This window comes from Lynx canadensis, chromosome F2 (assembly GCF_007474595.2).
Source record: "Lynx canadensis isolate LIC74 chromosome F2, mLynCan4.pri.v2, whole genome shotgun sequence".
Classification (NCBI taxonomy): Eukaryota; Metazoa; Chordata; class Mammalia; order Carnivora; family Felidae; genus Lynx; species Lynx canadensis.
Genome location: NC_044320.2, coordinates 15,017,023 through 15,566,079, shown reverse-complemented (window position 1 = coordinate 15,566,079; position 549,057 = coordinate 15,017,023). Strand labels below are relative to the sequence as shown.

The 549,057-nt window shown below is 44.5% G+C and overlaps 5 protein-coding genes and 3 long non-coding RNA genes across 11 annotated transcripts in view; 6 read left to right on the top strand and 2 right to left on the bottom strand.

Moving 5' to 3' along the window:
- The first annotated feature begins 25,953 nt into the window (after positions 1 to 25,953).
- On the top strand, positions 25,954 to 28,417 carry LOC115506161. The gene is made up of 3 exons (XR_003966259.1): positions 25,954 to 26,031; positions 27,309 to 27,546; positions 27,809 to 28,417. It is a non-coding gene; the product is annotated as an uncharacterized LOC115506161 (long non-coding RNA).
- A 140,846-nt stretch (positions 28,418 to 169,263) lies between these two features.
- Positions 169,264 to 175,145, top strand: ZNF572 (zinc finger protein 572). 2 transcript variants are annotated; one of them, XM_030304298.1, is made up of 3 exons: positions 169,264 to 169,366; positions 171,846 to 171,960; positions 172,614 to 175,145. In XM_030304298.1, exons 2-3 carry the CDS (start codon positions 171,882 to 171,884, stop codon positions 174,119 to 174,121), a joined length of 1,587 nt encoding a protein of 528 aa, XP_030160158.1. In that variant the 5' UTR covers positions 169,264 to 169,366; positions 171,846 to 171,881; the 3' UTR covers positions 174,122 to 175,145. The 2 variants fall into 2 exon arrangements, with proteins under 2 accessions (XP_030160158.1, XP_030160159.1); XM_030304299.1 differs by lacking the exon at positions 169,264 to 169,366 and having other exon boundaries at positions 171,662 to 171,960.
- Positions 175,146 to 186,350: 11,205 nt separating this feature from the next.
- On the top strand, positions 186,351 to 213,722 carry SQLE (squalene epoxidase). The gene is made up of 11 exons (XM_030304009.1): positions 186,351 to 187,423; positions 191,111 to 191,363; positions 199,018 to 199,198; positions 200,483 to 200,579; positions 201,691 to 201,804; positions 201,883 to 202,054; positions 204,786 to 204,881; positions 209,336 to 209,478; positions 210,145 to 210,241; positions 212,056 to 212,143; positions 213,202 to 213,722. The coding sequence occupies exons 1-11, from the start codon at positions 187,133 to 187,135 to the stop codon at positions 213,392 to 213,394; spliced, it is 1,725 nt and encodes a 574-aa protein (XP_030159869.1). The 5' UTR covers positions 186,351 to 187,132; the 3' UTR covers positions 213,395 to 213,722.
- A 1,762-nt stretch (positions 213,723 to 215,484) lies between these two features.
- On the bottom strand, positions 215,485 to 279,241 carry WASHC5 (WASH complex subunit 5). 2 transcript variants are annotated; one of them, XM_030303843.2, is made up of 29 exons: positions 279,085 to 279,241; positions 273,131 to 273,429; positions 272,272 to 272,417; positions 271,245 to 271,329; positions 270,552 to 270,652; positions 267,374 to 267,563; positions 264,630 to 264,782; positions 261,160 to 261,273; positions 259,217 to 259,388; positions 256,720 to 256,847; positions 253,766 to 253,895; positions 250,810 to 250,922; positions 248,610 to 248,776; positions 248,457 to 248,532; positions 246,866 to 246,976; positions 245,950 to 246,090; positions 244,852 to 244,932; positions 240,339 to 240,440; positions 239,220 to 239,399; positions 237,599 to 237,723; positions 235,096 to 235,258; positions 234,593 to 234,695; positions 234,427 to 234,506; positions 230,669 to 230,772; positions 229,280 to 229,409; positions 227,534 to 227,630; positions 223,096 to 223,249; positions 220,244 to 220,331; positions 215,485 to 215,883 (listed from the first exon to the last, which is right to left on the bottom strand). In XM_030303843.2, the coding sequence occupies exons 2-29, from the start codon at positions 273,314 to 273,316 to the stop codon at positions 215,827 to 215,829; spliced, it is 3,477 nt and encodes a 1,158-aa protein (XP_030159703.1). In that variant the 5' UTR covers positions 273,317 to 273,429; positions 279,085 to 279,241; the 3' UTR covers positions 215,485 to 215,826. The 2 variants fall into 2 exon arrangements, with proteins under 2 accessions (XP_030159703.1, XP_030159704.1); XM_030303844.1 differs by lacking the exon at positions 240,339 to 240,440 and having other exon boundaries at positions 279,085 to 279,235.
- Positions 279,242 to 279,274: 33 nt separating this feature from the next.
- NSMCE2 (NSE2 (MMS21) homolog, SMC5-SMC6 complex SUMO ligase) lies at positions 279,275 to 493,655 on the top strand. Of its 2 annotated transcripts, XM_030303518.2 has the most exons (7): positions 279,275 to 279,430; positions 284,670 to 284,840; positions 316,851 to 316,957; positions 344,293 to 344,446; positions 484,388 to 484,488; positions 484,884 to 484,990; positions 492,681 to 493,655. In XM_030303518.2, the coding sequence occupies exons 2-7, from the start codon at positions 284,684 to 284,686 to the stop codon at positions 492,796 to 492,798; spliced, it is 744 nt and encodes a 247-aa protein (XP_030159378.1). In that variant the 5' UTR covers positions 279,275 to 279,430; positions 284,670 to 284,683; the 3' UTR covers positions 492,799 to 493,655. The 2 variants fall into 2 exon arrangements, with proteins under 2 accessions (XP_030159378.1, XP_032447796.1); XM_032591905.1 differs by lacking the exons at positions 279,275 to 279,430; positions 284,670 to 284,840 and adding an exon at positions 313,198 to 313,269.
- Positions 493,656 to 495,364: 1,709 nt separating this feature from the next.
- On the top strand, positions 495,365 to 510,169 carry LOC115505838. The gene is made up of 3 exons (XR_003966155.1): positions 495,365 to 496,278; positions 505,839 to 507,528; positions 510,135 to 510,169. It is a non-coding gene; the product is annotated as an uncharacterized LOC115505838 (long non-coding RNA).
- A 32,914-nt stretch (positions 510,170 to 543,083) lies between these two features.
- Positions 543,084 to 544,172, bottom strand: LOC115506128. The gene is made up of 2 exons (XR_003966249.1): positions 543,973 to 544,172; positions 543,084 to 543,825 (listed from the first exon to the last, which is right to left on the bottom strand). It is a non-coding gene; the product is annotated as an uncharacterized LOC115506128 (long non-coding RNA).
- Positions 544,173 to 544,360: 188 nt separating this feature from the next.
- TRIB1 (tribbles pseudokinase 1) overlaps positions 544,361 to 549,057 on the top strand; it is an 8,369-nt gene continuing 3,672 nt past the window's right edge. The window contains exons 1-2 of the mRNA XM_030303910.1: positions 544,361 to 545,584; positions 547,594 to 547,886. Coding sequence (XP_030159770.1) covers positions 545,225 to 545,584; positions 547,594 to 547,886 — 653 coding nt within the window. The 5' untranslated portion in view covers positions 544,361 to 545,224. The remainder of the gene's footprint in view (positions 545,585 to 547,593; positions 547,887 to 549,057) is intronic.

The following is a 549,057-nucleotide window of genomic DNA, read 5'->3' as shown; positions in this document are numbered from 1 at the left end:
GGAAGACATTTCTCAGTTTGAAACCCGCAAATAGAAGTCCTGGGCTTCTCTGTGGTTAGACCAGGTGCTCAACCTTAACCCGAGGTGACGGGCAGGTGATCTCCTTGGTTTGTAGCCTAAAGCTAGATCCACGGGGGCTGGCTCAGTGCCATCCAGGGCTCAGAACCGCTACCCACTGGGAAAAGGGCATGGGTGCTGGGAGGCATGCTTGTGGCTCACTTGAAAACAAGAAAGTAATATTAAATGTCAACTAAAATGTCACCTTTGAGTGGCACCTTTCAGGTTTTTTTGTCGGATGTCAGTATTCCTTTTTCTGGGCTCTTTCAGGATTTGTTTGTCAATATATCAGCAATTACATTCTCTGTGGTTAAGAGCTGCTTGCCCAACATCTATTTTCCTTGCTAGACAATTTGGGCAGGGAGCAAATCCAACATTTTTTCTTTTCCTCAACATAGCCCCATACTCAGTGGAGGCTTGCTGTCTGTATTTGTTTGTTTACCATATACTTTGGCTTTATTTTACTCAAGATTTCCACGAGGATTATGCCAGTAGTGATCTTTCTGGCACCAAGGGGCTCCCTTCTGAATCAGAGACGTGGCCGATAGTTGTGCCGATAATGGGAGCCTGTTGTTTGTGAGAATTATTTGATTAGCAACACAACTGACCTATCTGCGCTAATCTGTGCAGTCCAGAACTTCAGTCCAGCTTTGAAAGGCTAGATCTGAAATGAGGGAGAGGTGTATTAACTAAGTACACTGATTGCTTTCATTTACCAGGGGGTGTTTTATTTTGTTATTGGTTTCTCTCTCTCTCTCTCTCTCTTTCTCTCTCTCTCTTTTAACCCAATTAAATTTGTTCCCCTACAAAGTAAGGGCAAAGAATCTCAAGCCCAGCTTGCCAAGAGTCTAACGAAACCTCTGAATTGTATATTCCAGGACTGAAGTTCAAATCTTTCCTCCAAACTTACTGGCTCTATGACCCTGAAAAAGTTCCTTTATCTGTGTACACCGCGGTTTCCTCATCTACAGAACAGGGATAATAGGATTAACCACGTTGTGGAGTTACTGGGAAAGTTGAATGACCTAATGTCCGTAAGTCTAGCTCACAGGAAGTGCTCGGCAGGGCTAGCTGTTAATGTGATGGCTCTTTTTATCCTTGAGTGTGCGAGTTCTGACAACTCAGACAAACCGACCAAGGCAGCATCTTCTTCATTTGTGAAACAGGACAAGAGCCCCTCACCGCCCCCCCCTTTACGAGACCGTCTTGAGGAGCACGTGGTAGGTGTCGACTCAACGTTAGCACCAACTGACTTCCACCCATGCTCATCCCAGTGTGGAATGGGTGGGAGGGCGCCCTCTGTTCCCCTGCCCCTCTCATCCGTGGAAGAGGCATTTGAAACCCTAGAGTTTGTTTTACAAATAATTAGGAAACTAGGGCAAAGAAACCCTGGTAGGTGTTAGAGCGACATTATGGTTGAGATCTGATAGTCGCAGACCAAGCAATGCAGCTTCTGTGGTTCCTGTTTCAACCACTGTCGACCACATTGGGCTTTCAGACAAATCTGCGGACAGTAAGGCTGAAACTTTAGTTGGAACAAGAGAGGGAATGTACGTGGGCAGCTGCAAAATGTCCTGACTTATGTCTATGAAACACACTGCTAGCCAAGGCAGGGAAACCCTGACACATTTTTGTAAGTTGCTGAAGTCTTTTCCCTCTTTGGAACCTTCCAGCTACCTCATGGGCTTCTTTTTCCTATATTGCAGGCTACTGTTTAAGGTAGCAGTTGGCACGTTTGGAAGCTACTAGCATGAAAAAGATTCACAACCTGAAATACCCCCTTGGTTTCCAGATAGTAGCTTATGCATTAATGGGTGTATTGGGGGGATCAGAGGGGTCTATACTCTATCTTACTATTCATTCCTCCACCCCAACCCCTAGCACAATGCCTGATATAGGCTCCTGGCTTAGCTGATGTCTGACAGGTGAGTGAGAGAGGAGGCAGTCACTAAATTAAATAGATGAGTGCACAAATGGGAAATCCTGACCAATGGTGTTTATAACCTATTGATGACCGAGAATTTCCAGACTGGCTGGAGACCTGCTTTGACATTTACTGACTTGTACTTATAACAAGACCAAGGGGGAACCTGTTTGGGTGAGTTGATTCCAATTTTCAGTTAGGATATTGAGTGGTGTCAGCCCAGGCAGAAGGACCATATTCCTGTGAGCTTGTGTGTATAATTGGCAAGTGTCCAGGGCTAGTCAGTTCAGCTTGGGGACAGGAGCACAAAGCCCCTGCTGCTGAGCCCCTCTGTGAAGTCACCGCATTCTGGTTAGGCATCATGACATTATCCCCTGGACTTCCCATCTCTTCATGCTTAGGAGAATTCCTGTCTTTTGTAGCCTTGTAGAATACAGGCTCGGGGAAGATTGGATCTGGAAGGGGCCAATGTTTATCCACCAGGCCCACTGGCCATCAGCGTCAGAATTACCTGGGACACTGGGGTGCTTGGGTGGCTCCATCGGTTAAGCATCCGCCTCTTGGTTTGGCTCAGGTCATGACCTCGTGGTTCCTGACTTCAAGCCCCACATCAGTCTCTACACTGATGGCACGGAGCCTGCTTGGGATTCCCTGTCTCCCTCTCTCTCTCTGCCCCTTCCCCCACCCTCTCTCAAAAATAAATAATAAAAATTAAAAAAAAAATTACCTGGGTTACTGATTCATTTTACACATCATAAAAATGAAGCCCAGGGAAGTACAGCGACTTTCCTAAGGTCACACAGCTAGTTTGCAACAGATGGTGATTATACTGTGGTATCACGAGAGCTGTATACGTTGTCACAAAGTGTTTTCATCTCTATTCTCCCATTTGATCTTCTCAACCAGTCTCCACCTGCCAACACAGAATTATTTGTTTTCATGTTAGGAGGAAAAGCAGTTTTTATTTGTATTTCTGTGTTAGTAGCCAGACATGACTTTCTCAAAAAAGGTACCACTAACCTATACAGCACCTTTGTACAAATTTCTAGAAGACACCCTTTCTTCCAGGAGGATGTGGGCCCATGTCACCGAAGTGCAAGCTGGACTTTGGTCCTTATTCCTGCTCTTGATCAAATGCCCTTGGACAGTTTCCAACCTGCACAACCGTGCGTGGTAGCCCTGTTCTCAACATGAAGAACTTGTCTTGACCTTTGGTTTGTACTCCCCAGTATCAAGCACAGAGCTGGTCTTGTAAGTGTTTTTAAAAAGGTGGCTGAATTGCTCAAGGCTGCCTGGTTGATCAGTAGTAGGACTGGAACTTCTGATTCTTGGCAAGGCCTCAGGCTGCCTTACACAGGAGACAACAAATTTTAACCTGGTATTCTGTCCATATTCTACCACTGGGGAAGTAGGCCAGGATAATTGAGTTCTCCAGAAATAAAAAAAAAAAAAAAACCCTTGGGGTAAACCCTGAAAACCAATGTTCAAAGTCAAGGCTGGACTTGTAGTGACCCCCCCCCACCTCAGATGTGAATGCCAGGATGTGCAGGTAGAAATAGCCGGATACCCTCAACCCCTGCAGGAATTCAAATGCCAACCTCTGTGTTTGGCAAAAGTTAAATGAGAGTTTGTAGCCAGGGAGCAAAGCCTCTCCCCATCCCCAACTCCATTCCTGCCTCTGCCCCCCTTGAAAGGTGTAAACACCTGAGGAAAGTTCCTGACCAGCTGTGCCTGGCCCATAATCGCGGTAGTGACACTTCTGCCTAGTAATAAACATGCAGTGCTTAGCCTTTTTGTTATACTTCTCAACGTTATCACAGAGAGACAACCTGTTTCCCCCTCAGGGCGCCCCCGAAGAGAATTTCCACTGCTCAAGGATGGAACGTTCTTAGCTCTGACTGTATATATAGCAATAGTCAGCTTGCTCTGAGCTCTTCTCAGGGGTTCAGGGCTTCACTGGGTCACCTTATTTCCTCCCCACATTCACCCTGCGAGGTAGGCGTTACTATGCCCATTTTGCAGATGAGGAAACGGAGTCAGAGGAGTTAAGTAAACCACTCAAGTTCACACAGCTAGCAAGCAGTGAAGCCGGGACTCAGACTCGCGCCCTAGGGTGTCTTAACCACCAAGCCTGTGTCCCTAACTCTCGTGCTACGCTTTCTTAGTCCTTTTTGATGGTGTCCCATACTAGGTGTGGAGAACAAAGACCTGAAGAGAGCTCTGTGTTCTGCACGTGTTTGCTGCGCTACGTGTTTTGAGAGCTTGCTGTGTTTCCAACACTGTGCTAAGGGACCTCCGTGGATTGACGTTCGTTTTCTTTTCCTACTCAAAGCAAACCAGTGAGTCACCACCATGGCTCCCACTTTCCTTACGAGGAGGTCAAGTCCCACACTTACGGGGAAAGGCGTGATTCCAGTTCCAGGTCTACATGACTCTAAAGCTTGTTCTCACTCCAAAGGCCAGTGTTTCTCAAAGCATGGTCCGTGAGGGTCCATGGGTCACCCCCATTTACCTCTGGTGGCGCGTGCAGAAATGCAGATTACTGGTCCACATTCAGTAGGGCCCGACCTACTAAATCAAAGTCTCTGACACTGGGACCAAGAAATCTGCCTTCCTGCCAAGCTCCTCAGGTTTTCCCTATGAATATGTACACTTAAAACTCATTTCCCCGGGGCGCCCCGGGTGGTTCAGTCGGTTAAGCATCCAACTCTTGAGTTCAGGTCAGGTCACGATCTCACGGTGCATGGGATCTAGGCCCGCATCAGGCTCTGCGCTGACAGCCAGGAACCTGCTTCGGATCCTCTCTCTCAAAATAAACAAACATCTAAAAAAAACAAAAAACCCTCTCATTTCCACATCTTGGTGCTGGCAATATGGGCCTGCTCACTCCTGAAAATTCATGGAGTTGTACATTTCTGATTTGTCACTTTTCTCGGAGTCTATGACATCTTCACACAACTTTGCCTCCTTTGCTCCACTATCTCACACGTGGTCACGGTGTTACATTTCCAACCTTAATTCGCACGGGACGCCACAGTGCACCAGGCCTGAAAAACCAGGCTATGAGAATGTCCCGGAGTCACCTTTTCTCTGCCTCAGGCTGTCACGCAAAGGTTACTGGCAGATCTCGTTTTCTTCTCTCCAGATAATTCCTCCAAAATAGATCACCCAAGTGCCTCACTCTGAAAACTTCCATCAGTTTCTTTCAACCCTGAAACCCAGATCATTACAAAACGGTCCCTTGGGGGCCTCCCGATGGTTCATCATCTGAGTTTCCACCATCTGAGTTTCGGGTGGTCCCCGAAACTTCTCCTTGTGGGCTTATTCCGTCCATGATCCACTCCTTGACCAACAACGTCATCTGTTCTTTTCCCCCCTTAACACTTGATGAGGGTTTTCCCTCTTCTTCTGTCTTCCTCTGCTCCTTCTAGAACCTCGGTAGAATCCACGTCCGAAACGTTTTTAGTCTTCAACCTCCATTAACTGACCCATTCCCTCTCTTATTCACAGGCATTTACTGAGCAACCATACATACTAGGAGCTCTGCTAGGGACAAGAATTTAGAAAATAAATAGGATGTGGCCTCTTTTCTCGTGGCATACAACATGTGTTTCTAAGTCACTTTTGGCAAATGCTTCTGGAGCTACTCCTTTTGATAAATGATATGTTGTCGTTGATGGGGACACTGATGCCAGAGGAGAGGAAGAAAGAGGAGGAGGAGGGGGGCGGGGGAGAGGAGAGAAGGAGGAAAGGAGGAGGCGATGATGACATTTTTTGAGCCCTTTGTCCATGGCAGGCCCTCTAACAATCATTTAAATGTATGACTTATTCCCCCCAACAACCCCTAGAGGTAGGTACTATTATCTCCCTTTTACAGATGAAGAAATGTAGACCAAGAGAAGTTGAGTGGTTTTCTCAGGGTCACACAGTTCATGGAGTCTCACTCCAGAGACAGGCCTCTCTAACATTCTCTTAGAGTCCTCAAACCATCAAATGAGAAGTGTGGAGGTACAGGAAAAAGGAAAGAGGTTGAAAGATGAGAAACAAGAGCCTGATGAGAGTATAATTTTCCTCTGCCTGGCTCCAAATGAAGAGAATCTGGAATGTACATTGGCTATGGAAGTGTGGTCTTATCTGTCCTGTCTAAAGGATAGAATTTCCCCCAAATCATAGAACCATAAATCTCAGGGGTGGGAGGGATGCTGACATGGTGTGTAACCTAACCCCCATTAGATGCCGAGTCTTCCTACAACCTTGTCACCAAGTTGCTCATCCAGGCTGTCTGGAATATCTCCAGGTACGGGGACCTCACTACCTTACGAGAGGGTTTGTTCTGTTGATTATAAACCAATGTAATGGATTCCGTGGTTTTGCCTGCCCAGCATCTCTCCTTCCTTTTGGTAACAGTATTCCCCGGTTTCCTCCGGGCAGCTGTCTACCCCCATTTTAGGTGATCCTACCAGGGGCTGTCTGTCAGTCAGCAGAGGAGTGGGTATATGACCCCAGGTTAGGCCAAACAGACTGTCTTGCATGGGACACCAAGGAACACGAGAACAGAAAAGTGATAAAACCACGTCACCGCGATACAAGCACCTGCGAGGGCCCCTGAGCAGCTTCAGGACTCCTGACCTTCCTCAGCTTTCTCTTCAATTCTGGAGGCAATCATGTCCTTCTATTAACCCCCCCCCCTTTCTTTTCTTTTTCTTGTCCTGCTTCTTAGCCAGGGTTATATTTTCAGGTTTGTACCCCAAATCCCTTAGCTGATATGATCCACTTGTGTTTTCTTTCTGTTGCATTGCATTATTCAATTCTTTTCTTAATTATCTCAATTTCTTTAAAACCACGCACATGGTTTTAAAACCTCTTCGGCGGAACACGCGGGTAATTTCCAGTGGGGCATCCCCCTGGTCCCACTCCCTGGAGGTAACCGCTGCTGATAGTTTCTCGTGTTCCCCCCAGAAACCTCTATTTTGTTATTTTAACAGCTCTGTTAGTTCTTCCTTACACTGAGTTAAAATCTGTCAGCCTGTGGCTTCCATTCATTCGTTCACACAAAGTCTGAGTTTTGGAAACCACTGAACAGATTTCCCTTTCAGGTAGACGACAGTTCTGATGCCGTGTGCCCTAAGTCTCTCCTAGAACTAGACATTCTCAGTTCCTCTGGTTACCAGCCCCGGGACAGTCAGGAAACCCGTCACCATCCTGGCCCCTTTCCTCTAAATACAGGCTAGTCTGCTGTATCTTTCCAGAACTGGGACAGCAGAACTGAACTGACGGCTATTTATTCCACAGTGATCTGGTTGACAAAAGCAGAACCCCCTGCTGCTATCCTCGTCCTTCTTGCTGTCCTATAAAATGCAGCTGGAGAGTCCCTGAGTAACTCCTGTCAGCAGCCTTATCACACCACTGACCCTGCTGTCCACTAACACACACACACACACACACACACACACACACACACATTAGCTAAATCAGATCTCCTTGATTCTGAATTTCTACTACTTTTTTCTTTTTTTTTAAGTTTGTTTGTTTGTTTATTTATTTATTGAGAGAGAGAGAGAGAGAGAGAGAGAGAGAGAGCATGAATAGGGGAGGGGCAGACAGAGAGGGAGAGAGAGAATCCCAAGCAGGCTCCTTGCTGTCATTGCAAAGCCCAATGCGGGGCTTGAATTCACAAACTGTGAGATCAGGACCTGAGCTGAAATCAAGAGTCGGCTGCTTAACCAGCTACCCAGACACCCCATTTACTGCTTCTTCTTTTTTTTATCCAAGTACTGGAATCGATACACATCCACCTTAAATTCTCTCTAGCGTGTAAACGCCTGTTAACATTTTTGGCCCTTACTTAGTGAAATATTACCAATAAAGTCCCTGTCCCTGAGAGAGTCTATCCTGAAAGCATAATCTCACTTTGCATAAGCTGAAACTCTGCACACTGAAATACAGCACCAACATCAGGACGTGTATCAAAAGCCTTAGGTTTTTGCATACCCTGTGGCCCAACAGTTCTATTTCTAAACTGTTCTTTGAAACGTTGTTCAAAAATAACCCCAAACTGCGGAAGAGCCTAAATGCCCCACAAGTAGGGACTTGATCAGAGAAACCAAAGAACAATCATGTGATGGAATATCATGTGGTTATTAAAGACCACGCTCAAGAGGAATAATAAATAATGTGAGAGGCCATTGATGCTATATTGTTAAGTCTACAAAAAGATTACAGGGAGCAGATGGCTGGTTCAGTCCGTGAAGCATGCGACTCTTGATCTCGGGGTTGTGAGTTCGAGCCCCACGTTGGGTGTAGAGATTACTTAAAAATAAAATCTTAAAAGATAAAATCAATTAATAAAAAACAAAAAGATTATGAAACACTTGAGGTAATACAATCCCACTTTTCTATGTGCCTAGATGCATAGAACAAGGATTGGAAGAATATACATAAAATTGTTAACAGAGGTTATCTCTATGTAAAGCGGTTCTGATTTTTATTGTCTACTATGTCTTATCCGTGTTTCCAGATGTTTCTGTTATAAACACTACTTCTATAGAAAATTAGTCTTAGGGGTGCCTGGGTGGCTTAGTCGGTTGACCGGCCGACTTCAGCTCAGGTCATGATCTCATGGTTTGTGGGGTTGAGCCCCGGGTCGGGCTTTGCACTACAGCACGGAGTCTGCTTGGGATCCTCTGTCTCCCTCCCTCCCTCTCTCTCTCTCTCTCTGCCCCCTCCTCCTCAAAAATAAACATTCAAAAAATATTTTTAAAAGTAAAAGAAAAATATGGCATCGACACCTAATCAAATGATCCAGAATTGAAATTGAGAAAATTAAGTTTAAAAGTAATTGTGCTATCTGGAAATTCTAACGTTCTTTGACTTGTACGTCCATACCTGAGCCAAAGCCATTTGGATGTCCGTTAAATCACAACACGCTACATGGCGTGGACCTCCTGGGTCCTTCAGAAATACCTGAGGTACCAGATGTTCAGTCACATAAACCAAAGGTTATCTACTTCAGGGATCTCAACTCAGATGCCTTCAGGGCTAGTCAAGTTGCATACGTGAGTGAGGCAGGCAGAGGGTAAGAGCGGTGGTGAACTGAACAGCACGTGCTACTCAGCTCAGGCCAATTATGCGTGGGAAGGCAGGCCCTGTCTTGCCAGAACTTCCGCTTTTCAAAGAGAAGCCAGAAATCTAGAGTTTTTTTTAATGTGACATTTTATAATTTTTAAATGTTGAGAACCAATTCAAATTCTTAAAATACGGTGTAGGTCAGGGCGCCTGGGTGGCTCGGTCGGTTAACGTCTGACTCTTGAATTTGGCTCAGGTCGTGATCTTGCGGTTCGTGGGATAGAGCCCCGCGTAGGGCTCCATGCTGAGCATGGAGTCTGCCTGGGATTTTCTCTCTCCCTCTCTCTCTGCCACTCCCTCCCTCTCTCTCTCTCCCTCTCAAAGTAAGGAAAATAAAAATAAATAAATAAAATGGGGTGTAGGCTATGCACCGTGTTGTGGGCCTTATCAGACTGTTAGTTGGCCCATTGGTGACCCCGGGTCCACAGCTGGTATGAAGCCTGAAGAGACCGGTAGGAAGCAAACACACCGACTGGCAAATGCCGCCGAAGCGGTGAGCAGGAAGCAGAATCAGGACTGACGGCCAAGGAACCATCCTGGGAGACGGAAAGCCAGCAAGGACCGGGCTGCAAGAGATCATTGAATTACACAGAATTGATACACAGAGTTGCTCAGAGTTACACTCAGTTGTACTCCAAGTTCCTGAGAGTAGAAGGGGGCCACCAACTGGAAGGACTTCAAAGAGAGAGAAGAGAGAGGAAGAGAGAGAGAGAGAGAGAGAGAGAATCCCAAGCAGGCTCCGCATCACCAGCACAGAGCCCGACGTGGGGCTCAAATCCACAAACCGTGAGATCAAAATCCGGGCAGAAGTCCAATGCTTAACTGACTGAGCCACCCAAGAGCCCCTAGATTTCCCCCTTTTGATGACTGTGACAACACGGCTCATTTGTTGAATGCATATGTATTAAGTTTGTAATCATTAAATACATGTTAAAGCTTTGTAAAAGGAATTTTATGGAAAAACGGCTCTAACACAGCAATTATTTTCTTGGTAGACCCTATCTGTAATTTTTACCAAAGCTGTAGTCTTAATGTATACACAGTTGTCCGTATTCATTGGATGGTACTGTGGAAAGGCTAGGGTTGCTTGTCAGTGGGGGATTCTGGGTTCTAGACTCAGCTCTCTCAAGCTGTGTGACCTTGAGAAGGCACTGAACCTCAGCGGGCCTCTCTTTGTGCCTCTCATTTCCAAAAATGAGAGTATCTCGAAGATTCTATCAGGAAGGAGCTGAAAGTGAAAAATCTCTTTAAGCCCAAAGCTTCATTACTCTCGAGCCTGCAGATAAGCCTGTGATGTAGCCCACCACCATGTGAGGACCCACACAGTAAATAACATTCTGGATTGGAAGATATCTTTAATGTGTTCCGAGAAAGGAGAACACAAAGTAAAGGTGTTTTCCCCTCAAAGCTTGGTGTTTTTAAAAAAATTTTAGATGGGATTTAGAGATATGACTTGTCAAATGTTTCTTGGAAACGTGCTTCAAATACTGCCTCTTCATCTCCATCAACATGACCTCAGCCTAAGCCTTCTTGGTGGTCTCCTGGCCTTTGGTTTTCTATCTCTCACCAATTATCTTCCTAAAAGACATTGAACATTCCCCTAATTAAAGCCAGGTGGACTGCCTGATGCCCACTGAATCAAACCAAACTCCTTGGCCTGACGTTCATACAAGGCAGCCTTGTTGCCTGTCTTCTTCCTTGGGCCTCCTGACCCCTACAAACCCTGTGCTCCAGCCAAAAGGAACTCCTCCTATAGGTGCAGGCAAACCGTCCCCTTTCATGACAACCACGCATCTTCAAATGCTCAACCCTCTGTGGGATTGTTCATTCTCATCTTGGTAACCCCTTAATCATCTTTCTAGGTGCTGGGGATCCAATGGTGAATATAAGAGAGAAGTCATTCCTGTCCACACACAGCCTGCACTGGGCCTGACATATGGTAGTAAGAAGGTACTCGATGAATATTATCTTGATGGATGAATGAATGAATAAATGAATGAATAGATGGATGTGTCCTTGAATAAGTGAATGAACCGATGAGAGAATGAATGAATCAATGGATCGATAAATAAATGGTTGGAAGGATGGAAGAAAGAATGAATGGGCAAATGAAGAAGTGACTAGAATGAATAAATGCATAGACATACAAATGTAGACAACTAGTTCACAGAATTTTAGCAAAGCCAGATTCAGTGGTCAGAAGAGAAGACAGAAATGGAAGATGGCAGACAAGTTAAATAAAGCCAGAGGCCTGTAGCTGTCACCCCCTTTTGTTTCCCTACAGCTACTAAAAGACAGCTAGTGTTGCCCTCTCTTCTTCTGGGCCCCAAGCTATAGGTACCCTTGCCCCTGGCAGTCCTGAGGAGAATGCCTCCTGCTCTCCGTCCACCATGTTCTCAGAACAGACTTGAGAATGCTCGTCTGCTAGGACTCTTGGGGAGGGAACAAGGAAGGGGATGCTGGGAAGGGAAGGAACAAGGATGGGGATGCTGGAAACATGAGTTCTGGGGTCTCACATGGACAAATAGAAGGAAGCTATTGGATTTCTTTCTTGTTTATGTTTTGAAAATCTTGTAGCAGGTCCCAAGTGAGCCATGGAAGCTGGGGGTGTCTTCCTGCTGGGTCCCCAGAAGGGTTTTCTTCACTGGTAACCTAGACCTCACCATAGGAAGTTCCGTGCATTTCCACACCTCCCTGCATTTGCCACTTACTCTTGTCTCCATTCCTTACCAGGCAGCAGGGATACTAATACTGCCATTCACGGAGTAGTTAGCATTTCCCATATATTAATCTCATTTAATCTTTACAACAACCTATGTGTTAGGGACTCTTGTCCTCATTACATAGATGCAGAAATTATAGTTCAAAGAGGTTAAGGAAGTAGTCCAAGACCTTACAGTGACCTGTACCTAGTGAAGCTAGGATCGAAATACAGTTTCATTTGACTCCAAAGTCCATATTCTTTTTCTTTTTAAGAGAGAGAGAGAGAGAGAGAGAGAGAGCGAGCATGGGGAGGGGAGGGGCAGAAAGAGAGGGAGAATCTTAAGCAGACTTCATGCCCAGCACGGAGCCTACTGTGGGGATCAATCTCATGACTGACCATGAGATCATGACCTGAACCAAAATCAAGAGTCAGACACTTAACCAACTGAGCCACTCAGGTGCCCCAAAGTCCATATTCTTAAGCTATGTATTATATAGCCATTAATATTTCTTCAAGGGTATATCTGAGGGTCCCAGCAGGAAACAGATGGAAGACTCTAAATGAGTCACTGGGGTGAGTTTAATAGGGATCGGTTCAAAGGTGCGGGCAGAGTTAAGGGAAACCAAGGAAGGCTAAGGGGCCCTTACCAATCAATAGCAGAGAGCTGCTGTCACCCTTAGGGCTCAGCAGAAGGAGATTTTCCTGCACTGGGGAGAAGTCACCTGATAGGGATCGTGCCCCTTGGTAGAGGAAACTAGACTGTGTCAACCCGAGGCTTGGCAGGGTGGAAGTTGGGGGATGAATACCCCCAACATCTCTGTCCTCTTATCCTTCCATTTCCTGTTGAAGCCACCCATTCGTCCAAATTCAAATTAATCCAGGAGCATAGGAACATACTTCTGTTCTCCATAAAGGTTAGCCTCTTGGGGCACAGAGCAGAATGAAGAGGGGGAGGGAAGTAGATCACCAGGGGAAATGGGTAATCTCTAGCAAAGTGGTGAGCTCCAATTTCCTTTTCTTTGGGAAGTCTTTGGATCCAGCCAAGTCAGAATAAACCATTTTGAACTCCCAGAGTAAATGAACTTTGTACTATTTGTTATGGATTTCCCTGTTTTCTCTTTGAGGTAGATGTTTGTATGTGTGTATGTGTATCTAGCTCCCTACTAGACTGTAGTACTCGAAGGCATATTTGCAGTCCTATCATCTTTAGGCCACTCTTCTCCCCCCGTGATTAACACAGAGCTTGGCACTTTGTTGACCGTCGGAATTACTGGTTGAATTTGTTGAGCACTAGTAACATACCAAAGATTTTCTCTGGATGAGGGAGATCTGTTCAGGTGGTATTTGCTGTGCTATGTTAATAGGTTTGTATTACACGCTTCCTGCTTTTGCAAATTTTTATAGCATTGTAAGCCAAAAGCTAATAGTTCTAAATATTTAACTGGAGTTTCAGTACTCAACTCCTTTTAGAGAGCCTGTCTCTCCAAGAGCATCCATATGCTTTGTCAACTTACCGAAGTCAGGGTTTGGACTGTCTTTTTCACTCAGTAAAAGTGATTTTCTTTCAATAAAACTAGAAATATCAGGGAATAAATGTGCATGGAATGATATGATGGCTGCAGCACAAGATGAGGCATCAGAATATCCATCCACTGCCTACTGTTTGGCAAGTGACCAATCTCTTTGAACCTCAGTTTTCTCATCTGCAAAATGGATGCAATACGGTAATAATTAAATGAGAACATACATGTGAGAGTTCTAAAGCTAATACACATAAAACGGCTCATGACGGTTAACAGTGGAGCAAGATGGTGGATTTAAACAACCCTTTAACAATTCTTTGACTGTGATTTTTAGAAGTATCACAAGTAAGGTATCTTCTGTAAAGCAGAAGGCTTGGAGACAGGATATTAGATAGCAAGCAAAGATTGTAACTTTTATCAAGTGAACATCTAAATGATCCCCACTATTTTCAAAGTAGATTTATCTAATGATAAACATGGAATCAAAAGTATTAAGCAAAATTTTTAATAGCAAAATAAAAAATGTAATCAAAAGTATTAGTATCAAAAAGGTGGCATAAGATGTTTCAAAAATAAAAACAAGGCTGGGGTTTTGGAAGTAAATTCAATCATGTTCCATATCAGGGATGGGAGAACATTTTTTTATAAAGGGACAGTTAGTGAATATTTTATGCTTTATAGACCATACAGTTTCTACTCTGTCATAGCATAAAAGTAGGCATAGACAATTTGTGAACAAATGGATGTAGATATGTTCCAATAAAACGTTATTTCACAAAACAGGAGACAGTCTAGATTTGGCCTGTGGCTGTAGTTTACCAACTCTGTTCTAGATGAACCCAGCTTTCCTATGCCAACAGGAGCTAGAGAAATTGACCACGTCTCCTCTATTATTATTTTAGATTATAAGAGAAGGTATCAATATTTTTTGAGTAACTACTAAATACCAGGCACTATAGTAAGCATATTACACAGGTAATCTCATTTCATTATGAAGGAGGTACTAACATTAACAGGGTTTTCTTGTTTTGTTTAGTTTTTTTAAGTAGACTTCGTGCCCAGCACAGAGCCCAATGTGGGGCTTGAACTCACAACCCAGAGATCAAGACCTGAGTTGAGACCTGAACTGAGATCAAGAGTTGGACACTCAACCGACTGAGCCAACCAGGTACCCCAAAGAGGTACGAATATTATTTCCATTTTACATTTGAGGAAATATAAGCAACTGAGCTGGGTCCAAACATAGGCTCATCTGCCCATCTCGTATTACCTTGCAGGGACGTTGAGCCTTTTAGCGTAATATTTAGTCCATTAATATTTAATGTAATTACTGATATATTTGGAGTTAATTTCACTATTTTAATATCTGTTTTCTGCCATTACCATCTGTGTTTTGTTCCTATGTTCTGGACCAGGACAGTGGAGCTGTGGGTTTTCCCTGTCCATTCCCAACTAATCCCATCACTTTTAGTTGGGAAAGCATGGGCTCTTGCCCCCACTGCCTCCTCAGTCAGACTCACCCTCTTCTGGCATCAAAATTACTGATCTCCTTTGCCAGCTCCAGGGTGATAAAGCTGCATTTCTTCCCCAAGGAGCAGGAGGAGTGCTAGATATGAGTAGTCAAAGGCAAGAAAGCCATAGACATCTACCAATCTCATCTGAAGCTCTAGGAACATGTTAAGAGTAAATAGTTCTCAATTTTTCTGCCTTTTTCTTGCTGTACCAGAAATGGTTGTTTCGGAGCCCAGTTTTAGAATTCCTCTTTTTATAGAGGGGGGATTGCTGTCCTCTTCATTCTACCATTGTGGGAAGTCTTTCCCTCTTTATCTTTAAGAGCACTTTTGGACCCAAGAACTACTTTACACAGCACTAGCTTTCTTTAGGTTAGCATTCATGGTATGTATTCTCCAATACATTTCCTTCTACCCTTTCAGTGTTCTATGATACCTCTTGTAGCAACATAATGCATTTTGTTTTTCTTTTCGTCCAACCTGACAGTTTTTAAGTTTTAATTAGAATATTTAATCCATTTTCATTTAATACAGTTACTGCTGTGTTCATGTTGAAAGCTACCATGCTATTGTTTGTTTTCTATTTGTTATATTTATTTTTAGTTTTTTTTCTCTCCTTTCTTGGTTTTTTTATAACTTCATTTTCCATTTATATTAGCTTGCTAGTTATATATGCTTTTACCATTCTTTTAGTGATTACCCTAGATGTTACAATGCACATTCTTGACTTATTACTGTTAATATAAAGTGCACTTTCATATAGAGTATTTAACACTTCCCAGAAAATGCAAGAATCTTAGAGCACTTGAACTCCATTTCCCTCTGTTCACAAAACATTATTTCATTAAAATACTGTGCATATATACACTTAATGTTTTTATAAAATATTATATATAACCCAGAGGAGGCATATACCAAAATGTTAAGGTTTTTATCTTTGGGTGGGAAGTGGGGGAGATACATTTTTTTATCTGCATTTTTCTTTTCCAACAATAAGCATGTGTTTTGTCAAAAGAATTTTTTTTAACTTTTTTTAATGTTTATTTTTGAGAGAGAGAGAGAAATAGAGTAGAGCGCAAGCAGGGGAAAAACAGAGAGAGAAGCAGACACAGAATCCGAGGCAAGCTCCAGGCTCTGAGCTGTCAACACAGAGCCCAACGTGGGGCTCGGACTCACGGACCGTGAGATCACGACCTGAGCCCAAGTCGGACGCTCAACCGAGCCACCCAGGCGCCCCTTGTCAAATTTTCAAGAAGACAAAAGGGAAAAAAGAACATTTGCCATGCAGACCCATTAAGCCAGAGCACTTCCTCCCCGCTCAGGTGCTCTGCACAGACAGACTCCTGCCTCCCCACCGGCCAACAGGGTGACTCAGAATGTGGGAAGGGCTGTGAGTGGGTAGGAAGCCCCTCAGGCCTGTGAGGATTACACAGGATTGCACAGTTTTGGAAGGATGAGGAGACAATGCAGCCCAGTCGAGGCTTGCTTGTTAGCTCGCCTGTTCCAAGTGCTGATCACCATGGGTCACTCTACCCAGGGCGATCAGCAATATCTGGTTGTGGACGTGACGGGACGTTGTGCAATGATTGGGCAAATCCAGAGGCTTCCTTTTGCAGAGCTAGCGAATGCTGCGAGCAGGGCTAGGCTCATGTGAAAAGGAATTAGGCACAAATCTGCAGTAGCCTCTTCTCCGCATGGCCTTCTCAGCCATGGCTTCGGTCCAAGGCACGGGCCAGGCCAAGCTAAATGCCGGAGATCTCCCTTCCCGCCTCTGACTCCCTGAATCCAGGCGCATCAAAACCCAGCTGTCCTGGAGCCTCATTGATCCAAAGCTCCTCCACTCTACGCTGGGTGATCAGGGGCTGAATAAGTGAAAACATTGCTTTGTATTTCTCTAATGCTTTTGAAGTATTTTCGTCTAGATTATCTTTTAACTCCGATAACAAGGCAATATGGAAATCACCAGAAGTCCATGCACTTGAGTTTCCCACCATCAGACTTATGGTACAGACTTGTACCCGTACCAATGCTTTCCTATTTCCCTTCTGTCATTGTAGAGGAAGGATCCCTTCTACAGGAGGCAACTTCTGTCATGTGAGCTATGGATTTTCTCCTTGCTTACCTTCTTAAGGACCCACCACATTAATATTCATTGTCTTCTTCTACATCTCCTACCTTTCCTTCTGCTGGGTCTTCTTTCTTAGCATTCAGATGTCCTATATCTCCAGTGTTTAAAAAACGAGCCCGAACATCCAACCAAAGTCAGATAGGACTAAAAAACCAAAAAACAAAATGCAACTATATGGTGCCTACAGGAGACAAACTTTAGGTTCAAAGACACCAATAGGCTAAGGGGCCCCTGGGTGGCTCAGTTGATTAAGTGTCTGACTTTGGCTGAGGTCATGATCTCACAGTTCAGGAGTTCAAGTCTCCCATGGGGCCCTGTGCTGACAGCTCAGAGCCTAGACCCTGCTTCAGATTCTGTGTCTCCTCTCTCTGCCCCTCCCCTGCTCACGCTCTGTCTCTCTGTCTCCCTCTCTCTCAAAAATAAATAAAACATTTTAAAAAAAGGTTAAAAGTAAAGGGATGGAGGGGCTCTTGGGTGGCTCAGTAAGTTAAGCGTCTGATCCTTGATTTGGGCTCAGGTCATGATCTCACGGTTCGTGAGTTCAAGTCCTGCATCTATCTGGCTCTGTGCTGACCATGCGGAACCTGCTCGGGATTCTCTCTCCCTCTCTCTCAGCCCCTCCCCCGCTCTCAAAAGAAATAAATAAACTCAAAGAAAAAGTAAAAAGATGGGAAAACCTCATGCAAATGACAACCATGAGAGGGCTGGAGTGGTCGTGCTAATATCAGACAAAACAGGCTTCAAAACAAAAAAGTGTCACTAGAAAGAAAGAGGGGCCTTTCATAAGATACTAAGGTTGGTGTTCAGGAAGACTTTATTGCATAAATGAATAGAGATGACAGAATGGAATTTATGACCTACTTTTGCTGGTGAGCAAATGGAGGCCCGAAGGACCATGGCAGACACTGAGGCTCAAGTGGATAATTTTTTGATGACCCAGGCGTGGGGCTTGGGTTTTCTATCCTCTTCCTGCTAGGCTGCCTCTCTAGCAATGATGCCAATGATAACCATTACGGCACGCTAGACATCACTTGACATCACATATTAACCCGTTTGTCCTCACGTCCCCATCAGTGTATGAGGAGGGTGCTGTGATCCCTGCTTGACATATGAGGAAACTAAGACACGGAGGGTTGAGTGGCTTACCAGCTGCTAAGAGGTAAGCCTCTGGATATGAACCCAGGCGGTCTGACTCTGGAATCGGTAGGTCAACCCACCAGACAACATTGCCTCAATAAATTAACCCTATTAACAGGTCAGCTTCATAATATATAATTATGTCCCAGAGGATGATGTCTAGCTCACCTCAAGATTGGAAGGGTCAGCTGAGCCTTCCCGGAGAAAGTAACACTTAGGCTAAGGCCTGACGATGCGTAGCAACTGGCCAGCCAATGAGAGACTTGGGTGCCGGAACCCTTGGAGGAGACACGGCAAGACGCATGCGAGGAAGCGAGAGAAGAACGGAGCTTGAAAGCGTTGAGAGCGAGCGGCGAGGTCCAGGGCAGGACAAGGAGGCGCCATGTGTGAAGGCCTTCAAGTGCGTGTAAGCACTAGCATGTTTTGGCTGCTGTCAGCTACAAAACCTAGACTCGAAGTGCCTTCAATGATAAAGAAATTTCCGATCTAACTTTACAAGAGGCTCAGAGGTGGGTGGCTTCAGAGTTGCCTGAATCCGTGGAGCCAGAACCTTCAGCTCGTGGTTCTGTCATTCTCGGCCTGACGAGAAGCTCTCCTCATGGTCACAGGGGGGCTGTCAGCAGTGACGAGAGCAACAGGCTCCTTCGCCGAGAGTGGCCCGTGGTAACTACCACAGACTGCCTTGTCTGGGGGGTTTAGAAAGCCCAAATTCCCTCCAAAACTGGGGGCGGGGGGGACGTGTCTATGTGGATGAACACAGGGTGTAGTTGGGAAGGGAGGGAGTGATGATTATATAGGCAACCCACACCGTCCACTACATCATTGTTAGAGCTTGGAATTTTTTTCCAATGGTAACGGAAAGCCATTGGAGGATTTTGAGCAGGACACCTGCTTATTAATGGGAAGAGAAGGTATCTTCCTGATTTATTTACGTGTAGGCCAGACCTGATGCTTCTCTCTCTCTCGCTCTCTCTTCCCATCCTTCCTTCCTTCCTGTAAATGGATGGCTATGTTGCATGCACTATCCTCTTTCCTTAAAAACCCAGAGCCATGTTTACCTGCTGACTTTATTCAGCACGTGGGAATTGACACCATGGAGAAACACTCCATTTCTTTCAAATTTGGAAGCACTGTACATGTGAAAATCTCATGACTACTGTTTTAGTTCTAGTACAAAAAGTAGTAATTTGAAAGCTTTTCTTATTTTTTAAAATGTTTATTTATTTTTGAGAGAGGTGGAGAGGGAGAGCACAAGCTGGGGGAGGGGCAGAGAGAGAGAGAGGGAGACACGGAATCCGAAGCAGGCTCCAGGCTCTGAGCTGTCAGCACAGAGCCCGACGCGGGGCTCGAACTCGCAAACCGTGAGATCATGACCCGAGCTGAAGCCGGACGCTTACCAGACTGAGACACCCAGGTGCCCCCAAACCATTTTTTAATTGACTGCCCTTTGCTCTCTGTGTATGCATTGTTGAATGCCTGGCACGTAGCACGTGTTCACCACACGAGTGATGGCAATGAACTTGTACCACGGTTGTGCCATCCCGGCGGCAAGGTGCACGCTTTCTGTAAAACCGGAGATGATGCCGTCCTGGCACTTTCATCAATTCCAGACGATTCATACTGGTGAAAACCTTTCACTCCTTGTTTGTGAAATATTTCTTTTCTAAAAAACATTAAACATGAAAATTTTGAACAAATATTATAAGTGAAGAGCCTTCTTAGGGACGTAAAAAAAAGTATGATCTAGCACGGTACGTACCTCAATGTCTTCTCAATAACGTGAATTCTGCCGAAACTTGTCTTTGCCTGTTTCTGTATCCGTAAGGTGATCATTAGTTTTCATGAGTGCTGGTCGTGTGCCTGGTGCCGTCCGCTCTATGTCGATGTCATTTGCTCTTTCCCAGGAACTCCACGGGGTCAGTTCTGTTAGTATCTCCTTCACGGACACAGAACTGGGGCTTTTACATGAAGTAAATGGCCTCCCCCGTGTCTTATAGCCCGAGAGTGGAAGAGCTGTCTTGCAGCCCAAGCTCATATTCATTTCTCTTTACTTCCTCAGCAAGTTTATTATAGAAACTATGTACTGTTCCTTTACTTCCCTATTAAATTTTGGTCAGAAGTAAATTCTCAATGATTTGCCTCTAATCTTCTACAAATTCAACACATATTTATTGAATATCTACTGATGGCAAGGCATTGTGCAGGAGACTTGAATGTAGAGATGTAGAGGGCTTATAAAAGGGCAAGGACTGGGGCCCTCCCTACAAGGCCTTTATATTCTAGAAGGGAGCTTGGCATAGTATGGAAATTATACACATGCAAGGCAAAATAAAGTTAGACAGAAGCTAACTTCTTGAACATTATACTATGTGCCAGGAACTATGCGTACCTTATTTGCATGTTCTCATTTAACCTTCTGAAAAAGGAATCAGAGACTCAGACTCCTTAATAATTTTCCCATGGGGTGCCTGGGTGGCTCAGTCAGTTGAGCGGTGGACTCTTGATTTTGGCTCGGGTCATGATGCCGGGGTTGTGGGATCGAGCCCCGCGATGGGCTCCATGCTGAGAATAGAGTCTGCTTGGGGACTTTCTCTCCCTCCCCCCTCTCTCTATCCTCCTCTCCCCTGCTCGTGCTCTCTCTCTCTCTCTCTAAAAAAAAAAAAAAAAAAAAATTGGAAAAAATAATTTGTCGAATGCACCATGTAGAAAGCAGGAGAAATCAACAAACTAGGGTTGGAAGCTTGGCCCTAACTCCTGCCTCAAGAAAAGATAGAAGTTAAAAGTAATGACGAGTCACTTGAATTTTAGGGCACGAGCAAAATCCTGCTTGAGGAAGAGGTGGCCTTTGGAATTGTTGAAGGAAGAGAAGACTGGGGAGGGGGTCAAGCAGACAGCGTATTGCAGTAGAGGGAGTGACAGTGTGAACAAAAGAAAGGTTAGTGCTGGGGCTGTGTGTTTGAAGAATGGCACCCAGTCCATCGAATGGAGGATATGACATGTGCACCCGATGGGGGGAACGTGCTTGAGAAGGTGGACTGGGTTCCACCGAGGAGAACTTTCTCTTGACAGGTGATGGGGAAATGAAGGTGTGGGCAGGTCAGTGATATAACCAGAGCTGAGTTTTAGGAAGATTAACTTTATGAGCTTTAGGGTGACTCATAGCTGATGTCACTCCTGTTGTTCTGACCCCCAAGGTGCTTTTTCTCAGCTTTTCCTTCTCCCAAGCAGTGAAAGGAAGAAATCTCCAAAAACAAAGACAAATGCCATTCAAGGTATATACCCCCATTGCTTCCTCCTTTAAGAGCTTTTGCTTTTCTTCTTCACTTAAAGTCAATTAAGAAACATTCTTCCTCAGAGAAAATGGCTAATGAATATATATTTTAAAAAGTAGATACGCTAGTAGTGGAGAAATACTCATTAAAAGTAAATGAGTCAGCACCAAATTAGTTATGAATCTAAAAAGTCATAATACTCAGTGCTTGTGAAGATGCGGTGAGGTGGACACTAACATGCAGTGCTCAGAGGAGTGGGACTTGATGGACACGGTCTAAGAATTCCACTTGTAGGAATTCATGCAGAGGAAGTCACCCAAGATTAAGACAAAGATTTGTACCCAGAGAAGTTCACCACTAAATTCCTGAGAATAGTTAAAATTTTGAAAAAATTCTGATGCCCCATCTTAGCAGGAAGGCTAAAATAAGGTGCAGCCTGGGGTGCCTGGGTGGCTCAGGGGGTTAAGCGTCTGACTCTTGACTTCAGCTCAGGTCATCATCTCATGGTTTGTGAGTTCAAGCCACACATCGGGCTCTGCACTGACAGCACGGAGCCTGCCTGGGATTCTCTCTCTCCCTCTCTCTCTGCCCGTCCCCTGCTCGCTCTCTCTCTCTTGCGCAAAATAAATTTTAAAAAATAATGTGCTGACATATAATATTAAACAATATGATGATACCTACAATGAAACTTAACTCAAAAATAATTTTGATTATGTGCTAGAACCTCTCTCTCTCTCTCTCTTTCCAAGTTGGGCATTGCAGGGAAAGCTAACCTCCCTTGTTTTCCTACACCAGTTTCTTTCTTCTCCCTCTGTCTCCCCCGAGATAACCACTATTTTGAGTTTGAAATGTGTCCATTCAGAGCTTCACAAAAATACCTTCCATGTGTGCTTAGCAAATACACATTATTTTGGCTTGTGCTTTTTTTTCCCCCCTGGTAACTAGACTGTATGTCTTATCCTGCAACTTGCTTTATAATGTGCCTTTTAATTATGTGGGAGAATCCTTGCAGCATACCAACTGAGAGGAGGAAGAGAGGGTATTATACAAACAGCATGAGCTCAAATATGTACAACTGATCTCATGCTTAGAAGAGAGGCTAGAAGGAGAATATGCCAAAAATACTGGCAGTCTATCGTCTGGGAGAGGGATTTGGAGAGACTGCTCTTTTCTTCTTTATGTTTTTCTGTTTTTTTTTTTCCCCTTCAGATTCAGCACATAATAATTTGACAACCAGAATAAAGTTATAAAAAAAACCATGTAGAATGGCTCAAAAATGTCCCTTTACCTGTGAAACACCAGCCCTCCCCCCTCCTGCATTCCCAGAGAAGTGTTTTTCCACTTTATTCTCCAGAAGAGGGGCCCTCCCTTTCCCTTCAGTTCTCTCCCTGTGCCTTGGAGGTGGTGACAGAGATTTGTCAGCCTTTTGTCTAAAGCAGCTGTAACATCTTTGCAGCAAGAATTTCAAATAGCCACGCTCTGCCACACTGAACAGAACATTCCGAAATAGAAATCGCTACACAAGAACGCTTAGCGTTTGATCAACCTGGTAAGTAGTTTCACAAAACATCATTGCCTGGTCCCCAGTCAAGGCAGAGGGGGCTTATATTATGAGAAAGCACCTGTGCACGCGTCCGCATATCACCAGCCTTCTTCTACGGGTGACAGCATCGGGACCCTGCCCGTGAGCCACGTGTATTCCCAGCGTCCAGGACAATGTGTGATGAAAACGGTCCTCAGGGACCAAGGCGATTTGTAAAAGTCTACTGTCTTTTGGTTGTTTTCCTTTTTGAAAATAATGTAAAAATAACTTTAGGCTTTTTCCTCCTTATTATAAAGGACTATATGTTTGTGTTTTAAAGTAGAAGACACAGATAACTGAAAGGAAGAAAACGGAATGCCCGTACACACTCAGATTTGGTGCGTAGAACACTCTTCCTTTCTAAATGCTATTAGCCACTAAAACCAGGTGGCCCCTCAGAGAAATGGCTGATTGCAAGGCTGGGGCATAGAAGGTACAAGATTAGCCTGAAACACCTTGTTGTGCCAGAAAGAAAAGCCAGAAGGAAATGCTCAAACACACACACACACACACACACACACACACACACACACACAGAAATAGAAAAAGTACATGGGACATGTGAAAAGGCTCAAGAGCCAGCGTGAATGGGCTCCTACTGGTCAAACCTAGACTATTTTGAGCATCACGATAAATATAGACAGTAATGGACGGTAACCTGTTGAATCAAATAAGACTTTATAGCCCGTTTTGATAATAAGCAAATAACTTAGGAGGAGCTCTTCCTTACAATTAATGTAGCAGAAATGATTACATCAGAACAATCACCCTTTGTCACTATATTATGTAGTAAAAATGGGGTCAAGATTCATCAGTGGATTCTACACAGGAGCTAGGGAAGAAGTCTGATAAGGAATGGGAAATTTACACAGTCTCAAAGTGTCCTCCCAGAAATTACTTGTTAGTTACAAAAGGAGAAATAAAAACTGCACTGTGAAGAAGGCACAAGTGACAAGAAAGTGATGAAAGGTAGTATCACCACCAAGGGACAGACAGACGTCATGGGTCTCTAGATGTGATACCTTGAGAAGGACACAGTATCGCTTATGCAGTTTTCCAACCGAAAGTGCATAACCTGAATGAAATCATAAGGAAACATCAGACAACCTAAATCGAGGAGCATCCTATGAAATACAGGCCTGTGGAGCACCTGGGTGGCTCAGTCGGTTAAGCATCCAACTTCGGCTGAGGTCGTGGTCTCATAGTTCATGAGTTCGAGCCCCGCACCAGGCTCTGTGCTGACAGCTCAGAGCCTGGATGGAGGTTGCTTCGGATTCTGCGTCTCCTTTTTCTGCCCTCCCTCGCTCACCCTCAGCGTCCCGCTGTCTCTCAGAAATAAACATTAAAAAAATTTTTTTTTAAATACGAGCCTGTGTTCTAAAACACTGTCATTGATATGAAAGACAAAGAAAGTCCGCTGAACTGCTCCAGATAAAGACAAAAAGACGTGACGGCCAAAAGCAGTGCACTGCCCTGAACTGGGTTCTGAACACGGAAAAAGAAGTTCCTGTAATGGATCTAATGAGGATAATTGATTAGGTTGCAGGATGGACAGTAGCTCAGAAGAAAGTATTGTATCAATCTCCCATGTCTGGAATTTGCTTTTGGCCTGTGGCTAAGAGAATATCCTTGTTCGTAAGAAATGAATATAAAATACTAACAGTTAAAGGGACATGCTATAGGTAACCTACTCTCAACTGTTTCATAAAAAATTTTGTGAGCACAAATATAGGAGACCAGCTGGAGGGAGAAAAAGAAATGCACAAGAAGGATATACAAGTGTTCTGTGTACCACTCTTGCAAATTTTCTGTAAGTAAGAAATGATTTCAAAATAAGCTTATAAGTAAATAATTAAGGAAGGGGCGCTTAGCTGGCTCAGTTAATAGGGCATGTAACTCTTGATCTCAGGGTCATGAGTTCAAACCCCATAATGGGCACATAGCCTACTTTAAAAAGAATTAAAAAAAAAAAAAAAGTATTTCCAAATAGGGGCGCCCGGGTGGCTCAGTCGGTTGAACATCCAACTTCAGCTCAGGTCATGACCTTGCAGTTTGTGAGTTCGAGCCCCGTGTCGGGCTCTGTGCTGACAGCTCAGAGCCTGGAGCCTGCTTCAGATTCTGTGTCTCCCTCTCTCTCTGCCCCTTCTCTGCTCATGCTTTGTCTCTCTCTCTCTCTCTCTCTCTCTCTCTCTCTCTCTCTCTCTCTCTCTCAAAAATAAACACTTAAAAAATATTTTAGAAAGTATTTCCAAATAACCAAATAAAAAAATAACATTGGAATTGCTATTTTTAGGAGTAATTAACTCAGCTGTGAAAAAAGAACAGCTCTAATCTTATTAGTGTCAGGTGATCCTCACATACACTAGGGGGGCTATCAATCCAGAGTGTTTTTCAAACAAAAATGGAATCAGATTGAAGCTAAATTTTGTTAGCAAAGCAAAATCGCACAAATGGCTTTTATCCATACACATAAATACCCATAATTTGTAATTAACCATAATTATTAGCAGTTTTATCATTATCTTGTGTTATTCAATTGCATAAAAGTGCCTTCATTTATTTAATTGATAGCTGCCAAATACAGGTTGCTTTCAGTTTTCCCAACTACAACTGATAACGTACTTCATCAGATCAAAGGATACACCACTTATAAGAGACATCACCATTATTTTATGTACAACTAAAGAAAGAAAAATGTATCCCAATATGCGAGATGTTGGAAAATCTGCATTTAGGATTTGTGAAATAAGTACTTTTTCTTAAACGCCTAGAACTGTGGTCTGACAGCTCAGATTCAGGTCAGAAAATGAGGCTGCCTGGGGCCCTGCGCGATTAGGCAAGTTGCATGACCTTCCAGGATGATTCAAAAAATTCCTTGGGGGTTTATTCAGAACCTAAGAGTCATTATTAAAAGGAAGATAATAATGCCTTTCCCGGCCAACTTGTTTTTCACTTTTACTATTGTTTACTAAACACTAATGTTCTGTGTCATTCACGGTGTCTGCCCAGGAGGATTTTGCAGTTTAATGGGAGAGAGGAACAAATAATTGTTCTGCCCTGAAGATCAGGTATGGCCAAGGGAGAGACAGAAGGGGAGCAGGGGGCACGGAGAGGGAGGGCAGTGAGGGGGAGACACTTGATCTTGTGGGATTTATTCACGGAGCAAATATTTATTCATCTTTAACTATGCTTTGGACCGTGCTAGATGCTGGCGTTGAGCAGGTATATTGGGGACATACGTGGGAAGGGGCATCCCAGGCAGTGGGAGCACTGATGCAAAGCAATGCAAGCATTAAGAGTGTGGTGTATTCATGGGGCGCCTGGGTGGTTCAGTTGGTTAAGTGTCCCACTTCAGCTCAGGTCATGATCTCACAGTTGGTGAGTTCGAGCCCCGCATCAGGCTCTGTGCTGACAGTTCAGAGCCTGGAGCCTGCTTCGGATTCTGTGTCTCCCCCTTTCTCTCTGCCCCTCCCCGAATTAAGCTTTTTTTCTCTCTCTCTCTCTCTCTCAAAAATTAACAATAAAATTAAAAAAAAGATTTTTTTTAAAGAGTCTGGGGTATTTGTGAAACAGAGATTGTTCTGGAGAATGTGGGGAGCTGCAGAAGATGAGACAAAAGGCAGGATGTCATTGACCCCATTTGGCCAGTGAGAAAACAGGTTCAGAGGGTACACAGTGTTGTAGGGTCCCACAGCTAAAGAGTGATGGGTCGTGTTGGATGCATCCGTTCTGGGCTCTCTCCCCCATGGTGGGCTCCTTAAGAGAAGGAGGCACATTTTTTTCTCCTAAGTGCCTCGCCCAGCGAGGTCCCATCCTAGATGTTCAAGATGTGTTTGTTGAATGAATCAGGCAGTGAACCACGCAGGGCTCCTGGAACGGTTTACATAAGTTCTGTTCAGAACTAGGTGTTTCCTAGATGCCTACACTGCTCAGTTCAGGGCCCTGCCTTGCCTGGATTATGCAAGGAGGTGGCTTTACTGGTCTGGCCACTCTCAGTTGGACCCCCTGCCAGGCCTCAGAGACGGGCAGCCTGATCGGAGGGACAGACAGTCAGACAGTCCTTCTCAGGGCCTCAGGGTAAGCCCAGGCAGGCCAGTTCCCGGAACCGCCCTTCCTGCTGGGACCTCCCTGGGGCTGGGGCTCCGGAGAGCTGGTCTCACTGCAGGCAAATCTTGTTTCCAAGGCAATCTGCTGAATGAGAAGGATGAGTAAGGGCTTTATGAACTGTAAAAGGCTGCAGAAACACGGGGGATTGCCATTTGGTATGACTCCTAATTTCGCGGAAAGATAGTTCTAAGAGGGACCTTAGTAATCACATCATCTGTCCCCTGCCCTCGTTTCCCAGATGAGGACAATGAAGCCCAGAGAGGGGAAGGGACTTGGCCAAAGTCATGTGGTGGGCAAGAAGCTTTGAGGAGCCATGCAGTGGAAGGGACAAGAACTTGCCAGTAGGTGGGTGAAAGCCTCCCTGAGCACTCACAAGTCTTACCTGAGAGCCCTTCCTGGAGCTGAGAAGCCAACGGTGAAGACAGAATGTACGACACAGGCCGTCGGCCACGGCAAACGCAGCTCTGGGTCCTGGGGTAGGCGGTGTTGCCCTTGTTGGCAAGGAAGGGCAGGAGGGTGGCAAGCAGGGGAGGAGGGAGGGCTTGACCACCAGGCAGAGGGCTTTGGAGTTTCTTTGGGAAAGTGACATGCACACGGACACAGCTCCCCATGGAGCTGGAACAGTGGCGGGCAGGAAAGCGCTCGAGGAAGATCTCATTGGGCATCCTGTGTCTTCTCTGCCTGTGTCCTTTTTTGCACCCCTGCATCTCTGGTGGCGGCTCCCTGTGTCTGCCCCAGGCAAGGGAAACCCTCCTGGAAGAGCACTTCTAGGGAATTGAGGCGTCAACCGAAGTCCCCTGGTGAGCCAGAAAAGCGGCCACAACAGCCTGATTCAGAGCCGGTCTGGGCCTCAGTGTCCTCGTCTGTACAACGGGCAGCTCCTTCCAGCTCACGCAGATTCGAATGGCTGAGGTTCCGAAGAGTCACCCTGGCACCGGTTGCCACTTCCTGGGTAGTGCCTCTCCCACCCTCAGAGCCCTCCTTCCGCCCTGCAGCACCCCTCCCACCCCACCCTCGCCTTCAACAGGCTCCCGCCTCCTCTCCACCTGAGTCCCGCTTGCCTCAGCTGTCCTTCATCGACGTGCAAGATTTCCCCGCCCCTCTGGGCCCCTCGCAAAGCCCCCGCTGGAGAACACGTAGCCCCTACTGGAGGTCTAATCAAAGCATTATTGCCTCTCCTAAGTTACCTGTTTAAGGTTTGCCGGAGCCCGTCTGTAGACGTGGCTTACGGCCAGGGGGTGACTCTCCCGGTGGGAACACTGGAGAGGAGCTAGGGAGGACAGGCTGACCTACAATGTGCCCCACATCTGCTTTTGTATCGCTGCCTTGATTCCAACATAAAGGATGACACGGAAACAGAGGAGGGACTCATTTTTATAGAGCTTCGGCGGTTCTCCAAGGCATTGTTGTCTAATTTGGTCCTGTCGCCAGCGCCGTGAGGCAGGTCCAGCAGAGCCGTGCAGCCAGGCCAGGCAGCGTGGAGGCAGGTGAGACAGACGGTGGGGCCGCCATCCGGGCCTTGCCCCTCACTAGCTGCCGATGTGGGGCAAGTTTCTCGGCCTCTCTGATCCTCAGTTATCTCCTCTGCAAAGGGAGGGTGATGATGTTAATAACAGCCTGTACTTCCCAGGGTTATTACATGAAATGACTCGGGATGTGTGGTGCACATTCTGAGGACTAGGAAAGCGGTCACCATTAGCACTCTGATCCTACTTGTCCCCGTGCGTGTCCCAGTGGTCCCGCTGGCTGGGGCCAGGTAAGAAGGCTGTAGACACCCCCTGCGTGTCTGCTCGATGAGCCCTCCAGCCTTGGTTCCTTTACCCGCGGGGGCAGGTGGCTCCCCCAGTGCCCAGCAGCCACGCTGGACTGACTCACAGGACTGAAGCAGGGGCAGCTACGTGACCCAGGCAGGGCCAATCAGATCCTGTCTGGGACCATGGTATTTTCTGGAACAGCCATTCTTGTAAGCCTGGGCAGACTTGTAACCCCTCTGTCTGGTCTCCTTGTCTGCACAAGGGTGCTATCCAACAAAATCTGACCTAGCTACCACGTCTATGGTTCCATGACACGCTTGGGAGGGAGTGGCCTGGGGTTATCTGCATTATCATTGCACTCCTGCCTCTATACCTTCCACTAACTCTAGGGTTTAGGATAGCTATTTGTCTCCTTTAAACCTTACTTCTTCATCTATAAAATGAAAAAAGTACCAATCCCACAGGACTGTCGCGATGGTCAAGTGCAGTGGTGTGCTGGTAAATGCTTAACAAGCAACTCCGGGTCGGGAGCGAGGACGGGGGGCGGGGAGGACTCTTCGATTTGTAGCGTTTGCTAATTTCCATGGTGCAAATATGCACTGCCCCCCACCACAGATGATGTCCAAGATACCAGTGTAACACATTTGAACGTGGAATTGGAAGAGATGTGCACCATTATACAGTATTTCCATGGTACAGATACAATAGACCTAACTTGAACCTAGATAATAGTTAAAGGTAGTAAAATAATTTAGAAATACGTGAATGGTGAGTTTTTATTACAGCTGTTTTTAATGCAATTTCTTTAATGGGGCGTTCACAGAATCTAATTTTTAGTGATCGCTGCGTTTAGTAACCAGCTTACAAAATTCTTGAAAATTTAACAATTGGCTTTCAAAAGCCGGTCCGAGCTGGTTCCACATTCTGTGGATGAGCTAAAGCTCACACCAGGCTCAGGACAAAACCCAGCATGTCAAAGTGCTCACTATATGATAACCTGTGGGATTCTTGTCATTCATTTTTATTATGCAATTTATGACCGAAGGGAGAAAATCAGGGGGAAAAAACACATTTTAAAGCCATTATTTATGGGTTTAGGGTCACTATGTTTAATTAAGCAACACAGACTTGAGGTTTATGTGACGTGATTTACTCATAAAATGACTGTGCTTGGCCTAAAGTCAAAACTGAGACCAGAAAAAGAACTGAAAAAATGTCAGTTATAAAGTTTATGAAACTTTGGATTTATTCTGGTATTGCATGTGGTAGCAGGAAGCCGGAGGCAGGTCCTCACTGGGGACGGAGATGTGAGGGAGGGATACTGTGGAAACAATGCGTTGCTATCGGAACAGGCTTCGTGTTAGATGCTTTTGCCCAACTGTAGGCTAATGTAAGTGTTCAGAGCATGTTTAAAGTAGGCTACGCTAAGCTATGATGTTGGGTAGGTTAGGTGTATTACATGCACTTATTTATTTTTTTATTTTTTAAATGTCTGTTTATTTTTGAGAGAGAGAGAGAGGGAGAGGGAGACGCAGAATCTGAAGCAGGCTCCACGTTCTGAGCTGTCAGCATAGGGCCCCACGTGGGGCTCGAACTCACCAGCCGTGAGATCACGACCTGAGCTGAAATCTGAGGCTTAACGGACTAAGCCTGCCAGGTGCCCCTACGTGCATTTTTTTGACACGGATAGTTTCAACTTACAATGGGTTTATCGGGGCAAAAGCCCATCCTAAATTGAGGACGAGCTGTATTTGCAAAGGTGTGGGCAGGGTTAGGAAAACAACCGGTGAGGACTGTGAAGTGACTTGGAGGAGGAACAGCCATGTGACCTAACGTGCCCTACGCCTGAAGGGGCTGGCTGGGTGGAGACAAGTGCCTGGAGGCCACGTCACAGGAGCCAACACCTGCCCCAGCAGAGCACCTCGCTCTCTGGCTTCTCTTTCCCACCACCTTCTGGATCTCCTGACAGTGCTTCCTATTGGCCAAACCCAATTAGAAGCCAGAGGGCAAGCACGCCGGTGATGCCCATCCTACAGATGAGCCTCCGGGGACCCAGAGCTGGGCCAAGGGAAACGGAGAGTCGATCTGGAGATGCAAATACAAAGCATCCATCGCAATATTCCAGGACACAAATCACACGTTAGGATGGATGTTAGCAGGGGACAGGGAAGGGAAGTAAGGACGTGGAGTGTGAAGGAAGATCCTAAAACCAGTTCTTTGCCCTGATGTCGAGGATAATCATGTCCTGAACAGAGGCGCATAATTAGCCCTCAGCTCCTGAGATCTCAAAGAGAAGGCAAGTCTGATATTTGCTGGAAAAGCAGCAACCACACCAAAAGAAGTCTTTGGAAAACACCCTTTCCCTTTGTACTGTTTGAGATGAAATCCAGGCCTTCCCATGTGAACTTAGGGCTGGAGAGAGAATTGACTGCTTGTGTGAAAGAATGGGTTGGTCACAGGAAGGGGCCCAGGGCGAGGACTGTGTGATGAAAAACAAAAGCAGAAATGTGTGTGTGGGCAGAAGAATGGGTCTCAGGAGTATTTTTAAAAATCTATGTTTATTGGTAAAGAGGAAGAGAAGATATGTAGACAATTAGGAAGGGATGATATTTTTCTGATCAAAAAAAATGTACATACGTGCAAAGAAAAATGCCTGGCAGGCAATATACCAAAATACGAATGGTGGGCGTCTTTGGGAGTGGGTAATGGGTAGTTTTCATGTATTCTGTTTGGTTTCATGTGTTTTATAATTTTCGTAAAGTAAACCTAAATTATTATGCAACAAGGAAGGAACTAAGTTAAAAAAGTAATAATATCTTCGCAGACCATAAACAGCTAAAAATTGGGATTAATGATATATCTGAAAACTGCCGAATTTCTTCCCTTCGTTCACCTTCTCCTCCCTCCTCAGACTCCTCGTTCTGTACGTGACTTCCACAGGAACGGATTAATCCCGTCATTCATTTGCAATGGAAAGTAGGGAGAGGCCCTGTTCTTGGCTGGAACCAAGAAGGTTATCAAGAGATTAAATTTTAACCACTGCTTGGGAACATTCTTTACCTTCTACCGAGAGGCTGAGCGGGGATCAAAAAGTAATCCTTCTTGGAATTTGGCGCTTATCTTGATTTCTTGGGACAGCCATACCAATTGCCACAGACCAGGAGGCTTAAAACAACGAGAATGTATTGTCTCACAGTTTTAGAGGCAAGAAGTCAGAAATCAAGGTGCTGGCAAGGTTGGTTCCTTTTGGAGACCACGAGGGATACTCTGTTCTATGGTTTCTCTCAGCTTCCGGTGGTTCCCGGCGGTCTTTGGCATTCGTTGACTTGTAGCTACACCACTCTATTCTCTGCTTCCATGTCGCATGGACTTCTCCATGTGTCGGTGTAGCCAAGCCTCTCTCTCATAAGGACACCAGCCCATGGATTTAGGGACCACCCTATCCAGCATGACTTCACGTAACTTGATTACATCTGCAAAGACCGTATTTCCACATAAGGTCACGGTCACAGGTACTGGGGCTTAGGACCTCAACATATCTTCTTGTGTGTGTGTGGGGGGGGGGGACACAATTCAACCCAACCCACCACAATACCATTTGCCAAAACTTATTTTCCTTAGAGAAAATTCATACTTAAGAATTTTCCTGATGAAATGATCCTAAACGCGTAAAACTTATTGAAGCATCATAGAATACAGGGAAATGCAAAACTCGCGTTCAGCTCCATGAATTGTCACAAAGTGACACACTCGTGTGATGACAAGGACCAAGAAGCAGAACATGACCTTTCCTGCAGAAGTTTCCCTCTTGTCCCCTCCCTTGTTCCTCACTCCCCGCACCACGGATGCAATTTCCTATTTTTGAACTCACGAAACATGAAATAATGCAGTCTACTTTTTTGTGTCTGGATTCTTCCATTCAACGTTGTGTTTGTGAGATTCATCCACGTGGGGTGTAGCAATAGTCCGTTCATTTCTAATTGCTCCATGGATTCCATTGTACGACTCTTCCGTTGACTGACTCTACTGTGGGTGGGTATTTGGGTTGTTTGTGTTTTGGCTTTTGCTCTTTTCAGCAGTGCTGTGTTGATACTGTCGTACGTGTCTTCTGGTAGACAGACACGCATAGGTTGACTACATGCCAGGAGGAGAACTACCGAGTCACAGGCAGTGACTGCTCAGCTGTAGTAGATACTGCCGAAGACTTTCAAGCTCATTATCGGTTTACCCTTTCTCCAACAGCGTGTGGCCATTCCAATTGCTCCATGTTGTCACCAACACTTGGTATTGCCTTTTTAATTTCAACCATTCTGCTGGATGTGGATATCTTTTAAAATAAGAAATTTGGGGGCTCCTGGGTGGCTCGGTCGGTTAAGCGTCCGACTTCGGCTCAGGTCACGATCTCACAGTCCATGAGTTCGAGCCCCGCGTCAGGCTCTGTGCTGACAGCTCAGAGCCTGGAGCCTGCTTCGGATTCTGTGTCTCCCTCTCTCTCTGCCCCTCCCCTGTTCATGCTCTGTCTCTCTCTGTCTCAAAAATAAATAATCGTTAAAAAATAAATTAATAAATAAAATAAGAAATTTGGAGGCGCCTGGGTGACTCAGTCGGTTGAGCGTCCGGCTCTTGGTTTTGGCTCAGGTCTGATCTCACAATCCATGGGATCGAGCCCCGTGTCTGGCTCTGTGCGGCCAGTGAGGAGCCTGCTTGGGATTCTCTCTCGCTCTCTCTCTTTCCCTGCCCCTCTCCTGCTCACATACTCTTTCTTTCTCTCTCTCAAAATAAATAAGTAAACCTAAAAAAATAAGATATGTAATGCAGCACTGTTCATACGAACAAAACAAAAACTGGAGATGATCAAATGACATGAAAAGATGCTTTTGATACAGTAAGTTAAAACAAAGTTATAAGATTCTATGAACCTATTTCAAAAGAGAGAGAGATAAATGGAAAGAAATCTATACATCTCTCTCTTCCTCACCTTCTGTCTACACATACCCTTAACGTGTCTGACCCCTCTGCCTATAGTGCTTCTCCTGCAACTCTTTCCATGGATGCCCATTTCAGTTCTTCAGGCCTCATTTTAATTCCCTATTCCCAGGAAGGCCCTCTCTGATCACCCATTTTAGAACAGTCGCCATCTGATCTTCCTCTGAGAGCCCAGTTCTTTTCCTTCACAGCAATTAACAAGTTTCTAAGTATATACAATGTTGTGTTTACCTTCCCCATAAATGCAAGAACCAGGGGTGCTCTGGCTTTGGGGCTCTTCTTATAGCACATGTTTGGACCAGACACTCATAGGGATCACATTCTAGCAGGGATGAGAGAGACAAATGACAGGATTATAGATGGTAGTAAATCCTTCAAAGGAAATAAAATTAACGATGACTGGGGGAAGGCCATGCTGAGAAGAGGGAGTTGAGATCTGAACGGATGATAAGAATCCAGTCCTGCAAAGATGTGGGGGAGATGATTTCAAGCAGGGGGTAGGGCAAGTGCAAAGGCCCTGGGGCAGTTTGGCTAGACGGCACTGAGGGGGCCAGGTCATGTAGATGATGTCAGAGAGGAAGGCGTGAGTGAGATGATGAAAACCCTGGTAGGCTATGCGAAGGAGTTTGGATTTGGTTTTTGTAAAAGCAGTGGTAAGCCAGTGGAGAGTTTTAAGCAGAAAGGTGACTTGATCTAATTTATATCTTTTAAAAGATTCATCTGGCTGTTCCATGAGTTGTTAAGGCATAAGAAGAGAGGCATGAGCTAGGAGGCTATTTCTTTGGTCTCAGAGAGATACCAATGGCTGGGATCAGGATGGGAACAGTGCAGATGGAGAAAGTGAGTGAACTCAAGACATAATGTGGCCGCTGTACCACCAAGACTTGTTGATAGATTGGGTGTGGTTTATGAAGAAAGAGAGGCACCAGCCATGACTATTAGGAGCCAAGTTACTGGGTGATGATAGAGAAGCAAGTTTTGGGGAGAAAATGAGAAGTTTTGCGTATGCTCATTTTATAATGAACTTTAAGATGTCTAAGTGGAGATATCTACAAGCTGAACGGATATGCGGGCCTGAACTCAGGGGGAGGGACTGGGGCCAGCAAGAAGGACTTGGTCATCAGGATGTGGATAGTATCTATAGCCATGGGAGCAGGAGGGAACGTAGGGAGAGAGCACGGAAGGGCCCAAATAGGGAGCCCAACACTGACTGAGCCCAGGGCTCTTCAACATTCACAAATCAATCAGAGGAAAAGCAAAGGCTCAGCAAAGGAGACTGAGAAGGAGCTTGGCTTTCTATGATGGAAAAACTCACGGTGTCTGGCATTATGAAAGCCCAGGAAGAAAATGTTAGAGGCAGAGGATAATCTGCTGTCTGTCGGACCACAGGGTCTGGCACCTAGTAAATAGTCAATTATCTTAGTTTGTTCCCAGTTACAATTGCCCAACTGTGTCAATTGCTTCTGAGAATTTGAGTTCAGTGAGAATGAGGAGTGGACCCTTGCGTTTGGCAAGCTGAGGTTGTCAGTACCTTGATAAGCGCAGGTTTATTTGGTTGCGGTTGGGGTGGGAATGGAAGCCTGTTGAGAGCTGTAAAGAAAGGCTTGGAGTAGGAAGCAAGTGACTAACTTCTTACACGTGTGCAAATTATAATGTATGTCACACTGGTTTCCACACCTGTCTCGCCTCCTACTCAGGCGGCTTACTATGCTTTATTCATCTGCATATTCCCAATGTGTAGCACAGCATCCCTGATGCATAGTAGATACTCACTAAATCGTTGAAATGCATTTAAAGACAATCCTGGGTCCGACTTCCAGACCAGCCAGGTGCTACGTGTATAGCCTGGGCACATCCCTTAAGCTCTTGTTGTTTCGTCTGTTAAGTGTAAAAATGGAATAAACGGGGCGAACAATGTCAGCCTCACAGGGTTATTGCGAAGATCAAATAAAATAGCAAATGTGACACCACAGTGCTTTGGGAACCGCGGCTCACCAGACAAACCTGGGTTGGGGTTATTATGAGCAGATGACAGAGAATCCGCCAGACTCCAGCTCTCTGAGGCACCTGGCACATTGTCCCCTGAAATTTCACTTGCAAAATCAATTCAAATTGGCTCCAATACAGACACTTCCTCATGAACTGAAAGTCAGCCAAACGACACAGAACAAAGAGCCGCAGTAATTGTTAGCATCTCACACAACAGGGCTGTGTTTACCGGAGATGCTGGTTTTAGGATCAACCTTCTCGAAGGAGGTCTTTATACATCGACTGGGAAGTTCCACCAGGCAGAATCTTCATGGCACTTCCCAGGGAAACAAAACTGAAGGGATTTGCCATCACCCTTTAGAACCAGGAATCTACATGGGGCATCCAAGTAGCTCAGTCAGTGAAGCACCTGACTCTTGATTTTGGCTCAGGTCATGATGTCATGGTTGGTGAGATCGAGCCCCATGTCGGACTCTGTGCTGACGGCACAGAGCCTGCTTGAAATTCTGTCTCCCCATCTCTCTCTGCCCCTCCCCCACTCACCTTCCTCCCTCTGTGTCTCTCTCAAAATAAATAAATAAATAAGCATTTAAAAAAAAGAACCAGGAATCCACAAATGGATTTTAAGGGCTGAAGTCTGTTAATCTGCTTTCCCCTTTCAGCTTTAGCTGTGGGGAGGCTGCATGGACCAGGGGCTGCCCAGGCAATGACGGTTGCGAGGAAGGCAGCAGTCTCCCCCGTTTCATCTTCTGAGTGGGCATCACTCTCGTGTTCATCATTGCCATTATCAGAGCAACATAGGTTTCTGGAATCCAGGTCCTTCCTCTGGGTTAGATGCTTTACAGACACTGTCTTGTTTGCTCTTTGCCACCACCCCATGACATCAGGTCACTGATCATTCCCATTTTATCAAGAAAGGAAATGGAGGTGCAGGAAAGTGAAATCTGGACCATATTCCCAATAGAAGAAGTGGTGGAGTTCGGATTCAAACTCAAGCCCTTGTGTTCCAAAGCCTGAGTTCATGCCGCTTGTGTAAACCACCTCTTAGGGGAGGTTGTTTGGGCTCTTCAAGGCTGCCAAGGTGACTCTGAACCCGAGCTCCTGGCTGACTGTGCTCAGGGAGATGGTGATTCTGAGTCCTCTCAACACACATACACGTACACACACATCCCCCTCATCATCTAAGACCCAAATGAAGAACTGGCTTCCTATGGCTCAGCCTCATCTGGGCTACAGTTTAAGCTTGACCATTCTTTCCTGTCCACAAGTGCCCGACAGCCCTATTTCCCAAAGGAAGGCCCAGGTGGGGGTTTGTGGTCATGCAGTATGGCGCCTTTGATTGAGTGGAGTATCTCCATCGAGTCACGAAATCGTTTGCACAACCCTCTTGGGCTCATTTGCTAATGAGAGTTCTGTGGGTAAAGCTGGCACTTAGAATGTTATAGACTTTCTCCAGTCCAGAATTACAGAACCGAAACATTCATTGGAGCCTACATGCCTGTGTTCGCGTGTTGTCTTCGTCACTTACAACCATGTGGCCTTGGGCACCGGTAACAAACTAAGATAATTGAGTATTTACTAGGTGCCAGACCCTGTTCAAAATGCATTTCCGTAAATGCCAATTCTGAGATACAGGTTTTGTTATTCTCATTCCCATTTTATAAAGGAGGCAACTGTGGCACAAAGCGGTTAAGGGACTTGCCTAAGGTCATATGGCTAATTGTGAAGGGGAGGAATGAGGATCAGGGCAGAGGCTATGGGACCAGAACCCACCCTCTCTGCTACCATCCGACACTGCCCCACTCACTTATGCCTCTTTGAACCCTGGTTTGGGCACCTAGCAAATGGAGGTGATCATATATTCTTTGCAGGGGGTGAGGTGCAGAGCTGGATTTAGAACCCCGTTTGTGAGGGTCCCTAGTCTTGCTTCAATCTCACCACGCTTAATGGAAGTCATCTTTTAAAATGCAAATCTGACTGGAGCTGTGGGCCCCAGATCATATCACGTTTGAATAAATTAGTATGTTTCTTTACGGTTGTGTTCTTTCACCAAGGGAGAGAGGAGAACACCAGGCCAAAACGATGTATGAGTTTCCTTTGTTGTAACAAAGTACCACCAACCGGGTGGCTTAAAACAAAATTATTCTTCCACCGTTCTGGGGCTAGAAGTCCAAAAGCAAGGTGTGGGCAGGGCCATGATCTCTCTGAAGGCTCCGGGGAAGAATCCTCCCCTGTCTTCTCCAGTTGCTGATGGTTGCTGTCACTTCTTGGTGTCCTCTGGCTTTGGGCAGCCTAATTCTAATCTCTGCTTCTGACCTCACATGGCTGTTTTCCCTCTGTATGTTTGTATCTAAGTTTCCCTCTTCTTATAAGGACACCAGTCATTGGATCAGAGGTGACTCTAATCCAGTATTCCCTCTTCTTGAGTACATCTGCAAAGATCCGATTTCCAGATAAGGTCCCATTCCAAGGTTCCAGGTGGGCGTGAATTTGGGGGACACTGTTCAATCCAGAACACAAGGAGGCAGAGACTGCAGAATAAATAGCAGGGAAGTGCGTGCTGGCAGGAAAGGGAAGTCTGTCTGCTCTGCCTCTGTGCCTGGACAGCAGTCCAGCTCTGTACTCATTTCACCCTCTGAGGGCCCATCTTGTCATCTGTAAGATGACAGGGTTGGTTGGTCTCTAAGGTCACAGCCACCTCTACATTTCTCATTTCCTAGGTGAACAAGCCAGCCTCATTGGGGGCCATGAAGGGCCTCGGTGGTCTGGAAGACAAGGTACCAACAAAATCCCATAATGACAGGTTTCCCATTCTAGATGAGTCTACAGTCAACAAACACCTCCTCCAACACCGTGCCAGAACTTTCAGTGGCCACATCGGATGGGCACCGGGTGGGACCTGTTCTTGGTCCAGATGAGACACAGCTGATGGCCTCCCAGAAACAACCCAGGAGAAGGCTCCAGAGGGATAGAATCATAAAGAGATTGGGACTTGGCCTGGGAGGAAGGGTAAGAATGAGCAGTGTAAGTGAGGAAGATCCCAAATAGGTTAAAAGCTGGACCCCACCCCCTCGCCCTCCAAAAGAGGCTTTAGATCTGTGAGAGGTTGACCTTTGAAGGTCAGCTTGCTCAGAGTGCTAGGCAATGTACTGGGACCTTATATGTTCTCATTTAATCTTCAAAATAAGTCATTGCAAGGCAAGTACTGTTCTCCTTATGTATATATGTATGTTTGTACATATATATGTATTGAATGTGAATTCTGTGAGGACCAAACAAAATACACTGAGTAGCTTCGAATTTGAGGCTTCCAACGTTGACACTAAAGTACATGAATCCAAAAAACCAGACAGCAATATACCCAAATTATACAATTATTAGCATAATTTTGAATATTTGGATTTTTTCTTTACACCTTTTTTATTCTGAGTTCTCTTCATGTATTTCTTTTTATAATCAGAAAACTATGACCTTCCCATATGATTTTTTTTTTTTAATAATTTCGGAACCTTATTATCTCCTCAGTTAGAAGTTGTGAAAACGAGGGTCCAGACCGTGACTTACAGAGGGTCGCACTGTTGGGAAATAGCAGGGCCAGGAATCCAGACTCAGGAGGGGCCGATTCCCGGGCCTGGTCAGGGTCAGGCTTGGGTGTGAAGGTCTGTTTGGGGTTCAGGGCTTTGTCTGTGTTTTAGGCCCTGGGCTCCCTCCTTCCCGCCCGCAGCGCACGCGTCTGTGGGCCTCGCCGCCTCCGGCCCCTGTGAGGACAGTCATTTGTCCCAAAGCCAAGGACAGGCTATCAAGGGCTCAGACTCATTTTACTTCCTGAGCAGGGAAGGGGCCTTGCTCGGTGGAAACCGTCGGTTCCAGGGGATGAATTCAGCTGCCAGCCCTAGTTGGCAGCGGGAAGGCGGGCAGGGGCCTGGCAGGCAGAGGACGCAGGCCTAGTTCCAAAAGGGCTTTTGTCTGAGGCCGGGCCCCAGGCCAGAGTGACATTCTTCGGCGGAGGCTGCCAGGCCACCACTGAGTGGGACACCTGCGGGGCAGGCGGGGAGAGAAAGCAGGAGACCCGCCTTTCTTCCAGAGAAGAGAGAGCCCGGAGGGCAGAATCTGCTGTTTGGGGGCCCCTGGGGTGCCGAGACCAGGCCAGCAGGTGCTTCAGGATTGAGGAGAGAAGCCCAGACCCCGGACTGTTACACTGCCCAGACACGGGGACTCGCAATTTTTCAGCTTTGGTTATGATTGAGGAACATCCCGACGAGAGGAAAGAAATCCACTCCTTCTTTGGTTTCTTCTAACGGTCCCGAGTTCACAGACCTCTCTAGTGGGAAGAAATCTCCTGTTTCAGGAGTCTCCGGTTGTAACTCCCCACTCAGTGCACACACATCACTACGGGGAGTAGACGCTACGGGTGGGGGTGCTCTGGTCGCCTCCGCAGCATCAGGTGCACGGTCCCCCAGGTGCTGTGAGTGCTGATGGTCACAGCTGCCTCATTCTGTGCAGAACTATCCTCCATCAGGAACCGTCTTATCTGGGACGTTACCATTCCCCCCATTCCCAGCCCCTTGAGGCCAATTACTACCAGAAGGGCCTCAAGGAGATACCGAGTCTACGGAGCAGTTCGTGCTCCAAAGTCCCCCCACAGAATCAGGCTGAAGCTAGACTTTTCTCCTGGCTTCACTCCTCTGTTTGATCCACCGACGATCAGACCAACTGGCTCTCTCTGCCGATCCCACCGGCTTCAAATATTGATACTTTTAAAAATTATTATTACGCCATCCCCTCGATAGTTTCCTTACTTGGTAACTCAAATGGAAGCTCGATACGGTTGACAGGTTTGGAAGGCATGTGTTTCCAAGCGTTGGCTCGAACAGGGACACAGGAAGCGAATTTTCATGTGGTGTCACTATCTGTCATCCTGTGATTACTCACCAGGGCCGCCTCCCTTCTCCACCTCCTCTGGACCCACACAACCCATGAAGAGAAAAACGGATGGTGACTTGGCGGGGAAGAACCTTCACTAGTCCCCAGCTGGGCTGGGGAATGGGCATTAGCTGCCACACATATTTTGAGCCTGGATATTCTGCCAGACACAGCCCATTAGCCACCCTGGCCATTACCCATTCAGGTCATCTTTCTGTTCCTTCCTTCATTTATTCATTCAGCGTTTATTCATTTTGTGCCCATCCAGCGCTAAGCGCTGCACGCGTACAATATCGTGCTCTCCCAATGACCAGGAGGTAGGTGCTATTACTATCTTTATGGTCATATCTTAGCGATTAGGGGTGTAGATCACCTAACTATCCTGTCGTTGTACGAGGAGAGAATGGACTCTACGTGTCTGACTCTCTCAAACCACTGTTTTTCACCATTGTGCCATTGCTACTATCCTACCAAAGATTGTTTATTGGGGAGTAGTTTTCGACTGTTTGGATCTTCCTTTCCACCAACAATTCTTGTGTGTGGGGGGGTGGATGGTGAGGATTAAGGGTGAGATGAAGATAGATATGTGGTAAACAACTTGTTCATAGTCACGTAGCTAGACACAGCCAGGTCCCAGCCCAAGATCTAGCTGACTGTAGAGAGCACCCAGCCCAAGTTCTCTACCATGCCAAGCTGTGCCATTAGCCCGTGGCTGTACTCACCCAATTAACTGGTCTTTTTCAAACAGCCACTGTATGCCAGGCATTGTGTGGGGTACAAAAGTCCATTGCTTTCGCCTCAAGATGGTATAGATTTTGAAGTATAGTTTTATGTTCCACAACTCCCTGGGGGATCAGGTGGGGCAGTTTAGAGAGAGGAAGTTCCAGACTCTGGCAGGAGAAAGAGCCTCTGCCCAGGGCTTCCATGCAGGGTTGAGCACGTTGTCCACTGCACAGCTCTGGTACGGACTGGACACTTTGTAGGAAGTGCGAGTAGCATCTGTACAAACGTGAATGGCAGCCGTATATCTGCTTTCCAGACAAAGCATCGAGGAAAGTCAGGAAAAGCATTGCGAAGCCAAACATCCACACGCCAAAATGTATCTTGGGAGCTGGCTCTAGACACCGTGGACACCTCTTGTCTCTACTCACCAAGAGTATTAAAGTTCATTTATTAGGGGAAACAAAGCCAAGAAAAGGTAATAACACAAAGCAGCACAGAGCAGCAGGCAATCTTGCCTCTCCTTCCTCCCCGGGGACATTTGTTCACACCTGGGGACATTTTTGGTTGTCATAAAAGAGGGTGGAGGGTATGCTATTGACATCTAATGGGTACACCCCACAATGTAGAGGACAGGGCGTAAGAGAAAGGGTGTTGACCCAGAGTTAGAAGATGAGGGCTGCAGGATGGCTCGGCCACTGACCAAGCCTTCTTGGTTTGGGTTCGAGTCCTTTGTGTGCATCCTCTGTGCTTAAAGCCCCTGGATCAAGGCTCATCTTCTCTAGGCATGAGTTTCAGCCTGAACTCCGAGCAATCAGATGTTTCAGTTTGTCCCCCAAATGCTCATCCTCCTCTGGACAGCCCTTTTGGATCTGGCTCAGCCCCGTCCTCTGGCTCTGTCCCTACATAGTTCCTGAAAAATGGGATGATATATTAAAACCCTAAGGTCTTATTGGTGCCCTGAACTTAAACCATGTCTTCTTGGTTTGGTTGTATGGCCCAGGCCCACCTTGGGGGTGGGGGACACTGTGCAGGTCTCATTTCCCTGTTGGTCTTGTGGGTAAAAGGAAAGTGTCTTAGGCTAGTTTTTCCCAGAAGCAGATCCTGAGTGTAACTGATTTGAGTGTAACTGATTCATCAGGGAAATACTCCCAGGAGAAACAAGTAAGGGGTTGGAGGAAGCAGAACAGGGAAGAGGAAGAAGGTAGGCCAGGGTGCTATTTCAGCCAAAGTCCCAGCTTCACCCTGATCCCACAGGGAACTCTGGAGCAGAAACTACACCTCAGGGTCTGTCCCAACTCAGATCAAAGCAACTGTGCCCTCGTACCACCACACCTGCCCATTGCCTGAGGCCAATGCTGTGAGCAAAGTCGCAGGTGTCATCAGTTACCATGCAGAAGTGGAGGCAGACACATCTCTAGCTGGTCCAAGAGATTTGGGGGTTATAGATGGGGACCAGTGGCATCCATCACAGTTTCTATACTGTTATTTTCTCTCTATTCCAAGAAGTGATCGCCGAGAAATCTTCGAAAAGGAAGGGGAGAATTTAGTTCACTGACATTTCTTTGGCCAAATCCAAGTCGTTGACCTCCAGTCTTCCTTCTAAATTCTAGATTCGGACTGACCCAGATGGCTTCCTCTTTCATTTCAATACTGGCCTGGACAAGACCCAGTTAAATTGATTTGCAGCAGAAACAAACCAACACAAAAAGTTAAGCCAAATGGAACTGATTTTTGCATAATCTGGTTTTTATTTGTCTGGATATCAACACATCTGCTTCTCTTGAAATCTGGGTAATCGAGTGTTGATTACATGACAGTCCCATCAGTGAATCTTTGTTGAATGTTCTGAAAGGCAACTTTCACTTCCTCCTCAAAAGGATAGCCTCTCTCCACTTACTGCAAACGGCTGATGTAGGATGCTATGTGTTTGAATAATAAAGAAGGCATAGCAGTGTAGGCATGAACAATTTTTTTAGGTTAAGAAACAAAAAATACCATATAGATAGCCCATTCGAATTTAACTTTTAAACGCGTAAGTACAATCTGTAACTTGCTCATCAAACACAAAGTAACACCGCAAAGTGCCAAATTTTATACCAGTGGTTTGCAGTCAGGTGTAATTTTGCCCCTCAGGGGACATTGGCACCACTGGGGACATTTTTTGGTAGTCATGGGTCATGGGGAGGAGTCAGTAGCTATGCTACTGGCATCTAACGCGTAGAGACCCGCAGTGCCGCCGAATATCCCGTCATGCACAGGGCAACCCCCACGGCGAAGAATTACCCAGCTGCAAATGTCAACAGTGCTGAGGTTGAGACATCCTAATCTAGGTTTGTTTTATTTTGTGTGAATTTTGCATTGACTCTATATCTAGGCCTGCTTTCAATAGTTTCGAACTTTCAAAATCCCAGTGTTTAAATACTTTTGAGCACGAATTAAGAGTAAGATGGTGCTCTGTATGAGGTTTTTGGTGTTACTGACTTCGTAAAATAATGACACACTCACCATGTTGAATTCCCTCTGAGTTTTCCGAGGTCCAGCATCATGGCATGTGACCAGGACAGCGACCCGGGACATACGCTCAGTAGGAGGCCCTGTGCTTGGCCCTTAATGCTCTGCAGTGACTGTCTTGAAATTCACAATCATTTTGCCTTCGAATTTGTGTTTTAGTAGCAGACTCTGACGAGATGATGTTACATACACTGGGGTTTGGAGCCTCAGCTCACCTGGGGCCCCCTTCCTGCCACTCCCACCTGCCTGGGATGTGGATGGGTTCTCTGCCGTCAGCTCCTCCACCCTCACCCAGGGACCGCTGCTGCCCTTCGTCTGGCAGGGGCTGTGTGGGCTGTGTGCACTCCATGCACCAAGTCAGGGGGCAGGACCCCGGGCACCCATGAGGGTCTGCAATGCCCCAGAAGTATCCCCATGCTCGAGGAATGCAACACTAAATAGCAAATAGAAAACACCATGTGTTATGGACTGAGTATTTGTGTCTTCACAAAATTTGTATGTTGAAGTCCTAACTCCCAATGCGATGGTATTTGGAGGTGGGGCCTTTGACAGATAACCCGGTTTGGACGAGGTCTTGAGGGTAAGGGCCCATGTTGGGATTAGCGACCCCCATAAAAGGAAGAGAAGTTAGAGCTCTTTCTCTCTCTCTACCTGGTGAGGACACAGCGAGAAGGCAGCTCTCTGCAAACCAGGAAGAGGGCTCTCACCAGAAACCCCATCTGCCACCACCTTGATCTTGAATTTCTCAGCTTCCAGAACTGTGAGAAAATAAGTTTCTGCCATGTAAGCCTCCCAGTCTACGGAATTTTGTTATGGCAGCCTGAGCTAAGACAGCATGACGGGTTGAGAGAGAGAGAGTGGAAGAAAGAAAAAAAAAATGCTTTTCTTCCTGCTTTTTTTCCGCCCTCACGCTTTTTTTTTTTTTCCATTTTGCACTGGTTCCCACAAATTACGTAGCTGGCCCTGTCTAGAACAGGCGGCCACTGCTCTTTCTTCGTAAGCAAAACCTTCCTGGTGGATGTCTGAGGCTTCCCCTTTGTTCTGGAGAGAAGAAGTCTTCCCACAGCAGCGTATAACCAAATCTTTTCTGGAGGAAGCTTCAGACCAGATCCCTGACCCATCCAAAATATCGTCGAACTACTTAATACCCAAAGTCATTCAATAAAAATATAAAGGTATAACAGTAATTAGTTTGGGTTCTCTTTCACATAGTTGTGTGCGATTGGGAGACTTATTTAGAATCTGGTGGGCTTCTGGTTCTTCCGTGGTTGCCTTTGGCATCTCTGGACCAGGCCTTGTGTGCCTTGGGGAGATCTTTCTTGCGTGGCGCTTGGTGGATTGACTACCGCAGGACACCGAGCTCATGGGAACAGCTGTATTGTGCCCGTCTGCTGATCATGTTTGTAGATGGTAGGATGACCTCTTGTATTTGTTTTCATTATCACCTTCCTCCTGGTGGTGGGTCTGTGGGGTCAAGACACAGAACATCTGCCCTCCTGTGGTCACTGGGGCTACTGATGTTTATCAAAAGCTCCTGACGGTTGTTGAAGGGCTACCTTGGCGTTGATCGCGGCGGGCAATGGTGCTGTGGTATTTTCTAGCTTAAGTTCCTGAAGTGCGGTTAGAGGGTAGGGCTCTCTGTCCAAGCAAAGACATGGGCTCTGTCCTGACTGATCCCAGAACATGAACTGTCGACTCTGTGCTCCTCCATTCCTGTTAACGCTCCCCGCTGGCCTCCAGGGCCCAGATGTGAGAGGATTCAAGCGCCCCCCGCCCCCCTGCACCGGCCCCTCTGTCTGTCTCAGGTCCTGTGAGGCCACCCAGCTAAGGGATAAAATAGGGACTGAATCCCACCCTGTCTCTGCTTCCCAAGCGTTGGTCTGGCCTCTCCACCCAAAAGTGTGGGTGCTTTCGTCAAGTTCATCTGCCCACAAAGTCCATCTTTACCTTTCACTCTTTGCACAAAGTCACTGAATAGACAAGTGTCTGTTGATTTGTTTTTTCTGCCAGCCTATCTTTGACTTCCAGCTGGTTATTGTCTACCCTTGGGTGCTCAGGGCCACCCACTCCCAGCAGGACACTCCTACCCAAAAGCCACACCCTTGACCCTTAAAGCCAAGTGGACCCCACTGCTTTCCCAAAATGTGGCCCAGGAACCACCTGTGTCAGAATAATCTGAGAGGTTGTTAAAAACACAAATTTCTGGGTCTTTTCCGGATTGCCGGAGGCAGATTCTCTGAGGGTGGGGCTTGGTAATCTGCATTTTAACAAGTACCGCAGGGCATTTGTCTTTCAAGGATTCAGCAGTCCTCTTCAGTTCTTCCTGCTGACTGTCACCTCCCTTTGGTGAGAAGCACATTCCGCACACCAAAGCCTTCGCTAGCTGCTCTGAACCCTTGCTCTTGCCTACCAAACCCTTTGGATCCTGTTAACTCTAGAACTTTACTTCCAAGTCCCCTCTGGCCTTGCCAATGTCTTGGTCACAAAGAGATTCAGTTCACCCATCTGAATGACAGTCCACCCATCTCTGTGACACCCTCAGAGTGCACCTTCATCCTGAGTGTTGAAGCCCACGCGGGGCATGGGAGACACTGTCTGGAGGTTTCTGTCCCCTTCTTAGTGTGGTTCCTTTGCTGTCTCTGGTCCAGGCCTGTCCAGAGCCTGTGGTTAAGGAAACATGTAATGTTCTGGGTTTCTGGTTTATAGATTTTAGGAACTATAGGGGAAACCTCAATTCTCATATATGAGTCATTCAGTGTAAATGTTAGGGCTAAAAATACCTTTTTTTTTTTTTTTAAGCAAGTTAAGAAAGCCAACAGTAAAATGTTGGGTGTTTATATTTTTATGTTAAATATGTCATTGGATAGCATCCACTGAAGCCTCAGGGTTGAATTGTTCTTCTCCAGGGAAAATGATTTAATTATTATAATACTCAGTCATCATGGTAATAACTAACATACTGTTTTATAGGTTACTTACATTGCATTTCATTTGATCCTCACAGAATACTGATGGCTAATAGTTACTCTGTGCCAGGCACTGCTCTATGACTTTTATGGGTGTTAATTCCTTACCAACACAGGGAAGTGAATTAATCTGTCCCAAGTCACACTGTTGTGAGTAGCTTAGTCAAGATTGGCATCCAGCTTCAAAGTCTGAATGCTTAATCATAAAGCTATAACTGTATAATATCAGCCCAGGAAAGGTAGGTTTTAATATTTCTATTTTACGTATGAAGGACCTGAATATGGAACAGGTGGAGTGACTTATCTGGGTGAATCATTGTCACCTTTTTAAGATGGTGGCTCAAGATGTTTAAGGCACATCACCTAAGTTTTAGTGACCACGCTCTTAAGGCCAGTGGAGAAATGCCTAGGAGATTGAAGGGGGCCTGAGAGTGGGTCTGGAAATCCTGGTGGTAGCTTCCAAAGCCAAGGAAGCCCCATTTCTTGCTAATTTGGCTGCCATTTTGATGCATTCCTAAACATCTATTGAGAATTAATTCAGTTCACACTAATGCATATGTTTTTGAACAAGGTGTTGTGCTAGGCATGGAGGGTACTGAGATGAGTAAGTCATAGCTTTGGCTTCAAGATGCTCAGGGTTTAATGGGACAGAGAGAGAGAGAGAGAGAGAGAGAGAGAGACAAAGTCAGGTAATGGTAAACAATGTTTATATGCTGTGTGAGAACTATAAAGGGTATTGAGGGATCATATAGAGCGGGTATGAGGAGTCTGAGATAAGGGAGGAGTTGGGTGAACAATATTAAGGGGAAATTTTCTTTTTTTTTTTAATTTTTTTAAACATTTATTTTAGAGAGAGAGAGAGAGAGAGCGAGCATGAGAGGGGGAGGGGCAGAGAGGGAGGGAAACACAGAATCCAAAGCAGTCTCCAGGCTCTGAGCTGTCAGCACAGAGCCCAATGCAGGGCTCGAACTCACGAACTGCGAGATCATGACCTAAGCCAAAGTCAGATGCTCAACCGACCCAGCCACCCAGGCGCCCCTAAGAGGAAATTTTCTAACAAAGTGGCATGTAAGGCAAAAAGGGTGAATAGCAGTTTTTCCAAACAAAAAGGGGGCTTCTGTTCATTAGGTAATTGTTTATGATCTACCAATTCTCCTTGCCAAGAATAACTGGAAAGTCTAGATATAAATCAAACAAAAACCAAAAACAGCTGCTTGAAAGGATTGGCACACAACCAAAGCAAGCATGACTTGAGAGACCAAGATGGTAGACGGAAGGGGGCTGCAAAGGAGTGAGTGATATTCTACACCAGTTTTCCCCTCAAGCCATTTGCAATTTATCAGGAAAAATGTTAAGTCAATTACAAGGTGACAGAAGTCTAAAAATCTGAGCATGATTTTTGGCAATCTCAAGATACTATAGGAATTCAAATTCTACCAAAAAGAAAAGGCCCTGGTTAACGGATCAGGCTTACAAGGACACCGCTGAAATTCCTTGTCCTGGGAGTAAGACAGTTTCTCAAATATTCAATTTCTGATTGGATTAAGCTGAATTGCTCCTATACGAACTACATCTAAGAAGAAAAGTAAAGCCTCTCTAGAGAAATATAACATCATCAAGATTCTGTATAATTTTTCAAGACACTGCCAAGCCTTTAATAAAAAGTTATGAGATTTATTTTTTGAGTTTATTTATTTTGAGAGGGAGAGAGCATGAGCTGGAGAGAGGCAGAAAGAGTAAGGGAGAGAAAGAATCCCAAGCAGGCTCTGCACTCTTGGCACAGAGCCCTACGTGGGGCTTGAAGTCACAAACTGTGAGATCATGACCTGAGATGAAATCAAGAGTCAGACGTTTAACCTACCGAGCCACCCAGGCTCCCCCGCCAAAACCAGATATTTTTTATATCTGGTGTAATGCTAAGTGAAACAAGTCAGTCAGAGAAAGACAGATACCATATGATTTTGCTGATGTGTGGAATTTAAGAAACAAAGGAGCAAAGGGAATAAAAAAGAAAAAGAGACAAATCAAGAAATAGGCTCCTAACTATAGACAGCACACTGTTGCCAGAGTGAAGGTGGGTGCAGGGTGGGTGAGATAAGTGATGGGGGTTCAGGAGGGCACTTGTCCTGATGAGCACCAGCTGATGCATGGAAGTGTCGAATCACTATATTGTACACCTGAAACTAATATAACACTGTATGTTAGCTTACTGGAATTAAAATAAAAACATTGGGGGCGCCTGGGTGGCGCAGTCGGTTAAGCGTCCGACTTCAGCCAGGTCACGATCTCGCGGTCCGTCAGTTCGAGCCCCGCGTCAGGCTCTGGGCTGATGGCTCAGAGCCTGGAGCCTGTTTCCGATTCTGTGTCTCCCTCTCTCTCTGCCCCTCCCCCGTTCATGCTCTGTCTCTCTCTGTCCCAAAAATAAATAAACGTTGAAAAATAAATTTTTTTTTAAAAATAAAAATAAAAAATAAAAACATTGAAAAATTACCAGATATTATAATAAAAGAAAACCAAAAGATCAAAACTCAAAAGAAAAAAAAAATCAGACAATAAAAATAGACCCACAGATGATCCAGACTCTGAAGTTAACAAACGTAATCTTTAAAATAACTATGATTAAGAGATCGATGACACAGTGAGGAATTAGATCTATAGGGAAAAAATCAAATTGAAAATGTAGAACTGAAAAATCCAGCTACTGAAATTTGGAATTTAGAAATTTAGATAGGTTCGACAGCAGATTTCATATGACAGGGGAGAGCACTTATAAACCTGAAGAGAGGACAGTGGGAAATATCCAGACTTAAGCACAGAGGAAAACGATGTAAACTACAAAAAACAAACAAAACAGTATATTGACCTGACGAAAGGGTCTAAAATGCCAACAATTTAAGTGCCAAAACAAGGGAGAAAATAGGGCGAAGAAATGGTTGAAGATGTCCATGCTGGATGATTTGCCAGGGCATTCAATTACTTCCGTAGTCCATTACCCATTTGATCATCCCAGCCATTGTGTGAAAGAGGTGCCAAAAAATATTATCCTATCCATTTTACAGATGAAGAAATGGAGCCTCAAAGAAACTATGGGTCTTGATTCAATTATTTTAAATGGAGCCATTCATTTACTCAGCAAACTTTTGTTGAATGACATCATTTGCAAACTTGTTACACAAAGCAATAAAGAGCTTAAGAAGTAGGAACTATGTGAGTAAATATAAATGCTTTTTTCTTATTTTTAATTTTTTTAAAAAGACAATTGTTTAAAACCAAAAAAATGGAGATTTCATAATATCTGTGGGAGCACCCGTATGACACCAATAAAACCCAAGAAAGGGGAGTGAAATGAAAGCGTACTCTTGTAAGCTCCTTACATTATACATGAAGTTTTATAACACTATTTAAAGATCGAATGTGTTGGGGCGCCTGGGTGGCGCAGTCGGTTAAGCGTCCGACTTCAGCCAGGTCACGATCTCGCGGTCCGTGAGTTCGAGCCCCGCGTCGGGCTCTGGGCTGATGGCTCGGAGCCTGGAGCCTGTTTCCGATTCTGTCTCCCTCTCTCTCTGCCCCTCCCCCGTTCATGCTCTGTCTCTCTCTGTCCCAAAAATAAATAAACGTTGAAAAAAAAAAATTTTAAAAAAGAAAATAAAGATCGAATGTGTTAAGTCAAAGATGCATAGTATAAATCCAAGAGCAGCCACTAACATACACTCAATAATCCAAAAGAAGTCAAGGAAAGAGGAAGAAAAGAACAAAGAACAGATGGACTAAATAGAATATGAGTAATAAGATGGCTGGTTTAAATCCAGCTACGTCAATAATTACATTAAGAGTAATTGATCTAAACACTCGAACTGAAAGGCAGAGGTTGTCGGACATAGTTTTAAAAATTCATCAAGGGGCGCCTGGGTGGCACAGTCGGTTAAGCGTCCGACTTCAGCCAGGTCACGATCTCGCAGTCCGTGAGTTCGAGCCCCGCGTCAGGCTCTGGGCTGATGGCTCAGAGCCTGGAGCCTGTTTCCGATTCTGTGTCTCCCTCTCTCTCTGCCCCTTCCCCGTTCATGCTCTGTCTCTCTCTGTCCCAAAAATAAATAAACGTTGAAAAACAAAAATTAAAAAAAAAATTCATCAAAATGGCTAAAATAAAAAAAAAAAACCCTGATAATCCCACGTGTAGACAAAAATACGGAGCAACTAGAAATCTTATATATGGCTAGTGGGAGTGCAAATGGTACAACCACTTTGGAAAATTGTTAGGCAATATCTATTAAGGCAAAATATATGTATATCATATAATCTAGCAATTCTACTCAGCAGAAATGCATACCTATGTTCACCAAAAAACCGTGAAAGAATGCTCATAGCAGCCCTTTTGTAACGACCTGGAAGCCGTTCATATTTGCATCAACACTAGACTGGGTAAGTAAATTTGGTATATTTACAGAATGGGATATTATAAGACAAGAAGAAGGAAAAACCTACTGCCATCTGTGACAATGTTGGTGAATCTCAAAGTAATATTCAGTGAAATCAGACAAAAAGGGCATATACAGTATGATCCCATTTACATGACGCTCAAAATCAGCCAAAAGCAATCAAAATGGAATGAAGGGAGCCTATTGGCTGTCTTTCAGGGGGTGGTCAGGAGAGGACAGGAGAGGCTTTGGAATGCAGATGACATTCAAATCCTTGATTTCTCCAGCAGTTACTTGAGTACGTCATTCCTGTAAAAATGCATCAAGCTGTACCACTTTGCGAAATTCACGTCACGTGTCAATAAAATAGTTCCTGTTGAGAAATAGAGGTGAGTGCCATTTCAGGGTAGAGAGATGGTGTAATTGAAGGCATGGGGGAACGAATACTATGGTGTGTGGAAAATCACAGTAGCTCCATGTTGCTGGGCATAAAGCAGGAGGTAGGTTATAGCAGGGCTGGGGAAGGCTTGCAGTGAGCTGCTCGTGGAAGGCCTTGTCTACTCTGCTAAACGGTGTGGACTCCTTCTTCTTCTTCTTCTTCTTCTTCTTCTTCTTCCTCTTCCTCTTCCTCCTCCTCCTCCTCCAACTCCTTCTCCTTCTTTGTCTTAAGTTTATTTGAGAGGGAGAGAGAGAGAATCCCCAGCAGGTTCCGTGCTGCCAGTGCTGAGCCCGTCGCGGGGCTCCAACCCACGAACCGCGAGATCATGACCTGAGCCAAAACCAAGAGTTGCAAGTTTAAACGACTGAGCCACCCAGGCGCCCCAAGTGTGGGCTGTCTTCTGAGGTCAGTTAGACACTGAAAGAGTCTAAGCAAGACATACCATACTAATATTTGAAATTAAAAAATACTTCAAAAATTCTTAGCATCAGTTGGTAAAGAGGGACTAAAACAGACATATGGAGACTAGTTAAGACGCCCTTGCAAAAATCCAGCTGAGAGATGAGGAAGAATTGAATCAGGACAGTGGTTGTGGGGATATACGGAGAACAGGACTTCCAACTACCAGGAGACGATATTAGTAAGACTTGATTGGGTGTGGGAGGTGCAGAAAAGCAGAGTTGAGTATGAGGCCTACATTTGTAGCGCAGATGACCACACGGCTGGTAGTTCCACTGAGGGAGGCAGAGACAGTTCAGGAGTTCAGGGAAGGAAGGGGCAGAGGACTCCTTTGGTCGTTGACAGTTTGGACAGGTTTACAAATCCCCCAAGATGAGGGGGATTCTTTGTGAGTTATTTCGGGGTCCCTTGTTTCCTGGAATTGGTGACCGATTTAAATGCCAAGTGTCTGAGGTCCTCTGCAACTGCTGTTTGGTTTTGTTGCCTTTTCTGGTCCTGATGCGCAGTCAACACACAAAGCTCCGGTTGTCAGGAGCAGATCCGGCAGCACCGATGCCCTGGGGTCTGAAAGACTTCATCTCGCTTTCGGCCGCCGCTCCAGACAAAGGCTGTCTTATGCGCCATCTATTTCAGTCATTTTTATGAGTGCTGTGGAATATTTTCAAGCTATCCCTTTTAAGCATTATCTCTTGGCAGTTAAGAAAATAGATCCATTGCAAGCACAGGAGTTTCTGAAAAGGGGTTTAAAAATAGCTCAGCGCGCTCTTCAGCTGCAGCTATTGGGAAATTGAGCCCTTTGCTTGCACTTCTGCCGGTTTCCATTTCAACCCTGCAGCTGGAAATCGGTAGCTCTTCCTCTGTCAGGAACAGATGCAAAAGGAGGAAGGAATGGGCCAGGGCCTTCTCTTAACTTGGGGTCACATTGGACAATTTTTGGGTGCTGAGAGGCGCTGGGGTAGTGGAGAGTGGGCGTATCAAACTTTGGGGTTTGAAAATGTCTGTTCAATATTCTGATATATTTTTATATGCGGCAAAGAGAAAAATAAGCCTATTGGTTTTGTCACGCAAATTATAAAAAGCAACTGGGGCAAAATCACTTGGCTGATAGAGATAAGTAGGAAACACTCTCACTAATGACAACGCTTTACTTGAATTTTTTCAACGAGTACCTGTGACGAGACTAGAGGTAGCTGTTACCGCCATTCCCACCTGTAAGATGGGAACACTGGGTGGGGGGATTGTTGAGGGACCCTGCCTGAGGTTCAGGGAATGGGGTAGGGGTAGAGTTATAGCACAGACTCCAGAGCCCTGCTCTTGGCCATTGTTTCATATTGCTCTTTAACTGGGAAGTGCAAGAAATTTTATCACTTCTCAAAAGGGGGCATGGATTTTTGTTAAGTTTATTTATTCTGAGAGAGAGAGAGAGAGTGAGAGAGAGAGCAGGATGGGCAGAGAGAGAGGGAGAGAAAATCCCAAGCAGGTTCCACACCGTCAGCACAGAGCGGGTTGCGGGGCTCAAACTCACCAACTGTGAGCCCACGGTCTGAGCTGGAACCAAGCCTCGGACGCTTAACCGACTGAGCCACCCAGGCGCCCCAGGGAGTGTGGAGGTTTAAAAGCAGAAAAACCCAAGAAGTGACATGAACAAATCTCTGTTCTAAGCCCCGTTCTGCATGACGTCACTCACTAGAAGTCTGCTGAATAAATGAAGGACTGGATCTTAAGTGAGTGAAGACACCTAGCCGCTTGGAGACTCCATTTCTTCATCTGTAAAATGGATACAATAGTATCTTTTGACAGCCTTCACAGGACAGCTGTGCAGATCAAGGGGGAGAATGACTACTGGAAGTAGTTTAATCCTCTGGAAAACCAGTCAGCACTTACCACGCACCCGGCATTGTTGTAGGTGCTGGGGATACGTCGATGAACCAAGTAGACAAAATCCCTGCTGCTCTTCTGTCGGGGGGGGGGGGGGGGACGGAAAGTAAACAGGAAATCTAATAAGTAGGGAAGCCTTCTAAAGTGTATTACAATGGTATCTACGCTCCGGGGAGAAGGACTATGGGAAAAAGGAGAAGTGGGCAAGGGTATAGGTGGGGACAATTACTATTTAAAATCAGGTGCTCAGACTAGACCTCACTGGAAGGTGACACTGTGTGGACATTTTCAGGTGAAGGAGTTAGGTCTGCAGACTTGCCAGTGTGACGGGTGATGAGGCAGAGCTGTGCCTGCCGGGTCGCAGGCAGGCGGGGCTGGTGCCCACGAGCAAGGTGGCGGAGGGGGAAGGGGAGGTTACGGAGTTCATGGGGGGGCGGACGGTTTGGGGCCGTGTACAGACGTGGACTTTCACTCTGGAAGAAATGGGGCCACCGGAGGGTTTGACCCCGAGGAGTGACACGGCCTGGCGTGTTTTAAAGGGATCACACGGGCTGCAGTGTGGAGAGTGGACGGAGGTGGTAAGGGTAGAAGCAAGAATACGAGACCAGCTAGAGGTTACCTCAGTCTTGCAGAAGTGGGGTCAGAAGGGTTGCCTTCTGCGTACATTTTGAAGCAAATACCGAGAGGATTCGACGGGGTGGAAGGAAAAGCCAGAGAGGGTGTGTTCTAGAATCCAAGCTAAGAAAATGGGCTGGTGAGCAGGATCGCTGAAGGGTGTGCTGAAGGCTGAAGGGTGTGCTGAAGGAAGAAGGGTGTGCTGAGGAGAGAAGCCAGAGGCAGAGAAGGCTCAGTTGGGTTTTGTTTTGTTTTGTTTAACACTTTCAACTGTGGTGAAATACACAGAACATAAAATTTACCAACTCGCCCGTGTTTATGTGAGTTTACCACTCAGTAAGGCTAGCCATATTCACACTGATGTGCAGCCAATCTTCAAAACTTTTTTCACCTTGAAAAACCCGCTGAACGGCAGCACCTTCCCACCCATCCCCTCACCCCCTGCCACCCACGATTCTACTTCCTCTATGAATCTGACCACTCTGAATAAGTCATATAATATTTTTTTTTCTTTTCCTATTGGCTCCTTTCCCTTAGCAGAAGGCCCTCAAGTTTCACCCACGACATAGCATGAATGAGAATTTCCTTCCTTTTAAGGCTGAATAATATTCCATTGTACGTCTATACCACATCTGAGTCATTCATTCATTTGCTCATGGACACTTGGGTCGTTTCCACCTTCGGGCTGTCGAGAGTAGTGCTACTAGGAGCACGGGCTGTGAATATCCCTTCAAGACCCTGCCTGCAATTCTTTTGGGCACATGTGCAGAAGTGGAAGTGCTGAATGAGGCTGAGAAAAGTTCTGCTGCAAAGGGAAGCCTAAAAAATGTGGGGGAGTGGTTGGCAGCAGAAGTGAGATCATGAGAAGGTTTTTTGTTTTTGTTTTAAAGTATGGGAGAAATAACAGCGTGTTTTCATTTGATGGGACTGATCCCGTAGAGAGAGAAAAACCGAACATGGAAAATCACTGGGACAATGTTCCTGGGTAGGTGAGGGGGACTGGATCTCACGTATAAATGGAAAGACTGGCTCATTTTGAGAAGGCAGAATTTGTGGGCGCAGGTATACGAAGGGCGAATGGTTGATGGCTGGGAGACATGGAAGTCTTCCGATTGCTTCAGGGTTCTTAGCAAAGCAGAAAAAAGCAAGATCGTCTACTGAAAGTAATATGCAAGTGATCGCAAGATCAGCTACCCGTCTTGAGGACTAGACACTATGCCAAAAGCCTTACTTCATTACCTGTAAACTTCTCAATTAGCCAGCAAAGCAATTATTATTATTTTTTAATCCTGATTTTACAGATGAAGGGACTAGAGGTTCAGAGAAGTTAAGAAACGTGCCAAAGACACACAACCAATCCACAGAAGCCCTTGCTTTCTACCCAGGTTTGTTTGACTCTGGACCCCGACTGTTCCTGCTACCCAGCCCAAGGTGTTCACATTTCTCTAACACCTGTCCTGTCACGGAGCTACAGTATTAATCCTCAGAGACCAAGGTCTCCGGGCCCCCTCCTCAAAGCATAGAAATGATGTTTTACCTGAAGTGCCATGTGGAATTGAGTTGTGGGGGTGGAGAGATAATAAAAAGGGAACAACGGAAAAGGCAACAACCCTATTCCTTTACAATGAAATAAGTGTAAGGTGAATGCGAGTGGCACAATTTTCCGTTCCCAATCCTGCTAGTTAGAACCTCGTAAATGTCAGGTGGCTAAGTGTCAGTGACCAGCCTGCTCTCTCCCTGTAATTATGCTTTGTATCAATTCCCCCACTGCACTGGGAGGTAAATACCAGTATCACCTCCATCTTACGGATGAGAAACCTGAAATCCGGGTTGCCAAGAAAACGCCTTTGGAAAAGTCGTGGAGCTACAACTCGAACCCGAGTCTCTCTAGCCCCGGGCTTGTGTCCTTAAGCTCTCCATCATTCTGGTGGGGGACTATCTGCCCACACCCCCACTTCAGACAGCGGGCTGTGGCTCCTCTACTCCTTCAGTCTCGGAATTCCAGCGACCAGACCAGGCAAGCTGTGCCCCTTCCCTGTCACCTGGGGTGGAGGAGTAAGTCGGGCTGTGAGGACCCCCAGCAGAGCCAGTTTGGCACGATCACAAGGGCTGTGCTCAATTTAGTTCATGAATCATAGCTGAAATCTTATTTTATGCAGTAGGGGCCATGGTTTGTCTTCACGGGGTTGCTCTGATGACTCTAGGTGAAAGTTTATGGCTGTTGAAGACCCTAAGAGAAGGTTCACGAGAGAAACCTTTGGAAAACATTAAGGTGACTCATTACAGCTTAAAGAGAGACCTTCTCTAAACAAATGATCTCACGTTTTTTTCACTTCTAGATACCTCTTCTGCAGAAACATTGGCTCATCTCCCAGAGATTTGTATATAAGGAAGTTCATTGTGGCTATGACTGCAAAAGAAAAAGATGGGAAATAACCTGAATGTCTGAAGATAGACAAATGGCTAAATATATATTTGGTACGTCCATGCAGTGGAATACTATGGAAACATTGACAAGACGCCAAGGTTCTAGAAAGAAGTGGAAAGAGCTCCAAGATATAAGGCTAAGTGGACAAAATATATGTAAATCTATTTATTTATAGATGGGATGGTATATAAATTGAGATTTTAAATAACATATCTATATTTATAATACATATCGTAATAAATACGAGTATATTTAAAAAAATGATTACATGTTGTAAATGTATTCCTAAATGCATTGGAAAAGGTCTGAAAAGATTTGACATGCGTTTGTTAACATTGAGCACTCCTGGAGGGAGGGAATGGGATTGGGGAAAAGATAAAGAGCTACAAAAGGAAAATTTTAGAGGCTTTATAAATATAATTGGTCTTTAAAGTTTTTTTATAATTATGACAAGGTATTCATTTACTACTTGTATACCTAAATAACACTGTCAAATACTATGAAAAAAAGAGTAACAATTCCTAATGGTGAAATTTCAGGCACCAGTATATAGGTTGTGTCCACTTTCACGGAGACCCAGGACTCCCCGGTTCTGTTGGTTCTATTGCTGCCTGTGACACTAGCTGTGTGATTTTGGGCAAGTCACTTTCTGTCTCTGAACCTGTTTCCTCTTGAAACGAGAAGATTGACCTAGAGTACAAATTGATAAAGCCTTTTTATTATTAACTTCCAAGCATCTGACCTCTCTTTGCAAGTACATTTTTAGAACATTTATTTATTTATTTATTTTGACAGAGCGCGCGCGCTCATGGGATGGAGAGAGGCAGAGAGAGAAAGAGAGAGAGAATCCCAAGCAGGCTCTGCTTAGTACGGAGCCCCAACACGGGACTCGATCCCACTACAGCGAGATCATGACCTGAGCCGATACCAAGAGTTGAACGCTTAACCGACTGAGCCACCCAGCTGCCCCAACAACCCAACCATTTGTGCCTCAGACTCATTTCGGTGCTAACGTTTTCTGACTCTAGTTGAATCCAGTGAACCAAATCCACCAGAGCTGTGCCTCCTGCCTCTCAACTGGGTGGAGAATCACCAGGTGATTTTAAGTGACCCACAAAAGCTTACATGTAACAGTTGCCCTTGCGATGTTTTCCTGAGTATTAAGCCCAGATGCTGGCAACTGCATGAGGGCTTAGGAACTTTGTGGGCTCCAAGGAGACCACTGCTGTTTCTAGAGAATTCTTTAAGGACCCCGGGTCTTTGGAAGAACCAACCATGAGTGATTTTCAGTGGAATCAGATCCCAGGTAATTACGCTCAGAGCCCTCCAGCCCCAACGTCAGCTCCTGACCCAGAGCTACAACTTTGGTGCTACAGCAAGACAAGGCTACCTGGAGAAAGGATGAAGGCAAGGGGAGAGGTCAGGTGCAACACACATCCCATTGTGAAATATGGGGAATGGTCATCAGTGTCCTTTCCCTGTTCTCAGAGGTGCCATCTGGACTTCTACGCCATTGGCTCCAGCCTCCTCAGCCTACAAGTGGCATGGTAAGGATCATTTTGTCTCCTTTAGGAGCAGGGCTAGATGCCCCCTGATATTCTGCATCATCAGAGCCCACAGACTGTAAGGCAGACCGTCCATGTTCTTGAGTAATAATGAGCAGCACATCACCCAGAGTTAAAGCCTCAGCCCTGTGCTCATGGGATCCTGTTTGCACCTGGCCCAGATAGATAAGACTCAAACTTAGAGGAGGTGGGGACAACAGGAGTTCAGTCTCTGAAGAGGGGAAAGACAGATGAGAGGGCCGTTCAGGAGGATGGTCCTTCCTGGCTCAAGTCTTCTCTGTGGACAGAAGCAGAAGGCTGGCAGCCAGTGTTCCACAGCTCCCTGACTTTCCCTGCCCATTTGCAGGGTGGAGAGCTAGGGACTTGGGTGAATGACCAGTTACAGCCCAAGTCCCCAATCCCCCCAAGGCACACCAGCCTGGGGGTCAGGAGACCTGGGTTCAAGTCCCAGTTGGGTCACTTTGTCATTCTAAAGCCAGTCACATGCCTTCCCTGGTTCTGTTTCATTTTCTTAAAGGGTCTTGGATTAGATGCTTGCCCAGGTCCCTGCCAGCCTGAGAATGACTCTAGCTCTAGACTATAGAGCCTTCTTGGGTTCCACATACTTGGTAAGAAGAAGGGAGTGAGTTATAAAGGAGTGTGTGTACCCTGGGATCAGACTTCCTGAGTTTAAATCCTGACTCTCTTTTCCTTGCTGTGACTTTTAAAGGCTTTCCACATTGGAAAAAGGAAGGTAAGAATTTTAGTTACTTCCTAATGTTGTTTCAGGGAATGTAACAAAATCTGCGTAACTCAGCACCCGGCACAGTAAATGTTCTGTTCTCCTCAGCTTACGATGGTCCATTTCTCCAGCCTATTATGAGGCCAAGATCAACAGCAGGCAGTGGCTAAAATTATTTCTTGATAAAACACCATACCTCAACATAGATTCAATTATACTACCAGCCAAATCATGACCCCCCACAAAGTTCATTCATGCATTCAGTACTAATCCATCAATATTCATTGAATGTCTTAGGTGAGGTTTTCAGACTAAGGATGCAAAGACATCAGATCTTACTCTAGAGTTTACTCTGATATAATCTCAATATAGAACACACTATTGAGTAAGAGGTATTTGCTGAGCATTGATGGCATTCAGAGAACTGCCCCGCTGTCACTGGGGAATCCATATGACGGCTCATTTCTCACCCACGAGGGGTTTCGAACTTCGAAGGCAAGGAAAAGCACATGCTTGTGAAGCAACTGAAGTTTCAGGAACACCCTAGGTCCCCAGTGGGACCAATTTGCACACTCGTGACAGATGCTGAGCATTTGTATGTCAGGGACTGGGTCTAGAGTACTCCATGCAGCATCTCACTCAACCTCATAAAGTGGTCCCTAGCATTAACCCCATTTCACAGATAAAGGCACTCGTCTCAGTGAGAGGAGGTAACTTGTCAAAGGTCACGTAGCTGGCAAGAGGCAGAGGTCTGTCTTGTCTCACCAGATCTCCCCATGTCAGTCTGCTGTGACAGGCTGCTGTGACAAAGCACCACAGGTGGGTGACTTAAACAACAGGAATTTACTGCCTCACAGTTCTGGAGGCTACAAGTCCAAGATGAAGGTGTGAGTAGGGTTGGTTCCTTCTCAGGGAGAATCTGTTCTGTGCCTCTCTCCTGGCTTCTGGTGGTCTCCGGCAATCTTTGGCGTTCCCTGGCTTATAGATGTATCACCCCGATCTCTGCCTTTGTCTTCACATGACACTCTCTCTGCGTGTGTCTGTCTCTGTGTCCCAATTTCCCCTTTTTATAAGGCTATAAGTCATATTGGAGTAGAGCCGACTCTAATGATTTCATCTTAACTGGATCATCTACCAAGACCCTAGTCCCAAGGAAGGTTATAATGACGGACACAGAGGGTTAGGACAACATCTTTTGGGGGGAAACAGTTCAACCCATAACACTTTCCTTCAAGGCTTTGGCATCCCTCACTGGCTGCTCTCCTTCCACTTCCTTCCAGAGACAGCTGCAGTTAGCCCAGAGCTGGATCTCCTCCTTGACATTCTAACTGGCCGATACCCAACTATATTTGTCATAGAGCCTCTGCTTGTTGAGGAAGGTCCCAGTGGTGCCAGCCACTCTCCCCACTGAAACGGACCAACTGGCACAAGAGGGGAGGGAGGTAAAGAAGGCAGGTCACCTTCTACACATGGAAGTGTAACTACAAGAGTGATCTAACATTGACTACTTATTGATCAATTATCGTACTCCAGGCACTGAGTTAAGCATTTTACATGTATAATCTATTTATTCTGCAGAGCAACCCCCAAAAAGGCGTTACCCTGTCATTTCCTAGATGGAAAAACCTGAGGGCCATACAGATTAGGTTCTTGTCCAAAGCCCTGACCCCAAGGCTTAATTAATCAACACAGTGTCAGGCATACAACAATTATGAAATATTAGCAAATAGTATGTTAACTATTTCGTCTCCTTCCCATGGAGCTTTTGGGTTAAAATAACATCCCTTTCCCTCCGTTCTATTCTGGTTGATTTGGAACCCTGCCCAGGCCCTATTAGTTCATACCCTGGGGCTGTGGATAAAGCTGGCCAGTTACAAGGCCAGTAGCCACAGGCAATTTGACCTTGGAACAAAGCTGGGCAAGACCACAGAAGAGGAAGTCTGTCCCGAAGGTCCACCCTGAGCAGTTTTCTCCCTGAGCTGCAGGACCTTCATGCACTCCAGTCCCTTGGGTGGGGTCTGAAGGGGGCCCAAGGTTTGTTCTGGAGGTTGCTCTTGATGTTGCCGTAGAAAGCACCATTGTTTTAACTGTTTCAGAAAGTGGGCTAGGGCAGCCTTTCCCAGGGACTGTGTCCTTGGACAGAGACAGAGCAGAGGCCAGGAGCAGTAGAAGCAGGGCCAGGACTGGAAGGACGGAAGCCAGGGCCCTCCGCCTGCCTCTTGGTCTCGCTGATTGTTTTTCTTTCTATAAAAGTAATCCATGATTATTTTTCAAAAAACTATGAAAGTGTATAAAATAAAAAGCAACAGTTCTCACAATCCTAGCCGTAGGCTTCCAAAATTCTGCTACTCACAAATAAACACGTGCGTGTACCGTCAGTAAAAAGGATCCTATCATTCTTTGTCTGCTTTTGCCACTTAGTGATATAGGAGCATATGTTCTGTCTATGCAGAATGATACTCTGCTTCGTGACTGTATAGGGCTCGATTGTTCCACTGTGTGGACAAAACACAATTTATTTAACCAGACCATCTAGATAGACTTTTATATTGTTTCCCATTTGTCATTCTTACAAACGATATTGAAATAATTCTTGTAAGTCTTTATCTTTTTTTTTTAATTTTGTTTAATGTTTATTTTTGACAGAGAGAGAAGGAGAGACAGAGCATGAGCGGGGGAGGGGCAGAGAGAGAGAGAGAGAGGGAGACACAGAACCCGAAGCAGGCTCCTCCAGGCTCTGAGCTGTCAGCACAGAACCCGGCGCGGGGCTCAAACTCACAGACCGCGAGATCACGACCTGAGCCAAAGTCGGACGCTCAACCGACTGAGCCACCCAGGCGCCCCAATCTTTTTTTTTTTTTTTTTTAAATAGCCTCCATCCCCAGCATGAAGCCCAATGCAGAGCTTGAACCCACGGCCCTAAGATCAAGACCTGAGCTGAGATCAAGAGTTGGACGCTTAACCAACGGAGTCACTCAGACGCCCCACAAGTCTTGGTCTTCTTGCCCAATTATTTCATTGGGATTAAATTTTTTTTAATTTTAATTTTTATTTTTTTTATTTAATTTTTAAGTTTTTAATTTTTATTTTTTTTAATTTTTATTTTTTTAATTTTATTTTTTATTTTTTAATGGGATTAATTTTTAACAATGGAGTTGCAGGATCAAAGGGTAAACATATTTAAAGATGAAAAAATTTGATGTGTTATTTCCAGGCCGATCTCTGTAAGTGTTAGATTTAGTAACACCAACAGTATTTGAGACTGCCTGTTTCCTTTCATTCCCCCCCCCCCCCGCCACCACCACCACACACACACACACACACACAAGCATTATATCTTACAGGAAAAAAAAAACGTATGTCTTGTTTCAGATTACATTTTTAAAAGTCATGAGTAAAGCTGACCATATTTTCATACTTTTTGGCTACCTGTATTTCCTTTTCTGTAGCTGTTGTCGCTCATGCTTCTCTCCCCGGGTGAGCTCATGTGATCCTGAGGAAATTATATTCTCAGCTTCTGGCTTTACCAAGACGATCTTTGCATTGTTGACTTTAATTGTCTGGAGAAAAGGGACCAGTGACCATGAAACTCGGGTCGGTTATTATCATTCCTTCATGAATTCGGGGCCATTCATTCATCTACTCTTTCATTCGCTTGGAAATTATCCCTGTAGTAATCCGTTGCTCTGGTTTGCTCATTAATCATTTTTTCACGTAGTTATTGAGCACCTGCTGCCTTGGAAATGCCAGGTCCCCAGGGTAGGGGTGGGGGCGGGCACTCAGAGAGACTCAGTGGTAACTATTTTCCCTGCTGAAGGGGGAATCAGTCCTGCCCGTGGTGCTCGGGGAACTCCTAGCCAGTGAGGTGGTAGGAATGGCGGGAGAGGCTGTGATCTGGGAAGTCTTCCCAGAGGGGGTGTCAGAGGACGGGTGTGATTTAGGTATGGAGCAAGGGTCCCAGCAGGGAAGTAGAGCAAGGGAAGGGAGGGCATAGTATAGGAGAAGAAAATGCTACACACAGAGGCAAAGGTGGAGCCTTACGCTGGCGTGAGGGTGGCTGGACCAAGGATCTTCTTAAAGGTGATCAGCAGGAGATAACGTGGGGCTGGGGCAGTGGTGTGTGTCTGCTGGGCTAGCGCACGGGGACCTTCCTCTGCAACCACGGGGAGTGGGGTGAAGCAGAGCTGTGCTTGGAGAGGATTATTCTGGCAGCAGCACAGAGGAGGGATGAAGGGGAAGAGACAGAGGCAGGATTTCAGTTCAGGTTGTTGCAATAGAGGAGGATGAGGAGGGCCTGAGTTATCAGGGGAGCGCTCGGCCGGGAGCCTAGAGACCGGGGGTCCCCTCCCCATTCCGCCTCTAGCTGGCGTATCAAGGGAGCTGCTTTCAGAAAGGTCAGAAGACTGTCTCTCAGAAAGCATGGGCCCAGCTCTGTGTCTTTCCATGAATCGCCAGCTCTTTGTGGAACAGCCACTGGTTTCAAGGTACTCTGCCAGGCGTGGGGGCAAACAGAGCGAGAAGACAACAGGAAGGCAGCCGGGAGTGGAGGACGGCACAGAAAACCACTGGAGGAGAAGAAACGAGCTGTTTTCTTTGTTTCTACTTCATTCTTTTTGACAGCTGCCAAGCAGTTCCATCTTAGGGGTGCCCCATAATTTATTTACCTATTTTCTGATGAACGAGAAATTGCCAATTTTTGTTACAAACGATGTCACCATGGAGTTTTGTGCCCTGAATCTTGAGTGTGGGTAAGAGTATTCCTGTAGGGCACCTTCTTGCGGCAGAAGGGTCTACATACTGTAGATTTTGATAGCTTTTGCTGAATTGCCCTTTGCACAGGAGCCTCCTTATTATTCGGATTACTGAGGAGCAAGGAAGTTGTGTTGCTCGCCCAGGGCCGTAGCAATGATATATGATTGTATCAGGGTTTGAGTCATGGTGGTTCTTTCTTTAGATCTCCGTCCTTCCCATTGTTCTATGCTATATATTCCTGGAACTCTTCCCCCATAACTTCCCAATGTTTCTTTTCTGCTCCTTTACCCCACAGCAACTAGTAAGAGAAACCTTGAAATGACAGAGCCTGGGGTATGTGTTTGGGAGACAGCAAAGAAGTGGGGGCAAGGGGTTAGTTTCACTCCAGGGTTGGGACTGGGCAGGGGACAGGGCAGCCCCCAAGATCCAGCTGGGAGTGGCAGGTCAAATGCGGTGTGAGGAAGGCAGCCCACCCTAACAGGAAGCCTGGGGGCTTCCTTGGACAACTGGGAATTTCCCAGACAGCCTGCACCTTAATCAGACATATCTTTGAGAAGAGACTGTCAGCTCTGAATTCTTGCTATCAGCTGAATTAACCTTGTGTCCTTCTGATGTCTCTCCCCAAAGGGGTGATAGTGAAGAAATTGGTGTCAAAAGCATTTTCCCCGGGTCTCATGGGATTGAATTACAATTCCTGGCTTATCCCTCCTTTTGCTTCTGCTCATCCCCCCGGCTTCTACATGTCATACTTACAAAGACTTGAAGTGACAATTCACAAAGTTGGGGGCTCCCCCAGTGAGGTTCAGCCTCCCATGGTGCCTGCTGCCATGGTGAACTGCAGTCAGACAGCCAGGGCTCCTATCCTGGATCTCTGTCTTCAAAACCCAGGCAAGTGATTCAGCTCCCATCATTGGTGAAATGAAGATACCAATATACGCAGTCAGGGGGTTGCTGTGAAGAGTAAGTGAAATTGGCATTCTTTTCCCTTTTCCAGACTCTCCAGGTTGCTCGGGAGATGGTTCTGATATTTGGCCCAGGGGTGAGCAAGGATAAATACAAGGACAGCCGAAGGAAGGCCGACCTTAGGCTAGGCGGTATTCTGAAGTCTTTACATGTATTGTATTAATTTTCCATCGCTTCATAACAAACTACCCCAAAATTTAAGCAACAAATATCAAACGATATTTTATTTTGTATCTCATATAGTTTGGGGGATAAGGTGTCTGAGAGCACCTTGGCTGGGTGACTCCAGCTCAGGATCCCTCGTGAGGTTGTAGTCAAGATGGTGGCCACAGTTGCATCACCCGAAGGCTCGCCTGGGGTGGGAGGTTCCATTTCTAAGATGGCTTCCTTACAGTCCCGGCTCATTTGGGCTGGTTGTTGGCAGGAGGCTCTAGTTCCTCGCCATGGAGACACCTCTTTGCCAATTCAGAGTGCTGCTTAAGTGTCCTCATGACCTGGCAGTTGGCTCCTCCTAGGACGAGTGCTCTAAGAGAGCAAACTGGAAGTTGCAATGTCTTCTTTGACCTAATATCAAAGGTCATACTGTCATGTTTGCAAAATCCTATTGGTTTCACCAGTCGGCCTTATCCAGTGTGGGAGAGGATGACACCAGGACACGAATGCCAGGAGGTGAGGATCCCTGGAGCCCTCTCGGAGGCTGGTTACACCTGTATTAACTCTTTCAGTCCCTGCCATGTGCCCAGGGAGGTTTAGTTAGAAGCGACAGAGGTGAAGAAGGAGTTGCTACATGTGGGAAATCCAGATTTCAGATTATCTTGGAGACAGCGCTCCGTGCCAGTGTGTGCAATGTGAGTGTGGTGCGACCTCGTCCAATGGCACTAATGTCTCCAGTGGAGAAGCCTAGTCAGGGTGGCTCATGAATCGTTCCTGGCTGTGTTGCTTCTGAGCTGGAATCTTTGGCCCTGCTGGAGATTCTGTGAGCTACCAAATGTAATATGCTTGAACTAGTTGGAAAGCGTTCTATTATCACAACAAAAATCCACAATGACTGCTACAAACGTTCAGAGCACAGGAGACATATTATTTTCATAAGCTGAATATATAGTGATGAGAGCCATCAGCATAAAGTGATGGCCAGAGTACCTCATCATCTTCGGTTTTATGAGTAGAAACATAGCAGCTACAATAAAGGAGATGAGAATGTGTTGCTATTCCGGCACTGGTCAGAAGACAACAGGAATATTGTGTCTGGAGGCTATTTTTTAAGGGAGACAGCGACAAATTAGAGTATGTTCCGAGGAAAGAGGCCAAGATGATAGAAGAACACAAAACCATCTCCCCGGAGGCCTGGGGAATGTTTTCCCTGGAGAAGAGAAGGTACTAGGGAGGGCATGGGAGCTATTTTCACAGATAAGAAAAATTCTCTTGTAGTACCATGGTGCAGAGGGTTGGACAGACTTGGGTTCAAATCCTGGTCGCTTCCTCTGCGTGGCGTGGACATGGCCTCTGGTTTCTCTGGGTCATTTATGGTAGCACATGGCATGTAGTAAATGCTTCATAAGTCTGGGCCCCTCCCTCTTTACCCTCAGCACCAATGAGAGGATAAGAGGCAGCTCGGTACTTGGTCTGAATATAAAATACAGGACGTGAGTGCCTTGCCTTTGGAGAAAACCAGGGACAGGCTGGATGACCCAGCCTCTACCCTCTCTGAGACCTTCTGGAAGGCTGTGTTTTCAAGTTAAGCATGTTGTACGCATTTTCTCATTGCCAGTCTTATGAAGTAGGGGCTGTTAGGTCCACTTTACAGATAGGGAAAGTGAGGCTTGTAGGGGTTAAACAGCTTGCCATTCTTAGTGGCAAAGTCAGAATCTGAATCCCACTTTCTCGGGCTCCAAAGGCTGTGCTTGGAGCCATCATAGCCTGCTGAGAGTGGAGGCCCAGGGGCCAGGGTGACAGCAGGGGAGGCAAAGCATTAGGCGGTGACAGCACAGATACTAAGACTCTCATTCAGAGCTTCAGGATCCTTTGGTTTCCTCGAGGAGGCTGTGCAACCAAGTTCCTGGCTCAGGCAGTGCTTCGGCCCAGACCCCCAACCCCTGCAGAATGTCTGGCAGGACGCCCCATCTCCTGCTCCTGCTCGAGGGGAAGGCACAGACAGTGAAGGGGTCTGAATGCTCCCCAAATGCTGTGGCAGCCCTCCCAGTGGGGCCCCGGGCCGCCCGCATCGTGCAAGCAAGGAGAAGCAGGCCCTGGAACCCTTTCTTTTCCGGAGAATTTATGAGCAGGACAAAAGGAGCCATTATCCCCGTGGCTGCAGCGGCTGCCGCTGAGGCCTGTGGCCCAGGTGTCACATGCTGTCCTCACTCTCAGACTGCTTTCTCCCTTTGTCTGTAGGAACACAGAGGCCTGGCTTCTGCCCCCTTTCTCCGACACTGCCCAGCCCCCTCCAGGCCTTGGTCCCTGGCCACTGCTTTTTCCGGACTGAACTTGAATCTCCGTAGACTGGGAGAGGCCAGAGTCAGCTGTGAGGGTGACGGCTGGCTGGGGTTGGCTTTTGGGCTGCGGTCGCCTCTGGTTCCCCGCTCCAGCACTGGCCGTGCCCAAATCTGCGCCCAGACTGTCGGTGGGGTGGGGGTGGGGGGCTGGCACCCTGCATAGTTTTCCCACCGGGCTCCTCTGGAGACTTCTCTTGCCTGCCAGGCCTTTGTGCAGCGGGCCCTGCCTCTCTGCCCGGCATCCCTCTCCCTTCTCCAGGCTCCTCAGCTCCAGCAAAACCAGCTTCAGGAAGTTTCCCGACAGCGGCACGCGTTCCGCACCTCTGTGCTTTCTCTGCCTTCCTCTTCTCTCAGGGCTCCCTTTCCACGTGTCTTCCCTGGCTGCGTCTTCCTCATCCTTCAAGACCAAGCTCAGACGTTTCTTCTAAGAAGGCCTTGGTCCTGCTCCACTCTGCTCCTTTAGCACCTGAACTTGACTCACTTCAGTTGCTACACGCCGTAGGTGATGTGCTGGGCTGCTCCCAAGAGGGGTCTCTTAAGTCAGGCTCCCTGGATTCAAGTCCCAGTCCTGCAATTTACCAGCCAGGTGATGTTGGCCAGGTCATTTAACCTCTCTGGGACTCAGTTTACTTGCCTATAACGTGGGAATGATTGGGCCGCTGTCAGGATTTTTATGTGAGATCGCACCTGCGGCCAGTGGAGCCCCTGGAGCGTAGTGAGCGCTCGGTAGATGTGGCTGTTACCATCATTCAGCAGAGCAGGTATGGGTGCCCTCCGTGTGTCAGCATCTAGGCTAGGCTGGGGAAACACGGAGAACAAGAGAGATGCAGTATTTCGGCCCTAGGAAACGCGCACCCGGAAGCCCGGAGACCTCACGACCTCTGGAGTACGGGGTGTGGAAAGGATGGGTGGAGGTACCACAGAACCACACGTGGAAAGGGCAGGGGCCCGAGATGAGTCCTGTGTCCACCCTGTTGCGAGATCCCAGTCTTCCATGAAAGGTTGAGTTGAGGTGTCGATCTCTTCCTGTCGGTCCTTCGTCTCAGCTCTTGGCTACAGAACACTCAGGAGTGGACGGGGACAGGACCCGCAGCCGGAACGTAGACTCTTTGTCACTTCATCACATTTTGCTCCGTATCATTCTCACCAGCCGGTGGTGATACCTCCATCTTCAAAAATAAGACCTTCGACTCTCCCTTGAGGCCACACACGTCTTCACCCATTTCTTGGCTTCCTTTTCTAGATGACTTTCTCCAAAGCTCAGCGTATCCTCAGACTTTCCTGCTCCCCTCCCACGCTCTCCTCAGCCCCGTTCCACCTCCCTTCCTCCCCTCCAAACTAGCCTGGCCAAAGTCCCCAGGACTTTGTGTTGTCCAAACCTTTGGAAATGTTCACTGTTATTTTCCTAAAGCTTGAACTGTGACTCGACCAGCTGATCACTTCATTTTATTAGCTTTCTACGGCGACTGCAGCCAATTACCACAAATGCAGTGGCTTAGAGTAACACAGATTTATTATTTTACAGATCTGTAGGTTAGGAGTCAGAGAGGAGTCTCATTAGGCCAAAATGCAGGCTGGGCTGTGTTTCTGCCTGGAAGCTCAAGGGGAGAATCCATTTCCTTGCCTTTTTCAGATTCTAGAGGCTTCTAGAGGCTGCTCACCTTCCTTGGTTTGTGGAACACTGAATTTCTCTGACAGTTCTCCTGTGATCATATCTCCCTCTGACCTTAGTTAGCCAGGAAAGAGTCTCTCTGCCTTTAAGGCCCACCTGGAGAATATCATAATCTCCTCCTCTCAAGGTCCATAACGCTGATCACATCTGCAATGTCTCTTGGCCGCTTTTAGTAACACATCTACAGGGTCCAGGGATTAGCACGTGGGTGTCTCTCGGGGACCATTATTCTCCCAACGACCCGGATGTAGAAACTTTTCTTCACTCAGCTTCTAGAACTCCACTCTTTCCTTGTTTTCCTCCTGCTGAACTTGGTTTCAGCCTTCTTCCTCCAACTGCTGTCTCGCTCTCCAGGAAGCTCATTCAGGCCCTTCGCCCTGCCTGCATCAGCTTCCTGTCTTCAAGATCAGTCTCTCTCCTGAGTTCCAGATTCAAAGACTACGAAAATACCTGCTTGGCATTTCCTCTTTCCTGGCTAGGAGAGCCCTTTCAGAACCAAAGCTTTCAGAACCAAAGTCTGATTTTATCCGAATAGCTTCTCCCTCCTCGTGTTCCTCATCTTAGGAAAAGGCACCAGCATTTAGCTTAGGCCAAAAGCCTAGGAGTCATTCTTGAGACACCATACCTTCTTACACTCCACTCCCGTTTACCAGCAGGTCATATTGACCGTCTCCTTCAAAATACGTCTTGGGTCCACGTATTTGTCGTCACTGACGTCATCGGCACGCGGGTCCAAACCGCTTCGTCTCACCTGGGTTATTGCCACAACCTATTAAATAAGAGCCCTGTCTCCACCTGTGTCCCCGCCCCTCCCCCCACCCCCGATTCTCCACAAAGCACCCGGAGTGAAACTTTCATTTTTATTTTTTTAATGCTTATGTATTTATGTATTTATGTATGTATGTTTGTATGCATGTATTTATTTAGAGAGAAAGCACCAGCAGGGAAGGGGCAGAGAGAGAGAGAGAGAGAACCCCAGGCCGACTCTGCTGTCAGCACAGAGCTCGACGTGGGGCTCGATCCCACAAAGCGTGAGGCCATGACCTGAGCCGAAATCAAGAGCTGGCCGCTGAACTGACTGAGCCACCCAGGCGCCCCAGAGTGAAACTTCTAAAACGGAATCCGAGTGTCTCCTTCCCTTGTTTGAATCTCTGGGGCCAGCAGCTTCCCATCCCTTTGAATAAAATGCAATGTCTTTGGAACGTCCTCCTCGGCCCTATGCTATCAGACCCCCGATACTGACTCAATCTCTTCTCACACCCGTGGCCCCCTCATTTCTTGTACCCCAACCCTACCAGCCACCCTGCTACTCCTCACAAACCATCAAACGTGTCACTGACGCAAGTCTTCACACGGCTGCTCCTTCGCTGGGAGCCCTCTTCTCCCAGACACGGTGGAGGCCCCCTCATCACATGTCAGCCTTCTGCCCCGGGAAGCCGTTTCTGCGTTATTTTCTTTGTATTACATATATTAATTTATTCGTGGTCGCGCTTCCCCACTAGAATATAATCTCCGTGAGGACAGGGATTTCGTTCCCATTCTTTCTTTTCCAATTCCACATCTGCAGCACCTAGAACAGCACCCGGTATACACAGCAAGGTGCCTGATATATATTTGTTATGCGAATGAATGAATGAATGAATGAAAGAAAGAAAAGGGAGCCTTCCCTTGGGGAGGAGTGAGTAGCCGGGGAGTGGACGTGGTGGAGTCAGAGACGGGAGGCAAAGCCTGGGAGGGAGACCGTGTCCCTGGCAACGAGGCCAGGGGCCCAGTGGCTGCTCTTGGGGGAAGGCCAGAGGAGGCGGGCGAGCCGATGGAGCCGATGGCGGCACCAGGGGAAGCAGAAAGCCGGTGCCCAGGCTGGCATCTCGCTCAGACACTGAGACTCCTTCCCTGCTTCCACCTCATTGCTCTGGCCGCGGCGGCCCCGGCAGATGGGCTCCCGGCAGGAGGCCGGCTCTCGGCGGGCACAGGCCCTGGCCCCACGGGTCGGCTCCCCGGCCTGCGGCTCTCCAGTCCGTGGAGGAGCCCAGAATCACCGGATCCCGGATGGTGACGCTCCCAGGAGCCCCAGCGGGCAGAGGAGCCCCGCAGCAGGGCGTGGGTGAGGGCGCGATCGCCACGAGTGGCCGCGAGAATAGTAACAGCAGAGTGGCCAGCCTGCCCTCACCGCGCGCCGGGAGCCTTCCTTAGCTTGTCTGCCTGGTCCTCACAGCAGCTCTGTGTGCCGGGGGCTGGTTATCCTCATCCACAAAGTGTGCGCTGAAGGCCAGCCTCTCGGGTGAAGGGGCTTGGCCCAAGTCACACGGGCCAGAAGTGCCGGGACTGGGACTCGGTAGCCCCGTCGCCTTCTGTCCTTCATTCGCGTCCCACCCGCGAACCCCTACAGAGGAACCAGGCGCGGGCCCCACCCGCACCTCCTCCCCAGGCTGCGCGTCACGGAAACCTCTCTTCCCCGCACGCTGCGTCCCATTGTGGACCTTGTCCCTTTGTGTGTTCTTGATTCTGGATCATTTGGGGATCGTGTGTCGTGCTATTTTGCTAATGAAAACACGTCATTCATTCTTCTGACAGACGTCCACGGAGCCCCTGCGCTGTGCCAGGGGCGCAGCGATAACAATCACGACTCCTGCGTGGACCGTGGAGGGCTCCCGCCGGGCCAGGCTCTGTTCTGTGAGCTTTGCATGTCTAGACCCCTTCAGTTGCCACAACTGCTCTGTGGGGCAGGAGATGTCCTTCCTATTTCTAAGATGAGGACGCTGAGATTCCCTGGCGTGGTGCACGGCAGAGCCGGGAGCAACCAACCGATCTGACCCCAAAACTCTCAACCTGGTCTACACTGAGAAATCAGTTCTGAGAGAGAGGGAGCGACCCAGTGCCACGGGGCAGTGGGGGGGGGGGCAGCCGAGGGGTGACACATTTGCTTGGGTTCCCACGCGAGTGGGCAATGAGGACTGGAAGCAATTTGACCAGGTAGAAGAGAAAGACCATTCGAGACAGGAGCAAGGGTCAGGCAAAAGAAGAGACTTTCGAGTACCGAGCGGGCTCACACACGTGTCGGCTTCTAGACTCCTCGGGTCTCGTTGACCTTCTTATTTACTCTTGCGAATTTAAAAAAAATCATATTTCATCTGGCTTGACTCCCAGCTTTGGGGCAAGAAAGGAAGACGTGTGCATTTGTTGAGGACCCACTAAGTACCAGGCCCTTCCACGTGTGTGTGTCAAGAGGCTTTCAGGACAAGTCTGCGTGGTGAGTGTCGTCTCCGCTTTTCAGACGAGGAGACGGAGGCACAAGCAGGAAGCACAGCTTTGTGCCTTCCACTCACTTCCGTCAGATTTCTGGGCCCATTTCTTCCATGCTTTACCACAGGAAGGCCTCTGGAGCTGTTGCCACCGCTTAAGGTGACACCCGTGAAGCCAGTGAAGGGGTGTATTATGACATCACTTTCTGTTTGCCCTTTGCACTTCCTCTGTCCTCCTCCCCTTGTCCCCATGACTGACTGAAGCCCTGTTGTCCTAGGACCTAAGAGTCCCCTCCCTTTCAGAGTCATATGAGTGATGGGACTTGCAAGGGAACCAGCATTTTTTTGTTTCGAAACTAAAAACTTACTTTCCTACTCCTTTTCCCGTCACAGAGCACTCCACGTTCAAGGCTGAAAAGTTAGAAGTTTTAGAAAAGCCACGGGGACCACTGTGTGATTGGGGGCAAACCTCATAGACAATGAGCCCCAGTTTCTAAAAAACATCAAAGGCGAATCAAAATCATGTATCCCGAGTGCACAAAGAGTTGGTATGTACAGATCCGCCCATCACAGCATTGTCTATGCTCTTGAGAAATTGGAAACTAACTGTGTGTCCATCAACAGGGGATCGGTTAAATAAATTTGCTACATCCACACAAGGTTCACTAAAACTTATGATGTCTATCTACGTTCATTGAATTAGAAACTTCTTGGCTTACCATGGAATGATAAAGGCAGTACTACAGTGGATGTAAAGGACATTTTCTGCTTGTCTCTCCTGTTCACTCTCTATCCTTTTGCCTCCTGTTCTGTGCCCTGCGGTATTGGCCTCCATGGACTGCCGTCAGTGGGCTTCTATGCCTTCTAACTGTGGCTGGGTTGGCCAATGGGAGGCACTAGCAACGGGAGGGTAAGGGGAGAGTGAGATCGGGGTATTTATTCCTTTGATTCCCTCTCTGCTGGTTTGCTGGGGCTGGCAGGGTCTCCACTAAAGGCTACAGTTTCTGACACGCAGGCCTCTTGATACAGTTCTGGTTTGTAGTAACTGCTCCCTGCCCTTGGCCTTCTGACCTATGCGTAATAATGGCTCCCCCTTGTCGCTGGTTCTGCTGTATGGCACCACTCCTTGCTGGTTTTCCTAGCCTCTGCCCGGGCCCAGATGAGAGTCTCTCTTAAACTCTCTGCAGTGGACGTCGATTTCTACCAAGAGCCCAACTAACACAACAATATAATCCCAGGCAGGTAAAATTACATCCATCTGTAATCCAATAAAGGCGGTCTGGAGGGATGACGGTGAAAACAGTGTTGTTTCAATGTGATGGGATTTGGGTGGGATTTTTTTTTTCTACTTTATGCCTGTGTGAAATTTTGAAACTTTCCTACAACAAGCAGGGATTGTCTTTGATTCCAGAAAAACAAACAAATAAAACAGTTGTTGTAAGGGTCAGATGAGAGCAGGACATGAAAAGTGCTTTGTACGTTGGGAGCTGCTGTTCAAACTTAAGGTCGTAAGGCGTGAGCCAGCTGGTGCGGGGATTTTTAGGATATTTGCATTAAGGCCTGATTTCCTCAAATAGAGGCTGATTTCCCTCTAGAAAGAAGGACTCAAATGTAAACGGACTGGCCCAGCATCCTTGGCTGTCTCATTCTGGAGCATCCCGGCAGAAGTCAAGTTCAGAGCAACTCTTCTCTGCCCCCTCCTGCCCTCCACCTTCCCCAGCCCCCACCACATTCAAGGACAGAAAGAGCCAGATGAAAGCCAGGGTAATGAACTCACAGCGAAACTGCCCCTCTGGTCTCACGGGTCAGCATATCTCTGCCAAAATGAAAGAGAGGACTTCCAGAGGAATGCCTCCTTTTTTCACAAAACTTGGCAATGAATTAATCATTGTTTATCGGAGCTGTGTGATACTTGGTCCCAGTAATGGTGCTAAGACATAAATCACAGCTCTTTGGGGGTGGGGTTGAGGAGGGGCCCCAGGATAGCTGTGAAGAGCTGTTCTTCTAACCCAGGGAAAAAATATCCTTGTTTTCAAGCGGCTGTGAGTGCATTCTGGGCTATTTATAATCAGCTGCCGAGCTAAGGCATTTCTGCAGCTGGGCCTGGGAGATAATTAGCACAGTTTTCTTCTCAAGCCAGGTCTGCAAAACAGACCGCTCCCCTCTGGTAGCCCACCCCAGCCCATCTGCGCCTGGCCTCCCAAACCCAATCTCCCTCCCTTGGTTTCAGCTTTCTAGAAAGCAATGAGTGCATTTAAAGACAGAAAGGCCAAGCCACCTCAGCTCAGAGATGAAGGCAAGGCTTATGACCCGCTGGCAGATGGATTTGCCTAGAGCAGGCTCGTGGAATGTCCATGGAACTGGCACAAAGGGCCTTTGAGAGCTGTGGAGAAAGGGGCACATGCCGTGGGCTCTGTTTCCTTCTCCCAGATAGAAAAACAGGGTCCGGGGCAGGGGCGGGGGGGGGGGAGGCAAATTCCAAAACTCTCCCTTGTATGTCTTGGCAGGAAGGTGAGCATCGAGGCAAAACTTCGGGAATAGGGCTCAAAAACCCTGGCTGCCTCTCCCATGACTGCCTGGTGACCCGGAGCAAACCCCTTTATGTCTCTGGACCTCAGTGTCCTCATCTGTAAAGGGGGCTGGGGGGAATCTCAGTATTTTTCCCACTTTTAAAACTCATTAAAGTTCTTTTAGAAAAGCAATATGGGATAGGAGTAGCTAAAGCAGATACAAACAGCGTAACTGGCTGAAGTGGGGTGGGGAGGGGGTTGAGACTGGAAAGCCACCCACCTGACACCTTTCTCAGCCTGACCTGAGGGAGGAAGGAGGTCCAGGAGTCCAGGGCACCAAGAGACTTTGCTCCCTGCTGCCTCGATAGTCTCCAACATTCTGAACTTTGAAATCCATTCATTCATTCACCCATTCATCCCCCATATATATTTACCAACTTGTATCAGGCTGGACTTGGCATTGGAGATGAAAAGAAGAATAAGAAAGCCATTGTCCTTGCCCCACAGAGTTTACAATGTGGTCGGATAGATGGATATCGATTAAATACTTTATTTAATATATTGATTAAATATATAGATTACATATGTGTGTGAATTATATATAATATGCAATAAATGTATTTTTATATGTTGCATATAATAAACACCTTTATAAGATGAGGTTGAACTGATGTAGGTTGGGCCCTAAATCCAATATGACAGGTGTCCTTACAAGAAAAGAAAGGACACAGAGACAGAGACCGCCATATGATGACTGAAGCAGAGGGGCAACCACAAACCAAAGAACACCAAGGATTGTCAGGAAACTGCTGGAAACTAGGAAGGGGCAGGGAAGGACTCTTCTCTAGAGCCTTTGGAGGAGGCCAGACCCTGCCGACAACTTGATTTTGGACTTCTAGCCTCTAGAACTATGAGAGAAGGCCAATCTGCTGTTTTAAGCCACCCGGGTTGTTTGGGCCCAAAGAAACTAACAGAACAAATTACAATGTGGTTCTTATTATTCACAGTAGTCATGTTTCATAAAGTCACCACGAGAACTGAATCAGTGAACGCTGAATGATGGCTCCCAGGGGAAAACACGGGGTTAGGTTCCTGGGAGCCTCTGGCCACAACATTTCACCCACCATCATCATAGTCTTGGTTTATGTATGCTTCTGTTTAGAGACATCTTATTTAATGTCTGTTGTTGATTCCTTAACGTTGAATTTATGGCCAGCAGCAACATAACTCATGCCTGAAAGAATCTCACCTGACACGGTAACATACCTTTTCTCGGAAGGCACGTCACGGCCTTTTTGTGTTCAGGAGCACCAGACAGCACCTGAGCACTGCACTTGGGGACCATTTCAAATGGTGAAACCACCACCCACAAGCTCCAAGAGGCAAACATTGTGACAGGAAATTGTGAAAAGGATACTTTGTTTAGAGTCCGAGAACTGAGACAAGAGGCAGACTGTCGCTTTGCTGGATCTCAGCTGGCAGCATGCGAGTTGGCGGACTCGAATTTTTTGCCACTCTGCGCATGCCCACAGGTGACCTCCAAAGCGCTGCAAGTATTGATTTCGGAGACAGAAATCAGTTTGGGGGAGTAGGCAAATGTATAAATAGAGAGTCTACAAAAGACACGGGTCAACCATAGACACACGTATCAAATGGTAGGAAAGTCTATGAAGCGAAGAATGGTGTTTCGAAAGACAAGAGTGAATGCTTACCTTAGCTGGCAAAGTCAAGGGGACACCTAAGAGGTGGCATTTCAAGCCAAGGCCTAAAGAAGAGCGGAGCCAAACCAGAAAAAAGAAAAAGAGCAAAGAGGAGCCAGGCGTGGAGGGAAAGACTGCCAGCAGAGGGTCTGCTTGGTGAAAGTCTGGGGGCCGGAAAGAGGATGGTGCATTTGCGTGAGGAATACGCGTCACGAGCAAGATGGCGAATGGGTGAGGGTTCTGTTTCAAGTGCAGTCGGAAGGAGCGGTTTGAGCAGACAAATGAGGTGGCCCAGGCAGAACTCGAGTTCTCTCTCAGCTGCTCCACAGATTTGCTGAAATAAGATCTGGTTCCCTCAGCTGGCTAATCTGAGAAATAAATGTGTGATCGTTTCAAATCCTTCTTTGGGTCTGTGCAGGGATATAAATAAATGCCAAGCGAAGTGTCATGGCATGATCATATCTCAGCTTGTTCTGCACATGATGGCATTTAATTTTTAAATCAGATCTAGGAGGAGACTCCCTGAAAACCAAGGGAGTGAGGCTTCCAAGTGAACATTTCAGCTTCCACTGCAGGAAAGGAGAGGGAGATATTTTTAGAAGGGAGACCTCTCAGTGCCCCTAAACCACGAGAGAGGCACTGCCCTGCCCCGGCATTCCGCAGGCCTTGCCTATCAGCTTTCATCATGGACAAGGCGTGGGTGGGCTGAAGTCCCCCATGTTGCCAGGAATGCCTGACCAGAAACTGCTCCTGGGTGTGTCCCAGAGCTACCTCCCCTTCGCTTGACCCAGGACAGCTGGCTTCCTGGCCTTGTGAAATCTTCCAGAAGCAGGAAGGAACTTGAGCTCTGAGTGAGACTCCTTGAGCTTGACTTCACGAGTTTGCCATGTGATCTCGAACGAACCGTCCATCCCCCCATGTCTTACTTTAGCATGTCCATCTAACGTTAATCACCATCCCCCCCCCCCAGCCACCACCAACCCCTACCAGAGGAAACACTGTGGAGTCAGGGAGACGCTTAGAACCTGTCGGCAAATTATGCTCTGTTAAGTGGAAAACCCCGTGGCAGCCATTTTCTTTCCTTCCTTGAGGAGAAAGTCCCTTGTTAATCCCTGAGACAGTCTGAATAAGCTTGTCGTTAGGCATCTGATGAGTAAGGAAGTCCCTCGTGCTGCCTCATCGCATCTTCTTCCTCTTCTCCACGGCTTACCAACACTCCCTTCTGTAGGACATGCTGAGGAATCATGAGTCAAAGGGAAGAATGACGAATAAGTGATTTTCCTGATCTGGTATTTGGAGGGCAAATTCAGTTCAAAAGTTAGCTATTCCAATCTTTCTCAAAGGTGTAGAGTCTCTTTGGTGAACATATTAGGTATTTGAATATGAAAACTGCCAGCCTGCCCCAGAAAAACTGCCTTTGTTCCTTACTTTACCTCAGCACAACCCTTTCAGTCAGCAGAAGATTGTAAGATCCCGGCCTGGAACTGTGAGCTGTTGTTGCAGTCCTGACGCTTTTCCAAGAGACCTTGGGCAAGTCACATTCCCTCTTGGCAGGCCACCCTGTCTGCAGAGGGTGTGCACAGATGGCCGAGATAGCCTGTCAACGGCCATCTCCACTTCCATGGAGGAGGTATTTCATTGCATTCCTTTGTGCTTAAGGACTCCAGAATTCGATTCTCCAAATATGCCTGAGAAACACTTTGCTCCGCAGGAGTTCAGACCAAGTAATGAAAACCATCGCAAACAACTAGGCAGCCCGTGTCCTGAAGTCACCCCTTCCTGGGAGGTCCAGGAGCGTTCCCTCCACTTTCCCTGGATTCCGCTTCCTGTCCCTCCCCTGCAGGCCAACGCCCGCTGGTCAGCACAGCCCGTGTTTGCCTGGGGACGGACAGACTCTTCCCGTGTGAATCTGCACCCGGAAAAGCACCCCACCTTAGGGAGCAGCACTGGACCCCCTGCCTCTGTCCTCAGAAGGAGGTCTTCTGGCTAGAATTATCTGCAGGGTTGCTTCACATCTCCCAAACTCACTTGGGGTCGGCAAAAATTGACAAAGCTACCTGGAGACACAGGCACTGGGCCGGGTGCCGGGATGTGGAGATAAGGAAGACTAGGCTCCTGCAGGAGAGGGAGGCCTGCAGGGCCCCCCCCGGGGGAGGTGAGCAGTGCGAGCCTGGGGTAAAAACAACGTGCTAAGACATGACAGACAGAAGCTCAGCTCGATGACAAATGTGTCCCAAACACCTTGATCAATTACTTCTCCACTTGTCTCAAAAACAGTTTATGGGGCACCTGGGTGGCTCAGTCGGTCAAAAGTCCAACTTCGGCTCGGGTCATGATCTTGGAGTTCATGGGTTCGAGCCCCACGTCCAGCTCTGCAGCGACAGCTCAGAGCTTGGAGTCTGCTTCGGATTCTGTGTCTCCCTCTCTTTTCACACACCAGAGCTCATTCATTCCTCACATGCACTTAGTGCAGCAGACAAGGCAGGGACACTGTAGTCTAACCTGGGGTGGTTCCCATGACAGACGCACTGTGGTTGTTAATAGTACGAATAATACCATCAAGTAAGTGCTTCCTCTGTGCCAAGCCTGGGCTGAGCCCTTCACAAACATGATCTCTCTCTTTTTTTAAAAAGTTTATTTATTTATTTTGAGAGACAGAGCATGAACCAAAGAGGGAGGAGGGGCAGAGAGAAAGAGAGAGAGAGAGAGAGAGAGAGAGAATCCCAAGAAGGTTCTATGCTGTCAGCACAGATCCCTATTCTGGGCTCGATCTCGTGAACCATAAGACCATGACCTGAGCCGAAACCAAGAGTCAGATGCTCAACCGACTGAGCCACCCAGGAACCCTCAAACATGACCTCTTAATTCTCACATGTCTTCAAAACAGGCATTTTTTTGTTTAAGAATTACGGTAAAAAAAACATACAGCATAAAATAGACATGTTAACCACTTCTAAGTGTGTAGTTCAGCAGCATTAAATACCTTCAGGCCATTGGGCATCAGTCACCACCTTCCATCTACAGAACTCCTTTTACCCTGGAAAACTGAAATTCTATACCCATTAAACACCTCTGTATTTCTCCCTCCCCACTCCATGCCCCCCTGGAGACCACCATTCTGGTTTCTGTCTCTGTGTATTCGGGTACTTTAGGCTCTTCATATGAGTGAAATTCTACGGTACTGGTCTTTTTGTGGCTGGCTTATTTCACTCAGCATTAGGTGCTCAATGTTGTAGCAGGTGCCAGAATCCCCTTCCTTTTTAAGGCCAAATAATATTCGCGCACATGCACGTGCATGTGTGTGTTTGTGTGTGTGTCTGTCTGTCTGTGTGTCTGTGTGTGACATTTTGTTAATGCTTTCATCCATGGACGGACACTTGGGTCGCTTCTCCTTTTTGGCTATTGTTAATGCTGGCATGAATATGGGTGTGCAAATATCCCTTTAAGTAAGCAGAGTTCAAGTGGAATTCAAATGGATGCTTGAACATCGTTGGGTCGTTAGCCCCTGGCAGAATAAAATATATAAAGGCACATATGGCTTTTGCCTTTCCACCCCAGCTCAACCACTAATAGCCCACGGCTGACTGGAAGCTTTATCAACATAAACAGTCCATTAACACATATATATACATGTATATATACTGTATACATATATATACTTACTGTATATATATATATACTTACTGTATATATATATATATATACATACTTACTGTATATATATATATATATATATACTTACATGTATATATACTGTATTCTTACAATAAAGTCAGCTGGAGAAAAGAAAATGTTATTAAGAAAATCATAAGGAACAGAAAATACATTTACAGTGTTGTTCTGTAAAAGATGTGCATAGAAGCTGACCTGCGGCAGTTCAAACCTATGTTGTTCCAGGGCCAACTCTATTATGTGCCTCCTTTTTACAGAGAGGGAAACTGAGGCTCGGCGATGTTACGTAATTTCTCCTGGTTCAACAAATAGTAAGTGGGAGAACCGGTCTGTGTGACTCCAGAGACAGGGTTCCTAACCATTGAACAATCCTACCTCTGAAATACGTGGGTTTTCACATCAAAAGTATCTGAGTTCAAGTCCCAACTCTCACACAAACTGACTGTGACATGAGCAGGTCACTTAACCTCTCTGTGTTGTGGTGTTAGGGATCAAGTAAATCCACGTGCTTAGTTACAGTGCTGAGTGCATATAGCGCCTGCTTCTTGCCATCTGGGTTGTGAGTTGTGTCTAGACGACCTTTGTCACTCCACACCTGACACGGGCATCCACACAGTGTACCAGCCCAGGGCTGAGGGTGTCACAGCCCTTGTGTGACTACAGGGTGTAAAAAGAGAAGAGAGTCCTAACCCAGGGCAGCCACTGAACAGGTCCCTTCCCCTCTCCCCTGGGCCTCAGTTTCCTCACCTGTAGATTGAGGGTTTCACGGGGGGCAAAGGCCAAGGCCTGCGTGTTCTGGAACTTCTAAGCTGCGACCTGAGTGTGGCGGTGTGAAGGCATTGGGTTGTGCAGCCAGATTGTCAGGGTTCAGAACTGGGACTGCTGCTCACTTGCCGTGTAGCCTTGAACCAGGGGCTTGTGACATCTTTGACCTTTGGTTTTACCCTTGCTAAGACACGGAGCATCATTCAGAGCTTGAGTCGCAGTGCCGTGAGGGCCAAGCGAGGTAGGGGACTGCTCAGTAAAGGCAGAACGAATCCTTGCTGACTTCCCGACTTCCAGATGAGAGGCCTGGAGTAGCGAAAAGGGTTGGTGCAGCCGAATATGACCCACCTGTGCATCTTGGCGTTCCCCTCTGGCAGCAGGAACTGTCATCACCTACTCAAAAGGTCGTGTGAGGCTTACGTGAAAGAGTAAATGTAGTGTGCCCAGCACAGTGCCTGGCACAAACTAAGGGCTAAATCAGTGCGTATCAGCGTGCAGAATTATTCCTGTTGTAAAGTTGTAGAAATCTGTTTCTTCTCATACACTGTCATCGAGAGTGTAAGTTTGTGCAATGTCTAGGACAGGCAATTTGGCAAAAGCTCTCAAAGCCACAAATCCACCCGCCCCTTGACCCAGCAGCTCACTTCTAATTACAGATAAAGCTGGGAAATGATGTACGTCCAAGGCTTTCCATTGCAGCACCGGTTGTAATTGACCATCTAATTAAAATAAGTTATGGATTAGCAAACTATGCAGCTATGAAAAAAAATGGTCGAAGAAGCTCTTCATGTTCCAAGATCTATTAGTTGAGAAAATTAAGGAGCAGAATACAATGTATCAGGATACAATGTTTAGCATTTGTGTAAGAAGGAGTGAGGGAAAGTATATAATCATATTAGCTTGTAATGCTTGCATATGCATTTTTTTATTTTTATTTTTTTTATATTTATTTTACTTTTGAGAGACAGAGCGAGACAAAGTGAGAGTTGGGGAGGGGCAGAGAGAGAGGGAGGCACAGGATTGGAAGCAGGCCCCAGGCTCTGAGCCGTCAGACGCGGGGCTTGAACCCACAGACTGTGAGATCATGACCTGAGCCGAAGTCGGGCGCTGAACCGACTGAGCCACCCAGGCGTCCCTTCTATATGCATTTTTAAAAAAATCTCTGGAAGGATACACAGCAGGCTCTGAGTTCCTGAGACATTTCCCTGTATCTTTTTTTTTTTAATGTTTGTTTATTTATTTGGAGAGAGGGGGAGAGACAGAGAGAGAAAGAAAGAGAGTGAGCAGGGGAGGGGCAGGGAGAGAGAGAGAATCCCATGCAGGCTCCGAGCTGCCAGCACAGAGCCTGATTTGGGGCTCGAACCCACAAACCGTGAGATCACGACCTGAGCCGAAATCAAGAGTCAGACACTTAACCGACTGAGCCAACCAGGCGCCCCTCCCTGTATCCTTTTATGATTTTCTTTTATGACCTTAAGAATGTATTACCTATTCAAAACATTAAGTAAAGTAAGATTGTATTGAAAACAAAGGAAGACGCGAGGGAGGGGAAGAGGAGAAGGAGAGGGAGGGAAGAAGGGAGAGGGAAGGGGAGGGAGACGCATCTGTTCCTCTCAGTCCTGGGCCATCATATGGGACTGAAAGAGAGCAGACCTGTCCTGGCTGAGGAAGGGAGGGACACGTTGAGCATCACTGGACCTGGCTCAGTTTGAGAGTCACTTCTGATAAGTATGGTGGGCCACTGACCAACCAGATAGAACCTGACACTGAAGTCTGGCCGCCCTCCCGGCTGGTGTCTTTCTACAGGGGTGTGACAGTGAGCCTCACACTTCAGCTCTGCCCGTGTTTTCAGCAGTGGCTCCTGTACACACGCCCCCCCCCCCCCACTCCTGGAAAGGAGGACGTGGGGTTACCTTCTGGCACCGTCTGTCTCCTGAGAAAAGCACCCGCAGATATAAAAGGAAGGACCCAGTGCTTTCTTATTTCCTTCCAATGTCTGATTTCTGAAATTTATTTACATGGCAAGTGCAAGAGCCAATGGCACAAAATCTTCTGGAAACCAGAGAGTCTTAAATGCGTGAAAGGCAGACGTGGTGATGTTCATTCCCCAGGCTAGCACCCCTCTGCCTTCTTGGCCAAATAATCTAGAGATCTGACTGCTGTCTCTGGTCTGGGGGGTGTAATAATCTCTTGTCGTTGATGGCATAAGTTTAGAGATGAATACACAACTGTAAATATACATGTATATTTCTGTTTGTCTCAACATCTGACTCCATACAAGTCCTTTTGCTTAGGCTTTGGCACACATTACTATTGTTAATACATATGATATGTCAGTTTGTATAAAATTCACAAATATATTCATGGAAAATAAGAAGAAACGTAATAGCAATTTATGGTTTGTTTTCACATCCATTATCTCATCTGATCTTCAAACACCCCTATAAGGTGGGTATTTATTCCGCAAACATTTACTGAGAACTCATTGTATCCAAGCTGCTGGGCTACATCCTGGTGTCTCAGAGGTAAAACCACAGGACCGTGGTATAATCTGAGGTCTAACACACAGATGGCTATGCGACTACAGACGTATACAAGATGACGTGGGAACAGTGAGGAGGGGCACCCAACCCAACCAAGTGGTGGGGAAGAGATCAGAAAAGATTTCCGGGCAAGACGTGGCCTGAGCTGAGCCTGAAATAGGGAGGCATTGAGTCAGCTGCCTTCCAAGGGCCGCTGGACGTCCTAGCATCTCTCCGCTGTGAGCTGTAGCCAAATGATGGGAGAAAGTCCACTCAGTCCCAGGTGGCTACGGTTAACTCCATGCTACGCGTTCCTTGGGAAACTTGTCCGTCCAAGACCTATTCTATGGTTCAGGGCCTTTAGTTACCGATTTGGCTTCCTTCCCTGAGGAGTGGTCTGTCTGGTTCTCTCACCCCAGACACACCAGGGCTGATCCCTTGCACATCTGGCTCCACACAACCCACAAGTCTGGACAGGGCCCTGAAAACCACCTCTGACTTTATAGCACACTGTCCCACGCCCTGGGAGGTAGGCTGTGTCTGGGCTTGCTCGAGTCTGGGAACGGCAAAATCGGGCCAGAGCCTGCTCAGCCCAAACCCTGCTCAGGGGTTGGGACAAGTCTCAGACTTTGGGCTCTGGCTAGGAGGTGGTCCCAGGAATTTGCAGAGGGGCAGCCCTGTGGGTCTTGCAGACAGAGGGAGAGGGGATGGAAGCCACGTGTCTCTGCTCCCTTGGGGGAATGTAAGCAGCTCCTAGAAGTTGACGGTGGTGAACAAAGAGATGGAGACTAAGGTGGTGGTTAAGAGGCTGAGGGGTGTCCCGTGTGGGGGTCCCCGAAGCGGACCCTGAGAAGAGGGTTCAAATGCAGATGACTCATTAAGGAAGCGCTCCCAGGACAGACCAGGATGGGAGTAGAAGTGGGACAGACAAGAGGAAGAAACCAAACAAGGAGAGGTTGACCTTGAACCCAAAGGACCTTCCTGCTTCAGAAGGATGGAGGGATTTCCCAGGAAGTCCCAGCCTCAGCCTCATATCCTGGGTGGGTGGGGGCGGAGGGGGTAGCTCTGGGGCGTAAGTTGTGCCTTCAGGTTTTGTCACGCCAGGAGAAGCAGGGCCCTCACACTCCCCAGCGAGGGGCTGCCTCTGGACCCAAACTCCCAAGCACTTCCTGTGGGCGAAGTAGCCTCAGTAGCCCAAGGGTGAGAGAGCCTCAGTGCAGACCATCAGCAGCAAGAGAGGACAGAAGCGGGGCGCCTGGGTGGCTCAGTCGGTTAAGCTTCTGGCTTCGGCTCAAGTCACGATCTCATGGTTCATTGGGGTCAAGCCCCACATCAGGCTCTCTGCTCTTGGCTCATAGCCCGCTTCAGATCCTCTGTCTCCCTCTCTCTCTGCCCCTTCCCGCTTGCACACTTTCTTTTCTTTCTTTCTTTCTCTCTCTCTCTCTCTCTTTCTCTTTCTCTCAAATAAATAAATAAACTTAAAAAAAAAAAAAAAGAGGACAGAAGCAGAGGATGGGGTTCAGAAATAGTACAAGGGAGCCACAGGGATCCGGGACCAAACTGCACTCGTGTCCCGGCTCAGTTTTTCCCCAAGGGCAAACTAACCTTTCGGACAGTTTTCTCGACTCTAAAGTGGGGGACGCTTACATCTCTCTCACAGGGTGAAGGAGATACCGTGGGTGAAGGAGATAACGTGAGCGACGTGTTTTGCACGGGGCCTGGCACATGTTAAGACGCATTTATGTCTGAAGCTGGCAGGTGCCCATCTGGAAGATTTCCCCGTAGGAACGCTGACGCAGGTGAACCTGAACTCCAGTGCCTCTGCTCTGTCTCTCTCCCACTGCCGGGAACATCTTCCCCTCAGGTCTCAGAAACCCAGCCCTCCTGGCTCCTCAGCTTCCCCAGAGCCCTGACCAGTCAAGTCTTAGGTCGTCACACCTGAACCCGCCCACCACCCCAGTGGGTTTCCTTACCTTGGCCTTGCTACCCAGAAGCATCACCTGAGAGGTTCTGAAGCCAGGTGGTCTGGGTCGGAATCCTTGCCCCAATATGTATGGAATGTGCAAACTTGGCAAAGTACTTAGTCCCTCTGTGCCTCAATTTTCTCATCTGACTAATGGGGTAACAATCGCTCTACCTCTGAAAGCTGTTGGGAGGTATTACTGAATTAATACACTGTGAAACGCTTAGACCATAGTGCTCACGTGTTGCCTAGTACGGTCATCAGTATATAAAGTCCTTATGGGTGAGACCCCTGCTTTGTTTACTGCCCGGATTCTTGGGTTTGTAATTTCCTCACCAACCTCTGCTATTTTCACACTCTGGTGCTGAGCTGGGTTCCCACCCTTGACCTCCTTTTGGTCTCTGGAGCTCCAGCATCACTTCCTGCTGGAGCCCCAGATGGTCAGCACAAGCACAATCAGGAGTGTGTGTGTAGCACTTTCCAGTTGTCTACACAGCACATGTCTAATTTGATCTGTGCCTCTTCTTAAAATTAAGTTGTCAATTTTAATTCCAGTGTGGATAACATACAGTGTTAGTTTCAGGTGTACAATATAGTGCTCAACAGTTCTATGCGTTGCTCAGAGCTCCTCATGATAGGTGTTTTCTATAATCCCCTTTGCCTATTTAACTCCCCCCCCACCTCCCCTCTGGCAACCACCAATTTGTTCTCTGTATTTAAGATTCTATCTCTTTTCTCTTGCTTTCTTTGTTTATTTGTTTGGTTTCTTAAATCCCACGTATAACTGCAATCATACGGTATTTTTCTCTCTCTGACCGACTTACTTCATTTAGCATGACACTATGTAGCTCCAACCATGTTCTTGCAAATGGCAAGATTTCATCCTTTTTTATGGCTAAGTAATATTCCTCTGTGTGTGTGTGTGTGTGTGTGTGTGTGTGTGTGTACCACATCTTCTTTATCCATTCATTTATCAACGGACACTTGGGCTGCCTCCATAATTTGGCTACTGTTAATAATGTGGCTATAAACATAGGGATGCATAGATCCCTTTGAATTAACGTTTTTATATTTCTGGGGGAAATATCCAGTAGTGTGATCGCTGGATCATAGGGTAGTTCTATTTTTAACTTTTTGAGGAACCTCCATACCGTTTTCCAGTGGCTGCATCAGTTTGCATTACCACAAACAGTGACCTGTACCACTTTTTTAAAATGAGGGAACTGAGGCTCAGAAAGATTGAGCCCCTTGCCCAAGTCCACCCAGCTCCCAAGAAACTACCATTAACTCCAAGTTCAATGCTCCTGCACCTCCCAGAGACCCAGCCTGGAAAGCCCAGCTTCTGACGACGGTGGCCAAATATACCACTTGTCCCTCTCTCCACTCTGCACCTACAGCAGCCCCCACAGGCCGCTGTGAAAGTGCCTCACCCACGTAGCTGACTCGTTTGTCTCCCCTGCTAGACTACGAGCCTCTGGACGACAGGGGCTGGGTTTTATTCATCTCCCCATCCCCAGCCCCATCCTAGGGGGTGGCATAGCATAGATGCTGGATTTGTGTTTGTTGAATGCACAGATAGTTTGTTCGGGGCGTATATCTGGAAGAGGGATTGCTGAGTTGCCAGGTATGTGCATGCATATTCAATTTTACAAGAAAATGCAGATTCTTTTTCAATACCAGTTTCTCTTCCTATCACCGTGTCGGGGATCTGTTGGACCTCATTCTCTCCAGTACTTGGCATTGTCATGCAGCACACACAGGAAGGCAGGCACCTGCAGCGGACCCATACCCCTGCGACCCTATTAGTGGTCATGTGCGGCCGCCACAGTTTCCGCCTCACGTTTCCCAAGCGACGTAAAAAGTAATCTATCCACATCCAGCGGCGCCTGGCTGGCTCAGTTGGAAAAGCATGTGACTTTTGGTCTTGGGGTCATGAGTTTGAGACCCACATTGGGTGTACAGAGTACTTAAATAAATAAAACTCAAAAAAAAAAAAAAAAAAAGGGATCTACTTACGTCTAACCACATGACCACCTTTAGTGGCTATCCTCTGTCTCTGACCTGGCCCCTAACTGTCTCTTCACCCTCACCTTTTTTTTTTTTTAAGTTTATTTATTCATCTTGAGAGAGAGAGAAAGAGAGTGTGTGTGCAAGTGACAGAAGGGTAGAAAGAGAGGGAGAGAGGAAATCCTAAGCAGGTTGCTCGATGTCAGTGCAGAGCCTGATGCAGTGCTTGAACCCACTGACGGTGGGTTCCCGACCTGGGCCGAAATCAAGAGTTGGACCCTTAAGCAGTTGGGCCACCCAGGCGCCCCTCGGCCTCATCTCTTGATAGTCCCCCTGCCCTTTGCAAACAAGGCTCCAGCAGTGAAAATACTCCCTACCACTTTGTTGAGTACGTGCCATGAGTTAGACACATTCTGAGCATTTTACAAATATTATCACATTTAATTTTCTCACCTACTCTTTTTCCATTTTATAGGTGAGGAAATTGAGGCTTGAGAGTTTGGTTGGGTTTTTTTTTAGTGTTTATTTATTTATTGAGAGAGAGAAAGCACACAAGAGCGAGCGGAGAAGGGGAGGGACGGGTCAGACAGAGAAGGAGAGAGAGAATCCCAAGCAGGCTCTGCCCAGCTCAGGGCCCCACAAAGGGCTCTATCTAACGATTGTGAGATCATGACCTAAGCATATATCAAGAGTCAGACGCTTAACCGATGAGCCACCCAGGCATCCTGAAGCTTGGGAGTTTAAGTTCACTCTCAAAGACACACAGCTGGTAAGTGGTAGGGCTGCATTTGAAGCCCAGGGCTCTGATTCCAGAGCCTGTACTCTTAACTACAGCATGTTTTCCACTAAACAACTGTGCTTACAAGTCTTTATTTTTTACTGTACAGCTGCTGCCTTTTCTGCCTGGGAGAGCCCTTTCCTCTACTCCCCATCCCAACTGCTTTGCTTTGCTTGGTAAAAAATTTTCTCATCCTTTGAGACTCCAGTCAAATGTCACCTCCTTTGAGAATCCCTCTCTGACCACCTATGATTGCATTATTGTCTGACGCCCAGCATCTTCTATTTCTCTCATCGTGAAAACTTGCCATTTATTGCAGTTGTCCACTGTTCATTTCTCTCTGTAAGGCTGTGAAATTCTGGAAGGCAGGACATCTATTCTCCCAACAAACATTTACCAATGCCTAATAGGCCCAGGCTAAAAAAAAAAAAAAAAAGAAATCCATGAGGAAAAAGGAACTCTCATTCAAGAGGGGTTGAGAGAAAGAGAGTCATTTTTGCAAGTACATGATTGTAAGCTATAAGGCCTAAAACTGATTTGTTTCAAGTCCTAAAACTTGTAACATTACTACAAGGTCCAGTGCAAGGAGGAAGAGATAAATTCAATGAGCTAAAAGGCTCAGAAGTCTTAACAATGGATCGTGACATCCAGGCTTTGAAGGATGAAGAGGAGCGTATCCAAGGAGCAAGCCACCTGGAAAGGCACGGAGGTGTGAGAGACGTTAAAGGTAAATACATGGCTTCCCATCACTTAGCACAGAGCACCAAATGCTCTGGAATGTTCTTGGAAATGTTCTTGGAAAATGTCTGTTAGATAAATCTATAGTTGAAGGAATTACCTCCATGACCAGGAAAAATTTGCAAACTCTCCTCTTACCCCAAAAGATCCAGGCCTAGTTCCAGTAGGTCCTGTGAACAGGATGTTAGTGATGTTAACGCTTGGGTCTGCCACTCTGCTGACTCTCTCATGGAATTCAATATGGCGTGGCATCCATGCGATCACAATCTAGATTTCTACCGTCACATTGAGCCGTTGTCGAAAATGTTACAGTGCTCACTCAGTGCTATCACATAGCGTTCGCATAATCTTCTCTGGAGATGAGTCATTAACGAGGTAATGAGCCAAGGACACTGATTCCTCCAGAATCAGAAGCTGAACCTACTCTACAATTCTCTACACAAGTCAAACCACACCTGTAGGCTGCGCTCAGTTCCAGGCCCCCAATTTGAAGATGTATTTTGTGGTGGGCATTGTGGTTACTTCTTGTTATGGGTTGAATTGTGTCCCCTGCAAAAAAGATATGTTGGAATCCTAACCCTTAGTACCCCCAGAATTTTGCCTTATTTGGAAGAAATAGGGTTGTTGCAGATGCAACAATGAGGTTGTATTGGAGTAGGGTGGCCCTTAACCTAATACAGCCAGTGTTCTTATAAAGAGAAAGCCATGCGAAGAGAAAGAGACAAACACGGGGAAGACAATATGATGAGACACAGGGAGAAGATGGTCTACCAGCCAAGAAGAGATGCCTGAATCAGATTCTTTCCTCATAGCCCTCAGGAGGAACCAACCCTCTTCACACCTGGATCTCAGACTCACAGCCTCCAGAACTGTGAGGTAATATATTTCCATTGTTTAAGTCACCAGCCTGTGGTACTTCGTCACAGCGGCTCTAACAAACTGATATATCTCCCAATATGCATTCTATGACCCTTCCTCTTAGTAGCCATCATGTATGGAGGAGGATGGATAGTTTGGGCACTGATCAGGGAGAAACCCAGGATTGTTTTGTTCCTTGGCTGAACAAGAAATACCTTCTCCCTCTGAGAGGAGAATGAAGATTAAGAAGACCTATGAGTGTTGGCAGCCATCTTGTTGCCCAAAAGGAGGTCATTCTGAGAAGGAAGCCCAGAAAAAGACTGAGGAAATTAGAGAGAAGTGGAAGCACATCCTTAATGCCACCGTGAACCTCTGGATCAAAGCCTTGCCCAAATTCGGGGGCCCAAGTAAATCTCCTTTACTGCATAAGCCATTTTGAGTTGATTTTCTGTTTTAGGAAACTAAAAGTATTATAAGTGCTACAGATGTTGTCAATTGGAGTGTGTTTGTTTAGGGAAGGATAATCGGGATAATGAGGGGGTATCAGGAAGAACCAGGTAACAGAAAGATTTAGGGCCACACAGGCTGGCTCCAGCATGTAAAGAGCAGTCATGGACAAGGGGAAGCAGACTTCTTGTGTGGCCCCAGGAGGTGGGACTGAGTCCAGTGGGACCTGGTGCAAGTGGTCCTCCCAGCACAGACAGTGAAGCAGCACGTTGTCTGCAGAATTTAAAAACAATGATAAAACTCATGCAAAGTTGGTATGCTTTTATTAGCATTGAGCAGTAGAAATCCTAAACACCTTCAGTAATAAAATATTCTCTCCTGCTCAGACAGACAGCTCCCCCCGCCCCTCTACTGCTTGATATGCAAGTGCCAAGGAGGAGAAACTATAGGGGGTAAAGTTTCAAGTTTGGTAAAGAAAGACCTTTCCAAAAGGCAATAATGGAACGTACTATCTTGGGGCTGATGAATTATCCATCACTGGCAGTGCACAAATAGAGGCTAGGAAACCCCTCTCCTGGGATACTGTTCAGTAGACTACTGAATTCAGCGGGGGATTCCCTTAAATGACCTTGAGAACATCAGCCGACTCCGTGAGTCTCTACAAGGAATGACAAGGGAAGGATTGAGGCAACTTTGTTCAATTCAGAAAAGGAGCTTTGAGTTAAAGATGAATATTCCCAGTCTCTCCATTAGGATGTGAGTAGCAAATATAAGAGAAACATTCCAGAGTCATCTGAGCTCTAATGCCATCATGAGCACTGGAAATGAAGCCACATCATGAGCTTTGGAAATCAAGCCACATCGAAGGGCAGGAAAGTAAGAGGTGAAGTCTTTGGTTACTAATGGTCAGAAACATGCAAAGCCTGGGAGCCAGGGCATATGCTAAGGGAGGCAAAGGGCCAGAACCCAGAAGGTCATGGAGAAAAAAAACCCAAGTACTAGTAACAGGGCCGCAAAAGGGAACATGATTCTATCACACTGGCCAAAGGGAGATTAGTTAACCCTTCTGCGTAGTTCTCACCTCATTGGATTGTAAAGACTGGATGAATTAATGTGTACAAAGCCCTTAGCGCCGTGTCTGGAGGGATGTAAGTGCCACATAGATGTTAGCTATCATTTTCTTAAAGGACCTGCCCTAGGGAGTTGGAAGTCTCTTTCTGCTCTACACATTGCCATGAATCCTCTCCCCAAGAAGGGCAGGACAAAGTTATTTATCCCCTCCCGATCCCATTCCAGTTCCTTAATAGCTGCTACCTGGTTTTTTTGGAGGCTAAAAGTTTTGGTTGTTTTCCCAATATAAATACCTCAGTGTTATTAGAAATGTTTAATATTTCATTTTCTTTATTTGTTCATTCATTTGTTTCTTTATTCGTTCAAATACTGGGTGACTCCTTGGTTCTTAGAAACTGAGGTCCAACAGATAGAACAGTTAGTAAAAATAGGCCAGATCCTCCGGTTCACAAAGCTGACAGTCTGATTGGGATGGGGTGGTGGGAGAGGGTGGGGGACAGACGTAAGTTAAAAATAATCACATGGATGCAGGTGAAATCACAGCTGTGGTGGTGCCATCAAGAAAGGCGGACAGGCTGTGAGATGGTGAGGTCAGACAAGGAGTGAAGCTTCCCTGAGCAAGTGAGGATTCAGCCAGGATCTAAATTGCATGTGTTTTAACTAGGAAGTTAGGAAAGCTCCAAGCAAAAGCACCAGCGAGCCCAAATGTCCTGACATCCATTCACTGACATTTACAAAGTGCTGATCTTGTGTCAGTCACTCTGATAATAACGGCATATTCGTTATTTCACGTAGACATCACATCAACATTTTGAATTAGAAATTGTCCCATTTTAAAGATGAGAAAAGTGGGGCTCAGAGGAACCCAGAAACTGATGCAAGGTGACCCATCTTATAAGCAGGATTTCAATTCAGCTTGGACTCCAGTGTCTGGGCTCTTAACCCTGACAGCAGAACTGTCTTATTGGTCTTCGTATCCAAAGGCTAGAACAGTACCTGGCATGCAGTAGATGTCAATGAATGCTGCTGTATAAACACTAAAGTGAATAAAATTGTGTTGAGGGGGAATAAAGGCTCCCATGCGTAGGGGGAAAGGATAACTAGACTGTATATCATCCGAGGGTGGAAAGGGAAGGGCTTCGGGAGGGAGGCACTTCAATGGCAAAGCTTGCAGGTGGGAATACACATGGCCTTGAAAGAATATTCTTCTTTGATAGTATTGAGCTGTTTGGTCATCAGAAGTATTCAAATGCAGAGGACCTGGGTTGCTTAGTCACTTAAGCATCTGACTCTTGCTTTAGGATCAGGTCATGACCTCAAGGTTCATGAGATCAAGCCCCACATCGGGCTCTGTACTGATAGCACAGAACCTGCTTGAGACTCTCTCTCTCTCTCTCTCTCTCTCTCTTTCTCTCTCTGCCCCTCCCCTGCTCACACATGCTCTCTCGCTCTCAAAATAATTAAATAAACTTTAAAAAAAAAATAAGTGTTCACATGCAGACAGGATGAACACTTTGTCACTGAAAATGTAGTATGTCTGAATTATCTTTCACAGATCTTTTACCCTGGGATTGATCTAATACAAAGTGTTCTTGTAAACAAGCACCAGAAATTTACCAGTTCCCAAAGCCTCTTACTTAAGTGGGGACCTAAGTGATGACCTAGGCGAAATGAGGGTGGAAGGAGTGAGTTGGCAGCCACTGAAGGAAGCCAGGCAGTGGGACAAATGTCAGAGAAGATGGAACTACTATCTAGACATCAGCTGACATTCAAACCATAGCCTTACACAAAACAGATGTGTATGAGCCCCTAGGATGGTGTCCGGATATAACATCCAAGAGGTGATAGTGTTTTCTTGTTATCAGGTACTCAATTATTTTCAAGCTGTTGTTGTGTGTTTTGGTTTTTTTTTTTTTTTTTTTTTTGCCATATCATTGCTTTTATTTCATAAAACGGGGCTTTTGCTCAAACTGGTATCCAACGGCTGAGAAATAAAGGGCTATTTTCCTTTCCTGCCGAAAGATTGCCTTTTGGTCCTTGCAAGGGTGAGGCTTGGCAAACACTGTGATTTCATTCCATCCTCCTCAAGCAGGTGAAAAGAGCATTTCCAACAGCCCAGGTCACAGGCTCTTGGTGGGTTGCAGAGTCTTGAGATGTGAGGTTTCTGGGAATGGATGCTTGAACCTCCATTTCCCTTTTCTGGAGTTTATAAGGTAAAAATGGATATTCAAAGCACATTTGCAAATCCCAGGTCTTTGAAATACAAAACCATAAATCCTTGTACGTTGTGGGGAATATACGATCCTATCCTCACAGCTCTGCAAGAGGGAGTACTATTATTATCCCCATTTTACAGATGAGTAAACTGTGGGTAACTGCGCCCTAGGTCATATAGCTGGAAAGTGGTAGAGCCTGTAGTTCTCTTCCCCTCAGAAGGCAACATAATATGCAATCAAGAGCACAGCTCCCCATGTCTTTAAGAAATGAACTCAAATTCTAGCTCTCCCACTCTTTGGTGGTGTGCCTGTGGGCAAACATTTAATCTATATCTCTCCCTTTAGAAGACCTTCATCTTGGTTTTTAGAATGCTATGGTTCCCATAGCATTTCTTTGTTCTTTGTTGGCTTCTTTTCTTGTCTCATACGTGAGATGTTACCAGACAGCCCATTCTCCTTTTTCTTCTCTTTCCCTTTTTTGTCTGTATTCCCTTCTCCTTGGCAGTGTGGGTCCCTGTGGCATTGGAAAGAGTGCATGGAGAATTGTGTACTGGCTCTTGAATCTTCCATTTGGAAATATGATACACTACTCGTGCTCACATTTCTTGGACAGAGCAAATACAGGGCCATATCTAACTTCAAGATGGATGTGCTCTTGAAGCACAGGAACACCAGACAAGTGTCTCTTCTGGAGTCTCATACCCATCAGAGTCCTCAACTCTCCTTCTGTCCGGGAGATTTGCCAATATGTGTTTCACACCCATTAGAAATCTTACAAACCGGGGGTGCTAGGTGGCTCAGTCAGCTGGATTTGGCTCAGGTCATGATCTCACCGTTTGTGAGTTTGAGCCCCACGTCTGGCTCTGCATTGACAGCTCAGAGCCTGAAGCCTGCTTCAGATTCTGTGTCTCCCTCTCTCTCTTCCCCTCTCCTACTTGTGCTCTTTCTCTCTCAAGAATACATAAATAAATAACCATTAAAAAATAAAGAAATCTTACAACTAATCATGCTTCCCTCTTTGCTTTGACTGCCAAGAAGCTCAAAGCCAAATTTGCTGTCCATCTCTAGCAGAACCTATGGCACGAAGATTGTGTGTTAACCTTATGGCTTAAATTTAATTTTATTTCACATCCTTGTGTTTTCCTTTTTTTAGTTTGTCTATTTTAATTGGTGCAAATTTGTGTATGCCAAATAATTTTTTAAAACGAGTCGTGGTATAAACAAATGCACGCATATGCACACATCCATATAATCTTTCACAGGAGTCCTTAAATTAATATTTGTTTATTTATTGAAGGGCAGATCTGTGGGGGGGAGAACAGAAGGTTATTACAACCTGCCAGATGGGCTCCCAGGAGCCCATCCAAGTGGACTTTGCATGAGCAGATATAGGATTTCAGTAATAAAGGGAAGGACTGCTTGATTCTCCTCGGGACTCTGGGTATACAAGGCACCAGCTCAAGGTAACATTTTTTTTCCTGGTAATGGGCTGAAACTTTGTATCTTCATCCATAATAAGCAGACATTATTTTGAAGATATGGTCTTCAAGCAGACGGATCTCACATCATTTATGAGACCTGAGTTTAGCTCCTCAGGCTCCTTTCTGTCTAGATAGACATGAAGTTCTTTTTTTTTTTTTAATGTTTATTTATTTATTTTGAGAGAGAGAGAGACCAAGGGTAAGCAAGTAGGGGAGGGGCAGAGAGAGAGGGAGAGAGAGAGACAGAGGCAGAGAGAAAGAGAGATAAAGAATCCCAAGCAAACTCCATGCTGTCAGCACAGAGCCTGACATGGGCTTTGATCTCATGAACCGTGAGATCATGACCTGAGCTGAGATCAGGAGTTGGACACTTAACCGACTGAACCACCCAGGTGCCCTGATAGACACAAAATTCTTAAGGATAGGTATATACCCACAAGAATTGAAAACATATGATTAGTCAAAAACTTTTATGCAAATGTTCATAGCATCTTTATTCACAACAGCTCAAAAGAGGAAACAACCCAAATATACATCAACTGATGAGTAGAGAAACAAAATGTCGTATACCCATACAGCAGAATATTATTTGACCATAGAAGGAATAAAGCCTGACCATATCCTTTATATCCTGTAGAGATTCTCATGTCATTTTCTATTTTGACCTTGATTCCAGGCCTTTGATTTTTTTTTTTTTTACCAAGACTTCTCTAATGCAGCCTTGCCAAAGTGAGGATGTGTTAGGTCTAGAGAAATTTGGATGAGACAATTGGAATGGGGAACTATTAATAACTAGCCATGATAAGAAAAGTCAGACAACTTCATTGGAAGGAGTGAGAAGGGGACTCTGAACTCCCATTGCATCATCACTAGAACACTCACTGCCTCAGCCCCACTATCTTGGGATCATCAGGATTCACCCATAATGCTCTCTGACAGGCCAAATTTGCACACAAGTCCAAATTCCCAGGTCATCCCCCACATTCTGTATATACTTTGATTTTGCCCCATCTCCCATCTTCCTACTTCCCAGTGTAACTTCAGGAATTCATTGGTCATTATCAACAATGTCATCTGTACTGTCAAAAACTTTTCTCTCTGTCCCTTTCCACCCACCCCCACCTCCAACTCTAACTGTGACCTGGCACTCCCCTGAGAAACAGCAACTCTGAAAGTCATGTGAAGAGATGATACCCACATCCCCTCCTGGGTACAGTCTTCACCAGACCCAAGTGACTTCCCATCATTTACTGAGGATTTTAGTTCCTGACCTATTCTCTCCATCACTATGCCTAAACTAACTTTGGTGATTTCAACATCTGCATAGATAATCCTTCCAGTATCCTAGTCTCTCGGTTCTTTGATCTCTTCTACTCCAAAGATCTTGTATCTCAGCTACCTACTGCCATGGTCATACCCTAGACCTTGCCATACTCTGCATTTGCACCCCTGCACAAATCTTAATTTTATACATTCTTTCCCTGATCATCACCTCCCATCTTTCCAACTCACTCTTTCTGATAACCAACATCAACGGTTCTTCAGCTCCATCCAGATGGGGACTGGTCCAATAAACCAAAATCTGCCCAGAAAAGTACAGCATTTGCAAAGATTGACTCCAGAGTTAGATATCCTGGGCTCTTGATAGAGGCTCTGTGACCTTGGGCAAACTATTTAACCTTGCTAAGCTTCAGATTCTTATAAAACAGTGATGATAACAATGGCGCCAATCTCCTAGATTATTTGAGAGTTATATGAGGTACCATAGAATGACTAGCATAGTGCCAGACCTATATGGAATTCTTAGTAAAGGAAGATGATTATTATATGTAGTAAACATTATATGTTTTGGTCAGTTTAGCAACTTCTTCTTCTTCTTTCTTCTCCTTCTCCTCCCTCTCCTCCTTTCCCTCCTCCTTCCCCCTCTCCTGCTTCTTCTTCTTCTTCTTCTTCTTCTTCTTCTTCTTCTTTTACAGGAATAGTACCCCAACTTTAAGTGAGAAATAGAGCTCTTTTCTTGATGCTGGAAGGGGCTAATTCCTAGCTCAATTCCATGAAGGGCAAAGGAACCCAGGCCTGACCAGTAGAGGCATTCCAACAATGGTGAACAGTGTGGCTCAGGAATGGGCATGTGACTAGGCTACACCAATGGGAGTCTACTCAAGGACTTTTTGTTGGGACATTCAGGACAGAGGGGTCCTCTGCTGGTTATGGAACTAGTAACACCTATGCAGGCAGCAAAGGGAGCTCACCTGAAAGTAGCCAACACAAAGGAATGTGGAGGGAATGGACATGGGGAGGCTGAGATCTGAGTCCTTGTGTCCAGCGATGTTTAAAGTCTGCCTCTGGGTTTTCAGTTACACAGACCAACAAATTCTCCCCATGGTACTTAACCCAGTTCCGGCTGGGCTTCTATCTGCCTCAGAGTTCCAACTGTTATTATACAGTGAATTACTAGTTTGCCATTAAAGATGATGATGTAAAGCAACATTGGGACACAGAGAGATATTCTTTGTATATTTTTAATTGAAAAAAAAAACCTTGGAGAATAATAAGACATCAACACGAATAAGAATGAGTAAGATTCAATTTTGTAAAACATTTATAATTATAAAGAAGTCTGGAAGGCTATATGACAATATAGGCTTAGCAGGTTAGCAAAAGATTACACACGCTGCATGATTAACTCTGGATTTCTACTGGGTGGTAGGACTGTAGATAATTTGTATTTTCTTTTCTTGAGCTACATTATCCAGCATTTTTACAATGTACATAGATTATGTGTTCATTTTTTTAAAGGTTTCCCAAATGAGAAAAGGCAGCCCTTCCTTGCCATATGTATGATGAGAGCATTAAATTCGGCCTGTCTTAGGGGCCCCTCTCTCCACCCTTCAGGGTGCCTTGGACTGGGTGAACGTGTTTTGTGGGTTCGTGGCTCATGGGTGTGCCAGGCTTTACAACCTTGAACCAGTTAGAAATACCAGATCACCATTTACTAGTTCCAACTGTCTTGGGGCAGTTGAGAAATTCAGAATTAATCACCTGTGCCCTCTTGGGAGTGGGGTAAGCAGAGTGAAATGTGTACAGGGCTTTCAAAAGGGATTAATCGTGGCTTTGGGGATTGTGTGTGGTGATGGGAGGAGCTATGGGAATATTTACATGTGATGTTATTATCCAGCATGCACACAGCACCCTCCTCATCAATCATAAGTTTCCTAGCAGAGAAAGGTGGTTTTGCCCACATTTTGAGGGTGGAGAAGCTGGAAATCCAGAAATCTTAAGTGACTCATTGAGGGGTACATGGCAAGACCTGAGTTGTGATTTAGGGTTCTTGACTCCGTGCCCTGTCCGAGTGCCAACGTTTTTCTATTATGGTTGCTTCAGACATGTGCAGTCTGCCTCAAACCGGACAGGCCTCCCTCCCTCCCCTGCTAGGAGCGTATTTTAAAAATTCATGTGAAAGTAATTTTCTCTGAGTTTTTCCTTTTAGAAACACTCAAGGTTCTCTCCTACAGTTTATCCCTGTCCATACCCTAACTCAGGGAGCCAAATTCACGGTGTGTGGCAGCCATCTTTGGCTCTAGATTGCAGTCACCGCTTGGGAACGTTGCTGATTGCATCTATGGGGCGGTTCACATTTTGGGGGTGGTGTTGAGCCTTCTTCAGGTGGTTTAGCTCATCTCCATCCTAAGTAACCTCCTCCATTCCGTCCTCTGTGAAACTGACGCTCCAGCCCCCGGACGATGCGCTGCCCCCATTTGCCATGCACACTTCCCAACGTTGAACAGTGGTTCCATGGCTAGAATACCCTCCTGTACGCTTCCCTACCTGTTGATCCAACATGTTAGTTATCTGTCACTTACAGAGTGCTCACTTGGTGTCAGATTGCTGTTTGAGATTTTGCTAAATGTTAGCCCTCCACAGGAACCTAAAGATGTGGGCACCTTTACTAGTATCTCATTTTACAGATGAAGAAGCGGAGGCACAGAAACTTGCTCAAGATCCCAGAGCTGGCAGGTGCTGGAAGCAAGATTTGAATCCAGGGATTTGAATCCGGGCAGCTCTGGAGTCCACCCTCTTACCCACCGGTGCTTTGTTCTTCTCCTACATCTCCTTCCAGTGTCCTGACCTGTAAAGTCATCCTGATATATATTTGGAGGAATTGCCCTCATCCTCTTCTGTGCTTTCAGAGCACTTTGCTGGTCCCTCTAAGATTCTTTTGTCCTTGGGTGTGGTTTTTATTAGCCTGGTCCTCTATCCGTGGTGAGCTTTGTAAAAGGCGAAAGATTTATGCGATCTGAAGAGAAACCAGGGTATTCAGTGGAGAGCTTTGTAAGGACTAGGACTTGGTGTATTCATTTCTGTATCCATGGCATTCTCATCTGCAGATACTCTCCAGGTGTTTGAAACATGAAATACGTGTGGGCTAAAAGGGACCGAAATCTACCAAATTAGAAGGTCCTACAATGAACAAACGCTTGGGGACAGTCTCGGCAAGAGGCTTCCATAAAAGGTTAACTTAAGCCAAAAAAAAAAAAGTAGATAATTCTTACCTACCCAAGAGCTGATTATTTTCTTTTGATCATTATTCAGCCTCCTGATTTTCCTTACATTTCTGCTGATCTTTTAGACATTTCACGGCTTCAGGGAATCGCCATGAGGAGGACGAGAGCCATAAAAAGCACATTGGGTCACGGCAGCTCGACCTCTTACCGGTTCTCTGACTCTGGGAAAGGCACTTGAGCCTTCCCAAACCTTAGTTTCCTCAGCTGTAAATGGGACCATAATCATCCTCAGTAACCTGATACCAGATATACAAAATTTTGCCCAGGGCTTAGCTGGTAGTGAAAGCTGTGTAAATATGACTGTTGTCATCATTATCCCGATAGCCTGGCTGGCAGGACCAGAAGACAGGAAAGGAAACTGAAATCTTCGATATACTTCTGAAGACTCTGGAGAAAGGGTGAAAGCACATAAAGCGAGCCTAACAAATCGAAATGAGGGCTGAAATAAGTCTCTTTTTATTTTTTATTTCTTTCTTTCTTTTTTAAGTTTTTTTTTTAATGTTTACTTATTTTCGAGAGACAGACAGAGACAGAGTGCAAGCAGGGGAGGAGCAGAGAGAGAGGGAGACGCAGAATCCAAGGCAGGCTCCAGGCTCCAAGCTGTGAACACGGAGCCTGATGCAGGGCTCGAACCCACAAACCGCGAGATCACGACCCGAGCCGAAGTCAGACGCTCAACCGACTGAGCCACTCAGGAGCCCCAATAAGTCTCTTTTTAAATAGAGATGGGATAAAAATACCTGTGGCAGTACAATGTCCTGATGAAAAATTGTCTAAATTTAAGTAAACCCATAGTTACTCATCAATGCACAATTATGAAGTACCTACTGTGTGCCAAGCACCGAGCTAGCTTTAGAGTTCCAAAGCCACCTAAGACACAGTCCCTGTCATCAAGGAGTACCTGGTCCAGTGTAAGGGACAGATATGTAAGTGAGTAACTAAAAATCAAAGCCAATGCCAAGGATTTTCTTTTCTTTTCTTTTTTTAAAGTTTATTTATTTTGAGAGAGACAGAGACAGTGTGAGTTGGGGAGGGGCAGGCAGAGAGGGAGAGAGAGGATCCCAATCAGGTTCTGTGCTGTCAGCGCAGAGCCTGACACAGGGCTCAAACTCACAAAACTGAGAAACCTTGACCTGAGCCGAAACCAAGAGTTGGATGCTTAACTGACTGAGTGACCCACGTGCCCCAGAATTTGCTCTTCTCTTGGGGAATTTATGGGAATGTAGAAGACAAGATGGCTTGTGGGACAGCTTTGTATAGGAAGTAAGATGCAAGCTGGCCATTAGAGGAGGTCGTGTCAGTCAGAGTTCTCAGCGGCAAACAACAGAAAGCTTCCCTGTATTGCTGAAAGAAACAAGGGGGAAGGATGGGAAAGAGATCAGGGAGATGAGGCGCTCACAGAATTGTCAGGAGGCTGAAATGACCGGATTTGGAAAATGGCAGAACCTAGGGAACCGTGGAAGATGAAGAGGCAGAGGTCACGCAGAAGGAATAGAGTGGTTCAGCCTCCTTACGGCTGAGAACATCCTTCTCTTATTCCCTGAAAATCAAAGTCCCAGGACAGAGTGTATGACAAAGTGAGCAAAGTCACACAATCAGCGGCTGGCTAAGCCCAGGATGGGGGAGGGGGAGTAGAAGAATCTAGTACCATTGGCTTTTTAGTGGGAGTTGGCCACTCTTCCCATCAAAATCATAGACGTGGAGAATTTCTCTTGTAGATCAGTATTCTAATAGGAAAGTTGTGGATATAACAATTGTAAACATCTATGCACCCAATATTGAAGCACCCAAATGCATAAAGCAAATATTAACAGGCAAAAAGGGAGAGATTGGCAGTAATACAGTAATAAGAGGGGACGTTAACACCCCAGTTACATCAACGCATAGATCATCCAGGGAGAAAATCCATAAGGAAACAACACTGGACCTAATAAGAAGGGAGGGATGTTGAGTATTAGCAGAAAAAGGCAAAGGTCCTCTATAGTCTGTAGGATGACAACAATAGCCAGCAATGAAGGTAATGCACACCAGGGATGGAACAGAATCTGCAAAGGTAAGGGAGAGAAGTTCAGGGTTGTGGAGGGAATGGAAAGCAGCTCAGTGTAACAATAAAGAGTTATACTGAAAGACAAAGGTAGACAAGTTGAGCCCGTGTCACAGGTCTTATAAATGCTGCAAAGAAGTCTAGCCAAGCGTAGCCACAGTAGTCTCTTTGAGAAAGGAAACACTGTGGTCATGCCTGGGGGAAAAGAGTAGGTTGAGGCTGCGTTTCTGACACGTTTTCTCCACAAGCTTGCAAGGTTGCTGGCTGCACTGTGACATTAGCAGTGAAAAACTGTAGGAGACCTTGGAGGGAAGGCAGCCCTCGGAGGAAGCAGCACAGCCCATGGAAGGAGGTGCTTTGTCTCTGGGAGATCAGATTCAGCAGCATAGCCAGAGCCTGATGGCCACACCAGCAGGAGCCCAAAGGCAGAGGCCAGAACCCAGAGCAGGAATTGAGCTGAGAGCGGCTTCATGGAGAAGAAAAGCTTTTAAGTTGCTTCATTGGCCGCTGGATTTGCTTTTCCTTGTTAGTCAAATGCAAGGAAACCGGGTAACTGTCCATGTCTCCCTGGAAATCCAGGTTGGTATTTTACCTTCCCCAATATCCCTTTCCATTTCCTGTGGTAAGAGCCCCTCGAGTTTTCATTCTGAAGCCTGTCTCGCGCATCAGGCTCTAAGTCTATGACTTTTTAGAAGGGGTTGGCCCTATATTGTGGCTTCTGGGGGAGAGAAGGTGACATATAAACCAAGTTTAGCCAATCAGAGGAGTCTACACTCCCCATCTCCACTACAGTGATTGGTTTAGGAATGGACACATGACCCACGTCCATTTTGTTGGGGCCACTGAGGAAGAGGGACCCCTTTCCTGTAGAGTTGCTAGGTGGGTATCAGTTACACCAGAGGTGCTACTTGTCACTTTGCCCACTTCATCGGGAGACACTGCTAAATAATGAAGCCAACACAGAGGACCATGTAGCTGGGAGATGGGGAAAGGTATCATTAGACATGTCTGACCTCGATTCCTCAGAGATCGGTTTCTAGTTGAACCCAATACATTCTCTCTAGCACCTCCTCCTCCTCCTCTCTCTCTCTCATTTAGGCCACTTTGAATTGTTTTTCCACTTGCAATTAAAAAAGTCTTAATTCATAAAATCATATCTCAAAACAGGGGTGGGGCCAGGTGCAGTAAAGGAGGGAGGCCTGAGAAGTAGGTGGGTCCAAGAGACGTCTTTGCCAAGGGAAGTCTGAAGTACCGTGGCCCAAAGCAGAATCTGGTTCCATTGGACTCCTTAACCCAACCCATTTAGACAGTTTTAAAAAGTGGACTATGTCTCCTTTTAGCAAGAGGGCTTGCCGTATATGATCACTCTTTTCATAGTATGGTGATGGGTTTTAGCAGGTTCCCTCTTTCTGCCATATTTTTTTAATGAGTGTAGAGAATTCGATTTTAACTTGAAGGATATATTAATAATAATGGAAATTCAGGCCACACCAAGGGAGATAATTAGAGGAATGAGGCCACTTCCCCAGTGCTCTTTAAATCATAGCACCCTGGGAAGCCACCTTCTTAATTTTCATTCAGATCAGAAGTTACAAAATGGCAGCCAATGAGCCATAGCTGAGTTACAGATGGATTCTGTCTGGCTTGCAAAATATTGCCATCAAAAATTTTTATTCACATCTAACAATTATGAGATTTTATCTATATTTCTGGGTTCTCTTGAAAAAATGGGAAGGGCTGTCCACTCTGGACCCATTTTCGTATTGGCCACTTGAGGCTGGAGTCAAGAAGCAGCTACCCCCTTTGGATGAGTGTGAGTGCCCCAGTTTGCCACTGTCTACACCCAGCTGCCATTCACTTAAGTTACCTGCCTTATACCTATAAGCATCCGATTCACTGGAAATATCTCAAATTTCTCCAGACACTGAGATCAGACTGAACCCCTGCTTTAGGTTTATTTCACTATTGTTGATAAAATAATTCCCTGAACAGACATGTTCAAAATCCTCCAGGTTCATTCCTCTAAATATCTCCCCCAGTGTGGCCTGAATCTCCATTATTATTAATGGAGAAAACCTGCTAAAACCATCCCCATAGTCTGAAGGACAGGAGGAGGAACAAGAGAATGACGCTTTGTCCTCCTTTGGTTGATTAACTCAACACCCAAAGAATAGAGACTTCTGGAGCCAAAGTGCCTGAGTTTGAGTCCAGTGCTACCACTCATGGTCTATATGCTCTTAGTCAAGCTCATTCACTTTGCTGTACCTCAGTTTCCTCATCTGTACAAAGTACTATATTCTCTGCATCTGTAAAATGGAATAAATTTTCATTGAATAGGGCTGCTGTGAGGGTCCAATGAGTGAATGCACTTATCACACTGCCTTGCACACAGTAAACCCTCAATAAATGTTAAGTAAACTATATGCATATATTATATAATGTTTCGATATTTATTTGTAAGTTCCATATAAATTCTATACAGCTGGATTTATAGAAATACCATTTATCATGCAAAATGTATATGTTCTGCATTTGTATGTACAAAGTACATTCCTATAAAGCAAATCCCATTTTTAAAAAAATCAGCTTCCATTATAAAAAGATAAAGTATGTGGTTTAGGAGATAAATACCTTGGTAAGGAACTTATGCTTAGAAAGCAATTAGACAATGATAAACCTCATGTGGCCCTGAGAATTGCTATTCTCTGCACTGTATGTTTTTCCTTCACTAATTACAATTCTCCTACACACATGCTTCTGATGAGAGTGTAAATTGCTATTAGCTTTTTAAAAAATGCCATAAAATATTTTCTTTAAAAAGTTTATTTATTTATTTTGAGGGATGGGGTAGAGGCAGAGGGAGAAAGAGAACCCCGAGGGGGCTCCGCACGGAACAGCGCGGGGCTCGACCCCACAGACTGCGAAATCATGAGCTGAGCCAAAACCACGTGTTGGTCACTAAACTGACTGAGCCACCCAGGCTCCCCTTAACATATTTTCTTACAAAAATGAGATGTACAAGGCTATATTACGTGTTGAAGGTTGGGTTCCATGGGAAGCAAACTGTGAAATGGAGGTTAGTATGTGGGGTGCTCTGACGATCAGTAGGTGTGGGAAAGTGAAGGGACCAGAGCTCAGCTGTGATACAGTCACAGCAAAGGCCTCAGCCCATTTGGGGAGACTCTGGAGCTGGGATGGCACGGGAGTCGTTCTCACTTGGGGCAAAGGGACCAGGCCTTTATAGCCCTGTGTTAACTAGTCATTGTATGCAGGCTGCTGGTCATTATATGCAGGCTGCTTAGGTAAGGAGATATGACCCCAGGTGAGGGACTTTCTTCAGCCAAGGACCATTGTGGCAGTGAAGGTGGGGAGTGTGGAGCCCAGCTGAGCTATCAGTCATCAACACTTCCAGCAGCTGCCAGAAGGATGCTTCAGTCCGGAAGCAGAGGATCTGGATTGTATACCTCAGGTTCCCCTATGATCTGCCCCTGGGCCACTTAGATTCTTTCACTTCCTGTCAAGGAAAAGCAAAGGGGCAAACCCTAGCCCCTGCCACTGTAGCCCGTCCTAAGGTAGCAACTCACACTCACCGTCTCCCTCCTCTCCTATCCATCCTAGATGGGTGAGGGTTCCCCCCCAGCTAGCATCGCTGCTGGTCTAGATGGTTTACCTAGTGGTGTGACCAGACCCTGAGCTCCTGGACACCTGTCCTTCTCAGGCTGTAGGCGCGCATTTGTCCACTTGCCTTCCAAACTAGGCAAACTTCACTGATCTGGTGGGCCCCTAAATCTTCACAAGACGGATTTCCCACCCTTTTGAACACGTGTGACTTACCAAGACCTCCCACATATTTGCCACTTCTTGCTCACCTGATCTGACCAATGCGATGCCATCGATACAGTGAACCAATTTGACGTCCTTTGAAACGTGTAGATAGTCCAGGTCACTTTGGCATAGATTACCTAGGTCTTTTTTTTTTTTTTTTTATGAAATTTATTGACAAATTGGTTTCCATACAACACCCAGTGCTCATCCCAAAAGGTGCCCTCCTCAATACCCATCACCCACCCCCCTAGATTACCTAGGTCTTGATGCTCATTTGGCACATAGCTTCATTCTTCTTTGTGGGGCAAGACTACATAGTGTACGTTGTATTCGTTTCAAGTGAATTCAGACTTCTCGTTTTCCTTTCTAATGAGGGTAAAAAAGAAAAACACCAACAGACCCACATTCACCAGATCAATGGTAGCATGCCATGTGCCTGAGACCGTGTTAGTTTCATCTAGCTAAGATCCTACTTGTGACATGGCAGTTACAATGAGACGACTCCACTGCATGAGTTCACTGTCATCCTCCAGGATGCATTTGCCTTTGGAGGAACACGGCAGGGATTACTACCTCTCAGATGTTAGGTCTCTAAGGGAGGCATAATCTCTGCTGTCTCTACAAGGGTACAATATCATTTTGGATTGACCACATTGGCTGTGGGGAAGAGGCAATTTCAAAAGCTTCCACTTAACTTTCCCGCTACAATAGCTCCTGCCCCACAAACAAAGGAACTGATGGGGCTGTTCAGCTGCCAAGCATATGCATTAAAATTACACATTTGGAGACTGAAGAAATAAGTACCATGCTTGTCCACAGACCCAGTGGACTCACACTGAGCCAGATTCAATTTATTAGCCTCTTCCCATAAGCCCCTAATCTACTGAGGGACCATGTTGACACTTCAGGTCCCAGATACTAATGATGACTTGGACTCTGTGTCCAACAGTCCTTGAAATATTTGAAACATTTGGATGTCTGCCTTTCCCCAGGGCGGGATTACCCAGGGTAGTAAGTGGCCATAGGAAGGGGCTGGGGAAATCGTTACTGTATATGGTTGCCTTGTGTTGCAGGAACTTGACCTGGGAATTTACCTCTTCCTCGGGCCATGTGTTCTGAGCTTGAAAATGGGCTCATGTGTAAAAACTGAGCAAGGGATCGTGAATCCTTATTGGAGAAGCAGCCCTTAGCCTCCTGATCACCCATCCTTGATTTCTTTTGTTTACAGATTAAACAATATCCTCCTTGACCACCCACGCAAACAGAGGAAAAGAATTAAAGCCAGAATGTAGAGGATTCCTCGCTGCAATTGAGAAAAATCCAACTACTGGCTTAGATTTTCTTTTTTTTTAATGTTTATTTTATTTATTTTATTGAGAGAGAGAGAGTGAGAGAGAACACAAGCTGGGGAGGGGCAGAGAAAGAGGGAGACAGAGGATCCAAAGCAGGCTCTGAGCTGTTAGTGCAGAGCCTGATGTGAGGCTTGATCACAAACTGTGATCAAACCTGAAGTTTGATGCTTAACCAACTGAGCCACTTAGGTGCCCCTGGCTTAGATTTTCTATTTGGATTCTCACAATTGACTTAATTTGGATTTCCTAATAGATCCACTTGAAGTTGTTTTCTATCATTTTACTCACAGTTGGAAAATCTACTGGATTCGGGGATGAAAGTGTTCAGCCTGTTATGATTTTCAAAATTTGTTCCACTCTGACCATTCAGGTGGGGATAGTATAATTTTTGCCAGGAGGGGAGCTGGAATCCCTCCTCTGATTAGGAGGATGGTCCAGAAGCTTCTCTGCTTCCCCCTTTGTTGTGTGCATGTCACCAGCAGTTTTCCCAGTAATCTTGGCTGCCATCTTGGGGAGGTGAGATCATTGAGCAGTGGGGGTGTGAGAGAGTTAGGTTTTGTGGGCAATAATAGCTTTAGCGAATATTCTGGATTGAGGTAGTGGGTCAGAAAAACACCTTCAGGCAAAAGCTCTTTCACACATGTGCGGGCAGCACCTGGGAAGAGTCTGGGTGGTCGGATGGAACTTTGGAAAACCTCAGCCAACAAAGCAAGAGGCCAGTGCAATAACGCGATGTTGGTCTCATCAACCTGCTGCTGAGGTTTGCTTGGGGGTGAATCATCTCAATGGCTAGAACAAGCAACTTAAGCCAAGTTCACCAGCTAATTGCTTGGTCCTCATCTGCATTTCACCAGTGTAGACAGAACCTTGGCTTTTTGCCTAAGAGATTCAATAATAAATCAACAAGTCTGAAATCCCACAAGCAACTGTCCCTTTCTTCAAAATGTTGATCTCTTCACCCTGTTCACCCTTCTCTCCCAAATTCCTGTCTCTTTCCACAGATTTCATCAACATTTTAATAGAGTGGTAAGCCTCTAACAGCAAATGCTTCCTCAGGTTAGCCCTTATCTTCTACTTATATTTCTCCAGGGTCCTAAATGTATATGTATGATATGGGGTGCCTGGGGGGCTCAGTTGGTTGGGCGACCGACTTCAGCTCAGCTCATGATCTCACAGCTCGTGGGTTCGAGCCCCGTGTCAGGCTCTGTGCTGACAGCTCAGAGCCTGGAGCCTATTTCAGATTCTGTGCCTCTCTCTCTCTGTCCCTCCCCTGCTCACATTCTGTCTCTCTCTCTGTCTCAAGAATAAACATTAAAAAAAAAATTAAACAAATAAAGAAGTGTCGCTATATATTTAAAAAAAACCAAAATTTATATGTATGATATATATTATATATTTATCACATATTTGTAGAATGAATTATATATTTAAATATATTTATTTATTTTATCATATTAGCTCATAATTATAAATACATAAAGTATATTTTATGTTACTAATTATAGTACAAATATATTATGCACACAGTGTATTATAAAAATAAACATGTATTTTGCTTATATAATACACATTATGTATATATTAGAGACCCAGTGCCAGCAACTCAGCCCAACTCACCCATTAAGTCCCAACCCAAATATCACTTCCTCCTCTATAAAGATGCTGCCAACTTCCCTGGACTGAGGTAATCTCTTCTGTGTGTGCTCATTGTGGCCTGGAATGCACCTTCATTGGACACTTAGCACAACGCTTGAATTGTTTTTAAATTTTTTCTCTTTTTTTCGTGGGATTGGGCTCTTTCTGGTTACAATCGGATCATATTTTTTTATGTTTTATTTATTTTTTTTATTTGAAAGATAGAGAGAGAGAGAGAGAGAGAGAGAGACAGAGCACAATCAGGAGAGGGGCAGAGAGATGGAGACAAGCAGGCTCCAGGCTCTGAGCTGTCATCACAGAGCCCGACGCTGGGCTCGAAAGCACAGACCATGTGATCATGACCAGAGCCAAAGCCAGACACCCAACTGACTAAGCCACCCAGGCACCCCTCGGATCATAATTTTTTCAATGTTTATTTATTTATTTTGAGAGAGAGAGAGAGAAGGGATGAGAGTGTGAGTGGGGGAGGGGCAGAGAGAGAGGGAGAGAGAGTCCCAAGCAGACTCCACACTGTCAGCGCAGAGCCTGACATGGAGCTCGAACTCATAAACCACGAGATCATGACCTGAGCCAAAATCAAGAGTCAGACATTTAACTGACTGGGCCACCCAGGCGCCCCAGGATCCCATCAGAGCATCCTTAATACCAATTGGGAGTCCAGTCTCTGGCACACTAGTGACAGGCAATGTTTGTTGAAAGAGTGAAATTATTTCAATGCCTGGCTCATAGAAAACATTAAGCAGATGTGTGCTGAGTGAATGAAGAAGGAAAAAATTAATAGCTGAGTTAGTAGATCGATCAGTCCCTCATGAACATGTGCAGGGCCTTGGGCAAGAGACCACATTGAGGCTCACTTACTATATATCTAAATAAACAAGTTACAAAACAAGCTAACTGACAAACGTGTTGAATAAAATGTTCTCTCTTCCTATCTTGACAAATACATCTTTATAACCAAAAGGGGACAGATACATGAAAAGTTATGTATTATGTGTGACTAAAAATAGGCAAAATATCAAAGATGTTCAAGTCTAATAAATATTGCAGATGTTGAGGTGCTCTATCGAGGGGCTGATGATTTGGAGATAAATAACAAAATAAAGACAAATATAATTCATAAATTATGTACATCTAGCCTACACTATTCATTTTTCTTGCCTTCATTTCAGCAAAAGCAATGGGTATTATGAGTTTTTCATGTAATTTGTATTTTATTGACAGTAATGCAGATTGCAGAAGTTTTCTTGGATCCCTGAAGTTTTTAGATCTTTTTATGCAGAAATTACTTTCAACCTGGAGAAGCACAAATATATAAGCTCATATGTACAATTAAGTGCAGCAGTTGATTGCTATTAGTGGTTTACAATGACAAAAATAAAAACCAATGGGCCCATCACTATGGGAATGGTTGAATAAATTTTGGCATAGCTGCACCATATTATGCAACCACTTAAGGAAATAAATAGGAGCCATATCAGTGGACTTGGGGGGATTTCCATGAGACTGTCCTGAGAAAAGCCATATGTACAGAAATGTGTATAATTCATCTCATTTCTACAAAATAGACAATGATAAAAACCTACATGTGTATGTGTATTTTTGACATATTTATACAGGATGCATTTGAAAAGGGAGAAAAGGGTGGAAGAAATCACACTGATTGTTAGCTTGGATTTTCTGTATGTGTGCATTGGAGGAAGTGGTGATGCAGGTTGTAAAAGGGATTATAGGTATGAAAAGAAAAAGTAAAATCTGGCTAAAAAGAATCCTGTATACCTGATTTGACCTCAATTGCTCAATATCTCACATGTGTTTATATGGAAGATGGGAAACTAGAGAGAAAGTTTATATCCACATTTACTAACATATAGGCGTGACAACAGACATATAATTGTCCAGGAAAATACTGTGATGTCATTAAATTTCATTAATAGCAAATAAACAAATAAACAACGTAAAAACTCTACTAATAGATGTCTGTGTGTTTAAATGGATGAACAAGGAGACAAATATGGGTAGACATGTACCTGGCCATTAATGCTAGTTCCCTCAGGGGATGGAGTAAGAGATGGGCCAGGAGAAAGATAGTTTCTTTTCTTAATACATCTCAGTGTTGTTCTATTGGTTACAAAAAGCATGGAAACTCTAATATGCTTCTTTTGTAATTGGAGAAATAACAAATCAGGGCTTTGCTAAAAAAAATGGAAGTCCTTGAAGAGCTGGCCTTCATCCTGATAGTGTTACTTAACACCTCTATTTCCTTGGGCAGTTTCCTTAACTTAAGAAATTGTTCCAAGGTGGTTAGATAAAACAGAGTCTGAAGAAAGTAAAAAAAAGTAAGTTCGGCACAAAAACAGACACATAGACCAATGGAATAGAATAGAGAACCCAAAATTGGACCCACAAATGTATGGCCAACTAATCTTTGACAGAGCAGGAAAGAGTATCCAATGAAAAAAAGACAGTGTCTTTAGCAAATGGTGCTGGGAGAACTGGACATCAATATGCAGAAGAATGAAACTAGACCACTTTCTTTCTTACACCATACATACAAAAAAAATTCAAAATGGATGAAAGACCTAAATGTGAGACAGGAAACCATCAAAACCCTAGAGGAGAAAGCAGGCAACAACCTCTTTGACCTCAGCTGCAGCAATTTCTTACTCAACACATCTCCAAAGGCAACGGAATTAAAAGCAAAAATGAACTATTGGAACTTCATCAAAATAAAAAGCTTCTGCACTGCGAAGGAAACAATCAACAAAACTAAAAGGCAACCGACAGAATGGGAAAAGATATTTGCAAATGACATATCGGATAAAGGGTTGGAACCCAGAATCTATAAAGAACTCACCAAACTCCACACCCAAAAAACAATCCAGTGAAGAAATAGGCAGAATACATGAAGAGACACTTTTCCAAAGAAGACATCCAGATGGCCAACAGACACATGAAATGATGCTCAGCGTCACTCATCATCAGGGAAATACAAATCAAAGCCACATTGAGATACCCCCTCGTGCCGGTCAGAGTGGCTAAAATGAACACATCAGGAGACTATAGATGCTGGCAAGGATATGGAGAAATGGCAACCCTCTTGCCTTGTTGGTGGGAATGCAAACAGGTGCAGCTGCTCTGGAAAACAGCGTGGAGGTTCCTCAAAAAATTAAAAATAGATCTACCCTATGACCCAGCAATAGAACTACTAGGAATTTACCCAAGGGATACAGGAGTGCTGATATATAGGGGCACATGTACCCCAATGTTTATAGCAGCACTTTCAACAATAGCCAAAGTATGGAAAGAGCCTAAATGTCCATCAACTGATGAACAGATAAAGAAGATGTGGTTTATATACACAATGGAAAACTACTTGGCAATGAGAAAGAATGAAATCCTTCCATTTGCAGCAACATGGATGGAACTGCAGGGTATTATGCTGAGTGAAATAAGTCAGTCAGAGAAAGACATCATATGCTTTCACTCATATGTGGATCTTGAGAAACTTAACAGAAGGCCATGGAGGAGCAGAAGGGGGAAAAATAGTTACAAACAGAGAGGGAGGGAGGCAAACCATAAAAGGCCCTGAAATACAGAGAACAAACTGAGGGTGGATGGGGAGTGAGGGAGAGGGGAAAGTGGGAGATAGGCATTGAGGAGGGCACTTGTTGGGATGAGCACTGGCTGTTGTATGTAAACCAATTTGACAATAAATTATATTTAAAAAAAGAAATTACATTTATTTTTTATATGGGATAATGGTTTTATGTCTTTTTTAAAGAGCACATATCTTTTGAAGATGTATACTGAAGTATTTAGAAATAAAATTATGTGAGGTTAGTATTTGTTTCAAAATAATCAAAGTGAGGGAACACTGGTAGGAGAGTAAAGATAAAATAATATTGATCACATATTGATAGTTTTTGAAGCTGATTGGTGGGCATATTGGGTTCATAATATTATTCCATTTTTATATATAATTATAAATGTTCACAATAAAAAGTATATGCATACACACTTATATGCACTTGTATAAGCATACAAACTTATGTGTTTGTATATGTGTATAAATATGTCAAAATTATTTTTAATAATCCCAAAGTAGAAATAACCCAAATACTATCAACAATAGAATGAGTAAATGAATTAAGGCATATTCATGCAATGGAATACTACATAGCAATGAAAAAGGAACCAAGGATAGCTTCATGAAAACATACTCATGAATCTCATGAATATAATTTGAATAAAAGAAACCAGATGCAACAGAATACACATTGTGTGTTTCCATTCATATACAAGCCAAAAACATTCAAAAACTAACTTAAGGCGTTATAAATTAGGACGGGGCTACCTTTCAGAGGGAGGACAAAGATATGATTGAGAGGAAAATGAGGGGTCTTATGAGGTATCACTAATACTCTATTTTTTCTATTTTTCATTTTTATTTTCGAAGTATAGTTGACATACATTATATTAGCTTCAGGTGTACCACGTACTGATTCAACAATTGTATACGATACCCAGTGGTCACCATGACAAATGCAGTCACCTTCTACCACTGTATAACATTATGACAATATTATTGACTATTCCCTATACTGTTCTTTTGATCTCCATAACTTATTTCATAACTGGAAGTTTACCTCTTAATGCCCTTCACCTATTTTGCCTATCCACCCTCCCCCCCCACACACACACACACCTCCTTTCTGGCAATCATGGTCTTTTCTCTGTATTTATAGGCCTATTTCTGCTTTTATTTGTTCATTTGTTGTTGTTGTGCTTTCGATTCTACATATAAGAGAAGTTGTATGGTATACATCTTTTGATCACTTTGCATAATTCCCTTTGGGTCCATTCATGTTGTTGCAAATGACAAGATCTCATTCTTTCTTAGAGGTAATGCTGCATTGTATATATACACCACATCTTCTTTATCCAGCCATCTATTCATGGACACTTAGGTTGCTTCCATATCTTGGTTATTGTAAATAACGCTGCAATACCCATAGGGATGCATATATCTTTTCAAATTCGTGTTTTCATTTTCTTTGGGCAAATACCTAGTAGTGCAATTCCTGGATCATATGGTAATTCTGCTTTTAATCCTTTGAGGAATCTCCCTACAATTTTCCACAGTGGCTGCACCAATTTGCATTCCCACCGATAGTGCCCAGTGTTCCCCTTTCTCCACATCCTCACCAACATTTGTTATTTCTTGTCTTTTTGATATCCAGTGCTTGTTAACCAGAGAGATGTACACGGAGGTGTATTCACTTTGGGATAATTCACTGAGCCCTTATGCTTTATGCACTTTCTGTATGCATGTTATACTTCAATAAAAAAATAAAAGCATTAAAAATAAAGAAGAAATAGGCTCTGAAGGAGTGCTTGAGGAACTTTCCTTTTGTAACACTTCATTTTTACTTTTGAAACTGAGAACTTGGAAGAGTCAAGGTCAGGCACCCAACAGGAGGGTGCGGTGGCTACAATGAAAACTGTGCAAGAATGAGGACTGGGAGTGGGAAGGGGTGGGCAGGAACCTAGTCACCAGTAGGAAATGCCTTCTCAAACCGGAGCTATAGGGACAGCCCAAGGTCAGAGGTTGGTGGGAAGGAAAGGGTAGGCCACCAAAAGATTGTGTAGCATGTTCTGACTGCACTCTCTATTAAGGAGGCAGTGGGGTAGAAGGGCCACAAGGCAATGAGCAACACTGGGGCTTATAGCACAGAGGTCAGATCTGGACCACGGGGCTTCTTCCCAAGGCAGCCATGTGTGTGTTCAAATCTAAATGAATGTTTACCCCAGGGTGAGCTGGGGGAACTCCAAAAAAATGGATAGGGCTGAAAATGGGGTTAAAAATCAGAGTAGAAAATCTGGCCTAGATTGGGGGGTCAGGATGGTCAGTAGATAATTGAAGACTTGGAGGCACTGTAGTCAATGGGAGTTCACAGCTTGTCCATGTTGGTCATTGGACGAGGGGAGGTGGGAGGTCAGTGTCCAGCTTTATTCAGATATAGGGTCAAGGTGGCCAGGCCATAGGACTTTAACAGGGATGAAATTTACTGTAGTACAGCTTTTGCCCACTGGTCAAATCTCGAATGCAGAGAACTCTTACCCAACCACCAAGACTTACAAAGAAGCTCAGGTTGAGAGAGAGACCTGTGTTCAAATCCTTGCTCTGTGATTTAATAGCCAAATGAGTTTGAGCAAGTCATTTAACCTTCCCATGGCTTAGTTTCCTCATCTATGAAATGAGCACAATAATACTTCAGAGTGGGGATGGAGGAAGAAACAAAAGGAAACACAGGCAAGGTGTCAGGCATACCCCAGCTATCATACTGTAAATGATAGCAGTGCCTTGAACTACCAAGTTCTGTGAGCATTAGTGGATAGACACTATGAAGTCTATTTTGGCAACTCTGCTGTGATTTGGAAATATGCCAAATTCTTAGCTGTGCTCGGTATCGATGAGATGCTGGGCTAGGCAGCCTTGCTTAGCGAGCTAGGACTGTTTGTTGGTTGGGGTTCCGTGAAGGATTTTGCAGATTCACAGACACAGTTCCCAAGATGCCCTGCCTTGAGGAAGAGCCCCTTTGTTGCAGGACGGTCCCTGCCATCCATTCTGGGAGGGAGTTTCTGGCATGGAATTACCTCAACTCTAGGCCCGTCATCTTCTGCAGCCTCCTTTGGCCCTGGTCCATTTGGGGGTCGTCTAGAGCTGGGTAAAGTCAAAGTGCCCTTTGAGGCTCCATTACCCCCTCTGAACTTCCCTGAAGAACCCCAGAGCTAACATTGCAGGGCCTGCTGGGGAGGGCTAGACCCCTGCCCAGCTCAAAGGTGCTCCCGTCTGGCTACCACAACCTTCCTTCCCAAAGGCTCACCTCCCGCCTCCTCACTTGGTTCTCTGAACTCCCTCTGCAAGGTCTACAGGCCGCTTCCGGCTGAGCCTCCCAAAACAAAGCAAGAACTCGCACCCAGCCACATCCCCTCCCACCCACCCCAGTCAGGCTGCATCTCCACTATCGATTTCAGTTTGGTAACCATCGTTTAGCCCATCTGGTTCACTTGACCACATCACTTGACAGGTATTGCACCCAGAAAACTCAGAATCAGTGTGGCTGCAACACATAAACACAGTTCTTAATATTCATGGCATATCCAAGCAGCGACCATCATTGCAAAAGCAGATTCTGTTTTAGTTGTGGGGTTTTTTCTCGACGGTGTGAGGTCAGGGTAAATAATGATTGAAATGTGAGCGTTGTCATACGTTTTCCCAGCCTCTGCTCATTAAAGAGGATTCTGACTTGTACTACTTGGATTCTTAGCCTCCCCCCACCCTCCAAGGAGGACCTTGTCTGGCTAGGCCAGTTCTTGGGCTTTTGCGATGGGTGATTATAAGACTGAAGAAGGGAGAAAGACCACAAGATGCACGTGGGAGGGAGGGCTAGAGAGTCATCCTAGGGGGATTGTCAAGGCCAAGTGCAGTTGTAGTATATGAGGACAGTGGGGGTTAGGGGAGAAAAAGGTTCATAGTGTTTGGTAAACACGAGCTTTTCTGACATCACTATTTTGCGTGAATTATGTTTCTTTAGCCATAACTCAGCTTCAAAACTGGACCGCATAGACCATGACTTTATGAATGGTACAGCTGCAATGGACAGAGACTCAACCACATTTCTGAGAAAACTTGGGGAGGGGATTTTAAGGACACAGAAGGGTTTGAATTGGAATTGGGGCATGTCTGAAACAGAAACGGGCCCAGGGGGTGATTTCCTCGATCTTCTTGTGGGCTCCATGGGCTCTATCGGCCGGAACGTCTGCTTTCTCCATTGCCCCATTCCCTCACGCCATTGGATAGCCTCCCATCATTGCACATGGTGTCTGTTCCCACATAACCTTCTGATCACCCGTGGCTCCCACGACCTTCCTGCTCCACTACTGAACTAGTGCCTCATAATTCCTGGAAGAGCAAATCTGATTAGCCCAACTCATCTTTTTTAGTTGGCCCCCATCTTTAGTGACTGCTCAGACTATGGACTGGCTGCCTTGGCCTGGGACACACTTCTAATCCCCTCAGAGTGGCTCAGAAGTGATGGGCTCACCTCTGTGGCTTTCCCGTGAGCAGGGCTGTTAGTAGCATAGTTTCACTTTGTAGGGGTGTTGGGTGTTGGCAAAATGAGGTCCAATGGTCTGGTCCTGGTACTGTGGAAAGCACAGGCCCAGTATCTGGTCGTGGCTCCGTCTGGTGTTGTGACCTTGAGTAAGTCATTTCACTTCTCTGCACCTCAGCTCTCTCATTATGACCCCTCCCCTCTCAACTATCACAGGGTTATGAAGGAAGACTAAATCAAATCTTATGTGAAAAGTCTCACAAAAGGGGGGGAGTGGTGATTGGGTGGCTCAGTTGGTTAAGCATCTGACTCTTGATTTCATCTCAGGTCATGATCTCACGGTTGTGAGATCGAGCCCCACGTTGGCTCCTTGCTGGGTGTAGAGCCTACTTAAGATTCTCCCTCTCCCTCTGCCCCCTCCCCTGCTCTCTTTCTCTCAAAAAAATAATCTTATGTGAAAAGCTAATTCAAAAACATATATGCACCCCTATGTTTATTGCCGCATTACTTACAATGGCCAATTTATGAAGCAGTTCAAGTGTCCATTGATTGATGAATGGATAAAGATGTGGTATAGACATACAGTGGGATACTGCTTAGTCATGAAAAAGAATGAAATCTTGCCATTTGTTATGACATGGATGGCTCTAGAGAGTATAATGCTAAATGAAATAAGTTGGAGAAAGACAAATACCTTATGATTTCACTCATATGTGGAATTTAAGAAACAAAACAAATGAACAAATCAAAAAAAGAGACAGGGTCGCCTGGGTGGCTTAGTCGGTTTAGCGTCCGACTTCGGCTCATGATCTCACGGTCCGTGAGTTCGAGCCACGCGTGGGGCTCTGTGCTGACAGCTCAGAGCCTGGAGCCTGCTTCAGATCCTGTGTCTCCCTTTCTCTCTGCCCGTCCCCTGCTTGCGCTCTGTCTCCCTCCCTCTCTCAAAAATAAGCAAACATTAAAAAGATCTAAAGAGGGGCGCCTGGGTGGCTTGGTCTGTTAAGCGTCCGACTTCGGCTCAGGTCATGATCTCGCAGTCCGTGAGTTCGAGCCCCACGTCGGGCTCTGTGCTGACAGCTCAGAGCCTGGAGCCTATTTCAGATTCTGTGTCTCCCTCTTTCTCTGCTCCTTCCCTGTTCATGCTCTGTCTCTCTCTCTCTCAAAAATAAATAAACGTTAAAAAAGATCTAAAAAAAAAAGAGACAAACCAAAAAACAGACTCTTAACTATAGAGAACAAACTGATGGTTACCAGGGTGGAGGTGGTTGGGGGGAGAGGTGAAATAGGCAATGGGGACTAAGGAGGGCACCTGTTCTGATGAGCACTGGGTGTTGTAAGGAAGTGTAGAATCACTATATTATACACCTGAAACTCCTATTACACTGTATGTTAACTAACTGGAATTTAAAAAATCTTGGGTGAAAAGGCTTGGAAAATTTCTAGGGATTCACAAATGCAATAATGCTGACATGCTTCTTTAATACCAAGATACACATTTCTCATTTTATTGGATTTTAAAATCAGACATCTTACAATTTATGCCTTATAACACTTAATGTTGTAGTTTTTATTGTTTCCCTAAATGTTAGAAAGTCTGTGGTATGTCTTACCATCAGTGGCAGATCTTATAAGTAAATAAAATCTGCATTTGCTTTCTATCTCTGTGGACCATAATTTAGCAGTTAAAGCAATGCCCATTTATTATCTCACAGTTTTGTGGGCTCACCTGGCTTTCTCAGCTCAGAGTCTCACAATGCTGAAATCCAAGTGCTGGTGGACAAGAGTGCTATCACACCTGAGAGTCCGGGTCCTCTTCCAAGCTCGCCAATTGTTGGCAGAATTCAGTTCTTTGCAACTGTAAGGCTGAGGCCCTCAGCGCCTAGAGGCTACACATATTTCTTTGCTATGTGATCCTCTCCAAATATGGCAGTTAGTTTCTTTAAGGTTACTTTTTATTTTATTTATTTTTTATTTTTTTAACGTTTTATTTATTTTTGAGACAGAGAGAGACAGAGCATGAACGGGGGAGGGGCAGAGAGAGAGGGAGACACAGAATGGAAGCAGGCTCCAGGCTCTGAGCCATCAGCCCAGAGCCCGACGCAGGGCTCGAACTCACGGACCGCAAGATCGTGACCTGAGCTGAAGTCAGACGCTCAACCGACTGAGCCACCCAGGCGCCCCAAGTTACTTTTTATTTTTGAGAGAGAGGGGGGACAGAGGATCCAAAGCAGGTTGTGTGCTGACAGCAAAGACCCCGATGTGGGGCTCGAACTCACGAACCATGCGATCATGACCAGCGCTGAAGTCGGACGCTTAGCTGACCGAGACACCCAGGTGCCCCTAAACCCTCTTTTAAAGTGTTTACCTGATTGGGTCAGGCCCACCCTGATGATACCCTTCCTTTTGATGAACACAGAGTCAACTACTTAGGCACGTCTGAGAAGTCCCTTCACCTTTGTCACACAGTGTAACCCAAACAGAGGACAGAAATGCCACCATGCTCTCATGTCCCACCCACTCCACCCACTGTCCTGGGGAGGGGATTATATGGTGTGTGACCCCTGGGGCAGGAATCTGGGAGCCATCTTAGAAATCTGCCTGCCACGGTATCTACAAATATAACAAACATGACACTGTTATAAGGAAAATTGATTACGACTCCCAGTTTCCTTTTGTGTCTTCCTGCTGCACCTCCGGGCTGTAGCTCTCAGAAGCCCCCAGTGGAAAGATTAATCTGTACTTTTTCTGTAGCCTTTCATTTCCCTTGGGTCACCAAATGGCCGGGGTGGCAAATAAACTTCAGCTCGTTCACCAACCTGCTGGGATAGCTAGTCACTGCCCAGTGTTACCTATCGAGAAGGACTGTCAGATTGCACATGGGGTTCCCCAGAGAAGCAAGCCCCAAGGCCCCAAGGTACTGGTTATAATGCATTAACTTCTCCCTTGTGCATCTACAGTGTGATGAGCTGTGTAAATTCTTAGGGCGATCGAGAAAATGGTCATTTCTGTTCTCTGATTCTGATGAGGAACTCCGGTTGAGATCAGGCGGTCTGACATCAAGTGCCGACAATTGTCACAGGGGGCCGGGCAGGGGACTGATAGTGTGGGTGCTGTGACTTTGCCGTCCCTGATTCCCTGCCTTCAGGATCTGGGGCATCATCATCATCACAGGCCAGCCCCTCTCCTTGAATATCTCCCATGGAGGCAATTAATTCTAAGACCTCTGCGGTAGCGTGCACAGAACACAGGAGAGAGAGGACCTCCCTAAAAGCTGAGAGGTTGACAAGCCTCTCCCCCCCCCCCCCCCCCCCCCCCCCCCGCACTCACTTTCTAGCTGTACCGTGCTTTGTATCCCTCCTAAGATTAGGAAAATGAGTCAAAGTTCACATCCCTTGAGCTAAAGCTGAAGGCACTGGTGATCTTGGACAGATGGTGATTGTCCATAGAAAGCCTTGCTTTGCCTTTAGGGAGTCCCTAATACATTATTGTTAGTAACGAGAAAGCTTGACATCTTCAATCAAATCAACAGAAACCATCCTTCCTCCTTCTTTAGCCTACAACCTGTAAATGCACTTTTCAACAATAACAGTCAAGCGTATTCCCACTGCCATCTCTTGTAAATAGCTGGGGTGTCTGTTTTGTCTGCACGTTCCACGAGACTGTGAGTTTCTTTTCTTTTTTAAAAATTTTTTTAATGTTTATTTAATTTTGAGAGAGACAGACAGTATGAGCAGGAGAGGGGCGGGGGGGGGGGGCGGGATACACAGAATTGGAAGCAGGATCCAGGCTCTGGAGCTCAGAGCCCAACGTGGGCTCTACTTGGGGCTACGTGGGGCTCCGACTCACGACCTGTGAGATCATGACCTGAGCCGAAGTCGGATGCTTATCCAACTGAGCCACCCAGGCGCCCCTAGACTGTGAGTTTCTTGAGGAAAAGGGACTGTAGCATGTTTTCCCATTTTGTTCCTACTGCCTGACATGTGGCCGATACATAGAATATTCCTGAGGAAATAAATGAACTAGTACATGAATTTACTACCAGTCCTTCATGGACTCAGCACCAGATAGTCCTGGTTTTGTTGTTGTTGTTGTTGTTTGTTTTTTAATAAAGTCCAAAAGTGCAACCTTTCTTCTCCCTTCATCTTTATAAGGCAGTTTGGTTTATTTCAAGGAAAAAAAAAAACCCAAACAAATCATGGGAAGAAGGTAAGCGAATGACATCAGGATCTGAAAGGAAACAGATAATGTGAGTGATTGTTCTTGTGGGCTTGTAACAGGCAGGATATAAATATATGTTAGAGAAGAGGAAATTCAAAACAGGCACAGGGAAGCAGGTTCGAGATTTTGAAGAATAGCGTGTTCAGAACCTGCTTACTCAGGGGCAATCAGACTATGACCCCAGGCAAAGCGTGTTTCACTTTGCTGTTTGAATGTGATGAAATTTCATAAGCCCGGGAGCCCCACCCCTTCCTGCCTGTTTCATTGGAGCATAACTTATTTTTCAGGGGGTGAGGTTTGGGCTCAGGATGAGTACTTTCCCCTTCACTGTCAGCCCCAGTTAACAGAGGGGGTTGCTGTCTTTCTCCTTGGGGATCCTGCCTGCACTCTGTCCCCTCTTTCATGCTAAACTTCAATTTTCAAGGCATTCATGAAACATAAACCCCTCGATTATAGCTTTTCACTAGACATACTATGGACAACTTGAGTTTATTTTGGTTTTTCAAAAAAAAAATGTAGTTGCTTTCATCTAAAAAAAAAAAAAAGTAGTTTAACACACAGATGGCTATTTTGAGTTCAGGAAAATGACTTCCCTTGCCCAAGGCAACTTGCAACCAAAGGAACTCAAAGTCCTTTAACTATCCCTTAAACTAACTGGTTGCTACTCTAAATGGCAAGATGGGGTCTGCAAATTGCTCTCCCAAACACTGCAGGGATTCAGAGGCCACCGCTTTGCAAAGAAAACTCCGGGCCTGATGGTGATGTCTGGTTCAACTCCAGACCTGGACACATATGGTAGACAATGGGACACCGAGGGGTAATGTTCAAGTGCTTGGCTGCCACAGAGCTAGCAAGCTTGGCAAAAGGCAGGAAAAAACACAGAAATTCCCAGAACATTCTACTCCCTCGAACCTTCTACCTCAGTGTGCCCCAGTTGCCTACCCGCTGTGCTCCAGCTCTGGAGAACACAGAGGCCCCCTGTTCCTAAAGAACTTTAGACAAGGACTCAGCCTGTTTAGCCTCTCTTAACTTGCTCACACTTTGCACAGGATGCGAAGTTCATAAAGCAGGGTCCTTGCCAGCATGTGCTGATAGGAGAAAGATCTGTGTTTTAGACGGTAGATATTCGATATGTAATGTGTCAGATAAATATCCGGGCTCCCAGGTCTCTGATGCATTCCCAGAGTGACTGGAAAAGGGGCTCAGGAAAGCTTCCTCATCTGGCTTCTGGTGCTAAAGAAAGGTTCTTCCAGAGTGAAGGCCGCATTAACACTGAAATGCCTTCGGGGCCAGGCAGGGAGTAAATGAGCAAAAGTGGGGAGATTACGGCAAAGGACAAAGTCCATTCCCTGCCTTCAGGCATCAAAGTCAGTAGTTTGTTTGTTTAAATCACAGACCCTCCAGAGCAAACACGGCTGTGGACATCTTTAGTTGCTAGGCCAAGAGTTTTCCACACCCTGCCCAAGTGGTCTCCCGGACAAGTTGAATGGGTTGTGCTGGCCCATATGGACTTGGCTGGGAGGTCAGATAAGCCCTGCACAAGCACTACCCACTTGGTGACTTTAGACGATAACCTTGCCCTCTACGAGCCTCAACCTCTTCATTTGTAAAATGGAGATAATGCCTTCCTCATAAACTCTGTGTGCGAGGATTCAGAGATTCCGAACATTTGCCACGGTTTAGAAGTAGCAGCGAACCCACGATCACACAGGCTCACACATCAAGCCCCAGATACACAGCATCTCTGGACATACAGCTGGGTCCCACCTAACACCTTGGAGCCTCAGCTCACACACCTGTCTGGGTTCCTCACCTCCTGATTCACTCCAACCCCGGGTCCTGCCTCCCAGGCCCACGATCCTCCTGGGCCCCTGCTGCAGATTTGGTTTCTCTGGCTTGACCCTGGGGGCCCCTTCGCTCCTTTGTGGGAGAGGGTTTGCATCTGTCCTCCAGATCTTTCTAGAGGCACAGGGCCATTCCCTCAAGCGGTGTTTGGACAGAACGCATTGTGCAGCCTCATGTCTAGGTTTTAAGGGGTCCAGGCTGCATCACCCATAGTAGGTATAGGATGGAGGTTCTGAGAACCCACTGAAGATTTGGGACAGAGGGGCTCGGCTTCCATGGCCCTTCTTGGGATTCCAGCAGTGGCTAAATTCTCTATGGCCTCAGAATCTTCACAGATTCTCCTTCCTTGCTTCTCTACTTTTCCCTGACCAAATCCTACCTATGGGCTCAGTCTCAGCATAAGTATCCCTTTCTCAGAGAAGCTGTTATGATTGAAGGTTTATAGGCTCTCACATTTGTGTCTCGAAGTGCTGACTCCCAAAGTGATGGTATTTGCAGGTGGGGCCTTTGGGAGGTAATCAGGTTTAGATGAGGTCATGAGAGTGGGGCCCTCACGATGGGGTTAGCACCCGAGGAAGAGACCAGAGAGCCCTCTCTCCCTTGGCCACGTAAAGACACAAAGAGAAGGCAGCCATCTACAAGCCAGGAAGACGGCTGGATTCTCTCACCAGACACAGAATCCGCTAACACCTGGGTTAACAGAGGGGGTTGCTGTCTTTCTCCTCGGTGATCCTGCCTGCACTCTGTCCCCTCTTTTATGCTAAACTTTATAATTTTCAAGGCATTCATGAATGCCAGTGGGTCCATTGTGTAGTGTTTGCTAGAGTAGCCTGAACTGACTAAAACCAGAAACCTTCCTTAACTGACAATTATAAGTTAGGGCTCCCTCCCAGATTCTATTCTCTCAGGAAAAATTCTATGTGGTTTTTTTCATTGCATTTATTATAATTTGTACTTCTACAAATCATGTACTTGAGTGACGAGTGTTTTTCAATCTTTTCTTCCCCTGTATTTATTTGGCTATTTATATAATCTCCGAATGACTTAACAGAAGTTTGTTTCCCTCTCATGTAAAACTCGGGGTCGGAAGGGCAGCTCTACTCCACAGAGTCACTTGTTTTGCCGTCCCTAGATGTCACCTCATTTATAGGGTCCAAAATAGCTCAAACAATATCCTCATTCCTGCCAGTGATAGGGCTGGAAGGGGAAGAGTGGGAGCCAAAAGATGCCCCTGTCATATCCAATCAAATCCCATTGGTCAGAGCCTGGTCACATGACCATATGCAAATGCAACTACAAAGTAGGCTAAGAAATGCAGTCTTTATTCTGGGCACCTATTTACCCAGCTAAAATTTAGGGATACTGTTGCTCCAGGGGAAGGACAAGTGGATGTTGGGAGACAATTAGCAGACTCTACCTACTACCCTTTCTGACTATGGGGTTAACCTGGTTGCAGGGACCGACTTTCTGTCTGTCAAGACCTTGTTTGTACTCAGTGTCAAGCCTAAAGCTTGGTCTAGGCGAGAGACGGAATAGATAGCAGAGTGGGGATTTGGAGACATGGACAGGTTTGGGTTACAAGTGACGGGGAAGACCAACAGGGCTTTCCAGGAGGGATAAGCGCCGGCATCTGTGGGAACCGCAGAAGGGCACTTCACCCAAATGTGAGTTTACCTCTTGTGTTATTATCAACCCTTTCAAGCATTTATTCCTTAGCCATCCAGCTCCATCCTAAGCTGTCCAAGCTGAAGTCCCAGCAGAATGTAAATATGGGTTCAAATCTGACTTCTACCATCTAACCAGCTGCAGGCACTTTAGCCCATTTTCTTACCTGTAAATTCAGGATTAAAATACTCCTCGTGGGAGGAAAGGGCCTAATGAATGTACATGCAGAGCACTCGATAAATCAACTGTGGCTCTGACACTGCTATGTAACCACTTACCTGTCCTAAAGCGGGCACAGGGAGTATCGATCACTATTTGTCAGTGGACAACACACACACACACACACACACACACACACACCAATTTCTAGAGAAGAGCTGGTGTCTGCTGGATCTCTACCTGACTTCTGGTTTACAGTGGTGCCTTCTCAGTGTGTTCCAATTTCCCAGGAAACAGACTCTTTGTCCTCAGCTGGGCAGGCTGACTTCTGTGGAGATAACTGGTGGCCCGACACCCACACCCAGTTCAAATGTCACCTCTTCTGTGAAGCCTTCCCTGACCCTTTTCCTCCCATCCGCTTCCTGCTCAGAAAGGCCTGGAAGAATGACTCACTTCCCCCGGACTCTTGCTGCTCCCTGCCCATTGCGATTCAGGCTTTTATCTCTCTGGTAACCGGGGGAGGTCTCAGGCTGGCTCCATTTGGTATCATCCAAGCACAACCCCATGAGGCTTTCCCTTCTACCCCTTAACTACTCAGAGCCTTAGACCATCAAACAGACACGTTATCTGTACAAGAATAGTCAGAATGTGGTGGAGCAAAATCTTGAGGGCACACATGGGCGCCATTTTTGCTGATTAACAGGCAACACGCTGGTTGCTGATGAGATCGAACGCCATGGAGGACAAAGAGCGGAGCTCCCCAGTGCTGGTGATCTGCGCTGCCCAGAGGCATACAAAAGGCACAGGCTATAGATCCTAATCAAGTTTCCAGGACCCCCCCCCCCTTGCTTCTGACACTGGGCGGTGTTTTCTGGAATGAACTCTGCACCACCCTGCTCCACAGGGTTCCTCTTGGCCGGGTGGCACCTTTCATCTTGAGCACCATGGGCCCCACTGACCTCTCCCCTCCAGATTGTCCTCAAAGACTGGCTTCTAGTCTTGGAGGGGAAGGGGAAGCTTTACCCTGCCTCATGTTGCGATTTCTAAACCTCTGGACTCTGCAAGGCCAGGCTTTTGACAAAACATCCAAAGCCTTTTTAAACTCTAATTCTTCTGCATCCTCTGCTCGCCAAGGCGCAGATGTAGGGCCATCCGGTTGTCTGCAGGGAAAGGGGGTCAAGGCAACAAGAAGCATGAGTGGGTGCTTGGGGGAAAAACCGGTTAAGGTTTCAAAGAGCTTTCAAGATCTTTCAAAGACATCACATTGTCTCGTGGTTGTTGATGCTCGTCTCCCGTGTTAGGCAGAGAGCTTCTTATACACTGGCACTGTATGTTATTGTTTTTGCATTCAAGGCCTGCATTTGGGCCCCATTTCTGGTAAATATGTATGAAGTGAATAGCCACAAATGTGCAGGAGAATTCTTTGTTGAAAAATGTTCATAACTTACATTTGTAGGACCTTTACAAAGATTTGTCTCCATCCCTTTGTTTCACCCTCAAAACAGTGTCAGTAAGGAAAAACAGGCACTATTATTGCTTTACAGAAACCAGAGAATTGAGAGGCTTGCCTGGGGTAGCCCCTGGCTGGCTAAAAGCAGGGCTGAGGCAGAGACCAAAGTCAGCTTGCCTCAAGGTCCGTGTTCTGTCTGTTGCGAGGGAGAGAGAAAGGGGCCGTGCCATTATCAGAACCCTGGGTCCCCTGTTAGCATGCTTGGCTGTCCTTTGAAGTAAAGCCTCTCATTTTGGGGTCATATGGAAGCCTGGAGTTTGGGAATAATTTGGACAGGATGTTAATGTCAGTCAGGGTAGGTTAGACTGTGGCTACTTGGCCACAGGCTGTGGGCGGGGCGGGGGTGGGAGGTGGGCGCTGGGACCCCTGGACAATGCGTCACTTGATCACAGTGGCTAATAGGAGCCCTTACCGCTTTAACATAAAGCAGTTCAACTTTTCAGTCCCCTTGACGTTCTTAAAAATTATTGAGGACCTAAAAGAGCTTTTGTTTATATGGGTTGTGTCTAGTGGCATTTGCAATAACTGAAATTAAAACTGAGAAATTTTAAAAATATTTATTGATTAGTTTAAAAATAAAGAGGATGGGGCGCCTGGGTGGCTCAGTCGGTTGAGCGTCTGACTTCGGCTCAGGTGACAATCTCCCGGTTCGTGAGTTCAAGCCCTGTGTTGGGTTCTGTGCTGACAGCTCGGAGCCTGAACCTGCTTCAGATTCTGTGTCTCCCTCTCTCTCTACCCCTCACTACCCCTCTCTACCGCTCACACTCTGTCTCTGTCTCTGTCTCTCAAACATAAACATTAAAAAAAAAATTTAAATAAAGAGAGTAAAGATCATTTTACAGTTTTACGTCTTTAACATGAAAGATGCTTGGCGGTGGTGGAGTTTGTCTGCAATGAACATCATTTGCCCATTCCTGTATGGGCAGTGGCTCCCAAGTAAAGGGGCTCAGCTCCCACCTTGGGAGTTGGAAGCAGGGACTTGGGAGGTCTTCAGGCACAGACCCCCCACCCCCTGCACTGGGTGCCAGTTGTATTTGGAGGGCCCACACCCCCACCCAGGGTAGGTTAGATAGTGTCTACTTGGCCACAGGCTCCTGGGGGCAGCAGAGAGCGTGGGCGGGTGCTGGGACCCTTGTTCTGGGACAGTTAGAAGTTTGAAACACTCCTGACCCTCCAGTAGCAGTTGTAGATTAGGGGAGGTTGGTCCTCATCCCTAGGGGATTTTGGAAATTTGCCAGGGTTAGGGGGCCAGGGACCCTAGGTTTGGGAGGGAGTGGTTAAGAGCTAGTAGAAATGTTCTGAGCCCCGAAGACAAGAGCTGTAAATTGCAGGGGGCCGGGGCTGGTTGGGGCTGGATGGGGCGCATCAGACTGTCTGGCTTCATGGAACACAGCTGGAGTCTCCACTCTGTGTCTGCATTCCGTCTCCCCTGACTTGTTTTTTCAGTTGAAGTACCTGTAAGAAAGTCCAGCCTCTTGCAGCTGGGTAGCAGGGAAAGCAAGGAGTGATTTGATCGCCTTTTCACTTACTCGTGGATATTCTTCCTTGATGCTCCGCAAAACTTGACAAGTGGAAGTTTCCCAAAGATTAGTTGCATTGCGGAATCCAAAACCGTAGCAATGAAAGTTTCATACTCCATTGTATTAAAACCCATTGCCGGATCTTACTTTTCAAGTGGATCTTTGACCCGTGCTGATTTGCATTGCCATGTACTGGCCACTTGGAAACTCTCAGTTTACTGAGTTACGCAGCTCCTCTAAGTATAAGCACATCTCGCTGTGCAATCTCAAAAAGTCACATGTTTTGTTATTACCACTACTATTATCAGAAAAGTCTTAAGTATTGGAAAGCTGTCAAGCTCAAAGGAGCAAATGAGGTTTTTTTTCCCCACAATTTTGATTTTCACTCAAAAGCTCGAATTTTATCATTAGCTAAAAATATTGTTTATGTGACAGACGGCCTCACTTTGTTCATTTGTTAACAAGCCAGGTATCCAAGGCTGGATGCCTATAGTCATCAGTCATTCTCTCAAGTACAAATTGTATTCCAGGAGAGAAAAGAGGACAGTTTAGCTTGCAATTCAAATAACTACAAAAGCACTTTTCCTCAGGATAACAGTCTTGCTTTGGTGTGCAGCAGAAATGCTTTTTATATAGTTCCCATTTAATCACAATACAGTGTGAAACTGGCTATTATTTTCCCCCTGTGAGTGGATGGGGGTGAAGAATACAATGACGGCCAGTATAGGTTGGGACCACTACCTCGGTTTGCACTAAGGTGTCAGCATTTCTACCCATTTTTGCTTTTGCACCATTAGTGAAAATGTCAACACAGTGAAAAGGCAAATAAGGTCTTAGTATTCTTAGGGAAATAGCTTTGACCTTGACCACCCTCTGAAAAGGTCTGGGGGAACCCTGGGGGTCCCATAGACCAGCCCTTGAGAACCATTGACCTCAAGCAATAATTAGTGGTGGAAATTCAGAGTCAGCTGGAAGAGAAGAGTAATCATTACTCTTGATATCAGGAGATTTGTGTTTGGTCCCAGCCCTTCTCTGGGCCTCAGTTGTATCTTCTGTAAAAGGGGATAATAATACAATGATCTTCCTTACAGAATTGTGAGAATTCCGTCATGATGATGCAGCAAAAGCATGTGGCCGTGGATAAAGCTCTGGGGGGAATGAAAAGACTATTTTTTTTCAGGGTCTCTGAGTATTCTTGAGGAAGGGAGAGGCCTAAGCTTGTTGTCATAATGCCAAGATGACCATCTCCTGTGTCCATGTGACTCGAGCTGGGAGGGAAGGAGCTTCTACCCCAAAGAGTCCCTTCCAGTGAGTAGAAAGTGCCTTGAAGCCTATTCCCTTGCCCATCCCTTTGCCACCCACCCCTGAATCTCAGGTGGGCCCTCGGTTCTGCCCAGCAAACCCTACGTTTCTGTCGGCAGTTTATGCTTCCACTTCCCAAGACAACCATAGCAGGCAAACTAAGGGCGCTAGGACTACGTGCAGGGTTCTTACATTTCCACCCAAAGCACAGTCAGTAAAAGGAAACATTGGTGAGCTGGACCTCATCAAAATTAAACCCTGTTGCTCCGCAAAAGGCTCTGTTAGGATGAAAAGACAAGCTGCACCCCAGGAGAAAATATTTGCAAGTCACTTATCTGACAAAGGACTTGTGTAAAAAATAGAAAATGAGCGAAAGACAAAAAATTCACTGAAGAGGATATACGGATGGTAAATAAGAACATGAAAGCTGTTCAGCAACATTACCATTAGGAAAACGCAATTACAACCACAGCGAGCACCCTTGGGGGATGATAATTACACTTAGTTTAGCAAGATGTTGCAGCCGCGGGGAAATGGGACAAGGATACACAGGATTCGTCCGTATTATTTCTTATAACTGCATGTGAATCCACAAGTACGTTGAAATAAAAAGTAGAGTTTAAAAACAAATAAATAGATGATGTCACAGCCCTGTTCTGAAACCCCAAGAGTTTCCTATCACACTTAGAATAAATCTCCAAAATAGCATCCACACTGTCATTCCTGCCACTCTCCCTGCACTCTGACGGACGATGCTTGCTTGTTTGCATATTGCCTATCTCCACGAGGTGAGACTACAGGCTTGATGTGGGTGAGGTCCTTGCCTGTCATGTTCACCACTGTATCGTCACATGCATGGCACATGGTAGGTGCTCAATAAACCTTGTGGGATGAATAAATGAATATAAAAATGGCAAGTCGGTGGCATAAATGTTTGCTTTGCCACCCATTACTTCATACTGAGTTTTCTTTATTTTCCTGCACAGTAAATCTGCTGAGGCCCTGGGAAATCATTCCTCAAAAAGAAAGACCTAGGTCTAAGTCCCACCTCTGACACTGTACTGGCCATGTGAATTTGAGTAAATCACATCAGCCTTTTGAGTCTCAGTTGCCTCACCTGAAGTAGGATTGCCCTAAGGAGCCTAGGCATGATAGGACCTCAGTATCTCTGCCCCAAACCCGGGCCTCCTCCTGATGGGCGTCTCAGCACATGGCACCACCACCCACCCACGTGCCCGAGCCAGGAAGCTGGGTGAATCAGTCTCTGTGCCTTCCTTCTTCACTGCTCCCCAACCCCAGCAGTCACCAAGTCTTAACCAGTATACTTGTAAATCTCTCCCCCATGTCTCTTCCACCTTTCTCTCTCTCTCTTGGCTACTCATCGTCTCTTGGTCAAACCATTGCAATATCCTCCCTAATTCATCTTTCCCATTCCTCATCCATTCCACTGATGGAGAAATTTTTCTACAATGCAAATCTGATCATATCAGTATCTTACCTAAAATCCTGAAATCGTTCCCATTGCTTTCCAGATAAAGAACAAATCCCTTACCTTGGCACTGAACTGCCCCTGCTCAGCTCTTAATCCCCCTGCCCATCCCTCCCCAGCACTTCCCTGTAAACTCCAGCCATAGGCTGAGACAAGCCATTCTCAGTCACCTTTGCCTGGCTTTGACGTGTTGTTCCATCCGTCTGGATGCCTCTCTATGCTGCCTGACCCCTACAAGACTGTCAGGGTTCACTTAGCATCACCTGGGGGGGGCATCCCTGACTTGTTGGTCTGTTCAGAGCCCCCCCCATACTTCCATGATAATGTAGATGTATGCCTAGCCCTATCACAGCACTGAACTCAACACATGAGAGGCACCTAACGAATGTTTATCAAATGAATGATTTATGTTAGACATTAATTAGAATGCATGGGGCGCCTGGGTAGCTCAGTCGGTTGAGCACCCAACTTCAGCTCAGGTCATGATCTCACTGCTCATGAGTTCGAGCCCCTCATTGGGCTCTGTGCTGACAGCTGGGGAGCCTGGAGCCTGCTTCGGACTCTGTCTCTCTCTCTCTGCCCCTCCCTCTCCCCTACTTGTGCTCTGTCTCTCTCTCTCTCTTAAATACAAAATCAAACATTAAAAAAATTTTTTTTGAAAAAGAATGTGAAACCTGTAAATCTTTGCATAAGCTGTAATGAGCTGTTAAGAGACGTTTTTCTTTTCCCTAGCACCCATTTAAGATAGTTAGTTACAACCTTCTGGAGATAAGCTGGATTTCACCCTGCCCAGGGGCGAAGAAATGAACAAGATGACCTCTGAAATCACCCTCTTCAGACTTTTTCCAGTTCGGTGTGTGATCTTGGCTAAACAATGAAGTCTGGATTCAAAGAGATGTGGGTTTGAATCCCAGCTCTGCCATCTCCATCTAGTAGCTGAAGGACCTTGAACCTTAACCTCCACGAGGAAAATAATGGGACGTCTACACAGGGCTGTCACAAGCGCTCAATAAGACCGTGAGGGAAAAACACATAGAATGGTGCTTGGCACGTAAGTGTCCAGTAAGTTTTAGTATACCTCCATCTAGTGGTCTTGGCACAAGGAAAGAAAGAAAACAAACAAATAAATAGAAAATGACAAGGGGCAAGAGGCACCGGGGTGTTAGGATGGATGTGGGGGAACAGACGGTATGAACTTGGCAGAAAGTTCCTCCGTCCGTGCAGAGCAGATGAAGTGGCCATAGAAAGGCAGACAGGGACGTGGATGGGAAGGAGCTTGTGAGCGTGGACGTCACTGTCTATAGACAACTAGAGCAACTAAGGGTTAGGGGACTGGGAGGCTATTCCCAGCCGTTGGGTAGATCTGTAGCCGCTGAGATATTTTCCAGAGTTAGAGAAAGAGATGGTCAAGGCCCACTGCCAGCCTTTGGCAATCCTGTCTACGGATCACTTCCCTACCCTCCTTCCAGCAATGTATTCTGAGCCAATGCTGAGTCCTGGCTGTGCTGAAGGCTGAGCCCCCAGGGTGAGGACTAAAAGGGAAATCCAAAATGGGCAGCCTGAGGTCCTGCAGAGAGCACTGCCTTTGGAGTCTGGGTAGCCTTGGTTCCACACTAGGTGAGCCAAAGACCAGCTGTGTGACATCAGCTGTGCCATGTAACTTTTCCGGCCTTCAGTTTTCTCATCTGTAAAATGGGGATAAACTACTTCAAAATCTTCTGAGGTATTAAATGAAAGATGAGAAATGTTTAGTGCAAGAGAGACAATCTAAATGGCGATTCCCCGAACCCTTTTATCCAACTTTCTGGGTTTTCTTTTATGCTTAGCACTTATGACCTAATATTTTATAAAAGGTACTTCCTTCTTTTCTTTTCTATCTCCCACACTAAAACAAAAACCTCACGAGAAAAGGAGCGTTGTTTAGTGTCTTCCTTGCCACTGTAATCTCATCTCCTGGCTGTATCTAGTGGTACTGAGTAAATGCAGACATAGGTTCTATTTCTTTAATTCTTCCACTAGAATGTAAACTCCATGACAATACGAGTGCATCAGTTATCTAGTGCTGCGTAACAAATCACCTCCAAACTTAGTGTTTTAACACAACAAGAGTCCTGGTGTCTGTGGGTCAGGAGTTTGAGGGTGGTTCAGTAGGGCGGTTTTGGCTCAGGTTCCCCCACGAGGCTTGAGCCCCAGATGCCAGTGGGGCTGTCATTATCTGAAGGCTTGAGAGAGCCTGGGGGATCCGTTTCCAAGGTGGCTCACTCACATGGCTGACAGTTGTTGCCTACTTGGTTCCTATCTTCTTGGACATTTGTTGGGACTACCTTGACTGTCTTCCTGATATGACAGCTGGCTGCCCCCTAGAGCAAGAAATCCAAGAGACCATGGGGGAAGCTGACAATGCCTTTATGATCGAATCTCATAGGACACTGACGTCACATACCCTTCCTATTGCCATAATCCGTGGGTCACATAGTCCAATATCCATTTGGGTGGGAGGAAGCCATATAAGGGCATGAATACCAGGAGAAGAGGATCGTTAGGGCCATCTTGAAGGTTGGTTACCACAAGGATAGTTTATTTATTAATGTAACGCCCGTGCCTGGCACATGGTCGGCACTCAAAGAGCATTTGTTGAATGTGTGAATGAATGCGCGTGTATAGATAGATGCCAGTCATAGGAAGGAACTCGGGCCCTGCCTTCAGTGGAAGAGACAGACACAGAAAGGGACATAATTCTGTGTCCTGTAGCAGATGATCTAAAAATTCCAGGGAGATGTGTTCAGTCTCCTGGAGATCAGGGAAGTGGGTGACATGTGGGCTGGGCTCTGAAGGGTAAGTTGAAGGAGGAGTAGTAAAAGGAAGCAGGACAGCACATGCAAAGGTCCAGTGGAAGAAAGGGAGACAGGAGCAGAGAGAGGATGAAAAGGAGAGAGCGATAGGTATCATCTGAGTCATGTTTATTTCCTTTTTATATACATCAGACTTCTATCAGTACCTTTGCCTATAGCAACAATATAGAATATTGGTAATATATTATGAATAATATGGTAGTAATAATATATACTATTATAGATAGTAAAATATCATAGTAGAAATATAATAATAATAAACCACATAATAATAAAAGACTGAGGGGAGAATTGAGAACACGTTGAGATGATGTGTTGCTGAAGTCTATTATCTCAAAGTGGTGTCTACTCAACTGGGTACCCAGTACCCCCCGGGTGCCAGGCTCCAAGTTAGATGCTGACAATATGAAGATAAATAACACATACGGCCTATGTAGGCAGCTAGGGATTAGAGGGAGAGGGGCAAAGGCACGTACACAAATACTGTGACAAAAACCAGAGCAATACAAGTTCCTCGAGGCACGTGGCAAGGGCTCAGAGGGCTGGAGGAGGGCACTGTTGCAGCCATTGGGAGGAAGAATTAAGAATATTTAAGAGACCAACTTGATCCATTGTCAACAAAGATCCAGCTCTTTGTACAGATTGATTCAGTGCTTTTTTTTTCTCTAATGTGTATTTATTCTTGAGAGAGAGGAGAGAAGAGAGTGAATGGGGAAGGGGCAGAGAGAGAGGGAGACACAGAATCCGAAGCGGGCTCCAGGCTCCAAGCTATCAGCACGGAGCCCGACACGGGGCTCGAACTCACGAACCGTGAGATCATCACCTGAGCTAAAGTTGGACGCTTAACTCACTGAGCCACCCAGGCGCCCCACTTCAGCGCTTTTTAAACACCCTTCCTGCATGCCTTCATGAACCAGCGAGAGGCACATCCCACCCTGCCTGCCTGCAAGCCCGGGGAGAGATGACCTGGGGGTGGCTGTGGCAGGGGGAGTTGTGGGGTGTTGTGGACATCCCCCCCCCCCCGGCCTGCTGGTCTCCTTCAACGGTGTCAGCCTCAGCGGATGGGCCGGAGACGTGCGCGAAGGAAAACAGGGACAGCAGGCGGCCACACTCCCCACACCCTGGATCCTGACCACTTGGGCTTGAATTATTACTTAATATTGGCTCTCCATGGAGCTTCCTCTGCATCCTCAGACCTGAGGAAATGAAAGTACTTCTTCCATGTTCTCCCCTGGCACCCACTGCCAAGGGCACTGCATGGAGGAACAAATAATCGCTCCCTTTTAAAACGAAGAACCTTGAAGCCAGGGACGGTGGCAGACTTGCCCAAGCAGCCAGGTGAGGGTGAGGGAGGGCTTCTGAGCACCGACGACAGGGTGATGAAAGGCCTTCAGAGGTGGCCTGGGGAAAGTCTCACAGGAATGGGACAGGAGACGCCTGGGAAGGCACCTGTGGGAGGGGCTCCCTTCTCCCTCCCCCTCAGAAAAGGGACTGACCGAAGCCACCTGACACTAGAAGAGAGCTATACCAGAGCCTGGGCCAAGAATCTCCGTCTGGTACTTTCTACTGCATCATGGACTGTCTCTGGCCTCACAAGACCCCTCTGGGAACTTAAGGAATCTAGAACCCGAAGGACATTGGCCAGCTCTCCCCACCTTTCCTGACCTTTCTATTGTCCCAGGGGAGACCCCCTCCAGGCTCGTGAGGGTTCCCCTACTCCCCAACCATGCTACACAACCCCAGGGCATCCGTCAGCCACCAATGCACTCTTCTTTACATTAAGGGACATTAACTTCACACCTGATCATTATCACCCACGCCACTGAGACAGTGAGAAACACGTGAGAAACACCGTCTCCAGGCAGCATGAATTAATGAGGCCACAGCACCCATAGTGATATCCATAGACCACTAGCACATGGTGCTAGTCACTGCTGGTGACAAAGTCATAATGCATAGCCTGGTTACAGCCAAGCCCAAGGGAGTAAGAGGTCAGTTCTCCGAGCAGTGGGGGCAGGACACATTCTGGAAAGGTTTCGTGGAGGAGGCATCCTTTAAGCTGAACCCTGAGAACTGTGTCTGTCACACAGACTGGATGGGGAAGGCATCTCGGGGAGAAAACAACTTGAACGAAGACAGAGCAGCACGTGGCATGGGCACGGTGAGTAGGCAGCTCCACAAGGCTGGAGACCCAGGGGGTCAGGGGGACGCGCGGTGAGTGATAAATCCAGACAGAGAGGCACAGCCTAGGTCACAGAGAACTCTGAGACCAAACTCAAAGTGTGCATCCTTCCCTGAAGGTCAATACGTGGGGAGCCACTGAAGGATTCTAAACCAGAGAGTAGCATTGGAGCTTTCCCTTTTAATGGCTGTGTGACCCCAGACAAGATACTTAACCTCCCTGTGTCCCAGTTTCCATATCTGTGAAATGGGGATAATGAAGGTATCTTTTTTTATACAGTTTTTAGGGAGATTTTTCAAGAGATTATGCTTGTAAAGAGCTCAGGACAGTGACTCACACATAGTAAATGTACCACACATCATAAACTCATCATTGGTGTTTTAGAAAGATCACCCTAGTTTCTAGGTAGAGAATAAGGCAGCAGGGAATGGGAGTGGACCCAGAGGGCCACATAAGAGGCTATGGCCACAGTCGAGGTGTGAGTGAAGTGATCGTGGCCTGAGCCAGCATGGAGGCATTGGAGAAGGATGGCACAGGACTGGAACAGGGAATGTTAAGGACAGAGAACCCTCTGGAATGAGTGGCTCTTGGCAAGTGGGGGTGGTGAGGGAGAGGGAGGAATGTGGATTTGCCTGCTAGTCATGGAGATAGAAAATACCACTTGGGAGACCGGACAGGGGAATGATTCAGTGTTTGTTGACATGTTGCGTTTGAGAATGTTCTCTACCCAGGAGGGAGCAGGGTAGCTAGGCTGGAGAAAGGTCATCCGGGGAACAGTGAGAGTCAGCAGCACAGGGCCGGCAGCTGATGCCATCAGAGAAGACAGTGGCTTCAGATGGCTCAGGGGCTGGGGGTAGCCTCAGAGAGAAGCCTGCCAGGATGTTGGAGACGGTGGGGTGAGGCCTCCCATCACCCACAACCAAAGCAGGAAGTAGACCCTTGAAGTTCTTGACTGATCTGTCATTAAGAATGCTGTTTTTCTGGAAATCGAACGTTATTTTCCATGTCTTAGAAGAGGTTAAAAACAAAAGTGGATAATCACCTCTTGACGTGATCTATTTTCTAAACACAGATTTTCATACCTTGGGTAACAGGATCCCTTTAATGGTTGAAATTTGAAACAAGGCATTACCCCATCCCATGGTTTTAACCCCATCACCTCTGTAGTCAAGGTCATCAGAGAAGAATTTCCCCACTCTGCTGAGCCAGGTCCCACTGGCCTTTCTAGACACAACGTAAATGCTCCGTCCTCTACCCACTCTTCCTCTCCTACCCAAGGCAGCCGTCGTGGAAATTGTTCTGAATTATGTTCCACAGCAAAAGAAATGAGACATGATTTTTCTGGCAAAACAAATCTCCCAACCTGCCTACACATTAGAATTACCTGTAGAGTAAAAAAAAAAAAAAAAAAAACACCCTACACAGGCCCTTCCTTAAAGCTCTCAGAATCTCATGGGAAACTTGCTGCGAGGCCAGGATCAAGAACCTTTGGGAATGGTTTCCTCATCTGAGTGTGTCCTGGGCGCTGGTCACTGAGGGGATGACACCATCACAGACCTGAGTTGGAGAAGGGCAGTCCCCAGCTGTCCCATGAAGGCGCAATGAAGGCGCTCCTCTGGCCCCAGACCTTATGACAGGAGCCTGCTCTAGCTTGGTTTGCCAGGCCTGAGGGAGTTGGCTAGGGTTAGCTCTCCACATCTCTTCTAGACCACCGATGTCTCAAGTTGTGTGGAAAGGACTCTGAGCTAAAGTTTCGGCTCCTTCTTATCCCAGCCAGCCCTCTGTGATTAAAAAAAAAAGACTCCCTGGAATATTCCTTCTGGTTAGAGAGTGTCCCTTCAGTGATTTCTGTTGGATAAGCCTCTGGGACAATCGTCTCATTATTCTCTTCTACCTTGCGTGACAGTTGTCCTGTCCCATCCTCGTCACTATTGACATTTGGTGCCGCGTCATTCTTTGCTGCAGGGCACTGTCCTGTACATTGGAGGGTGTTAGCAGCACCTCCAGCCTCTACTCACTAGATGCCAGTATCTGTACCCCCTCCAGTTGTGACAATCAAAAATGTCTTCAGATATGGCCAGATGCCCCCTGGGGGCCCACATCACCCCTGCTTGAGAATGAGTCCTCTAGGGAAAGAGCTGGAGGGCTGTGTTCCTAGGTAGTTTGGCTCTTTATTTTCTTCCAGAGCTTGTCCCAGTGCCTGGCACTTGGGAGTTGCTCTCTTGGTGACCGTGAGGTGAGCCCCTGTCCGTGCAGTGGCTCCCACTGACAGATGTGGGGAGGAGAGGGCTTTGTGAGATGGTGAGGTAGGATGTTTCCCCCGATTGTTGCCCTTCCCTCCTCCCACTCAGGCATGGGGCTGGTCCTGCGTTTCTGTTTCTGGAGAGACTTGTGCCTAGACTTTTGCTTCTAAAGTCCATTGAGGTAAACAGGGTTTAAGAACAAAAGACTTTCCTCTGGGTTAAGAAGAGATCTCCAGGGATTTAGGCAGGAGGTAAGAGACAGGTCAGTGGGTAAGAGACAGGAGTCTTCCGAGGCTGTGGCTGGAAATGACGCACCAGGAGACTTGGCCCTGGGCAGGGGCCCACGGGCTTGGCTAAGACCTTGGGCCCCAACTGTGGCAGAGAAATGGCAGAGACTCCTAGTCAAAGACAATGGCCATCCGAGTGGATGGGGGGCTGATGACCAGCAGGACCCTCTGGAAACCTAAGCATTTCATAAGATCCCTGGTACAAACTATGGAGGACTCGGGGAAGAAAAACCAAGAATGACTGAGCTGGGAGATGAAATCTAGGTGACTTACTGAAAATAAAGAGATGCCATTATTTCTGGCACACCTGACTTTCTGGCCTCGGATCTGTACCACGATAAGTATAAAGTGCCAAATTAATAATAACTAATAATTGTTGAGTGTCTATTATGTACCAGATGCTCTCCTTTTAGCTTGTGGTGAATTGTCTCCTAATTTTCACATTATTCCTCTTAGTAAGCTCCCTTGTGACTGCCAAGTTAAGAGATAAGGCATTCAGAGACATAGTCCAACTGGATGACGCACTCAAGGTCTCGCACACCTGAGTGGTGAACGCAGAATAACAACAGCAAACATGTACAACACTGCATCAGGTGCCATATCCTGAGCTTTACAAGCATTACTTAACCTTCACAACAGCCTAATGAGGTCGGTTTTGTCACCACTACAGAAAAACAAATGGAAACACAGTTTACGTAAATTGTCCAAGTCCTTCAGCTCATAGTCGGTAGACTTGGAATTTGAACTTGGAAAGCCTAGCTGCAGAGTTAGTGCATCTAATCACTAAGCCATGCTTCCCAGACTCTAGGACCTCAGCTCTTAACCACACACTGCTGGATGGGTACCTAGATATTCACAGATGACCAAGTGGTAAAACAGGGTTTGGGTAGGAACCAAAGGATCGTTAGAACCAGAAAGGCTTGTTTGTGTTCCAAAAAGAAGAATCAGGCAAAGCTATGAGTTGTTGGCCTAGCTCTGGAATTTACAACTAATAACTGAGCTCAAGACCAAGTCACCCCCCCCCAAGAAGTTATTAGCTTTCCTTATCTCTAAAGTGGGGACACCAGGGCTGATCTGAGGATTGATGACTGAGGAGACCATCTGCTTATAATGTGTCCTCTAGGGACAGTAACCACCCGGAGCATACAGACAGGAGAAGACAGGGAAGGAGGAAAGAAACCATATCACAGAGAAACAATGGAAGGAATTGAAAATGTTCAACTGGGGGAAGTTCCAGGAGGGACACAGGTGTTTTCAACGACCCCGAGGATCTGGGGTCGGTATCTCACGAGGCTTCGCAGTTTGTTTTCAGCCACCCAGAGGGCTTTGGGCTCATGTTTTCTCAGTTCCTGTCCCAGAGCAGGCTCCCCGGACAGTGAGTGGACTTTGTTTAGACGCTGATTTAAACGAACGGCAAAGGCAGTTGGTGGAGTTTTCTTTTTGTTTTAGATAACAAGAGAAATATAAATTTGGACTTGATAGTCCGTGAAATCAACAAATTCATGTTATTTTTAATAGGTGTGATTGTGGCCCTGTAGTTTAGCGAGAAAGTGCTCTGCCCCCGGCCCCCGCCCCCCACCTTTTTAAAAAAGATGGACGTAAGAGTGAAATGACTTATTACGTGGGGTTTGGGTTACAACTTCAGCAAAAATAGGTTGAGCTAGATGAAACAGGTGTGGCGAAACTGGGTGATGACACCATTGTTTATTGTGTCTTGTATCTTTTTATTATGTTTGGAAATTTTTACAATAAAAAGTAACAAATTTATCCACATGTGATTTTTACCCATAGGTATTTTGACAAGTAAGAACTACAGAGGTTAGATGGCTAACCTTGACCCTCAGATTTCTTTTTTTTTTTTTAATTTTTTTTTTTTTATTTTTTTAATGTTTATTTATTTTTGAGACAGAGAGAGACAGAGCATGAATGGGGGAGGGTCAGAGAGAGAAGGAGACACAGAATCTGAAGCAGGCTCCAGGCTCTGTCAGCACAGAGCCCGACGCGGGGCTCGAACTCACAGACCGTGAGGTCATGACCTGAGCTGAAGTCGAACGCTTAACCGACTGAGCCACCCAGGCGCCCCGACCCTCAGATTTCTTGATGTCTCATGTAATGGGAGTCCAGCAGCATATAGAGGCAGGGATCCGGGCGGAGCCCCCTCCTCCACTCATTTGTACACTTGTGTCGGCCTCACCTGAGGCGTCTTTAAGAACACATCCCAGGCGAGTCAAGCAACATTCTCTACAGGGATAAATAAAAATCCTTGCTTGTAGCAATATACAGCAGTGCTTAGTATGGTAACTTTTGTACCAGAAAGGGTGTAACAGATAGATGTCAGGATGCATATAAAATACAAATAAAGACGTATTTGTATTTTCCAAAAGAAACAATGGAAGGATAACCTCAAAAGTAATGAAAATGGTTATCATAGAGGAAGGGAGGGAACAGGGTGGGGAGATGGAATTGAAGCTTCTCTAACGGTATTGATATTAAATATTACATTTTCCGTGATTTAAAAAATCAGACTAAAAAAGAAACTACCTGGCCATGTATTTTGACTTTGGATCAATAGAAATGTTTTACACAAGTTAAACAAATATAAAACGAGTAAAAAGGCAATCTCTAAAACCTGAAAACCTGGGCATCTGGGTGGCTCAGTCGGTTAAGCATCTGACTTGGGCTCAGGTCATGTTCTCTCAGTCCATGGGTTCGAGCCCCACCTCAGGCCCTCCACGCGGAGCCTGGAGCCTGCTTCAGATTCTGTGTCTCCCTCTCTCTGCCCCTCCCCCACTCATGCTCTATCTCTCTCTCTCTCAAAAATAAACATTAAAAAAACAAATAAAATAAACCCCCAGAACCACTGAAGCAAACCTAACTGTACATCAAGTTGGAGGCATAGCCACACAGAAAAAAAAAAAATAACCTCAAAGGCCTTTAAACTCAGTATTTTGACTGTATATCCCTAGAAGTCTTTAAATTGAAACATTTTTGCCCCCCTCATTGGGCATTTGGCAGTGTTCAGGGGCTATTTTTGCTTGTCACAACTGGAGGGTTGCTGCTGACCCAGAAATGAGCAGAGGGTAGAGACTGCCAGGCACAGGTGTGTTCCCACAATAAAGACTCATCCAGCCCAAAAACGTAGTGCCGAGGTCGGGAAATCCTGCCCTAAAGGGATATATTGCAAAGGCAAAAAGAACAGAACGTTATCTTTTCAAGATCACAATCTCCGTATACTGCTAACAATATCGGCATCCCTCTTGTTGTTTGAAATGTTTAGAGGCACGCTGTAAGGTAAAGTGAGCAAGTGATTACGTTGACGTCATCAGGATTCAAGCGTTGGCGCACAGGAGAAAGAGACGCAAGAATACAAGTGCAGAGAAATCACGTGAAAATTCTGCCATCATGACTGCTCCCCTGTCTGGCGCCTCGGGGCGCCTCAGCCTTTCTCTCTCTTTCTCCGGGATGTCTGGCAGTCAGGGCCTCTGCAGGGACTTCTCAGGCCGCTCACTGCATAGTGGTCTCAGAGGCCAGGCCGACTTGTGACAGAGCACTGGCTTCCCAGGGGCGGCCAGCAAAACCCAGGCCAGGAAGGGCCATGCCCAAGGTCACACGCCATCACTCGCGCCAAGTTCCAATGGTCGCGGCAGTCCCGCGGCCTGCCTGGCTTCAAGGAGGTGGTGAGACAGACTCCATCTCTCTGTGCAGAAGTGGCCAGGTCACAGTGCAGAAGAGCATTCAGGATGATAGGTACCGTGTTGCCAGCTTCAGAAAACGCCATCGGCCACAGCGAGGCGGTCGGTGGGGACAGAGCGGGGCCGGCTTCCCCGCCGGTGGCTACAAACAGGGCTTCTGACTCGAGGAACCTCGGGGCTCGGCAAATTCCCAGCCCGCTTTCCTTCCACCCGCCGTTAGCCTACTGACTAACCCATTAAGATTCATCGAGAGTCTTCCCGAACTCTCTGGGTTATTCCTGATTTCCAGACACACCTGCATTTCCCCCTGGGGAAGCGAGTCGAGGCCGGCTACCTGGGAGAGGAAGCCCACAGCTGCCTCTGTATTTAAAGGGGCTTAGGCCTGGAAATCCCCATCCACCTGCTGCTTCTCCTGATCCGGGTCCTCACAGCCAGGCTGCCACTGAGAGAGAAGTGGCAGGGCCAGGAAAACTTCTCTCAGCAGCACTGAGCGCCTGCACTGCTCCGCTCCACCTTCTGGCCCACATCTGCCTCTCGCCTTCCCGCACCAAAACCTGGGAAAGCTGGAGGCAGGAGGTCCCTCCAGGAACTCTGGGCAGATGGGCGCAGGAAGCATAGGAGGTTGGAGGGGCCCAGTTGCAAAGGAACAGATGTCATCCAAGGGCTTTGTCATCCTGACAGCTTCTCCAAACATGGGGAGACCTGCAGCTTTGTGGGCGCGGTGCTCATCCACGCTCAGAAAACTCTAGAAATGAATATGTGTGTGAAGGGAAGAGCCAGTTGGAGAAAGTGGGGTCAGGTGGGGGAGTGGGGGACTGTGCATAAGAATTGGGGTGGTGTGGAAGATGGTGGCCTCTGCCCTCTCCCACATCCCTCCAGGGGTCAAGGGTTTCCCTGGGAGCCTGTTCATTTCCCCTCTTTCAGCTGGGGGCCTAACTCCACACTCAGAGGCTGTCAGCTGCCCCATCAGGGCAGGAGAGGAGAGAGGAAGTTTGTCCTCAGCTTCCTGTGGGTAAGACCAGGGAGAGGGCTGTGGCAGGAGCAGACCACACTCAGGTGGGCTACCACCAGTGTCGAAGAGGAAATAATGCTTCCTTGTCTCTGTTCGGTTTCTATCCTGGTCCACTCTGATCTGATCGTCCAAAGTAACAGTGAACTCCTGGTAAGGGGGCAGTTCAAGAGACATGGCCTGGGTTTTAACAAATCTTTTTTTTTTTTTTTTAAAGACAGAGAGAGTGCGAGCAGGGGAGGGGTAGAGAGAGAGGGAGACACAGAATCTGAAGCAGGCTCCAGGCCCCGAACTGTCAGCACAGAGCCCAACGCAGGGCTCAAACCCACGAACCGTGAGATCATGACCTGAGCCAAAGTTGGACGCTTAACCAACTGAGCCACCCAGATACCCAAAAAATCTTATTAAATGAAACTAGAAGTAAATGTTACTTAGTAGTTCCATCTTTACCAAGCCTTCCAGGTCCTAAAGAGCACTGTTGTCCCTGCTGGTGGCCAAATGTCCTGGGTCTCTTTCATTTCTTCTTGCCAAACACACTTTCCCCTTTGGTCTAATAGCACCTCCCTCATTTTGGGTGGGGGGTGAGGGGACGCTGACTCTTCTGCCCTTTATGTGGTCCTGACCAGGTCCCCTATCATGATGCTCAACACTATGGTGGACAAATGACTCAGGCTAACCAAAGATCTCCATCTCCTGGGTATAATGACTGATTCAGGGTAGGCAGGTGACATAAACCGGGCCAATCAGGAACGTCTCTAAGATTTTACGCATGGGTGCTGGAAGCGATCATGTGCATCCTCCTCTAAAATCAGGACTCCGCAGGCTTAGCAATGCTGGCGGGGCTGGCCTGGGAATAAACCTGGAACACAACACAGCCAGCAGATGGAGAGAGAGAGAGATCTGATGACACCATCTGAGTCCCTTGTGGGGTGGGGTGAGGGGTCTAAGGAGCTTTAGCAAAAAATAAGACTTTGTCGGGGCGCCTGGGTGGCGCAGTCGGTTAAGCGTCCGACTTCAGCCAGGTCACGATCTCGCGGTCCGCGAGTTCGAGCCCCGCGTCAGGCTCTGGGCTGATGGCTCGGAGCCTGGAGCCTGTTTCCGATTCTGCGTCTCCCTCTCTTTCTGCCCCTCCCCCGTTCATGCTCTGTCTCTCTCTGTCCCAAAAATAAATAAACATTGAAAAAAAAAAAATAAGACTTTGTCCCCAAGCTTTTCTCAAGCACCACTATCCAGAGTTGTCTGCCACATGGCAGTAGGAAAGACAGAACTAAGGATGTTGCCTTCCTACTCAAGCTATTTATTCTGATGAACTTGGGGCAACTTACATGGAGACATGGGGGCTGGGTGGAGCACAGAGGTCAGTAAATAAGGTTTTTAGACTAAACCTAGGCCAAACTAGATCTCGGCTGTCCTTCCTTATTTGAGCAGATAGACTTAAAGCCTACGTGGGCCATCTTAGGGAATTTTATTGCCCCGGAAACTACAGGGCTGACCTGACAAAGCCCTTGACCCAGACACAGGTCTAGGCTCCACCCCCACACCTGCAGGAAGGGACAGTGAAGGCACTGTAGCCCCCACAAGGGACGTAACCCTTAACTGCCATCCCAGGAGGACAAGGCAGACCCTCCCATGGGGAAAAGTCAATAGCCACAGGGCATGTCAGCCAAGAGAGGTTCCCCTGGGGGCAGAACCAGGGTTGCCAGAGGGGCCCCTCACATGACTCACTTGCTGGCAGAGAAGAGAGTCTTTTCTGTTCCTACCCAAAGGGATTTGATCATTGCTCTGACACAAAGACTTACGTGTGTTTTCTTTTATCCCTCTTCCGAATGGGACTTTTTACTGCACTTGCCCTGTTCCTATCCGGCATTCGTTGCCCATTGGTGCAGAAAAGTTGGGGGAGTTGTTTCTTCAAGTTTGTGGTACCAGTAGGAACCACACTGCCCCTGATTGCTTACCACTCGGGAGCTCCTGGTTGAGCTAATCAAAGCATCTGGGCTTTGGGGCTCATCCCCCTTGGAGAAGGGGTAAATGTGTCTATGTGTGAGAAGACAAGGACCCATAAACACTTGGTGGCCAGAAGCATGGAAAGTGGCAGGCACTGTCAGACATCACCCCTAGTTCTTCCCTGCTTTTAGACTAATAAGACACTCAGGTTTTTGTCTGGGCACCTGGCCAGGCTATTTCCAGCCTCCCTTGCTGCTAGTGTGGCCAAGTGCTCAAATGAAAATGAGCAGAAAATGAGCAGAAGTGATATAAACAACCTCCGGTTAAGCTCCACCCCCCCCCACCCCCGCTGCTGGAATTCAGATGTGCTGTCACACCGCTTTGGACCGTGCAGTCAAGGAGGATCCGAGGAAGGGCTGGGTCAGAACTCCCAAACCCACAAACTTTTCCTCTGGGGGCTTCTCTAAATTCAGCAACTCTAAGAAAGGGTAGAAATCATATCCTATAAAAGTTACGCTAAGGGGCGCCTGGGTGGCTCAGTTGGTTAAGCGTCTGACTTCGGCTCAGGTCATGATCTCACGGTCCGTGAGTTCGAGCCCCGCGTCGGGCTCTGTGCTGACAGCTCAGAGCCTGGAGCCTGCTTCTGATTCTGAGTCTCCCTCTCTCTCTCTGACCCTCCCCCGTTCATGCTCTGTCTCTCTCTCTGTCTCAAAAATAAACATTAAAAAAAAAATTAAAAAAAAAAAAGTTACTCTAATACCAGAAAGATAAAAAAGCAAGAGCCCTGGGAAGCTGTAAATTAAGAAGATTAAAACAAAGAAAATAAACAAATGTAACTGCATGAAACTAGCCCTTTATTATACGACTTTTCGGGTGGGCTACGTATTAGTCAGGGGAGACCGTTCTCATTCTTACCCTTGCTCTCCCTCTGTCTGTAAAGCACCTGATAGAATTAGCTAAGGATGCAGAATGTTCTCAGAAGTCTGGCGTTATAAAGAGCAGAAGTGGCTAAAACACACCCATAGTGCAGCCCGTGGCCCCCAGAACTCCCGAGAGGAATACTGGAAATACTATCCTCAGGGTTGGGGGACTGACAGACTTAGGTTCACTTCCAGGGCACCACAGCCCCTGTGTGTGAGTGCTTTGCTACAGGATTAAGTATTGTCATTCTGGAAAAATCAGCACCAACGATCCATGCCCACAATTGAAATAAGCTCATGGGCCACCTCCTAGGTTCTGAGCCACACAGACTGAGCAAGACTCCACCTCATAGGAGAGAAGAGGAAAACACAACTCATCTCCACTCTGGCTTTCCAGTGTCTCAGAAAACCGTTCTTCCACGGTGTAATCTTTTCTGCGATCAACGTGACATTTTGTGCACGCGTTGTCTGCTCGGTAAGGTGTTGAGAGCACGTAAAAGAATCTCATTTATTAGATTCATCGTTTTAATGATTTGTTTATGTAAGAGCTTGATTGCAAATTTGTAATCAATGTTTAAACGTCCGGGGAAATTTAAAGTTAAGTTTTTATGCTTTAGTTGATTATGTGTAAGTAGCGAATAAATATTTAGAAACGTGAACGCCAGATATCAAAGGGAGTGTTGTTTTAGAGATTAATGAGTTGGCACATTTGTTACATAAAAGACAGGTAAGTTTTTCTCTCGGATTTAACAGCACTTGGAAAGTAATGCCATGCCTAGCCAAGCATAAGTGTGATAAAAGCTCGTTTATTAACTTCTGGGAGTCTCTGTTTCCTCATCTCTACAGACAACGGGTTGGATTCAATCATTGCTAAGCCTTCATCTCTAAGACACTGGATTATTATTAAAATTCAAGAGCTGTTTTGTTCACGTGATACCACATTTTTACCATCCTGGAGCCATCAGTCGCACAGATAAATGAAGTCCTACCCTTCATAATGACTTAGACTTCCAGCATGCCTTCATTCTTTTATAATATCCCAGCTGCCTCTGTGTAAATAGACTGTCAGCGTTTCATCAAGGCACATGGCTCATTGATAGGTTTGCCAGGCACACTTACAATCAAAACTCAGCCCGTCTAGCAGATAATTACCAGCTTCAGCGCATCTCAGCTGCTGTAGTACCCTTTCTTATTCTGTGCACCAGCTTCCCACCACAATGGAAAACAAAAACAAAAACAAAAACAAACCCCCCCTCCCCACACACACACAAAAAACTGCCCGATTCTTATGACATCTCCATCACAGTTTCACAAAGGCTGAACGTTTGGAAAGTGTTTCCCGGTTTACAATTTCCTTTTCTCACAACCACCCTTGTTTTGCAGATGAACTAAAGCTCCAAGAGGCCAGGTTGACTCCTCAAAATCACACAGCTCGTCAGTAGCAGGTCAGGACTGAAACCCAGGCTTCAGCCCAATGGCTTTTCTAGAAACGTACCCCCAATTTATAGCAACAGCTATGGACCACGTAGGGTTGCCAGGAAACAGCCTTCCACGTTGCTTGAACGTTTCATATAGGCCTCCAGTTGTATAGAACAGCAACACTAATTCTAATACCTCCTTTTCACTATATCAGCTCTGCCAAAAGGTCTCTAAAGACGGGGCAGAAAAAATTTAAAAAAAGAGAAACAACCGTGGGCTGAATTAAAATATGTCAATAAAGAGAATGAAGAGGAGCTCTAAAATGTCAGTGCCCTTCCGCCAGCTGTCTGGCCCTAGTGCCTAACTCCACGAGGGCACTAGGGAGGAGTGTGTTTCTTCCCTCTCAACTGTTAACTGCCAACTGCTAACTGCTAACTGCCCAGGGTTGCCTTGCTGCTGATGTCACGCCTGGCCATGTGACTCGCTTTGGCCAATGAAATGCGAGCACAGGGGATCTGCCCCACGTACCAACAGAAGCTTTGAAGAGCTATTGTGTATTTCCACTCTGTCTCTTCCCTATATCATGAGATTGGAGTATTCTAGATGGAGGCTGCTCCCACTAGCTTGGTCCCATAACGAAAAGGACATGGAGCAGAATTTCAGCCAATCTGTGAAGATCAAGTCAGGCGAGGGAGAAGTAAACTTTGTTGTAAGCCACTAAAATTTGGGGGATCATTTGTTACTGCAGCAAATGATTTCCCCTAAACTGACAGAGTCAAGCAACGATGCCGTTGTATTGGAAATATCTGTCAAGTGTCAGGAGGCTCCTTGAGCAGGTATTATTGTTTAAGAATTGAATAAATACCTTGTTTAATGTTTATTTATTTTTGAGAGGGAGACAGAGCATGAGCAGGGGAGGGGCAGAAAGAGAGGGAGGCACAGAATCCGAAGCAGGCTCCAGGCTCCGAGCTGTCAGCACAGAGCCCAACATGGGGCTCAAAGTCACAGACGGTGAGATCACGACCTGAGTCAAAGTCAGATGCTGAACGCACTGAGCCACCCAGGCGCCCCAAGCATTGCGTACTTAGTATCTTTCGATCCCAGAACCTATAGCCAAGGGCCCAGCATACAATAGGTCACAAGTGAATCTTTTATGACTGACCTGCTGCGTCAAAGGAGGCTGGATGACCGGTACGATATGAGAATGATACTATGAGTTCAAAATGGAGCACAGATACCTCAGGATAGATAGAACCCTGCCCTAGTAAAGCTCACGTGGATACCACTCTGCTCTGATTTCACAAATCCCACTGTTATCCAAGTAATCATATAAGGAGTCGCTGATTACCTCATACCTTAATATCCCACCTTCTATCATCCAAACCTGCACTCCCTAAAACATCACCTCTGGACCTTGCTATCTCCGTCTCCATGAGTCAGCAAGGTCTGTTGACTTGCCAGTAAAACCCAGCAGGAAACATGACATAAGTACTATCTGCCCTGTCTCAGCCCCTTACATGCAGGCTGTCCCTCCAACCCGCCATGACCTTATGTACTAGAAAAGGCAACAGCGCTGGGCCCGAGTTCACCAAGAAGACACTGTGGTGCTTCTTTCTTCGATCACTCCCTGCTGTTTTCTGCACGGTTTCATGGCAGCAGAAAAGCATAGTATTCTGGGTACAGTCTCGACAGAGCCAGAAAGCCCTTGATCAAATCTCGATTGCACTATTTGCATGGCACTAAGGCGATGTAGAACTCTGGAACTAGAAGGGCCCTTTCAGGTTATCCCAAGTGTAGCGGGGAGAAGCTGGCCTCCACATCCCCACAACAAGCAGTCATTGGATGTAGGCGAGAGCAGGAAGGTCCATTTCTTGAACCCCCTTTTCGCTCTCTAAGCCCCCAGTTACATCCACAGCCTTTCTGTAGTGCAGCCTGTTTGCTGTGACTCTGAACTCAGGAAACTGGCGGGACCATGGCTTGGGAGCAGGAATATGCAAATCGGAAGGACTTATTTGAAAACTTTTCTCCTTGGGGCGCCTGGGTGGCTTAGTTGGCGAAGCGTCCAACTTCGGCTCAGGTCATCGTCTCACAGTTCATGAGTTGGAGCCCCGCCTCGGGCTCTGTGCTGACAGCTCAGAGCCTGGAGCTGCTTCAAATCCTGTGTCCCCCCTCCTCTCTCTGCCCCTCCCCTGCTCATTCTCTCTCTGTCTCTCTCTCTCAAAATAAATAAATACACTTCTAAAAAAACAAAACGAAAACAAAAATACTTTTCTCCTTGCTCTTCCTCTACTTCTGACAATAGACTGAGGCATTTCACCAGATTGTGCCCCTAAAAACCTGATCTGAAGCTGTCAGAGGACAGATCAGTTGTCACCTGCTATATCATAAAGTCCTTGCAGTCATCAGGAACTTTTCCTTCCTGCCACCTGCTTCCTCCTAAACCACAACCCAAATGACTCTGCCTCTTCCAGGGGCAATAGAGATAACCTACATCCCATTCTTTTCTTAAAACAATTTTTTAACGTTTATTTTTGAGACAGAGAGAGACAGAAAATGAACGGGGGAGGGTCAGAGAGAGAGGGAGACACAGAATCGGAAGCAGGCTCCGGCTCCGAGCCATCAGCCCAGAGCCCGACGCGGGGCTCGAACTCGTGGACCGCGAGATCGTGACCAGAGCCGAAGTCGGACGCTCAACCGACTGAGCCACCCAGGCGCTCCCCCGTTCTTTTCTTTTCCTGTCCTTAATGACTGACTTCCGGCACCCCTTTCTCCTCTGGATCTTTGTTCCACGCGGGACCCGTCATCTACGGACTCGACCACTCCGTTTCTCTGAGGAGCACTGTTGACAGACTATACAAAACACTGCGCCCAAACAGCGCAATGCCAGGCGCTCTCCACGTTTTGACAGCATGACCTCAAGTTTGCATTAAGGTCCTTAGACTCTGCCACTTTTCTAAGGTGGTCCCACCAAGTTGCCCACGCGAGAGGAAGCTCTTCCGGCAAGGGCCCTCAGAGGCTGCCCCCTCCTGGCACCAGCCTCTTCTCTCGCTCTGTCCTGACTCTCCCAGGCCGCATCCACCGCAGACATTCTTTGACTAGCAACGGGGTAGGGAGCTCATGTCATACCAGGGAACTTGCCCCTGCACAGAAGCTGTGAGGAGTCAAGCCATAGACTGGGGAGTGGCAAGGGGGCGTGGGATGGTGACACGTGAGAGGATGCAAAAGGTCTGGCCAGGGGCCTAACACAGGTCTGTTCTTATAAATCTTGTTCAACTTAAAGTTCCAGAGACTTCGTTGGAAATTTTGGCTCATGACGGTGTTTCTCTGAGGAAACAGAAACAAATGCAAAGGGCAGTTCCATGAAGGGGGATTCCGTGACACATTTCTACCAAATCTTTTCAAGGGTCTTAGTTCTTAGAAACGTGGAGAAGGCCCAACATGCATGCTGGGTGCCTGGCGCCGTGGGGACAGGAAGAAGACAACCGAGTACATTTCCTGTGCTCCAGACCCCGTTCTCAGCACCTTTCACGTATTCACAACGCTCCTCCTCACAACCTAGGAGACAGGCTCTGTTAGGCTTGGCCCCACTTTGCTGATGAGGAAACTGAGGTGCACAGGCATCCCAGAGCTTGCCCCAGCAGCAGTTTTGTCGGGTGGTGCAAAGGGGCGAAGCTGGGTTTCACGTGATGCCAACACTTTGGCTACACGGAAAGAAACTTGGAGTCACCTAGGCGCTCGGTTCTCTAGGTCTCTAACTGGAACTCTCAAAAACCCTGGATAAGTATCATCACCTCCTATTCTACAGATGAGAAAACCGCGACTCACAACAATTCAGTGACTTCGCGGTGTCACAGAGCCAGCAAGCCAGGACTTGAATGCTGGGCTGGAAGTCTCCCTTTTAAGGCGGCTCAGCTAGAGCAAGATATTCCTTTCCTAAGGCTTTCCAGCTTTTCATGGCAGGAAGTGGTAATGAGCCTGTGTGGTGAGCATGAGTGCTGCCCTGGGTCCCCACAGATGGCCGCCTTCTGGCTCCAGAGCCTGGGCCAGCAACACTCCCATCTTTGTGCCCATGACCTACTTTGGCTCACCCAGTTTAGCTCTATGGCCTATTTCTTCCCGAAGAATTATTTCATAACATTTGCCAAGTAACTATGACAGGCTGAGCACATGGCATTTGTGAACTTGGAGATGAAACCAACCCAACGTTCCTTCACATGTGTGGACCGATATTTGCCATCCAGATAGAAAGACCAGGAAGGGTTTTTTGTTGTTGTTTTTTTTTTCTTTTTTTTTTTTTACCAGAAGGGAAATTAAGAAGAGTCTCAAGCCTGCCCTTTCAGGTTGGTTTCCTTTTTACAACAGCTGCCCTAAATCACAGGCAGTTGGGGCCTGGATTGCTCGACCAGCGCATACAGAAATTTCTACAGCCTATTAGGATAAAGTCTTTCTCGACCCTGCTTTTAGCAATGCATCTTAAGTAAGTCACGCTGGTTCCCTATTGCCAATAAAATCCACTGTCCACGTAGGGTCCGGGGGCTGAAATAAAGGCGCGTGAGTTAAATGTTGGTAAGAGACTTAGAAGTGTTAATTAGACAACGTAATTCTATACTTTTGAAAGGGCTGAGCCATAAAATGCTGTGATTAAGGGGCTGTCTATACAAGTAAACGGATATAATTACGTGTAAAAGCTCTCTTTCTCCCCCTTTGTGCTCCTCAAGCCCAAACCTGCTAGTTCTAATGTTTCCTTCCTTCCTTTTTTTTTTTTTTTCAACATTCCCTGGGGGACTTGGCTGGTTTTCTTCCCCTTAGCCACAGGCCTCCTACTCTGTCTACTCTTTGGGGGTTACTTATCATCAACTCCACCTGATGGCCCCATTCTCCAGAAACAAATTCATGAGGCTTAAGAATTTCACAGAACATGGGGTTACAAAAAGAACAAATATAGGGAAATTAAAAAGTCTACAAATTTCAGGGTGCCTGGGTGGCTCAATGGGTTAAGCATCCAACTCTTGGTTTTGGCTCAGGTCATGATCTCTCACTTCATGGGTTTGAGCCCTCTGTCAGCACAGAGCCTCCTTGGGATTCTCTCTCTCCCCCTCTCTCTGCTCCTCCCCTGCTCGCTATCTCTGTCTCTCCAAATAAATAAAGTTAAATTTTTTTTTTAAAGCCTACAAATTTCTTACAGACATGGCCTTTTGTTTTTAGCTCCTAGCTTCCTCTCCGGGTATTTCCTCTCTGGGTACTTCCCACTGGGTACTATAGGACTCAACCCTGATGAGGGTGCTAACCCACTGTTAACTCTCCTGACCTGACTCCCACCCTGGACCATCTTTTCAACATTCAAAACAGAACGTCTTCCCATACTGATGAGAGTACCTCCAGGCTCTTTACCTGGGCCTCCCTGGCCTCCGTGTTCTGTGCTCTGCTTCCCTAGCCTCACCTCTACCACTTTCCCATTCATCCTGTGCTCCAGCCCAGCCTAATCCTCTTGTTGTGCTTTGAACAGCTCCAAGTCTTTCCACCTCAGGGGCTTTGCACTGACTAGCCCTTTTCCCTAGAACACCCTAACTACAAGCTGGCTCCTTCTCATCTTGTGGGTCTCAGCTGAAATGTCACCTCTTCAGAGAGGCCTTCCTGGATTACTTTATCTAAAGGAGGCCTCCCTCATTGCAGCCATTCCATTCTTTATCATATTTCCCTCTTTTATTTTCTTCAAAGCACTTAACCGCTACCAGAAATTATCTTGCTTATTCATGTGTTTGTCTCTTGATTGTCCACATCCACCACTAAGCTGGAAACTCCATATGAAGGCAAAGACCATGTCTGTCACACTCACTGTTGTCTCCCCAGAAGCAAATCGTGCACATGGGGGCCCTAAAGGAGCATATTGTCTTATTTCACCCGCCACCATCTGGTTAACCGGAGTCACCCTTCATTTCATGTCCAAGAAGCCATTGTTGACTATGACCTTTACATCACACACTGGGTTACCTGGACTGTGGTCATTCATTTACTAAGCATCCATGTTAGAAGGCCATGTGCCAGAGGCTATGTTAGGCAATAATTTCACCAAGTCAAAGGAGCGGTAGGTCCTGCCTTCAAAAAGTTTCTAATCTAACGGAAAGGCAGACAAGTAAGTTAGGGCGATCCCTGCAGGATGATCTGGTAGGAGAATACCGAGTGCCAAAAGACAGACAAGAGGGGCATCTCAATCAGACTAGAGGGTTCTGGCCAGGCTTCTAAGAAACGACTCTTGAGCTAAGTTTCTTCATGTAAGAGCTAGAAAGAGAACAGCAGTATATTTTGGGGTGAGCGAGTCCCATGGGCTAGAAAACCATGGTGTGGACACCATGTGTGTGCTGGGCTGACCTAAGCAGGCAGTGGGCTCTGGGGAAGGTGTGCTAGGCAGGGAGTCTGGGGAACTTGTTTCTGCCTAGTCTGTTTCTAACGAGCCGTGTGACTGTGAGTGGGTCCCCTCCCCTCTGAGTTTCAGATTCTCTCTCTGGCTGGCATTTAGTGAAAACTGAACTTGTCTCAACATTCTAGACCTTCTATTCATTCCGTAAGTATTCAGTCTCTATAGTTACTGTCCCCTAACACCAATTTCCTGGGGGCTCACTTTATGCCCAGCAGAGCACTAAGTGTTCTAAAAAATAAAATTAATGGCAAATGCAGTCTTTGCTCTGGAATGCAGTCACAATTTGGAGAGGGAGAAAACAAACCATAATAAAATTAGGAAAACGAAGCAGTTTAACGCATCTTACATCTTTTGCTAATTGTTTCCCGTGTACTGGTCTTGTGGTGCCATTTACATGCCCTGTGTTCTAATTCTATTTGATCCAGTCTCCCACTTTCTAGCTATAAAACAGTGGCCTAGTTCTCTTACTTTTCTAAGCTTCTATTTCAAGATCTGTAAAGTGAGGAAAGTACCAAACTTACAGGGTTGTTGTGAGGAACGAATGGGTTAGAATATGCGAGGCATTTAGCATAGGGCCCCACACACAGTCTGACCTCGATAATAATTGCATCTTCCATGCTGCTGGACATTGGAATGCGCAACAATAGAGATGAAATGTTAAGAACAAGGTTGAAGAGTGATCCATGAAGACTGAGACTATGCACCTTCTGGAAGACCCTTGAGTGAGTTTTTTAAGGAAGTGAGTTGACTGAATTGTTGGTGAAGAATCAGCAGGAACACAGGTAGAAGGCTCTTGTAATGGTCAAGGAGAAGGTGAGGTCAGGACTGGAATGGAATGGAAGGAGACACTGTGGAGAATCAATAGGATCTTGATGATGCTCCTAGTTAAGGGCTTTGGTATTTTCTCTGAAGGATCAGGCCACCAGCATTTTTTTGTCCCTCCCAAATACCTGTTGCACAGGCTACATTCCAAGTGCCTGAAGCAGAGGTCTGGGGCTGCCTCCTTCCACCTAGCTCCACTCATAAGATAGAGGATTATGTACATCCTACATGCTAACTTGCCTGTGATCTTCAAGGGTGTCAAGTTCGTGAACGTCAAAGGTAGAACTGTTCCAAGCTAAAGGAGACTAGAGGGCCTTGATAACTAAATGCAGTGTGTGGTTCTGAACCGGATTCTTCTGTGGGAATCACTGACAAAGCTTGAGTGAGTTCTGAGGATTAGATAGTCCTAACTATCAATGTCAATTTCCTGACTTTAATGCTTGTATTTGGGGTACGCAGAATAATTCCTGAAAAGCCATGCTGATGAAGATAAGCAATTGTGGTAGCTTGTCCCCAACGTGACCAACCACCAAGTATTTCTTCTCCCCTGTGCACACAGCCAGAAGTACGGTCGGTTTCTGTGCTCCTTGGAATGTGGCCTAACTTATGACTGCTCTAAGCAACAGAATGCTACTGAAGTCATGCTATGTGACTTCTGAGGCTAGGTCCTAAGAGGCCTTATAGCTTCTGCCAGTGTCTCTTAGAAGTCAACCTCTACCTAAGAAGTCTAAGTGCCTGGAAACCACCGTGCCTGAGGAAGCCCAAGCCAATTCTAGTGAGAATTGCCCCACTGAGCATATCGGGCCCAGAATTCTGAAATACAATAATAAATTGTGTTAACCACTATGTTTGGGGTTGTTACACATTTACATACAATGAGACAGTAGCTATATTTGAATGGTAATGCATTTGTATAAACTTCTTGATGGTTTTCTCTTTCTTTTTTTGCATGAAGCATATGTTAAGTTCATAATTAAAGAAATCACTTCTTGGGTCACCTGGGTGGCTCAGTCAGTTAAGCATCTGACTCTTGATCTCAGCTCAGGTCTTGATCTCAGGGTCGTGAGTGAGTTCATGCCTCATGTTGGGCTCTGCACTGGGCATGAAGCCTATTTAAAAGAAAAATAAATAAATAAATCACTTCTTTTTCCCCAGTACTTTGAGTTAAGAGTAGCATTGCCTAAATTGTATCTTCCAAGATGTGGTTATTTCCACTAGACAGAATAAATTATTCACCATGATGTCTATAGCATCCAACACAATGGCTCGTTGCAATGGGGGCTTTGTAAATATTTATTGAATAATTGATGAATGAAAAAGCATTGAATAAATTCTCCAAGGATGGAAGGCTATTTACTTATTCATTCATTACTTAAAGAGATTTATGTTAGTTTCACATCATACTTTTTTCCAACTAGTTCTATACTCTCTTTAAAAATGCCCAAAAGGGGTGCCTGTGTAGCTCAGTCAGTTAAGACTCTGACTCTTTCTTGATTTCCTCTCAGGTCATGATCTTATGGTTCATGAGATCAAGCCCCGTGTCAGGCTCTGTGCTGACAGTGCAGAGCCTACTTCGGATTCTCTCTCTCTCTCTGCCCTTTCACCCCTTTCCTCAAAATGATTAAATAAACATTAAAAGGAAATAATAAAAATACAAAAAAGTGAGGCCATGTGTTGAAGCTATGATGTATTATTTTTCCCCCTATACATTTATCTCTCCATGTGATTTTCCCTCTGCTTCCCTCTGTGACTTCTATTCTAACTACGTGGGCATTTTGCCACCATCCTCCTCCCTTAGTACATGTCTAGGCATAAGTAGCATGAAAACTAGAATCATAAATTAATCTTTTGGGGGAATAAAACTTAAATGACATACTGGGGCGCCAGGTGGCTTTGTCGGTTGAGCGTCCGACTTCAGCTCAGGTCATGATCTCACGGTCCGTGAGTTCGAGCCCCGCGTCAGGCTCTGTGCTGACAACTCGGAGCCTGGAGCCTGCTTCAGATTCTGTGTCTTCCTCTCTCTCTGCCCCTCCCCTGTTCATGCTCTGTCTCTCTCTGTCTCAAAAATAAATAAACATTAAAAAAAAAACAAACTTAAATGACATACTAATAGCCAAAATTCATCAATATATACAAAGAATAACACTCGTGATCAGGTAGGATTAATTTCAAGAACACAAAAGATAATAAAACATTAAAAAATTTGTTAATTTTTTTAATGTTTGTTTATTTTTGAGAGAGAGAGAGACAGAATACAAGCAGGGGAGGGGCAGAGAGAGAAGGAGACACAGAAACCGAAACAGGCTCTGAGCTGTGAGATCATGACTTGAGCCAGTCGAATGCTTAACCAACTGAGCCACCCAGTTGTTAATATTAATAAAGTATGTTTCACAGATCAAAGGAGAAAAAATATAATCATCCCAGTTTTTAAAAAAATTCTTAGCAAACTGGCTCTTGAGGAATACTTACTTCTTTAATACAATAAAAATTTTTACCGAATGAACACTTATTGAGATTCAGCATAGGCAAGTCACTGGTTTAAGTTTTAGGGGTTAAAACATTAAATAAGGCAGGTCCCTGCTCTCAAGAACCTAGATCATGTCCTATTAATCACAAAACATTACCAGTTTCCTTTTCTGCAGCAGATTTTCTATCTCACAAGTGGGAATTAATCCAAAGGAAATATTTGAAATTAAGGTATTTCCACAATGCTCATTGCAGTGCTATTTTTAGTAGCAAACCTTTGGTCCTTAATGTCCAACAATAGGGGGACAGTTTTGGAAATTTCTTCATATTAACTCAATGGAATATTATGCATTCATTAATAAATTTCATTCAGTACCCACAATTCAGTTACCAACAACATGATACATAGACTAAATCAATTGGAAGATGCATAGTAATATTGGATTACTGTATATGAAGTAAAGTTAGTTGTAAAAAGTGGAACAAGGTTTCTCAACCTTATTGTTTGCATCAGATAATTCTTTGCTGGGGGATGTTTATTTAGCAGCACCCTGGCTCCTCCCAGTGGGCCTCTAGTGAACCCCTCTGCTTAGTTTTGACCAAAAATGTCTCCACACACTGCCAGATATTCACTGGGGGGAAAACTTGCCTTTGGTCAAGTGCAACTCATATTCAACATACAACACAACTATGTAAAAACCTGTATGTGAACAAATAAAAATGGGAAGAACGATGAAGAAACAATACTTGCTACGATTATCGGTGGAATTCTGGTCGTAATTTCTTTTCTGAGATTTTCGAATTGTTTTAGCAGTAAACACAGCCCATGTTTAAGATGTGCTTTCTAGGGGCACCTGGGTGGTTTGGTAGGTTCAGCATCCAACTCTTGATTTCGGCTCAGGTCATGATCTCACCTTTCGTGGGATCTAGCCCTGCGTTAGGCTCTGTGCTGATGGTACAGAGGCTGCTTGGGATTCTCTCTCTCCCTCTCTCTCTCTCTCTCTCTCTCTCCCCTTACCCCCCTCAAAATAAATAAATAAACAAACAAACAAAAAAAGACGTGCTTTCTAAACAGCCAGATGTAGGAAGAGTTTTCAATTCAAGCATATCAGCAATGCTCTCTGGCTGTGTCAGTTCCCCTGGTGGGCTGATGCGTCATCTTAATTTCCTTTCCATCTCTCCTGAGTTCTAGCACTCCACCAGATGCCTTGGCCAGCTGCACATTTCTTTATATGTGCACTAAGATGATGGACTTCTGCTTACAGCAGTTCCCAGATGACCCTTCATCATTTCTGGTGCACCTCTGATACCAGCGTGATGATTAATGTTGTGTCACCTTGACTGGGCCACCTGGTGCCTCGATATTTGATCAAACACTGTTCTGGGTGTTTCTGGAGGAGCTTAACATTTAAATCCAGTAGATTGACTAAGCAGATTGCCTTCCATACGGTGGGGGTGCTTCATCCAATCATTTAAAGGCCTGAATGGAACAAAAAGGCTGACTTCCCCTGCTACAAGACAGAAGTTTCCTGCCTAACAGGCTTGAACTAGAACGCTGGTGTTTCTCCTGTCTTGGACTCAAACTGCAGCATTGGCTGTTAGGTTTCAGGCTTTTTGACTCAGACTGGAACTCAACCGTTGTCTCTTCTGGGTGTCCAGCTTGCCTAATCCCTCTGCAGATCAGGGGACTTGTCAGCCTTTATAACTGCATGAACAAATTCCTTAGAATGAATCTTTTTACCTCCCTCTCCTCCCCCTTCCATCTCTTACTGGTTCTGTTCCTCTGGAGAACCCTGACTAATATACCAGCAAAGATTCACCTCCAGTCCCAAGGACGGGGCCTTTCCAGAGAAGTCCCCAACAAGATGTCACCAACTTCATAAGTTCGTCAGAATCAAACACAAGCACCCACTACTTTGCTTTCCACATCTAATTCTCACAAGGCTTTGATGTTGGCCTGGCACCATGCTGCTACCCTTACTCAGATCGGACCTTTCTCAAGGTGCAAACCCACAGTAAACTTTCCCATTGATTCTTCTTTTATTCTAAAGACATGATTTTGGCAAAGTGTCTACATGTACCCTAGAAACAACTTTAATTGGCTTTTGTATTGATTTCACTTCTCCACCCTTACTGCAGGAAGCTGATAGAAATCAGCAGTGCCCTGCTCTGGCTGAAAGAGGGCAATTCTTTCCTTGTTCATTGAGGGTTTTTTTTTTTTTTTTTTTTTTTTTGGGAAATGCAGCAACAATGAATTGTGACAGATGCCTTTGGCTCCTGTGGTGCCTTTGCAAACACAGCTATGCAGAGTGGGCTCAAAAAGGTGGCTCCTGTCATGGGACATTGCTTTACTGCCCTGGTGACGGAGAGTGAGTTAGACAGGACACAGCACACGCTGACACAGCCAATAACCCGGCCACATTGTAGCCTTAGGATGCTAATGAGCTTTTAGGGACAGGCAAACTTGCTTCAAGTTTCCAAAATACCCACATGCTACCAAATATCCAAGTGGTGTGGACCAGGGGAGAGTCTAGACCTACAGACTGAAAGTGAGGCATCATAGGTTTGAAGATGTTGTTCTTAGCAGAACTCAAAAGGTTTCTGACCAGGTCATGCTGTTGAAACAGATAGGCTGGTTGACAACAGAAAAGAAATTCAGCCAAATGGGCTTAGTTTTCTTCCATCCTATCCATGTAATGTATTTTGTAAAGTGTTTGTGAGAATCAAATGAAATAAAAATGACAGCAATAGAAACCCCTTACACAGCACTTCTTACATGACGGGCACTGATTTAAGAACTTTACCTGTATGAATTTCTGGGTAAAAATATTAAAGTTGATAAAAGCATTCTGCAAAGGTAATGTGCTATCATTAGAAATATAATTACTATTCATTGTATCACACACTTTTGCATGAGTAGCTATATCCAGAAGCAAGTTCCTGCCATAATAGATATCACAGGGACCACTGAGATATTAGATATTAATGGTGACCAGGAAACAAATCATCTAGCCATCCAGATGGGGCAGTCTCTACCCTTCTAGGAAGCCTCCAGGTCTTATCCACGTGACAGAATCTGCCTTTCCCAGCAGAAACACACAGACACTGATAATAACACTCGAGCCGTTTGCTGCCTAGCTGTCAGGTCATGATTTACTCAAGTTGTCCTTCCTGACTATTCTCATCAGCCTCCTACTCGCCATCCTACTGAAGCCACTTCATCTTTCCTTCCTTCCTTCCTTCTTTCCTTCCTTCTTTTTTTTTTTTTTTTTAAGATCTTATTCTTAAGTAGTCTCCACACCCAATATGGGGCTCGAACTCACCACCCTGAGTCGCATGCTCCACCAACTGAGCCAGCCAGGCACCCCTCCCTCCTTTATTCTAATTGCATCTGCCAAGTACTGGCCATATTTCCTGAGCTTTGGGGTCCAGGCCAATCAAAGGTAGGGAACTGGCTCCTCATTATTTGACCCAACCAGGTCCGTTGATCGAACCATGTTGCTTAGGACTGAAAAGTCACTCGCTTTCAAAAAAAGAGATGAACATTTGTATCTCCTGCCAAAGAGAAAGGAGCAAGGCAGTGTATGGGCACCTGTCTCCTCTGCTTCTGCCCTATGATTAAGGAGACTGTTTATCCAATTATTCCTGAGACAGTCCTGGTTTCCAGTTATTGTCTCAGAATAATTTTTCATAGAGCCTCTTTTCACTTTCCAAGGTGTCCTGGTTTGGGTGATAAATCACATGGTCACTCTATTGGTGGCCCACCGTGGAGTGCTGCATCTCAAGACACTGGAGAGCCAGACACAGTGGGAGTGGGGGCTGGAAGACCAGGGCTTTAAACCCAACTCCACCACTGGTTCAATGAGCTTAGGGAACTCACTTCCTCTCTCAGATCCTCAGTTTTTCTGTCTGCCAAATGGTCATGGTTCCTGCTCTGTTCTCTTCACAGACACGTGGTGAGGAGTAAGTGGCATATTGGTCGGGAAGCACTTGGTCAGCTTTGCACCACTAAGCAGATGAAAGCTCTTTTTATGATGACAATATAGATCAGGAGCCCATTATTTCGTACTATTGTCCAAGAGCTACTAAGAGGTTTTTTTCTTTATGTGACCAAAGAGACTCCATTTTAGAATAAAGACTGTTGGGGCGCCTGGGTGGTTCAGTCGGTTAAGTGCGCGACTCGGCTCAGGTCACGATCTCACGGTTCACAAGTTTGGGCCCTGCTCGGGCTCCTGCGCTGACAGCTCAGAGCCTGGAACCTGCTTCGGATTCTGTGTCTCCCTCTCACTCTGCCCCTTCCCCGCTCACACTCTGTCTCCCTCTGTCTCTCTCTCAAAAATAAATAAATAAATAAAAAGAATAAAGACTGTCATGGGTAACAAATGACTTGCTCTGCACTTAGACTTGACATAATGCAGATATCATATTGTAAAGTGCCACACTGTGGATTCTCTCTCCCTCCTTCCCTTTCCCACCCTCATAAAGAGTCACCAGGTAATTTATCCCAAAGGAATGTGGTTGATCTTTCCGGATACTGGTAAACAAAGAACTGGATGGTCCCAATCCTTTGTGAAGATGCACATTCTTGGTCACTCAGCCGGGTGTTTCCTTGGACATTTATTCTTTTGTGGAAAAGAAAAGTCCCAATGCTGGTTGCTAAATCTCAGTGACCCGAGGGCCCTGGATTTCCTGCTACAATTGTCTTTTAATGCAGAATCCTGCCTTCACCTTTTCACCCATATCCACTTTCCACAGAGATGATGGATAAGGAGGTATGACTTCGTTCAGTGACATGACACGATTCTTTGGGCAGCTCCACTGAGACCTAGTGCCCACTAAATCCACGACCGAGAAGGAGTCACCACCATCCACGTAATACATTCCCAGGCTTGCTCGCCAGTAACAGGCAGGCATCCAGGACATCAGCTCTATTTTATACAGGCACTTTCTGAACAATCAGTGGCCCAATGCCATTAGAGATATCATTTGTCACACCGTAAACTCTGCAAAGGAATTCAAAGGAAGCAAACGCGGAGTACAAAACAATGAGCACTGAGTCAGAGATGTGCCTGTCCTTAGATCTTTCTGGATGCGAGTTTATGAAGCTAGTTCTTAGGATTTCCTCTGCAAGTAGAGGAAATCCAGTGGATGAGTTCAAAAGCTTTAAAGATATCCTCTCACATTAAATAATTTCTTCTTCTTCTTTTTCTTTAGATGTGGAAGGGAGATGAAGAAAAAAGAAAACTCACTCATTCACTCAGGAAATATTTACCGAACTGTGAGGTACCGTTTTAAATGCGTGGAATATAACAGTGATTGCATAGACAACCGCCTCAGAGAGTTGACATGCTAGTTGGAGATAAAGACAATAAACAAAGAAACTAACAAGTATACAACGGAATGTCAGGTAACCATGAATGACCGGAGTGCAATCTCAAGACAGGGTGGCCCGGGAAGAAGGAGGGGGTGCCAGTTTTCCCGCTCCCAGTGTTAACTTTTCTCAATCTAAAGCTGTCCACCTTTGGCCAAAGGCTTCGTCTTAGCCTTCTTTCTGGAACCTCCATAGGAAAAACTCTTTGAAACCCAAAGCAGCCCCTTCATATGCTAAAGGACTTTAAATTATCCTCTCTCTCGGGGTGCCTGGGTGGCTCAGTTGGTTAAGCATCTGATGACTTGGCTCAAGTCATGATCTCACAGTTTGTGAGTTCAAGCCCCACATCAGGCTCTGTGCCGACAGCTCAGAGCCTGGAGCCTGCTTCAGATTCTGTGTCTCCCTCTCTCTCTGTCCCTCCCTTGCTCACACTCTGTCTCTCTCTCTTTCAAAAAAAAATAAAAAAAATGTTAAAAAAGGTTTTTTAATTATCCTCTCTCAAGACAAGAGCTTGGCAGAGAATGCCATATTGTCTCGCAGCAAAATCTTATTTCTGAGGGTCAACAGCTAAGTATCATCCCAGTCTGTCTCTTTTTACAGTCCCTCAGGAACAAGTGACATTCCCCCAAGCAGGGGAATGGCTCAGGTGAACTGAGACAAAAGGTAAAATGCACGTAAGCATGTCAATAATTTAGAAGGCATCACGCCTCACCATTACTAAGCGCCTACTGAGTGCCAGATGCAATGCTAGCTCTTTACAGGACCAAGCTAAATAAGATATGGTACCAATCCCTGTAGCCAAGACTACACTGTATGTTAACTAACTTGAATTAGAACAAAGAAACAAATAAACAAACAAACAGGGGCACCTGGGTGGCTCACTTGGTTAAGCATCCGACTTTGGCTCAGGTCATGATCTCAAGGCTCATGAGTTTGAGCCCCGCGTTGGGCTCTGTGCTGACAGCTCAGAGCCTGGAGCCTGCTTCGGATTCTGTCTCTGTCTCTCTCTCTCTGTCTCTCAAATATAAATAAACATTTAAAAAAACCCAAATGAAAACAACTAGAAATAAGATTAAATACATTCCGAAAACTGACAAACAAAACCAAGATATGATACTTTCCCTCAAAAACAGATCTAACAGAGTCAGCTATAATATGAAGGGCTGGGACTACATTGGTGTTTCTCTAGAGGATGCTACTAGCATTTGGGACAGGGCAATTTCTTAGTGTGCAGATCCTGCCATCCTACACTTTGTAGGGCATTGAGCGCTTCTGTTCCTTGCTGTCCTAGTTTGCTAGGGCTTCTACAACTAAGTAGCACAGGCTGGGTGACTTAAACATCAGACGGTTATGTCTCACCATTCTGGAGGCTGGAAGCCCAAGACCAAGGTGTCACCAGGTCTGGTTTCTCCAGAGGCCTCTCTTCTGGGCTTGTGGATGGCTGTCTTTTTGCCTCACCACGTGTCCTCACCACGGCCTTTTCTCTGTGCCTGCATATCCTCGGTATCTCCTCCTCTTCTCATCAGGAGATCAGTCCTATTGGATTAGTGTGACCAGTCCTATTGGATTACATTCGTGTGACCTCGTGTAACCTGAATTACCTCCTTAGGGGCCCGTAAAGCCCCTTAAAGGAAATATTTTTCCAAATTTCCAAATACAGTCACATTGTGGGGTTAGGACTTCAGCGTATGAAATTGGGGAGGACACATTCAGGTCACAGTACTTGCCCACTAACTACTGGTAGTTATTTTATTTATTTATTTTATTTATTTATTTTAATGTTTATTTATTTTGAGAGAGAGCAAGAGAGAGACAGACAGAGCATGAGCGGGGGAGGGGCAGAGAGAGAGAGAGAGAGAGAGAGAGAGAGAGAATCTGAAACAGGCTCCAGGCTCTGAGCTGTCAGCACAGAGCCTGATGCGGGGCTTGAACTCATGAACCTCGAGATCATGACCTGAGCTGAAGTCGGATGCTTAACTGACTGAGCCACCCCAGCCCCCATTTACTGGTAGCATTAACCAATGAGAACCAAAGATAACCCAAAACTCCCACATATTCTCGAATGTGTCCTAGAACTCTAAGAAGACTTCCCATCCTACTGCTCTACAACATGGAGAATTTCCACATTTACTTGAAAGACTTACAAAGGACCGCTTGTCTGTCACTTTTGGCTATCATTTAAAAAAAATTTTTTTTAACATTTATTTATTTTTGAGACACAGAGACAGAGCATGAGTGGGGGAGGAACAGAGAGAGAGGGAGACACAAGATCCAAAGCAGTCTCTGGGTTCTGAGCTGTCCGCACAGAGCCACACGTGGGAATTGAACCCATGACCGGTGAGATCATGACCTGAGCCTAAGTCAGATGCTTAACCAAATAAGCCACCCAGGTGCCCCTGTTTGTTTGTTTTAATTCAAGTTAGTTAACATACAGTGTAGTCTTGGCTACAGGGATTGGTACCATATCTTATTTAGCTTGGTCCTGTAAATAGCTAGCATTGCATCTGGCACTCAGTAGGAGCTTAGTAATGGTGAGGCATGATGCCTTCTAAATTATTGACGTGCTTACGTGCATTTTACCTTTTGTCTCAGTTCACCTGAGCCATTCCTCTGCTTGGGGGAATGTCACTTGTTCCTGAGGGACTGTAAAAAGAGACAGACCGGGGTGATACTTAGCTGTTGACCCTCAGAAATAAGATTTTGCTGCGAGACAATATGGCATTCTCTGCCAAGCTCTTGTCTTGAGAGAGAATAATTAAAAAAAACTTTTTTAACGTTTTATTTTATTTTATTTTATTTTATTTTATTTTAAGAGAGAGACAGAGTGTGAGCAGGAGGACAGCAGCAGGGAGGGACAGAGAGAGAGGGAGACCCAGAATCTGAAGCAGGCTCCAGGCTCTGAGCCATCAGCACAGAGCCTGGTGCGGGACTCAAACCCATGAACTGTGAGATCATGATCGCAGCTGAAGTCAGACACTTAACCGACTGAGCCACCCTGTCACCCCTTGGCTATCATTTTTTGATGACAGGTAAGATGTTTCTCTGAGAGAGTGCCTTCTTAACTGACTCCAGTGGAAACCCAGAACATTACTTACGTTATTAGGTTAAGCTGGTGATGCCATCTCTCTTTCAGAGCGTGCTGGCCCAAAGCAATACGCCATTGGGTACAGGCAGGTGGACCCAAAACTGTTATTTATATATTCCCTGCCTAGACTGAATACATTTTTCACAAATGAATATCATAAAAATCAATAACATTCTGTTCTGAGATCTAATGTAAAAAGGATTTAATGAGAAATTTAGAGGAAGAAGAGTCTCAGGGAAGCTAACAGGTGAATTCTAGATAAAAGGAGAAAATAAAGCATGACCCTCCTGCCAAGCTGCAGGTATGATATTAAACACACTAACCAGGAAGACTTTTTGCATTTGATTTCCATATGAACACCAGCCCCACGTACCGAGTAGTTATAGTGCCAGGCACAGTAATGTGAACAGCCCATATATGCTATCATTTCATTGAATATTGTTCCAAGGCGATTGAAATATGTAGATATTTCTGTAGCTCTTCATTCTTCCTCAACACCCTTACTGAACCTCAAATTTCCAAATAGTGTCCTCCTCTTCTAGATTCCTGTGTCATTTGAGACCAGTTTTGTAGGTTCTGACGGCTCTGTGACTCAAGAACTATCCCCAAGAACTGGAATTCTCCTCTGTAGCCAGAAATGAGGCCTGCCTCGTCTTGGCTTTTGACTTCTGGAGGAAGATTGGCTTTCAACAAGGTGGGTGCCAAGATGAGGACATTTGAAGGCAACTAACCTTAGGGAAAATCTGTGGCCGAGGAGAAGTGACCCTAAAATTCTAGAGAGTGATATTTGGCACTCAGGACAACATAGTCTCTCTTCCTCTTTGGTAATTAATTCCAAATGGTTCACGTTAGAGAGAGAATCCATAATCCTCATAATCCTCTATTATGCCCAGGTTTATTCTTGTTAAACCTAATTGGTACAAATATCACTTTATGTTTGCACGAAGACCCTTTGAGATCATACAGGATTTGGTTGCTCTGCAGTCACTTAACGTTTTGCAACAGTCTCACCAAACAGCTGCCTCTAGGGCCACCTGCTGACACACTTTAGAATCTTGAGCATTTAATGTGATGAAGGAAAGAGCCATCCTGATCTATTACGAGAGAGGCACAATCTGGCCTCTGCTCTGTTGATCCCCTAAACTTGCTGTAGCACCAGAATCCAATCATCCTGGACGTTTCTTTCCCCTCCCAACCTCCACACCCACTTTCCCGCCCACCTTCAGAAAAGATGTTGCAATGTCCTTGGTATCAGGCTCAACACAGGCAATCCTCTGTGTCGGTCATCGATGGCTCTTGGACATCTGATACTTTTGGTGCTCTGTGCCAGTCCATACTCTCTCCCTAAGCCAAGTTTCTACTCTGTTTGGCTCCATCCTGGAGGTGTTGAGTCAGGTGCAAAGGTACGTGGAACAGTGATGGTTGCAGTAACAATTCTCCATATATATATATATATATATATATATATATATATATTCTCCATATATATATGTATATTCTCCATATATATATGTATATTCTCCATATATATATGTATATTCTCCATATATATGTATATTCTCCATATATATATGTGTATATATATATATGTGTGTGTGTGTGTGTATATATATATATATATATATACACACTTCCAGGCCAAGTAATGCAGGGGGAATTGGAAAGGGGGATGATGAAGAGAAGAAAAGGATCTGCTGAGATCATCAGAAAGCCCACCACTGAAAGCAATCAAAATAATCCTCCTGGAACGCTGGGGAAGATGGGTATCACTGTACTTCAGTATGTTACTGAGGCTTAGGGAAATTCAATTTCTTGGTAAAGGGTCACATCTTGTATGTGAGGCAAAGAATTTGCCGATTAGGCCATCACACTGCCCCTCACCACATAGCTTTGCACTACCTACCACTTAGCGATTCCACTATTTTAACCACCTTCTCTTTTGAAATGCAAATAACCTGCAAAGAATAAAACCTGACATTGGACAATTTAGTGCAAGCTGTTAGGATCACATCACCAGCTCAGTACTGTATTAGTCAACTCAAGTAACGGAATACCGTAACAAAGTGCCATCGACTGGGTGGCTTAAGCAACAGACATTTATTTTCTCGTAGTTCTGGAGCCTGGAAGTTTGAGATCAGGGCACCAGAATGGTCGGCTTCTGGTGAGAGCTCTCTGCCTGGCTTGTGACAGCTGCTACTGTGTCCTCACATGGTGGAGAGAGTGAGAGAGAGTGAGATCTTTGTGTCTCCTCTTTTTTTTTTTAGAGGTGGGGAGGGGCAGAGAGAGAGAGAGAGAGAGAGAGAGAGAGAATACCACGCAGGCTCTGTGCCCAGTGCAGAGCCCAATGCAGAGCTTAATCTCATAATCACGAGACTGTGTCCTGCGCCGAAATCAAGAGTTGGACGCTTAACTGACTGAGCCACCGAGGCGCCTCTGTTGTCTCTTCTTATAAGGGTACTAATCTTATCATGAGGGCCCCAGTCTCATGACCGCCTCTAAATGTAAATACCTCCCAAAGGCTCCGTTGCCGAATACCGTGACTTTGAAGGTTAGGGCTTCAACATACGAATTTTGAGGGGACACAATTCAGTAGACAGCAAGTACCAAGCCCCTCTCTCAGACACAGGAGGACTTGGGGCTGCTTAGTCTATTCCAGTACTGCCTGCTTCAGACACTTCTTAAGTGAATACTAAAGTCCTATGGTTTAAACAACTGTGAGTAAGGAGCACTGTAATGTGAGACAGTAAACACTCCCAGTTGCAACTGTTATTGACACTGATGCCTGGAGACATCCATGGCTGGGGGAGGGCAGAAACCCCTTCTAGTGCCCCAAGTCAGCCAGCGGGGGGGTGGGGTGAGCGGGCAATCTATCCCAACTCCTGTTCAGGGTGACTCTCTCAGGAAGTCAACAGCAGACGACATTAACTATTTGTTGAGTAAATGAGTGAAAGAGCAAAGGAAACAAGGGAAATGGAAGGAGAAATCAAAGGACTTGATGGATTTTCCCAGCTTCACAATAGGATATATCCCCATTGCCTTCCAGGCCTTGTATCCTAGCAGTTTATTTAAGCCTTCAATACTCAAAGGCTCCTACTATGTGCTCTGTGCTCAGAATGTAAGAGTGAGACAGGATTCTGTCTCAGCTCACCTGCTGACCTGGGGGTTAGATATCTACCCAGCCTACTACAATAAGACAATATGGTGAGCAAATTCACTCATTTTTAAACTGGGTTAAAACGTCAGTGGGAAGCCATAAAATGGCAACATTGCGAGTACAAAGAAAAAAAAAAAAAGCCGAAGAACTATTTTGGGATGGAAGTGGTAGAATTGAGAGGTTAGTTGATAGTGTAAGGACTTCAAGAAGGCAGGAAGGAAAGTGAGTAGCAGTAAAGGGCTCGCTTTAAATGTGAAGGACGAATCCACTGTTGTAACAGGAGGGAAGAAAGAGAGTGGCCTGGGGCGCAGACATAAGTAGATTTGTAGGCTTGAATGGGGGAGATGCAGGGACTGCCTTCCATTTTCTCTGTAATGGAATACTAGGGTCTAGGTGCTTCTCCGAGGGTTATTAATAGCGGTGCCTTGTAAACTAATTGTTTTATATGTGGGTGGATGCCCCAGCTGTCCTAGTGTTTCACAGGTGGCTATATGTATATCTATCCCTGTGCCAACAAAAACAACAGGAGCTTAATAAATGCTCCATTCATTTTTCTTCTGATAATGATAAACCCAATGATGCCCTGAAGGGAAAGAATTCGTTCCGATGGGACCCCCTATTATAAGGCTCCTGACAAGTGTGAGGTTTGAGAATCAAGCAAACAAAGGACAGCTTGAGGGAAGGAAATCCACCAGCACGCCCCTTCTGGGCCGGGACCTTAAGCGTTAAGACCAACGAGAGCTGGTCATCCCTAGTTCCTAGAGAGGCTCCCGCAAAGCCGGCCGGCGGGGAGGGGGCTAGGGTAACTTCCTGTTTCTGTCTTCCGGGCTCGAGAGTTTAGGACCCTGGGTTGGTGGGGTCAGGAGGAGCTGGGGGCTACTTGCTCCGGGACAGCTGGGCCTGCTGGGGTGCTGGGCGCCTTGTGTGTGGCCCCCAGAACAGTGAGTTCCTCCCCGGGGGTAGGGAGCCGAGGGCTGCGGGCAGGAGGAGTGGCCACTGCAGCACCCAGGCTGCAGTGTACGCCCGGAGAGGGATCCCGCGGCTGCGAGGGGCCGAGGCCCAGCGTCTCCCCGCCGCACCGGCCACCGCGCCGCCCTCGCCTCCCTCGCCTGCCGGGTCCCTTAAAGGAGCTTGTTGATCTGGCCTCCTGGAACTTCATCCCACAGTGCACCCAGCGTCTGCCCCTTGCCAACGGTTCTTAAAGCTAAGCTGCAGGCAGTGCGTTTTCTTTGGAAGATTTTCTAATCTAAAGCATGGCCCCATCCTAAGCCCCTCTGCTTCTAGGACAGTGCAAACAGCCCTTCTCTGTGGCGTGACATCTAAGGGACAGCCTTGTAATACCATTTCTGGCCTGTAGACCGTTTGCTTAACCGACTGAGCCACCCAGGTGCCCCTCCCTGTATACCATTTGCTACCGTTTTGCTGAGCCAGTGCTGGGGACCCCTACTACCAGAGTTAATAGTTTCTTAGCAGGGAAAACGGTGCACGGGTTTCTGTTCCCCAGCCTCTTACTTCGTTTGTAAAGACCTTGGTGGAAATCTGTAACTCAGACAGCAAAACATACTATTCCATTTGAACAATTTTTCCTTTTAGGTGTATGGGGTGCCCCCCTCCCCTACTCAAACGCTAGGGCTATTTGTAATTTAGACTAGTTTCACCTCTTCCTGTAACAAATCCCTGGTTGCTGGGGACGCTTAGAGAATGCTCCTCTGTTTGGTATCATGTCTAGAGATATAAATCTAAAAAAAACCAAACAAACAGTGTTTTCCAAAATAAAGGTCCTCTTTGAGATTGTAGTTTGGGATCACACCTAGCTCTGCTTCCTGCTCTAGTTTCATTGTAATAGGTAAACGAGTGTGAACTTATCCAAACAGGCTTGGGGCTGAATCCTACTCTACCACTTACTCGTTGTGTGACCTTGGGAAAGTCTCTTAATGTCTTTTTTGTTCACCTATAATAACATGCTGGTAATTGTTCATACACCTCCAAGGGCTATTGTGGAAATTACATGAGAAATAGTATGTGTAAAGTATTTAGCTCGGTGCCTGGCACATAATAGGCAGTGGCAAGGTGAAAATTAATACCATTTTTTTGTTTTCCGTATGTGTGCCTTTGTGCATCCCGATTCTAGGCTCTTGTTTTTCCTGAATTGTGCTGTTGTTTATATCTTGAAATGGATTCCAAGCCCATCTAAACCTGTCTTCCAGTGAAAGATCACATTTTCCAGTCTCTTAAAGTAGGTCAGGAATTGTAGTTGGCTCCAGGAGATAAAGTTTAAGCTAAAAGGGATATTGCGATTGTGATAGACTGAGAAAGTGAGTCACGGAAGAATTCATTAGCTTCCCTTTTATATTTAGGGGTTATTGGCTATAATTTTTCTAGCCCTCCTTTGTCCCAACTTATTTGATTTTATTTATTTATTTTTACTGGTTATAGAAATTCATTCTTTTGAAATTGAACTTCACAGGTTTCATCCTTCTGTCAAGGGCCAGCGTCTTTCTAAACAGAGTACTTTCTCTTTAACTGCTCCTTATACCTGCATATTGATTTTTTGAAGTCTTGTTACCTTTTCCAAAAAAACTACTTTGTGTTTTCAATTAAAAGTGTTTCTATGGGGCGCCTGGGTGGCGCAGTCGGTTGAGCGTCCGACTTCAACCAGGTCACGATCTCGCGGTCCGGGAGTTCGAGCCCCGCGTCAGGCTCTGGGCTGATGGCTCAGAGCCTGGAGCCTGTTTCCGATTCTGTGTCTCCCTCTCTCTCTGCCCCTCCCCCGTTCATGCTCTGTCTCTCTCTGTCCCAAAAATAAATAAACGTTGAAAAAAAAAAAAATTTTAAAAGTGTTTCTAAACCCTGAGTGGACAATGAGTATTAGTATTCATTCTAGTTTTGAAGCTTGATGCTCGGACTTAGACTTTAATGTGATTTAACTTTTTTTTTTTTTTATTTCCTCGGAAAAAGTAAATTGGGTTAACCCTTTTTTTTTTTATTATTTTTTTTTTTTAATTTTTTTTTTTCAGCGTTTATTTATTTTTGAGACAGAGAGAGACAGAGCATGAACGGGGGGAGGGGCAGAGAGAGAGGGAGACACAGAATCGGAAACAGGCTCCAGGCTCTGAGCCATCAGCCCAGAGCCCGACGCGGGGCTCGAACTCCCGGACCGCGAGATCGTGACCTGGCCGAAGTCGGACGCTCAACCGACTGCGCCACCCAGGCGCCCCTGGGTTAACCCTTAATTCTAAGATTCACTTGCATCTGAGGTGAAATTTTTCTAAAAGGACTTCTAAAGACCATGTTGTTTTTTTCAGTCTGGTCCACAGAACAGTCTGTAAGCACAATTGGTATATTGCAATGGTTGGGAAGCAAGGAAGAAGAATACGTTACAGCAAAGGCCTGCAAACATAACCTGTTTCCCTTCCACAGGATTTCTGACCCCTAACTTGGCCGTGCCCACCACTGATGGAGCAAGAGCAAAAACTGTTGATCTCAGATTCTAGTGGCTTCACGGAGAGGGAGAGTTTGAAAAACCCTTTTCCAGGTGAGGGATTGAGAAGATTATCCAAATCCATTGGAAATTCAGAGAAGTGCCATAGAGTGTGTAGAAAGAACCAGGGCATTTGCATGGGACAGACTTTAGTTTGATTCCTGTTCTGTTGCTTACAAGCTATGTTAACCTTTACAGCCTCTCTTTTCTCATCTTGAAGAAAAATGCATAATATCTTGTCTCATGGTTTCTTGGGATTAATGAGATACTATATGGCACACGATTGTTCTTAATAAATAGCAGGTGCCATTGTTATTTCTGTATCTTCTCAGATTTTAACTAAAGTATTGTTTTCACCTTAGAATGTGTCCTATTCAGTTTCTCCCCTATTCAGATCCCCTTTTTTCTTGTAAGTCTTCCAGAATGAAGCTTAATGAGGTGTTTTGTTTTTTTTTTAAGATGAATATCCCCCTTGGCAATTACTGACAACTATTTAAATACTTCATTAGTGCTGTTACTGAGCACAGAAAATTCACCTGCTTCTAATGAGCACTTGAAGTAAAACTAGCTTTAAAAACTTTTTTTTTTAATGTAAAAGAATTTATGAGATTTTACTTTGTTATTCTCTCTCTTCCATTGCATTTCAGAATTTCCTTCCTCTGGTAGAGATTAGGGAATATGTTTAGAATATTTGTTTATTCTTACAGGAGATGCAAGTAAGAATCATTTGGAAACTGTACAACACAACTCCAAGGCAGATAAAGAGAGCGCCTCAAAACGGTCTAAGAGAGATGGCCCACAAAATTGTAAGCATGAGGATATAGAAGAAAGTCCATTGATGTGGTCCCAAGGCAATGAGATCTGGTGCAGTGATCCCTATGAAAAGGATGGCAAGTCAGAGAATCAGGGAAATTCTGCAGGAGAAGAAGAAGAAAAACCCAGTCACTGGGGATGGGCTCCCAGGGAACGCCGCAGTGCCTCTGTCCAGCAGAATTCGACCTCCAGGGACAAACCCTACAAGTGTGCTGAATGTTGGAAAAGCTTCAATAACAGCTCTCATTTGCGTATTCACCAGAGGACCCACTCAGGAGAAAAACCTTATAAATGTTCTGAGTGTGGGAAATGCTTCAGTAACAGCTCTCACCTGATTCAGCACCTGAGAACACACACAGGAGAGAAGCCCTACCAGTGTGGCGAGTGTGGGAAAAGCTTCAGCAATACCTCCCATCTAATCATTCACGAGAGGACTCACACGGGAGAGAAACCCTATAAATGTCCCGAGTGTGGGAAGAGCTTTAGTAGCAGCTCCCACCTTATTCAGCACCACAGGTCGCATACCGGCGAGAAGCCCTACGAATGTCCCGTGTGTGGGAAATGCTTCAGCCACAGCTATGTCCTCATAGAACATCAGAGGATTCACACGGGAGAAAAACCTTATACGTGTCCTGACTGTGGAAAGAGTTTTAGTCAGAGTTCTAGCCTGATTCGCCACCAGCGGACACACACGGGAGAGAAGCCCTACAAATGTCTCGAGTGCGGGAAAAGCTTCGGTTGTAATTCGACTCTCATAAAGCACCAGAGGATTCACACAGGAGAAAAACCGTATCAGTGTACAGAATGCGGCAAGAGCTTCAGTCGAAGTTCGAACCTAATCGCACACCGGAAAACACACGCAGGAGAGAAGCCCTGTGAAAGTCCCGAATATGAAGAAAGTTTGAGTCGGAACTGCAGTGCGATAGAAGAGTGTGGACTCCAGCCTGGGGAGAAACCCTACAAGTGTTGTGAGTGCGGAAAGCGTTTCGGTCTCAGCTCCCATCTCATTAGACACCAGAGAACACACACAGGAGAGAAGCCGTACAGGTGTTCGGAGTGTTGGAAAACTTTCAGTCAGAGTTCCACCCTGGTGATTCACCAGAGGACGCACACGGGAGAGAGACCTTATAAGTGTCCCGACTGTGGCGAGGGCTTCAGCCAGAGCTTTAATCTCATCAGGCACCGGAGGACTCACGTGGGAGAGAAACCTTACAAATGCACCGACTGTGACAAGTGCTTCAGCAGAAGTGCCTATCTCACTCAGCATCGGAAGATGCACCTAGAAAAGTCTTTCGAGTCTCCTGAAGTCAATGATTTTCCTCCTGGGTGGACTTGGAAAAACTCTCCAGGGGAAATGGCCCTCATCTCTTCCTTTTCAGTCCCACGTCCATCTTCCTCTTGAGTCCCAAAGCCCGTTTATTATTATTATTATTATTATTATTATTATTATTATTATTATTTCTTTTCTTGCTGGATCATTACAATTAAGGTGTTGCTACAGAGTTTCTTTGGTTTGTTTGCCATAATGTCTGGAAAAAGTCAAGCTCCCAGGTTGGAGGATGGGAAGGCCCTGATCGCCAGCTCATTGTATCTGCCCAGTGGGAGATGCTTCCAACGATGGAGAAGAAATGTTTTTTGATTTAAGGTAAGACTGGAATAGCTTCAAAAGAAAACATAAAGAGAAATTCCGGGAATAAGGACACCTGAGAGCTTGAAGCCAAGCTAGCCCTTGAATTTCCCTATTTCCTCTTGCCTGAGTGGGTGGCAGTAATTCATTATTGGCCTCAGGGAGTTATCTACAGAAAGATTCGTTTTGAACAAATAATGTGATTCTCTGGCTGTTTTGGTGGGTCTTAAGAAAAGACTCAGTTTTCTAAACACGTTTTTATTTGCTGAAAATGAACTTTCATAGTATTTAGAACTACACCGGCTAATCCCGTAGCCACTAGTCACCTGTGGCTATTTAAATAAATTTGTAGTAAGATTAAATGACATTTAAAATCTGGCTCCTTAGTGGCACTAACTACGTGCCAAGCACTCAGTAGCCACATGTGACTGGTGGCTGCTGTATTGAATATCATATAGAGTTTGTTCTTTCAAGATTATCATTCTTCACAGACTCATGAAGATTTCCTATGAGACTGTAGGAAATGTGCTATGAGGTTTCTGCTCCAAAGGAATTGCAACATAGACTAGAAATGGGATAGAGTTTTTAAGGCACTCCGTCTAGAGATTGGCCATTCTAATGCTTGTATGTCTTCTGTTCAACCATCTTGGTAATCCAGTGATACGATCCTGTTGTCTTGGCCAAAACCAGATTAAGAGGTAGAATTCTTGAATTTTGTTAATAAACTTTGGGCAAATAGGGACACCTGGGTGGCTGTGTTGGTTAAGCATCCAACTCTTGGTTTTGGCTCAGGTCATGATCTCACAGTTTGGTGAGTTCGAGCCCCACACTGAGCTCTGCGCTTATCATGTGGAGCCTGCTTGGAATTCTCTCTCTCTCCCTCTCTCTGTGCCCCCATCCCCACTTGTGATGTCTCTGTCTCTTGCAGAAATAATGAACTTTAAACAAAAATGAAAAAAGATTTTTGACAAATAGTCTTTTCCCTTCAGTTTTCTCATTATGTAGTTCCTGGTTAGATCAGAAACTGGGTTCTTTTTCTAATATTTAACCCCCTGAATCTGAGCCAATGTGCAGGGACAGTGTGCCATTGGAGACCGAGATTCCTTACTTCCAGTCTTGACAGTTTTCTTTTGCCTCTTGACTTATGGGATGTATGGATCCTCCCTGTTCGCCTGTCCAATGGAAATGATGTTTTGTAAAGTAATAAGTTATTTTGTATGCTCCTTACCCCTATTTTTTTTTTTTTTTTACTGCCAGTTCAAGGAGTAGAAAGTCAGGACTCTTAACTTGGTCAGGATTTCTGGTCTCATTTTTAGATTCAAAATATATTTTATGAAGACTGTCTATAGAGATACAAATTAGGAATTTGGAGCCAGAAGAGACCAGTTAGAGCTGCTGCAAATGCAGAAGGCTGTAGCTGGTAGGTAACGGAATTGCATGGGGATTCGTTCTTCTTTCATGATTGTGGTAGTATGCCTGATACTGGGGAGTCCATTAAGTCTTTTCACGTTGTTACAAGATTAAAAAATAAAGCAAAAGTTAACAAAAGACTTAAGAAACATTTGGGTGATTTTTCTGCTTTCAAGAAGGGGGAGAACATTAAGTATCATTGGCTTTTATATGATCCTCATCTAAGCATCTTTTCACCTTTGTATGTTAGGCAGTATTGTCCAAATTGTCTTAAACTCTAATATCTGAGGGCAAGTGTTTACAGTATTTTACCACAGACAACTAAAAGTTTGATTAACGTTTGAAAATTAAATTTGGGCATTTGCTGTTGAGGCCGAAATTCAGTCGCAAGGCAGTAGCTGTTGGAGTGGTACCCAGTCATCCATTACATTGTGTGTGGCCAGTAACCACTCCTAACCTGCGTCCTTATCTGTAAAGCAGAGGTAATGCCTGCCTTGCAGGGTTTCTGTAAGGATTAAGTAAATGTTTGCAAAGCAGCTAGCACAGTGCTTAAAATATTAACGAGGTCTAAATACATGGTAATTCGTTATTATTAATCGAAATAAATAGAAAAATGTCCTCCACACATTTTCAGAAGTAGCAATGTAAGCCGTACCTATCCTACTTGTGAATTCTTAATGACCAACCTCAGGAACCCTGACGAGTAAGGTTTTGTAAAAGCACAAGACTGTAGAGTGTTTCAATTTTGCAGACTTTTGAAGAACGCTTTTATGTGATTCGACTTACTGAATATTTTTGTTCTTGAAACAAAGGATTCAGCGTATATCAGGAAAGAACAATATAGTAAGTTCAATGTAACTTAATTTGTGTCTGAAGACATTAACAGGTACAGTTTATGTCCTATTAGCATCATTGATTATGAGTGCCCACAATTACATAAAACCTATTTCACAAACCTCAGTGTCTATAGAAACATAGATGTTCACATTTTAGATGAATTAAGATGGGGTTTCCTCCATGAAGAAAACAATTTAGCAAGAATCCTTATCTCTTTTGATTGAAAACTAGGAACACAGAGGAGAGATTTGTTACTTATGAGAACATAATAGTAAATTTAATCATATTTGATGCCTGTATCTCAATTTCATTAATCAGCAAATGGGTTTTTTATTTAGCTCCCCAAGAAATAAATATTCTGTATTCCTTATTTGTTTTGCCAGCAAAAAGAATTCTGCACCTGATTAAATAAAGCATTCTTATTTAAGTGATTTGTTTCATAGTTCCTTTTTAACTAAAGAGAAGACTCTTCTATTCATTTTCCTACTCAGAGAAAGGGCTTATATTTTTTTCCCTACAGTGGAATGGGGAAATCCATGTCAACACATAGGCTCACAAGTGTCGTGGGGAATTCAGTCCCTAGCTGCTGTAGAGTCTGCCAGAAGGCATACAAGCAGTGTCTTACCATAGTGCCTGAGCTGAAGGTTTGCTCCCATCGTTCCAGGCCATCCAAGCTGGATCTACCAAATGAGCCTTGTCCTTAGTGCTCTACATGTTTCCTCATTGATGGTGAGAGGTAGTGGACTATGGCTTGTGACAGTTGCCCCTCATGCACTGGTCCAATATATTCCATCTCTGCCAGTCTCTCACTTTCTGAAATCATGGTCGTGACAAAACCGTCATTGCTTCTTTATTCTGTATTTGAGTTTATGTAATTCCTTTCGAGTGGTATGATCATTCACTCAGCAAAAATTTGCCTGATGCCCAATATGTGTGCAGCAGGAGTTGAAATGACGGCAGGAGGGGCAAACGTATGGATAGACTGATAGGAAAATGTGCAGCTTTTCAGGTGACCACTTTCTCCTTGCCAACTCTTGAACTACAACTTACGCTGAACCCTCCATCTTCAAATCTAATAATTTGATAATCAAAGGAGCTAGAAGTAACTATATAGTAAAATGGGCTAGGTTTGCTCTGTGAAAGCACAAGTGCTTTGTACATAGTGGCGCTCAGTAGTTCTGAGTGGGTATCATATGCTTATATGTTTTATGCTAATGCCCAGGAACATGCCCTTCCAGGATATGCCTTCCCATTAGACTGTCCACTCCCTGAGTGCAGAGAACAGATTTCATTTCTGTAATCCCAGTGCCCGACACAAAGCCTGGCATGTGAAGTGTTTAGTGGTTTTGGATGAAAGTTTACTTTCATCCAGTGGTGAAGTTTACTGGAATAGGCTGTACAGTCTCAGCGTGCCCCAGGTCCCTTTGACATCATTACTTGTCCAGTCCACGGAGTCTGGGCTAGCTCGCAAGTGAAAGTGACAGGCCTGGGAAGCTGGGTCTATCCTTCACGCTAACCCCTAGAGGACCCTCAATTGTCCCAATTGGTCCAAAGCCTACGGAGGGAAGACCTGGGCTTTTAAATTCACGCTGTCCAGGACAGGTTCAGAGTCTGTTTCACATTCATGTTTCAATCAGTTTGTACTCTGTTCTTCGCTTGTAAGATTTAGTAAGCAGTGAGTGAGGTGAGGTGCCTGGCATATTCTAGGTGTTAAGAAAATACTGTCGTTCTTCCCTGCCCACCCTCATTTTCTCATAATTTTGCTAAGGATAGGCAAATGCACAGAAATTAATCACTGCTTGAATTGGTTATTTCTAGGTTTCTAAAATAAAGATATTAATAACATTTAGCTCATGGGTTTGTGGGGAGGATCAGTGAGATACTGTATGTAATGTGCTTATTAGCATTGCTAATACCTCAGTGTTAGCTGATCTGTGATAAAGTGGCTGTATACAACCGTGGGTCTTTGAATCATCTTTGAAGGTAGCCCCAGAGACATGGGTGTCCCCTGGGGCCACAAAAATGGTGCAGTCCTTTTGTTGTCTACCGCATGGACACGAAGGGGTATGACTACACACTAGGAGTGTGTAGCAAGCTGAGTGTGTAGGCTAATAATGTAGCACATCATTATTTTATGGCAGCTCTGTGGGCAACTACTGCCTTTTCTATTTAAAAATTGCCTTTCCTTTCATTCCCCATCTCTTTTATTTCATTTTTATTCTCTTTTACTTCTCTTTGGCCCTAACCTCTTCTGCCTTGTCCTTGCATATTCTTTTTTTCGCCCCACATGTTGATTTATTTTTGAGAGAGAGAGAGTGCAAGTGGGGGAGGGACAGAGAGAGAGTGGCAGGATTCCAAGTAGGCGCTGACAGCTGAGAGCCTGCTGCAGGGCTTGAACCTACAAACTCTGAGATCATGACCTGAGCTGAAGTCGGACGCTTAACCGACTGAGCCACCCAGACGTCCCTTTCCTTACATATTCTAACCCAAACTTAGGCTTTTTCTACCCTTTATTTCGTTTCCCTTTCTTCCCTCTCCTCTCTTCCCCTCCCAGCAAAGTAGGAATGAGGTCAAAGCTAAAGATGGTCCAAACACTTGGTTATAAAGATCCAGATGGAAACATGATGCTTGGCAATCATGACTTCATGGGATGTAGCCACTTACAAGCAGAGGTAGCTTGAAAGTGCTAAGTTGGTGAGGTTTGTGATCTAACATTGCATGGCTGGTAAAATCAGTAGATATCCTAGGATCTGACACTGGGAGGGACGATGTGTAAGCTTTGGTTGAAAAAGGATCATGATTAATTTTGAGTCCTGTTAAGTCATGTGGATAAATAGTCAGATTAAAGAAAATGCTAGTTGATTAGACTGACAAACACAGGTGTAAGATTTCCCCCTTAAAATAATAGCTTATTCTCTAATTATTAAAGTAATACTTATTGCTGATTGTAAAATATACAGAGAAGTATAAAGTAGGAAATGATGTAAAAGTGTGAAGATCAAAAGAAAAATGGCCCGTAATCATTTTTTACAGAGATCACTCACCATAAAAGTTCTGAGATCTGTCCCAATAACTTGTTTTCTAAGCATATATCTGAATAAATGTTAAAAAAAATTGGATCATGTGGGGAGTGTGTGTGTGTGTGTGTGTGTGTGTGTATGTATGTATGTATAGTATTGTGTCTTGATTTCCTAATCTTATTGTCAGTTTGCTTGTTTTAATGATTATGATGTTTTTAATGACTTCATAAAAATAGACTTAATAATTATTAACAATAACAATTCAGTTCTGAATTGTTGGATGTTGGTGGGTGTTTATAGTATTTCTAGCTGTTTGCTATTAAAAAGAACACTGTTGTGAACAAGGTTTTTTTGGTTGTTGTTTTGGTATTGTAGTTATGATTGTTTTGCTTTTTGTTGGTACACAAATTTTACTTTACATCTCAAATTATTTCCTTAGAGTGAATTCCTAGCAGTGACATTATTGAGTCAAAGGACATAGAAGTTTTTATTTTTATTATTTATTTATTTTTGAGAGAGAGAGAGAGAGAGAGAGAGAGAGAGAGTTGAGCTGAGCCTTGGAAGGGCAGAGAGAGAGGGAAACACTGAATCTGAAGCAGGCTCCAGGCTCCAAGCTGTCAGCGCAGAGCCCAACGTAGGGCTCGAACTCATGAACTGCAAGATCATGACTTGAGCTGAAGTTGGACGCTTAACTGGCATAAAAGTTTTTACAGGCATATTACTAATCCCTTTCCAGAACTATCTATCAGTTTCAGTTGCGCAGTGAAATAATTTTGTTAAACACCTTTTGGGGGAGGGGGGGAAGGAAACCATGTAATTCAGTTCAAGGCCAGTATATTTAAATGTTGGAAACCTCTTTTAAGGTAGTTTGTTTTCCTTTTTCTTTTTTCTTTTCTTTTCTTTTTTTTTTTAAACCCCTCTTTGCCTCTCTTGGGTTCGGATCAGCTGAGAGTCACTTTGGGATGAGTGATTCTAAGAACTATTTGGATTTTTCCTCGCGCGGCCTCAGGCCCGATTCCAGTAGAGGGCGCTGGAAGCTGCTGGGAGACCCAGGGATGTGGCCTGAGGCCCAGAGCCTGGGAGAACCCAGAGGAAAACTTGTTGATGAAACGGCTGGCTACTTAGCTCAGTGTCTCCTGTCACCTGGTTCAGACAATGAAGTGCACCCCAAATCTAGGAGACGAAGGTAAATTCAGGTTTGGTAAATGGAGAAGTATCTTTGTGTTTGTAAAATTGATGCTGAGGAAAAAGCACATTGGAAACTTAGGAAGATACCAAGTTATACTGCTCAGAAGACTAGAATCCTCATCTTTCCCATCCTGCTGTCATCACTAATTCAGTGAAAAACTTGTCAGCTTCAGGGATTGATGTTTTACTAAGGGAAAAAACAGCCATACTGCGGGGGTTGGGGGATGTAAGGTGTGGTCATTGCCGTTACCAGAGGTTATACCTGGTTACTCCTACTAATTCTTCAGACCTCAGCTTAAACGTAACCTCCTCTGGTAGGCACTCCTTGACCCCTAGGCCAGTTTATATCTTGTTACCCTCCAGTGCAACATGTACTTGCTCGTTTTTGGACACGTATCACATCCTTAATTACCTGTATGCTGCTGTCTTCTCTGTTAAACTCTGAACCCCCAAATGACAAGTACTATGTCTGTTCAGTGCTTTACTCCCAACACCAAGCACAGTGCCTGACACAAAGTAGACACTTGATCCACATGTATTACATTGAATTACATTGATGTATACTCCTTTTAAGTTTATTTTGAGAGAGAAAGAGTGCAAGCAGGGGAAGGGCAGAAAGAGTGAGAGAGAGAGAATCCCAAGCAGGCTCTTCATTGTCAGCACAGAGCCCTACATGGGGCTTGATCTCGTGAACATGAGGTCATGATCGTGAGATCAAGAGTCAGACGCTTAACCAGTTGAGCCACCCAGATGCTCAGAATATTGATGTATATTCTTAATCATGGCTTTATGAGCAGTACTGAAGAATAAAAAGAAAATGAAAAAAACAAAGTTCCAAATTCCAACTAGAATTTGCAAAAGATTACATAAGCACTGAGGGGATGCAGAACAAGTAAATGACTGACATTAAAAGTCTTTTGGGGGGCGCCAGGGTGGCTCAGTTAGTGAAGGGTCCGACTCTTGATTTCGGCTCAGGTCATGATTGCTCGGTTTGTGAGACTGAGCCCTTTGTGGGGATCTGCCCTGACAGTGCAGAGCCTGCTTGGGATTCTTTCCGCCCCTTCCCAACACACGGGCCTGCACTCTCTCTGTCAAAATAAGTAAATATTAAAAAATGATTTAAAAAGATTTTTAAAAAGTCTTTATGGGGACGCTGGGTGGCTCAGACGGTTAAGTGTCCAACTCTTGATCTCAGCTCAAGTCATGATCTCATGGTTTGTGAGATCGAACGCCGAGTCAGGCTCTGAGCTGACAGCGTAGCTCCTGCTTGGGAGTCTCTCTCTCCCTCTGTCTCTGCCTCTCTCAAAATAAATAAACTTAAAAAAGATTTTCTCCCTCTATCCCTCTGCCCCTCTCCTTCACTTGCACTCTCTCTCTAAAGTAAAAAAAATAAAGTCTTTATGGACAGGTTGGATGGTGAGCAAGTAGCTTTAGAGGGTTTTGATCTAATGTGTTACAAACAAAAACATAAATGAAAAAGAAATTGCTCAGTTTGGTACCCCAAAAAAGAGGGGATATAAAATGAAGAAAGGAAAGATTGTACTTAATACGTTGAAAAAATGCTTACTGTATACCAAGTGCTGAGTATACAACTATGAATAAGACAAGGTCCTGGCCTTAAGGAGTTGAATCTCTTGAAAAAGTTATATGTAAATTGACAATTATGAATCGGTGACTGCTAAGGCAAAGAGGTGGAGTTATAAAAAGACATGATGATTAATCTGGGTCTTGGGGCGCCTGAGTGGCTCATTCGGTTAAGCGTCCAACTCTTGATTTCGGCTCAGGTCATGATCTCAAGGTTCGTGAGTTTGAGCCCCAAGTCAGGCTCTGTGCTAAGCAGTGCAGATCATGCTTGGGATTCTCCCTCCCTCCCTCTGCCCCTCCCCTGCTCTCTCTCTTAAAATCAATAAATACACAGAAAAAATCTTTAATCTGGGTCTTTAAGAATGGATAATTGAAGAAAGAAGGGCAAGGCTTTTTCTTGAATTGAGAATGACACTTGAAAAGGCACAAGTCTAGTCCTGACATGCCAAACTTAGGCCAACAAGAAGAGGTGGCAAGAACAATTGTGCTCTTTGTTTTAATAACTAGATCTTTGTAGGGCGAGAAAAAAAAATGCATTCTAGTCAAACAATCCTGGATTCCTGAACCAGATTTTCTGGGCTTGGATTCAGGCTCTGCTACTTACTAGCTGTGTGACCACTTTTCTGTACATCGTTCCTTATCTGTAGCATGGGGCTAAAAACAGTACCTTCCTCATAGTATGGTTGTGAGGACAGAATGAGCTAATATGTGAAAAAAGCATTTAGGACGCTGACTATACTATAAGTATCAGCTCTTGTCATGACTACAAAGTATTTTTTTTACACAAATCTAACATGGCACTTTATTAAAAAGAATGATACACTCTGATGAAGTTTTTCTGAAGAATGGAAGGCTGATTCACCATTATCAACTTTGTTAATGTAAGATTTCACTACACTAAATTCACTACATGAACAGAGTAATATATACATACCAGTATATGCTAAAAAGATTTGATTGTTAAAACTTTAATGGAGAAGTTATAAGCAATTGCAAACATCCTATTGAAGACTGAAACAATAGAAATAGTCCCACTAAAGTCAAGACAATGAGAAAAAGAATCAGGAGGCATACATATTAGAAAGTGAGCCAATCCTAGGCCTACCTGTGCTCAAATCTACTCCTGAAATACCTCATGCTTTGCTGTGCATCATAGGTAGGCCAGTCCCTGTGGGCTGCGTTTCCCAAACTTTCAACTGGTGGCCAGCTAAACCCAACAGGTGAGAGACCACTGGTGGGTGACTGGGCCAAGCGAGGGGAAACAAGGTATTTCTCCCATTTCCTCTCAGCCTCCTACAGCCTCTCTGGCCACAGCTAAGCCTCCTCCATGACTTCTGCACCAGACAGGTCCACCATGCTTTCAGTTTCTTTGGGGTTACCCTGGTCCCCAAGGTGTAGTAACACCGCCTCTTCCTGATTACAGAGTATTTTTCATGGAGTTTATTCTACAGTTTATTACTTTCTCCTAGTAAGTGGCTGATTTTGTGTCATATTTCATTGCCTTAGCTTCAGGCCTGAGTGACAGATTTTTAAAAAAAATTATTTTTTGACCACACGCAAGTGGGGGAGGGGCAGAGGGACAATCTTTTTTTTTTTTTTTAAGTTTATTTATTTGGCAGGGGGGAGGAGCAGAGAGAGAAGGAGAGAGGGAATCCCAAGCAGGTTCCATGCCACCAGTGCAGAGGCTGATGTGGGGTTCCAGGCCAGGAACCATGAGATCATGACCTGAGTCGAAGTCTGATGCCTAACTTAGCCACTTAGGTGTCCCAAAAGAGAGTATCTTAAGCAGGCTCCAGGCTTAGCTTGGAGACATGGCTCAATCTCAAGACCTTGGGATCATTACCTGTGCCGAAATTGAGTTGGGCACTCGACTGAGGCACCTAGGTGCCCCGGTTTTTTGTTTTTGAATAAGCAGAGCCATGCCAAGATTCAAACATAGTTAAATGATGGTTGGCTACTTGATAAGAAAAAAAATCCACTTATGCTAATTTCAAGTAGAGGGTAATCAAGTAACATCCTGATGATACTGAATTCTCATTTGTAAGAGCTGCTAGAGCATTCTATCATGTTAGCAATATAGGAACCACAAGCAGCTTATTGAAGAATTGTCTTTAGGAAAACGATTTCCCACACATTAAATTGATTTTCTTGAGTCTTTTTCTTGAGTCTTTGTATATTCTAAACAGCCAAATTTGTTGATACCAGTGAGGGTTGTTGTCAGGGAAAGAATTAAAGTCTTGGTTTTATAATGGAGGATTGTTAAAGCAGTAACTGATAATTAAGAGTGATTCTTGAGAAACACAAGATTTGGAGGCCAGGAGTTTAACTCTTGGTTTCATCAGTTATCTGCTGTGTTCTGACCAAGCCACTTAACCTCTTTGTTTCATTTTTGTTATTTGAGGGTTAAATAATGGAAGTATTTTGACACATAATTACTTTTATTAGCACATAAAACATATTTGGGGTGGAAAATGGGGACAGTTGCCATACTTTCTTAAACTCAGCAAAGTGTTACAGGATTGCAAAGATTAGATTTCATGAAGATATGAAATCTCTAGAGGTTGACTCTCTCTAGAGGTTGACTGACTTTTGTCTTGTCCAAGGTCACAAAGGTGGTGACAGCGAGAACCTAGGTCTCCACATTCCGGTCACTTGGTCTTCCTGCTGTGCCATTATCGTTCATCACCCATTCATTCACTAAATACATTTTTATGGAAGATAAAAATGGAGCTTAAAACGTTGTGCTAGGTGTCGCTGATTCTGATTTATCAGAGGGAGGTCCTTCCCTTATAGGGACTAGTGGATAAGGCTCAACCACGGCGTCAGAGATTGGGTCAATAAAAATATAACCAATTTAGGCGACAGATGACAATACAGCCGTGCTCCAAGGGGCAGAAACAGAAAGGATTTGTACATTAACTGTGGGGTTTAAGGCACAGGGCGAGCCAATGCAATGGTCTCAGCCCTGAATGAATTCCAGGGAGGTCCAACGTTTCGGAACAAAGGCCATCTCTCACACTGCAACTCTTGCACATGTTTTTGTTTACCCTGGAAGGCTTGTCCTGGACACAATTCATGTAACTCCGGAGGCCTTGCCTAGTCCCCTCCAGGCCCAGGCGGAGGCGAAGGGAAGGACTGCCTCGGGTTCTGCGGTTTCTTGTTGCACCCCCACTCTCGGAGCACTTACGACACACCTGTACTTTCTTTGCCCGAGGACCCCCCTCCCCCTCCGCGTTTCTGATCTCCAGAGAACAGGGGCTACGAACACCAGAGCATCTTTAGGCTGAGCACAGTGACTACTACGCAGTGCCTGACAATTTGGGGTGAAGGAAGAAACACCTGGCACATCCTCTTCTCCTTCCTTCTTCGGGCAAACATCTGCCTAACTCGTTCTTCCAGAAGTTCGGCTTGAACATCACGTTCTCCACGCACCGGTTTCCACCGCCCTCTACACACACTAGGCGTGGGAGAGAAAGGACCCCCGGGCCTGACACATAGTAAGCGCTCAATACACGATCGGGGGACGAATGGCGGAACTCCAGGCAGCGGCTTCCCCGGAACAAACTCCACCTCTTCTCCGGTAGGACCCCAGCTGCCGAGGCGGGGCGGCGGGCAAGCTGACCGCGGAACCCAGGGCTCGACCGCCTCCGCCCCTCCGCCCCTGTGGAGCCAGCGGGTGCCTCACCCTCCGCCCACCGGGCGGCAGGCCCCCAGCTCACGCCCCCGCCTCACACCACGCAACATCGCCCTAGCGCCTCACCCGGCGACGCCGCGCCGGCCGCGCCGCCCGCGATTGGCCAAACGCCGCATAGCGCCATCTCGGCCTACCGCGCGGTGCGCCCCCTCATTGGCCAACGGCGGCGGAGGGCGGGGCGAGCGCATTGGGCGCGCAGGGCGGGGCGGGCTCTGGTCTTGCGCCCCGCCTCCTGGTCCTCGCCTGGGCGGAGCCCCTCGGCCGCCCCGGGCACGCCGGGCCGGCGGCGAGCGAAGGGCGGGCGGCGGTTACTCTGGTTACTGCCGAAGCGCCGAGTTGGGGAGGGCAGCGGCCGCCGGCGAGGGATGCTGACGAGGAGGCCGTCGGGAGCCGCCGCCGTCTGAGGAAGCTCCTTGGAGACCGCCGCTCACCCGCGGGGAAACGGAGTCACGGCCTGGAGGGTTCGTGGGGCAGGTGACCCGGGGCGTCTGCAGAGCGGCCGCGCTTGCCTGGGCTGGGGCCGCAGTCTCGAGTCCAAGGCCGTCCTCCGTGGGAAGAGGCAGCCCCGGCGCCGCCCGAGCGTGGGCGCTCCCGCCCCTGGCCAGGCAGCCCCTGCCGCCGCGCCGGGACGTTTCTTTCGTCTCCCCACGCCTCCTGGAAGGGCACCTGCTGCAGGTGAGCGGGCCCGCGTCACCTTTGACGGACATCACCTGCAGCAACTCAGGAGAAGCCCATCCTGGGGAAGGAAATGAATGGGTTGCCGGAAAGATTAGAGTCTGCTCGGAAGCGGTTGCAGCGGGCGATGTTTTAATACTGCTTTCTAAGTCTGGCCAACTTTCCCCTCTTCGCGAACTGTCTTATTCCACCGTGGTAGGATTTTGTAAACTCGTCTGGCTTGAATTGTAATCCTGTGACGGTGTTGGCGGGAGCTCGGCCGCTTCCTCGCGCTCCGTCTGGTGACTCGTTTTGGGGAGAACCTCACATCACCAAAACCCCTCAAGGAAAAAGAGGATCTCAACGCTGACCCGGGGTCACCGAAGGAGCCTTTGAACCATGTGGACTTTCTTGGGCATTGCCACTTTCACGTATTTTTACAAGAAATGCGGAGACTTCGTCTCTTTTGCCAACAAGGAGCTCTTGCTGTGCGTGCTGGTGTTCCTGTCCCTGGGCCTGGTGCTGTCCTACCGCTGTCGCTACCGGAGCGGGGCCCTGCTCGGGCGCCAGCAGAGCGGCTCCCAGTTCGCGGTCTTCTCGGATATTCTGTCGGCCCTGCCTTTCATTGGCTTCTTCTGGGCCAAGTCGCCCCCGGGATCAGAAAATAAAGAACAGCTTGGGTCTAGGAGGGTAGGTTGAATTTTAAGTGGGCAAATGAAGGAGTCTCTTTTTTAACAAATTAGGATTGGGGGTCGCTCAGATGTAAATTTTCATCTTTTCTAAAGGACAGAGGCAGCAGTTTAGATATTCTGGTATGAATTCTCATTTAATTTTCGTGGGTTCTTTTTTTTTTTTTTTTTGGTTTTTAAGCCCTTGACTGTTCCTTGGCTACATCCTTGACACTCTTAGGGGTGATGGAAAAGATTTGTTCCATTTAGTGTCCGTAGAGCCAATGCTGTAATGACACTGATTTGATTATGAATATAGCTTTGCTTGTGAAAGGGGATGTGAAATATTAGAATCTCATTTTGAAGGAGGACACAATCACTTTCTGTGATTGGGGGAAAAAAAGATATTTTATTTAAAACCTTAGGTAAGGATTGTGTTTGTACCTGAGAAGAAAGAAACCTGCTGCGGGTTAAGTCCACTGCTTCTAAATGACAGCTGGGTGGGGAAAGTAACAGAACAATTCGAAAAGTTAGTGGAATAAAAATTAGTTCAGCATTTCGAAGTCTTGGGAAAAACACCTTCCTCTCCCCATGTCGGCGAAGCCTTGAGTAAATCAGTGGAGTAGTGTCCTAAGTCATGTAAGTAATTGAGTAAGGTCCTCAGTTCAGCCATGTTCCTAATTCAGAAGCTAGTCGTCAGTCATGTTTGAGGTTATGCCTCCCGCAAAGACAGTGGTAGGTGAGGGAGCAGTGGTCATTGACACCGGAACGTTTAGAGCCTGTTGGCCATGGGTGTTTGGATTTTTTCCCAAGAGTACTGGGGGACTTTTTCATTTTTTTTTTTTAACATTTATTTATTTTTGAGAGAGAGCACGAGCAGGGGAGGGGCAGAGAGAGACTGAGAAAGAGGGAGAGAGAGACACACACAGAATCCAAAGCAGGCTCCAGGCTCCCAGCTGTCAGCACAGAGCCCGATGCGGGGCTCGAACTCCCGAAACTGTGAGATCATGACCTGAGCTGAAGTCGGATGCTTAACTGAGTCACCCAGGTGCCCCTCACTGGAGGGTTTTAAGCACGGACGTAACAATACTGATTTTTACTTTTTAGAAAGGACATTCCAGTTGGTGTGTGGAGAGTGGCTTGCAGGGCACGAGAATGGAAGCAGGCTCTCAGGTGAAAGATGGCAGTCATAAGCCAAGTGAGGCATGATGGTGACTTGGAGTTAGGGCGAGTGGCCTCAAAAAGTGGTTTACTCTTTGAGGCTCCGGATTGACATTATTTTATTGGATCCACAGTACAAGGCTTACAGAAGGGAGGACTTCGTTTAGAATTTTGGTTCCACCACTTCTGTCTCTGGGACCTTTGGCAGATTGCTTCGTTTCTGTAAGAACGAGTTACCTCTTCTATTGGATGGGGGTGGCGCTGGTCTTGCTGCCAGTTAGGGAGTTAAATGATTGACTGTGGCTCATAATGAATAAATGGTAGCTATTAAGATTGGTGTAAAAGCGCTCATCTGTTAGGAACCTTTTGACTAGTGCCGTGTGCAGCGATGTGGTGGGTGTGGGTGCCAGCAATGGGAGAGGAGGGAGAGGCAGTCTTTAATCTCAGTTTGAAATCTTCAGTGGTGTCTGAGGTAACTTCTGCCAGGGTCACGGACTGCTCGTGTAGGTGGCTGGAATGCCATTACGTCATGTGGTGTTGAGACATTTTGGCGAAGAGAAAATTTGATTACCAGTCATCAATAACTGGGTCTATACGTGAATGCCTCAGGCTTTCTGCTGCTTCTTAAACACCAGGGAGTTGGTGCAGGGAGTACAAAGTTCCCATTAGTGCTTCGTCTGTTGACCCTTTGAATGACTTAACCAACTCAGGTTCCCTTTCCAGGATTGTGTGTGTGTGTGTGTCTGTGTGTGTCTATGGTTTAACAGGGAAAAGTTAGGAAGAAAAACTGATAAGAAATGGCTAAGATGACAAAAAGGATTTATCTTGCTCTCAGAACTATAATTTAAAAAAAATAGTCATTCTGGTCACTAAGAAATACTTCTGGGAAGAGAAGGCTGTTGTCTTTTCCTCCTGGTAAAGGGCAAAAAGGTAATTTCTGTAAGAGAGACGATAAAAAGTGGAATGGACCCGCCCCAGTCCATGCAGAGTTAAAGGAAGACTGGATGAATATTAAAATCACAGAGAATCAAAATTCTAAGGTTTTAGGTTTTGTCTCCTTCCTTTTTGCCCAAGGTCTTTTATTAAAATCCCTTCAAAATGGCATTTGGGCTTATCTTAATCATTAAGGTCAGAGAAATCAAGAAAGATGGTTCCTTGCAATTCTGTATCTGAAACACATTTATATTTGTCAACCCACATACCGGGAAAAAATACTTATTTCGACCCTGAATTATTCATTTTAGAAAACCCAAGAGGCACTGTTATTCTCAGTGGGCATAAATCTCAAAACTGGACTTTTTCATCCTATGAATAAAGTTTTTATTGTCAGCCCAATTAGTGATAGGTTTGATATTTATTCCTAAATGGACCAACTGTTTGACTAGGCTCTCTTAGACTGTCAAGATGGGGCAAATGAAATATGTCCTTATATGTTAAGGGCTTAAGTGTGAAGGGGTTGCACCCCACGGGATAGGATGGGTTATTTTGAACTTTCAGAATTTTCTTGAGTTAAATAATTCTCAATTAATAGATTAATAGCTAGGATGTGATAGTCTTTTTGTTATATAAAAGTAATTTTAGGTTAAGATAGATTTTTCAGATGAAAATCCAAAAGGACAAAATAAAAATGAATAGTGGAAATAAAAATGAATAGCTGTATAGTTTGCAACATGAAGTCAAAATAGAAGTCTTATGTGATTTGCATTTGGTAGATGCTTAGTATGTACTTGAAGAACTGAGTAATTAATGATAGACTTTTCCCTATAATAAGTCTTTGGAGCCCCTTGCAAACATTGTGTATATTTGGCCTGGTGTGGATTTCTAAATATATTTGTATAACAGCATTTTCTAAATATATATGGAAAATGTAGTATGTATTTCACTTTATTGGGGTATTATTATACATTTTTGTTTAATACTTTGATATCATTGGGTTTAAAAAAAATTTTTTTTTTTAATGTTTATTTTTGAGACAGAGAGAGACAGAGCATGAACGGGGGAGGGTCAGAGAGAGGGAGACACAGAATCTGAAACAGGCTCCAGGCTCTGAGCTGTCAGCACAGAGCCCGACGCAGGGCTTGAACTCACGGACCGTGAGATCGTGACCTGAGCTGAAGTTGGACACTTAACTGACTGAGCCACCCAGGCGCCCCGGGTTTTTTTTTAGTGTTTATTTATTTTTGAGAGAGAGAGACAGAGCGTGAGCAGGGGAGGGGCAGAGAGAGAGGGAGACACAGAATCCAAAGCAGGCTCCAGGCTCCGAGCTGTCAGCACAGAGCCTGACGCGGGGCTCGATCTCACAAACCGTGAGATCATGACCTGAGCCGAAGTCTGATGCCCAACTGACTGAGCCACCCAGGCACCCCAGTATCACTGGTTTTTATATATGATCTGGATTTAAAAACATAGCACTGCATTTGGTTGATAATATTTGAGATGAAGGTTTTGCCCAAGATAGAAAAGGCCTGAGTGCCTATGTAGTAGTAGCATGATTTACGGATAGCAAATGTAGATACATAATTAACTTTTTTTTTTTTTTTTAACACAGCCCAAAAAAGGAACTAGTATTTCAGAAACCACCTTAATAGGAGCAGCTGCCTCTTCATCAATATCTTCTCAGAATGATCCAGAAGTTATCATTGTGGGATCCGGTGTGGTTGGCTCTGCTTTGGCAGCCATGCTTTCCAGAGATGGAAGAAAGGTGACAGTAATCGAGAGAGATTTAAAAGAGCCTGACAGGATAGTTGGAGAATTTCTGCAGCCAGGTGGTTATCGTGTCCTTAAAGACCTTGGTCTTGAAGGTAGGTCCATGTTAATTTTTAGGAGTTAATGTGGTATAAGCGAACCCTCTTCACTTTAGACTGTCCTATAACTGGTAAAAAGATATTTCAATTTGTTTACATTTCTAAAAGTCACTATACTCTTTACCAACCAATTTGCATGAAAATGAGAGCAAAGGAGAAGATAAGAGTTTAGTGGATGAGGAGATATAAAGGAGACTTAGTGACATACAGTGAAGTGACTAAAAAATAGAAATGGTCAAAATTAAAGATTGGAAAACTAGAATGAGGGCATGAAATCTAGTGAAAAGTGAAGGGAGCTGTCATTGGTGGAGTACATATTATGTGCTTGTTATGGAACCTTTTATTTAAGTATCATCTATTAAAGCAATAATTTTAGAAAGTTTTTTTTTTAATGTTTATTTTTGAGAGAGTGTGTGAGCAGGGGAGGGGCAGAGAGAGAGGGAGACAGAGAATCCGAAGCAGGCTCCAAGCTGTCAGCACAGAGCCCGATGTGGGGCTTGAACCCGTGAGCCATGAGATTATGACCTGAGCCAAAATCGGATGTTAAACTGACTGAGCCCCCTGGTCACCCCTAAATGATTTTTAAACACTAGCTGTTCATTTAGGAAATACTTACTCGGTGTCTACTTTGTGTGAGGTGCTGTACTTGGTGCCGAGGATATACCGGTGAATAAGACAGATTCATTGGCTACTCTTAAGGATCAGAGTACAAAATATGTCGGGCTCTGAGTTAAGAAAGAGCTTGCTTGGCTCATGTGGTAGGGAGGATAGTGTAATAATTATGTGAATTGATTCTGGAACTAGATTGCCTGACTTTGAATACCAGCTCAGGCACTGAAAGAGCTGTATGACCTTGGCTAAGTTATTTAACCTCCACAGCACCAGTTTCTTTTTTTTAAATTTTTTTTTTTTTAATTTTTTTTTTTTCAACGTTTATTTATTTTTGGGACAGAGAGAGACAGAGCATGAACGGGGGAGGGGCAGAGAGAGAGGGAGACACAGAATTGGAAACAGGCTCCAGGCTCTGAGCCATCAGCCCAGAGCCCGACGCGGGGCTCGAACTCACGGACCGCGAGATCGTGACCTGGCTGAAGTCGGATGCTTAACCGACTGCGCCACCCAGGCGCCCCTAAATTTTTTTTAATGTTTATTTATTTTTGAGAGAGAGACAGAGAGCGAGCAGGGCATAGGGAGAGGGAGACACAGAATCCGAAGCAGGCTTCAGGCTCCTGCTCTGTGTACCCGTTTCTTAATCTGTAAAATGGACATTGTATGTGAGTCCTTGCCTCATAGGTTACTATGAGGTTGAAATGAATTCCTATACACAAAGCACTCAGAACAGTGCCTGGTACGTAGTAAGCATTATGTAAATGTTTGCTGTTTCATTCGAGGAGCTGAAAAGGAGGGCCGTGTCGCTAGAAAGTGTTGGGTGATGGGGAAAGGAGAATGACTTGAGATCAAGGTTGGAAAGACAGGCAGCAGCCACATCATGGAGGGCTTTGCAGTCAGTGGAGCAGGAGTGTGGCGTGATCTTGTTCATGCTGTACGTCTAAAGTGGCTTCAGACCTTTGACAGCTACTCACAATTACAAACACATTTTCTATCCTGACCCACCACATACGTACATATATAAATCTGGCTGAAATTTGTTTCATTTTTCTTTTTAAATACTTGTCATGATTCTACAGTTGTATATAATTCACAACTTGAAATTCATTTCATAATTTATCATTGAGTCACGCCCTGAAGTTGGGAGAATGCTGTTTTAAAAGAACATGTGGAGGGGCGCCTGGGTGGCGCAGTTGGTTAAGCATCCGACTTCAGCCAGGTCACGATCTCGCGGTCCGTGAGTTCGAGCCCCGCGTCAGGCTCCGGGCTGATGGCTCGGAGCCTGGAGCCTGTTTCCGATTCTGTGTCTCCCTCTCACTCTGCCCCTCCCCCGTTCATGCTCTGTCTCTCTCTGTCCCAAGAATAAATAAACATTGGAAAAAAAAATTAAAAAAAAAAAAATAAATAAAAAAGAATATGTGGAGATGGTGTGGTCCATACACCATAAGATGGTGGCAGTGGGGTAGCGACAGTCAGTGCAGAGTCCAGTGCGAACTCATTGCTAAGTCCAAATGATAGATGATGGTGGTTTGGGCTAGCATGGTAGCAGAGGATATAACGAGAAGTGGCCCAACTGATGTTAAAAATGGCGTGACTGACTAAGGGATTGGTGTGAGATATGGGGAAGAAGGAAATATTAAAAAGGATTCCTGGGTTTTGGTTTAAACAGCTGGTAGCTGGTATCATTTGCTGATAGGAACAGGCATTGGGGAGGAATTTGTGGGACATGTTGAGCTATCCAAGAGGAGAAGTTAAGCTGAATATGTGAATCTCGGGTGCAGAGGAGTGGTTTGGGCTGCCTGGAGTTAGAGATTTCAGAGGTGTCAGCCTATCTGTAGTACTGAAAAGCCACAACAATGATTGAGGGCATGTAGGGAGACAAGAGAAGACAGAATAAACTAAGTCCTGGGAAACTGGTATTTGAAGATCTGGTAGAAGAGAGAAGCCTGAAAAGGAGTCTGAGAAGGAGCTGGTAGAATGGCAGAGAAAGCCAGAGCGTTTGGTGCCACTTCATCCAAGAGAGGAGAAGGTTTTGGGTAGGAGGGGATGGGTATGTGTCACGAAGGGGAAGGGCACTATGTCACAGTTTGCTAACGAAGGGTCAGTAAGATGAGTACAAAAAAACGACCATGGGATTTTGCAGTTTTGAAGGTTGCTTGTGATGTTGACAAGAGGTTTCAGCAGAGTTGTGGAGACAAAGCTTAGACTGAAGTGGGTGGGAGTTTAAAAAATATAGAGTAGGAAAGCACTCTTGAGTTTTTCTGTAACAGAAAACAGAAGTAGGGCAGTAATGAGATGTAGATGTGAAGATAAAGAAGGTGTATGTTGATACTAGAGCATGTTTGGTGACGGAGATGATCAAGTAGAGAGGAAGAAACTGATGACGCAAGAGAGAGAAATGACTAAAGGAGTGATGTCCATTCATTCATTTAATAAATATTCATTTAGCATGCACCATATTGTAGCTGCTGTTCTAGATGCTGAGGCTACAGTGGTGACCAAAACAGACACAAACTGTTTGAAGAGTGAGAAGGGAAAATAATGTTGAATGGAGTGGTGTGAGGGAAGGGGAGAGATAAAGAGTGGGCAGATCGTGGGGGCTGAGACCATAGGATTTTATAGCCCACTATGTGGATTTGGCTCGTATTCCAAAGGGCAGCCATTGGAGGAGTTTAAGGAGTTATTCAATCTCATGTTTTAGAAGTGTGTTTAAAAATATTATTTAGAAGTATTCATGTTATTCTGTAGGAAAAGAGTGGCAAAGTCAGAAGCAGGGGGATCTGTTAGGAGACTGTTGCAGAATCGGTGAGAGTTGATGGCTTGGAACATCCTAGGATCCCAGCGGTAGAGTGGGTGGGAAGTGGTCACACTCTGGAAACGCCTTTTGAAGGAAGAGTCAGTAGGACTTGCTGGTAAGTCACATATTAGGTATGAGAGAAAGAGAAGGGGGTCAGTACTTAAACAAGACTAGAAGACATTACCAGGAAGCGGTCCAGGACCGAACCCTGGGGAACTCTGATGTATGGTGATCAGTGAGGCAAGTGGAAGTGATAAAGGGGGACTGAGGAAGAGCAGTTAGTAAGGAGGAAAAGCAAAAGCCTGCAGGGCCCAGGACCCAAGTGGAGAGAGTGCTTTATGAAGAAGGAAAGTTCTGTCTCTGTCCTTTTGGGTTCCCTAACCACCATCTTACTGGAGAGGTTCACCTGAAGCAGATGTAACAGTATCGTGAGACAGGATTTTGTTGCTTTTATAGTTGAACATTAGGCACCATAAATGCTCTCAAAACTGATGACTGTACATAGAACCATTTAGAGATCTAGCTTCAGGAGATACTTCCAAGGCTGTGGTAACAAGCCTCAGCGGATTTTTTTTTTTCAATATATGAAATTTATTGCCAAATTGGTTTCAATACAACACCCAGTGTTCATCCCAACAGGTGCCCTCCTCAATACCCATCACCCACCCCCCATCAACCCTCAGTTTGTTCTCCGTTTTTAAGAGTCTCTTATGCTTTGGCTCTCTTCCACTCTAACCTCTTTTTTTTTTTTTTTTCCTTCCCCTCCCCCATGGGTTTCTGTTAAGTTTCTCAGGATCCACATAAGAGTGAAACCATATGGTATCTGTCTTTCTCTGTATGGCTTATTTCACTTAGCATCACACTCTCCAGTTCCATCCATGTTGCTACAAAGGGCCATATTTCGTTCTTTCTCATTGCCACGTAGTAGATTTTGATATGTAGTTCAATGCAAGAGTAAGGAGAGCCTCTAAAGTATTTTATCGAGTCCACATACCATGAATACCTTTAATATTACAAATACGAATTTTTATTAACATTCATTATGCTATGAATTTCCCCTGAGTTGTGATGAGATGTGGATGATAGAAACACTTGGGATAGTTATTTTTTAGAGTGTGGATTTTTAACATAATATGGACTGATCCATCCTGAGTTATGTTTTTTTTAATGTTGATTTTTGAGAGAGAAAGCACAAGCCGGGGAGGGGCAGAGAGAGACGGAGACACAGAATCCGAAGCAGGCTTCAGGCTCTGAGCTGTCAGTACAGAGCCCAGTGCCCGACTGGAACCCATGCACTGTGAGATCATGCATGGCCTAAACCGAAGTCAGATGCTTAACCGACTGAGCCACCAGGTGTCCCCTGAGTATGAGTTTTTAATAAGTGATTGCCCTATGGGTTAAGTTTAATATCTAGAACTCTTTTTGTTTTAAAAAAGTTTTTAATTATTTATTTTGAGAGAGCCTGAGCAGAAGAAGGGCAGAGAGAGAGGGAAAGAGAGAATCCCAAGCAGGCTGTGCACTGTCAGTGTGGAGGCCCACATGGGGCTCAGACTCACACACTGTGAGATCACGACCTGAGCCGAAATCAAGAGTCGGACACTTAACCGACTGAGCCACTCAAATGCCTGCCCCAAGAACTCCTAAAATTAATATAAATGCTGTATCTTTCTCATAACTCTTAATATCTGGTGGGGAACCTCTTATTTTCTTTAGGATTATTTTGGCTTTTCTTGGCCCTTTTGCTTTTCTCTATGTAATTTAGAAATAAATTTTCAAAAAAACTCTGTCAAGATTATGACTGAAATAGCACTGAATCTGTAGCTCAGTTTTGGAATAATTGGCTTAGACTTCCTGTCCACGAATGTGGTATACTCCATTCAGTTAGGTCTTTAATGCATTTAAATAAAGATTCATAAATCTTGTATGTTTTTTGTTATATTTATTCCTTGATTCTGGTTTATATTTGGGCTTTCAAAAATGATACCTAATTTATTATATACTGTATACTTGGTTTGAGGTTCAGAAGTTATATGAGGTCATGGCATAAAGGTATGTTTGGATTTTTTATGGATGACTCCACCCCTAGCCTATGGTTAATGGCTTACTTCCATATGCCATGTCTCTTGGTATTGAATTTTTTGTGGTTTCTGTGTTATTGACAAGACATTTATGTATGGTGCTAAGTTTCATTGTCCCTGGTCATGGTGGCTCCTATCTCCTATTCAGGAGTGGCCCTTAAAACTCCACTCTTACACTTGTGGTTCTGATGCCCTTATGCTGTTGCCTTTAAAACTTGTTCACTGGTTTGACTTTGAAGTTGCTTTTCATTTTTAGCATAGGCAGGTTTTCGTGTTTTGTTTTTTTCATTGTTGGTTTTATTTTTTAATTTGCCTTTTTATAGCAAGCAGTTTTGCATTTTTTTTAATGTGGAGGAGTGTTTTCCATGTCAGTTTATGTGATATACTGACCAGTAGTCTAATATTGTAAGTGTGGAGCCTTATGATTAATAGATAGTGATAGCTCTGTTATGTCACTGGCTTCAAAGTTATTGATGTCTAGTGTTCATGAAGCACGAATTTCATTGAAGTGTAGGGTAGTCTTTTTGCCTACTTAAAGTAAAAGTGTGCAAAGTCTGTCATATTTGATTTTATCACTAAAGTTGAGACAGAGACAGATTTAAAAAATCTTAAATAAGACCTTATTTATATACTTGTCTTAAGATAGTTTACCCAAGGAAAAATTTTACTGTGCTATTATGCTTTTAACATTTTCTGGTATGTTCTAAAGTGGCCAGTGTAAACATTTCAAGTACTTCCATAATAGAGTTATGGGTTAAGAAAAACAAGCTGTCTCAGTGGCTGGACAAAGCATTATAGAAATATTAAGTGGGCTTCAGATATTTAGGTCAGAAAAGATTGGCAATTTGCTGAGACCCAAACTGAATACACTGCTACTTGGCAGCTCTTAGGATGTCTGTGCACTTTTCTCTGACTGAATTTTAACTGTAATAACTTAAGAACGATACTAAAAAACTAAGTAATTTTGATTCTAGGTCAGAAGTCTAACAAAATTCAGCCAGTTTGTCCCCGACTTGACCTTAAGGGCAATTAAAAAGCATATCAGAAAGCTAATTTATTTTGACTTTAGCTTAGATGTGTGATAGAATTCTTTGTCAAGATTTTCTTTCATCATTAGAATAATTAGAAATTATTCTAATGCATTTCATCTTAATATATTAATCTTGTTTATCATTATGATTTTAGGCCTATGCATAGTATTTTCTCAGTTGATACTTCATAATGTACTCTACCTTTCTAAGATTAATATTTGGTTTGTTTTCATTTCTTCTTTATTAGTGATAACACTATAGTAAACTTATTCTTATATATAACTTTAAAAATTCTTAAAACTTGGGGCACCTGGGTGGCTCAGTCAGTTAAGTGTCTGACTTCAGCTCAGGTCATGATCTCATGGTTCCTGAGTTCAAGACTCGCATGGGGCTCTGTGCTGACAGCTCAGAGCCTGGAGCCTCCTTCCAATTCTGTGTCTCCCTCTCTCTCTGCTCCTCCCACCGCTCGCACTGTCTCTTGCTCTCAAAAATGAACAAACATTAAAATATTTTTTTTAAATTCTTAAAAATTAAAAATTATATTTTTAGGATGAACATAGATGAATTTCCAAGACTAAGATGATTAAATCAAAGGATGCTAACTTCTTTGTGGTTCTTGATAATTATTGCCACCATTACTTTCTAAAATGTTGTTAATTTACAGTATATATAATTTACAGTAATATATAAATTTATCAGTTTTATCATCTCACCAGCAGTTTTCATAGATTTGGTATCTTAATGTTTCAGTTTATTTCATTGATTTGTTTTTTTTAATCAGGTTTTGAACATTTTCCTGATCTTTCAGTGTTTCCATATTGCTTAATGTGAATCATCCTTAAACTTTTCACCCATTGACACTAGGATGTTAATATTTTTCCTATAGAATTTAATCAGTAGATTTTCTATATAAATATTAATCTTTTGTGATATTACAGATTTGCTCAGAGGGTTGTCTTTCAGATGCATTAAGACTTTTGAAATAGTTACTTATATTAATGTCCATTTGTCCAGATGGTTTCAATCGCTTTATGAAGAAAGAGACTCATTTTCAATGCCTCCATGTCCTTTGGTGCCTCATATAACTCTGGGCATGATAACAAAATTGATTTTTTTTGAACTGAATTGTTTTGCAGATGCAGTGGAAGGTATTGATGCTCAGGTCGTACATGGCTACATAATTCATGATCAGGAAAGCAAATCAGAGGTTCACATTCCTTACCCTCTGTCAGAAAACAGTCAGGTGCAGAGTGGAAGAGCTTTCCATCATGGAAGATTCATAATGGGTCTCCGGAAAGCAGCGATGGCAGAGCCCAAGTAAGACGACTCAAACGTATGATGTTAAAGAAACACATTTAAACTTGGCCTTTGCACAAATACCATTTCATAAATTGTCGTGTTTGGGTATGGGCTGGAACATAGGTATTACTAAAGTAGACTGCAAGTTAGAAGAATGTTAGATCTTCAATGCCTTTGTCAAGAATATCATGTGAAGAATTTCCATGTGAATGACACAGAACTATTGAGATTTTTCTTTTGACTAAATAACGTTTCTATGTTGTTGGATTTAGAGGATAAACTTTTTAAAAATTCTTTTTAATATTTATTTATTTTTGAGAGGGTGAGAGAGACAGAGTGTGAGCAGGGGAAGCGGCAGAGAGAGAGGGCAACATAGAATCTGGAGCAGGCTCCAGGCTCTGAGGTGTCAGCCTCTAGAGAGCCAGAAGCAGGACTTGAATTCACAAACCGTGAGATCAGAAGTCTGACACTTAATCGAGCCACCCAGGGGCCCCTAAAGGATACCCTTGTAATTAAGGTTTAAGTCCCTGTCTGCCTATTTAGGAGTTGGGGTTTGTGCTTATGGTATTTTCTGTTAAAAGTCAGAACAGAGGACTTCAAGGGAAAATCCCTTTTCCATTCTTACAAAGGAAGGACCTAGTCTGGTAGGACTGGCTTCTTCTCTTAATTATTAACTTCTATTTGCCCCTAGCCTTTAGGCACTGTAATTGAGGAAGTTTCAAGCATAAGAACCCTCATGTCATTGGCAAAGGCTTAAGTGTTGAGTAAGCTAGTGAAGAAGTAAGTGGACTTCCCTTAGGACTGAAAGAATTTGATGTCTGTGGAAGTAGAATATGTTCATTGTAGAAAAATGGAAAAATCCACAGAAATGTACAGAGGTTTGTAAAAATTATCCATGACTCTTCTGATTAGAAGTAACTACTGTGAATGATTTCGTGGATAAAGTCCCAATTCTGTTTTCCCATCTGTGTATGAATTTGTGTGGGTGTGTAAAGTTTTTCTGCATGTACTTTTTTTAATGAATTGAGGTAAAAATCTAATATTACTTTTAAAACTACTTTTAAAGATCATTAGATTAGTACCTATGTATTCAATTTTAAGAAATTAGAAAATAAAAACCACACTTAATTCTGAAACCCATTAATGATGTTTTTGCTTATCATTCCAGACCTTTTCTGTGTACATGTGTGCACACGTGTGTCCAGTTTACGTGGGTAAACTGGAGATAAGGAATTTATCTTTTCTTATGTAAGTTGTTTGAGCTACTCTGTTGTGATTTATGTCTGTGTATTTATCCTTTAGTACAAAGTTCATCGAAGGCATCGTGCTACAGTTATTAGAAGAAGATGATGCTGTAATGGGCGTTCAGTACAGGGATAAAGAAACCGGGGACATCAAGGTGAGAGATACCAAATGTTAGCTCTTCCTAAGAGATTTTGTCTTCCTTCTTTTTCTCCTATTCCTTTAAAAAAGTAGGCCCACCAATTTACTGCTTGAGTTCTCCCTAAGCCCTCTGCAGAAGGATGGGTTTCAAATTGCAACACATTGCCCATTAGAGCACCTCACAACGCTATGCACACAGCTTTGCAGACACACCACTGGATTAGCTGTATTAAAGACCGAAGTGAGAAAAACAGAAAAGCAGAGGAGACTGGAAGGCAAAAAAACCCAAGGATTCGATACAAAAGAAATGATTAGAATAAAGTAAACAAGTTGTTTCAAATTGTTTAGATCTGAAAAGGGAAAAGTACCAGAATGCCTGGGGAGATAGCAGAGTAAAATAGTTTCCAGTATTTGCTCATTTTGGTTTAGCGAAAGAAGAGAAAGAGTGAAAGGCTAATCTGTTGGTTTTTGTGGATGGGTCACCACCACCTAGAAACTACTCTAATGGGGGTGACTGCAAGGTAATACAAATACATATATCCACATTTACAAAAATTCTTCTAAGCCCTAGCCACTGGTTGAAAGCATTATATGAAGTTAGAAAATTCTAGAATAGGGGAGGTAGGTAGGGGAATGGACTAAATGTGTGATGGGCATCAAAGAGGGTATTTGTTAGGATGAACACTAGGTGTTACATGTAAGTGATGAATCACTAAATTCTACTCCCAAAACCAACTACCCTATATGTTAACTAACATGAATTTAAAGTAAAAAAAGAAAAGTAAAGAAAATTCTAGAATAAACATTGGACTCGTCCTTGGACTTTGTGATGATGAGATTCAGTCTTCTGTGGTCCACACTTGTTTGGTAGTTGATTCCTCTGTTGTCTATCAAAGTGTAACTTAACTCCCAGATGATTTGAATGGTAGTACTTTGAAGGAAGGCAGTCCCTCAGGAGAGGAAGTATTAATGTCTTATGCATTTAAGTTCCATAACAGCTTCTTTAGTAGCATTATCTTCATTACCCTCCATAATGTTGTCCAATAAAATATGTAAATATTTTAAATGTGGTCCTTTTACTTTGTATTTCTAACCATTTAGCTGAGTATTGTTTATCTTTGTTGTAGGAACTCCATGCTCCATTGACTGTTGTTGCCGATGGACTTTTTTCCAAGTTTAGGAAAAACCTGATCTCCAATAAAGTTTCTGTTTCATCTCATTTTGTTGGCTTTATTATGAAGGTACTATAGGAATATAATTATAGAAAAATAAACACAACTTGAAATTTGAAAATTATTAATTCTTTTTTTCCCCCCTAGCATGCACCACAGTTTAAAGCAAATCATGCTGAACTTATTTTGGCTAATCCGAGTCCAGTTCTCATCTATCAGATTTCATCTGATGAAACTCGAGTACTTGTTGACATTCGGGGGGAAATGCCCAGGAATTTAAGAGAATACATGGCTGAAAAAATTTACCCACAATTACCCGGTAAGAAAGAGATTTCATCCACATTGTAATCTGTAGTCTAAAATATCACAAAAGGCTGTCCATCTCTGGTTCTCACTAAAGCTGTTTCTAAATTAGGCCAAAGATAAACATGGCAGATAAAAAAAAAAATGCATCTAGTCAGTCAGATACACTGGAGTTGAGCTGTTTAGCACGTTGAAAAAAACAACCTTCAAATTAAAAAAATTTTTTTCAGTATATTTTTTCATATTAATAATTAAATCATTGCTTTCAGGATAATTATTAATATTGGCATATGTGGTACTTTTTAAGGTGGTCCAAATAGCAATCTAAGTTCTCTGAATTCTAGAAATCTCTCTTATACTTAATTACTTTTGTGCTTGGTTTTTGTAGCAATAGTAGCTACCATTTATTGAATATCTACTATAAAGTGCTTTATAAACATAACTTTATCTACACGATCACCCTGTGAGGTAGGGCATTATCATGATCCCCATTTTATTAATGAGGGAACTAAGGATCAGCAAAAGGTCCTCCAAAGATAAACGATCACTAAGTGACAGAGCCAGTGTGAGGCCAGTTGTGTGTGGCTCATATAGCCCCCTTTCAGAATGTTAGAGCTGTAAGCAACCTTCAAGGTCATTTTTAGTTTTGAGTTGAATACAGAAAGGCTTCATGAGAGTTCAGGCATCTTTGCAAAACACTCCTAAAAAATTACTTTCTGACATGTTTTTTTGAGACTTGGAAGATGTCAGTAAAAAAAAAAAAATCTAAAAAATTAATATTATTAATTAAAATATTAAAATATAAAATTGAAGAGAAACCCTTTAATATGATTAGATGATATGATTATAGTAATAGGAAACTATCTGTGGTAGGTGTGTATTTTGTTTAAAAATTCTGTTTCTTTTTCAAGTTTTTTTGGTCCTGTTTTGTTTTTAAATAAGCGCTGTGCCCAATGTGGTGTTTAAATTTTTTTTTTTTCAACGTTTTTTATTTATTTTTGGGACAGAGAGAGACAGAGCATGAACGGGGGAGGGGCAGAGAGAGAGGGAGACACAGAATCGGAAACAGGCTCCAGGCTCCGAGCCGTCAGCCCAGAGCCTGACACGGGGCTCGAACTCATGGACCGCGAGATCGTGACCTGGCTGAAGTCGGACGCTTAACCGACTGCGCCACCCAGGCGCCCCCCAATGTGGTGTTTAAACTCATGACCCTCAGATCAAGAGTCACATGCTCTACTGACTGGGCCAGACAGGTGCCCTCTGGTTATTTTTTAATCTATGTGAAAGCACTCTGTTTAATAAGAATATAAACATCTGAAGAGGACTATGATGGACTTAGATTTTTAATAATGACATTTTCAGGACGCCTGGCTGGGTCAGTCGGTTGAGCGTCTGACTCTTGATTTTGGCACAGGTCATGATCCCAGGGTTGTGGGATCGAGCCTTGCATGGGGCTCCACCCTGAGCATGCAGCTTGCTTAAGATTCTCTCTCTCTCTCTCTCTCTCTCTCTCTCTCTCTCTCTGCCTCTCCCTTTGCCCCTCTCCCCACCTCCTGCTCACTCTCTCTCCCAAATTAAAAAAAAAGACATTTTCAACATTTCAATATATTTTCACTTAAGCCATTTTTGAAGCTTTTAGGAAAAATGAATTATTCACATTTAGGAAAAAGATAGTCAATAATGTGATATTTTTATTTTTTATTTTATTTTTTTATTTGTTTATGATTTTATTTTTAAGGAATCTCTGTACCCAATGTGGGGCTTGAACTCACAACCCTGAGATCAAGAGTCGGACACTTTGGGGGCCTGACTGGCTTGGTCAGGGCAGTGTGCGACTCTTGATCTCAGGGTCATGAGTTCTGGCCCCATGTTGGGTATAGAGATTACTAAACAAAAATAAAATTACAGAAAAAAAAAAAAGGTGCGTGCTCTACCGACTGAACCAGCCAGGCGCCCCAATAATGTGGTATTTTTGGCATTTTTTTTTCTTTTACTGTAGATTGCCTTTTCCAGTACAGAGGTTCAGAACAGACTTCCCTGAGATCATGGTGGGAAACCATTTGTAGATTTATATTAATATTAGTTAGGTTATTGAAATTCTACTTATAGGAATGGAATAGTTTCAGCGTAGGCGTTCTGCGCCTGTATTCCCAGATTACACTGAGAACTGTATGAAAAGACAGTTCATTTCCGATACAAGTAGAAGCATAAAACTTTAAAACTTGGGAGTATCTGAGAGATGGGCTAATAGCCAAAGCATTTCATTTTATAGATGAAGAAACGGAAGCTCAGAAAAGTAGAGCTCTCTGCATCTTACCCTTTTTCTACCATACATATATTCCTGCTGTTTGTGAATTGGTAGTACATTTCATCTGTCATTACCAGGTTATGGTGGTGATGGTAACCTAAGTGTTAAATCTGATCCCTGTCAGTGAACATTTGGAAGAGAGGTGGGTGGTTTTTCTCCATCTCCTCTCCTCTGAATTTGCTTCACTCTCTTAGCTGTTTTGTTCATTCAGCTGTGTGTATCTATTTATATTAATTTTCTCAGATTTCTTAGTCATTCCTCAGCATGAATAACTAGGTGCTTAATCAACAATTGTGTTAATAAAATAATTAGTTCTTGATTTGCCACCAGGATATATGTAGCAACCATAACAGAAGTATAGAAGGTATTTGTTTATACTTGATTAAGAACATGTGATAATTGAAAATTGAATTTTATAAACCATTGGGATTTATTGCAGATCACCTCAAAGAACCGTTCCTAGAAGCCATTCAGAATTCTCGTTTGAGATCTATGCCAGCAAGCTTTCTTCCTTCTTCCCCAGTAAACAAACGAGGTACCATTTGATTGGAGTGATTTATAAAGTATATTCCAGATATGTAAATTCCAAATATTCCAAATATAATATGTGATTAAATTTATGCTGCTGGGAATGATATGTGGGACAGAGAAGTGGTTCCTGTGGATGAACACATTACTAACACCAAAATTAGTTTTATGATATCTTTATTATTTAATGTTGAGTGCATTTAAGTCATTATTTGGGATACAACAGTTAAATATAGTCCTAAATCTAGAAAAGGCAGTTTTCTGGTCAGGGGTATAAACTGGTAATTTCAGAACACTTTGATAAATGCTGTAGTCAAAGCCCACTCGTGGTACCACAAGATTCATTGTGGCAGGGAGGGGAGCTTGTGAACTAGGAAGGGTGATTTGGGAAGACATGTCTCAGGCAAGAAAACGGGGGTTGGGGCAAGAAGGGTTAGTGGGAGTTCATTAGGTGGACAGTGAAATGAGGGACTTCTAAGTAGATGGAATAGCATCTGCAAAGGCCACGAAGGCTGAGAAATGGTGGCACTTTCAGTGAACTCAAGTGGTTTGCTGTGACTGGAGCATAGGCTAGGTGTCAGAGTGGTAGAAAGGTAAGGTATTTATTTAAAGTTTAGTTTTAATCCTGTAGACAGTGGAAAGTCATTGCAACTTTTTTTTTTAATAATAGCTTTTCTGAGATGTAATTCATAAATCATATGGCTCATCCATTGAAGTTTACAATTCATTTGTTTTTAGTATATTCATAGATCAATGCAACCATCACCACGGTCAGTTAAAACGGACTCTAAAGAGCCTTTTTATTACCCCAAAAAGAAACCCTATATCCATTAGCAGTCGCTACTCATTTTCTTCCGACTCCCAGCCCCAGGCATCCATTAGTCAGTCTACTTTTTGTCTCTGTGGATTTGCCTATTCTGGACATTTTCTGTAAATGAAATCAGTGGATCCTTTGTAAGTGGCTTCTTTGAGGTTCATCCACATTGCAGTATGTGTGAGTCCTTCATTTGTTTTCATGGCAAAATGATACTCCATGTGTGGATATACTACATTTTAACTAGCTATTCATCAGTTGATAGACATTTGGCTTGTTTTCATTTTTGGTTATTATGAACGGCGCTGCTGTGAACGTCTGTATATGAGTCTATGTACGGACGTAATTTTCATTTTTCTTGGGTTTGGTAACTCTGTTTAACTCTTTGAGGAACTGCCAAACTTTTCCAAAGTGGCTGCCCCATTTTACATTCCCATTAACAATGTATGAATGTTCCAGTTTCTCCACATCCTCAACATTTGTTATTATCTGTCTTCTTGCCCATAACCATTCTAGTAGGTGTGAAGTGATATCTCATTGTGGTTTTGATTTCTATTTCTGTGATGGATAATGATGCTGAAAATCTTTTCATATGCATATTGGATATTTGTATATCTTCTTTGGTGAAATGTCCATTCAGCCTGCACATTTTTTAATTGGTTAAATTAATAAAAAAAACTTTTGTTGAGTTCTAGGAGTTCTTTATATATTCTAGATATAAGCCCCTTATCAGATAAATGATTTGCAAAAACTTTTCTCATTCCATGGATTGTCTTTTCACTTTTTGATGATGTCCATTGAAGTTTTTAATTTTCATGAAGTCCAGTTTATCTGTGTTTTTCTTTTGTCACTTTGTGCTTTTGATGTCATATCTAAAAAGACTTTGCCCTAGGAGCGCCTGGGTGGCTTAGTGGGCTAAGTGTCCAACTCTTGATTCGGCTCAGGTCATGATCTCATGGTTTGTGAGATTGAGCCCCTCTCTACACTGAGAGGGCGGATCCTGCTTGTGATTCCCTCTCCCTCTCTTTCTGCCCCTCCCCTGCTTGTGTACTCTCTCTCAAAATAAATAAATAAACTTAAGAATACTAGCATGGGAAACAGCAGCATTTAAAATAAATAAGTAATTAAAAAGGCTTTGCCCTATTCAAGATTGTGAAGATGTAATCCTATATGTTGTTCTAAGAGATTTATAGTTTTAGCTACTACATTTGGGTGTTTGATCCATTTTGAGTTAAATTTTGGGTATGGTGTGAGGAAGGGGTTCAGCTTCATTTCTGTGTAGATACCTGGTTGTCCCAGTACTATTTGATGAAGTGTAGTCTTTCCCCATTGAAGTGTCTTGGCACTCTTGTCAAATTAGACTGTAAATGTAGTATGAGTTTTCTCTTTCAACAATATTTTGTAGCTTTCAGAGTGTTTTAATACGTTTCTTTTGTTAAACTTATTTCCAAGTATTTTATTCCTTTTCATGCAATTGTAAATAGACTTGTTTTCTTAACTTCATTTTAAGATTCTTCATTGCTAGTGTACAGAAATACAATTGATTTTTGCCTGTGTATCTTATATCTTGAAACCTTGCTGAACTCATTTATTTCTAATAGTTACTTGGAAAGTTTTAAATGAGATGGTGACACGATTAGATTTTTATCTTAGAGGTAATACTCTGTGCTGTCGAGAGTGGTTTGGAAGAAGGGTCAGGCAAAAGCTTACAGTAAGGCCGTTGTTCCACGAGGGTGGTGGTGAGAGGTTTGAACGCCGGGCCGTGGCAGTGAGAATGGAAGGTAGGGAGTGGAAACGTGTGTCTCTGGGATGTAGAATGCATGAAAGTTGGTGACCCGTTGGCTGTTGTAGTAAGGGAGAAAGAGGTCTCTTGATGGATTCTACGTTTCAGGCTTAGATGATTTTGCCAGCTGTTTGCTAATATTGGAAATATAGGGAAAAGAATGTAAGTTTAGGAAGTGTGGGAAGGGGTGGTGAGTCCGCTCTCGGGCATATTGTGTATGAAGTGCTGGCAGGGCGTTGGAGGAGAGGTGCGGAACACCCCTGGCAGCCTGAGAGCAGGTCCCCAGAGACAGGTGTGGGCGGGAGCTGTCTCTACGCCGTGGCTCCTGAACGTAAACAGATGGAATTTGCTATGGGAAAACATGCATAATAAACTACTGATCGTATAAAGAAACTAATGCAAAGCAGAATGAAGAGGCCAATGCCAAACTGATATAAATAGCATGCCAGCAACAATTGGTGGAATTAGAAATGTTCCTTGGAGAAGGAGGAATAAAAGCTATTTATAGTTTGTGGGTTTTTTATTTTTTTAACGTTTATTCCTTTTTGAGAGACAGGACACAATGTGAGCTGGGGAGGGGCAGAGAGAGAGGGAGACGCAGAATCTGAAGCAGGCTCCAGGCTCTGAGCTGCCAGCACAGAGCCCGACGAGGGGCTTGAACTCATGGACCGTGAGATCATGACCTGAGCCGAAGTCAGATCCTTAACTGACTGAGCCACCCACGCACCCCATATAGTTTGTGGTGTTTTTAGTGAAGATATTAGAGAAATACATAAGAAATGTGAATTAATATTTCAAAGCTACCTTTTTAGAAGCTAATATTTATGTGTATTCTACAATTAGTTACAAATGTAACTGTGACGTTACAGAAAATAGTTACCCATAATCTTGCCACCTTCACATTACTATTATGGTTGTCTGTGTCTCTTACAAATACAATTAAATAAACGCTTTGTTGAAATGTTACTCAAGTCTTAGGTCATTAAGCGGGCTGACAGGGGCCCGGGGAGCGCGGTCAGGCCGCTCAGGCAGGCGCACCTGCAGTCAAAGGGTGGCGCCTCCTGCCTCTGCAGTTTTGAATCAAAGAGCTGATTTTCAGGTAAGATTCAGTCAGGGCTTATTTGTCCAAATTAACTTCAGATGGGTTTGGAATATCTGCTTGTTCCTGCTCTTTAATTCAGACTGCAGCATGGCTGGGTATCATCTTCCCAGGGCCTGCTTTCTTTATTTAAAAAAAAAATTTTTTTTAATGTTTATTTCTGAGAGAGAGAGACAGAGCATGAGTGGGGGAGGGGCAGAGAGAGAGGGAGACACAGAATCCGAAGCGGGCTCCAGGCTCCGAGCCGTCAGCACAGAGCCAGACGCGGGGCTCAAACTCACGAACCGTGAGATCATGACCTGAGCCGAAGTCGGTCGCTCAACCAACTGAGCCACCCAGGTGCCTTAACTTCAAACTTTACGGACATTTCTCTAGAGTGTGCTGGCAGCCAGTGTTGCCATGAAATGTCAGACCTCTTCATTTTTCCCATGTGGAAGACTTGCTTTTTGTGCCAAGATTCTTTTGGTGTTTTCATGAAAGAGGCCTTATGCGTATGTGACAGTTTGACTTCACCTTTGACTCACATGTGACTTTCCCGAGGGCAGGGACCATGTTCTCGTTCTCACTGTATCCCCAGTGTCTGTGACCTACTAGGTGCCCAATATGGACTAACTGAATTTTTGCATCAGCAAATTTTAGGCATGATTTGTTCCCTTGTATTTTCACATCTTGATTTTCTGGCTCACACTCACGTTTAGAAAGTAACAGACTATTTTTTTATGTGTCTTAAGGGATGATGTCATAATCTAAATTCTCTCATTGTAGGCGTTCTTCTTCTGGGAGATGCGTATAATATGCGGCATCCTCTTACTGGAGGAGGAATGACTGTTGTTTTTAAAGATATAAAGATATGGAGAAAATTGCTAAAAGGTATCCCTGACCTTTATGATGATGCAGCTGTTTTCCAGGTAGGATATTCAATCATTCTTTGACAGAGGTGGCTCAAGACAGATTTCTTTCTAGGCCTAAGAGGGATGGGACCTCCTTGGGGGGATCTGTACCTGGGAGGAGCCTGATTCTCAGGCGGCCTTGTTCCGTGTAAAGAATCTGGGAGCCTGTGCACCCCATGAATCTTACCGAATTTCTGTTTTTTTGTTTTTTAAAAATGTTTATTTATTTGAGAGAAAGAGAAAGCGTGAGCAGGGGAGGGGCAGAGAGAGAGAAAATCCCAAGCAGGCTTTGTGCTGCCAGCATGGAGCCCAACACAGGGCTTGAACCCGTGAACTGGGAGATCATGACCCAAGCCGAAATCAAGTCAGATGCTTAATCGACTGACCCCCCCCAGGTGCCCCAGTTTCTCCATTTTTGTATGAGTATTACGTATCATTGGTTGGCACGGGCCACTTCGCCCGTAGTGATTGTACATTTAGCTTCAGAGTCATGGAGCTCATTGCCCTGGAGAGGTGTTCTTGTGTGTGCGTGTGTGTGTGTGTGTGTGTGTGTAAATGATGAATATAAGGCTGCGTTACTTGTAGGTAGTCCTCAGGATAAACATCAGCTTGAGGGGATTATAAGCACTCATTTGTGCTGCCCCCCAGCTTTACCATATAACAAGTGATCTCTTTCTTTTTTAGGCCAAAAAATCATTCTACTGGGCAAGAAAAACATCTCATTCCTTTGTTGTGAATATCCTTGCTCAGGCTCTTTATGAATTATTTTCTGCCACGGATGGTAAGTATATCTTACTTTCTTCAGTTTTTTTTTTTGTTTTTGTTTTTGCTTTTAATTTATTTTGAGACAGGGAGAGGGGCAGAGAGAGAGAATCCCAAGCAGGCTCCTCACTGACAGTACAGAGCCCAGTGTGGAGCTCAAACTCATGAACCATGAAATCATGACCTCAGCCAAAGTCGGACTCTTAACCAATAGAGCCACCCAGGTGCCCCTAAGTATAGATAATTTTTAATGGAAATTACTGATTTTTAAAGTTAAAAAATTGATTTTTATCACAGGAAGGGAACTGAATTATAAAAAAGTTAGTCGTTAGGCCACAAATAGAAATATTTACCAAGTCTACTGACTCCCAACTGGTGGCCCTTAACTCCATCCTTGCGCAAGACTTTTAGCCTCTAATTATCACGTATCCACCACTTTGTGGGGATGTGTTAACAGCAATACTTCAATAATGTGTCTATTCATTCCTCTGGCCCAAATCAGCTCACGCAGAGCCACAGATGCACAAAGTCGTGATGGAGGGTCTTCTGGCCGTGAATGAAAACGAAACATAGTTGTTAAGCCTTTTCTTCCTTGAACACCAGTTTCGATTTCTGTTCGTTGTATTTTGTAAAATAAGTAATGAGCTTCGTAACAAGGTTAGATTTTTGTCTCCTGCTACAATGCACGAATAGCAGAATGCGTCCCCCTTCTACTCACTTGAAACGTTCCCATGCTTTCGTATTTGCTTCCACATTGTAAAGTGGCGACGGTCAGTCTGTATATTGAGGAAAACGTGACGCAGCAGAAGCAGTAGAAATGGAGGAGGAGGCGACTGTGCCACGATGAAATCGGACATTTACGTTTTCAGGAATAAATGTGACTCCAATCCTATTACCTCAGATATTTACAACAAGCCTACTTCCGTGAACTGGCGATCCAGTTCTTTGGTGACCTGATACGGCACAAGTGCCTTCTGTGGCCTCCATACACGTTATCCTTGCTAAAAGAAAAAAAACAACTCATTGATGGTGGTTCGCCAATCTACCCTCTCTTGCTAACTGGCACGGAAGCTAAGCTGGCGGGGTGGGCAAGTAAAAAGAAAAGTTTTGAGTTTTTCTAAGCACTTCTTTTTAAGTTTTCCTAAGCTCTTGAGAGTCTTACATTATGAATTTCAGTCTGCCAACAAACAACTTAAAAGAAATTATGATAGAAGAGGAAAGAGTTTTATTGGAGTGAGATCACCTATTATATCCTTTTTTATCTGTTCTAAAGAAAAATCTTAAGTATACCTGAAAAGAACATTGATTCTAAATAGATTATTGGTTGATAATACTCTGTTGTGAAGGTTTGACAGGTTACTTTGAAAAGTATGAAAAAGTATACAAATATAAGGCATTATTAATATTTAATATTCACAGCTATTTTTACTTGATAATATGCTCAGAAATACAGGTTGGGTATCTTAGAGATTGGGAGTTTGGGTTCTAGAATTGTGTTTTTATGACCAAAAGAATTTACAACATATTTGCATCATTTAATGAATTTACAACACAGTCAAGGAAATAACACTTAAACAACTTTAACTTCTGAGACCTGCATGCTTTTTACAGTGATTATTTACTAACAGAAAAGTTTGTTCACACTTAAGCTATTGCCCATAATGCTAATTATGGAATTTAAAAGAAATTTTGAGTTGTTGAAATTCCAGGACTAGATTTTTTAAAAAATTATAAGGTTTGGTCTATGTTACATTTTTTTCTGACAGATCATTAGCACCCTAAAATAAATGTGTGAATATTTTGATTCAGAGTGATTTTAAAATTTTATTTTAGATTCCGTACATCAACTAAGAAAAGCCTGTTTTCTTTATTTCAAACTTGGTGGAGAATGTATTGCTGGTCCTGTTGGGCTGCTTTCTGTGTAAGTTGTATTTATTTATTTAAATATATTTAATGTTTATTTATTTTGAGAAAGAGTGCAGGCAGGGGAGGAGCAAAGGGAGACAGAGAGAGAGAGAGGGAGAGAGAGAGAGAGAGAGAGAGAATCCCAAGCAAGCTCCGTGCTGTGAGTGCAGAGCCCGATGTGGGGCTTGAACTCCCACACTGTGAGATCATGATCTGAACTGAAATCAAGATTCGGACGCTTAACCTACTGAACCACCCAGGCACCCTGGGTTGTCTTGATGACACAGGAACTGGGTATTTCAGATCTTCTTTGGGACTGCTCAGTTTATCAATTACTGCAAGTCTTTCTTCCTTATACATTTTGTCACTTTACTATCCATTAGAATCTCAATCAGAAGGTAGCTCAGAGAAAGGAAAAAAGCAACACTTAGTCCTGTGTTTTACTTCTGGGAAAAGTGGTGAGCAGAAGTTGGTGGTAGAGGGGGCTAAAGCCCTGATTAAAATAGAAACTTAGTTTTTGCTGGTGGGTTTAACCACATGATCTGATTGTTGGGAGCCACAGATAACAGAGGAATTTGTATTTAAAACTTAATTCAGTTGATGTGCAGGGACTTGTGAAACTCAGTAATGGTTTTGACAGTACAGGCATACATAGAATTCTTGAAGAGTCTGCAGGGTAAAATTCTTCAAGTCTCTTCTCATTCATCTATGATCTGAATGTCAATACAGTTATCTTTGGAAAACCCAAGACTCCCACAGGTCAGGCCATCCAGGTACTTCGGACTGAGGTCTCAAGATCAGTGGAACAGCTCAAAACATACAGTTTATGTGAACTAGACTAAGAGTTGCTGGCTTCTCTGACAAGGGGTAGTCTAAGGAGTGTCTTGTAAGAACATGTATCTGTCCCTGTCATCATACAGCGGGCCACACAAGCTTGAAGAGTCCTCTAAAGTGTAGAGCGTGTGTTCAGCTTTGTAGATGATACATAATTAGAACCTTTTTATGAGTAAATTTTAATTGCCGGGTCTTACTAATATATATATGGTTTTTTTCGTTTGTTCTTTTCTGTTACAGACTGTCTCCTAACCCTCTAGTTTTAATTGGACATTTCTTTGCTGTTGCGATCTACGCCACGTATTTTTGCTTTAAGTCGGAGCCTTGGATTACAAAACCCCGAGCCATTTTCAGTAGTGGTGCTGTCCTGTACAAAGCATGCTCTGTAATATTTCCTCTGATTTACTCGGAAATTAAGTACTTGGTTCATTAAGCTAAAAAGGGAACCATTTGTGAACGAATATTTGGAACTCACCAAGTCCAAACTCTTGGAAGAGGATGTACATAGCAGAGAAGGAAACCACTTCTAAAGTGGAAACTCTTGGACCAAGATTGGGGTTAATTTGTTTTTGAGGTTATTTGTATATAAACATGTAAATATATACTTTGCAATTAAAATGAAGGGTAAAATAGACATTTGAGAGAAATGATCGTGATCATAAATTAGTGCTAACACTGAGGCTCTGCAGTTTTTCTTTTGACTTTGGGGATTTGGGCAGAGTCATGCGGGACATGCAAATAAAGTGGAGAATGAGCTCGAATGTCTTTGACTCTGTTGTGGACTCTCTGTAGCTTCAGGATCATGTTTCCAAAGGAAAACCAAAGCCGGACTGAAAATGCAGAGGGAAGCCTGATCTGCCTGTTCTGTTAAATAACCGATGCTGGGGAAGTGGCCTCAATCCCTCTGTACTCTACTTTCCTCACGTCCCCAGCCAGTCAGATAAGGTTCTCTTCTGGGCTCTGTGAAAACACGTTCACACAGAACAATCAAGGGCTTTAGACGTTCCATTGTATAACACGAATTAGCCAGGCTGGGATTATGTGAAGAAACGGGGAGTGAAGAAACAAGCACTTGTGATGTCTGGCAGAATGCTGAAAAATCCGAATTTACTGAGGTTTAGTATATTTGGGGAGATCATGGCCATCAGAAAGGTGTCATGGAATTTCAGTAAACCCCCAGATATCACTAAAGTAAACTGCTCCTCAAAGAGCAGTAAAACATGACTTGGAATAGTAAGTAACTACTTCAGATTATAATGATAAGGGCTAAAAGGACTTAAAAAGCTTTTATTAAATTTTTTTTAATGTTTGGAGAGAGGATGAGCAGGGGAGGGGCACAGAGGATCCCAAGCAGGCTCTGCACTGCCAGCACAGAGCCCGATGCGGGGCTCGAACCCACGAACCGTGAGATCGTGACCTGAGCCAAAGCCAGACGCTTAACTGACTGAACCACCCCAGGTGCCCCTAAAAAAGGCTTTTATAACAAAAATTTCTCTTTCTCACTTTTTCTCTCCATCGAGGACATTTGCCACATCACAGGTGGTGTTGCTTGCATACCTCATTTGCCTCATTTTAGCACGTGTGGTGGACTCATTCACTTGGTTTTGTCAAAGTCCCTCTAGGGTATTCCACACTTCCATTTTCTGGTTTAAATCTCACTTTCTTAGTCTGGCCTTTTTAGCAGCTGGCTTTCTTTGGGGGCCATTTTCACAGAGAACTAAAGATCTCACTTCGTGCAGTTAATGTTACCTGATTACAGATGGAAAACCGCAAGGTATTTTTGAGATGCTGCTGGATGGCCACGGACTGAGTTCTCATGTGCCATGCCAGCCTCCCACGGGGGGGCACTTCCAAACTCCTTATGTATTGGGCAACAATTTGCCGGAAAAACAATTTTTTTTAACGTTTATTTTGTTTGAGAGAGAGAGACTGTGAGCGGGGATGGGGCGGAGACAGAGGGAGACAGAATCTGAAGCAGGCTCCAGGCTCCGAGCTGTCAGCACAGAGCCTGACACGGGGCTCGAACTCACGAACGGCAAGATCATGACCTGAGCCAAAGTCGGACGCTCAACCGACTGAGCCACCCAGGCACGCTGGGTGACCGTTCACTTTTAAAATTCTGTGCTGGGCCTTGACTAGGCCGGGCTGCTGGGGGGGGGCTCAGGTGGCCGGGGAAGAGGAGGGGGAAGGACGGAAGGAGCAGCTGAAGTTGGAGAGACACCCAGAAGGCATGCTGGGAACTGCCCCCTCCCCACCCCCCCACCCCCCGCCGGGGTTCTATGGCTGGAAGAGAACAGTGAACCTCAGACACCAAGAAACTTCCACAGTACATAGTCCGTGGAGCGTGTGGTCTCTGTTTGGTCCCGGTCTGGCCATCACCTGTGCCTGCCAGCCTGTTGTGGGGGTATCCATGGGACCTACCGGATTCCTCGCTTACCTTCCAGAGGTTTTTTTGTTTGTTTGTTGTTTTTTTAAACGATGAATACACAGTTTCGGAATCATAGGCAGAAGGACCCCTTCAGGTACTGGCAATTACTATTTTACTGAAAATCCCGAATTGCACAAATAGTTCTTTAGAACATAAAACTAAATGGATTTATATGTAACAATTACATTCGGCATTTATAAGAGGCAGTACAAAAATGTATTCTGCTCCTACATGATACAAATTGCATATAATACCATGATTTAAACAATATTAATTATATGAACGAGTGCCGTGAGATACATCTTAATACCTGACGTTTCCCACAGTTAAGGGGAGCGATGCAGTTCTACGAGCAGCTGAGTTTCTTCATTTCTAAATTCATTTTAGTCATGGGAAGATTGAAGGACAAGCCTTTGAAGACGCAGATGTCAAAAAAGTTACAGGACTGTTCTGAATTCATCAAAGATGAAATTAGGCACGTGTGCTTCAGCAACCTAAAAAGAGTAAACAGAGGAGTTACTTTTTTCCTAGTGTTCTGATTCAGAACAAGGTCAGAACTTTCCACGTGCAAGGAAAACAAAAACACCCTTGGCAGCAAGGTGGGTCTCAGGCAAGTGGACTCACAGGGGAGGAGCACTCCCTGAAATTGCTGCCTCGCGTTGCTGTCCTTCCTCACACTGGTGCCTAGCTCCTCGGCCCTGCTGGCATCTGAGGGAACGTCCTACGGTGCTCCCGCCACCAAACGCGCCAGGTGTGAGCTCCTCGGCTCGGCTCAGCTCTCAGGCTCCCCAGCTCCCCGAGGCACTTGAGGTGCTAGGAATGCGCACGCCTCTGGGAAGTGCTGACAGGTGATCTCAGGTCACCTCACAACTGATCTATGACCCACCTGGGAAGAACAGCATGTCCCAAGGGACGGGTCGGGGGCAGGGTGGGGGGAAGGGCCTCAGCACGCAGTCCTGAACTGTTCTTGGGGGAAGCCTGAGGAGGGGTGGGTAGGGTGAATGGGTGGGATGTAGGGCTAGGTGATCTCCAACTGCTAGAAATTGGAATTTTTTTTATTTTTATAGACGGCCAGAGCATGAGCAGGGGAGAGGGGCACAGGGAGAGAGAAAGAATTTTTTTTTTGTAAGTTTATTTTGAGAGAGCATGAGGTGGAGAGGGGCAGAGAGTGAGACAGGAAGAGAATCCCAAGCAGGGTCTGCACTGTCAGCGCAAAGCCCAACGTGGGGCTTGAACTCCCAGACCAGGACATCATGATCTGAACCAAAATTGAGACGCAGATGCTCAACTGGCTGGGCCACCCACCCATGTGCTCCAAAATTGGTTATTTTTTAAAAGCAGCGTTTAATTTTTTTCCTGATTATAAAGGGATCATCTGCTACTCGGAGGAAAGTTAGCAAATGCAGAGAAGCGTAAAATGGAAATAAATAATCTTTAATCTTAAACCCTTAAAGAGAAAACTCAAACTGGTAATTATTTTGTACGAATCCCTCCAATTTACACATAACACATACTCAAAATTAGGATCACATAACCTTGTGTCCTTTGCCTCTGCTAAATCTTTTGTTGTTGTTGTTTATTCATTTATTTTGTGGGAGAGAGAATCCCTAAGCAGGCTCTGCGCTGATGTAGGGCTCGATCCCACGAACTGTGAGATCACGAACCTGAGCTGAAATCAAGAGTCAGGACGCTCAACTAACTGAGCCACCCAGGTGCCCCTGCCTCTGCTAAATCTTCTGTAATGAACATCCCTGCACACGCATCTTGGTGAACTTTTGCACATATACCCAGCAGATACATTCCAAGCAGTTGAACTGCATGGGCCACGTGAGAATATTACGAGTTATTTTTGAATTAAGCCAAATGGCCCTCCCATAGAATAAATAATTTACATTGCCATCAACAGTACTGAGAAGTTAAGAAGTCCTATTTCTCTAAAGATTTCCACGCAGCGGGGGCCCAACATTTTACTTTTTATCAATATGATGGGTGGAAATTAAGTTTTACTGTTATTTTGATGTGTGACACCTGAATTAAGGTTGAACATTTTTACAAATGTTTATTGGCCATCTGTATTTCTTTTCCTGAAAACTGCCTATTAATATCCTTTGTCTTTTTTTCCCCCTCCTATTGGATTGGTTATCTTTTTCTTACTGATGTAAAAGAACATGCCACGCATCAAGAAAACTGATCCTCTGTTGATATTTTCCCCATTTTTTTTTTTTTTAATTAAGAGACACTTGACAGAATTGTTTCATTACATTCAGCATTCATGAGATCAAATCTCTAAATCTTTTCCTTTATGGTTTCTTCCTTTGGTGTTTATATAGAAAGTTCTGAGAGCTCATTCATAGTTGTACAAAATTTTTGTGTTTACTGGTTCTATTTTCCATACTAGCTGTATGGATATAAGAAAGATGTGAAGACACTAAGTGGCTATTTTTTGACTATCACATAATGAACTAACGGTGCTAGCACTATTGACTAAAATATTTCCTTAGTCCCCTAATTTATGATGCTACTTTCCCTTACATGCAACTGTATGTAAGGAGGCTACATATTCTTTTTTTGTTTAAAAATTTTTTTAAATGTATGTTTATTTTTGAGAGAGAGAGAAAGAGACAGACTGTGAGTGGGGGAGGGGCAGAGAGAGAAGGAGACACAAAATCCCAAGCAGGTTCCAGGCCCTGGGCTGTCAGCACAGAGCCCAACACGGGGCTTGAACTCACAAACCGTGAGGTCATGACCTGAGCCAAAGTCGGGCGCTTAACTGACTGAGCCGCCCAGGTGCCCCAAGGAAGCTACATATTCTGATCTATTGATTCATCTACTGAGTTTCATACCACTGCCACACTATTATGATCTTTGTAGTTTTACAATAGTTTTAAGTATTTGGTATGTTTTAAATGTCTTCTTTAAAAACAATCTACTTTTGGGGCGCCTGGGTGGCGCAGTCGGTTAAGCGTCCGACTTCAGCCAGGTCACGATCTCGCGGTCCGTGAGTTCGAGCCCCGCGTCAGGCTCTGGGCTGACGGCTCAGAGCCTGGAGACTGTTTCCGATTCTGTGTCTCCCTCTCTCTCTGCCCCTCCCCCGTTCATGCTCTGTCTCTCTCTGTCCCAAAAATAAATAAACATTGAAAAAAAAAATTAAAAAAAATAAAAAAAATAAAAACAATCTACTTTTGGTCTGAGTTCTATAAAATTTTTAAAAATCCCCCTCCCCAACGTTACAAAAATTATCTGGGATTTTGATCATAGCTGCAATAAACCTATAAACGAATAAAAACTACTATTTGAGTTTCCTTATTCAGAATGATGGACTCTGAATTTTTATACTTTGTTCTAAACTGTTATTAAAATATCAAAAATAACTTATTTTTTCTAAACCGTGTTTCTTGCGGCGTTTTAGCTTTTTTTTTTTAAAGTTTGCGAGACAGTGAGCTCGTGAGTGGGAGAGGGGCAGAGAGATGGAGAGAGAATCCCAAGCAGGCTCCGCGCTGTCAGCACGGAGCCCAATGTGGGGCTTGATCCTATGAACCACGAGATCATGACCTGAGCTGAACTGAAGAGGTTGATGCTTAACCGACTGAGCCCCCCAGGCGCCCCTCCTGTAGAGGTTACTACTCCTGCCTACGCTATTTCCTTAATTCTGAGAATGGGATCTTTATCACACCATGTGTTTGCGTTAGTTATTCGTGCATTTACCCTGTACATTCTCTAATCAGCTTTTCTGTAGTCTTAAATTCGAACAGTTTTCCACATGATTCCAGTGGGTATTCAAGGAAGACAATTACATCCTCTGTGAACAATACAAATTTGTCTTCCTTTGTGCATTTTTTAATTGTCACTTGGTTTACTGCCTTGAACCTGTACGGCCAAAGCCGCGGTGAGAGTTGGTACTGCTAGATCACTGTTACGGCGCCGACTTTAGGGGGGATGCCGCTAGCGTATCACTATAGCGTAAGATGTCGCCAGTTAATTTTTAAAACATCGTCTTTGGCTGTTGTGATGAAAAAGTAACCTGCTAATTAAAAAAAATCAGAATGGCTTTTCGGAATCTATCAAAAGTCTTTTGTATTTTAGTACGAAGCTCTGCACTTTGAGCTGAAACTTACCAAAGTGGAATTATTAGTGAGAAAGGAACAGGAAAGACTATCTTGGGGAGTAAAAAATGAAGCCATTTTTGGAAACCCTGGGTAAATATGATGTTAGTTGTGGGGTGAACCGAACTGAACTTGCTGTGGGAAGCAGGGGAAAAACCACCCACACAATTACTGCCTCCAGGATTCCCTCTTGGACTGCCCATCTATTCCTCTGGAACCAGAAGCAGGGCTGGGTGAGCTGCTTGGGAGCGGGGCGTGGTAGGGAGGGAGGAGGGGGGTAGGTGCGGTGAGAGTCGGGCCTGTGAAGCACCAAACGCAGTGAAAGGAGGAGCGCTCACAGCTGCGGGCAGAAGGGGGCCCTGGGGGCTCAGAGCATCCACTGGGATGAACTCCTGGACTGTACCCCTGGTGAGTCCAGGGCCGCTCTTTTTTTTAATTAAAAAAATTTTTTTTAATGTTTATTTTATTTTTGAGAGAGAGAGAGAGAGAGAGAGAGAGAGAGAGAGAGAGAAAGAGCATGAGCAGGGGAGGGGCAGGGAGAGAGGGAGACACAGAATCCGAAGCAGGCTCCAGGCTCCGAGCTGTCAGCACTGAGCCCAACGTGGGGCACCAACCCATGAACTGTGAGATCATGACCTGGGCCGAAGTTGGACGCCTAACCGACTGAGCCACCGGGCGCCCCTCCAGGGCCACTCTTAATGGCACCTTTTTACAAAAAGGGCTTTAATATCGTCCTTTGTCTACTGCTTACCCTCCTCGGTAGCTTTGTGTACCGAACATAATCCTCCAGAAACAGGAGGGCACCCACAACGTCCGCAGGCATTTCAGGTATCTTCTGGCTGCAACAGAGAACAGTCTGGATCAACGCACCGCTCTGCACGTGGTGGACCCTCAGTCAAAACACTGAGACTAGAGAAACGACAGACCACTAAAGTCAAAGGAGAAAATCTCTAGACCATCCTCTCGATTCATATCATTATCCTGTGGCTGTATTCTCAGAACATAACCCAGAGGATGCAGTCTGCGCTGAATGGCTTACGTGGGCCTCCACCACACGGCCCCCGCTGTCCGTCTAGACTCACTGCTCACCACCCTGCACTTCGTGATTCAAGAACTGGCAGGTCCCTGAACAGGCCGCGCTTCCCCAGCCCCCCCCCCCCCCCCCCCCCCCCGTCTCTGCGGCTCCATTTGCTCTGCACGCCTACTTTACAAGTAAATTTCTAGGCATCTTGCCAGTTCCAGCTTAGGTTCTTCCTCCTTCGAAAGGCCTCCCTCACTCCTCTGGGCAGATGGCCTTTTCGTACGCTTTGAGCATCCTTAGTATTCTCCCCCAAGTCTCGGAGGTTTTCAGTTGTTTGTATGTTGGTTTCCTCGAGGGCCTGGGTCCTGTCTTTAGCCTTCTCTCCTCAGCATCTGGGACGGCACCTGCCCCCTACTGTACATTCGAAGGGGTCCAGTACAGCGTCCAGTAACTTCCCATAAGGATCCTACTCGTTCACTCACACAACCGCCACGCTGCCCAAACCCTTCCAGAGCTGCGGATGCAGCAGAGGACGTGACAGGCTTCTCACGGAGCCTACACCCTTTCTTTACAGCGGAAGGAATCTTCAGCTCTTAAAACGATTTCTAATTTACGTACAGAACGGCATTTTCTGATTAATGAAGGATTTCATGGAACTGGATTACTGATTAGTTTCCCTGATGATGTTTTGCTTTGGAAAAGCAGGTTGAAGAGTGGTTACACCTGGAAAAAAGCTGCCGCTGCTCTCGATCTTTCAGTGCAGGACCGGGGCGGCGAGGGAAAGGGAGAGCCTCCGTGCATCCCACGCTCCTGATGTCACTGCACTTGAACAAACCAGAAACCGAGCCGCGGCCTGATGCCCGTCTCCTGGTGACCTCTGTCAGGGTCACCGGTAACAGGCTGTGCTACAGCCACGCTTTGTAGTCACTGGTGAGGAAGAATCAGGAAGGATTTGCCAGCTCCTGACAGATGGGGGACTGGGGTTGGGGTGGCCCGTGTGGAGGTCACTTCCCAATCGCCTTGGACCAAGCTGACTGCAGCCCTGGCTTCCTCTTCACGGCCCGGAGCCAGATGCACTAGGTTTTTTCGGTGCTCACTGCTGCCCTTTGCAACCGACCTCGTTTTGCAATTGCTGCAATTCCATTTCCGAGACTTCCCCATCCTTCTGAGCTACCTTCTGTTTTTTAATTGTTAAAAAGTCGGCTGTTGGAAGCAAGTCTCAGCATACGTCCTAGAAAGACACCCAGCGTCCGTCTGTCGTTGGGTCCGCTAACCAAGATGGGGCAGAATTAGCCTGACTGATGCTCTCGGGGAAAAGAGGTCAGGGGTTGAGAAGGTTGCAAGAGGTCAAGAACCCGGTCCTGCAATTCTAGCCGCACTGCAGTCCACACGGGACCCGGAATGAAGTAGCTTATGACCCCTCCGCTTTAAGGGGTCAGCTATTTTTGGAATCCCGGTGTGGGGTTGGGAAACCACATATTAAGTGGTGGGATTACCAACTGGAACCCCCAGAAGAGGTCACGGATGCGGTGAGTGGCCACGGCGTGGCGCACAGGAACAGGTGGAAGTCAGCTTATCTAAAGGAAAAGACCTAAGGCAACCGCTGACATTCACAAAGGAAGGAGACTGCATTTCTTCTAATTTCAGAGCGTGGAGGGAGGCCCAGAGAGCGAAATCTCAGAGAGACAGGATGGAATTTTCCATTCATCACAGTCAGCCACTTTCCAGTGACCAGGGCTGTGTGGCCTTGGGAGGTGATGAGTACCTCACCCAGGGGGGGTGTCCGAGCAGATCTGCCAGGGGCATCTGAGCGCTGATTCACATCCTGGCTGAGGTAAACTAAACGGCCTCTGAAATCATGTCCAGTCAGGGGTGCACTGTGAGGACCTGTAAGGTCATTCCCATTAGTCTTTAAGTTACACTGACCCAAGTGACCAGGCGGTACTCTTCCAGACGTTGGATGTGCAACATGCCAGAGAAATTTAGTCAGCTGGCCTGACCCTTCAGGGTAACAGAGGAGGCTCAGGACCCAGCATCTCCCGCAAATAACTGTTTTTTTCTATCCCAGAGAAGCCACATTTTCGGGGGGCGGGAAGAAGAAAGGGTTTACGAGCCTTGTATCCCATAGGAGCTTTGATGTGACTTCTGTTTCCTCATACACCAGGAACCCAGGCCGTGCCCAGGCTGACACGGACGTGCTCCCTGACTCCTGCTGAAGGCTGTGGGGCCATCCTATGCCAGGGGCCTGGCCAGAGGGCCGGGCTCCCTGAGCTCTGAGCACAGCACCCAGGACAGCAGAGGAACAGGCCTGCACTCTCTTCCCCGCGGGGGTCGCGAATCCTGGTCATGACTCGTCCTTGTAAAATCATTGTGGAGTGCACCGAGGGGGCTCCCCCAGCAGGGTGACTACGGATGGGTTGTGTTTAGTTGCTACGAACAAGGTGGGCCCTGACTTGCTTTACACAGCCGGGTGACAGCAAGTCCCATCTCTACGAGGGAGACAACAGGAGGAACTTCGCACGCAAGGTTTATAGCCCATTCGGTAACATTGATTCTGTTCTTTCTAGACCGGCTTTCGGTACCTTGTGCACTGCTCCACTGTGGAGCGGATAAACTGGCCGATCAGCGCCAGGAACTGCTCGGTGTACCGGGAATGAAACTGCTTCAGCAGGGTGAGCAATCCCAGGACGAGCGGCGGCCAGTCCACGGGGTCCGCAGGTTTCCGGCAGACCATTCCTGCAAAAGGAGCGACAAATCACAAATTATGCCGCCAAAGCCAAGGGCTTGCCTTTGGCGATGTTCACTCAGCATGAATGCTTGTGAATGTCAACATGTTTGGGGGCCGCGCCTGCACTGGCAGATGAGTATCTGGGGAACAACAACTCTGGACTACTGTTTGGATTCGGCCCGGGATTGCTGGGGGCTTCCGGTGGTCTGATCCAACAGAGTTAAATGGTTACTGATTTTTATAACCATCGTCACTGTCTCTTTTGGATAACACAATTAACACACGCCGTTGCAGACAAGTTTAAAGATCTGTACCTTTAAAGGGAAACGAGAAAGTAAAAATTAGCTATAAGCAACTTCTGTTCATGGCAGCATGGCACGTTATCCACGCTGAGCCAGTCTCTTAAATGAAAACAGTCTGAATCCCAGATAACATTTCTAAGACGTATCTTTAAATACAACGTGGAACGTTATGTGATTAAAGAATCTGCAGAAGCCTGGACGGTGGAAGACGGAAATTCGTGGAATGGGTGAGTGCCAAAACTGGCTATTTCACTAAGGACTTCTGCCCAAATCTGGAGGCCTTGGCCTTCTGCCCGGATGGCTGCTTGGGGAACAGGAGCTAGAGCTTAGGGTCTTTGAGGGGAAAGAAACACAATGTTGAAAAAGAACAAAGTTGGAAGACTGACATGGCCTGATTTCAAGACTTCTTATAAAGTTATAGTAATCAAGGCAGTACGGGCATGAGGATAAACAGATCAATGGAACGGAATAGAAAATCCAGAAACAGTCCCGCCCTTATATGAACAATTGGATTTCCACACATATCCAAACAATTCAATGGAGAACAAGAAATCTTTTCAATAAATGGTGCTGACACTGGATATCCTCACACTGTACATAGAAAGTAATTTTAAATGGACCACAAACCTCAATGTAAGGGCTAAAACCACAAAGCTTCTAGAAAAAAACCATAGGAGAATATCTTCGTAACCTTAGGGTTAGTCAAAGATTTCTTAGACCGGACACAGAAAAGGACAATTATAAAGGACAAATGGATAAACTGGACATTATTAGTATTAAAAATTTCTGCTCATTAAAGTCACCAGTAAGAAAATAAATAGGTGGGGTTCGCCAGGGGGGGTTCAGTCACTTAAGCATCTGACTTTGGCTCAGGTCATGATCTCACGGTTCATGGGATGGAGCCCTGCATGCAGAGCCTGCTTTGGATTCTCTCTCTCTCGCTCTCTCTCTCTCTCAAAAATAAACATTAAAAAAGAAAAAGAAAAAGAAAAAGAAATGGAGCCATGTGAGTAGTGTGTACCATTTAGATTAAAAAAAAAAAAGAGTATCCATAAATATAAATAACTCCTACAACCTAGTGATAAAAAAGCAATCAACCTAATTTAAAAACAGGCAAAAGACGTTAACGCTTAACAAAGAAAGATATAAAGAATGGCCAAAAAGCACGCAGCATCGCTAGTCATTAGGGGAAGGCAAATTAAAAACCACAAGATACCATACACACCCAACAGATCAGTTAAAAGTAAGACGACTTACGTTGCCAAACGCTGGTGGGATGTAAAATGGTCCAGTGCTTTGGAGAAAGGCGTTAAACTGGCCAGACCTTCAGATCCCATCTCTGGGCTCTTGTGAAGACCGGAAACTCTCTTACTTAACCCAGAGATGCCAAAACAAGTTATCCTGACTTCCCTAACCTGGGCCTTGGCAACTCTGAATTTGCTCAAGGATCTACCATACAAGACAATAACGGCAGTCAGAACATGGAGAATTAACCCTTTCCAGGCACACAGCGACCACGATGCTTCACAAAAGGAACTTCCGCTCTGAATGCGGCACCGTGGAGATGCTTCCTTAAAGGACAGACCAAGGTAGGCAGGGGTTTCTTAGATCAGTCTCGAGAGCAACACTCGCAAGGTGAAATAAATGTTTTCTTGCGGCCCAAACACCTGGATGTTCCTCCCTAGTCCTCTTTTTCATTATTTTGGTCCCCAGATTAACACATCAGTTTAATTCAGGAAAATAACTGCAGTCAGATAGAGATACATCTCCAGGACACTAAAGGTTTCATTTGTTTTGTTTTGTTGAGAGATCTGGGAATTCAAGGGAATACTTTCTATAAGCAGCTGTACAATGGAAGAAATACCACCTAAGAATGAGACCAGTGAACAAACACTCTTTAATAAAAACAAGATTATCTTTATGCACTGACAATCCATCACTATAAAGGATCATATATTCTTTTTTTTTTTAAGTTTTTATTTATTTTGAGAGAGAGAATGAGCAGGGGAGGGGCAGAGAGAGAGAGGCAGCGGGGGGGGGGGGGGCGGCAGAGGGGGGATGCAGGGCTCAAACTCACGAACCATAAGATGGTGACCTGAGCCAAAGTCAGATGCTCAACCGACTGAGTCACCCAGGTGCCCCAGAAGTATCATATATCCTTGTTTAGTTGTAACAGGGACCACAGAAGGAGAACATGGCTCGGAGTCTTGAGATGAACTCTTAAATCCACCTTGGGGTGGTTCTTTACCCTGATTTTGACCGATATACAGAAAAGGGGTTAGCATCAGTGGAGCACTTGCTCCGGGCCAGGTACTGTTTCTGGTTGGCCCTGAGAGGTTAAGTAACTTGGCCAAAGTCACAAGGTGAGCCCTGGGAAGTGAGCAGTGGGAGAGCCAGAAACCGGACACATGTCGGTTCCTCATTCTTGCAGCAGTATTTATGGGGCCACCGTGCTCTGCAAGTCTGTGCCAGGGACAGGTACTGTTACGGGAGCTGTGCCTGGGAGCAAGGAGTATTTTTGAATCAGAGAGTAAAAATCCTAAAGAGACTCCACATCTTCCTAAAAGAGCTTATTAATTAGGAAGAGAAATACTTCAAGCAAGAAATTCATTTCAGAACTTCTGGTTAAAAAATAATAGAGTTACATTTATAGAAAAGCTCTTAAAATACTTCTAAAGTAAATTGAACTCTATAGCAGACTTTACAAAGCTCCACTTTGATACAAAGTCTGGAGGCAGAGGAAGTACCTGGGAATCTATTAGAAAAGTAAGAGATGATAAAAAATACTCAAGGTAAAGTACCCAACGGCAAAAAAATTCGGGCTATGTTGCTGGACAGGACACACACACTGGAAGGTCCTGGTAGCTGTTGCTCGTACCGAGTATTTTCACATGGCATCATATACACGTCTTAAAGTTTCGATATTCTGGTGTCGCTCTTCTGTCCTTCACCGTATCGTTACTTTTCATACCGCAGCTCCCGATACACACGGGAGGCTCAGGACACTTGTTGTGAGAAGGAAACATTAACCAAGTTTCTCTCACACCATGGTCAGCTGCCTCAACATTAAGGAAAGGAGAGAAGCAAAGATCCCACACGTTTTACAGGTTGGATAATGTTTGGAAATTAAAGGTAGACCGTACTTAGTTCGTGGCAAATCCACTGTAGGGGGACCCGGGTGGCTCAGTCGGTTAAGGGTCTGACTCTTGATTTCGGCTCAGGTCATGATCTCACGGTTTGTGAGTTCGAACCCCACATCTGGCTCTGCACTGACAGTGCGGAGCCTGCTTGGGATTCTCTCTGTCCCTTCCTCACTCTCTCTGAAATAAATGAATAAACTTAGGGGCGCCTGGGTGGCTCAGTCCATTAAGTATCCGACTCTTGCTTTCAGCTCAGGTCACGATCTCATAGCTTTGTGGGCTGGACGCCCGTGTCGGGCCCATGCTGACAGTGGAGCCTGCTTGGGATTCTCTGTCTCCCTCTCTCTCTGCCCCTCCCCAACTCATGCTCTGTCTCTGTCTCTCCCAAAATAAATAAACTTTAAAATAAACTTAAAAAAAAAAAAAAGGCAAATCCACTGTCCACATCACAAAGGAGCATCATATTTCACAGGCCCAAAGACATGCACTTTATAAACACACAATGAAGGGGCGCCTGGGTGGCTCAGTCGGTTAAGTGTCCGACTGATCAGGTCACGATCTCACAGCTTGTGGGTTTGAGCCCCGCATCGGGCTCTGTGCTGACAGCTCGGAGCCTGGAGCCTGCTTCGGATTCTGTGTCTCCCTCTCTCTCTGCCCCTCCCCTGCTCACACTCTTGTCTCTCTCTCCCTCAAAACTAAACATTGAAAAAAAATTAAAAAATAAAAACAAACACGCATCGAACTAAGGAAAGGGCTCGTAGGTGACGCAGCATTCTCTGTACGAAGAGCTGTTTGGTTAGGTATGAATCCACTGTTACTGTTACTTATGGCAAAAAATGTCATACGGTACCTAGGTTCTTGTTGTACTGAAGTTTTGGCAACTGCGCGATCAAAAATAGGAAGTTGACAACTGGAAAATAGGGTAGGCGCTTGGTTGTTATGTATATCTGGAAAGAGAAAGGGAAGCAAAATTGATGGTCTCTTCACCGTGCGCGATACCGCAGAGCACATTTTCAAACGGGAAGCTTCCACGTTATTTCATTTTGCTCTGCAGACTACCTAAAACTAGGAGGGTTCCGTTAATTTGCCGCCTTCAGAGTTTCATTTAACGCCACTGACCCCTGCAAACATAAATCCCTATATAAAAATCAGTCCTTCTGGGAAGGGAACAATTTTGCCTAGAGAATAGCAGTTACTTTCCCCGGGAATCCTCTTAATGTCGTGAACCACGGGAGAGGGGGGATGGGCTAAATGGGTGAGGGGAGCTAAGGAATCTACTCCTGAAATCATTGTTGCACTAGATGCTAACTAATTTGGATGTAAATTTTAAAAAAATAAAAAATAAAACAAGTTAAAATAAAAAAAAATAAAATGAAAATAAAGAAGAAGAAGAAAAAAAAGAAACAACCGGAGAGGGGAAAGTGTGATGAAAGCAAAATACACAAACTCAACCGAGAACTGTAGGGAAGGGCAGAGGGAGGGAGGGGGGAGGGAGGGAAAGGGTTGGGCAGAAGGAAAGAAGGAAAGAAGGAAAGAAGATCCACCCAGCCAGCGAGTGGTATTAAGTAGAAAGCAAGCAAATGTCTCCTGTGTCATTCGCTTTCCCTTGTGCAATGTCACAGAGCAGTCTCCGCCCCCCCGCCCCCCACCAGGTCTTGTGCAGCCGGTACAGTCAGGGCAGATCCCGCTGTCTCCCTGCTTCCCTCACCGCCCTGGGAGGTGGCGTGGCACTCTGGCCAGCAGCCCCAGCTCTGCTCCAACTGGCTGGCTCTGCTACAGTGGAGCCCCGGTGAGGTCATCAGCCTCTCGGCCTCAAGTTCCTCACCCAACCACGGCATGTTTCGTGGAGCTGCTGAGATGGAGTGACATCACCCACGGTCGGGGTGCGCAGTGCTTGGCACGTGGTGAGCACTCAAAAAAAAAATGTCAGCTGCTATTCAGGCTCATGATCTTTCATCCAAGGCCAGGGGGATCATATAGATTTTACAGATTTTAGAGAAGTAATAAGGAGTGTAAGTAACACCTTACCACCGAAGTCATCAGTATTTCTGCATCAAAACATGAATATTCACAGAAGCATAAACAGCCTCATGTTAGTTTAGGACAAGTTTTGCCACCAAATGAGATCTGGCACCAACTTGTGAAAAGACTTTCAGCTCTCAGAGGTTTCTGGAAACTAGAAGTACAAAAGAGCGTCCGTGGCCCCCAGATGATGGCTGTGATTACTATCAGCCACGGAGGGAAGCGTGTTTGGGCATCAAGGATCAATGCCATCATTTAGCAGCAATTCAAATCCCCAACCCCGGACAAACCTAAAACTGATCTCCCACAGACAGAGTACTTCTCACTTTTTAAGGAACTGCGGCAAACACCGTGTCTCTCGATTCCTATGGCCCCTATCAGGCAGGGAAGGTGTGATTCTCCTGTTACTCGTGGGAGACTGAAACTCAGGGAGAGTGAGGGCTTAAGAGAAGGGAGGTTCCGGGATTGGAACCCAGGTTCTCCCAATATTTTAGCAAGTGACCTGCTATCCGGGCCGAGTCCCCCTCAGTACCATGCGCCTCCCACCACTCTGTTCCTTATTTTCATCGTTGACCTTATTCAGTGGGTTGTGGATGCCGGCTGCCTCCAGGTAGGCTGTGATCTCATACAAGAGTGTGTTGTCTTCTTTGGGGTAAGGAAGTGAAGGGTCTTGATAGTGGGCTTCGATGTCTGCTAGGAGAGCCCTAGAGGAGAGACACAAAACAACACGAAGCAGGGATAAATGTCAGCGATGAACGCAATTCACGTAGCAGTCAGTACGGGCTATGATGTCATCTTTCGGGGCCTCAGTTTTCTGATCTGTAAAACGAAGGCTTGATCCTTCTAGTTCTCAATTTCTGTACCTGTGACCGGTTATAAGTGGAAAATTTGACCTAGTATTGTTTTATCTTTTGGAGTTAACCCAAATCAAATGCTTTTACTGTTCCAACTTTTTTGATTAGAAAGAATTTTGTTTCTTATTATTTAATGTTTGACAGAGCGTGAGCAGGGGAGGGGCAGAGAGAGGAGGGCAGAAGATCTGAAGCAGGCTCCGTGCTGACAGGCTGATGGCGGCAAGCACGATGTGGGGCTCGAACCCACAAACTGTGAGATCACGACCTAAGACGAAGTTGGCCCACTCAACTGACTGAGCCTCCCAGGTGACCCTCACTGTTCCAATTTTTCTGAACTGACTGAACTGTTTTCAATACCTGCTTTGTCAAAAGCACTGAGTTATTTATTTATTATTAAAAAAAAGTTTGTTTTAATTTTATGGAGAGCACACACGCATGAGTGGGGGAGAGGGGCAGAGGGAGCCCAAGATAGAATCCCAAGAAGGCTCCACGCTTAGTGCAGAGACTGACATGGGGCTCTATCCCACGACTCTGGGATCATGACCTGAGCCGAAATCAAGTCAGATGCTCAACCGACTCAACTGAGCCATCCAGGTTCCCCCAGATGTTTATTTTTAAGTAGAGGCTGGAAATGAGAGCAGGTTGCTGGTGAGGTGGAGGATGTGACTGCACTCCGGGATGTGTGCCCACGGCCACTGCTGGTAACTAACACACTTCTAATTGCCCTCCGGATGATCAGTGACCTAGTCCTGTGGAGATCCAGCTGTGCATTTGGTAATAACTGCTTTCTCAAACTGTGCAAGTATTTAGCACAAGGTCTGATGTGTACTAAGTGATCAGTAAACGTTGGCTGAATAAATGAAATCCATCAATAGCGAGCAAGAGAGAGAGAGAGAGAGAGAAAGAGACTGAGACCAAGAGACAAGACTGAGGGAGGAGGCTTACAAAGACGGGTTCGATTCTGTCTTCCCTGGGAAGGAAGGCCATAGGGGCAGACAGCCTCCTTACCCCAAAAGAACGTAAAAGAGTACGTACTGAAGAAACTGGGGCGCTAACCGATAACGAACAATCCGGACCCACGGATGGCTGTTTCCAACGCTGGCACTTACTTATTGAGATTCTCCAGAGCAGCTGCCAGATGTTTGGAGTCAAACCGACAAGAATAATTTAACTCGTTGGCAATCTGCTGTCTCAGAATCTGCATCTGCCCCACCTGTGAACGAGGAAGAGGAAGAACAGGTGGAACACGCCACGCTGCAAAGGGACGGCAAGGAGGCAACACAAAGACGACAAGTTTTGACTGGAAGGATGACAACATTCCACAGGACTGGACTGGCTCCCCGGTGAAGACCAGCGTCATCCTTGACGGAGCATAAGGAACCCTGCAAGGGATGTGTGGACAGACGCCTATATGCCAACCTCAAATATCCCCAAAGTCCGATATTTTACAAAGTGACCCATTAACGTTCCGTTGTTCATGTATCAAAAAAGTGTCTGTATTGAAGCTCTATTTACGACCTTTTGCAATAAGTTCTCCAAGCTTAATAATTGCGAATGAGAAGCCCTCCTTCCTTTATTTGTCCTAAACTGAACTTTCTGGAGTCCTAAGGATGCCATTGTACTCCGTTATCCTAAAATTTGGTGAATATAAACCTATCTGCGTCACCTAGGATTACAGTTCACATAATCTTCTGGGTTATAAAATAACTTACATAAATTTTCCAAAAATGCCCTTCTAACAATGATAAGCCCTCATCCATGGGTTCCTAACCATTTTTTTTTTTTTTTGGTATCCTGGACCTCTCTGGGAATCTGGGGAAGCCTACTGACACAGTCCAAGAATAATTCTTTTTTTTTTTTTTTTAATGTTTATTATTTATTTTTTAAGAGACAGAGACAGAGCATGAGCAGGGGATGGCAGAGAGAGGGAGACAGAGAGAGCATGAGCAGGGGATGGCAGAGAGAGGGGAGGCAGAGAGAGGCAGGCTCCAGGCTCCAAGCTGTCAGCACAGAGCCCAACGTGGGGCTCAAACCCACAAACCTTTAAGATCATGACCTGAACCGAAGTCAGACGCTGAGGTGACTGAGCCACCCAGGCGCCCCAGAATAATTCCTTTAAATGTGCAAAATAAAACATGAAGGATAACAATGGCAGCCAGTTGTAACCAAGTGTAATTCTCAAACTATTCAAAGAAGAGATCTGTGATACAGAATTATGTTAGCGTGGTGGATCAAGCATGTAATTTCCGAGTAGTGATGAGCATAAGCGATACACGGAGACGTCTAGGACCCCTGCCAGGTGACGGGAAAGTACCTCTGGTCAGGTCTGGGGCGGAGATCACATCATTCCAAAGTCCCAGTTGTTGGCATCAGGAAGTCAAAAGTAGACTGTAACTTTCTGTGCCAGTGAATTCCTTCTTGTCTGTTGTCGGGAAGCTATCCCCAAAAGATTAGCAAGAGAGAGAGAGAGAGGAGGAGGAATAGGGGGAAGGTGTTTTATAATGTTAGCAACGGTGAGGGAGGAATAGACACATTTCCTCTGAGTGGTTGGCAGCAGAGAAACGTTAAGAAAAAAAGAGGGGCCTTCCCGAAGAGCAAAGAAAAGATATTTAGATAAATGGAGCTCGTAACAGTTAAAAGCGTTAAATGGCCTCAGATGTATTACTTTTGGCCACTATTCTTACTAGATTATTATTCTACTTACATGAAAAAAATAAAATCCAAAAAATGTTTTTATAAGAAACCTTTAGAAATAGAAAAATACTATTATTTAAAAATTAGAATAGGGCAAGGCCAAGAAGACAGTGGGTTCCCATCAGGCCACTCAAAAATGTCCTTTCAACTTTGATCTGCCCCATGTAATCCCTTCTTTTTAATATTTATTGTTGACAGAGAGAACGAGAGAGTGTGAGCAGGGGAGGTGCAGAGAGAGATGGGAACACAGAATCTAAAGCAGGCTCCAGGCTCTGAGCTGTCAGTACAAAGTCTGAAATGAGGCTCAAACTCACGAACCATGAAATCATGACCTGAGCCGAAGTTGGATGTTTAACCGACTGAGCCACCCAGGTGCCCCCCCACCTCTGCTCTGCCACGTAATTCCCTCTTAATTCTACTCTATGTCCAGGATTCCCTTGAAAATACCAATCTAGAAATGGAAACAGAAGTAAAGGCAGTTTAACCTAACTTGCCCTTATTTAAATATTGAATCTCAGTGACCAACATTTTCTCTTCGGTGCTCACCTACTACAAGCCTTTAAGAAGATTCTGGAGAGACTAAGGAGCCTGGGAGGTGATGCTATCTACCTATCTAGAGAGATCTTTGGGTTGTCATCTTTCTCCGTTTCTCTAGAGTTGCACGGATAGGGCAGCCACAACCGCATACGGCTATTTAAATTTAAACGGATTTAAATGAATTAAAATTTAAAATTCAGTTCCTCACTCCCACAAGCCATGTCTTAAGCGCTCAGTACCTACATGGGGCCAATGGCTACCAGCAAACAGTGCAGAATATCTCCATCACTGTTCCAGATCAGCAAAAGACAAAAGGACAAATTGGTCCTTTGAGGGCTTTATGTAAAGAGCACTGACTTGCCGAAATACTTGGGTGATTACTGAAGGACCAGCAATTACGACTCACAGAGGTCTGTAAGAGCCACTAGGGAACCTCTCTGACGCCTCCCTGCAACCTCCCTCCGCCTCCCACAGAGGTGAGACTCAGGCCTGTCCGACCTCAGGTAATTCTCCATTCCTCCTGAAAGCTTTCCAGCAATTAGAAACTTAGCCTGAGAAGCTCTCAATACCTGGACATCACGTGGCTAAGGGACGTCCAGACATGGAGCAAGAGGACATCCAGCAGAGCCAGAGGCTCTGTGTGTTACTTAATCTAAGTTTCCAAATCAAAACACATTTTTTTTCACTGCAATTATGGGAAATACATTGTGAATTTGGCTGAGGCGCCACGAGTACTGTCTCAACGAACAACTAACGGAATTGGGAACAAGAGAATGGAACTTCCGCAAATTCCCACAGCAGCCTACACTTCTCCTGTGGTAGGTGATGTCTGTAACCACGGATTAGTTTTCCACCAGGAAGCCTCCTCTTTCCTACGAGACAGTACGTAGGCTTTCTGAGGGGGGCAGCTAGTGTTTCCTTCAACTCTGTCTCGTAGCACGTGACAATGATTTGCACACGAGTGTTCGACAAAGCGTTGCTGAAGGTCTCGGATCATCATGTGATGAGAGAAAGACACGCGGAACACGCAAAGCCAATGCCACAGCGTGAAGGCAGGAGCACAGATGAGCGACTCCTAAAGTGACTTGGATTTCCATCCGCCATGTTAATCTCTTCACCTCACTTTCTTACTCGTTTCCAAAGACCCGGTGTTCTCTGCAGGGTGTAAGGATAACCTGTGTCCTAGAGAACTTGGCTTTGTAACATCTGTGCGGACACAAGAGGGGAGAGAGGCAAATGTCCTGTTCTAGCACCTACTTGGAGAGGACCAGGGCTGGACACTGACAGAGCCGCTCAGTAAATAAACCTGTCACACCTCAGGACGGAGCACCCCTGAGGGAGGAAGGTTTCCATCTCCTAGTGTGAAAGCACTTCTTGCTCCAGGTCGTTCCAGAAAGAAACTGCTTTCTTCAGGTTAAGCAAAACGATGGGCCACATAAATGAAAACATACTCAAGAACAGCCCAGAAAGGAAGATAAAGGACAAATGAACTTAGAAATAGTGATAAACTGAAGTGTTGTATTTTTGCTTTGATGACGCAAGAAAGAAGAGTAGCTTTCTTTGGGTGACAAAGTTACAAGAAGATAATAGTTGAAAAAATACAGTACTGATGATCACCCTCTCTCCCATAACATACCTTCATTATAGCCTCGAGATAAGCTGTCCAAATCTTCTGTGTTTTGGCAATGGCGGAAAGATAAATTTTATTCGAATTTGCTGAAAGGTGAAAATAAAATTTTCTATTTAGTAAATCTGGAAAAGCTAGTGTTACCTCCATCTCAGACTGGTTTCAGAACACTTACCCACTATGCTTTTTAGGGGGCTGACAGCATTCATAAGTGTTTTCAAGGTATCCTGCACAGTTCTGTCTCTCAGGATAATTTTCTGAAACATACTGAGGAAATTCTAAAACACGAAGACACAACAGAAGAACCAAACATAATAAACAAAATGAACAACACTCCAATGAACTCAAATGTATATGGAACACAGCCTGGGCTAAGTCATAAAATGTTATAAAGGATGACAGGGAAACGGCAACTTCTAGGTCCTGTTAGAAATACCCCTTGCTCAGAGGAGTTGTTGGTTTCAAAGAGAGTCTCAACTTCCTCACATGAAACTCCCAAAACCGGTCCACCCAAAAAACTACTGTGTTGGCCAAGGAAATTCTAGTTTATTCTCAATTCTTATCTACCTGACCAGAAGCATGTATGTGTGTGCCTCGTGTCAGGATAGGAAAGCATGAAAGAAAAGTTAAATCTCTCCCAGGGTAGCAGGAACCATGCATGAAGGCCGAAAGGCTCACCTGTAGCTCTTTGACAATCATAAAGCACAGAAGCCTGTCTAACCCGTTCAGACCGAAAGTCCCCAAGGTGGTCTGGATTTCTGAGAAGAGCCGGTTGCTGGTCACTTCTTGGTGAGTCTTCATATCATACCAAGTGTTCAGCTGGTCAATGTGACATGTCATTCTAAAGGAAAGACAAAAAACTCAAAACCCAAAAGCAGCTCAGAGTTCATCCTGAGGAGATGGGGGACGTAACAGGATTTGGGCACCAGATATAAGGGATGACATGACGTGATTCGTTTAATAACGTCTGTGTCCAGGCACCCAGTGTATCTCACGGTGAATGCCCAATGGGCAAAATTCAGTGAAATCACCTTTTCCTGCCCTATGCCAGGTCACCGCTTGGACTAATTCATTTCCACTGAATTGGACTGTTGTTTGGAGCTGAGCGGAGAGGCCAAGGTCGGATTTGGCTGTCAGGCTGGAAGGCATTAGCGCCCAGTTTTCGCTCCACGGCGTCTTTCCTTAAATTCCCAAAGATCGGGATGTAAGAGGCTCGTGTCATTTCCACTTTGATAAGAAAAGAACTTTGAATCCTGCTGCCCTATCAAACATCTGTGACTATGGCAACAAAGACCTTTCGTCTCTCCTCCCAGTTCTGGTCACCAACCAATGATTCCTTTTAGACTCAGGAGTGTGCGGACGGCAATGCTAACAACCAATGGTATTTACTGAGCACTTCTTCGGTGTCAGGTTCTGTGCTCTTCGGGGTCATTGTCGTCATGGCTCTGCAATACATGAGCTGTGTGACCCTTGTTTTACAGATGACACAACAGAGCGAGGCCTGATTCCAACACCATATCCTTAACCACCATCTTCCTGTTCTCAAGTGCTGGCACGGGGACCTTCGATCACTTAAAAATATGTGCCCAGATCCCATTCCTGGGGTTTGACTCAGCAGGTCTGGGGTGGAAGCCCAGCCTCTGAAATTCCAGTAAACTCCACAGACGACACGCCCCCAGTTCTAAGACACACCTTTAAGGACATATCTTTAAGAAATGAGGCACGGGAGCGAAGGAAGCTTACATCTGGAAGTAAATGGGAAGAACAAGATTTCCAGAACTGCATCCTACTTTAAGGCTTCGAAGAGTCCTGATTCGATCACCCAGGGCTGGCACTCTGAATGTGTCACTTGAGAGGCTCCCCATGTCGATGAGTAAGCCAATAACATGACATGGAAATCCCAAGCATGCTTAATCCTTCCTACAAGTCTTAACATGGCATTAGGTGGATAGTCTTCTAGAAGGGCTTCGGTGACCCACCCATGGGTACCCAGAAAGCAGGTGTTACAAAATGTTTTGGATCATTTACTCCTTTTGGCCCATGAGTCACAGACAAAGTTCATTTATGCTGTAACTTTTGGAAGAAGTTTACATACAGTGTGCCAAGTTGCGTAACTTTTGAAGAGATAAAATAAGCCAGAATTTGAAGGCTGTACAAAGGAGACATGTCATAAGGCCATTTAGCTTACACAAATTCAACTATGCATGCACAGCTGGACAGAGAAAGAAGAGAAGTCCTCTTTTCCTGGGTAATCCCACCAACCATTCTACTCAGTGAGCATGTGCACAGGGGTAGACAGGACACAGAAAACGCGAGCCGGCCCTTCCTTCAGCTGGGCTTCGTACCGACTACCTCATCAGAAGCTCAACTGAGAAGGAGAAGGAAAATGAGACGTAATGAGGGAAGGAGTGTGCAAGGGTCTCCCATGGTGCCCACCTAAAATATTCTTAAGGGTGATTTTGACCACAGGAGATGTTCACTCATGTGACTGTGTACATAAACTGTGATCCACTGTATGCAAAGCTATGCAGCCTGCCCTTAACAGCACAGCACTTAAGAGCTGGGCCCTGGAGTCAGAGGGCTGGTGTGTATTCTGGATCTACCATTTAGACCCAGATCTTGGGCAAGTGACTTAGCTTTACTAAGCCTCAGTTACTTCCCTTTAACATGGGAAGAATAACAATGCCTATGTCAGAGATGGCTGTAATGAGTATCAGGGATGCATACAATGTGCTGAAAAGTGTGTACAGGGTAAATGTTTCACAAGTGCGTGGGTGTGGGGGTAATCTCCAAAGGTCAGGGTCTGATAAATGTAAGACCTGGTGGCTGGAATGGAGGAGTGTGCCACAGTTACAGGTACAGATGAGCAAATCCGTAATAAAAGAAGTTTTAACATACTAGGGAGTCTGCAGGCCCAAGTGAGTAGAATGTTAGTTGGAAAGTGAGAAGAACATAAAACTAAAAGGCGGCTGAACAGACCTGAAAGTTATTTTGATCTCCATTTCCTTGGACTGGGCTCTCCTTAGTCCCACTGCAGAAAATACCCAGTCTCAAAAAAAGTGACTCTAATAAACCCACTAGATCCAAGTGTAGTAGGAACAAGGGTGTGATTTGAGGAAGATGTTCAGAGACGTCTATTGTCCACAGTGTTCAAGGCCCAGTGGAATTTAGATACACCTACTTTGGGTCTGTGATCCTCAAGATTTCTCTGCAGAGTCGACCAATAAATGTTACAGACTCGTCCACAGGGGTAAACTTTGGTATTGGGATATGAGTAGACTGGTACATACTCTGCCAGTCCTGAATCTAGAAACAAAACAAAACAAAACAAAACAAAACAAAACCATGAACATTTAGTACAGTGGGCCCTTGAACAGCACAGGGGCTAGGGCGCTGACCCACACAAGGTTGAAAATCCACATACAACTTTTGAGTCACCTAACACTTAACTACTAACAGCCTATAGTTGACCAGAAAAGCCTTATCAATAACATAGTCCATTACCATATATTTTGTATGTTAAATGGATTATACATTGTATTTGTACAGCATAAGCTAGAGAAAAATGTTAAGAAAATCATAAGGAAGAGAAAATACATTTTACAGTACTGTACTGTATCTGTTGGGAAAAACCAGTGTATAAATGGACCCCTGCAGCTCAAAATGAACCCATGCAGCTTAAATCTGTGCTACTCCAGGGTCAACCGTACATCTTTGATAAGATAACCAGTTATTCTTTTTTCTACCTAGTTTTACAAATATGATGTTGCATAAACAGTGACAATAAATGCTCCTTGGTTTGGAAGAAAAAAACTTAAAACTGGGGTAATAGCCCCCGAGAAATGCTACATGTAACGTTTATAAAAGAAGAAATATTTGTGAAAAGTGAAGTGACTGAGGAGAAGTTAGAAGAGAGATGGGAATTTCTGGCTTTTTGTCTTCTAGGTTAACATGCATCGACATGATAATAAGATTCCAAAATATCACAAGGCTGGAAGATGCTTAATCCTTCAATAACATCACCTGAATCACGTCAGTTCCCTAATCAAAAACTTACTCCTTGTCAACTACTGACTAAAAATCAAACTTCTCACCCATGACACTTAAGAATCTGGTGTTCAAATGACCCAATTAAAAAATAGGCAAAGGACTTAAGTAGACATTTCCCCAAAGAAGACATCCAAATGGTGAATGAGCACACGAAAAGATGCCCAACATCATTAGCCACCAGGGAAATGCAAATCAAAACCACAATGAGATACCCTTTCACCCCTACGGGGACGTCTAGAATTTTTTTAAAAGAGCAAAACAAGAAGCGTTGGCAAGGATATGGAGAAATGAGAACCCTCAGATGCTGCTGGAAAGAATAAAAAATGCTGCAGGTGCTGTGGAAAGTGGTCTGGTGGTTTATCCGTAAGTTAAACATAAACTACCACATGACCCAGCAATTCTGCTGTTATGTGCATACTCCGATCAGGCCAACTGAACTCCTTGATCAAGCCTTCTGAACTCTTGATCACGGGAGTTATGACATTTACAACAGCTTCATTCTGTGGCCATTTAATTACATCTCCCTCCTCCTTAGGACGGTAAACTCTTGAAGGTCAGGTGTCCTATAAACTTTTCTGGAACCCTCACGGTTCCTGAATGTACTCTGAAGGGATCTGTGAGTATCTAATGCTAACCGATTTTTAGTAACTATTTAAATAAATTTTCTTATTGCTATTTCTGAGGTTCAGGGCATGTATTTTAAATGTCTGAATAACAAATACGGTCCAGAATTTTAAAATTTAATTAGATACCTTTGTTCTTAAGAAGTTATTACACTCTTGTTCCACATTATAATTTATAATACGAGAAACTTCTTCCTGCCAAATCTTCAGACCATAAATGTTGACATAGTCCTGTATGTACTCAAAAGAGCGATGGAATCCATCCATGGTAGCCCCCAACTCTTTCAGCTTGGGCATCAACTCACTTGGCTGTGCAAAAGAGGAAACACAAATCTATTACACTGGGGTAGACTGTCAACCACTAATATCTACATTAGACTTTAAATAAGACCCCTCTCTAAAACACAGTGAGAGTTTAAGAGAGCTTTGGGGAAATACCCATTTCCTACCTCATCCAGCATGAGTGGCAACTTATGTCAGACATTCAGCAAAGAAGAGGTTTCATTCATTTGGGAGGGGAGTCTCACACAAAAGAATATGGAAAATGAACGTTGATGATTTCTCTCACGGTCATTTGATGAATACATCCAACCTTCAAATACTTAAAATATTTTAAATTGAATTTACTGGAGTGAAAAGAACCCTAGATACAAATTCTAGGCCCATTTTTGTTTTCTTCCTGAGAAAAATGATCTGTTAGGTCAAGGCAAATAAAAAATTACAGGCCAGGGGCACCTCAGTGGCTCAGTCGGTTGGGTGCTGACTTCAGCTCAGGTCATGATCTCGTGGTCTGTGGGTTCGAGCCCCGCATCAGGCTCTGTGCTGACAGCTCAGGGCCTGGAGCCTGCTTCAGATTCTGTGTCTCCCTCTCTCTCTGCCCCTCCCCTGCTTGCTCTCTGTCTCTGTCTCTCTCTCAAATAATAAACATTCAAAAAATTAAAAAAAAAAAAAATTACAGGCTTTATAGTCCCGATCTGCTTTAGGGTTAAGAAATTCTTTTAAGAAGTGACCCTGAATCACAGATATCCGTTCAATTCTTAAATTGGGGGATCAACAAGTGAGGGAAAGGGCTGGTTTTGGTAAGGATTTTCTTATCATAAGAAAGGATTACAACATAGGATCAAAAACACATCAGTGTATTGCACTGACCATCATATATCAGGTATGTGTTAGGAGGAAAGGTGTTGTTCACGACAGTTCTGCAAGCTGGGCAGAGAGAAAGGACAGACCCACGTGGTCATCTGGTACCTTGGCTCGGGGGTTGAAGATCAGTCCCTTATGAAGAGCAAAAGCAACACGTTTAACTAGCTCCTTTCTTATTCCATCTTCCAGCAACTGTTTTGGATCCACCTACGTGCAAATCAAAAAGCAATAAATGGCCGTGAGGAAAAGTTCAGCCATGACGAAATCCAAAGGAAAGACAGTTTCTGGAATCTGCAGGGAAGCACTTTTCCACCCCATTTCCCAATGATTGGGACTTTTCTCCTTTCCCATCTCTTTGATCTTGTGCAGCTTGGACAGAATTGTGGAACCTGTCACCTCTTTAGGACTCGGCTGGCCTCTGTAAAATTCATGATGGTAATTTTACAACATGACATCCCAAAGATGGTGGGTATGAAGAATTTTAAAGTGCCTCTCTCATTTTAATCATTTCATTAAAAGTAAAAAGTGCCTTTTCTTCTCACCAGGAGCAGAGGGGAATGAACGGCCTGGCCTTGCCTTTCTTCCAGACGCCACCTACATGCGCACGAGCAAGCTCAAACTTGGGGTTGGACAGACTTAACAATTCTCTTTTCTTCCAGCATTCTTGGAATGCTGTTTGTAATTAGGGAGATAAAACAGGAAGGCAAATCTGCTATCTACCTCTATAAGCTGATTTTGCTGGTTCTTTTTTCTATAATGAGAAAGCATCCATTATTTCCTAAAAGACAGTCTCCTGTCAAATCCAGAAAACATCAAATAGTTTTAACATAATCCCTTGAAATTCCCTGCAACTTGTTTCTTATATTTTTAACTTGCAAGGTACCATTACTTTTAAAAGTCATAAAGACAAACGGATGGGTTCCATCTGGGTTTGATTATATTTAAACTTTAAGAATGGCAATTGCAATGAAAGTTACACAAAATACAAGAGCCAGGGAAACATGCTGAGCTACACCATGACTATACAATCAGCAAAAGCCAGACTTTGGACAAACAACAAGTCAGAGGCTGTGGGTTCCTGACCAGATAAACTGTGAGAAAGGAAAAGAATGGAGAAGAAACCTGAAGACTTAAAAGACAGAATGTATTTTTTTTTTTAAATGTAGTGTCCACAGATTGACTTTAGATAATAAAACTCTAAATGGAGAGACTAGGATTAGGTCAGGGCACATGAGGAGGATCCTGGGGTAGGAGCTGGGAAATTATATTTCTTGACTTGGGTGGTGGTTATAATAACCCATTAAACTATGTAAATGGATCTATAGCTTTCAGTATTTGTGCCCTATTTCACAACACAAAGGTAAATTATAACCAGATATAATCAACGAGGAAAAAGAAATCAAAGAAGTAACATGACGTTTTCAAAGAAATACTCCTTATAAAGAACAGATTTAGTGAGGGGCACCTGGGTGGCTCAGTCGGTTGAGCATCCAAGTGTTGATTTCAGCTCAGGTCACAATCTCATGGTTCGTGAGTTCAGGCTCTGAGATCAGCTCTGCATTGATGGCACCAAGCCTGCTTGAGATATTCTCTCTCTCTCTGTCTCTCTCTCTCTCTGTGTCTCTGCCCCCCCTGCCACTCGCATACATGCACACACATGTGCATGCTCCCTCTCTCAAAATAAATAAACGTTAAAAAAAAGATTCTTTATTAAAAAAAAAAACAGATTTAGTGAAAAAGAGTTAACTGTTTTCAAGAAAACAAAGGTCTTAAATGGTCCTTCCAATTTTTCTAAACCTTTCACCAATCTATAGAGTGCTTGCAGCTTAGAGAATGCCCCTTGCACACAGCCCCTTCCCTCACATTTCTATCCCCTCCTCTGAAGTTAATAACAGTTAACCCTTTTCACATGGATCCTCCAGACCTTTCTCTATTAATTTCTACACATAAATATTGTCCTCAATACATAGTTAATTTAAAAAGTCTAAATGGGACCATAATACGTATGTATACACACACACACACACACACACACACACACACACACACACTGTTCTGCAAATTGCCTTTTCCACTTTAAATTTTAGAAATCTTTTGGTGGTAAAAGCTTTTTTTAACTTTTATTTCTTTTTGAGAGACAGAGACAGAGTGCGAGTGGGGGAGGGGCAGAGACAGAGGGAGACCCAGAATCCGAAGCAGGCTCCAGGCTCTGAGCTGTCAGCACAGAGCCTGATGCGGGGCTCAAACCCACGAACTGTGAGATCGTGGCCTGAGCCGAAGTCAGAGGCTAACCACCCAGGCTCCCCGAGTGGTAAAAGCTGTTTGAACGGCAGCCAAACAATCTCCAGTAGGAACACACCATGATATATTCAGCCATTCTCTCACTGATAAATGCTTAGATTATTTCTATTCTTTTTTTGTATGGCTACCTCTGACAGTGAACATCTATACATACATCTCTGTGTATATCTCACTTGTTTTACGTCATAGGGATTAAAGGACACTTACACATTTTATCAATGTCTGAAATAGATGCTTAACATTAGTTGGCTGAAGACTTGTGAGGGCCGGATCTGTTACCGAAAGCCGAACTGTTAGACTGGCAGAGAAAGTCTACTGGGTTGAATATGGTCAAGATGATATTCTCCCTGGCTCTCATCTGAAAGACTGTAGCAAAAGATCTGCCTTTTTCATAAGCAGGTTCTCTTTTGATAATTATTGTTGATTATGAGGTTTTATTATACCTTTTCTGTACTGGTCATTTTGCATGTAAGATGCTTAATCTGGTCCCAGGATTTATCACCACTTTATGGATTAGTAAGAAGTGACTACCTCCATGTATACTCTTTGCATATCAACTGAATTAAACTGGCATCAGGTCTAAAGGATGTTCAGTGGGTTCTGTGAATATTCTAGGAGTACAATGGTATTTCAGTACACATCCAGAAACCATACACTAAAGTTTCATTTCTATTTAGGTTTTCTTGGATTTTATTAACATAAGTGTTAATCTGGCAATTCAATAGACACACATTTTTTAAAATAAAAATCAGAAATATATTGGGGCACCTGGGTGGCACAGTCGGTTAAGCGTCCGACTTCAGCCAGGTCACGATCTCGCGGTCCGTGAGTTTGAGCCCCGCGTCAGGCTCTGGGCTGATGGCTCAGAGCCTGGAGCCTGTTTCCAATTCTGTGTCTCCCTCTCTCTCTGCCCCTCCCCCGTTCATGCTCTGTCTCTCTCTGTCCCCAAAAAAAAATAAATAAACGTTGAAAAAAAATTTTTTAAAAATCAGAAATATATAGATTCTACTGATGTCTGATAAATGAAAAAGAAATACAAGCACCATGAACTCTGTGAATGGGCACATCTCTAGTCATCATAGGATTACAAATTAAAATAGTATGGAGATAACACTTTATACTCTTTGGGGAGCAAAAACTATAACATAGATAGTAACACGTATTGTCAAAAATGTGGACAGACACCAGAGAAACAGTCATTTCAGAAGGCAATCTGGCAGTACTGAGAGAAATTAAGTATAAATACACCCTAAGACCTAGTGATCCACACCTGGGGAGGCAGATTTCAGACACAGGCCCTACAGCAGGGACATGTTCAGAGATGCTCATGACAATGGGGAGCGTTGGAGTGAAAATGACAACATAGGTGCCTGGGTCTTGGGGAATGGTTAAGTAAAATGTACAATTCTACACAGCAGTAAGAAGTAGCCAACTGATCAACCTACAGCAATATAAACAAATTTCAAAAGCAATAACTAGCGAGAAGAGTTGGAAAAAAGAATGGGCCTTAGAGTACAATATGATGTAGACAAAATCAAACACATGCACACATAAAGTAACACCTCATGTTTAAAATACGGGATTACTTGCCTCTTTAGGGGCAGAAATCAAACACATAGAGCGGGTGCTATTGGGGACAGAAATGGGAATGGGTGTCCAGATGAGAAAGAAAGGATGAAGAGAGGAACGAGCACGCATCAGTGAGGACAATGGCCAGACAATGACGATGGGTTAGGATCAGCTCAGCTCTCTGCACCTGAGATGCAATATAAAAATACTAAAAGGAAAGAAGGGTGGGAGACAGTGAGCCAGCTGTTTGGCCAAAGGGAAACAAACTATTTTGTTTCATTATTACAAAAATTCAATAAGTGGCACCTGGGTGGTTCAGCGGGTTAAGCATCCAACTTTGCCTCAGGTTATGATCTCATGGTTTGTGAGTTCAAGCCCCGAATGGGGCTCTGCACTGACAGTGCGGAGCCTATTTGGGATTCTCTCTCTCACCCTCTCTCTCTGCCCCTTCCCCACTCTCTCGGTCTCAAAATAAATGATAAAAAAATGTTTTTAATAAAAAAATTCAATAAAATGGATTTTTCTTAGATTTAAGTAACTCTTGGGCATGATGAAAAATCAGGATTATAATGCTCTCCCTTCCTCCATCAACAAACGAGTAAAATGAAGATGGAGAGCTGCATGTGAAGTAGTAAGGGACCCAAGATGACAATCGCCTTCCCTGTTCCCCATGGGAGAAACACCCTGGTGATCCAAACTAAGAGTCTTATTACTACAAGGCCACGTGGATGAGTACCAAAGCCGTTACCTTGATGATGCCAACCAAAGTTGTCTTCATCATTAAGATGCCTTCAGTAAAAATGGAAATAGCGTGAGTAAGCTTGGCAACCTTTAACAAAGAAAAAAAAGTTAATGAAGTACTTCAGATAAAAGACCCATCCTTTCTAAGGGAAGTGAAAATAACTGGCTGACAGCCTGAAATGAACAAAGACAGCGGGAGTGATGGGCCCCGGTCAGAAATGAGGTGCTGTGGTGTAAGCAAGGCACTGCCATTAGACATGCTGGGCAGGGTCAGCAGACATGAAATAGTTCTTAAACGCTGACCAATCATCTCCCCTTCTTTGGTTCTCAGTTTCTCATACATAAAAAGCAGGCAGGATTCAATGAGATGGATGGTCCTTTCCAAGTAGAAAAGGCTCACCAAGAGTCTAAAAAGTTAATCTTTACCGCTTTCTACGAGTTTTTTCAAGCCACACCGGGAGGCACTGATGTGGTAGACAGGTGCTGTGTTTTTGAGTTAGAATAAATATGTAAATTTCAAGCTTGAAGATTGAAATTCCTGATGCAATTTTTGGAGCTGTGTCAGAGGTGGTAGAAATTGATGCTGGGATGAAAGGTGATGACAGTGGACTTCATAATGTCAATTTCCACTTGATTTCACTTTTTTCACATCTTTAATTTTAAGTTCAGGAGAAAGAAAAGCAGAGGTATTTGGGAGGAACCACCTCTGGGGCTGCTTACTTATTGAGTGGCTTCACAGTCTGGCTGTAGGAAATGGTTTAATGGAATCCAGATTACTTTGAGCCATTGATCTGATGTACAAAGCAGGAACCCGAATGCAAAAGGTCTAGGCAATCTAACCCAAAGAGAAGAAGGGCTGGTTCATCAAGACTGTTCACGGAGAAAAGAGGCCAGCTGAGCTCCCCGTCCTCTGAGAACACTCAGGCAGGCAAGGCCTGAAATAACCCAGGACGCAGTAACAAATGAAGCTATCACAGGAGAGTAGGAAAAGACAAATCATAACTGGTCTGGCGCTCCTAGGGATATGGCAGGCGACACAGACCCGTGACACATCGTGGTTTGGGTTTTAAATCATCAAAAGGCAGAAGTTAAAGGGACACGCCACCTCGTATCGTGGGCCCAGCTGAGCATAGTCCCTCAGTTTGTCTTTGTCCAGGCGGGTTGGCACTTCAATGATATCGTGGGTCTGAAGCTTTATGATTTTTAGAAGAGAAGTAAACATGCTTTCTGGAATGATCTGCAAAACCTTTAGTGAAAGCGAAAAGAAGGAAAACAGTTGGATACGTCTTTTATTTTTCTTAGCTGATAAATGCCAGGATGGCAGTTAAGACAGCACCACCTTGTACACACAGGCATTTGTCTACAGAAAGGGACGGGAAGGGGCGTAAGGAGGTACTTTAATATCTGCTCTCAGGCCCACGGCTACATTCTTTCAAACGTTAATTGCTCACAAGATACACAGCTAATCCCCATACACGTGCAGCAAAAAGATGTATCTTTTCCACGTTATAAACTTGTAAAAGACTGAGGTTCGGAGATGTTAAGTAACGTGGCCGTAGCGCAGTCAGCAGGTGACACAGTGAAATTTTGCAGCCAGGTTTGTCTGGCTCCACGCTGCACCGTAAGTTACTGAAACGAGGACCAAAGTTCCCGGGAAAACTTACAGCTCCAACTAGGATGTGCTGGATCTAGATCCGGTTCTTTTACCAACTAGCTCTGTGACTTTAAAGAAGCCAATACAATCTCTATTCCTCAGTTTCTGTTAAGCGCAGAATGGGAGTTAATACCACCAGCACTTAAAAACAGGTGCAAAAGTTCTCTGAAAGTAAAAACACATCTGCATATCCACAATACCAGTAAGAGTAAGTTTATTTTCAGGTATTGCAAGTTTCTGGAATCAAGTTAAGAATAAGGGAAAGGAACACGGGTATACTTTTCATAGGGCCCCAAGCATCCTCTTTGTATTTAGAAGAGCAGTCAGTTTGCCAATAAAATAAATGTCACCTTGATGCATTTCTTACCTTTCTCACATAGGACACCAATTCACCAGAGTAATATTGAGACACACTGAGAAGGTCAGGACTATTTGCTTGATTAATACGAAGAAGGGGAAGATCGAGGGCAGAGGCAAGCTGCAAGAAAAGTAGGTACATGTGTTTCTCCATTTCCAGAAGTCCTAGAAATCTCTTTCCAGAAATAGTAACATACAACAAAGCTCTGGGGCTTTACCCAAGATAATGCAACAACCACTGACTCATCAAAGTCATTAATAGTTTCTGACAATGATACACTTTCTAAAAAAACGACAGTCATCTGCTTTGGTAGTGGTTCTCAAATTGTGGTCCCCAGACCAGCAGCATCAGCATCAGCATCAGCTGGGACTTGTTACAGATGCCAATTTTTTTTTTTATGCTTATTTACTTTTGAGAGAGAGAGAGAGAGAGAGAGAGCGAGCGCACAAGCAGGGAAGGGGCAGAGAGAGAGGGAGACATAGAATCTGAAGCAGGATCCAGGCTCTGAGATGTCAGCACACAGCCCGACGCGGGGCTCGAAATCATGAACAGCGAGATCATGACCTGAGCAGAAGTCAGACACTTAACTGACTGAGCCCCTCAGGTGCCCCCCCCCCCAGGTGATTCTGATGCCCCTCAAGTTTGAGAGCCACTGTGTTCCAGAAGGCAGCTACTCTTCTATGGAAATCAGACACTGTGACTGATGGCTGACTGTACTCATTCCAAACTGAGAGGTCACAGCATGGAAGAAGTACCATTATTTTCTGTACCACTCGGAAAGAAGCGAACATGCTTATGGTGAACTATGATGTGCCGTCAGTTATAAAACCCATCCCCAATTAGAGAGATTTTTAAATACGAAAGAAAGTGCATCTCAGAACTGATACATGAGGTAACTGTCAGAAGACGCTGAGTAAATTTCTGCTCATTTATCTCGATCTGGAATTATCTTGGGAGCACAGCTATACTTGAATTGTCCACCACTGTTCCCTAAACTTTGGAGGGGATCCTAGCTTGTAGCAGAGGCTCAACAAGAGTTTTTTTTAAATGAGTAAGTAAAAGGACTTACTTCACATCTAGGGAAAAAAGGACCCACATTTTTAGCATACTGGTAAAACTTGAAAAAACGTATTTTTTAATGTAAACACTACCTTCTGTAAGACACCCAACTTGTATTAATTGAAACTTCCAATATGCGTGGCATCTTTTCAAACTTTGCTCTCATGGAAAAACTCTGAACAATTCTCAGTTTATAAAAATACTTAAATTACCTTTTTTTAATGTTTATTTATTTTTGAGAGATAGAGGCAAAGCACGAGTGGGGGAGGGACAGAGAGACAGAGAGGGAGACATAGAATCCGAAGCAGGCTCCAGGCTCTGAGTTGTCAGCACAGAGCCCGATGTGGGGCTCGAACCCACGAACCACGAGATCATGACCTGAGCCGAAGTCGGACACCCAACCGACTGAGCCACCCAGGTGTCCCAAATTACCTAACTTTCTAAAAGAATGAAATCTCGGGCTGAATTTAGGCATGAGGTAGTAACGGAGACCAATTCTTCCCTAGTGACTAAGAACATGACCTAACTGTTCTCTGCTTACCTTCAAGAATGTAGCTCTGAGTTTAGTGACCATGGACGGGCTTACCCTTATGCTTTCTTGCATGATAGATGTGAAACTGTGAAGAGAGAGAAATGGTAAGGAGACATCCGCAGTGGCCTTCATCCAGGGGAAATGGTAGGCTGGCCACATTACCTGTCAATTAATTGCCAAGCAAAAGAAAGGTCCCCAACGATCTGCATTGTGATCAGGACCTCCTCTTTAATGTTAATGGTTCGGATCATTTGGTGAAGAAACTTGCGAGTGTCAGCAAGAAACTGACATACTTGCAGATTTGATTCCAACTGGTGAAATTCTTGAACCTGTGTTACATAAACACATTTAATTAAAAAATTCCTAATGGCTTCTGTGGTGTTCATTTTTCCCTGAAAACATTTCAAAAAGGCATGTCATGCACTAAGAATTTCCTGGCAAAATTTCTATTTCAAACGATAACCCTAGAAATGTATAAGCCAAGTCATAACGTAATGCACAGGTTTCTAGGATTAGAAAATGTTCTGCTCTTTTTTTTTCTGTACATAGATGACATAATGAGTGGGTGCTTCTATCTTCCATGTGAGTACTGATAAAGGCATGTTAGAAAATCCTCTTAATTTTGAAGATTTGCAGGATTGCTAAAACACAGAGTAAGTCACATTATACCAGGGTGTTGGCACTTGTACATTAAGTTCTTTTGTTGCACTCCTTAAAACAAAAGAATGACTCCCCTGTGTCCTGAAGTGTTTTTTCTGTTTTTTTTTTTTAACATTTTTTAAATTAATTTTTGAGAGAGAGAGACAGAGCATGGGCAGGGAAAGCACAGAGAGAGAGGGAGACACAGAATCCGAAGAAGGCTCCAGGCTCCGACCTGTCAGCACAGAGCCCAATGCGGGGCTCGAACTCACAGACTATGAGATCGTGACCTGAGCCAAAGTTGGACGCTTAACTGACTGAACCACCCAGGCACCTCATCCTGAAATTTTAATGTATGTAATTCAAGGTGCCTGGGCCACGGTTAAAATAAATAGCCCAAATGATAAAAAGCATCTGAGATTCCCAAAGTTGTTTGTAGTTGCAATGTAGACTAGAAGATCCAGAAAACAACCAAAATAGGAATGGTACCAGTGGGCAACTGTTTGGAATGGCTAAGGAAACCGACAAGTTCATAGTGGAGTACTGTTTTGTATTGCCATTCACAGGGATCATAAAACCTCTCAAAAGTAATAAGAGCCTACAAGAAAGTATGCCGGGGCTACCTGGCTGGCTCGGGCCAGAGAGCATTAGACTCTTGATCTTGGGGTTGTGGGTTCTAGTCCCATGTTTGGGTGTAGATATTACTTAAAAATAAAAGAAAGGATGCCAAAGAAAGCATTAATTATATTTCTGAAGATATAAAATTATCCCATCTGGACAGGGTTCCAGATAAGTATGGACAATGTTTTAAGTAATTTATGGTTATTGTTCTCATGCGTGTATTTTCCACTTTAAACCTAGTTTAAAAACCTAGTTTAAAGCTAGTTTAAACCTACTTAAGCATACAATTAAAATTTTAAGAGTTGGGAAGTATAATCCTTCTTTTTTGAATCTGAGTAGATAATATCTGAGTAGATAAAAAACAAACTATTTTTTTTCCAGAAGAGAAAACATCACATATAAGCATATGATCATTATACAACTGTGGTCATTGTTGCGCATTCCTTTGTAGTTTTTCTCTCCCCAAACTCTCTCCCAATCTAAAAATGGTGCCTACTTGTTGGGATGAGCACTGGGTGTTGTACGTAAGCGATGAGCCACGGGAATCTACCCCAAAAACCAAGAGCACACTTTACGCATCACATGTTAGACAGTTTGAAAGTAAATTATATTAACAACAAAACAAAACACAAAAAAAAATACAGATTTTGCTTTTACTGCCTTTCCACAATCTCCCAATGTTTCCATGTTGTCTTCATAATTATTAAATATAATTATGTTTCTGCAAGTTGAGATATCATTTTTGTTAGCATTCTTTTCACACTGGTCACTGCATTATTTTCCCAATTTTAGGACACTGGATATAATACCACAATGAGCATATTTTGCTTTTTTTTTTTTTTTTTTTTTTTTTTTTTGCTCTGATGAAATATTCTCTTAGCTGTATTTCCAGGACCAGATCTTCTGGGTGGATCCACAAGTATGATTCATGATCCAAGAATTGTTATTTATTTATGTATTTATTTATTTATTTATTAGTTTTAGTTATGTAAGTAATCTCTTCACCCCATGGGGGGTGAGAACTCATGACTCTGAGATCAGGAGTCCCATGCTCCTCCAGCCAGGTGCCCGATGAACTGTTGCTTACAAAGAGTTTTCTTACCTCCTCCAAAGCTTGTATTAGTTGCACAGTTTTTCTGCCTGCAGCCGTTGAATCATCATAATTTAAAGACAGTATTTGTTTCGAGATCTCCCTGAACCAAGCTTGAAGGTTTTCTATTAACACAGAAACAAGGAGAGACTGCTGAAATCCCAGAACTGTGGTAGCTGTGGCTTTGAATTTTATTCCACAATCCTTCACAAATCTAGCCCTTATTCACAGACCTTTCCCTCAGTACCTGACATTGCCCTTGGGATTTTCCAAACAGGAACCACCAAAACGCCTTGGGTATGTGACCTAGGGGAGAGGAAACTTTCTACTTAAGTAGCTCAGTCTAACACCTGGAAGAAAAGGTGTAAAGGCCTGAGTCTGTGGTGTGAACCCCAGTGTGCAAAGGTGGTCACTGGAGTGGGAAGGAGTGGGGAAGGAACTGAAAGATTGTGACAGAAAGTTACCGGGAACAGTTTCCTGGAGAATTGAGGGTGAGTAAAAGATCTGAAAAAGGCAGAGAGGGGCAGAGGGATAGTTTGTCACAAGGTGAAGGGACAGATGTGGGCAGAAGCTTCATGACAAAAATAACAATGGCACGCCTTGGGAGAACAAGGGGCAACATGTCAGGAGTGTGAAGAACGTGTGGTGAGTTGAGGGGACGTCTGAACAGCTGAGGGGTGCCATTTGCACTCACAGACCAGTTTCACACAGCAGAGAAAGGGTCATTAATATGCCCTGAGGACCCTCAAGGTGGCCGGCAAAGGTCTGAGCTTTTCTCACTGAATCTTTACAACAATCTATGGGGGCAGGAATTGGAAGGCATTTCTCAGATAAGGAAGCTGATGCCCAGAGACGTTAAGGAGCCCAGGCAGGGTCACATAGTCACTAAACAGCAGCACCAGGCTTTTCTCAACTGTCTGGCCAGATTCAAAGGCTGTGCTCATTTGATCTCATCAAGCTGATTCCCTAACATTTTTGTTTGTTTGTTTATTTTATCAATGGGATAAAACTTCACTTTAATAAAAGCACTTACGGACTTATAATCTAAGTTATTTCACGAATTGGCATGAAGAACACTGGGTGTAATTTTAAAGATTTTTTTTTTTTTTTTTTTGGTAGGACTGAGGGACAGCTATAGAGTAGCAGAACAAGCACAGCATTCAGAGTCTGAGGTGACGAGTTCAATCCAGGCTCTGAACCGTTGTTACCATCAGCAAGTGATTACATTTTATAGCTTTGATTTCTTTACATGTGGAATAAGAATAAAGACGTCTACCTCATAAGGCTGTAAGGCTCAAATATTTGTGGAAGCATTTCCTAAGCTAAAATATGCTATACAGCCAAAAAAAAGTACCAGATGCTGTTTGGAATGACCTTTAAAGTGATGGTGGGGTTTTCTTTTCTTTTTTCTTTTTTTTTTGATGTTGGCATTTATAAGAACCTAAAAGAGACTAGAACAGAGACGAATGTGCCTGATTCTCAAAAATTAATCTGGTTAGACTGTTACAGGTGGTTCCTTGTTTTTCGGACAAAATGTAGTGACCTGAAAAACATGTTGCTAATTTATATCACATTATTAAAAACACACCAACTTTTCCTACTAGGAATAATAAAGTAATTCGGAAATACATTTTAGGCTAACCATTCGACATCAAATACATCAACAAAAGCCAAATATAGTAATCACAAGATCATACTGATTAAAAGAGTAATTTTTTCAAACAAAAAGCTATACCTTTGAGAAATTCTACTGTATAATTAACTTTTATCAGAAATGAATTTCATAGTTAAAACATTAAGCATTAAAAAAATAGCTTCTCATCTTAAAATTCAGAATGGTCATTCAGGGGCACTTTGAAGGGTTTCTATCTATATAAAAATTTTAAGTGATACCATGATTTTCCCCCAGATAAAATTTCCTAAAAGAAGCAGGATTAATATGATTAACGTTAAGGCTTGAGCTATGTTGTTTCAAAAAGTCTGCATGTCCCCTCTTCTGCCACTAGATGGCAGGCGCATGAGGGGAAAAAAAAAGCAGAAAACATGAGAAGACAAGATTCCTGGGTACCATCTATGTTAGCAGTTACTAATATTCTTTTATTAAAGATTTTATTTGTTTATTTCAATGTTTATTTATTTTTGAGAGAGAGAGAATATGTGTGCACATGCGGGGGGGGGGGGGGGGGGGAGAAAGGGAGAAAGAGAATCTCAGGCAGGCTTCGTGCTGTCAGTGCACAGCCTGATGCAGGGCTCCAATCTCATGAATCATGACCATGACTTGAGCCGAAATCAAGAGTCGGACACTCAACTGACTGAGTTACTCAGGCACGCATATGTTAGTAGTTAGTAATATTCTTTTTTTTTTTTTTTTAATGTTTATTTATTTTATTTTGGAGAGAGAGAGAGAGAGAGAGAGAAAGCACGAGCCGGGGAGGGGCAGAGAGGGAAAGAGAGAATCTCAAACAGGCTCCACACCACCAGCATGGAGCCCAATGAGGGGCTCAAACTCACGAACCGTGAGATCACGACCTGAGCTAAAATCAAGAGTTGGGCGCTTAACCAACTGAGGCACCCAGGTGCCCCAGTAGTTAGTACTATTCTTGAGTGAAGTATCCTGAGATGATCAGGACAGTTATAGGTCCTTCTCTTCCTCCCTGCAAATGCACATAAGCTGACACACTATGGTGAGGCTGGGGATGAATTATGGACCTACGGACTATGAATCAGAGTATAACAACCCCTGTAGCCTAACCTCATACTTCAAAAATAAGAAGCCTCATGTCCAGAGAAGATATGAACATTGCCAAAAGGAGCCCAAAGCTAGAGGCAGCTAAGACTAGGCTTTAGACGTTCATCAGCAATGTCCTAGCATACAATGATGACAACGTGGTTGAGTTTTTACTCTGTGTGTTTCCAAGAATTCGTGTGTACATTTCAAACACAATGATATTTCCTCTTTAGCAATTACCATTTTTCTCCACACGGGTTAGGGGTTTCACTCCCGAAAAGACATCAGCAAGCTCCGTCATCCGCTCTGAGCCCTCCTTCTTGTAATGCTCCCATTTGGCTTGCTTTTCTGAAAGCATTTGCTTGAACATCTGTTGAAAGAGACAGAAGAGATTTACTTACTTAAGAGGAAATCCAAATAAGGCAGTTTACAAAGAAAGCCCTGAGTGAAACCCAATTTATTATAAAAATATGTATCTAAAAGTAACATTACCCCTGACGTCATCTCTTAAGCTGCACTACTTTGTACAAATTGAGGGGCAAAGCTAGACCACTGCATTGGTTTTCAGACCAACTGCACATAAGCATCATCTCATCATCTGGATGGCTTTCAAGTGTTGGGATTCTCAAGCTCCCCCATGAAGATTCTGGTTCAAAAGGTCTTGGGTAGACCCAGGAACGAGCATTTTTAATGTGAAATTAAATTTGGTGGCCACTGCTCAAAGGTCCTTTGCAAGTAATAATTTCTGTGGTTGCATCCATTTAAAATAGGTCAGGGAAGGCTGAGCATGATCCTTGTCTGATGAGTGGATAATGAATTAAATTACCCACAAAAATCTTTTCTTTTGGATCACACAGTAAGTCTGTTTATTATTTCACTCCTTCATAAAATTAAAGGCCTGTAAAGAGTTGAGCAGAGGAGGAAATGGTATAACTCAAGGTTTTGCTTTTCTTCCCCCCCGAAACAAATTTTAAAAACCTATTTAAAGTGTGTCGCAAAACTACAGGGATTTATTTCACTGGGATCCTAAGAGGTAAATATGAGAATATACTGATTTTTCTCTTAAGAAATTCTTCATTCCTCAGCATCGAACTGAATGTTAAAAGATGAAGACTTCATTGTAGATGAAAGGATAAAGACTGGTGGAATTTTGTGGGGCCAGAGAAAGAGGAATCTTAGTGATCAGGCAGGGTGAGGAACAGTAGGAATTATTTATAGAGTCCATCCTGTCTTTTTGAATGCCTAGGACCGATCAATGCCATTTCATGAAGCAGCAGTGACAAAAATAACACTGTGAGGCCTTCATTACAGACTTAATAGCTTGAAACCCTTCAGACACTCATTCCCAGGTTGACCTCACAGGTTTCATATCTGGTAAGATGGAATTTGGGATAGGGGATGGTTCTCAAGTTAAGAGATGCACCTTCATCAAAAGATTAGAAGAAACACAGGTCTAATTAGTGTGTTTCTAAGAGAATCGGAAGGTGATTCTAGAAAAAGGGTTGGGATGGGAGGTGGGAGAGATAGAGATAAAGGTTAAAGAACCGAGCTGAAATGTCAGACATTAAATATATCTTTGTTTTGCTCAGTTTGTATTGGGTAGTTATTTTTATCTTTCTACCAGATCTTTCTCTTTTGAAGATCTTTAATGAGTTGGTCTTCTTTTCTCTCCAATAGAACAGACAGAAGGAAGCTGCCCATTCTATTCCAACAGATTCCAGAAAAAGATTAACGATTAGAAATGCAGGCATGGTCGGGCAGATGACCCAGATCTGTCCTGATTCCCACACAACAATATTGAGCTACAGAACTCTTGGGTGACTGGCGTCCTGCTTCAGGATCCTAACTGGACGGAGTGCACTGATTCCTTGGGGTGACTCTCACTTGCCTCTGAAGTTTGCTCTGACCAACAGATAAGATGCCTGGTTCCTGCTCTTGGATCTTTCTTGGTCTCTCATTTTGGCTTAATCTGTCTCTCTTCCCCACTGTACTGAGAGCTCCTGGATGGGAGGGACATGCCTTGTTCATTTTTGAATTCCTAGCACCTAGCTGGGAACAGAGCAGGTATTCAATAATGACTTGCTATTGAGAGGGAAAACATGAACATTCTTAAAGAGATCAAAAAGGGGTAGCGTTTCTCTGATCTTACAAAATTATACCCAGACAGGTTACTGAATAACACTCAACACATGCATGTGCATGATGTTAATAATCAGCATGTACTTTTCATTAGCTACTGAACGGGCTAACACAGTGTCCTCACACACCTAGAAGATAAAGAAAAAACCGGCAGACCACTAACCAGACTGAGGCAAGGCGAGTATCAGTTTGGAATGGGCTTTAACGTCCATGGCTAGCTCCTGGCCCACCTGATCCGAACCGCCAAGGCTACTGGTTATAGAACCTAGGCACTCCTGGGTATCAACCATTTTTATTATGCCCACAGAGGCTCTTTTAGGCATAAGACCAATCAACCTTAGAATTTCCTTCAGGGAGCTCAAAATCCTTAAAATCCTTGAGTGGACCTTGTTTAAACACAAATCGTCCACCCTACTTAAAAGCCCTAACAGGTTCTCATGGCTTTGCAGATGAAGACTGAAATCCTACAAGGCCTACATGCCCACCTTTCAACCTCATCTCATATCACTTTTATCTCATTCTCTCCCCTCTAGCCAACTGTTCTTTCTGGTCCTTGAACTGGTCATGCTGTTCCCTACCCAAGAGGACTCGGGCATATTCTGTCCTCTCTCTGCAATGGTCTCCAGAATGCTCCCGACCTTTGTCTTAGCTAACTCCGACAGGTTCCTTCTTCAGGTCCCTTCAGAAGCTCCTGCTTCTCTTCTCAGGGATTTTAGGTACTCAGAGAACAATGTTCCTTTCCCTTAGAGCACGTATCTCAGTTTGTATTTACGTTTTCATTAGTGCGATTCTCTGATTAATGTCCACATTCCTCACTAGACTGTCACCTCCATGGTCCTGTGCGATTTCCCCATCACTGTATCCCCAATGGCAGTAGGCACTAAATGCCTGTTAAATGTTTAATCCTGTCCTTTTAGTATAGGAACGATCTCAGACTGCTAGAATCTGTAGCCTGAATCAAAGACTATGACTCGTTATTGAATCTCAACCCTTTAAAAATATTTTTAAGCACAGAAAAACTAAGATGTTGGTGATTATTCATTAAAGATCTTTACCTCTTTGAGTATAAACTCAAATTGTGCAGTGTCCAACAGCAACTGAAAGAGGATCTTGGGATTGTATCTAGAGTCTGTTAGAATCTGGTCCTTGATTTGACGAAGGCGTTTGTTGTTTGGGTCATAAGCTAGAAACAGGAAGAAAAGAGTTCCCAATTTATTCGCTGTGCAGAAAATATGAAATCTAAGATGAATTGTTAAAAACGTGCCTCCATTTTCACTCATTTGGAGCATTTAAAAAAGTAATAAGCAAGATGAGAATCAATAATGCGTGATAAAATCAATTACAGTAGATCTACGCCATGAAGTTAAGTACAACCGAACTTTTGAACACGACAGTTGGCTCTGACGTGGAATGTCATCCATGATATGCCGTTGAATGAGAAAAAGCAAGCTGCAGAACAGGGTTCCAAAGCCTGGCGGAAGTGCCTCCAGGAGGCCAACAGGAGGGAATGTAAAGAATATATGCGCTCCTTCCTGCACATCATGACCCGAACACCACAGAAACTAAATAAGCACTTATCTTTCCCACGCATGACTCACAATCAGGTAAATCACTTGTTTCTGGTAAATCGTGACCTTGTGCAATCAGGTCAGACAATTGCCAGGCACAAAAATGGGAAACAGACGTGGCTGAAGGTAAGTGCACAGACCACTGGCAAGACGAGGTTGTCCCCGGAAGGGTCCAAATCCAGGAGACTCCTGGCTCACAGGGAAGGTGAGGAGGAGGCTGAGTCACTGGAAAACCACAGTTGGTTTTATGATACGATAAAGCGAGGGCCTGAGTTGTTCATGTGCTTGAGAATGGAAGACTTTGGTAAAGATTATAAACTGAGTCAGTGTGGTAAAATCCTCAAATTAGAACTGGAGTTTATGGACTGACTAAACGCGACTAACCAACACCAGATCCATTGGACGATTAAACCTCGGCCACGGTGCTCATGCTGTGAGCGAACATAAACTGGAGAGGGATCGAGGCAAAGAAGCCAAATGAAAAAAAAACAAAAAACAAAAAACAAAACCAAAAACTGGAAAGCAGAATTTTTCGAGAAAGAGATTTCCAGGATGAAGACAGAAAGCTGAGGAGAAACTCCACATATTTCCAAGGATACAAAGGATGAAGACGTCCCCCTGCTGTTTTCGCTGCCTAGCACCCACAGGAAGTGGGACCAGATGGAAGCTAGAGGAAAGAACATCTTGCCTGGGAGAGCTGTGAGACGGGCTCTGTGTTACCAGGGGAGGCTGCAGAATAATCTGGAGTGGACAGTTTACTTTGAGATACTGCCTTATCTGAAAGAACACGTGTTGAAGGCAGTACCTGTCTCAGGGTGGCTCTCAAGCAAAGTTTGTTGATGAAAAACAAAAAGCAGGAGGCTTCACGGGGCCGCTGGATGACAGCCATGCTTAGCGGGAAGGGCATGCCAGCTCTGGGTGGGGGAAGCCATTGGTTAACTAACACTGATCCAGCCTTCTCTGAGTGCGAGGAACTGTGTCAGCTCTGAACAAGCTCAGGTTAGTCCAACCTACTTGTTTTTTCATTAAATCGGGAGCTTCTTAAGTCATAGGCTCACAGACCCTGTGAAGGCATTTCATACAACCTGTGAAGCAACTGAACTTGACGGCCAATAGCGTCTCCAAGAGGACTGTGGGCCAGAAAAGGTTAGACCTGATCTACCTTTATGAGGCACTCAGGTTCAGCCTGTTTATCAACTCTGTGGGCCCATGGTTTCCTGTACTTCCAAAATCGTACCTTTTCCCCCCATCATTTCTCCAGTCTAGAACTTCTTTTTACTTCAGAATCCTTCCTGCCTCCTGTATGGAGCCTTCCCCAGCCACCTTCACCCACTACCCCAAGCAACATTTCTCTCCTGCTCTGGACGAAATCCCACTAAGTGTCTGTTTTACACATCTGGCTCTTATTTACTGGCTTGGCTCTTCAATTACTTTCCTGCTGTAACAAATTACCACAAACGTAATGGCTTAAAAGGACACAAATGTATTCTCTTACAGCTCCAGAGAGGAGAAATCTGAAATGGGTGTCACTGGGCTAAAATCAAGGAGGCAGCAGGCCTACGCTCCTTCTGCAGGCTCCTTCTGGAGGCTCTGGGGAAATCCTGTTTCCTTATCTTTTTCAGCATCTAGAGGCCACCATATTCCATGGCTTGTAGCCCCTCCCATCTTTAAAGCCAGGCATGGTCTGTTGAGGCTTTTTCACGATTCCACCTCTCTAGTTTTGATTCTTCTGCCTCCCTCTTCCCGATTTAAGGACCCTCGTGATTATACTGGACCTACTGGGATAATCCCGGATAATCAAACCTGACAAAGGGGCCTATTCAGGTGGGCTGTTGACTTGTCCAAGTAGACACAAAAACGACTCACTTAAAAAGCCACGTGATTCTCATCCAAAGGCTAAACAATTTTTGCACCGCGGGGCATATCTTAGCTCTGAAAGCCTTTAAGTGGAGCCATACAGATGGGCACACCTTTCGCCCATTACCTGAGTCTGCTGTGTGAAGCATCAGCCATCGGATGGCCACGTTACAGTCTCTCAGGCAGTTCAGGAGCCTTGGGATATTGTCCAGAACCATCTCTTCCCTTAAATACCCTTCTTTCAGAAATTGTTGCACTTGAGTGTGCACTCTTTCACTGACGGTAGCGTATCTGCTTGACTTTGAAAAAGAAAAAGCCTGAATTACATTTTCAAAAAGAGAAAATTACTTTCCTAGAAAATGAATCCCATTCAGATGAACCCAGTGACAAGTAATAACATTTCTACAGGAGGTGAATAATATGTGGACCATAGTTGGTAAGACTCAGAGGCAAGTGGTTTGTTGGACATTTTTTTCTTAATGTTTATTTTTTAGGAGAGAGAGACAGAGCGTGAGGGGGGAGGGGCAGAGAAAGAGGGAGACACAGGATCCGAGGCAGACTCCAGGCTCTGAGCCATCAGCACAGAGCCCGATGCGGGGCTTGAACTCACAAACTGTGAGATCATGACCTGAGCCGAAGTCGGACACTTAACTGACCACCCAGATGCCCCGTTGGACACTTTTGAAAAGAGCATTGGACTCAGAACCAAGAGAATCCTACCTCCTACCTCTAGCTATGATTAGATATTGGTTTGACTTTGGGGTTAACCTCTCCCTCCTGGTTTCTTCAAATGTCAACTAAAGAACTGTATCCAGTGGTTCCCAGGGCCCCTTCTGTTCTCAACTTGGATAGAAAAGAAACATAGGCTCAACTGTCTATTCTTCCCATGATTCTTGACAAAGGAGGCAGGGCAGAAATATCCAGGAGAAGAGGCTTCTACAGGCAGACGAGAGCACAACAAAAATACACCTCTGTGTATTTTTCAATCCAGTGAATTTTCAAACCAGCCTTTGGGGATTTGGGTCATTCTACTTTCTCTGAAGCAAGAGTTACATGTTAAACATCATCAACCTCATCAGGTTAGCTTAAAACTACCACAAGGTGTTTCATCAGACAATTCTGAAATCTTCTTAAAATGGCATTTTAAGAGAAAAGGCAATTTTGGAAACTAATTATAGTAATGAAAAAATTAATGCTCTGATGCCAGTAAGCATCAGAAGCATCACTTTCTCTAATATATTTCCAGGAGACATGAAGTTGAAATTATTTTATGCATTATTTATGGAATGTAATTTACTTGAATAAAACATGCTGAAGTTCTTGGACTCAATGTCGTTCTATCTGCCCCGGAAACTCAAGAACTCAGACAGCCAGGCTGAGGAAGATAACTTAGAAATGTCAAGGATACTGCCCAAAAAAAGATTTTTATGGCTCTGTTTACTTAGGAATTTCCTCCTGCCTTGTGCTCTTATCAAAGAGATAGACTGTAAGCATTTAAACTTTAAGGAGAGGAAGGTCTTCAGTCTTCTTGCTGGTTTCATACATCAGAAATGATAAATTTAAATTACAGTGACGGGGCAGCTCTTTCTGCTTACAGGTCCTGTCCCCGTGCTTTAATAAAAACACCTTCTTGCACCAAAAAATTAAAATAAATTAAATAAATTTAAAACATAAATAGAAATTACAGTGACAGGACGTATTGCGTATGCTCAGTTACCATCCTCAACATGCATCCTACCAATGAAAACACTAAAATTCCAGCTACCCGTGAAAGCCATTCCATCCACATCGACAAGAATAAACAAAGTCAGCTGGGGCCACGTGACATACCGATTTGTCTTAGGACGCTGGATCTTAAGACCCAAGCCTCCCATTTACATATACCACATAAGTCACAAAATCTGTCATTACCTATCTTATTAGGATGCGCAAAATTCACCTTTCATTCGTCACTGCACTAAAATGTCTATGTGGACATTTTCCAAATTCCTTGGGAACTCTACTCATTTCCCACGCCATAAAGCAGGCTTGTAGCTGTGACAGAATCCTTCTCCGTTGGCCAGCACCTACCTGTTCTCTGACGTTCGAAAGGTCCAGAGTATTGTTTAAAGCAGTTTTTGCAGCTTTGTAAGGATCCCAAGCATCTGCTAGATTAACTGTGATCCCCATGTAAATACTAATTACCTGAAAGAGGACACATTCATCCAGTGTGTTAAATACCTACTCGTCTGGAGGCAGAGTTACAGAAAACACTGCCCACTCCCTCTGGTTCAAATTCCACTGCAATGAAAAACCCCGATTTGCCAAAGATATAGGTAAGCACTTTCTTAGGAGCACTTTGGAACAAGGGCTACAAAAGCCATTGATGGGAAAACGACTAAATCAGGGTTGACAGAAAAGCAGACTGACTGAACAGTGGCGTTCTCAAACATTTTCACCTCAGCTTTTACGCAACTCAAAGTTACTGAAAACTCCCAAGGACTTTTTGTGTTTTTTTCAGATGGGGTTCTATCTATCGATCCTTATCCTATTACACATCACAATCGAGACATTTCAAAAAATACTTATTCACTTCATGTAACAGCACACCCATTACATGCTAACAGAAAACTGTTTGTAATTAAAAAAAAAAAAAAATCAGACTAAAGGCTTTCCCAAAAAGTTTTGTGAGACGCGTGGCATCGCCTTTCGGTTTCTTCGAGTCTCTGCAGCGTCTGGCCTGACCGAAGACAGCTGGGCTTGGATCCGGATTCCGCAGTGGGTCTCCCGCGCCGCCTGCCTCGGGGCCCCTGGGAGTGCCGTGTGGACTTGGCAAAGGGGGACAGGGCAAGGCACAGAGCGCTTCACTCTGTTTCTACCTCACGGACCCCTTGAATGAGCCTTGGGGACCCCTAGGGCTCCCCAGTTCACTTGAGAATCCTTCGAGTAAAGGAAACAAAGTGTTCCTTTTGGGGTTCCTCACATACCCACTTGAGTCTGTATAAAATTGCGATTATTTGTCCCTTGAAGCTTTGCTCAGGGTTTCCTGTGAAATCCTGCGGTCCCGGGGGTGCTCTTTTTGGTGGGAGTGGCTGAGCAGGGAGGCGGATCCCCAGCTCCATTTCTTCAACAGTCACTGGGCTTGTCATGCTTCCCTTTTCTTCTCGAATCAGATCTAGTCGTTCTATTTTTGAGAGAATTTTCCATTTTTCAGAGTCTTCCAATATATCGGCATAAAGTTGTTCATAGGTCTTCTGATAACTTCAAAACTTCTTTATTGTATCTCGGGTCTGCTTTTTCAATCTTCACATATTTAAACTTGCCTTCTCTCTCCCTCTCTCTGATCAGCGTTGCAAAATATCTTTTTATTACTCTTCAAAAAACCAGCCTTTGTGGTATTGATCTTTTAGTTTTTTGTTAAACGTTTATTTTTGAGAGAGAGAGGGAGAGAGACAGAGTGCAAGTGGGAGAAGGGGCAGAGAGAGGGAGACGCAGTATCTGAAGTGGGCTCCAGGTTCTGAGCTGTCAGCACAGAGCCTGATGCGGGGCTCAAACCCACAAACCAGGAGATCATGACCTGAGCTCAAGTCGTACGCTTAACAGACTGAGCCACCCAGGCGCGCCAACATTTACCTTTAAGAACAGTTTTTAGTCATTCTCGTAAGCTTCGCTTTGTAGTGTTTTGAGATTTCTTCATTTATATTGTGATTTCCTCCTGAACGCAAAAGTTAGTTTTTTCTAAACATTTAAAAATATCTTTTAAGTGTTGGTTTCTAATTTAATTGAGTTACAGTAAGAGAATACAGTCTGTAGACTAACATCGTTTTTTAAAGCTTTCTTAACTTTGTGATCTAATGTTACCCAACTTGTATATGTATCCTTTCAAATACACACAGAACATCTATCGTGTATTTTTGGGAGAGCAGGATTATGTACAGAAAGAGGTATATTAAAATTTCCCATCATGATTATGGTTTTCTCAACTTTTATAGGTTATTTTGAGTTTTTGCTTTATGTATTTTGAGTATGTCACTGGGTATGAATTTACCTTGCATTATTCTTTCCTAAAAATTTTTTTAAGTTTATTTATTAATTTTGAGAGAGAGAGAGACAGCATGGGAAGTGGAGGAGTAGAGAGAGAGGGAGAGAGAGAGAGAATCCCAAGCAGGCTCTGTACCACCAGCGCAGAGCCTGATGTGGGGCTTGAACTCATGAAACCGTGAGATCATGACCTAAGCCGAAACTGAAGACTCAGACGCTTAACCAAGTGAGCCACCCAAGCACCCTGGATTATTCTTTTTAATATCATACATGATCCCTCTTTATCCCTACGCAGGTTTTTCTTTAAAGGTCTCTATGGTGTGATGTAAGTATTTTCTTACTGGATTTTTACTGGGTGGCATTTGCCTGGCATCTCACTCGCTTTTTAAATTCTTTCATTTTTAGCATGTCAGGGGTGTTTTTCAGGAGGGTCTCTTGTAAGCTTCACATAAGTGGGTTTTGACCTTCCTTAACACTAAATGTGTTACTGTTTCTCATTGTAGCACTATGGTCGAAACTCTTTATTATGCTTAGCAAATGAAACCAGATTATCAGAGTTTTCCTTCTGTTTGCTCAGCTCCTAGCTTATAAGCACGATGCCTTCGTGGGTAGGAAGCATCACATCTCACTGCAGGCTCCCTAATCACAGTCTGTGATTCAATGACTGATAAGAAGTGAAACAGAATCTGTTCCCTGAGACCAGGATCCAATTCACTGTACTTTATCAAAACCTCTACGTACAAGGAGAACATCTCATCTACACTGAGTACATCAAGTCAGCCTTATGTTTTTAAGATTTGAGTTTTGGGGCACCTGGGTGGCTCGGTAGGTTAAGCGTCCCACTTCAGCTCAGGTCATGATCTGGCGGTTCGTGAGTTCGAGCCCCCCATCGGGCTCTGTGCTGACAGCTCGGAGCCTGGACCCTGTTTCTGATTCTGTGTCTCCCTCTCTTTCTGACCCTCCGCTGCTCACATTCTATGTCTCTCTCTCAAAAATACATGAACATTAAAAAAAAATTTTTTTAAAGAATTGAGTTTTGAGTGACACAATGTTAAAAAGTCACAAGCACATCTCTGCAATAATATAAACTTTAACAGCCCCATCAACGTTAGTTTACAGATAGATAAAACTTATTATTAAAGTAACACTCCTATTCGTAAAGTAACAGATTAATTTTGCAAGCTTAGATTCATAAAATAGAAAAGAAGAAAGTATGTTTCACTGCATGTGAAACAGTTACAATTCAGCAGCTAAAGCGAGAACATTTCAATATAGGGTTTTACCTTCAGAGTATCCATTTAAGAGAGAAAAAACAAACCCACGGGCTCTTCAAGTTTTACTCACTTACTCCCTCATGTCATGATTCAGGAGATTCTCCACACACTTAGAGTAGTTTCGCCAATGTGACTTAATGTCTCGTTTACAACATTCTGATCTCTGGGCTAAAGGCCAAAAGAACGCAGAGTTGGTTCCCTAACAGGATTATTCCAGAGGACAAAAAGACTAATGGTGATACTTGCCCAGTTGTCTGGAAAGTACTTGTCCACAATCTCTCTCATTTTCGCTTGATGGGTGTGAAGAATGGCAGGTTCAAAGTAGAGGGTCACGTACAGCATGGCGGCCTGAGTGGCCAGGGCCGTGCTGCGGTGTTCTGGCAAAGGATATGCGGAGACCTGCAACACAGAGACAACACCCTGAAGAGGCAGCTGTTGGTGACTTGTGAACTGATACACATGCCCAGTAAATGATGTGGTTCCAGGACGTCCCAGTCTCTCAAGAGTCCATCCCCTCTGGGAATTGGACCCCGCGTGCGATCCTCGGACTGTGGCCTTGTTAGAGGACAATACAACCAGGGCCGTTCTTCTTGCTAACCACACAGCATTCTCTTCCCTCCAGCCCCTGACTCAACTGCAACTTGAAGTCTTTGCCTCAAGGAGGAGAAAAATGTTTTACCCCCATGTCTCCTGCTAGTTGTCCATTTCTGGGTCTCTCTTAAAAAAATTTTTTTTTAACCTTTATTTTTGAGACACAGAGAGACAGAGCACAAGCTGGGGAGGGGCAGAGGCAGAGGGAGACACAGAATCCAAAGCAGGCTCCAGGCTCTGAGCTGTCAGCACAGGACCCGACACGGGGCTTGAACCCACGAACCATGCGATCGATCATGACCTGAGCCGAAGTCGGGCGCTCAACTGACTGAGCCACCCAGGCGCCCCTCTGGGTCTTTCTATCACAGTCTTTCAGAACTGACAGACCCCACACCCTGTCCCCATTTTCTCACTTCCTGTTCATTCTACAGCTCCCTGAAACGTGCCCTGCACCATCACCTATGATCTCTCCAAGTCACTCGTCACCTCACAATCACGCTGCTCCAACAGCCTCTGTTTCACACTCTCACTTCAGTTCTCTCAAGGTTCACAGACGCCACCCCTGTTGCCCTGCTTTGCTGGGTGTTCCACTGCCTGCCTTTCAGGTGCTGGTGCATCCCAGGGCTCTGTCACCACATGGGTTGGTGATCTGGCTGCACACAGTACGCGTCACCTCAAGGACCACAAACACAAAGGGAGGAAATTGCTACGAGGGTGGACACAGCGACGTGGCAGGGAACCCACAGGCAGGAGTGTGGCCGGGCTACAGGAAGGGTCTGGAGCTGTGGGCCACAAAGCCTTCACCATTTCCACCCCTTGATGTGTTTGCCCCTTCTCCCTTGCTCCTCTCATCTTACACGTGGGAGAATGGGGCTGCCCCCAAATTCCAAATTTTGCGTGTGAGGAGTAAACCCACGTGCAGATGATGTTTCTGGGACCCCATTCCAAATCACCTAACAGGGAATCCGATCCGTCCTGGGTCAAGTGACTGCCCCTGTCCAACCCACCATGACCAGGGACGGGGCAGGTGCTGGGCAGCGAGTGGGGTGGGTACACAGCATACCACAGCCAAGGCCCTGTGTTAGTACGGTCATGGGGCAACAGAAAACTGAAACTCACTGCCTCGAGACACAGACAAGATGGACCCCATACGAGGCAGAAGGGGTAAAGACAGGCAGTGAGAAGTAGCATGGCCCCTGAAGTCGTATAGACCCAAGTTCAAATTCGGGTTCTGATACTTAGTTACATGACCTTGTGAAAAATTATGAAGCTCCCTAAGCCTTATTTTTCTCAACAGCAACATGAGGATAATGTTGTCCACTCTGCAGGACTGTTCTGAGAAGAGAGAGAACAGTTCATGAAGAAAATCAACTATGATTCTGGTTGGTACCGAATTCTCAATAAATGGCAACAAATTATGAAGACCCAGTATCTGCAGGTGGCTTCTGATTTTGAGCTGTTTTTAAAACACACACACAAACCTCTTTTATTGATACTTATAATATTCATAAAGAAAACTAACCGGGTACTTGCAGAAATGGGTAGGGCAGCTGTGCTCTGTGATAAATGATACCCGGCTGTTATGGGTCCAATTCTTTGGTAAGAAAAATACCTGATACATAAAATTATGTATCTTTTTTTGTTTTGTTTTGTTTTTAAGATTTTATTTTGAGGTAATCTCCACATGCAATGTGGGGACTTGAATTCACAACCCTGAGGTCAAGCATCACATGCTCTATTGACTGAGCCAGTCAGGTGCCCCTAAAATTATGTTTTTCTTCAGGAAATTGAAGTCACATGGTAATTTTCCTTGGTGCCCTCTTCCATGAGCGATACACATACTGGAGAGGAAAGGGAGGTAACTTCTAAATGTTACAGGGTCTTCACGGCCCTGCTCAAGCTGCCTTCTCGTAGTGCCCTTACGTCCCCTTCGCCGCCTGCTGCAATCTGTTGCCCCTGTTGTACGCTCCGTGGCACCCTGTGTTTCCCCTAAGCTATCACTCACCTTGCTTTACAGTAATTCCTTTAGTTGTCTGTCTTCTTTCCTCAGCTACAAGCTCATTATGGGCAGGGACCATGACCTGTCTTTGTCAGCGATGGCCTCCCAGCACCCAGCTTGTGGACAGGCATGTAACACACTCAGTAACTCCATGTTGAATGAATGGCTGAGAGAATGATCTTCTTTCCAAATATAGTTCAAATCCCATCCTCTCCCTGAAATCTCAAATTCTTCCCAAATTACTATCCCTTTTTCCTCTACCAAACTATAGTAGACCTCAAAAAGTTTGGACTTTTTTAGGTGCTTTTGTTCTGAGGAATAAGGAAGGGAAGGAGTAATTGAGGAGGAAAGTGAAATCAATCTTTCAAACAACGAAGATGTTGGTAGATTTGATCCCCACCTGGTTGTAAATATCATCAGATCTCAGTCGACCAATGACCATACTGATGAAGGCTTCATTGATAGGCACTCTCCGGAAATAACTCTCAGGATAGTTGGGTGGTCTTTTGGCTCCTGGTTGGCTGGAATAACCTGTACTTCGTAGCAGCTTACAAATATCATCCATGTTTGAATCAGCAGATCGAGCAGCGCTGAACCACATTCACAATGGGAAACAAAGGGCCAAACAAACCACACAAACCACACAGCTTAGAAACTCAAAAGTCCAAAAGAGCAGAATTTCATCATAACTTGACTTCATGTAGTTTTACATAAGACTCCTGGTCAATCTATGTCCCCGGAGATTCACAATTGCATTTTCAAAAAGCTTATTATAGCAAACTTACCAGACGGATTCTTACATGTATGTATAGTTAGTTCTAAGTTGAGGTCCACAATCCCTTGTCTAAAATCTTTAGGGCTGTATTTGTTTCAGAATACTGTGTTTTTCAAATGTAAGAAATTAACATGGCGTGTAGATCGTATACAACACTTTAGTAGGGTCTCAATTAGCATTACGTGATCAGCACACGTTAATATTTCTGCAGCAAAATTTATGAATTGTCATGCAAATGAGATAAATAAGGACCATCTATAGCCTCCGATCTGGACTGATCAGGTTTTGACTCCAAATGGCTTCAGGTGAGATCAGAGTTTGCTGCCAGGGGAGTTACTATGTGCACGCATGTGTGTGTACACATGCATATATTTTCTTTGAGAGCTCTTTGGATTTCAGAGTTGCAGATAAAGAATGTGATCCAGTACCAACATTTCGTAAGTTAAAAAATAGTTAAAAAAATTTTTGTAATGTTTATTTATTTTTGAGAGAGAGAGAGAGAGAGAGAGAGAGAGAGAGAGAGAGAGAGAGAGAAGGAAACACAGAATCTGAAGCAGGCTCCAGGCTTTGAGCTGTCAGCACAGAGCCCAACATGGGGCTTAAACCCATGAACTGTGAGATCATGACCTGGGCCGAAGTCAGATGCTTAACTGAATGAAAGCGCCCCGGTTAAAAAATAATTTTAAAAGATTATGTCAACATAAAGTGGGATATATAATCATCGTTTTTTGTGTTTTTTTTCCCCTTGGCAAGGTGTACCTTCTACAGAGATTGAATCAAAACATTTGTGATTTTCAGGGTGGTGTGGAGTGGTAATCCTCAGACTCAAAGAATCTTAGACTTGAGGATGACCTCCTATTTGATACAAGAATCTCCTTTCCCACAGCTCTGACTTGGCGATTGTTCAGGGTCACTTCAGTAATGGGTCCTCACATTCTAATGAATTCACTGTTGTACCCAAAAGGACAAAGCAGAATTGTTAAAGCTGGCCTTGATGAGCAAACCCTTTTTTCTCCTTCTTTATGTCATTTATTATTTTTGGTTTTCCAGGTACTTTTGGAAATATACACAAGGGCATTCAAAGTTCATTTTTAAAGGGCGCCTGGGTGGCTCAGTCACTTAAGAGTGCGACTTCGGCTCAGGTCATGATCTCACGGTTCACGGGTTTGAGCCCTGCGTCAGGCTCTCTGCTGACAGCTCAGAGCCCGGAGCCTGTTCCAGATTCTGTGTCTCCCTCTCTCTTTCTGCCCCTCCCCTGCTCATGCTGTCTCTCTCTCAAAAATAGTAAGCAAACATTAAAAAAAATTTCAAGTCCATTTTTAAAAACATGGATGACAAAACACCTCATGGTCAAACTGATGTGAATGAATTATGTCTGTTGCGGACACTCTCCTCACATACTGATGAAGCTGAAGTCCATGGGCTAGTTGAGCAGCCTGAGATGAAGGGGCAGCAGTAGCAGGGGCTGCTAAGGGGCAGCAGTAGCAGGTGTCGCTGAAAAGATGATGTCCCCAGCAATCCCTTTGTGCTGAGGATCTGCCCCTTTGTCCTATTTATTTTGTCCCAATTTGTAAGTTTAAGAATGTGAATTCTAGGGGCGCCTGGGTGGCTCAGTCGGTTAAGTGTCCGACTCTTGGTTTTGGCTCAGGACATGCTCATGGTTCATGAGTTTGAGACCCATATCAAGCTCTGCATTGACACTGTGGAGCCTGCTTGAGATTCTCTCTCTGCCCCTCCCCTGAGCGTGCTCTCTTTCAAAAATAAATAAATAAATGTTTAAAAAAAGAATGTTAATTCCAGTCTGCACATCTTCAGCTCACATTGCTGATTCCTGCCTATCATTTGTTTCTTCCCAAATCTTGACTTTTTCTCTTATTTTTTTTAAAGTTCATATATTTATTTTGAGAGACAGAGAGAGCATGCACGTGTTGAAGAGGCAGAGAGAGAGAGAGAGAGAGAGAGAGAGAGAGAGAGAGAATCTGAAGCAGGCTCTGCCTGATGTTGGGCTCGAACTCACAGACCATGAGATCATGACCTGAGCTGAAATCTCTAAGAGTTAGTCGCTTAACTGACTAAGCCACCCAGGCACCCCTTGACTTTTTCTAATATTGACCTTACATCCAGGTTTTGACTCATTAACTCAGCACGTTGAAATCTGTGTGGTAGATACTGGAATTATAGAACTTTAAGGTGGCTTCTGACTTAAAGACCCTACCCCTTAAAGTCATAGTTCTGGACAGACATACAAAACACGTGATTGTGATATGTGCTGTTGTTTTGTTTCCACATATATTCAGGTGAGAATTCACTTCCCACCTAACTCTGAGAAGTAGCTTTCCAAAGTCATCAAACCAAAAATGACAACAGAAAATTTATTCATGTCCCTACATCTGCCAAGGTGTAATATTTAAAAACTTTAAAAAAAAAAAAAAAGAACATTCATTAGACTTCCAACATTCCCAAATTTACCTTTAAGATAAAGAAAATTCAGATTCCTTTAAAAAAAAAAAAAAAAACTGAGGTATTATTGTGGACATGATGATCTATGTATCTCTAATAATCTAAAACACATAGGCTCCTTTAAGTGTAATATATAGATTACATGATATATAATCTATTATTATGGTAATGACACAAATATAGAGTAATTGTTACATTTCTCCATTACGTTCAGAAGAAATAAGAATCTCATGCCTTTCATTCTAGATCGTACCGCTGCCATTCACGACGAAAGTAGTACAGAAACTACTTCATTTTACCAATAGCAGTGCTTTTGGGGGGTGCGGTCCCAGCCCTGGGATACCTGTATCGATAGTAGGAAACCAGCATTCTCTCTCGGACCTCTCCTTCGATCTTTTGGTCGATAACCAGCAGCATGACTCCATACAAGTACAGTGCTTCACACTATGAAGAGAGAAAGACAATGGCCCAACTCACAGGAGCTACGTTCTTATGGAATGAAGTTGACGAGGGTTAAAAAGAATCACTTTGTTCCTATTCCTCCTAAAGGCTTCATATTACAAGGAGAATGCAGATTTTCCCAAAGGCTCTCACCTTCTGTACAGAATGGGCTTTGAAAAATTTATGGGAAATAAATTTTAATTTGCAGTGATTACCTTTCAATTGGCCTATTTTTGGTATTTCGCTTGGGGCCCCAAATGGAGTCCCAACATTATGAATACCTCTAAACCCTTTACCTGTTTAATGAACTTTTCTTAAGTGACTATCACGTACTAGTTTCCAAGGCTACAGGTCTGGGATGCAGAAGATAAAGAAGATAGGACTGCGCTGAGGAAGTTCACAACCACCCCATGACTTCCACTCACTTGTAATTCTGTTCAGTCTACTACGTTCTAAATTCAGATATTGTTGATTAGAAGAGAACTGTCAGTTTATTTGCTTCCCTTTAAAGAAGGGTACTTTGTATGTCTTTGGGACATACGGGAAAAAAGTTGACATTCTTGACTTTCTATTTTAAGTGGCTACTATTACTTACTAGAAGCTGTTTTCCATCTTCATTGAGGAGCACAGTTTCTAAGGTTTGCTGAATATACACACCTTCGTTGAGATCATCTAGATATCTAGAAATGAAACCCCAGGGCAAGTTATTCATTCTAATGAAAACATGACCACTTTTGAAGAAGGAATATAAAGATTTTTAAAAGCTAAGACAAGACACCAGACATTCTGGCCTTCAAACGTTTGTGGCCCTTCATGCTCTTTAAGAATGGACTCGTGAAATGGGAACTCCCAGTGGTTAGGGCCACAGGTTGCTAACACTGGCTACTCTAAGCAGAAAGAACCGTCTCTAGTCCCGATTTATGAATCATAAGTATCTTAGAAGTAACGTTATAAAGACATGGAATAGTTTAAAAACTGCTGAGTAATGAATTCTTAAGGGCTGAAAGGAAGAAAATACTGTGTAGTTAGGGATGAGATGGCAGGCTACGGTTACTAATGCTATAAAAATAAGCTTTTTCTCCACTTCTCCTAAAGAAGATGCTAAAATATGATCATAAACTACAGGATGGAAAGCCAGATGGCTTAATACAGAGAACAATCTGACGGCTGCCAGAGGGAGTGGGATGGGGTGGGGGCTGGGTGGGCAAAATGGGGGAAGGGGCGAGGGAGGTACAGGCTTCCAGTTATGGAGTCCCAGGGGTGAGGGAGGTGCTGCACGGCGACAGACGGTAGCTACTTGTGGGCACAGCAGAACTTACAGAGCTACCAGATCACTATGCCGCACACCTGAAACGAATGTAAACATTATGCGTGGACTATGCCTCAATGAGGAAAAAAAAAGAAAAGAAAGAAAGCCATGACTCAGTACAAGCCGAGGTTATCGTACCACTTCACAAGAGCAGGAAGGCATAACAACACTCTAACATACTAAAGGTGACAAGCGCCACTGGAAGGAAAAGACAATTACGCACAGTAGGAGAGGAACTCAGGAAGGCGTGCACGCTCTGGCACGTTCCTTTTCCACTATTTACCCCCAGAATAAGCTATTACTGAATTAATACCTGTTTAGGTCTACAATATATTTATGCACACTTTGAAAGGCTAAATAAAATCTGGTCACAATTTCTATGTGGTTTTCACGAAACTCTTCATCTAAATCCTGTAGCTCTGGCTTAGCTTCCAGCTTGCTTTCCCATAACTCTGGACCCTAAGAAGAAAAACACATTCATGTGAAACGTCAATAAAAGCATACTTGTTGGTAACATTTTCTTTTTTTTTTTTTTAATTTTTTTTTTAATGTTTATTTTTGAGACAGAGAGAGACAGAGCATGAACGGGGGAGGGTCAGAGAGAGGGAGACACAGAATCTGAAGCAGGCTCCAGGCTCTGAGCTGTCAGCACAGAGCCCGACGCGGGGCTCGAACTCACGGACCGCGAGATCATGACCTGAGCCGAAGTCGGCGGCTTAACCGACTGAGCCACCCAGGCGCCCCGTGTTGGTAACATTTTCTAAACAGTCTTTTAAAAATGTGTTCCTATGCTTGAAAAAGGGGATCAGAAATTGAAAGAGGAGCAACAGAAAGGTAACAGAGAGAACAGACGCCTAGATACGGAATCCCCTTGAAAGAAACAAAGTTGGATTGTAACCATGATCGGCAAGCTTTTAAGTGTGGGGTCCTTCACTGTAAAATACGTTTCACCAAAGTTATCTTTTTAAAAGTGTGATTATGTTATGTTAGGGCTTCCACACAACACCTTTATGTTATTTTCAAATTAGTTAGCTGACGCTAAATGCGGTATAAAAGCTTTCCTCTTTAACTCTTTCTCCATAATTACTTAGCCTCTCAGGGTCCCACGCTTCCCAGAGAAAGCATGCTTTTGTAGGAAAGATAGTGTTCAAAATGCTATGGAGGAAGGTTACCTTAAAATAGCTGAAATCAAAGATGATATCTCCATATTTCTGTAGATCGGCTCGGTCTTTAAACCTGAACACAGCAGGGATAAACTCCGAGAGCCTCAGAAGTTCAGCAATGATGGCATTACCACAGGAAACAATCCTTAGGATTGCCTGGCCACACAGGTTGTTCTCAGCTAGGAAGTCCAACATCGTGCGGATGAGTGCCTGGCCGGGAGGAATGTTTCAGTGGCTTCAGAGCTGAGGTCTGCAAATCATTAGATGAAACCAGGTCTGCTGACAGATTGGCTGCTCCATTAAAGGACCTGTATCCCAAAAGGAAAGTATAAAAAAAAAAAAAAATCTCCATTTTTAAAGGGAGCATATGTAACACATGCATGAGTTCCGACATGAGGGAAGGGCCTTTATGGTCCACTCCTCCCGGTGTTCCATGTGGATGGACTTTGCTAAGTGAACACTCTTGGCCTGTTTTCAATCCTTTATTCACTTCTCCCCGTGAGAAAGGACCTGATGCAGCTGGGAGGAGCCAGTGAGCATCGCGGTTCCAATGTGCCCTATGTTGGGCACTGATTATTAAATTGTCCTTACGGGAGTTGTCTTACCTTTGCTAACGCTTGTTTTACCTCTGGAAAAGGGAACTGTGCCTCAAATCCACTCGAATTAGGTGAGGGAGCCACCTTGAAAAAAAGTGTTTCTCATACGGAAAACACAGGAGGCCCTTGTTATCAAGGGTAAGACATACCTGAGAAATACTCCTGAGTGACGCTAAAGTAGAGACAAATGTTTCATACTGAGCGGTGGAAAAGTTTTGATTAGAAAGGTATCTCGGAATGATGTAATTAAAACGTATGAAAGTAAGTTCCGTACTTACCCCCATTTCAGAGTAAAGTTGCAACAAGGACGTACTAACTCAAGGGACATACCAAGAATGCGCTGAAAGTTGATCTCACCAAATTGTAATTTTGATAATACATATTTTGTACTTCATAGCTGACTTTCATAGCATGATCTTAGAAAAAGGTAATTTTTGCAACAACAACAAAAAAAGGTTTCAAGGCAGCATTCATTTTCCCAAAGGCCTCTTCCAACTCTTTTTTTCAAATCATTATCTTTGAAAGTGTTAGTTTTGTCATCATCTTCGCTGTATTGCTCTCCTCTACTTGTTAATTTAGCTAAGTCATCATTGGGTCAGCTTCACGCAGGCCTGAATTATTTTTCAACTTCGTGAAGGCTTGTGTACTTCCTAACATTTGCACTGGCACTGTGTCCTATCGACACGACATTAGCATTAAGAAGAGTGACCACCAAAAATAAGAATTCAGCCCAAGAGACTCTTTAGTACATGAATATCTGCAAGGGAACTCCTCTTACAAGTGATCGTTACCATTTTTATATCCATGCCAATTTTTACGTTCCTATGTAATCTTCTGGCTGCAGGGACTCAAAAAGTAAACAGTAAAATAGTGAGGACTTCACTATACGCAAAACCAGAATGTGGGAAAGACTTTGGACAGGAGAGGGCTTCCTCTGCAGCCCCAGCAAAACATTCCCCAACCCTTGTCACATATTTTCAAAGTTCACTCGCGCTGAGCTACCTCGTGTAGTTATCTTTTGTGTAACCCTTAAAGGTTTTCTTTTTTCCTCTTATAAGTCTCTTCTTATTGATTCAGCATTTAGAAATGTCTTCATTTCCTAGGATGCTGTTGACTCTCCAACAATAATTCCCTCCCTCCTTTCCCTTTTTTCCTATAGAGGACAGAACAGGTGGATCCTTATTTTCTCATTGCCCCCGAATCTAGGCTACACATGTGACTCAGTTTCGACCAAATAGACGTAAGAGGTAGTCTACGGCAGACCTGATAGGAAATTTTTTTTTTCCCCTCCTGCGATAAGGAGAGAAGCACATGAAATTTCTCTCTTTCCTCTATCCCTCTTCTTCTTGTCTTTGAATGTGGCCCAATGAACATGTCTTGTCTGAAGTTTCAATAGCCACCTTGAGACCATGAGGTGATAAGCCTAAGAGAAAAAAGGCCCCAAACCTGCAGATTGTGCTTTGGAAGGAAACAAAGACTCTAAATTCTTGTTGAGGTGACTGACTCATTGATTCAACTGTAGCACCACCTATCTCTGTAATCCTTGTAAAATGAACTGTTTTTATGCTTTATTTACTGCTAGTCGGCTTTGGGATTATTTGTAGGTGGAAGCATTCCTAATGCTACAGATTCATTCATTCAGTAAATAGGCATCTAGTGCCTACTATGTGCCAAGCACTGTTTTAGGACCTGAGGCTACTTCAGTGAACAAAACTAAGTTCCTGCTCTCTCTCATAAAGCCTGCATACTATTGGGAGTGGGGAAGAGACAATAAACAAATAAATACATTAGGTATCAGCCTGTGATCATTGCTGGGAAGGAAAAAGCATGATAAAGAGACGGAGTGTGTGCTGTTTTAGTTTGTGAAAGCCTCTCTGATAAGATATTTGAGCAGGAACCAGACGGAAGTGAGGCAGCAAGCAGTAAGGGTATCTGGGTGTTGTCAGAAGCCCCTAAGACAGTCCCCGATGCCCTCCTTCCCCTTATTCATGCCCTGTGGAGGCCCCTCTCCTTGAGTGTGGCTTCCTATCTCTTAAAGAACAGAGTATGGTAGATGTAAAAGACATCACTTCTGAGATTAGATTGCAAAAAACCTGTGACTTCTGGCTGGGGCGCGTTCCCTAGCTTGTTTGCTCTGGGAGAAAGCAAACTGTCATGTTGTAAGAGAGCCCTGTGATGAGGGAGTGAGAGGCCTCCCAACAACCACCTGAATGAGCCTGAAAAGGGACTCCCCCCCACAAACCGAGCTGAGCCTTCAGATGACAGCATCTATTCACAGCTAGGCTGCAACCTCCCAAGAGCCCCTCAGCCGAACGCACCCAGCTAAGCCACACCAACTGATTCCTGACCACAGAAACTGTAAGACAATAAATGTCTTTTGTCTTAGCCACTAGGTGTTGGGGTAGTTTGTTATTTTACAATAAGTGATGATCTGGGAGAAGGGCATTCCAGGCAGGATTTACAAGTAAATGCAGAGGCCCCAGGTCAGCAATGCACTAGATGTGTTCCAGGAACAGCAAAGTGGCTGATGTGGCTGGTGCAGAGTGAGCAAAGGATAGAAGCACAGATCAGAGGAAGTGGATGGGTTGCTCCAAGAGCAGGGACTGCTAAGAAGCCATTACAGTTGTCTAGAACTCTCTCCAATGAGGGTATCCTTTAATATACATTAAGGCATAAATTATTAACAAGCCCTTTCATTTTCTCATGATGTTTACTTGTGAAGGCACGTTGATCTCTAATAGGCTGAATTTCGGATAATTTCATTCCACCTCTTTTTTTTTTTTAATTTTTTTTAACGTTTATTTATTTTTGAGACAGAGAGAGACAGAGCATGAACGGGGGAGGGTCAGAGAGAGGGAGACACAGAATCGGAAACAGGCTCCAGGCTCTGAGCTGTCAGCACAGAGCCCGACGCGGGGCTCGAACTCACGGACCGCGAGATCATGAGCTGAGCCGAAGTCGGCGGCTCAACCGACTGAGCCACCCAGGCGCCCCACATTCCACCTCTTTTAAAGTAAACTCTACCCTTAGCGTGGGGCTCCAACTCACCCCAAGATCAACAGTCACATGCTCTACTGACTGAGCCAGCCAGGCGGCCCAATTTCACTCCATTTTTTTTTTGCACTGAATGGGTGTGGCTGGGAAAATGAGACAAGAAAAAGGGGGAAATAATGGCAAATGGGGGGGGAGGGGGAGAAAGAAAAAGTCACTGAAGTCCTCTGAAGACCACCAAACTAACCCAGAAGGATCTAAGGTCTGAGGATACCAGGTCTAAGCAGGAAGAAACTCCAGACACAACTGCAAGGTGGACAAGCTATGTTTCACTTTTGTAACTGCAACCAGATTCTGGATACCAACACAGGCCAGACAATGGGACCATGGAGAAAGCATCTTTAAAGCAAAACACGATTACCTGCCTTCTTCCCTTCCCTGCCCAAGCAAAAAAAAAAAAAAAGGATGAACAGATACACTCAGCACCTGCATGCACATGGTCAGGTTAGCTTAGGCCTGGGATAATGACATGTCAAGACTTTTGTGTATCTGCTTCTTATTGTAATCCTTAAATCCTTACACTGTTGGCAACATTCAAGATATTATTTGGTTACATTATTTGGTAAATACCCCAAGGTTGGCTGAAACACTTGCCCTAAAGAACAGAATCTAAGAACCAACATTAAAGATGCCTAATCATGTTGCAGTGATTTCAGAATTATGTGGCTTTATAGAAGGTGCTAAGACTTGGTTGAGATTTTTAAAAAATCACTCTAGAGTGAGGTGCAAATAAACACTGCAGAAAAACCCATATTGAATCTTCTATTCAGTGGTTCTTTTGCTGCTAGAGATGAAGAAAATTCGTAAAGACCAGTTTTTCTCAATATATGCTGCATTACTATTTGGCATGAAATGAAACCAGAGATCCCACTCAATTTCCTAATTTTCTTTTATAAAGCACCCAAAAAGTAGCTGTAACTTTATTTTTAAGAATTTAATGTGGGGGGGGGAGAGAGAGGTTGGGGGGAGAGGGGAAAATAGGTGATGGGCATGGAGGAGGGCACTTGTTGGGATGAGCACAGGGTGTTATATGTAAGTCAATTTGACAATAAATTATATGAAAAAATAAAATTAAAAAATTATTTGAAATTTACATCATGTTTAGCTTTATGCAAAAGTAACCATCCTGAAACGACTAGTAATGGTAAATATGTGTGTATATTTGGTAAATTTGTGTGTATAAACACATGAAGGATTGAAAGTGAGTGTTTAGATTAGAATGAATAATATGTACTAGATATACTCATAAATGACTTTTCAAATGTTAAAAAAAATAGAATTTAGTATGGAACTGTGGTTTACAGTTCGGAAAGTAATCCTAGACAATAGACAACATGTTTCAAGAATGCAGCATGGCATCATTATACCAATTACCGAGTAAGTACAGAACTGAATTCTGAAGGAAATAAAATTGTCCGGGGACAAACCGCTGTTTGCCCTACTCAGAGGACAAAAGAACACAGGTCTATTTTTATCCTTTCATAAGATCTCAGTTCCATAAAAAAGGAAGCACTGGTCTCCACCTATCCATTATCAGAAACAAAATATAATGGTTGTTGACCAAGATAAAAGTGACCGACAAATCTCTTCCAGAAAAGTTCTAAAATGAGTCTGATCACTCTAGTCCCATTCATAAATCCTGGAAGGGACAGGAGAAAGAGAAACGGGAGGTGCTCCTGGTAGTGGGCCAGTAAGACCTCTCCGTTCCTTCCCCTGACTCCATCACCTATGTTGGAGTAAGCTCCGTGCATTTGGAATCGGGACGCCCGGCTCCATTACCGGCTCTGTGACTTATGTTTTCGACCGTGCGACCATAAACCAGTCAGGACCCTTGGAACTGTTTTGAGAAATGCAAAGAACTTTGGCACCAGCATGACACAGGTGAGGGAATTAAGGTGCAGAAAGCAACATTATGACTTGCTCCAACTCGCAGCCCACGGCATTACCAGAATTCAAACCCGGGTCCATCAGACTCTACGAGACTTCGCGAACCACTCAATTTTCTCGAGGGCAAACGGAGGGATAACACTGTCTACCCAGCACGGCTCCTGGAAACTTGGAAGGTACAGATGCGGGCCAAGCAGTTGAACATCACTTCCCAAAGCGCCCAGGCGGCGTGGAAAAATCTGTCCACCTAAGTGGAGATGAAGAGCCTGGACTGCGGCCCCGCCCCAGGAGGCCCCTCAGTCCTCCAAGCCGGGCTCCGCATCGAGACCGCACCGCACGCCGCAGACGCCCCTTCGGCCAGCGCGGCCCGGCCAGCGGCTGGGGAGGGGCCGGGGGACCGAATCGAGGGCGCGTCCCGCCCCAACTCACCTGTCACCCGGGCCACGCCAGGGCGCACGTGCAGGGCCGGCGATCGCGGACTGGGTTGGCACCTGGGTCCCCACGCCGCCCTCTCCGCACGCGTCCCCTTCTAGACGCAGCCCTCGATCGCCAGCCTGCGAGACCCCCGCTTCCGCCTCTGACTCCCCTGGCGGTCACATGATCAGAGGGGCGGAGAGCAGGGCGGGGCGTCATGTGACCGTTCGCCCGCGCCGGCTGATGACGCGAGAGCCCGCGCTCGCGGTTTCAGCGACTAGAGAAGGGAGTTGAGGAAGGAGTTGGGGTCCGGGTGGGGGCAGTCCGGGTGCAGCCAGAGAGAGCTGGGTCGGACATCCAGGTAAGGCAGAAGCGAGGGGTGGCGATGGCGAGGGTGGCGGGAGGTGTCGCCTCCCTCTCGGGCCCTCCGCGGGTGCCCTGAGCTGGAGTCCGTCCACCTGGGATACGGTCCTGGCTCTGCACGTTAAGCAGTGAGGCTTGGGCAGGCTGCCCCCCTTCCCGAGACGCCATCTCTCCGTCCTTCTGCCCTGGTAGGGAACTGATCACGAATGCTTGGTGCAGATTAATCCAGTTGGAGCTGTCTTTAGAAGCAGGGCCTCGGGCAGGTCGTTTAAATAAGCTCTTGTGTCAGTTTCCTTTTCTCTCCTATAAATGGTTGTGAGGATTAGGATAATGAGAGTGAAGCGCCGGAGCACCCGTTTATGGGGAAATGGTGGTTGCTGTTATTGTTGTCAGTCTCAGTTCTTTATTGATCGCCGGTTTTGTGAGAGGAGCTGTTTTACATGCTGTAGAACGTGTCAGAGTTCTATTTTAAGCTGCTCCCAGAATGAGGGAGTGGTAGCCACGTGAATGAATAGTTGTGATGAGTTTTATAATTGTGTGTGTGTGTGTGTGTGTGTGTGTGTGTGTGTGTGTGTGTGTGATGGAGAGAGAGAGGGTGGGATAGTGGTAGCATGGCCGGGGTGGGGCAGGCAATTGCTTGTATGGATAGGAGAAGGCTTCATGAAGAAAGAAGTATCCTTACATCTTGTAAAGGGAGATACAGCTCTGGCTGGACTCCTCTTACAGGTCCCCATGGACTTAAAGGTCAATATAGTGTCTGTAAATTGTTTGCTTTGTGCTTACCACTGTGCTGTACAGAAAGATAAGAGAGGGAAACAGTATTTAAAAATTTTTTTTAATTTTTTTAATTTTTGAGAGACACAGAGAGCTCCGGGGGGGGGGGTGGTGGGGAGGGGCAGAGAAAGAGGGAGACACAGAATCCCAAGCAGGCTAGGCTCCAAGCTGTTGGCACAGAGGCCGATGCGGGGCCCAAACCCACAAGCTGAGCGATCATGACCTGAGTTGAAGTCCAACACTTAATTGACTGAAACACACAGGGGCCCTCCGGGGAAACTTTTTTTTTTTTAATATAATTTATTGTCAAATTGGTTTCCATACAACAGCCAGTGCTCATCCCAACAAGTGCCCTCCTCAATGCCCCCCAACCACTTTCTCCTCTCCCCCACCCCCCATCAACCCTCAGTTTGTTCTCTGTATTTAAGCGTCTCTTATGGTTTGTCTCCCTCCCTCTCTGTTTGTAACTATTTTTCCCCCTCCCCTCCCCCATGGTCTTCTGTTAAGTTTCTCAAGATCCACATATGAGTGAAAACATATGATACTTGGCTTTCTCTGATTGACATTTCGCTTAGCGTAATACCTTCCAGTTCCATCCATGTTGCTGCAAATGGCATGATTTCATTCTTTCTCATTGCCAAGTAGTATTCCATTGTATATATAAACCACATCTTCTTTATCCATTCCTCAGTTGGTGGACATTTAGGCTCCTTCCATAATTTGGCTATTGTTGAAAGTGCTCCTATAAACATTGGAGTACATGTGCTCCTATGCATCAGCACTCCTATATCCCTTGGGTAAATTCCCAGCAGTGCTATTGCTGGGTCATAGGGTAGTTCTATTTTTAATTTTTTGAGGAACCTCCACACTGTTTTCCAGAGTGGCCGCACCAGTTTGCATTCCCACCAACAGTGCAAGAGGGTTCCCTTTTCTCCACATCCTCTCCAGTATCTATAGTCTCCTGATGTGTTCATTTTAGCCCCTCTGACCGGCGTGAGCTGGTGTCTCAGTGTGGCTTTGATTTGTATTTCCCTGATGATGAGTGATGTTGAGCATCTTTTCATGTGTCTGTTGGCCATCTGGATGTCATCTTTGGAAAAGCGTCTATTCATGTCTTCTGCCCATTTCTTCACTGTATTATTTGTTTCTTGGGTGTGGAGTTTGGTGAGTTCTTTATAGATTTTGGATACTAACCCTTTATCCGATGTCATTTGCAAATATCTTTTCCCATGCCGTTGGTTGCCTTTTAGTTTTGTTGATTGGGGAAACAGTATTTTTTAACAAATATTTATTTATTTTGGGAGAGCACAAGTGGGGGACGGGCAGAGAGAGAGGAGGAGAGAGGATCTGAAGCAGGCTCTGCACTGACAGGCCGACAGCACAGAGCCGGATGTGGAGCTTGAACTCTCCAACTGTGAGATCCTGACCTGAGCCAGAGTCCCAACGCTCTACAGACTGAGCCACCCAGGTGCCCCAGAAACAGTATTTTTAAGTTAGCTAATAACTAGTCCTGCCTGAAGCGAATCTTAGACCTGCTGAATGTTTTTGTCTTTCTCCTTCCCCCATTCATGTGTTGAAATACTGATGCCAGTGTGGTGGTATTAGGAAGTGGGGCCTTTGAGAGGTGCTTAGGTCTTGAGGGTAGAGCCCTCATGAATGGGATTAGTGCCTTTGGTAAAAGAGGCTCTTCAAGCTCCCTTGCACCTCCGACCTGTGAAGAGGAAGACTGAGAAGGCCTGGGGGCTATGAACCAGGAAGAGGGCCTTCAGAATGCAACCCAGCTGGCACCTTGATCTTGGACTTGCCAGCCTCCGGAACTGAGAGATAAATTTCTGTGGTTTATAAGCCTCCCAGTCTGGTGTCTTATTACAGCAGCCCGAATGGCCTAAGACAAGGTCTGTTAGGGGAGGCAAAATAACATGCTTGGGAAACCTCGTTTTAAACTTCCTTGGTAACCATACGTTCAGGGAACAAAGAGAGTATTCTTACTGGGGAAGACTCCCAAGTGGAGGTTGATTTAAACCTGGGTTTCTCAACCACTGTGTGATTGACATTTTGGTCCTGATGATTCTTTGGGGTGGAGGTGGAGGCGGGTTGCCGTCCTGTGAGTTAATGTGCTCAGCTGTACATAGTGGGAGAAATAGGGAAAAGTGCGTCTACGCCATCCGTCCTCTCCATCCACTCTCTTTGCTTCTCAGTCTGACTCTTTTCCCTGGAAATACTCCAGCATTACAGAAGGAAGTTTTCCCCAGCTCTGTGCAAGGGTAAAGTTTCATTCGCGTAATGTGAATTTTGCACGCACGTCATAAGGATAGCTACCATGTGCTAGATACTTCCCATTTATCCTGGATTATATTATTCCCTGTATGCACTGTGTGTTTTTGTCAGCTCCCGCTGCTATTGAAAAATAGCACAGACTGGTGGCTTAAACAATAGAAATTCATTTCTCACAGTTTTGGAGACTAGAAGCTGGAGATTGGGGCGCTGGCATGGTTGGATACTGGTAAGGACCCTCCTAGTTCACAGTAGGCCACCTTCTTGTTATATCCTTACAAGGTGGAGAGAGAGAGAACTCTGGTGTCCCCTCTTCTTCTAATAAGGACACTGATCCCTTCCTGAGGGCTCTACCCTCAGGATGTCTAAACCTAATTACCTCCCAAAGGCCTCATCTCAAAATACCATCACCATGGGGGTTAGGCTCTCAACATACAAGTTTGGCGGGGTTGAGATGCAGTTATTTCAGTGTTCTCCGTACTTGTTTGATTCTAAGAATTATCTGGGGTTATTCATAAAAATACTGGTTTCCTAGAGTATCCACTAGGGACTCTGATTTAGTAGGTCTGAGAGAGTATCTGTATATAAATCTATATTTCTTTTTAAGTTTTTTTATGTTTATTTTTGAGAGAGAGAGAAAGACAGAGTGTGAGTGGGGGAGGGGCAGAGAGAGAGGGAGACACAGAATCCGAAGCAGGCTCCAGGCTCTGAGCTGTCAGCACAGAGCCCGACATGGGGCTTGGACTCATGAACCACGAGATCATGACCTGAACTGAAGTCGGATGCTCAACTGACTGAACCACCCAGGTGCCCCAAATCTATGTTTTTGAGAACCATGTCAACTGATTCTTAAGATCAGAGAAGTTTTAGAAAACTACAACATTGATTTCAATAATGCTGTGAGATAGATAGATAATTTCCTTCAGACTGAAGATAGAGAAAGTAAGCAACTAAACCGGGGTTGTGAAGTTTTAAGTAGCATGGATGGGACAGAATTTTCAGGCATCTCTGCCCATTGTCCATTCTTGCAAGCACTACTCTGTACTGTCGCTTACAGTGTTATAATGATGAAGTTGATGGTAATATTTGCTTCCACTTTTAAAGATTTATCTGGTGGGCATTATTTTCAGTGTTTTATTATACACCTTAACTCATTCAGTTCTCACAGGAATCCTTGAGCTAGGCCCTGGATGATTCCTATTTTAGGAGGGGGAAAAATGAAACACTGAGAGGTTAAGTTATTCGCCTGAAGTCATTCAGTTACTCAAATGGCAGAATCTGGCTCTTAACTGAGGTAGTCTGGTTCTAGAGGCTACATGCTTGACCACTACTCCATATGGCCTCCATATTTTGCTCTATAATGTAGAAAAATTCTGCTTTTACTGACAGAGTCTGGGATCTTACCAAGTCTATAAATCTGTTAGAACCAGAGGACTGTCAGGAATTTATACAGTATCTATCTATCTATCTATATACTTTTTAATTTTTTTTTAACGTTTATTTATTTCTGAGACAGAGAGAGACAGAGCATGAAGGGGGGAGGGGCAGAGAGAGAAGGAGACACAGAATCGGAAGCAGGCTCCAGGCTCTGAGCCATCAGCCCAGAGCCTGACGCGGGGCTCGAACTCACAGACTGCGAGATCGTGACCTGAGCTGAAGTCGGACTCTTAACCGACTGCGCCACCCAGGCGCCCCCATATATATACATTTTAAATTTATATTTAATATATTATGGTTTTCAGAATTCAATATGCATATGTGTCAGATAAGTTAACAACTACAGATTTTGGAGTTCTCTGTATTAAACTATTTTACTTTTACTACTATCAGTTTTTAGAAAAATGCATCAGATGAATAGTCTACTTTGTCTAACCCCTTTATGTTTTAGGTTTCATAAAACTATGCTGTTGTTGAATTCTTCAGAGAACCAAGGAATGTTTTAAAAGAGGGTATTCTCCCTCCTTTGAAAAACAAAGACCCTTCCCCCTTGTATTGAGTGCATCTGTGTTTGGTGGCCCAGATGACAGCACAATGCTTTAGTGTCCCCTCCAGGGATGGAGAATGTTCGTAATAGTGTGGCACTTGTGGGATATTAGATACATTCATATGGATGTTTATAGCAGTTTTATTTTCTTATGCAGTTATTATTCTGACCCCTAAATCTTATTTTATTGTGTTTGAAAACTTAGGTAATAATTTCAAGATGCCTGGACGTTCGAGTTCAAGTTCAGGCTCAACTGGTTTTATATCCTTCAGTGGTATAGAATCTGCTCTCTCCTCTTTGAAAAACTTCCAATCCTGTATCAGCTCTGGAATGGACACAGCTTCTAGTGTTGCCTTGGATCTTGTGGAAACTCAGAGTAAGTAACAATTAAAACTTATTTCTTTTGTGTTTACTTTGAGATAACCTGGTGTGGAGGCATTCTAGGGATATGAGATACTGCTCACCTTTTGAGTGTTCTTGGGGCAATCACTTAATCCCTCTGGGCATCTGTTTTCTCACTGTGTTCTAAGTACCGAATAACAATGTACTGAGAATTAAATGAGATCGACTTATTCATGTTTCTTCAAATAGTTCTATGCTAGAAGAAACTGCACTAGAAATTTACAGGTTAAAACAGGAAGGTTCCTGTCCTCAAAGATCATTCAATCTAAAGTATGTGACATTTGTGAACTGTAAGGTATGCAGATGCATTATAATGTTATTTTGCAGTAGTTTAAGTCTTCATGCTTGATAGACTAAGCTTATGCTAGGGGTACCAGCTAGGAAGGCCTCTACCAAAATAGGAGAGTTCAGCTTTGATGAACATTTTTCAGTCAGAAGATTTAGAAAGATGTTATTTGCTTTCTTTGGATTAGGGTTGTTTTTATTTTGTTATATACAGAGCAGGGGAGCAACAGATATTTGTTTGTTTTTAATATCGCTAGTTTTTAGCGATTTGATTGTGATGTGCCTTTGCATGATTTTCTTTGTTTATCGTGTCTAGTGTTCTTGAAGTTTTATGGATTCGTGGGCTTATAGTTTTGATCAAATTAAGAAAAAATTTTGCCACCATCTCTTCAAATAGTTTTTGTGTCCCTCCCCTCCCTTCTCCTTCTGGAACTCTAATTACACGTGTATTGGACAGCTTGATAGTGTCCGTAAGTCACTGAGGCTAGTAGTTGATTCTTTTCAGGTCTTTTTCTGTCTGGCTTCAGCTCGAAGTGCCTCTTGCTGTGTCTTCAAGTTCATTGGTTTTGTCTTCTGCAGCGTCTACTCTTGTTAATTCTGCGCAGTGAATTTTAAATTTCAGATACCGGATTTTTCATCTCTGGACATAAAAAAGAATTAAATGGAATCTTATTTCTGTCTTCTATCTCTCTTCATTATGTTCATGTTTTTCTCTATATTCTTGAATATACTGAACATATTTATAATACCTGATTTAATATCCTTATCTGCTAATTCTGTCTTCTCTTGTCTATTGCTGCTTCTTCATGTGGACATTGTGTGCGCTATGTTGCTAAGTGTTGGGATTTTGTTGTCTTCCAGTAAAGAATGATGGCATTTGTTTTGGCAGGCATCAAAGTAATTTGTGGAGTAGGCTAATCCTTTCCAGGTTAACCAAACTTTGTCAGTGCAGGTCAAGTTGGTGTAGATTTATCTTGGGGCCAATTTTGCCTTGTTACAAAGCTTGGCCTTCCTGAGTCTCTGTTGATTGCCCGGAGGGTTCAGTGAGATAACTCCACTCCACTGGATGCAATTTGAAGCTCTTCCCATCCTGTGTGAATTCTGGGAATTGATCACTGTATAGCTCCCAGCACTTTTTTCTTAGTAGTTTAGGATTGAGGGGATCTCTGCAGATTCCTTGAGCGCTTTCTGTGCATAGCTCTCTCCCAGTGCTGTCTTGAAAACCCCTGTTGTCTTAGCCTCCCTGAACTCTAGTCTCTGTCTGTCCTTAGTCCTTGAAGATTTGCATTCCCTGCTTGGATTCCCCCTCTTTTGTGTAGGGAGGCGGGCAATTGCATGACTTACCTAACTTGTTTTTCGATTTCTGCAGGACTCAGTTCTGCCCTGCCTATTGCCCCACTGTCTGAGAGCAGCTGTCAGTTTTTATTTCATCCAGCTCTCTAGTCGTTCACTGCAGGGGGGCCAACTCCACACCAGTTCATTCATGGCCAGCAGCAGAAATCACCCATAATTTTTAGTGGGTAGCCTTCTAAAGTTCTTAACCTTGACTTGAAGTCTAACTTGGATAAAAGTCATAATAAAATCTTCAGCCATAAGAGAGAAGAGCAGTTGACTATGTTGGAGAGCAGTGACTGGATTGGAACAAATTAAAGTACAGAAGAGCATGTGGGAAAGTCCATGAATTATCTTTGCAACAGAAATGCTCCCTTTCTTCGCCTCTAAGGTTAGCACCCTTTCTGTTTCCCTTCTGGGTTGCCCAATTTCATCACAGATTAGAATGAACTTTGTTAAAAGAGATGTTAGTGATCACTGAGGTACCATTTTCTCACTCCACACTGCAATTCTCTTGTTGGTAAGGGGGATTCTTGTTCCCAAGAACTTGGAGGGAACTGATGTGTATTGTTTCGTTTCCTGTTGGTTGCATTTTCCTATACCAGGTGGTTGTCCTTGTTCAACTTCTAGCTCATTTGAAATGATCACCTTTCCCTGTGCCATGTTATAGGATGTGTATCTAGGCAATTGACTTTTACTGTTGCCATGTCTACTCTTTTTTTCTCCAGGTGTGTTGGTTATTCTGGGAATACTTCCTTTTTTTTTTTTAATTAAAAAAAATTTTTAAGTTTATTTATTTTGAGAGGGACAGAGAGAGAGGGAGACAGAGAATCCCAAGCAGACATCACTGTCGACGCAGAGCCCGACATGGGCCTTGAACCCCTGAAATCGTGAGACCATGACCTGAGCCGAAACCAAGAGTTGATGCTCAACTGACTGAGCCACCCAGGTGCCCCTGGGAATACTTTCTTTCTTACTTAGTTGGGAAATGAAATTTCTTACATTAGGAGATTTTTCAGGTAGCTGGGGCTTATTTTTCGGATTTTTAAATTTATTGTGTACTCTTCTGCTTTCTTAGGCAGAAGTACTAACTTAATTTATCAAAAGTGTTGTTGTTAATATCATCTTTGAGCAGTTGAATTCTCATAAGCCCTTTAAATTTAGTTAAATAAAATTGAGGAATGGCCCTGTTCTTTTTTTTTTTTTTAAAGTTTATTTATTTTGAGAGAGAATGAGAGAGTGCACGTGCACTCAAGCTTGTGACCAGTGTGGGGAGGGACAGAGAGAAGACAGGACCCTAGGCAAGCTCCGTGCTATCCGTGCAGAGCCACACGCTGGGCTCGATCTTAGGAACCACGAGATCATGACCTGAGCCGATATCAAGAGTCAGACACTCAACCGACTGAGCCACTCAGGTGCCCCTAGGAATGGCCCTTCGAAAACATTAATGTACCTCAGGTTATGTCCTCTCTCCTCTCTGCCAGGAAAGGAAGGGTTTGAAAAGAAGGAAAAAAAGAGTTTTGTCAGAAACTCATACTGTTACAGGCAGTTGCTCTTAAAATGTGAGAATTAAATAGTTGGTCTCTGTACATATCTAAATATTTTAAAAGTGCAAAATCAAAACTAATCAGTAGAGCAAGTCTTTGAAATTCCTTTATGTGCTTATGCTGCCTCTATTAACGTCTTTGATGTCATCTGTCACATGAGAGGCCTGGGTTTGCAAGACTTGCTTTTCAGAGTTGATTTTTTTCCTCCTAAGTGATAGTTTTGCAGTTACCCACAGAGTAAGGGATGGCACTTAATTGTGACTGTGTGGACCACAGTCATACTGATCCATTTTTTTTTTTTTTACTTCAAATATATAATTCTTTAATTTTGAGTAAATAGATATTAAAATTCAGGGTTCTTTTTTTTTCCAAAGGAGGGCATAATATAAAGCTGAATTTAAAGAAATGCATACTTGTAAATAAATATTTGGACTGCTTTTACTGAATCCTAGGTGTTTTAAGTTGCTGTATGAGAAATTAAATAAGTTCTCTAAGATCTAAATAGAAAATAAACAATTTAGCAAGGCTTCATTAGATCTGCTTTTCTCCTGATTACTTTATAACATAATTGCACAAAGCAGATGTATGCAGTGAGCTTTTCTGTGGCATCTATTCTCATTAGGGTAGCTGACTCTTAATTTAAAAATCGGCAGTAGTCTACCTCCTTGGCTTTTCATGTGTTCCCAGGTAAGCTCCGCCCCCACTTAAAATGCAGTAACATGCCATATCCCGACATCCTGAAACCAGTTAATGTTTTCTCTTTGTCTCATGGTTGTTGTTGCTTTTCGTATTTATATTGTATTTCGCTGTGTTAATATGTCTGATCTTCCCTTTGAACCTGGTCTCCTTGGGGCAGAGACCCCAGGGTGCTCATCGGACGTTTTCAGAGGTTGGGACTTAATTTGATGTTTGTCAGGTGTTGAATGTGTATGAGTTACGTAATAAGTGTCTTTGAAGACTGTTCTCCAAATACAGTTATTTGAATCCACTCTGTAGAAAATTAAGTTGTTTTCAAAAATCAGAAATTGTGCGTTTTAATTTGTAAACCTAGTTTTTTAAGGCTTTGCATTTAATTTTTGTGTAAGAGCTAATTCAGTGCGTCAGAACCACTTAGAGAGCTTGTTAAAACACAGATTGCTCAGCCCCACCATCAGAGTTTCAGTAGGTCTGGATGAGCCCAAGAATTTGCATTTCTAACAAGTTACCAGGTGATGCTGATGTTGACCCTGCTGGTCCATGGGCCTTACTTTGAGAACCAGGTGTAATCATCATTTCCTAGTTGGCAGGAAACTTCCACCACTAGGTGGCACCAGAATACTTCTTATGCGGTAGCCTTTGGCCTTAACGATGGGTTTGTTGACTGCGGAGTTCAAGATTGTGCAAAAGGTAAAATCGCTGAATTGTTGGCATTTTGTAGCTTAGAGCCTGAGTTATTCCATCTATCTGAGAAAACAAACATGCTGACTGTATCAGACCAGAGAAACTATAGGCCTATTAAGGTTACATTTCAAGATGAACTCTTCCAGGAAGGAAGAATAACCGCACATTTCCACTAGCTTCGTTTTCAATTACGCAGGCTATTCATTTGCCAGTGATAGATGTTGACCCTGTCTTAAGACAGAAACATACACTGCCGCTTTGTTATTTATTACTCTGAGTTATCAGATCTTGATTTTTGTTGTTGATTTCATTTAAAAACCACTCTTAAAAAGGTTTACATGTTCTGTTCACAAAAATATGTCATTTTGTCCTTCTACTAGAGGGCCAGTAGTGTTTGGGCGGTTTTAGGAGGTTAAAAAGTGTGAAATGTGCTTTCCTTTCCCAACTGGCTTCCTCAGTCAGAAAGTTGAGTAGTTTCCTTTTTGAGCGGGGGAGAGGAAGGTTTGAGCAGTTTGCCTCACCTCACCTCTTGTTGCTGTGTTTTCCCACCACAGAAACTTCCAACCATCCCAACACCTCCAGGTTTTCTCTCTTCCACTGTCTGTAACGACTTGAAGGTTTGCATGGTTTCTCCGCACTATGGAATGTGTGGAAATCACTGCTTCTGTGCTCTCCTGTTTGCTAAGCTCTCCTGTTTACAATGGGATGTCACTTTCTGAAATAGTAAATGAGTCATATTTTAGTTTTTGAAACAGAATATGTATAGTATCTGAATACCGCCTGGGTTCTTCTAGACTGTTAATAATCTTTCCGTTGATTCTACCTATTTACATTTGGAGCAAAGGCATGAGTTAGGTTTCGGTGACCTAATAGGGTATGAAAATGACTAATGCAGAAAAAATGGAGTTGGAATCACTTGATCAGATTTAAAAATTAGACCAGCACTTTATCATGTTATCTTTGATCGTTGGAAAGAATTAAGACTGGTTTCATGTTAGGCAAAGATGACAACTCCAGACAGAAGAACAGACTTTAGGATCGATTTTGAAACAGCAGTTTCCTTTTTAGAAAATAAAATTTTGTCTGGTGGTAAGCAGAAAGGAGCGTTTATTAGGTTGGTGATTAACAGTTGAAACCAATTTGATCATTTTAGAGAAGATTGGTATCATTCAGGCCTATTTTTCCTTCGGTCTGTACTTTGAAACTGAGGTTATATGTTCTTGTGCATAAGTGTGAAGCATTATCTGTATATTACAGCACCGTCCAATAAAAATACAGTGTGAGCCACATGTGCAATTTAAGCTTTTCTGTTATCCTCATCATAAAAGGTAAGAGGAGAAATGAAATTTAGTAATATTTTATTTAATCCCATGTGCATAAAATATTATTTCAATACGTCATTAATATAAAAGTGGAGTTATTTTTACATTTTTTTGGTACCAAGTTCAAAATCCTTCAGTCCATCTCCATCTGGACCAGCCACATTTCATATGCTGCTTAATAGCCACACGTGGCAGGTGGCTATGATGATGGACAGCATCGGTTATATAAGTTATTTCATTTTTCAGTGGCTACCAGAGGACGGCAAGAATGTGTAAGGTAGTTACATCAACTAGTTTTGCAGCTTTTTAGCCGTTTTGGTGACTATTGAAATCAAACCAGTTGGCAAGATAAGACCATACTATTTACTGATGTGCGTGCGTGCGTGCGTGTGTGTGTGTGTGTGTAGTTGTTACTCCTCTACCACTGGTGGGATTGTCATTTTAAGTTTTTCCCCAAATTGTTTAGCCAGCTTAGGATTACTTCTGGGGATCTTATTAATATTTGGTTCCGTCTGAAATGTCATATGCTGATTTGACTCCACACCTACAGTACTTTGATATTTTGTAGCTAATGTGGTAAATTAGTTTCTTAGGATATTGGGCAACCCAGAAGGGTCCAGCCTCTTAACTTCTGCAGCCAGAATACTCTAGTCGCTGTAAATAATTAGGCCAGTCAGCAGTTGACCTTGGAAATGCTAATTTGTTTGTCCCTGGGTGCTGCAAAAGTGGGCTTTCCCTTTCCCTCCCAGGATGGGAGTTAAAACCTTGTTTGGGGAAGTTCTAAGGCACTTGGGGCTAGCTCCTCACACACCTGCTTTGTGCTCATTTTTGCATTGGGACCGAGTTAAAAGAGGAGTATTCCTTGCAGGAATTTCTTTGAAGGCCTCGTGGAGTTATGTTTTAATGGACTTTGAGAGCAAGTTTATTTACCTTTGGATCTGCCCTTCTTCCTAGCACCATTCGCCGTAGTGATGGTTGATTAAGAAGGATTTCATCGCTATGTCATTAAATTTCTTAAATTTATTGAAAAAGGACATGGAAGCCATCTTTTATCCCTTCGATTTAGTATTTAATCAGTGCTGTTGTAGCGTCAGATCCAGAAGAAGGTAGCTAAAAAAAGAAAGTAGAAAGAAATGTTAGTTGGAAAAGTTACACCCACTGAGAAGTTATAGGCAGTAGATAGAGGAGGAGAGAGAAAATTTATGAAATCCAGAGTTTCTGTCCCTAAACTGGTGGTGGCAGCAGTGGTGGCTTTTACTGTAAGACAAAGATGTAGGTTTCCTTTTCTTTGGGGCAGTGCTCAGGCGAAGTAATTTTCCCTCTTTACTGTACAATACTGATTCAGAACATTTGTTTGAGCTTACTTTTCACTCTTCTAGATAATTGTTACACTTTATGTTGATCGGTCACCAATTGTTTATTGGCCCGTGCCCTCAAGAAGCTAATAATTGAGTTAGCAGATAAGACAAGTACATGTAAAGATAAAGGAAAACTTCATAGTAGTAAATGTTCTAAATGAGATCATGAGTCTTTCTGTCCTCTTCATGACTTTTTACGTTCTGACCTAGCAGCCTGATTTTATATCCAGTAGGCACACGTGTTTTCAGACTGTACATATTGGGCAATTCAACAATAGTGAACATAGTGCTTTTTGTGTGGCAGCCATGCTCTAAATGCCTCAGGTATTCGTTTAATCTTTACAGCAGTGCTCTCGGGTAGGTAGGTAACATAGTCACTTTAACATAGGAGTACACTGAGCCTTGAGGTTGAGGAAGGACTGGGTACCATTCTCTCACAATAACCTATTTCAGATAGGAAATAACACATTTTACTTATTTACTCTTTGCATATTCTCAATCTGTTGTCCTTGTAAGTGTCACTTTCCCCTTCTCAATTGCAGCAAGCTTTGAGATAAGTCCCCTTATCTAGTCAAGTATTGCTTATGCCTGTGCTTATTATAGAGACAGCCCGTTTGCTGGGCTCTATCACCATTGTACCTGAAGATGAGAGCTTCTCATTAAAACAATTTGGAGAGTCCATTCTGTGCTAATTTTTGACTTAGAAGGTTCCCTTGGTGAACTTACAAAAAAAAGTTTTCCCTAGGACTATATTTATAAATCTCAATTACCATGTTGTAGATCATCCTTGTTTGATCATGTCTCTAGCCATGACCAAAGCATCTGGCATTTACTCTCTGCAAATAGTAGCTATTAATTTCTATGCCCGTTTTAAACCAGAGAGCATAGTGTACAAGAATGTTCATGATGTCACCGGCTACACCCCTCTGTACACCCTGTCAGAGAGACTGGATTTAGTTCTACCAGGGTGTGCTGTCAGGCCTCCTTGCCTGTGTTCACATGACTTCCTCTCCCTAGAATGCTCTCTCTCCCTATTGACTGATGGAAGGGCACCTATTCTCTTTCAAGGCCAAGCTTAAGTATTATCTTTTTTTCTACAGATAATTCTTCTCCCACCTAGACCGTACTGAGTTTCCTCTGAGTTGGCCATGCATTCATCCATCACAACAATAGAGTACTTCTTTGCATTTGATTGTTTATAAAATCTATATTCCTACCACTAGATACAGGAGTTTGAAAACGTCAGTTAATAACATCCTGTTTCCCAACCAGGTTTTGGCTTTCTGTCTGTGTTGCAGCTGTCCAGTTCTGCTGTAAATAATCTATAAAGGCTATACTTGACTGACCCCCGGTCTAGACCAAAGTCTTCCTGTTCATATATATACATACACACATATATATGGCAAAGAATGGGTTGAATATAATGTGTAAAGTCTATACTGACCCCTGGTCTAGACAAAAGTCCTTCTGTGATAGTCTCTATTCATATATGTATATAAGGTGAAGAATGGGTTAAATTTTGCACAATCAAAACACAAAGTGATATCTGAAAAGCGATTGTGGAGAGGATAGCAGAAATGTTCTTACAAATAACTTTTTTCCCTGTCTAACTCATTAAATTACTGGTAGAAAATAACTTCTGATTTCACATAAAAGAGTATAATGTGAGCTTTAAGAGCTCCTGTATCAAGCTTCTGTATCATGTGAAAAATCCTACTTGTAAAGGTTTTCTAGTCATGTAGCTCCCCATTGAAGTGGATGTGCTTAATCATATTTTAATTTTCTCCTTTCCAAGAGCCATTTATGGGTTTTTTTTGTTTTTATTTTTTTTAATTAAAAAAAAATTTTTTTTTCAACGTTTATTTATTTTTGGGACAGAGAGAGACAGAGCATGAATGGGGGAGAGGCAGAGAGAGAGGGAGACACAGAATCGGAAACAGGCTCCAGGCTCCGAGCCATCAGCCCAGAGCCTGACGCGGGGCTCGAACTCACGGACCTCGAGATCGTGACCTGGCTGAAGTCGGACGCTTAACCGACTGCGCCACCCAGGCGCCCCAAAACACATTTTACATATGCATTCATCAGTTGATGAACATTGGGTTATTATTATTAATATTATTAAGAAATATTATCCTATTATTAGGATATTATTAAGAAATGCTGCTGTGAACATTTGCGTGTGAGTTGGTATCTCCTTGTGGGTTTGATTTGCATTTCCCTGATGATTAGTGATGTGAAATATCTTTTCATGAACTTACTGGTGACTTGTGTATCTTCTTTGGAGAACTGTCTATTCAGATCTGGTGCCCATTTTCAAACTGAGTCATTTCTGTTTATATTTTTGAGTTGTAAGTGTTCTTTATATATTCTAGATATGAGTTTATTAACAGATATATGATTTGCAAATTTTGTCTCCATTCTTTGGGTTTTTAAATTTTCATGATAGTGTTCGTTGAAGCGAAGTTTTTAATTTTGATGAAGTCCGATGATCTGCTTTTTCTTTGGTTGCTGTGCTTTTGGTATCAAACGTAAGGACCCATTTCTCAGTCTGCCGCCTGGCGAATTTATCCCTGTTTTCTCTTCTAAGAGTTTTATAGTTTTAGCCCTTACAGTTAGATCCATTTCGAGTTCGTCTGTAGTTTGAATTAAGAGTCCAGTTTCAGTCTTCTGCGTGTGGCTATTCAGTTGTCCCAGCACCATTCTTTCCCCTGCTGAGGGATCTTGGTACCTTGCTGCACATCAGCAGACCATAGACACACAAGAGTTTATTTTTGGATTCTCAGTTCTGTTCTATGGATGGAATTCTGTTTGCTTATCTTTATGCCGATACCAGCCTGTCTTAGCTGTTGCTTTGTAGGAAGTTTTGAAATCAGGAAGTATAGTCCTCAAATTTTGTTCTTCTTTTTAAAGATTGCTTGGAATATTTGGAGTCTCTTGTACCTCTGTATGAATTTTAGGATCAGTGCATCAGTTTTTTTCCACAAAGAAGCCAGCTGGGATTCTGATAGGGTGGCATGGAATTGTAGATCAATTTGAGGAGTTATTACCATCTTAAAAATATTAAGTCTTTTGATACATGACCATAGGATTTTTTTCCACATTTATTTAGATCTTTAATCTCTTTCAGCAGTGTTTTCAGAGTATTAGTCTTACACTTCTTTTGTTAATTTATTTCAAAACATTTCAGTTTTTTTGATTCTATTGTAAATGTAATTTTCTTAATTCTCAGATTGTTTATTGCAGTTAAATACACTTGATTTTTATGTTGATCTTCTATCTTGCAACCTTGCTGAACTCATTTAGTAGTTCTAACAATTTTTTTTTAGTGTATACATTAGGATTTCCTATATACAAGATCATGTCATCTGCGGATAGACATAGTTTTATTTCTTTCCAATTCGTTTGCCTTTTATTTATTTTTCTTGCCTAATTTCCCTGGCTAGAACCTGCAGTATGATGTTAAATACAAGCGGCAAGAATGGACATCCTTATCTTGTTCCCGATCTTAAGGCGGAAGCATCCAATCTTTTCATCAAGCATAATGTTTGCAAGAGAACTGCCTTCCTCCTGCAGTGTCCTTCCTGCACCCTCTACTGAGAAAGCTTAGCATAATGCTCACTGCAAGGAGAAATACTTACAGCAGTTTCATCCATTATCACGGAGTGTGTATTAAAAAGCGAATTTTGAGCCGGAAGCCAATGCAATGATTAACTGGCACAGCACACACATGAGCCAGTGGAAGAAAGCTTTCAAGGTGCTGTGAAAGAAGCCATGTTTCCGGAAACAATGGGGGGCGCCCTGGGGTTAGTAGTTCATTCTTGCTGAGGACCGTGGGGAGAGGAGAAATTTCGTAGAGGAGATGTTGACAAAAAGATGAGTGTTTCTCACGGAGTGGGAAGGGCTATTTCTGAGGGTAGCAAAGGTGAGAAGAGGTGTGGGGAGCCTGCTGTGGAGATCTGTGACGCGTCTGAGGCTTTACCCCCCCTTGCGAGCCAACAAGTTAGCCTGCCACAGTTTCCTGGGTGCTGGCAGAAGACGGGAGACTCCCGGGGCAGAGACAAAGGTCTGTCTTTCTTGTTGCACGTTAAGTAGTGGGAATATCACTTGTCCATAGGGTCGCCTTGCTGACCGCCACCCCAAGTCCTCCCGGGTGTGATCTGGAAGGGCCCACGGTGGTACTGCAGCCTGTCTGTGTCACAGCTGAGGACCCTCCAGCTCGGGGTGCCCAGATTTTTATAACGGGGAAGACACCTCCCCACCTTTTGGACCTGGAGGAAGAGACAGTATGTTTCTTACACATCCCTTTGCTCTGGAGGAACACGCTCTCTCAGTTTTCTAAAGCTTTATTCATGATACAGACATCCTTGGAAAGATAGTCTGGAACAAAAGGACAGTTAGTGCCTCTGCTTCAAGATGTACAGAGATGTGTGGGACCCCTCAAGAACTGATTCCCAACACCTGACAGATTCAGGGAGCTTTGATTTGGGCCTTGCTGATATTCTTACCACCAACCACATCTTGCAGCGTCAGCACTTAACCTCCATCAAGATGCAGTACATCTCTCCACGTAGCATCGCCATTTCCCTTTTGGCCAGTTAGGGCCGCACAGTGCTTTGGTTGGCTAGGCAGAGTAACTTAGGACTTTGAGAACCGGTTCTGGAATCCAAGAACCTGGGTTCAAGCTCAGCTCTGCCAGTTATTAGCCTTGTGACTTCAGGTAAGCTTTGCTTTCTTCATTTGTAAAAAGGGGATAATATTGTAAAAGAGCCACTAATATCTAATGAGTATTTAACTGTGCGCCCACACACGGCTCCCTTGCACCCTCCTACCTTATTTAGGGTTGACACGAGAATTAAATTACATGTATAAAATGCTCTCCACTATGCTTAGCCCACAGTACTCACATTTTATTGGTCAATTATTTTGTTTTCGTTAATAATTACGTGGGCCTTTTGCAGGTGAGAGAGCTGGATCCTTAAGAGCTCTTGGTGCAGAATTAGTATTGTACAAAATTAGTGTTGTACAGTTAGCCCTGGTTCAAGTTCTGCCGTCTACTGTGTGACGTTGAACCAGTTACTTCCCTGCTTTGAGCTTCCTTTTCATTGCATGCAAAATATAGACAGTGTCTTCTTTTTATGGTTGTTCCTAGTTTGAAACAGCTAATATGCTTTGAATACAGTGTTTTACCTCCTACCTTGGCTGGTCAGTCTGTAAACACTGCCTTTGGTCATAAAGAGAATTAGCAGAAAAACATTTAAAGCGTATACTTTATAGTTCAGATAAGGAGCGGCACCAAGACTGTGTGTGGAGTAAAGGCCAAGTGTGCGGGAGACAGGGGAGGGGAAGGTGGACATTATCTCCTTCACAGGAAAAGGAGTGACATTTATGATGGGGTTTAAGAAGCAGAAACGTGTTCTCGTTTTAGAAAATTAGTACAGGATTTAATTTCAAGCAAAAAGGATCAGAGCTCCTGTGGGACAGTCTAAAATAGACAATTAAACCAGTTAACAAAGAAAGGTAATGTAATGTGTTGCACAGAAGATGCAGTTTTTTGTTAGTGTTCTCTGTTCTCTTGAAATAGAGCCTTCCAGAGTTTTTTGGTAGTTTTGGAATTTCTTCAGTTTGAAAGAATTCCCTTATACCTGCCTTTTCTTTGTTCTCTTAGTGCTAAACTTATGAGAGCGTCTGGATCTTGACTGGAACTTAATAATATTGAAATGGGTAGTGTTAGCAGCAATGTGTTTTTATCATTTTTATCAATTTTATCATTTCCAGAGTGCACTGTGTACCTGTGTTTAGATACTAATTGGGAAGCAGGATGCGAATGGTAGTTGTTCCTATAAGGACCCCCCTGCCAGTTTCACATTCCAAATACCTAGAAACGTATTAGACCCAAATCATGTGAGAGATGACCGGGAAAGTTCTACGAGGTATCCCAGATGCTCACCTGTGAAGCAGTTTCTTTCCTTTTCCTCGTTCAGTTTTTGGCTAACTGATCATATGTTCCAGTAATTTACTTTTCACACAGATAGTTAACAAATATTTGCATATTCACTGCAAGGACACTGGTTTTGCTTTTCATCCTTAGCATTCTTGGCCATAGGAGGTTCCCAAGTGGGGAAACCGGTCAAAATATAAACAAAATTCCTTACATAATCTGCTTGTCACATTTTCAGATAGTTACGGCACAAGGAGAGCAAGTGACTGCTATGAGAACAGAGATTTTAACATACTTTCGTTCTGTATTTATTTAATGATTTTGGTTGGTCCCAGTTGAGTAGCATGGAAATAGATTTCTCAAAAGAACCTTGAGAAAATACATTTGCTGAAATTTGATTTCATCTATTAGAGTTTAACAGGTGACTGATTTAACTTTGCTTTTTCCTGAAGAAATCTAGATCTGGTAAAGCAAAGAAATTTAAAATACAGGACAGGTGCACATACTTTTATTTGAGGTATTGCATGTTTATCATGTCCTTCAGTAATTATTCACCAGTGATGGCCCCCAGCAAATCTTCCCATCATTGTACTTGCATGGCCTTCCTCACATCAAGATAAGGAGCTTACTGGGGGTAATCTGTTAAGTAGCAGTAGATGGAATTGGTACCAGGAACGAGATTTCAACACATGTTGACACGTGCCCGTATTGCTGTGAAACAAACTACCTAAAACTTAATGTTTTAAAACCACAGACTTTTCTTCTTCTTTTTTTAATGTCTCATGATTCAGTGGGTTGACTGAACTGGGCTGGGAGGCTCTTTCACTCCATGTGATGTCAATTAAGATGGTGGACATTGGGGGGGGGGGGGGGGGGGGCTCACCTGGGTTGCAACTTGCAAGGTGACTCACACGGTTGGCAGTTGATCCTGCCTGTTGACTGGACACTCAGATGGAATTATTGATCAGAGTTTGAGGATGCTATCTCATATAGCCTCTCCATGTGGTGTGGGTTTTTCCCAGCATGGTAGCTTTTTTAAGAGGAAGGAAGTAGAAGTTGCCAGACCTGTTAAAACCTGGGCTCAGAAGTTCCAGAGCATCACCTCCAGTGTAACTGAATACATCAAATCCATCACAGGGCTAGCCTCAGTTCATGCAAAAAGAAAATAAAGTCTGTCTATCACTGTGAAGGTAGCATTCATACAGGGATCAAAGGCTTAATACTACATGTACTAGGTATTGCAAATACAGCAGTGACTAAAATAGACCTGGCCACTGGGTACTGAACAGAGCCTGGAGAGAATTAGGAAAGGGTCAGAATGTGGTGGTAGGCTCTCATAGGTCAAGTTAAGAAGTTGGGGTTTTAGGGCAGTGAGAAGCTGTTAAAAAGTTTTAAAAACAGGAATAAGATAGTCGATATTTTGCATTAATTCTCTGGCTGTGATACGGGGAATGGCTTCCTAGGAATGAGTGTGGAGGAAGGCCACCCAGTTGGCGGGGTGTTGGAGTTAGTCCCCTGGCAATAGATGATAGTGACTTGGACTAGGAAGGTGACACGGGTGACGAGAAGTCAGATTCTTAAAGGAGGAATAATTGATGAAACTCCATGATTTATTGAATGTGAAAATTGAGAGAAAGGAAGAAGTCAACGGCGGTTATTCAAATTTTTGTCTTTAGCATAACCATATTGATAGAGGCTCCCACTATCAATTTACTTTACTCTTTTGACCCTAGAGATGCATGTAAAACAGTTTCAGAATTATTAGCCTGTACCTCCATGACAAACAGCTTCGCTTACAGTGCTTAGGTACAGGTCTTTTTGTCTTTGGTCTTACAGTTTTCACTCAAAACCCTGTGTAAGGCTACCTCCGTCAGTTCCCCCTCGCCCTTCAGTGAGGTTAAGTCAAACATTTGTAATAGAGTTAAATTTCTTTGTCATAGTCTGCATTCTGTCCTCCTTCCCCTGATAACTGATGGCTGCTTTGTTGTTCTCATTGTCTTGTATACATTAAAGTTCTTAGGGAGTTAAATTTGTATGGATTGATTTTGACGCTTTGCAGTCTCTTTTTGAAAATGTGTACTAACCAAGGACATACCGTGATATCTGCTGGCAGCACTGTTGGAAGTGTAAGGCTGAAAGCAGGACTCTGAATGAGGCCATGGTCAGGTTTATAGGTCAGGATTAATGAATCAGGGTTAATGAATCTTCTGTTTTTAGAGGTCAGGAATAGCCCTTATATCAGGAACTTGCATTAGTCACATGCTTGGTGGGGTTTAGAGGATTAGGCAGAGCTCAGATATCAGGTAGAGAGTTGAATCAGGGCGTAGATATTGGAACTTAAGTGATGGCAAACAGAATCTTCATGGAAGGACCATATTAGCTGTACCTGTTACACAGCCAACAGGTGCAACACTCGTAACTACGGCGGGTTCTGAAATGGAAAAAATGCCTGGAGATTGTAGGTACTTGAAGGAAGGGATTCCTTCTTTGAAATCCTGCAGAAATATTTCTTAAACTGCGGTCCTCAACCAGCCTGCCTCAGAAACATCTGGGAGGCTTATTGAAAAATTGCAAAATCAGAGTTTCTGGAAGCAGAGCCCAAGAATCAGCATTTTAAACAAACAACCCAAATAATTCTGGTACATCCTGAAGTTTGAGAAGGAGAATCGTTCTGTAGTGAACGGTGAGGTGCCTTGCACCAAGTAGGTGCACTCTATGTGTTTATTAAATTGAATTGCACATTAGCTCTGATAACGTTCTGATAATAGTTCTGAGTAGAGGGCTGACTTAGCAAGCAATACTAATAAAAACACCTAATGCTTACTAAGCGTTTATTCTGTACTAAGTGCTCTTTGACGATTAGCTCATTTAATTTGTATGAAGAAGATACTGTTGTTATCCTCTTAACAGAAGACTGATAAAAATAAGGTTCAGAAAGTTTAGATAACTTGCCCCAAATCACAAAAAGTTCTTAAGTGGTAAGTCCGGAATTCAAACTCAGGCATTCTGCCTCTAGAGTCCGTGTTATTTATGACATTGTGAAATCTTTGGCTTTGGGGGTTCGTGCTATGCATCCCCATAGTTTCAGAGACAAACCAATCTAAGGAAGAGTAAGAAGCTTAAAATCACACTACCATTTCAGTGCTTCTGCAGCTAAAAGTTTGTGTGTGTTCACATTTTACTCTATTCAGCTTTCTAGGGAGTAATGGTGTAGTGAGTGATGTTCTTGAGTCCTAAGGAGAGGCACGTCTCTTAAAACAATGTCAAAAATAGTTAAAAACAGATACAACTTTAAAGAAAATAATTTGTCAGTCCCACATTAATGTAAAACTATAGTACCATAGAGCATAAGGGTGAGAGACCGGATTTATAGACCTTTAGACCTGAAATGGCCTATTCAGGTCATCTACTCCAGCTCCCTCTTAAAAATAAGTGAACTGAGCCCCAGAAAACTCAAAATCTCTCAGCAAATTATCATTAGCCCCAGACGTCCCCATTTCCGCTTTCATTTTGTTTCTATCTTACGTCTCTTTATGAAACAATTAAAATTTATAACTCGAATTATTTTAAAAATCCATTCCATTTAGATGAACCTAATTAAAAGTTGCACTGATATTCACTGGAGGTTGACAATTTGTAGCTGAAATTAGAAGTAAATCTATTTTGGTAAATTTGGAAGGAATGTTGGGTGCAAAAATAGATGTGAGTAAAATGACTTAGTAGAAAAGTTTGTTTTAAAACAAAGGCTTTTGTAGAATGCATTATTTATGGGATCTTACGTTCGGTTTTGGTTTTCTAGCATTTTAAAAGGCCTGAAATAATTCAGGAGTATAAAAATAGGAAAACAGCTGGTTGAGTTCTAGATTTGTTGAAAATGTGGATTTGAAGTAACAGTTCCTCTTTGTCTTAAAATTCTGTGAATTCAAAGAGTCTCAGAGAAAAGGCAAATTCATGATTTTAACTTTAAAACATACATTAAAATGGTCGCTCTCAAATTTTACCACACTTTGGAATCAGATCGCTGTTTCCCACCAGATCCAGTTGTCTGGTGGACGGCCTGAGAGCCTGCATTTCTAACAAGTTCCCAGGCAGGGCTCATGCACCTGGTTGGGCGACCACACTTTGAGAACTACTGCATTGGAGAAAACAAATTATAATAAAAAGCAATCATAATTTTGTGAGGTAATTATAGACTAAAAGCTAGTTTCTTTGATACCTGCTACGTAAAAAATTTCTGTTGACTCATGTCTTCATACTTTTATAGGAATAGTAAAACCATAATGAAGACACTGAGAGACGTTATGATATTTGAAGTCCCTTCTGAGTCATTGTGATAAGATGAAATTATATTAAATGTGGTCTATATTATATGGTAGAATGTGATCTTTTAGGAATATAGTTGTCTGAAAATTAGGAATCTGTGTGGGGGATACATTAGGGTAGTTCTCGTGTCCTCATCAACACTTGATGTGGGCAGTCTGTCTTCCTAATTTCAGCTATTCTAATAAATACGCACTGGTATCTTATGGTGTTTCAGTTTGCACTTCTCTACTGACCAATCATGCTGAATACTTTTTCATGAGCTTATCTGCCATGTACCTCTTTGGTGAAGTGTCTATCCGAATATTGTTCCCATTTGTTATGGCTTATTATTATTATTATTATTATTACCTGATATTGAGAATACATATATGTATTCTGAATACAGTTTTTTTTTATGGGATATATGATTTGTGAGTATTTTCTCCCAGTCTGTGCTCTTAACAGATTATTTGGAAAAGCAGAAGTTTTAAATTTCTGTGATGTCCAATTTATCAATTTATTCTCACAATTTACAGATTGTGCTTTGGTGTATTTAAGACCTCTTTTCCTAACCCAAGATCTCAAGGTTTGGCTTCATAATTTTTTTCTAGAAGTTTTATGGTTTGGGTTTTACATTTAGATCTGTGACCCGTTCTGACTAAATTTCTGTATCTGGTTCAAGGTGTGAGATATGGATCAAAGATGTTTTGTTTTGCATATGATAGCCAGTTGTATCAGCAGCTTGTTGAAAAGATTATCCTTCACTGGATTGCCTCAGCTCCTTTGTCAAATCAGTTGTCCATATACGTCTGTATTTCTGGACTCGATTTTGTTCTATTGATCTGTTTGGACTACCACCCTATTTGGATTACTGGAGTTTTACAGTAAGTCTTGAAATTGGATAGGGTTGGGCCTCCAGCTTTGTCTTTTTCAAGTTGTTTTGGCTGTTCTAGGTCATTTGCATTTTCCATATGAATTTTAGAATCTTGTTTGTCAATTTCTACAAAAAAGCCAGCAGAGATTTTGATTGGTACTGTATGCCCTGCAGCCTAAAAACTACTTGAAGGTTGTTAAGTGATGGGACAGTGAACAGGTTTCACCTCATGTTTCCTATCACTTTGCTCCTTCTTCCTTCTGTGATGTCTAGTATCTTGCAAACCATTATTTCTTTATTTTTAGTTGGAACGTTTTGGTTGTTTCAGGGAGGAGAATAGATTTGGTCCCTGTTACTCAATCTTGGCCAGAAATGGAAGTACTGTGGTAGGTTTTTGGTAAACAAGAGAGTAACCTCAGATTTGTTGCTGAGCATTGGGAACAACATGGAAGAAGGATTGGAGGGAGAAGAGATTGAAAAAGGAAGTCACTAAAGAAGCAAATCAATAATCTGAGGAAGAAATAAGAAGGATTGAAATTAACACAGCTGGAGTTGGGAAGTTTGGAAAGGAGAGAATGGTGGACTTTAGTGGGCTGAATTGGTAGAACCTGGGGAGTAGTTAGGTGTGGAGGATGCTAGGAGGGGAGGGATCGATGGTAACTTCAGGGTTTGGGTTTTGCATGTGGTTCAGTTCACTGCGGTTGCCGAGACTGGTGCCTGGATGTGGAATGTGATTGACTAGAGCCTCCCATTTTAGAAATAGTAGCATACTGTTACAGAACCAGTTAGTTACTCATTGAATATTAATAGTTCTTTATTTCTTACTTCGCAGTTCACTATAATTGTCATCCAGGAAAAGATATTGGTAGGTGATAATTCCCATTACAGAAGTAGTTTACTGTCCCCAACAGAGTTCTCTGAGCCGTTTCTACTAGATTTAAGTGCTTACGGACCAATATTTCTTCAATATAGAGGAAAGAGGTTTTTGAAGATGGCAAGACAGAGGGGCGCCTGGATGGCTCAGTCGGTTAAGTAGGCTCGGGCCATGATCTTGGGATTCGTGAGTCTGAGCCTGTCATCGGGCTCTGTGCTGACAGCTCAGAGCCTGGAGCCTGCTTCGAATTCTGTGTCTCCTTCTCTGCCCCTACCCCACTTGCCCTCTGTCTCTGTCTCAAAAACACATAGATGCGAAAAAAATTTAAAAAAGAAGACAAGACAGAAACAGTATTGGGAGTCACTACCAATTTAAGTCAGTTAAAATAAATAAAACATCTTAGAAATAATAAGGTGCACAATGGGAAAAAGAATTACTTTGTAACTTACAAGTTCTTCTTAAGAACCTGCTCTATGGGTATGTACAACTATACATATGGAATAGTTATTATAATACTTGTGGTAAATTATGATAGATTTATTTTCTGGAGCTGTCAGTAATTTAAGTTTTAACATCGATTTGCCATTGTTTTCATGAAATCAAACTTACTTATTTTTTTATTTGACTGTAGTTTGACACAGTGTTAGTCTAAAGTATACAGCAGAGTGACTTGGCAAGTTTTACATTATGCCATATTCACTACAGTTCAAATTTATTTTACTTTCCCAAAAACACAAGCATAGAAATTATCCTCCAGCAGACAGGATTATAACATATAATTGTTCTCTTCTTTTGTGATTGTGGCTCTTATGCTTTCCTTAAATGTTTCTCAGATCTTATGCTTTCCTTAAATCTGTTTCTCGGATGTCTTAGATCAACATTGGAGAGGTAAATTATGAAGATATGCAGTTCCTATCAGGTTTATAATCTAATAAACTTATCAACAAATCTCCTCCAACTTATTTTTATATTTTTGGGAGACTTAATTTCTATTTAATTAAAGTGTTTTTAGCAACTTTCTATTTTAAAGTAGACTCCCCATTTGTAATTTTTTTTTTTCCTGGTATAAATTTATTTAAAATGAGTATAGAGATAGGCTGGTCTAAGGCAGTTGCTATCCGTGTGTAAGCAAAAAGATCATTAACCTTTTTTTGAGTCGCGATCTCATATTTATGAGCTTATTTGATATTTTTGTTCTTGATCACTCTAGTTCCTTTTCATACCCCCCCACACTTTTTTTTAAATTATGGTGACTTCCCTGCTAAAGTAGGGATGCTTTTTAGTCTAACAAGCGTAGATCTTAGGAAGACATTTGACACAGAGTCTTACAACGTGTAGAAATGGGTTATGCCCAAAGGGTGATGATTCTTGAGATAGGAGAATGGATTCAGTTGTTTAATAGACCCCAGTGTGAATGTTCCCTCTACAGCTCATTGGCTATATAACCTTGGTTCAGGGTACTTACCCTCTCTGAGCCCATTTTTGTTGTTCCATCAAATGGGGATAATGGTAGTGTCTTCTTCACAGACTTACAAAGTTTGAATGAAATTGCTTAGCATGGTGTCTGGCACATAGTGCTCAATAAATGTTAGCTATGATTTAATTTCTTGAAAGAACTGATAATCCACCCATGATCACAGGGGTACACATGTAATGAGTATTGTTACAGCCTTCATTTGTTCATCCATGGCTGTACTTGTTTTTAATTCTGGAGTACATCTATAAAAGGGACACGAGCAAATAAAGCATGTTGAGATAAAGGCTGGCCAACTTGATGATCATTATTTATTCTGGAGAAGCAAAGGCTCACAGGTAGGAAATATTTCATAGCCATCTTCAGATCTTTGAAACACTGTGATCTGAAAGAGTTGACTGTTTCTGTGTGGCTCACTACATAGCTCTTCTACAGCTCCGCAGTTCTGGACCAGGGTTCAAGTCCTACTTCTGCTATTGAAGCATGATTTGGGTGGAATCTCTTAACCTCCCTGAGCCTCAGTTTCCTCAACCGTATGACACCGAGAGTAAAATCACTCTGTATGGATGGAGGTTATGAGGTGTAAATAAGTTAATGTGTGTGAAAGAGTAATTTACATTTATTGTTGTCATTGCCTAGAATTGTTTTAGGGCGATGATTAATCAGCTCTCTCTTTGGAAGGGCTCTAATAATGAGAGGAGTTTGGCAGAGAACAAGCTTTCCCACCACACCTAGAGCCAAACAAAGGCATAATAGTCATATCAGGGCTTTTTAGGAATTTTTGCATGGAGTGGAAGTTTGTATAAGCTGTTTGAGAAAAGTTACAGTGTTTACCTTGTTTGCTGCTCTGTCCCGGGCACCTAACACAGTGCCAGGCACATGGTCTGTGCTTGGTAAATATTTGTCCGATGAGTGAATGGAAGTTCCCCTCTAACACCCAAATTGTATTCTTCCTTTAGCATCTCTCCTTTCTTGTTTTTAATATGTTCATGATGTTTCCCAGATAAATTTGTTTGCCTTAGTTTCCGTTGTCCTTTTTAAAAGAAGGTACCTTATGCATAGAATATTAACACGGAGTGGAAATACTTCCTCATTATGGTGGTTGCTTCTGGGGAGGGAGTTTGGGGATTGGAGACACCACATCATTATACTATTGGAATTTTTCAGCTGTGTGCTTAATTAATTTCTCAACCGTATGCTTTATTGATTTTAAAAAGTGGATGAGATGACTCCATGATTTAATCGGCACTTGCCAAAAAAATAAAATAAAAAAAATAGCAATCGGTACTTGCTTAAGTGAAATAGAAGATTTGTATTGGGGCATATTGCAAAGTACACTCAGTTAACAGCAAAGTAGACTGCATTTATTAAGAGTCTACAGTGTTTAAGACAGCCTGTTGGGTGCTTTATCTGTGTTCTCATTTAATTTCCTCAATAGTCACATGAGGTTTAAGCCCACTTCCTTTTGTCTTTGCTGCCACGAGTTCATGCCATCACTTTGGTGTTGAACCAGGTTAAAGCCAGGATCTGTTCCTTAAGCCTCCTGGGATCGTCACATTTTAGCTAGAATTTGGACACAGCCGAGGACTTGAAGACCAGGGAGAGATGGCAGTCATTGAAATTATGTTGGTTGGAAATGCTGCTGTAACTATTGCTTGCTGCCTTGAATTATTTCTTTCCAGTCTGTGAGAAGATTAGATAGGAATAAATGGGCAAGAAGGGTATAGAAAAAGGGTTTAAGTCATAGACAAGACAGATTTGACCTTGAAGACTCAAGGGCCTTGTAATAGGTAGCCAAAAAAGGCCAGTGGGCATGTTTTTAAATGGTAGATAGTCATCACCTGACATTCATAGTGCTTTTGATGACTGGTAGAGACCAGATTGTATCCAGAGACCAATTTCTATGATTTTGTGAACTTAATCCTTCATAGAATTTATTTGAAGCCATATTTTGAGTTATACCTTTACCATGGTGGTTTAATATTAACTATGTGTTCTAAGGAAATACCTGTCTATATAATGAAGCATGATCTCCATTCCTCTGAGGTAGGACTATTTAAGTTAATTTCACTTTCTCTCTCTCTCTCTCTCTCTCTCTCTCTCTCTCTCACACACACACACACACACACACACACACACACACGAAAGTAATGTTTAGGAGAATTCCTTTAGCTAGAGAACCAATTATTTATTACTCCATGACTTTTGCATGAGCGTATTATTTATTTCTGTGTGGTAGTTCAGACCCTTGTCGCGTGTGCCTTCTGTGCTAACTTTAACTTGGACCTGAGGTCAGTTCCTAACTCCGCCATTTGTTAACTGTGTGACCCAGGGCAAATGAGTTAACCTCTAGGGGTATCAGTTTCCTTATCAAATTGCATTTAATGACACCTAATTCATTGTTGCAACAAAGGATAGAACGAGTAGTATGTTCAAAGGGCCTGGCACATTGTCGGTGCTCAGCGAAGATTTATTTGTTCCTTCTTTTAATCTCTGTCATGCTCCTCTTCTTGTCTGAGAATTTAAACTTGAAGTCAGCCTCTGTGGAAAGGGGTGAGAGGCGTGTTTAGGCGCTGCTTCAGTCTGTGAACCTCTGGTGCACACTTAACTCGCCTCTCAAGATATGACACATTTATCCCCTCACCTGTTGAACCTTTTCCTACCTTCTGTGGGCAGGGTTTGGTGCTCCTTGCTTGAAACCACCCCGCCCCCTCACCTGGCACATAGTAAGTACTGAAGCATATATTATTAGGCAAATGAGTTTCTGGACATTAGTTGGCATGGGGAGGTTTACAGAGCTTCTCTCATTGAGCATCATAGTTTTGTGGGTTCAGCTTAGTGCTTTGGTGTCAAGTTGGTAAAAAACAGCCAAGAGAGTTTAAGGAGGTGACCTTCACTTGATAACTTACGGTTCTAAGGGTAGAATGCTTTCAGCATTTAGACTGATTACATTTGCAGAGTAGTTGCCATTCTGCAGTAATTTTAACGGAAGATATTTTGTTTGCGCTTACTGTGAGCCAGGCCCCGTGCTGATCGTTTTGTCTGTTTTCTCCTTTAGTCTTCATATCAGCTTTATGAGTTAGATATGGTTATTGTACCCATTATACAGAAGAGGAAACTGATCTAGTGACTAACCAAAGACCACATAGCTATTTAGTCTTCATATCAACTTTATGAGTTAGGTATGGTTATTGTACCCATTATACAGAAGAGGAAACTGATCTAGTGACTAACCAAAGACCACATAGCTGGCAAGTAATATAGCCTAGATTTGAATGTAAGCTGACTCCAGAGCTGGCTTTTTGAGTTTACCGTATTATTGTAACTCAATATTGTCACTGTATTATTAATCCCTCTTCTGTATTATTGACAAGAAAATTGTATAGATAAGTAAAGAGGATTATGAAGGTCAATGTTTCTTAAAGATTTCCCCCGTATTCACTGTGTTTCTAGTTGGCAGACCACTTCATGCCATACACTGTTATATTCTCCACCATTACTTCTGGTGGGAGGCAGTTACAGAATGTGGATTCGGTTTTAACTTTTCCTCCACACTAATATCTGTGGGGAGGAATAATTATGGCTAAAGTACAGTGTAGTGAGAAGTAACAAGTTTCTATTAAATATTGCTCAAGCAGTGAGTAAGTCATTAAATTTGACTCCTGATGAATATATAATGATTGCTTAATACTAGGCTGCCAGGAAAAACACACACACACACCCACTCATAGAGGTAGGTGTGTATGTAGATATATGTTGCTAGATATGGTTGGAGCTATATTTTAAGGGAGGAAGGTGTGTGTGTGTGTGTGTGTGTGTGTGTGTGTGTGTGTGTGTAGAGAGGGAAAGGTATGGTTTATATCCTCATTTATTTGAGTTCACCCAGAAAGAAGAAATTTCTTGTTTGTAAAATATAGACGAATCACTGAAGAGATTAGGAAGATATATCTCTGTTTCAGAAAGTAAACTCTTTCTATTCCTTGGTCCATCTGTTCTAGGAAACTTAAAGGACAATCAGGCAATTCCCCTGCCCCATTTTCTTTCCTGCTCCTTGCCAAAATGGACATATGTACTCGATGGCATTGAATATTTATCAGATCCTTCTGAGTGTGTGATTCATGTTGAATTGGAGTCAGTAACCCCATAAGAACACTAAATGGCTGCTTTGTCTTAGTCTGGCATTTTATTGATAAAGTGCATGGAGTTGAATTTAATCAACTCTATGTAATTGGTATTGTTCCTGTTCAGAAATGCTTGCGCATGACTTTCTAGGGGGGAAAGAACACCCGATTCTGCAATTTTTATTTATTTAGGACAAAATTTCAGGAAACAACTTGGCCAGGGGCAAAACTATACATTTGAATCAGGAACAAAAAGTTGGAAAGGTTAAGTAGGTGAAATTTGTCTTGGGCGTGCCCCCTAACACACACACATTCACATGTGTCCTAGTTGTAAAAGTAGAGAAGTTTTATGGACCTGTAAGACATGAAGCATTTAGTCCTATCCTGGAGATTAGGGAGGATTCTGGAAAGGGATCTGTGGCTGAGATCATAGAGGACAGCAGAGCAAAGCGAAGAGACATCTGGTAGTGTAGAGAGGTAATACAAAGATGTGTATGGACATGCTAGGGGAAAGAGGAGGGAGAATGTCCTCTTTTTCATGTCTGTTTCACTGAAGGCAGTTCTCCTGAGGACCGGGAGGGTGGTAAGAGAACTTGGCTCTAGGTGCTGTGTGCTCAGCCGTTTCAGCTGTTGCCCAAACCTCAGGGCTTGGGCCTAGGGGAAGAGAGTTTATTTCTCTCCGTACATACATGCCTTAGGCTGCAGTTACAGGCAGCGTGGCTAGGGAGGGGCCTTATTTAGAATAGTTGGTCAGAGGTGATACCTTCCATTCTTGCCAAAATGGTCACCGGTCTGGAATGAGAGCTTGAGGTCCATGCCCACTGGACTTGGGGAAGCCAAGGTAAAGAATCTTCTGCTTCCCCATTTCTAGCCATTTGCCTAAAATGGCACTATATTGAGCAAATAAGGTGTGAACAGATCCTCACCAATCTTGGAACTCACCCTGGATAATAAACTCTTAGGAGTCCACACTGTGCTACGGAACAATTCCTGTATTGCTGCAGGCTTATTACCTGCATCTTTTGGTCCTAAATAGGGGACTTGGCATTTGTCTTACATGAATCTACGTTTGTAAAAATAGCTAGTTTGTCACCTCCCCTTCCATTCCTTTTCTCAGATCTATTTCTTCTCATTTTGCCCTGGTCTTTCACAGTCAAGCAACTGGCATTGACTGTTACTGTTCTGCTTTTATAACTTGTTCCTGCCATCACCTTCCTCTCATTGAAGCCTCATGAATTTTGTTTTAAGTTGAAGCGATTGCAACACAAAATCACCCACTTCTGCTTAGTGTGTTCTACAGATCGTGTAACTTTAATGCCTATTCGACACTTCAAACAGGGAATAGTAATAGTTATAATATTGCTGTTAGTGCATTTTGACATTGAGTAACAGATGACGTGTCTAATGAATAGCGCGGCTGCTTAGATTGCATAATTATAGGTTTGTTTGACTTTAGGAAAATCATATGCAGGCCAACTGCATCCATTCAGAGACTTTTGTACTATAAAAATATCAGAGTGCTTCGGTGTAAAAGAAGCCCTCCTTCAGTGATTATCATATTTGATTTTCCTAAGGTTTGCCACTGAACAGGAAAAAGAAAAATCAAAGAAAACCCATCTTTTTAAAACGGGTTTAATTCTGTGGGTCTCTCTGGTCTAAATAACATTTTAAAAGTTCTTCCAGTGTTTGGGATAGTGCTGACCAGGATCTCGGGGTGTAGACACGCAGATTTGTAGGAGGACATCCCCGGTACTGGCATACTTACAGAAACAGTTATCACTTTATCATGTAAATCAAAGATTATCTGTGCCCTCTGGACTTGATTTGCCGGGGTGGGGTGGGGGGATATATTTCAGCTAGTTATTGTGCTAACTTCTTGGAACAGTTCCCTAATTAGCGTGCCAGATGTGTTTGTTATACGGGATCCGTGGACTCACCAAGCTCTCTCCATGAGACTTCCCTGTGTATTTATTGGCTTATAAATGAATGTCCAAGTGTATCACCTATGGATGTTCATTTTATTAATACAAGCAAGGCTTGATTATAATAAATAAATGCTTACTGAATGGCACATCGAAGAAATGTAAATATTCCTAGACCCCCCAGACCCTGTTTGGTGGGGGAAGGCAGTCAGAGGCGCAGGTGATAGAAATGGTTTGCCACAGGCTCCGCTCAGAAGTATCTCTGCAACACGAAGACTCCAGGACTTTTCCCTCCCTTCCCCTTGAGCATTGCTTCGCTGCTGTGCTTGCCTGGCTGCTGCTTCCGTGTTTCTTGCTGCTGCTGCTGCTGCTGCTGCTGCTGCTGCTGCTGCTGCTGCTTTTGACCTCATGCAGGTTTGATTTCTTAGCAGCTGGGGTCCATTTCCTTATCTCCTAGCATTTGGCGGGTGACTTGGTTGCGCTCCCAGCCTCTCCAACTGGCCTTGCTGATGTGCAAGGTCACTCTCTTCACCGACAAGAAAACTTAGTAATCTTCTAAAAGGGAACAATCATTTTCTTTCTGTTATCGGTTTCGTCTATGTTAAGGAACTCCGATAGCATTTGAGTGGCATAGCCAGGACCTTACTTAGAATGGATCAGGGGCTGAGATGAAGCTTGGGGCCAGGACTTCGTCCCCACCGACGGCTTGTTCCCTGGATAGTCACGGAGGAGGACTTGGAGGTGCTTCCTTCTCCTCCTGTTTAAGCACCTGTTAGCACAGATGGGCAAGCGCACAGACTTCGCCACCGGGAAGCCTGAGTTGGCCGCCTAGCTGTGCGCTCACTACCTTCATGGTGCTGAGCAAGCTTCTTCCGCTGCTCAGTTTTTCGCTTTTCTCATGTGTAAGGTACATATAAAAAAGTTGTTGTGAGGTTTACTGTAAATGGTGTGCTCAGTATAGTCTTGGCACATAATAAAGTGCTTACTAATTGTTAGCTACAGCTATTATTATTACGTATTTTTTTCATCGTTTGTTACTGCTTTCCATGCTTTATCATCCTCACCGATCTCTTGTAATGCCAGGCTTTTGTGGTACAGTAATAATTTCCTCTCCGAGATTGTCATTCTGTACGTTTTAACATGATTTGTGTGCTTCTCCCCCCCTCGCCCGCCTACCTTGCCTCCACGTGTTGGTGCCAGTCTTTTTCCGATGGAAGTCACAATGAAAATGTAATAGGCAAAGCAGTTGATATCATGTGTCGTCTTTACATTTTATTTTTTGAATATTTCTTTTGAGAGAGAGAATGTGTGTGTGGGAGGAGGGGCAGAGAGAGAGGGAGACAGAGAACCCCACGCAGGCTCCGAGCTGTCGGCGTAGAGGCCAACGCAGGGCTCAGTCTCACAAACCATGAGATGGTGACCTGAGCCGAAATCAAGAGTCAACACTTAACTGACTGAGCCACCCAGATGTCCCTCTTCCTTACATTTTAATTCAATACAATATCTGAGGCAGGACAATTCACAGTTTGGCGAAATTTTAATTTTCAAATTTATTAACGGCATGTGAGAACATTGATGGAAGAGGCGCTATAATTCTTTATTGGATCCCAGGATCATTAAGGCATCGTTCTTGCGGTCAAATGAGTTCAACTGTGTTTGGAGAGACAAATGCATGTAAGAAAACAAGATTGTTTGTGATTAAAAGTACCGAAGTATCAAGTATAGTTGTTAAGAGAAATTAAGTGAAGGAGGAGATCCTCCTAGGCTGGTATGGTTTAGAAGCAGGTAGGGCAGGGGCGCCTGGATGGCTCAGTCGGTTAAGCGCCCAACTTCGACTCAGGTCATGATCTCACAGCTTGTGAGTTTGAGCCCCGCGTCAGGCTCTGGGCTGATGGCTCAGAGTCTGGAGCCTGTTTCCAATTCTGTGTCTCCCTCTCTCTCTGCCTCTCCCCCACTAGTTCTCTGTCTCTCTCTCTCTCTCTCTCTCTCTCTCTCTCAAAAAATAAACAAACGTTAAAAAAAAGGGGGGGGGGTCTCCCGGGTGGCTCAGTCAGTTAAGGGGCCAACTTCAGCTCAGGTCATGGTCTCGCGGTCCATGAGTTTGAGCCCCACGTCGGGCTCTGTGCTGACAGCTCAGAGCCTGCTTCTGTTTCAGTGTCTCCCTCTCTCTCTGCCCCTCTCCCATTCGCACTCTGTCTCTCTCTCTCTGCCTTTCAAAAATGAATAAATGCTAAAAATTAAAAAAAAAAAAAAGCAGGTAGGGCTTGAGTTCATCCCTTGAAGGATGTGTAGGATTTAGTTTGGTGTAGATTTTCAGGACTTTCCTGTAGGCTGGGGAAATTTTGATAGTGGGATGATATATTGTGTAGTAAAAGAGCAGGCTGTCCACATACCCACCCCAGCCCACGCCCACTCTTTAGACAACAGCCAGCCCCGTGTGTCCTTGGTCATTCCCAGTTCCTCTTGAATCCTTTGGGGGATTTATTTTGGCCTGTTTGCCTTTTGCATGCAAAACTGTGCTCTTTCCTCACGTTGATTCTTTCGTAGGGCAGGACACAGGTTCCCTGTGCCGTTTCTGAAACGTGAATACATATCACGGTGTTAAAAGAGATTATTATCGCAGTTGGGAAATAAAGGTTAACAAGAAGAACACGAAAGAATCCTAAATTGCTACTTGACGGGGATGTCCTCCTGGCCTTTCTTCCAGATTTCTTTTGCCAAGGGGCCTCCTTCTAGTTTTAGGTCTCTGGTCTACAGCCCTTGTTGTGGCTCTACAGCGGCCGCAGACCCTGCCTTTAGCCCGAAGTTAGCGGACTGGGCACTGGGCGTCACCTTCAGGTGGAGTGTGATTCTCAGTTCCTCTCGGACTGGCTTCCTGATCTTTTCTGGTGTTTTCCCTCTCTTGTCTCAGGCTGCACTATTCATCACTTAGGTTCTTCTGCTTGTCCCAACATTCTTTGAGCCCTGGAGCCTTAGGTGAGGCTGCAGGAAGCCACAGATGGCCTCCAAAGATTCTTCCCTCAGGCTTCATGCCGTCCAACCCCGACCCAGCAGCTATCACTCGTTTTCTCCTTTGTGGGGAAGGTTTCCTTGGCCTTATATCTGAGATTGCCATCTGGTTCAAGTCTGGCTAGCATCTGTGGGACCTTGATAATGAAAACTGTGATCCCATTTATTTTATTTTGCAAACTCTTTCATAGCATTTTTAACGTCAAAGGCACATTTTTACTTGCTTTCTAAAATAAAGTCATTTAATCCCAGAGGGAGATTGCTAACAGCGTATTGAATTCCACTGATTAACCAGACGCAGTAAAATGCCTGCCTTATATAAGTCACAAACCAAACAGTTGTTGTCTGCATAGCACCGGATCCATGTTGGTATCAGCAACACCTCAACAGCTTGTCTCCCTTGTTGACATGTGGACATTTCACAACACTGACCTGTGAGTGACAGTCTAACAGTTTTATTTGGAATATGACTTGAGTCCTTTCTCATACACCATTTTGTTAAAAATGTATTTAATTTGGGGAATGTAAATACAGGTTTTTCTTACATAAACATTGCCCCTTCCCCTTCCTCAAAAACAAACGAAAACCCCTGTAATGAGATACGCGTACAGATACAGTGTGGATTCTGGGTGTTAACAAGCTAGGAGGCATTCTACCAGAAGCAGGTTCATCCAGGAGACTCTTTCTAAAATGTGCTCGTCACTGACTACCGTAAGATCAAAACACCACTTTAAAGTCTAGGAAAATCACTTTCAAAAGTCAAGATGTAAGTGCGTTTTCCGTTATTTCATGACTTTGGGATGATCTGTCACATTGTTCTTCAGAGTAGACAAGAAATACTGACATTTGTGTGAGCTAAGGTATGTGAATGGACTATGTGCATTCCCAAATGTGATTGCGTAAGTTAGTTTTACTTTCTTTTTGTTCAGCTCTTTTAATGTTAACATTTGCATTATTTCACGCTCTTGATCTTTTCCTGATCTATTAAATTGTATGTTTAGAGGTTGGGGGGAAAAATACATTTAAAAGCACTTAAGAACATTACCCCGCTTTTCCGGTGTTCCAGTCACTCTTCATAGTCTCTTGTTGCATCAGGTATTTTATCAACAGAGTAAGCATAGTTGTTTCATATTCTGACTAGTAGAATTCCAGTAACTGGTAGAATATTCCAGTCTCTGAAACATTTGTGGATCTGTTTCTGCTGATTCTTACTCTTGGTGTCTTGTTTTCTTGTGTTTGTAAGGTTTTTTGTTGTTTTACCTTTTCCCCCTGTGATCTGCTCATTCTCCTTCGTAATTACTTGCAGGGATTATTTGAGACCTAGGATTAAAATGTCTCCTCCAGAGGGGAGTACCTGTGTGTGCTTTCGGGGTGAGACCACCTCACGCCAAGATCAGAGCTTAGGTTCCCCAGGGCAGCCTAGGCTGCAGAACCAGGAGAACTGGCTTGTGGTCACACTTTTTAAGAAACAGGTTTGTTGTCTCTCCCTCTTACCTCTGTCCTGCTCTTACCTCTTACCTCTGTCCTGCTCAGTGGCTAAGGCCAACCTTGCCACAGCCCGGAAGAACAGGGTGGCATTACCTCTGGTTCCTCTATTCCGAGGAGTAGAGACCCATCTGCCTGGGGGCAGGCTATGCAACTTTGGCGTTCTGTGCTCTGCTTTTCTTTTTCCGTTTTCTTTAGATTTTGCCTGATTGTTTCTATCTTGTGACTCTTGTTTTTAAGAATTCTCCCTCCCTCCCATTCCTTCCTTCCTTCCTTCCTTCCTTCCTTCCTTCCTTCCACCCTCCTTCCTTCCTGTTTTATCTGATTGTTTTCATGGTTTTCAGTAGAATTGGTCCACATAACCTAACCTACTAGAAATGAAAATCTTTCTTATTTGATCTTTAATAATCCCATGAGGTTCATTTGCAGATACATGACTGGGCTGCTTTAACCAAAAAGGAAACTGAGGCTGAGCGAAGTGTCGTGGTTGGTTTAAGATCATACAACTAAGTGGCACAATCTTAGGAACTCCTAGGTCTGAGTCTCCTTTTTTTTTCCACTCCAACTTTTGAGCCTTCTTCTACCAAGTATATTCTTAGAATTTTGAGTGAAACAGACATATGTTAAGGAGGTCTTCAGACAACATGTACTACCTTTTACAAAATTGCTTAGATCCTTGACTGATAATAATTAGATTGGAGCAACTTTTTCAGAGATGACATTTTAAATTGAAAACAATAATTGCTTTCTTTTTCTTTCAGCTGAAGTGAGTAGTGAATACAGTATGGACAAGGCAATGGTTGAATTGGCCATGATGGATCGGGAACTAAGCCATTACGTAAAGGCTGTTCAGTCTGCGATAAATCATGTAAGTTTATACTATTCACCTGGTAATACTTGGTTACAATTCACTGACCTGAAAACAGAAACACAAAATCAAAATTTCCTCCATCCTTTCATATGTCCTTAGCGTTACTGTAGCAGCTGTTAATTTCTTTTTAATTAAGAAGTTTATAGAAAAGGAATCGGAAGTGTTTTCCCAGCTAGGCCACCTAGGTTTAATTAGAATATTATGCCTTGGGCGCCTGGGTGGCTCAGTCTGCTCAGGTCATGATCTCACAGTTTGTGAGTTCGAGCCCCACGTTGGGGTCTGTGCTGACAGCTCAGACCCTGAGCCTGCTTCAGATTCTGTGTCTCCCTCTCTCTTTCTACCCTTTCCCCACTCATGTTCTGTCTCTCTCTCTCTCAAAAAAAAAATTAAACATTAAAACATTTTTTTCAAAACATTAGAATATTATGTATTTTTTTGGTCTTGAAATCTTTAGTGTAAGCCTACTTTGAACGTGAGTAGATTTTTATAAAATCTAAAAACTGCATAGAATGTGTTTTTATTGTTATGTTTACTTCCGCACACGGTTTAGACCAGGCTTAGTTACTCCTTCTCTAGCTTTACCTAATATGCAGCTATTGTCAAATTCATAGGATCAGATAATACAGGAGAATTCTAGAGCGAGTTTAAAAATAAAGAAGGCTGACATTTTGGTTTTTCCAGGAGCCAAACTTATCTTTGTTGACTCCAGCTGTCACAGGAACAACACATAAGGCAGTTAAGGTGGGAACATAGCAACATCCGTTTCAGCAGTACCGGGTTGAGTAAGAAATGAGCAATATGATTGCAGTAATATTTCTGAGAAGTCCTTTGTCCTCTGAGCAGTGGAAACTCCCCTTTGAACTGATTTCAGATACCTGTGTAATAGGGTATCTGGTACTTCTGGTTTCTTTATTTGCCTTTTCTTACTTCTATCTATGGGAAAATTCCAAAAATCAAATATTTTATAAGACTGGCTACTATTCAGTGGAAGATACGTTTTTGAAAATAGTTTATTACTTAAGCTATAATTAAATGAGCATTGCATAGTTATATGTTCATAGTTCTATGAAGTTTTTAAAAAATTAAAAAAAAATTTTAATGGTTAGTATTTAAGTGTAGTATTTGTGACTTAAGAATATCTGCTTTGTATCCAAGAAGTAGTAAATTCATTCAGCTTGTAAAAGTATGATGTTTCTTACCATTGTCGCTATGAGTACTGGGACTGGGAGTATTCCTTCCATAGGAAAATATGAAAGTGACATCACGTTGGGGCATTTGAAACTGGATAACAAAAAGCGCTTATTAGACCAGAGGTTTTCAACTCTAGCTGACCCTCAACCAGCCCGTTCCTATTCTAATGAGATTCTGATTTCATTTCTGGAGCAGGATTGGGGCACCAGTATATTTTTAAAAAACCTCATTCTAATATGTATTCAGGGTTGGAGAACACTGACTTAAAAGAACAAGGCTGACTTTATAGACTAAATATATTTTCAACCAAGATCAGGGTTAGGCCTATTATATGGATCAATTCTGCTTTGACCCTTACATTCAGTGGAGGTTATTTGATCGGCCTTTCTATCTTTAACTTGGCTGTTGTGCAAATGTAATAGCACAGGGTACAGTATAGATAAGAAAATAGATTTTGGCAGTTAAAGAACTTAATGTGATTTTTTTCTCTGTTAAACTCTAGGATTCACAGATGTTTAAGGTGTTTTATGTAAAGAATTGACCTCTTCCTCCTTCATAAAGCCAAGTGACTCATTAAAAAAAAAAAAAAGACAAGAAGAACGAAAAAAAGAAAAGAAACCTTCACCAATATTCATTCAGTAGTTAACAGCATTTCTTTTTTCTTGAGACGCTACCCTATTATCCCCACCCTACTAAACAGGAAAGATTATACTTTGAGTTTTACCCTACTTTCCAGCCCTAACCTTACACTAGATTTTGGAGCAACTTGGATTTAGTGATTCTGGTCTTTCATAAGAGGAGAAAACATGTTTTTTGTCTTTTTCTGATGCAAAGTGGTGCCCTCCACGTAAGTGTGATACAAGACCAAGAATCGCAAATCATATTTATGAGGTTTCCCTGACCTGAAACCATGTGGGGGCATAGCGGGGGATATGACCATTATTATTTAGAGGGAAATACTTTACACTTTATATATATGCTGCGTACTCCTTACATACTTGAAGTTATGGACATTGCTCTCTTACTGCTTTTTTTGGCAAGGAGTAAAGAGTGAGCAGCACTTTGAGAGGGGCCAGAGTGGTGTGGCTCTTTGGGAATAGCAGTGGTCTAGGGATCAGAGACTCTTCCATCCATAGTTCTTCCATTTGCTAAGTTAGATCCTGAGTCAAGAAAGTTAACCTTTAGGAACCTCATGCTCTTCATCTATACAATTCTTGGCCTGCCTATTTCATAAGATTATTGTGTGAATCAGATTAGAGACTATGTGTCAAACCTTTGACATTCATAAAATTTGATGGAGACGTAAGATACTGGGTTTGTGCAAACTCAGATGTCCAAACGTTCGTTTAAAAGGTGGAACAAGATCTTAAAGGCAAGTCGTGTTTCCATCGCTACATTTGCCAGAATTGCGATCCACCCGCTGGTCTTTCTGTTTGTGAATTTTCATACAGTTCTAGGACGTTAAAAAAATGTCTTTACATCATCACAGAGTGTTAGAGTTTATTGTTTAAATAGATGTCTCTCTCCTACTCTCACCTTCACAGGATTCTGAAGGTCATACACCTCTGAAAAGGTGTTAGAAAGTTTACTTTGGAACCTTTCAGGTGTGGATCCATTTGCCAACAGTCTCTGGGAAGTCCCTTTGGCACACAGCAGAAGCTCTCAGATTGCATTTCTTTGTCCTTGGAGAAAATAGAGCTCCTATGATCTACAATGCCTGAAGATGTTATTTAGAATCAGTATTTATTTCAGAGCTCTGAAACTTAAAAAAAAAAAAAAAGACTTTGTCCCAGCTGGTTTATAGAGGGAATATTATGCAGTGATCCCTAAAAAAAAATTTCACAGTCTGTAAGTCATTCATTAAAACTTTCGGGATAAATGGGTGTATCGTCTAGCTGTCACAGCTCTTTAAAACATTCATGTCAAACCACAGAAAGTTGTGCATGAACTTTTGGGAGACTTTCAGTCATGAACCACACACGTGATGAAAGCTCTTTGAAACCTGTAAAACGGGACATAGACACTCATGGCACCGTTACTTCTTTTACCACTGTGACGGCCAGGGGAAAACTTCCCTCGGTTTCATGTCGAGGACAGTGATGTTCTGAACATTATGCTTTTGATGACCTCATGTTTCTTCCCTTGATTTCTAAGCTCTTATTATTTGAGTATAGTGAAGTATATTATTCTCATTGTTCTCAGAAATGGGCTTCTTGTTTTCAAACATTCGTTGAATAAATACTTACCGAGCACCTATGTGCCAGGCAGTTCTAGGTGCAAGAAGTAAGTCAGTCACCAAAGCCCACATGCCCACCACCTTCAGGATGTCTGAAGTCTAGAGAGAGGGACACATGTTTGACAAAGAGCAATACAAATCTTATTAGTGACTGGTGCTGTATACAACAAAGGGAAAATAAAGTGTTCAAGGAGAGTTCATAACTCAGGGGGCATAATACTGCTGAGTGGTTGGAGAACTCCTTCCTCAGGAAGTGGTATTTAATGTAAGATGAAGGTCAAGCGAGCCTCAGCATGGGGATCGTGATATATAGCTTCTCTGTCTTTGCCACTTCTACATGAAATGGAAGCATCTTTTTACTGGCTGTGTCAATGTCAAGAGTTTCAGACAATTTGAGAAATGAGGCCAGAGAAAGCCTACTGCTTTATATAGAAAGTTTAAAGTATGTAGAGTAGTGGTGTAACATACGTAAGGCTGGCCAGTGATTGATTCATCCACAGACAGGGGTGCCTACTATGAGCCAGGAACTGTGAGTAGTCATTCAAGTCATGGCAGCAGTTGATTTAAGAATAATTTTGTTACCGCTCTTCTGCTTCTCCGGCCATTTGACTAGTCGAGCAGGGGTCATCCCTCCCAAAGAGAAACGGTGAATTGGTTTTGAACAAACGCTGGTAATACTGTGCATCTCTGTACTGTGTATTTCAGTGCTTATGTGATTGTTTTAAATTAAACCTGTAGTCCCATCTTGGGGATTCAGATTCTAGAGGGTGGGAACCAGTTTAGTTCAAGAAATCTTCAGGTCCATTTTTCAGGTGTGTGTTTTTTCAAGTAAGATGCTAGAGTCCAGCCACTGTCGTGGGGGTGATCCTTGCAACTTTGTAACCTTAATTCTTCTGGAGAAAAAGGATGGGCATCACGAAGCTGAATGATAAACATCCTAACAGGCTCAGATGAGTTACTCAACATTATTAGCAGTCACAGATTAAAATACACATCCACTGTTCTTTTCAATGAGCAATCCAGTCCTAGAAGCTTAGTGGACATGCACATTACACTTTGGTGTTTATGTTTTTGTCATGATGCTTCATTGTGTAATGTTACTTTAACAGACTTTCACTCTTTGTCTGATTTTACCTGTATGTTGTTCTTTTAGTGTGCTGCTTCCACATGTTTTAAAGTAATATGGTGAGAGTCAAAAGGGTAGAAAGACACCTCATGTAAGCTGTTGAAACTAACACAATCTTAGATATAATAAAAGAACAAGGTGGGTCAAAGGTATAGCTTACCTCAGCCTTGTTATTATGCAACTACATGATTTAGAATGTTTTTTGACATATCACTTCCCTATGCCTTCTCACCCTTCACCTTTCATCAGTTTGTAAGCTTTGCCTTTTGTAAATCTTATTTTCAAGTTACCTTAACATCCACTACTTTGACGTGAAATCTTACGAGGTATCTTACAACTTGAGGGTTGCCGTTTCAGTTTCACCAGATTTGGGAAGCATTCCCCACTTGCAAAGTGAATGTTTCATAGCGCCTGAAGGAAGTTTCGGGCCAGAGGATGTAATTTATTAGCTCTGATCATCTACCGACCGAACATAAAAATGTACTCCACATTGTGAGTCATTGACAAAAAAAGAAGGGGAAGTTAGTTTGGGGGTTACAAAATTTGAAGACAGAAGATTCCTGAGCATGAGAGAAATTACTGTTGTCAGCACAATAGCAGGAAGGTGAGAGATGACCGTGGAATTAGTGAAAATCTCTTGGAACCATTTGGGAAAGTACTGGAGAAGACCCTGTCTTCCATTCCCTGCCCGCTATACTTGACACAACAAAATGGTGTGTGATCTTTTACCATTTTTCTTGTAAAAAGTTTCCTAATGCTTCATATAGAGCCTTTTGTCTATAGGAATATTGCCCAGGTGTGGGAGTTAAGCAGGAAAAAAAAACTTGGTTTTAGGTATTCACTCTGCAGCTACTTGGCCCAGAATATGTCTGTTTCTTTGATTACTGGTAATTAATTTCTGTTCTAGTGCTTTAGAACTCCCTCTGCAGTTATTTCCAAATTATGATGGTGTTTGGTAGCATTTTGTCTAATACACAGAGAGAGTGGTTAGATCTGGCTATAGTATTTCACTAATTGAGTTGCTTCTGTAGGAAAGAATCTAGATCTAAATCTTCTAGGTCACCAAGTGTTGTAGATGCTTTCTATGGGTGGTTTATAGAAGTCCACCTGAGTGTTTTGTAGGTATTAAGTGCTGGGTTTTATTCAAAATTGTCAAATGTTTACACTCTACTTGGCGTTAATGTAAGTCTCCAGTGCAGCATTTAAAAAAAATTTTTTTTAATGTTTTTATTTATTTTTGAGGGAGAGAGAGACAGAGCATGAGCAGGGGAAGAGCAGAGAGGGAGACATAGAATTTGAAGGAGGCTCCAGGCTCTAAGCTGTCAGCACAGAGCCCAAGGCGGTGCTCGAACCCACGAACTGTGAGATCATGACCTGAGCCGAAGTCAGACGCTTGACCGACTGAGCCCCCCAGGCACCCCTCTAATGCAGCATTTTTTAAAGTTTGCTCCATAATACTAATTAATCAGGATGTGAATAAGTATAATAGGAAAAAAGGATTTCGTGGTCAAATAAGTTTGGGGAATGCTTGATTAAAAGAATTTCCTTAAAGACTCCAAAGCCTTTAATATGCTTTTATGTATTGTGATTCTCCAAAGGAAGTACATTTAGTAATTTCTTAAACTTCTTTAACTAGAAAATCTCATTGGAGGAAGAACTGATAATCTACAGAACCCACTTTGGGAACTGTTTCTATAGTGTCCACCTGCTTATATTACAGAGGAGGCTAAGAGGCCAGCCCAGCAGATTGTGGTAATCTGTGGCATCCAGGGAACCGGGGAGTGCATCAAACTCCCTATCTGAAATTCTGAAACGGGCCTGGGAGGTGTTAGTGTGTCAGATCAGGAAAGGGCCAGGCCTCTGAAAAGACCACGCAAATTATTCCAACAGCGAAATGGAGGAAGGAAAAGTATTTTTTATATACGCAGCAATTGCTTGGCTATCGGTCTGTGAAGCAAACAAGACCCCTGTGTGGAGCATCGATTCAGGAGAGCGGAGGGAAGGAAATGTTTTCAAGGAGAGGAAGACAGGAGGGTACAGGGGAGGCAGAAGGAACATAGCAGCGATGTGTGCAGGGAAAGCAAGCAGGACTTTGAAAGACCTGGTTCACCACCCCACCCCAGTTAGACGCTGAGCATCTGGGCCGCAGTGGCCCCCACGCAGTCCTGGCAGCTAATTACTCATGTCATTTAAATGACATGAATGTTCTGTGATATAGCCACCTCCCGTTTTGTTTCTGACATCGAGCACAGTCCATCTGTAGCGTCAAACCCTTATTTTAGATAGTTTAGCTCCTTCCACACATATCAGACTTTTCAGCACAATTGGTAAGTATTAAAGAGCTTGAGATTTAGGCCTTCCCGATTCTCTGGCAGTGGTGCTGGTGGGCTGGGAAAGGGCACGGGCAGGGGCCTGTGCTAATGGGCAGTGAACGGACGGGAGCAGTGGAAGAGAGGTGGGGAAATAGGTCGAATGGGGACTGGGTCACCAAATGTTAAAGTTCACTGCAAAATGAAAGCATTTTCTTAGCATGGAGCCGAAAGCGGTTGTTTATCAGTCTCATAATTCAGTGGTTCAGTTCCTGCCAGTATGCTTGGACTAATGAAGATCCGAAAGCCTCTTGACCTGTATATACAGAATTGCTAAAAATAATGTTAACAGTGAAATCATGTGGCAGAGACCATCACAACCTACTTCAGAAATTCAGAGTAAGGGAAAAGAGCCTTTGCTTTTTTTTTTCTTTTTTCTTTCTCCTGGCTTTTCTACATTTGAGCCCCAAGCCTCAGTTCCTTCTTAAAGTAGGGGTGCTAGTATTAATTAGTCCTAGAGTTCCGGTAACGATGGAAAATGATAGCACGAAAGCACCTGGAATAGTTCTGTCATACTAATTTATAACCTTGCCCAGAGCGTTGTGTAAAGGAGAAGTCATTTCCTGTGATCAGATTTAAATAGCATCTGAAAGGGAATTTTGAGTTAAAATTCAGAGAGGAGATGGGGCAGTAGAAAACCACTGGGGAAGGGCCAGAGATGATGTTCCTTCGGAGGTTGAAGGCAGGGCCTCTCTCCTTAGAAGGCATCTGGTGGTGGTGGGAACAGAGCCTGGGGTTGGAGGGACGTTAGTCCCCATGGTGGTGTGACCAGGAAGGGGTGGGCAGAATTAGGGGGCGGGGCCCTTGAGGAGGCCAGCAAGCAGCCTGGCATTGGCGGTTGAGTTCGAAGTTCTCTGATCACGAAGTCTATTTAACGTCTGTAGCAACAAGCTACAAGAGATTATACCCTAGTTAGTGGTGGTTGAAGCGGGGGTCACACTAGAGGTAAGAACCAGACAACTGAGTAAACACTTTGGTAATTCAGGACCAACTTGAGGTGTCTTCTTAGATAGCCAAAAATTACTTAAAGATGTAAGCAAGATAGTTCAATAAATAGCATTACTATATACCTGTGTGCACAGGGGAAGTCCTCGAGCTACATTTCCATCTTGAAGTCATTTGTGTTTACTTTATTCGTAGCACCCATTTGAAAAAATACCGGGAGAGAAAAATGCATTGGATTTATTGCTCTGATGCATTCTCTGCAAGTCGTCAGCTTTATTTCAAATGTGTGATCCCCATGAATTGTTGACAAGTGAGAGAATAGAAAGAGTGTAAGTGGGGAGAATATAAATGGGTTTCATTTTCTCAAGCTCTATGTGAGTTTGCAGTTGTATGGGTAAGGAAAAGCTTTCTTTTAGAAGTGGAGCCAGTGCCCAGTGAACTGTCATTGAGAGTAAACGGTCTTTTTAACTCTGTTCCTCTCTGAAAGCCTCCAGCTTCTCTCAGTAGTATCACTTTATCTTTCCTTCTTTTGTGACATGGCCAACCTGATATTTCAACCACTGGAGCTTTTTGAATTTCATTTCTTTCTGCCTTTTTTTTTTTTCTTTTTTAGTTTATTTCTTTTGAGAGAGAGCATACATGCAAGCGGGGGAGGGGCAGAGAGAGAGGGGGAGAGAGAATCCCAAGCAGGCTCTGCATGGTCAGTGCAGAGCCTGACGGGGGCTGGGTCCCATGAACTGTGAGGTTATGACCTGAGCTGAGATCAAGAGTTGATGATGGCTTAACTGACTGAGTCACCCAGGTGTCACCCTCTCCCCTCTCTCTTTTTTTTTTTTGAAGGAAAATTTATGTCCCATAATACAGCATTCTTTAAAATAGTGAAAATCCTTGTGTTCATTTCTCATTGGCTAGAGTAATGCAATCAGTTGTTATGAACAGTTTCTAATTATTTCTTCTATCCTGTATTTCATCTTAAAATAATCATTTAGTTATCTTCCAGTAGAAAGTGAAATGCAGGAAGACCGAATCACTGTTACTTAAAATTGGACACAGTGACCAGAAATAGTTTAATCTGATTGCATCACATGATTAATCTCCACGTCCTTGACTTGGGCTTGCTTTTTACCTTTCCCTCTGCTGACACCCAGGGTCTCACACGCTTCAGTGCCTGCCTTCTCAATGCCACAGCTATTCGTGGTCCTTGGAATGTTACTGGTACCAAGGAGCAAACCCTCTCCACCCATCACACTACACTCTGTCATCCTGAGGTTTATTTTAGCCCCCAACATTGTAACAGAAGCCAAAAATGTCACATGAAATACAAAATAGGAACTTTAAATGGACTAAACCCTAGGCGTGCTTACAGTGTCCCTCTTGCAAAATCAGAAATTAAATTTGCTGTGCAGTGTGGTTACACCGTGTTTTAAAAAGCCCCAGCAGAAACATTGCATGCTTAGTGTTTTCTTAGAAGAAGTTCTTAAGACATTACTTAAAGCACCTATAAATAATACAGATGAAATTAGGATATGTCCTACCACATTTTCTGTAATAGTGGTGAAATTGCTCTACCAGAATATGAAATTCAAGTGTTTTGTCTCTGTGGCATAAAAATGTGTATGATCCCATTAACCGTGGTAAACGGTTCGGTGTTAATTTAATTGAATTTAATGAGTGAGTTTCCTTTGACGCCTGTCCACTGAAGAGCTGCGTGACCTTCAACAAGTTTGCAAAATGAACTCCATAGTATCTGTTCATTCCTATCTTAGAGTAATTCTTTGATTACACACTGAGATATAACATACATGAAAGCCCTGGCGAGGGCAAAGTGCTGTATAAAGGCATGGTCTTAGCATTGTCCTGTTAACTTTTAATTTCTTTCTCTTTCCACAAAAATGTCCACTACCTGGTGATTTAAATCGGCGAACTCTTCTGAACTACCTGAACTGGGTATTAGTGGTGATGGGTGACTTATTTCCTCACAATTATTTTCCCATCCCACAGTTTAAACTGTGGAAGTTTTACATTTCACTTTTTGTCCTTAATTTAGTCATCTTTTTGGGTAAATGTTTATTTCTGTCTCCCCTCCCCGCCCACCTCCCAAGAGTTTTGCATAAATCTCTTGTAACAGTTCAACAAGTGACTCATGTAGATGGGGCTCGCTTAGTCCCTGAGTCACTTTATTATGAAACACTTGAAGTTGAGTATCTATATATAACAATGAGGAAATAATTTTAAACAATTTATAATGTCTGATCTGATAGTTTCAGTGACTAACTCATCAGGCAACAATGGAGAAGGAAATTAATGAAAATTCACAAAGCCAGGAAAAATTAGTCTAAGTAATTAGCCTAAATAAGTCACAGTCACCTTTACTTCCTTCTCCCCCCTTCCCTGAGCAGTTGGTGTTTGATTGATAAGCGTGTTGGGTTGGGAAATAAAGATCTGGCTTCTAATACTCTGCCGCGCTGTAACCTTGGAAAAGTCGTGCTAATTCTATACTTTAGCTTCCTCATTTCTAAATCAGAGTGATAATAGTATTTGTCCTGCATACCTCACTGGCTAGTGGTAGATAAAATGAAATTATAAACAGTAATGTGTTGTGGACCCCTCCCCCCAAAAGATGAAAGGTGATTATTCTATAGTTAACTACATCCTGACAGTCCCCGTCTGACATTTCATGTCTGAATGGCCACAGGGCTAGAGTGACAGAGATTTCCTGATTCTGACAAAAAGAATGGGAAGGGAGTCTCTGTTGTTAGCTCTTAGAGCTGGGAAGAGGAAGATCATTCCCAGTGTTTGGATTTCTGAATTGAATCATGGAACACCATCTCCTATACAAGTTACTGTTCCAGTCTAGACAAATTTTTAAGGATTTAATCATCAGTAGTTCATTGTCATCCAAAGTCTATAAAACCGTAACAAAGCCCAATTGTAGTATGGGTATCATTTTATGATTAAAATGTCCTGGGGGCGCGTTCGACTTCGGCTCAGGTCCTGATCTCGCGATTTGTGAGTTCAAGCCCCGCATCGGGCTTTGTGTTGACTGTTCGGAGCCTGGAGCCTTCTTCAGATTCTGTGTCTCCCTCTCTCTCTGCCCCTACCCCACTTGTGCTCTTTCTCTCTCTATCAAAAATGAATAAATGTAAAAAAAAAAAAAAAAATTAACGTCCTGGAAGATTTAGCCTAAGTCTGGACGATAATGAATTTACTTCTCTTGTGGCTTCCCATATTATTTGATATTTGCCTAGGGCTATTGATAGTTTGATTAAACCAGATTTGGAAGTGTCCCCTGGTCAGTCCCCTGGCCCCTGGACTAAAAGTCTGAAACCAGTTTCCTTTGCCCAGGGTGAAGGGTGAGAAGCCCTCTGGGCCCCTAGACCTCTTTAATGATCACAGCAACCCTCCAGTTTAGGAAAAGTAGATGTGATGGACCCTGAGCCTCAGGGAGGTTAAGGGACATGCTGAGGTCACATGGTTATTCTCAAGAGGTTATTCTAAACCTTGATATTTTTTGTTTTTAAGTTCTGTATGTTTACATAATCTCTACACCCCACATGGGGTTTGAACTCATGACCACCGAGATCAAGAGCCGCATGCTTCTCCAACTGAGCCAACCAGGTGTCCCTGAACCTCTGTGTTTTGACCTGTAATTCAAGGTTATTGTCATGCTTCAAGACAGAGTTCATTGAGTTTACTCTGAGTTGTAGATTTCATTAGGGATTAAGAATGCCTTTGTCTAGTGCCATTTATAAAGTAAGCTTCTGATCTTACACCTGTCTTATTACCAATTTCCCAAAGGTAAAGTTTTGGAACATTTAGCTTAAACAAAAAGTGATTCTTCACACTGATCTGACATGGATAAGGGAGGGATTTTGTTAGTAGTAAAGAACTACTTGAGGAAAAGAATATTGTTATATGGAACTGTTATAGTAGAAAATAATTATGTTAGAAAAGACTTCATATTCTAACACTCTATTAGAAAAGACTGTAGACTTCCTATGCCCCTCCCCCATTCATGCTCTGTCTCTCTCTGTCCCAAAAATAAATAAACGTTGAAAAAAAAAAAAAAAAAAAAAAAAAAGAAAAGACTGTAGAGCAACCAGTATTGATCTTTCTGAAACTTTGTGCCTGTTATATTTTAAAAGTGGCAGTGGTGTGAATATGAAAGAATTTTAGGGATTTGAGATAAAAATGGAGTAAATTTTTTGTTCTAGATTTTATAGTTTTTATATTTTTCCTAGTTTTTATAGATGCTTTATATTTGTATTATTAAAACATTCTGTCCTTTCCATAACAAAAGTAAACCTTGCCAACATTGCTCTCTTGCTCGCTCTGTGCCTCCCGGTGTTTTAAGTTGTGTTTAGTTAACTCAGGTTGAGTAACCGTTTTCTTCTTGCCAGGTTAGCCTGTAGATTTGTTCATGATTGATTTTTAGAAGCAGTGAGGGAGCAGTCTCTCCATGGTCAGTGTGTGGCATGTTATGGAACATGTAAGGAATGTTCACTGGGTTAGTGGAAGGAACACTGCAGTTGAAATCAGAAGACCCAGACTCATCCTTGCTCCTCCAGTGCCTGACTGTATGACGTTGGGCTAGTGACTTGTCTTGTTGAAATCCTCAGTTTCCTTATCTGTAAAAAGAGGGTGACGCCTCGTAGAGCTGCTACCAGGACTAGATGAGATAATGTAGGTAAAATACTTCATGCCTCATAGGAAGTGAGGCTTCACGTAGTAGGCATTCAGAAAATACTAGTTGCCTCTTTTAATCTCCAGGCACAAGGCTGTGAAATTAAATTGGGAAACAGAATAGGAAAGCTGGTTTATAAATGTTTACATATCATCCCCATGGAAGGTGGTATTTTCCATTGACTGCCCCCTTTTTTAGTACTTCCAGAGCAAAACGTGTGGGAGAATCAAGGAAAATAGGTTGGGGCTAGAAGATCTGGATTTACAGGGTGGCCACCAAGTCTGAAAATGTAGGTGAACACACAATACATGGCTTAATTATATAATATTACACTGCATTATGAAATAGTATTATCTGTGTTTTCAGACTTGGTGGCTACCCTGTGGCCTCAGCTCTGTCCCGTATTAGGTGTTTGGTTCAAGGAAGTTACTTAATCTCTCTGGGCGCCGAGAATCAGATTATGTAAATTATTCTAAAAAGTACTGTATACAGACTAGGAAGCATCCGACCGGTTTTGTCTTGGTCATTGTTTTAATTTTCCTGGGTATAGTAGCTTTTTGATTAGGTTTGTGATGGATAGAATTCATTTTCATTTAGTCAGGAAACCTTTCTCACAAGAGATGAATTGGAAGGGAAAAGGCAATTTGATAGCTTTAGTAGTGGGAAGTAATTTCAAATATCAGGAAGCCATATTAATTATAGAGAAGGCAGCATCTGAGAATTTGATAGGCTGTTAGGCTGGAGTGAATGGAACAGGTAAGGATAAAGGATCATTAATGAACTACTGGAGCATTAGTAATTCCAGAGTCTGTATCGTGTTGGGTGAGATGTGGTAACTGAGGGAAAGATCCAGCGTCTTATCTATGGATTGCCCTCATTCCATGCTGTAGATGTGTATGTGATATAAAGACAGGGGATTTGAAATCAGAGGTCTATTTACTAGAATCTTTGTGGCACTTAAGAACGTTAGAAGTTACGGACCGAGAGGGGAAAATGTAGTATTTCCGAAATCGGTATTTTGCCTTCTTTCTGGCTCCTACAGTCATACTAAATAGGTTTTCTGATGGACACTTAGCAAGAACAGAAGGAAGAAAACCACTTGCGTTTCCCTTTCTTTTAGATGATAACGGAAATGCTGAATTCCGTCTTTCAGTTATTGAGATCCTCCAGTGACTGGAAGACCCAGGGAAGCAATGGAACATGGTGGAGACGCTCTTGCTCCCCAGTGGTTCCAGGTGTTAAAGGCTGGTCTTCCTGCTTCCGAATGCTCAGAAAGAAAGCACTTCTGTGAAACGTAGCCTTCCCCAATCTCCTCTCAAGTCTGCTTTCTTCAGGAGAGAGAACCCCAAGTATGTACATCCCTTCTCCTGCTGTCTCCCCTCCACACACTCACACGAAGACTAGAGCAAGGAATACGTCCTTCATTGTTGAGATTCGAAAGCAGGACGCCTCTTTACCACCAGAGAGCCACAGTATCACCAGTGACTGTGGACTTGTATGGAAAAGGGAAGTTTATGTAAATGTGTATAAGAAAATCGAGATCCTCAGTAATTGGGGCTTTTCTAGGAACCTTGAATTTGATGGGTGTAACAGAATAAGCAGGTAGGGAAGGGCATATACTATGGGCTTCATGTACTGAGAGTTGCATTGAAAGAATTACAAAGTCAATTCCGCAGCAAAGAGGCCGTGGAAGAAATAGGATGGGCATGGTTATAATATGGAAAAAAATCAGTGGAACTCTTTTATGTAAAACTCAGTGTTTCTTACATTAGAAATGCAAGTGGCAGAGACCGTGTTCTCAGTCTGTCTTCTCTGCTGCCCGAAAGGCAGTGCCTCAGTCCTTGATAAGAAAGCATGTGCAATCTGGGAAACTTCTCTGTGACTCTCATTTGGTCAGTGTCGAAACTAACCTGAAAGTCCATTTGGTTGTTCAAAGGTCTCCTTAATCATGTAGTTAGAATGTTCATTTGATAAACATTACCTGGCTTATCATTTCAAAAACTGTTAGGAGAATTTTTGAAATCACTAATCGATGGGTTTAATTTCTGTGGGACTGCTCATGAATTTAAGCTGCCCTTCTAAAGAACATAGCATCCTGTCTCACAGACTCATGATTGTCTTAAAAGGCTGTGAAAACACGGTTCTTTGTGTAAACTCTGAGAGAAACTTAACAGGGCCCCTTTGACAGGCTCATGGGAATGGCTGCATTCTAAGCTGCATCTAGAAGGAGGGAGAAAGGAAACATCCGCAGAAGGGCGGAAGAAAAGGAAAAGGACCGTCGCTCTTTTCTGCCACCTGCTCTTTGTCCAACCGCACATCTCACTTCACGGCCATCGTTCCGTGCTTCCTACCTCTGTTCTCTTTGTTGCCATGACCTGTCTGACCTACGTGGCGATCAAAATAGAGCAGTTTTTAGTGCTGCGTGTGTCTGATGCTGCTGGTACTTCTTACACGTTACCGCGTATCCTCACGACAGCCTGTGCAGTGGACGGTGTAATGTTTTTGGGTAAAGACGGAAGCTGAGGCGCACAGTTAGTGACATGCCCGAGGTTTTCCACACCTTGTGCAAAATCCGGTGGGTATTGTTCAGTCAGTTCCTCGCGTGACTTCTCTGCTATTGACACCCTCTCCCTGCTGAATTGCTGTGTTCCGTTTATGACCACGCACGGCTGTTTTTCTTTCCGTCTAGCTCCTTGGCCACTTCTCCATGGTCTCCTTAGTGAACCCTCCTGAATGTCTCCCCGCCCACTAAATCTTTGTATTCTGCCTGTTCTTGGGCCCTTTTTCTCACACTACACTCTCTTCCCGAGAGAGAGAACATCCGTGCTTGTAACTTGAATCGTCGTCTGCCTGCTGCTGAGGCCCAAATCCTCATTTCCGCGCCGGGCACTTGTCTGAGAATCACACAGACAGATTTGCTCTTCTCTCTGCCATCCCCGCTTTACACGGGCTCCTTAAATTCAGCCTGCGTCGGGGAGAACTTGGCCCCCGATCTTCTTCTGAGCTGCTGTAGCTTGGTGAACGGCGATGGCGTCCGCCCAGCTTCGCACACCACAAAGCGTCTCTTCGTCCTTCCTTCCCCGAGCTCCTTCCAGCATGCCGCCCGCCTCCAGACTTGACCGACTCTCAGATAGCTCACCGGCCTCCTCCCCGTCTTCGGCCTTCAGTTTCCCCTGGAGCGTTTGCTGCACAAAGCTGTGCCGTCTTCCAGTGTTTTCTGTCTAGTAGCCCAAGCAGTCTTTTCTAAACTGGACATTTTCATTATTTTGCCTGCCCTTTTCACAGCTTTACCGTCTTCAGTTATTCCTTAACTACTATCAGGATTGAATACAGACGTCTTTCCCTGACATATTCCCCTGCTTAGTCTCCTTTTTTACCATTCTTTTATGCTAGCTCTTAGAATGTTCTCATGCCTCTGGCCTCAGTACACATCATTCCTTCTACTGGGAGTGTTCTTCTCTCGCTTTGGAAGCCCTCCCTGGAGGGCCCGATTTCGGTCTGTCAAGTGGATTTCTCTCCTGTGCTCTTGTAACGCCATGTACTTGATCCTTGTTTGTAGCGTTTGTACCTATACTCCGCCTTCTCTCCAAAACCGTGTCTCACGTATGCAGCTGTCTTCTTGTTTCCACTTCATTTCCTTCCCGCTGGCATTTCACATTCAACCTTCCAAAACTAAACTCTTCATGTGTTTCCTCCCACATCAGCTGTCCCTCCAGACTTCTCCACCTCAGAAGATGACAGCTATACTCTTTCATTCAGTCAGGGTAAAACCAAAGTTGTCCCAACTTCCTTGTTTCTCAGCCCGTACTCAGCCCATCAGTAAACTCTGTTGTTTCTATCTTCAGAATGTATTTAGAATGTGACCACCTCTTGGCTCCTTCTGCTGCCGTCACCCTCATCCGGCCATCGTCACCCTTGCGTAGATGACTACAGCGGCCTGTTTCTGCCCTTCCTCCCCCAAATTGTTTCTTATCACAACAGCCAGCGTGATCCTTTAAACAGGCAATCAGATCTCCTCACTCCTGCCCGAGCCTTCCCATCTCTCAGAGGAGGGGTGAAAGGCCACACACACTGGCCTCTTTGACCTGTCCCACCCTCCCTCCGTGTTACTTGTCACCTCACCTCCTTTTACTCTGCCTCAGGTCTCTGTTCATGTCATTTTTCTCAGTGAAGCCTTCCCTGACTGCCCGTCATAGATGAGGACGCCTACCCCACCCTGCCTGATTGTTGTCTGGGACGTATTCTGTACGTCATTGTGTGCTGGTAGAACTTCCTATAGAAAGTAGAAATGTTCCGGATCTGTGCTGTCCGGGAAAGTAGCCGCCAGCCACTGGCATTTGAAACGTGACAGTGTGACTGAGGAACTAAATTTTAAATTTTGTGTAATTTTAATTCAGATTTAAATAACCACCTGCGGCCAGTGGCTACTGTCTTTGGATTTCAGAGCTCCAAATTCCTTAAACATATTAATTCATTCAATATTCATGACAGCCTCTGACTTGATTAGAGTGTACATGAAGAAATCGGGTTTTTGAGTGGTTAAGTAACTTGCCCAAGATCACATGGCTAGTGGGAGGCAGAGCTGAGGTTGGAAGGTTCTGTCTCTAGGTAAATCTGGTTCCAGGGGCTAGACTGGCACCTTCTATTCAACTCCCTCATGTCATTCTCAAGAATTGAGGTTCCACAGGCCAAGGGCCATCATGACATCTGGGTTCTTACTGCAGGGGAGGCCAGGAAAGCAAATTTGGGGTTCCGGCCCCAGTGAGGTATCTCTCATAAGGTGGGACATTCCCCAAACATAGGAAAAGTATTCGAAAGGTTCTAGACCAGTGAGCTTAGCTGCTCAACCTCTGTATATACTTTTCTCCCAGACTTAAATTTTCAAACAGCAGGAACAATAACAAAATATGCCCTACTAACATACTGCAGCTGTCTCTCCTCACATGCTCTCTCTTTCCCCCAAAGGTGGACCGGTCAAACATCTTATTAGTTACTGTTTGCAAGTCCAGGATATTTGGGCCACACTTATTTTTTGTGTGTGTTATTGTTGTGTTCTGGTACTCCATAACTAGTGAGCCACCAACTTTTCTTTTTTAATGTTTATCTATCTATTTATTTGAAGAGAGAGAGAGAGAGAGAGAGAGAGAGAGAGAGAGAAAAGCACGCATGAACACATGAGTGGGGGAAGAGCAGAGAGAGGGGAGAGAGAACCCCAAGCAGGCTCTACCCTCGACATGGGGCTCAATCTCAAGAGGCAGATGTTTAACTGACTGAGCCACCCAGGCACCTCACCACCAACTTACATTTTCTAAAATATTAGGAAAGGGGGAAAGGGAGAAATTAGTTTAAAATATAAATATGTATTTGTCAAACTAAGGAAGAAATATGAAGGGACACTTCTGTCTTAGCTTTTACCATTAGTCCTGAACCCATAACTTCTTGGTATTAACTGCTTTTCTCCACTACCCATTCCACGTTCCCTTTGTTCGCAGCCAGCTCACAGCTGACTGTAGGTTTTTATCTGACTAGAACACGTCAACTTTCACTCCTGGGGTATCTGTGTTCCTGCCTGTATGGAGTTAGTTACGACTTCCGTTATCTTTTACCATTAGAAATGGCAAAACCAGAAGTTATTTCAGGTCCCCGACACACACCTCTCTTTTCTCACTCTGGAGCAGCTATCCTCTTTACCCTTGAAAATCAAGATTCATTGCTCCAGCCAGTTCTGTAACCTCATCTGTCTGTCTGTCTTTTCAGTGTCACAAGGAGCTCAGAATTGCTAGGTTGCAGTTTAGGCTTCCAAATCAATGGAGGCTTTGTTGAGTCCCTTGGTGAAATCATTCTTCTCTTGGGTACTGAGACTGTTAAACCAGCAGAACTAGAGTTGCAGCCATAGGAGGTGGGGGGGCTCCAAGTTGGTCATTAGGTATGGTGACGGGGAGAAGATGTGTACTTGTTCCCTGCTTCCTAGCCCACATATTCTGGCTATTAGAGAACGAATGTCACATATTATTCACTGGTTACAAGCATCCTGTGGGACATTACTCTGACCTTATGAGGTGTTGTCTCCCAGGTAGCACGGGAACTGAATTTCCAGTAAATGCTTTAGCATTCTGAAAGATCGTCTTTCTGGATCATGGGGTACTTGGTACGACCAGAAAAATCACCTTAGCGTCAAGCCATTGCTGTACTTTTTTCACTACAAAATCCTGAGTGAAATACCATAAAGGTAAATAAGGCATTGAGTAATTCTGTGGATGACAGAGGCGTGGCGGACAAGAAAGGCAATTTCAAATTCAGAATAAGTGTCTTTCATACAAGAGCTGACAAATGGCCACTGAAGGTTGGGGATATATGCTTGAAATCAACTATGTCTTCATAAAATTAAGATGGGGTGTAAAAGTTCATTCTTAATTGTTACTTGGAGGCACAGGCAAAGCAAAATTAAATTGAAAGGAGATTTGAATGAATGCAAACCATTGGTCACTGACTCAGCATGACCTTGGGCAAGATGCTTAATGGCTGGTAGCTGTCCGTTCCTCACATCTGTGAAACTGGGATCATGACACTTGTGTATGGAAAGCTTTGAACCCCTCCGGTGAAAGGTGCTGTGCAGGGCAGTGTCTGAGATGAGTCTCCCCCTCCTCTCCCCTTCCCTCCACGTGACCTGTGTTTAAATTGCGCGGTGCTTAAAAACATTGCCCATGAAAACGATGTCCTCAAAATTCATGTTGTACATGCTCTCCCAGCATCTGATACGTTTCCTTCACAGCACTTATCACAGTTGGTGATAGTGTATTTGACTATTTGAATAATGCTTGTTTCCTCCATTAAATCCCAAACCGCATGAGAACAGCAGGGTGCAGGTTAGTCTGCTCACTGTCACATCTCCAGTGCCCAGCTCAGTGCCTGCGTGTGGTTAGGTGTTCAGTAAATATTTATTGAATGGGTGAATAAATGAATAAATAAATAATGCATGTTCACATGAATTCTGCCCAAAAAATAAAGCAAAAAGTAAAAAATACTCGAGAGGCAAAATTAGGAGGGTGCTTCCCCTCTGCCCCTCATATGGGAATCTAATGCTGCATCCCATGTAAATAAATAAGTGATTCCCGTTGGTCATAATCTTATGGTGGGAAAGATGCCATGAGAAATTTATTGGAGTAATTTTCAACAGCATAAATGTTTAGTAACAGATGCACACACATGGCAAGTTGCCTCATTCAGCTGCCATCTGTTAGACAACTATCCTAGCAGGACTGGTCCATTAGAATGAGACCAACAGCTCTCTCACACATGTTTAAGTTCCATTTTGAAACTTCTTCTGAAAGCCTTGAAGGAGGAAAGATGTTCCCATGCCTGGTAGGCAGCTGCTCAGTAACGGTGTATTACAACACCTTGGCGAACCATGGAGTCCATTCGATGTGTCATAAGGCTCAACAAGGAAGTATTTTCTCTCAAGCATTTTGTCAGAAGTCAAACTGAATAATGGCACTAGGAAACTCACTCAACTACAAATAATTGGGTCCAACCGAGTTCACTGCAGATTGTGCAATTGACAACAGAAACTGGCATGAGATGAAGGCTGTAATCCATGCTGGTCATCATTAGTGTCTATGATAAATATATATTTTCAAACAGGGCAAAGACAGTATAGTAAACTCTGTAGAAAAATATAGTGTATCTCCATATGTACGTGCAATTAGGTTATACCCAGTGAAAGCATAATGTTTCCTGGCCTGGACATGCCTTTCAATAAAAACTTTACCAAGCTTTTTTTGCTAATATAAAGATGGAGACAGTATTGGCCTATATAAATTTACCTTGTGCATGACCAGTTAGGTTGGTGATGTGTCATAAGTGTGGGCCAACTTCCATAAATGTCTCAGTGCTGAGCGTAATGCCTGGTACCCAATTGGGATTTAGTAAATATTTGTTGAATGAATGTTTGAGGACCAAGTGAGACAATTCCCTCTGGATTCCCAGCATGAAAGCAGGTCTCGTAGCTTTAGATCAAGCGGACTATGAATTAGAGCTTGGAGTACTTAGTGCACCTAGCAGAACACAAAACAAATTGCTTATCATGACTGTGTGCACATAATAAACTTCTAAGGGCTATGTGATTTCCAAAATGTAAACCATCAGGTATGTGTTATTTTGGGAGCCAAACATCTAACAGTGGCTGTTTTGGAGAGTAAATCCATCTGAGTCTTGGTTTAGTTACAAGAATGACTGATTTTATACTAGATTCTCACATGATTCAAAAGTGTGTGAATGACTCAGCCCATTAATATCCTTAGCTCCTGTGATCTCCCCTCCCAGTGAAATGATAGCTATAAGGCAATAATGATAATTGGAGGAGGAGGAAACCTTGACTTTGCCCTAGGGCAATAAAATGACATACTTAGAGTAATTGCATATGTATATAATACTGTTGGAAAGAAATGAGGTATGTTATAAATATTTAAAATTTTATGTTAAAGCATGTTGGAAATGATACAGGTAAGGATGAAATCCTGCCGTTTGTTCCTACCGTAATCACTTTTCCTGAAACAATCAGCCTCTTCATGAGGGAAAAAGTCACCAGAGACCTAACTTGGTTGTTAACAGCTCATTGATTGCCTTCTCCTTGCTGACATAGAGAAATATTACAGTCACAGGAATGTTGGGTTCCAGTTAAATGTAGCTAAACATTCACAAGTGATCTTGAGCAGAAACTGAGCAGTTAGTTGGAGAGCCTGTGGAACTTCTGGGTATTTGTGTGTTTTTTCCTGTTCTGGCTCCATCTTTTTGAAACAATTAATTGAACAAAAGTCTGCATATTTCAGAGTCTGTACTTTGTGCATGTCTCTGCTTTTGCTAAAGTCTCCAGTGACCAAGTCACCAGGTCTAGTGGGCAAGTCTCAATCCTTATGTAGCTTGACTTTTCTGTAGCATTTGACAGATCTTGAAATTCCTTCCTGGACTTCAGGGGGATTTTCTTTTGTTTGTCATCTTAGCTCTTGTCCTTCTTCTTTTTAGGTTCCTTTAGCTGCCCCATAAGTGTGGTATTCTCATAGTTTTATCCTTGGTCCTTTTTTGTTTCTATTTATTCAGTCTTCTTGGTAACCCTATTTGTTTCCATGGTTTCTATTAAAATCTATACAGGGATTCTTCCGTGTGGTGTTTCCATGTCAGGCTGCTGAGCTGCTGACCTGTACATCCAGGCACCCCAAAGATAGATGTGTAATGAGTGTTATTGAATATTGAGTATTGAGTGTGTGTTATTGAGTATTCTCTGTGGTTGACAGCTCACTGCTTCATTGCTTCCTTCCATCTATTTTTCTCAAAACACTGTGAGGCAAATACTGTGATTCTTTTCTCTTTAGACGTGAGGAAACTAAGGCTAGATGCACTTGGGAACTTTTCCAAAGTCGTTCAGTTAATAGCAGAGCGTCACGTTTAATCTCAAGTCTGGAGCCCACATTTTTAATCATAAATCCTTTGGGTGAGCATATCAAAATGGAATCCTTTACTTCCCCCTCTCTTCTTCATGATTTTTCCCATTATTCTCTGTCCTGCTTGAAAGGATCGTATTTCATCCCTCAGGTAGAAATCTGGGAGTTACACTGGATCCGTAAATATTGTGGATCGCAGAAGTACTTTTATTTTTATGGCTAAAATGTCTCCTCTGCATTAAATAGAGGTTTCAAACTCGTGGGCTTTAGGCTGATGTGTTGTCTGGACTCTGCATTGTTTTGAGAACTAGAAAATGTGTCACAAAAATCTAGATTTCTGATTTTTCTTTAAAAACTCGGACTTGCTCTGTCACCGGGCCACAGACATCTGGAGCTGTGTAGCAACTTCCTCTCACCTGGGGCTTGTACTGTCTGCTTACCAGGGTCCTCACCACTTCCTGTTGTCCTTTATTGGGGGTTTCCTCAGATCTTTGCTTGACCAGCCCTGTAGGCATTTATGACACCTGGTAAAGGCTGTGGTTTTGCTTTCCCAGCTGGTGTTGCTTCCTCTCTAGTTTTTGCCCTTGTACTGGAATGATTTTCTTAAATCTGTTACCTGCTTTCTCTTAGCACTTGTGATTTATGTTTCCCCACTGGCTCCTCCCCCCTTAGCCCACAAACATGTTCAAGGCTGTATGCCAGAGGTAAAAGGAAAAGAACAAAAGTTTTTTAACATCCACAATGTGCCGCAGTTAAACACAAGCATGATTTAATTAATCCTCACAGCACTGAAGTCGGTGCTCCTGATTCCTAATTCAGAGGTAAGAGAAATCTGAGGCCTGGAAGGATTGTCCCAAGATCCATACATGGGGTTGTTTCGGATCTGTCTGATCCCGGGTTACATGTTCTTTTTCCTCCGTTATGTCACTTTGATTTCAAGCTACTCTTAACCTCCGTGCAAATAAAGGAGTCTCTCCCATCTGTCCCGTGATCGACTCCCATCTCTCTCTTCCTTTACTGCCGAACTTTAGTTCATCCGTTAACGCAGAACTCCCTTAATCTCTTTTCTCCTCTCAAGACAGTATCATCTGGCTGCCCCATAGTTCACTTGTTCCTCAACATCTTTCAAGCACCTACTATACAACAGGAAGTGCGCTAGACCCCAGGCAAACAGCCCTTGCCTGAGAGAAGCTTCACAGGCTAAGATGGGTACGTCGTTCCGCTCCAGGGTACAAAATCCCTTGTAATGAAGTCCAGTCTCTAGACCTTATCTTACCTGAGCTCTCTTGCGTCATTTTCCCCCAAGGACGAGCATCTCTGTCAAGGAAACTTTCCCTTTTCTTTCTTCTGTGGCATTCCTCACCCCTGGTTTTCTTCTTTGCTTCTTTTAGAGTTCCTTTTGCGTCTCTTTTCTTTCTGTTCCCATCTCATTTAAAATGTCTCTCCCGCTGTGTACCAGATCTCTCCACTCAGACAGACATTCAGGATTGCCCCTTCTTTCCTCAAGAAAATGTCCTTTCCTTGGTTGCCCATATTAACTGTTACAGATCTTGGAGTCACTGCTCTCACAAAAAGACTTGGCCATTGTGCTTTAAAAATGGCATCGTGATGCGGTCCGGTTGTCAGCCCCTCTGCCATTAATCAACCTACAGCAGTAACTTCCTCCCCCCTCCCTGTCTGAAGTGCATCTTATATGCTTGAACTACAGCAGTGATTAAAAAAAGTTTCTTATGGTATTCTTACTTTACTCCCTAAAACCTCCTAAAATTGTCGTTCCTGCTGCCATCAGGCTAGGTCTCACTTTCAGAGCTGTTCACCACGTGCTCCTGATCGACTTTTCTGGTTTCTCTCCAGTGTAGCTACAGTTCTTAGCACATGGAAGGCACTCACTGAATACTGGAGAGGGAAGTGGGTAGCGAGTGAATAAAAACCTGACTTTTTCTCTCCCGAGGGCAGAATCAAATTCCCATTATGTAAGTATGGTATCTGTTAAGTTTACCTCTCGGTAGTTCCTATCGTTTTTAAATTATAATGGCATAAAGATTAATAATCTCTGAGGTGTTTAAAAAAAATTCTGCTTCAAAAATTTATTAACCCAGTGTATGTGCTGAATTGCGTTCCCCTCGAATTCATATGCTGAAGTCCTAAACCCCAGTACCTTAGAATATGACAGTTTTGGAGATGGGTTTTTAAAGAGGGAGTTAAGTTAAAATGCAGTCATTGGCATGGGCTTTGATCCAGTATGACTGGTACCCTTATAAAAAAGGGGGATTGGACACGGACAGCTAGAAGGAAGACCATGTGACAGATGACACAGGGAGAAGGTGACCATCTACAAGCCAAAGACTTCCCACCTCCAGATCTGTGAGAAAAGAATTTCTACCTAGAAGCCACCTAGTCTGTGGTATGTTGTTGTGACAGCCTTAGTAAACTAATACACCCAGTGTCTTTTAATTCACTTAGGTTTTAAGTCCTGCATCAAGGGACTTGATCTTTGGGAAAGAAATGGACTAAGGATCCAGTAAAATCTCCTGCCATGTCACATTTCTTTGAAGTATTTGGGCTTTGTCCTGGGGAAAGAGGGCCATCCTTACCTTTTTCGGACTAGATTACACTTACGATCAGCTACCCAAAGAATGGCTTCTTTCCTTCTCATTTTGGGACTGTACAACTTATTTCTCTTGAAGATACAAAGCAAGAGTCCATGAAAAATATCCTTAATCCCCATTCACTGCATTGATTTAAACAGATAAGGAGTTCGGTATTTTCCAGGCTCTCGTTTTGATTGCCGGAGCCCAGTAAGTTCTCTCTACCACACATAGCTGTGCCAACCGCAGCATCACATTTCCAGAGAAGATACTTGCTGCAGTGAATTTATGTGCTTTCCGGCAGTTCTGTTGAGGTTCTGGCCTTGGGGAAAATGAGTATTTTGAATCACGAAATTTGGCTTATTCAGGTTTTCCTAGTCCTATTTCAGGTCGCCATGTTGTCAATCTCAAAACGCCTATCCTTTCTCCATCTTCTCCGCCCCCATCTTCCAGCCAGCTCTTCTGCTTGGGTGGTAATGGGGCTAAGGACATTAAATATGTTGAGCGGGCTAGAGACTTTACTGGAAAAGAACTTTTGCCTTTACTGATCATCTGCTCAGCTCTGCTCTGATTGCCCCAGATTAAATAACAATTTCAGCCCAGAAAAGACCTTGAGAAGGTCTTTTATACCTGCTTATAATAGCACTATTCACGTCTCAGGTGGATGTGAGTCCATTTTATTTTATAAATCCAGACAGAAAGACTATAATTCTTTTCTGAGAACTTGTCATTTATTTTCTGTATCTACTCTGAACTTTTCATGCTACAGTCTTGAACTTGTTTCATCCTGTCCTGTCCATTATAGAGGTAGAGGATAGCTAGTCACATGTCTAACATCTCCTATTCTTGAGACATGAGGCATTGTTAAACTGCCTCCCTACCTTCTCTTTTCCAAACTGAGCTTTATTGGTTCTTTAGCTGTACAGGACTTATTTAAAATTTTTAATTATGTATAAGATGTGTCATTAAAGCTCCGTATTTCTCACAGCTCTCTTTGATGATGGATCCAGCACTGGTTGAATATCACCCATGCAATGAGAAAACAGTTTCTACACTCTGTACCATAAATTACATTTAGGCATTTTGGTTTCATGGTTAATTTTCATTTTTTGATTTTAGCTAATTAAAGTGCATAGCAGTTAAACAAAAGAAGATTATATAATTCTTTTTTCCATGACAAAGGGTAATTGAAACAGATAAATTACAGGTAATCTTTTGACTTCACACTAGTTGATACTCAGATTCAGAGAGATGAATATATTCCATGGACTGGAACCAAAAGCAAGAATTTTCTGTATCTATTTGCAGTCTTAACATTGCCTCCAACCAACTGGATTATAGTAAACAAGTCATTTAACTTCTTTCTATATAATTTTATTTACTTATGAAACTGAGGAAGGTAGACATCAAGGTTAGATGACCTCTGAGTTGTCTTCCAGCTTAGAAATTGTCCTGTATGCTCTCCTAATGTCAGTTAAGTCGATCATTTGTGGGTTTTAGTGGGGAAGTATATTTGGGGCATGTAAGATTAATTTGTTTGAAATCTGTCGAGTACATATATTGAATACTATCTACTACATGCCACGTGCTGGCAAACGCAGTGATAAATCACACATTTTTCAAAGAGTCTGCATTTTGTTAGGGGAAGTAGACATGTAAAAATAAATGCAGTCGAATATTAAGGGGGCTATGGTAAAAGTCTAAGGCATGTTGGGCTTAAGGGAGAGTTGGGCTGCAAGGGAGAGCTTGGTGAATTTTGCTTGGTGCAGGGGCATCAGGAAGCCAAATATGAAGGCCTAAAGAAGAGCAGTCACAGTGAAGGGGGTGGGGAGCGGGGGGCGGGGGCAGCAGCTTGACGGCAGTGGCTAAAGGTTGAGGTCAAGGAACTAGAAACAGTGGGTACAGATGGTTTTTCCAAGGAGCTAGACTACGAAGAGAAAGTACCTGAGCGGAGCGGGCAGGGGTTAGAGGAGTTTGTCTGTTAAATTGGGGAGTGAGGAGCCAATTCAGAGGTTTTGGGGGAAAGAAGGTGTGGCCTGACAGACGTGAAGATAAATTAGGAATGAACTTGAAGCAAGATTAAGGATGGAAAGAACAGATAGATGGATCGCTATGGTGATAAAGTGAACATAGCAAAATGTCAGTTGTGGCATCTAGGAGGTAGAGATGAGTGGTAAAATACAGTTCTTTCAACCTGGCCACATGTTTGGAAGTTTGACAGTAAAATATTGGGGGGGAACAAAAAGAAGATAGATTGACAGTTTAGCTTTGAACAGAACAGGGGACACTTATTCCTTGTGGCTGCAGATGGCACAGTTCAAGATTAAAGCCTCAACTTCTTTGTGAAGTAGGAGCCTCTCTCTCCTGCTGGGACAGAGAGCCAGAGAAGAGGAGGAGAGGGGACTGAGCAGACCTGACAAAAAGGAGGAAGCCATGAGGCCCAGGTTCCCTTGACGTTGGAGGGCACAGAGTTGCTCTGGTGTGAGATTTTTCCCTAGTAGTTGTCAGGAGACAGGAGGTTAGTCGGGCATTGGAGGGAGGGTTTAAGAAAGTGATGAGGAGATGGGATGAATGGCTCCCCAACCGTTTGCCGGCCATCTGTTCTGGAACAAGTCCCAAGCTCTCTGGTTCTGTTGGGATTGTGTTTTCTACCTCACTGTATTTTTATTTGAATGAAATGAGATAAAAATAATGTTCACAAAACGGTGTCATTGTTAACCTTAAACGAAGGCAATTGTGTTGTTTGTCTTCCTCAGGTAAAAGAAGAACGTCCAGAGAAGATACCAGATCTAAAATTATTAGTGGAGAAGAAATTTTTGGCTTTACAGAATAAGAATTGTGACACAGACTTTCAAAATAATGCAAAATTTGTACAGTTTAAACAACAGCTGAAAGAACTGAAGAAGCAATGTAAGTCTGCATGCTTTGCTTTGGTTTGGCTTTTTGAATTTAAGGAACTGACCTGATACGCCGCCCCAGAAAACTGATTTTATAAAGTCTGCCTATCTGCTTGGCTTGATCCTCTTTGTAAATTGCTTTTTGTTGTTGTTGCAATTCTGTATTTTGTCTGACTTTTGGTTCAAATCAGCCTGTGCATTTCTGAAAGGCAACAGTTTCCACAAAGTGCTAAGAAAATTCCCCAGCAGCCAGACATGGTTACGCTGTATTGTCCCACTGCTGGGGAGAGGAATTGGGAAATTAAAACGGAACTGTCTTATTAAAATAGCAATGGTGTTTTTCAAATTTTAAACTGCTGTGCCACGCTTTACAATAACCAGTTTGATTCTGGTTTTGCTGCTTTGGAGTAGTAGCACCGTTTTCTCAGACTAGTTTTTTCTTTTCAGTTGTGGACCAGAATCTTCTTGATCCCTTCTGTCTTCGTAGTAGCATTAATGCCATGCGATCACGATTTGGATTCCAACATAATTTTGATTTAAAAACGAGATTGGGAAAAGAAGTGATTCATTATCCCAAAATTTTGTAGACGGTATTTGACAGAAATCTGTCTTTTCTGTACAGTGAAGTACATCCGTCCTTTTCTTTTCCTCTTTGTCCGCTTAATCCACTTAACAACTTTATGTAATTTGATCGTTTTTGCATTTGCATTGTTTGTCATTGCTTTCGGCTCATGACTCTTTTATTCCTTACAGAATCGGATAGGGAAGCAAATAACTTTTTTGTAAACTTTAATTTCCCATCACCTTCGTTTGCATACGGCTGGAGCACTGTGGTAGGGCATGTAAATTTACTTCATGTCCTTATTTGTACTGAGTGTAGGGATTCCTATTTTGAAATAAGCTTTCTTTTAAATATAAGCATTTTCTTTAAATTGATGCTGAGATCTCAAAAAATGACTGAGGAAGCAGCTTTACTTTTGTCTATCTTACAAGTAACTTAAGTTTCACAATTTGGAATGTTTTGCAATCCTGATGAGACTTTTGCTTTAATGTGGATTTAAACAGTAAGCATTTTCTCCACATTTTAGTCTATTTTTTTCTTCTTCAGCTACCAAAATCCTTCTAATATAAATTGCGTGGTTCCCCCAAATGGGTAATAATCCCCCAAACAGGTAATATAATGATTTGCTAGTGTCTTTCTGATCTTTCTGCTAGTGAATTTCAGTTTTTGGTGTTGGTCAAAGTAGCCACATGTATTTCATTTTTCTGCTTGGAGCCAATAATGACAAATTACCCGATCATAATCAAGATCAAAAATTCTTGATTTTTTAAAAAGGTATCTTATGATACATAGTGAAGGATAAATATCCAAAAATATAAATTTCTTCCTCCTTTGTTATTGTTTACAAAAGTATTATTCCCTAAGAGATAGCTGTAAAGATTTGTAGAATCGTACACTCACGGTGACGCACTTTCTAGTGAAGAGTGTGCAGTTCAGCAAAATGATACGTGTTGGAATCGTGGTTATTATTTCTTTAATTCTCTCTCAGATGGTCAGGGGATGGTGTAGGGGGTGGTTTCCCAAGGCCGGCAGTACTTCACATCATTTGGATAGACAGTTAAACTTTGAGACAAAGTAGACTTATACTGAAAGAAATGCTTCCTTATATCGGGTTCCCCTATATATGTAACACTGGAATTAAGACAACTTTCCCTTTTTGTTTCTCCTAAAATACTCTTTTCAGAAGTTTTTAAATCTCAAATGACAGAGCAAGCAAAATATTAATGCCCTCTTCAAGTGTTCTCTAAGATGTGCGCACACGACTTGCAAATGCGATTTTCAGTGCATTATTAGTGCTGGCAAAGTAGCACCGTGGGCGATGGATTCTGTTTCTTTAGATTTAATGCTGCTGTGAGGACGCTCATTAGCATCGGGAGCCCACAGTTTTTGCGGAGCCAAGTCGGAGGGACCAGGCTTTATACAGGAGCCAGTGAATATTTGTTTTGAGAGATGTTCTGAAGGGAAGAAATGATAATAATAATTTTTTTTCTTTTTTTATAAAGACTGGAAACTACAAGCCAGGGAGAGAGTCTTGCTTCAGGTTGCCTAGTTTGGCAAAGTAAAGGCTGAAACAGTTTTATTGGTCTGCACAGAGCTTTCCTTTCATGAAAATCACCACCACGCTCTCACCACCTTTATTTACACAAACCTAAATTGCGTGGGATTCAGTTTTGCCGAGTGGGGACCCAATCACAGGAACGCCAGGAAGCCCTTTGGGGACAAGTCAAGATGGAGATTGAAATCAGGGGGTCTGAGGAAGTGGCGTGCAAGCCACCTCCCCGCACCCCGCAGCCAGTAAGTTAACCCAGCTGTGGCTCGGCAGCTGGTTCTCAAACCGTCTGGTCTCAAGATCCCTTTACATTAAAAAAATCTACCGAGGGCCTCCGGAGAGCATTTGTTTATTACATGGGTGGTAGCTATTGACATTTATCACGTTAGAAATCAAAACTGAGACCTTCTTAAAAATATTAATCCGTTTTAAAAATCAGTGATAAGTCCCTAACGTGTTACTGTAAGGAGGATTATGAAATATAACCATGTATTTTCCAAACATGACGGAAAAATGAGTGAGAGGTGTGAAATTGTTTTCCATTTTTGCAAATCTCTTCAGTTTGTGACTTTAATAGGAGGCAGCTGGACCCTCGCATTTGCTTCCGCATTCAGTCCGCTGTGGTACGTTGTTTGGGTTGAAGCCTATAAAGAAAATCTGGCCTCACACATCGGTAGTCCGACTGCTGAAAGGATCGTGCAGACCACCCGAAGTTCTCATTTTGAGAACCACAAATTTGGGCCAGAGGTCAGCGAACTATAGCCTGTGAGTCAAGTCCAGCCTGCCTGTTTCTCTAGGTCCTGAAAGCCAAGAATGCTTGTTTTTTGCCAACATATTTAAGTTGCTGGGGGAGAATTTAAGAGAAGAATAATATTTTGTGACATGTGAAAATTACATAAAATTCAGGTTTTAGCATCCAAAATAAAGTGTTATTGGAATGTAGACACACTTACTCGTTTCCACATTGTGTGTGCTTTACACTATGATGGCAGAGTTGAGTAGTTACATCGGAGACCGTCTGGCAAACAGAGCTTTTAGTGTTTGCTACCTGGCACCTTACAGAAAAAGTTTACTGACCTGTGGTCTAAACCATAATCAGAAACAAGGACAGTTTTGGGGCGGGGGTGTTTGTTTTCTTTTTGTTTTGTTTTGTTTTAGCTTTAGATTTTTCCAATAAATACCACACATTTGTCTTAGGTGCGTTCAAAACACTTCGAGGGGGGCGCCTGGGTGGCGCAGTCGGTTAAGCGTCCGACTTCAGCCAGGTCACGATCTCGCGGTCCGTGAGTTCGAGCCCCCGCGTCAGGCTCTGGGCTGATGGCTCGGAGCCTGGAGCCTGTTTCCGATTCTGTGTCTCCCTCTCTCTCTGCCCCTCCCCCGTTCATGCTCTGTCTCTCTCTGTCCCAAAATAAATAAAAAACGTTGAAAAAAAAAAATTTAAAACACTTCGAGGGACTGCTGTATATAAGTGATTGCATTCGGTGCTCCGAGATAAATAAAAGGCAGAGAAGACAATATATGAAAACATGAAATAATGTGAGAACTATTAATAACAAATCAAAAGCAAAGAAAAATGCAAGAAACTACTGCTGTACAATATAGGAGAGAGTGACACTAGGAAAATGCAGCTTTTATTTGTATGGCTGATACAACACTGCCAGTCATTTGATAGGCACTACGTGGAGCTGTATGTTCAGAAAGATTCAGAGGCTGAGTTCAGGCCCAGGATTACGGTGGGAAAGCGTAGAGATAGTACAAAAATCTGGTATTTGCCGTCCCGAGAATGTAAACATAACAGGTACGCCATACTCATTTCAAGATACTATTACTCAAAAGGTAACATATTTACACTGCACACAGTAATTCTTTTATTAGTAGTTATTTATGTCTTAAGGATATTACAAGGCATCGGATACAACTTCTTTGGACAGTTTACAGACCCCTGGTCTAGCTGCAATCAGGGGCACCTGGGTGGCTCTGTCGGTTAAGTGTCCGACTCTTGATTTCAGCTCAGGTCATAATCTCATGATCTGTGTGATCGAGTCCCGTGTCAGCCTGTACACTATCAGTACAGAATTCTGTCTCCTTTCTCTCTGTCCCTCACCTGTCCCAACACTCTCAAGTGTCCCAACACTCTTTCTCTCTCTCTCTCTCTCCCAAAACAAACATTTAAACCACAGTCAGAAACAAGGGTAGGTTTTTGGTTTGGATTTTTTTTTTTTAAACTTCAGATTTTCCTATAAATATCATACCTGGGGACCCATTGTGTTGTATATTAGAGATACTATGTCTGTCCCAGCTTCCCAAGATTATTACCAAGATCTAATGCGATAATGGATCTTGGCAAACTGAAAGCTTGCTTTAGATTTCACTTATTATTGATATTGAGAAAGGGCCAGTAGAACATGGTGGAAAGAATATGAGCTTCGCAGCTAGAAGACCTGGGTTTGAGTCACTTGAAGCGTAGCTTGGCCTCCCTGCAGGTGCCACCCATTTTTCTTAGTTGTAATTCTTGGAGGCATATAAATCAAGATTGATCGGAGATCATTTTTACCTTTAGTAGTGGTGATGATAACTGAGTTAGGGAACAATTCCAAAGAAAAAAGATTCCATTTCCCTAAACGAGAATCATGTTGTTAATTAACCCAAGTTGTGAAACCCAGCAATATGACTTGGTTTAGGGAAGACGTGACTGTACTTTCTTGAGTAAAGTGATTTTCATTTATCTAAACAATATGTTCAGGCGATTTCTCTCTTCCTTGATGTTTTTACTTAAACTGTCTTCACTATTCCAACTCCTGGTTTCCTGCACTTTTGCATCAGGAGAACTTCGTTAGAATGTGCAGTACCCCTGTACGGACACTTCCTCAAGTCATCAAGCAATCTTCCTGCCATCCTTTATTCACTCACCAGCTATAGAATTAGCAGGCATGAGAATTTGTAGTGCAGCTCAGCCAGGCAGAACTTGAGGACATTAGACAATAATTTGATATTTAGAAACCTTTGAAATATAAGGTCTTCACTTTGTGATCAAAAGTAGAATGGACTGAATCTGTGGTCTTTAGTATTAAAAAATCTAATCTGAAATGTAATTTTATTGGTACATTGAAATGCTTAGAGGAAAGGCGAACATTTACTAATCTGAAGACCTTCACCAGAAATTTAGACGTATTTCTAAATTGTATATCCTACATAGAGGATGTAGGATATAAGGTGTGGAGATCATGGAATCCACGAGTGAACTTAGAAATTGTTTTAGTGATGGGGACATTTTATACTGTAATCTTGTAATTACATGGACTCACTAATCAACTCTGTACCCTCACTTTAACACACTTAATTTAGTTATCAAAGCTGATAGAATAGTGAGTGACCATTCATGTCACAGAAGGATTTACCTGGGCTGCCATGAATGGGGAGCTCCTCAGGAACATTAGAATACCTTCACTTCGCTATTCCTAGTGGGTTGCTTTCCTTTTCCTTCTATATCTTGTCAAAACCACAGTGCAGTTCCACAAGGGTGGGGACTTTGATGTTTTGCTTACTGCTTTAGTCCTTGAACTCCAGCCTGATGTCTGGGCACATGGTACCTACAGCACAGGTCCTTGACGGTCACAAGAATCTTCAGGAGAACCGTCAAATACTTGAGAGCTTATGCCCTATCTGAAGGAGACACCTGCCACGCATGCCTGTCTGTTGTTGCTGGGAATAATAGGTGAGGACCCACTGTAGTCAGATCCTGAGGTTATCTGGGGAAACCCAGAAATTCAACTGATGATTTTTCCATTACCAGTTGTTAAAACACTGTGCAAACAAAACTGTCGGTTTGTGACCATTGGTTTTACCTTCTCATACTACCATTTTTCAGTGCTCTGTTAGGCCCTTGACGAGCAACATCAGCTTTAATTTGGCCAATTAACAGTAGACTATGATTTCTTCAGAGAAGGGAGTGGTTTTGTTGTCAAGGCCAGGTTGTGCATTTCACATCATTTGGGAGTATATAGAAGCCTGGTGGGTTCTATTGAAAAGCAAATAGAGATTTTTGTGGATGGAGGGGCGGGATCTGGGAGCTCTTAAACAGGTGCAGGTGAACAGTGGGGTTAAAGAGAAGATTAGCAATTTCGAAAGCCGGGAGGCCATGTGTGAGTGTTGAAACCTGAAAGGAAAGAGACAAGAACAAAGGTGGTGCCAAGAGGCAAAATGTTTGGCTGTGCCTAGAAATATGTTGGGTGCTTTTCAACTGGGCAAAGTTTTGACCAGCCTGACTCAGTCCTGATAGTCTTCAACGCACAAATCTCTTTGTCATATGATAGAATATAACCACCTATCCAAACAGTGTGCATTGCTGGCCTGCCATTAACCAAGAGCCCAGGACCCTTCAAGGCAGGAATTGCTTAATCCTCCCTATATTCCTTTTGCTCCTCACATACTCAGAGTTTGGTTAATATTTATAAAACTGAATTATTCAACTAGAAAAAGAGGGCCAGACCCTAGTGAAGGCATTGTGATGATAACACACCTTTTCTCTTCAATAATACCTCATCAGTAAAGAAGCGAATAAGAAGACAGCTAGCGTTCAGAAGGTTGGGATCTAAAATGAGCAAAGGTTAGCAATTTATATTGTCTTGGAAAATCCTTTAAATTGCTCAAAAATTCAACATAAATGATTTTGTGTGCATATCCGTTTACCTACTGGTGCAAACGTATGGTGTATATGCTAATACACAGTTTTCAGTGTCAGGTAGCACCATGCTTAGGAATTAAGTATGGCTCAGTTTAAGTGTGACTGCTTAGAACATTTAAGCATTTAATGAAAACTTAAGTTGCTGGCTCTTCCTTAGACAGTTTTATCATCTCTGTGGCCCTCACTTGGTCTTCATGTTTTCCTTGATGATATTGATCAAGCCATTACCATTTACTTGCTGGATGACCATTAATTGGTGGGAAATGCTAAAAATCGTAAGTTTCACAACAGAGACTGACTTTTTCAGGCTGGATTACATCCCTGACTAAGGGTTTATGCTCATTGAGTGAGATTTCTGTCCTATGCAAATTTTTTATTCCTGTGTGTTTGCCTCTCTCCCTCTTCCTCTTCTCTGAGTCAGTGTCTGTCTGACTCCCTTCTGTGTCTCTCTTCCCTTCTGCTTTGTGTTTCCCACCCATGTAGTTTCTCTTTCCCGTACATCCTTACTTGCATCAGTGAAGCTAAGCGGTACCATTCCCATCTTCATGATGAAGCAGCTTCAGAGAGGGTAAGTGATATGCCCAGGGTTACAAAGCTAGTAAACAGTGGAACCGGAAGACAAGAGACACCAGGGATAAAAAGAGAGCATTAGGGCCAGGTGTAGCCGACCTCTTCCTCCTCCTGTTTCATAGAGTTGTTACTTTCCAGGAAGTTTTACATTAAGGCAGGATTTTCAGTACCAAAGAAATAACTGAGTAAGTGAGGAAAAAAGTTTCATTCAAATTAGATTGATTCTGTTGTGGTGTTTTAATCAGGGCACTAAGCTATTCAGGGAGCTCTTTGGCAGTGAGAAATGCCCTTTTTATGGAGCAGTAAAGACACCATCTGCTTTGCCTTCACCTTAGATTTGCCCTAGTCCTTTTGGAAAATAGGAATAGTCGAAGTGATAGCCACGCTTCATAAAGAACTTGATGTATATGATACTTCATGATTCCTTGTTGAGTTAATGCATAACTGGAAGCATTGTTTGAGTGCCTACCCGTGCATAGGGTATGGTACCTGCATACTTTGTCTACCTTACCATTTATTTCTCACAACTCTACAAGATAACTATACCCATTTTACAGATTAGAAATGTGCAAAGAGAAGTAATATAACTTCCCTCAGATCATAAATGCTGAAATTCAGACTCGGGTTTGGGTGACATCAAAACCCGTGTTCTTTTCCCTGCGTACCACACTAACTCTTTAAGACACGTGCCTATTTGGTTTTTCTCTCCCTTCAAGCGTTTCATTTATCTCTTGAAGATTTGATTTGTCGTAAGACTCTTGGGTAGTGAACAATTTGTTTGAATCTCCCAGGTCATAGATCTGCATTGCCGTACTCTGAGGACACTGGGGGAATCTGCCTCATCCAGCTGAGAGTGAGTCTCTTGCTTGGTCACGTCTACCAAGCAGAGGTCAGAGAGTGGGAATCATACCAGACATTCTACAGTAGTTTATTTATGTGTTTCATACTGTCTTCAAAGTATGCCCTAGAGAAACAGGTACTTGAAGTGGGGCTCACAGAAGGGAAGCAGTTGACTCAAGGTCACAAAATACGTTACGTAGTGAGATTCAGACCTGGGTCCTCCTTTTCCAGAATCTGTGGTTTTGGCAATACACTCAGGAAATAGTGCCTAAGGATACCGTTTCCGGTGTGAATAGTTGCTGTGTTACGGCAGAGAGGAATAGGGTATTTATTGTACTTACAAGTTTAGAACAAATTCCATGAAGTTTATTTCAAGCATCACGACAGTAACCCCGTGCCCGTACATCATCTCTCCTAGTCTTCACGACATCCACATGCGAGGGAGGAATGCACGAAAAACGCAGGCTCTGTTTTTAGCAGACTGAATCCTGGAGGTGACATATTTACGCAGTGTCTCACAGTCAGGAGGTCACAAGGCTAACAAATACATTCCTGAGGAAAAGGGAAGCTTTAGGATGAGACATGGCTATAATTAAAGTTATTAGGAGAGAAAGGTTCAGTTATCAAGGGTGAAATGAGTCAGCGGCAAGTTTAAACACAAACTGTGAGCCCTGGGTGTTTTTTCCTCCTGGTGGCTTCCTTTGAGAGTGTGGGATGCCGTCCATGCTCAGAAAGCAGCCTGAACCTAGAATGGGAAGGACCAAATCATGTGTCCTGGGGACGACGTACATCATACTTAAGAAAAGAGTTGTCTTGTCAAGTTATTATTTCCTGAGGTTGCACTCATTTCCATTTTTTGGTGGTTTAGACGTGTATAATGATACAATGGGCGGCCCTCTGTAGTCGAAGCCTCGCCCCATTTTTTAGCCCCTGGCAGTAACTGTTTTTGTTTCTTTTTCTTTTTTTTCTCTGTATGGTTCTAACTTCTCCAGAATGTTGCATACATGGAATCATACAATATGCAGCCATTTAAGTGGCTTCTTTCATTCAAATGCAGACTGCATTTGAGATTCAGCCACAGTGTTGTTAATATCCGTGGCTGGTTGCATTGTGTACTGTGACTGGTGCTCCACTGTATGCATGTATCATAGTTTATTTATCCAGTCACCAGCTGAAGGGCATTTCACTTGTTTCCAGCTTGGGGACGTTATAAATCAAGGTGTTACAGAACATTCGTGTACAGGTTTTTATGGGAATATCAGTTTTAATTTCTCCTGGATGAGTACCCAGGCATGGGGCTCTGGGCTGGTATGGGAAGTGCACGTTCAACTTCTGAGAACCTGACCGACTGCTTTCCAATATGGTGAACCCCCCTGTGTCCCCTTGAGCCGCGCAGGAGAGGTGTGTTTGCTGTGCATCCTCACCAGCACTGGGGTTGTTTGGGTTTTGTTTTTAATTTTAGCTATTCTAATAAGTATGTAGGGGTATCTCATCATGGATTTAATTTATGTTTTTCTAACGATCAGTGGTATTGAGCATGAAGTTCTTCTTTTAATATGTAAATTTTGTATATTTTTTTATGTCTTTCTGTTCACCTATCCCTTACATTTATTCTTTAATTCCAGAGACATTGTAGATGGTGTGCGCAGCAGTCAACCTCAGGGTGTGCTTCTCAGCCCTGCATCAAGGTCACCTGGAAATTTATTAAAAATGCACATTTTCAGGCACCACCCCAGACCTCATGAATCTGCATCTCTGGGGGTGGGGTTAATCTTAGCAAGCCCTCCAGGTCTCCTGTACACCAGAGTTTGAGAACCATTGGTTTATAGTAATGGCACTTACCTGTCACTGGGTATCATAGCAAATGTGAACGTTAAAAATAAAATCAGCCTGTCCGCACCCTCAGAGATTTAGATTTAGTTGGTATCTAATAGGGCTCTCCAGGCATTTCTTTTTAAGTTCTCCAGGTATCATGCTAATAATGTACAGACAGGGTTGAAAATAACTCATCTAGTAAAGGTTGGTTAATCAGGCACTCTAGAGGATTCAATATCTGACTTCTAATTCTAGATCTCACACAGTTTATTACCTACAGGGCAGGAGCCGTATGTGCACAGCATAGTTATAGGCACCTACCTACAGATTACTCGGGAATAACCTAACGACTTAGATGGCACCTGGTCTCCTGGATTTGAATATAAATTAACTTCATTCATTCTTCTATATCTGAAAGCCTCACTTTTGTATTCCATGTTAATACTTCTTCATTCATTCGGCAAGTGTTTGTTGAGTACGCTGGGAATAGGGCAGTGAACAAGAAATACAAGTCCTGGTGCTCATGGGGTTTACAGTCTAATCTTTGGCACCTTGCTGGCATCTCCTTGTATTCTTAGTAGTTCTGAAAGGTATCTATTCATGTGCATAATTGATAGCCTTAATAATGATCATTTTTGTGTATTTTAAGTACTGTCCTTACATTCGCTAAAGTTTATGTTAGGAAATCGTATTCTCTTGCTAACTCTTAAACTCATATATTTAGTCACCTAGATATGTTGAGAACAGTGTTAAGGGTAGAAACTATCCAACCCATGGAAAGATCTAGAATTTGGAACCTGAAAATAGAAATTCAGATTCTTGCTCAACCAAGTGATAGTTTGTGTTTTTTTAATCAGATCAATGGAATTTTACTTTTCTGTAAAGTATGAGTAATAATGCTTCCTAGCTCACAGAGCTGTGTGAGGATTAAATCATATTTAAAAATGAAAAGTGGAAGTGTTTTATAAACTGTAAAATACTCCCCATATTTTAGTTAACCTGATCTTTTTAAACTTGCTTAATGGCATTTTACTTCAATAATTTTTACTTTAAAGGATATACGTTTTATGTTATTAGCAATTGGCATAAATTCTGAAATGCAAGGAAGCAAGCTCAGTGTTTTAGTCACTTTGTTAAAGTGTTAAAAGACTAAATGAAAGATAAAATATTGTTAGACTAGTAGTTAAGTAATATTCTGTCATTGACAAGGGTGTGAACAAAAAACATGTTGAAAAGGTAACAAATCACTTTTCAGTACAATATTGGTTTTGGCAACCATCTCTTGATAGCGAAGCAGGGAGTGAAGCGTAAGGAACGACGCTATTCACGTAGCAAACCACCCTGTGTCTGGTGAAGTACATTCGTTATGAACAAATATAATCGAGCATATGTTATAGAGCTGCAAGTTTCCCTAACTGCTGCATTTCCTTTACTGTGTTAGGGATTCTTTTATGTATACACATGAGATTTAACTGGAGAAAATTGGCTCTGCTGTTTGAGCCAACCTATTTACTTAGCTTTTTTTTTTTTTAATAGATCACCCAGTGACTTATTTTAAATTCTGTTTTTTTAGTAAACAGTTACCTCCTATATGCAGAGCACTGTGGTAGGTTCGAGGAACATAGGGAAATAATTAATGTCTCGGGAGTGAGAGAAAAAGGAAACTGGTCACCTGTGATTGCAGGGCCTAGAGCTTGACATGCAGACTTTGGAGAAGAAACAAGAGAGTGAGCTAGAGGGTTGATGAAAAATGTTGAGTAGAGTTTTTCAGCATAAATGTGGTCTGTTTATTTATTTAGGTAAAATAATAAAGATCTGGGGCACCCGGGTGGCTCAGTTGATTAAGCGTCTGACTCTTGATTTCAGCTCAGGTCATGATCTTATCCTGAGGTCAAGCCCCACTTTGGGCTCATGCTGGGTGTGGAGCCTGCTTAAGATATTCTCTCTCTCTCTCTCTCTCTCCCCCCCCCCCTCCTGCTTCCTCTGCCCCTTCCCTGCCCACACTCCCTCTGTCTCTCTCTCAAAAAGAGATAATGATAATAAAGATCCCAGGGTCAGATGCATTAATCAGTTTTCTTTACTATGTAATTCTTAGTGTTTATCATGCAGTTTGATTAGAATGTCAGTTCAGTGAGAGCAGGTCCTTGTCTGCCTTGACTGGTACCATTTCTGGTGCCTAGAATAGCACCCAGCGTGGGACCAGCGCTTCATATATACTTGGGGCATTGAGTGAATGTTCTCCAGGGAACAAATATTCCACAGCAGACACTGTGACCCACACTGGTCCTGGGAATGGGAGGATGGGGCAAGGTGTGGTGTCCCTTTTCACCCAGATTGCTTTAGCACACCTGGCTGATGACCGCAGTCTGGGTCCAAAGTGTGGCTGCCAATTGGCAGGGGGTATTCCCAGACTTCCTGGCAACTCTTCTCACCCACTTTCACCACTGAGTGCTCACCGATGAGAAGTACTTTCTTTCTCTTCCCCCCCACCCCCGGGGTAGGAGGCTGGGGGACAGGGAAGTGGGGGCTATTCTTTGACTTCATTCTAGTTGCGTAAAGCAGGAAATTTCCAAGTTAGACTCTAGAGCTTTTAGTGCCTTCCCTGACCATCAGCCTTCACAGCCCTCTCTCCTGTTATGTGGTAGCGTTGACTTCCCTCCTCACACATTATTAAGTTAACGATGCTTTTTACATTTGTTGATGTGGAGCCAAGAAAATACAGTGGTAGTTTATTTAGGTATATATTTTTTCTGCTTCAGAGCACAGTGGTTTTATTTTACATTTACCTAAAGCAAAAGATTATTTCCACAAAGAGAGGAATAGGAATTATTCCTAGACAGATGTGCTGTCTAGTCCCCTTCCCGAAAGCCTCTACCAGTCTTCTCTCCATTTCTTCTCCCACTGCTACTGCTGCCCTCTTTCCAGTTTGACTCTCAGCCTCCTACGTCCTCCGTGCAGCAGACTTGCCTTCTGCCAGTTTCTGCCAGAGTGATGGATCATCCTAAGATAGGGTCATGGTTGTTTGCCACGTGGTCTTCTGGAGACTCCCCGAGCCTTCCAGAATAAAAAGACCCTTGTGGCACCAGGTTTCTGTTCACTCTCTCACCACTCTGCTCACCGCTTTGATCCAGACACTTGCCATCTCCAGAGGGTATTGTGTTCTCTTTTACCTGCGGACTTTCACGCTCACTGATCGCTTTGTGGAGGATACTGCTTTCTCTGCTCTCTCTCCCTCTCTCTCGCCCCGCCCCCCGTCTCTGTCTCTTGTCACTTGCTTAGGACAAATCCATCTTTCTACCTTAAATGCAGATATCACTGACTTGGGGGGCGGGGGGGTCTTCCCCAAGGTAGGATAAGTGCACATCTATAACATAGGATCTTGAAAGAAGTTTTAATCTGGACAATGATATTGGATATCAAAAATTAGGAGGATTCGAACATGCAGTTGTTTACAAGAAGAATTGGAAGCAGTTTATGGTGGCTTTGAAATATGCTCATTGTTTGAATAGTGTGCAGAGTGGAAGCCAATACTAAAAGACCCGATTTATTATTTGATACTTGAAGAGGTATTAAAACAATCCTTTAGAATAAAATATTCTAGGCACCTGGGTCACTCAGTCGGTTAAGCATCCGACTTCAGCTCAGTTCATGATCTCGTGGTCTGTGAATTCGAGCCCCGCGTCTGGCTCTGTGCTGACAGCTCAGAGCCTGGAGCCTGCTTCAGATTCTGTGTCTCCCTCTCTCTCTGCTCCTCCCCGCCTGTGCTCTGTCTCTCTCTGAAGAATAATAAACATTAAAAAAAATTTTTTAAATAAAATATTGGGTTTTCAAAAATTTTTTTTAATGTTTATTCATTTTTGAGAGAGAGACAGAGCGTGAGCAGGGGAGGGGCAGAGAGAGAGGGAGACACAGAATCTGAAGCAGGCTCCAGGGTCTGAGCTGTCAGCAGAGATCCCGACGCGGGGCTGAAACCCACAGACCGTGAGATCATGACCTGAGCCGAAATCAGATGCTTAAACGACTGAGCCACCCAGGCGCCCCTAAATAAAATACTCTCTATGCATCGCTTTGGGTGATAGTACATGCCAGCACAGACATACTTGACTGAAATACATTAACTTTCTCATCGTGGCTGACTCAGTTGACTTGACTAGCAAGTCCTGCCATAGCCCCACCTCTGAAAATAGAAAGTGTATTATTATGTTTTCAGAATTCCAAGCTTTAAGAAGCAGTTAACTATTCTTTGGCTTTGCTCTGAGGGCCAATGGCCTACGGCTGAATTCTGATAATTGCATAGGCTGGAGGTCAGAGTTGGAGAAGAGGAGGTCCTCAAGGAGCAGAAGGTTGAGAGGAGCGTTTTAGAATTCTAGGTTATACATGCCAACATTGTAGTTAATAAAACACACCAACTACATCTGAGGATCAGGCTAAGCTTTGATAACAGAATGGTAATTTAAGACAACTCTGTCAACTGAATATTAAAGGCACAGAATGTGTGTCAAGATTTTATAATGTTTTGCTGGTAATTCTTCTTTTGGGACTCGATTCTAATAAAATAATCCAAAATGTAAATGCATTTCATATGCAAAGATATTTCTCAGTGATATTTGGAAGCAATTGAGATTTGTGAAATCATTAATCAAAAAAATTAAATGTTTAGAAAATGTTTCATCATGTTAAATTTTAGAGGAATAGAGATACTGTATATGTAGTCTGATCACCATTACCAGGCAAGGAAATACTGTAAGCCATGAAATGAAGTAGAAAGAGGCACAGGGCATGAAGACCAGCAGGTAATCCAGTTAGACTGTAAGTACATGGGAGATAAGATTACCAGGGTAACTGGGCTCATTTATAAAGTTATTTGTTGCCTTGAATAAGACAGTTTAATTAATAAGTCATGGGGAGTGTTAAGTTTTTCATTAGGTGAGCCATGTGATTAGATTCTGACTTTAAGAAGGTAGATCTCGTCGTGGTATATAGGATAAATTGGGAAAGGGAAGAGGTCTTGTTATAATGATCCAGTCAAGTGCTAACCATATGCTGAATTACTGCAGGGGAATAGGGAAAGAGAATTAATGCAAGAGGTGTTGCAGAGGTAAGATCTGGAGGACTTGTCAACTTATTTAAAATAATAACAAGCACGGGGGAATCAGGAGTTGAAGGTGGCTTTAAGGATTTTAGTTTGAGTAACTGGGGAAAAGGTGATACCATTAAAAGTAGCAAGATGTCTCATGAGTTGCTGGTCTTTTGGTGGGAGAATGATTTTGTCGAGTATCCTGTGTTTAAGGTGCTGGGTTTTGGCATAGATTTTTGACAAATGGCTAGAAATTAGGAAATTTTTGATGTCCAACCATGGCCAGAGAGAGGGAGAGAAAGGCTGTCCACATACTCCCAGGTGATAGTTGGAGGGCGGAGTAGATGAGCCGCACAAGGAGAAGAGTCCAAGAGCAAGGAGAGGAAGAAAAGGAGGAGTCAGCAAGGAACCTTCAGGTGGCTAGAAGGAGGACCGAGGGGCAATGGGCCAAAAGCATTAAAGGGAGAAAGAGTTTGTCTTCCTGACATCATTTGCTTCTTTTAGTTGAATTTCCAGTTACCAAGGATGCACAAACTTCTCAGTCCAGAATGGAAAATTGTTCATATTTTTCATGTCTCAAAATTCATAAACTAAATTTTATAATCTAATGAGATTGGGGGTGTGGAATTGGCCATTGTCTATTTTCTGTGTTTCTACTTTCTGTTGGAAGTATTAACAAATACTTTTGGCCTTTCCAGATACGGGTGTTTAAAGCAATGAAGAGTGGAGCTCACACCTGACTTCCACTATTCAGTTTTGTAAACAAGAAATGCACTGTGTAGTTTTAAATAATTCTCACAGTGGGTAGGGGGATGGAAATGAGGTGTAATAATTTATAATAGAGAACAGGTTTTAAAAAGTCCATCAAAAAGCTGGTAATAGCAGTTACTTTTTATTTAGAAGTTGTGCTGTAATCACAACTAGAATATTTTATTTAACAATTAGAATTTTAAGAATATTTAAAAATAAACATGACACATCTAGGAATGGTTTGCATTGGCTGTAAAGCTGAAGCTGCTATGGGATAGAAATTAATATTGTGGAACACACCGCCCCAAAACTTAGTGCCTTAAAATAACCATTTATTTGGCTTGTGATTCTGTGGATTGGACATTTGGGCTGGATTTAGCTGGGTGGTTCTTCTGCTGGTCCATCTAGGCTCACTGCCACGTCTGCAGTCAGCTGCCTGAGTGTCTCGGAGCTTCTTGGTCTCGGGCACCCTCAGGTAGGACGGTTTTCCCTGCTCTCTGTGGTCTCATCCTCCAGCACGCTAGTTCAGGTTCACATAGAGGCAGAAAGGAGAGAGGAGCCTCAAGGCAAAAGCAGAAAGTCTCTGGAGGCCCCAGCTTGGAAATTGCACAGCGTAACCTTTGCCAGACATTTGGTCAAAGCAATCTCAAGGTGGCCCAGATTGATGGGGTGGGGGAACAGACTCTCCTCTCCATGGGAGGAGACAGAAGTACTGTGGCCAGATTTTCAGCCTACCACACCAGTTCATATTTGTTCATTTCGAATACTCAAATACCAGATTTTAACTACTGGAACAGTGTGTGTGTGTGTGTGTGTGTGTGTGTGTGTGTGTGTGTGTGTGTGTGTTACTAACCGTCTCTTCTCAATATGCAGCTCTCAGAAGCGAAGGGTATTTGAAGTAACCTCACTTTTGTGAGTCATCCGTTTGATCAGGGACATGTTTATTCAGATACCAAAGCAACTGAAGAGATAATTTAACATAAGTAAAACTAGACTACAACTGGTTTACTTGCACAGTATTTATTGAATAGCTTTGAGTGCCTCCTTGGTGCCTGGCACTGGGATAGGTATTTATAAACACAGAAAAAAGAAACATGGCATAATCTTTCAACAAATTTGTACTCTTATAGGATGAGCAAAATGTATGCCCGTTCAATCCCAGAAGCATGTATTATTAATGTGTCAAGGACTGGGCTTTAATCAAAGATCGTACACAGATGGACATGGCTTAGTCTTTTTAGTGGAGCAGAGGAACAGATACTTAAAACCACTGTAATTCAAAGCGAAGTAATAAGTTCCATGAGAGAAATATGAACTGAGCGCTATTGAGTTAGGAAAAGAATAGGAGGCACGTGACCAACTGCCAGGATGTGTGATTCATATAATTAACACCTGAGTAGGAGAGTGCTTTGAAACCACAGGTGATGGCTTCATAGAGAAAATGAGTTTTGAACGAGACTTTGAAGAAGAGGGAGAATTTGAATAAGTGGAGAGGCGAAAATCCTACTCAATTTAGGACTGAGTTGTGTTTTCCCAAGAAGATAATTATTTAATTAAAGAGAGAGCCTTTTAAAGTGGCAAATATTAAAGAGCATGAGATAATACAGTAGGAAGACTATAGAAAACATTATGCTGGGAAGATGGCTGGCAAATTTTTTTCCCTTTGATGGTGCCAGGGCTTAATCTTGTTATCAGATATTTGTGTCGTTTGGTTGGAAAATTGAGTCGGGAATACTTATTTTACTTCATAAGGGCACTGAACATTTTCATTTTCATTGAACAGCGCTCTGTAGTCATATTGGTTTAAAAACTAGAAACAAGTATTGTGTGTTCTTGTTGATAAGGAAATCCAAAATTAACCAAAGTAAGGATACCCCCATTAAGTAATGTTGGCTGGTACTTTCTGCACGTGTGTCCAGATAGACATAAGAGCTGAGCTGGTAGAAAGAAATTGAGGAGATTCCTTTCCTAACTTTGACAGGTAAATTTGCTTTTCAGTCTTTCTGTTCTCTTTTGTCCTGTTTAAACAATTTAAACTATTTTGAGAAGGAGAAGGATTGATTATAATCCATTTTACTTACTGCCAACTGAATAGTACAATACTTAGATATACACCGGTTGCCAAAGTGCTAAACTTACCTGTGTAATTAATAATAGAATATAAGAATCGTAATTTTTATTTTGGTAAATCAAAGGCAGTGTTTCACTGTTTAAGTGGCCTTTACAGGACACAAACATCATTAGCTAGTCTATCACTGCTTTTCCTTTGAAAGTCAGGTCTTTCTCTCTGGAATCCTTCCTCTCTTAAGTTTTGCATTTTCCTCAGATAGAGAGCTCATTGAGGACAAGAACTGGGCCTTACTAAGTTTTATGTCCTCAGTATCTTGCAGAATTCCTGGCTCCTAATAGACATTCAGTAAGTGGCTGGATTATATTGTACATTCATACACATGCCCCATTAAAAGGAAAGTACTAGAAGACAAGTGTGGGGAAGGGAGTAGCTTTTCAGTGTCTGTGTAATGTTCATCTCTCTTTCTGAGCCACTTTGCAGACAAAAACTGGCTTCTTATTGCTTTCTCCCTCTGCAGTCTGGCCTCTGGGGCAAGTCGCAGCCTTCCCTGGCCACCTCCATCTCCCCCCTCCTCGGGGCACATCTCACTCAGAGTGCCTTCTGTGGGAAACCTTTGCTACCCACTTCTGCTCAAGATAGCCTGCTCCTTTCTGTAGCACTTCTTCTATATAAATATGCACACACAGAGGCACCTGGGTGGCTCAGTCAGTTAAGCGTCCAACTTCGACTCAGGTCATGATCTCATGGTTTGTGAGTTCAAGCCCCGTATCGGACTCTGTGCTGACAGCTCAGAGCCTGGAGCCTGCTTCAGATTCTGTGTCTCCCCTTCTCTCTCTGCCCCTCCCCTGCTCTTGCTGTCTCTCAGAAATAAGTAAACATTAAAAAAAAATTAAAGGGGCGCCTGGGTGCCTCAGTCAGTTGAGCATCCGAGTTCGGCTCAGGTCATGATCTCGCAGTTGACAAGTTCGAGCCCCGCGTCGGGCTCTGTGCTGACAGCTCAGAGCCTGGAGCCTGCTTCCGATTCTATGTACTCCCTCTCTTTCTCTGCCTCTCCCCTGCTCATGCTCTCTCTCTCTCTGTCTCAAAAATAAAGGTAAACATTAAAACAAATTTTTTTAATTAAATACACACATATATTCCCTGCCCTTCTTTAAAGTTTTATCTTTTTGATTGGGTAATATATGCATATAGTATAAAATTTACTAAGTACACAAGACTATGTGATGAAAAGTAGGGTCTTTGCCTCCCTGGAGGCAGGTACTGTTGCCTGTTCCTTTTGTATCCCTGTAGAAATATCTCTGTGTCTGTGTATGTCTCTCGATGGTATCATGTTAGCCATACTGTTCTCCTTGGCTTTTATCACTTAAATATTTTGGATCTCTTTTCATATCAGTACAAATAGGGCTTCTTTATTCTTCTTAATGGCTACACGGTAGCTCGTAATTTTTAACCAGTTCCCTGATGATGAGGATAATTGACAATTACCCACATTGCTGCAATAGTCTTACACTCCACAGACAAAATTCCACACAAGTAGGTCTATATCTGTAAGAAAAATGCTGGTGAAGTTGCTGGGTCAAAGCATATGTGAATTTTTTGATTGTCCTGTGGAGGACAAATTGCCCTCCATGAAAATTATATTGGTTTAAATTTCTATCAACAATGTGTGGGAGAGCCCGTCTACTACATACTGGCCACTTCAAGTTTGATTACACCTTTTGGGCCTTTGCCACTTATGTGTCCCAGATAAACTGTTCTTATTCTGTTTCTAATGTTTGTTATCCTTTCGAACATTTCTGTGTATTTCCCTTGCACTATCAGTGCTTTGCTGATCATCTGATCAGATCATCTGATATTTGCATTGACTCTGTATTTCTTAACTTTCAGGAGAATTCTTGTTTCTGACGTTCTTTCCCATGCGCATGTACCTGTCACTTCCAGGTTTGGGTGTGACAAATAGAGTCATGCTGTTCTGCATCTTTGTGTTGTTTCCCCTCAGTTACACCCAGTGCTCTGGGAGTGTTTATAGATTGATGATCCTAAGTGGGCAGAATGTATCCATGTCACTTTGGAGAAGAGAGGGTTATGGCTTTCTAAATATTTTACACTAGTTCCTGCCTTTGTGTTGAATATTTTAAGTAACATTATTAGCATCTGTTACTCTATATATCAATCATTTTCAGGGCTCAAACCCAGCCTGTTTGCTTTTGACTTTTACCTTGTTAGAGATGCTAACACAAATTCACTTAAAGGTACCAATAAGATTTTATGGTCTGTTTCCTACTAAGGCCTAGATAAAACCTTTCTGGATCCACTCTGGCTGAGAACGTGGGAGGAAGAATCTCTCAAAAGATGCCCTTTTGGGGTAATGAAGAAGTACAGGGACTTGGCTGGGTTAACAGACTGCCCCTGCAGAGCTGAGGCACTGAGAGCCAGGTGGGAGCTGTGCCGGGAGGCCTAGTTCATAACCAGGCTACGATACCACCTCTCCAGACAGCAAAGTGAGAAGAACGGGGTGGGCAGGGCAGTTGTTAGCCAGCCTGAAGTATTTGACGGGAGGGAGGATTCAGGTCAGAGGTTCCATATGTGACCACTGAAAGTCATTGCGAGAGTTTGAAGTATTTTGACATGTTAGATAGTTTGTAAATTTCGGGTGGTCCATCAGGTGAAGAGAGAGACACGGTAGGCTAGAAAGTACTGATTCACAGAATCCGAATACTTCCTTTATTAAAGTAGCATTTCTAGCTGTTGGGTTACAGTTGTATATTATGTGCTGCACAAAACACCTGGCTGAGGAGGCAAGGCTTGATGAAATGCTGGCCTGTTTTCTGATCTCCAAGGCCTGTACCCCGTGTGCCTTGTCCTGATTCATCTGCTAAGTCAGATGCGCAAGGTAGGCATGCAGAGGCTTTGTTCCATTTACCTCATGTAATCTGTTAAAAAAAAATTAATCTTAGGATCAATGTGTAACAATATTTCTAATCCAAAAATTGCATTTAGTCATAAATAATAGCTGGTCATAGTTAAGTTCTCTTGTAGAAAACGAGAATAGCGACGAGAAGAACTTACTTACTTGTACGAGTAGGCCCCTTTATGAGAAAGGAATCTTGGAGATTTGTGCTTTTTTTTTTCTTTTTTAAGCTTTTATTCTCTGCCACACAATTTTCCCTTCGAGGAGACTGGAAGTAAAATGAAGCCCATAGAAGAATGTCCTTTCACAGGGCTGTCGGCGTCTCAACAGTGTGCATGAGACCAGTCATGTTATTAATTGCGTTCTCACTTGGCCAGAGGGTTAGCTGTTCTGAAATGTGATTTGAACGCCCATATCTTTCATAGGCCTAAGCTTGTCTCTGGTCTTTTAATAAATAAACATTTTTATTGAGTGATTCAGCTCAAATTTATTGTCCTAAATAGTAGAGTCTACATAAGGCACTCATACTTCCCCTTTCTTGTTTCTTTCTCCCTCTCCATCTCCCCCTCCCTCTCCCCCTCTCCACCCCCTCTCCGCCCCGCACCATTTGGCAAAGCACACAGAGGTCTGGAAGTCTGTAGGCCACATTAGCCTGAAATGTAAGTTTTCTTTGGCTCGCACAGTGTTGAGATTTGTTGTTTTTAAAATGCATTTAGGTAAGAATTGTGCCTCTCATTGAGTCACTGCTCCGACCATTCGTGTTTGTCCTCTGCTGGTTCACTTTCAGTGTCTTTCCCTGGTAGGCAGTCAAGTTTGTAGTTCTCGCTTTATGTTTAGGCCACCCTGTGAACATAGAATTAATGCAGGAGATTGGAAGGTAAGCTAAAATCCTGCCCCTCAGAGCTTTGTAGAGAAGCATTTCACACCGAGTAAAGAACTCTTACAAAAAGGGGGGGAAAAAGAACTCTTATTTCTGTTTTAAGAAATGTTTGTGAATGTTAGTACCATTTCATACCAGTATCCTTCCCCCCAGCACTCCTCAGATTTAATTACTATTGGGATGGGTTGGGCCTTACAGTAAGGTAAACAGTGGCTTAGTAGACAGAATTAGGGAACTGTATCAAGGTTTAGAGTACCAAGGGTCAGTAGTAGGCTGGCCACTTGCAGCCAGAATATACACAGACAGTGAGGTCAAGACAAGTCATAGGTCGCAGTGAGTTAGACAGACTGGGGAATAGTAATAGCATCCTTGGCCGTGGGGCAAGAGAATGCAGAGTCCAGGCCTCTGGGACTAATGTGCACACGGACGAGTATGAGATGAGATCAGAATAGGCAAGGAGGCTAAGTGGTGGGGGCTCTGGGTCCCAGATGAGGAAGAAGGTCTCTGGGGAGACAGTAGAGGGCACTACGTGAAAAAAAAAAAAAAAAAAAAAAGGACTTTGCTACAGAACAGCCTCCTTTGGTTAGCTCTTTCTTGTTTATTTAACAGACTTTCTTTTTTAGAGCAGTTTTAGGTTTACGGAAAAATCGAGTAGCTAGTAGAGAGATTTTTGATATGCTTTCCCCTCCTCCCCATTTCCCTATTTTTAGCATCTTACAGATTAGTGTGGTGTATTTGTTATAATTGAGGAGCCAATATTAATACAGTACTATTAACTAAAGTCCATCATTTACATTAGAGGTCACTGTATTACACGGTTCTGTGACGGGATTTTGATGGTAAAATATTTCTAACATTTACTTACCATTTCAACTGTTTTTCCACGTTCGGTTCAGTGGTGTTTACTACATTCACATTGTTGTGCAGTCATCACCACCATGCGTCTCTAGCACTTTTTCACGATCCTGCGCCGAAACTCTGTACCCATGGAATGGTAACTCTGCATCACCCCTGGTAACCACTGTTCAGCTGTCTCTGTGTATTTGACTCTTTTATGTACCTCGTTCATATAAGTATGTCTGGCTTATTTCACTTGGGACAGCAGTGTCTTCAGGGTTCATCCGTGTTGTAGGGTGTATCAGAATTTTGTTCCTTTTTAAGGCTGAATAACATTCCATTGTACGTATAAACCACATTCTGTTTATCCATTCATCTGTCAGTAGACACTCGGGTTGTTTCTGCTTCATGGCTATAATGCTGCTAATGAAGATTGGTATAAACATACCTGCTTGAGTCGCTCCTTTCAATTTTTTTATGCCCAGAATTGGAATTACTGGATCAGATGGCCTGTGGGTTTTTGACAAATGCGTGATGTCATGCAATCACTATTACAACACATAGAATAGTTTCGCTGCCCTGAAAATCTCAAGCTTCAACTATTCATCCCCCGCCATCTTTGCTTCTGCTCAGATTTTACTACGTTCCTTCTGTGGACATTTAACTACTTGTTTATATTGCACTCAGGTAAGCTTTCGGGTAAAGATGAGTAGGATCCCAGAGCTATTAGAGTTAATGAAACCAGAGATCCAGGGACTCAGAAAGCAGAAAATTCTGTTAAGTTGTGGTCCCTTGGGCTTTTAGATTCGAAAAGTTACCTATGCAATAAACATCTAGGTAACAAATACAGAGCTTTACGCTGCGTGGGTTTTAAGTTCGATGTTTGTGGGTATGCAGTTTTGTATTCCATCTGTTTGTTCTGCAAAGCTTTATTAAGCACCTATTATATGCCGACCCCTGCACTAGATACTTTCCGTGGGAATTCACGCTGCCGTTCAGGCAAGTTAGAGACTATCGTAAGAGCTTCCACCTTTTGCACCAAGGAACTCTTTTTGCACTTGTTCTCCAAGAAACACTTGTTTTGAAAGATGTCCGTTATGTGACTACACTTGTGCTAGGCTTTCCCAGCTCTTCACTGAAAATAGCTTTTGAACCTCCATGATCATTTTCAGAGAGTCTTTGTGGTTCTCGGTGTCTTGATAAGAGCACTGGTCAGCTTTTGTGCAGAGCGTGATGAGGCTGTGTGACTGTCTGCTCTGTCCTGTCATTACAGCTGCACCAAGGTACTTTGTGCGGCTGTCTTCCGGACTTGGCTTGCTCACATTCCCATTTCTCTGTCTTCTCCAGTTGCTTGCTGACCTAGCCTTTTCCCCTATACTTCCTTTATGCCAGTGACCATGTACACGTAAAAAACTATATGGAATAGAACATGAAGGGAAGAGAAGGCTCCTTCCTTCAGGAGGCTGTGTTCCTTAAAGCAGGGGTCTCTGTGCATTTTTCATTGACCTCCCCTATCAGAAGGAGCGTCCGCTTCCCGATATTTTGTATATGTATACACGTTCTGCATACAGTCTGTACATTATTAGTGGAACCTAATATTTTTTTTTAAAAAAATTTTTTTTTTCAACGTTTATTTATTTTTGGGACAGAGAGAGACAGAGCATGAACGGGGGAGGGGCAGAGAGAGAGGGAGACACAGAATCGGAAACAGGCTCCAGGCTCTGAGCCATCAGCCCAGAGCCTGACGCGGGGCTCGAACTCACGGACCGTGAGATCGTGACCTGGCTGAAGTCGGACGCTTAACCGACTGCGCCACCCAGGCGCCCCTGGAACCTAATATTTTTTTTCCATTTTTTAGGTAAAAGTTTTAAATAGAAATTCTAAGATTTTGCATACCACAGTGCATGCATGTATCTTACTTTGAAAACCGGTGCTGAGATGGCTAGCTTTCATATTTTTTACTGAGCCAAATACCTCACCACTCTGTCAAACCGTAGCATAGGGTCTGTCGGTAATGCCAAGGAGTCTAAACATGCCAAGGAGCTATAAACAGACAGGTGTGTTTCATTAGGGAAAAGTCTAGCATCTATTTCTTTCTTTTAATTTTTTTTAATCTTTATTTTTGAGAGAAGGAGAGAGAGAGTGCGAGCAGGGGAGGAACAGAGAGAGAGGGAGACACAGAATCCAAAGCAGGCTCCAGGCTCCATCCAAGCTGTCAGCACAGAGCCCGATGCGGGGCTCGAACCCACAAACCGTGAGATCATGACCTGAGCCAAAGTCGGATGCTTAACCGACTGAGCCACCCAGGCGCCCCATCCTAGCATCTATTTCTAATTCATTGTGCTACTCAAGTTTAACTCCATGTGCATTTGTAATAGAAATCAGCATGTTCTGAAAAATTGAGATAATTTCAGATCAGATGCTAGCCATTCATCTCCCACAAAGTTTTTTGCACACCTTCTGAGTGTTCACATTACTACGTTACCAGACTCTGATCATTCACTGTACATGATACCATATAATGATTCCAGTTGACATCCGTAGACCACGTTTTCTACTGTTTCTGCTAGATACTTTGTAAGTGGTGTTTTCTCTTGTGGCTGTACTATCAGAGACATGTGACCGGTTATGCCTCCTAATACGGAGCCAAATGAAATCCATGAACAACAATCCACTGAAGGTACTTTAATGACACAGACTTTTATATGAATGATTAATGCTGTACTCTCTACATATTGGCTGTTTGGTCTCTGGAAGAGCAGATAGAAGCAGATGGAAGAATAGCCTGAGTTGCATTTAGTGTTTCCAGTGTTCCGAAGCCTGGATGTAAATGAAAGATGAGCATTTCTACTTAATTTATCTGGCTGGATTCCTGTGCCTAATGGCTGCATATATACCATAAACACTGTGAAGAAGCAGCCATGGAAACACTTGTTTTCTTGTTGGGCTAAATTTACTCTGGGTTGAATATTAACACAGTGCCTGGCAGTACTTTAAAAGCAAAAATAGCTTAAGCGTGACTCACTCTGAGTCATTTACTGCTAGTGCTGCTATATTGCCTAGAGCTTGACATTGAACAAGTTGGCAGCCTGTATTGCTACATTTTTTCTAGGAACTCTGAACAGATTTCATTCTTGTGAATTCGCTTGTGCAACGATATTAAATAGAGTAATATGTTTATTTTGTTTCAAAGTCAAATGAATTTGAGAATGGTGAAACTGAAGTATTTTTCTTGGGCTTTCTGGAAAAGCTAGATTCTCAGAATTCTCCTGTGGTTAAAAGACTTACTTTATCTTTTAAAGAATTAATAAAATGTCATGGAGGTTTTGTTTTAGATGCTTGGGCTTTTCTGATCAAAAACATCATACTTCCTGAAAATCATTATTAAAAAACGAGCTTAGTAGTACTACCAAGTAGGAGTCATTAATTTTCTGACATTAGCTGATGAGATGGAAATGTGCCATCCTGAAAGCTTCTTCTCTCCTCCTCCTCCTCCTCTTCCTCCTCCTCCTTCTCCTCCTCCTCTTTCTTCTTCTTTTTCTTCTTTTTTTTAATGTGGTGAGGCATGTAACATAGCCTGCCTTGTAGTTAAGCTGGGTGTATGACCTGTAAAGTTCTCTCTTGTTATTAGAGATTATATAATGGGAAGTTCATTGGTTTTGAAAGGCAGACCAAACCCACCCACGGGATTTCTATTGGCCCTTTAAATACACGTATCGCATGCCTTCCCCCGAGTAACTGTGTGGCTGAGGAGGGAGTGAACAGCTTGTTGGCCAACTGTAGGAAAACTATTAAGGATCGTCAGTTGGTCTCATCTGAGCTGGGGTCAGGATGGCTGAGAATCTAAAACTATATATATGAGATTGGTTTTCCCATGGTGTTGCAATCTTTTATTTTAACATGTTTTTGTGTTTAGTTTTTGGAGTTGCCTAACAGTATAATTTCAACTGAGGCTTAGTTTCAACTCTTTTATTATAATCTGTGGGAACATGGGTTGTTTTTTATTTGTTTTTTTTTTTTTTCTATTTAAAGGCACTATCATTTTGCCTTAGGATTTCAATAATTTATAAAGAGAGTTTTCCTATGATAGCCTAAAACCAAAATGAGCCTAACCTAATGCTTGATATTATTTTGAAACTGTTTTACCATAAAATTCTTACACTGGGAGATGCAACTCTGGCAGAGAATTTCAACATAGTTGCATAAATTGTGTTTCATATTACAACTTGTTCTCTACTTGACTTCATTGAAATTAATAAAAGGACTCTTTCAGAAGGATCTGGTGAGTTAGCATCATTATTTAAAAAAAAAAAAAGTAAAGAACTTACTCATAATGTATCCTGTGTTGCTAAGTTTTCAAAGTTAGCTATCTCAGCCACACCCGAAAAGCCCTTTCAGAAGACTGAAATTCACTTACCCATTTACATCGCCTTAGAATTTTCTTCCCGATAAAGGAAAGAGTAAAAGAGCTGAGATCAATATGAATTTTCCCTATGACATATGGTGATTTCATGAAAACCTAACATTTGAAAACTGGGTTGCTGCCAAACCTTGAATGTGAAATGTCGTTCCTTATTCTGTGGTTAAAGAGAACCTTTAAAGCCGGGCTTTCTGGCTTGGACCCTGTGGGTGCTAAAAATATCACCAAGGTGCTTTTTGTATCCCAAAGGGGTTCCATCATCCTGCCTTACTTAGATCTAGAGGATCTAGGTTAAGATGCGAAGGCTGCCAGGTCGTGCCGTAGCATTCTCCGGTGTCGTGGTCACACTGACCCTCTGCCGCTACGTTTGGGAGGTATATAAACGAGTTATTCGTGTGGCTGGAAAATTAACTCAAGGTCTAGTTAACCAACGCTTCTCAGGTTGTAAGCTGAAAGGGCTAATCCAGATAAATCTCAGCATAGCCCAGTAGCCACTCTGTGTTTATTACAGTTGTGTAGGTGGGTCTCATCCATAGAAATGTACGAAGATAACCTAAAGTCTTCGTGCGGGGCCCAGCACACAGTAGGTATTCAATAAAAGCTCACTGAATCTGAATGTGCTTATATGACCAGTAGTACAACTGCTCACCATATTTAGTCAGCCAAGTTTTGTTCCGTTCCTTTCCTTCATTTCTGTATTCAAACGTTTATTGAGCTCTTATACGCCAGAAATGTGTGAGATATTTGAGATAAAAAAAAAATTAATAAGCCTTCAAGAAGTGCAGTCTTCACTTGGAGAGGCAGTTAGGCAAATTATTAAATACACTCATCATCTGCTTTTTTTTTTTTTTTTTAAAGTCTAGGTACAAAGATGTCATGACCTTGTGGTAGTAACTTTTTTTTTTTTTTAAGCCAATAGCAACTGTTGACATTGTATGAGCACTTACTGTGTACCAGCTGTGTTCAGGGTGCTGTGAGGTGGAGATGGTGGTATCATTCCCATTTTACAAAGGAAGGTGTTGAGACTCAGAGCCGAGCAGTTGGCCCGACTTCATGTTCATGATTCATACCCAGGAAATCTGGCTGCAGAGTCCATGCCTTTAACCATTGCATAAACTGCCGCTTGTTGATTGGCTTTGCTGAGGAAAAAAAGAAAGGACACTTAGAATAAGTAGGAGAAAGTGGGGGGTCAGTACGCCAGGAATAACAGGATCTCTTTTGTGGAGCATTAGATTTTTTTTTTTAAAAATGAGCGATGATTTTGGAGTACTTTTGCTAAAATCTGTGTTGCTAAAACAGAGTGCCTTCATAAGTAGGCTAATTCTGAGAGCGATTTACCACGTACCCAGCATATCTTTCTTAGGCTATATGTGCCAGTCCCTGAAATGAGCTGAGTCTGAGGACTCAGTGTTCTTTCACATGACCTCAGAGACTAAAATCAACTCTTAAACCAGTGCAGGGTTCTGCCATTCAGAGAGCAGTGCCTGGAAACAGCTCAGCTCCAAGTAAAGTTTTCCATCATCCGAAGGCCGTGTTCCTTCCCTCGTGTCGTGGCTCTTCTAACTAAGTTCTCTGACAACCTCATTCTGTCCTGTCAACTCCATTCACCTCCAGCCCAACGATTTTTTTTTTTTTTTTTTATAGTCACCACTACCAAACAGTTATTCAGACCCTGTAGCTCTTGTTTCTTCCTTGGCTCTGTCCATGTTCCCGATGGCTGCAGCTGAAGTGGAAGAAGTGAAAACCATCAGCTGGCCCTGCGCCCGCATCCTGTAGGTGAAGCACCTCCTGAGAAGCAGGGCGTCCGGGGACAGGGAGCAAAGAAGCTTCTCCAGGGAGGCCCCCTGGCATTTTGTGTTAGTTTCAGTGCTTTGGGGGACATTTGTTTTCTTTGGTAGGGTATTTTTTAATGTCTTGGCCAATTTTATAAGAAAGGGTTTTCTCTTAACATGGCCCACTGTCCTTATTTGCTGAACAGAGTTGTCTCCAAGGACCCTGTGGTTCTCACCTCATGCAGCCCAACTTTGGTCCATTGTAGGCAAATTATCATTCGGCTTGGTGGGTATAAATGCATTTCCAGGTATAGTATCCGCGGTTCTTTTTTCTTTTCTTTTTTTTTTTTATTTTCCAGTAATGATTTCCAAAAGCTGGATTTTTAATAGACTTATTACAGCTTAATGGAAGTCACCGAAGTTGCCCTCACTTAGCACCCACATATGTAACACTTAGCAATAATTTACGCTTTTGATTCAGTACACACTTTATATTGTTAAAAAAAAAAAAAAAAGCACATACAGTTTTCTTCAAGAAAACCAGAAACAAACATTTTGTCCCGGGCTTTTTTCTCTGCCTATTAAACTAACGTCAGTGATCAAGATGATGCGCTGTGGAAAGAGAGGCATTTGTTCCCTGAGGGCATGGCGGCTTCTGACTAAATATTTCTTGCGCCCCAGTCTTTGTGTGAGCTTTCTTTTCAACTTGTCTCATCCTGACATTCTAAAATAACATTTTATAAATTCGCCGGAAAGGGAAGGTGACCATACAGTTATCAGATGGTGAACCCTAATCACGGGGCGTTCGCGTGGGTCGCCTGTAATTGAAGACAGTGCATCCTTTGTAGTTGAAGTGCAAGTGAGGACATGGGATGCTCAGGAACAGAAAGGAGACGGGTGGATGGCCGCTTTCCTGGCACTGTGCCCCCTCCCGTCTGTAGCCGGGATCGGTTCTAGATGGCATCCTTGACACCTCGGCGCCTTGAGGGCTTGGGATGCCAGCTTGGGCTTTGCCGGCCACGCTACGTAAGTGTTTCCCGAGATTTTCACTTCCTGACTCCGGAGGAAGCCATGCCACCTGTCAGAGGGAGTGGGGGTCACTCCTGAGAATACAGATGTCGTTTTGGAGATGCAGCTGTTGGGGTTGGGAGAGAGTATCTGTGGGCAAGATAAAGAAGAGGAAGGGACAACTTTCCCTCTCCCCCTTACTCCTCCCTGTTTGACAGCCTGGTTGTTTCTGCTTTCTCCCTCGGCTTCCTCTTCTCTGTGCCCTTTAGACAGCACTGCCTTTTAGAACTTGCTCTCTCCCTACCCCCCCCCCCGCCATCTTTCTGTGTCCTTCTTAATCCCCACCCTCAGCAGCTTCGTTGTGGACCCGTCCCCCTCGCAGAGGTATCTGCCAGCGGGATGGCTGCTTCAGTCTGAAGTGCTGGTGGCCACTCGGCACCTGCTTCAGAATCAGCCTTTGCTGCCCAGCAAGCTTAGCCAGACCTTCTAGTCTCTTTAGTTTTTTGTTGTTGTTGTTAATGTTTGTTTATTTTTCAGAGGGTGGGGGGAGACACAGACTCCAAAGCAGGCTCCAGGCCCCAAGCTGTCAGCACAGAGCCCGACGCGGGACTCGACCTCACGGACCGTGAGATCACGACCCGAGCCAAAGTCGGACACTTGACCGACTGAGCCACCCAGGCCCCTTGTGTTCTCTTTAAGTGAGAGTGAGCCCCCCTGTACTCCTTGTCATCCATCTTCAGTCAGGTGGATCCTGACAGTCCCCAGATCCACGGGACACGAGGCAGAGGAGCACCTGCCGTGTTCTAGGCATCGTAGTAGAGATTTCGTAAGTGGTGTCTGCACCTGGGTAACAGGGAGAAGGTGGGGGGAGGTACCCCCTGATTTGTGGGTGGGGTGACTGTGGCTCAGAGACAGCAAGTCACACAGCTGACAAGTGGCCGAGCTGAAACGCCAGCTGAGTCTTGCCCCGTCCGGAGTTGGGGCTTTGCTGCCTCCCAGCTGGCTAGTCCAGTGCTCACTCACTCTTTCTGTGTGCAGTCGAGGAAGACTTTTATTAGTAGCTCTGGCGTTAGCTTTTGGTTTTTAATTATGCCTGCATAATTGAGATTAATACTAAAAATCAGGAGGTCTCTTATGGGGCCAGTAAGACTCCTACGTATTTGAAAATCTGATTCAGCATTAATTAGAATTTCTTTATATTCAGTCTTTTCAAAATCACTTTGCTAACAATCGTGTATGTTGCAGACAATTCAGGTAATATAAGGGTCAAAAAATAAAGATCACCTATAATCCCACCACTTAGAGATAGCCACATACTAACACCTTCTGTGTTTCCTTAGTCTTTTCTCCTATAAAATACACGCTTGCAAAATTGAGATCAGCCTTGTGTCCTGATTATTTCACTCATTATAATGTGAGCTGATTAAATACTTGAAAACATGATTTTAAAATGATGCCTAATATTCCATTTTATTAATGCACCAGGATTTTCCTCATTGAAACACTGTCCTCTGTTATATTCACTGGTAGTCAGTGGATCATAATGGATATTATCATTTTTTAAAGTCAGCTTGGTAGTTTAAAAATAAAGTTTTTTGCATTGAGTCCGTCCACACTATCAAAATGCACCATTTTTAGGTCACTTCTTTGTTATTTTAAATTTTATGTATTGTAAAGATTAAAGAATGGTGTATTTTTCAGGGAGAAGTTGTTTTTTAAAAATTACTTCAAAAATTGGGCCAAGTGGTTGGTGTTTTGTCCTGGTAAAAATTTACTCCTTTTGCAAATGCTTTGATACATCTGTTTATTCAGTCAGCAGACATTTATGAAATCGTTCCTGTACAAGGTGTTAATTGCTGAGAATAAAAAAGAAAAGCATGCTTTCTGTCTTCAAGAAGCTTACAATTTATGCAGGTAACATGTATGTAAATGTAATTTTGTTTTTAATATAATTATGATGGTTTAGTATGAGTCAGCGAAATAAATACTAAAGTAAAGCTGCAAGCAGTGTGCAGGGAGAACACAAAGGAAAAGTGGTTAATTCTGATCGGTGGGATAAAGGGAAGACTTCCTGGAAGAGTTGACATCTGAGCTGGGCCTTGAGGCTTGGGTAGAATTTCGCTTGGAGAAAGCAGCAAGCGGCATGTGAGGCTGTGAGTATAGCATAATCCGACCCACAGGCGGCTGGGAGTGCATGGCATGTTGGAGAAAGCAAATGTTCCAGAGGGGCTGGTGTGTCGCGTGCCAGGACCATGGGGGCAAGTGTAATGGGAATGAGGCAGAGGGCAGTAGCAGCTAATGAACCCAGAGCTCGTAGGGGGTCAGACAGTCGGTGCTCAGTTAGTGTGTGCCTGGCTCTCTGCTAATAAGTTCCTGCCCGTATATAATCTCATTTGATTTACATGACAGTTTTGTGAGCTATTTTTAGCACTACTCAAAGATGGAAATAAAAGCTCAGCAACCCTAAGTGATTTCCCCCAAACTCACAAAGCTTGTAAAAGGCAGGACCAAAACTCAAATGTAGACCTGAGATTCATGCTTTTTTTTTTTTTTTTTTTTTTTTTTTCACACTACTTTCCTAGGTGGAGATAAGAGAATAGAAAGCCCTGAAAACTATGTTAGGTGTTTGTAGGCATTGCTGGTTTTTTGATGAGTGATATTATCTGACTAGTGAAGATAATCGTGGTGACAGAGTGAAGGGTGAGTTGGGAAAAGATATCGCAAGGAGCGAGACGAGATTGACAACTACCACAGAAATCCAAGCAAAATGCGTCAACGGTCTAAGTACCGTTGGAAATACAAACACGGGGAGAAGAGATTTGGATGGAGAATTCACACACTGGGAAGACAGATGACAGATGGTCTCAAGGCAGCGAGGAGGTCTAGATTAGGTTCGTGGTCTCAACTTTTTTTTTTTTTTAATCACATACTCCTTAATGGTTACTCTTTTTCTTTCTTTTCTTTTCTTTTTTTTTTTTTTTTTAAGTTTATTTATTTATTTTGGGAGAGAGAGTGTGTGCGTGAGCTGGGGAGGGGCAGAAAGAGAGAGAATCCCAAGCAGGCTCCACACTGTCAATGCACAGCCCAGTGCGGGGCTCGAACTCACAAACCATGAGATCATGACCTGAGCCGAAATCAGGAGCCGGAAGGAAGCTTAACTGACTGAGCCACCCACGTAGCCCGATAGTTAAATACTTTTGAGTATGTATCCAGGACAGAAATACTACTATTTTATATTACTCTCCTTTCCAGCAGATCTTCTTGTGTATATCCATTTTAGAGGTCACTGGAATTAAGAAGAATGGTTGTCTGGGAAGGTTGTCAGGAGGAAAAAGTAGCAAATTAGAGTTTCGTTTTGGACATACGGAGTTTGAGGCACCTAGAGGAACACAGTCACTTGGAGATGCTTCATTCAGAGTTGGAAGTGAGCAGTAAAGATTTTAGGAAGTAAAATCATACCAAGCCTCTGTTCTAGGTGAAATTCAGCTTTATCCTCAAAATAGAGCCCAGTTTTTTTTATTCCCTAGTTCTACTTTCTGTAAAAGAATAATTACAGATTAAAAAGTCAGGAGTCTGTTTTATATTATTTTTAGCTACGTAATCTTTAGTTGATTGTTTTAGTATTTTATCATTTGATTCTCAACTAAATATTTACAGATTTTTGAAAATGCTATCCCTGGTGCTCTAAATTAAAGAGTGAGTATTCTTGAAATAACTCTTTTGTGTAGTCTAAAACATGAAAATCTTTTTTTTAAGACCTTGTAGACTGTAATTCATTGACCTATTCAGACTTCCCTAAAATATTCAAAGGTATCAACCCTAAGTGCCTCTTCCAAACAAAGAGATTCATCCAAAGATCAGGATGTCTTTATAAATGGCTTATGCTTTTCAGTAACTTTCTCAAAAGTAGAATTCTCATTTCCTTCTGGCTAGTCCTCTGTTACTGAGTTAATACCTATAAAGCATAGCCCAGAATACTTTCCATTTATTAAGACCCTACAATTCTATGATTAAAGGCACAAATGCTGGTTGGTGTTTTGGGGGTGGTTCAGTTTGGTTTGATTTTAATTAAGAATACTGTTTTTTCAACCTTCAGCCAACAAAATCTTTTACCCTTGATATTCAAAGCATCTCCCCCCTTGGGGAAGTAGGGATGAAAAACAGCTGTAGTTCCTCCATCTCATGAAGCTCAGTTCACTTACTTCCTTTTGTTTATTTTCTATTCAGCATCAATATCAGTGTCCGTGATGAATATTTATTGAATACGCAGTGAATAGTGGTACCATTGTAAGCTGATCACATGCTGATGTGGGAATGCACCTTTTCTTTCTTTGTTGCTTAATGGATAAAAGGCACAAAGAACTTAGGAGACTAGGTCAAGTTCACAAAAAGAATCTTTGGTTCACTTGGGCAAATAGAGCCTCAAAACACCTACGTAACAAGGAAACATTCCAATTGGAAGAAATGGCAAAGCAAAGTCAAGTTGATGGGTCTCCCTGATCTTGCCCCTGTCTTTCTTAGACAGCAGAGGGCAGCAGCAGGAGACACTCGTTCTCCCGGAGCCATCAGCTCTCGCTCGCTACCTCTTTCCTTCACTGAGTGTCTGTACACACCAGGTACAGCTGCCCTGCATTGACAGCAAATAGTTTGAGACTCTTGAGATAGAGGATTAAAGCACTGAACAAAATCGTGGTATAGACCGGTAGTTAATAAAAATGACAGTATCTGATTTTACATTTTTTTTTTAATTTCTTTAAACGTTTATTTATTATTGAGAGACAGAGAGACACAGAGTGTGAGCAGGGGAAGGGTAGAGAGAGGGGGAGACACAGAATCCGAAGCAGGCTTCAGGCTCCGAGCTGTCAGCACAGAGTCCGACGCGGGGCTCGAACTCACAAACTGTGAGCTCGTGACCTGAGCCGAAGTCAGTCGCCCAACCAACTGAGCCACCCCGGCACCCCGATTCTAGAGAATTTTTGAGAGGACAGATATTTAGGACTGTTAGTCATAAAATGAACCTGATAGTCTCAGAATGTTCATAATGGTTTTACAGATGGAAGGAAGCAGGGTGAGCCAAGCTACAGGAAGTGCTATGCTGCAGCGAGGATTTGGTAAATGTGAATGAATGGTTGCTGACATGTCTTCAAGAAAAGAGCTTGTTTCTGTAGCTTATCTGGATTCACAGTCGGTTGCTGCTTCGTATGTGTCTAGCATAAAACAGCAGTGATTGCAAAAGCAAAGTGATTAAAGCATCTCAAGACTTTTGTTCTAGTTCTGCCACTTTAATATTGATACGTGCTCAGACACCAACCTCTTGAAAGCTCGTTCGCATTCCCTGGGACAGAGTTTGCGTTTCCTTGTGCATTATTACCTCAGAACTCTGATCAGAGCTCTTCTGCGCACTGTAGGTCACACCCCACTAGTGAATAATGACATCATTGTAAAAGGTCTTGACCAGCATTTTACTATAAAAGATGCTGAACAGGGTAGGTTAGAAAATGCCACATGCATCATGTGATTTCATAAAACTTTTGTCCGTTTCAACATATGTTCATATACACTGAGTTGTGACATAAAATGTCATCTCTTAGTGCAGATCATGTTTAAAGTTTTTGAAAATCACTGCATTGTACCATGCATCACATCATCATGTAATTCTGTCCGTAAATCTCTCCCCTCTAACTAGACCAGGCACCTCTAGAAAGATGGAATCACATTTTCACGTTTTCTTTGTCTCTTAATTCCTAATACCAGGACAGGTCTGCCTGACAGATACAAGGTGTTCAGTAAATGTTTGTGGAATGCATGCATGCATGCATGCACGAATGTCACTTAATTTCTCTGAGCCTCGTATTTCTTTCTCATAAGTTGGAATGTTACCCACCGTATCTCACAGTGTTATTCTAAAGATCAGTTGAGATCATGTATGTGAAACTGCTTTACAGAAGAGTTATGAGCATAATCAGGATTATTGTCTGCAGTAATTTTGTCGTTGGGCAAATATAAGCCTCAGGAGTTGTGGAAATCTTAACTCAGTGTTCTCAGGATGATGTATTTTTTTTTTTTTTGTAGTTCTGTTCATAAAACTGTGATAGTCCTTCGTAGACACCGAGCTAGGAGACAGTCTTGAAAAACTGGGTGGGTGCCTTTTTTAAACTTTTGATTATGAAGCCTTTCCACATACAAAGTAGGTACAGGGAGGAAAATTTTTGCCTCTCCCCTTCTGGGTTCCTTAGACTGGTCTATTAATGAAATCGATTTAAGATTAACAGGAGATTAAAAGGATTAAAAGGAGAAAGACAAACCTAATTGCCTAGGTCCAGGAGCCCCATAAAGACGTGAGAGGCAGCTGAGGTTTCTATGCCACCCCGAGCTAAACAGAAGGTGGCAGGAGTCTGACGCTTCAGAGGGAAGGAAGACACTTCGCAGGGAGATGGGAAGAGCCAATATTTGGTAAACAAATGTTCGTCATGCCATCCGGAGCCAGTGGACCACAGAGAGGACTTGGAACCAGCAGGCTTTGCCAGCCCCCCTCAGCTCACCACACCCAGCTCCCGGTCTCTGTAGTTATCTCTGGTGGTGATTCTCTTCCAGGACCAAGCCCTCTACTTAAATTGTTAGAGGCAGTTAATCGGGAGGTGAAAAGCTCTTCCTGACTCTTGTGGGCCTTGATTGTCTTCAGCTCAAAAGAATGCACAGGCCACAGCGGTGCATTTCGGAGAGGCTCATTCTGAAGGCACAGTTAGAGGGTGGACTTCTGTGTTCTCACCCCCATCTTCAACAGCCGGCTGCTCAGAGCCAGTTTTGTTTCTTATGCATCCTCTCCTACCTCCCCTTCCCATCTTACTGTGAAACAAGAATAGATTTCTTTTCCCCTCCTCCTCCTCCTCCTCCTCCTCCTCCTCCTCCTCCTCCTCCTCCTCCTCCTCCCCCCCTCCCCCCTCTTCCTCCCCCCCTCTTTAGTTTGTCAAGTATGTAGAAATTGTCTTAACATTCTTTTAAATGAGTTATTCTCTGACAGGAACTAGCAGGTAAACAAGATACATTATTTCCCAAGATTTTCATATGATGGTGAACAAGTATATTGCAAAACACAGATCACATTCCAGAGTTGTAACTAGTTCTGGAGGCTTAGTTACACAATTGCCAACTCTGTCCTCTTCTGCAGAGATGTGGTCTTACAGAAAAGTAGTCTGAAGCATGATAGAGGAGCACTTTTAAGCTTTTGGAATTTTTGTTTTCTGTCATCTAATATTCCTCGAGCCTTTGACCTTGAGCTGGGCAACAAAGTGTATCCAACTGAGACCTCTGGAATACTGGAAAGCAGTAATAAACTCTACTTCGAGACCACAGCGCAGGGTTGTAACATGGGAACTCAGAAGTCAAGAGTCCCCTTAGAAGCAGGGAATTTTTAAAACACAGTAAATAAGAATCACTTATTTTATTAATTTTTATTGAACTTTTTTTGGTTTCATAATTTTGCGATTCAGGTCTTCAGATGATACAAATAATTTTAAAACAAAGATGTTTAATTCTGTCACATATTTTATTTATCTAGAATGTTTCTTCCTTGAAGTCAAACATGGAGCTCATTTTGATTTGTCATAAGGTACTGCTAAATTTTGCCCATTGCGATAAATGAGTCGTCAGTGACTTTTGCATGTCTCCGTTGTCTTGAGGTTTTTAATGTATCCTGGACATTTTGTCCCCAAATAAAATAGATATAAGTACACTTTTATGTTAAAATATTTCACGATCTATTTATACTAACATAAGAAGGTTGCCCCAAACCCAGTGGGGAGGGTTATGGGTCGGGAGTACCAGATAGTGGAGGTGAAAGTCATGTGATAGGAGTGTCCTGACTCCAGAGATGTTGTGGATCGCAGATCTGGGTAGATTTCTTTCAGGGACATGACCATTTCCCCAGTCTCCCCTGCTGGGTAGCTAGAAATCATCTTTTCCTCGGTCATTCCCGGCATCCCAGAAATAGATCCTTACTGATTATTTATTTAGAAAAGTCTCAGGCTTTATCTTTTTCATTCCCTTGGCCAGGGCATCAGTTTTTATTTTTATCAGCATACATCTGGACTCTGATAGCGTTGAGGAGAAACGAACTGATACATTGTGACCGTGCCATTTTATGTGCACTTAATCTTCAACAAACCTGAGAGGCAGGGCCGTTACCCGCACGTCTCAGGTTGTGAAAACTGGACGAGCTCTTACAGGTGTATTCTGTTGCTGAGGAATCTCCTGGCCCTGAGTTTTTCTGCCCCTGTTTGGTACATTCTGTGCCAAAATAGCATGATAACCTCCCCAAAATGTAACTCTTGCGTAATCAAACCTATCATTGCTGATGCAGCACTTTACCAATTACTAGGGATTTTTCACGTTTGATTTCATTCTGCACGAAGTACTCCACGAGGTTGGTATTCTGTTACTGCCTTGTCAAGTACCCTGTGATGACTTCTGTTTCCCATGAAACCAGTGATAAGCTCTTAATATTGATGACGTTGCCCATTTGATGCTGTTTGATGCCGTTGTGTCTGATTAAACATCACGCCCCTCGGTATACACTGGAGTTAACCTGAGCCAGGTGAGCTTCCTTGGGGTCCCTCTTCAGGTGTCATTCTCGTCTCTTCCTAACATCCGCTCACGCACAGCTCTTGTCCGTGTCGCCCCGGTTTTCCCTCACCTCTGTCCTCCCAGCGTGAACTCTACCAGGGCCTGGGACTCATTTCAGGTCCTGCCTTTTTGAAGGAGCCTTCCCCAATAATTTATGTCTTCCTGTCTGTTTTTTCTTCTTGATCTCTCTCATCAGATATGGTTCCCCTTGAATGGAATTTAAAAGTTTCTCCCCTAACTATAAAAATAATGTATTGCTTCATGTAAAAAGATTATATAGGACACTTGAAAATGAAAAGGTTAACTCCTGGCTTCCCAGGCCCCGTTCATAGAAGTAACCACTGCTACGTGCTCTCACAGCCATTATTTCTGGGCATAAACAAGAACGTGTGTGGGCACACACTCACACACATGCCTGTTTACACACGTGGGAGATAGAGATAGATCTGTCTTATACACAGACATCGTCTTACAACTTTCTTTTTTCACTTGACAATGTATCTTGGAAAACTTCCCGCGTTGGTGAGTGGAGGTGATTTCGTTGAAAATATTGCCTTGTTGCCTCAAATTGTTTCATGTCGGATCATTTTATGCATCCACATCTCCTCTCCCTTCGAAACAGGGAAATGGCAACCCCTCCGGAACAGGTGTAATTCCATATTCGTTCTCATGTCCGTTCCTTTGCTCTTTACTCTTTGTGCATTGTCTGCATATTTCACTGTGTGCGCCGTGGCAGATTAAGAACGTTTGCCTCCCATAACCCCCAAGGAGTCAGGATCTAGTAGGTAAGACTCTACATTTATACATATAACTGTAACACAGAAAGAAGTTGACAAGTGACACAGATTTCTGTTACTGGAAATACAGCCCATCACATTACTTGAACAATCCTCTTGCTGAAAACAACCCCAACTATTGAATATGTATAAGAAAACATCCTCAGAGCAGCAAAGGACTGAAAATCAAAGGAAATCTAAGAAACAGTGAGAATCCATGGAGATTTAGAGAACAGAAGCTGCTGTTGCCCTGAGGGCATTTGATGCAGGCTAATTTGAGCTTTGCCTGCCTCATAGGTAGTGAGACTATACAGAAAGCTAGGAAATGATTAACATAAGATTCAGCATGATGATATGGGGGGGGGGGGGGGGACGCAGGGGGTTTCTGGGGCACTGAGAATTTTCTGTTTATTGACTTGGTGGGAGCAACCAGAGTAGTTTGGTTTCTAAACAGCATGTTTATTTTTTGTACTTTTTAAAATACATGTTATAACTGACAACAAAGAATTAAATGTAGAAGAAGTTATAAAACAATATATATATTACAATCTCACATATGTGTATATATTACATAAATGGGATGTGTAATATATAAATTTTGCATGTTGATATAATATATAAATTTATGTTTATGTATATAAATATGTGTGTTTGGGGTTGCTGAAGCGTGTGGTGCGTGTGTGTGTGTGTGTGTGTGTGTGTGTGTGTGTGTGTTTCATATACGTAGAAAAAGATCTGGAAGAGTATTCACTGCACTACTGGGGGCAACCTTGAGAGGTAGAACAAGGGTGGAGAAGTAGAAAGGAAGGAACTTCTATTTCATGCTTCACTGTTGTTAAATTTTTAAAGTAATCATCAGTGTTATTTGTTTTGTTTTTTTTTTTAATCAGACTTACAGAAAGATGTGGCTTCTGTCTCTGCCCATAAATATAAAGGGACTCCCTCTGCCATGCTTTATATGACTTGGCACAGCACCTTTTTTTTTTTTTTTTTTAAAACACACGTATCTTGTTCCTTTGCAAGACTTAAAGGGAACAAGACAATGTTGTGTTTATCTTTATATTTCTTGTACCTTAAAAAGAGAGAAAGGCTGTAGGCATCCAGTGGATACAACATTTCCTTAGAGGCTGTTTTAAATGTTATTTTGTACCTGGCACAGCAGTGGGCATAAAGTTGGCACAGTGAGTACAGGTTGATTTGACTTTAACTGACACTTTGTGGAACCTGTAGGCAAATGTGGAGTCCACCTTGCGGTGCCCCTCTTGATCTCAGAAAGCAGGGAAAAGAAAATACTCTCTGAAAATTAATCGAAGAAATGAACATCTAAGAGATTAAAGCCGAGAGAGCCATTGTGATCTTAAGAGACACAAAGACTCCTTGGACAGTAAAATTTGGCTATACCCTAAGTGAGGGTATTGACATCTTAAAACTGCCCAAACATATAAAATCTTCATCAGATGAGCATTTTCTCTGTCTCTCCAACAGAGAAAAAGAAAACCGATCAATTTAATTGTGGTGATACCCAGCAAAGCACCTTCTGAGCAGTGGCACCTGCCAGGCTGAGGCAAGCATCCAGCCTGCCTGGCAGGTGGGTAACCCTCTTGTAGAGAGCTGCAGAGCCCTTATGCCATTTGGTGCTGGAATCCTGTGTAATTAACTCCACTTGCTCTGCTTCCATGCCCACCACGCTTCCCTGCGGTAAATTTTCCTTCCCGAGGAGATAATTCACTATCAGGCTGATACATTCAGTACACCTGATTCTTCTGTTGTTCGCTGTAAATAATAAAGTCGCCTTCTTCTTCTTTTTTTTTTAATACATCTGTGTCTTGTGAGTTTTGTTAGCATGAGTCTGCATTCCTGGGTCCAGGCCATGAGATCGGGTGTCAGAGTCTGTGAGGCCCCTCAAGGTAAATACTACCTTGAGGGCATCTGTGGGAGCAGACTGCTGGATGTCCCAGGTGATGCGCATCCATGTCGCCATGCCTCATGCTTCCTTCCCATTCCACACTTCACGAGAATAATTCTTCCCAGAAGTAGTGTATTAGGAACATCTTCATAATGTGCACATTTCACTTAGGACCAAATTAAATGATCTCAGCGAGAGTAGACCCTTTTCTTCTGGGTGAGTATTACTTGTTCGGTTTGGCAGATTTCACCCCTGTATGGAGGGGTGGAATGTATACTGTAGACGCCTCATCATGAGCATCTCTGACAACTCATTTCCAGTTCTGGCTTCACTCTGGCTCTCATCTCATTGTCAACATTGATCCTGGCATCATTCTCAAGTCACACTTCCTAACCTGGGTCTCTCTTGCAGCAGCGAAACCTAAAGAAGATAGAAGACACAATGAGGTCGACAAGATTAAGGATAAGGATTCAAGTAGAGCAGGCAATGGACGAGGTTATAGAATTTTTTTCTTCCGTTCTCATCTTTCTCTCTTTCCTCAGAACAGTCCCAGTAGCATTTGAAAAGGTTTCAGATCCCACACACTGCTGTGGAAACAATACAGCCCAGTTCTCAGTGACATGTTCAGCTCATCTATGAATATAACGGAACTTAGAGCAGATTTCAATAAATCATTAACCGCAATTTCTTGCTAAGAAGGGTATCAGGGCAAAACCCGTTACAACTCTGAAGTGAGTCCCGGAGGTCTGTTTTTTTGTTTGTTTTTTTAAGTGAATATGGCATCAAATATTACACTGTCGGGTGGGACTTTACTAAATTATAATTTTTCCCCTTTCTTCTCTACTTCCCCTTTCACCCCGGCTTCCAGCCAGAATAACCGATCACTAAGTTTCCCCATAAATGTATCAGGAATTTACCCAGAGCAATCCTCACTTGTCACTATTATTTAAAGTAATACATTTTTGTGAGTAGATTAAAACCTCACAAAAAGCCCAGATAGAATAGTTGAATATAGAATCTTAAAGGGATGTTTTACAAACTTGGTTTTGAAAAACTATTTTTGTAGCATTCACGATTTTGTCCATTTACACAATTGGAGTTCTGCAGCAGAATTAGGCACTAGTGGATTAATAGTATGTATAATAAATTCATGAGGCTCCCATCTGTGCGCATCACGAGAGCTGTTCTTGTGTGTTGGTAGGTGATCCCGGGGCTGAATTGCTAGGCAGGTAGTGTGGACCATTCCTGATTACCTAGATGCTAATTAACCGGTCAAGAGAATTCGCCAGGCCTTTGGACCCAATTCACCAAACGGGCTTTCATTTCCTTTGGATGAAAGATGCTGCTAATGAGGACAGGGTCCAGTTTCCATCTGTTGTAAGTGAGGTTTGTTTCACACCTAGAGACATCTTAGATGTAAGATCAGTAACTACCCTGCGGACTCTGCAGTGGTGGAAGTTAGGCCAGCTGGCATTGAAACACAAAGTAATCAAGCCTGTCACCACTCCGAACCACCTGTCCTACCTTTGTGGATTAGTAACATCTCAGACCGAGGTTAACATTTTCTAAAGCAAACCAGGCAGTATGCTGATATGAAAACTTACCAAAAAAAGAAAGAGCATGTTCCCTTTCTTTATTAAATGTTTAATTAATTCAGGGGAGGATGCACATGGTCAGCATTCACTAAGACAAAAGGAAACCCTAGAACTTTCCAAACTGCCTGTGTTTTTCAGAACTTACATACATTTTAGCATTTGACCAAAGTGCCTGATACGTTGTCAAGATTCCTGCAATTCGGGAAGTACGTAAACTGTACTATGAGTGGAGGAGTAGAGTGAGCCAGGGAAAGAGGGTCACCTGAGATGTGATGAGGGTTTGACCTCCGCCCCTTCCTGCGCCTCCCTTGTCATAAGCCTAGCCCACTGCCTTCCTCTTCCTTTTCTCTTGCCTTTTGTTGAAGGTCAGAGTCTAGATAGGGAAGTCACCGGCCAGAACTGAAAAGACCAACTTCCCTGAAGTTGAGCAGCATTATGGCAAGCTGAAGTTTTCAGTTTTCAAAATTATATGGATCTCGTCAGACTTTGATACCCTTTGCATGGAAACCACCCTTTCACACACTGACTGCATGAGGACCCCGTGTAAAATTGTCACGGAGACAGAAGTTCCTTTTTTCTCTCTGTTCTGCCTCAGTTCTTTGGTGGCATCTGTTTTTCTTCAGGGATCGCAGCCCTCGACTCTCTGACCTTGTCCCTTTTCAGTAAAAGGTTTACCTTAAGGCTGGGTAGCGTTAGGGCAATCCCTGTGTGTATATGTGTGTTGTATGTATGTATCTACATTTTGGTTTTGCTAGTTTGTAATACACTTCAGAAGAGTCCTTTCTAATCAAGCATTTCTTAAATTTTTAGGATTATTGACTGTTTAGACAGTCTAAAACTGTCAGGATGTATATCCTGTCAGGATGACAGTCTAAAACTGTCAACAAATGTATATACACATAAAATGTTGGGTACGATTCTGTGATGTTCATGCACTGTTAATGCCTGTTTACGGATCTCCACTGATTCAGAACCCCTCTGCCAATGATAGAATTCCAAAGTTGTCTGCTTGCATGGTCACTTGTGGTATATGAAAATGTATTCATTCACCAGATGCCCATCAAATGCCTACTCTCTGCCGGGAACCATGCAGGGCACTGAAATACAGTGTAAAGGACAGTGGCCCACCCATCAAAATTTCCACCGTAATTGACGAGGTAGACAAGAAACAGACAATTACAACGCAGAATTGATGCAGTTGTAGGGGAAATATAGACTGTTTGGGGGAGCACATCAGACAAGTGTTTAATTCAGCTTTGGTACCTCAAGAAGTTCTCCTTACAATGACACTGGGGTTATTCTCCCAAGTAGTAGGAATGCTATGTACAAAGTCAAGGGCATTAGACACTTGTGGGTCATGTTGAGAAGTTCAGATTTGATTTTAAAAGGACTTAGTGGAGGGATGATAAGAACTGACCTGTGAGGAAGATAAGAGACTGTGGCATGGAAAATGGGTTGGGACAAGCAGGATGGGAGGCTGGCAGACTCAGCAGTAAACAAAGCAGACAGTAATAGTGATTTTAACTAAAGTGCTGACTATGGATGAAAAGAAGGGGATGAGTGGGAAGAAAATGAATTGGAAACCATAGGACTTAGCGATTGATTGAATTCATTGCTTCAACAAATACTTGTTGTGCTATGTATTAGGCACTCTTTGTTGTTGTTGTTGTTGTTGTTATTTTTTGCTGGCCACTCCTGAGCCCTTTGATGTGAGAATTCATGATTCCCTTTAGCTCAGGTTGTGGGGAATATGTGAAGTTTAATATATAAGCTCAGGTTACCATCTCGAACCAGAAGTCTATCTGGCGCATCCTGATGAATGGTAGCAAACTAGATGAGACGCCATTTCTGTCCTCATGTCCAGCGGCAATGACGTGCAGGCTTCTGGAGTGGACAGCTCAGCAGATGATGGTGCTGGTCGCCAGAGATGGAACAGATGTGTCTCAGGTGCTGGGCAGGAGAAGTGTTTCTTCAAGCTATAAATGCCGCTCCTGAGATTTCAGGATATCCCTGTAGTTGAGAGTCAGCATGCTTAATGACATGTTGCTGATGGGAGAAAGTTTCTACATAAACAGTATTCAGGGTGGGGCTTGAGAATCACTGATAGAGACCATAGTTGGAGCCAGCAGGAGTATGTAGAATGAGAAGAGAGGAGGGCTGAGGATTGGACCAGGCAAGGCCATGGAGGAAAAAGAGGAATCTGATGAGAAAGCCAAAGAGTATAAAGAACATAATGCCTGTTCCAAGGTGGAGCCCGGGGAACAGAAGGGAGGAATGGCAGTGTGGCAGCAACAGTCAGCTTCAGGATGGTTGTGGGTAGGCTTCTGGCTCAAGAGGGTAGCCTGAGCTTACATGTTAAACTTCACACGGTCAGACTCCACTTTGGCTGAAGGGAATCGTGAATCTTCACATCAAAGGGCTCAGAGGTGGCTGGCAAAAAATGATGAAGATATTTTATGCTATATGAATTATATCTCAGTAAAGCAGTTATTAACAAAAAGAATAATGATGAAAAATCCTCTTTTAAATGTATTCTGACATAATTGTTATACTTAAAAAAGGAATAAACTGTAAGCATCCCGATGTGTGGGGATGGGATAGGGTGGGGTGAAGGAGAAGATGTCCACAAAAGGAGAATAAATTTGTACCCAGTCACCTACCAACTTTGTGTGAGGAAAGCAGTGGCGCATCACATGAGACGTTAGCGGGAGAGTGCTGTTACTCCAATTCTACAGCCAGCTGGGGCGTCATTGCTTTCATTGAAAGGGCACAAAAAGATCATCTTTGACATTGAACGACTTGCAAAACATCCCACTTGTGTACTTGTCCTGAAAAACAAACAAAAATGCAAAGACATGCTAGAGCCAAGCAAGTAATTAGAATAAATTAAACTCAATGAAGGGAAGAATCGTAATAGAATTTTTCTTAAGTGGTATGGAATTAACTATGAATAACAGTTATCCATTAAGTAGTAAGCCATCGTTATGCTAACGATAAGGGATCCCTCAAAAAATGAATGTAACAGACTAATAATAACAGGGACCTACAATTATAAAAATGCTTCGACAGTTTGGCAGGCAGAAGGAAGATATAGGAGTGCCAAGAGACTCCATGCTATCTTACTATTGGCTTCTGTAAAGAAATAAGAAATGAGAGAAATGAAGAAAGCTGTGAGTGAAGCAGGGCTAGCGTAGAAATGGGATGGAAAGTTTCTTGATTGGCCAAGAGTTGGGGGAGACCTTTTAATATGGCTAAGGGACCGGGAGAGTGGTAAGGAGAAAACAATTTGGAGGCATTAAAAAGCAGAGTATAGTTTAAATTGAAACTGAACATATTCATTACTGCGCAATATAACTACCCTACTCTGTTAAAAGACAAGTATTCAAATTGATTTTTTTAAAAATCCAACCATAATGTGATCCAGAGTCACAGGTTAAAAAAAAAAAAAAAAAGGTATATAACCACAGATGCAGAGGGAATTTTTTTAAAAAACAATATTTGAAAAGAATAATATTTTTAACCCTATGACCATAAATTCAATCTGTAAAATGAATGACCAAAAATAAATTCTTCAAAAATTGACTCTAAATGGCTAAAATGGGCAAAAATCAGACTAAAAGAAAGATTCCTCCTCAAAAATGCAAATTCTAGACCTATTTATCAGTCATTTCTGTCAGATCTGAAAAGAGCAGGTATTTCCTGTGCTCTCTAATGCTACTTCAAAGCACAGAAAAATATGGAAAACTTCCCTGTTTGTTTTATGAAACTAGAATGGCTATGACCAAATTCTGTGTTGTTGTTTTTTTTTTTCCTTTTTTCTCCAGAATTACGAACACTGTCACTTAAAACCAAATGTTTGAAGTCTTCGGTCTGATATTAGCAAATGAAAACCACCAGCTCACTGAAAGAAATAGTACCAGTGATCAGTTCAGATTTGTTTTGATAATGTAGCATTTGCTTGTCCTTAGAAATCAGTAAGGTGGTAATCACACTGAGGGGTCAAAAGAGGAAAGCCTTGGGGCGCCTGAATGGTTCAGTCCGTTGAGCATGTGACTCTTGATTTTGGCTCACATCATGATCTCAGGGTCGTTAGAGTGAGCCTAACGGGGTGGAGCCTGCTTCAGATTCTCTGTCTCTCCCTCTGCCCTTCTCCCCTGTTTGCATGCTCTCTTTCTCCCTAAAAACAAAAATAATAATAATTAATAAAATTAAAACGGGATGAAACCCTTTTGTCTTCCTCTCATCCGAGCAGTACTCTGGTGATCCAACGATGAACCCAAGTAACCAGCTCCCTTTCTTTGTGAAACTTAGTTCCAGTAGGAGAACAACAATAAATAGACAACTGTTGTAATAAGCACACGTAAGATTTGGCTGTCTGATTGATTTCAAGTCAGTGGGGGAAAGTTGGCTTACCCACGAAAAATCTTTGGAACCATTGGCTAATGTTTCAATAACCCTGTTTTAAATCCCAAGTTTATACTTTACATTAAAATACATTCCAGATGAATTGAAGAGTTTAATGTTAAAAATTGAAACCAAACTGTGGAAAGAAATAAACAGTGATTTTTTATGCTACGTTATGTCCTGTTAGACCTTTTTAGTCATGTCAGAAGTAAAAGTGCTTAGGAAGACTTATAACCTGAAGGATAATATTGCATTGCTTCTGAGACAATAAGGGCAAAAACAGCTACTTTAAACTCGCAAACATTCAACGAAGCATAACATGTTTGCAAGCTTTATTTGGAGGTTTTTATCTGAAAAGAACCGAAATATACAGGGGATAAACGCAACATCGTTACTTGATCCGTAAGTCCAGCTGTACCAATAAGACTAACTTTCTCAAGTGCTTGGTACTCGCCAGGCATTGTTCTGATGCTTTACATGTATTCCCTCACGTAGTACTCAAAACAGTCATGTGAAGTAGTTACATGTAGTACTTTACATATTTTCCAGGTAAAGCTCAGAGGCACAGAAAGGTCTCAAGCTTGCCCTAGGGCGCCCAGCTAATCACTGGAAGAGCCGGGATTCAAACCCAATCTGGTGCCAGAGTCTGCTTTCCTAATATCCCTTAAGCTGTACCAAACATGTCTCTTAATTTTCTGACTTACTAAAGTTCTCAAAAAACAGATTTCTGATGATGAATCCAGGTAGGGGAAAAGTTTAATCTGTCTGAAGAGTAAATTTGGGTGAGAGCTTCCCAGTTTGCAGCTAAAGATCCTCTGGGAGCCTTTGAGGGATCCTTTTGTCACCTACGTCCAGTCTTTGCCAGAAGATCTCTGGCGACTGTTTGGAATTCAAGTTTCAGTTGCCAAAATAACTTCCAGAAAAATCACTCTGAAGAGTTTTTGTGTAAAAGATTTCCCCTGTTTACCCCAAAACAAAGGAGTGGACTTTGAATGTCACTCCTTTCATCAAAATACATTTGCAAGGCTGTTTTTTGTTTTGTTTTGTTTTGTTTTTTTTTCCATCTGTGACTATGAAAGCAATAGCAGTGTGCTTAGCATGGCCCACGTTTAGTTCTCTTTTCCATGCCACTGAGGCTGGGAGGCAGAAGATTCCAGCAAGCAAGAACAGTCAAGGCTTACATTCTTTTTAAGCAAATGTTTCCCCCCAAATCTGCCATTATTTTAATATTTTAAGCTTAGGATTTGTAAGCTTATTTAAAGGTGGCATGGACTTTAAAAGCATTGAGAAACGCTTTTATAGGTTTGCTTATTGGTATGGAAGTGTTAAGGTGTTCACAAGATGTTTTTCGAAAACAGCTTGCCTTTCTGTATCCTCCCAGATTTTTCTAGCCCTGTTACTTTTCTGAAAAGGCCTGAAATGCTGTTGCCATCTCATGATACCAGTGAATTTCAGTGTAGCCTTCTATTTTTCAAAGTAAGTTTAGTGTATCTCTATTAATAAGAAATGTGGAAATGCTTATAGCGTAAAAAGTCCGTGATTTCCTTATTGTAATAAGTGTAAACACTTATTAATGAAAAGTAACCCACTTTTACTTTTTTCACTCGTATTCTCTCAAATTCAGGTTTGTCTGAAGTTGTTATAGCTATAATTTCTTATAATTCTCATTTATTTTTGTCAGGTCTCTTCCAGCCATTTGTTAGTTTTCATATTTTAAATTTATCTGAATCCTGATCTTTAAATGAGATTTACGCTCACAGCTGATAATACTGTTGATGATAACGTTAATGTTAGCATACATACATAGCCTAAATGTCTATATATATTACAATAAAACAGCGTGTGCAACATCTCATTTTTATAAAATAGGATAAATGTATGATAAGCCATCTGGAAAAGAAGCTAAAAGGAAATATACACAACTATCGATGGTGGGATTACCAGTGATTTAAATATTTATTTGTATGTATATCAAAGTTTTGATAGCAAAAATGTGTTATTTCCATCATTTAAAAGTGCAAATAATTAACAGTGGAGTAAGATAGCTACAGGACAGAATAGACAAATGTCAATAGGTATCTTATACACCAGCCATACCCTTAGAAAGTGTGATGGGGGAGGAAGGACAAAATAAATAAGCAAATAATATTATCCTCATTAGTAACATAATACATAAAATGCCCAGAAATGAATTTAAGAAATATGCACATCTTTTCAAAAAGAAAACAAATCTTTCTGAGGTACTTGACACAGTGGAAAATTCTATTATGGGCTCCAGCGGGAAGACCACAATTTTTAACTGGGAGAGGCTTGAATGTGTTTAAATGCCCATGCAAAGAGAAGAAAATTCAATTTTTCACACGATGGAAAGAATGATAGTTCTTTAAGAAGAATCGGTAACATTTGGTGCCTGCGTAGATGTGGAGCTCAAGGAAGTACTAAGGGACAGTGATTCCAAATTCCCAACTTAAGCTCTTGGACAGAAAAGGATCTCACTAATAACAGCAATAAAAGAACCATTTATTGAGAACCTGTTTGTATTAGACACTATAACGGTTATTTTCATAAATTAGCTGATTACAGCTTCACCATCTGAAAGTTATTCTTATTAACCCCACTTTTTAAATAAAGTGGGGTTTTATTCACTTTCCACTTTAATCTGTTCTAGGAGATTTTTCAATTTCTCAGATCTCAATTTCAATTTTATTCACTTTCCACTTTAATCTGTTCTAGATTTTTCAATTTCTCAGATTTCAATTTCAATTTTATTCACTTTCCACTTTAATCTGTTCTAGGAGATTTTTCAATTTCTCAGATGTTATACTGGGCAAGGGTAGCTGCATAAACATTGGGTAGGTAGTGCAGATTATGTTATAAATATATCTTTTAGTTTGTCTTATAAAAGCAGCATTCCGTCCGATTTATCTTTATTATGGAATTGCCAAATTAATGTTCCCCTTCCTCCAGATTGCTTAAAGTGAAGTCATATAGGCAGTCTAATTTACAAGGTAATTGCATGAAGGAAATTACATTTCCTAAATGTTCTGCCACACAAGAAGAATTCCGAGAAAAAAAAGTTCATTCTTTTGGGGAAAACCCATTTTACTTTCTTTATAAAATGCTATGATGTATTCAGTTAATTGACAAATCCCACCAATTTTTTTTTTTTTTTAAATAGATTATCTAGTGTTTTGGAAGCTCCTCAGAAAGCCTAGAAGAGATTGAATATTTTCAGGTCTGTTTAAGTGTGTGCTTCTAAAGCTATAATGAGGTGTCTCTCTGAATTCAGCAAACTAATATATTATTAGTTTTTTATTTAGTCAAGATTTACTTTTGGAATTAGGCTTGCAGTCTGATCCTCACTGATGTCACATTATTTCATTTCCTTTGACTTTAATAATTACATTTAATGATTCAAAGTCAGATACCTCTGTTGTTTGTGTGATTCAGTCATGTTTAAAGATGTCTAATAACTGAATAACTGAGGTCTTATGCATTCTTTCATATTCTGTTTAGTGGCTAGATGCATGTCAATGCGTAGTATTTGAGTCATCACTGTGCCACAAAATATATTACCAAGACATACAGTGCATCATCAAGTAATCAAATTACAACTATAGCTGTAAACAGGACCCAATTTGCAAAAGTAAATAGTGTGCCCTTTAAAAGAAAGAAAATTTAACGATACTCATCATGCAGGTTCTTGGGTTTAATTAGCTCTGGCTTGCTAAAGGAAAACAAAAAAGCTGAGCATGTAAATAGGATGCACTTCCCATATGTCACAAATTGTGAATCATTGCTATTTTTTTGTATAACTGACCCACAAAGATTCTTTGCTCTGTTTTTTTCTCTGTGTGCCTCAAGTTTTGAGTTTGTTTTTGTGTTTTGTTTGGCAAAATGAAGGACTATAATTTGATTAGCTCATAAAGCCCTCCCATTCTTAAACTACTATAAGACTTTAAGTCTCATTTCCTTTGGGCCTTCATCCTTTTGCTAATTGATGGGGCCGACTTGTCTGGAATAGAATCTCCGTGGTGCAAATGACTGACTGAGACTGTGAAGTTCTGTGTAGGCAGTTTGGTCCAGGAATGAACCCATTTGCTGAGCAGGTCCATGCCGTGTCTGTGACTCCATGACTCACGCAGTCCAGTAGGGGAATGTGATGCTTTTAAAACATGGCTCCCAAAGCTCTTGGTCACTCCTCCCATCGGTTGGTGGGGCTGTGCCCTCTCCCCTTGAATCTGGGCTCTGTGCCTGCCCAACAGGAGACGGTGGCAGAAGGTTTGTTCAGTTTCTGGGCCTAGGCCTTAAGCAACTATCAGCTTCCACTTCCTGTCTCTTGGGACACTCACTCTTGGAACTTTGCTACCATGCCGTGAAGAAGCCTAAACTGCCCTGTGGAAAGACCTTGGCAGAGAGGAACTAGCAGCCAGCACCTGCTCGTCAGCACAGTGAGTGAGTCATCTTGGAAGGAGATTTTCCAGCCCTGGGAGAGCTGCACCAGCTGACACTGTGTGGAGCAGAGACGAGCCATGCGCACGGAGCCCTGCCCAAATTGCAGATTCCTGAACAGAATAAGCGACTGTTGTGGCAGGTCCCCAGGTTCTGTTGGTGGAGCAAGGAGGTAGTCACACAAACAAGCAATTTTGAAGCAGCGTAGAGTTACAACGGCAGCAGTATGTCCGGGGCATCCCCAGAACACCGCCGAGAGACGGGTAATCCTTCTGCATTAAGGAAGACTTCCTCAATGAGAGCACAAGTGAACGGAGTCCTGAGGAAGAGTTAGCCAGGTGGGGGGCTGGGGGGGCCGGAGGGTGAGGTGCTCTGGGCAGAAGGGACAACCGTGTGATCAGAAGCAGAGGCGGGAAGTGGCATGATGGACATGAGGAATTAGGGGCCCTTAGGGGTTGCTGGAGCATAACGTCGGAGATGGGAAGCACTGATTGATGTAGCCCGAGAGATTAGCAGAGTCTGAGTCCTGGAGGTCCTTGTACGCTAAGTGAAGGCATATCGTGTTCAGTCAGTCTGGTGGTGGTGGTATTGCCTCAGGTAGTGTTGGAGGGAGCCATCTGGTCACACTGGTGTTTTAGATGGATCCTTCTGTGGAACTGTAGGCCAAGTGGACTTTGAGGGTACGAACCCTTCCTAGGGTTAGGTGACCACTGCAGTAGTTCAGGCAAGGACAATGACACTGTGTTAACAGTGCAGTGATGGGGAGGAGCGAAAGAAAACACATTCAAAAAATATTTAGGGGGTTCAGAAAGAAAGTATGAGGTAAGAAGATAATGTTTAGTAACTAACTGGGGGAGAAAGGACAAAGTGAAGGAAGACTTTCCGGTTTCTAAGTTGGGTGACCGGCTGGATGCAGGTGCCACTAGAAGGGGGCAACGGAAAATTTAAAGCAAAGTCAAAAATTAGAGGAGATTTAAGCTACAAATAAAGATTTGGGACAGATACTGTCATAGAGTTGACAGTTGGAATTATTGTTGAATGAGCTCACTCAGGAGAAGAATGAGAAAGAGAATGGAAGATAAAACCCTGAGAGTAGTACCCTGACATTTAAAAGGTGGTCAAAGGCACGGGGTGGGTGGGGGGGTGCTTGGGTGGCTCAGTCGGTTGAGTGTCCAGCTCAGGTTACGATCTCGTGGTTTGTGAGTTCGAGCCCCACGTCGGGCTCTGCACCGACAACGTGGAGCCTGCTTGGGATTCTTTCTCCCTCTCCCTCTCTCTCTCTCTCTCTCTCTGCCTCTCTCTCAAAATAAATAAATATTACAAATAATAAATAAATAAAAGGTGGTCAAAGGAGCTCATAAAAGATTTGGAAAAGAACGATACGAGAAGTTCCAGGAGAACGAAGGAGTTGTCACAGTAACCAAATAAGTCGTTTCAGGTAGGCAGTAAATCTTTTGTGTCAAATGTAAGCAACCAGTCCAGTAAGCTAGGGATAGATGAGAACACATTTCTGACTTTCGCCAGGCTGGACAAATGGGTGAGTGAATGGGAAGTTGGAAAGTAGACGCCGATCATGTAGCCAAGGGAATGGAGACCAACTGGAGAAGAACACAGGGCATGAGAAGGTGTGGTAGTGATGGTGGTGGCTTGGGGGTGGCGGGATGGAAAATATAAATGCTTTTATGAGCCGAGGAATTGAGGCCAGTAAAAGGAAGTGGTTGGAGAGAGAAGAGTAAGAAGATGTGATTCATGCAGTAACATCTGCCTGGAGACAGAAGGGCATAGGATCGAGGGCAGTCCTTTGAGATTGGAGGAATACAGGAAGGGTGGGTATAGATGGATGTAACTTTATAGGAGGAGGACGGGAAACTGAAGATCAGAGTTGATGGACTTTATTTTTCTCTGTGAAATAGACAAGTTTGTGCACCGAGAGAAGGGAGCAAAGTGGGATTAATAGCTGCATGGAAGAGAGGGACTTGTTTTAGAGTAACGTTTTAAAGAAGTGCAAGCAAGGACTGGCTAGCAGTAGGCGAGCGGGATGGCAGGAGACCCTGAAGGCCCCCACAATGTTGGAAATGATAGTTTTTGTACTAGCAACCGTCTGCATGGTTGATTTTATCCAAGGGAATGCCCTCATCTCCAACCCACTCCTCCCCCCCCCCCTTAACTGGCCCCTTTGGCTGCAGAAGTGGGGAAAATGTGCAGTCTCGACCATGATCTTCAGTTTCCACAGGGAAGGAAGCAGAGCCTCCAGGAAGAACGACGTTTTGTTTACAGCAGGGCGATAGAGCACTCTGGGTAAAGCTGGGGAATGATTTGCTTTGTTTTGGTTTTTTTTTTTTGTTTTTTTTTTTTTTAATAATGACATCAGGATTCCCAAAGGCAAAATAGAAAAGATCTGGAAAGGAATCAAGAATGAGAAAAGCCACAGATGAGAAAATGCCAAAGAGTAAGACGTTGGGGTAAAGGAGAGAGGTTGGGGGCATGGGGTGGTAATGGGACTTCCTTTTATTCGGTGGCCAGAGGTGACACACGGAAGGGAATTATTTGGAAGAGAATACCTGACGTATCTTTTGTACAAGGCATTGTGGGGATATGCCTGACCAATGGCCCCCAGCGGCTTCTGGCTTTCTCACAGAGCTTTGTAAAGAGGAAGTGAGAGTCCTGCACCAGTCGGGACGGATTCCTGATGTTCAGAGCAACGATGTGGACCCTGGTTGAGTTGGGGGCTCCCTCTGGGCAAGGGCAGCCACTGGCCTTGCAGCGGGGTACCAAGGACCTTGTTTGGGTCTCCCCAGAATCATAGAACAGCCATATTTTCATCCCGTGTTGCTCTCCTCCTCCCACAAATTTAACAGTAATAATCCTCATGAAAATAGGGCTTATCTTAATACAAGCTTTATAGTTTATAAATTGATGCTTTCAACAACCCTGAGAGAAAGACAGGGTAGATAATGTTAGTGAATCTCTGGGGTTAAGGTCATACTGCTAGTAAGCGGCTGAAATAAAAATAGAAATCAGATCTTGTAACTTTTCACTTTTTTCAGCTACGCCACACTGTAGTCTGGGAGCCGAAGCTAAACGGGGCTCATCTAAACCAACCTCCCCTTTTACAGATGAGGCAGCTGAGGCAGCAGCCTGGTAAAGTGGAAAGAACCCAGATACCGCAGGTTGGGTGTTCTGGGAAGCCGATTCTGAGTTGGAGGTTGAGATGCAGAAGTTTGCTAGGGAGTGATCTTGGGATTAACACCTGGGGAAGGGAAGGGAAGGGAGGAGGATTGGGCAGAGAGAGAAGTCAAGCTGATGATACAATCTCAGCAGAAGCGTCAGCAGACCCTGCAGGGAGTTCTGAAGGTGGATGACCCTTCAGAGCTGTTCCTGAGTTGGGAAAATAAAGCCAGGCCCTTATACCTCTTTGAGCAGCCGTCAGATGCCAGTCAACTCTCGGAAGGGGCATGGTCTTGAGTAAGGTGACTGTGTGTGTGTGTGTGTGTGTGTGTGTGTGTGTGTGTGTGTGTGTGTGTGTTTGATGTTTGTTTATTTTGAGAGAGCGCGCTAGCAGGGGAGGGACAGAGGGCAAAGGAGAGAATCCCAAGCAGACCCCACACCTTCAGCACAGAGCCAGTTGTGGGGCTCGACCCCACAACCTGTGAGATATGACCTGAGCCGAAATCAAGAGTCGGATGCTCAACCAACTGAGCCACCCAGACATCCCAAGGAACTCTTCTTTTAACTAAAGTGGTCTCCAAAGGGGGCTGGGAGCAGAGGACTTGCCAGCCACAGCCTTCCAGCTGTTTTCATTCCTAAGGAGCATCTGGAAGGCACCTCACAACGTCCACCATGGTGGACTCAGGTTGTCTAGACATGGGCTCAAATCCTGGCCCCGCCACCTCCTAGCCACTCAGTGGCTAGTCACTAGTAAGCTAGTTATGTTAGGCAGGTTCTGGGTAAGGATTCTTTAAGCCTCAGGATCCTCTACTTTCAAATAGGAAGAATCAAGTGAGAACTAAGCCTTGGCTTCCTTATTTGTGAAATAGAAAGAATACTTGTACCATCCTTAGGGGAAGGGGAAGAGGATCTGGTGAGATCATATCCCAGAGTACCCATTGCTTTTAGAAAATTCATTGTTCTCTCTGTCAAAATAAAAAAACATTAAAAATTTTTTTTGAAAGTGGCGCCTGGGTGGTTCAGTCAGTTGAGCATCTGACTTCGGCTCAGGTCATGATCTCTCAGCTTGTGGGTTCGAGTCCCGCATTGGGCTGTGTGCTGACAGCTTAGAACCTGGAGCCTGCTTTGGATTCTGTGTCTCCCTCTCTCTCTGCCTCTCTCTCTCTCTCTCTCTCTCAAAATAAATAAATGTTTTTTAAAAATTAAAAAAAAAGAAATGCGTTATTACTATACTATATATAAAGTATCTCGTTCAGTGCCAGATACATAATTTTTACCATGAAAGTTGCTCAATAAATAATTCATTAAAAATGTTCCAGAACGTGTCAGTGACTTTCCGGAGGCCAATGTCAGTGTCAAAGCCAGAGCTAGAATGCATCCTACAACACTACTCTCGGTTTGGGGTTTCAAGTCAAGGAATATGGAAGGAGATTTCTCTGTGGAAGTCGGAGTGGGGTGGAAGGGAGTGGGCCCCTGAATGTGATTTTGAGAGAGTCTGATTCCTCGGGCTAAGTCAGTGGTGTCAGCCCAGTGTGAACATGCATGTTTCAGAATAGAACCAGGAGGGTTAAAATCAAAGATGAAGTCATCTGAGTAGCAGGACTCCATCAAAACAGCACTGTGGCAAAAAGATGATTACAGTTTGGGACAGGTTGCTTTGATGCACTGGGCTAAGTGTATATCGTATGTATATGACTGCACATGTATATAACATAGGACTGCACTTGTGTGCATCCCACCCGTTCTGCCTGCTTCCCTCCGCAGATTTGGATTCGAGTCCTTTTGGTTCCTTCACATGTTCGGTAATGAACCAGGGCTAATTCACTCTCTGGGCTTGAATTTCCTTTCCAAAATGAGGATTTAGATCTAGGTGAGCCCCTTTATCTACTATCATGGTTTAAATGTTTATTTCCCAATATACCCTACAGCACAGATATCTTAAGACAAAACATGGCCACCGCATCCCACAGGTGAATGATCTTGTGTGTGTGCAGAGGAGCACCATGTGTTGAACGGAGCCTACGGAGAAAAGCATGCAATAGCCCTGGTAAAGAAACCCCTGGTACTTAACATTTCAGTAACGAAGGGGAGAAAAATCACTGTTTTGTGAATCAACCAAAGTACTCCGTAGTTATCACAGAATTCCTGTCCTTACCTGCAGTTTTCTGTGGACTTACCTAGTTTGTTGTGTAACATTTATGTGGACACTTTCGGGCTGGATGGTGTGCAAGAGCGAGTGTATGCAGGCTGATCCCCAGCTTCATTCATCTAGGGAGAGAGTGCGAAGGTGGTCAAGTTCGGAAGGTTGGAAATGCTAGACTTTTTTTCTTTTCTACCAGAAAACGGCACTTAATATTCATGTGTAGTCTGGATCCAGTATCATAGGCTTTTACTGTTTATGGAGACATAGGGTTTTGTTTTGTTTTTTGGTTTTTTTTTGCTTTTTTAATTTAGCTTCTGTCCTCTGCTCTTACTGTTCTTATGCATTTGGGCTTGTGACTTGAGTAGCTTTTGAGAAATAGCAGCTAAAGCTGTCCTTGGAGGTTCATCACACTTGAGGTCTTTTGATACAGCTCTTTTATTAGTATCTTCAATTCTGGGAATTTAATCGGTCCTTACTCTTTAAATTTCTCCTTGTCTGAGCCATTATATGTTTTCTCAGAACAAATATTTGGTCCTTATGATTTTGTAAGCATGGGGTTTAAAGATTAGCTTTGAAAATAGGTCAGGGAAATTCACCTACTTAGCTTTACAGCCAGTCAGGTAAGGCAACTTATAAAAGCAACTCAGAAGCTTTTGAAAACCATTTGTGAAATCAGTCTTTTGTAATTCTGTGAAAGCTGCTATCTGTATAGCTCAAGTACAAATCAGACCTTCCTTCAGTTTTGCCGGCCCCTCATGCATCTGTTCGTTATTATTCATCCATTCATTGTTCATGTATTAATTCACCGAATACTGCTGTAGACACGGGGGTAACAGAGGTATATATGGAAGCCCGTATTTGTGCCTGTTCTTTGCCAGGCGCTTTGAAACTTGAGCAGTCAATGCTTATAATAGCTGCACAGGCTGGTTGTGATGGTGTGAATGCTACAGTGGGGGTCTAGGTGCTTTCTTAAACTCCCTGGTAATCTGTGGGACTTTAGGTGAGACCGATTCTGTGACTGTTTCCTCATCACTGAAATCATCTTGCTCACCCTCTTTACTTCATAGTTTTGATGTGATAGTGAAATAGTGATGAGATGAAATAAGATAGTAATAATAAAGTAATGAAATGAAATAGTGATTTTGAGAGAGCTTTGAAAATTATCAGGCATTGCGTAAAGACGTGATAATCTCGTGACTGTGATAGTGGTTTGGACCATTTTCTTGCCGCTTTGGACAGGATTAAGGATGAGTACGTTTTTATTGTTCTCCTGAACCAGATCGGTATGTAGATGATGGACAGCCTTAAACCATTTCTTCCACATGTACCACTACCTTATCTCCCATCCATGGGGCATAGAGTTTCTAGAGATGTCACTGTGGGAGTGATGCCTATAGCTGGTAAAACATGTTTGCAAGTATTACACTGCATGAAATCAACAAGTATTGGTTAAGTGCTCAGACTAAGTGGGCAGAGAGAGGCATAAGGGATAAGATGGCATCTGTCTTCAAAGTGGCCAAATATAAATCATTACCTTAATTGCAGCTTCCTAAGGACTTGCACAGAGGTGTCCAGTTGGTCCTATAATGTTTCCAGGGGCCCTGTCTCTTAGACATCCCTTGTATCCCTTTTGGATCATGGAAGAGATCATCTTGTGAGGAAACTAAAAAAATTACTTCTAGCTTCACGTTTGATACACTGCTAAGTGTTAGGTCTACCGCACTGATGCTCTGGGATGAGACGAGAGGTGAAAGCTTCCCTAGAGCAAACCCAGTTTTGGACTAACTCAAGAATTGCTCTGAAATATCAGTCCTACATTACAGAGAGATTATTGGGTTACACTCACTGCTATTTCCCATTGCCTAGAACAGTGCCTAATGACAGACTCACTAAAAATGTTTTGAATAAATAGAAGCCTCAGCCTGCCGTATAGAGCTCTTCTGATACTCTGATAATCCCAGATGGCTTTTTTATATATAAAAAAAAATGTTTATTTTTGAGAGAGAGAGAGAGAGAGAGAGCGAGCAAGCATGAGCAGGGGAGGAGCAGAGAGAGAGAGAGGAGGACAGAGGAACCGAAGCAGGCTCTGTGCTGACAGTACAGAGCCCATCATGGGGAGAGAGAGAGAGAGAGAGAGAGAGAGCGAGCGAGCATGAGCAGGGGAGGAGCAGAGAGAGAAAGAGGAGGACAGAGGAACCGAAGCAGGCTCTGTGCTGACAGTACAGAGCCCATCGTGGGGCTTGATCCCATGAACTGTGAGATCATGACCTGAGCCAAAGTCAGACACTTAATTTACTGAGGTACCCAGGTGCCCCCAGATGGCTTCTTGAAGATAGACGCTATACTTTATCCATCTCCAGATTTCCAGTGTGTGGCACATAACTGGGTGTTCTAGGTGTTTGTCAGATGAACACATGGACCAGAATAACCAGGACTGTGACGGATGCCCCACAGGAGTGCCTGATCTCTCTCTAGAGAAACCCTAAAAGACAGAGAAGGACTTGCTCCCAGGAAGTTTGAGGCATGGTCCAAAGTGGCCCGCAACAAATGGGAAGTTTCACTGAAGCTTCTTGTCTTTGTTTCGGTTTTTCCTAAGCTTTTTGATTTGTTTTATTTTATTATAGTATAGTTCACCCACAGTGTCACGTTAGTCCCAAATATACAGCAGTGATTGAGCAGCTCTGCATTATGCTGTATGCTCATCTCAGGTGTAGGCGCCATCTGTCCCCATGCAGCGCTGTTACACTGCCACTGACCGTGTTCCCTGTGCTGTACCTTTTATCCTCGTGACTTACGCATTCAGTAACTGGAAGCCCGGATCCCCCCCCCCCCGCCCACCACCCCTTCACCCATTTTGTCCAGCCCCTCACTCCCTTCCCCTCTGGCAACCATCAATTTGTTCTGTATTTATGAGTCTGTTTCAGCCTTTTCGTTTGTTTCATTTTGTGTTTTAGAGTCCATATGCAAATAAAATCATACGGTGTTTGTCCTTGTCTGACCTACTTCACTCAGGATAATATGCTCTAGGCATCCATGTGGTCACAAATGGCAAGATCCCATTCTTTTTTATTGCTGAGTAACACTCCATTGGAGTAACACTCCGTTGGATATACATACACCGTGTCTTCTTTATCAGTTCATCTATCAATGGACACGTGGGCTTCTTCAGTATCTTGGTTATTGTAAATCATGCTGCAGTAAACAAAGAGGTGCATGTATCTTTTCTTCTTTTAATTTTGTTTAACATTTACTTATTTTTCAGATACAGAGAGAGACAAGAGTGCAAGTGGGGGAGAGGCAGAGAGGGAGACCCAGAATCCGAAGTAGGCTCCAGGCTCCGAGCTGTCAGCCCAGAGCCCGATGCGGGGCTCAAAGCCCATGCCTAACTGACTGAGCCACCCAGGCGCCCCACACCTATCTTTGCAAATTAGTGTTTTTGTTTTCTTTGGGCAGATACCCAGTAGTGGAGTAACTGGATCCTGGGGTATCTCTGTTTTTAATTTCTTGAGGAGCCTCCATACTCTCTTCCACCATGGCTGCACCAGTTTGCATTCCCACCAACAGTGCATGAGCGTTCCTTTTTCACCACATCCTCACCAACACATACCGGTTCTGACGGGTATAAGGCAGTATCTCATGGTTTTGATTTGCATTTCCCTCATGTTTAGTGATGTTGAGCATCTTTTCTGTTTTAAATGTTTAGTTATCTGTTCATTTTGAGAGACAGAGGGCACGAGCAGGGGAGGGACAGAGAAAGAGGGAGAGACAGAGAATCCCAAGCAGCCTCTGCGCTGTCAGCGTGGAGCCCAGCACGGGGCTCGAGCTCCCGAACCGTGACATCATGACCTGAGCCGAAATCCAGCGTCGAGCCCCACGCTTAACTGACAGAGCCACCCAGGCTCCCCCAACATCTTTTCATGTGTCTCTTGGCCTGGAGTTTCTGTTCTAATCTTGGCTGTTTTGTTTTAGATTTTCTACTCTATTCATGTCCCTTTCAAAAAATAATTCTCCGAAGAATGGATACAATCAGTATTCCAAGAAGCTACCTCGGGTATACCCTCTGCTGAGTCCTCTCTGTGTCTGTTACACGCAGTGGCACCTACCTGCCCATGCGGCCTGGCACAGGATGGGGCAGGCTCTTCTTTGAAGCCACTTGAGAACCACGGAAGAGACCGAAAGGCCCAGAGAGCACTGGCACAGGAGAGGAGAGGAGAGGGGAGCGGGACAGCTGGCCACAGTTACCTCCTGGGAGTTTCATTGGGCCATCTTTCTGCCTCATGACTCCATTCTTCCTAAAGTAATAATAATATTTTTTAAATGTCCTCACCTCTTCCAGTCCCTTGCCCCATGCAAGTATCTCCTTTACTCTTTGCAGCAACCCTGAGAAAGTGATGGTTCAGTGTTTTCAGTGTTCCTGTTGCACAGATGAGAAATCGCAGACCAGCAGCAGGGCTAGAGCTGGGGAGAAGTGAGTGAGGCACTTGCCTGGGGCGCAGAGTTTAAAAGGCTGCCAAAAAGTCAATAGGCAAGATAAATAACATTTTGTATGTTTGTAAAAAATTAAAATTTGCAGGATGTGACAGAGCCAGGATTAAGGTGAGTCGTGCAGTTAAGTGCAGGATTGGGTTCTGTCCTAACATAAAATTTTACTTTGTTCATCATGCATTTCTTTTGGGCATTCATTTTGATGGCTCGAATATCACGTTAAAATAGGACTTGTTCTGATTAGTGAGTTTCTGTGTACTCTCTTCACTTTGGCCCCCAGGCCGCTGCCTCCCTCACCTCCCCCAGGATGCAGCCCGCCTCACAGATAGATGCCCTTGATCATACGCCTGTCCATAGCAGAGCCTACTTTTGGAGCAAGGCTTTTGGCCTCTTTCTGTCACACCACACAGCTACCTAAAATACCTAATCTTCTTTGCCTCTGAGCCTCTGTTGGTCTTTTGTTGTCGTCGTTTATTTTTTCTTCTGCTTTTAAACCCTGTTATGTGAGTCTCTTTATTACCCCCTCATGGTCTTTCCGCATATTTTTTTTCTGTAAGTATGTAATTATGTACCCTCTATGGTTTTAAGTTATTTGACTTCTAAACATTTCTGGATGAATCTTCTCTCAGGGGCACACTATGAAATCCCTGCCTTGCTTAGAACTAGATTCTGTGAGTCAAATTAAGAACTTATGAGTATAGCTAATTCTGCATGAGCTGAGGGAGAGAAGGTTTTTTTTTTTTTAAACCCTCAAATTATAGAATGATTTAGTGATTAGAATAACAACAAGGAATTCAGCAGCATGTCCCTGAAATCAAAATTCCTACCGACTTTGCTCTTTAGTGAGTTTCTTGGATAATGAAAACAGTCCATGGGAATGAGCAAACAGCACTGTCCGTGTTCACCTTCTATGGCGGGAGGGCGCATGGGACTACAGGGAGGTATAAATGATCTCTTTCTCTGAAGATCATGTTTTTCTAAAGTACTTATCAATTGGTCCTGCTATATTGTTGGGAAGGACAGATCATTTTCCTTATACATGCCTTACTTCTGAATAATTTACAAGCATCCTTGAGAATTTCAGGTCTAGTATACCTATTGGTGGAGAGGTCGGGGTGGGGTTGGTGGTGAACAAGAAAAGAAAGTACTGGAAGTTTTGAGATTAGAAATAGAAGGGACGGGCACCTGGGTGGTTCCATCAGTTTCCTCTCTCTCTCTCTCTCTCTCTCTCAAAATAATACATTTTTAAAAAAGAAATAGAAGGGAAAATAAAAGACAGCAGTGGTAGAGTTTGGGGGTTTTTGTTTGTTTGTTTGTTTTTTGCAACTCAGTCTTAGCAGAGATGAAGGGAGTTGAGGGCAAGGAAACAGACCTTAGAATTATTTATGCTGCGGTGTCTGTTGAGAAGGAGGAGTGATGTTAGCAGTTACCGTGGCCCTGAGAATTTCACCGGATAAGAACTCTGCTTTATAAACAAAGGCCATGAACATTTGGTTTGAGGACCAGACAGAACATCTGTTCTCTTTATTGCTTTCCTTTAGTGAGCACAAACATGTCTGTAGGCTTCCATCCATGTGGTATTTTTATGGGAGATTGTGAGAAGTGAGACTACAAGGTCAGGACCAAATTGCTGAGGGAGCTGAATGCTGTGCTAGGAAGTGGATATCTTATAGGTGATACTGAAACTAAGGGAGACTTTTGGTATAAACAAAAGTCTATGCCAAAAAAAGGTTTATATATACAAACAGTTTAATCTGGTGGCATGATGAAGGAAAGAGTAGAAACTGGAGACAGGGACGATACTAGTTTGTGTGTTAAAGCAGTAAGTATTTTGAACACTGTTTTTGGTTGGCTAAATTCAAAAGGTAGACTGCAAGCCATGTGTCAGAGGCCATTGGCATTTGTCACCAGCATATAGACTGGTTGTTGGAAGGAAGGAGGGGGCAGGTGGGTGGCTCAGTCAGTCGCACGTCAGACTTCAGCTCAGGTCATAATCTCGTGGTTCTGGGTTTGAGCCCCATGTCGGGCTCGCTGCCGTCTGCCTGTCGGCACAGAGCCCCCTTCAGATCCTCTGTGCCCCTCTCCCTCCCCTCCCCTCCCCTGCTTGTGCTCTCCCCAAAATAAATAAATATTTAAAAAAAAAAAAAGAAAGGAGGGTGGACCCCCAGGTTTTATCATGAATGCCCTAGAGAATGGCCAATCCTTACCCACAAATGCAGAAGGAACTGTTTGCGAGTGAAGGAAAAGATGGTGTGTTCCATTTCACACATGTTTTCTTTGAAGCAGTGATGTGATGAGCAATTAAAATATCCTTTAGGTGGTTGGAGGTGCAGCCCTGGGACTGGGAGAAAGAAGAAGGCTGAAAGTAATTATTTAGAAGTCGCACACTCCAATATAGCGTTGAAGTTTTAGCAGACACAACACAGAGGGCTGAGATGGACACACACATCCATTGGCTAGAAAGAGGAGGGAACTCGAGGCTGAACCGTCTGTGATGGAGGACTGCTGGATCCCAGAGGAGCAGCAGAGCCAAGGGAAGGAATGATTTCAGGAGGGCTGGTGTTGCCCCGCAGTGCTGGAGCTTGGAGACCAAAACTAATGAGTAATCGCAGGAACAGTCTTGGGCTTAGAAAACAAAAATCGAAATCCAAGAAGAGGGAGAGTGTCAGGAAGTTAGAAGCTAAAATCAGAGGTGATTCTGTTGGAAGACCATTGTGTGAACTTCAAATGAAGTTTAATCCTTAGACTGCCATCGATAGGTGACATTTAAATCTCTTGTGTTTTATCAATCTCAAAGACTCATCTTTTTAAAAAAATATTTCAATATATAGTCCAATTCTTTTTTGTAAAAAAAATGTTTATTTATTTTTGACAGAGAGAGAGACAGAGCATGGGCGGGGGAGGGTCAGAGAGAGAGGGAGACACAGAATCCAAAGCAGGCTCCAGGCTCCGAGCTGTCAGCACAGAGCCCGACGTGGGGCTCGAACTCACAGACCGCGAGATCATACCTGAGCCGAAGTCGGACGCTCAACCGACTGAGCCACCCAGGCGCCCCAACAGAGACTTATCTTTTTAATCAGCAGATATTTGGGGAGAGATCTTTTGTATTCGCACCGAATATGAGCTTCTTAACGGCTGCTTTTGCTCATTCCCCAGAATAGACGAAGGTAAATTTGGCTCTTTTACTTTGAGTAAGAGAAGCCGGTTTAAACATGTGGTTGACTTGGTTTTATGTGTCTAGTAGCATTCCAGAGCAAGGAAGTAAAATACTGATTTTCTTTCATTTTTTTCCTCTTCAATCTGTGGCGCAAACAAAACCGTCCCATCCTAAAATGGCCTTCCTCTGTATTCCACTTACTGCTTGATTAATTTCTTTCCTGTCCCTTGACATAACTTTGGAAGAGGAGGGGTTTTTTTAAATAGTAGGAGTTCTGATAGATGTGAACATTCCGTGATCACAGCTTTCTACAAAATCATTAACGCTCTTGTTTTATGCTTTGTGTTTGCTTCTTGGCAGTAGTTCATGGAATCAGACTGAATTGAAAGGCTTTCAGGCAAACTTGAATTGTGTAGCTCCGTATTACAAAGGACAACTTAATTCACTGAGTCGTCATAACAAGACATCCTGAATCAGTTACTGTCATCACCTGCAGTTAAAAATAATCGGTCAAGAGCCTTTTACCAAGCTGAGGGCACAACAGAGTTATTAACCAGTGTACCTGGTTAACCTGTCCACTGGAAGCTTTTGCTCATGCACTCCGTCATTCATTTAACATTTATCGAGCACATACACACTTCATGCCAGGCTGAAGTAAAGGCCAGTCACTGACCTTGGGGTTCTTCAGAACCAGCATCTGGTACAAAGCACACAAATTTTAATACCGTGTAGTAGTAGATGTTACAGTAGCAGTAAGCATCGGGAACTGTAAGAGCAAGTGTGAGGAGAGTAGGATAAGGAAAGAAGTAAAAAATGAACTGGAAACAGTATATGCGATTATGCAAATCCTTATGACAGATTTAAGGAGGAGGGGAAACTGGAGACAGGAAGGCAGGAAGGAGACAAGTCTTCCTGAAGGTACTGTTAAGGTGGGCACGGAAAGAAGGAACTGAATTCGAGAGGTATTTGGGAAGTAGCAGTAATGGGTTGAATGGGAAAGATAGGAGGTGGTAAGAGACGGGATAGAGAGTCAAGGACAGGTTTGCAGCTTAAATGCCGGGGCGGTGGGGGACAAAAGACAGAAGGGTCAGCCTTTGGCTATCTCTAAACGTGAGAGAGATTACAGCAGCTGAGTCATCCAAGGCTGATTCAGTCCCGGACATGAATCCTACCTGTTCATCTCTGAAACCAACCATGAAATAAATGGCTTTTGGCCTCTCTGAAACTGAGACCTTTGGAACAGTGCTGAATAGGTATGAATCAGGGTTCATGAATTAGGGTTTCTGCTTCAGGGTTCTGGAAGATGCATCCTTGCTTTTATTGCAGTAGGATACCCTTTCAACAGTGGTTTCCGGTTGTGCTTTTTAATAACTCTAATCATATGTATGTTTTACATTTCACCTTGATGATGATTATTATGGCTTAGCACTGTGTATCTTCAAAAAAAAAAAAAAAACGCAACAACATTAAATAATTAATCTGCATAATATCCCTGTGAGTTAGTAGGTGATTACTGCCCCATTTTCCAGATGGGAAAACCCAGAGAGATACTCAGTGACCGACCTGCCCGAGGCTCTACAGCCTCACCTCGGCAGAACTGAATTCTACATCTGCAGTTTCCTTTATCTTATCGCACTCAATACTCATGTTCATTGTCAGTCTTAACTTATTAGATCATGTTTACTATTTCACTTAGAAATCTCAGCATTTAGATACAGAAAAGGGCAAGCAAGATACAGCAAAAAGTGAAAGTGACCAGATGACTCAGCCCTGCCTATGTGGAGGCGGGGAGGGGCCAGGAATAGGAATATAAGCAAGTCTTAACTCCAGTATATCCGGGGAAAGAAGGCCCATTTTCCAGTGGAGCAATGACATCATTCCAGCTAACAGACCAGCCAGTCATTATGTCAGGGAGCCTCCGATGGCACTTTGGTGCAAATTTACCAGTACTCCGCAGCAAGAAAACAGTTATTATAGAAATTGTCTGTCTGTCTTTATATACATAAGGCCGTGTGGTGTGCTGGAAAGAAAAGTGACTTTGGAGCTAGACTGACCTGGGTTGAAATGTCTTCCAAGAGGGAGCTGGATGACACTAGCCGGATCCGCTTCCCGCAGCAGAGTGGGAAAGATTACAGGGTGACGTCGGTCAGCTGCCCAGCGTGCAACCTGACAATTACTGCCTCATAAACGGTTGCTGTTACTTTTATCCCCAAAGACGAGATGTGATGCTGAGAGAGCCCTCCGATTTTTTTCTGTCGGATGACAGGACCAGGTAAATTCAACTTCTGATGAATTACAGACTTTTCTTCAAGGAGCCGTTGAAACATTTTGACACTGAGTCAACTAGATCGGGCATCACCCCTTGTTCACTGACAAATATGGGAAGGTAATTTCAGTAGGTCAGTCATCAGTGTGTGCCTTCCAAAACATTATAGTCATGTTACAGTAAACTTTTTATATTTGTTGCGTCACAAAGATTTATTGAAGTGATAAAAGTTATTATGGAAAACAGTGTGCAGTAACCATGGTAACAGTTATTTGATCTCACAGTAATTAGCTAAGCATTCAGTTGCACAATACTTTCACAATGCCTTCCTGGTTAGTTCATTAAACAAAATTAGCTTTTGTTTGAACTGCCTTCCTACGGCGTCCCAAATTTGATTTTAGTTCAAAAGAATTAGAAAGCGTATTTTAAAACTACCTTTCCGACTTACAGCTTATGGACATATTTGAGGTTGCAACTGGTGTTTATTTCATTCTTTATTTAGACCACAGTATGCTGGCGATTCTTCAGATCATCCCCTGAAGTGTGTGTCTTTCAGTTTAGTAAAGGGGGCTTAGGAACGAACGGTAAAGTTGGGAGACCAGTTTCTTAATTCTGGCTCCATTCCTGGCTCAGATGACAGGTGAGGGTCACCTGATATCCTTTCCCGTGACTGTGTTTCTATCCCTATGAAGTGGGGTTGCTGGACTATAAATCTTAGAATCCTGAGATCTCACCAGTGTGGGTGTTTCTTGACAACCTGCCTGTCTCCTGATGGGACAGCCTGGAGCCAGTAGGTGCCCACGTTTTCTAAAGCACCCCGCGCCAGGTGCCTCTTCTGCCCCGTGTAGCTTAACTCGTGCTGTATTCGGGTCCCTCTCCTTCTGCGAGGTGGAACATATTATAGATGATTCACGTTGGTGATGATGTCACTCTCAGAGGACTTCCCAGAGCTCTTGAGACAAGGGCGTCTCAAACTGTGTTTAAGAAAGGCATAACTGCTGTATACCCCATCCTCATTCAGCCCAATATACAAGTGAAGCTTAAGCCATACACACTCTCTGGCAGATTGGAGGTCCCAACCGCAAGGGAAGGCATCCAAGATTTCAAAACAGAAAATGAAACAAACAAACAAAAATGTTCCAACTAATTTACTGAAAATGAGGAGGTTCTAAAGTTAGCAAAACAGGATTTTTAAAACTTCAGGGCAAGATTTTTATGCATGAATTTATTTTTAATTCCTACCAACTTAATGACTTTAAGCTCATTTAATTTTTTTGAAGATGATACTGGCTTTTAAAAACAAGTTGCTTTCAAGGGGCGCCTGGGTGGCGCAGTCAGTTAGGCGTCCGACTTCAGCCAGGTCACGATCTCGCGGTCCGCGAGTTCGAGCCCCGCGTCGGGCTCTGGGCTGATGGCTCAGAGCCTGGAGCCTGTTTCCGATTCTGTGTCTCCCTCTCTCTCTGCCCCTCCCCTGTTCAGGCTCTGTCTCTCTCTGTCCCGAAAATAAATAAACGTTGAAAAAAAAAATTTTTTTTTAAATAAAAAAAAAAAAAAAACAAGTTGCTTTCTGATTTGTCAGTCAAGGTCTTCTAAGCTCAGTTAACTGGATGTCACCTACCAGTTTTCAGCTGGGCAAGTGTTTTTGCATATGGGCTATAACATTTCCATTTTCATGCATATTTATTTGCCTAATTAGGTTGTTTTCTATGTATGGTAAATGCATGTTGAGTTTCAGTGACTAGGGTTAGAATCTAACGATAAGAATCTATTCTTGATTGGTCTTAAAGTTTGTTTTGGCCAATTTGAAGAGAATAAAAACAATAACAAGAGAATAATAGGTTATCCTAGGTGACCTCAGCCCCTGACTCATTCTTTTCCCGTCTTCCTCATTCCTGCCTTTGTCCTGTGTGATTTTGACATCTTTGCTGAAAAGGCCCCTAAAACTCTTCACACTTAATTTCTGTTCCACATACTCTTCCCTTTTCGTAGAAGAGTGGTTTTCTTTCACTGCATTTGGGAAAAAATTTGATGACCTTTGATGCAACTCTCGTTGCCGTTTCTGTGAAAATTTCCCCAATTTCTCTCTCACCTTGTCCCCTGTCCCCTAACCCTCTCGTGTCCTTTTTGCCTAATTCTGGGGCACACTTATTATAACCTTCGGTTAAAATGATCTTCACAATGAGCTGTGAGCTCCACCAGCAGGGTTCCATTCCATATTCCTCACTGTAACTTTCTATGTGACCTCCAAGACCATGCCCATGGACAGCCAGCCAAACCAGTGGCTTCCGATCTCGACACTCCCTGACTTCTTAATTCTAGGCATTTGTAATTTTCATCTACTGCCCAGCCCAGCCACACTGGATATTTACCATCTAACTCCTTCCTTTTCTGTAGACCTACACAATTTTCTATTTATGGACCTTCAGTCACTTCAAGAAAAGAGGAAGAGAAGTACTATTTATTGAGCGCCCAGTGCATTTTAGGTACTGTCCAGTATATTTTAGTCATTTCCACAACCCTGTGAGGTATGAATATCCACATGTTTTATCCTGAGAGACTAAGGTTCAGAAAGATTGAATGGCATAAGAAGCTAATAATTGGAAGAGCTGTAACTTGAACACGGGACTCTGTCTCCATAACCCAACCTTTTTTACTTTTCCCAATTTGTTGGCTCCATTTTCGTGACTCAGCCTGACATGAATTCCACACTAAGCCAATTCATTAAAGCAGTCACCACTACCCTATATTCCTTTGATCTCTTGGCCTTCCGCTGGGCCATTAGTCAGAGATCTACCTCCCCCACTGGGTCTTCTGTCCTGCTCTAGTTTCTAGGTCTCTGCTAAGGAAATGACACACATTCTTCCGGATGTGACTCTTTACAAAGACAGTGCTCAATTTCGTGTAGACAAAGAATGCCCTATCTGCCACTCACATATCACACCTAGCCCCTACAATGCCCGTGATGGACATTGGCAGTCATGAGTTCATTTTCAATATGGCCTTCCAGGAGGCCATTACCAACCGATGAGAATTGATATAGTAGATACAACCCATCTGCCATTCTGTTCTACCCCCTAACTTACCGTGGCTGAGTGGTTTTCCTACTCTTTGTTGGTCTTAACCACTGACAGTAACAAACATCCTAAAACCCTCTTCCTCACTCCTTCCTCCTTCCTCACTTCCAAAAACTGGGTGACTGATTGTTCTCTCAACACACTTTTGCTTTTTGCTTTTGTTCACACTGATTCTTCTGCCTGGCCCACCTTCCTCGTATCCTAGAGTAGTCTCTGTTACAAGCTTCGTGAAGGCAACCTGATGTGTATTGTCCGTTGTATATACAGTGCCTGGCAGAGCCTCTGACACGTGGTAAAAGCTCATTTAAGTAAAGAAGAAAGGAAGGTACATTTGACACAGGTAGTGTACCGTACATGTATGTATCTTTGCGATTCCTGACCCAGTGAAGTCAGTGTTATTGTCCCAGTTACAGATGAGCAAATGAAGCTCATGGTTACTCTGCCAGTAAATGAACCTGCCGAAATGCCATCTCTTCTGGAAAGCCTTTGACAGCAGCATACCCACCCTGCCTCACATGCTGTCTGAAAGCCCTCTTTCCCCCACTGAGTAATGAATTCCTCGGAGGAGAGAACGTGCTTTCTTCATCTGTGTCTCGTGTGAGACATAGGCAGAGTGACTGTCGAACCGTCCGATACCCTGTCTGCTGTCTTACTGGGTTGCAGCCCCCACAGCAAGCTTCCATCGGCCATCGTCTCCTTCACCTACGTGTCCCTCCCTCCGTGCTCCCCCTGTGTCTTTCCTGCAGTCCCGATGGAGGTGTCTCCCCCTCACATTGCCTCTCTGGCTATTACAGTCAAGGCCATCGTGGTAATCATTAGGCACGAGGGGCGCAATGACTAAATAATATCGTTTTTAGAACACTCAAAGTGTCGGAAATCTCCAAAGAAAAAACATTGGCTCAAAAATAGTACGGGATCAACAATAAATGTTTAAGCAAACAAATACAGAATCAGGTTTTTTGTCTTCAGTAGATGTTAAATGTATCCATGATTACTGAGAAATCATAGCCAACTATGAAATAAATGAGTAGTAGCCAAATAGTTTCAAAAACAAAGGCAAAAATTCTTTCAAAAATGCCTTGGCCATCAGTTTTTTTTTTTTTAATTTAATTTTTTTTTAGTAATCTGTACACCCAGCGTGGGGCTCAGACGACCCCGAGATCAAGAGTTGCATGCTCTTCCGATTGAGCCAGGCAGGCGCCCTGGCCTTAAAATTATTTTTTAATTTTTTTTAAAGTTTATTTATTTATTTATTTTGAGAGCAAGAGAGCAAGGAAAGGGCAGAGAGGGAGAGAGAGAATCCCAAACAGGCTCAGCGCTGTCAGCACAGAGCACAACATGGGGCTTGATCTCACAAAGTGTGAGATCATGACCTGAGCTGAAATCAAGAGTCAGATGCTTAACCGACTAAGCCACCGAGGCGCCCCATAAAATCATTTTTTAAATGTGGCTTATGAATACAACTTTTAGTATGTTTGATGTGATGTTGACGTTGGGACTCTAAAAGTTAAATATATTTGATATCTTCCAAATGCCTGGGTTCTCAGACCCAGACAGTTGGATTAATATCCAATTAATGCTGGATATTAATTGATTGTAGTAAAGTAACAATGGTCATCATTGTTATGAAGGGAAGGAAGTAAGGATATTTTGTTATTCTACTTACGTTCATTTTGTTTTATTGACAAAAAGAAAAAAGAGACTGAAGGGAATTTCCCCCCACTTATGCAGAATGGGTGCCACATTCCTACGGAGACGTTGAGCAATCTTTGGGGCCCTTGGGTGGTACCAGTAAGAGCCTCTTGAATGTTCTGCCTGGCCCTGTTCAGTGTACTTGCCACCGTGTCTGGTTCCTTTCGAGGATAGGAGGTTGGGGGCGGCACAGAAGCCCCGAGGGCAAAACTTTGCTAGAGCCGATGAAGCAAAGGGACACCACAGCCAGGACCTGGGAACCGTGCGGGAGCGGAGGGACCTGCGGTGTTTCCATTGTTTGCTTGTGCGAGGCATGCAGGGACTGACTTTCCACTTGCCCTTCACATCTGGGGGGCTCAGAGTGCTGAACCACTGTTTTAAGTACTGATCATGCAGTGACCATGTGGACGGTATGGTCGAGGTATTTCCTCTGCAATGAGCACCGAATATTTAAAAGTTCGGTAGATTTTTGGTATGTTTTTGCTGCATCAGGAGGAATTCCCCTACCCAGCTTTCTTTTTTTTTTTTTTAACTGTAATTTATTGTCGAGTTGGCTAGCATACAGTGTATACAATGTGCTCCTGGTTTTGGGGGTAGATTCCCATGATTCATCGCTTACATACAACACCCAGTGCTCATCCCAACAAGTGCCTTCCTCAGTGCCCATCCCCCCTTTTCCCTGCCCTCCCCCACCCCCACCCCCACCAACCCTCAGTTTGTTCTCTGTATTTAAGATTTTGGGTGCTCTTTTCTTTTTCGTTCTGCAACATAAATTGCAGTCCCAGAAGCTAATTTGCTTTAACCTGTTCAAAAACCACTCTAGACCTTCATAGCTTTCACTAGCCATGTATCATGTTGGTATGCCATTGCCGCTGAAGGTTCATACCTAGTATTGTCTCCCTCCTAACCATCTAGCAGGGATGCAACTCACAGTGAGAACCAGGATGGCATTAGAAATGAGGCGCACTCGGGGGCGCCTGGTCGGCTCAGTCGTTTGAGCGTCTGACTTCGGCTCAGGTCATGATTTCACACTCATGGGTTCAAGCCCCACGTCGGGCTCTGTGCTGACATCTCAGAGCCTGGAGCCTTGCTTCGGATTCTCTGTCTCCCTCTCTCTCTGCCTCTCCCCCACTCGCACTCTGTCTCTCTCTCTCTCTCTCTCTCTCTCTCTCAAATCTCCTCTCTGTCTCTCTCTGAAATAAACATAATAATAAAGATTTAAAAAAAAAAGAAATGAGGCACACTCAGCTGTAGGTTAGAACCATAGTCACAGGTGAAAATATAAAGCATATTAAATATATTATGTGTTTGTATAGTTATTATAATACATTAATCACCTTGGGTTTTTTTTTTTTAAATGAGTAGATTCATGCAATCTATCATCTCCAAAAGTTTAGAAATGCCAGTATATGGATTTTTCAAAGGAAGTCATCAAAAAGGACATTCCACTCTTATTACAAAGCTATTCTAGGGGTAAATATTTTGATAGATGTGGTTCAGTGCACCTGGGAGCTGAGACATGGTTGAGCCCGAGGCAGTTAGCACAGATGGAGCACTGAGATATATTAAGGGTTGTTTCTCCCCCCATATATATTGTAAATGGTTGATTGTGGCAGCAGAAACGTTAACATTTTCTGAGCCACTGTCCGAATAAGTTCCTTGTGACAAATGGTCTTATTACTTAAGAATGATAAGGACCGTGCTGACTTCTCTCACACGTAGATTTATTATGGTGTGTGATATATGATACAAGCATTTTGTTAAGTAAGGGAACTAATTAGAATCAAGTCACTAAGTTGCTGTGAAGTCCGCTTGGACTTCTAGCAGATACAATGCGAGCGTTTAGCGTTGGGGCATTTATTGGTCATAAGGCAGAAAAGGATGCATTAAGATGGGAAGATTACTACTTTGATTTTTCTTTTTTGGAAGCTAAGTGCTGAGACACTATACAGACTTAAAACATAACTTATAATTTATTAAAGTGATCGAGTACCTCGTCCAGTTTTGCTGGTAGGAAATAGGCACGCAATTGGAAATGTTGGCTGCCTGCCATGCTTGCGCATCTTCTTGGGAGATAGGTTACATTAAGTGACGTTTAAACGTTGTAACACTTTTTCCTCCTTTGAGCCGAAGCCCTGTCTTTCATCAGCCTTCAAAAGTTTGTCCTTATGCAGGTGGCATTGTTTATTAGAGGAACGACTTAGTACACCCAGCCGTCCGGAACTATGTAACCATGAGCTTGTATCTTGTCATTTTCTGTGTTTCTGGTGGAACGTAAGTTCCTTGCAGGCAGGAAATGAGGCACATCTTTATGTCCTCCTCTGAAGAGTGTTGAATAAATGTTGAAGGATTCATTGCTGAGAAAGCGACAATATTCTTTCAGACCCCAAAGCTGTCAGCGAACAAATGGTAAAGATGTCTTGGAAGAAACCACCAAGATGTCTTTATTAGTAGGAACCGTGGGTATGTGAGCTACTTAAAGGAGTAAAACTCCCTCCGGCCCGCTTTTGCTGGAAGCTGGCTCATGGTAAACTCAGTCTTGTGTGTCTGCTAGAAAAAGAAAAAGAAAAAAAAAAGCCCAAATACTCCCTCAGAGAGAAGCTGTATAAAATCAGCAACTGAATTTCGTTTTCCAAAGTGTGTTTCTAAACTGAGGAAATGTCCTTTTAAAACCATTTACCTAAAATGTTCTATGATTGCAACATCTGCTAAGCCTATTATGTTCTTTTATTAAACAATTTTATTGTTCTGTGTGCAAACTGCTTATTTGAAGCAATAAAGCTGAGTTGATTGCAGACTTTCTAACAAGCAGGCATTATTTTTTTTAACAGTGAAAGAAACTGCGTATTTCCAATCATACATAGTTTAAAAAAATCCTCTTCAGAAATGATCCCATTAACTACATTTTTAAAGTCTCTCTTTGAAGTCTAGCTGATTGTAACATAAAATGATACTGAATGTGTAATTCTAGCAATACTGTTGACCCCTTCTAGGTTTTTAGTGTTTTGTTTGCTACCCAGACAAGAGAAAGCCCTTAAGTGTCTGTAGATTATTTAAGGCATAGGATTCAAGAGCAAGCCACTGACCAATGGAGGAAATGTTTTTCTTACATTATAATCCAAAATTTCAGTAAGGGCAGTCTCCTTTTATACCAGTGTAGTTCATCGGTGGCTGTGTTTGGATTGCATAAACCTGTCTGATGTAGTGATTAAAGACTTTCTCAAATGCATGTTTAGTTCCCTGCTTGCGGCTCTGCAGACCTCTGGTCTTCCTGAATAGTAGCACAGCTGCAGAGACCACAGAATTTTCAGGACGAAAACCCTGCTCGCCTACCCAGAAGGGGGTCAGTGAGTGCGAATGTCAACTTTTTGCCTACACCCTTGTGACAACTAATAAGCTGATTAAAGGTGGCTTTTCCAAAAGATTCAGTGTTTTTGCCAATGACCACCTTTCTTCCTTAAAACATATCGGTGGGATATAGTTTGCTCTTTGCCCCACCTGTAAAGCATCAGCATGCAGCATCGGACCCGCAGCCATCGAAGGGATGCTGACCTGATCATTTTTGTGGTAGAGCTTAAAGCTGGAGACATTCTAGATTTGGTGACAAGTAAACCAGGTTGAGAGTGAGCAGTCAGTTTATTTTGTCCTCTGAGGCAAAGATGACGGCTCAGTCACCAAATGACTGAAATTTCAAGTTACTGTATGGCAAGACTCGTAGAGTCAACTGTTGGGTTGAAGCAGTGATTCAGGAACCTTAGGAGACTCCCGTGTACTTCCAAAGCTTCTTCTGCCCTCTGTGCAGCTTCTGAGGTTCACAACCTCAGAATCCCAGAGCAGCCCTGGAATATAAATAGATAAAATTGGTCCCATTGCGGTTGGTGAGCTAGCCAGCCGATACCCCATCTAGTGTCGTGTGTTTCAGTTTTTCTAGAGAAACTGGACATTGGGATTTTTCTTATGAAATCTCTTAATTTTTAAATATTGGCCACTGATTAGAAATTTAAAGGCAACGTGTAGTTGAATAACACCTGTCTGCAGGATACACATAGTTGGTGGGTCACATACTTACTTCTGCTCTGCTGATTGCCTTGAATTAAAAGTCGAAACTTAGCCTTTTGGTTTCAGGCTTATGTCTCTTAATTTTCAACTGCAGTTATAACCAGGAGACAGTCTGTACTTCCGTCTGTGTTGACGAAGACTTGGTAATTTCCATTGGGTTCCACTCAGCACACGGTTGCCATGATTGTCTATATGTAATACAGTTGTGTTTGGACACTGAGAATAAAGCTATGTAGTCGGTGCCCTCAGAGAATCTGTGAGCCGCACAAGAGCAGGATACCCCAATGCCGATGATCTGTGTTATACATGACTCAGAGCTCCAGCGGAGGCCATATTAGGCAGCCCTGGACTCTTCTAGTGTATATTTGCACCTGAATTATGGATGGAAACCATGATGGCAGCAGCGATCTATTGTAAGAAGGCAAATCTAGCGTAATTGTCGAACGAGCAAGCGAGAAAGCGATTCTCGATTGTACGTCTTGATAGTTGTGAGACCTTGGGCGTATTACGTAACCTCTCTGTGGTCTCGCTTTCCGCATCTGTGAGTGGGGATTGTAATAATATCTACATCACAGAGTTCCTACCATGATGAAATAAGATGACCTTGTATGTGGAGCTCTTAGCTCAACGCCTGATGCGCAGTAAATGCAGAGTACTTCTTCACCACTGCTGCTACTGTTGTGTTTAACTCCGAAAGCACTGAACTGAGAATCAAAGGAATTGGGCTTAGGCACCCGTTCTGCCTCTCTTTGTAGCTGGGACCTATTGGAAACCACTTAACCTCTCTGAGCATCAGTAAGATTAGGATAATATGAAGATGAAGTGTAATTAAGTATTATAACACATGAAGAGATGCACAGATGAAAATTGCTGTCTGATGGCAGGGGAGAACTGTGAGCGTAACCACATGGGGAAGGCGCACGGCCCTCGTGACACAGCACCGTCGACGTGGCAATCGTGGAGGAACCCAAGGCCAATTTTGCCCATCCCTCGGTTTCTGCTCAGACACACTGGTCCACAACACAGCCTTAGGATATTATTGGCTTTAGGCGGGGTGGGGGGGTTGGGTTGCCTGGGCAGATCAGTCGGTTGAGGGTTCCGTTCTTGATTTCAGCTCAGGTCATGATCCCAGAGTTGTGAGATTGAGCCTTCTTGGGATTCTCTCTCAAAAAAAAAAAGAGAGAGAGAAAGAAAGAAAGGAAGGAAGGAAGGAAGGAAGGAAGGAAGGAAGGAAGGAAGGAAGAAAGAAAGAAAGAAAGAAAGAAAGAAAGAAAGAAAGAAAGAAAGAAAGAAAGAAAGAAAGAAAGAAAGAATATTATTGGGGCGCCTGGGTGGTGCAGTCGGTTAAGCGTCCGACTTCAGCCAGGTCACGATCTCGCGGTCCGTGAGTTCGAGCCCCGCGTCAGGCATCTGGGCTGATGGCTCGGAGCCTGGAGCCTGTTTCCGATTCTGTGTCTCCCTCTCTCTCTGACCCTCCCCCGTTCATGCTCTGTCTCTCTCTGTCCCAAAAATAAATAAACGTTGAAAAAAAAAAAATTAAAAAAAAAAAAAAAAAAGAAAGAATATTATTGGCTTTAGAATGACTAAAACAAAAATTTACAGAATGTAAATTTGACTTTTGGGTACTCCCACTTTATTAAAAAAAAAATACCCCCCTGAAGAGAGATTTTTCTCAACTCTCACAACTTCATTATTTGATTTGCTTTTGAAAAGGTCCTCACCGTGGCTACCACTCCGTGGCACACTGAGGCAGGCCCATGACTGTGGTCTCCTGCAGGGCACAGGAGGTTCTAGCAAGCCGCCTGGGATCTGAGACCAACCAGTCCATGAGTCCTTGTTTGAGAAGTGAGGAAACTGGTCTACGGACATTCCGGCCTCGTCCAGGACTGCTGAACCAGTGACCTTGGCCCGCCCCCAAGATACTTAGGTTCACGTGCTTTCAGGATTTTCAGCTGTTTTCCGGACTTACCATGGTGTTGAAGACAGGTCATTCAGGCTTGTTTCGATGTCTTTAAACCGCTTTTCCTAAGCAGGAAAATAACGTAGCGGAGATGGAGACACTCCCAGAGTTTTGTGTTCCATCAATATTACTTGAATCGGAATCCAAAGAAAGGATTTTATCCAATCACCTCATTCTATGATAATACTAGAATAAGTGCTAACAGCAAGAAGGGAACAAAATTGCAGTGGCACAGCCCAGGGAGAACTTTATTTTTGTTTTGCGGGCAAAAAATCACTTAATACAATCAAATGAAAACAGATTGATCGAAACAGCGAAAACCCTGTTCCTGTCTCGGAACTCGTAGGAAGAGAGCCCAATTTGTACATATTCTTTTTATAGCTAGAGTGCTAATTGACTCAGAGATGACACCTGTGTAACTTATTTTTGAAAATCGTACCAAAATCTACATCTCGGTAAGATTCTAGGAAAGAATTCACAGCAGCTGGCCCCACATCTGCTCGAAGGATGCGGTGTGAAAGGGATGCTAAATATAGTTGGAATTTGAGTCCAATGTACTTCCATGCTGTGCTACAAAGTGTCAATGGAGCTAGATCTGAAGGAGCTTATCATTAAAACAACCTAAAACTGAAATGGTATGGTTTGCTCTGGCAAGCCACAAATATTTACCTTCAGCAATCTTTGTTAGCAAACTTGAAATATAGCTGGTCCGTTCCCACTTGCCAGATGGAGGGAAAGATTATACCAGAGCTTAGAGGAGTAAAAAATAAATCACATCAGCACGAGAAAGTGACTTTTTTATAAGAAGTCTTTATTCATTCAGTAGCTCGGAAATGCTTTGTCTCTGTTTTTGTCAGTCCTTGAATTTCATAACACCTGCGTCAGTATTCTCACTATCCATCTCCTTCCTTCTCTTTTCCCCTCTGCTTTTCCTGTCCTTCTTCCCTCCCTTTCTTCCTTTCTTCCTTCTTTCAGCAAACATTTCTTAAATCCCTGCTCTGTGCTAGAGACTTTATTATACCCAAGGATGGAGAGAAAAATAGAATAGAGGTAGTTTTTGCTCTCAGTTTTAAAAGTTCAAGTGACCGGGGGCGCCTGGGTGGTTCAGTCAGTTGAGCATCCGACTTCGGCTCAGGTCATGATCTCGGGGTCTGTGAGTTCGAGCCCCGCGTCGGGCTCTGTGCTGGCAGCTCAGAGCCTGGAGCCTGCTTCGGATTCTGTGTTTCCCTCTCTCTCTGACCCTCCCTTGCTCATGCTCTGTCTCTCTCTCTCTCTCTCTCTCTCTCTCTCTCTCTCTCTCTCTGTCAAAAATAAATAAACATTAAAAAAAATTTTTTTAAGTTCAACTGACATAATAGATTTTATACTTTTTTTTTAAGATTTTTTTTAAAGTTTATTTATTGATAGAGAGAGAGAGAGAGAGAGACAGAGAGAGAGAGTCCTCATGTGTGCACGAGCCAGGGAGGGGCAGAGAGAGAGGGAGAGAGACAATCCCAAGCAGGCTCCACACTGTCAGTGCAGAGCCCAACATGGGGCTCAGTCTCACAAACCGTGAGATCATGACCTGAGCTGAAATCAAGAGTCAGTCGCCCAACCAGCTGAGCCACCGAGGCGCCCCTCGATCCTATACTTTAAACATTATGTTTAGCTAACACTATACCTGTAAAGCTCTTACTAAGTATCAGTAAATAACAGCTGTGTGTGAAAACAAGCTTCTGTGAAGCCTACAACAACAGACCCAACATAATAGCTACCATTAATTGAACACTTACAATTGAACACACACACACACACACACACACACACACAGAAATGCATGCGTGCATTATTACACAGATACAGACACGTTGTATTTAATCATTACAGCATTCTCAGGGTAGAGGTTGTCATCCCAATTTACAGATGAGGAAATGGAAGCTCAGTGCATTTGGATTGTCTGAGGTTACACGGCTGATACGTGACGGAGCCAGATTTCGAACCCGGGTTTGTCTTGACTCAAACTTGAGCCCTTCACTGTGAGGATACAGCCTGGAGTCCTGTGGGTACAGTCTCCGTTGTGCATTGGTGCCCCCTGCCTCCAGGGACAGTGCGTGCCCCTGGTGGCCCCATTTCCCCAGGCTCCAGTCCCTGGGAGAACGCATTTGTATTCCACCCTCAACACCTGACCTTCTGGCTCCTCAGGATTGGAAGGAATTGGTCTTCAGTGAAAGCTGAAGGTCTTGGCTTTAACGCTCTCCTTTGTAATTGATATGTCTTTTTACAGGGGTAACAACAACAAAAACTGTGCGTGGCCTTTGCCCAATTTTCTGAGACTTCAAATCCCATCTTTACGTGTGCATCATACACCATCTATTTGCAGAGAGCGTGATTTTTTTACAGAGCACTTTCAGGCCTGTGAACTTGCTTAAGCCTCACCATCTAGGCTTGCGGTATCAATCGCTTGGCTCCATTTTGTAAGTCAAGAAACTGAGGCCTAGAGCAAAGAAATTGCCCAAAGCTGGTAGCTAATCTCTAGCAAAGCTGAGACTCAAACTCAAATCTGACTCCTTTGCAGCCCAAGAAAGTGCTGTTTGTGCAGCGATTACAATCCCTTGGACTGGGGGCTGTGTTCCGTCGTTTATTACAGAATTTCAGGAGATGCAGACGAGGGGGGTGAACTTTCTAATGTCACTACACGTGCCTTCTCTTACGGGGTTTTACCGCGCAAGTCAGAAGCCTCCAGGATTAGTAAGGTAGGGAGTCTGTCTCCTATTCTCTGGGGTTGCTCCAAGCCCAGCACCAGTTGCCTGCCTGCTGCTGCGCCTGCTTTCCACAGATGCTCAACAACTCTCCTGGCTAGACACCATTAGAAGCTAAAATTTGTTAAAGTAGATGACCTCATTAGGACAATTTTCCCCTTTAGGACTGTTTCCTTGAGTCACGTTCTCTTGCCAATACTTTTAGTCTCTCCATCTCTGCCGGCTTTCCTCTCAGCCTGGAAACCCACTCAAGTCTTTTAGTCTTTTCCTTTAAAAGTATTGATAGAGAGGCGCGTGGGTGGCTCAGTTGGTTGAGCGTCCAACTCTTGATTCCGGCTCAGGTCATGATCTCAGGGTTCGTGAGTTCGAGCCCCGTGTTGGGCTCTGCGCAGACAGCGTGGAACCTGCTTGGGATCCTCTCTCTCTCTCTCTCTCTCTCTCTCTCTCTCTCTCTCTCTCTCTCTCCCTGCTTGGGATCCTCCCTCCCTCTCTCTCTCTCTCTCTACCTGCTTGGGATCCCCTCTCTCTCTCTCTCTCTCTCTCTCTCTCTGCCCGTCCTTTGTACTCTGTCACTCTCTCCCTCAAAAATAAATAAACGTTTTTAAAACATAAATAAAGTATGATAGATAATAGAGATCGGGACTGCCCTTCTCTCACTTCCCCTTCTCTGGCAGCCTTCTTACAAGAGTGATCTGAACACCCAGGGACCACTTCCTCCCTTCCATTCACTCCTCCATCATGGCGGCCTGACATTTGTGCCACTCTACAGAGCCTCTCTCGAAGATCTCTCCAGCCTTCTGCAGAGTCTAAACTTTTTGACTCAGTATCTTACTGAGTCTTGACTCCTGAATCCTCCTAGAGACTCACTGCCGCCGACTTCACCTCCTTTGTGAGCTCCTTCCTGAGCTGCTCCTGCTATTTTTCAAGGATTCTGCTTCAGTTGTGCTCCTCGACACCGGCTTTCCTCGCTTCGTGTCCGCCATCGTGATTTCAGCTCACCTGCCGTTTGTGTTCCTGAGAAAACTTCCTTAGCCATAATCCCATTTTTCTCCTTCTCTCTCCACTTGGATGTGGCCACGCCGCAGCTTCCACGTGACCTTTATTCCTTCCCAAATTCCTTCTGCGGTCCCTGCCTCAGTTAATGGATCGTCCGGTCAGTCAAAAAACCTGGAGTCAAATCCACTAACCCCCTCTTTCGCTCTGAGCCGTCCCATTTCAGTTGTATTGCTTCGTAGCTACTTGTCAGATGTGTTCTCTCCCTGTGCGCTGGTCCTTGTCCCTGCCAGTTGTTGCTCATGTCCCTCCCCGTTCTGAAATGCTTCTCTCACTTTGTTGTTGTTCCCATGGCTAGTGTGTTCTTATTCATCCTTAAAGGCTCACCTGAGGCTGTGTTGTCCCTTGGCTGATACACACGTGTCCTTCTGAACCGTCTCCAGATGCTGTGTGCCTGCCTTCCCGGGACACTAGGGCTGAGCATCCTTAGGACAAGTGCTATTCCCTCGTCTTACTCAATCTGTGTACTCCCAGGGACTAAAAAGTACCTAAAACTTACTAAGTTCTCAATAAATATTTGTTGAGCTGAATCAGAATTTCTAGAGCAATCAGAACACAGGAAAAGCATTGGAAACAGGAGCTTTGGGGGAAAATACAGGCAACTATCCAGAGTGACTTGTTGGTGCAGCTGTTACCCTGGATCTTAGCATGTAGACCCTCTTCCGCCTCACATTGTTGCCAGTACATGAGCTCCTTTTTCTCAGCAAATCTGTCTCTGCCTCTACTCTGACTCTGCCTAACTGCGGCTAATTCTGTGGGACTCAGCCCAAAGGCTTACCTCAGGACAGATTAGATGCCTCTCATCCGTATTGGTATCTCTGGCAAGGCACTTATCAGAGCATGGAGTGATGGTGTCCTGTTTCCTGTCTGCCTTTTCCAGTATACTGAGCTCATTTAGGACAGAGACCAAGTCTTACTCCCCTTACATTCACAGAGCCTGACCTATCTGTGCGGAACAAAGAAGAAATGGGCTTTGGAAGTAGCAGATGTTTATAGGTGTGCTGTTACAGAACTCTCTAGTGTATAATATAAAATTTAAGTATAAATGTAACATGAATATACATGTAAAGCTGTAGTTACATAAAAGTTTAAGTTCCTTTTCTTGAGTCGGACCTTCAAGCAATGAATTTTAGGTGTGCTCAGATTCTGGGGTCTCCAGTTAACAGTTGTTAATCAGACTAGCTGATCAACTTACTGAGCTCAAATCAAAGCGTTCATTATCAAAGCCTTTTTGTTTATGAGTACAAACACACCATTGATGTTTATAAGAAGAATTATTTTCTCCCCTGAATGTTAACTAGCCACAAAAGATGGTGCACACATGTGATAGTGTTTTTCACGGAGTTTAAAGAATGTTGGCCTTTGATGTTCTGCCCTTGAAAAGAAATGAGTCTGCAGTATAAAATCACCAGTGAGGAAACAGGGAAACTTCTGGGCGAACACCTGAGAAACGCTGCTAGAATTCCTAAGTGTTCAAATGCAACAGATGCAATGTTTGTCACATAGAAAAAAGAGCTACATTTTTTGGTGATAGTACATGTGTCTTACACTATGAAAGTGAGTGAAATTAAGTAGAATTGTGCATATTTCATATTAAATACAAATGTCTCCGTCCAGACGTGATTGAAAACAGAAGACACTAATAAAATAGCTTTTGCAAAAAAAGAGAGAGAGAGAGAGAGAAAAGGGCCATAAAGTACAGATGTCTCATGGGAGAAAGGACTAGAACCAGCATACGAAATGGGCTTTCAGGTCTCTCTCCGACCATAAAATCTCTCATCTTTACTTCTTTCCATGCCTTGCTCCTTTCTTCTCTCTTTAAACTAGCGTTCTCAGTTTGCCCAGCTGTCTGGCAGAAGATGACCACCACACAGACTCTATAGGTTACAGACCCTCTTTCAATTCAGCTGAAGAGCTCAGACTGCGTTAGAATCTCTCAGTTCCAATTCCAGCCTCTCAGAAGAGAGAAGTTGGTTGCTGCAACGTAGGTCAGTAGTCCTCTGTGGTCCGAGCAGTTGCGCAGAGTCATGTGATACAAATACAGTCACATTCGTAACCATATGAATGCAAAAGAGGCAGTTCTCAAGCAGGCTGGGCCATCAGACAGACAGACAGACAGCCAGCCCCACTACCACCAAGCCAAGGATGCGTGAAGTGAAAAGTACAACATAGGATTTATCCCAGTATACATTATTTATAGGCTTATTGCCTGTTTCCTCCACCAAACTACAGGCACGTGGAAGCCGGGTGCCATACCTTATTTATGTCTAATTCCCCAGTACCTGCAACAGTGTCCGACAATAGGCATTCAGTAATATGTATTGGATGAACAGAAACAGATAATATCGGCTGTGCTGGGTGTTACAGTCTGATAATAAAAACAGTCAATAAACAAGCAAATAGTTTTTAGCTGTAACTGTAGTGAATACTAAGAACTTTTTTAAAAGATGAGAGAAAGGAGTTACTAAGCAAGAATACAAAGTATGGTGGCCATATTGACTTTGCTTATTCATCCCAAGAGGCTGGAGACAGTAATCGTAACGGATTCCATTTGTGTTTTATTCCATTTATAAATTTAATCCAAAAAGTTGTGGTTTATATTAAATGCATGGGCTACTAAAAGATTGCTATAGGGGCGCCTGGGTGGCGCAGTCGGTTAAGCGTCCGACTTCAGCCAGGTCACGATCTCGCGGTCCATGAGTTCGAGCCCCGTGTCGGGCTCTGGGCTGATGGCTCAGAGCCTGGAGCCTATTTCTGATTCTGTGTCTCCCTCTGTCTCTGCCCCTCCCCCGTTCATGCTCTGTCTCTCTCTGTCCCAAAAATAAAATAAAATAAACGTTGGAAAAAAAAAAAAAGATTGCTATAAAGAGCCACCTGAAATGTATAAATAAATATAATTCAAATTTGCTGATGACTTTTAATTTTTATCTGACGGTTTTCAATTGGCCGACTCCGAGCCCAGGACTTAGTGTAATTATAAAGTAATTCTCTAAGATAGTGAATGATTGATTAAGTGCACAGTAGCAGCTATGCTTTGCCCAGCTCTGCAGAGAGACCTGCACTGAAATTACAAATAACATGATGCAAAGGACATGTTCTCGAATGGGGAATGTGGCAAGATCAGATGGTCCACCAGGATGTGTTTCGTCAATATGATGGAAAGGGTGTATCCAGTGATCTTGGTGATAGTTAAAAAAAAAAAAAGACTAAAGGCAAAGGGATTTAAGAAATGTGCTTTTTGGGTGTACTTGTTGCCAATATCTAGCAGAGATAGAATTACTCTAGATAGAAGCAAACCAGGTCTCCTAAGCAATAATTACCAAGGTTTTGACCTACCTATATTAATTAGAGTAACTAACATGAGCTTCTGTATAAACAACTCCAAAACCCCAGTGGCTTATTACTGTGTATATTTTCCTATGCAGAGTTCAGTGCAGATGGGGAAGGGTGACATCTGCTCTATAAAGTTATTCACGGGCCCAGGCTCCTTCCATCTTGGGGCTCCCTCCTCCTCCTGAGGTCCCTCCATTCAAGCTGGTCCATGGGGAAAGAATGAGTTTGGGCCACACCTACACAAGGAAACACACATTACTTCCACTCACATTTCGGTGGCCGGGACATGTACCACACCTACCTACAGGGAAGGCTGGAAGAAATGTATATTTAGGGACCTAGGAGGAAGAAGACAAAGTCGATATTGGTGAGTATTCTCAGTGCCTGCCATGCTAGCAATGTGTAGATTCGAGAAGCTGTGGGAAACATGTGGAAAGGGAAACATGTGGAAATATTGTGGAAAAGGCCTTTGTAGTTTCAAAAGAATTTTGTTGATAAAATTCGAAATGATTCCAAGCAAGTTATTTTTCAAAAGAAAGAAAAGAAAAGAAAAGAAAAGAAAAGAAAAGAAAAGAAAGAGAAAGAAAGTTAAAGAATTTAGGAAATGTCTCTCAGAAACCTCTTACCACTGGTAATGTTGTTCACCTCTACAAATCGCTTGTGGTTCCCTGTCAGTGATGGAAAGTCCACAAGAAAATTAAGAGCATACAGATTCTGAAGATTGTTGGTATCTGATCACGGTGGTGGTAGTTCTGATCCTCTTGTCCAGAGTACAGCTGTGGTCAGGACATACCCATCAAAGGATATCTTCCTCCTCCAGGAGGGCTCTGCAGTGCGAAAAATAGAATGTAAACGTTGGTAGGTTGTATTTGTTGCACACCTCCTTCAGTCTGGAGTAGCACTTCCCAACCAAGAATGGAGGAAAGAGTGTGATTCTGTAGCTTTACTTCGATCTGTCCAGTGGACCTGGCTTATGTCCGATAACTTATGGTCCTCTCTTAGAACAATGGCTGTCTGTGCCCGAGGCCTGTGTCAGGGGCTCTGCAAAATAAGCTTTACTACAAAGTAGCTTACATTATTGAGCACTTACTGTATTCCGGGCATCCTTCTACGTGCTCTCTGCCCTCACAGAAATCTTCGTGTGGTGTGTGTTAATATTGTCCTCACTTCACAGATGGTGGGACTGCAGTACCGACCTGTCGAGTAATGTGCCCCAAGGTTAAACAGCTAGGAATACATGGCAGAGGTCGAATTTAAACCCAGGCAGACTAGCTCTAGAAGTCATCCTCATCAACACTAAGCTGTAGTATCACAAACCAGAGGACCTCCTGGGGACTTCCTGGCATTAAATATCAGAGAAACAGAATGCCGCCTTCCTTGTACTCTCCGGGATCCTGTCAGTTAATCCACATGAGAAGTAGCTCCTGCCCAGGAAGTTTCTGACTTTATCAAGGGACAGACACACCGGGCAGTCGAAGAGCATCAATCTTATTGTTGTCACCAGGACTGACTAAAATTTGAGGGACATGATTGCATTTCACATGCCCCAGGTTTAGTTTGGCAAGTAGCTGTTAATGGTGCTGATCAGCTGTCCTCGGGGCAAAGTGCTCTTGGTTTGATTTTTTATTTACTGACTCCAGTTGGTTATTTTTGGACATGTATGTAAATGGGATCCGATAAATATGTGAGCATCTACTATGTGGAAAGCTCCATGCTACTTACCGTAGGGAATACAGACAGGGGGAAAGCTTAATCGTCAGTGTACTGATAAGTAGGAGCAGTAGGATTACATTGAACATTAGTGAGGTCGCTGAAACTCTAGAAGGCTATTCTTTCGTTCTTGAGCCTTTAGCTGATAGGTTACACACTGAATGTTGTGAAGGAGGTGGACATTAGGGTCCCCAAAGAAGCGGTCCTTACTCTAGTTAGATGATCTGATCAGATTTCCTTCAATCTCTTGTGTTAATATTAGCTGCTTAATTGAGGTACAGTTCACATAGCATAGAGTTCACCCATTTAAAGTACACAATAAATGGTTTTTAATATATTCGTGGCGTTGTGTAACCATCACCACAGTCAATTTTAGGGTATTTTCAAAAAGAAACCCTGTGTCCATTAGCATTCCCTAACTCTTTTCCTCCAACCCCTCCCTTCCCAGCAACCACTAACCTACTTTCTGTCTCTGTGGATTTGCCTGTTCTGGACATTTCATGTAAATATGCATACGTGGTCTTGTAACTGGCTTCTTTCACGTAGCATGTTTTCAAGGTTCACCCGTGTTGCAGCATGTACCAGAACTTCATTCTTTTTAGTGCTGAATAACGTGCCATCGCACGGCTGTATACACCACGTTTCATTTGGATTGTGTCTGTGTTTTGGCTGTTGTGAATAACACTGCTACAGACATTCGTGGACAAGTGGGCGTATGTTTTCATTTTCATTTCTCGCGGTATTTGTCTGAGAGTGCAGTTGCTGGGTCATGTGGTAACTCTATGTTTATCCTTTTTAGGAACTGCCAGACTGTTTTCCAAAGCGACTGCACCATTTTACATTCCCACCAGCAGTGTGTGAGGGTTCCAATCGCTCCACGTCCTCGCCGACACTTGTTATTATCTGTCTCTTTGATTGTAGCCGTCCTCGTGGATGTGAAGTGGTATCTCATTGTTTTGATACGCATTTCCCTGATGGATCAATATTGTAATGTTTATTTTGCCAACCTAAGGCAACGGCTTCAGTCTTATACTTTCTTAAGCACATAATGTCTTACGTTCCTGGATTGACTTTCTAAAACAAAACCATAGTTCTATGCGAGACATATGTCACTTACGAGCTTAGGGCTGTACCTAAAAGAACGCCAAGGAAAATGACGCGGAGTCGAGATTATGCACTTATCTGGGAAATTTGTTTTGCAGTATGAATTCATTCACAGTGCTTCTGAGGCCTTTATCTAAGCTACTCAAGTACCATTATGTGACATTTACTGGATAATCCAGACAGCACTGGGGTTAAATCGACAGAGTGATGTCACCCAGTAAACACTTGAAAGTGGAGATGTGTGTCTCTTCTAGTTCTATCAGTTGAGATTAGCGGTGGTTCACAGCACAGCGAGCTTTTTCTCCTCTGTGATCCGTCAGTCTGTCTCTCGTCGTGGGCCAATAATCTGTCACCTGAAACTACTTAAAATAGGTTGGACTTTCTTAAATGCCGTGTTGCTGGGATGACATCAGGTTCTGGCTCCAGAACGAGGGAAAGCACCTTCTCATGACTTTTGTTTGCCTCCAGATCCGTTGTTTCCAGGGCAAGCATTGTGATCTTTAGCTCCTTTGCTTAAATACCTACAATTTATGGGTGTACCTTCCGTGTCTTTCCCTTGCATAGGCTCCTGGTGTGATTGTCTTTGTGTTTCTGTCAACGGAAGAAAAAGATTCAGGGCTGAGAAGGTGTGTGAGAGTTCCACCGTCTTGCTTGCACCAGCTAGCAGATGTCTGAAAAGGGCCTGCACGAGAGTCATCTGGGGAGAAAAGAAACAAAAGGTTAATCAAAATTCGGGGGATGTATGCTTGAGAGAGGGTCTCAAGCTCTCCCAGAGAGTGTCCCCCAAAAGGGGACCCTACTGGAAGACTGATCATCCTTCCTGACCCATAGAGAAAATGCCCACCCAGGTCTAGATTTTCCCTGTTGGGCTCTACATGTCTGTCTCCTGTTAGCACAGCTCTGAGAAGGTCTAGGAGGGGCAGAGTAAGGAAGGAGAAAACGAAGAGTGGATAATTAATCCCTTTGTAATACATCATTATATGTTCTGCCTTATTTGGTCCTTAACTTTTAATATGCATTTGTATAGCAAGCACATTTGTGTTTGGCAGAGATGGGGGTAGTATTCTTGGGAGAATCAATTAGATTTACGGGAAGAGCTTGAACTTTGTCTCTCCAAAGTACAGGGAAGTAATAACTTTATACATTTATGGAGCTGGCTTTGATTAGTTTTTTTTAACCTTTAGGAAATTCTGTTTTGAGCATTCTATTAACTGAAATACTATTTTGGCTAAAACTTAAGCCCGTTGTGGCCCAATGATAATTGTTGCCTCTAATGAGGATCCTGAACTACTGCACAACCATGACCCCTGTGCCTTCAGAATTATCAAGGAACTAAATAGTATTCCTTAAAGTATTAGTAGGAATTTGAGTTCAGATTCTTATTTTTGCAAAATGATTAGCTCTTGAGGAATAGTTAAAAAAAAAATAATTAGCACTTACTGAGCATTGACTATGTGCTAGGCGTTTTACTCCTAGCTTTATGATGATCTCATTTAACTCTTTCCATAGCCCTCCGGAATAGGTCCTGTTACTAACCCCATTTTACAACCTGAGGTTTAATGACATCTAGCGCTTGCCTTAACCGGGGCTTGCACCCTTCACCCCACAGCAAACAACCTCCCCTATGTACATGGCATATCTAATCATGAGAAACCACCTTTCCTACATCATATCACACACTAGAAGTGGCAAAGTGGTGAGACAGAGTGTATGGATGAGGGAATGAATGAATGAGAGGTAGCACACTTCAAGAAGGGAAGCAAATTAAGTTTTGCTGTGGTAGAGTTTTGTATTTTCATTTTTGTCCTGATTTTGTTAAAGCTTTTCCTCCTTTGTGTTCTTGCACAAAAACTGCTAAGGAGAGGCAGACCCCAGGCCGAATATTCCTGTAGGAAAACGGCCAAGATGTGTCTTCCACAGACCAAAAATAATCAGAGATTCTGCTTGTTGTTTTCCGTTCAGAAATTAGAACAAAAAGGAACGTTGCTTATACCAGTTCTCCTTCAGAAAACCAAACACCTATGATTACTTATTTTGCATAGAAAAATGGAATATATTTAGAAATTCAGAAAGTAGTTGCTTTCTCATTGCAAGCATAAAGTTATTGATAGTCACTTGTTCAACTAAGTTGCTGTAATTGCTTCCCTGGCCATTTGACTATGAGATATCCCAAATCAATGATTGAATTAACACCTCTCTCCCTCCCTCCCTCCTTCCCTCCCTCCCTCCCTCTCTCTCTCTCTCTAACACATACACACACACACACACACACACACACACACACACACACACTTTGTGCCTACATGCTCATCTTTAACAGCCTCTGTAGCATACCTTTCATGCCTTTTGTCAAAGTAAGTATGAGAATAATGTAACTACAGTTCTCTTCTTATAAAAATGCCTCAAAGGCAGCACTTCAAGCTAGTAATGTGCTCCAGTGAAAACCCAGATCCCTGGGGTTTATCCCCCACACTTCTTCCCCTCCCCTGCAAAGGTAGCAGTTCTTGAATCTGCTCTTTGTCTCCACTAAGTAGTCATCTTTGATTGAGGCACCTCCTGGGATAGGCAGCTCCTTCCGTTTTCAGGGAGTTCTAAGTGGTGGAAATGATTTCCGTTGTGGAGCCAGACTGCGTGTCCTTTAATGCCTGCTTCTAACACTAACACTTCCTTCTGGGACTGAGACACAGCGAAAACCAGAGTGAGATATCTTAATTCATAGACATTTATTACTTGCTTGCAATATGCAAAGCAATTATGTTTGGAGATATTAACATGTGTGCTTCATGACATTAACCCTTGATGTGGAAGAAAAAGCATGGGCTTTGAAGTCTGATAAGAGCAAAATAATGCTGACTGGATGCCAAGCACTTTCTATAAGTTAACTCCTTAATCGTGACCACAGCCCTCTGAAGTATATACCAGTAATATCTCCATTTTGCAGATGAGAAGACTGAGTCATAGAGTTAAGAAACTTGCTCAAAATCACCTGACCAGTAAGGGTCAGAGCCAGCATCTGAAACCACGCAGCCTGGCTGCGGAGACCCTACTGTCTGTCTCCCCTTGGTCGTGCCGACTTTCAGCCAGAGCTTCAAATCCCATGGCTACACCCGGCTAGCCAGGTGGTGTGGGGAATTTCCTTAAACAGCCTGCACTTTAGTTTCCTCATCTGTGAAAATAGTTTCCTCATCTGTGAAAAGAATCAAAATGGAATACCACGGAACATGACCAGTGGTTCTCAACATCTGTGCTTTTTTTTTTTTTTTAAGTTTAGACCCCACCCGAACTTCTGATTCATGTAAATACTTTGTGGTATGTGGTTTGTTGTCACCGACTTGAGACTCTTGTCGATGTTGCTTCAGAATAAGGAGGGTGTTTTGTGTTTTTTTTTTTTCATTAATCTTGATAACTACAAAATTCAGTACAGTGTTAGTCAACATTGATAGGATTAAGTTTGGGGTGATATTAAAGAGTCTGACTTCATAAGTCCCATCAGGGTTGTTCCTCAGATACTTAAAATGCACTCTGTTGCCCCTTTTATTGCTGAAATATTTATCTGCGTGCATACTCAAGGCAGAACATTTCATGAATAGCTGATGCTAGTGAAAAGGAATGTATTGTTATTCTCCCTGTATGTGATATTTCTTTACTGCAGCCCAATGAGCTCTTCAGAAAGTACGCTCTCAGGAATATTAATAGCATCACCTACAAACATTTTGCATTTTTAAATCTGTACACAGTGGGACTCGAGAGGTTATAAATATTCTGGTTGATGCTGGCTTTCTCATCATCAAATGTGTTGGCTGGATCAAGAGGAGATACTTTATCATTGTGCTGTCTTTTGAAAGAGAAAGGAAGAGCCTGATGGAAAATGTGATGACTCCTTTAGTACACTTACTTCACGAGAATTTGAGGTGATTAATTTCATTGAGAAGAGTTGGAGAACTTTTGAGTGTATGGCAAGAGAATGCCATGCAGCATGAAGACTGTTACTCTGATCACATAGTTTTGGCTTTCTCGAACTGGTCACTTTAAGGGCTGCGCCATTTAGGTCTGTCTGAGTCAGATCAAAGATGACAAGGCAGATTTGGAGATCTAAGGGGTTGTGGTATCTCAGTAGGGTGGTACTGTTCCATTCAACAGTCATTTGTTGAGCACGTCTTACTCAGTAGGCACTGGGGACACAAACATGCGGTGGACATTGTCTTTGAACTCAAGTCTACAGTCCATGGGGTGGTAGACAGGTGACTTCAGTACAGTTCAGCAAGTGTTATGGTGGAAGAAGATACAGGATGCTTTGAGAGTAGAGAGGAGGTCACCTAATGTAGCGTCAGGGAGGGAGGCAGGAGGGTGACGGTGGGGCTGGTCTAGGAAGCCTTCCTGGGAGGCAGAGTGCTGACGTGAGTCCTAAAGAATGGATTGGCGAGAGCAAGGTGAAGGGATAGAGGGCATTCTAGCTGGTGTCTGTATCCTCTTGAGCAGTCCTTAGCCATCCTCCCTAACCAGCAGCATCAGCTCCAAATAATGTCCTGTCTGACCCACTCACTTCAAATCCTATCATTATTTAACTGTTGAAGAAAACAGTCATTTCTGTGTCTTAATGATTAGCTGGCTTTGTGAAATATAAGTTCTAAGGAGGGAAGAAAAAAACCCTAAGGCATTTCTGTCCCTGAGATGAACAGTCTGCCCTACCCATTTGGCCTGACCTCCTCCATCAGTGAGCAGATTGGCTAGGGAATATGCTAGAACCCCAGCAGCATGGCTGGTGGGAAAGCAGGTCTCTGAGGAAAATCCCCAGCCTGTGTAGCTGACATCCAGAGGAGACTGTAAAATCAGTGAGAGCTGGATAGTAAGCAGCATCCAAAGTAGTCATCAGCCCTGAAGGTTGTTCCCTGGCCAAAAATAATAGTAGGCAATGGCTTGTGATATCCAGCCTATATCACTTACGAGCTTTATGACCTTCAGCAAATTACTTCACTTCTCGGTGGTTGGCTTTTTCTAAAATAAGGCCTAATAATAGTCCCTCCCTATATCTCACTACAGCAGGGTGGCAGGTGGGGTAAGGATTAAACTAATTCATGGAAAGCACTTGAAAGTTTCTTGTTAGGTGTTGGGGGCCAGAGTCCTTGTTCCCTTAGAAGGGGACCCAGACATATCAAGACCTCTGCCATTAGTGAAGTATTTAGTACAGGACTCCAATTCTGCAAGAGATCCTAGTTTACCACACAGGCCAACGTCTCCATTCAGGACTCATTCAACATCTATTTAGTGTCTGTCTTCTACATGCCGGGCACTGGGGGAAAATTAGAGCAATCAGTCCTTACAAAGGTCCTAATGTAGAATGGGCCTGGCACGTTCCAGGAATGACAAGGAGGGCCATATGGAATGAATAAGGGGAAGAAAAGAGAGGACATCAGAGGTAATAAGGGACAGATCTTGCAGGGCCTTACAGGCCATATGCCATTGTTGGGACTTTGAGGTCACTTTGGGGTGAGAGTTGAGAGAGGAGTTCTAACGACTACTGCTGATTATTGAGTTTCTAGAATATAGCAGACACTGTGCACAGTGTTTGACCTGTGTTTTCTGGCTTAATCAGATCCAAAAAGCAGATTAGAATCATGATGTAAAGTGAATGACACTTGGCCCCATGCAGGAAATATGAGGGCTTAGGGAGCTTGCCTGTGTACTTGAGCCCAAATCTGAGTGACTTCGTGACGTCACACTGCAATTTAGTGAATATGGGAAATGTGTTTGGCACCATACCGGTGGTAGCAGGGCTAATTTTAGACTCCACTTGACCACACCGCAGGACCCTCGGGGGACCTGGGTACACACTTAGTTCCCGTGCTTCCGAAGGACTCCGGAAATCAGGGACAAAGAATCTGCGTGGACAGCACTCACCACACAAATGGTTCTTCCTGGGCACCAAGCAGGTGGGCGTAGTATCAAAGCTCTAGCCTCAGGCTTCCAACATCTTCTCTTTTCCCAATGGGCACGTTAAATGGGCACACCCCTGCCACATTCAAAGACCCCAGTGTCGCTAGGCGCTTGTTAAGGGCAGGGTAGAATCAAAGCCCAAAATACCAAAGGTTCAGTTTCCTGTTCCTAACCACACTACACCAGCAAATGAGGCGGCTTTCGGAACAGCTGTCTCTGCCCGTGAACCTGCAGTTCAGCTTTGACTCAGGAGCCTGTGGGAACTGCCATACTCCTTCCTCTGCGAGATGTTGTTCTCAAACCCCAAAGTCAGGCTGCTCATTTGTTTTGCAGGATCAAACGAGGACCTACCTGAGCATCTTAGTTCATACTCCACTAATTTGAAATACACCCTGATCGTTGAGGGAGCTGAACTGTAAGACAAAGTAGAACGAGTGTCGATTCTTCTCAGCACGTGTGTAAACGAGCTGTCTGTTGCACGCAGCATACAATGCCCCATACTAGGAACGTGAAGTTGGGTGGTTTCCGTCCCCCTAGCTGTTCGGGGGTGCCGGTAGTTTACAGATGCTTATGGCATACTCTCAGTGCTCTGCTAGCCAGAGATTCCAGCTGCTAGATACGGATCGAACTGTGCACAGTGAGCAAAACTGGAGAGAGAAGAAGACTGCAATGAAAGAGTAGACGTGTTACCTGTCAGCCACTTCTCTGTCTTGTGTCTGCTGAAGAAAAAGCGTCCTTTCCACCACTAGAAGAAATACTGGCTGCATTCAGCCCCTCTGAGAGGTTGTCTTTGATTTACATGGGATTTTCAGTTCATGCTTTGACTTTAGCGTTTGTTCTCTGGATAAGATGTGAATTCCTTGTACTGACTGATGGACAGGCTGGAGTCAAACCGGCTTGTGACTTCTAGTCTTGGAGTGATTTAGACGCAGGTGAATTTTTTGACTAGTGATTAGCTTCACGTCTTAAATCTGTAAGGCAAAGATAATTGCATGTATTCCATTGGCATGGCTGCAGTGATTAAGTGAAACAGCAAAAGTAAACTAAAGATCCCGACAAGTTATTTGTCATAATGAGTGACGGTTCCTACCCCGTTCCTAACGAGTGTGGCCGTGGACTTTACCTGTGGGAGCCGCGGAAAGCTTTTAGGCCGAGGGGTGATTGATGTTGGTTTTAACAGAGGTGACTTTGGTGTCACTGTGGTGTATGGGCTGCAGTGTGGGGACACCGGAAACACAGCAAGGAACTAGCAAATGGTGACAAGGGTTCAGACAAGGGCCGGAATGAAGGCATGCACTGGGTATGGAGAGGAGGAGCCCAGTGTGCGAAGTCTTAACAGTAGAACGAACAGAACTTAGAGACTTTGACTTAAGAAGCAGTGAGTTTTCCAGCTAAGGAGGTTTTTGGGTGTATGGAGATAATGAATTGAACTGGTATAAAGAACAAATCAGAATAGGCCCTCGTTTACTGCAGACAGAAACTGTTTGCTTATACAGTTAATACATGACTTGATTTAGTCCTCATGACAACTCTGTGGAGTGATACCAGATTTTACTGGCGTGATATCAGTAATATCAAGGCCATTTTTCTGTTGTAAAAACCTGAACTTAAGAGAAGCCTAATGATTTGAACATGGATTTGTCTGACACCGAAGCCTTGCTTTAAACTACGGCAGGAAATAAGCCCTCACTCCGGAAAAGGGGAAGTGGAATCAGGTCGGGAGGGAGAAGATAAACCTTAGTCCTGGAAGTGTTACGCTCGTGCTGCTTATAGTAAGGCAGAGATATCTTGAGGGCAGTTGGAAAACCAGACCTGTAGCTCAAAGGAGGGGCTGAGGAGAGAGGTGAAAATGCGGGTGGTGCTGTCCTGTGGTTGATGTCAGGGAGCAAATGAGATCACCCAGCAAGGCATGTAGAGTTAAAGAGAAACAGACTCTAAGTAAATGACGGTTCAAACGTGAATGCTCTAAACTCCTGGTCCAGGAGTTTGGAAACACTCATAGACCCATATGCGGTCTAATTTTTCCCGACCCCAGCATCGTGCTTTGGTATATAAACTTGCATGGCATTTCTTTTTTCAGCTAGGTATTGAGTGCAGAGTATTTATCAGTCACTGTTAGCCTTCACAGAGCTTTTAGTCGAATGGTGAGCCCTAATTTTAAAAAGCAATTAAACGGGAGCACCTGGGGGGCTCAGTCGGTTAAGCATCCGACTCTTGATTTAGGCTCAGGTCATGATCTCATGGCTCCTGAGATCGAGCCCCACATCAGGCTCTGTGCTGACAGAGCAGAGCCTGCTTGGGATTCTCTGTCCCTCTCTCTCTGACCCTCCTTCTCCCGAAAATAAACATTTTTTTTTTTAAAGGCAATAAAACAGTAGTAACAAGCCATTATCAATTACAGCATAGGCTTAAGTGTTGTTATTATAGTGCCCTCTGTTAGGGTCCTATGTAAGACCAACTCCAAAGCCAGACTGGAAAGTCAACAGCCAGGGAATTAGGGTCACAGGTCATAATATGGAATTAGTTTATATTGAAGAAACAAATTACCGGGCCTAAAAATCACCGTAGATCATATCTTTCGGAAATGCTTAAGAATGTTTGCAAGACAAATTGAGATCATACATCCTGAAATTAACTTGGTTACAGTCTATGCAGGAAGCTGGAGTTTCTAAGTGTAGAAGGCAAAAAGCAAATACACTGCAGATGACTTGGGAGGCTGAGGCACCATCTCTAAGTCGGTCCCACTCAGACATTTTTTCTCAAGTGTTGCAACTTTTTTTCAGTCGAGCACCAGATGAAGTAGTTGGCTTGCCTTGAGGAGCTGTGTTACATGAGAGAAAAAACAACAACGACAAACCAACAGCCTTATCTTTCCATCACAGATTTGCACTCTACCCAGTAAGAGGGTGCGCTGCACAGTGAGAGGCTTTAGGGAGCTGAGAAACGGCTATTCCCTGCCTCCCACCCCGTCCCTTTATGCACCCCCACTGCGTGTTTCAGTTCCATCTCCACATCTCTCTTCTCTGTCTCTGTTCCCCGCAGCGAGTATGCTTGAGTCTCTATGGATCATGATACAATGTGGCTCCATTCAACCCCATATTGGAGTCCAATATACACACTGAAATTTCTTAAATTTCTTTTTTGCCCTGAATGAACAGTTGCACCAAGACCTACCTAAAATGTGAAAGTAGCAAATTTCTTTTCCACTGACCATCGGAACAGAAAACTTCTGAGCCTTCATATTGTACGGCAAGCAGCCTGGTCTCAAATTATGGCCTTCGCCTTCAGATCCAGTCTTCTTTTGAGAGGTTGTCTAGCTTCGTGGTGAAGAGCATAGGCCCTGGAGCCAGACTGTCTACATTTGAGTTCACATTCCCCCCGTCACTAACCGTGAGACCTTGCACAAAGTACTTAACCTCTCTGTGCTTCAGTTTCCACATGTGTAAAAGGGTGGTGATAATAGAACCTACATCCTTCGGGTTGGTGAAGAATAAGCAAGTTAATATGTGTAAGCCCTTAGAACTGCACCTGACACATATATAGTAAGCCATCTATAAAGGTCAGGTGTTAGTGGTAGTACTTCATTATCCAGTGGATGAAATAACATGTCAAGATGGCAGCCAGGCCAGTGAGGACAGATTTCCCCAGCCTGCTGTCAATGAGTCCCAGGTCAGCTCTCCTTTCGTTTAGTGTGGAAGGGAGAGTACAACATTTGTCTCCTCTTCCTCTTTCAACACTGAGGATCACTGGCCCGCAGTAGAACTGAGTGAGTGATCAGTTCAAGCCCCATAGCCAGAGACGAGGAAATTTCCCTTCTTAGAAACCCCCTTCCTTCCCAACGCACGTGCAGTGGCTATGTTTAGAAATCTTCCAGGAGCAGTACGGGAAGGTAGCAAGAAGTGCGCTGTGTGGCGTCATGCCTTGTGTATGATAAGGAAGATAGCCAGCCAGCCATGGTGTTGTCTGTGTTCTGTGATCTGTCGTCAGATCGCAAGGGGATAGGTAGGATTCTTTTCCCTGTAGCCGAACTTCTCCATCGGTCCTCTTGAGCTGCCAATCAGAAGACGTTGGTTGACACGTTTCTTGGGCTCATTTGTCTCTGGCAGCAGTGAAGAGAAACAAAGCCTGGATGTTTAAAGAGGTGGCCTGAGCTCCCCCTGGAGTCAGTTGGTCACACCTCATGTTGCCGTGCCAGCGAACATCTCCCTTCCTAAGCACCTTCCCTGACTTATCCTGGTCGTCTCCTGATACCAACCTCCTCCCAACAGGGAGCTGCAAAGTTGTAGACTTAATATTGTCAGTAGAATAAACTCATCAACTTCTTCGAGTTATTTTAGAACCCCACACAGTAGAATCACAACGGGCCTTTTGACCAAACACCAGTGTAAGTTAGTCCCCAGAGGATGTGTCAGATCTTGTTCCTTTCTAACTGCTTAAGGGTTAAAAACCATCACTGTGATCACAGAGGTTGGACAGCAGAGTCTTGTGAACTGGATCCAGCCCACAGATGTATTTGGTTTGGCCCACGTAGTTGTATATACGTGTATCAGTTAGTTGCAACATACAACAATTGGTAGATTTCACATAACAATCTGCATCTCCAACGCCTGGTTATAGGAACAGAAGATCTGACAACACTGGATCTTTCCTCCCTCGCATGTGGAATAGTCTGCCTGAGTAGGGGAGCGGTGCCTCTCGGGGCCTCTCCACTTTGCTGTAGCCCCACCTGGCCCACTTCCTGTCCTCCTGCTCATGTCCAGAGTGCACTGGAGTTAATAAATCTCTTAGAGCCTGGTGCTATTTTCTTTTAATATAATCCCAAATGAAAAGCGAAAATTCTTCTCATTACGCTCCGTGACCTAAATTGACTAAGATGCTAAATACTGAGTACCCAGGCCTTTGCTCTCTGACTTAAGAGGAAAAATCCCAAGGAAAGCGTTTTTTGTGTCATTTATTTAAAAAAAATCACACCGTTGAAAATTATCCTCACCTGATGATTTTCCTGAGTCAGAGAACAGTCTTTTTCCTTTGACCTTTTTCATGGTGGCATTTTATGCGTTTCTGGTTTCTGCCAGTAAGACAGGCTAAACAACAACCCAAAGCTGAACCCTCTGGCCTTGTCCTTAGTCATCTCCTTTTGGCTGCTGAGAGATTTGAGGTTATAGGCTGGATCTGGGGAAGGGAGCGAGAAGATCTGAAGGGGAAATAGATTGTGTAGAGCCGAAAACTGAGTCATGGGGCCACACGATACAAAGGTACCGTGTGCAGAAATAGCCATAAGTTACTTGTGTTGAGAAGCCACTCGCCTCTCTCCTTCTGAGCTACGTGGCCAGCCTCTCCCCCAGTTTCCACAGGCCCCTCGTCCAGGCCAGCACGCCTCACTTGGTGAGATCTGCCAGACTCTAAATCTTCCTCCTTTGTATCATTTCTTTCTTTTGTTTTCTTTGTTTTAAATTTTTTTTAGTGTTTATTTTTGAGAGTGTAGGGAAGGGGGAGAGAGAGAGAGGGAGACACAGAGTCCGAAGCAGGCTGTCAGCACAGAGCCTGACGCGGGGCTCGAACTCAAGAGCCGTGATACCATGACCTGAGCCGAAGTCAGACGCTCAACTGACTGAGCCACCCAGGCACCCCTATTTCTTTATTCTGAAGGTAGAAGGGCGGGGGCAATCATTCCTCTTTACCAGCTGCCAGCCACCTGAGGGCAATTGGACAGTACAGAGTATAGTGAGTACTGTGCAGAAGTTTATTATCAGCTCACAGAAATGCAGTAAACACTTGGGGGCTTTGGATAGGCAGTCATCTATGAATATTAGTCATTCAGTCCATTATCATAGTTTTCGGTTTACTGTAGAACTGCTTTGTCCCTTTGTTCACATTCCCATGACTCCGATTTCACGTGAGGTCGTGGGCCCCTCCATCGAAAAGTTTTTAGTGGCTCTGGTAGGTCTGAAATTTCAGAGTATTGAGCAAAGGTGTCTGCTGAGCTAGAACATGATCTAATGAGACTGAGCTGTGAAAACACGGAGCACCCGGCTGTGGTCACCAGGTTTTTAAGAAGGGATCATGCAAAGCTCTGGTTGAGAGGACCTCAGAAAAGCAATAAAGCTGGTTTCTTTTTCATTTTTCCTGTGAGAGGTGGGACATCAGCCTGTGTAAGCAAGGCGCTAAAGTGGAATGAGGTGTGGTTAAACAGAAACAATAGATGGTATCTTTCTTTTCGGAAACTCTAATCAGAAAACACTTAAAACATTTGGCTAGGGTCCCAAAGGGTCCCTGGGGGAAACCAGCTCCAAAATGCCAGAGTAGAGAAGATACATATCAGTTAATAACTCAGATGAGTTGGTTCCTAGCCTGCCAGCTGTGAGATTTGGGGCCAGTTATTTAACCTTCTTGCTCCTCAGTTTTTTAAGCCCTAAAATGGGAACTGAACACTATAGAATTGTCATGGGGATGAAAAGAGGTCATGTGTGGAGAACTCTGGGAGCAGTACCTAGCAAGTGCTAGCAGCTGCTATCCCGTTAGATGGAAATACATAAAGACTTGTTATCTGGGTATTCAATAGGGTTCTCAAAATAATAACCAATATCATAGATAGTTTCATTTCTAAGTTTTCCATAATTATATTTAAATCCCCAGGCACTTTAAGCCCCTTTCCTCAGTCTCCTGTATGCCCACCAGTATCTCCTTCCTTACCTTTCCAGGGATTTCTGCTCTCTAAGCTAGTCCTCCTCTAATGAATAAAGGCTTGAGATCCAGTCTAATTGAAGGTTTAGGCTGATTCTGGAATGAGTCACTTGAGATCTGTTTCAGCCTTCTGGAGTTTTGGTTGTTTTCTGTTCGTTTACTGAAGATGATGGTTTTGGCATCATACCTACTGCTGAATTACAATGTAACAGTTGATGAGATATGTTTATGAAATGCCTTGTGTTTGTAATCACTTCTAATAAAGCATTAATAAAGACTGTAGTTTATTTATGGATTTATATAGACTACAAGGGGGAAATCCCAGGACTCGTGGTGATCTCATTTTTAATATGTTACATAATTCCTACAATTGAAACCTAATGGGCTTTATCAGATAAACTGGGAGTCAGAGTCCCATCCTGGTCGTTCCTACCTTCAGACTGTCTTCTTTTTGTAAATGGGTGCTGGGGGTGGAGTATTTTGTTCTGGGGATCTATTGCAGCATTTGCCTTTACCCACCTGCAGTGAACTTTGATCTGTGTGCCCACAGCTAGAAGCAGAAGCAGGCCATTTCTCTCCTCCAGTGAACAATAGAAACCACAAAGAAAAGCACTCTCTTCCATTCTTGGATGGAATTAGACACCAAATAAGAATTCCCTTTAGCTAAGTTCTTTGCTTCATTTATAACCTAGGATCTTTGTAGAAGTCTGGAGGAAAAAATAGTTCCCAGATTGTTTCCTTTATTCCGTAAAATCTCCAAAGAAGGGAATCTTATTTCACCTTGGACTATCAGAAACCTGGACAATAGAAATAGTTCATTTCCTCTAACATAGTTTATGATTTCAGTAGAAATTCTTGTTAAAATTGTCAGCATGAGTATGCCATTCAATTAATAAACCATGCTTTGTTCATGGTATGTTGTGCAATATGTCAGCATTTCCCCCCTTCTTTCCTGTAAATTGTAACTTTTCTGATGATTAGCATTTAAAGTCTTTTCCTGATTAAGGAATTGTCAGCTGAAATCATCAGGGATTTCCCCATAGCGATTTTGAAAGAAATCTGAAGAATTTAATGTGTTGCTTGGAAATTAAGAAATTTGGAACAGTTTGTGTGAATCTAAATGATGAAATGGAATCAAGAAATGATTGTTTTTCTTGAAAAAAGATAATGACAGAGTCCCAGAGGGAATAGTGCAAACGTTAGAAATAAAGTCTAAGACATTTGATAAACCTTAATGTCTCTGTTCTGTGCTTTGCAGAAGATGTATCTGTTATATTTTAGGAGCTAAACTGAAATAGAAACAGTAAAATAAAACTTCAGATGCTTGGAAATTTTTTTTTAATTTTTTTTTTAACGTTTATTTATTTTTGAGACAGAGAGAGACAGAGCGTGAACGGGGGAGGGTCAGAGAGAGAGAGGGAGACACAGAATCTGAAACAGGCTCCAGGCTCTGAGCTGTCAGCACAGAGCCCGACGCGGGGCTCGAACTCACGGACCACGAGATCATGACCTGAGCCGAAGTTGGACGCTTCACCGACTGAGCCACCCAGGCGCCCCTGGAAATTTTTTTTTTATTTGATTTCTTGATGTAACAGAAACCTGTTCGTTTTGTTTTAAAGCATTGGATTTTGTTTGAAAGCGTGGATTCACACTTGAATCCGTGCTGCATTCACAGTGCCGCCAGAACAAGGATGGTGGACCAGGGGAGTAGAATATACTGGGCAGGGCAAAAGGCAAGAGAGATCTAGTTTAGGTGTAAGGGTTATGTAACGAGCTTTCTGCCCAGTGGCAGGTTGGGGTAGGGCCAGTGAGAGACAGCTGGTTGGTGTGGCAGAGGGGGTGTACTGTTTGAGGAGAGTGGTCAGGGGAAGCCTTCTCAGAGGAAGTGACCTTTGAGCTGAACCAGAAGGAACCAGCAGGGAAGAGCTCTCATACACAGGAAAGGAGACCACATGTGCAAAGACCCTGGGGCTGGAATGAATGGCTGTTCGGGAACTGTGAGCAGGCAGACGTAGCTGGAGCATAAGACAGGAGTGGTGGGATAGGACCCTAAAGGAAGAAAGAGGCAGCTCTGATAAAAGTCCATTAGCAGGAGACAAAAATTAGCAGTTGGGTGAATTTTATGAAAGCTTACTACTGTGGTTCAGAATTCTCCCGACTTTAAAAATGGCATGTGGAAACCACTTTGAAGAAATAGTTAGGGCCTGTATGCCAAGGCTGAACCAGCTGCCAGCTCTAGATTTGTGTTCGATGACAGACAGGCAGTACTCAGTGGTAAAGAGCAGGACCTCACAATTTGCCAAGCTGACACCTTTTTTTGTTGGCAGCTTGCACATAAACTAAGGAGACTGAGACAAATCCTCAAAATCGGTTATCTTGTGACTGCTGTCCTCCCTGGACCCTCAACCCCAGCATAGTAGTCTTCTCACGCCCCATTTTCCTTCGTGGACAGTGAGACACTGGTAGCAAGTCTGGTAACAAAGGAGGAATAAAGAACCCCCACACTTTCCCTTTGCTTCTCTCAACAGGTTTAAGAGAATTGGTTTTGCAGGACAAAATGAAAAATCTAAGGAAGCCCAAATGCTAGACCCGAGGTCCGGTCCACCAGCTGTTACACTGAAATAGTGGCAGAAAGTTGTGCATGCTCTCTTACTGTCACCCAGCCACTAAGGCCTCCTGGGCAGCCCTGTTGGATCTACGTCACGCTATACAACATTTGCGAGATAGTTATTTAGAATCGTAGAAAGTGAAAAAGACGGGCATAGGGTATTCAAAGGCATGACGTATTTGAGAACTGGTAATCACAGGCACCTGGGTGGCTCAGTCGGTTAAGCGTCTGCCTCTTGATTTCAGCTCAGGTCATGGTCTCACGGTCTGAGAGTTCGATCCCTGCATCAGGCTCTGCGCTGACAGTGTGGAGCCTGCTTGGGATTCTCTCTCTGCCCCTCCCCTGCTTGCGTGCATGCTCGCTCGCTCTCTAAAATTAGACTTAAAAAAATAAATAAGTAAAAGGACTGCTAATCAGGTAGGGTAGCAAACATGCAGAGATCTGAGTTACGTGGATGTAGAAGGTGATGTGTTCGAAAGAATCCAGCAAGTAGAAGCAAGGTCTCTAATGCATAAGTGGATATCAAAACAGCGGGCTAATTCCTCCCTGCCACTAAAAAGCTTATGCGGATCCCATAAATCAGTAATGTGCTTTTCTAGGTTTGCAGTTTCCTTTCAAGGAGCTTTGCATTTTTCAGCACTCAGCCCCTCCCTGATGATAACCAGGCCCAGGCAGTGGTTGTCGGCCAGTTATCTTGTTCACATCTCCGGGAGCAGGGCCGCGATCTCACGCTAGCTTCCTTCCTCAATAGTCAGTGCCGTGCAGCGACCTCTAGGCCTTCATTCATGCTATTGAGTTCATTCATCGTGCACCATACCTGAATAGTTGTGCCCCCTGTGAGTGATACCGCAATTGAGTCAGATGCGAAGTGGGGTCCAGACGGGGAAACGGTAGAGGGTGAGAGGTACCGTAATAGCAGAAGTGTGAGAGCAACAATTCAAGAGAGGGATCAAGGAGGCCCTCAAAGGAGTAACTAGACTCGCACTGAACAGTTTAAAGGAAGAAGATATAATTAGGCACAGAGAATCACATGAGCTACGACACACACAGAAGAATGACCGTGCACGGCTTTTCTCGTGTGACTTTTCTCATGTGACTAAACCTTCTTTTCCTTTTTGTGTGTGGTGGTGGTGTGTGTGTGTGTGTGTGTGTGTGTGTGCACGTGGCACACACATGCACTGGAAACAGATGGAAGGAGAGTTACAGGGACCAAGAGGGACAGGTGGAATAGAGTAGGGAATGTGAGGCTCCATGTATTGAAACAGTAATATACGAGCTGTAGAGTCAGAAACATCGACACAGTCCTCAGGCAGTTCCATGACCTCAGAGCTCCAGGTTTGCACATCGCCACCATGGAAAAGCTTCTGAGTTGCTCTGAGGAGGAAATGAGGTGTGTTGTGGTATAGACAGGGGCTGGGCTTGGAGTCAGCTAGACCTGTGTTCAAATCTCTCTGTGTTTAAGTCGGCTAGACACGTTTTGCATGTCTCTGAATCTCAGTTTTCTCACTTACAAAATGGGATAATACTGTCTCGCTCATGGGTTTGTGAGGATTCAATTATCTCCTTCATGAAAAGTGCTTATTAGGACGGTGCTGGGTACATGATAAGCAATAAACGTTAGCTCTTCTTCTCCATCGTTACATATCATAGACCCTCGCTGAAGATTAGCTCTTTCCTCCTAAAGAAATACGACACTTTGCAATTATAAGTCCCTCATTAATTTATTCACTGACTGCCAAGAGAACCTAAGAGAAAACATGACCATTTTTAACAGTTATATTTTCCATGGAGGGAATCTTCCATTCAGACCTCACTGCATCCATTTTCCTTTGCTGGACAGTAGCCTCGTCTTGTCAAATGTCAGATGATGACAAATGCCATCCCCAGGCAAGCAAATGAATAGCATACCCTCCTCTTGAATTCTGACTCCTAATTTGAGGTAGTTTTTACCCAGTTTTCCTGCCTTCAATAGCACATGCTTAAGCTCAGTACAACTCACCTTGATCAACTGTATATATGTCTAAACTCAATGTTGTGGGGGAGCATATGGCCCAAGGCTCTACACTCAAGTGACTAACTGCCTTGTTGGGAAAAATAAAACTTAGGCAACAATATGAAGAAAGTACATATGACAAGGTACAAAGTCTGTTCTATGTATGTTTATGACACTGGCAGTAAGTACATTGGTCATCCAGGGGAGGGAGAATTTGCTGGAGTTTTCAGGGGAGGCTCCAGGCTTTAGGAAACAGCTTACAGCCAACCAGCATGTCTTAGAATAACCTTTGCTTTTGGTTTCATATCATCCCTCCACCTTCCCAGCAAACCCTAAAGTTGAGTCCATTCTGGGAAAAGGCAGACCTTGCTTTAAAGCCAGTGGTTCCCCAAAAGTTCTTTTGTTATGCCTCTGCTTTCCATCATGCTTTGAAACTCTTCCTTACCAAACTGCATTTACAGGTAATAATTTACATCTTCCATGTGAAGAAATTTGCCCATTAGAGATCTTGATCAGCATTAGTTACGTGAACCCAGTGTTGCAACACTATTACCAAATTTCATTTTATAGGAATAAAAAGAAACTACATTGTCTCACTTATTAATTCTGAATCTAAGATGTAAACTCTTATTACTATCATGTACATATGTGTACCCAGGAAATATGCAAAATCCAAAAGTCACAGAGGAAAAGGTTGATAACTTAGACTATGTAAAAAATATAAAAATTATTCATGGCAACAACAACAAAAACACCACCCTGAGGACAGTAAAAATTAACCGGGGGGGGGGGAGGTGAGGGGAATTGTAATTCATTTAATAGAGGGTTAATCTCCCACAAAAATTCTTAGGCAGTAGGAAAATGAAAACTAATTTTCTAAACATTCAAAGGACATAAATAGGCAGTTCCAGAAAAAACAGTGCCCATCACCAGTAAGCATGTAACAGGAGGTTTAATCTTACATAAGAAATGAAAATAAAATAACTTTTTACCTATCAAAATGGTGAAGATGTATACATTTGGTGATACTTAGTGCTATAGAATATATGGGGAAGTAAGCATTCTCAAAAACTGTTAGTAGAGGTATTATTGATTGGTAAAACCTTTCTGGAGGGCCGTTTGGCAAAAGCATTTATGTTTAAAATGCACCTATCCTTCAATCTAACAATGACACCTTAAATAATTTATTCAAGATAGATCCACATATTGACCAGAGGTATATATGCAGTGACATTTACTGCAGCATCTATTATGTCAGCCCAAAACTAGAAGCAAGACTTCAGCTTCTGATCAAGATGAAGAGAGACCACACTTAACCTCCACCTGAAACCTTTAAAAAAAAAAAAAAAATGAAACAGTTGTGTTTAAGACATTGGACATCACACATCAGAAGGCAATCATCTTTGAAGACAGAAAACAAAATGAACCCCATGGTTGCTCTAGCCTACTGCCCGGAGAGTCCCCAGGCCACAGTAGTGGGAGGTGGAATGTAGGCAGAACCCTATGGTCTCCCTGATTGGAAGAGATGTTGCTGGGAGTCTAAGAAAGCCAAGATGGCTAGATTAAAATAGAGAGCTGCATAGAGACAAATCTGGAGAGTTGAGGTCTCCCTGGGGTATTGAACTGAGTACAAATGATGTCATGCATATAAGGAAACGACCCAAGGCCAGAGAAAGAACAACGTAAAGGATTAGAGAGAACAGTGCCTGAAATTCACAGAGGGACAGAAAATGGTGTCCTCAACAGCCAGAAAGGAAAAAAAATATACAATTAAAGGGTATTCATTACTAAGCCTTGCTGGGTAGTAGTGGAGAAAAAGTAATCGTTTATTAATCGTAGATTAAACATAGCTCTGGTCACCCTGAACAGATCTTAAAAGCAAGACCTAAAAGGATCAAACTGTTTCCAATTAATTTAACTACATCTCAGAGCAAAACTCAAGAATGTTTATAAGAAGACAAAAATAAATATCACCCCCACAATGCCTAGCATCCAATCAAAAATTACCAGGCAAGCATAGTAGCAGGAAAATGCAAGCCATAATTGGCGGGGGGGGGGGGGGGGGGGCGGATCCATCTATTTGAAAACGAACTGAATAGATATAAAAATAAGCAAGATCATTAAAAGAATTGTTATGACTGCATTTCATAAGTTCAGAAAGCAAGAGGAAAGATTGCCCATGTTAAGACGTGGAAGATACATATATTTAAAGACCTAAAGTAAAAAGATGAAGTCTGCAGTGGCTGAGATTTAAAGGAAAAGAAAAAGACACTGAATGGGATTAGCAACAGCATAGACACTGCAGAAGAAAAGACTAATGAACTAGATGACATTGCAATAAAAAACTATCCACAATGGAGCACAAAGAAAAAAAAAGGATTTAAAAAAAACAAGGCACTAGTGACATGGGACAGTTTCAAGGGGTCAAATATATGTGTCACTGAAGTTCCCAAAGAAGAGAAGAGAAAGGGGAAGACTGTGAAAATATTTAAAGAAATAATGGCTGAAAGCATCCCAAATTTGATGAAGCGTATGAACCCATAGATCCAAATTCAACAAACCCAAAGCACAAGAAATAAGAGGAAAGTGACACCAAAGCATATTGTAATCCAATTGCTTAAAACAAGTGATAAAGAGAAAGATGTTAAAAGCAACCAGAAGGGAAAAAAAAAAAAAAAAAAAAAAAACATGTTCCATACAAAATTTAAAAAATACATAAAGATGACAGATATTTTTCATAAAAAATAATGTAAACTGGAAAGCAGTGGAGCAAAATCATTAAAGTACTAAAAGGGGAAAAACTATCAATCCAGAATTCTATACCCAGAAAAAAAAATATATATATATATGTATGTATGTGTGTGTATATATATATATATATATATTTTTTAAGATGAGATAGTTTTTCAGACCTAAAAAATGTGAAAGAACTTATCACCTACAAACCTGCATTATAAGAAATGTGGAAGGAAGTTCTTCAAGGAGAGAGAAAATGTATAGCCAGGTCTACACAAAGAAATTAGAGCCCTATAAGTGATACACTAATATAGGTATATATGAGGGTTTTTTTTTTTTCTAATTACTTTAACCTCTTTAGGTGATTGTTGACTTTTTAAAGCAGAAATAATAACACTTCATATTATATGTAGAAGCAAAGTATATGACAGCACAGAAGCCAGGAGGGGAGAAATGGAAGTATACTGTTTTAAATCTCTTATACATGAGTAGTATATTATCATTTGAAAGTAAACTGTGAGAAGTTACATATGCACTGTGATCTAAAGTAATCACTAAAATACCACAACGAAAGATTATAGTTAATAAGCCTGCAAAGAATGCAGTCAAAACAAATACTCAGTTAATCCAGAAGTTACCAAACCAAAGAGAAAAAAGAAGAAGAAAGAACAGATGGGACAGGGGTGCCTTGGTGGCTCAGTCGATTGAGCGTCTGACTTTGGCTCAGGTCATGATCTCATGGTTCATGGGTTTGAGCCCCACGTCAGGCTCTATGCCAACAGCTCAGAGCCTAGAGCCTGCTTCAGATTCTGTATCTTCTTCTCTGTCTGCCCCTCCCTGGCTCGTGGTCTGTCTGTCTGTCTGTCTCTCTCTCTCTCTCTCTCTCTCTCTCAATAAATAAATAAATAAACATTAAAAAGATTTTATAATAAATAAAAATAAAGACACAAAGAGACTAAAAGTAAAAGAATGGGAGCCCATGATGACATTAATGAAAAGAAAGCTGATGTGTCTATGTTAATCAAAGATTTCAGAGCAAAGCATATTACCAGGAATAAAGAGGGTAATTTTACAATAATAAAAGGATCAATTCATTCAGAGGATATACATTGATATACCTCATAGCAAAGCTTCAAAATTCATGAAACAAAAACTAATGCAACTGCAAGGAAAAAACATCCCTAATTACAAGACAGAGATTTCAACAATAAAACTATCTCCAATCTTCACCTAATGGGCATTTACAGAATTTTCTAACTAACAATAGCAGAATGTTGATTCTTTCCAAGTACATTTGCAGCATTTACTAAAAGAGACCACTTTCTGGGCAATAACACATTTCTCAGTACATTTAAAGGATTCAAATAATATTAAGCATTTCCTGGCCACAGAATTCTAATTTCAGTTAGAAGTTAATAACAGAGGCACCTGGGTGGCTCAGTCGGTTAAGTGTCCTACTCTTGCTTTGGCTCAGGTCATGATCTCCTGGTTCTGCAATGGAGCCCTGTTGGGCTCTGCACTGAGTGTGGACCCTGCTTGGGATTCTCTCTCTCCCTCTCTCTCTCTGCCCCTCCCCTCTCCTGCTTGTGCTCTCTTTCTCTCTTTCTCTTCTCTCCCTCTCTCTCCCTCCCTCCCTCCCTCAAAATAAATATTTAAAAAGAAGAAGCTAATAACAGAAATATACCTGAAATTTTTCTAAATATTTGCAAACTAAATTCTTCTAAATAACCTGTGGTCAAAGCGCGATCAAAGGGGAAATTTAAAAGTATTTTGAAATCTAAATGAAAATGAAAAACACAGCAGATCAAAATGTATGAAGTGCAGCTAAAGCAAAACTTACAGAGAAATTTATAGCATTAAACACCTGCCCATATTAGAAAAGAGGAAGTCTCAAGTCAGTCACCTCAGTTTCCAGGCTAAAAACTGTAAACAGAAGAGCAAATGAAATCCAGACTAAGGAGATGAAAGGAGAAATAAAAATCAGGTTGGAAATAAGTCAAATAGAAATCAGAAAATCAATAGAAAAGGTCAGAAAAAGCTAAAAAGCAGGCTGTTTGAGAAGATCAATACCATTGATAAGCCTTTAGTCAGCCTGAGAAGAAAAAAACAAGGAAAGAAAGATTACACTATTACCAGTATCTGAAAATAAAGAAGTTACATCAGTATAGGTACTATACTGATTAAAAGGATCATAAATTAATATTATGAACAGCTTTATGCCAATAAGTCCAACAACATAGACGAGGTAGACAAATCCCTTTAAAGGCTCAAACTACCAAAGATCACTTAAGAAGAAATCAGTAACTTAAGTCATGCTTTCTCTACTAAAGAAGCTGAACTGTATTTGAAAACACTTCCACAAAGAAAACTCCACCTCCAGATGGCTTCAATATGAATTCTACCAAATATTAAGGAAGGAAATCATACCAAGTCAACAGTAACTCTTACAGAAAACTGAAGACGAGAAAATACTACCCAATGCATCCTGTGCAGCCACAATTACCCTGATACCAAAAACAAAGTTAATACAAGAAAATTGTGGACCAATACCCCTCACAAGCATAGATGCAAAAATTGAAAACAGATTTTTAGCAAATGGAATCCAAATATATATATAAAAAAAGATAATACATCATGACCAAGTGGGGCTTAATTCAGGCATAGAAGGTTGATTTAGCATTTGAAAATCGATCACTATAATTCACCATATTGACAAACCAAAAAGAAAAATCATCTCACAGGTGCAGAAGAAGTATTTGACAAAATCCAATGTCAATTCTTTTTTTTTTCTTATTTAAAAAAAAAATTTTTAATGTATATTTTGAGAGGTGGGACCAAGGGGGGGGGGGGACAGAGAAAGAGGGAAATACTATCCCAAGCTGGCCCCACTCTGTTAGAGCAGAACCCAACTCAGGGCTTGAACTCATGAACTGTGAGACTGTGATCTGAGCCGAAATCAAGAGTCAGACGCTGAGCTGACTGAGCCACCCAGGCACCCCATGTTTTTTTAACTTTTTTTTTAAATTTTTTTTTTAATGTTTATTTATTTTGGGGACAGAGAGAGGCAGAGCATGAATGGGAGAGGGGCAGAGAGAGAGGGAGACACAGAATCGGAAGCAGGCTCCAGGCTCTGAGCCATCAGCCCAGAGCCTGACGCGGGGCTCGAACTCACGGACCGCGAGATCGTGACCTGAGCTGAAGTCGGACGCTTAACCAACTGAGCCACCCAGGCACCCCTTTTTAACTTTTAATTCCAGTGTAGTTAACATACAGTGTTATTTTAGTTTCAGGTGTACAATACAGCGATTCTGCACTTCCATACATCACCCAGCGGCACTCATCACAAGTACACTCCTTAATCCCTATCACCTATTTTACCCACCCTGCACCCACTTCCCATCTGGTGACCATCAGTTTGTTCTCTGTAGTTAAGAGTCTGTTTTTTGGCTTGTCTCTCTCTTTTTCTTTTTTCTCCGTTGCTCATTTGTTTGTTTCCTGAATTCCACATATGAGTGAATCATATGGTAATTGTCTTTCTCTGACTGAGAAAAAAAGTATCTGGATTGGAAAGAAAGTAGTAAAACTGTCTTTATTCGTGGCGGACATGATCATCTGTGCCAAAAAAAATCCAATGGAACTTACAAAATGTGCTACCAGAACTAACAAATGAGGTTAGCAAATTTGCAGGATACAAAATCAATAAAAATCAATTCTATTTTCATACTACCAACAATGAGAAATTGGACATTTTAGATGCCATTCATAATATCAAAAATATGAAATACCTATGAATCTGTCTGACAAGATGTGCAAGAGTGGACGTTAAACACTACAAAATATTGCTGAGAGAAGTCAAAGAAGACCTAAATAAATGGAGAGATGAACCATGTTAATGAGGTGGATTACTTGATATACTTAAAACCTTATTTCTCGCCAAATCAGTCTGTTGATTCTAGCGACCCCAGTCAAAATCCCAACAGGTTGGGGTTTTTGTTTTTGTTTTTTAATGTGGATACTGACAAGCTTATTCTGCAATTCATATGGAAATGCAAAGGACAGGACCGAGAGCCGCCCAGATAACTTGGAAGAAGGAAAAAGTTAGAGAGCTGCTCTACCTGAGTTCAAGACTTAGGAAGCTCTAGGAAGCAAGCCAGTATTAGTAAGATAGACACAGTTACACAGGTTAATGGAACAGGAAAGAGTCCAGAAATAGATCCTTACATAGGCAGCCAATTAATTTTCCACAAAGGTGCACAAAGGACAGTTCTGTGCTTCTCCACAAGCATGCAAAAACAATTCAGTGGAGAAGAGTTTTCAACAAATGGTCCTGTAGTGATTGGCTATCCACATATTTAAAAAATAAACTTTGAACCATATTTCACTCCATATATAAAAATTAACTCAAAATGGGTCACGGGTCTAACTGTAAAATCTAGAACCGTGGAGAAATCCTGGAAGAAAGCAGGAGAAACTGTGACATTAGTTAAGGCAAAGATCTCTTAGATTATAACACAAAGAGGTGCAAGTTGGGTGGTTCAGTCTGTTGAAAGACCCAACTTCAGCACAGGTCATGATCTCACGGTTTGTGAGTTCGAACCCAACAAAGGGCTCACTGCTGTCAGCGTAGAGCCTGCTTTGGATCCTCTGTCCCCCTTTCTCTGCCCCTCTGCCATTCTCTCTCTCTCTCTCTCTCTCTCTCTCTCTCTCTCTCTCTCTCTGAAATTAAATAAATTGAAAAAAAGATATGGCACAAAGAAACAATCCATTGTAAAAATTATTAGACTTGATCAGAATTAAGAACTTAGGCTCTTTTTTTAAATTTTTTAAAATATTTTTGAGAGAGGGTGTGAGTGTGTGGAGAGGGGCAGAAGGGGGCAGTGGGGGGCAGCAGACAGAGGATCTGAAGCGGGCTCTGTGCTGACAGCAGAGAGCCAGATGCGGGGCTCGAACTCACAAACTGTGAGATCATGACCTGAGCCAAAGTTGGATGTTAACCAACTGAACCACCGGGCACACCAAATTTATGCTCTTTAAAAGCTGCTCAGCAGAATGAGAAGACCAGTGGCAGACTGGGGTATGTTATTTATAAATGACAAATCTAATAAAAAACTTGTATCCAGAATGCATAAAGAACTCTTATAGTTAATAATAAGAAAATAATCCAGTAAAAATAGAAAAAAAAAAAAGGTCTTGAAAAGATACCAAAGTGGGCAAAAAAATATTGAAGTGAACAAGTACTTACAAGAAAATACTATGATCTGGGGCACGTGGGTGGCTCAGTTGGTTAAGTGTCTGACTTCGGCTCAGGTCATGATCTCAGTCTGTGGATTTGAGCCCCATGTCGGGCTCTGTGCTGACAGCTCAGAGCCTGGAGCCTGCTTGGGTTTCTGTGTCTCCCTCTCTCTCTCTCTGCCCCTCCCCTGCCCACGCTCTGCCTCTCTCTGTCTCTCAAAAATGAATAAACATTAAAAAAAATTTTTTTAAAGAAAAGACGTGACAAGCACAGGTAACGATTCTCCACCTCTTTAGTCATTAAGGAAATGCTAATTAAAACTGCAACGAGATCCCACTATACACCCCTATTAGAATGGCTAAAATTTAAAACAAAACAAAATTGACTGTACCAAGTGGTGGCAGGGATATGGAGTAACTCATTCTCTTTCACAGCTGTTGGGAATGTAACAAGATACAACTTCAGAAAGCCAGTTCAACGCTTTCTTTAAAGATGAAAAATGTATTATGGTGCCTGGGTGGCTCAGTCGGTTAAGCTTCTGACTCTTGATTTCAGTTCAGGTCATGATCTTACTTTTGATCTCACAGTTGTGAGATCAAGCCTGACATCGGGCTCTGCGCCGGGCACACTGGTCTGGGAGCCTGCTTAAGAATCTCTCTCACCCCCTCTCTCTCCCTCTGCCCCTCCCCTGTTGCAGGCACTCTCTCCCTCTCTCTCTCCAAAAATAAAAATAAAAAAAAAAAAAATACACTTCCACATGACCCATCCACCCCATTCCCAAGTGTTACACAAAAGCATTGGAAGCATATGTCCCTAAAAAAACTTCTGCACAGATATTCATAGCAGCTTTATTTATAATCGTTTAAAGCTGGAAACAATCCAAATGTCCATCAACTGATGAATAAATACTCTATCCATAGAATGTCATACTACTTAGCAAAAGCAGGAACAAAACTCATACCAGCAAGGAGACAGAGAAAAGAACACATAAGACATGAATCTTTATATAAAATTCTTTACATGCACATTGACCTCGAGTGGCTGGCAGAAAACAGATCAGTTGTGGCCTGGGGGAGGGGCAGGGGAGCAGGAAGGTGTGGAAGGGAAGGATTACCCAGGGCACAAGGACACTTTTGGGAAGATTGATATGCGCACTAGTTTAATGGTGGTGATGGTCTTATGGATGCGTACACATATGAAGTTAATCAGATTATACACTTGAAATGTGCATTATAGGTTAGTTATACCTCAGTAAAATAGGGGGTCAGAGGCTACTTAAATGTTAATTAAATGAATTCTGGATGCCTATAAAACAGATTAAGAAGCTATTTTTAAAAATGAAGTCAATCTGTATGTGCCAATATGAAATGGTCCCCCAGATATATTATTAGATCCAAAAAGCAAGGTGCAAGACAATATATATTAACATATCCCTTTTTGAGTATAAAATAGGCATTATATATATGTATGTGTGTAAATATAATGTTTAACATGTATATAGTATGTATATACATATACATACATATATGTATATAGTATGTATATTCAAATACATACGTGTGTGTGTGTGTGTGTGTGTGTGTGTGTGTGTGTGTGTGTGTGTAAAGATTTCTTGAAGCATACACAAAAACCTAACAGTAATTTCTGAGGATTGGAATTGTGGGTTTGTGGGCAAGGGAGCAAGGCTTTTACTTCTTGTTTTTCACTTCTTTTGAAATTTTTTTAACCATGTGTGTGCACAGTTCTTTTTTTTAATTTAAAAAGGAAAACTCTCATTTAAAAAGATACAGAGAGAGGGGCGCTTGGGTGTCTCTGTTGGTTGAGTGTCCAACTCTTAATTTCAGCTCAGGTCATGATCCTGGTGTCATGAGATCGAGCCCCATGTCAGGCTCTGTGCTGAGCGTGGAGCCTGCTTAGGATATTCTCTCTCTCTCTCTCTCTCTCTCTCTCTCTCTCTCTCTCTCTCAATCTCTCTCTCTGCCCCCTCCCCCGCTTGCATGTGTGTGCTCTCTCTCTCTCTAAAATAATTAAAATTTTAAAAGATACAGAGACAGAAAGGAAGGGAAGGAAAGAGAAAAGCAAAAGTTGGGAATTGTCAGTTGAAACATAATTGCCGATTGAAAGAGAACTGAAATACAGTCTGGTTTGTTTTTCATTGTCTTGAGTCTTACAGAATGTCATCTTTTGGGGAGATTTTAAAGATTATTCTGGGTTAAGAAATTGAATTTATGGCTTTGTCCCAAATAACTCAAGTATTCGATGCTTCACTTCTTGATCAGATTGAAGCAAGAGAGTATTATTTTTCAAATGGCCTTATACATTGAGCTAAAAATTAAAGTTCTTAGTAGTATGTAAGAGCTACCACTATATTACAAGAGAGCAGGCACAGAAGGAAGGAGGTTAGAAGTATTTTTCATGTAAGTATTGGGCACAGAATGTAAGGAAATAAAAGGTGTTGAAAGTAAGATTTCTTTGGGTTTATTATAGGCTTGAGCATGTGACGTGTAGGACCCCGTTTGTCCAGTAGGGTGTGAGTAAACCACAAAATGGAAGTATGTAATCGTTGAAGGATTTAAAGGCAAGATCGTGTTAGGTAACTAATTACCGTAGGGATTGTCATGAAATGGGTTTACAAAGAGTCTCAGTATCTCTGAGTGTGTCAGCACACTGATGAATAGATAATCTGGGGACTCCCTTTGAATCTTTGGAGATTAGTATGCATTAAAGAGCTCCTCCTCGAGAAAAGATTGCCATATTCAAGACCTAGCGTAGTTGCAGGTGAACTTTTCTAGCACAAAGAAAAACATTTCTTAAGCCTGTTTGCTTTAGGCAGACTAATTTTAAGGAAATAGCACCAGCCAGTTTTCCAAGTTGGCCAGTGACTTTTTCACCCAGAGACACTTCACTGGCCCTCTTCTACAGATTCTTTTGATCATATTTTTAGTTCCCACTTGGAAATGGACTATGAGAATCACGTCTGCAAGTAGCATATTCTAAACCCGGTTGTAGGAACCTTCAGGATGTCTTTAGAAGAGATGCCTAAAAATTAGTCACGAGATCATACATACATTAGTGCAAGGTGAAGGGGAGCTAAATATGCCCCCCCCCCCCCCCGGTTGAAGGATCGATTTCCATGTTTCCATGCCTGTCGCATCAGCCTCTAGTGAAAAGAAGTGCATCTAAAAGCATGGGGAGAGCTATGGATGTGTAAATGACCCACCGTCTTGAGTCCCCAGGGCGGGACCCGGTTTGGTGCCAGCCCAGGGAGTATTTCGATACACATTTTTCAGTGGAGAAAACCTGTACGCTGAGCCCTGCTGGTTTGGGAACTTGATTCACTGCCAAGCCAGAGGTCGGTGATGAGTAGTTCTCTTGTGAGAGCCCAGCTCAGGGATTTTCGAAATGTGGTCTTGAGGATCCTCCATATGATTCAGAGGCTGGTGCACAAAATCCCAACCTTCACTGTTTGGTTTCTAGCATGAATCAGTGGTTAGGAGATCCACCACTGGTGTTTCATCAGAAACCGTTTCAGCCTTTCCATTCATTCCAGCCAGCTGGCTTTCCATTTTCTGGTGTTTTTCTTTTCTCTTTTTAGTGGCAGGGCGTTATAATGTTAACATGTTATAGCTAGAAGTGATATCCCAGGCCATGTGGCCCCAGCCCTCTCATAGACGAGGAAATGTCTGGTTACTGCCTTACTGGGACCCGGAGTCAGATCTGACCCACGCTCAGCGCCTTCTCTGCGGCCCACACCACCCCTGTCCCCTCAAACCGTCTGCAGACCAAAGACACGTGAAGAGTATTGTGCCGACCTACCCAGGATTGGGCTGTGAGTTTAGATCCAGAGAAAACCACTCTTGAATCCTGATGTAGCAACAGCAGGGGGACCCTCCTCTCTCGGTGACACCCCCACTCTAGGAAACTTCAGCTGAAGTCACAAGACCGGCCTGACGTCAGCCCGCAACAGGGCACCCTTTCGTTATAGGTTAAGTAGTTAAGGTGTTCTTGGTCGTGTTTGAAAACCTGATGCGGCCCTGCTGTCACATCCCCCGGTTCCTTCAGCCTGGGGACAGCAGCAGCTTCTCAGTAGCCCCCATCCGTGACAGGACTGGCCGATGTCAGCTTGGCTCTTCCTTCAAAGCCACCACAAAACCTTTGAATTGCCCCTTTTTTTTTTTTTTTTTTTTTTGGTATCCTGTTTCCTCTCTTTTTAGTTAATAAGAACATTTCCTTTTGAACCACTATTGTACTTTGCTTATATTTGGGGCGAGGTGTTTATGTCGATTTCTATGTGGATCCACATCTACCTTTGATTACAGACAAGCTCACTGCCAGATGATGTTATTCTCCAGCCACACACCTTTGGCTTGCCTGGAGACACCCACCACTTGGGGAGTCTGGAGGCCCTTTAGCTTGTGGTCCCTTTCACAGTATAGAGTGGTAATGAGTATGGCCTCTGGCACCATACCTATTAGCTCTGTGGCGTTGGGTAAACTCCCCTCTCTGTGCCTCAGTCTCCTTGTCTGTAAAATGGGGATAATATTTGTAACCTGTCTCCTAGAGTTGTAGCGAGACACATTGTGAATTGGGTTGATTTTCGCCGAGTGTTCCCTTAGCACAGGGCCTGGAAACATAGCACTTAATAAAGCAATTGGAGGTAGCAGTGGTCCCAGTGGTGGTGTTAGTAGTAAGAGTGGTCGTGACTGTTTTTGTTAATCGCCCCTTCTCCCCGGGCCCTTCCCAAAGAACCACCACTACCCCACTACCGAGAACTGTTGCCCTCTGGGCCCCTGAGGTGGGGGGTAGAGCCAAAAGCGGGGGAGGGGCGACGGCTTAGGAAGGGGAGGAAAAGGGCAGCTTTAAGTATTCAGGGTGTGCAGCTTTCAGAGCGCTGGAAATAAAGCTGCTATAATGAGAGAGGGGAAAACAGCCAGCTTTTGTGGGAGGAGGTGTGGAGATCTACTCCACAGTCCTTTTGATCATCTCAAGCCTCAAGGAGGAAGGTGAGCCTCAGGGGAACACAGATCCACTCTAAAGGTTTGAGGATTTCATGGACTAAACGGTAAGCTTGCACCCAAAAGACTCTAGATTCAGTGCCACGTCTTGTGATTCATTTCTTAAAGCCTTGAGTGCGTAGTAGATGCTAAAGAAAATAGAATTTACATCTAGCCCTTTAGACCTGCCCATCCCAACAAGAAGGGGCAGCTGATGTGGGAACCTCTGCATCTCGGATTTGGATGAGCCGTGGGCATCCCAACCCTGGGTCCAGCGAGCGGCCACCTTCAGTCCCCACCTCCTCCCAGGGCCCATCTGCCAAGTGCAGGGTTTGCGCTGGATGACCCCAGGCTCTTTTCTGTTTTATTTATTTTTTAATGTTTTATTTATTTTTGAGAGAGTCAGAGACAGAGCATGAGTGGGGGAGAGGCAGAGCGAGTGAGACACACAGAATCAGAAGCAGGTTCCAGGCTCCAAGCTTCCAGCACAGAGCCCGACACGAGGCTTCATGACCCGAGCCCAAGTCGGCGGCCTAACCAACTGAGCGACCCAGGCGCCCCGGCTCTTTTCAGTGTTAACACGATACCCAGCCCACTAAAAGCGAAAGCCAAACCTTGTTTCCTCTCCGCATAGGGGTTTTGTGTTGGTACACACATTCTGAAAGAGGTGATAAATGTCCTATATTAAGGAGAAATTTGGGGGGCGCCTGGCTGGCTCAGCCAGTGAAGCCTTGCGACTTGGTCTTGGGGTCATGAGTTCCATCCCTATGTTGGGTGTAGAGATTACTTTAAAAAATAAAATAAAATCCTCAAAAAAAAAAAAAAAGAGGAGAAAGGTTTCTCACAATTCTGAACAAGTCATTAGACTTCGCTGGCTGTTTCCTCACCTGTGAGCCACTTATCAGTACCCGGGGCCCTCCCTCGGAGGCTGCTTGTGAACATTAGATAGTAAACAGATTGTAAAACACTGTGTAAATGTCAAGTGCTGTGTCATAGGAAAGAGTAACCTCAGATGAAGTGGGAAAGCTCAGCATGGGACGCGTAAACCCTGTAAATTCTCTACTTCTAAAATTAAAAAACCTATTTTCTTGACTTTTCCACAGAAAACAGCCAAGGTCCTATTACACACTTTTTTTTAATGGATGCTTTATAACAGCACAGTCTGAGGACTGCCTTCAAAATCAGACCAGTGTGGTAAGAAGGCACCTACCTCACTTGTTTGCCAGCCCAAATTACCTTGCAAAGAACTCGAAACCAGCTTCCTGTGCTTCGAATTCCAATCAGCAACAGAGGCACAGTGGGTAGCGTAGCCCACTATTTGCAGTCACAGATTTGTTTGCAGGGGCGAAACTCGGAAAGTTCAGAGAACAGTGGAGGAAGTCTGGTCTCCAAGATGCTTCTTAGACGCTTTGGTCGGCTACAGGCTTTTCGAGCTCGAGCACGAGCACTGTGTTCGTTTGTTTGGTACCTTTCTCTGAGGAGATCAAAGCTGCTTTGTGGACTTAATCTGTTTAATCCTCACAACATCCCTGCCTTTGGAAGTGGCTCCTATCATCCTCACTCTGCTGATAGGGAACCCACAGCCAGATAGGAAAACTGCCTTTTCAAGAGCACATACACAGCAAACCAACATCAAGAGTGTGGTGTGACGTTGGATTCCCAGTTTTCTGGGCTATATTTATTAATTACCCTCTTCCCGTGTGTCCACATTCCCCTTCCGTAAAGCAAATCGAAGAATTCCATACAGAATATACTTCCGTCTCCAATTCACAGATTCGTCCAGAATTGGCAGATTTGCTCAGTTCTCCGATTTGGTGTGAGATTGTCGAGAAATCTTGACCTTCAGTGCTTTTGGCACTAAGATCATCTTTGTCGTATCGCAAGGTTTCTGGGGCCAAATGTACCCGGGTTTGTCTAGCTCTGTGAACTTAGGTTTTCACTAAAATGTGACTAACAGTACTTGCAAGAGAGCTGTGTCAGTGAAATGGAACAGTGTGTATAAATGCTCAGTGTAGGGCCTGGCACACGTGGTGAGCCTTCAGCAGATAAGAGCTCTCATGTTATACAGCAAACGGGTTCTTGGGTGAGTTCTTCTCCTGTTCGTAAGATTTTAGCTGAATCTTTAAAGCTGAGTCCAACAGAGCCAGAGACATCACAAGTTTTCTTTTCAAAAGAACTTCATATATTGCTGTCGCAAGCCCACGGCCTTCTCCCCTTCCTCTGTCCTGTTCCATGTTTGGTTATGAGAAGCTGGCTCAGGGAGAAGTTCCCGCACTTTAGCTTGGATTTCTGTTAAGACAAGATTACTTCTTTATTGCCTTGTGAGTCTCATGAACCAACCTTTGATTTCAAAATCCTTTGGGTTCTCACGAATGTGGTAAGGTACCGTGCAATATGCTTGGAAATCGTCCAGTTTGGGTTCTCCTCAAGAGAGAGAGAAGATAAGACGATCTAATGGGTTTTGGAACTGGGAAGAGACCAAGTTTTCTGAGTGAAACACTGAACTGTGACTCTAGTGCCGGGCATTTATTGCTGCCTTTGTTCCCATATTGGGGGTGGGGTGGCGGAAAAGGGGTACATATGCAGAAAATAGAGTCCTGGGTCCCGCTCCAGACCTACAGAATAAGAATCTCCAAGAGTGGATCTGAGGATGCAGATTTGTTTCTCGGACAGTTTTCCTTGTGGTGCTGATACCCCGCCAGGCTTGGGAACCACCGCCCCAGGCCATTTTCCAGACAAGGAAAATATGGCAGGAGAAGTGCCTCCTCCAAGATCACGCACACGGTTAACGACAGAGGCCTGCCTGGGACTCAGATCTCCCTCGCTGTCACTCCATGGTTTTTTCCACTACGCCCTCAGGCCCCTGGGTCCACTGTTGACTCAGGAGAAACGGATGAAATCCGTCTGTGTCTGTACTTTTTCATCTGTATTCTAGAGATAAAAACCTCCGACCTTAAAGGGCCATTGTGAGGTTACATTAGTTAAAGGGTGTCCCGTTCACTTCGTTCTTAGAGTCTGTTCTTCAGACAACTGAAAGGGTGCTAAATTAAGCCATTTTGCAGAGAGGTATGAGTCATCTAGTGGCAGCTGTCTGTGCCTCACTGGAGGTGCTTTGATCATTGTCATCGAAATGCATGCGTTAATACTGTCTGTGGCACAGCGCTCCAGGCTGTGCTAAGTGAGTTACCCAGATAATGGGCTCTGCCCTTGAGAGCAGCCTCTGAGGGCCGGGGCCGTAAAGGTGGTTCACGAAACTACAGAACAACACTGATAGGTGGAGAAGACAGGGGATCCGAGGATACCGAATTCAGAGAATCTAATCTTCCAGCCTGGAAGCTCCAAGCTTCCTGGGGTGCATCCCTGGCCTAGAGGAGTTGATGTGCTTCCGCTGTGGTCACTTAGCAAGTCAGGAGCAGGTTGCTTGACCCCTGGGAGTTCTTCCCACCTCCCTGTGCTGGAGTGGACTTGGTTTTTTTTTTCCTCAAAGTTTGGAATCTAACTGTGTCCATTGTATTTAATCAGGAAAGGCTTTCCTTGGGAGTTCACATTTCAAGGACGTCTTGAGGTGAGGCTTTGAGAGCTCAGGATGCGGCACAGGGAGTAGTGGGCAGAGTGCGTTCGAGAAGGAGTTGGCCAGGAGGGGCTATGAAGCACCTCGAAGCAGTCCCGAAGGAAGTCGTGGCCTCTCTGAGAATACTGAGAGGCATAGAGGCGACTAAAAATTACCCTTTTTGCCTAAACACAAAGAAAGGAGTGAAATGAGGAATGATTTCACAGGCTGGGGGCCGAGGGGGCACACAGGCTCTGGCGGTCGTCTGAATTTTGCTCAAAAAGGGACAAGTGGAAAATGGCCAGAGATTTCTCACTGGGCAGACCACTGACGTGGTGACGTGACCCAGTGAGAAGGAAAAGAGGGATAAGCATGTGTCCTATATCAGAAGAGTTACTGATGATTTCAGGTGTTTAAGATTGAGAACCAGGCATTGCTTCCCCAAAGGGGAAAGTTCACAGTGGGTAGGTAGGTCGATGTGGGACCTCCACAGATGATGTGGTGGCACTGGGGGAGATAGGTCCTCAGAAAACATTTATGGCTCTGTGTTTACTAAGACACTCTAGCAAGGGAGTGAATAGCCAGGACCAGGAAAGTGACTAACTAGGCGGGGCCATGTATTATCACACAGCACCTGGTAATGCAGGGAGAAGCGGGGCAGCACCCCGGTGCCAGCAGGAATGGGTCATCGAAATGGTTTTGAAGAAGATGTGAAGGACAGAGTTGAAGCAGAAGGCAAAAGCAGATACATATCCAGTATCTCAGAATACAGGGAACGGAGAGAGGAAAGGGAGAAAAGAACTGTCAGGTGCTTTATTATGTGCCGAGTACGTTAAATAATCAATGACTCGATTAAATGAAATGAGGCACTCAGTTAAATGCTCAGTCCTTACAAGAGTCCCATTTTACAGATGAGGAAACTAAGGCTCTGGGATCTTGGTGGTGACTTACCTGAGGTCAGACAGCTGGGGGAGGCAGGGTTCCCCTAGCTGCGACCCCGAGCCCCTGGCCCCTTCCACGCTGCACGCTGCCTCGGTCAGAAGCATGGCACCGGGAAGAGGGGAGGACGGGTCCTGTGCAGAGTCAGAAGCAGTGAGTGGAAGGCTGGTGAGGGTCAGAATGGAATCCTTGGAGCAGTGATGAGGATGCTGGTGGTCTTGTTGAGTGGAGCTGCTGTGGAGTAGACACGGGAGAAGCAGACCCCGGGGAAGTTCACATGGTCGGTAGCGCAGTTTCATTCACCACGGTGACACGTTCCCGTCTGCACCATGGAGGATTAAATATTAGCCGCACCCAGCCCGCTCCTCTGGGGAATGTGAATTCCTTGTTTGAAAATTGTTTGTAAGGCACATTTTAGTACACGGGAGCAGGCTGGGCTTCCAGGTTGGTGCATCTTTAAATAATAGTTCCAGGAAAACCCTGGTTCCCGTGTGTGGTCTTTCATATTTTTAAACTGACGGTTCTGTTGGCAACGGAGACATTGACACGAGCAAGTCCCCCGAAAGCTAAGGGAATCTTCTGCCCCGACTGTGCCATGATTTGGCCATCTACGTCCAGTAGTATCCCCGGCTCCGACCTTCTTGCCCTTTCGATGACCGATGGGCTACTTCAAATTTGTGAGATGATGTGAATTTGTACGCATTGCAACTAATTCATAGGAGCCTTTGAAAAAATAATTATAATTTGGGAAGACGAGATTAATCTATATGAGGATTTTGCACTAAGGGGGAATAAAAAGAAGAATGGGCAAATGTTTTGCTTTAAAGGTCCCTGGCTTGAAGAAGACTGCTTCATCTCACTGGGAAAACATTCTAGCCACGGATTTAATTTCTGTTACTGTTGCTGACTTGCAGCCCTCCTCCTCCTCTAAGTATGTGACAGGTCTGAGCATAACTCTTCTTTGTAGTTCATTGACTCTTGTAAAATAATGCTGTGATTATAAGGTTTCCTGAATACAATTTTCAAAATGTTAGTAATAACCACATTGCACCTACCTGCTATACTTGGGTGACCATCTCTCTTGCTCAATTCCTACTTCATATTGGCCATAGTGAAACATGTTTTCATCACTTGAAATCCAAATTTTATTTGCTAGGTTATTAATGGCCACCTATTTCTGTAACATAAATCAGGATGTTGTGCAAGTTTGGCTTGCAAATAGATTGACTCTTGGAAGCAACAAGTTCGCCTTGAGATCAGTGTGAGCAGTCATTTGAGTGGACTACCTAAATATTCAATAAAACCCTTTTAAATTTTTATATATTTTTCAGAGAGAGAGAGAGACAGAGTGGGAGTGGGGGAGGGGCAGAGAGAGAGAGAGAGTGAGAGAGGGAGACACAGAATCCCGAGCAGGCTCCAGGCTCTGAGCTGTCAGCACAGAGCCCGATGTGGGGTTTGAACCCACCAATCGTGAGATCGTGACCTGAGCCGATGCTGGACACCCAACCAGCTGAGCCACTGAGGCTCCTCAAACCTTTTTTTTTTTTTTTTTTTTTTAAACATAGTCTGATTCCTCTCTGGGTAAAATTCTGATAATGATTGTCCAAATAAAGGATTTAAGACCATGATTTTTGAGATGATAGTCTAGAGACCATCGTCTACCCTCCCTCCTATTCTCATCCTATTATTTCTCAGGTAGTAGAGAGAACAAGGTCAAAAACCTTCCAGGTCTCACAGCTGATTGGTGGCAGAGCTGGGAACTTCCAGTCATTCCGGGGCACTTTCCACCAAAGTACTATTTTCTTGTAATTGGCAAACAGTTGACTTGGAGGCATTGTGTTTTTCTACCCTAGATGTTGATTGGGGAAAAAAAATGTCTATTACATAAAAGCTCTTGACAATGTTTCTTATACAATCAGATCAACAGAACACAAGTCTCCTCCTGCCAGATTTCCCCAAAGTCCCCTTTGCTTGAATTTTCTTCCATTTTTCTCCTGAAAAGCCATGTTCCCTTTGCACTTAGGAATAAGGAATCTTATTTGTTCTGACAGCAATGTGCAAACCTCTATTGCATCAAAATTCCCAAGTGGAGTGAAAAACCGATGGTCCTTTTCTGAATTTCATTAGCAATGGCAGCAAACAGTTCATCTCAGAATCTCAGAAGCAGTACAGAAAAGAAAGAAAGATCAAGTTAGCAATTATATAGTTAATATTGTACAAGATGAAAGCCTGCATTATAAAATCCTGAGTGTTGTAAACTCTACTTTTAAATCTGCCTGCAGGCTGTCTGTCCTTTCAAAATCCAGTGTCTGTTGTCAGTAGTAGAATTATAATAAATGAAATTTATTGCAGGAGTAATAAATGAAGTATGTATGGTGAAATTGAACATTTATGGAAAAGGTTTTTTGATAAGGATTGAATCAGGCCATCACAGTGCTTAAGACATCTTAGGATCTGAAATCAGACCAAAGGTTTCTAGAGGATTCTCTGAAAACTTATTTATAGCACTAGCCCTGAATTTATAGTTGACATGAAGGACAAGGATGAGCCGACCCACCGGGGAGGGCACGGAGCACCTCATCACAAGGTATGACTTACCCTGGCGTCTTGTCAAAAATGTTCTATGTTCGTAATTCATATTCGGGAGGATAAATTTCCAAAAGGGCCCTGACACCTCGCTGCCGCGGATGGGTCACTGCCTAGCAGTGAGAAGCTTGGAGAGAAGCACTCCAAGCTTCCTCTCCCTCCGTGCTCCCGAGCCACACACTGAGTTCTCCAGAGGCACCTTGATCTCTTGCCCACGGGCCTGGCAGGAGCCCCCCACGTTGCCTGCTTAGCTTTGCCTCTGGAACCCACAGTTGAAGTTCATAGAACTTAGCCCGCTGTATTTTTTTTTTAATTTTTTTTTTTAACGTTTATTTATTTTTGAGACAGAGACAGAGACAGAGCATGAACGGGGGAGGAGCAGAGAGAGAGGGAGACACAGAATCGGAAGCAGGCTCCAGGCTCTGAGCCATCAGCCCAGAGTCCGACGCAGGGCTCGAACTCACGGACCGCGAGATCGTGAGATCGTGACCTGAGCTGAAGTCGGACGCTCAACCGACTGAGCCACCCAGGCGCCCCAACCCGCTGTATTTTAATGGCATTTTCTGTGCCAACACTAGACAGTGAGTCCCTTGGTGGGGGACGGGGGTTCCGTCTTACTGACCTCGGTGTCCACAGGGCCCACCACGCACGATGGGCATCAATCAGTGGTGGCGGGTGTGTGGGTGGAGGAGGAAGCAAGCAGACAAGCCCCTGTGTAGCCTACCTTCTTGGAGGCATTTACATAAGAAAGACTGCTGGGGAGATGCTAAGTAATATCAGAATGCCTGACTTTAAAACGCTTTTCTTGCTGGGGTGCCTGGGCAGCTCAGTCAGTTGAGCACCAGGCTTGATTTCGCAGTTTGTGGGTTCAAGCCCCGCATCGGGCCCTGTGCTGACAGCTCAGAGCCTGGAGCCCGCTTCAGATTCTGTGTCTCCCCCTCTCTCTCTGCCCCTCCCCGCTCACACCCTCTCTCTCTGTCTTTCAAAAATAAACATTAAAAAAATAATAAATAAATAAATAAAAATAGAATGTTTTTCTTAATTTGTTCTAACACGCATGACAGGGTATCCGCCCCTGTGATCAGAGTCACTGAGAATGACGGAGTGACAGACAGGCATTTTTTCTCTCACACTTTGGCCTTCGGTCATCATTACCTCCTTTTCCTTCAGGAGTCCTGCCAGCGCCGCTGTCCCTCCCACAGTCACGTGCAGAAACCTCCTGTGAGCTCCCGAGGTCCCCCAAGCTCACAACGAGCTCTGGGGCAGCATTCTAGGTCGGCGGACATTTACCAAATGAAAGTTGCAGGGATCACACCCTGGGCTCCTAAATGAGGAAGAGAAAATACATTTTCTTTACGTTTTACGCCTGGCCCTAAACCTCCAATGCTGTAGTCTCTTAAGTAGATGAAGTGTCACCCTGTTGAGGGCTCTGGGTTTCAGCTCTCTTCCTGCTGTGAGAACACTAGTAGGTGTCTTTATAAGACCAGGTAAAGCTTTGAAAGCGAATGCTCTTTACCAGTTACTGACAGTGATTAGGTTTAGTTGCCGTTTTTGTATTAATTCTGAAACGTAAAGTAACTGAATTCGTTGTGGAAAGTAGGAGAAACCAGGCCTATTTTTAGTAGCCCTTTTTGGTTAAGTCTCCACTGTAAATCTGTTGTAAATTGAAGCATGTTTGACTATCTCCCATTCCTTTTACTTGTTCTCACTTTGCCGACTTTGATCTCCTTAGATGTTGAATCATATTTCTGGAATGAAACAGTCACAGGCTTTTTTATCATTTGCTACTTTACTATTTCATTTAGAACAGAGAACAGAGTGATAAAATTAGACACAAGAGGCCTCTGTGTGTCATCAAGTAACCTAGTCTGCTTTTGGTAACAAAAATAAAATTCCCTCTAAATAATTTCTAGCTCACTTTGAACCAGCCTTGTTAAGATGAATGGCCCTCCGTCTGTGTAGAGTATGGGAAACTCACCTCTCCCTCAGTGGGCCCAACCAAGTTTTTCCTGACAATTAACATTTTCCTTTCCTTAATTTCATTCCATTGCTCCTCGTTATGACCCCTGTAATTAGTGTGCTCATTACCTCCCCCTGCATAATTTCCCTGCCTCCTTGATGTTCGCCCTTCATGTGTTTTGAGCCTGACTCCACTGTTTGCTTTCCAGTCCCCTGCTGCCTTTTCCCTGGACAGGCTCATGGTCAAGGGTGTCACAGTGAGACAGAGCCTTCTCCAGTCACCCCACCAGTTGCCCCACTGTTTTTCTTTTGTCTTAAGAGACCTTTTAGGGGCACCTGGGTGGCTCAGTTGGTTAAGCATCCAACTCTTTTTTTTTTAACATTTAAAAAAATTTTTTACAATGTTTTTATTATTTATTTTTGAGAGAGAGAGAAATGAGTTGAGGAGCGGCAGAGAGAGAGGGAGACACAGAATCTGAAGCAGGCTCCAGGCCCTGAGCTGTCCGTACAGAGCCCCACGCGGGGCTCGAACTCATGGACCTCAAGATCATGCTGAGCCAAAGTCAGACATTTCACCGACTGAGCCACCCAGGCGCCTCAAGCGTCTGACTCTTGATTTTGGCTGAGGTTGTGATCTTACGGTTCATAAGTTCAAGCCCCGTATCGGGCTTTGCACTGACAGGATGGAACTTGCTTGGGATGCTCTTTCTCTCCCTCTCTCTGTGCTGCTACCCCACTCTCGCTCTCTCAAAATAAATAAACTTTAAAAAAAGGAGAGAGCGCAAGAGAGACCTTTTAGCTAAGGAAGAGAGACCTTTTAGCTAAGGAAGAGAGCTGGAGTCAGAGAAATGGAAGGCTGTAGGAGAGGCTTGTCCTGCGTTGTTGGGGGATGTGAGCTGGTATTTGGTGCCATGTCGCCACTCAGCCCGATCTAGCTTAGACCCCCGCTGCAGGCTGGAGAGTGTGGCTGTAAGCCAGCAGCATCCTTAGCTCAGAAAGGGAGTTGTCCGAGGTCTCTGTATTTTCCTGGAGGGTTTGTAAAGCAAGTCCTGAGAGCCTTTGTTTCTCCTCTTATTCTCCTTTCTTACTTCCTTGGTCTTATCCCTGCTCACCACTCCCTTCTTTTGCTCACATCAGTGTAATCTTCTGGAGCTTATGAACGGCTGTCGGAGTGCACAGCCTTGACGCCCCTCCCCCACGGGCTTTGAAAACGAAAACCAAGATCAACCAGTCACCCTGCTTTGCGCTTTTGGAAACTCTCTCCAGGGTTCTCCTTACCCAAGATGTTTTTGTTGCTGCCTTGATGCATTATTCGGTTTTTTCTTTGAACGAGGCAAAGACATTTTGATTTCATCTTGACTGTATCATAATGAAACAGACATGAAGGGTGCTAGCCTGCCGCAGAACCGAGCGGTGCCTACGTCTGGACTCCACCCACCCTCCTGAAGTCCATGCCTTGCAGAACTCTTCTCTGGGTTGTCTGTAGAATCCCTTCTCCACAGAAGAGCTAGGGCATGAACAGAACCAGTTTTAAGCCACCAGGGACCCCTTAAGATTGGATTCCTGAGCCCCGACCCTGTGCCATGCACTAGGAATACAGAGATGAATAGAAGTGGTCCCTGTTTCTGGTCACTTACAGATCAGTCGTAGAGACAGTGGCATAAACAGATAAATACATGAAGTGTCCAGGGTGGAGTGGGGCGGGGGGGGCGGGTAGAGGGGGTTGCGGGAGGGGAAGTCCCTGAGTGGAAGGTTTCCCAGAGGAAGGCAGGGCCCTGGTGAGATGCTCTCCTGGGCTCCTCAGTTCCATACGCTCCTGTGTGGCCCGGCCTAGATACGTAGACCCTGCAGCCACTGTCAGTCCTGCTCCTGCTTCCCTGTCGTGCCCCCTCTTGTTACCTACCCTGGAACAAGTGAGCTGTCAGTGAGAAAGAGAGTCGGTCCCTCTTGACACTTTGGGTGTGGATAAGGAAAAGAGTCAGTGTTCCACGCTAAGCATATTGTCAAGTGCTATGAATGTCATGAAGGAGGAAGTTTTAAAAGTGTTATTTCTTCATGTTTACAGAATGAGCAAATGACTCAGATCTATTGTACACATTCACAAGAGCCATGTCCTAAACTGATCCTGATTTTGAAGTCATGTGTCTTCCTTTGTATGTGGGGAAGGCTTGAAAGAGGGTGGAAAGTGAAGGGGGGCGTGCGGAGAGGAAGGAGGGCCTACAGACGAGGACTTGGTCCTAGGGTATGTAAGCGCTGGTGCCTTTCCCTGGGCTCTGTGGTATTGAAGATTTCCTACATCCCTTAGTTCCTGCCTTCCTGTCTTGTCTTCTCCTCTCCCCGCCCCCTCCTTCCCCTACTCCATTCCTCTCCTCCTCCTCCTCTTCCTCTTCCTTCTTCTCTTTCTCCCTTTCTCTCCCCCTCTCTTTCATTTTACTTCTTCTTTCCACTTGGCAGCCTTTTTTTTTTTTTTTGTATGTTTTCTGTTAGACTAACTTTAGACAAGGCCCCGAAAACCAAAACCAGATGTCCAGGAGGACCAGAGCAGAGCATCTATGGATTCCTTACTGTTGGAAGTTGGGCTGACTCTGCCCTGACTGGCTCTGAGCACTGCACGCTGGGAGCTGAACTACCTTCCAGTGGCTTCGCTGACTTCGTTGTTGCTGACAGCCTTGTTAAGCCTCACCAGATTTGGACCCTCAGGCTCCTGACCTTTTTAAGTTTCTTCTATATCGAATGCACTTTGGGGATTGTTCCCCTTTCTTTCCTTTCTTCTTCTTTTTTTTAATATGACGACATTGTGCCATCATCAAAAAGAATTCTTAAGTGTATCAAAAACAAATGTTGATACTCCTTATCATTATCATTTGTTTTGAGAAGCTTTACCAAAGTATGCTATTAGGGCGAACTTTATTCTGTTATTAAGGCCTCATTCTATTCTGGTATTTCATTATGCTGTCTGGAGCTCGAATGTGAGGGGCCATCAATGGGGGGAGAAGATAGTATATAAACTAACTTGTGACGTTTTGCCTTGGCGGGGAGCAGATTCGTTTGAAATACATTGTTAGGATAATACACCTAGAAACTACCAGGAACTGAAATGGTGTCTTAGTGCCCGTGTTACCCAAAGTTGAAACTTGGCAGTTTTAAAGTTGAGCAAGTATGAATTTTAAAGTTCCTTTTTTTAATGTTATGATCTCTGGACTCGATTTCATAATGTGTTTCAGTTTGACAAGTCAAATAAACAAATCCATTCCATCCCTGCTGCTGTCATCCCTCCTTACCTCATTCATACCACTTGGTCTCATGAAGAGTACTGGACATGGAAAGTGCCAGCTACATAATTATTCCTCAAAAATCTTGGATGTCTTCATTGATTCCTGCACCATCCGTTCACATATATAGTAGTTACATCGTGGGGACCAGATGGACTGCAATATTTTGTCAGATTTTCTTTCAGTCTTTTTTTTCCTATGTACCCCTTTTAAAAATTAATTCGTGCTACGCATACAGTTTTAATTTCATTGGTTTCCACCTTGTTGTAACATCAGTGTTTTCCGATGGTAAGGATTGTTGTGAATTACTATCAGATCTTGTGAGTGGTGATGCCATAGGTCACTTACACTTAGTCTGTCAGATAAGGAGAGCCCCCCAGTGTTTCTCTCTTACAAGAACTGCTGTACTTGTGCATGTACAGTCTGCCCTACCTGGGGAAACTCAACACACTTAAGATAATTTTCACATTTTCTTTTTTTTTTTTTTTTTAAATGTTTATTTATTTTTGACAGAGAGAGAGAGACAGAGCATGAGTGGGGGAGGGGCAGAGAGAGAGGGAGACACGGAATCTGAAACAGGCTCCAGGCTCTGAGCTGTCAGCACAGAGCCCGACGCGGGGCTCGAACTCACGGACAGCGAGATCACGACCTGAGCCGAAGTCAGACGCTCAACAGACCGAGCCCCCCAGGCGCCCCAATTTTCACATTTTCGATGACTGATAATTGTACTTTCCTGTGAACGTAGATGGTTTGGGGGCAAGAGAATAGAATCAGAATCAATCAAAAGACATACTGTGGAATAATTTACTTCTTGGAATAGGACCTCTGTCATCTTGCATTTTGGTAAATAGCTTTTGCGCAGAAGTGGAGCAGAGACTATATGATAGAATGACACGCGGTGCAACATGGCTCCCTTCTGGACAATTAGTAATTAGATCAAGGACCAGGTTGTCGTCTTCCAAAATATTTGCCTTTAGGGGCCTCTGGGTGGCTCAGTTGGGTCAGCGTCCGACTTCAGCTCAGGTCATGATCTCACAGTCTGTGAGTTCGAGCCCTACATCGGGCTCTGTGCTGACAGCTCAGAGCCTGGAGCCTGCTTTGGATTCTGTGTCTCCCTCTCTCTGTCTCTGCCCCTCCCCTACTCATGCTCTGTCTCTCCCTGTCTCTCAAAAATGAATAAACATTAAAAATTTTTAAAAAAATATTTGCCTTCAAAACAGTCTTCACCATTTTCATCTTACTGTCAAGTTATGTCTAAGTGTAGTCAAAGCATTGTCTTGCTTCAGCAACTGGTCATTCAGTGAATACTTACTAAGTTCTTGCACCTTGCCTGACTCACTGAAAATAGCAAGACAAATAAGGCAGAGCTCCTTTCCTTCAGGAATTCAGTGTGGGAGGAAGATAGAGAAGTAAACAAATGATTACAGCATGTACAAAGACCCTTTGGGGGCTGAAGGAGAAATCAATCTCTGCTTTGGGGCTTCACCGAGGAAGTACCTGAATCGTGTATTGAAGAGTGGTCAGGGATTGGTCCGGAGAGAGGCTATCAGAGGTGCACAACAGCATGGCAAGTGTGGACGAACGGTGACCAGTTTGGGGTGCATATGGCGGATGGGACCAAGGTGGGGAGCAGTAGGACCCGAAGATGCTCTGGGCCGGCTAATGAAGTCTTGTCGTGTGTAGGAGGCCGTGCTCTTAGAAAGACAAGTACCTGGAGTAGGAGGACTAGAATGGGGAGAGACTGAGGCAGAGAGATGAATAAAGAACTTTTTGCAGTATTCTACACAGGAAATGCTAGGGACTTGAATTAGGACAGCAGCAGTGAGAACAGAGAGGAGGAAAGAGCGTGAAGATAGTTTAAAGACAGAGATTGGAAAGGGTATATGAAAAATCTCACGTACTGTCTTGGGTACATGCATGAGTGGTACTTAACAACCCTCTAAAATAAGAATACATAAATGAGCCCACATGGGATTTCTCACCTTCTGATCTGTGCTGGCTTCTTCCTCTGCTATGATCTACAGAATTGAGAGTTGTAGACCCTCTGAGTGCCGGCTAGTCAGAGTTTTCCTGTCATGTGTTGTGTAGTTAAATTGCCCAGAACAAAGAAATAGAATGTGTGCATTGGATTTTCTGATTTCACCTGGTGACCTAGAGAAGATCATTAAACCTCATCCTCTAAGAAGTACTAAATGCAAGTACAGAGTCTGGGGAAGTTTTCGGTGTTTATTGGCTTGGAATGGATACTGTATGACCAGATCTTGACTGATTGGTTTTCGTTCCACCCGTAGAAGGCACTGGGTTCTGTTATTTTAAAACCTTCATATTTTGACAATACTTAAATAAATGGAGGCAAATGACTCCATGATGTCAGCTGAGGACAAAGGGTATGTCTGAAACAACAATAGACAATTAACAGGTGTGTGGTAACGTGAAAGGGCCCATCTTGCTAAATGTGAGCTCATTTGGGGGTGCCTGGCTGGCTCATCAGAGGAGCATGAGACTCTTGATCTCGGGTCCTGAGTTCGAGCCCCACGTTGGGTGTAGAGATTACTTGAATTGAAAAAAATAAATAGGGACGCCCGGGTGGCTCCGTCAGTTAAGCATCAGACTTCGGCTCAGGTCGTGATCTCGCGGTCCGTGGGTTCGAGCCCCACATCAGGCTCTGTGCTGACCTCTCAGAGCCTGGAGCCTGCTTAAGATGCTGTCTCCCTCTCTCTCTGCCCCTCCCCCACTCACACTCTGTGTGTGTGTGTCTCTCTCTCAAAAATAAGCATTAAAAAAAATAATAAATAAATAAATATTTTTTTAAAAATGTCAGCTCATTTGGAAGAAATAACCCGAAACTCTTCGCTCAGTTTACTTTCAGGGTCTTGGGAGAGTGTGTCGAAAGAGCCATGGAAGTGAAAGCGGGCAGCAAATTGAAGATGTTGATAGTGCTGTGTCAGCTAACAACAAGTGGGCTCATTTAGACCTCACTCCGCCCTGGGGCAAGGAAGGGCTTGTCCCATTTAGAATCCTGGGTTGGACAGTCTTCTGGTTTCTCTTTGGGTGATTCCATAGCACATCATTTTTATATTTAATTGAGCATATATGTGGGCACACACCCCCTCCATGCTAGCTCTGTGGGAATGCTGAGTAACAATATGAACAATCATAACAGCGTTTATTGATCACCTGCTATTTGCCAGACACCATTCTAAGACCCTTTCATGGATTAACTCATTCATTCCTCATACAGCTCCATGAAGTAGATATGATTATTAGCTCCATTTGACAGCTGAGGGGATTGAAGCAAAGAAAGATAAAGTAACTTGCCCAAGAGCACCCAGCCGATAAAGTGATGGAACCAGGATTCGAACCCAGGAAGGCTGTCTCCAGAGCCCATGTACCTAATTATAGTAGTTCCCTCTTGTTAAAACACCTCCCTAGGGGCGCCTGGGTGGCACAGTCGGTTAAGCGTCCGACTTCAGCCAGGTCACGATCTCGCGGTCCGTGAGTTCGAGCCCCGCGTCGGGCTCTGGGCTGATGGCTCAGAGCCTGGAGCCTGTTTCCGATTCTGTGTCTCCCTCTCTCTCTGCCCCTCCCCCGTTTATGCTCTGTCTCTCTCTGTCCCAAAAATAAATAAACGTTGAAAAAAAAATTTTTTTTTAAATAAAAAAAAAAAACAAAACACACCTCCCTAAAGAACCTGGCTCAGTCAGAACTTCTTTTCATTATTATTATTTTAAAAATGTTTGTCGGGGCGCCTGGGTGGCGCAGTCTCTCTGACCCTCCCCCGTTCATGCTCTGTCTCTCTCTGTCCCAAAAATAAATAAATGTTGAAAAAAAAAAATTAAAAAAAAAATGTTTGTAATGTTTTATTTACTTTTAAGAAAGAGAGCGTGAGCAGGGGGCGGGCAGAGAGGTGGCGGGGGACAGGATCCAAAGCAGGCTCTGCACTGACAGCAGCGAGCCCGACGCAGGGCTCAAACTCCCGAACTGTGAGATCGTGACCTGAGCTGAAGTCCGCCACTCAACCGACTGAGCCACCCAGGCGCCCCTGGTCGTCACTTTCTCCTTGAGGCTCATCTTGGTTCCTCACCCCACCTTCAGAGATGGTGTAGGTCATTTGCATACTTTGTACAAAAACACATTTATTATTTCACATCTGTTAGCATTACGTTCATTGCACAGGTGGTTGAGTATTTGTAACCTTCTCCCCTAGCAGGCCCGATCTTCATACTCTGTATCTACGCCTGGCGTCTGGGTGGTCTTTGGCAAAGAGCGGGTGTTCCATAAACGCGACTTGTGTGGAGTTGGCTTGACTGGGACACACAGTGCTTGTCCTCAAGGAGCTTTCAGTGTACCTGGAAAAGAATTTCCGTCTGTGGGAAACAACTGAATAATGAAGAAGTTTAAGCTAAGGATACAGCACAGGCAACAGGTGTTTTCGGATTTCAAAGAAGGGATCAGTTGGATTGATGGCTTCTCCAGCTACATAGAATCTACATGAGTAGACAGATCATAGCTGAGAAAAGGAAGAACACTAATCAGAATGTTGACCTGAGGTGGCTGTGAATGAAACGCTCCTATTTAAGGGAGAGCAGAGTCGCACCAGCAAATATGTATAATCCTCACAAGACCGCTTTGCACTCTGTCTCTATCGTCCCATGTGACTGAGCCCCTGGAGGGCAAGGACTTTTTTGCCAATGGCAGGGATAGTAGCTGGCACATAGCAGTAAAAGTATGATAAGTTAACGTTTATTGGATCCTTATTACATTCTAGCCAGTGCCCTGATCGAATGGTACTAACTCAATCTCTGCTTCTTGAAAATTCGTTTGTTGACTTTTGCCATCCTGGGAAGGTTAATGACATCTAGGGAATCTTTGATTATGTAGGCCCTCTCTGGACATGATCTTAATTCTGCAAAAGCTGCACAACACACAGCAGAGTCTGAGCCCGCGCCAGAGACTAGTGGAGACTAGGAATCGGCTTGTTCGGCGGCAGGCTGGCCCAGCATTCAGGACAGGCCACCAGTCTCTGGAAGAAAGAGATACAGTGGTGGACAACCAACAGCACAGTGGAGTGGACCTCAAAACGATACACGTGCCCTTAATTCCAAGCCAAAGGGACTGAGCCCACTGACCTACTTCTTTTCCTACTTAAGAGTCTAAGATATGTTCACAGGTGGGGCCGCTCGTAGACCCAGCCGTAGGTTACTTGGTAGGAGAAACAAGGCAGGCATTGGCATAAACACATACTGCAGAAACTATGCAGTTGGAAACTCTGTAACTAGATAGCCTTAGCGTTTCAAACTGCAACTCCATGTTCTTTTACACATTAGGGAGGCCCCCACATCTCCCCTGTACCAGCTCAGCCCGTCCAAATACGCTGTCTGGAATAGCAAGCAAAAGAAATCTGGACAGTGCAATAAGCATTTCGAGCAGACAGTAAATATTTGCGAAGTATTTTCTTCAGATGCTGCTAACTTGCAAGAGAAAAGTACTTTTAGAAAAATGTTCAGGCTTAATTGAAAAAGCACACAGTAATCAACTTTTTTTTTCCCAGCTGGCATAAAACTGTCTTACTGGTAGCCAAATTTGGGATGCCTGAAGACAGACAAATGACTAATACCAGGGCTGTGTGTGGCCAGGACCAAATGTATTTTCTTACCACAAGACCATGTCTGGACTCTCCTTTATAATTACCACACGGCCTACTATAATTGTAAAACTTATATTTACTTCCTGCATTTGACATGTAATTCAGGGTCCCAGGCCGCACCCCGAGCCAGAGTGAAATCCTCTCTGTTACTTGCTTAAAAGCTGTAAAACCATTATTGTGTGAGGATGTGTGTGTGTGTGTGTGTGTGTTACCGTGTCTGTTAAATACATAAAGTACATCCTTGTGAAAAATATGCCCACTCTTGCCTTGTCAGATGAAGCACTTTACTAATCAGACGTTTATTGAACACCTACTCCTCCATGCCAAGGACACTTAGACTCTAGGAAACATCAGTGAACAAGACAACAAAGTCCTCGCTTTCCTGGAAGAGAACGGGGGAGGGGGGAGGGACATACCAGAAAGCAGTACTTTGCGGATACGTGCAGTGCATAGTCACAACCGTGTCATGTGACTGAGCACGCTTGGGTGGCCTCTTTTAGCTCGGGACATTAGAGAAGGCCTCTCCAGAGAGATAACATTTAAATCGACATTTTAAAATGACAAGAAGGAGTAGGAAAAGCAAAGATCAGGAGAAGGAACATTCCAGTCAGGTTAGTGTATAGACCCAAAGATGGGAAGGAGTGTGGCATGTTCCAGAAACAGAGAAAAGACCAGTGTGAGTCAAGCGTGGTGGGTGAGAGGGAGACGTGTCAGGGAGGTTGGCTGTGAGCGCCACTCATAAGGAGCGTGCACGGGAGCATTGCGACCCTGGTCAAGGCGGAGATTCTAGGCAGGAGGCTACGGCAGAGGTCTGGGCGGGAGGCCATGGTGGTTTGGACTGGGATGTAGTAGAAATCGAGAGAAGGGGCTAGATTTAGATTTAGGGAGTGGAGTTTAGAACCAGTCAACAGAACTTGCCAATGGTTCAGATGTGAGGAACGAAGGAAAATGAGTCAGTAAGAATAATTCCAGTAGCATCTAGAAGGATGATGGCTGACTGGGGCAGGCCGAAGACAGGGCTGCTTAGCTCCTCACTCCCCGTCAGAACTAACCATGAACCCACATCTAGGGGTTCAACAGTGTGCCCTCCCTACCCCCTAACTTTACATCACTAGGGAATATTCATAGACTTTTGGAATTCCTCGATTGTTGACTTAATTACTACCTCAAGCATTTCCACGGCTTCTCTTTCCTTTTCATGTTCATTTTATGACATCCGAAGAAGTCACATTCGAGTTACTACCTCATACCTGGACACATCCCTGCTGGGTACTCTGTCAAAAGTGTTAGGGGCGCGTGGGTAGCTCAGTTGATTAAGCATCCGACTCTTGATTTCGGCTCAGGTCATGATCTCACAGTTTGTGAGTTTGAGCCCTATGTCAGGCTCTGCATAAAAAAAAAAAAAAATGTTTTTTTTAAGTTTTATCTTTGGATCAGCGAAATCAGTGTGACTGATATTTATTGCCAGATGTGGCCTTTTGTTAGCACATTGTAGATCCCGACGTTAATATCACTTTCTATAAATAAAGATTTCGGGTGAGGAAATGTTCTATCTCAAGAGAAGTTTAGCTCTTGAGAATCTTTCTCTTTTTAGACTCTCGGGCCGTGGGCTATTACTCACCGCATGGCATTCTTCCTCAGTCTTACTTTTGTTACCTTCTTTCGTGATCACGGATGTTGATAGCCACCTACAGTTTCTGAGTTCCCCACTCAGCCTTCCTTAGTGGTCGGCATTGCATTTGAGTTGTGCTTTCTTGCTTCCTCTACCTTTTGAAATTTAAAAATAGAAAATAGAAAACAAACCCACAGTCTTTCACATTGGCTGAATTCTGTTATTCATCTCACAGATTTTCTGATGAATTCCACAGTATAACATATACGGTCAGAAATCTGTTGTCAGTTCAGAATGAGCCCTGTAAGAAATGGACAAAGAGGGACCTTAATTTTGACTACCCAGCACATAATCAGAAATTGGCCGTAGCTGCCCACAGGAGGAGGCTTTGGAGAGTGAATTAAAGAGACAGAATGTTCTTAGCTCTGCTTCTAGACTTTTCTTCTTACTTCTCCAACTTTCCTGAGCCATTGTGAGCAATCAGTGGGTTGAGAAAGGACTCCTCTAGGAGTCTAACTCCTGCTCCGTGAATACCAGCAGGTCCTGGGAGACCCAAAAACCCTTCATTGGCCCCATCCCACATCACAGCAAACATACGAAAGCAGGGCAGCCTCCACATTAAATATAATTTTATTGCTGACAAAATTTTTAAAAAAGATTTTCATGGTTTTGCTTTGGAAATAGGTTGGTCACAAGTGGCTTATTATTGTCTATTTATCAGAAATTATTTTAGCATACTTGGGAATTACGAAGTTAAAAACCTAAATCCAGCCTGCATATTGCTTCCAAATGAAATATTTTTGATTGCCAAGTCAGCAATTAACGAAGTTAACCTAACATTACATTTTGTAGACCTTTATCATTTATTAATTCAGCTTTGTAGTTAGCCTATTGTGAAGCCAACAAATAGTTTTCAGGGTATCAGACATTTTTACAGCCCTTGAAAAGTTAGAAGGCCCCGGGCTCCATACGGTTAAAAATGCTCTGCCCGGGAAGTCCTAAGCTCTGAGGTCTCCACTCTTGCCTTCCTCAAGGAATGAGAGCTGCTTTCAGGGACATTTCTCTAGGAAAGTACAAGCTGACGTACAAATAACAGTAGTCTCCTAAAACAAGGTGAAACCCCTACAAAACAAAACAAAAAACAGTAACTGGAGGCAGAATCCCTGGGTGGCAGCCATTAGTTCACTGGGTGACCTTGAACAAGCACTCTGTGGCCCTTTTCCTGGCCCCAGTAGTACTTTTCTGGACAGACACTCCATCTGGCAGAGGTAGGAGGCTAGGGCCATCAGTTCTAGGAACTGAACGATGTGCAGGACCATCCTAACCTGAGACAAGGGTTTCCCTCACACCGTGAAAACAAAGCAATTTTCAGTGTCGATGTTATTTTGCCAGAATGAAGAAGGAAGGGAAGGAAGAAGAGAGTAAGGACAGGAAAGGGAGCAGGGGTATGGGGGGCAGGGGAGGAGGAAGGAAGGCACCATCAACACTTGTGTTTAAAGAGCTATTGATCTTTGATGTTTGTGCAAAATGACGTCTCCCTTCTCCAGAAAGAAAAGCTTTCACATGAGAGACTTAGTCTCATTATCCTGTTCAGAAGCCACCCAACATCTCAGTGAGGGGCAAGCGTGACGAAATGAGCAGAACATAGATTTCAGAATCAAATAACCTATCCGAAGGCAGCCCTACCAGGCATGTGTTCAGCAGTTCTCAAAGTGTGGGCCAGGGACCCCTAGGGTTCTCTGAGAGCTTTTTGGGTACCCATGAGGTCAAAACTGTCTTCATAATAATACTAAGATGTCCCTTGTCTTTTTCACTATCTTTCCGTAAGTGTATTTTTCCAGAGGCTGCACAACGTGATATCACGACAGACTAGATGTATACACACATATCAAAGGCTAACTATCTTGTCTTAAGCCAAACAGTAAAGATATTTTCAAAAATGTAAAAACAATGCCACCTTTTATCTCTAACCCTTTTTTGTTGTTGTTCCGGAAAATGTAATTACTTAAGTTGTGTTTGCTTAAGTAATCTCTACACCCAACGTGAGGCTCAAACTTATGACCCCAAAATGAAGAGTCACATGCTCCCCCCCCAACTGAGCCAGCCAGCCGCCCTGGAGTTGCTTTTTGTTTTAATGAATTAATAAATGCATATTTTTTAAACCCTCAGTCTTAATATCTACTATGGCAAATATTGATAACTATAACCCCAAAGAAATTTTGGGGGGTCCTCGATAATTTCTAGAAGTATAAAAGTGTTCTAAGACCAAAAGGTTTGAGAACCCCTGAGCTACCTAGCAGTAGTAACCATTTATTATTGAGTGTCTCCTTGTGCCAGGGGCTGTGCAAAGCATACTACATTCTTCGCCTCTTTTAATCTTTTCACCAGAGCCATAAAGTAAAGGCTTTCAAAAAAGATCTTGCCAGCCCAAGGTCCCTTAGCTGGAAGTGCAAGAGATAACCAGGTCCTTCTGACTCCAAAGCCACACTCTTGATTACTGGACAGTACTCCCTCAGAAATTAATTCTCTGTCATTTTGAAAAAGCTATTTCACTGCTCTCAATCTGTTTCCTGATCAAACATGGGCAGAATCCTACCTACCCTGCAGGATTCTTTCAAGAACAAAAGAGTTAACGTGCATCCAAGTGCCCAGCAAGGTTCCCAGCAGACACTGGGAAACAGTTAACCTCCTTCCTTCCGTTCCTTCCTGTCCTTGGCACACTGTTAGACCAACGAGGCTCAGCGACTTCCCTTTTTCCCTCTAGATGGTCTTCAAGCTGACAGAGAGGTTGATGGAACAGAAGGAGTTGATGAAGATATGATTGTGACCCAGAGCCAGACCAACTTCATCTGCCCCATTACACAGGTACCATCTCCTCCTCCTTCCCAGAAAGACAAAGAGGCAAAAGACTCCTATTTGCTTTTTAACTTGATCTTACATCCAGGGTAAGGAGGGACGAAAGGAGAGTGATGAGGTCCAAGAGGAAAGGTCCAAGACTTTTCAGGCAACCATGCCCTGAGGGATCAAGGAAGAAATTCTTGACCCATAGGCCAACTGACATCGGAGCCATGCACGGTCTCCCTGCCTTTTCCTCTGTGGCCATCTGCCCTAACAATTATCTAAAGCCATGAGATGGGGAGCTTAAACATAGGAAGCCCCAAGATGAGGAAAAAACAGTGCCAAATAATTCGGTGACTTGGAGAAGTTACTGGAAGTGGCTCATTATCATTCCTAAAAGCTGAATGTCTCCTTGATTGCAGGTGGAAATGAAGAAACCGGTGAAAAATAAAGTGTGTGGCCACACCTATGAAGAGGAAGCCATTGTTCGCATGATTGAGTCCAAGCACAGGCGGAAGAAAAAGGCCTGGTGAGTCGATGCAGGAAGGGAAGTGAGCCTTCCCAGTGGTGGTCAGTCAGAGGTGGTATGCTCACGCTAGAGGAAAAGATACTTAAATGTTCCCCCCCGCTAAAGCCCATTCACCTCCCTCAGAGTATAAACATGGAAGCTGGCTTTCTGGAAAAACAATACATGTGGGAAAAATTAGTAGTCTGTTCCGGAAGAAGCTAAAGAAATTTCAGCCACACCTTCGAAACAGGAGAGAAAGGACTCGGGTGGCATGTTCATCATTAAATAAGAGGAATTTTTATGAAATTGTGCTATAGCCTGAAAAAAAAAACAAAGGAGGACTCTGATACTGAAAGATTTCTTTTTCCCATTCCGTGTATACTCACCCAAGAAAGAATGGCAGTTTTTTTTTTGGGGGGGGGGGGTTGTTTGTTTGTTTGTTTGTTTGTTTTGCATCCTGCAGTACAGGTAATTTGTTTAAGATGTTCTGAGATAAGATTTGTATCCAGAGGTCTGATCAAGATTTAATTGTCAGGGAAAACCTTTCGCATCTTTAATTACTTACATAGCTTCCCAAAAGGTTCAAGTGAATTTTTGGGTCACTTCCGTGAGAATTTTTTTCTTAATTGGGATGTTTGGAGAATCTTCCTCTTACACCTGTTTTATATATATTTCTACCCCCCACCTGTACATTCCTACCCCTCTGGTGCTCAACCTGGGAGGACCATGGCTGTGTTCCTGTGACAGTATGGAATCCTGAGTTGGCCCAACTAGCTATAATTCAGTTTGGCATTTCTTGTGCTCTTATCACAGGTTTGTCCTAGGAATGGAATTGCAGGTGTGACCAGGTCTCAGTGGACTTTTGATAACAGTCACTTTGAAGTGTAGCTCCCTTCTCCATCACCCAGAAATTTGCTGGTCCAGACCCAGAATTGGAATTCCCCACCACTCCTCCTGTGGGTGTGGACTCAGAGATAGGGTATTTGAGACTGTACATAATCTTGATGGTCACTAAGTCAAGTCATTTACCCTATTTACTCTAGAAGAATGGCCAACCGGTTGCAAAATTGAGAGCATTCGAGTACATTTTTGAGTCCCAGTCGAGACGTTGTATTTCCCTAGTCAACCTTCCAGATTCCCTGTGAATATAATTTCCTTTTGCTTCTGAACGTCTGAGCCTTCCCTTTCTGCTGACTTTTTTTCTGTGTTCGTTCTCGGAAAAACAAACTGTTAGTTTGTTAAAATGATAATTGCTAAGAACTGCTATTCCCAGATAGTCCCATTTCACAGCTCGTCTGTCTTAAAGTTTGTGATCTTCTTCCCGGGTCAGATGCGGGAAGGGCGGGCACTGATAGCAACGTGCGTTTTTCATGAGCCTCTGGACGGGGAGAGTGACTACAAGACCCGGCTCACATTTAAATGGATCTTCTTAATTACCTGTTTGACTCTCTAATATCCTTTAGCTTTTTTTTTTTTTTCTTTCGAGGTATACGTGCTATTTGAGCACTTGAGTAACATTTGTCATTTAGAAAAGTTTCTTTTTTCTGTCATACCTCTCTATAACTTAGGGCAAATTCTGCAGATTCTCATAGCTTAATAATAACAGTTAAATCCAAGTGGAAGGAATGCGGGAGAGTTACAGAGAAGGTACTGTTTTGACTGGGCCTTGAAAAAATGAGAAGGATTTCAATTTTGTGTTTTAATTTATTTTTGAGAGAGAGAGTGTGAGCAGGGGAGGGGCAGAGAGAGGGTGGGGACAGAGGATCCAAAGCAGGCCCAGCGCAGGGCTCGAAGTGTGAGATCGTGAGCTGAGCCAAAGTCAGATGCTCAACCGACTGAGCCACCCAAGCGCCTCAAATGAGAAGGACGTCGGACAGTGGTGAAGAGTCCTTCTAGCCAAGAGGCCTGCCCCGTTCAGAGCCTGTTCTCCTTGGTGATCAGAAGGAGCGGTTGTAGTTACTGTATGTTAGAGGGAAAATAGAAGGATGCCGTAGACAATAACACTGAGGAGAGTGGTATAAAGATTCCCTTAGAGGCGTCAAAGGTTGGGATTTCATTAGTTTCCTCGTCTATAAATTGGTGGTAATAGTTGTAATGGCCTCACTGGTATGTTTGAAATTTGAGGAAGATCTGCGTGAAGTACTTGAAAGCCCCTGGTCCACGGCAAGACTCGGAAGACACCATCACCACCACCACTATCCTTGTTGCCATTATTCTAGAGGCACGAGACAACATTGCAGGGTTTTGAGGGAATGAGGTGAGTCAAGCTGGAGTTTAGGAAGTCACTCCAGTACAGTTCAAGGGATGGATTAAAAAGGCGTGGGGTAACAATGTCAGTGAGGATGCCTTTGCAGGAGATTAAGTTACGGTGATGGGAGCCTGGCTGAGGCAAGAGTCACAGGTATCAGGGAACGAGAATGGGGCCATCACGGAGGCACAGCTGGCAGGATTTGGCAACTGAGAGTCGAAGGGAGGAAGGAGTGGAGGGTGACTGTCGATTCTAAACCCGGTGTCCAGGGGCGCCTGGGTGGCTCAGTCGGTTGAGAGACCGACTTCGGCTCAGGTCGTGATCTCCTGGTTTGTGAGTTCGAGCCCCGCGTCGGGCACTGTGCTGACAGCTCAGAGCCTGGACCCCACTTCAGATTCTGTGTCTCCCTCTCTCTCTGCCCCTCCCTCACTCATGCTCTGTCTCTCTCTGTCTCAGAAATAAATAAACATTAAAAAATAAAAAAATTTAAAAAAATAAATGAATAAACCTGAAGTCCTAGCAACACAGCCATTTGGAAGTGTCCAGGGGGTGCAGAACACGTGGCGTTTTGGACCAAGGAGAGAGCTCTGAGCTCGAGATGTCGTTGTGAGGTTATTGGTACAGAGGAGCCCAACCCCAGAGGGGCAGCTCGGGGCACGTGACAGCTGACTGAGAGCAAGGACAGGACTGTGACCTGGCTCCGGGCAGCGCCAGGCCAGCCCTGCTCTGCCAGCCTCACCCCCCTCAGCACCCGCCTCGGGGCCCCCACATGGACCTTCAGAAAGGCGCTTCCCTCATTAATGAAAAGAGAGTCCGAGGAAGAAGACCCCAGTGAAGCCGTCTGAGACGTAGCCAGGCGAGAGAGGAAGAAGATGGGGGGGCTCTTATCGCGGGAGCAACAGATCACCACTGCCGGGCCTCTTCATCACCTACTCCAGAGCTTCCTGAGTGAGCATGAAGTATTGTCATTTCCCATGATGCATGTGAGCGTGACGAGCAGTTCTGGGTCCCCTTTGTTTAAAAATGCCTGTGACACATCCAGTTTGAGACATCTCAGTTCTCCCTCCTAGATGGTTCTAGTTTACATCTTGTTAGACTGCGGTTCCAGTCCATTTCCTTACTGGGCACCGACTGAAGCTCCCTGTCTATGCTTCAGCCTCTGGAAAGACCCCTCTCCACCGGCTCGAGGAGGAATAAAATTGTGGCGACTGTAGCCCTCACAAAATACAGCAGTTAAAACCGTTTCCTGAATAAGTGGGCTGGGTGTGTTCTTACTGACAAAGCCGCCTTGTGAGTCTCATATTAATAACATATTTCCAGTGTTCCACAGTCATTTCTTTTCCTTTTTTGTGAAAGAGCAGGAACCGTGTTTAACAAACAGTCACACTGAACAGCATGTAGAATAAAACCAAATTGACTGGGACTGTGTCGTTGAAGGGCCTCTCTCTCTCTCTCCATTGGCCCACGGGGCATTTCGCCTCCCAGGGCCTCGGTTTCTTCACCTGCAGAGTAGAAATGACAGTAACGTCTCATGGAATTTTAGGATTAAAGAAGCAGCGGAGAAATTCCAGTCTAGATCTGGACCAGGACATTTCTTGGCAGTGGAGAAGCAAACCACTTAAGAGAAGGCTCCTTTTGAACTACAGAACGCTAAACAAACAGCAGTCAGGTTATAAAGGTCGAGAACGTCCATGTTACTACTTACCTCATTGCTCGGTGACACATTATTTGAGACTCAGAGGATGTAGGACAGAGCTACTCGGCATGTTTAGGTATGATGGGAATCCATCCCACTCAGACTTCCAGAGATATCCATAGACCTCTTTTAGAGCTGAATTGGACGCTGGAATTCTCGGGACCCAGATCCAAGAGCTCACAAGACTCAGAATCGTGTACCTTTGAGCTGAGACTGAGGCCAGGGTTCCCTGCCACCTTCTGGGACCCCTGAGACCCGTGCTCTGTTTGTTCAGTAGACACTTGCACGTTTGCCCACTGCTCTGGTGGCGTCTTCTGCCCTCAGTGACCTGAGTTCAGGACCCAGCCTCTCCTTTGAGGCCGGTAGGTCTGACTTCTGCACAGCAATGACGCGAGAACTTGGGATTGGGTATTGCCACACTTGGCTTGCTCACCAGGATGTCCTGGGGATTAATGAACTAATGCTTCTGTAGAGTGTTATTTCTCCAGAGAAGGAGTGCCCTGATTCAGTATCACGTCATTATGGCCTCATCTTACCCTTTGTAGCTAAAAAACTTGTGTTTGTTTATTCGAGATGGGGTGAGAAACAAGGTTCTCCCCCAGCTCCTGCATCATCTTCTCCTCCAGGAAGTCTCCCTGAGCCCTCATTCATGCTGGGCGGAATGCCCTCATTCATCCTGCCACAGCGCCCCATGCACCGTGGCCCGCCCATGGCCCGCCAGCATCGTCAGTGGGCTACCTCCTCTCCACGGGCTTCTTGGGAGCTGAAGCCATGGACGAGGGCAGAAACCGTTTGTGTGACATCTGAGCCAGTTCCATAACCCTCATCATACATTATCCTACTTACCTCTCACGGCGACCCTACGTTCTGTCTCATCTTCATGGAAGAAGAAACTGGGGCACAGGAAGTAAAGCCACTTGCCCAGAGGGTCACAGCCAGGAGACTCGAGCCCACGTCTCTTTCACTCTTGAGCCTGTATTTGTATCAAGAGGCCATCAGTTCCCCCTTGGGAGGGCTTTTTGGTCAATGCCTCTGTGCCCAGAGTCGATCCCCTCAGTGAGGTCAGAGTTCTGTTTGACCTAGGTCACCTTGGGCTCCATCCTTTGTCCTTTGAGAAGAATGTGCCTGCGGGCTCAGCAGTGAGCGTGCAGTTGACCCCATCAGACGTTCTCAGAGTCCTCGCACTCCCCCACAGGGCCCCTGCTGTCACCAGAAGTCCTCCCCACCTCAGCCTCCCCTTCCCCCTCCACGCTTATTCATCATCTGGCTGTAGGTGCTAGAGATTCGGTTCTAGGAAGTGGGAAGAGACCCAGGCCCACCGTGGCAGTACGTGTCCACCAGGCTGGTCAGTATGAAGCGAGGGTGACCCCAGCACATGTCGTCTGAGTGTGTCGTGAGTGTCTATATCCTCATAATCTCAGCTGTTGGCTGTCACGGTTGACGAAACAGTTCACTTTGGGAAACCAGTGTGAGACCTTTCTCAAGTGCCCCCAGTCCTTACTCTAACACAGAGCCAAGTCTCCAGAAGGAGGCATCCCTGGGCAGATCACCCCGGTCCTCTGTCCTGTGAGGGCCTTTTTATAGTCACGTTTTAGCGCACGTACCTGCCCCCATGGGGCTCATTTCAGTATTTTTAAAAATAAATATTGTTAGCAAGCATATTGTCCATTACACTTCTTTGTCCCTTCTTATATAAAGACGCCTTGGTCCATAAGGCACAAGCCCAGAAGATGTTTCTCCTTCATGTTGAAAAGCTGGGCTTCCTACCACTGGACAGATGAGTTCCCGCAATCAACTTTCTTCCCCTTCTGGTTTATGTCTTTCGTCTTGTATTTGTTATTTTTGCTCTTGTCTTGTAGCTGTTAGTTCGTGTCTTAATATACCTGTGCTTTTCGGAGAGTTGTCTCAGGCCACTGGGCTGGAGCTCTGTGTGGGCAGGAACCTACATTTGTATTTCACAGTTGGGTGCTTAGAACCTAGCACAGGACGGACCACACAGAAGGTCAAATGCATGCACGAATGTGCGGCATGCATACAGTAGGTGTATGCAAGAGACCGAGAGATCAGCAAGTTTAAAATGTATGGAAGAGAGGTGCCTGGGTGGCTCAGTTGGTTGCGTGTCCAGCTGTTGATTTCGGCTCAGGTCATGATCCCAGGATGGTGGGTGGGATTCTCTCTCTCCCCGCCTCTGCCCCTCTACCCCACTTGCTTGCTCGCTCGCTCTCTAAAATAAAAAATAAATTTAAAATCAATTTTAAAAAAAGCAAAATGTATCAGAAGTATGATGATCAGGGATGCTAGGCACCGAGTTGCCTTTAGCCCTGGGAAATAGGAATCCTGCCCCCACTTCAGATCTGAGGGAATAGAGGCTCAGAATGCCAGTAGATGTTGGCCAAATTCAAAACCGGGTCACCCTAAGTCCAGACAGAAGAAACCAGGTGACTTCATGCAGCCCACTGCCCCCAGAGGAGACCACATCTAAACACAGCCATGGCGTCAAGCACCTCCCCCTCCGTGGGTGACTCACGCGCTGATTTCTTCAGCCACAGCTTTTCCCCTGAGTCTCCACTAACCCACGCAGTCTCCCTCCGGGAGGGACTAGTGGGCATTTCGGAGGGAATATATATGCCAACCGGGGTCTCCTAGATCCATCCCAATCCCCAGCCTGGTTTTCCAGTCGTTCTCTTTAGAGATAAAGGGCACTGCCAGTTACCCATGGGGCAGGGGAGGGGGGCAGACTCTGACGAAGCTCAGCCCTTCTTTTCCCTTACGCTCTGCCTCTGACCCAACAGCGAGTCCTACAGGTTCTGTGTCCGCTTCTGCCCTGAAGCTGGCCACTGCCACCAGCCTCGGCCACACCGCCCTCTCGCCCGGACTGCCCAGGGCCCTCCTGTTTTCCTGCTTCCACTCTGCTTGTCTTCTGCATTAAGCAGCCAGAGCCATGCTTTCTAAACATAAACCAAGTGGCATCCCTCCCCGATCTCAGACTCTCAAATTCTCTTCATATTTCACATAAAATCTAGGGGCGCCTGGTCTGACTTCGGCCCAGGTCACGATCTCGCAGTTTGTGGGTTCGAGCCCTGTGTCAGGCTCTGTGCTGACAGCTCGGAGCCTGGAACCTGCTTCCAGGTCTGTGTCTCCTTCTCTCTGCCCCTCCCCCACTTGTACGCGCGTGCTCTCTCTCTCTCTCTCTCCCCCCCCCCGTGTCTCAAAAGTAAACATTTTTTAAAAATACATAAAAAATAAAATCCAAAGGCCCCCTGACCCTCCGACCTCCCCAAATGCCCTCCCTCTAGCCCTGGGTGTTTCAGCCATATTGACCTTGCTTTTTCACTCCAGGCCACCAAGCTGCTGCCTCCTAGGCTCCTGCCTTTGCCTGGGCCACACACAGCACTTGTTCTCGATAAGACCTGCTCAGTGAGGCTTGCCCTGACCCAGCTAGAGAAGCCTCACCCCGCACTCTCCCCTTGACCTTGCTTCCTTTCCTTCAGAGCACTTAACGTGAATAAACGTATAGCCAGCACTCTTTGGTGACTTATCGGTTATCTGTGTCCCCACTGGAAGGTGGGCCCTGCTTGGCCATGGCCTATGCCCCCAGCACCTGGCCTGGCTCCAGTAGGCACTCGGGGAATAAATGAGTGAGTTTGCATCAGTCCTCATTTCTCAGACATGCTCCTTTGGGGTAAAATGTCTTCATTGAAATACTCGTATGTGAGAGAAGCTCATGCTGAAGGCCTCAAGTTAAGTGATCTTCTTATCCTTTCCAGTTGCCCCAAAATTGGCTGTAGCCACACAGATGTGAGAATGTCAGACCTCATCCAGGATGAAGCACTTAGAAGGGCCATCGAGAGCCACAACAAGAAGAAAACTCGTCACTCCGAGTAGGACAAACACACCTCCCTACAGGGATGTCTGCAGCCTACCTCCTACCCCAGCCATCTGGAGAGAGCGGTGCTTGTCAGAGCACTTCGACTGGCTGCAAAGTATACTTTGTTGGGGTAAAACTCGAAGGTTTTAAGTGTAATCAGAAGCATTTTTCTATGTCACAACAAAACTTCAAGCATATTATATTGTTTATTTTTGAGTGTCCTATAATTTGAAATAAACCTTTGGTTACCTGCGGCGTGCCCTATCCGTGCACCCCCCGGTGTGTAAACTGTTCCAATGGTGCAGGCATGGTGGGGCCAGGCCTTTCTATTCCTAATATTTCAGACTTTTTTTTATTATAGTTTTAACTGAACAACGTCTTTCAAAGGATATTGACGTGGAAACGTATAGAAACATCCCAGGTGCAAGCATTGTCTATCAGCATCATAAATAACAGCCTGAGGTTATAAAGCAAATTTACTTTGTCTACTGACAGTTCCAAATATGTAAATGATTTTATTTGTCATTCTGACCAGCCCAGAACGCGCTGGTAACTGGCTTATCAGGGCAATGGTAGTTGATGCCCTTAATGGAAACTTCACCACAGCCCTCTGAGAGCCTAAAGTATCGTCAGAAGCAACCACATCCTGACGGTCTCTGCCTCGCTCGGTGGCTCTCATGCCCCTGGGCCTTGGGGTTTTCAACCATGAAGTGGAGATGTGAAGCGAAATGTTCTCTGGTGTCCCTTTGGCCCTGAAAGTCTGTGGACTGAGGAGGACCGGCCAGGCCTTTAAATTGAATATCTTCAGATATATTCGAATTGTGTGAAGAGTGCTAATCTATTAATAATTTCCGTAGCAACCTTTTATCAACCAGATACACGAGGAAACCGAGAAACGTTAACAACTGCTAACATTTATTGGGCACTTACTGTGTTCCAGGTGCTGTTCCAAGTTAACATATCTATGTTCACTCCTATAGTCTTCACTGCCTGATGAGAGGGGTACACTTACTATTCCCACTTTACAGATAAGTCCAACGAGGCACAGAGAGGTGAAGGAGCCCGTGGAAGGCCACAGAGCTCGTAAGTGGCTGAGCTGGGACAAGACCTCAGGTAGCCCTAGTCCCAGAGTCTGAATTCTTAATCCTGTACTCTCCTCCTCCCTATTGGTTTATTTAGATCTAAAAGTCTATTCAAAGACCACATTTAAAACATGAAGCTTCCGTAAATAAACAAGCATATCCATGCATGTATGCAAAGAGGTGCGTTAGCCGGAGTTAACGTCTACTAGGCAGCGAAGGCCATAAAATAACGCATAGTTGAGTTTAAATGCCTAGTCTAAATGGCAGAGTTAATTTTGAAAACACGTTCATGGAATTCAGAAAGGAGGATGACATTCGGTTGTCTACAAACCAAGTCAATTTGAATTTCTTAAGCTGCTTCGTCTGAATCAGACTTCCTGAGGAAATGATTATGTTTTAAGCGAGAACAAACAGACTTTTCATGGAATGTGGTTCTTTTGTGAAATACTTTGTTTCCTAAACAGATAGCGACAAGCATGAAATACTTGCCCAAGATTTGATTTGTGTTTTCCCCCGACTCTTTCTAAAGAGAATTCCAGAATATTGGTGTGGACACCAGTATCCGTTCGAAAAATGCCAAATAGCACCATTCCGCTGTGGAAGAGGTGCAGCCTTTCGTATCTTGTGAGGTTTTTTTCCTTCTTTTTTAGTCTTCAGAAGCTATGTTTCATGAATGTGTCTAGCCAATTAAACAATTTGAAGTTTTATATAGAATTTATTTTCATCTTTGAAGATTTGCCATTTGGTTGTCCTAACATATTTGTTAAATTTCTGTTACAAGCGTTTTCCAAAAAAAGTGAAACCTTTTCTTCAATGAACTCGTATTGCTCGTTAAAAGGGGAGCAGCTCTAGTCGAGAGGAGTTTCTATCCCCTTCTGCCAGGGCGGCCCCAGAGTCCTATGTGAGATCACCCAAGGCCCCGCAGGTGACATTTGAAAACCCTACAAGACATTGTAGCTAAATCAATTTTTTCCCGTATGTGACATTTCAGACTTAGACCACTGTATGCACATGGCATCTTTTTAAAAATGCTAGTTCCTTGGGGCACCTGGGTGGCTCAGTCGATTAAGCGCCCGGCTTTGGCTCAGGTCATACATAATCTTGCAGTGCATGAGTTCGAGCCCCGTGTCGGGCTCTGTGCTGGAAACTCAGAGCCTGGAGCCTGCCTCAGATTCTGTGTCTCGTCTCCCTCTCTCTCTGCCCCTCCCCCACTCGCACACACTCTCTCTCTTTCTCTCTCTCAAAAATAAATAAATATTTTAAAAAAAGACTTTTTTTAAATGCTAGTTCCTCGAGGGACGCCTGGGTGGCTCGGTCGGTTGAGCGTCCGACTTCAGCTCGGGTCATGATCTCACAGTCTGGGAGTTCGAGCCCCATGTCGGGCTCTGCGCTGACAGCTCAGAGCCTGGAGCCTGCTTCGGATTCTGTGTCTCCCTCTCTCTCTGCCCCTCCCCTGCTCATGCTCTGTCTCCCTCTGTCTCAAAAATAAATAAAAACATTAAAAAAATTTTTGTTTTAAATAAATAAAAATAACAATAAATTCTAGTTCCTCGAAAGTAACTTCCAGTGAAGTTTAAAACATTTCCACACACTCCAAAAGATAAGACAGTTTATCCTTTACCTTATGTAGAACTTCAAACACAGGGTGTCCAGTTTAAGGCAGTTCCCAGTGAGTGTGGCTTCCTGCCCACCAGTCGCCTCCTGAAAGTTCACGCGAGGACAGGAGGAGGAAGCCCCGAGGCCACCGTGGACTCATCTCTGGCTACACCGCAGGCTCAGGTCTAAGTACCTCAGATGTATCACCTAAGTTAATCCTCCCCACAATCCCAGGAGGTTGTTATCACCCCTGTTTCACAGATGGGGAGGCCAAGGCTCAGAGTCATGAGGTCATTTGCCCAAGGTCACTCGCTTGTGCGTGGAAGAGCCCACATTGGACTGGAACGGTGAGTGCAGAAGCAGCCCTCTGACACGCGAGGCCGTTTGCCCCCCGGGGCTGCGGAGAACACATACGTGATCAGACCTGCGCATCTGCCCCACCTTCCTTATTCCCAGTTCTGAGACCACCGTTTCCCAGGCTCACAGACCCCGTCATCCCCGGGCAGACCCCCCAAGTCTGGGCGCTCCCTCTCTGTTTCACGCTCAGACCGTTCTCTGACCTCCCGTCTGCCCCCTCGCCATATTAATCTGCTAGAACACCGAGGGGACGATCTCACATCCTACTCAAAAACGTTCATTCCTTTCCTACAGAGTGGAGTTCAGGCCCGGCACTCAGGATTCTGCCACAGACCAGCTCCCCCCTGTTGCCTCAGTATCCCCCGGGTTCCCCAGCGCTCCGGTTCCCCTCTCTTGACGGCAGGTTTCCTCTGGGAGCGGCTCGCCCCGGTACTCCCGCGTGGCACATACAGGCGACCTTGGGTGAGTCACTGTCCCTCCAGGCCTTAGAGTTTGCGGGTGAACCGAAAGATTTGGGCTTCTCCCCAGGGTTTCCATAAACTCTTAAGATTCTGTGTCATGTGTTCAGTGAACAGGTCCTAAGGGAGTATAAGCCCTTTTGAAGGAAAACAGGCTGATACGGAAATTAGTATATATTTGAACCAAACGTGCACGTCACCTCTTCAACTGCTCATTCAACAAATACTCTTGAAGGCCCGCTCTGTGCCATGTTTTGTGTTAGCCTCTGGATACAAAAATCTCCCCTCCGGAGGGGGCTTAGTGTCTAGTTGAGGCAGACGGATATTTGAAAAATAAATCCCATAAGAGGTCATGTGAGCACCGTGTATAGACGATGGTGGCACAGAGAAAGGAAATAGAGGAAAATTGTTGAGTAACCAAACACTAGGAAATCGGGTACCAAGACTCAGACCAAGTTAAGGAGTCTGTGAAACGTGTTTGGGAGAATGGGGAGTGAATTGTGAGGGTGTTGTTGGAAACTTGTTTCGTTTGGGAGATCTGCCTGCCGGCTTGTGTCCGACTCCGAAGAAGGGACTCACTTCTGAAAGGAAAGCAGTTACAACAGCAGAAGGAGGAGCCCTCCTACCTCGCTTGGGGAGATGGGAATCGGTGCAGCCACTTTGAAAAGTCGGGCTTTTTGAAAAGGTGTTAAACATGGGGCTCAGTCCAGCATCTGGCTCTTGATCATCTCACGGTTCGTGGGTTCGAGCCCCGCGTCGGGCTCTGTGCTGAACAGTGTAGAGCCTGCTCGGGATTCTCTGTCTCCCTCTCTCTCTGCTCCTCCCCCACTCTCTCCCTCTCTCTTCCTCTCTCTCTCTCTCTCTCTCTCTGTCTCGCAAAAATAAACACACACCTTTTAAAAAAGGTGTTAAACATAAACTTATTGCACAACCCAGCAAATCTACCCTTAGGTATCTACCCAAGAGAAGTAAAAACATGTTTGCACAAAGACTCATGTGTGAACGTTCATAAGTAATATGATTTATAATCGCGAAAAAAGTGGAAACAATCCAACTGTCCAGCTGGTGAGCGGATAAACAAAAGCAGGAATGGCCACGGTCGGATACTACCTGGAGATAGCCGGAGTGGAGAACTTACGAGCTCATACTATCCTGTGGGACTGAGCATTACGTTACGTGGAAGAAGCCAGGCACAAAGATCATGTAGTGTATGAATTAATTTCATTATATGAAGTGACCAGAAAAGGGGCGCCTGGGTGGTTCAGTCAGTTGAGCGTCTGACTTCAGCTCAGGTCATGATCTCACCGTTTGTGAGTTCGAACCCCGCATCGGGCTCTCTGCTGTCATTTCAGAGCCCCCTTTGGATCCTCTGTCCCCCTCTCTCTCTGTCTTCTCCACCCCCAACCCCCGATTGCACAGGCGCTGGCGCACTCTCCCTCAAAAATAAATAAACATTTTAGAAAAAAGAAGAAAAGCAATGTCCAGGAAAGACAAGTCCATAGGGACGGAAAGTAGATTCGTGGTGACCTGGGGCTGGGGATGGAAATGGAGAGTAACTTGCACAAGGGATGGCTTTGGGGTGAAGGACGTGTTCTGAAACTGGATTGCACGCCTCGAGATTTTCTAAAAGTCACTGAATTCAACTCTTCCAACAGTGAATTTTATGGCATATAAATGTTCCAAACCAGCTGAGTGGAGATTGCTTTACAGGTCAGGGAGGAGAGCGCTTTCTTCGTGATCTTTTGGAACTAGCCAGCAGCTATAAGAAGCTATTGGCGCCCTAAATTCAACCGGGAAATCAAGGCTGAAGAAACACAGGATTAAAAAGTAGTAGTTACTAGGGGCGCCTGGAGGCTCGTCAGTTAAGCGCCGACTTCTGCTCAGGTTGTGTGATCTCACGGTTCGTGAGTTCGAGCCCTGAGTTAGGCTCTGTGCTACTAGAGCCTCTCTCTCAAAATAAATCAACTTAAAAAAAAAAAAAGTAGCAATTACTAAGGAACTGTTAAGGTTTAACGAGAAGCTAAGACTACTGACCGATAGCCCTAAGGAGCTTAATTTTACCTATTTCTATTTCTTTATGTCCCTATTGTGTAGGTATCTTATATGCATTGGTCACTAATAGTAACCAATAGTTCTAATTAACGGCTTTATTTTATGCAAAAAGGTGATTTTATTAAAGCACGGTGATAGGACCCAAGGGCAGAGAGCTGCACTGGAGTCCTGAGGAGCGACTGATTATATCCTTTTAGGTTTGGCGGGGAGGGGTGGTTAGAGATAAAGTTAGTTTTTAAGGGATTTCTGTATGCTGAAAGCAGGGTCTCACAGGACCTGAAGATTTAACTGTTGACAAGATAAGGTTGCTTTTAGTTTTTAAAGGAAGCGTACGCATTAAGGCACACACATAAAGGTCTTGGGGAATGTTCACCCTGCAGGCGTCTGACATCTGTCAGTGGGCTGCAGGCTGTAAGGAAATTTAATTTAAGCTACATTTTTCTTGCCTTTGTTTCCCTCATCATTTTCCCCCCTGAGCGATTTTGATCCTTAAATCTTTAAGGTTGTTGAAAGCGGAAGGTCTCATCTCCCGTAGCTTCTTCCGGCTAGATAGGGGCGTAGAGACGTCCCTACTTATGGGTAAGGTTGGTCAGTTGAGAATTTAATAGGAGTTAGGAAAGCCTCAGGCAGCTGTATCTAGAGCTGATAACATATGGGAGTTTTCTCTAGCAGAAAGGATCATCTGTTGGCTTGAAGTTGTGGCAGTGAAGGAGTGGAGAGACCAGGGAGAAAACAGCAAAACATGTTAAATTAACCAAAAGAAGAAGCCCAAATCTGTCCTTTGACAGTTGACAAAAACCTTCCTTTAGTCCAGGAGTTTAACCAATTATTAAAGGGAGAGAGGGATCATTTAAAGCACCAATACGAGTGCTTGTCAATTAGAGACTCAGAAAGATTTTTGCGGTAATCTGGAACGTATACACAGCATTTCGTTTTTATGAGAGCACAAGTTCTACCTTGTGCAGCAGTGAAAACATCTGATGCCGTTTTATTTTGTAAAATTATTTCGTGCAGTTGAGTTCTGTTAGTGTTTAATAATATAATGTTATTTTGAGAGTCTTTTAAGGCCTTGATTGTGTAGTGGGTGGTGTTAACCATTGTATAGACTCTGTTTTGCTTAGTAAGCCGTCAGGTAATTAACAAGAGGTACTTTTTTTTTTTTTTTTTTAATTTTTTTTTTTCAACGTTTATTTATTTTTGGGACAGAGAGAGACAGAGCATGAACGGGGGAGGGGCAGAGAGAGAGGGAGACACAGAATCGGAAACAGGCTCCAGGCTCTGAGCCATCAGCCCAGAGCCTGACGCGGGGCTCGAACTCACGGACCGCGAGATCGTGACCTGGCTGAAGTCGGACGTTTAACCGACTGCGCCACCCAGGCGCCCCAAGAGGTACTTTTATAGAAACAAGAAAACTGTAGGTTGATGGTTAGAGCAGGTTACAAACCCAGTGCTGCCAGGGAGAAGATACTTAGATGTCTGCCTTGACGCCTCTTCAGATGGGAGTGGGAACAGGCAGTAGGAATCAGATGGGTTTTTCAGATTTGTAACTCAAATGTCTGTGTCCTCTTGAATGACCCAGAGGACAACAGGCACAACCATTTTCTCTACATGAGTTTTTGTGACGACTTCTCTGAAGCTTACCTCGAGTCGTGTAGTTTGGGCAAGCAACAAACCTTTAAAGACCACCAGAAGTAGAATTTAACATCCGTAAAGGTGCGTTGATGAAACAGAATTTTTCTCTCGAATAGCCTTCATTTCCAGAGATAGCCGAATCAAGACTAATTTGTTTGTAGATCAAGTCCAGTTTTAACACACTCGGCCTAATTGTTTGCATAAGCTCAGCCAGAACAGCGATTGGTCACGTAGATCTTTGAAAATTTGTTTTGCTGGAACTTTTTACAAGGAATCTAGATTGAACTTTTAGTAGCCTCTCCAGGCCCAGAAGCCCAGGCCAAGTACTTGCCAACAGACATGCCTGCAACACCTGTCAATTTGGGCGAATTCCTCTTCACGAGGTCCCCAAGATATCCTGAGGTTCCTGCACCTGCCGGGAAGGGACATTCTGTGCTCACCTGGAGAGGATGCTGGGAACTCCGTAAGTGACGTATCCGGCCAACATTTCCAGGGGGCCTTATTGGCTTCATGCTTCATAAAGTCAACCTTAGAATTCCTTACAACTGTTTGGTCTTATCTGAGTCTATGAGTGTCGGTCTCAAATACGACATTCCAGTCAAAGCCTTGGTAAAATAACCAGTGTTTCCAACGGTGTCCTGTTACAAGGAGAACAGAGTCTTACTGAATCTATGCAAGTAACTAACTGCCATGAAAAGAAAGGTTACTTACTGAGAGCTTTTGAATTTCAGAGGGTTCAGGTAGAGACTACTCTTTTTTTTTTTTTTTTTTTTTTTTTTTTAAGTATAATGGAGTAAAAGTTCTGGCCATTTCTGTTCTCTGTTCATCCTGCTGTTGGGAAGGAAAAAATTCAGTCCCTAAAGATGACCTCGTAATCATTCAGCGGATGGCAGAATGACCCAATGTAACGATGCCATAAACATTTCTGGTCACAGAAAGGAACATTGAGTGGGGATTTTTTTTTTTAATTTTTTAATGTTTATTTATTTTTGAGAGAGAGCGCATGAGCAGGGGAGGAGCAGAGAAAGATTGGGAGACCCAGAATCGGAAGCAGACTTCAGACTCCCAGCTGTCAGCACAGAGCCCAACACGGGGCTCCAACCTATGAACAGCGAGATCGTGACCTGAGCCAAAGTCAGACACTTAAACAACGGAGTCAACCACTTAACCCAGGCACCCTGAGTGGGAATTTTTTTAGTGAGCAAATACAGAACTGGTTTTAAAACAAAAAGAAAAAGCAAGATACAATTTTGAAAGGAAGCAGTCCATATGCTGCTGGAATGTATGAGAAAGGTTGTCACTCACCGTCCAGGGACACCCCGGCCATTAGGCTCTGCATGGGAGCCCCCAGCTGAGTTTCTAGGCTACTTTTAGTCACCACAGTTCACAAAGAACACAGAGACTCTGATTAGTCTCTGATTAGAGAACAGCAAAAACCAGGCTAAGGATGATGAAACATGGGTGTTATGCAGAAAGGATTTGGAATGTTGTTGCCACAGAGAAAAAAAAAACTGAGGCTTCTGTTTTGTACCAAACAGGGGACTTTGTGAGGAATACGCTCCAAGACAATTGACACTAAGTGCTACGAGAGGGCCAATGAAAGGATCTTCAATACTCAGAAGAAAAAGTACTGTTACATCTTAGCACAAGGCTCTCATCCGGGAAACCATGGGCCCCCAGGGGACTGTGGATAAAATTCAGAAGGTTTATGAATCAGTACGGGGGGAAAAAATTACATCTTTACTTTTACTAATCTCTAATCGGAACTTAGCATTTCCTGCAATTATAAACTGCAGTATAATTAACAGTCCCTGTGACTTTATCACCAATAAAAATGATAACTATTTTCCTGTTGCATTGCTGTTGCTATAAAGGTAAATTTACACTCACCTCTTGAACTACTAAGTTCCGTTCTGGCAATGATGGACAAACAGGCATGGGATTTGCCCTCTCATCTTTTACAACTAAAAATCTGGACAACATCTATGATTTTGCAGATGTTGGACAACAGGACATTGGACACTGCCCTTGCTACTGCCTAGAGAGTCCCTGGGCCCCCTCAGAGAGAGGGGGATCCGGCAGGAGCCCTGGTGGTCAGTCTTTATTGAGGAGACAGAGCTGAAGTTTCAGGGAGGGCAAGCAGCTAGAATTTGCAGAGCAGAGGACTAGAAAGGAGACAGCTGCCCAGAGAGGGAGCTCTGGAGATGTTCAGAGGGTCCCCCTGGAGCCCTCAGCTAAGCCATCATCAGCTTGTGCCAGTGAAGAAGCTACCTGGGGTGGGGAAAGTACCTCCCAGAAGATCGGAGAGAACACACATCTGAACTCACACAGGCCTGAGAATGTTCCGTCTCCCACTGGCCAGAGTGGGGCAAAGTTAGCCCTGGACTACAGGATGTTCTCCTCCTATGTAATGATGCTTCAAAGCAAATTTCAAAAGCAAGGGTAGGCAAGTTTTTATGGGAAGGGCCAGCCATCAAATATTCTCAGCTTTGCAGGACATCTGTTCCTTGTTGGAGCTACTTAACTGTGCCGTGGCAGCATGGAGGTATAGCACCGACAGGACATGAATGAATGACGGTGGCTGTGTTCCCATAAAACTGTATTTAGAGACACTGCAACTTGACTAAAATTTTCACATGCCGCAAAATATTATTCTTTTTCCCAACACCCTTCACCAAAATGAAAGATAAGAGCCTAGATCATGGAAATGATTCTCTGCCAGATGGAGGAGTAATGCTATGAGTAAATATTCAAGGTCTGTTGGTTAAGCACCCGACTCTCGATCTCAGCTCAGGTCATGATCTCATGGTTCATGAGTTGGAGCCCCGCGTCGGGCTGTGTGCTAATGGCACAGAGCCTGCTTGGGACTCTGGCTCTCCTTCTCTCTGCCCCTCCCCTGCTTGGGTGCTCTCTCTCTCTCTCTCTCTCTCTCTCTCTCTCTCAAAATATATAAATAAATAAAATAAAAAAGAATTGAAAGAAAAGACTAAGGTTGGTTGAAATACAATACGGCACAAGCATGGAACCTTCCGGAACAGGATGCTTTGGCACCCATGGGCTGGGTGATGGTGGTGAGAGCTCCACCATACTTTATTTGTACTTTATTTCTGTTTCTTGTACTTTATTTCTGTTCTCCTACCACATGAGGTACTTTCTACCTTATGATTTATTATGGGTACGTCATCTCCCTCCCTTGGCCATGTTCTCTTGAGGGTGGGGTCCACAGCTGAATCATGTGTATTTCCTACGCACCAAGGTTTGTCAAAGTAAGGTCCAGGAGCCCCTTTATCAGACACTCTGAAGAGCTTGCTAAAATGCAGATGCCCAGGCCCCACTCTAGACCACTGAGTCAGAATCCTGGGAGGCAGGCCCTGCAATCTGCATTTTAACAAGTGTTTTGGCGGATTCTGAATCACACTCCATGTGGAGACCGTATGCACCTGGCACGCAAAGTTATTAATGTTGAGTTGATAAAGCCAAACAGAACACACACACACACACACACACACACACACACTAGAGTTACAGCTATCTAAACACCACACTTTTGTGTCAAAAGCTCCAAAAAGACTGTAGGTAAATACAGAAAGTTTTACATCTTTTTCTTTCTTAATGTTTATTTTATTTTTGAGAGAGAGAAACATAGCACGAGCAGGGGAGGAGCAGAGAGAGGGAGACACGGAGACGCAGAATCCGAAGCAGGCTCCAGGCTCTGAGCTGTCAGCACAGAGCCTGATGCGGAACTCAAACCCACAAACCTCAAGATCGTGACCTGAGCCAAATTTAGACACTTAACAGCTGAGCCACCCAGGCGCCCCAGTCTTTCTTTTCTTTTGAAACAATAGTCTGGGGGCGCCTGGGTAGCTCAGTCGGTTGAGCGTCTGACTTCGGCTCAGGTCATGATCTCACACTCCGTGAGTTCGAGCCCCACGTCGGGCTCTGTGCTGACAGCTCAGAGCCTGGAGCCTGCTTCAGATTCTGCGTCTCCCCCTCTCTCTGCCCCTCCCCTGCTCACGCTCTGTCTCTGTCTCAAAAATAAATAAAAACATTAAAAAAATTTTTTTAAATAAATAAATAAATAATAAACAATAGTCTGATGAGTAGAAAGCCTTGTGATGCAATTCATCTCAATTCCATTCATCACTCTCTCCCTACCTTTTCAGATTTCACTTCATGGATTTTCTTTAAAAAAAAAACAAAAAACATTTATTCATTTATTGAGATACAGAGAGGGAGGGGCAGAGAGAGAGGGTGGTACAGAATCCGAAGCGGGCGCCAGGCTCTGAGCTGTCAGCACGGAGCCCAATGTGGGGCTCGAATCCACAAACAGATCATGACCTGAGCCGAAGTTGGACACTTAACCAACTGAACCACCCAGGTGACCCTCATGGGTTGTTTTTAATTTACCCCCTTGACAGCATCTCTTCATCTCCAATCCCCAGGGCCTCAGATACGTCAAAGTCTTGATTAAAACAAACCAGAACAAAAAACCTCTCACGTACCTTTCCCCTTCCAAAAGTTCATATACATTGAAAGCATGGAAATAGACCAATGTGGTTCCTGAAAGAGATCTCCAACCATCCCCCTCAGCTGGATCTAGGCTCCGTTGATATTTTTGGCGTGGATATTGGATTCCCCGAGAAAGTAGTGTTTCTCAAAACTCCAGTTGTTCCAACTCCCCCATCAGAGGTTTTGCCGTATCGACTTGTACCCTGTGTTATTATTTGCTTAGTTTTCTACTCTAATCAAGTCACTCTAAAAAAAAAAAAAAAAAAAAAAAAAAAAAAAATTTAGCCTTCTCCTAAATAATAATATATGTGAAAATACATAATTACATGAAATTACAGGCTGGATGTGCTAAGTATATTTTAAACATATTAAAGTGAATACGTAATTACCGAAATGAAAGAAATAGATGTTCTTGAGGCCCCTACAATCATCCTGGGTGGCCCTTTGGGCAACTCCTGCATGGAGCCCTACTAGGGGTCCAGGCCAGCCCCCAAAGCCATTCCACACCCACCAGGTTCCCCTAAGAACCTCCCTCCACACGCTGCCAGCATTGAAATAAAGAAGTCCCTTGAGAGCGCGTTGGCTCCAGCACGAAGCTTGGACTATTAATCATCGAGGCCCGCCCGCCCGCCCGCCCGCTGCGGTTGGGGTTTCAGCACGCATGGGCAGAAAGAACAGGCCCGGGAGGGGTTGGTTCGTGCTGACCACCTATCCGAGTTTCACTTGAGAAGTGTGAGCCGGGGAATATTTCTGAGCCTCCGGGGCTGCCCGTCCTGGCTCACGCCCACAGAGTTCGGCCAGGCACCCCTCGTCTCCCCTGGGTCAGTAGCCGTGAGCTCCCCAGCATGTCCCATCTGTTTCCTTGAGGCAGGTGACTTCCTTGTCATGCATGGGAGCTTCCTAGGGGGAAGCCAGCTCTTGGCCCCGGGGAGTGCTTGCATGCTCGCGTTCTACAAATCCGTTGTTGCTGTGGGTCTGTGTTTGCCCTCGAGGCCGTGTCCTACACCCCGCCTTGTGTCCGAGGTGACTACTTTACGCCAGCAAAAGAAAACAAGCTTCACACCTCACGGAGCTGAAGGTGAGGCGACAGCTGGCTGATGACGGCTCATGACTCACCCATGTGGATCCTGGACCACAGGCGTGAAAGGAGCTCCCACCCAAGGGCACATATCAAGTCACAGATGAGAACCCGGGTTTGGCTGCGCGGAGAGTGACGAGGGATTGCGACATGTTTTCAGCTAACCTCAGCTCTGCAGAGCCGAGCACTCGGGGAGTGAGGTTCAGGGAAGTCAAGCGTCCTTGGGTTGGTTTCCCAGAACAGCTGGGCATGTCAGAAGACGTGAGTTCCAATTTCACTCTCTTTCTTACTAGCTCTGTGACCTGAGGTGACTCCATCAACTTCTCTGCGCCTCTGTGATTTCACCTGTGAAAAGGAGGGATTGCCCTCTGCTCCGCTTGCCTCCTGGGCCGTCCGGATCCAGGGGGACCTCACATGTCGAAGAAATAGAACAGGAATAGCAGAAGCCTGGCTGGACGCCTCAGCCCCTGTTCCTGCTTTCAAGGCGAATGCATTTTGTTTGCATACGTGTGCATGAAGGAGAATGAAATAGTACAAAGTATCAAGCAAACTCATAATGGGCTACCTTGGGAGGGGGCAGGGGCGGGAGGAACCAGGTTTGAGGGTGGGGCAGTTCATTTCCCTAGAATACATATTCATATCTTTGCAGTTATTTTAGTCTTTTTCAAAGATAATTGCACAGCATTGAATTGCACTGCCGGATCCGTGAGGCAGACACAGTCCTTCAGGAGGAAGGAGAGGAGCTACAGTGGTCCGAAGGATTTTACGGACTGGGAAACTTGCCTGTGGCGACGAGGAGGACCGATTTGGATAAATGGAAGGGAGCAAAGGCATTCTCCCAGGGGACCAGCATGAGCAAAGGTCCTGAGGCCAGACCGAAGAGGAAGGAGTGAAGGGGAGGGGTGGTCAGGGAGAAGAGAACCCAGATTCATACTGGAGATCTGGGGATTCGCGCACCCAGGGACACACTGGTTGCTAGGTCAGTGTGCATTTCCCGAGTATGCAAGGCCTATAACAAATACCAGAAATGTTAGCACTTGTTTCATTTAAGCGACAATGGAGAAAGAAACTCTCAGGTTTAAAGGGGGGGGGGGGGGAGAAAGCCAAAACCATAAGCAAAAAGACCCAGGGAGAGTTAAACCACAGAAAATGTAGAGAGAAGCCGTGCTCAGGGATTTAATAAAATTTCCACATCTTAAAAGTGCACTGGGCGGGGTCTGGGAAGTGAAAGACGGAGTCATTTGTACCATCCTTTTCTCGCCCAGGAGAGCCAACTAAGCCACCCCAAACGTGGGCTTTGGCTGACGGAGGAAGCAGTGGGGGAGCTGCACCTGTGCAGGGCGCAAATCTGACCTCTCCCCGCCCAGACCAAGGAGGGTGGCAGGAGATGCACTCGGAGCTCAAGACCACCAGCTTCCCACCCTCTCTGGACGCCGCTCCCTCCCAAACTGCCCAGGGACAGACGGGGCTGAAGCCTGCCGTTCTGGGCTAGAGCCCCGTCCAGGAGCCCCAAGACTGGCCATGGGATTGGGGGGTGAGTCCCTGACCCCTCCCAGCCCTGGGCCCCCATCCCTGAAACGAAGGGACGGGGCCCCTGGCACCTTGCAGCGGTGGCCGGGAGGGTGAAGTGAGACCAGGGCTCGGTCGGGGCACCGCTCTCCGTCCAGGCCGTTTGCTCACAGCACGAATGAGAAAGTTGGATGCGGCAGTGGCCATGAGAGCAGGCTCCTAGTGACAAAGAATGCTTCCTCTGCGAGACCCCTCGCAAGCAGCCTCTCCTGGGTCTCCCGGACTCCCAGCCCCACCAGGCCGCGTGTGAACCCCAGTGGGGGAGGCAAGAGCCAACCCACTTCCGAAGCTGTCCTGGGAGGCACCCCACGCAGGCTGTGGGAAATGGCGCCCATTTCCAGGGGGTCCACCCGACAGACTTACCCGCAAACTTGGGGACCCACGTGTGTGAGATGGAGGCCTCGCGCCAACAAGGTAGGCAACGCCATCGCCTTGGATTTGCACTTCTGTCCTCTGAGTTTCAACACTTTTTAACGCTCGTTTGTTTTTGAGAGAGAGAGAGACAGACAGACAGAGCCTGAGAGAGAGGGAGCCACAGAATTCGAAGCAGGCTGTCGGCACAGAGCCCGACGCGGGGCTCGAACTCACGAACCGCGAGACGTGACCTGAGCGGAAGTCAGAGGCCCAACCGACGGAGCCACCCGGGCGCCCCGGTAGCTTCATCTTAAGATGTGTGTTGAACGGGTGCTCTGTGCCCAGCTAGGCTCTAGGGTTACGGCAGTGAACAAAACAGACAAAAGGTGAGGGGACGTGGACAATGAAGGCAGAGGAGCAAATGCAGGGGTGTGGGGGTGACGAGGGCCAAGGGGAGAGACACGGCAGGGCCAGAGGAAGGCGTAGAAGATGCAAATAGGGTAACGGGCTGGCGGCGAGCTGCTCGCAAACTCTCCAGGGCCACGCCAGCTCCAGGGCTCAGACAGGCTGAGGCCTCTGTCCTAGTTGCCTTTCACGTCGATGTCCCAGTCTGTTTCCTCTGCTCAGTCTGCTTCTTCCGCACCCCACCCCACCCCCACCCAGATGTTGCCCGCGAGAGCGCACCCAACACGCCTGCATGCAAATCCCCATCTCGGAAACTATTCTCAGGGGACCCGACACCAAAGAAAACCCGTATTTCAGAACTGCTACCTACACTGTACCTCCACTCCCTCATGGGTCCCGCTGGCAGTGCGGGCTCGCCTCGGAGCCCCCGTGACTGTCCCAGGCAGAACGCATTCAGAGGGAAGACCCAGGACAGAGTTTCCATCACGATTCCTTGGGGAGAGGTGGGCCTCAGGATTTCCAGGCTGGAAGCGGTCTTTCTTTGTGGCATTCTCATCCAGGGCTTGGCAACCTTCACCATCTGGAAGTTCTTTCTTACTTCAAACCGGAATCCCTCCTTCTGTGATGTATCCCCATTTCCTCTCCCTTTTCCTCCATGGAGCGGTATTCTTGCCAAGAAAGAAAGTTAAAAGGGAACAAAGACATATGGTTTTCCTATTAAGACGGACGCCCACATTTAAGCAGAAGAGAGGAAAGCGTTCACATTAGGGCAACGGAAATACATTTGCATGGCACCAACATCCGAAATTGCTTTTTTTTTTTTTTAAGTAACCAAAACAATGAGTGCCTCTTTTTGTGCACTTTATTAAACTTTTAGACTATTAAGGAGACACTGCGGACCCCTCCTCAGAGGCCAGGGTAGCACGGAAAGCCCTTGGATTTGGAGTCCTGACATCAAGCATTCAAAACCCGTTTCTGCCACTCGCGAGCAGTGTGACCATGGTGGTGACCACAGGGAACGCTGTTTGTCTTTGAGACTCAGTCTTCCTTGTACAGTGGGGGACACCAGCTGCCCCGGCCTCTGTCACAGGGCTACTGAGAGTTGATGTGAGGACGTGGAAAAGCCCAGGAAACCACGATGCGCCAGAGTGATGTGAATACGCTACACCAAAGTCCCTGACAGTTTCCTGAGCAACCACCAGGGACAGAAACTCACCGCATTGTTTCTACTTGAGAAATTGACGAACCGATAGTAAAATTCATATGGAAACGCAAAGGACCTAGAACCATTCTTTGGAGAAGAACTAGGGGCGCCTGGGTGGCTCAGTCGGTTGAGCGCCTGACTTCGGCTCAGGGCGTGATCCCGAGGTTCGTGAGTTTGAGCCCCGCGTCGGGCTCTGTGCCGACAGCTCAGAGCCTGGAGCCTGTTTCAGGGATTCTGTGTCTCCCTCTCTGCCCCTCTGCTGCTCATGCTCTGCCTCTCTCTCTCTCTCTCAAAATAATAATAATAAATAAACATTAAATGTTGAAAAGAAAAGAAAAGAACCAAGTCCTATGGCAAAGCTGCAGTGGTCAGGTCGGTGTGGTATTGGTGGAATGACGGACAAATGGAGAGTCCGGAAACAGACCTGCACGTGTATGGATAACTGATTCTGTTTTACATGGGTGCAGAGGCAGGTCTGTGGAGAAAAGATAGCCTAGTCAACAAATAATGCTGGGACATTTGCATATCCATATGCTAAAGAGTGAATTTGGGCCATACCATGTGCCGGAATACAAAATTTTTTTTGAAAGAGTGGAGGGGTGCAAGTGAGTGAGGGGCAGAGGGAGTGAGAGAGAGAGAGAGAGAGAGAGAATCCCACAAGGGGCAGAGAGAGAGGGAGAGAAGAGGGGCTCACCTGAAGCAGGGCTTGAGCTCACAGGACGCCGGCTCAAACTCACAAACCGTGAGATCATGACCCAAGCTGAAGTCAGATGCTTAACTGACTGAGCCGCCCAGACGCCCCCAGATACAAAATTTAAGTCAAAATAGATTATAAGTGTAAATGTAAAACCTAAATCTATGAAATCTCTAGAATAAAAAGTATAGAAGGAAAACTTGGTAACCTTGGGTTAGGCAAAGACTCTCAGATGTGACTTCAAAAGTGTAACCTGTCACATAAATGGGTACGTTGAGTTGCATCAAAATTGTAAAACTTCTGCTTTTTTTTTTTTATTTAAAAAAAATTTTTTTTTTAACATTTTATTTATTTTTGAGACAGAGAGAGACAGAGCATGAACGGGGAGAGATGGAGACACAGAATTGGAAGCAGGCTCCAGGCTCCGAGCCATCAGCCCAGAGCCTGACGCGGGGCTCGAACTCACGGACCGTGAGATCGTGACCTGGCTGAAGTTGGACGCTTAACCGACTGCGCCACCCAGGCGCCCCATAAACTTCTGCTTTTTTAAAGCTACTCTTAAGAGACAGATGAGCTAAGCTACAGACTTGGAGAAAATATTTGCAAATCGTATTATCTGATAAAGGACTGGCAACCAGAATATATAAAGAGCTCTCAAAACTCAATAACGAGAAAGCACACAACACATTTACAAAATGGGCAGAAGATCTGAAGGGACACTTTGTCAACAAAAGATAAACAGATGTTATCGCTCACTCTCTCTCTCTCTCTCTTTCCATTTCCCCTCCCCCGCCCCCAACCAGGTGAGGACACAGAAGGCATCAATCTGCAAACCAGAGCGTCCTTACCAGAACTAGCAGACCAGGCTGGCACCCCGATCTCAGACTCCCAGCCTCCAGAAGCGTAAGAAAATAAGTTGCTGTTGTTTACACAACCCAGTGCGCGGCGTTTCTCACGGCGGCCCGAGCAGACTAAGACAGTGGCTAAAGTTGAAGACTGATGATACCAAGTGTCGTCAGGGAAGTGGAGTAAGTAAGTGGGACATGTATACACTGTGAGGATATACACGGTATAACCACTTTGGAAACCAGTTTAGCGGTTTCCTACAAACCTAAATTATAACTGCCGTGATCTACCCATTCTTGTCCTAGGAATCTGCCCAAGAGAAGTGAAAACATACGCCCACAGAAGGACTGGTTCACGAATACTCTTCGCGACGTTGTCTGTAACAACCACAAACGGGAAACAACCCAACTCTCCACCGGCATGTGAACGGAGAAGCAGACGGTGGTGCCTCTATCACATAGAGGACCAAGGCCGGGGGCCCCCTGCGCCATGGGCTGAGTGTCCAGTCCCCAGGGCGAAGCCTGGCAGGTTCCAGGTGGGCTGTCTGACCGAGAGCTGGCCCGGTCCTGCACAACGGGACCCTCAGAGCCTGCCGGGGCCCGAGAGCAGAGGTGACAGCCGGTGGCCGTCTGAAGCGTGGGTCTGCGGGCTAACCTGGCCACGACTCGCCCCACGACCTCAGGCTGATCCCTGAATCCTTCTGGGCCAACAGAAATATGATTCCAACTTCGACTGAACTTCCTCTGGAATTCCCCTTGGCCCCTGACCCTCCCACACAAGCCTCCCCACTCTGGGCTGTGCCTGCCGTGTTTGGTTGCTCCTCCACGAGGGCGGCCACACGCTTGTCCACCATTGTTCTTAGCAAGTGGCACACAGTAGGTGTTCAACACGTTTGCCAATTGATCAGAAACATCTCCCATGGGGCGCCTGGGTGGCTCCGTCGTTTAAGCGACCGACTTCGGCTCAGGTCATGATCTCGCGGTCCGTGGGTTCGAGCCCCACGTCGGGCTCTGTGCAGACGGCTCAGAGCCTGGAGCCTGCTTCGGATTCTGTGTCTCCCTCTCTCTCTGCCCCTCCCCTGCTCATGCTCTGTCTCTCTCTGTCTCAAAAATAAATAAAAACATTAAAAAAAATCTCCTATACGCTAGGCACTTGACATATGACCGCTCATTTAATTTTCTAAACACTCCTGCAGTGTGGGTCTAGTCATCCCCATTTTAGAGATGAAAACACTGAGGCTGAGGGAAACGACTTGAGGTATCCAGAGACACGGGGCTGTAAAGAGGTGGTGGTGGAATTTGAACCCGGCTCGTTAGACTCCGAAACCCCTGAGCTTGCTGCCACACTGGGCTCCCCAGTCTCTCATGATGGGATGACTTGACCTGACCTTCCCCGCCCCCTCATCGTTGGACCCCCCCTGAGACAGAGCCTACAGAAGTGCCTGGTAAGGCTCGCTGCACAGAGGGGAATGAGTCAGGCTGGGTGGCTGGCCAGTGGCCTCCAGTTCACCTGACTGGCTCATGTTTGGGGTATGTCACCTGTGAGCCTGGTTGGGTTTCTTGCAGGTTCCCACGGAGACCGGCCTCTTCTGGGAGCCGTCTGACGCTGCCTTTCCTCCCTGACCAGGCGACGATTCCACTCGCTCTTCCCGAGGCCTCAGCCTTCAGCCCGACCGAATCACACAGGGAGGTCAGAGCTCATAATTATGTCATTAATCCTCATGTGGCAACACACTGGAGGTTGTTTTCTTAGCACGAGGCAGGGCCTTATGGGGAGCTTCTCTCTCTGCGGCCTTGCTCTGTCTGGGTCCGCAGCCCGGGAGCGGGGAACCTCCTTCCACAGAGCCCAGAGGTGCGGAAATGTGATGCTGGGTCTCCCGCACCCAAGAACCTGCACCCCGCTGTGTGTTGTCAGTCTCCTGGGGCTGCTGTAATAAATTACCATAAACTTGGTGGCTTAAAACAACAGAAATTTATTTTCTCACTGTCCTGGAAGCCAGGCCAAACATCAAGGGCCTATTGAGATGATCCAAGATGATCTCATCTCAAAATGCTTAATAACATCTGTAAAGACCCCTTTTCCAAATAAGGTCACATTCACATGTTCCCAGTGGACAAATATTTGGGGGGGGGGCCACCATTCAGCCCCTACATTCCAGAAGTTGCCTCCACCAGTGCCAATTAACCGCATAGACACTTCCCTCCTTGCTAGATGCCTCTGTCGTCTGTCCTTTCCTCTCCATCCCAACAGCTACTATCCTATTCAGACTCTCCCTTCTATTGCTGGGACTGGTGCAGTAGACTTCTAACCTGCTCCATTTTCATCTCTCATTCTTTTTACTGCTCCAGAGGGATTTTTCTAACCACCAGATTACCCTATATCATTCCTGCTTCACACACTTTAAAAACGCGAGTCCAAACTCCCAGGTGTGGTGTTTGAGGCCCTGACCGGCCGCTCATCTGCTTGTCCTGGCCTCTGCTGGTGCCTTCCACCAGACCCACCAACACTGTAAGACCTTTAAACAGACCATCCTCTCACCTTGCTTATGCTCCTTGTTCATTTCCCAGTCTACCCGCCAGAACTTCTGGGAGGTCTTCCCCAGTCCTGCCACGCGTCCCGAGCACCTCCATCGGCCCCGGCACCTGTCACTCATCAGCATTGTTCGCCGATATGCCCAGGGTCTTCTTCAATAGAGCTGGAGCTCCTTAGGGGCCGGGATGGCGCATTCTTTACTTTTGTAAAGAGCTCGGCACATAGCACGTGCTGCGTAAGGTTCACGGTGTAAGTGGCCTCGTAACGGTAAATCGCGCAGAAGCAGAGACCCTGCTTAACTCATTGGCTTGACCCTGACAGCATCTTCCCCACCCCTCATATCTTAAAGTTGTGGGAACTGAGCTCCTACAATGCACAGCGGAGTATGCTTGAAATAAGCAAAGCCTGCCTTGGCCACTAACGCTCTGTACAACTTGGGCAGGTCCTGGGTTTTTTGGAGTCTCTATTTCCTCATCTGAAAACGGACACTGATTTTGTCGCCCTCAGAACAGTAGTCGTGTAAACACAGAGTCACGACTTGGCCCAGAAATTCTGAGGCGGAAACAACCCAAGCGCCCATCGGTGGATGAACCGAAAAACAAGATATAGCGTATCCAGACACCAGAATATTGCTCAGCAGTGGAACGGAATGAAGTACTGACATGTGCTACAATGCGGATGAACCCGGAAAACGTGATGCTGAGTAAAAGAAACCAGCCACGAAAAATCACGTATTATGTTTCCATTTCTATGACATGTCCAGAAGAGGCAAGTCTATAGAGACAGAAAGCAGGTTAGTGGTTGCCTGGGGCTGGAAGGGCCTGGAGGGGGTGGGTGAGGGGTGGTATCTAAAGGGCACGGGGGTTTCTTGGGGGGGATGATGAAAATGTTCTAAATTTGTGCAGCCTTACGAACCATTGAATTACACACTCTAAAGGGTGAACTCTATGGTATGTGAATTATACCTCCACAAGCCCGTTCCGAAAATAACCAGTGGTGGCAATGCCCCAGAAGGGTCCAAGCGCCTAGGTTCTGGGTTTAAACAGATCTGGGTTTAAACCCTGGCTCCACCACTCACCAGACACGTGAGCTCGAGGAATATTAATTAACTTTCTGGAACCGCAGTGTTTTCATCTATAAAATGGACACAACCCAAATACCTACCTCCCGGGGATGTTTGGGGGATAAATTAGATGAGGCTCATAAGGTCTTTGGCACAGAAAGGGACTGCTTGACACGGGCTGTGATCACCTCACTGTGGGTTGTCGGGGACTTCACAGCACACGGACAAAGGGAGGGCTCGGTTTGTGAGGGATGCTGTGCGGTCTCAGTGGCCGGAGCTCCCCCCCAGCGACCCCCGGGGCTCCGGGCAGTGGTCTGCTCCTCAGGAAGCAGAGGAGTGGCTTCTAGTGTGGCCCCTAAACCATGCCATCGCCCTGTGGTGATGCCAACCAGAGAGGGGGAAGGTGGCCATGGCTGCCGTCCACTTCTCCCCCTTGACTCTTTATTAGTGGCAGTAGTATTCTCAAGTTAGTTCACATACAGTGTAGCCTTGGCTTCAGGAGTAGAACCCAGCGATTCATCTCTTACATATGACACCCAGTGCTCATCCCGAAAAGTGCCCTCCTTCACGGCCATCACCCATTTAACTCACCTCCCCACCCGCCTCCCCTCCATCAACCCTCAGTTTGTTCTCTGTTTTTTAAGAGTCTCTTCTGGTTTGCCTCCCTCTCTGTTTTTATCTTACTTTTCCTTCCCTTCCCCTAGGTTCATCTGTTAAGTTTCTCAAATTCCACCTCTGAGTGACATCCCCATGCCGTCTGTCTCTCTCTGACGGACTTCTTTCGCTTTGCATAAGCGAAGTTCCAGTTCCATCCACATCGTTGCCAATGGCAAGATTTCATTCTTTTTCATCGCTTGTAGTATTCCATTGTGTATATAAACCACATCATCTTTATCCATTCATCAGTCGATGGACATTTGGGCTCTTTCCATAATTTAGCTATTGTCAATAGCGCTGCTATAAACGTGGGGGTGCATGTGCCCCTTTGAATCAGCAGTTTTGTATCCTTTGGATAAATTCCTACTGGTGCAATTGCTGGGTAGTAGGGTAGCCCTATTTTTAATTTTTTGAGGAACTCCCAGGTAAGCATGACCAAGGACGGCTGCCAGGGCACCTGAGGGCACTTTGGATGTAGTGAGTTCATCACTCGCTGTGGTCATCCACACACTCGGTCTGGGCCCCTAGTTGCCCTTTCCAGGCCCGAGGGGCCGAGCTGGCTCCCTTTTCAGCAGCTGACCCGAGCCAGAACTTGTCCACAGGGCCACCGAGCGAGCCACGGAGGCGCTCCCGCCGCTGAGAACACCCTGCGTCCCACACAGACCAAGCCCTCCCTTTGTCCGGGTTCCTCGGTTTCTTCCTTCACCAGCTCTTTGCTGAGTGCTTGCCGCCTGTTGCATGCCGACCTTGGGATCAGCAAGTACCTGCCCCAAATCCTCAGCAGCATTTGGCGACGTTAATCCACCCTTTCGCTTTACCTGAAGAATTCCAAGAGACATCTTTTAATTTTTTTTATTTTTTACTTTTTAATATTTTAAAACGTTTGTTTATTTACTTCGAGAGAGATAGAGAGAGGGGGAGCATAAGCCAGGGAGGGGCACCCAATGGCCATCGATGGATGAATGGATAAAGAAGATGTGGTCTGTAGGGGCGCCTGGGGGCTCAGTTGGTTGAGCATCTGACTTCGTCTCAGCTCATGATCTTGGCGGTTTGTGAGTTCGAGCCCCGCGTCGGGCTCTGTGCTGACAGCTCAGAGCCTGGAGCCTGCTTCGGATTCTGTGCCCCCCTTTCTCTCTACCCACCCCTGCTGGTACTCTGTCTCTGTCTTTCAGAAATGAATAAATGTTAAAAAAAAATTAAAAGAAAAAAAGAAGATGTGGTATGTATATACAGTAACGTATTACTCGGCTGTCAAAAAGAATGAAATCTTGCCATTCACAACTACATGGATGGAACTGGAGGGTATTATGCTAAGTGAAATTAGTCAGAGAAAGACAAACCTCATACGACTTCACTCATATGAGGACTTTAAGATACAAAACAGATGAACATAAGGGAAGGGAGGCAAAAATAATGTAAAAACAGGGTGGGGGGGCAAGACATAGGAGACTCTTAAATATAGAGAACAAACCGAGGGGTGCTGGAGGGGTTTTGGGTGGGGGGAATGGTCTAAATGGGTGAGGGACATGAAGGAGGACACTTGTTGGGATGAGCACTGGGTTTTATAGGTAGGGGTGAACCACTGGGTTCTACCCCTGAAATCATTATTGCACTATATGCTAACTTGGATGTAAATTTAAAAATAAATAAATAAATAAATAATACATAACAACAACAACAAAAAAAGCGGGGGAGGGGCAGAGAGAGGGAAAGAGAGAGAATCCCGAGCAGGCTCCACACTGGCCGCACAGAGCCCGACATGGGGCTTCAACCCTCAAACCATGAGATCATGACCTAAGCCAACACCGAGTGTGGGACGCTTAACCGACTGAGCCAGCCAGGTGCCCCAGGACATCTTTTAAAAAGGCACGACGTTCTCTCTGTATTTTTCTAATGCTCGTGAAAACAAACGCATACATATTAAAGTGGAAATGATCCGGGGCGCCTGGGTGGCGCAGTCGGTTAAGCGTCCGACTTCAGCCAGGTCATGATCTCGCGGTCCGTGAGTTCGAGCCCCGCGTCGGGCTCTGGGCTGATGGCTCAGAGCCTGGAGCCTGTTTCCGATTCTGTGTCTCCCTCTCTCTCTGTCCTCCCCCGTTCATGCTCTGTCTCTCTCTGTCCCAAAAATAAATAAACGTTGAAAAAAAAAAAAATTTAAAGTGGAAATGATCCATTCAGGCACCACCTCAGATCACGTGTTAGCTCCGGTGGACGTATGTGCCCCCTCTGGGCACCACCCGCCCCCTCCCCAGACTGTCCCTTCTCCTTTTGGTCCCCAGGGTCTCTGACTCGCAGGCTGCAGGGAGCGGTCACTGTGGACCCGGTACCCGGGGGGTGGGGCTCTGCACAGCCCCAGCACCCTGCCTTCACCCAGGCTCTCCTGACCTCAGCCTCCCAGGAGCTGCCTTCACAGCCTTCACAGGTGCCACCAGGAGGTTAGGGGGGCCAGTCTCCCAACCCAGCAAGCTGGGAATCGTCGTCCCCTGAGCCCCCTGCTCCTCTACACTCACCCACCCCACCCTTTTCTCTGGATCTTATGAACGTCTTAAGTGGGTCCCCTCCTCCCCACCTACCACTCTGCGACTGCCAGTGCCTTGATGGGACCCTCGCCCTCCCTGCTGCCGGCCTCTTACAACAGCTCCTACGGGACCTCCCTGTCTCCTGGAGCCCTGCCCCTTCCGCTCCATTCCTGGGAGGCAGCCAGGGCCTCTCTGACGCTCGGTCCCCTCCAGTGTTCTCCTGCCCCCCTCCCCATTCCCTCCTCTTCCCTTCCCCCTCACCAAAGTACCCAGCATTCCAGAGCCCGTGGTGCCCTCAGAGCCCCTGCTCAGGCTGAGCCCTTTGCCTGAGATGCCCTTCCCAGTGGCGGCTCGGCTATCACCTCCACCAGGAAGCCTTCCCTGATCTCACCCCAGCTACACTGATCTCAGCTGAGCTTTATTAGATGGTCCTGCTCTGTGCCTCCAAGTCGCACTGGGTCCTGCTCCTCTCCTCACTCTGCTGAGCTCGTCTGCAGATGACTTCAGGGTCCTGACTGTGACCGGTCAGTCTCCGCACCCCAGAGTCTGGTATGTTGGCTGCACCCACTAACTGTTTGAATTGAGCTGACTTTTCATAAGGCCCCAAGACTGTGGCAGGAAACAGGTTGTCACCACGCTGAGGTACACTGGGGCCAGCTGGGAGGAGAGTGGTTTCCAGGGCGGGGTGGGGACGGGGGGTGGGGGGGGGCCTTCTCACATCCTTAGCAGCGGGTGGAAATGGCTTTGGGTAAATATGTAGGAAACGTGACTAATATTCAGGCTTCCCCCTGGCCCGCCCCAGCGCCCCTGCGTCGCAGCTTATGCAGGTCCAGCTCTGGGGCCCAGGGCTTGTCCACACATTCCCAGACAGGTGCCCTGAGGGGCAAGAATCCCAATTGTTCATGTTCTCCCAGAAAAACGTCCATGGTGCTTAGAATATCTGTGCCACCTAGGTCTGGAGTAGTGGACCCCATGTTTCATCCACAGGGGCCATGCGAAGATGGGCAGGGGAAGGGATTTTTGAGATGCTCTGCGGTGTGATCGGCTTGGCCCTCATGATGCTCTATGCGCTTCTTGGGCAAATAAACATTGACAAGAGGGGTCCCCACCATGAGCGCCTCAGAGCCTGGAGCGTGCCCTTGAGCAGCGGGCTAAAAACTCACCGCGTCTTTCCCCAGCTAATCCTCACAAAGGGTCCCTAGGAGCTGGGTGACCCTCGGCTCATTTCAGCTTCAGGAAACTGGGTCAGAGAGGCTAAATCAGCTCCTGTGAGAGAAGGAGGCAGAAGATACAGGGCTGCTTGGCTTTGGACCGTGTTCTTTCTGATGGGCTCTCCGAATAGACAGTGGTCATAACATAAGCTTGTTAAAAACAACAGAGCAGGGTGCCCGGGGGGCTCTGTAGGTTGAGGGTCCCACTCTTGATTTCAGCTCACTTCATGATCCCAGGGTCATGGGATGGAGCCCTGCGTCAGGCTCTGCTCTGAGTGTGGAGCCTGCTTGGGATTCTCTCTCTCTCTCTCTCTCTCTCTCTCTCTCTCTCTCTCTCTCTCCCCCTCCCTCCCTCCACTCCTCACCCCTGTTCAAGCCCTCTTTCTCTCTCTCTAAAAAAACCAAAACATGGGGCTCCTGGGTGGCTCAGTCAGTTAAGTGCTGACTTTGGCTCAGGTCATGATCTCACAGTTTCTGAGTTCGAGCCCCTCGTCCCTCTGAGCTGATAGCTCAGAGCCTGAAGCTCTTTCCGATTCTGTGTGTGTGTGTGTGTGTGTGTGTGTGTGTCTCTCTCTCTCTCTCTGCCCCTCCCCCGCTCACACTCTGTATCTCTCTCTCTCTCTCTCAAAAATAAAATAAACATTAAAAAAAAAAGTTTTTTAATTAAAACAATTTAAAAAACCAAAACCCAAACCAAGCCAAATAAAAACCAGACCTGTGTCCACATGTGGGAAGAAACCAAAAGCAGGCCCTGATTTTGAAGGGCTGCATATTCCCCCAGGAATCGAAAAGGCCCACCCAGCCCTCCCCCCGCCCCCAATACATGTGGCCGACGTGGCTGTCAGGGCGCCTCCTCTCACCAGCCGGGCCGGGCCTGTCCTCCGAGGCCTGCCCTCCTCCAGGTGTGCAGGACGCTGCCAGGGTCAGATCCTGCAGGATTCACCTGGTGTCCGGGAGCTAGCCCAGGGAACCTGGGCCCCCGGTGAACGTACCACTAACCGGGCAAGTGGTTTCACATCTCCAAGCCTCAGTCTCCGCATCTGTGAAAAGGTGGGTGGAACCGCAGGAGTGTGGATAAGAGGCTCCAGCGCAGGGAGGCGTGGGAAAGCCCCTGACGGACAGCCAGCCGGTAAAGTGATCCACCGGAGGGGAGGGTCCTGGTGTTATTATCACCATCTGAAGCCCTGAATGCACTTCCTGGTTTCACCTGGCTTCCAGGAGTTTCCCTAGAAAGGGAGCGATGGCCCATCGCTGAAGGAAGGGCAAAGTACAGATGTCCTTATAGGGGATCCGGAACACAGGTAATTGGGGAACTCTGTAACCCGTTCAGAGGACGCCTGCCCCACCCTCTGTCGCCCTGCATAGCTCCCAGTTTGCCGGGCAATTGCTGGGACTCTGAACCACTTGGGGCTGGGGTGCCCTGTGCTCGATCAGCCACCAAAAACGGGACCCACTTGGCCACGTGGCCCACAAGACACAACACCTAGTGCCCAGGATACTCACAGGGGCCCCCGAAAATGGCTCAATTTTCATCTCTTTTGAAACCAGAAGGAAAAAAGAATATAACAATAACGAATATGTAATCACGAATCCAGCCCCGATTATGTTTATCATTACACCGATGCCCTCATAAAATAGAATATCTATTTGTCTATCTATCTGTCAGTCTTATGGAGGAAGGGGTCATGGGAGTCGAAGTGCTGAGAATCCACGAAAGGCCCAGTGAGGCCCTGAGGAGCAAGGCATAGCCTCTCCTTGTTTGGGACCACCGAGCTGGAGTGAGTGGATTGCAGACTGACCACAATCTCCTTTGCAGGACTTGTTACTAAAGAGGAGAAGCAGAGTCTGTTTACCCGGCCCTGGAATCTAGGCGGGCTTTCACACTGGCTTTGGACATCGAACGCGGCAGAAGTGACATTGGGTGAGTTCCGAGCCTCGGTCCCAGAGCTCTTGCGGCTTCCGGCCTCTTGCTTTTTATTTTTTTATATATTTTTATATGCTTGTTTATTTCTGAGAGAGAGAGAGAGAGAGACAGAGAGAGAGAGCTGGGGAGGGGCAGAGAGAGAGGGAGACAGAGAATCCCAAGCAGGGTCTGCCCTGTCAGTGCAGAGCCCGACGTGAGGCTCGAACTCACGAACCGTAAGATCCTGACCTGAACTGAAGTCGGATGTTCAACCGACTGAGCCACCCAGGTGCCCCGAGGGGATACATTTCTAAAACAGTGCAAAGAAACAGGAGAGATTAAAGTTAGTAATATAGTTTATTTAACCCCATGTATCCAAGATATTAACATTGAACACCTGACCAATGTAAAAAATATTCACGAGCTATTTTACGTTCTTTTATCATATTAAATCTTCATCATCCAGTGTCTATTTCATATTGGTAGTGCTACCTGACTTGGACCAGCCACATTTCACGTGTTCTATAGCCCCTTATGTCTCGTGGCTACCATAGTGGGTGGCACAGACCTAGGCTGGTGTTTCTGTTTGAATTTCACTGGCCAGGAAATATTTCCCTCATACTTTTGGAGGCCAATGTTGCCCATTTTTTATTTGGTTAAAACGGATGTTAAAAAAAAGGAAAGGTCCCACCGTCTGTTGTCATCACATCCCAAGAGAAAGAACTTTAGCTGCTCCACAGAATAGAAGGGATATGATCTCAGATAAAGGGTATCTTCAAATTGAACACACTTACCTCCAAGGAAAACTTAACGCACTCTGGTCATTTTTCTCGTTTTGCCACAGATAACAGAACATATCACTCTGCTCCTGAAACCACAGGTCTTATCCATCGGCCCTTAGAATCACCTGGAAAGGAGCTCTAATGGTATTGATAGCCCACTTAATCTGAACCTCGGCTGGGGGCCGGCATAGGTATTTTAAAAAATCTCCCCCCAAGTGATTCTAATATGTAGTTTGGGTGGGAAACCGCTCCTTTGGTTCGAACTTAAACCCCTTTCTTTCAGAAATGGGGGAAATAGGTTAAGAGAAGGGAAGTGAGAGGGCCAGCAAAGGAAGGAGGCCCAGGACTCCATGCCCCGAGCCGAAGCCCTTCTCCCCCAACCCTTACCCCGTAAGGGAACAAGGAATGGGGCCAAGGGCTGCCTGGGCCCGCAGAGCAGTAACTCCAAGGGAGCCAGCTGCTGAGATCAAGGTCAGCGGGGTAAGCAAAGAGGAAGGAAGACAGCACTCCCCGAGTTAAAGAAGTAGGTTTTCTTTGTAAATACAAAAGCCTGACACAGCACGTATGAGTAACCTCCACCTTGAACACCTAAGTGACTTTGTTCTTGGCATTTCTTTTGGCTCACGCAAGGTGGGGACTTATCACCTCTGTGAGAGATAGTGAGCAGCCCTTTGTTAGGGTATCCTTGGCTGTAGCCTGAGATAAAAAAAAAAAGATTTAAACGACTCCCTTTGCATCTGGGACCCAAGCTCTGTCGCCGACCAGCAGTGTGACCTTGAACAAGTCACTTAACCCCTATGGATGGGTTCCCACGTCCTGGATTTCTTGGGAGGCAGAAATGATGCATGAAAGTGCTTATCCAGGAGCGCTTGGGTGGCTCAGTAGGTTAAGCGTGTGACTCTTGATTTCGGCTCACAGTTCCTGAGATCGAGCCCCACGTCAGGCTCTTCGCTGACAGTGTGGAGCCTGCTTGGGATTCTCTCTCTCCCTCTCCCTCTGTTCCTCTCTCGCTCATGCTCTCCCTCTCTCTCAACATAAATAAATAAACTTAAAAAAAAAAAGAAAAAGAAAATGTTTATCCAGAGCCAGGCCGGAGGTAAATTCAATAAACGATAGCTATTATTATGTGAATTATTTTATAAGCATGGTTATGTGCCAGGGACTATTTTAAGACCTTTGTAAGTATCAGGTCATTCAATCCTCATTACAAGCCCATGAGATAAGCCTTTTTGTCATCCTCATTTTATGGATGGAAAAACTGAGACACAGAGTGGCTAAGTCACTTGCCACAGTCACACAGCCAGATGGTGGCTGAGTCATGATCTGAGCACAGGTAGGACTCCAGCATCTGTGCTCTTTGAGGTTCCCTGCGGCTACCCACGTTCTTTCCTCCCCTTCTCTTCTCCCTCCTGGGCTCTCTCCGAGTGCAGACATGGGTCTGCCGGAAGTAGCGACTCTGGGAAAGACCGAGAAGGAGCCCAGAGGAGAGTGAAGAGACGGGATCTGGGAGAGGCGCCCCGTTGCTGAACACCCATGCTGGGCCAGGCAAGAGGCCAGATGCCTGAGCACGGCCACCCCAGTCCGACTCCCGGCTCTGGGCGCCGGTGGAAGGCTGGTGCTTTATCTCGCTCTCCAGAAGAGCCGGGTGAGGCTGTGACGAGTGAAGGACCCTGCCCTGCAGACTGAGCTCCTTGGAGGGGCTGCCCCAGTCTGGGGCTCTGCATGGGGCTCTGGGGGAGGTGGACCTACCTTTCTCTGCTCTGCTCATCCTTCCACCGGGAGCACGGGCCATGCCACCCATGCGCCCAGCCACGGCTGACCGTGCCAGGGAGGGAAGCCAGCACACAGGATCCTTCACTGGGGGCCTGTGGCTCGCCCCATTCTGCTGCCGCAGGCCAGGGAGCCCTCTCTCCTCCCCCCCTCTCTCCCTCCCCGCTTCCTTCCAATCAGCCGCCATTCCATTTGGCCTGCTTTTCTTCCTTCCTTCCCTCCTTCCTTCCTTCCCCTTTTTCTATCGATAAAGGGTGCCTGAGGACACACTGGTAAAAGAAATAGATGTGGTTGCTGGCCTGCCAGCACTTGTGGTCTAGCGGGGTGGGGGTGGGGGGAGACGCCAAACGAATAATTGCACAAAGAGTTTTCCTGTGATGGTCAGTGATACAAAGGAAGCGTCGTTGGATGCTGGGGGCGGGAGTAACAGAGCGACCCAGCTAAATTAGTTCAGGGGTTCGGCGAAGGTGTCTCCGGGGAAGGGGCATTTCAGCTCACACGTGAACAACGGGTGGGAGTTGGTGGGGAGAGGAAAAGGGGTGAGTGGCAAGGAAGAGGCTTCTAGAAGAGGATTTCGCTGGTGCCAAGGCCCTGGGGCAGAAAGTGTCTGCCACTTTTATATAGAGAAAACTATGTGCCTGGAATATGATGAGGAGATGAAGTTCGAGGAGGCAGGGGCAGGGCTGAGCAGCCTTGGAGGAATTTGAATTTCATCACACTTGAGAAGGATGTTACACGGTTTCGGTAAACGTTCTCAGAAGTCGCCTCTGGCCACCCCGTGGGGCCATGCCCTCCCTCCCTCGGGCTTTACTCCGAGCCATCAGCTATTGAGGTCCGGCCAGGCGTGCTGCCCTGATGTCTGATCTCTGTGCCCGCAGAGGGTACACTGACTCGCTCGAGGCACCCCCGCTCCCGCCGGCTCACGGCAGCACCTGTGCCGGGGCCCGGGCCACCTCGTTTCGCACCCCCGGCCCGTGGCCACGCACGTGTGCCCTGCCTTGTGGGAGCAGGCCGGCAGAACATCTGCAAAGCTGGGGCCCCCAATGCGGTCGCTTGGTCCGTCCCCCAGGCACTCCCTTGCCCCACGGATCGATGGTCTCCAACGCACCTTTTCCTCAACTCTGCCCATAGCCTCCCCAGCTCCCCACGTCTCCTCTCCCCTGCCCACAGAAGCTATTCCCAACTTCTCCCGCGGCCCTCAGGCTTCAGGGTCGCCTGCGCCCCAGTTCCCCACTCTTGCACCGTCTCCTGGCGTCTGCGGGTGTTCAGAGTGCACTCGCGGGGCATCCCCAAGTGCCAAGCAGAGGGCCTCCTGGCTGTCCCCTCTCTGCCCCGGACAGGATGGGGCTCAGGCCTCCTGGCTCCGGAAAGGGGCACCTCGTGTTCCCGAGAGCGCCCCTCCTCTGTGTGCGCCCCTCCCCAGGAACTGCCTCCGTTCCGTTCTGCAGTTACTGACACTTATTCATGTGCAGGGAGAGCAACAATGGACCACAATCAACCTAGTGTTTCCTGAGAGGACATGGCCAAGGGCCGGCTCTGAGTCACCCTCAGCCTCCCCGGCCGCCCCTTCCGGGAAGTGCGTTCACACTCCACATCCTGCCTCTCTAGGGGAAGAGAGGCAGTGGGGGCCATAAGGCCTTTGTAGTCAGATGGATACTGATACCACAGGGCAGGTCTTTAACTCTGTCACTTACCAGCTGTGCCACCGTGGCCATTTAGCTGAATCACTCTGAGCTGGCTCAGGAGGAAGAGAGCGGTGAGGCCACCTTGCAGGGCTCTGTGGCCCCTGAGGGCCCTCACGACTGCCGAGCACCTGCTGCATGGGGAAGGGGGGCAGGGCTCACACCAGGAAGGCACCACAGACAGTGGCAGACATGATGGCAGATATGGGAGGTCGCCAGACGGCCCAGGGGCCTCTGGGAATGTTCTCATTGTCTCCCCCTGCCCCCCCCCCCCCCACCAAATCTGGCTACTGCCCAAATTCACGGGACACGGTTGAAACAACGGCCACTCCTGGGAGAGTGACTTAGGCCCCCGGGGCACTGCCCTTGTCTGGGATGGGACCTGCTTGGGGCATGTGAAACCACCAGGCAGATGGGCTCAGTGCGCGGGTCAGAAGGCAAAGGGGAAAGAGGCCCTTCTCGAGGGAAATTCCTGCTCTAGCCCCCAAAGACAAGGTGCCTGGATATCCCCTCCACCATCTTCCCCAATTCCCACTGGAGCACCACCCCTCCCTGGCCCCACTGGTGTCACTTGTGGTTCTGGGGACACTCTCCCCAGGGCACGGACAGCTGAACCACCACCTCGGAGGGTGTGTTTTGGGGGGAAGATTTAGTTTGCTCCTTACGGTAGGCTCAGGGCGCTGAGAAACAAAGAAAAGTCAGCAAGAAGGTAGGCAAGGTACGGTTCTGAGCAGTTTAATTAAAAGCACTTATTGGACGGGCACCTGGGCATCTGATTAAGCATCTGACTTCGGCTCAGGTCGTGATCTCACAGTTCATAAATTCGGGCCCCGCGTAGGGCTCACTGCTGTCAGCACAGAGCCTGCTTCGAATCCCCTGTCCCCCTTTCTCTCTGCCCTTCCCCTGCTTACATTCTCTCTCTTTCAAAAAAGAAAAAAAACATTAGAAAGTAAATAAAAGTGTTCGTTCATTGGAAAGTTATGTCCATTTCTCATTTCATCATTTGATCAACTCTGCAACGAGCCCGTTTTATAGAAGAGGAAACTGAGGCTTAGTACGAATTTGCAGTGGAGGAACTCAGTCTGACCTCTGGCTCTCCCTACTCTAATATTGATGGCAAAATTCAGCTCTAGCTTAAATTTCAATGAGGTGACAAAACAAAATAACCCAAAAACAGAGACGAAAGCTCATATTCCGTGGAGCTGTTCCCTCAGAGTCCTGGGACATTTTAAGCTCTCCTGCTTCTGGGCTTTATCCAAGCTGTCCCCTCCACCCGGGATTCCCTCCCAAACTAGGACAATTCTACTTTGCTTCCAAGATTGTCCCTAGGTGGGTGTCTTTTCCTCTCCCAAAGAAGCTTCTAGAAGCAGCGGCAAATTGCTACTCTCTTTCCCAACCTATAGTTGAGAAGGTGGTGGAAAGTCTCAGAACTCCTTGGGCTGGCAGCCGCCCCCCCTCACCCCCGATGCTGAGTGCTCCTTAAAGGTGGACACCATTAGCATCACTGTTCTCCAAGCCCACGTGGAATGTTTGTGGAATGAGTCCACGGATGGGTGGGGTGGATGAGAACCGTCTCAGCTCCGCTCCTGGGTCTGCAGACAAATCCGTGGAAACCCTCAGTTTACACAGACTGGGGAGCACACAGGCCTCCGCGGCCTGTGGGGCTTCTACACCCTCGATCTTTTACAGCCCCCTCAGCAACCCAGTGAGGGAGACGGGCCAAGGGTTTTGATACCCATGTTACAGAAGAGGAAACTGAGGCCCCAGGGAGGCAATACAAGACTTGTACAGTCCTACAGCTTATCACTGGCAGAAGTCAGGGCCCCACGCCAGGTCTGGTGATTCCAGGCTTCTGTACCTTCCGACACCCGCCGTTGCTACGACACAGAACAAACTTCTGAGTCGGCTGCGGAGGAAGGAGAAGGAGCTGTGTGGGGGACGCCACCCATCCTGCCAGCCTCAGGCCGCAGCCCCTTCTCCAGGCTGGACCCCCAAGAACCCCCTTTTTCTGGACTCCTGGAACAACCGCGTCTCCCCCTTCACTTAAGTTTCCACGCTCCAGGACCTCACCACAAGCTTAACACAGGACGTCCCCTGGGAGCAGTAAGCCTGACCTAGAGCAGGCTGTCCTACAGACTGCACTTGACCGGTTCCCTGCTTACTTTGCCTTTGATCGTTGCAACTCCTCAACTAGTTGGTAGGTTTAAAAAATTTTTTGTTATGAAATAGTACGTATATATATATATACACACACACACATATTCACACACGGGAATAATATAACCCATTTATAGCAGTTGTAATGTGTCCTTCTAATCTCTCTACTTTTTTAAAGGAACAAAACATTAGAGCTTCAAGCTACGTTCCCACCTCCTCTCCCTTCCCTCTCCCATGCTTATCTCCTTTCACCACATGCAATTTTCCATACGAAATGTACACCATTGTTTTATGTGTTGTGATTTATGTCAATGATATTATTTTGCACCTTGCTGTTTTTCACTCACGACGTGTTCATGAATTATTCAGGTTGATGTGTGAGGACTTGGCTCATTTATTTTAATTACTATAAAAGTGCCCATCATAGAACTAGTTTCTTTATCCTCTCCCGTCAGAGGATTGCTTTCACTTACTTCTAAAAATAGGTGTGCAGTGAAAAATCCTTGCACACGCCTTCTTTGTCCATGCGGGAGAGTTTCTCCAGGGGCTTGCAGCCCCCTCGAGGACAGGGATTATAGCCTTCCTCCACACCAACCCTGTCCAGAAACGGGCACAGAGCAGGTTCTTGATATCTGGACGTTTGTTCGTTGAGTGAGTGAACTCAATACACTCAAGACCACCCAGACAGCACAGGTAAGGTAACTTCTGCTAACAGCCGGCTCAGCATCCACTCCCCTTTCCTGGCTAACGGAGGATGCCTCCCGAGTGGTAGACGGTTATTGGCTTAAGCCAGTCATAATAAGCCGGCTCCTGCTTCCCCAGCTCCCCACGCCGCCCAGCTGCGGCCACTGAGATTGAAGGGACATCTGGCGGGGAGTCTCGGGGCGGGGGGGTACTTTGATCCCCAGACCAAAGGGGGCTCCGAGACTGTCCGCAAAGGCAGCCCCGATAAGATCTCCCGTACACACGCACCTTTGCAACGCGACCCTGCCGTTCCTCCGTTAAGAGGTAGAGTTTATTTTTCACCTCTGTGACTGGCCTTGGGACTTGCTTTGTTTGACCAAAATGTAGAGGAGGTGACATTGTGGGACTTCCAAGCCTTTGAACGTCCAAGAACTTTAGCAGCAAAACCTTGCTCTCTTGCTTCTCTGAAACCACCATGCAAGAAAGCCCGGCGAGCCTGCTTGAGCAGGAGGAGGGCCAGAGAGGAAATATTTTAGGCTCCGTGGGCCGTACGGTCTCCATCACCACAACTCTGCTGCCGTAGCACGAAAGCAGACATAGATCATCTGGGAGAGAATGGATGGCCAGGTTCCCATATATCTTTACAAAATCAGGCAGCGGGGCCTCAGAGAATTAGAGAGCATCTGAGGGAGACAGTTTGCTATTGCTGCCATACTAGAATACCACAAACGCAGAGGCTTAACACGGATTTATTATCTTACAGTTCTGGAGGTCAGAGATCCAAGATGGGTCTTACAAGGGTAAAATCAAGGTGTCAGCGGGGTTGTTCTTTCTGGACGTTTTAGGGAAGGGTCCATTCCTTGACTAGTCTAGCTGGTAGAGGCCACCCACACTCCTTGGCTAGCGGTGTCCCCCCCCCCCCCAGCCATGACAATCCTCTGACCTCTACTTCTGTCATTGTATCTCCCACTGCCAGCATCCAGTGCCAGACTTGTGAGCAAGGCCATCTTGGACAATAGGCCCCCCACGGAGCCATCGCCTGACTGCCGTCACTGAGGGAGCCCCAGAAACCAGTAGAAGAACCGCCACCTAATCCCAGCCCCAACTCTGACCCTGAGTCACGCGCTACTGAATATTTGTTGTTTTGAGCCACTAAGTTTTGCAGTGGTATCTTATGCAGTGGTAACCAACTGACTGACACAGGGACAGACGTTAATAGAGCCACTTTTTTGTGCCCTTCCCTGCTTTTCCTTTTTTTTTCAAAATTTTCTTTGTTTTCTTTATTTCGAGACAGAGACGGTGCAAGCAGGGGAGGGGCAGAGAGAGAGAATCCAAAGCAGACCCTGAGCTGCCAGCGCAGAGCCAGACGTGGGGCTCGAGCCGTGAGATCATGACCTGAGCTGAAACCAAGAGCTCAACCGACCGAGCCACCCAGGCACCTCCCCCCCCCTTCTCTCCTGTTCTGCCTCGAGAGGAGATAGGATTATCTGGAGCTGCAGCAGCCACCTTGCAACCTTGAGGGAAAACAAACAGAATCACGATATGATTCCACATTGGTGTGCCGCCTAAATACCAACGGGTTTTGTTCCGTTTTGAATTTCTTTTCACGCGAGAAAATCAACCCCTGTTTGTTATAATACTATGACTTCTCAAATTACTATCGTACTATAAGTTCTGATGAGGGGGAGGTAAGGAAGTGCTGAATCACTGTATTGTACACCTGAAAGCAACATTACACTGTATATTAACTAACTGGAATTTAAATAAAAGCTTGAAAAAAAAAAAACTTCTAACAAATACACAGCAAGTTGCCAGGCCTCTGAGGTAGCTGGGAAAGGATTAGGAATAGCCAAGAATTAATTTTTTTTTTTTTTTAGTGTTTTTATTTTTGAGAGAGAGAGCATGCAAGCGAGTGGGGGAGGGGCAGAGAGAGAGAGAGAGAGAGAGAGGGAGACGCAGAATCTGAAGCAGGCTGTAGGCTCTGAGCTGTCAGCACAGAGCCCGATGCGGGGCTCAAACCCACAAACCGTGAGATCATGACCTCAGCTGAAGTCAGATGCTTAACCGACTGAGCCACCCAGGGGCCCCCCGAGTAACCAAGAATGAAGAAGACGGAAACGCCGTTTCACCTGACCATGTTCTGTTTCCTCTCCTGAGACCGACATGGCACCGGCAGAGCACTCAGGGAACGTGCTCCCTGGGGAGGGAGAGCACGGCCAGGACCCAGACGCAGAATATATGACAGGTGCTCGGGCCCAGCCTCACCGATAAGACTTGGAGCTCTTGTCCCTTGGCCGTGTCTTCTGTGAAGAGGGGTGACTCATGGCAGTTATGAAACTCTGAGGCCCATGTGTATTTACATGTTGCCCTTTCACTGCTCTAGCCAGGGAGGTTTCCAGCTTGAGGAAGTTATCCCAAGGGAATCTTGTTGGGAACGAGGAGTGGCTGGAAGGACATAGCCCTTGACTCATAGGGAAGAGTCAATAGAGCACACAGGTGAAGGCCAGGTGGTTGTTTCAGAGGAGGGAAATATCCCAGGGCCAGCCTGGGTCCCCTTCTGCTGCACCTTCCTTCTTTCTAGAAGGTACCAGTGCAGTCTGTGGAGGAATCCCCACACTTCCTTACACAGACACACACAGAGACCCCTCCCCCCGCCCCACACACACCTGGACACAGATAGACACAGACACAACCCCCCCCCAAACCAGTAATGTGACCTCCAAAAGCCCTTTTCTTGTCCATTTTGCAGATGGCAATAATGGCTAATGTTTACTGACTGCTTACCATCACCCAGGGCCCGTGCTGAGAGCCTTACTTGCATTAGCAAAGAAAATTCTCACAGGAAGCCGTAGGTGGGTTTTTTTAAATGCTCATTTGACAGGCAAGGAAACTGAACACAGAGAGGTGTGAACCCAGAGAATTGTCCAAGGTCACGCAGGCTGGAAGCTGGGCAGCCGAGATTAGACATCTAGCATTCTGACTCCAGAGCTCAAACTCTTAGCCACACCCCTGTTCTGCCTGCAGAGAAGGAAAGTAAGGCTCAGAGAAGTTAAGTGACTTGCCTGATGTTGCAGGCCCGTGGTTTGCAGTCTCGATATGGGTACCTTGCTTTTGTTCTCTCTCTCTCTCTCTGTCTCTCTCTCTCTCTGTCTCTTCGACGCCCCTGGCGGCCTCTGGGCCCTCTTGACAATATCACCCGCCGTCCCCAGCGCAGGTCCCGGACTGTGGCGAAGTGAGCACTAGACCACGAGTGGGAAAGTCAGATTTGCACCTCATTTCTGCCCTTCACTCATTCCGTGACCTTGGGCAAATCAGTAAATCAGTGCTGTCATCTATAAATCGAGACCGGGGTTTGCCCCTGCCGGCCGAGAGGATTTCATTGGTCAGATGTAGTTAGGGGTGTGGACACCGCTGGATCAACTGTGGGTTGTTGGTGGTGTTTCTGTTTTTCTGATGCCTGGCCTCAGGGAAAGTGTTCTTTCGGACTAGCATTCGACCTGCAGGGCCTTGTTGTGGCAGCTGGGTTTAAGTGTGGGGTTTCCTGCTCCTGCTCAAAATCACCACCCTCCATAAAACGCTCGGGGATGCAAGGGTTTAGCAATCGGTTATTGCGTCAGGAACACTGAATAGCCCCATTCTATCCTCTTCTCCGCCCAGGTGCTGGCTCGCTGGCTGACAGGAGGGAGGGCACCCGGGGAAGGATAGGTATTTCCTCTCCCGCCACCCGCAAGTGCCCGTGGTAAGGACGTGGGACTTGGGGTCTCTCCCCAACACCTCCTGCAAAGTGCTAGTCCTCTGGGGAATAGAGAGTCGGGGAGCCAAAGCCAGGCTCGGGAATGGGGTGCGGGGCAGGAAGGGATTGGGCAGCGGCCCCCACCTCACCCCCCCCCCCACCTGCAGAAGCCCCAGTCCTGTCCTGCCGCTGATCAGCCCTACCACAGGGCAAGTTGCACGCCCTTTCTGAGCAGAATGGGAGCCATAGCTCAGCCCCATCCTGGAGGGAGGTCAATGTGCATTTGCGTCCGCACTTTTTTGAACTACATCTTCAGTAAGGGTCAGCCATGGCCATCGTTATTATTACTCTATGACTCTGTCTGGCCTGTTTGACCCCAGAGGCACTGTGGAAAATCCACAGTTTCAGTCCCTTGGGTCCTGCCACCATGACCTTGAAACGGTTCCCTCCGACCTCCACGAACCTCCTTTTTGGGGACGGAACTACTCCCACCAAGTCTGTGGGGGCAGTGGTGTGAATTCAATGAGAAAATCGGTCTGCAGGACCCAGCCCAGTGCCTGGTGCAGAGGAAGTGCCCATCAATGGTGGCCTTTATTATGACTCGGGCTTGGATGGGACCCTGAGGGAAGAGGAGCCCGGGAACAGAGGACGGATTGTACGAGGTGAATGGGGGAAGGGGGGCTCCGGCGGGGAGCGTCCTCGCCCTCCTGCGCCGGCTGAGCCCTACTTGCACTCCATTCTTTGGGGTGGCGTTGATTCTCACAGCCTGGGAACTGGCGAAGGCGAGGGATGCTTCCAGGATGCAGCAGCCTGGGGATTTTCCCATGCCCTCTGTTTGTTCCTATCCAGGGGCTCGCGGAACATGTTTAACCCTTTCCTACCCCACGAACCATTTTCCCACAAACATCACTTGCGATGTGGACTCTCAGATGATCGTCATCCCCGAAGGCAAGAGACACTCGGAGGTGTCCCCGAGCAGAAGTGTGCTGGGGCTGCCGGTGGGGGCATCTCTTCCCCATTCCGCGCTCAGTGACCTCCTGTGGGTACTTGAGAACGGTCCTTACATCACAGACATCAACAAATATTACAGCCCAGAACCAATGGTCAAATATGGGCCAGCACCCACTGTCCCCCAAGAGCTTGGAAATGAGGTATGGTCAGAATCAAAGCAGGATTGGGGCTCCTGGGTGGCTCAGTCGGGTTAAGCATCCGACCCTTGGTTTCGGCTCAGGTCGTGATTTCATGGTTCATGAGTTTGAGCCCCGAGTAGAGCTCTGCTCTGAGAGTGCAGAGCCTGCTTGGTATTCTCTCCCTCTCCCTCGCCCTCTCTCTCCCTCTCTCCACTCCTCTCTCTCTCTCAAAATAAAAAAAATAAAACTTTAAAAAATGTTAAAAAAAAAAAAGAATTAAAGCAGGGTTGGTCTTCAGTGGTGGAAACCAGAGAAGAGACCATGCAACCCCCAGTTCCTAGCAAGGTGAACTGGAGAGTGAAGGTACTTCGGTGGGCAAATAGTTGGCCTGAGGTCTATTTGGAGAACGATAGGAACGGGCTGGAGTGAGCAGAAAGGGAGCTGGTCAGAGAAGAAGCTTCAAGCAGCACCGATGGGGTGAAGGGAACCATAGCATCTATCACCCGCATCGCTGCCTGGGTACCCATCCTGCCGACTTCCTTCCACAGAACCCTGACTTCCCTCCCCCGTGTAGCTGGGCGCCCCACCAGTGGACTGGTGGACCATTTTCTTACGGTTCTGGAGGCCAGAAGTCCAAGATGGAAGTGTCAGCATGGCTGGTTTCTTTTGCGACTTCTCCTTGGCCTCCAGGTGGTCACCATGTCCTCACACGGTTGTCTCTTGCCATGTTTGTTATCCGTGTGCTAATCTCCTCCTCCTAAAAGACGCCGGCCATATTGGATTAGGGCCCACCCATACGACCTCGTGTTCACTTAGGTACCTCTCTGAAGGCCCTATCTCCAAATACAGTCCCAGTCTTACGTACTGGGAGTTATGATTTCAGCATATGCTTTTGGAGGTAGCACAAATCGGCCGGTAACCTCAATGACTGGTCAAGACATGGGCATGTGACCCGTGTCTGGCCAATAGTAAGAGAGGATGGAGAAGGGGTGGAGTAGGGGCCTCTGAGGAAAGTCTCCTTCCTCCTAAAGGATAGCACTGGGTTGATAGCACAATTGTCTCCCTTTGAAAATTGTCACACTGGGATGTGATATGGGAACCTGCTGCAGCCATGCGGAGGCCAGCCTGCGGGTGGAGAGGATAGGGACAGGGAGCGCCCCATGGTGGTTGTGCTGGTGAACCAGTCAACCCTGGAGTCGGCCCACAGTTGTCCTTTGGGTTTAAGAGGATATAAATTAAATCATCCTGAAACATCCCGGTCTCCATTTGAAGCAGAGATGGTCAGGGGTCCACCTACATACCTCATCTTTCCATCCACCTGTGCGGGTGGCGGGACACATTTCCCGGCTTCTCCGGAAGTTGGGTTGACTGTGTGACCAAATTCTCACGAATGGAATGTGCAGACGAGCGGAGGGCACGTGCGTCATTCCCAGGCTGACGTGGGTGTGCCCCCTTCACGCTCTTGCCTTCTTCCAGCCAGCTGGAAACTGATGCGGCCGAGACCAGGAACTCCAACATGGAGACAACTCGTGTCCCTAAATTCTGTCAGTCAGGAAGAGTCACCTCCGGAAGTTACAGGGGAGAGACACAGATTCTGTGTTCTTTTTTTTAATGTTTATTTATTTTTTGAGAGAGAGAGAGAGAGTGTGTGAGCAGGGGAGGAGCAGAGAGAGAGGGAGACACAGAATTCCATGCAGGCTCCAGGCTCTGAGCTGTCAGCACAGAGCCCGACGCGGGGCTCGAACTCACGGACCGCGAGATCGTGACCTGGCTGAAGTCGGACGCTTAACCGACTGCGCCACCCAGGCGCCCCTTTTTCTCTTTTTTTTTTTTTTTAATTTTTTTTTTCAACGTTTATTTATTTTTGGGACAGAGAGAGACAGAGCATGAACGGAGGAGGGGCAGAGAGAGAGGGAGACACAGAATCGGAACAGACTCTGTGTTCTTTAAACCACTGTCTTCGGGCTGTCTTTGTCACAGCGGCAGAGCTTTGCCCTGACTAGCAACCCTGCTCCGTAAGGGTGGAGGGAGTTTTGCCAGAGCAAACCTGATGACAAACGTTTCCTGCAGAAGACTTTCCCTTTGGGGTCAGAGATGGCCTCAGGCTGCGGGCCTGAAATAGACTTCTTAATATCTGCCAAGTCCCCTTTGTGGATTCCACTAGTGCACGCAGCTTTCCGATAATGTGGCTTCCTGTGGGCGGCTCATCTAGGTGAAGAGAATGTTTTCACTGATCTGCCGATGCACACATCCTAGCCTCTGGATGCCTGCCTTTATCAACGTCATTCTCACCAAGCACCGAGTTCCGGGAACCCTGCTCCAGGGAATCTGCCTCTGCCGCGGGTCCACACTCTACCAGGACAACTCGGCTTCCAGAGTCTGGCCTGTGCGGGGCCTTCTTGCAGAACTGACCTCTCCTTCCTGCATGTCCCTCTCCTCGTATTCACTTCATTCTGCTCGTGTTCAGGGCTGTGTAACACGGCCTCCTTCCCTATTCTGCCGGGAGTTCACTGGGGACAGGGTGGCTCCATACTTCGGATGTCTAACATGATGCTGGGCACCTGGCAGGAGCTGGGTAAATGTGGGCCCACTGATGAATGACTCTGGCCATCGATAAAGACCCCTTCCAGAGCCCCAGTCCAAGTTCGTCTCAATGTACAAAACAGGAGTGTTCTTCGAAGGTCTCAGAACAAGTTTTGAGAAATTGAATTGTGTTTTACATGAGCTATGCAAGGCACCCCCCTCAAACCTACACGTGAGGCCTCATGTAATCTCACCCCATAGTTTAAGCAGAGGCACGTAACTCTGTAGTTTCTTAAAGAGAAGGAATAAGAGACAGAAAGAGCAAGTGGCAAAGCACCTGAGGAAGGAGGTGGAGAGAAGGAACCAGGGGAGCACAAATGCCCGGACACGGGTTTGAATCTTGGCTCCCACCTTTCTACCTGTGTGGCCTTGGGCAAGTTACTCAGCTTCTCTGATCCTCTCTTTCCTCAGCTGGCAAATGGAGATAATATCTATTTGCAGGACTGTTGTGAGGATGGAGAGAATGTATGCAAAGCATGTGAGTGACATAGAGCGGGTATCATCAGCAGAGGCGGGTTCCCTTCGCCAACAAAGCAAATGATCTCTGAGCCGACATTCTCCCAAGGAAGGGGGTTGCCTGAACCCACAGGCTATGTGGACACCTACCCCTCAGCAATCTTTCACAGAAAGCCAGGCTTTGGTCTGCCAGGTTCGTGTAAAGTGAGTTGTAGTGTCTGTGCAAACCCCTTGTCAGCTGCCCCTGCTGGGCCTGCGGAGGGGAAGAAACCTCCATGCTGAGAGCAGGGGGATCCAGAGCCATGAGGGAGAGCTGCGCCACCCCCCCCCGCCCCCCGCATGGCCTCCCTGCCACCCTGCTGACAGGGCCTTCCCACACCCTCTGTAATTCTCATGAACTTGCATGTGGAGATGTGTGCACACAGCAATTGGTGACCGAAGTGCTGTGCCCCCAGCCCACTTCATCCTCAGGAATCTGTAGAAGAGGCACACATCCAGAGATTTGTTTGTTTCTTTTCTTTTCTTTTCTTTTCTTTTCTTTTCTTTTCTTTTCTTTTCTTTTCTTTTTCTTTTTTTTTCTTTTTTTTTTTTCTTCCTTCCTTTCTTTATTTCTTCCTTTCTTTCCTTCCTTCCTTTTTCTTTTTCTTTCTTTCTTCTTTCTTCCTTTCTTTCCTTCCTTCCTTCCCCTTCCTTCCTTCCCCTTCCTTCCTTCCTTCCTTCCTTCCTTCCTTTTAATGGAAAGCCCATGGGGCTCCTGGGTGGCTCAGTCGGTTAAGCATCCAACTTCAGCTCCGGTCATGATCTTGGGGTTTGTGAGTTTGAGCCCCACATCGGGCTCTGTGCTGTCAGCGCAGAGCCTGTTTCGGATCCCCTGTCCTCCTCTCAATGCCCCTCCTCCACACATGTGTGCACTCTCTCTCTGAAAAATAAATAAACATTTTTAAAAATAAAATAAAAGGAAACCCAAACCCAGAGCCCAAATAGTCCCATGCATGGAGCTGGCTTCCTTCGAGAATGAAGCGAGACGAGCTTGGCCAGCTGCCACTATAGGCTAGTTCACGCTGAGTGAGGGAAAATGGTATGTTCGAAGAGACAAGATGAATTACTTCAAAATAGCCTGCAGACCTCAGATTAGATCACGGTAGGGTAGGACCTTTTTTATTTTATTTATTTATTTATTTAAAAAAATTTGTTTAATGTTTTTATTTATTTTTGAGACAGAGAGAGACAGAGTATGAGCAGGGGAGGGGCAGAGAGAGAGGGAGACACAGAATCTGAAACAGGCTCCAGGCTCTGAGCCGTCAGCACAGACCTCAACGCGGGGCTCGAACTCATGGACTGTGAGATCATGACCTGAGCTGAAGTCAGATGTTCAACCGACGGAGCCACCCAGGCACCCCAGGGTAGGACCTTTTTTAATAAGAAAAGAGAAAAAGCAGCCTGTAGGATATGTATGTGTGTGTTTGTGCGTGCGTGTGAATATTTTAATATACATATTTGTATACATATTTTAATATGTATTTTAAATGAATGCTTTATGTGTTGAGATGATTCACTGGTGAGGCAGAGATAGTAAGGTGTGAGCACGGGAGCCTCCGCAAATCCTGGGAGATACTCAAGGGGACTATGGGGCAATTATGAGCGTTTAGAAAACGCGTCCCTTCCGATCAGCATAGCTCATGCTATCCTGGCAGAACAGAAGAAGATGTCTCTGGTCAGCAGGGGCACATGATTGGGAAATCCAGGCTGCACTCTGCTGGCTGAGCCCTCTGCCCCAGTGTGGGGTGGTACCCACGCAGAGGACAGGGTACCCTTTTCTAGTTAGCGTCTAAAGGTGTCCTATGGGCTGGTGGGGCCCTGCCTGATAGACCTCCTGATTTATCCAGAATGGTTCCAGAATGTTGCTTCAGTTATCTATTGCTGTGTGACGAACCACGCTAAAACTAAGCGGGTTAACAATTCTGTAGATCAAGAGTTCAGAAAGGGCACGGTGGGGATGGCTCTCGTTTGTTCTGGGTTCGTTCTGGGCGCCTCAGCTGGGAAGGCAGGGATGGCTGGGGCTGAAGGATCATTCTCAAGATGGCTTCCTCACTCACCTGTCTGGCACCTGGGCTGGGACGGCTGTGGGACCGGTTCCACCGTGTCCAGAGATCCTCTGAAGGGTCTCTGGAAGGCCTACCTGTGGCCTCTCCAGCACTGTGTCCTCAGGGTGGACAGAATTCTTACCTGCCACACAGGGCTCCAGTGAACATGTGTCCCCGTGAACAAAGCAGGTGCCACATATGCCCTTTTAGTAGAAGTCTCAGAGAGGCATTTTTGCTGTACTTGATTGGTCAAAGCAGTCACGAACATGCCCAGATCTGAGACTCCCTGCCTCTCAAGGGGAAAAGTGGAAGAGAAGTTGCAGTGATATTTAAAAAAAAAAATTTTTTTTTAATGTTTACTTATTTTTCAGACAGAGAGAGCGCAAGCAGGGGAGGGGCAGAGAGAGAGGGAGACATAGAATCTGAAGCAGGCTCCAGGCTCCGAGCTGTCAGCATAGAGCCCGACGCGGGGCTGAACTCACAAACTGCGAGATCATGATCTGAGCCAAAGTCGGGCGCTTAACCGACTGAGCCACCCAGGCGCCCAGCAGTGATAATTTTAAAACTGCCACAGCGGTCTTCTGTGAAGAGAGAAGGGCAGCCATCATAACTAGACCATCCCACTCCGTCTAGATTGGGGTTGTCTGTTTTCCAGGTTCTGATCCTCTCTCTTTTCTGCTATCTCTGTGTGTGTGTGTGTGTGTGTGTGTGTCTCATGGAAGAGGCTGTCAAGGGAGCATTTCTGCAGAAGCAAACTCAAAGACCTCCAGGGGCCGGGTTGCTAATGTGTGAGGTGACAGGTGTCCCACAAAAAGGAGCAGTCAGGACTACGGTGAATTAGACAGGGCATGCCTCACTCCTGCAGTGGCCTCGCAGATTGGATCTGGCCTGGGAGCTCCTGGCCTGTGACTCCTGACGGTAAATAAAAGAATCAGTGTTAGAGATGGGTGAGGCCTCAGAGATCATCGGACCAGTGATTTTCAAACTTATTTTCTCTAAAGCAGTGGAAAACTTTTCTCAAAACAAGATCGTACAGAAGAAGCATGATGCAGAACATCTGATAAAGCCTGGAATCCCACGCTGGCCTCCTGTTGTCTTCCTAAGGTGCCAACATGGAGCCCTCAGGTTCCAAGGAACCCAGTTTGAAAACCACCAGTTCGTATCTTTGTGCAAAAAAAGGAGAAAAGTGAGGTCCAAAGAGGGGAAGTGACTCGCCCAAATTCATACTGGGAGTTAATGGCAGAGATTAATTTGAATGTTAAACAAAGAGACTAGGTCAAGGTCTAGCATAGCGAGGAAACTCAGTAAGTGTGTATTTTTTTCCCGGCTTTTGGGACCTCGTCTTGAACACTATTGTCTTCCTTGGATGTGTCCTGATTTTTTTTGTTGTTGTTCATTTGCTGAGGAGTTCGGGTGGGAGCATACTGGATCCTGTATGTGGCTGTGAAGCCTCATGTACCATGAAGCAGGGAATCTCAGCTCCAAGAATTTCCTAGCATTCGAGAGTGGGCAGAATGCTTAGCACCTTCCAAATGTAGCTGCCAAGCACTTACCTGGGCATGAATGAAAACGAACCAAGCCTGAGCTTATGAGAAGCCCAACCTTGTCTAGAAAAATCAATACAGGTTTTCTTCATATTACATAATATGTGAGTTCCTGAAAAGTTGGAGGTAAGTCAATTTTTTCCCCAGTTCAACATGTCCCGAGCACCCAGCGTCAGTTCAGCATCGTGCTGAGGCCAGGGATGGGTACATGCACATACACATGGATGGCCATGATTCTTGTTTCCGACATTTTTTACCAAGCCACATAAGACATACACCAAAGGAGGGGTGCCGGGGTGGCTCAGTCAGTTAAGCTTCTGACTTTTTTTTAGAAAATGTTTATTTATTTCTGAGAGAGAGAGAGAGAGAGAGAGAGAGAGCCTGAGTGTGGGAGGGGCAGAGAGAGAGGGAGACACAGAATCCAAAGCAGGTTCCAGGTCCTGAGCTGTCAGCACAGAAGCCGACCTGGGGCTCGAACCCACGAGCCATGAGATCATGGCCTGAGCCGAAGTCAGAGGCCTCACCGAGCCACCCAGGTGGCCCAGCTTCTGACTCTTGATTTCAGCTCAGGTCATGGTCTCACAGTTGATGGGTTTGAGCCCCACATCAAACCTTGGGATTCTTGCTTCCAGGTTCCTACATTTTTACCAAGCCACATAAAAAATACACCAAAGGAGGGGCGCCTGGGTGGTTCAGTAGGTTAAGCATCCGACTCTTGATTTCAGCTCAGATCATGGTCTCACAGTTCGTGAGTTCCAGCCCCGCATTGGGCTCTGCACTGACAGCGGGGAGCCTGCTTGGGATCCTCTCTCTCCTTCTTTCTCTGCCCCTCCCCTGTTCATGCTCTCTATCTCAAAATAAATTTTAAAAAATTATTTTAAAAATGCACCAAAGGAGCTTGCTAATGGTGTCATATAAAATGGTGTCATTTTATAAAATGGGAAGAATTACTTCCTAATTAACACCTTATGTCCTCATTTACAAATATTTGTATTTGTCAATTTGGATTTTCATAGTAAAGGGCTTTTTCAGTTCTGGCATATGGCAAGTCTTTAATGAATGAAAATTTGTTGACTAAAGGAACATAGTTCGAGAACGGTCAAGGAATACCCATACTTGATAATCACATTTGTGTACGGGTACATACCTCAAACATACTTTTCACATATTGGTACCTGTTTGTTTCCATAAGAACCTCCTGGGGGAGGGAAAGTAGGTGTTTATTATGCCATTTCACAGGTAAGATAACTGAGGCCCTATAATGAGCTTCCTCAAATTAGTATCTGAAAAAGGTCTGATGGAAGTTAAGTCCGGACTTTGCCAGCAGGGGAAGCCCCAGCCATGAGATCAGGACAACTTTAGCTCACTCGTGCTGTTGGCTGACCTGATCTCAGCCCTACCAGGTGTACATGTCCATCCCCTGCCAGGCATTCAGGTAGGAGGCCTCAAAAGCTTAAATCCTTTTTTCTTTCCCCAACCACCCACATCCTGCCGCTTTCCAGGGTCGGACATTGAACTCTGCTATCTGGGCCCTGCTCCTTAGCCCCCACATCTGCCCAAATGCCTGTTCTCCCTCCTCACCAACCCTGTGGGTGACGCTCTGCCCTTGAGTACATTTATTTGGTTGACATTTACGAAGCCTCTCCTTTACAGTGGACACTGGGCCAGGGCCCGGAGATATACTGCCAGATAAAACATGGTCCCTGCCCTCTGGGACTGCTGTTGAGTGGAAGGAGCCTTAAAAGAAAGCTAGGTGGAACACTCAACAGCACTCAGGAGGACATTTAAATCTGACGGTGGTGCTGGGGGGGGGGGGGAAATCTGAGTGGTGTTTTGAAGAATGAATAGGAGTTCACCAGATTGGCAGGAGAAGTGGAGGGAATTCCAATGAGAGGAACAGTACAGGCAAAGGTGCAGAGGTACGAGTTGCCCTGGCATGTTTAGGACCCTGGCAGGAGCTGACAAGGGGAAGGGAGGTAAGGAGACAAGGTGAGGCTGGGAAGGGAAGCGGGGCCAAGGAGGGGGCCTATATTTCCACACTGTGGTCTGGCTTTCATCTGAGGGTCCCTGCAAAGCCTTAGGCCTGGGCCTGATATGATCAAATTCCAATTTTAGGAAAAAAGTACTCTGAGAGGTGTGCAGGGAATGGAGTGAGGAGGGAAGGGACACATTTTGTTCGGCATACCACCCCGTCGGCACCTCATGGGTGCACTGGCAGAGTGGGTGCTCACTGTTTCTTGACGGGATGAAGCAGTGACCCAGCAGGCAGCTTACTGAGGAAATCCGGGGGAAGGTCCTGAACAAAGATCGTGAGAATGGAGACGAGGGGCTGGACGTGGGGAAAGTACAGGGTTTGTCTGAGTCAGGGTCTGGTCGGGGAAACAAAACAGGCCAGGAAGTTCGATGAAGAAAGTTAACAGTGGAGAATTAGTTATAAAAGTACTGGAAGAACAGAAACGCAACAGAACGACATGGTACAGGTGCGGGGGGGAGGGGGGGTGCGGGATAACCCAGAGATCAGCAACATCAGGAAGCTACTGCCACCCTAGGGCTGGAGGGACAAAAGTGGTGTCATCCCAGGAACCAGAGTCCCTAGAGTAAACCAGGAGTGAAGAGGGAGGGGTGCCAAGGTTGGGGTCCCCAAGGAGCAGACTCAGACATGGAGGCTAGCATGTAGTGGCCTTCCTGGGGAATGCTCTTGGAAGGGAAGGGAATGAACAGGGTTGGCCAGAGGGAAAAGCTGGGCTCAGTGCAGTCTCAAGGAGGGCCTCAGGTGACCCTAAATGGGAGGTCTGAAGCTAGGATGCCCTTCAGAGTCCAACCAAGTTGGGGCAGGGAGGCCGGACCTTTGTACTCCAGCCACTGGATAATCACCAGCCACTGGATATAGACCTCCAGGCAAGGTAGCTCTTCTCAGTCAAGGCAGTTTTCAAAAACGGGTCCCAAAAGGCATCCTGGCAGGAGGGGGCGGATAAATTCTTCAGTCCAGAAGCGGAATCTGGTGGCACGTCCCAACAGCCGTACAGAGGGGCTGCCCAGGTGGGGCTGGAGCCGCAGAAGTATAGCCAGTGCCTGGAGCAGAGAGAAAGGGAGGAAGTAACTGCTACTCATCTCCCCATCAGGGGTAGGGCCTCCCACTGGGAAACTGGGCTGGAAGCTGGTGGGCAAGAGCCTGGGAAGAGTTTGCAAGGGGAAGCCCCAGAGAGCTGCACAGGGGAGAGCAGGGGCCGGCTCTGAGAGGTGTGGGGTGGCCCCAGAGACTGGCTGTGGGGAATGGGGGAAAAGGGCGGATTCGAGGGGAAATGAGTGCCCTGGAGGGTGGGTGGGGTGGATGGTGGGGATGCCTTTCTCTCAGAAGGTGCAATGAGGAAGAGTAGCCTTGGAGGAAGAAGCTGATGGCTCACGTGGTGTTCGCCATCCAAATGCAGGTGCCTAGCTGGCAGCTCAGTGGATCTTAAATACTGGCACAGAATGAACGCGAAAGAAGGAAAACCTCAGGTAGGCTCTCTCCTGGCCACAGGACCAAGCAAACCTCTTCAGCATGGCACTGGAGCCCCCCAAGACTTCTGCAGGCTCAGCTCCCACCACCTGTGCAAGCCCCTTGGCTTCACTGAGCCCACCTTGAGTCCCCCACTACTCACCATTCGTACCCGCTGCTTGCTGCCCCACCCCCACCCCCCGGCCCCCCACAGCAACGATCTCACAATCCCACACATTCCCCAGGTCAAATGCTGCCTCTAGATGGGACTCCTCCCTAGTCCTCTTTTCTCCCAAACACATTGTAATCCCTCCCATGAGTCCCCATGAGTGCTTCAGAGCCTGAAATCACCACTTACTACCTACTGGACTCCAGCAAGGAACTTAAAAATCTGCAGGTTTCTTTCTCTCTGAAATGGGACAAAAAAGAACCCCACAGGCTGATTGTAAAACCGAAGGGATTATGCATAAAGTGCTAAGAACAGTCCCTGACACATTATGTTAGCAATTATTGTTAGCATTTATTAATGTTAGCAATTATTTGCATTTTCATCTTCTAATCCCCGGCATCTGGCCCTTAGTAGATGCTTAATTAGTGTTTGTTGAATGTATGGAGATTTAATATTAAAAGGATTTATCCTTGGGGCTCGAGCTGGTTTTAGAAAATTAAGCGTTTAGCAGGAGTGAGTACAGAGCCTCTCTGATAAGAGTTATCTATGTCGGACGTCTAGAGACTCCAAGTTGACCCGGATCTCTCAAGAAAGAGAAACGACAGAGTTTAAATTCCTTTTTCAAGGAGGTTTCTTGGTGCAGGGTCTGGCACACATTTCATGCTCACCCAAATCACGTTGCACGAATGTACGCACACAACCTGGCAGGGATGTCCTGGTGTAGGCAGTATCACAGTCGGTGGCCAGAATGACTTCTACTCCCCTACCCGCCCACCACGGAACCAGGGCTGGCACCGGGCCCCAGACCCTGCTCCGCGTGCGGAGGCCGGGAAGGGGGCAGGAATCCGGCGGCAGCCACGTGGGCCCCTTCCGCTAGCTCCCCACATCCTTTGTTTCCCACCGGCCCCGGCTCAGGAAGCTCTTTCTGCTAGTCACCGCGAAGGGGCGGCCCAGGAGCCTGGAGAAGCTATTTCCGTGCAATCCGGGAGGGCGGCAGGCGCGGGAGGGGCGTGGAGGTGGAGGCAGCGCAGAAGGCCCAGTGTTTGCTTTTATTTCATCCAACAGAAGGTTCTATTTGTGGAAGCGAACAGACGCTGGGGATTAGAGCTGGGAGGGGGAAGGAAAAGGAAAAAAAAAAAAAGCCACATCCACTACCACGCAGAGGTCTTCCCCGGAACTACCGCGTGGGGGTGAATGACTGATTCTGGAATTCATCACCTTTCCTATCCTGCCTTCCTCTGGCTGCAGCGGGGCCTGGGCGGCGCCCACGGCTCCAATCGGAGGTCTCAAGGCGCGGGGCGGTGGGGGTTCCCTGAAGCGAACGACGTAACCGTCCGACTGCAGCGAGCTGCTGGTGCAGGGAACTGTGGTGCGCGCGCCCATAGTCCATTGTGCTCGGTGTGAATGGGGAACGCGCACCAATCAGCGGTCGCTTCGTCCCCCGCGGCCCCGCCCCTCCCGCCCACTTCCCCGGGACGCTGACGTCACGGGAACTTTTCCTCCGCCCCCTCCCCCTGCAGCTCGAGCTGGGCCGCTGGCCTGCGGGAGGGAGCGCGCCGCCTCCTGCCCAGCCCGGGGCGGGGGGTGCGCGCGCGTCCCAGCCGGCTCGGGACACACCACCTGCGCCCGAGCGCGCGCAGCTCGGAGCATCCCCAGCCTTCGGGCCACCCCCATTGCCCCCGCCGACCCAGCTCCACCTCCTCCCCCCCCCCCCCCCCCGAGCCTCCTCCCTCCGCTTCGGTGACTGCTTGCCGGGCGGCAGGGCCCGAGTCGTCGCAGCCACCTCATTGCTCAACCCGGCTTCCCAACTGTTTACACAGCCCGGCCTGTGAGTGTGTGTGTGTATACAGCGTGAGTCACCGAGAGGCGGAGGAGGTGGAGGAAAAGGAGAAGGAGGAGTGCACTGGCCGGGATCCGTGCGGCGCACACACTCACTCACACTCAGTCACTCTCTCCGAGCGCGTCTCGCTCGCTCACACACACGCCGGGAGCCCAGGAGCGCGCAGGATCTCGAGCGCCGCGGAAAAGTTGCTCCGGCTTTCTCTCCGGGACTTGGGCTTTGGGAAGTGCATTTGCTCCGCCGCTCCACCGAGCCTGCGGAATCCTGCCCTCGCGGCTCGGGACGTTGGGAACACCAGCCGCCGCCTCCTCTGCCTCCGGGACTGTCGGCGGCCTCGACAACAATAGCGGCAGCCGCCCGGGGCCAGGCGCCCCAAGCCGGTGCCCGCGGGGCTCCCGGGACCCGAGCCGGCCTCTGCTCCCCGGACGCGCGGCCGGCGTGCTTCCAGCGGGCAACGCGAGCGCCCGGGAGCGGCTCCTGCCTTGACCCCCGTGGGGGCCGAGCCGAGCTCCGTCTGCAAAGTCCATCCCGCCGGCTGGAGTAGGTCGCGGCGCCGGCTCCGAGCCCTCAGCACCTTTCCGCGCGGATCCCGGGACATACAAAGCCGGGGCCGGCCCGGCCCGGGACGGGATGCGGGTCGGTCCGGTGCGCTCTGCCATGAGCGGCGCCTCGCAGCCCCGCGGCCCGGCCTTGCTGCTCCCGGCCGCCCGGGGCGCCCCGGTCAAACGCCTGCTGGACGCGGACGACGCGGCGGCCGTGGCGGCCAAGTGCCCGCGCCTCTCCGAGTGCTCGAGCCCGCCGGACTACCTCAGCCCCCCCGGCTCGCCCTGCAGTCCGCAGCCGCCGCCCGCCGCGCCGGGGGCTGGCGGCGGCTCCGGGAGCGCGCCGGGGCCCAGCCGCATCGCCGACTACCTGCTGCTGCCCCTGGCGGAGCGCGAGCATGTGTCCCGGGCGCTGTGCATCCACACGGGCCGCGAGCTGCGCTGCAAGGTAGGCAGCCCCGGGTCGGGACCCGCCGGGGCGGTGCGGGAACGCGGTAGCCCGCAAAGGTGCTTGGGGGTCTCGCCCTCCGGCGCCGGGGGCCTCAGGTGCCACCTGCGGTGACTCGAGCGTGGTAGGCGGCATTTGGCCAGGTTCACCCTTTGGGTGATTGAGGGGTTTCGGACGGGGTGGTATAATGGGGGCTCTGCGAGCAGGAGGAAGTGCGGTGTTCGGTGGCTTTATCTCTGTTCTTTCCGTAGCGCCCAGTTGAGCGCACGGCGTTCCAAATAAGTTGTGGAATTGAAATGGATTCCAGGGCCATGCCATTCCCCTTCTCTCATTCTCCTCGCTTCCCCCGCCCCTTGTCCTGGAAGGACGCCCCGCAGTGGGTGCCTCCTTGGAGCTTGGAGCAGCTGGCGGCTCTCTTGCTGGGGTTTCAAGGCACCCGGGCTCAGCTGTGGGTGGTGAGGGAGTGGGAGGATCGTGTCAGGCTCGGGTCGTGGGGATTCCGGCTTGAACCCGCACCCCCGGGGATGAGAACCTCATCCCCGCTCCCCACCCCACCCCACCCCGACCCCAGAGATTGGTCTGAGATGGCCTTCCAGTCTGGGCGGGGGATTTGTCTGGCGCGGAAATGTTGGAAAGCCCACACCAGCTAGGAACCCTCGCTTCCATTCATGTCTTTATTTTCCGGCCAGCGATTTTCTTTTGAATATGAGAGATTCCATTCCGGAGGAGGTAGAACTCCTAGAAACGGGGTCCTCCCGCGTGCTCCTCCGGCGCCCATAGACGCAGAACATTTCCCGCAGCCCAGCCTTTGCGAGCCTGACTCCCGTCTCGGACCTCCCCGAGGATCGTCCGGGCTGCTCCCTTTCAACCCCGAAAGATAGGGTCACCCCTCAGTTGAAGTCGCTCTTGGGTTTTCCGCAACTCACCTGAACTCCACCCGCCTTCCCCTCCCTGGGCTTGCTGCTGCCACCTACTGTCCGACCTGAATGAAATTCCAAATGCCATCTCAAGCCCAGTGGAAAGGGGGGGAAATCTTTCCTTCTCTGGCCCCCGGGCTCAGAGCGGTTAGGGGAAGATATGTGTGTGGGGTGGGGTGGGGTGAGGGAGGGGGGCGGCAGAGAGATTTTTCTAGCTGGTGCTAGGGCAGCCAGGCCTCAGAGGTGGGGTGGGTCTGGCCATTGTGCAACCCCTTCCAGTTCCTCTGAGCAGATAATAGCTGAATCCAGATGGTGACAGCCCATGTGTCACCGTTTCCAGTTGAGTCTAGGATATGAGTAACCGGACTAAACAAAAGGCGCTTAAAGAGACCAGCTAGCTTCTGAGAGGAGATACTACCCATTTTCCTGGTGAAGGTGGGGCCAAGGAAGGGGGGGGGAGATAAACAAACAAATGAAAAAACCTTGGACAACATCCCATACCCCTCCTGTGACAATTTTAACTCAAGGCCGCTTATACCTGAGTCAGACTGTAGGCAGGTTGTTTAAGGCTGTGTTGTCACAGCCTTTCTTCGAGTCATCTGTTCCTTCTGACTAATGACAGATCTTCATGTTCCCCAGCCCCTCCAAGCTTCCACTTGGAGGTTGCAGACTGGCCACATGCTGTGCTCTCTGTGCTGAGCACTTTGGGTCTGCAGGAGGTCATGCATTTTCAAGGACTGCTTTTTCGCTCCTGGAGATCCCAGGGGGCTCCTGCAAACAAGGGAGGGCCACAGAGGGCTGGGGCTTTAGGGCTTAGCTCTCCTGTGCGGATGGCCTCAGATGGCCTCATGAAAGGAGGTGACACATATAAGGATGCTTTTAAACCATCCATATTGTAATCCAGTGGTTATTTGCTAGCCCAGAGCCCTAGATGTTGCCAGTCTGGGGTGTTAGAGGCAGGTGGGGTGGCAGAGATTGGGGGGGGGGGGGGGGGGGGGGAATGAAAGGAGCCTTGCTTTCGAGCACAGCCTGGGATTTAGACGGCAGCCTCTGTTTTCCTAGCCTCCTAAATGGGTCCTCTTCTCTCTGCAGGTGTTTCCCATTAAACACTACCAGGACAAAATCAGGCCTTACATCCAGCTGCCATCACACAGAAACATCACTGGCATCGTGGAAGTGATCCTCGGGGAAACCAAGGCCTACGTCTTCTTTGAGAAGGACTTTGGGGACATGCACTCCTATGTGCGAAGCCGGAAGAGGCTGCGGGAAGAGGAGGCTGCACGGCTCTTCAAGCAGATTGTGTCCGCGGTGGCCCACTGCCACCAGTCGGCCATCGTGCTCGGGGACCTGAAACTTAGGAAATTTGTCTTCTCCACGGAGGAGAGGTGAGCAGCCTCCGCAGCTCCTCCTGTGGCCTTTCAGGGCGCAGTTAGGTGCAGTTAGGTGCAGAGTGTTGGTTCAAATCAGAGCCAAGGGCTCAGTTGTCCCAGACTTAGTATTTAGAAGTCCTCTCCTGAGGAGCCGTGGCCAAGGATGGTTTATTCTGCACTCTCGTGGATGTGGCCTGGGGACATCTTGGTGCTTCTTTCTGTGGGATGTCATATGATGACAGGATGCCCTCCCCACTTCCACTCCAGGATCAAGTTTATTCCCCATTGTTGTCAGAAAGGTCAGTTCTTCTGGGGTGCGGATGTCACCCTGCCCGTCACAACCTGGACCCCTAAAGGAAGTTTTCAAGTCCTTGCTTCTACCAAGTGGGGCCTTTTTTTTTGTACCTAGAAAGTATCACAGAGCTAAACTGTTGTATTTGCAGAATTGTGCCCTCCTCCTCTGTACCATATTCCTGTTTCTTTTCAGTCTGGCCCCCAATCCTTTCTTTACATCCTCTGGTGACTTTTTAGACCTTTTGTTTGGATACATCTTCAGAAAATAGCCACATTGAATAATAAATGGAAGTTGGCTGGAATTGGTTGCTAAGTATAGATCATGACTTACCTCATAAAGGACAAGATGAGCTTGATAAGAGAATAATGAGACACTAAGATTCAGACTTGTGGTTTCAGACCAGGGAATTCAGGAAGCCGCAGGAGATAAACCTCACCTGATTGTAAGAGGTGAGCCACATCCCTTATGGGGAGGTTAAGGGCAGTACCCTTGGAGAATTGTCCAGGGGTGTGCATGATTTTGTTGTAGCTTTTCATGCGGGGCTTTCCCCCACTTGTGCACTTTTACCCTTACCTCCAGATCGTAGGAAAGATTACGGGGTTGAGTTGCCATAAAACATCGCTTTGTATCTGACCTTGCAATACTTATTGGAACACACCGATTAGCAAAGAAAAGCCAAGTGTTTGCAATGGAGAAGTTTCCAATTCCTGGAACATGCTCCTTCGATATGTTGATGTGTTTTCTGAAACATGCCTTACACACCTCCTTACCAGCTTTTGAAATCTGCATTGCACAGGCGAATGTCATGTGCACGGAGTTTGGCAACCCGAGGGTTAAGCAATGGCAGGCTGACGCTAGTCGTGTAACCAGCACAGGTGCAGGGTTTTAGTA

Excerpts from the sequence above, each read along its gene's own strand:
- ZNF572 (XM_030304298.1), top strand. The coding sequence starts at position 171,882 with ATGGAGCAAGAGCAAAAACTGTTGATCTCAGATTCTAGTGGCTTCACG. Across the intron at positions 171,961-172,613 it reads TTTGAAAAACCCTTTTCCAG|GAGATGCAAGTAAGAATCAT; the intron begins GTGAGGGATTGA and ends TTATTCTTACAG.
- SQLE (XM_030304009.1), top strand. The coding sequence starts at position 187,133 with ATGTGGACTTTCTTGGGCATTGCCACTTTCACGTATTTTTACAAGAAA. Across the intron at positions 187,424-191,110 it reads AACAGCTTGGGTCTAGGAGG|CCCAAAAAAGGAACTAGTAT; the intron begins GTAGGTTGAATT and ends TTTTTAACACAG. Across the intron at positions 191,364-199,017 it reads TAAAGACCTTGGTCTTGAAG|ATGCAGTGGAAGGTATTGAT; the intron begins GTAGGTCCATGT and ends ATTGTTTTGCAG.
- WASHC5 (XM_030303843.2), bottom strand. The coding sequence starts at position 273,316 with ATGTTGGACTTCCTAGCTGAGAACAACCTGTGTGGCCAGGCAATCCTA. Across the intron at positions 246,977-248,456 it reads TCAGAGCTACATTCTTGAAG|CTTGCCTCTGCCCTCGATCT; the intron begins GTAAGCAGAGAA and ends CTTTTCTTGCAG. Across the intron at positions 220,332-223,095 it reads ACAGTGGAGCAGTGCACAAG|CCAGAAGATACCTGAAATGC; the intron begins GTACCGAAAGCC and ends TCTCTGTTGCAG.
- NSMCE2 (XM_030303518.2), top strand. The coding sequence starts at position 284,684 with ATGCCTGGACGTTCGAGTTCAAGTTCAGGCTCAACTGGTTTTATATCC. Across the intron at positions 284,841-316,850 it reads GGATCTTGTGGAAACTCAGA|CTGAAGTGAGTAGTGAATAC; the intron begins GTAAGTAACAAT and ends TTTTTCTTTCAG. Across the intron at positions 344,447-484,387 it reads GAAAGAACTGAAGAAGCAAT|ATGGTCTTCAAGCTGACAGA; the intron begins GTAAGTCTGCAT and ends TTTTCCCTCTAG.